Here is a 435,334-nt window from a genome sequence, read left to right as displayed (position 1 = left end):
CGTAAATCACCCGGACTAGCTATGGCAGCTTCAACTGCATAAGGAGCTGCAGATTTGTTTCCCGCCAGAACAGAATAGGATAATCCCAGTACAAATATAAAAATGGTTTAAGCGGCACAAGGCAAACAAAAGCAGTGGGGGGGGGGGATGCAAAAGGGAAGAAAATTACAGTGAGTATAAGAAACAGACAGAAACAGCGATGTTCTGCACGTTTAGGAGTCTCTGAGGTCCTATCTGCACTCGGCAGACAGCATTTATTGCCCATCTGCTCCTGTGTAGTCGTAGGTAGGTATATGTGTATGAACAGCACATGGACACAAACACGTGTGTGCGGTTATTTCCTATTTGTACACATGAGAGTGAATGTGGTGTTCTCACTGTTGGTTTCTTGCCCTCCTTGAGCACAGTCTTCCGCCTCAACACCCCCTGCACTGTGACTGCTCCGGGATACAAGTGCACTGCGAGCTCCTCTGACTCCGCCGAGCTACAACAGGACAGAGACGAACATTACGAGCTGTACACACAAACACACACGCAGGAAAACATGCGTGTTCTCATGCATCCACACATCAGATCAAATCAGAGATGAAGTAGTAGTAAAAGGCAGACGCAATCTGCAAAGCCACCGTGAACTCTGCTTGATGAAAGTCCTTCTTTCTTTTTTCTAACTACATCTATTTCTGTCTTGCTTGCACAGAGGTGAATGTCACAGATATAAATCTTAACACTGGTATCTGCAGAGAGGAGAGCAGAGACGGACAAGGTGGTGTGCAGATTGTCTGTCTGGAGGATCAGAACAGGAAGCCCAGTGCAGGAGCCCAGTGAAGCCTGGTGGAAAGAACGAGGGAGAGAGGGGGAGAGAGAGAGAGAGAGAGAAAGAGAGAAAGAGAGAGAGAGGGAGAGAGAGACCCATCCCTGACCGCAAGGGATGTTTAATATGCAACGTCCATGAGAATTGGCTTTAATAAACCTGAAGTCTGTTCCTCTCTGCCTCAGGAATGAGGATGTAACAGTTTCTTTCCAGTAACACATGGAGCTGAGTGTGACTGTGGAAACTCATTTTTAGCTCCAAGCTGTGAAATATCTTGGAAACTTATCACAAGAAGAAGCCTAGGTTGACTATGAACTCTGTGTGTGTGTGTGTGTGTGAGGCAGACATGCAAGAAATTTAAGAGAGCGAAAAGGCAGATCATAGACTGATTGTGCGCAGCGAAGGATGAAGAATCATGACCCCAAATCGATCCTTTGCCTTTCACCTGATTCGTGATTTTCACCAACACGCACACACATTTCCCACCACAGATTATCCCAGCACCACACACACAGACACACACACACACACACACACACACACACACACACACACTCTCTCTCTCTCTCTCTCTCTCTCTAAGCACCAGCACGCAGCAGCCCCTGCAAAGAACTGAGGGGTGTGAAGTGAGGATAAGAGAGGGTTTGGTTGAGGTTAGGCTGGTTTCCGGTCGGGACGTGTGTACCTGCTGGGCCTCAGGACTCCTCTGTACGGGATGCGGGCCACACGGGTCACTGGGCCCAGAGAGTGATAGAACCGACTCCTGTTCAGAATAGGATAAGACAGGATAGGATAGGGGGCACGGGACACTGTTAAGGCTTTGTGGGTGTTTTTCCTTTTTTTGGTGTGTGTTGTTTTTCCCTTCAAATTAAATGGGTTAGGGCTGGATGGAGGAGCGGCCATTTGGTTAGAGGAGTTATTGATGGAGGTGTGTTTACAGGGTCATTCAAGAGCTTAAAGGTGCAATATGTAAGAATCTGCCACCTGTCGAATTCAGCTAGCGGTCGTATTAGCCGACTCTACACGGACTGGGAGTGCTGGTGTATACACTTAGGACAGGAGCTTTGACCACAGAGAAGAGGGGGTTTACAGGCCTGGGGCAGGGGGAGGGGGAGGGAGTCAGCAGGGGATGCTGGTGGAGAGAAGCGTCGGAATGGCCACCAGAACCGGAGCAGGCGAAGCAGGCAACAGAGCAGGAGTTACGGTGGGGTCAGCCCCAGGGTACCAGGAGCCAAACCCAGCAAGAAAACCACTTTGGTGTTATCGGACTGAGGACACTCTGGACAATACAGTAACTCACTATCACCTCTTGAGGCACAAAGTGGTATTACAACACAGGACAGACTGAGGCTAGCTGGTTAGCATGCTAGCTTCAGCAGATATATCTGCAACACAATACACAGATGTCTTTGACATAATGTCACAACTGTTATTTCTTCACTTTCTCTTGATAACTGTTGTTAAAAACTTCCTACATATTGCTCCTTTAAACAAAAAAAAGAAATTCAGGAAATAAGGTTTAGATGATTTTCAGGTCAGTTGAATCTCGAGCTGTGAATCTTAATGTCAGATTTTGTGAGTGTCCACACTTGTTGGCACGGTGGGACTACTGATTGGGGGATTTGAATACTAAGGGTTTCATAGATTTCAGGCTGCCGGGGGAGCAGAAGCATCGGAGAGCAGCGGTGGAAGGATGAGGCATGACGGGGCCCTGGCTGCAAGGCTAAAAGCAAGGCTGGGCAGGGCTTTTGTGTGTGAGTTTTAATGGCAGATCATTTTGCATAACAGTGTCTTGACCAGGCCAGAGCTTTGAAAATTATACAATCACATCTTCACATCTGGGATGGGGGTATTTTTATGATCCTGCATGTGGATGTGATGAAAAAAGCACAGCAGACACGGACGTAATAGCCTTACCTCTCAAACGCTGGCCAAGACACCTCTTCACTGAGCTCAGAGCCCTCGCTGCTCCCTGGACACAGATACAAATCATCACCAAAAATTACACAAGATGACACTGAAGATATGAACTGTGCGTCACGGTCAGATGAATACATGCGTATGTCTCACCGAGTGAAATACCGCTGGACAGAGTCGAGCTCTCTGCTTGTCCACGGGTGGGACTGTGGCTCTCCATCACGCTGTCGTCCAGCAGATGGCGAGAACCAGCGTTGGGGAACGTAGCGCTTTTAAACTCCACGGTATTCATCTTATGGATAAAACTACGTGAGCACAGAGCACAGCAGGGGCAGAGAGATAAGGCGTGAAGGACAAAAACAAAGAGGTAAGTATTTTTACTTCACAGCACAGTTTTCTAAATGTTTTTCAAGCCCTCATCTTCATCTAACACAAAAACTGACTTGTAGCCCAGGCTGTGGCACTTCCTGTGTCCGTACGGCAGCAGGTTCCTGGGCGAGGGCGGCGTGGCCGGGACTTTGGTGCCTTCAGCTGCTATCGTACATTTACGGCCGCAGAGAGGAGATGCTGATGCTTCCTGGCCTGTAGGTAAGCGTGGGAGGGAAGGGCAGATTTATAAGTCAGGAAGAACAGAGAGAGATGATAAAAACGGGTTTGATTCAACACTTTACATCCGACTCACCGACAAGATCCTCTTTGGAGGCGTTTGCTCGCGGTGTGCTGGTGCCTGGCTCAATCTTCTGTGACAACCTAAATAAAGAACAGTGACGGATCCATCAGCTTGAAATCATCCTCTGTGATTTTCTCATCACATTAATAAGTACATGGAGCTGTCTGAGTTGGTCACCGGTTGCTGTTTGTATCTGCAGTGTATTCTGGGAGTTTTGTTTCTTACTTGTAATTGTCGTCCTCCACAAACTTCTGCAGCTCCTCGATATACCTGACTGAGTTGAGATACTTCTGTACATGAGGCAACACTGGTATATCTGAAAGAGGCAGACAAACATTAGCATAAGCGTGTTCATGTGATCCCATGCAGGGCTGCCACAATCAATCGATCAGTCGTTTAGGCTGTAAGATGTCACATGAAAAATGCTCTTCACAAGTCTTCAAACTGCTTCTTTTGGGCAACCAGCAGTCCAAAACCCAAAAACTATTCATGTATTTTCAGAAATCCCTTACATTTAAGAAGCTGGAAACCTGGAAAACTTGACTGAAATTATTAATCAAATATCAAAATAGCAGGCAATTAATTTTTCTCTCAGAGCACACTGAGGAGTTCCTCAGATACTTCTATCCCATACTGCCATCCCATGAGTGAATGTGCGACTGTGTGTGTGTGTGTGTGTGTGTCGAAGCTCACCGTAGGTACAGGATCTCTGCAGGTCCGATATGATTCTGAGTATGTTATTCATCAGGTTTGATCTCTGTTCGTTCTCCAATATGCTGCCCGTGGAGGGGTAGGCCGAGTCTATATACGTCAGATCGGACAGGTACATCCCTGAAATGAAGCAGCAGACAGGAAAAGATGTGTCACATCATATCAGGAGAAACGCAAACCCCTTCCCTCATGCTGTCAGCCTTTAGCGAGTCGAGGGCCCCGGAGCGAGCCGAATGAGGACAGCGTCCATCTGTGGGAGGTGTTAAACATTCAACACCACCGGGGAGCATGAGGCTTTTCCTGCCCGCTTATTAGAAAGCAAACACGCAGACGCAATCAAGGCTGGACATCGTAAAAGGGCCAGATTTCCACAAATACATGGTGCAATGCAGCTGCGGATTTGTTGATGTGGAGACCAGCTGGTAATCACACACCGCTTGTTTCATATCACAAGGGCCGAAACAGAGGGGAGTAAGAACCCTGCACAAACTCCCATGGATCTAAATAAGTGTCTTGAGTGGATGACTGATTCTCCTCAGCCTTTCCAACTCAAGGCCACTTCTCTTTCCTCCCCGTTTGCTCTCTCCTTGCCTCTTTTTGGCAGACCTGAGGAGCAGAGCAGAGGATCATAATCCCTCATTACATAAATATTAACATTCAGAGAAACACCCACTAGCAGCTTCCCACTATTCTGAAAATGGAGATTAACAAGCTTCAGAAGTGAACCGATGATGTGCCTTTCCTTAAATTCTCCTCTCTCTCTTGCTCAATGTTTCTCTCACACGCCAGCGTCGAGATTGAGTGCAGATGTAAGAAAAGTTATCACACAGTAGACTAACATGACACCCCCATACCCCACCTTCCTAAAACTGTGTTCGACTCACAGATGTGCACACACACACACATACACACATCACTGCATGCAGAGTCTAAACACAGATGCACAAATGAGCAACGAAAACAGTACTGCAGGACCAGATCCAGTAGATAAAAGGGCCATAACCTTGCTTTAATGATAGCATACAAACACACCAACACAACACCATCTGATTAGAATCAGAGAGAGAAGCTGCGAGCATTAGTCGCACTTACAAGCGTTTGGAGACGCAGCTGTAAAGGGGGAAAACTGAGAGATGGGGAGAAGAGGAGGAAGAGAGGGATCCTGGAGGCTTAACCGCTGTAGCCGCTCTTCTGAGAGCTTGTCAGGGATAACAGCAGTTAGTCATGCACAAATCCATACTGTCTGGAACACCCACAGCCCGATGCATGCTCAGAGGACCTGTGGTTAGAATGCATAGGCGCTTTGTATGCATTAACATGTGGCAAAACTTGTATGAAAAGAGGCTCGAATGAGAAACGTGAGGGTAGGGGGGGAGGAAATGTGGTCACAAAGTATGGTGAAAACATCATCTTCTATCTGCTCCTTTAACCGCTTATCTGAATGAGATCTTCCAAGTATTTCAGCGCAGAAAAAACACATCTGTGCATGTCTCACACACTAAAACAAATGACAGCGGTGATAAGGAGCAAGAAAAGAGCAGACAAGCTCAGGCTACACCTGGAGGATTTTGCTCCAGGGACAAACCAGTTTTGTGTGCCTTCCTTTTTCTCCTGCTCGACACAGCTGAAGCTCTACAGGAAGCTGCTCAGAAACCTCAGCAGCATTACAATCAGCTCTTCCTACTGCGAAAGGAGAAAGCAAAAGGGGAGGGGAACTGCCGGTTGTAATCAAAGAAGAAAGGGGTCAAAGCAGCTTGTGTCTGCGCCTCAGACTCAGCGAAAACACTTCTGAAGTCAAGCAGGCCTCCTTTCCTTCCACTCGACTCACTTCTTCTACACAAGAACCATGAAGGTCATTGTTGAGGATGGGAAACTTAATGAGGCAGCTCTGTTATTCTCTTTTTCTGTCTTTTTTTCCATCAGAGTGACATCAGAAGTAGGCCGGGCCACTCCCAAAAAAACAGAGGAAGAAAAAAAAAAAAGGCAATCTCAAACTCCCACACCCTCATCCCCCTTCTCCTCCCCTCTCTTCCTCCTTCCCTCCCCTCCTTCTGGTCTCCCCCATCCTTTGTGAAAAACTCAAGGCATCAGTCGTCAGAGCTCAGTCTGTTGAAGTGGCCGGCTATTGAACCATGCCCCAGCCTGAGCCCCGGGACAGCTGAGTCCACAGGGAGGAGCACATCTTTGGGGAAGTGGGGCCTTGGCAGAAAGAGAGCTTATATTGTGATTTTCAGCTGCAGGACAGAAGGAGTGAGTGGAGCACCTCAGAGGACTGGGACAAAGAGGGACAGAGAGACAGAGATGAGTCCTGAGCACTGCAGCCCGGTGAAGACACAATACAAGACACACGTGAAACTATAACTGCAGGAAACACACCCCCACTGCTGGTAACAAAAAGGTAATTTCCTTCTGTTTCAAAGTTTGTTTTTTGGAGTGTGTGTGCGTGTGTGTGTGTGTGTGCCGGCATGACAGTGTGTGTGTGTGTGTGTGTGTGTGTCAGAGCAGCTGTGAGAGCTCTGGCTGAGAGGTTGAAGAGGTTAGGACGTTTCGTGACTGGAGGCTCCGGCTGCAGACAGAAACATTTAGCAACGCTTTTTTTTTGCCTTTCCTCTGGAGTCTGAGGCCTGGGATATACTGCGTACAGCACGCCGAGAACTGTACATGTGCATACATTCAACACCTACTGTACGGGCTGCCCTGAGCGACCTGCTGTATGGGAGACCAGGTCAGGGATGTGTGGGATGCCACGAGTGTAGGCAAAACACAGGGATGAATTCTAGGACAGCGGGTGGTGATTTTTGCATTTCCATTGTGCTGAGGGGACGTTTTAATAGAACAACATAAGAAAAAGACTTTTTCATCAGTGGTTTCTTTTAGATGTAACATGGAGAAACACCCCCGCCTTAAACCTGATTTAAAAATTACACTGCGCCTGACCTGAAGAGAAACAGAAAGCCAAAGAGGGCAGCAGAGCAGAGAGAGAAAGAGAAAAGAAAAGTAGGGCATTCCAGCGAAACACTTGAGGGAGGCTGATCTGATCAGATGGAGAGATTTGAGCTCCAGAGCCAGGCTTGTTTATTTTTTTTGGCTTTTGGTTTCCTAATACAGCACCATCTGAGCCCGGGAGGGGGGTGCAGGGATGGAGCTAACCTGGTGGAATCGGGGGTTATGTCAGTAATATTACACCTAACAAGGTGGCGACATGTCTCTCAGCACATGCTTCTCCTCGTTACATACGGGGGTCGTGAGATCACATGTGGAGACGCACAGAAAAGACATTGTAGTTTGAAAAGTTTCTGAGAGAGGACGAGTCTCTTTCACGAGGTTGTGTTAGGGGGAAAAATAACGATGATGCAGTATAATCCAACCGTAACCACATCCTCTATCAAACGCACCCCGTCTACAAGACAGCTCAGTTGCAACCTTGCCATGATAGCAAAAGCTTTGAACACTAACAACATCAATCTGGTGCACTTCCATATCACTAACTCACAATTATCACCAAATGTTTTCACTTATGTCCTGGTCTGTTGGTGGGATCTGTGGAAAATATTCTGTTCTCTACAAAAAGCCACATCTGTGAATGTTGTAAACGAGAGGAGAGGACAGTGCTGAGCACACACACACAGAGACACACACACACACACACACACACACACACACACACACACACACAGAGACACACACACACAAACACACACTCAGAGCTTCACAAAGCCTTGAGGAGGAAGGCAAAAAATGAGGGAATGGCAAAGGACTAAGCAAACATTTCATGAGCTTGCTGGTTTTTCCCGTGGAGCAATAAATCATCATATCAATACCTCCAATAAGTCAGCCTGGAAAGGAAGAAAGAAATCTAAAAAAGACAAAGAGAAGGAGGGAGCAGCTGCCTGAGAAACATCCAGAACATTCCGTGCTGGAGCGGCAGTGCTTGGCCCTCAGGTTCACCTGAACCCGGGTGCATGGTGGACTGGCCTTAAACGGGTCATTACAACCAATCCACACAAACTAACCACTCTCCTGACCCTCACACCAGACTGTAAAACACAACAGACTTTCTTTTTGATGTCTTTCCTACTTAGAGTTTTTAAAACTCCCGAGACAAGCCAATAAATCGCGGTGAGGTAGTGCGCGGTAGGCTGTCAGAGCCAGTAAACTGCTGCCCTCCCCGAGCCGTCCCGTCACAGACTATGTTGTAACTCAGCAGGAGATTGATGGCTCACTTAGCCAGCACCAGCCGAATGTGGTTTCTGGGTGATGGGCATGTGGCCAATCGTATCTCAGTATTTGACCGAAGGCTGTGTGTGAACCCTTCACAGACGCAGATTCGTAGTGGACAGCCCAGCTGATCTTATCAGTAAAACACATAGAAGCAGACACTGATAACACACACTGGTCCGCTCTTTGGCTGCGGTGACCACGTGCGGTTAACCAACCACAGCCGAACAAGCCGGACACATTCTTCAAACTCGAACCGACATTACGAGCCACAGGGCTGCCTGTAGCGCTCCTGAAGAATAACAAAAATTACAACAACTGTGGGGAGGAAAAAAAAAAAGAATGTGGAAGAATTCAGAGAAAAGTCTCTGGCTGCAGCGTGAAGCTCATTTAGAATCCCCCTAATGAGAGCTTGGACACAGTTGAATGGACAGGTCACCATAGGAAGGAAGAGGTCAGCCAGGAGGGCGGACAAGCACACAACAGAAGAGGAGGCATGCAACCAAGTAGAGCCAGTGGGCGATGAGTGTATACTGCTGTGTGTGTGTGTGTGTGAATTTCCGTGTTCTTCCTCGCTGATTCAACTAATAGAAAGCATGTGGAGGTATGAGCTTAAGGTGAGGTGTGCCTCAGAGGAGATATAAAACCAAGAAAAGAGCATGAGTGGCTGCGAGTAATCTCCTAAATCTGAAAATTTACCCCGTCCAGCCAAACATTTATATAAATGCTGTAACATTTTTACAGTCGCGCCTCCTGGCTCTCCTCTCTCCCCTGACCCTCCTTCAGCTCTGCTCTAATGCCCGAAACCTTAGCGGCAGCACGCGTTCGCTCAAAGCCAAGCATCACTTTACCAGTTTAATTTAATCAGAAACGCCACCTGAGCGGGCAAGGTAACAGCTCATCTGTCAGCCTGGGTGATAAATGACTGGGATAGGCACAGATGATGTCACCTGCTGGGATTTTGTTTTGCAAGAATTAATAATTACGCCTGCACACATCAATGCGAGCGTGCGCGATGAAGGAGGGTTGCGTTGGTGGCGAGCGGCAGGCTTCTGCGATGGAGGGGGGGAGGTGAGAGCAGGAGTGTCGTGGAGTGATGGAGGAGGGTGTTGGAGGGTTGACAGTCCTTATCTTGACACGGTATGACAGATGGAGAGGGACGGCCTCATGTGAACTGTCCCCCTGGATACCCCCAGCATAAGAATGGTGTGTTTGTGCATTTATGTGTGTGTTGTGCCAAAGGAGGAAGAGGGGGAACCTGTTTTCCACAAAGGCCGATTGATTGCAGGGTTGGGGGGGGTTAGAGGAAGGGTGGGGCTGCACCCTAATCCCACATATAGACCTCTGACCCCAACATCAGCCCACATGTTTAGAGTTTCACTATAGAAGAGGGAAAACAGATGGGCGCCGTGGGGCCTCAGGGAGTTTTGGGGGCTCTCTTCTCAGCAATATAGCGTCATGAAGGTGGACAAGTCAGTAGCTAGAAAGTAAGAAGCCAGAGCCACTTCTGGGGGTTTTTATTGGGTTGGTTTTATTCTAACCACAGGCTAATGTCTTCCTAAATACACCCACTTAATCTAACACAGCGTCTTCGTTTTTCCACCTCATCCTTCATTTTTTTTTTTTTTACCTCTGGAGGGAGGCTGAGGCTCCAGCCCCAATTACAAGCTCAAGTTATACATGCAGAGAAAATCCTATTCTAGCTCTTTTTATCTGCCTTGATTTGCCTTTAAATATTTCCAGTATGTGCTGTTTAATGAGGAGATATAAAACAACACCATTAATACTGTGCCACAGCGTGTTTCCTATGGCACTGGTAGCAGTATTTAATCTCTGTATGCTTTCTTCAGTTTTGTTGATGAGGCTTTTATGATCTTCCTTGTTGTGGTTTGCACCGTTTTTACCATTTTGTGCTGTTGTTTAGTTTTCGCTGTGTTTCATAATGTCAGTACTTTTACTGCTCCTCCACTCACGCTGCGTGCACCTCTCCACCCCCTGTCCTTGATAACCTCACATCTTTGCTATTTCTTTGCTCTCTTTTCAATTGGACCCTTTATTTCAATCTAGTTAGATGGTTTCTGTGCCGTTTCCCACCCGTGGCTCTGGAATCAATTGTTTTCGCGAGCACTAAGTGAATATGTGTCTTTGAGCGTGTGAGTGGCCATGTCACTCGGCTCCGTTGACAGAAGCGGTGGCTGGTGACATCATGTATGGAGGGGATGCTGGGAGGAAGTCAGTCTCTGGCTGTGCACCAACAGCAGAGCTGGCTCAGCTCCATGTTGTCATGTAAAACAGTGCTGCTGTTTATTGTCGCTACTCTCCGAATCCAAACCCTCTCCTCTCCTCCGCTCATCCCCTTTTGATTTTACTTTTCTCTCTTTCTTCTGACCAGTGATGATGTGTTGTGTGTTTTAGGGCATTTTGGACTGACTGTGGGAAAGTCTGAGGACCAGATGGGGGAGTGGAAGTTGGGGATTTTGAGACTGGGAAATACACTGGCTATGAAATCTAAATACATTTTGTCCAAGTCTTTCTCCCCCGTTTGTTGAGCTGCAATCCATCAGCCTACAGAGTGACACATCAGAACTGGTAAATCACTGCAGGAGACACACTGTGACCAGGAGCTGTGAAACCCACACAACAGTCAGTCAAAAGACAGGTCTGGCAGGAAAACAGCCTGAATCTTAATTTCACACTCTCATGAGCTCTAGTTCATGTTTCTTACCTACATACATGCATGAACAGTCCAGTGCACTCTACCAAATGTACTAGCAGATCGTCACAAGAGATTCTTCCAGCTTGTATTTATATAGCGCAAAGCACCAGGAGAGACAAGTGTGATTATCTGACTTTCTGTGCTACTGTCTTCTTAGACTCTGTTATTTATGATGTACACACTCACAATGAAGTCTACCTTCACCACGGTCATGAAGTTCAGCTTTTGTTGAAACTGATTAAGAGAGGTGTTGAGAGGCGTAAGGTCATTCTGGAGGATGTACTTTGTGGTTTTGAAGGTGGATTTACTGCAGGACTGTTGCATTGCACTGCATTAGTTTTAGTTGGGTCTACCTCATAAACTGGAAACTGACTGTGTTACAAGTACAATAAATACTGTATGATAGTGGCTTTAATGGGATTCATCCCAAAGAGACACCTGCAGCGAGCCAACTTTCCATGGAATCAGTTTATACCAGTTGTTTATGAAGCAGTTCGCCTTGGCTCGGATCACAACATGATGTCTGCTTCCAGGAGGGTTTGTGCCAATACACACAGAGTAACCTGAAGCCACAAGTGTGACATATGGCTGTCTTTCTGAGGAAACAACCAACATCCATTATGCTGTTTAACCAACACGGCAAAACAAATTGTTCCTGTCTGGCAGTAACATAAGCAGCAGCCTTGCTTAATGAGCTCTCTGGTCATTTCCTCTCTGACAACATGCAGAAAAGAGGTATTTATGTTTCTTACTCAAGCACAAAGCTAATCACCATTCGTGTACAACACCAACTCCTACACCGAAAACCAGGGCAGACGAAAGCCGGTGTCTGCGCTGTATACACACACCTCCAGAGTGCGTGTGGGGTGAACACTATCAAAGAAAGCCAAACCAAATCGGAAATAGTTAGTCAGCTGTGGGCTTTATTGAGTCAACCAACAACACGGGACAGCACCGCCGAGCTGATGATCACAGTGAGCAAAGCCAGGGGCATAGCTGACAGCACTTAGCACTTTTTATGTGTGTGCAAATATGGGTGCATGTGTGGAGAAAAATAACCTTGTGTGCATTTGTGGCATAAAGCAGTCCAGGTATATGTCAGCACAGCACTAAGTTCTCTAACTATTATTAGATAAATAAACCAAAGCCTCAGGCCTCTACTGCTCAACTCAAAGAGCTGTAAAACAGCACAACCTTAACCTGTAATGAGACAACAAACAATGAGAACAAAACCACAAGCAAAATATACAGTACAGCAAGACCTGCAGGCGTACAGCATATGGTCCATTTGATAGTTTGCCTATAGAAGATGACGGAGTCAGTTTAATGGGCTTCAACAGTAACATGATTGTGTCTTTTTCAACTGAAAATGTTTCCCAGTTGGATGAAGGGGCGTGTGGTAAGAGGAGCAAAGGAAGTCAGTGACATATAAATGTCATCTATCCTTAGACTGTTCCATTAAAAACCATGAAAACAAATGAAACCATACCTCAGACAGAGACAGACAGCGGGGAGCGAGGACAATTAGAAAGCCACTGTCATACGTCTCCTGACTGTTAATAACTATAAGTGGGGTGAGGACCCCGCAGTGCCCTTAGGAGGACTTACGAAGCTCATACTGTTGCCAAAATATAAGGAAGGTGGAATTAGAGGCCCGCTGCCAATCCTCTCTACCTCACACTGGTTTCACACAAATGTTATGGAATACAAGAGCTGTTTTTGGTACAGCTGAGCCAACAAGAAATTTAATAAATCCCATTTATATTAAGGAGAAAATTAGTTTCAATCATTATTATTTGCTGTACTGCTTAGAGTCCATGACTTTCATACGCCTCTGCAATCTGCTGCTTAAGTGATTTAGCTGTAACAAAAAGCCCTGAAGAGAAAAGAGGGCAAGGAACACAAAACAGAGAAATCAAAGAGGGAGAAAAGCATCCAAAAATGGAAGGAAAGTTAGGAGGAGAGGTTTACACAGAGAGCAAAGTAATTAAATGGAAAGAAACAGGCAGAGAAAAGGGTGAAAATTTGTCAAAAAAGGAACATGAATAATTCATCTAAGAGCGGCTCTGCCTCAAGTTATGTTCATGATGCCTGGTCAGGAAGGGAGGAAGGGCCATGACCCACTTTCTACCAATATTAGTCTCTTCCATCTTTAATCTAATACTGTCTGTGCTATCCTTTTAAATCTTTGTGCTTTGTTTCAGCCTGCCGCGCTTCATCTCCTGCCATTGTTTGGTCTCTGTAGTATCCATGCACAATAGCTCTGTGCTCTTGTAGGTTCTGACTATAAGCAACATTTCTCTGAAGCACCTCACAATGCATTTCCAGCTAAATTATACTCAAGATTTAGGAACATGTGAGGGAACATTGTTCATTCATGCTAAGGCGCATTACCGCAGACGTGCAGTACTTGCACAAGTGAGCCAAACGTAAACTTCTGTCTTTGTCCAGTGAATGGAAATAAAATACACATGGTGCATGTGCTGTGGTGCACTGAACTTCTATCAACTTGTCAGAAAAATGCACATACATATATTAAGGAAATGTTTCCATTGTAAGTTAAAGCCATAGTCAATCTGGCCAGGTTTAAGTGCAGTCCGTTGAGAAACATCCATGCAAGCTTTAGTCAGGTATGTATGGACTGGACTGTTATGGATATGAGCCATTGGTGGAAAAATGACCCAGTCCATGTCTGCTGAACCAATATACTGCAGTTGGTCAAGTAGAACAGCTGCCCAGATACAGGTACAAATGTGATATATTAAAACTGTTCCTTCGTCATGTCTAGGTCAAACTCTCAGCTGGCAGAAAGAAATCCAAATTCCAGTCTTCAACAAAAATACACAGACTGCAACCACAGTATGTGATGGCATATCTGCATGCATAATGAATTACTCCCAGAGGTGAGCGCTTTATGTTTTCTGCTCAATAGATACAAGTCCCCAAACACTTCAGCAGTGTTTAGTTTTGGTTTGTTGCGGTAGAAAAAAGGAGCCGCTCTACCTTTTCTGAGGAAACGCTGTAAACCTTGTACCTTCACGACACACTGGTGACCGATCCACGTTCCCTGGAATGTCTTTGATATGCTGTGGTTCCCTGAAAGAGACCATGCCCCTCGTTCTCAGAACCGCAACTCCAGAGGAAACCAGGCTCCAGAAGACAGGAGAGAGTCAGAAAGAAGGGCAAAGAAGGAAAAGGATGACAAGAAAGAGACGGGAAATGAGGGAGGCGATAGCTGATGGATGAGCTGCAGCGTTGCCCGTCCTGTTCACGCTTAGGGAGCATGTAGCTGACTGTAGATGATGCTGAATAAGGACACTTAATGGAGCTCAAAGCGATGGTGGAAAGCCAGTCATAGTTTGGAAGAGAAGACACACATGAGAAGTGATACTGCTGATGCTGCTGTTAAAGTCATTAGCAGCTCTCACTGAGGTCAGCAAGGATACAGTACCTGGTTGTGCTGTCAGGCGCACCGGCTGCTGGAAAAACGCACAACGATGAAAATGAATAATGTCTCTGGATAGTCATGCACACACAGTGCTCAATCATATATGTGGACATAGAGCTTACACATTATCGGCAAGAGTGCGTGCACACACTACAAATCTGCTAGCTGCTAGCTGTAATCCTGTCCCCCTCTCGACACTGCTCCAAGTGACAGAATTGCCAGAATTCCTGAAGAACCACAATGGCGTCATATGGGAGACACACAGGGCCTGAGTTTCAGGGTGGAGGTAAGACTTAATGATGTGGCACTGAGTATCGACTGACTGGAGAGTGATGGAGTGGATAAGAAGGGCTAGACAGTGTTGGCCTTGCGCAGGCCCGGGCCAGAGTGTTAAATGGAGTAGTGTGTACGTCTGTTTGTGTGTATTTTTGTGCTTATCCATTGATGAGAAGCAGAACTAGAATCAGCAGGGAAAGAAGTGTCAGCGGTCACCCTTCAAATCAGGCAGGGCTGAAGACAAGCCTGCACAAACTGTTTTCCTGCATTCCTCTAACACCCCTGCAGTGACCGTCTGTGTGAGGGCCTTTGTGAAATCTTTCAAGTGTAACACAAATACTACCTCCCACTAAACGTTCCTGTTGGATGCATGGAGCCACACGGAGCAGCGAGTGTATCTAACGTGTCCTACAGAAAACTGAATCGGAATCAGGGGTCAATGTGTTTTACTTAGGAGAGGGGGGGCGCAGTGCAACTAGGAAAACACTGTTAACACAGGTCAGATCTCAAAGCAGGAAGGGAGGTCTTCAACCCTCTTAGAAACCTTTTTGACCAAATACTTAGAATAATAGTACTTAAACTCAGGAAATAAATCAGTAGCTGTTGCTTAGATCAGTGTTGTAAAGATGCAGTTGTACACAGAGTATTTTAAACTTTAAAGTAAACATAAAAAAGAATATTCCCATCCTTCTCCTAATATTGACTGCGCCTGTTGTTTGAAAGTCTGAATGCTCTCCACGATTGTAGTAGTCGCATACCTTGTGTTGGACAAATCAGCCCTTAAGCTCTGCAGCCCCTGAGTTACTGAGTTATCTGATTATACTTAAGGGCACAGAGTGTTTGGAGGGGCAGAAACAAAAGGTTCCTGTAGTCAACATGCTGAAAAGTTCCTGGATTTCTAAAAAGAGTTGGCGGAATTGTTCCTGCAGTTGAAAAAGATACCTGAGGTAGACATTATGCAAGACAAGAAGATGAAAGTTTGCCAGAGAAAAAAATAATCTCATTTCCAGAGTTAAGAAGATGAAGTAAGAGTAAGGGCAGGTATCAAAGATAAAGCACAGCCAGCAGGCACAGAGCAGAACTCTTAATAGGGAAGAAAACCAACAGGAACGCAGAAAAATGGGGTGTCTGTCAGCAGGGGAACAGGCTGAGACAGAAAGCAGACCTCGTCCCGTGGACTGGAAAGCAAACGTGTTCTCTCTTTCAATCTTTCCACACAAACAATGCTATGTGGAACAATGACTTGACAACTCTGCTACTGCACACTTTGTGAACACCTTTCTCAACTATTCCCGATTGTCTGCGAATATTTGAAAAAGTGTCAAATACCTTCTCATTAAAATCTCATGGCAGTAGGTTCCTCAGGTCTGGAACAGGATACAATCAACACCTCTACTGTTTACATTCCTTTTGTGAGCCTGCACAAACAAATAAAGTGTCTGTTTCAGAGTCCCAAATCTCAAGATCTTGAATTCTTGCAGGGAGGCCCTGGGGGGAGAACCAGTAGCTGTCCATCTATCCATCCAACCAGGCAGCAGCAATGCAGGGGCTGATGTGGAGCCTGTGCGCTCTGCTCTGCCTCTCCCTCTGGGAGGAAAGTCACTGCAGAAGCTCCAGAGAAGCCCGGAGGACCAGAGAGCCATCTCTCCACAGGAGTAAAAGAGCCCCCATCGACCCTGATGCCAAAAAGTGTTCCTACACCTTCCTTGTCCCTGAGCAGAGAATTACAGGTTCAAAGGAACACTTCTTCTTGTCTTAAACGTTAAGTTATTCATCATATGTCTGTCTTCATTTAGCCATCCGTTGCTTTTCTAAAAATCCAAAGAGCTTCTTGGTAATCTTCTAAATCATTCATGTCTGTCATCAGGTCCAATTTGTGCCAGCACCACAGGCCCTGAGCCAGACAAGGACAGAGTGACCCGTATGGACATCGCAGATGTGCGGGAGGTGCTCAACAAACAGCGGCGTGAGATTGAGACGCTGCAGCTGGTGGTGGATGTGGATGGTAACTTGGTGAATGAGATGAAGCTGCTGCGGAAGGAGAGCAGAAACATGAACTCCAGGGTGACCCAGCTCTATATGCAGCTGCTGCATGAGATCATCAGGAAAAGAGACAACTCTCTGGAGCTGGCCCAGCTGGAGAACCGCGTCCTCAATGTGACCTCTGAGATGATGCGACTGGCTTCAAGGTACAAGGAGCTGGAGGCCCGCTTTGCCACAATGGCCGGGGTGGTCAACAATCAGTCTATTCTCATCTCCGCACTGGAGGAGCAGTGTCTCAGGACACTGGGACGCAGTGAGCTGCCCGTAGTTCCCCCGCTGGTACAGGTGGTACCGCAGAATATCCCAGTTAACAATCGTTTCACTAATGAGATACAGAGGGACAATAACAACCGGGCCTATCCCAGAGGATCGCGCATGGACTCCCCTACTGCAAGCCCACTTGGGATTGACCCTCCACCCCCACAGGGAACACTTACCTCTGACGGTATGTACCAATTTTTATGAATACTGTGAAATAATCAGGACTCGAAAGAGTTTTTAAGGGAAGGAAGAACGACAAAATGTCCTTTTAAGTACTTGTCAGTTACATAGTAATTGTCCAATTAATTGTACACACAACTACTAAAGTAAAATTAGCGAAGGACCGCAAAACTTAATGTCTCGAAACACTTATTGCTGAGGCACAGTTGGCTCGTCCTTGGCATGCTACAGAGGTAGTGAAATCATACATTCCTATGATTCCCACTTGGCCATCTGTATTGGCTGCACTGTACTAAGCATATGTACTAAATTAGAAGGTTGTGGAATAGGTCTGTTTGAACAGTATTAAAAACACTTCAGCGCACAGGAATATATATTGACTGCAAGGCATTAGTCAGATTTACATACAGTGTGTGCAAGAAATAAAGGGCAGTGTATGAACAAACAGAGCACACATCTGATGGACTCGTCCACCAAGTGTCAGACCCCGAGACAAAACTGTCAAATCAGATAAAATCCTCTCACATAGATTAGGCTCCTCTGTGGGTTTCTCACAGAGATTGGCTAATTCCGACATCTGAGCAAGATCATCTCCAATATGAAACCAATTTGCAAGGTTGGAATGCTACTTGGAAATGGCTCCTAAAAATTGGTCAGGGATGTTGTATTTTGACTGGCAATTAGACTGTGGCGGGGAATGCTGACAGGGGTTATACAACCAGATGGTGACAAGATGAAATCATTCATAACATCCCCCAGACATTCTGCAGATAAGAAGGGGACTAAAAAAAGGCCTCTTTGAATACTGACAGCAGAGTAATTCAGTGTTGTAAGGTGACAATCACATGGTTTGTATAAGAGCAGAGTGAGGAACACTTTCTCCCATATCTGATTAAATCTGATATCTCTGGTTAAATCTGACACTTAAAGACTCAAATTAAACATATAATCACTGTCTTGCTACTTTCCATCAGAGAAAAATGCATGTACCATTTAGCAAATTAGCGTGCAACGGTTAGCTCATAAATCATGGCATTGTTAATTCAAAATTAGCTTACTGGTCCTGCAATGTCAATACAACAGTGTAATCTTTCTAATAGTCTTTCAACAGTACAGTTAGTGTTTATATATAATGTCAAGTGTATATTCAATCCAAAGTGCCTGATTTTGTCAGTTTTGTCACAAGGTTTTCAAATGTCAAATCTTGATCCTCTAGAAAGCGGTCTGAGTGAAACAAGGGTCTCCTCAGAACACTGAGCTTGCAACACCTCCAGCCCACACGAAGCACTAATAATGATAATGATATGTTAATCATGCAGAAAAAACAAACAAAGCACAAGGCAGTGAAGAGGCTGGAGGAGGTAGAAGGACTCCACTTACAAAAAAGACGAGTGTCCTCATGGTTATTCCACAAGCCTCATCTGTATTATAGTTGAAATGTTCAGCATTAAGCCACTGCTTTCACAGACTGCCACAATCTCGTTTTTGTCTAGGACTGAAACAAATCTCTCAATCTGGACACCTCTAGTTTATCGACAACCAAGAAAAACAATGGAAAGCCAGATGCGGATCGTTTTTGCTTTGGTTGCCGACACATCATCTTTCACTATTTACTCTTCAGGAAAAGAAAAACACATTCCCAAATATTTCAGCCTCTCATCATTAAAAAACATTTACCCAAGTTCTAGTAATAAAGATGGGTACTTCTCCTTCTCCTGTAATAAATTAATTTGAGATTCACTACGATTTCCTTTCATTTAGTTAAATATACATTGATGAATGCATCCTCTTCAACAGATAGTGAGTGTCTAAATAAGAAAATGAGTAAACCTTCAGTGGAAAACCCAGCCAGCAAAGACCAGTAATAGGTCCTGTTCCATGTAGGTTGACTGCTCCTGTAAATACACATTGCCTGACTACAGTTTGGTCTAGTTGAGCCATTTATAATCCACTGTAGCTTCATGACTCCATTTATTTTTAACCTCAGCTAATTGAAACTCTGTTAGCAGAAACTAATGAGAATCTGAAATAAAAAGGGGATAAATTAGAGAACCCCCTCCCTGACAGGTCTGATGAAGACGTATCTTCATCACTAGAAAAACACAAGCTTGTGACAGGCAGTTTCAGAGATCTGTGTTAGGGCATTACACTGGTCCCTATGTGCTCCTACACTCCGCTAAGAAAACCGTCTTCCATGGACCTTTAGGCCCTGGAGGCCCCCACACAATGCCGGTGTTCATGCTGGTTTAATACATATTCTCACTGGGGAAAACAGAGGAAATATGCAGGGTTTCGGTTGAGCAGCTTCAGCTTTGGGTGCAGTGCTACCACACGGCTTCATTTGATGACTAAACCTGGGTCAATATTCACATAATAATTTAGGTGTGCACATGCATGTTTGTGTAACTCCAGACTGCAGGATGTTTGGATGGTCTGAGCTAAAGGAGATATTTTCCAAAGAATGTGGCCACAATGATGCAGTACATCCCCTCAAACCATGGGGTCTAACAAATGATCTTTCCCAGCTTTCTCTCCCCTCTTCTCTTGTCTTCTGTCTAGAGTCTCTAGACTGATGATGATGACTTCTACATATGCAATAAAAAAACAAGACATGCTGTTCAGTTCAAGACGCAGTATGTTATATTTGTTGGGGGGGGGGGGGGGGGGGGCTAAAACTGATTGTAACTCAAGCAATGGATGATTGTAGTAGGAATCATGAATCAGTAGCAGAAGATAAAGTTATGCCATTAATGCTTTCTTGTTATGCGGTCATTTCCTGCTTTTTAGTAGCAGGTATAACTCATTTAAACGTTTTTTTTTTTTTTGCCCAAGGCTAATACTCGACCTATTGTTGTAGCTGGATGAAGTGAGATGAAGTAATAAGTATTATCACCTATTAAAGCAAATGGTGATATTGCATTTACATATCAAACATTTTAAATCAGCTCCACTACTAACATCTCTATTCAACCCGGTTTTTGGGGGTCTTCCTCTTTTTTAATCAACCATTTTTCCAACTGCAGGTCCCTTCAGGGACTGTTACCAGGTGCGACAGGCGGGCCACACCACCAGTGGGATGTACTTGCTCAAGACAGACGGCAGCGAGCGGCTGATCCAAGCCTGGTGTGAACATGGCCTCGACAATGGAGGATGGACCGTGTTGCAAAGGAGGAGAGATGGCTCTGTTAACTTCTTCCGGAACTGGGAGAACTACAAGGTAGGTTTGGTGAACTCATTCATTGACTACGGAACATTGGGTTTGATAGGGTAAAGGGAGGGTTTAATGAGAAAATAATGAGAGAGCTGCATTCAAAGCTTTTCCTTTGTGACCCAGTCTCAGCAGTTCATTCTGGGGCCAATGAGCAAGCACTTGCTCCGTCAATGTAAACAGCTTAACGGTGGATTCACTCTCATTGAAATCACAGCCAAGAACTCCAGCCAGGGACCTACATACAAATACACGCACATCAGATCTGTGGTGGGCTGAGAAGGAAATACAGCTCAACCTCAGTGAAAATGATGGTTTCATCCTCACCCGGACAGAGAGGAAGGGCCACTGTTTCTATAAAAAAAAATAAAAAAAAGTCAAATGGCCTGACAAAAATTACTGGCCTTCCAGTTTTCTCTGTAAAAGGCAAGAGTTTTCCTCTCAGTCATAAAATTTGATTTAAAATTCAATATTTACTTGCTGTTTGGATCAGGGACAGAAATGTGATTCTGCAGCTCTGCGTTTGCTGTATTCAACTCTCCGTCTAACCGCGGCCAAATCGCCACCATCTCTGCCATTCAGTCATCGTCTCGAGTGACAAACCACAGATCACAAATGTACAACACATTATCGTCTCAACAGGAAGCCGATTTGATTTCATTCCACTTGATATGCCACCAGACTCCTTTAAACTCAACACTCTGCAAAGAAATAACCTCACTCTGCTTTACTGCTTGTGTTTTTTGGACATGATTGGCCTCCACTGACCACAGAATAAAAAGAGATAAGTTCTTTCACCAGTGAGCTAACGCACCGAGTGGACTAACTCAAATCACTTCTGCACTTCGTTGGTCTGCAATGACATTTAAACATGAACCACAACTGAAAAAACATAAGAACACGCTCTGGTGCTTGTCTCCTGCAGAAAGGCTTTGGAAACATAGACGGTGAACACTGGCTTGGGCTGGACAATATCTACAACCTGGGGAAACAGGGTGACTATAAGCTGATGATAGAGCTGGAGGACTGGACAGGGAAGAAGGTGTACGCCGAGTACAGCAGCTTCCACGTGGAGTCAGAGAGCGAGGGCTATCGGCTGAGGCTCGGCACCTACCAGGGCAACGCTGGGGACTCCTTCAGCAGCCACAACGGCAAATATTTCACCACGCTCGATCGTGACAAGGACGCATTTTCTGGTAGGGGAGGATGTTTTCTGATTTCTTATATTAGCATAAGTGTGATGAAACCACAGAGTGCAAGCTCCTCCTCTGTCTGTCCACCACACTCACCTTGTTTTATGATGCTGTATCCCTCTCCACTAGGTAACTGCGCCCACTTCCATAAGGGTGGCTGGTGGTACAACGCTTGTGGCCAGACCAACCTGAACGGTGTATGGTACAGCGGGGGAGTTTACCGCAGCAAATTTCAGGATGGAATCTTCTGGGCAGAGTATGGAGGAGGTTTCTACTCCCTCAAGTCAGCCCGCCTCATGATTCGACCAATCGACTGAGACCTCGGACTGGGGTTCCCTTCAAATGCACCTCAGTTTCCTTCCTTATCTTTATCTACCCGTAAGCAAATACTGTAAAGGCAGAACCAGGAATCCCTGCCAGCGTACAACAGTGCCTTGTAAAAGGAAGGAAGAGACAGTGGCATTTGACACTAGAGACTCCAGCAGTCTGCGCAGTGGCCGGAGTTGACTCGAACTTTGAGATGAAGACTGATGCTATTGCCCTCCCTCAGTAACTGCCTTCCTGTGCCTTTCCATCTGGAAAGCAATGGGAAAGCTCCACAGGACCATTAAGTATTACTCTCAAGCGTCCTATCCTAAGCTGCGTTTCCACCCAAAGTGCTCTGAACTTTCAGTCCCAGGAACTATTTTCAAGGAACTAAAATGTTCCTTTAGTCCATTGCAGTCTGCGTTTCCACTGCAGTTTACGGCCCTGCAGATATTAGGCAAATTAGTCTGCTGACATATGAAAAAGTGACGACAATTTTGCTTGTGATTATACAGTAACTATCGTTGCTGGTCTGTCGTATGCTTGCTTCTGTAACTCCATTTTGCTGTTGAAGCACAAAGACGAAAAAACAAACTGGAAATAAAATGCTCAGATATGTTCAACGCTGTACGCTCCATCCCCAAAAGTTCCTGTGCTTTTGGAAAGTCCTACCCCCCGAGCGGGGACAAAAAAAAAAAATGTCCCAGGAATTTAATTTAGACCCTGGTTCCTGCAGTGGAAATGCACTGACTTCCTTAAAAGGTTCCTAGTCCCTGGGGAAAGTTCCTGTGATGGAAACGTGGCTTTGCTCACTCCTGTTGAAACTCAGTATGTAATAAAGGGAAATGATCATTTAACTAAAGACATGAGATTTCTTCTGAGCAGCTAATGGTGACTTATTGAAAGTAATGTTGGCTTTACCAAAGGGTATTGGATGTACTGGGATGTTTGACCTTAGTATCATAAAAAATGATGTAATTTTAAGGTGTGTTGCCAGTTAGAATACCTGACAATCAAGCAATTAAGACAGGCCTTGTTAAATCTACTGTCTACTTGTTTCTGGGTTTTGTCTGGACTTCTGGGGTTTCCTTCGACCCCAACAGAAAATGAACTTGTGCAACAATGCGCTTGTCCAATGTGCATGTGGCTGAGCTGGCTTTGGTATGTAAATATCTTTGGCTTTATTTGTGAAAGGTAATTTAAGAGGTGTGATTCTACTCAGGCCAAATGTTCACAATGTTGTCACTCTGCCATTCTTTGTTATTTATCAGTGTATTTATAGTAACTATAGTCATGGCCATTTTATATCCCTTGTAACGATACAATTCTTAATATTTTTTATCCCTTGTGCAGATACACTAATGTCACTTGAACAGAGGGACACATATACATGCACTCACACACACAGTTGGCTGACACAAGCAAATCCAGAGTGGATGTCTCGTTGACTGGAGGAAGGAGAATCTGTGACATGCACCACCTGTTTTCATTCAAGACAAATTAAATTCCTTTGTAAACATTAAACCGTCTTTCACTCTTCACTCGGCTCATTTTAATGATAAAATGATTCCAGTATGAATGTAAAACTTGAACAACAGCGTTACAGCCTGTAAAATATGTGCCAGGCAATTATCTGCGTAAAGGCTGATACAACCATCTGAAATAAAAACACTTCTCTTTGATCTCATTTAAGTAATTTAAGAAGGCGGGCAGAATAAAAATGAACCGTGACCACAGTGAGAGAACATTTAAAATCACAGTCTTGTTCTGACAGGAACGAGGCAAAAGCGAAAGTGAGGTTTGATAGAAATATGTGCACAAGGCGAGGACAGATGTAGATAACAGGGACTACAGGGTGAACATTAAATGATGCTGCCATAGAGGAATTTGGACCGAAATTAAAAAACCAGAGAGACGGTAAGTGGAGATAAAAGGCAGGAGAAAGACCGACAGAGATGAGAAGGAGGGGAACATTCCTTCCACATAAAACCGTTGAGTTTTTCTTTCCCTAAAATGCAAACGTATATCTTGAAATTATGGCTCCCCTCTGGACCTTTCCATCTGAGGAACTGTAAGTCAGACAGACGGGAGGAGTCTGACGCAAACACTGTAGGGAGAAGCTCACAGAGACATACAGTCGACACGATTTAGCTCGCATACTCGCACACACACAGCGAGCCGACAAAGCTGGCAGGTAGGCCTTCTGTGAGCCATCTAAAATACTGTATATCCATGCAGGCCAAGAGCCCAGACCAGGCCGGGCCATGGTGACACATAGACCAGTACGTCACTGGCACCAGCAGGGACGTGAAGCCCTCATTTGGCTGGCTTTTCTAATCTGACACATATGACACCTGGCGCTTTCCATTGCACTCGTTATTCAAAACAGTTTGCTTTTGTCCCACAGCCACCACAACGACTACAGCAACAGCATGCTGGAGCACAGGGGAGTCAAGGGCCCCCTAGCTGGTTTCTGGCCCTATGTAGAGTCTTTCTCAACTGACAGAGGCCAAATAGCAACTGGCTACTGCAGCATCCCAGTGACAAACAACACTACAGTTACAGTGGGACTACCATAAATCTTAACAAGCTCTTGCTCAATAACACACTATTGAAAGAAGTGTGATGTACACAGGACACATTTCAGATGTATTTTTTACTACTCCGCCCAACAGAACAGACACATATGCCTTTTAACGACTACAACTGTGTTTCACGCTAAGTGACAAATATTGGTCACTACGATGTCCCCCAGTGGTCTGAAATCTTGAGTTTGGCATCATGGCCTTTGCCATTTTGCTTTTTTGGAGCCAGAAGTGACCATATTTGGATAAGACGGTGGAGCTGGGGAGGTTATGCATTGCTATGACTCAAAAGTAGATCTGATGGACAATCCAAGGACAGGCCATGGTAGCAACTTGTCAATCAGAAGTCAATCACAAAAATCAATGGTCTTACAAATGTAACTACATGATCATGTATTGGGCCATGAGCTCTGTCAAAAAACACTTGAGTGTGCAGCAGTACGGGGCTGAATCAGCTCTTACTGCCGTCGTGCTGCTTTCCCAACGTGGCGGAGGTAGACAAAGTAAAGCCTAATGAGTTGGGGAAACATGTTAAAGTGTGTGCGTTTTGTCAAAGTCGAGCCATACATTTCTGTGGGCTCTTTGTCCTTGAAGGATTGGCTAGAGAACAGGAACAAGCTCATCTGAGCATTTAACAGGCTGGCCCTGTGGTGAGCGCACACAGGAGGTGGCTGTGTCTGCCAGACCTAACAGCAGGTCAGAGTTCACACGGTCGCACACACACACACACACACACACACACACACACACACACACACACAGAGTTTAGCACAAATGCATCACTGTGGAAAAACCGAAACCTGGCGCCTACACGGCACTCACAAGGCTCTTTCTCCAGCCTTATTATCACCCGCAGATAAGCATCACACCTATGAGGATGCAAATGGAGCAAAGACAGAAACATGATAGGAAGTCACAAAAGTGGCACAAGGACTTGGAGAAGTGAACCCTCCTGTGGCGTATTTAGCACATAGAAAAACACACGTGGTAATTTTAGCCCTCTGCTGTGGGTTGGGACTTTAATTTAAGCCTCAACAGGTACTTTGTTTTGTGACCAGAGAGGTAAACACACACACACACACACACACACACACACACACACGCACACGCACAGCACTGATGTTGGGAATGATGCTCTGGAACGAGCACTGCGGCTTGCAGTCTCCCACTCATTCATTCCCACTCTCCCTCAGAGGGATCGGGTGGATTTATGATGGAGGAGAACGTCCGAGACTAAGAGAGTGGCGATTTCCCTCCCGTGTGCCAGCTTGGCTCGTTCCAGTCCCGAGGGCAGCCAGCTGGTCAGCGATCACACATCCGCACGCATCATTGACAAGCTCGGAGTGTAAGGAAACTCCATCCCACTCACACGTACAAAGACTTACGACACAAAGAGACTCCACCCGAAGAATGACCGACCGCACTCGCATCACTGAAACGCTTAGCAAACGGAAAGTCTCTCCTAATTTGTGCGCACACACACACATGCACACACACACACACACACACACACACACACACACACACACAAAGACATACAGTTAAACCGGCGTATGTGGGCCATTTCACAGCATTAGCTCTGCATTTGTCTCATGGTCTGTCATTACTTCCAGACTTCCATGACGGAGCGCGATGGGGAAAATGAGTGTTTAAAAGTTTCTTTAACTACAAACAGCCTCTGGAGCGCTCTGTGTTTGCGCTCGTGTCTGTGTTTGTTTGTACGTTCTCGGGCGTCTCAGTTTGAAGCGCACAGCAGTAGCTACGATACGAGACCAACGGTGAGAGGAAAAGCCGAGGCAGCGAAGAACATCAGAGGCATTCAGTCATCGTCGAGTCAAAGCAAGAACAAACAGTACAGCAATAAAACCACAACACGTGTACCCATGTGCACAACGCTCTTACATCACTGTGAGTGTTTTCCTTGTAAAACTCATAAGGGATTCCTAAGTGATGTCATGCTGTGGAGTCAAAGAAGGGGGGGGTAAATCTAAGGAAAGGAGGGAAATTTCCCACTGATTCATGTGTTTGTTCCAGCTATAAGGAACTTCAATAGGTTTCACAACAAAGGAGCAAATCAATGTTGAGCATTCGTGCTCGTCTGCAGCAGCTACAGTGGAAACAAGCAGCTTATTGAAAGCATCACTTTTAAACATGACTGACTGATGACTGTGGCGCTGAATAATCTGTGGGAAAATGATACCAGACACACATGCAGCAGGGTTTCTGGTAGACAAGAAACTGGTGCCAGTCCACGTATCCTGGAAGACTTCAATGTCGCGGACAAATTGGAGAAATTCCGGTCAAGTATTATCCGTGATTATGGACCCCATTTTCCCATGTTTTCGTGTCCAAGAGACTAATGAGGACCACAATTTTTGAAATTGGCGCTGCTGCCGGCAGCCGCGAAACAAGCTGCACTGTAATCCCTCCAAGAATGTGTGCGGCCTCAATGCACGTCCGCTGAATGTGCTTGTTTCTGCCACTGACAGGATCAGATAGTTATTCTAAGAGTCTGACATTATGGATCCCAGCAGAGAAAGAAGTTTTGCTTAAGGAGTAAGATCTTCATTTTTTTTGTTTAACCAGAAATAACCACTATATATCCCTTTCGCCAAAGCCGCCAGACTCCATTTACAGAAGCAGTCATTTTTATCAGAGTAAAATATACTTTATTCAAACTCGAGACAAACAAAATAGAACTCACTCACTCGTCTTTCCGCAGTTCCACCGACAATCACAACTCTGCTTTGGTCAAAATAAACCCTTATTTCACTGGGTTCATTGTGAAAATATTGGGAAAAGAGCCAGAGTAAAGGTGGGCATCAGAGAAGCAGCGGAGGAACGCAGCATGAAAAACCAGAATATTTTCACATCAAACCTCGGGATAACAGAGAGGCTGACACGCAGAGTCAGTCAATTTGTCCTCAGATCAACCTTTGGCCTGTAACCAGCCCATAAAGACAAGAAGCTGACAGCGTCCTTCAAAGATCAAACCTTATGGTGGTCTGTGAGCGTGAGTGAGTGTGCGTGTCTGTTACCTAGGTATGGAATACAAGAGACCATGCTCTGGCTGCTTATGAAGTCTCTCAGACGTTTATAGTTGTCTTCTTTGGACATCAGGTAGTCGAGCCGATCAAACGTTGCTTTGTCCTTCCGACTCAGCAACTGCAAGGTGAGGAGGGAAAGAAAAAAGGTGAATGAGAATGAGAGCATTAAACAGAAATAAAAAGCTACGACGAAATGAGGTCTTCAAAAAAGACTTATAAAGATTTCAGTCGCCTTCATTCAGCTGCAATTCCTAACAAGTGAAACGTGATATCCACCAAAGGGCTTTAAAAACAGTAAGAGCAGAAATGGAACGCAGTTATATTGTGTGCTGCTCTCGAGCTGCTTGCTGGTCTTAATGAACTGCTTCTGTGCTCTGACCAGCGCCAGAAGCATGCAGCTTTCAAAATAGAGACGGACAGTTTGTTTGTTTCCATGCTTGAGTGTGTCTGTTTGTCCATTTCTGAGAGCTACCGAGAGGAAGTCTACTTCTGCAGGAGGGCTGCACTGCAGAGTAATCAGCTTGTGGCTGACAGAGGAACTTTACAGGCTGGGACAATAGCAGCAAGTGCTAATGATACCTGCAGAGATCAAGGGTGTGTGTGTGTGTGTGTGTGTGTGTGTGTGTGTGTGTGTGTGTGTGTGTGTCCTTCTGTCTTCTAAGAGGCAGGTGTGTTCTGGCCTGGCCAGCAACAGCAGCCTCTGACTGGCTGAAAGGATCTCTCCTGTGGTTTCGTGGACCCGAGTAGAAGAAATTTCCACCATTACATCAGAGCATCATCATGTCATTATGTAAGCTCTACATCTTCAGTGAGAACAGTGAACCAGACTGGCTGCCCCTCATGTGTTTTTAAAGTGGATCCTGATACAGAATTTCCTGCGTAGAAAATATCTAAACTTGAACAATGAGTTGGAAATGTTCCCACCACACAAAATCTGCTAAAATCTGCATGAAGGCGCTGGTTTGCTTTGGTTACGTCACTGTGGGACGCTGCCATCTCTCCGAAAACCTCAAACCAAGGAATGGCTGGGCTTTGTCATGAAATGGGGTGACTCTCAGGTTCTCTAGCTGTTCTAAATAATCCTCTTCATTTACTTATTTTCCCTGAACTCTGCTCTTCATGTTGTCGTGGCACTCGTGTGCTAGTTTTTGTTTGCCTTTGTTTATGTGTTGAGCGATTTGGTAAAGATCTGCGTGACATCCAGTGTTTATTGACAACGCTCTACCAATAAATCACACTTGCTTTCAAAGTAGCGTAAATTTACTCACCGCCCATGTTTTGGTAAGTCTGAAGATGGGAGCACTTTGTAACGCTGACACCACAGCCATGACCGCATGGAGGTTGTTCATGTCACACAGTTTCTATGAAAAGTTTAAGCAGCGTATGCGTTAAGTCGAGTTTACGACGCACACGTTCAAAAGGATAAAACAACAATGTGATGTTATGCATGGATGTGTGTACCTTGGCAGTGCGAATGTACAGACTCAGCACCTCAGCTCTGATCTTCAACGTCTGCGCATGGAGGATCTCTCGTACCACCCAGAAACTCGTCTGAAAAAAAAAAAACACACGCACACGCAGATTACGGCACAGAGCGACACTCGCAAACTCACCAAAAAACAGACCGAGGACGCTGCAAAAGAAATGACAGAGAAAGATTTATGCGCCATATGTTACATTCTTCAAAGCACAATGAAGATTTCATGATGTACAAAGCAAGACAGCGAGTTCTGCCTTGTTAAATCTCCAGCCTTTGAGTCCGGAGCCAAGGCCCGCAGACAGCCACGACAACTCTGAGCTGAAACCAGCGTACAGCAGAGCACGGGAGCCTCTGACGGGAGCGCTCCATTACAGCCCATTAGAAATTAGTTTTTGAGAAAAAAACAAGAGCTTCAGAGGAAAATCCGGCAGATTCCAACTGATTACACAACAGATACGCACTATAACTCCTAATATGTCAACCCCGAGTGTGTGTGTGTGTGTGTGTGTGTGCGCGCGAATGTGTTCAGAGCACTTGGCCAGACCAAGAGTGATGTCGGAAATCTGTCTCTTTAGGGAGAATGCTGGGAAGCCAAAATTCTGATTACATGTGCGCGCTCATACACACACACATACACACACACGAACCAGTGAATCAATCAGTGTTTAAGCTCTGGGGAGAGAGAGAATGGAAAGAGGAAAAGGAGAAGAGTGAGGGAAGAGAGGAGGTAATGGGAGGGAAGTTTGCTTCAACGCCACAGGGCTCTGAGGGCTTTCAAAGCCTACAGCTGTCTGCACATCGTGTTCTGATAAGACGGTCCCAGGCAGACTGACCATCGCTACCACTTCTTCCAAAGCAGACGCGCTTTTATCTCGTTCCGTTCCTGAATTATACTCTCGCTTTGCCAATTCTTCTCCGCTGTTAGACTTAAGTACGTGCTCGATTAACTGACTTCGCGGTCGGAATTCCTCCATTCAGGCCACAGACCACTAGGTGTGCTTCTCGTGTGTGTCTGTTAATTTGTGTGCCTCTCCGTGCTTGTCCACGTTCTCGATGTGCACAAAATCTAACCTACAGCTGGCTTTGGCTGCTTTTTCCTGGAAACAGCCCCACGACTTGTTTTCCTTTCAGGGGAGAGGTGAGGAGCTGAGGAGCGAGGAGATAAATTCGTCCAGCTACTCTCTCTCAAGCTCTCCCCGTCTTGTCTTATAAACACATGATTCACACTCATCAATCCGTCTATGCAGGTATTGTATCTCCAGGAAACAGAGCAATGTGCTTTTAATTTTCACCGTTTCATGCGGAGACGTCTGTAAAGAAGACGAAGGAGTGTTGAAATCGGACAGGAGATACATCGACTTCTATTGGCTTCTCCTTTAATTTGTATCTCTTGTCTGGAGGCAGCTCAACTCTCACATGTCATGTCTTCCTTCCACCTTCAGTTTACAGTAGACAGGAGTTTCCATTGACTGTAAAATGTGATTCCAATCTGGGAGCGAAACATGCTGCAGCTTCACATTTAGTTTCCTCAGTGGTCTAACATGATACATGAGGTCAATCTGGACAAAGCATGTCTCTCTAAATCGCAAGACCACTGGGGTTCATTACAGAGCCGTGTCCTCGTCAGCCTTGGCCTCTGAAACTGCGCAGCGATGAGATCACTCAGAACGGCAGCGCCTACATGAGTGAGAGTTTGGGGGATACGGGGGCCGTGCAGGCTAAGGCGCATCTTTTCAGATCTCTTATTACGCCCTGAAGCAAAGATCATGTCTTTGGTGCTGCGTTTATGAGCGTATCAAGGCCTCCAGACGGAGCTGCGAGGCCCCTGCGCTTCAATAACCATAAAAAAGAGGAAGCAGACACAAGCTGATAGCTGTGGATCAGTCGATTTGATGGCCTGAGGGGAGGAAGGGGTGGGATGGAGATGAAGATCTGGTCAAAGATGGGGACTACAGCTGAGTGACTGACAGACAACTGACTGACTGACTGACTGACTGACCCACAAGCCACTGCAGCATGAAAAAAAGCCGATGTCTGATCACAATGGGTTCTGAATTATTCTCTTCTTGCCGCCTGCTAAACAGACCGACCGGCTCTCTTCTGCTCCATTGGCTCCTGGAGCGTAGTGTCAACAAAACGACGACTGAAGGAAGAGGAATATGGCTTCGGCTCCTGCTAAGGAGCTTTCGGGGACTCTCCGCGCTCCCAGTCCAAGTCCCATTACCCAAAAAGCTCATTTTCCTTGGCTCACGGCAGCTGAAATGTGTGCAGCTAACATCTTGAATCACCGTTTGCGATGTGCTATACATGGAGAAGTTTCCACAGCAACACATTCTTGTTAGATCATCTCATATTTATACTGGAGGGCAATGAAGTGGGTCTTAAGGGAGCCTGGCAAAAACACTGGAAGGGGATTAAAGGGCATGGCTGGCCCTTACATCATTACCCACAACTTCCTGTTGATGATTTCACAGGGCACTCAGGGAGCATGCCATGCACACTCCTGCACACAGTTGGAAATGTTGCTACATGTGCTGCAGCAACATGTAGAAGCACACTAATAATGTCATGAATTAAGGGTTTGTGCAGCTTTTTTGAGAGCAAAGTTCAAGCACTTTGAAGCACTTTCAAGGTACTTAAATCAAAAATCCTCTTTATCATCACATCTAAGTTGTTCCTATAGATTGCAATTGCAAAAAAAGTTTATTGTAAGTTTATTTTACCCTCTGATTACTTATGATTGTATGTTTTGATCATGATCATTTAATGCTTGCTGATTTCAACGCCAGGGGGACAATAAAACAAATATTAAGACATTTTTGGTTTACAGGGGTGATTGTGTGGATGAAACATGGCGAAACTCAAGCATTTTTCATGGACTATAATCAAATTCAAGAAGGTTCCTAACCTTCCTAAAATAACAGCTAAAATTACGCATTTTCCAAACTTTCAAGACCAGCAGGGAGGAGATTATTAGGAGCTGTCAAGAGTAGCAAGGCTTCAAAAACAACAACCACCTCTGGGAGAGTTAGGGTGATGATTTAACAGTTGGAGGATGGAGGCAGACGACATGATGGAGAGGGGAGCTCTAATCTCTCTGCTCTTCATGACCCAGGCTCATAAATCTTTGACACTGAATGAGGGGCTGTTTTCTCTCGCCTTTTAGTGGAGACCTGAGGTAATGCTGAATGCGACATAAATGCAAACTGCGTCCGCATCTCACCTGGTTGAACCTGCGAGTGAAGGCCACGACGTTTGGAGCGGAGCTGTGCTTCTCCTTCTTGTTCCAGCCGCAGCTCGACAGCTCCTGAAAACACACAAAGGAGCAGGGAAATTGATATCATGCCCCGAAGCGCAGTACGGTTTTGTATACACCAGCATTTTACTGGACGTGCTTCACATTCAGAGGTCACTCGGTGGGAAGTGGAGAGGAGGCAGACGGCGGGATGCGAGAGGAGAGAAAAGCAGATGAGGACGGAGAAAGAAAGAGAGGACGAGATGCAATCGAGGCTCAGACAGATTAATGCATGAGGCAAAAACAAACAGATAAAAGCATGCAGGAACACACTCAGCCTCAGTCACGCTCAGCACTCATTACTGATTAAAGTATCCCAACGTCAAACAGAAAACCAAGCCACACGTTCGTTCTTGCTCGAGTGCAGTTTCATGGAAAAAGAATTCAACCTCAAACATTGTGATCAAGTGATTAATTATCTGAAGGTACCTGTTGAACTTTTGACCGTCGGTGGTGCTACAGAGCTACGCTTTGAGAATGAATGCCTCTATGGTTCCTATCTGTCAGTGTGCAGACAGACCTTTCTCACAGTGGACATTTTGAGTTTCCATAGCAGGAAAACCACAGCTGTAACTAATAGCACTAATGATAACTCAGCTCCAATTAATCCCGGATACACCCACACCTAGATGTAATGCAGCAAAGTCGTCACTGGCGCTATGTGATACACGTTTGGCCCAGCTGCAGAGGGCGGTGACGCCATGCCATGCAAAACGTACAGATTCCTCATTAAAAGAGAAGACGGTAAAAAATACAAGCCAACATAAACAATGTTGGTTTAAAAATACGTAAAAAAGGGTTTGTAAATGTTTTTTGCGCTCGGAGATGTGTTTGACCTTCAGGGCAAAATCAAGGACAAACTGCATTTTGCTGAGAAATGCACGTTGTTTAGAATGTAAACAATGAAATCTCCACATAAAAAAATAAAAATGTCCATCACAAGTTACCAAAGGCCGAAATTAGGTCTTTTAAATAACGTTTTGTTTGCCAACTGCCAAAAAAAACTGAAGATATTCAATTTTAAAATGACAAAAACAGAGAGAAGCTGCAAATCTTCACATTCAACAAGTCAGAATCACGGCGCTAGTAATGTTTGATTTCTCTGGTTGGAAAATGGATTAAAAATGAGTGTGCAGTGATTGAATTTGTCATTTATGAATTTTTCCGTTGATCGGCTGCACGATTAATCATTTCCGCACTTCTACTTCTAAAAGTCCGACAGAGTAGCAGCAGCTGTGGCAGCAGCAGCGCTGATAGTAATTTAATTACGCTGTTTTTAAAAGGCAGGGCGCTGACTTTGGAACTTGAACTCAGAAAAATTCCAACAACACACAAACAGTCGCGTCTTTTCGGAGTGCCAGGCCGGGCTCAGGTTGTCCTCGGCCGCTGACCTCAGTGATGAGGTGAAGACGGAGACCACACAGACACTAAGGGGGGAACCCAGACCCTCCTCTGGCCCCTGCAGGCTGTCCAGCAGCCAGGACACTGATGTAACAGTAGGAAAAATGTTGTGCAAGCTCTCCTAATCCCTGCCAGCCCGGTCGAATTGCGCTGTAATATGAACAGCTGACACACATACACACACTATAGCCCCCATGTGAGACTGACTGTCTGGAAGCAACAATGTCTACCAAACTGCTCAGAGCTCCCTGACCTGAACCGCGTCAGGACAACGCACTTGAAAAGAGAAGTCATGCTCAGCCGAGGGAGAGTCTCCGAGCCGTCAGCCAGCGGGGGGGTAAAGAAGCAACATATCAAATGCAGATGTTAAAAGCAGACATTCATGCGTGGGCGCGGCGATGCCTCGGGGCCTATGTTTCCTGAGTCAGGATGAGGATACGAGGAGAGGAAAAGGAGAAGATGAAGGGATAGCGTTAAGACTATAAAAGACACAGACGCTGTAGGAGACCTAACAGCATCTTCCCACAAGGTTTACATCTCCTCAGAGCTGGAGCATGTTGTCCCCATCACAGGATGGAGCTGAAAGCGAGGGTAGCAGACACTCGGCCGTCTCACCAAGGAGAGCTGATGGTTTATTTAACATCTGTCCTTTTTAAAACAAGCTCTCCCCTTCTGCCTGCCATCGTGTCAATCACTCTGCTCTCCAACTTCCACACAGCTTTGGTGATGATTCTTAAACAAAGGCGTTCCACAGTTAGTGGGAGGTGGGTGTGTTTGTGCGTCTCGCAGCTCAGACCACCACCTGACCACCCAGGTAGGCGCCACAAACGAGAGGAGGCACACAGACGGCGCTGTATCTCCCTCGCACACCAAGACCACAACATTTCAACAAGCTCCACTGACGGTTCAACGCTGGACCACCTGGAGCATCTAATCTATCCATCCGTCCATCTGTCCATGCAGCTAACGCTTGAAGTTGAGGCTTGAAGTGATTTAGGTTCTATTGTTCTTCAGCTGTCGTGTAGTAACTGATGCCAGCGCCTCGTGTGGATCTAAGCAGCAGGGAACTGATCCCGAGCTTTTCCAGAAACTAACAGGATTTTATTTCCTTTATTTTTCTCACTCATTTCACATTACAAACTGCACGGCAGGGCAGGCTGCACTTTCTTTTTTTTAAAAAATCTGACAAAAATGTAGTCTTTGGAGAAAGGCTTTGACGAGGCAGCTCTGGTAAGGAGAAGGTTTTAAATGCTGCAGTAAAAGAGTGCAGTAAAAAAAAAAAAAAAGCCTTCTCTGCCAAACCACAGACAGCCTGTCATTTCCACATTCTGGTCTGGCTGAGCAGCGTTTTCATTAAAGCATCGTCCTATGGGGCCGCGAGACGCTGGCTGCATCCACACTGTTGGGTGCGTATAGCTAACATGAGGGCTGTCAAGGAAAACTGACGTCAACTCTGGCTGAACATTTGAGCTGCAATTGTTAACAACTGACGGCATAAAAGAGCTTTTTTTTTTTTTTTGGATCCAGCTGAAGATATCAACAGAGATCAGATTCTTAGATGACCATTAACAGCATCCCAAACTTCATCTCACTCCACTTGCAAGCACATTGAGAGGAGTGTTAATAAACATTGGTACGGGCTGAATAAGAGAACCGGCTGCAGCTCAGCCGCAAATTGCAGTGACCTCATGTGAGATACCACAGCATTTCCTTTTGTTTTTGTCTGCTTTGTAAACAGAAAGCTGAAGCGTTTGAATCCATGGGATTATTAGGGAAAGGCCACAGGCCAAGACAGGAAGGGCCAATAAAGATGAGGAAAAGGGTGGAAAAAGAAGGAAGATGAGGAAGGGAAGAAGATGGATACACCGAGGATGAGAGGGAGGAGTGCACTGGAAAACCTCACAGTTGTGTCTGTTGCTGATCTGCGCTGCAGCTTTTAGCGAGATAGAGGAAACCTGAACCGACTGCCAGGTTATGCCAAATTTATGGCACCGCTGGTCTACAGATTTAAAAGGTAAAAAAAAAAAGAGTAGAGAAGCAGAACAGAAAAGAAAACAAAAAGAGAAAAAAGAAGGTCGTAAAATGCATTGTTGTCTCAGTCAGACAGCTCTAAACTATAGACTCTGGCAGGGACCTGCAAGCCAGCGGCAGCCTCCATTACCTTGCTGTGCACACCATGGAAAGAATGACTTTTCCAGGAGCTCTTTCAGTTCATGTACTCTATGTGATTCTTATGGAAGTATCAGCCATCTATCCTGGCTCGTAAAGGCAGACAGAGCCTGTTCCTATGTGAGGACTGCAGAGTGGATCTGCTAAATATGATGTTATCGTAATAATTACTGTTATATTCTAAAAAAAAAAAAAAAGGACAAACAAAAAAATAGTCGCGTCATTAAATGTGTTTTGGCACAGTCCTCCAGTGACAGCTTCTTAAAGCGTTCCACTGGCAGCTTCATAAAACTTTGGACAAAATCCTCTTTGACAAGGGAAAACTTGTCATTGTGGACTTTCTGTCTCTCCTGCCAAAATATTATTGTCTCCACCTTTCACCAAAAGATAAATGTGTATTGATCGTCACGCTGACAGGCTGTAGTGTGGGTGGGATTCCCTTCTGTGTTTGCTGTGTAGCCATGATGGTCTGATCCCTCCACCATAAGACAACATGTGCAGCCTGCAGGGCCTTACCCAGAGTGTGTATGCAACACTTACATCTCTCTTACATCTTTGACTGCGGGCCAGAAAACACAACACTCGAATAAATGTTCTTCACTTCATAATCAATGCTGGTTAACACGAAGGCTGCAGGCCAGAGCATGCGGAACGTCACCCACCTCCATCTACAAGTCATCATCCGCCTCACACGAGACCTTCAGCCTGCTCAGAGGACTTGGGCTCTGGGTGCGCAGACATGCGAGGAACGAACATACTTCTCAGTGGTACGTAAAATGGAATCTGATAGCAATTCCCTGCGAGCTCAAGCAACGCTGGCTAGCCAAAGCCACTAAATTACTAACTTGGCTGTTGTCATGACTGTGTGTCAAAAACAAAGCCCCCCCCCCCCCCCCCCCCTCAAGCCCCTCTCAAGTCCCTCTACATCACTCAATCTCTTTTCCTCTCAGCTGCTATTTCATAAACATCCAGCTGTAGATCCTCAGCCGCACGTCTGATTATGAAATTACAAATGGCCCAGAGGGACAGGCGCACAGACGGAGATGAAGGGAGAAAAAGTCCTTTTATTTCCACTTATTCCCTTTTTATTTTCACTTAGACATCATTTCACTCTCTCCATTTCTCTTTCTCAGCTAATCTATCCATGTTATAAAGAGCTATCCATGCAGAACTGGCCAACATGCTGTAACCCATTAATAATCAGTGCCTCGTAAATTCAGATGAGAGAAAAAGATTTAGCTACACGTCCCTTGCATGCCTTCCCCTCCTGCTCTCTACGCTTGTCTTTTTAATGGAATTTCATTTTGCAAACCAACAGCCAAAGAACATATCAGTGATTCAGCTGAGGACTGTCCATTAAACACTAGTCTGCTCCGCACTAGAGCTTATTTTACCAGTGAAGAAATAATATCTTCTGGTGCTCTCATCAATTACACCCGCGCTCCAAACAGAACACAACACTCTGACAGCTCTTTGTCAACTTCTCTGCCGTCTTTTTCTGCACTCCGCCCATGAACACTGTGCTGACGAGGGCACGCTACGTGTAGGACGTAAATTACAGCAAAGCTCACGCATGGCGGCGTCTTATGAGCTGTCACTTGCGCATCATCGAAAGCAGATGTGTTTTGATTGTGCGTTTGTCTGCTGTGTCAGAGCGGCATGCATTCAGTGCGGAGCTCATGATCCCAGCTCTCTTGAGGCCTTTCCAATGTCTAAGAGTTATTTAGGAACGCTGCCCTCTCCATTTAGTTTGAGTTGGGAAGAGGATAGTGAACTATGCTTCCTGTCCAGAGGGGCTGGCCAGACCATCTCCTCTGTTTTTAGAGTCTCCATCCACAATTGCTATGTAATCTTTTACTATCTCCGCCAGGAATTTGGTAATGTGTGTGTGTGTGTGTGTGTGTGAGAGTGTGTGTCTGTAAGCAGCAAATCTCACAAAATACTGGACCCATCAGCCTAATATTTTTTGTGCACATTTATGACTGTTTGCTCAAGGTCCTCTTGTGGTTGCGGTGATTCATAATTTTTGAAAACCTATTTTATGGTCTGTTCTATTTTATGCTGTCACTGAGTGCTGACTCCTCACCCCTCTTCACTGCCTGGTAGGGGCTACAAGTGATCAACAACTGCGTCAGTCTGGAATCCTGCGTCCGCTCGGGCCAATGTGGCCTTTTCGTGGCTCAAAAACCGACATCCACAGTAAAGTCTGGTCTCGTTTTGAACCGGAGCGTCTGCAGATTTATTCCATACCTGATATGTTATGATCCACTTAAGTTTAAGAGAACTAAGGCTCTTTTTTTTTGTTATCGTCGCCGCCATCTTGACTGTAAAGCTGGCCAAGATCTGTACTCGAGTGCACAATTTTAGTTGCTATTGCGACAAAGAGTTATCTCTTCTTCGTCATCCAGAAGGCTTGGCGAGACCTTTCAGGCTGCTCTCCATACATCTGCTGCATGTCAGCGGTGGAACACTTGGGTTAATGAGATCTTCTGTTCTACTGCAATCCTGTCTGGGGCAATTTTTCCAGCACATGCCAGAACGTCTGTTTATGTATCAGATACAAATGTAAAAATGTTGTAAACAAGAGTGTGCATGCTAGAGTTCGGTCAGTTTTTCTCTGTGGAGCTCTTTCTCACACACTCGCTCACCCTCCCATTCATATTATATTAAGACAGTTATGATGTGTTTATGGAGAAAGGAAATAGAATCACCAATAGGCCAAGTCATAGCTAGTTTACAGTCATTTCAACTATTTCAAGCAGAAGCGGTTATTATGGAAATGGCTGCAGCATTGAAACGGCACGAACAGTCATATTAGAGCAGCTCGAACGCAACAGACTGCTGATACAGAACATTGAAGCCATACAGCACACAACATGTGCATTATGCAGTATGAAGACTAAAGGGAAAGCTCAGTTTATCCACAGTACCTCAGTTGTAAGGACATTCATAGAATGCGCAGTAAAATCATTTTTCAAACAGTACACCAGCGGATCGGCAACCCCTGGAGCCAGTCTAGTGGAAAATTTGATTCGTCTTTTGTTTGTTATTATGCAAGTCAAAATATGTCAACTTTAAACCCTCTGAAGAACATCTGGATGTGTCCAAGTGCAGTAATGCATGAAACTCTTCTGAAGATATCATATCCAATTAAAGAAAGCTCCACTTCCTCAGCACTATTCCAACAAAGGAGAATTACAACATATCACATCATGGAAACTGATACTCTTTACCCTCTTTCCACTCTAGAAAATGAAAATATTTGCTCTAAATGAAAAGACGTTTTCACCCCCACCCTGCTCATTACTGTTTCCCATTTATTAGTAAACCCCTGATTAGCTGCCACATGTGTGTTTACATGTGGATTTCAGTGTAAGATGGCATTTAAAGGGTGCTTAATGGGCTTAAATGGGCTGCATATCAGCAAAAACATCATTGCACAACTCAAGGATTCAACCAAGTTACTTAATATTTTCCTATTCAGGCAGCGGGCCGAGTGAAGCAGCAGAACACACACACACACACACACACACACACACACACACACACACACACACACACCTGGCTTTTCCCATCATGTGACAGCGAGGAGGGCGAGGAGACTGACAGCAGTGGAAACTCTCGTTGAGTGTTAGTTCAGTCATGGCGGAGTAGCTTTCTCTTTTTTTTAGCCAGTGCTCAGAGACAAAAGCACAGTGAGAGCAGGAAAAGGCCTCTCCAGTCCACCCCGTCCCTGCCAGGGTGCCGGATCACTCTGCACACTGTTCACTCTGCTCCCTCTCTCCCTCCAGACTGCAGCCTTCATCTCCTTGTCAGCCCTCCCCCTCAGTCAGGCCAGTGACTTCCTCTCCTCTTGCTCACTTCGCCTCCCCCGACATCTTTTCTTCATTCTCACTTCAGGTCTCTCACCATCTTGAAGGGAAAAGTGAAACCACATCCCCGTGCACCTGACCCTTTAAATCGTCACCCCGAGCCACTATTTTTGCTAAATTGCTGCACTGGACAAAAATGCAGGAACACAGTTTCATTGGGCTCATAAAACCCACTCAGTTGGTCACTCAGTCAAACCACACCGAGCACAGGAGCATGTTTGCATCTATAAACCTCTCAGTGGCCTATGAGCGAACTTGGCCCCGTTCAGATAAGACAATGGGGCTGCAGTCCAGAAAACATCAATGACTTCCCTCCGAGTGAAGAAACAGCAATTCTCCAGAGACGAGACCTGACGAAAGCTACTCAGGAACTTGAGTCTTTTCCATTACTCAGACAAAACAAACTATTTACAAGACTCAAAAAGGTCATGCTACACCATTGTTATTTAAATTAAATCAAAGCAGGGGTCTGGGAATCATGCCAGAGGAGAGCGTATGTGTGTGTGTGCTGTGAGCTGAGACTGAGTCAAGTGTTGCACATATGCAATATGCAGTCAGACTGTACCACACCACACTGGGCTGTGGTCTGTATGCTGCTTTTATAAGGCCACAGTGGCCAACCTTAAACACAGGTTATACATGACTGCTGTCAAGAAGGGCCTGACAATCCAAAACTGAGGAAAGCATGAGATTGCACTCGACCTCACTGAGGCAACGGACAAGGTGTGCAAGACACAGATGGCTTTTTCCTGCACAGTTATGACATGTGGCTCCACGTGGGAGTTCAGATCACAGCTGCTCATAGCACAGCATCGTACAGGGACGTCAACCACATGGACATTTTACATGGGAGAGAAGAGAGAGAGCCAGAGGGAGGAAGACGGCGAACGGAGAGAGCAAATTCATAATTAAACACATCTGCAATGGTGTACATTTTCCACTGGACCTTTCCCTTTTGTGTGCATTCTCACTGCATAATTTCACATGTGAGGGAACATGTGTCAGTCTGTCACCCCCCACCCTCAAAAATAACAACGATGCGTTTTGAAGGGAGCAACTAACTCCACAGCCCCGCTTGATGTCTCACACGTATGACATCCAACTAAAGCCGTCACCACCTCTGCTGATTTGAAAGCGGCTCACCTCTGGCTGGATGGCTTTGAACACAGGAGCATCCATGAGCGTAATCTGGCCCTGGAGGAGATGAAATACAACAGATGTTAGACTTGCTATGTTCAGACTGGGAGAAAGCAAAAAAAACACAAAACGAGCACATTTTGCACAATTTCACTAATAGCGCGCCGCCATGTGGCACGCTGCCATGAGGCCTTTATACTTTTTTGTGACACTTCATTGACTGCACCTAGAGATGCTTTGATGTACTGATGAGAGATGGGATATGAAGACACTTGAGGGGAAAAGAAGATAAAGACTGCCCTCTTGTGGTTGAATGGGGCAGAGCAAGGGACAAATATCAAAGCACTAAAATAAGAGTACAGACACGATGAGGAACATGCTCATATTTGAATAATTACGGGACAATCCTGAGCAACGTTATTCCAAACAACAAGGTGAAGCTAATCCAAGAGAAACTGTGACTTCTGCTTGGTCACAGCTGCCATGGAGGGTTTGTGCAGAGGCAGCTTGGGGGAAATCCATCAGTGGCTGCTTGGCACTGCCAAACATCATCAATTATTACTGATCCAAACTCTGACCCCATTTCCTCCTCCATCATCGCATCTCCTCCTGCCTCAAGTCAGCACATCAAATTCGTGCTTACCGAACATTTCATTTTTAAACGCTCCAACATACAGGTTGACCAGACAAGGACAGACAAACTCATAGACGCAAACACTTAAACTTCACTTACTGCATATTCTTCAGGGGTGACCTTCAGCACATCAAACACAACAGCATCAAAACTCTTCTTCAGGTCTGAAGAACCCTTATCACTGAGAGATTCTGAGCTGCTGCTCTTCTAGAGGACAATCGCAGACACACAAACACACAGACACACACGCAGCTGCATTATAAGGTAATAGGAATGATGGCTGTGCTGTTATAAGAACAAGGTTATAAAGTGGGGTTGAGAGGTGAGGTATGTGAGGCTTGACGGGGTTAAACCAACATGGCAGAAAAAAAACACATCCTGTCGCGTTCTAAACATGTACGAAAGCTCTCAGTGATGGAAAGTGCTTGGAGAAGCGTGCGAAGATGAACTCCTGAAAGGAGCGGATGGAGGTTGAGCGAGAGGGCGTGGTCTCACCTCAGAGACTGTTGCAGCGGTGGTGGTGATGCTTGATTGACCATTAGGGAGGTCCATCATTCCCACACCATCTAGCTCTAGCGCAGGAGACCATTCATCATCCTCAGCTGCAGCAAAGCCCGCCCGGCCCTCTGAAAACACACGCAACACACACAAAATATGCCACAGTCAGTACATTTTGTCCCACATCTTGACGATTATTACCTGCAAACAAAGCAAGACTGATCAATCAGCTTGGAGCAGCAGCATCATCTACTGGCTGAAACATGGTAATTCAAGCATCCTCAGGCTCAGCTCATCATTATAAGCTACTAAGTCAACTACAGAGGTGAATTCAGCCTCAGAAAATGAGCTATGAGTGAACATGAGATGGTGGTGAAAGTGTTGACAGGTTGAGCGTTTGCCCCAGCGGGCCTGTGAATGTCATTTACTCCACAGGACAGAAGGAGCTTAGGCCGAGCATTAGGAAGAGATCTTCTGTGAAAGGGGTTTGGAGAAAGCAGCTGTCAGTTAGAGCCACAACACTAACCTGCTTACACCCGACACTACAGTATGACCCACTGCTGCTCAGTGGCTCCACAGACTGGACTTAACCACTAAAGACAGACAAGGTTTTCATTTGTTATTCTTTTGTCAACTGGCTCCCAGAGCAGAATGTGTTCATCCTGAAAATCAACAGGTGCTATCGCTGCATTTTTGTCTGACCCACCAGATGTAGACGGTGGACATAAGCCAACCACTGGGTGCCTTTTTCAGGCGGCATTCTCCACCACTTCTGCTATCTGCATGTTGCCGTTTTCAAAATCCCTGTGGCTACGGGAAACAACAATGATAAGAACAACATCTGCGCCAGCGGGCCACACACTGACAATGGCGAGTTACCCTGACTCGAACTTGGTCGCTAGCTGTACGAACATACAGCTTGCAGCTGCTACCTTTTCTTTTGCAGAGGCTTAGCCATTTTAAAGCCAGGGCTCGCCTCCAAGTGTGCAAATATTCCCCCTGTGGAAAGAGATCTGGCTAAGAGAGAATAACGACATTTAAACAGCCAACAAGGTTTTCGGAAGAGCACGAACGAGCTGCTGGAATAAACAGAATCATTAGGAAAAACAAGGATTATTCATATGTGTCTGGGTTAGTGAGTGTGAGTACCAAGTATTCAAGCTGATTAGTTTATACTGAGTATTTAAGCACTCATGCCATGTACGTCATTCATGCCACTGTCAGTACCAACAGTGACAGATAGACAACACAAGCTACCACAGCCCAAAGGTGCACACAAACACAACACAAAAAAGGTATTAAAAGCTGTTTGTTTTCTTGATAAATGACTTAAACGATTAAATCAATTCTCAACATTGTCACGTTTTTTTCTGCGTGAGCATCAATTCCTGAATGTTGCACAAGAGTCATTTTCATTGTCCTCTTCAAATGAATGGAAACAATCCTGACACCGCTGACACTTTCCTCACAAAGTATCCTGAAAAACGACAACTGAGTGTCCGTGTTCTTCTCTTAACATCCCAACCTGAGCCTACCGATGACCATGAGGAGCGATGGAAACACACTGAGACACGGTTCAAACGTTTGCTCATCATGAATGTTAAGACCGGAGGCTCAATGATGATATTTTAATATTCCTGAGTAATTTTCCTCTGCCTGTGAAAACACCTCAGAGACTCGAAAAGCCAAAAGCACACAGACAGACAGTAATGAAAAACTAGACAATTTCCCTGCGGGAAATTTTGAAAGGGCCACGGGGTCTACTGCCCGACCGCGTACATATACATTACATTATATGCCCATATGTCTGTTTATTTGTGTGTGGGAGCATGAGAGAGAAGTGCTCACAGAGGTACTGAGCCTCAGAGGTTGCCACAGCAACTTCAGAGCCCCTCCCAATCATGCTCTATGAGACACAGCTGCGCACGCACACACACGCCCCCTGTCAGCACTCAGGCACACATGCACTCAGAGAGAGAAAAAGAGACAGAGACAGAAGTGGCCGGGCTTAGAGGCTGCTAATTCAAATTCTGTAAGTCTCACACATTTTTCCAGCACATTGTGAGAGAGAGGACAAGTTTGTCTGCAACTGTGGAAAAAATCATGCCTGTAGTGTGTAAACTGTGGCCGGGAGGAGCCTGGAAAGACAGAAAATCTGGAGGTTTTTTTAGGCTCTCTGCCACTGAGGCTCAGTGGTTGTCACGGCAATTTGGCTTGGTTGCCCATGACGATAGGGGCAGACAGAGAGGGGCGACAGAAAAGCGGAGAAAACGAGCGATTTTCTGCCTCTGCACTCCTCTCACATTTGGGCTTCTCCTGAGAGAACGGAAGCTCCTATCAGAAAAACAAAGACACCGTGAGCGCCTTGAGGACTTCCTGAACGTTTTGGTGTAATTTTGTGTTTCTACAGAATATTTTGTGGACACAGTCGCGAGTTGAAAACAGGGCTCCTTTCTGCTTCTCTCCGAAAATCTTTGTATTGGAGTGCATGGAGAGCAGAGACAGACGTGGCCGCGCTTAGAGGCTGCTAATTCAAATTCTGTTTGTCTCACAGATTTTTCGAGCACATTGTGAGAGAGAGGACAAGTTTGTCTACAACTTTGGAAAAAATCATGCCTGTAGAGTGTAAACTGTGGCCGGGAGGAGCGTGGAAAGAGCAAAAACCTAGTCGTTTTTAATCGGCTCTCTCCCACTCTAGCGATGATGTCACCCACTCTAGCCTCTAACTGTCTGCGCAATACACACCCATTGAAATCTGAGAATTTCTCCAAAAACGCTCATGGTCATTGATGAGGGATTATTCAAAAACTACATGAGTTATCAAAACGTGACTTAATACACTAATAGACAAGACTTGTGTCTACAATTTAAAGTTTAAATGGAGTCTCTAGGTGAAAGTATGCCGGAGCAGTAGCCAGTAGAAAAAGTGGAATGATTTTTACCTCCTCCCATTCATTTCTTATGGGAAATTTATCGCAGTTTTTCGCGACTTACGTCGCGAAAAACTGCGATAAATTTCCCAAAAATAATAGCACGCCGATCCCGATCGAGACGCACGTTTTGATATAACTTTTGCGTGGGTGCTCCCAAAACTGTAGGAGGAGTAGCGAATCGAAATTTGACACGGAAGAGGAAGAATAATAATAATAATAATAACTAGACAATTTCCCTGCGGGAAATTTTGAAAGGGCCACGGGGTCTACTGCCCGACCGCGTACATATACATTACATTATATGCCCATTATGGCTCATTGTGTGTGAGGGAGCATGAGAGAGAAGTGCTCACAGAGGTACTGAGCCTCAGAGGTTGCCACAGCAACTTCAGAGCCCCTCCCAATCATGCTCTATGAGACACAGCTGCGCACGCACACACACGCCCCCTCTCAGCACTCAGGCACACATGCACTCAGAGAGAGAAAAAGAGACAGAGACAGAAGTGGCCGGGCTTAGAGGCTGCTAATTGAAATTGTGTAAGTCTCACACATTTTTCCAGCACATTGTGAGAGAGAGGACAAGTTTGTCTGCAACTGTGGAAAAAATCATGCCTGTAGTGTGTAAACTGTGGCCGGGAGGAGCCTGGAAAGACAGAAAATCTGGAGGTTTTTTTAGGCTCTCTGCCACTGAGGCTCAGTGGTTGTCACGGCAATTTGGCTTGGTTGCCCATGACGATAGGGGCAGACAGAGAGGGGCGACAGAAAAGCGGAGAAAACGAGCGATTTTCTGCCTCTGCACTCCTCTCACATTTGGGCTTCTCCTGAGAGAACGGAAGCTCCTATCAGAAAAACAAAGACACCGTGAGCGCCTTGAGGACTTCCTGAACGTTTTGGTGTAATTTTGTGTTTCTACAGAATATTTTGTGGACACAGTCGCGAGTTGAAAACAGGGCTCCTTTCTGCTCTCTCCGAAAATCTTTGTATTGGAGTGCATGGAGAGCAGAGACAGACGTGGCCGCGCTTAGAGGCTGCTAATTCAAATTCTGTTTGTCTCACAGATTTTTCGAGCACATTGTGAGAGAGAGGACAAGTTTGTCTACAACTGTGGAAAAAATCATGCCTGTAGAGTGTAAACTGTGGCCGGGAGGAGCGTGGAAAGAGCAAAAACCTAGTCGTTTTTAATCGGCTCTCTCCCACTCTAGCGATGATGTCACCCACTCTAGCCTCTAACTGTCCGCGCAATACACACCCATTGAAATCTGAGAATTTCTCCAAAAACGCTCATGGTCATTGATGAGGGATTATTCAAAAACTACATGAGTTATCAAAACGTGGCTTAATACAACAATAGACAAGACTTGTGTCTACAATTTAAAGTTTAAATGGAGTCTCTAGGTGAAAGTATGCCGGAGCAGTAGCCAGTAGAAAAAGTGCGACAATTTTTACCGCCTCCCATTCATTTCTTATGGGAAATTTATCGCAGTTTTTCGCGACTTACGTCGCGAAAAACTGCAATAAATTTAAGAAAAATAATAGCATAGCGATCCCGATCAAGACGCACGTTTTGATATAACATTTGCGTGGGTGCTCCCAAAACTGTAGGAGGAGTAGCGAATCGAAAAAAGCACGGAAGAGGAAGAATAATAATAATAATAATAAGAAAAAACCCGCAGGATAACAATAGTGCTCGGGGCTTTGCCCCGAGCACTACTGTCTACAGCTTTGCTGTAGGCAGTAGTGCTCGTGGCTTGCCCCGTGGCCCTAATAATAAGAAGAAAAAACACGCAGGATAACAATAGTGCTCGGGGCTTCGCCCCGAGCACTACTGTCTACAGCTTTGCTGTAGGCAGTAGTGCTCGTGGCTGCCCCGTGGCCCTAATAAGAAGCTTCTCAGAATACTAAAGGCCAGCAAAGGCATCCTTTGTGTTTTTGACAATGCAGGCCTGTCTCTGTGTGTGTGTGTGTGTGTGTGTCTGTGTGTATGTGTGTGTGTGTGTGTGTGTGTGTGTGTGTGTGTGTGTGTGTGTGAGTGTGTGTGTCTTGTCGGTCTGTGTCTTTGGCTGGCTCATAGCTAAAGCTGAGAAGGCCTGTGCTTTAAGAGCCATTAGCTTGCTTCCACAGTTGCATTCTGCTAAGCCAAGAGTAAACACCAGTACATCATGTCAACTCTGCTCGCATTGCTTGTGACAGCAGTTCATAATTGCACAGGAAGCAACAGCCAGTCTCCATTTACAAGTCTGGGTCTGTCTGTTGTCATTCATCTGGAATTACCTCACTTCCTGGTCTAATACCTACGTATTTCTTCTCTTTCTGTCTGAGGTCCCCCTTGACAATGATGTAAAATATCACTTGGGGGTTTTGCTAACAGTTAACACACAAACACACAGCCCTTTTAAAGGCTTTTAATGTTGGAGTAAGGCATGCAAGCACCCCACATAGCTCAGGACTATCTTTTAAGGACTATCAGCAGTGCACTTTAGCACCTACCTAAAAGCCCAAACTCACTCTGCGCCAGGCTGTGGCATGTCTAGTTCAGCTGGAGTCGAGATGACGGTAAGAGAGCCTTTGATCAACAAGAAAAGTAAAGCCAATTCAGCTGTTAGACTGGAAGATATCACAGGGAGCAAGCACACGTCCACACACACTCTTACACAGTAAAAATGTGTTGGGAGAGCAGGCAGGGTCACACACTACGGCGGTCCCAAAACCGCGTACAAGTAAGTTAGAGAAGAGCCAAAATAACCATGATACTGGCACAATTGAGGAGGCCGAGCTCCTGTTTATCTAACACAATAAGCAAAGTACAGTCATGCCTGCTCCGCTGACTGTGGTTAGACCAAACTGATTAAAAACAATCAGTTAGAATTCAACCCTGCAGGCACACAGACACACCTGTGCTGCCACCACACCTCCAAAAATAAGCTCTCCTGGCAAGGCAAGGCCATACTCACCAGTTGTGTGTCAGATGCGCATAGTGCTGTACGTGAGGTTAGCTGTATTGTATCAGTCCTGCTGTCTTTGTCTATCGGGTCCCGTCTTTCTCTGACTCCTGTCGTCTGCATGAAAGGAACAAAAGCAGGGGAGAGAGAGAGAGAGAGAGAGAGCGAGAGACAGAGAGGAGAGAGACAGTAAGGCAGCATGATTCTTCTGAACATGAGGAAAACCCACGCACCCATGAGAAATGAACATAGCCAAAAATCCAATGGCTGATCTGATTAGCAAACCACCAGCCACTGCAGTGAGAAGAGCTGTAGCATCTGTTCTAGTGGAAACTTTTGTGCTGCGTCTTCTGGACAATCAGTTTTTGTGACCATGAGCTCATTGCAGGAAAAAAAAAATGGAGGAGACAGTTTGAGAGAAGTTATCTTAACTCGGGAGTCAACCTTCCTCCACAGATATGACCATTAGAGCACCTGTACCATGAAACTTCAAAGCATTAAGCTGGAACTACAAGAATAAACCCAAAGTAATCACATTTAATTCCGTGTTTTACAAGTAATCGAGTCATGATTTCGCCTATAAAATGTCAGACGACAGCGAACTCCTTAGCGGCCATGCTGATTTATTTATGTGAGTTATTTATACACTGACTTGAATACTAAAGATTTACCAGTGGACGTGTTCACTATGCCCCAAACTGTTTGCAGCTGACTTCGTTGTGCATTCGAGCATAAATCCCATCCTGCTCTCTGCCTCCAGACATGATGACATGACTCACATTGGCCAGTAGGTGTCTCACTACTCTTAGAAATAGAAGCCTGTGTTGGACTGTGTGGGACTCCAGCAAAGTGCAGCATGTTGGCAGACAGTCGCTGGCCTTTAGCCATCAGGTGGGGGGGCTAAGATCTTCTCATCCCCTCCACGTTGTTATTATGCTGGATGGGGGTACAAAGCTCACAAGCAGGACAAACAGTGGATTAAGATTCCCACTATCCAAAGAAAACTTTAAACCTTTGCTGACACAAGCCTTTACATTCCTTCGAAGATCACATCTGACCAAGAAAACACCTCGCCAGAGCTCCACTTCAGGTAAGTCTTATAACAGCCAGTCTGTGCGAGGAATACAGAAATAACATGTCTTTGTGCGCTACCTGAACAGAGAGCATGCTCACATCTATAGTCTGTGTGTCATTGTCACAAAACAAAGCGTTGAGCGGTCCATACCCGAGCAGTGTAAACACCCCCCGGCATCAGCTTGTTTGTGCTCGTCTGCTGTCAGTCACTCTGCCCTTTTGTCTCAGCTTCCCTGTCAGCCGTGATCCCAGCCATCCCGGGCTAGTTTACATCTCATTATTTTACAGCTCCTTATGACGCCCACACCTCCAGCTATGCTACTTCAAGAAAACACAGGGCGAGACAACACCCCCTCCCTCTGAGTCACTGCCCTCTCGATCCAGAGCTCCTGATGTAAGAGTCTCCCCCTTTTCTGCTCTTGGCAACATCCGTGCACCTTTGACAGTGAGCAGAGCTGAAATGTGTTGTGTTTTGGTGGAATAATTCCACGTGGTTGGGTCCTCATGCTTCGCTTACTGAAGTTCAGGTACGGGGAATGTTTACATGGCCGGCGGATGGAGCATCGCGCCAGTACTGATAAGGTGTCGGTGTGTATTTGGGATCCCCGGAAAGGTTTGCATGGGCTGACTGTTGGCTGTTTGGGCATCAGCGGGATAAGACCTCAGGGGGACGTGACGGGGATTAGAAGAGGAAGCGGAGAATAACAGAGGAAGAGTGACAGAAAGTGGAGTGATTCATGCTGGAGCTTGTAGCGGAGGATGTGTCGTCGTTAAGCAAAATGTGAGTCATTACAGTGCATGGCAGGTGCTGTTGAATCAGGCCTCCCTGAATCTGCTGCCTCCTCCTCCCTCTATTCATGTTGCCAGACTGCTTTTTGACATTCACATACATTCTGCAGTTCAAACACAAAAGGCGTTTGCAGCTTGACAAGCCTCATCACTGAAGGGCACAATGTGAAGTGTTTTTGCGTGTTGTCACTCACATGCAGGCGCATTTGTGCACGTGACAACGCATTCCACATGCTGCACTGACCCTTTACATTCCGGTCTCCAGTGGCCCTGAAAACAGGTCTCCACCACCTCCATTCTGCATGTCCTCCTCACCTCAACCTCATTTCACAACAAAACTATCAGTCTTTAAGCTGCAAGTCTGTTTGGACAATAAGGATTTTCCCGGAAGTGAACAAATCAGAGCATACAGCGCATTTCTGACAGTGTTTGCAGCAGTGGAGGGAAGGAGGGGTACATTCATCAACTGGTCGAATGAAAATGTATCAGCAGCTGTTTTGATAATCAATTTATTTAAGTGAATTTTCAAGCAAAAATACCAAAAATCTTCTTTTTCCAGCTTCTGTTTTGTCACATGTGAAGGTCATTTAAGTAATTTTTCAAGAAAAAAGGCGAACATGTGACCACCCCAGCTCCTTATATGTGATCTTGTCTTATCATACTTAATTAAATCTCTTGTATTTTGGACTTTTGGTCAGACCAAACAAAATATCACCTGATGGGCTTTTTCCACCACTTACAGACCAAATGATTGATTCATTAAGCAAGAAAACAATCAGCATATTATATAACACCACTGTGCCAACACCATCACAAAAAGGTTATCAACAGGTGAGTCGGGCAAAAGACCTCACAGATAAATACTATCTGGAGAGATTAAATTACCAAGCAGCATGGCAAATATGTTTGGAATATTGATTCCGCTCACATGGGGAATAACCTGACTTTATGTGTATAATACACTGGTAAAAATGCTTTCTCTCAACCACCAGCTGTGATGTAAGATTTATATAATGACATTTTTTTTTATTATTATGTGGTAGCCAAGACAAAAAAGAACCAGTGCATCCCAGGTGAGTCTATACAGCAGAAACACAGAAATAACCTGGCATTCAAAGACGAAGCGCACCACACTGTTCCCAAGCCTTAATCTCATTTACTTTTCTATGTGTATACATGTTTACTCACTACCGCATCTCTGCGCTAGCACGCTACCACAAAGACACACACAAACATACGGGATTAGAGCAAGAGAGAGAGAGAGAGAGAGAGAGACCAACAATGTGTGTTCATCTACAGAGCTGTACCTCAAGTGTGAAGGTCACAAGATGCGAGACTGTGAATAAAGGATCGCACATGTGAGATTCGTGTAACGTTCAGCATTAACTGAGCGCCGCCTGTGACTTCACCAGCTGTGACAGCTCTGTCAGTCGCTGCCTGCGGTACTGTAGACCTGTCTTTAACACGCTGGAGCTCTGCAAGCCTCTCAATCTGTGTGTGAGGCCACCACACACATCTTTCACCATTACACTTGCAGTAAGACTGCTGGACGTCATAATGGCCTTTTCACTGCACAATCCTTTGAAAAGAAGCAAGAATTAAGTTCTTCTTCAAGATAAAACCTATCGTACCCGCCTCTCTGTCACTGTCTGTATAATGCATGCACTGTACAGACACGTGCCTTCTGTTTCGCCTGACAGCGACGGGCCTTGATGCATTTGAAAAGCATGCCGCAGATGCACCAAAGTCAGGGAGCCAAAGTAGGTCAGTGTGTTGAGCTGAGCAGTGAGGGATGTGGCAGCCCATTAAGCTGTGCGCTCTTCTTCTTCTCTTTAATACACACAGTACACACACAATCAGGGCATTCACGCTGTGGGAGCTGTGGGCCTTCAAAGTCAAAGCTGTTATCTTTCAGGCAAATTATCTTTCATATTGTAGTAGGCCTCATTGTCATGTGAAGGGGACACAGTGTAGTGGGCCAAACAAGTTAGGATTTAACCCCCTTCACCTGCGGGTTTTCAAGATGTTTCAAAGCAGGATTAGCGTTTAGGATATGAAATGTGGGGCTTCTCCACCTCTCTGTCCTTCCTTTCACTCCAGTTTTACAGGAACAGGAAAAGAAGAGCCTTCTTGTACTTTGGCCGTCTCTTTTATGGAGATTGTTAATCACCACAGAGCTGGTCGGTGGTGTTTCAGTAATGCTGCGGCATCGAAGACCAGATCGAGGTTCCCACTTTCCCTGGGCTATCGTCAAGCCTCCCGGGGAGAACACTATTGATCTGAACTTAAGAGTTGGCGGATTGATCACACACACTCTCTAATAACCTGCATGTATACACAGTAACACAGCATGTGGCTGCATGTCACAGCAGCTCGATATCCACTGCTTTCACTCAGCAGGATGGCTGTTCAAGCAGGGGTTGGTGGCGCTGCCTGCAGAGGGACAATGGTGGGTGTGTCTGTCTGTGTGTGTGTGTGTGTGTGTGTGTTGCTGTCGAGGCTACATGACTAACAGCCCCTTCACACCATCACTTAACATGCCGCTGATGTTCAGATGCTTCTGGAGGTCAATAAGTGGACTGAGGCAGCTGAGCTTTGGACCAGAAGAGAGGATGTTTTCATGAGGATAACTGTGAGGGAAGGGCAGGGGAAAACAAAGAGCTACGACTCTATGGCCAACACATATGTACATAAAAGCCACGTGCTCCATTTGCTCAAATTTGGAATAACGGTTTTTGCCTAAGGCTCTCCGTCTGTCCTTCCTACAACAGGGTGTTTCATCATTTTGATTCTGACACACAGAACAGGTTTATCATTATGAGGAATACAGGAAGTGACAAGCAAATTGTGCATGTGTGATTTATCACAGCAGCATGATGCAAAAGAGGAAGAAAATAATTTTATTTTGCCATTTCACAGCAAAAGCTTTTTTTTTTTTTTTTTTAGAAAATCAATAGATAATGAACCCAGTGAGCCTACACAGACCAACTGTTCTCTCCCCCCTAACATACTGGGCCATCCGTTCATGAATATTTAGGCCTGTCTGTGACTGGAAATAAGCATGATCTCGAAGGAAAACCCAAGGGCAAGTACCCAAGTACCAAGGGCACAGTGGGTCTTAAAAAGCAAGACAATTTCAAAGCTGAAAGTAGATCTGCAACTCTTTCTTTTCCTCTTTGCTCATCATTAGTCCATGAATGAAAATAGAAATGTGCCAGTGCTCTTAACCAGCAGAGGCACAGAGTGTGCCTTTTATCTCATGCAACACATTCTGGTATGAGTACTGCACATCCCATGTGAAAATACATGTAAATTCATGACGAGCATATATGCATGTATTATTTTCTTACAGTAAATGTCCTTCGATGTAGAGCACGGTATGCGCTTATACACGATCTTGTAGTTGTCCAGTATTCACAAATTCAGTTCTGCAGTTTTTTGAGAGTGAAAACGAATTGGAAAAAAAAATGCTCTAAAGAAGCATAAAGAGTATTTATAAAAAGAAAGGCAATACTATAATGCTTGGGGGCTGTTTCCAACAGTGAGGCAAATTAAACATTGTCATGAAATACAGCATGTGACCATGAAGAAAACAGGACTCTCTGTGACCACTAATGCTACTAACTGTAGCCTCAGTTTAATTTGTGTTACAGCTAATAGAAATGATGATGGAGTTTTGATTTGGTTGGTTTGGTTTTTAGTCATGGTTTTATGTGTATTGCATAAACCAGAAGGTACTACAGGGTCAAAGAACAGATGTGCCAGCAGTTCTGCAGCAGCAAATACAGGCCTAATACAGGCCTAATTCACTGCTCACCCCCCCACTCCCGGTCACATGGGTGCACGGAAGGCTACTAGTTATGTGTGATGGATGAGCTTCATATACCTCACTTGGATTCTGGGAGCAACTGAAAACAGCAAACTCTCAATAACATGATTATTAAATGCTATACGGTCATTATTCATTGCATGGCTTTCAACTAAATACGACGCCGCGACGAGGTCTGACAGATTGTGGTAAAATGAAATGCGATGTCTTTTATTGTGTTGCCTTTCTACAACAGCCATGCTGGATTTCTGTGGAGGGGATATGCTAAGTAGCAAAAACAACTGACACGTCTACGTGATGACAAACACGGTCGTCAGCAGCTTGTTTGTGAACGCTGCCACACAGTGATTAGTCCTGATATATAATGACAGCTTTATTTTCAGCACACACGGTTCACATTTGCATGGACAATTCAATACTGTCACCAGGTCTGTCAGCTGGATGGACACGGAGGCGAAGTGCAGGTCAGCTGACTACGACATATAGACGACGTGATGCACGTTAAGCAGACGTCGTTAAAAGCACGCACGTGCAACTAAAGCTAGTTTAGGTTGATTTGTCTACTCTGTAAAATTCCACTAGTTCTAAATCGGTGTTGTAGCAGCAGCTTGCACCATGGGGTGTGATTAGGCTTTTTTTAGATACGCTTGCCTCTCACTCTCTCTCTCTCTCTCCCTTCCTTTCTCCCCTTCTTCCTCAATCCCCACAGCTCTTCCAGCTGATAATTAGAGCCCAGGCTTTACAGACAAGCAGTTCATGCCTGCCCCCACTTCTGTCCTTTCTCCTGGCAGATCCCCCTGTGATACAGACGCTCTTGGTACACACAACTCTCGCAGACCTAGATAACACCTAGCTTCAATAAACCCTGCAGCTAGAAGCAGCAATCAATACTAAAAACCTACTCCTACTGAGAGCTAATACAAGGGCGCAACTGGTCTTGATAACAGTATCTGGCTATTCATCAAATGAACCAAAGACAGGCTACAGCGCCAGGCTTGTGAGTAGCGGCATGTGGCAGGGCTCCAGAGCAGCAGGCTGTCACGTGTGGGCAGAGCGATGGCCTACAGTTTGTGAGTACGCCTCGGTCTCTGCGTGTGCTGGCTTCAGCCTGATTTGTGGCCCAAATGGGAGCAGGCAGGCAGGCCGGCCCAAGTTCAACTCCACTGCTGAAGACTGGGCGACCTGAGCGCGGTGACAAATGAGCGGTGGGGGGAAAAAGGGAAAGGGGGGGGGGGGGGCAGAGGAAGTGTGGAGCTGGCAGCAGCAGCGATGTCTGCGGTCATTCCCTGCACGGACTATTAACAAGGAAAGGGCAGGCTAACAATACAAGGCAACAGAGCAGTCAGTCAGAGCAGTAATGTTTAGAGGAAACTGATACGATCTGTATGTCTTCCTCTATGAGCCTCTGAGGATTGGCACAAGACAAACCCACAGCTGTAAAACTTCCTCATGGAGACTGAGCAAACACCAATTCATGCTAAATGTGACACTGTGTGCCGGATATACAGACAAAACCATCACGATGTGAGGGGCAAGGCATTCTGCACAAGTGCCTGTGTGCGGATATGAAGAGATAAATGTAAGCAGAGCCGAGACTCCTGCTCAGACAGCCAGCAGCATAAGAGCACTGATCCCACAATGTCATTCTGCTCCAACAATGCAATAGATAAGTGATGTCATGATTATCCAGTTAGAACTAAGAAGTGGACCAGCAGATTGAAAACACTGAGACTTCGTTAAATTGTCTCAGCTGTCGTCCATTGTCGTGATATTTCTTCTCACTGCACATCTCTCTCTGCCTCGGCGAGTCACTAAGCTACAACTTTCCCACTTCTTTTGCTGTCAACTTGACAGCAAGCAACATCAAATCAAGTGGCAATAATGTGGAAAGGGTGACTTGTGGTGCTGAACCAAATGAAAAAATACCATCCAGCTATGCTGTGATATACATCTTTGAGGTCCCCGTGGGATCAGATAAAATGACAGGTTTGTCAAACAGTAGAGATTTTGCTTTACTTGCTACTGAGGTAACCATCCTTTTAATGTTTCTGGATAGAGAGAGAGGAGAGAGAGAGATGGGGAGAGATTTTTTCCACAGGCAGAACAAACACTGTAAGCTTCCTCGTTTCTCAGGTTGACATGTAAACCCGGCCTGTAAGTTTGTTTTGACCTGACGGTTGAGATTTTCAAAAGATTCGGGTCATGAGGGCGCATCCTTGAAAGCATGGAAGCTATTTCAACAACTGGCGGTAAATGTGATGTACAGTATTATATTCATCAGATTAATCAATCGGTTCCTCTTTGGTATCTTGGAGGACTAGATGCAGAATATGACACTCCACTATTCTCAAAATGGGGAAGGCACATGCAAAACCCAGAATGTCAAATTGTGAAATGTCAGGTGTCAATAGATGACCCAAAGGTTGGTTAGTAATAGCTTTTAGTAACAACTTGAGCATTCGCAACAGTCAAGGTGACTAATTTGAGTGAACAAAGGTGATTTAAAGTGCTACGAACTGGCATTTGCAATGCCAGTGGTGAACGTTACTGCTAACTTTAAGGCAGCAGACTGAATGATTGGAGGAAGGATTCAAGACATCTTGACAACCTGCAGCTTGCACTTCTTAACTAAAGTAATCACAGGAAAGGTTTCAGTCCAGCCTAGCCCTAATCTTTAATTACAACTATTAAAGTCATAATGCTCAAGATTAGACCACATGCCTGTCTGTGTAACTGCTGCATGTCTCAAAGTCTGTTTTCTGTACACACCGTTATGAGTCAGCACTGTCAATACACTATCTGAAGTTTTGGTCACAGCAGATTAGTCCAGAGGTTTCTGGCCTATCTCAATCTAAGGCACCATGTTTAGAGTGAGATAGCTTATTCAAACAGCCTGGGATGGTTTTCTTAAAAACAACACAAAAGAGCAAGAAAGCGTGAGTGTTGAAACCTCATGCTGGTAATGCAAAGGCAACACTTACTGTAAGCTGCGGTTTAAAGCAAAAACCTTTCAGGCAATGCACTGAAATGTGTGGCTTATACTGAGGCAGGCAAACCACAGAAAACCTTGAGTGATAGTCGCTGGAAGTGGCTTAGTGTTGGTTTTAACGTAGGTTGGAAGTTGGCATACAAATTTACAGTGGACATATTTAGCCGTCGGTGAAGAGCTGCTGCTCTCTGGATAAACACTAAACTTCCAACACGACTGATGCTGCTGTTCGGACTGCAAGGAGTGAATCAAACCGTGTTTCCTATGATTTCCATCTCTTCTATTTATGTCCCCAAACAAGCTGGTCAACTTAGATTATAACCATAATTACACTATTCCTTTTGTGAAGTCATATTTTTCATTCAACAAACAGCGGTTTTTAAGCTTTTTTTTTTGGTTCTCTAACCTGATTTTCATCAAGTTCAGAGCATTTCTGAATCACACACTAAAAAAGGAAAACCTTATCATTTCATGTATACAATTTCTTATTGTTATATGTGCAAGGCAAAATGTGTGTGTGTGTGTGTGTGTGTGTGTGTGTGTGTGTCCTCTGGCTCTTATCATGACATCTTCCCTCTCTTTTGAGTTAAAATCACTGCATATAACAGGACTTCAGTAAACAGATGGTGTTTGAGCAAAGCTTCCTTATGCTTCCTTCCTTTGTCTGACACTTAAAATCTGGTTCTTTCACCTTCGCGTTGATGCTATCGTGAAAGACAGACATGTAGCGTTTCCCTGGACGGGGTGCCGGGTGGGCCCTCAGGCTTCCGAGTGAGACTCAAACTTAAGAGACATGGCATGCTGCAACCTGACAAACTGTACAATTATGCAAGTACACACACACACACACACACACACACACACACACACACACACACACACAGTCCTGGTACAACAATAGCTTCTTTCTAAAAAGGACAAACTGAGCACCTCCAGGCACCGGAGACTGGCTAAGGTGGAGACTAATCGACAAACACTGTGTAAGCTTGCTCCCATCAGCCAAACAGACACAAGGTCCTCTTAACAGCTCTCAAACAAACACTCCAAGTTGCACACATGTTGTAGCCATCTTGTGGGAGGATTGCTTGCTTACTGGTCCTGCCCACCCTGCAGCCCAACTTGGACTGTGATACAACATTTTAAGAGGTGCTTTTATGAGGTAGAATGAGATTAGAGAGCAGCTCTGCTGAAAAAGAACAGAAAGGAGTGCTTCTCATCCTGCTGTGTTCTACTATCAGCCCATTTTTTAAGTACTATCCATCAAGCCATCCATTCCCCAGATACAACAGTAAAACATATCATCTCCACAGCAATGAGCTCATCCTCCTACAACATGTTATTCTGTCCTCTTTTAGGTTGGCCTACTCTGCTCAGATACTTGACCCAAAAGAGCAGAGCACCAGTCAACACTGAAAGTCAGAGTCTGCAGCGTCTTTAAAAGCAAACACGCCGAAGGCAAGCTATTGTTAGTCGTGTATCCTGCGTGTGAATACGTGATCAGTGAGACAAAGAGGGGGGGAAACTTTAGCGAATGAGAGTATAACCCTGTGCTGCTGACACTGTTGAGGTTAACCTTAGAGTATTTATAGTTGTAAGATTAGTTTTGATCCAGAACTCAAGTCACTTTGAACCTGCTTAACTGAGCAAGACTAAGATAACAGGCCTCCCATACAGCTTAGCACTTGCTCTCACACACACGCGCACACACGCGCACACACACACACACACACACACACACACACACACACACACTCACACACACACACACACACACACACACACACACACACACAGAGTGTTGCTCGCATGACTTACCCGAACATGGCATTGCCCTGTCTCCAGGGTCTGATAAAATGGCCAATTACGACTTAAAACACAATGGGAGTGCTGCCGAGAGGCAAAGGCAGAGGAGGGACGGAGTAAGAACGGGACAAGAGGAAGAATAAGTGCGTCAACTTCAACACTTGTGTTCAGCATGGGAGCAAGAATGAGGACCAAGACTACATCCAAACTGTCACCTACAGCTGGACTAAGAGGGACATGAACTACACCCACAAACAAACACATGCACACACACGTTTGCTCTGAGAGTTCACTAGGTCGGAGGTCACATGGGGGAATAAAACATGACACCGTGTGGGTGAAGAGGTGAAGAGAAAACACAAGAGAGATAGGGGAGGAGAAAGAGCAGAAAACGCTGTGGAAGAAAATAAACCAGATGCTGACTTCATGGCAGAGGAGCGAAGCGGAGAGGCAGAGAAAGCAGCACGAGAGACGAGAGAGAAACGGCAACAAAACGTCAAGAAAACAGGGAGACAGATTTTGCCTAATCTGGCCATGGCGGCCCCTCTCGCTAACATGGCGAGTACTTACTATTCCCATCTGATAGCAGCTATGAAAGATTGATTCTTTCATCGTTCTCACACAAGGCAGAACAATGTTACACTGTGTGCTTCTTCCAGTTATGGTGTGTGTGTGTGTGTGTGTGTGTGTGTGTGAGGGAGAGAGAGGAAAACTGAGCCTGCATCTAATGGAAGAAGAGCAACAGCTGAGACTGGAGAAACAGCTGTATCCCTTCAACGCCTGCACTGCTCCCCTCCCCCTCTCCCTCTCCCTCGTCCCCTCTCTCCCTGAATGAGCCCCTCACGCCCCTTTTCTGACCCTCCCTCTCCCACAGAGCAGCATGGCCAGGGGCTACTCGGTCTGTGCGTGCACACACACACACACACGCATACAAATTACAGCATGTGCCCGAGTTAGACAGACACTTCTGCTTCGAGCCTCTTCCTCCTCTCGGAGGACAAGTACAGACAGGATGCATGTGCTACTAAACATCCATCTATCGACTAAAAATAGGAAATACATTGTTTCCAGTGGCAATGTCACCCTCCCTCTTCTCTTCTCAACTCCTTCCAACCCTCCACGCTTTATCAGATTCTAACTGTAAGACAAAAAAAAGGCAGCCAAATAAACTTTCAGGCTATCCTTTCACATGCAAAGCGGAGGCAAACTTCATCCTGTCCATCAAGTCTTTCTGGGTTCTTGTCACTTTGTCAGTTGCCAGTCTGTTAACACACACTAAACTTGGATAATGCAGTCTTTTGCATAGAAAAAAAACAAAACAGAAATGGCAGAAATTCAAAATATTCATAAATATTGCAGATATTCTTTACACCAACATCAAATGACTTTAAAAAAAACTGCAACTGTTACATGAGGTGGGATGAAACAAATTAATTCATAAAAGTTGCGTAACTGTCATATTATGTGGGAAGATGCAACGCACTGCCACGTTCCAAGAATAAAAGGTACCCTGTTAGAGCCTCTTATTATTATTCACAGTAACAATTAAAGGAAATACAAACATGTTTTTAATTTCTTTACCTAACATTCTGAAATATACTACTACTATACGTGCTACTACTCCTCTACTGTTAGTGTTACGGCTGAACTGTGTTAAACACAGCCTGTGCTACATTTGTAACCTCCTTGTATGGAATAAGCAAACATGTGAGTTTCACTGTAGTCTCATGTAAGGTCAGACTGCATTCATGTTGAATTTTTAAAAAAAAATGGTGTGAAAGAAATGAATAAACACCCAGTTTGACAGTTGGTGATGTAGAGTGTGCGTAACTGGAGGCATGTGAGTGCAAGTCTCCACCTGCATGTCAAGACCCGACCTGTGGGCAACCCGACAAAGGCGACAGGAAACAGGTTGTCTCAGTCACACAAACCTAAATGAATTCTTTGAGACAGCGAGAAACACATCTGCTGAAGAAGTATATCATCACTCTTCATTCATCACAGACTTGGTGGATGGTGAAAAAGGGACATTGGAGCGGAACAGGTGCAGAGCATAAGGCTTCATTTTTTCACACTGCATTTCAAAGGCCAAAAAACACACAGAGTACATGAGACGGGTCTGCCTGATGGTGAGGAGGGAACGCAAAAGGAAAATGCTGGAAGACCACGAGAGAGCAACGGGAGAGAGAAGGAAAAAAAGGTGGAATCGTGTTTGTCAGTATCTGATGTATTGTCTTTGGCAGGGTTCAGGACCAAGTTCACAAGTTTCCATGACATACAGCACAAGGCTCAGCTCTCAGTTTAAGTCCCGAGCCAAAACACTCAGGGTTTAGACAGATAGACGAGGCTGTGTTTGTAAGACCACAAAGCCTCGTCTCCAGCGCCGATGCACACTGACGGATCAGGACAATATGCAGGGGAAGTGGAAGGGTGCGGCATTTCTCTGTTTATGTAAAATTGGGCCGGGGGGGGGGGGGCTTTGGCCTGGTCCTCATTCTGGATGTGTAGAACAAAACATCAGAACAGTCCCGACACCCGTTTTACTCAAAACACCTGAGCACACACATTGGTTCAGTGTAGCAAGAGCCGCAATCATATAACTTACGGCTCAGGCATATTTTAAATGCTGCCGAATTCGAGTGCACTCACTCGGCAAGAGATCTATTTGTCCCAGCCGGAGGACGGAGTTTATGAGTTGTGGTGTGATGGATGTTGCTGCTGCACAGTTGCTAGTTATAAATTTGGTACACCTTGGCAGTGAGAAAAAAACAGCACTGTATTTTACTCATTTACAAAGCATTTATTGGCAATCCACCTGGGTATCTTACACATCTTTTTAACTACAGATTGAGTTTGCACTGCACCTGGGCCCAAGACTCTCTGGTCCTTGAAAAGTCAACATATTAATACTGAGACTGGGAACCTGGCTTTCTCAATGTTACGCTCCATAAAAGTTGAACAATTTGAAGAAATGTGCAAAACAAGACGAGCTGGTCCCTTTGGCGCAATTTAGGACCCTTTGTAACTGGCTTGGAGCAGTGTGGATGTGATTTCTTTAACTGTTTGTTGTGTGGTTTGTATTGTTTATGTACTATGTGTGTTTCATATGTATGCATACATGCATATATACAGGCCTGAATAAAACAGAGTGGTGTTCCTAATATTTTGTCCTGCCTGTTCATATCCATGGTTAAAACCAGGACTTTCCCTTCCTGTCTAAAGCTACCTTGAACCCTTTTTCTACCTCAATGCTTAAATCCAGGTTCATGATTTTAATGTTACTGATGCGAAATGTGTAAATCATAGAAAAATTCCTCTTCCTCGCCATATTCTCTTAAGCATACGTGCCTTGTACGCTGCTTTTGGTCCTCTGGTGAACCTTCCTCTGGTGAGAGTATCCTGCACATGCAGACTAAAAATGCCACATGACACAGGAGGCAAAAGACCAGCCTGGAAGTGTCAGGTGGAACGAGACCCTCAGAGCTGACATTCTGCATGCCTTAAAGGCTGTAGCCTTTTACTATAGCTCTGTCCCTGAACTCACTTTTGACCCCTGACCTCATGACCTAAAACACCTACAACCTGACACACCGACCTCGGCTAACATCCATAAGCTGTGTGAGCTGAGCTGTGTGTGAACTGTTTAGAAGTTGAGCTTGGTATCAAACCTGAAGAATATTGCAGAGCAATACACGTTACAGTAAAGATTCATGTACGCCTTCTGTATGTTCAGACAAAATCATGCTGATGTATTTGAGAAGTGTGGCTCATTTGATGTTGTATTGGCAGAGAAAGAAAGACCCTCAAAGATGAGCAGAGGAAGGGTGGAGGAACAGGAAGTAGGGGCTTGCAGGTTGATGAAGGCAGTGTATGTCATCGCCTTGTAAGCAATATTACCTAATAATTAGATAATAAAACACAGGCAGACAAGATAGGACTAAAATAGCATCAGATCCCACTCACAACAAGAAAGCACAGAGAAAAAAAGAAACTGAGAGCAAAGCAACACAAACGGGAAGCTAGCAAGTGGAGCTGTGCAGCAGTCCACTCGCTGCACGGCCCTTCATGTTGGAGCCACTCCCATCAGTGGTTAAACTCAGGCTAAAATGTTCTCAAAGCTCCAGGCCTCCTGCCGCCGCTCGGCCTATTGTGGCGTGTGTTTAGCAGGGTGTGTTTTGTCTGTCTGTGTGAGAGGGATTCAGCCATCAGTCACGAGTGTGTGTGTGTGTGTGTATACAGTCTTCAACAGCTTCTACATTGTCCATATCCGACTGCTCTCGTTGGCCTCTACTTCTCCTAAACAAGAGCTGCGATTACAACACGGCAGGAACCACATGGCAAATGCACTCATAACAATAAGAGACAGTATTTGCACAACTTCCTCAAATGTTGTGTACAACAAAAAAGAAACATTGCTCAACATGCGCACCGAAACGTAGTGCCTGCCTCTGACATGTCTGAAGTGAAAGCTAGGGCATGCATTATCCTTGTCTTTTATCTCCTTCTCACATAGTCATGCACACAGTCAGCTAGTCAGGTGGTAGCCAAGCTCACATCTACAACACCCACTTCACACAACTGCCAGCTACATTAGAAACACCTCATATATAAAAAGTCTTCATCAAACACACAAGCTTACACGATGTTATTATCAGTGTTCCAAAACAGCTTGTCAGGCACGGCCCCCCTTTTCTATTCCTCCCAGTAGTAACAGAGACGTTGGATGACTTCGTGGACGTCCAGAGCAGAAAATGAGCAAAGATAACTAGCTTTGTATTTGTACTTGTGGTGGCAGAGCCAAGCCTGGGTATCAGAGGAAGAGTGTGACGACATGTGACTTCGCAGTTCCATCTGTGCTGAATGGATGTGCCAGACACACGCATAAAGTTACCCTGGCAACTGAGCAACAGCACTGGTTGGAGGTCACACAGAGAAAAGGCTTGATGCAGACCAAAACGCCTCTAGAATATGTATAGGCTACAAGAAGACTGCTTATTCACTCAGAGAGGGAGTCAAACGGTGAGCTGCATCCTATATGTCGTTACACACAGACACTTCGGCTTCATCCAGGAACATTTCCCATAAACGGTGTACTGAACGTGATGTAATGCAGAGCAGAGAAACACAACCTGAGAAAGACCAGGGATTGAACCTGATGACGCAAAAGCGCTTCAGTGTTTTATCCCTTTCTCTTGTAAACACAGGGCTCTGATTCGGACAGGGGAGTTTCATTTCACACACAGAGATGTAATCTCTAACTAATCACATTTGCAGGCCTTGGACAGAGCAGTTACACCACAGTGCTGAACAGATGGGCCGATGTAGATGAGGCATGTCTGGGATTAGCTTGGCCCAGAAGGTGGAGGTGGTATGTAGAGTTATCAAGGGATGGCTTCAAAAAAGGAGCTGGTGCTCAAATGGCATCGAGTGGAGTCTTATCCAAGCAGGTATAGTGATTCAGGAATAGAAAACTTCAAATGCAACCTAAAGGTCTACTCATTTTTCCCTCTAGCTACACGTTTCAGTTAAGACCTGCTGGCTTGCATCCTTACCACGACAAAGCATTTAGCCATAGATAACTGTATAAATGCATTATACAGAAAATGATGTAACTGAGAATAAGAACAGCACTCCAACCAAGTGTGCTTCGGCGTGTCCTCCGGGCACTCACGCTGTTTCCGTTGGCAAGCAACAGACATGCAACGTGATGCTCTCAGGAAGAGAGACGAAGAACAGGACAAACCTAAGAACACGCAATAATTCAATGCAGCATTTGCAACAGGCGTACAGATGGGACTTGAGACGCTTAAGACCAACAGCGCAAATCGCCACGCTGGATAGAATACTGAATCAACCGTGCTGTATATTGGATTAAAACCTAAGCCCCAGTACTAAGACTACTTGGGTAAACATTTCAGATGTACCCTTTGACACCCATTCACCACTGTCCTGCAGGTGAAACTTTCGCTTGCGCTCCAGAAGCATCCACAGCATTCTCCTGGGTTTGTCTGAATCAGAGGAAGTAAAAACCCAAAGGAATTCCAAACAGATTCCTTCTCTGACAAATGGAGGACTGAGGACCTCCCGCATTTGGAAATAATTAAGTTTCATCTCCCCTTCTGGGTTTAACTTTGACTCGATTTTCATCAAACCACTCAATCTATGGTACAACTGCAATAATCAATAGTATGTAATGAATACATTCTTCATCTATTTCACTGTTAAAGAACACTGCTGAAGCCAAAGGAGATTGGTTCAGTCTTAACTGCATAACACGACACCACAGCACTGTAAAGGCGCGCCAGTCATGAGTCTGAACCAGCGACCTCTGGGTCATATGTTAAGTGTTGAGAACAGCAGAGCCACACAACCATACTAAATATCATACGGAACATTCCGCGGAGCACTTTAAAATGGGGTGCGAAGGCCGAGCGACAGCAGCGTCATGGAGGACACTGACAAAGAGAGTGTTAGATGGGAGGTTTGAGCAGAGGGAGGCTTTGTTTAAGAAAAAGACGCGGCCTAATGGTGAAAAAAAAGGCGTGAATTCAGCTCCAAACTAATTCTGCTTGACAGCTAATAGAGCAGGCCCAGTCAAGTGTGTGCATGTACTCATGTGTGGATGTTCCTGACCCCACAAATTCAGGGAACGATGACGGATAAAATTAAGGGTGGTTTAAGCGATGCAGATTGTGAAAGGACATGTTCCTCTGATCACTGTAATCACACCACCATTGGCACAGATTCATTTGACATGAAAAGGTCAACACAGCTTCACCTCAGCTGTGATGCAGCCTAAAGATTGACAAGCGATAGGGCTGCATGCTTTTTGGATATCTAAAAGTGCCTGGCATTGAGTTACAAGACACAGATACTTAATTGAAGACTCATTGCAAGTAATATTATTGATGAACAAATTAGATTGCATTAATGGGTGTAGACAGAATAAAACGGTTTGCTGACTCTGGGTGTTGTTGGTGAGATGTGATCTGATCTGACAAACACCTACCAGCTGAACTTGGGAGGAACCTCTCCGGCTCGTGCTCTCAAACTTCCCCTCATTTAAATAAGTTCAGGGCATCGAACCGTTGGTGGCCCCTTACCCAGAGTCAAAATACCTCACGAACTTGTGTTCTGTGGCTATTCTAGAACAAAGATATGCTCTGCCTCAGACATGTTACGGCTGCACACAGTATTGTTCGTGGGTGAACCCACGCCACACCCAAAGCACTCCCCGGAGGGCAGCTGTGCAGGGGGTTCGCCACCAATGAGCTATTCAGGGCAGACGCCTGCAGTGGGTAACTTGGGGTTGTTAAATAAGCTCTGCTGGGCTAACAGCCCGAACGGGTCGATGGTAAGTCCCCCGTCTCCCTAAACAGAAACGAACTGTGTCGCGACTGAAGTAAACAAAAGTAAAACTGCACGGGATGAACCGCAAAATTGCTCACTCACAAACTCTCCCCGCTGTATTCGCAGAGGTTCCCATGTTAGCGCGTTACAATTCTCGCTAGCTTGATTCGTTAGCTAACTTAGCTTGGCAAGGGAGCGCATGATTTATTATTAGTTATATGAATCTCATCGGTGCTGCTTCTTGGTGTGTGGCGGGGCGACCGCATCTTCACGTGGGAGGAGGAGAAAATAAAATCATTGCTAAAAGAAACCTCTGCACCCTGGTAGAGATAGTCCGCGCTACCACAAACCAGGACAAGCCTTCGTGATCATCTTATCGTGTCTCTCGCATCTTCTTGTCCCCTCCTCCGGACGGATGCCGATTTACTTTGATAACGGGGCACCCTGCGTATAAAAATGAACACATCCAAACGGTTCCTGGGGCTTAACGTTACACTAGCTAGCTACCTCGACGGCTGAGGAGGGATTTTCAACATGATGTCGCAAACGATAACAAACTTTCCCCTCACGCTGCTCCGTAACTCACCGAAGTGCGCCGTTTTCTTCTTCCTTCTTCTGGTATTCCAGCGGGTACATCAGAGGCCAACAGGAGACATCAGCAGACAGCTAACAGTTTTTTAGGCTAACGTTCAGGACACGATGCGCCTCGCAACAGCTGTGATGTGTTTTGAATGAGGACCGAGGAGACGCACGGCGAACGGGCGGAGCTTCCAGCGTGCGAGTGGACCAGTCCGCCCATCAACACCAACACACCGGCTTACTTTAGGTCTTTATATGCAGGGACCTTTTGTCAGTGTCTGTATTATCTACAGCTTCCCAATACAGCGTCTGTAAAACGTTGACAGATTGGAATAACATCCCGCCTGCCTGTTGTGGTGACTGCAGGATAAAGCAAAGCGCCCTGTGAGATAGAAAAAAGGCGCAAAGTTCATGTCTTTGATTGTGACTCCCTCTTGTGGTCCAAACACCGTCGTGCCGTCCTGCGCTCCTGTCTGACATCAAAATGATGTTCGCCGGTTTTAATCGCATTTTGCCCATCACCGGTGACAATTTTTAGGCTGGACATTTGTCATGTTCCACAAGATTAGTCAGTTTTGTTCAAATTTAATTTTCTTACAGTGGCACACCATACTAATAACACACGACAGATACTCATTCATAATAATTCACAAAAGGCTGATGTGCATGACCATCTGGATGCAGTGCAATGAGTTTAAGCTGCCCTTTAACCCTCAAATCATTGACTTTCAAACTCAGTATCACAAATCAAATACTGTGCATGAATCAAAATTAATTTTATTGCTATTACATTTAAATTATCTTGTATATATTTGGCTGAAATCTGCCAGTACAAATAGTCAAATTAATGCTGCTCCCTAACTGTCAATGGTAGGAGAGCATTGAACACCTGAACAGGTTTTCTTTATGCACATGTATACTTGCTCTCACAATCAACCCAACTGAACACCACACGTGTTGGCAAACCTGAAATACGATAATTTAATTGGTGTGTCACATTCACTCCCCAAACTTGAGCTGCCGTTCCTTCTCTAAAGCATGCAGCTCCATCGCTCGATTCTTCAGCTCCTCCGCTTTCTTCTCATCCTTCTCCGTACCATCCCCAAGTTTGTACATGCGACTTGCATTGGCGCAGCCCCACACATGTCCCAGCTCACAAGCCCTGGTGGCGAACTTCAAAGCTTGAGTCATATCTGGCTTTAGCCCTTTGGCATTGCCCTCAATGAACAAGGCGCTGAGGTTAAAGCAGGAGGGAGCGAAGCCACCGGCGCAGGCCTTCTCATAGTACTGCCGAGCTCCTGCAAGGTCAGGTTCTCCCACAGCTCGTCCATCATGGGCTAACAGACCAACGTTATGACAGGCATCTATGGACTTCTTTCCTCCAGCAGCACAGGAGCGCACAAAGCAGGAGTAGGCTGTTTTCAGACACTCAGTTACTCCACCTGGTGGAAAGAATTTAGATCCCTCACATGAATAAAGAGTGCTGTATTCAAAAAATGTATGTAAGCAAGAGCACACAAGTAAAATGGACCCAAATACCAAAATCGACAGAATTTATCTGACTAATTTAATATTGATGTGTTCACATGTAAACAATAATCTGACTTGTTAATCAAATTATTACACAAATTATTGTACAAAATGTAAAAAAAAAAAAAAAAAAAAAAGACCATCACAATTTACAAGAGCTCAAACTGTTGCCTTAAAATTGCTTTTTTTTTTACTATGATCAACTCCAATTATACCAGATTTAATTGATAGTCGTATGAAAAAAAAAGTTAATGCTACAATTGGAATATTAAACAGTAAATATGTTGATCTGATCTTTTATTTTGTATTACTTTATTGAAAATCATTCAACCAGATGCTCATATAAACTAACACCAATTACTCATATGCTGAGTAATTTGCCCCAACACCAGCGAGGGTAAACAAGGCAATAAGCCATAATGTTGTCTTACCTTTGCCTGTGATGTGGTAAGCTCCCAGTTTATAGCAGCTCTCTCCAAATCCATTTGTTTCACAGTTATGTTTCAGTACTTTTGCTGTTGATTCGTAGTTCTTCTTCACCCCTTCCAAATAGTCTGCTAGCCTTTGGCACCCTAAGAAAAAAGACGACACAAGGATAAATGGTGAGGTTAACATATTCAACACATAATTGAATTTCCATTTGGAGCTGGTGTGCAGTGTTTCAGCACCACTGATCTGTGAACAGCGCAGGAATGTTACCTTCAGGATCCTTTTCTTTGTAACACTGGAAGCTGTACTCCACCCCCAAATTGTCCAAAAACTGCTTCACTTCATTCTCATCTTCAAAGTTTATGAGTCCTGCCATATTTCCGCTTGCACGCCTTTTTAACTTTACTATAATCCCATGTGCTGGAGATTTAGCTCCCACCACATCCACACAACTCCTGACCTTGGTGAATGAGTTACTGAGCCGCGTTACAAAAGCGTTTCCCTAAACTAAAGGATTGATAGAGATTATTAGCGTTAATCGTAAAGATGCGATAAAAGAGTACATTAAGGACTCATAAAACAAATTTCCTTTGGGAATAGAAGAAGAACAAGACCATGCGTGCTTCCAGTTGATCTCTTCCTGGTTTCATAACCCTCCTTCACAGGCTTCCGTAGTCCAGCCCCCCTCGCCAATGTACTTCCTGTGTCGTGACCCTTGTTTACTGTCTGTCTAGTCAGTCTAGTCAAAAATAGACCCAACAGCCCGCTGTGAAAACTATCCTCCCCACCGGTTCCTACATTCAGCCTTTCGGTCGCTGCAGGGTTTAGTCGACATCTTTTAAACATGCGTTCCGCCACAGCCGACAGCTTCAGACATTTCTGCACGGAGAACGATTTTCCACAACGGAGGCGACAACAAGTGAGCTAGCTAGCTGGCGTCGCCGCTAACGTTGCCTTGGTGCCCGTTCGTCGTTCTCTCCTCTTAGTTGCTGGACTGTCAGCAACAGAGTAGCGTCAGGCTCGCGCACACTGCTAACTGAAACCGTTTAAAACGTCGGTCGACGGTTAGCAAGCACAGTGGCAGTTTTCCGTGGTGTAAAACACACCAGGCTCGTTTGAATAAGCTATAACTAGAGTTATTTTAATCATGGCCATGGCCAGGAGTTTCCTAAACACGGTGAGTTTTTGTCTTTACGCCGTATTTTTCTTGCTAATTTGTGTAACGAATTTTTACGTCTTTTGTCATTACGTTGCGTTATTGTTTGAAAAATGCTATATTAGCAAATGGCACTGTTCACATCTACTTCAACAACCATCCCCTTTGTGTTTTCAGGATGATGCATCTCCAGCGGCTCTGACAGACCTGTGTCTGACTTACGTGAGCCAAAATCTGGAGTGTTTCTGTGTGAAGCGCCCCGATGGCTCCCTTTGCTTCCGAGAGGCTGTACTCTTCCCACAGGAGTTGGCAGACCAGCTGCTGGCCAAGATGGCCACTGAAGGTAAACCTGGACCTCCGGAGATTTTCCAGTTAAGAGTTGTTGATTTCCGAGCCTTTAAAACCACTGCAGTGAAAATCTACAGTCTTAAACATGGTTAAATCACCCGTCAAACCATCAGTCCAATCATGGCTTGATAAAAATATAAATTCCATCTCAGTGACTTTCAACATTTTCTTCTACCATAAAAAAGGAGAGAAAAATGTGTGAAATCTTTGAGCCACTCGGTCTCATGGTATGTTGTGACCTGCCCTAGGTAAGCAGAGACAGTATTGCATAAGGCTCAGTCCTGCATGAACCCAGAGATGAACCTTAACTCGAGTTTATTCCACCTCAGGTCCGCTGAATGATAGCACAGTGGGTGTATTTCGGAACTGTGAGTACCTGCGGCTGAGGCGAGCCTGCATCCGTACGGCGCGGATCTCTGCAGAGGCCTTCCAGAAAGCCCTCTGCCCTCACAGACTGCTGGAGCTGGATGCTGCCAGGGTCAATGCTGACCTCACCATTCCTGATATTCTACGGGGTCTGGCCACCAATAAATATTGTCAGGTAAAATGAGAGTATGTCAAACCACCCTTTTCTCCCTTGATATTTCATTGGAAACCTCTATTGAAACTTGTTATTTCTTGTTTTGTTTTGTCCTCAAACACCCTACAGGAGTCCCTCCAGAGACTTGTCTTAACAGGTCTCACCATGTCCTCTCTGGAGGAACCAATTCGGTATCGCTTCAGCTCCCTCCAGGGCCTCCGCTCCCTCTCTCTAGCCAATGTAGACTTCTATGACTCTGGGCTTGTTGATGTGTGTTCCCTGCCTCGGCTGGAGAGCCTCGATCTCTCCAACACTTCAGTTACCAACCTGAGCCCCTTGCTGGGCCTGAAGGAGCGTCTGCGCTCACTAACACTACACCAGCTGAAAAGGCTGGAGATGAGCACTGCTCAGCTGCTGAGAGTCATTGGCCAGCTGGATGTACTGCAGGTTAGTGGAAGGATGGAGCTGAGTTTTGAGCTGTGTGTCTGCTATTAAACCTGTTTCTATTGATTGATTCACTGATTGGCACTAGGAATAACACTTTCTCTGACTCCATCAGCCATACTTTAAAACATCATTGTCTGTGTTTACGTGAAATCCGGCCTATGCAGCACCTGGACATCAGTGATGATAAGCAGTTTACGTCTGACGTGGCTCGTCAACTTCTGGGACAGCCAGGGATCCTGCCCGCTCTTGTTTCTCTGGATGTGTCCGGAAGGAAACAGGTGTTTGAAACTAATTTGCACACATCTAAGAGTATTTTAGTTAGATTGCAAAGAAAGGGAACAGGCTGTAGAGCCAAGGTGCAATGTCTTACATGATGATGATGTTGCAGGTGACAGATGCAGCTGTTAAGGCATTTGTTGAGGAGAGACCAGGGATGACCTTTGTGGGACTTCTGGCCACAGATGCTGGATTTTCTGATTTCCTCTCTGGAGAAGGAAATCTAAAGGTAGGTGCAGATGCATACATTATAACTGATAACTTGGCATATAAATGCACGTTTGCAAGCGTAAACTGTCTTTTGTGTGTAAACAGGTAACAGGAGAAGCCAACGAGACCCAGATCTGTGAGGCCCTGCGACGCTACAGTGAGAGGGAAGGCTTTGTGAGAGAGGCTCTATTTCACCTGTTCAGCCTGACGCACGTCATGGAGAAACCCAGGCCTGACATCCTTAAGGTAAACCCACATTATTCTACTTGGAAATTAAATCTGTGAAGCTGCAGTTTTATGGCAGACCAACAAATTAATTTTGGACTCTGAATCTGAACCACATATTTATCTGATAAGTGACAGAGTGTCCTCCTCCTACCTCTTACAGCGCATGGTGTCAAAGTCCTTCATCCTGACTCCACTTATGCACACTTAGAGTTCCTCATCTGTCTCACTTACCATAACATTACTTCCCTCTTGTTTTTTTTTTTCTAGCTGGTAGTTTTGGGCATGAAGAATCACCCTGCCACTCTGAATGTCCAGCTGGCAGCCAGCGCCTGTGTGTTCAACCTGACGAAGCAGGACCTGGCAGCAGGCATGCCAGTGCGACTTCTGAGCACTGTTACTCAGCTTCTACTGGAGGCCATGAGGACATTCCCCAACCACCAACAGGTAGCTTCACGTCCATGCTGCTGTCGTAGTCGCATACACCTTGCATGTCACATCAATCACAAAAACAACAACATCGATATTGAATCTCACTCCTGCCTTCCTGCGCGCAAGAGACGCTGCTGCCACAAGAGACGCTGACTCTTGTCTGTCCGTGTGCTGTCACTGTCCACTTTTTCTACTGTTATCAGTCAGAAATGTGTTTTTCACTGCATGTGAAAATGGACGTGTGGCGTGGGAGTGTGTGAAGTTGCTTGAGTCTCACGGTCAATGCGTGAGACTTGGCAGTCGTGTGTGATTCATAATAACAACTAAAAATTCTCAGTCAAAGAAAGAAAAAGGCGAAAATTGGTTCAATTAAGTCTTCAGTGACCTGGCTGCTTGGCAGAGTTAAGTAGAGTTATTATGGATTTTCCATGTTTTCTAGCAGTCTGTTCACACTGATATTGGTGGATAAAAATAACAATGTTGTAAGTGAAAATATGAAACAATAATAGGCTGATTAGGCCTAAATAAATGTATGTTGTGTTTTGTTTTTTTTTTGAATGTCCGGCTCTCACAGTGTCTGCTTGCACAGGCTCCAAGTCAGACATGAGATGAGATTTTACTGGGCCTCTATAACAAAGCACCAACAGAAAAGTACATTCACAGATTGTGTGAGGTCTTTGCAGATGATGTAGTCAGCTGATGTAGCTCAGGTTCTGGACTGATGCCTGGTCTGGTTTCTCTCTCTATAGCTGCAGAAGAATTGCCTGCTGTCCCTGTGCAGTGATCGTATTTTGCAGGAGGTTCCATTCAACAGGTGAGAAACACTCATTTTACCACAGTATTTTAATGTCGTTATAACATGTAGTTATAAGGCACATTCCAAATGTCACTGTCATGATAGAAAGGACTAAATATACGCAGTAAAAGACCGAAACAGTAAATGTGTCAAGTTTGTCAAAGTTGTATGATGTTTACAGAAGAAATGTTTTGCTCTCTGTTCGTATGAAGGTTTGAAGCTGCCAAACTAGTGATGCAGTGGCTCTGCAACCATGAAGACCAAAACATGCAGAGGATGGCAGTGGCTATCATTTCCATCCTGGCTGCTAAGGTACATCACTATGTTGTCATTCATGCATTCCGAGCCAATTTGTTGGGATCTTCCTAAACTCGTAAATGTTTGCTTTTTGCAGTTGTCCACAGAGCAGACGGCTCAGCTGGGAGCAGAGTTGTTCATAGTGAAGGTAAGATTCTCATCTCTGCTCCATTCCCTCCCGCCTTTACTAATTTACCAAAAAAGGCAAATTTTCATAGCAAATATGCTCCCTTCCCCCTACAGCAACTGCTCCACATTGTGCGTCAGAAGGCTACTCAGGGCATGGTGGACGCCACCCTCAAATTTACACTGAGCGCACTCTGGAACCTCACTGATGAATCACCAACAACCTGCCGCCATTTTATCGAGAACCAGGGCCTGGACCTGTTTATTAAAGTTCTGGAGGTATGCAGAAATGTGGGCTTGGACATATAAAATAAACAATAAGCTCTACATAGAGCACAACTCAGAGCAGATTACCTTACTAGTTAATCATGACACTTCACCACGTGTTGCTCTGTATAAGTATGTGTGCCTTGAGGGTGGGCTGACTCACTTGTTTTGTTCCCACTCCTCCCCCACTCCCACCGTCCCTCTCTGCAGTCCTTCCCCAATGAGTCTTCTATTCAGCAGAAGGTTCTCGGCCTGCTGGTGAGTTTACTGCTCTCTCGTTACCCTTTAGAAAAACACAATGTTGAATAAATTTGCAACATTAAGACATCATTATTCCCTTCTCACCTTTTGTTGTGTAGAATAACATAGCAGAGGTCGGGGAGCTGCACGGCGAGCTGATGGTACAGGGGTTCTTGGACCACATCAGCACTCTGCTGCACAGCCAAGAGGTGGAGGTCAGCTACTTCGCTGCAGGCATCCTCGCACATCTGACGTCACGGGGAGAGGAAGCCTGGACACTCAGCTCTGATCTTCGGTCCTCACTGCTGGAACAGCTGGTAGGAATCAGCAAAGCTACTCACAACTCATGCACATAAACACTGTACATGTTTATTTTGAAAAGCTGGTTTGAGTCTTTTGCATTTGTGTGTCTCCTTAGCATGATGTCATTATGAAGTGGCCCCCGCCTGAGTGTGAAATGGTGGCCTACAGGTGAGATACAGCTTCTCTACAGTAATAATACACCATACAGTGTTCTTTATACGTCTTTGTACTGAGCTTTAACTTTTGTTTGTGTGAATTGTCCGTCACGCAGGCAAAACCTTAGCGCGAACATGTGACATACAGTACATGCTCAACATATCCTCATTCTGTCTCATTCTGTAGGTCATTTAACCCCTTCTTTCCTTTACTGGAGTGCTTTCACACCCCCGGTGTCCAGCTGTGGGCAGCCTGGGCCATGCAACATGTCTGCAGCAAGAACGGTGAGACACAGACACACGTAGATACACAACCAAATGTAATTCTAGCTTTAAACATTTGCCCGTTCACAAATCATTCACTGACATGTGATTCAGCTGTTACTTATTCACCTACGCTAACCTCTGACAGATTTAATCGTGTTTCACCCCGTGTGTCTTGCAGCCGCTCGCTACTGCAGCATGTTGTTAGAGGAGGGCGGCCTGCAGCAGCTGGAGCTCGTTCATACTCACCCACAGACCCACGCAGACGTCAAACTGTTGGCTAAGAGCATTCTGGAGAGCCTGCAGAACCACCGAGCCCGCACCGGCCAGACCGCGCCCACACAGACAAATCGCCGCGTACCGCCACAGTAACCACGCAGAGGTAAAGCCTCGCACACCTGTGGTCATTTGTCTCATTATGGCTGGAGAGTTTTCATCCTTTTTCATTTCCTCTTCCAGAAAAAGAGACGACCTGACCAAGAGGACGTAAACCGGGCCCCACCACAGTGGGGATTGTGTATGTGTGTGCGCACGTATGTATGCGTATCACACACAAACACACTTAATCAAGAATCCCAAGAAAATGAAAACATTAAAGGACAAAGACTACGCAATTCTTTGCACACACACACACACACACATACACTAACTTTATTTATTTTTCTGTGTTTGTTTCAAAACTATTTCTGTGTGTGCTAACCTTGTGATTGAAAAATAAATTATGAGAAGAACCGTTGGTCAGTTAAGCTCAAATCCCAACACGAGGTTGTGTCTGAGCGCGCTCTCGTTAGTCTGACATTGGCATCATGAAGAGTTTCATACCAAAAACGTGCGCACACATACAACTTTCAGTTTGGGATCGAACCCCCAAAAGCTCAGCTGAGCCCTCCGGCTCCTGTACGTTACCGAGGGCTCTGCTTGTCCGAATTGGTCGACTAGCTTGTTAAATACACGCATGACGCTGCTGTGAGCTCAAGCATGCTGGAGTTTGTCTGAATGCTCGCACTGTTCATTTTAGGAATGCCTGCTTGTTTGTTTGTAGCAGTGTTCTGTTCACTGAAACCCACGCCTCTGGCTCCACAATACTGCTGTTGCTCTCCTCTTCATTTGGTCTTCTATCGGCTAATGCCTTTGATTTGATGTGACAGGACACTTGCCAAGGGTGTGTTCAGTGGGTTCAAATGTTCCCAACATTAAAGATGAAAACCTAAATTATAGAGAAGTTTCCTTTTCTGTACTTTTGGCAGCCAGTGATGTAAATCAGAAGGTCCAGAGTAGAAAAGTCGACGGTTTACTGCTCTTTCTGGACACAAACGGCAATAATGATGTGGTCAGTATTATCATGATGGACGTACCGAGTCAGAGCTGTTTTCTCATTGAGAAACTCATGTATATACTGGTGTGTTCGCTGCGTTTCCCAGTGCGTCCGATGTCTTAAAGACAGAGACAGCACTTGGGTGTGAGCATGTGTGTGTATGTACGTCTGTACAAGTAGCTGCATCTTAAAGAGTGTATGTAAAGTTGTACATAATAGAAAATGTGAGAGAAATAGTAACCATTCGTTCAGGACGGGTTGAAAATCGGCTGCATGGAAATTATTATGCTGTATGTTCTATTGTTTATTTGATTAAGAACAGTGGAGGGGTTTAGCTGAAGAGAGCGGGGGTGTTACCGGAAATATTTGAGCATTTGTCTGTTCTGAAAGATCTGGCCGTGTGACATTAGTATCCTCCTGGGTGCCATTTTACCAGGTGTGCTTCTGCTGTCCAGAGAAGCGTCCATTTGCTGTAACGACGCCCACATTCTCCCTTTTCATCTGAGGTCTTGACTCTCATTAAGGCCCCATCATCATTCTCTATGCAATCATGGCTAATGTTGCTTCTACAAACCCCTCATACAACCACTATGACTCTTAAAAAAACATTTGAGGCTTCAGCAGGAACAATGAGCGGTCGCAGGACGTGTATAGATAACTTGTATGTTAATGGAAGTAAAGATAATATATTGGGCTGATAGATGGTACTTTAAAACAGCTGACAGCGAAGCATACATCACCTCATCTGCTCAGTGAATTATGGCCTTATTGTTTTCTGTACAGTACATCAGTTGTTGTATAAGCTTGTTAATTATGCATGTGTCCTCAGCTGATCTCCTCAGCTTGAACAAGGGCAAAGAGCAGCAGACGACACAGAATACGTTTTTGTATTTTTCTGTTGCTCCTCATAATGTTACATTGTTTAGCTGAGCTCCTGAACATGTCCCGGGATGAAAGCCACAAGAGTTTAAATCAGATGGAAGGTGCAAAAAGACAAGATACTCTACGTCTGCCATGACTGTGCCATGCTGCTGCTGGGAGTCATGTTTTCAAGTTTGGAAATAAAGAATGTACATTCCCATAAAACTGGAGATGACGCTTGGGTCGCCTTTTTTATTCCAGACATGAGCTTCACATCACCTGTGTTAATAAAATAGTATAAACCTTGGACTTTTTTTTGTCATGTTACACTGTGTCACATAACAAACAGTAACCACTGAGAACTAACACTGACCTTAACTAACATATTGACACTGGCTGGGGTGCACATAAACAGTCAATGGGAGTTAATTGCCTATCAGACACGAGCGGTGTAACATCTGTGTGAGAGGGATATTCAATGGCACCAAAGAGTTTATTCTCCAGTGTACCGCGGGGGTCTCTTCTCTATGAAGGCAGCCATACCCTCCTGTCTGTCCCGCGTAGGGATGACCTGAAAAGAGAGAGCAAGAGGTTACAGCAGATGATCTGACTACAGGCGGCCTCAGAGGGCTTCACAGACAGACGCAGAGTGAGCGTCAAAGCTGAGCCCAATGCAGCGCTCGTACTGAAGTTTTTACAAAGCAGGTCAGGTCGAAAGGAAATGTCTGACAAGCATCGTGCAAAATCATCAGCATAAAGTAAGCACCGGAGGTCTTACCCGAGCATAGCACATCCTCTCTATTGCCATTGCTGAACTAATGTCAACCTGGAAGAGACAGATTTCAGTCACTGCTGTCACTGATGCTCTAAAAATGAAATGAAAAACAACAAATCACGATGTACCTCGACACCTCTGTTAATTGCCTCTTTTGCCATCCGCACTGCGACAGGCCCCTGGGCAACAGTAAGGAAAGTGAGTTAGATGCTTAATAAGACACCATATATGCAGCATTAAATATATATACAGCACAGATTCCTAAAAAGCTGAGACACTGCGTCAAACATACATAAAACTTGATAACTTGCTCATCCTTTTTGACATAGACTAAATTGAAAACAGTACAAAGGCAATACACTTACACAATAAGCTTATATGCTTATTCTGAATTTGAAGAGTTTGAAAGGTGTTGTTTGCAGGGCAGGGAGGGTCTAATGAAAGGCAGTCAAGTTGTACATTATGGGAAATGTAGGAGAGAGTGTTTTGGGGGCTTGACCCATACTGGGTACTACAACTCTTCCAACCTTAAAATTTAAATGGTGCTCAACATTTCAACAGTCGGCTGCAGAGGCGACTTCTCATGTAAAATTCTAGAAATATTTCCAGGAAGCAACGACAACACTGAGTCGAGAGAATGATCGCAGAGCTGATTATCTCCTCTTTCATTCAATACAAACTCCTGTCAATCATTCAATCCACACCAACAGAAGCATGTTAATGGTTAGTGTGTGTGCGCGTGTGTGTGTGTGCGTGCACGCATGCGGTGCTATTTGTGGTCCATTTCTCCACTTGACTGCCACTCTGGCCCTGCCAACTGCAGGCATCTGAACTGGAGTGAAAGAAATACGGAGCGACAGAGGCCTGGAGAGAGGGAAGAGAGGAGGGAGAGGGCGGGGGGGGAAGGTGGGAAGAAAACACCAGGAAGAGAGAGAGAGAGAGAGAGAGAGAGAGAGAGAAAGGCAGAATGAAAAGAGGAGGACGAGAAAGCAGAGGAGAAGCGGGGAGGAGGCCTGGAGGAGGAGGGACGCATCAGTATCTGAGCTGCAGCAGGATGAACAAAGTGTGTGCTTGTACTCTAACCTGGGGCAGTATCTCTCTGGCCAGGCTGAGTGCCTCTCTGTGGGCAGCGTCTCCTGTCTGGTTCTGCTCTACAGCTCTGTTTACGAGCCCCATCTCCAGAGCCGTCTGCCCTCCCACGCGCCTACCTGATAACAGACAGAATGTGATACACAACCCTCGCTGAACGATAAGCACCCTGCGTCTGTGGCAACATGTCAGCGTTTCTGTAACACTACCTGTGAAGATGAGCTCTTTGGCCAGAGTGACGCCCACCATCCGCGGCAGCCGCTGACTGCCCCCTGCAGGACAAACCGCGTCAAGGTCAACTCCCGCACAGCTGTTTAGTCTCTGCACTTACACACTTTGCAAGGTCGTTATTTTTGCGACCTCTGCTTGGTCTTACCCGCCCCTGGGAGCAGCCCCCTCGTCGTCTCAATCAGACCCATCTGCGCCGAATGTGCTGAAACACACACAAACAGAGGACAGCTGAAGGTCTGCGCTGCTGAGTGCCATTAAGCCGGGGAGGAGCGTAAAGTCTGACTGATGCCTCTGTCAGAGCAACAGACGCAAACACCTGCTCACCTAGCTCATCAGCGCTCAGCCAATCACTGAGCTGCCACCACTGATTTAGCCAATCGCACGTTTATCCAGCTACGTGAACAGCTGGGCAGATGTGGCCTCATCCGGCTATCATTAGTCCCTGAGCTCAGCAGCAGATCATTAGCGCTCGGTGAAAGAGACACAGCTCCAAAATGTCAACTTCTCAGGAGCAACAGCAGCTCAACAGTGTATTTCTATAGTCTATTATTTTTAAAAATACCTCAGAAGTTTAACTCCTTAACATCCAGTTTTGGTTTTATATTTCCCCTGAAGCAGCTTTCAGATCAAAAATCATCTCATTCCACAGACTGTCAGCATCATATACAACATATTCTGCACAGGCTGGTTCCAGGTCTTCAGGAAGATGCAGTATGTGATGATTAAAGTGAATGAAATGTGACCCCTCGGGGAGTCTCTGCGTCCAGGTTGAACTGCTATTCTAATCTTCCCTGATGGGATAAGGGAGTTGTCGGTCCATAAAAATGGCCCTAAGTGGAAGCTGCTATCCTCCACCTTCCTGATCTAATATGACTGGATCTGTGACAGCTGTGGAGAGAACATTACAGCCCCTTTCATTCCCCATTAACATCACCTGAAGGAAGGAAAGAAGAATATGAGATGGGCTCAGGCGTGCTGCTGACTCAGCACGAAGGTTCAGAGGTCACTCACCGGCAGTGCGGAGGTCACAGGCCAAGGCCAACTCCAGCCCACCTCCCAGGGCGACGCCGTCCATCGCTGCGATGGTCGGCATGGGCAGCAATGCTGCCAGGGGCATGGAAACGAGGAGAAGAACGTTCACAGATGCATATAAATAACCGGGAAATAACTGCTCGATCTTAACGTTCCCTTTCTCACCTATCTGAGTCATGAGGGACCGCAGGCCGTGAACAAACAGATCCGACTCGGCGTTGTTCATCAGTGCTCTCTCTTTCAGGTCTGCACCTACGTGGACATGACGATGATGACGCACGATTGCACGTCATTTAGACAGGCTCTGACCACAAATCACAAAATGCCAGATGCTACAGAGACGACTTACCTGCACAGAAAACACCTGGCACTAAACTCCTGAAGATGACCACACGTGCTGCTGAGTCATTGGACAGAGCGAACACCAGCTCCCTCATCTGCACACACGGGACACGGTGTCTCAGTCGCTTTGTGTGTGTGTGTGTGTGTGTGTGTGTGTGTGTGTGTGTGTGTGTGTGTGTGTGAGGCGACGTAGAGGTCTGCTCACCTGTGACACGAACACATGGCCCAGGGCGTTTCTGGCCTTGAGTCGGCACATCAACACCTCCACTATCCCTGAGAGGGAGAAAGCAACAGGAGGCAGCGGCTAACAGCTCAGGCAGCTTTTAATCAACTGTTTTCAACTGTTAAAAATGTGCGTTTATCGAGTATCGACGTCAGCATTTAGGCTTCCTGCTGTCATCTTCATGCACTAATCCATAACTTTCCACAGTCAGGTCAGTGTGGAAGCCTGATATTTCAGAATTATTACATAGAAAGACACAATTATAACTTAATGGTGATTAAAAGCATAAATTGAGAGAATAGTAGATACATTAATCAATAAAATAAAAAGTATATATATATAAAGTTTCATCTATGTATTTATTTACTTGGCAACACTGGACTTCCATACTTACAAAATGTAATATAATATATAACAGTCACGGGGGGATTTTTCTGTACTGAATACTTTTAATTACACACTTTTACTTAAGTAACATTTTCAATGCAGGACTTTAACTTGTAACAGAGTATTTTTTAAATTGTGGTATTAGTATTTTTACTGTAGTTAAAGGTGTGAATACTTCCTCTACCCTGATTCCTCAGCTATGTGAGCAGCTGCAGCTCACAGTACACACAGGCTTTACTGCAGGCCTGATGTTACTGTAGTATCAGATGAATGCTCTAATGTGCATGTTTACAGAGTGGCGAACTTGTGTGTGTATAGTGTGAATCTGAACAACGCTGGATCCCGTGTGTGTCCCTACCATCGTCTTCCCCCTCTAACCGCTTTAAATCCACCTCTGCGGGATCTGCCGCCTCCGTGTGCTGCCCGCGGCTGTGTGCGCGACTGCATGCCGTCAGAGGGGAACCACCACCGGCCAGCGGTCGCGCTCCGTCCCGGGGGAGCAGATGGGAAGTTCGATCATGCGTTTCCGGCAGAATGGCACCCAGCCACCGCCTCAGGCAGCACTTTGACCCTGGCAGTCTGCGGAGGAGGGCCGTCATGCTCGCTGTTCCTTCACTGTTCAGTTTCCCGAAGCAGGAAGAAAAGTTGCAGGAAGTTTGGTGCAGGTACCTTCCTGTGAGAGGAGGGACTTGGCTGCTCCTGACTTCACTCTCAAAGTACAGTGTGAGAGCTGGAAGATAATGTGATTCTGCTCTGATCTGATGAAATGTTGAAGAGCTTTTGTGCAATATTCTGGTAAAAGGGGATTTTGCAATTTTGTAATTGTGAAAGTTTGTTTTTCTTCCTCTACACACACACACACACACACACACACACACACACACACACACACACACACGCACACTGTCCTCTGGCCTTGCGTCCTGTCTCTGGAGTGTCCAGTCTTTGGCCAGACAAAGCGGATTTGTTGAGGTAAGGTTTTCCGTCGGGCTGCCCCTGTCTAGTCTGACCATACATTATTGAGCAGGTTTTACAGGTTATGCAATTACACAGTCAGACAGTGACTCTGGTGGCACAACAGTCTGAACAAAGAGAGCCAGGTGTGTGTCTGTGCATATGATCCGGACGTTTTAGTAGAAATGGGCCATTTACGAAATATTCCAAAGTTATTTTAGCATTCACGAACATCAGATTCCATTTATATCCATCAGATTACGTCCCTTCTGCCACAGCCGGCACCATTTTATTGCTGTCTGGCTTTGTTTACTCTTCCTAATTAACATGGATGTGAGTGACTCGGGCCGATGAATCATATTAATTTGTAATTGAGATGTAAATTTATCAGCAGTGTAGGGTGTAGGTGGCTTTGTCCTGCGGGGTGTTGGGTCAGGAGGGCGAGCAGGATTAAGTGGGTGAAGTGAAACTGTAATTACAAACGAATAGAAACACACTAATCACATATAATTTTTATTTTCTGTTTAACCGCTGACCAAAAACAGACTGGGTTAAACAATCAGACAATGGCCTGATGACGCTTCGTTTGAGAGGTAAAGAGAGATCACTCAGACTTGCGTCACCAGACGGGATTCTAAGGTTCTGGTTTGGATGGGAACTCTTCAGATTTGATGTCTGCCAGGTGTGTGTTCCCCTTCTCATGTGTGTGCGCCCTGAGATGGAAAACTGATGGTAGATGACACTCGCCCTTTGAGTGCGAGGACAGAAACTGAGCCTGATGGACTGTGACGGACACAGCCAGTCTGTCCCAGGATGAGACATGAAGGTTGGACACACACACAACGCAGACTCTGAGACACACACACACAGTTTGCCATTAATGTGGTGCCTCCTCCCTCCCTCCACCTTTCTGCAAACCCTGCCTAGAGCATCGTTTCCTGCTTTCAACTGGACAGATTCACATCCCCTCCTATCAAACATCTTCAGCATGGCACCTTTTGGCTGATGCCAACCACGAAGCATTTCCCCTCCAATCCTGCAGGGGTCAGTCTTGTATCAGAGGGTAGATTACAGGAGCATGTAATCCTGTTGCTCCTTTGCTCCCTTTGCTCATGTCATTTGACTATAGGTCTTGACTGGCTGATTCCTTCCTCATCACTCCGCAGTGACAATCCTCTTCTCCATATCCCTCCTCTTCCTCTCTTGCCATCAGAGGCAGGAGGTGATGCGAGCAGGGCGCAGAGTCGTGAGCAGGCTGGAGCAGACAGCCCTCCGGCCTCAGCCGCATCAACACTCAGGGCTGAGTTCAAGCAGGGAAGCCTGGTGATGGGGCACGAGGCCGGGCATGAGTCAGAGGGAGTGAGTGGCGTCCTGTTACTGGAGCTGTCTGTCAAGAGTGAGACAGCACAGTGATGTGCTCAGGGCGTGTACAGTGTGTTTGACCTTTGTGTCTGATGTTTTATCACACAGATATACTGTAATACTAACACACATAGTTCTCCTTCTTAAGCTTAGTCTGCATTCTTGGACTTCCAGCTATTAAAAAACAAAAACATCCCTCAGGCCAGACTGTTTTTAAATTAAATTAAATCAAATTATGACATCAAAACAGCAGATTTGCAACACCGCCATGTTTGTCCTCATGCGTTTCTATTGGTGCGTGCGTGTATGAGTGTTTGTCATGGCAGTGGTAAAGAACATGGGAGAAGATGTTTGAGGTGATTCATGTGCGTGTGTGTTTTGTGAGAGTGTGTGAAAAGGCAGGATTTGTCGGCTGCCACTTTGTGAGCACATTAACTCCACTAAAGTGCACAGAAGCAGGGCAGAGCAGATTAATGCGCTCTGCTGATACTGCAGAACCAGCAGCCATCAAAGCACCAGTAGAACCAACCCAGAACAACGGCACTCACTCAGTGACACTTACTGATATTCATCTGTTCTGATGCTAGTCTACATTTTCCTGTTGTAAAAAAAATCCCATTAAAGGAAGACTAAAACCAGCCATGAATTCACACTACTAACTTGCATTTTTGGTGATATAGCGCGTTCTTTTAGAACAATAAGAGTCTACAACCACGCTAGGAGCTCTGTGAGGCTGCACTCAGGTGTGAGCAAAATGCTAAAGTTGGCATGCTAATATGCTCACAATGACACCGCTTACAGCAGGTGTAACTTTTGTCGTGTTCAGCATCTTAGTTTAGCTAGTTAGCAAAAAACTCAAAGTATTGTGTATGTCATTAGTGAAATTTTTCACGTGTTTGGAAAAAAGTACTGACATTTTGAGCTGACAGTAACACCAGAGGAGAAGTCAGAGGATCACCAAAGTTAGGGGGATTCATCCTCTGGGGACCACAAACATCTGTACAAAATTTCATGGCAATCCATCCCACAGTTGTGGAGATAATCTGGATCAAAGTCGTGGCCCAGCATCCCTAGAGGCATGCTGCTATGGCTAAAAACATGTATGTAAACACTCACTAGAGCTCCAAATGTGTGTTCATCCTCAGCAGAAAATAGGTCCCTACAATGTTCTATTTACCCCAGTTTGGGTAACATTTGCTAAAAACTACAGTGCCCAGCACAACTGTTTGAGGAAGCCATTCCTCAAGCCTTCTTCAAAAACTGAAAAACATATTTGTGATCCATTTTTAAAGATTTTCATCTTCAGTAGGAATGATTTAGTTTAAAGCTGTGAGCCACAAACAGGGTAGGAGAGTATTTGTTTGCAACCGCAAAAATATACAACATCAGCTGCCTTTAAAATATGTTCATGTAGTTTGGAGTTGCATTGAAAGTTAATTCTCCTTGCGCAGCACTTCACAAATGAAATTAGACCCTGTGTTTTCTTTGTAGTAATCCTGAGGCGTATTGGCATTATACTCACCCACACACAACCACAGCACCCCGTCCAGAGGCAGTCAGGGTGACTGATCGTACTCTTGGTTCAATTACATTAGAATGATGGAGTTGGTTATGTGCAGAAAAGGAGCCTCAGACTTACAGCCTGAAAGATAGTGGAGCAAGAGGGGAGAAGAGTTACGAGCATACTCAGCCACGGCGGGAGAAGGAGAAAGAGGAGTTACAGTTGGAGGAAGACAAAGAGGCAGAGCTCCGCCTGCATCCAAAGTGTTGCTGCTGGTGTGAAAAACTTTTACTTGTCATCATTTAGTCCAGGGGTGTCTCCAAAGAGACAGTCAGGGTGTGATGGCAGAGGTGGCCCTCCCCTCAGGTCGGGGATCAGATCTGCTGTCTGGCAGCTGACAGCCGACACTGCGTAGACCCTTATTAAAAAACAAGGATGTTTCACTGCTCGGCCTGGCCAATGAACTCCACACATGCACACACCCACCCACAAGCACAAAGGCAGAAAACATCCATGCAGAGGAGTATGACACATCCCCATGTACTGCACACACATGATCGTACAGCACGAGAGCTCCACATCATGCATCCGTGACTCGCACAACTGTACACACACACACATACGTGCACGTGGATGTACACAAGCGCCTGTGGAAGCTGACACCCTTTGGAGCAGTCAGGGAGGAAAGTTACATTAATGATTCTGATCGCCTTTACCGAGGCAGTTATCTGCGAACACGATCCAGCAGGGCCATTTAGACAGCAAACCCATGACAGAGGGAGCAGACGGGCCGACAGAAAGCGACACTGATTAAATAGGCTCATTTTCCTCCAGGCTGCTGTGCACTCTGTGGAGCTTTCCTTCAATAATCATACATCAGACTGAAGATAGACGTCCACGTCTGACTACAACAGCACTGACGTGAAAAGCTAAGGAAAGGGCCGTCTGTGTCGAAGCAGTCATTTTCTCACAATTAGCATGTTATGCAGTCACTCTGTCCAGTGATTTAGCCGTCTCTCAGTTGTCTTGATTATCTCAGGATGTCGGTCTGTCCGTTATATCCTCTCTGGTCCAGATTTAAATATCTCAACAACTATTGGATGGGTTGCCGTGAACTTGGCGCAGACTTTCATTACCCGTCATGATGACTTGGAGTAACGTGATGCCCTTCTTTTTCATTTTTTGGTTTACGATAAATGTTAGCATGCTGACGTGCTCAACTAAGATGGTGAGCATGGTAAACATTACATCTGCTGAACATCATCACGTGAGCATTTCAGCATGCTGACATTAGCATTTAGCTCAAACAACCACTGTCCTCAAGAACAGCCTGACAGAGAACTTAAAAATCTTCTTTGAGAATGTGATAATTTGCTAATTCTTTTTGAAAACAGCACAAAGACGATATATTTAATGTTTGAGCTCATCAGCTTCATTGATTTTTGTAAATATCTGCTTATTCTGAATTTGAAACAGCAACATGTTTCTAACGAAATGGGACTAAAGACTGGGAAAGATGTGGAACGCTCCAAAAACACCTGTTTGGATCATTCCACAGGTAAACAGGTTGATTGGTAACAGGTGAGAGTATCATGATTGGGTATGAAAGGGGCATCCTGGAAAGGCTGAGTCGTTCACAAGTGAGGATGGAGCGAGGTTCACCACTTTGTGAGTTTGTTTGCAAATGATTGCATTCTGGGTTTTTTTTTTATGTTTTACACAGCATCCTGACCCTTTTTGGAATTAGGGTTTAATTGTGACAAATTACGTGAAGACTTATTTTACACTTTCAGATTATTTCATTTGGACAATTTTTGAAATGCACGAAATGGTAAATTTCACAAAAAAAAGAGAGAGAAAAAAAAAAGTAAACTTCATTTTGTTGACACAATTCCTTTTTCTATTGTTATTTATTTTAATTCTACCAGCTAATCATCCATCAACAACTTCTTGAATTTATTCACCCGAACCCCTTATAGGAGCCCGGACACTGATGGTCCCAGGTTGGAAACCACTGCCCTACTTTAGGAAGGAATAGTTTGACATTTTGGGAGCTGGAGCCAGCAGCTAATTAGCTTAGCTTAGCACAAAGACTGGAAACGGGTGTAGACTGCTAGCCAAGAGACATTCATGTCAGCACATACCCCTGTCAAAGAGCAGACTGTCATTTTTATACTTCTGTTTTTGTAGAGATTAAATAAATGAGATATAATGAGATAACGAGTAAACTTTGGAGATGCTATTCTTTATGCTAAGCTAAACTAACTGCCTACTGGCAGTAGATTAATGTGTATTCAGACATATTGATCTTCTCATCTAATACTCAGCAACAAAGCTAAGAAACCTATTTCCTGATATGTTGAAAAAAATGAAAAAATGAAAAGGCCCACAGGCTGTAATGACAGTGCTCCTGAAAGATGAATGACCTCTGTTTGACCCTGGAAGAAAACAGGCTTGAAATGCATCTATATTTTATGCAAAAGTGGAGCTGGAAATAAATGATCAATATTACGCTCCTAATAATTTTTTCAACCTCTTTACTCGCCTAATGGCTTTAATTACACCTAATCATTCATGTGTTCTGATTTATTCATATTTCTGACACTCATAGGTACATAATGGTAATTCTATGCTTTGGAAGGCGACTATCAAACCACTTGCAAGTCTAATTTCATCTTAATCCAAAGTGCACCTTTAAGTGCTTTTGTTCCACTGAAAGACACAGTTGGCTGCAAAGACACAGGAGCCAGTCAACATCCTGTCACCCTCCGTTCAAATCCGATGTTGAGACCGAAGTGACGCACATCAACGTGGACAGCTGAACGTGCCACTCCGCTTCCTTCCCAAATTAATACTCTAGCGCCCTTTGCCAAAAAATAAAAAATTAAAAATTAATAACTGAGCGCGCACAATCCAATTTGAATGCATTATGTTGTCAACAAGCCGCTGGGGGGACGGAATGAGGAGAAATTAGCCACTGGACCACATGAGATAAGGCCTGTTAAATCTGTGCATGGCTATGAGGCTGCTGCTTTCAGGCATGATGATGATTGACTTGTTTTTTACGCACGCACGCACGCGCAAGCGAGCGCAGGGAGAGAGAGAGATAGAGAGATCTATCTTCCTGTTATTCCTCTGAGTTTCTGTGGACGGACAAGCTGGACTCCGGACGTCTGGTTTTCTCAAGAGCAACACCTGGTGACGTCAACAGTGCAAATCTAATCATTGCCAGCTGACACACACACACACACACACACACACACACACACACACACACACACACACACACAACACAACACAAACAGCACTCCGGTGTGTGCGGAGCTGCAGTGCGCGGATGGAGAGGCAGAGAGGGAGGGAGCGCGGAGAGTACCACTACAGCGCAGCAGAGAGCCACAGCCACACAGAGCTGTCTGAGCGCAGTGGAAGGACGCACTTTCCATCGCGCTCCTGAGAGAAACTCGTCTGCTGGACAGCGGTGCACCACAGACCCCGCGCACACACAGAGACACACACACTCAAACAGTCAAGGACACGTGTGAGCGGGCTGCGTTGGCGCGGAGAAGATTTCGGGGAGTCTACATCCAGGATTGAGGATTTTTGCGCAGGTCATGGCATTTGTTTGGAAAGTGATTAATGCACTCCGCTGGCGACAAGAAATTCACAAAGATGAGTCACCGAGGGGCTGATCGACAGCAGTCACTGGTTCTGTGGTCTTCTGAGGCGGGACAAAGTCCGGTAAGCTGCACGATTCTCACCCACAGAGCGATAACGCGTCCCTCGGTCACCTTCTGAGATGATGTCTTTTGGCGACGTGCGTGGCGCGCCAGAGTGCGTGTGAGTGACTGACCGATAGTATTTCTGAGAGAGAAAGAGAGGCTGGATATAAACAGCAGCCAGGCTTTCAGGCAGCGACAGTCAGACACTCCGAGCAGCCATCTCGCCTCTCTCACAGCTCCTCAGACTCATGCAGGATGCCCGGAGAGCGCCGGGGAGTCCTGGTCCAGCTCAGCCCGAGTTCATGACGCTCTGGGCGGCCTCGTCATGCGTCTCCTGCCCGAGCCCAGCGCCCAGTCCCTCCGACTCCTCTTCCTCTTTATCTTCGTGATGGGGGTGACCCCTTCCCCGGCTCTCACAGCCGGCTGCCCAGACCGATGCGTGTGCGATGACCAGCTGGTGGTCCAGTGCGCCGGGCAGGATCTCACCCTGTTCCCCAATGACCTGCCCCTGGCCACCCGGCAGCTCATCATCTCCAACAACCGCATCGGGGACCTTCCGGCGCTGCAGCTCAACTACCTGTCCGATCTGGTCTATCTGGACTGCAGCAACAACTCTTTGACCGAGATCTCCGAGTCCACCTTCGGGAATTTGCGGAAACTCGCCTACCTGGACTTGTCGTTCAACACCCTGCTGCAGATCGAGGACCGGACTTTCGGGCCCTTGGCGTCTCTGGTGATGCTCCGGCTGACGGATAACCCAAGTCTGGGGGAGATCCACCCGGACGCCTTCTCGGAGAACATGGCTCTGCAGGTGCTGGACGTGAGCCGAAACAACCTGACGGCCCTGAACATCAGCAGCCTGATCGCTCTGCCCGCTCTGCGGTCTCTGGGGCTCAGCGGCAACCCCTGGAGCTGCGACTGTGACACGGAGGACCTCTGCCTGTGGGTGCAGATAGAGGGCTTCAAGTTCCAAGGTGAGGCTGGATGGAGTCTGAAACAGGTTCATCACACAGTTTTCAATCCCAACACACTCATTTACACATTGAGGGTGACCTTAATTGCCAAAAGGGATGATTTACCTTTTAAATGACCATTGAAAACTTGTTCTGGAATGGCAGCTCACATTAAAATAATAATAATCATAAAAACGTATCCTGTCTGCATCCTTTGCCATAAAAAAGCCCTGTAAGCACATATTCCTGTTCAGTTGGCAGCAGCCAGACCTCTTGCAGGTGGTCTCATGTTTGTTTGGTTCTGGGCGGGGATCCCCTTGCTGGCCAGTTTCCTGGCAAAAACAGACAATAATCCAAAGACGCTCCAAGGTCTTATAATTTGTTACTGTCACATCAGCTCATTTAGATAATTTGATTGTGGGCACTTGGACAATTTAGTCCCTGAAGGTGGGCTACTTATTACACCATTCCTCTCCATATATTTTATGGATATTAGGGCTGAAACTAACAGTTGTCGTCACTGGTAATTAATCTGCAGATGATTTTCTCGATGAATCGATTATTTTTTTTTAATCTATAAAATGTCAGAAAATTGTGAATAATGTCGGATCAGTGTTTCATGAAGCCTGAGATGATGATTTCAAGTATCTTGTTTTGTCCACAACCCAAAGACATTCAGTTTACTGTCATAGGAGTAGAAAAACAGACAACATTCACATTTAAGAAGCTGGAGTCAGAGATTATTTACTTTCTTCTGCCTTAAAAATGACTCAAACTGATTATCAACATAGCTGCCAATTAATTTCATATTTCACAACTAATCGGTTGTGTGCAGCTGTAGTGGATATGCATGCACACACACGCTTCCATGAGCACTTCCACATGTGCACTCTCTTCTGCTAAGGCACATGCACACACACTCAGACTCCAGAGCTAATGGCTTGACCTCAGAGTCAGAGCAATCTGAAGATTTCTTCCCCGGCTCCTCTCTGCAAAGCAATCCCCTCAAACCGCCCTTCACGTCTCAATAATGTCTCAGGTTTACCTCGACAAATCAGCAGATTTGTGTCAGAGTCACTCAGAGAGCCACAGCCACCTTAACCGTCCATTCCTTAAATAGCGGGGGATTGAATTAGAGCGACCCAAGAAATCACCAACAATGGACTTGGCGACCTCTCCAGCGAGGGCAAGACCAGATGATCTCTGCTCGTAAATGTTAATTGAGCTTAGCTCTAAGCAGGTGGACCAGGTTAGGCCTCGTTACAGTGTGGCCTTGCTTATAATAGCTGTCAGTGTGCATCCCATTGATCTCACTCAATTGTCTCTCGGGTCCTGAAGGCAGAGATAATGATGAGAGGAGGATTGTGTCCTTTTGTACCTGTTGTTTTCTGGCAACCGCTCCCGTCTGCACACACAGACACACACACACACACACACACACACACACACACACACACAAAGGCATGTTTCCATCATTTTTGGGGACATTACATAGACTTACATTCATTTCCTGGAAGCACTTCTCTAACCCTAACCCTTATCCTAACCTTAAGCCAAGTCTTCATAAGTCCCCATAAGGAAGGACAGTCCCCACAATGTGACTGTGAAAACAGATTTATGTCACCACCACATGAGTAATACATAGCCACACACACACACACGGCCACACGGCCACACACACACACACACATGCACCTGGGTGTGCTGTCGCTCCCACCACCGTATGCTTCAGCCCTTTAGTCCAGATGGTTAATGATGGTGCTCAAAAAAGCTGGACTCCTATGCTCCCATTAAGGACAGCATGTACGTGTGTGTGTGTGTGTGTGTGTGTGTATGCAAGTGACTCACTCCACTTAAGTGTGTGTGAGTCAGTGTGTGATCTGAGGTTAGGAGAGACCCTAAGGCCATGGTCTGTGGGAAACAGGAATGAGATTAAGGGAAAAGGAGCTTGAGAGGAACGCCACTTGACGACGGCAGCTCCTTAAAGTAGTCATCCACCTTCTCTCAAAACCTGGCACACACACACACACACACACACACACACACACGCACACACACTCATTTTTATCTCACCAAATGCGCTATCCTTACACACACATTGCTGCAACAAGAGAAGGGCTTTCGAGCGGAAAGTGACACAACACACCCACAGCTGGGCTTATTGTGTTTTCAACATCCTTGTACTGGTTAAAATTCCAACTAATAACCGTGAAATTACAGCTATAATCCACATCAGGCTTGACTTTAACAGATAGAAATGTGACCAAACGACTGCGCGCCCTCAAGCACACAAATACACACACACACACCGTCTCTCAGACTGACGAGCCGATAGGGCACTCGTAAACAACCACAGTGACCAGTTTAAGAGAGTGAATGGGGTCAAGTGAGTGTGTGTGTGTGTGTGTGTGTGTGTGTGTGTGTGTGTGTGTGTGTGTGTGTGTGTGTAGTGTGTTTGTGTGGTTATGAATGCCCTCCGATCTGACTGCAGGGCTGTGAGTCTAACGTATAGAGAATCCAGCTGTCGCTACCTCTCAGTGTTAATATGAATCAGGTGTGTGTGTGTGTGTGTGTGTGTATGTGTATGTGTGTGCAGCCTCCTCACACACTAACTCGTTCAGGAGCCTTTGATATTGCTGCCGTTAATTGTATTGATCTTGCCTTTGTGCCTGATTGTTATTTTCTACTCACTTCCTGTTCCTTTTTCAGTCTTTTGTCAGTGTTTGCCTGTGTTTCAGTGAGTTTGCCTTTGTTTGTGTCAGGCATGAGAAAGGTTGACATGACTTGACTCTGGCAGCCACCAAAGTCAAAGCGAGGCTTCAGGAAAGCAGCGAGGCTGGCAGGTGATTTTACATCGTGTCTCTCCTTAAGAAATTTAGGCGACAAGAGGGAGGAAGGGAGCAGGGAAGGTGAAAGACGGAGTGGACACGTTTCTTTAGCAAATGCAAGAAGAAAAGTCAGAGAGGAAATATTCTGCATGACATTCAGTACATTGTGTCTGAGCTGGTGGAGATCAGCGCCTCTTGGTTTGCTGGTTGCGTTCCTGCTTTATGCAACATCCCCCCGACCTACAAGGGAATAACAAAATCAAAGACTTTTTTGTGGGAGTTCAAAAGGTCAGTAAAGAAAATCAATGCAAAAGTCATAAAAAGTGGCAGATATAAAGGAAATAGAACAAATAAATCTTCACTTCAACTTAACTGTAATTGCGTGTCTTTTGTAATAAAACATGACATGTGAAAGGGGTCTTTGGTAGTGATCAGCCTACACTACCACCGTACACTACCTACCGACACAGTTAGCGACTAGCTGGTGAACAAAGTGGAGCAGTTAGCAGCTAAGAAGTCACATATTTTCTTCAGAAGTTGGTGGAGACCAAAAACGGAGCTAAAAGAGAGTTGATATCGGACTGCGACGGTCATATGAGTAGTATGTCTCCTAACAGCCTTTGTAAACTGCCTGGCTGCTGTTCATTCACACAGTATTTGTCCGTACTGTTTGTCTGTGTTTAGCACATTTAAAGATCTCTAAGATATGAAATATTAGCTTTTTGGCATTTTGCAGTTTGTTTGGAAATAGCTGATCTGGCGTCGATGGGCTTTTGTTAATTGTCTTATGTCACTTTGAATGTCAAAGCCAATTCTCAGAGCTTCTTGTAGATAAATGCTGCATTAGCATTCAGCCTTACATGATCCCGGCTTGTTTACTCCGACGAAGTTTAGAGTAAAAGTTCTTCTTTTTCCATCAGGTTTTCACTTTATTTTGTCCATCCCATATTTGTCCTACACTCTGTCCTGAACACATTAGCATTCTCTATCATCAATTCTCCGTACTCTGGGAATACACCTGCCTTTCCTGTCTTGTCGTAATGGAATTTCGGCTTGTTGAACGACCTACTGTACTCACTGTAGGTCGATTTTGACAAGTGCCTCAGCTAAATACACGTAATGTAAGTGGCTTGTCCTGGGCTGGCAGAGTTGGTGGTTTTATGGCTCCAGTGTTTGGGAAAGTATTACTGGCTGCTGGTTGGTGCCCTGGACAGCTCAGAGACCTGAGGCAAAGAGCCAAGGCAGGGGGGCCACGCGCTGGGCAAGAGTTAAATATTCATAAAAAGAGAAAGAGAAAGAGAGGTCGATGGGTTCAGAGAGCAGAAGAATGAACGAAAGAAGTGCGTTTTTTTTGCACCAATTGAACTGGATTTATCTTTAATGAAAGTGAATCTTAGATTACTTGAGAGATGAGATGAGAGGAGAGACCGGATGAAGTAGCGTGACTAAAGAGTCGAGGACAAAGAGATGAGATAAGACAGAGAGGGCTGAAAAACGGGGCAAACACATGAAGACGGACTTCACAACAGAGAGGGAAAAGAAAAAACAGGCAGACTACAAAGGAGTTAGCGATCGTCTGTGCCCCAGATCTGTCACTCAAATCCATTAAAACATTCATTATGACAAGGAGGCATCGATTCAATTTAATGCAGGTAGACGATACATTATTTATCAGCTGGAACGATTCCTCAGACCCATCTGGTGCGGAAAAGCATATCGAATTCAACTGGCCTACTTGTGTAGTGTAGCCTGTATGTATTTTTATGTCTCTGTGCATTTGTGAGCTTGAAACCAAGATTGATGTGATGCTTGTGTGGGTGTGTTTGTGATGTGATCACCTGAGGCGCAGAGGGGAGGCAGCTCAGGTGTGCGAGCCTCTGTGTTTGCGTCCAAACCGATATTCAAGCCAAGAGAATAAAATTGGAAAAAAGAAAGAGAGGAGAGTGCGAAGATAACAGAGCTAAACTGAGAGAAATGGAAGGATGTGAAAGAAGAAGAAGAAGAGGGAAGTGGAGTGATAAAGGCTGAAGGGCAGGCACGAAGGGAGAATGAATGCTAACGTGCCAGAGCGGGAATGAAAAGTGGGAGGTGATAAAGGCTGATAAGAAAGGCGATAAAGGGAAGAGGAGAGAGAGAGAGAGCTGTTGCTATCTGACCTTCACTCTCTCTGCCAGAGGAAGAAGGGATCATATGGAGAAATGATGGAAAAGAGGATGGTGGTAATCTGACTAATGCCGTATTTGAGAGGAGAGGAGTGAGAAGGCGTGTGTTATTCAGCCCTAGTGGATGTGATGGAGAAAAGGTCAGCTATTCTTAGTCTTAGCCAACCCCAGTGTGATGCGTTTAGCTGGCTAAACGGTGAGATACTTGAGCTTCACTGTGAGAGGCAGCACCCAAAAACTCTTACCTCTTATGTCACAGCCAACTTTGTGAATTTGTGAAACGTCCACTTTTTTATAACCATAGTTTCAACCTTTTATTTGTCATGCTGACTCATGCTCACCTGGTAGACAGGTGAAAAATGAAATCATGTGAGTGGGTTGAAGGCTGAATTCCCGGACACTGTCAGAACTGACTCTATTATGTTTCAGTCATGGACCTTTGTCAGGTATCAAATTCACAAGATGAAACAACAACATCATGTTAAAACCACCGGCTGCCACAGCTAATCAAAAGGTCAGCCAATTAAACACCTGAGACAATTATCACATCAATAATTCACAAACATAAACCCTAAAATGAGACAAACACTATGTTAAAATACACATTTTGAAGTTCAAATAGGGGATACTGGAGACTGAATTTCAGTTTCAGTGTCCACGAAACTGAAAATAACTTCATGCACTTGATGCAAAAGTCATATTTCCACATTTTGTTGGAATCTGAAATGCAGACATTTAACACATAACTGTCAGTTTAACGAGGAGCCTAAAAAGACCAGAATCAGCTCTGCATTGAAACAACACACGAGGCTGCAGGGGTGAAACCTGACGCACCATCTGGGAAGTCATCCATGCAAACTGTTTGGAAAGGGGCCAGTTCTTTAAAAAAAAAACTTGGCATGTGATTGGATGAACCATCTGTCTATCACTGGCTATGATGGGCTACCTTCAACCAATCAGATTAATGAACAATATGATATAGTAGGAGAGCGAAACTCTTGCCAAAGCCGGGAGAAGAGCGCTGCATCGTGACACTGGCTTCATTCGATTGAAAGTGAAAGCTGCGTTTTTTCATGAAGAGCTGAAGTTAGTCTCTACACCTCAACTTCCACACATCTTCTCACCTGTAAAACACAAAAGAAATGCTTACTAGCCTCTCTCAGCAGCGAGCGTGAGGGCATAATTACTCATTCTGATCATATGTACTCATAAATAATACCTCAGATCCTATTTTCAGTCGCCAGCTTCCACAGGGAGGTCAGAGGTCAAGGTCGGCCGCAGAGCGCCTGCACTGGAGCTCCTAGGGACAGAGAAACAGGGACACCTCAGCAGGACGGATGGTTAAAGGCTGATCCCTTTATTTGTTTGTATAAATACTACGATGCGTAAAGCATGCTGTGTAGTCTTGAAGGCTTTGGTTAATTCCCTGTGATTGAGGGGATGCTTGTGTCTCCAGCTTTCGCCTCCCCCTCTATATGAGACCACAACAACACTGATTACCATATGCATTGGCATAATTAATCTGCTTATAAATAGCTCTGCTCCCAGTTCACAGGACAGGCTCTCTGCCTCGCAGGTTAACACCACAGGGCTCTGATCATCAGCGTGTGTGCAATGCCAACATGCTGCATACATGCATGTGTGTCAGATACATAAATTCAGCATGTTTTTTTCACAACTGTGGAGACCACAGGCGTCTACGGGTGTGTTTTGCATGTGCGGCGTAGTCCGAAAAGCCTGAAAAATGATTGCTATTCCGCCCCTCGTTGCTCTTTTATGTGTCGAGCGGCAGAGACGGGAGGGAAGGAGTCGGAGGAAAACAGAGTGAAGTTCACGAAGGAGTCAGCGATGTTTTTCAGTGGCATCTCGCCCCTGCACTAGCCCCTCCTCCGGGGAGGTGATAAGCCCTGCTCTCTGTCACTGTGTCAGTGCTGAGCTTGGAAACCATCCAGCTGATGATTTGACACGGAGACTGTATCGCACCGCTGCGGTGGCAACTCACGCACACACACACAAATCTTACAGATGTATGCACACACATAAACACTTGTGCTCAGTGGATTGCTTACTTGTGTATTCTCTTTTAGATAAGATAGAAAAAAACATCCTCATTCATTTCCTGGAAAGCTCTGCTTGTGTGTCATGTCTGAGTGTCTGTGCATGCTTGTATCTTCTCTGTTGAGGCTTAAGTAAGGTCTGTATATTCCTCTGATTACTGATGTTTGTTTCCTCCAGTACTATTTTTGTCTTTATAACTCCTGGCCCGCGGTGTGTCATGGAGCCGCAGGCCTTTCTGTCCGGTCATGGCATACTTCACAACATGGCCTGCATAGTGTCACACTGACCAGAGCTCTGGTAATATTACCATAACACAGTGACATCATGCCATGCACAGCAGAGACAAGATGGGTCTTAGCACAGTAACAGACAGGTGACGGCCACACTGTGCTTCCTGTCCTGTTGATGGAGGACAAAGCAGGGTGAGACAACAGTGACATCTTGACACCCTGCTACAGAATGACAGCATCTAAGTGCAGGCCAAGAGAATAAATTTGTGGCCAAAGATTTAATGTTCAGGCCAGACTACCTCATCATAAGAGAGCAGAGTGTGGAGCCATCCTGCATCCATCTTATGCTGCAGGATTTCCCTGCCACGGCTTGTTTAAGGTGGAGGGAAATAGAAACTGCAGTGCAGCATGCATGCAAACGTGGGAATTCTTAGAGGCTGCAGCCTCTGTAGTGAAACTACAGGGATTACACTGCACGTTCAAGCCACTCTGCAGGAACAAAGAGGACACACACATCTCTATCTCTTTCTTACTCAAATACATGAAAACACACACTGTCTAACCTGAAACTGTCCCATGATTTAGTTCCTGAGGTTTTTGTCTCCTTCTAAATTGGTACCTATGTAATAAAATTACGTGGGCTGCACATGCAAAGACCTGAAGGAAGTTTATTAGAGTTTAAACTCTCTGTAGGCAGTATTAATAGGATAAGTGCTAGGGCAAGTTGGAATAAGGGTCAATTTTAGCTCAAGTTGGCACATGCAGGCCTAGACCTGTCCAAAAAGTTTGCACCCTTTAGGACACATTTTAAAGATAGATTTATTTATTTTTTTTAAAACTGGATGCTTTTAAATCAGATAGCATATTTGAACAAGTGCCTCATAAGCAGACCTTAGTGCTTTTGCCGCTCCGTTAGCTCAAACAGTCATGAAACTGCAGTCGGTCAGTTACAAGGTTATGAGCTGCAGGAAATTTGAATTCCTTAAATGTCAGACCTCAGATATTATAATGCAGGAAAATAATCATCCCTCAATAAAAGTGCCAAGGCATACATTACTGAAGACACCAGTCGGTGAAAGAAATCAGGCCGGTGAAAAAACAGGGACAAACACTGAAAATGTCAAGGGCATTCTGCCAGAATGATGTCTGAGTGTTTTCCCCGCCTAACTGACGGGATGAGTGAGAAAACACTGAGTGACAAAGAAACAGACGGTGAAGTGAGACTGAACAGAGAGTGAATCATCCCGGCTGACACCTTTTCCTGCGTTCTCCTGTAATACTCAAATTATTTTCTCTTATCTCTGATTATAAAAGGCAGTCACGAATTATCTCGAAAGCGCAGCCGCTGACGTTTGTGGGTTCTGGAAAAATGTATATGCAGCATTAAATTCAGAGGCATTTTCCCTCCGCGGTCGACAAAGAAACCTCATACCTCATATATTTTCCTCATTATCATCTGCAAAGTTTGGATCTGACATATATGTTTGCACACATGATTCGGCTGCACAGCTCTCACTTAACCCAAACTTATGGCTCTGCGGTATAAACAAAAGAGGTTGTATTGTTTTGACATTGACAAGCAAAAGTCCATCAGTGATGTGTTTGTGTTAAAAATGCCAAATGTAGATATGAGGGGAGGTTTTGTTACAGAGCATCTTTATTCCACAATATCAGTTTGGGGCATCCCAGGCTCGAGGTGAAGGTTCAAAATGGGTCTACAAGAGGAGCGAAGAAGAGTGTTAAAGATCATGATTATTTTTTTTACCTGGGCTTAAATTACTTTTAAAACTTCATCTCCACCTGCCAAATCCCAGCTGAATGCTGTTTTAGAGATTTGTCTTGGCTTTCGTCACGCCTTTCTTTGAGAGGAGACCAGACAGCCGTAACACGCAGCCAAGAACTGTGTACAAAGTCTGAACTGTTGCAAGTCACGGGGAAAAGTGACTGAGGAAGGACAGATGAGGCCCAAATACCCCGAGGGGCCTGTTTGCTGTTGTGTGTGTGTGTGTTTGAACAGTCCCTGACTGCAGCTCACTGTTCCAGCATCCATGAATGTTACAGAGGAAGAGGTAACAGACAGCAACATCGCTGCACGCACACGCACAGGAAGAAATCCTCACACCTGGCTTGAGGCAAGCTTGGCAGTGTAATGAGACTGAGCAGATCTGCTAGCCAGCCCACAGATGGTGACAGAGTGACGGAGGGACGGCCATGTGAAGTGATGGGCCCCACAGAGAGGAGAGAAAAGAGGAAAATAAATAGGGAGAGTCGTGAGGGAAATGAAAAAAGAGAAGGAAGTTCACTGTAATTCAGCATTTTCCATCATTCACCCCTGATTCCAGAAAAGTTGGGACTCTGTGAAACATAAACAAAAACATTTGTAAAAACAAACAAAAAAAAACTGTGTTTACTGACAAGTTTTACAAAGTGTCCCTGAGCCCATGTATTGATCTCCATTATCCAATCATGTGTTCACAAAGTGCAGAACCTCGCTCCATCCTCGCTCGTGAACAACTGAGCCTTTTTGGATCATTCCTCAGCTCCCCGAGTCTTTAGCTGCTCCTGTCCCAACTTGTTTGAAACGTTTACACAGCGTCAAAACTTTTTTGGAATCGGGGTTGTAAATAAAATTATTCAGGACGACAACATACAGTGATTCATTGAAGAGCAGATAACAGGAATGTGAATGAATAGAAGTACCTGATACAAATAAAAAAAAAACAAAATTTCACTATAGAACTTGAATATTTACTCCCTAGCACATTTCCTTCTTTAAAGAGGTTTAAAGTTTTGACCACTCTTCCTTTGTGAGATCCCAAAGAGGCGATTTCCAACATTAATTTCAACCGCTCATCAAAATAAGGCCTCGTCTGACTCTCCCAGTGGTGGAGAACAATCCATGAAGCGCCAATAAAGCCTGTTAATGCAAGTCCAAACTCTTACATGGATGCTGCCGGTGATAGGAGAGACCTCCCTGCTGATAAACACAGCCGGGGAGTGATTCATGCTACCGCTCTCCGATACTTTTGATTACTCTTTCCAAAAAGGAGAAACAAAAGAGCATTTCCACATTAAACAGAGGAAAGCACCTGCCTCATTTTTACACCTCCAACGGTTCATCCATGAGTCCCATTGCTGAAGCTCACTGCTGCATAATGATACCTGTGTATGATTTGGTTATGGCCTCCTACGCGCACGATGGAATAATATTTTGTGCCTCTTTTGTGCTGAAAGGCAGAAAGAGAAAGTGAGCGGAGACGAGGAGAGGGAGGATATAAAATGACAGTTTGGGGAAGCCTCTGCATGTCCTTCCTCGTACTGAGGCGCAGTCAGAACTGGTGTAAGATGCGTCTGCTGAGTGTGTTACATGCGTCTCCTGGTTCGCCCTCAGTTCGTCTGTACAGTAGCACTAATCACCGACCACCATGATGTTCTCTGCTAACTCTGTCACCGAACACTCTGGCCTCGCATGCTATTTCTGAAACCAATGCAAACGCACTAAAACCGCTCCCTGATCCACTCGCTTTGCATAATCCTGACCTGTTATAACCTCTCAGGACGTTCGTACGTGCACCATCATGTCATCACACGGTATCAGCAGGACGTGTCTCCTCAAGCCTGAGACAAAGCCCCCCGCTGAGGCGATCGTTAAGTATTGATCGAGAACCTTATCAAACCCCTGCAGGTTTGTTTTTCTCTGCAGGCTTGTAAAAACCTTCCCAAAACACCAGGTTTGGTTGAATGAGTATTTTTAACCCTTTCAGACAGTCTAGTAATCTAATAATCACCTGACTAATCTGTCTGGGTTAGTTTAGGGTTACACTGGATATTAGGAGAATAAAGTGCTTAAGAAATTGTGAGGAGGGATTTAAGTCAATTTGTATTATGTGTACAGGAAGTACAGACACCAAAGTGGGCTCTGAGGCCGTGCTTTCGTAAGCCATCCTTTCACAACTTTGGCTCCTGCTTTTACCCTCGAGCTGCTGCTGTTCCGGCGAAGCCCTGGCAAGTAGTCGAAGCATAGATCACATCCGACTATTCTCGCCATCCTCCCCTCATCGCTCATCTCCATGTTCAGACCTTTGCCTTTATTGGTAGGTGAGTGCAGTTTAATTAACACTGTTAACAGCAATAATCCATCAGCGGACAGGACTGCAGCCAGATACAGTTCACTCTTTTCTCTCATCATCTGAGGTCAGACTCCCTCCATCTGTACCTCCCTTTGCAGACACCTCCAAAATCGTTCCTCCTGTCTTTGCACTTGTTCGCCTTTCCTCTCGTCTCTTTGGGCTATCTCATCTCTCTCATTGTTCCCAGCTTGAAAAACTTCCCCTCTTCTTCTTTTCGGGGAGCACAAGCGCAATTAAGCATGCAGGGAGGGTGGGAGCGAAGGAGCATGGGAATTAGCTTGTAACGAGAGATGAGCTGATAGAAAGCGGCGCACGCTGTATCCTGCTCTCCTCTCACTGATCACAACATTAGATACATACAGAGCGAGGCCCTCTCCTTAACATTCTGCATTCATACTAATTAATATACGTGAGGGTACTGTATATGCAAATGCTGCAAAGTCACTGTAGCAGAATGAAAACATGCAGCAGGGCATGAAAAGCACAGCTGAAGCGTTACGAAGCCCGGCCAGGTTCCTCAGCCGACCCTGACCTTCGACCTCTCTGTGGCGAAGCATCAAACGCCATAAATAAACTTCACATGTGCCAGTGTTTCTTCCTCCCTGTGCGGTCTGAAGTCCTCCCAGCTGATTATCATATTCCTCATTATGAGCGGCAGATGTTTCTGTCAGGGAAAACACTCGCCTCCTTATCTCTCCGCTGCTGTAGAGTGATTCGTTAGTGTGTAACGATGTGCATGAGGGGGTGGGAGGGTGTCAGAGGCTCGCAGTCAAGTCTAGTCACCTTTCTGTGCATGTGTGTGAGCGTGTGTGCGCAGCATAATAATGTTGCCATGTCCTAGACACCAAAGACCTACATTACTCAGAGGAGTAGCACTGTGGAGTCTCTCGGGACCATTTATCACAAAGGTTATCGCTGCATTGTTAGCGGCTGTTTGCGCGTGTGTCTGTGTCCTGGCTTTTGTTCATTGTGCACCTTTTTCTCTGGAGTAATTAAATTTTTTTCTCTCTCCTGATGCTCTGCCCTTCATCTATACACCATATATGCTGATTATTCTCTGCCTTTCCTCTCTTTTATACTACATCTTTCCTCATTAATCTCCTCACATCTCCACTCCCTCTTTCTCTCCTTCACCTCCAGATGAGGGCCAGACAGTTTGCCACAATCCCCCAGAGCTGGCGGGCCAGCGGTTGGCGGAGGTCGGCATGCAGCTGCGGGCAGACTGCCACCAAGGCCTGGGCTACTGGGACTACCTCTTCTTCATCGCCATCGGCTTCGTCATCTTCTCGGCCGGCACGGTGTCGGCCTGGGTGATGGGCGTGCTCATGGTGCTGTACGAGCGCTACAGCAAGAGGAAGAGCGAGGAGCTGGACAGCGACGACGAGGACGATAGGGGAGGGATGGGCGGAGGAGGAGGAGGAGGAGGCGGAGGAGGAGGGAACCAGGGGAACGGGGATCTGAGCAAGCCCGGCATGCAGGTGTGACAGTCTGAACGTGAGGAGGGATGACGTGAGAGAGAAAAAGACAGAGGAAGAACCAGAAGTGACGAGAGGACTCTGAGACCAAAGGCTCTGCAACGAACCAAGATCTGACTGTCTCTCTTTGTTACAGACTTAGAAATCGCAAGACGCTCTTCACCATATTGGACAGAAAGTGTGTGTGAGTGTGTGTGTGTGTGTGTGTGTGTGTGTGTGTGTGTGTGTCTGTGTGAGAGAAAGAGAGACAGACAGAGACAGCAATAAGGATGACTATGCCTTCACTTCAGGAGTACAGAATGACCTCTGAGATTATTGAGAGCAATAACCCCCATAAACACAACGACTCACACACACACACACACACACACACACACACACACACACACGGCTCAGCACAGATACTCTAAGGAGCAGCTGGTTTCTCTGAGTGGGTGGATGTACCTGCTTACTACATGAAGCGCTCTTGGGTAACATTCTGTAAATGATGATTATAACAAGACATGTGAGCAACACACACACACACACACACGCACATGCACACACACGCACACACACACACACAGTACATTAATACTCATACGAAGGTACTGGGGGTCACAAAGAGAGTGATGCCTTATCTCTGCTACAATAAAAAGGGAAAACTAGTACATTTCAGTATTAAGATGTGATTTTCCTGAATGCCTTAAGGCAACTCACTTGAAGTAGTGAACAGTCGCTGTTGTCTCCTTTAGACAGAATCTGTCCAGAAACAGTTCGGGATATGATCAAAGCATTTGAATGTAAAAACTAAGAATGAACTTCGTCTCCATCTCACTGTTATGGAACAAAGACTGGAGACTTGGCTCTCCTGCTGCTGATAAGCTGCTGGTGATTAACTTGAGTTTTGAAGTTTAAAGGCACCCTGTGGAAGTTTTAACCACTAGTGGCACTGTGGAGCAATGTTTTCATCAACGGGTCCCCATTTTGTTTGTGTGTCGTGCTCTGTCTACATGCACGAGCGACACAGTACATTTTCCTGGTGGTTTCATGCTGTTGGTCTGATTAACAGTCGAAGGTAACAAGGAAACATGGATATAGGTTTCAGAAAATTTAACAAAAAGGAAAATGCGTTTGGCACTTTTGTAGGTCTCAAGGACACAATTTTATGCGATAAAGTCTGAATGTAAACATAATTGTCTCTGCTGATAAGAAAACTCCACAGGGTAACCTCAAAGAGCAGCTTGATCTTGCTTACGTGCAGTGGATTTTTACCTCACTGCAGTGATGTGGTTGTGTACTCTGGGGTGCGTCAGTACACCGTGACATCACTGCTGGGTGTGGCTACTGGTACAGCAGAGCACATTTCTGACCACACCCATCAGTAGTCAAGTTTCCGTCCAAATTTTAACAGGAATTTCCAGAAAACCTGCAAAAGAAAATGCAAATTAATGCATGTTTCCATCCACTACTCTTATGTGAATATTAGGAGTTAAGTGCGTAGAGATGAACCGCTGGTGGCACTAATTTCAGTCGGGTGCCGTCAAACAGAAGAAGAGGGTGCAACAAGATGATGTAATTAGAAGAGCATCAGTTGAATGTCAAACGATGCAAAACGTGATGGAAATCTGGCATCTATGTTTGTTTTAGGCTCATTTGAGGGACGTTACCGTCTCCACACAGATCTGATGTTTGTCGTCTGCGGCAACTTTTCATCTCTCCACTGGAGTGGAAGCTTCAGTGGACATTTAAGCCACACGCGGCATGTACTTCATGATTTATTTGCTAAGTCTGTTTGCATTTTCTTTGAATCAATATAGCAGCAAGTGTAACTTTCAGTCAGGTTTTCTTATGCACAAAAGGGAAATGCACATAAAAACAGGTGGATGGAAACACAGTTACTGACAGACCGGACATGTTCAACAAGAAAGAGAAGTGAAACGCTGCTTCTCAGCCTGGTGTTAACTTCGGTTTTAAGCTCATTCCCCTGGAACGATGTGCGGAAGGCGTCTCCCTATAGCGACACTCTGTGACTGCATCGTATCTTGTGTGTGCTGTACATGTGTTTATCTTCATGTTTCTGTGTGTGTATGCTTTCCTGTGCCGCGAGCTCATCTGCGGTAGGTTCTCAGTCCTCTGTAGTTGCAGAAGTGGGGCAGGTTCGTTGTGGCTGCACATGAAGACAGCGTCAGGGTGATGGAGTCGTCCGTGTAGCTAACGATGACTCTACACTATGTGACTGGAATCCTCGCTTGGTTGCCTTCATTGTACAGTTGTGCACATACAGGCTGCAGTCTATAGATCAGCTGTCAGTGTGGAAGTGGGCCTCTGGAGTGGTAGTGGTGTGTGTGTATTCGTGTATGCGTGACTGTGTATGTGCGTTAAAGTGGGGCAGAGCGATCAAAGAGCATCTCTGTGAGCAGCGTGGATGAGTGATTCATGAGCCCAGACTGATCCAAACTCTTCTTCCTCCATCCTGCTCCGCTTCCGCCCTGTCACGGGACGATTTAGAGATGATAAACGACAAACTGTGGATAGAGGTGGGGTGGAGAAAGAGCGGGGTCAACATCAGAAGCAGGCATTCATCCTGATTGATGCACTTGCTGCAGCTGTATTGAAAGACTGATTGATAGTCGAGCTTTTATTCATTTTCCGAGCAGAGTGGCTCCAAATGCCCCGGATGAATGGGCATGGTTAAATGATAACTCTCTGGAGGGCTTGGCAGAGTGTGTGTGTGTGTGTGTGTGTGTGTGTGTGTGTGTGTGTGTGTGTGTGTGTGTTTGTGCTTACATGCATGTATGTTTATGCGGTGACAGTATCTTTATGTGGATGCAGAGTATAGATTTTTTTTAACTATAGGAGGGTAATTTGTGATCAAAATCTGTCACACCGCAGCCTGATGAAGCACATCTTCACAGACACACACTTCCTCACTCAATATTTCTCTCTCTCACGCACACACTCACACACACACATACTGGCCCACATGCACAGTAAATCTCAAGGGCACAGCTAAAGTCAGAGCTGTGGGCCTGAGAACATTAACACTCCTGTTTTGGTCTCTCTTACCATGCATCACTACATCCTCTTATCCTCCCCTCCATCCTCAATCTGACACTGTCATCAGCTTTCACACAATGCAGCCACACACATGCAAACACACACACCAGGACCTGTAATTTATCCGTTAAATCTTTGGGCTGTCATTATCAGATCATTTGTTCAAGGGGATGCTTGGAGACCTACAGGCTTTAGACAGCCTGCAGATCGCTGGTGTCAATCCCTCTGATGTGATGTCACACTCATAAAAGGACATTTCACTTGCAAGAGCATGACCTCACCGCTACATACCTGAGCTTGTCCTTAAACGCAGCGCTTCCTGTTTGGATGGAGAGGCTGTTTCGCTCGGCTGAATGTCAGTTTTACATTGCTGACAAATATAGAGCAGACATTGTGTCAGGCCTTCACCAGCAGTGGGTCAGAGGACAGGGGAGGTCAGTCAGCGTGCAAGGATGAGAGGAGTGCGTATGTTTGTGGGGCGCTATCCTGGCGTTAACTCGTCACAGGACAGAACACAGGACAGAGTAAAAATATCCCTGATCTAAGAAGAAGAGAGCTTGTGTTTTGGTGTGTGCATGTGTGTAGGAGGCGCCTGAGGTTGTAATGATGTCTGAGGGGGCTAAACGTTGTATAGAGAGATATTTACAGTGCCTGGACTCTGATATATACAACGTGTTTGCCAGTGAAATGGAACATTTGCATAAGGTGTGAATTTGTGGGGACTTTTGTTTCGCGGAGTCACTGCAGCTATTATTTGTGCCCGCAGGAGAGCAGAGTAAAGGCTGAGGAGTTCAAAAAAATCGACTTGCTGTTGTTGAGAAAATCATTGCCGAGGGCGGCGTTATGGATGTGGCTGGCATAAGCAAGTGATGAATAAGAGGGAGGGCCCGCTTTGTAGTTTCTCCCCTCCTCTTGTCATCTCTTGACACGTGTGTGTGTGTGTGTGTGTGTGTGTGTGTGTGTGCGTGTGTGGTTATGTGTGTGTATGCATGTCTGGTACATTCATACATTATTACACTGGGAAGGAAACACGATTAGCTCACTGATTAGAGATCACAGTGTTGGCTCAGTGTTCGAGCTGCAGGCCTGCAGAGATCGAACAAACCTCACTGTGTGTGTGTGTGTGTGTGTGTGTGTGTGTGTGTGTGTGTGTGTGTGTGTGTGTGCGTTGATCCAATATGGGATGTCTGATATTGATACGGATTCCAATATACCTGCTGATGTACAGTATATTATGTATTTTCTTTGTCTTCTTTCTTTTAGAGTTCTGTTTAGTTTTGTACATCACGAATCATAAGCAATAAAGAACATGAGGATGATGAATGGATGAAAGTAGTTTTCTAAGACTTGTTAATACTGAGAAAGTGGATTCTTGTGCTGCAGCAGAACAGGAAGTCTAACATGTATAAAAACTACTCCGTTAAATATTGAAAGAATTTTTATACCACAAGTACTGGAAATCTTTTAATCGTCTCAAAACATTTGTTATTTTACACATAAAGTAAGTGCTAATAATGAGTCTCGGATCAAATGCATTTATTCGGGGTGTTAACAGTGATCAGTTCATCAGCTTAAAGTTCTAATCATTGGGATTTTCATGAAATTACACCCTGTTTTTCATACATTTTATGGTCTGTAATTGTTCCTCTACATTGATTTCCCTGTTAGTGGTAGAGTCCGCCATTCAGGTTGCCTACCTAAGCACAAGAGTTTCACAGGAAAAATGGTCCATGCATGTAATACAGCGCAGTTTTATCCCATTGACATCAGCCTCACTCTCTTAACCTCATGTCAGAGCTGTGTCTGAGCCACTGCTAACGCTAACTGAATATTTCCCTCTGCTGCTAGCTCACATTAAACTACTGAAACACAGGGTGGCTTTTATCGTGAAGGTTGCAATTATTATTGACCAGCTTCTTCATTATAACAACATTCATTTGTTTGGCTGCACTGCAAACAGATACAGCGGTTATTCTTCTGTTGTGAAGATATTCAGAGTGTTTGCTGTGGTATTGAAAAATCTTAAAGTCCAACTGAAATCACATTGACTCAAACATTTTTGTAGTAGACAGCTGGAGGGGTGTGTCAGTGTCTGTGTTGACTGCCGTTGGCAGGCTGAGCCCCGGCAAGGGAACAAGAGGCCACACTAGCTTGTGCTGCAGCCTACGTATCATGGACAGACCTTATGTTGTAGAGTAAGAACCACACCAACGTCTAACTACGGAGGTGATCGTTGCAGCTACATTTATATGGTGTTTAAGATGCTGCAGCTGAGCAGCTCATTTTTTAGCCTGCAAACTGATGCTGCCAGTGCACTTTTCCCCAACGAATGTTTGTTTGGTTGCTTGTTCAACAAGCTGAGGTGCAGGACAAGATGTTTGTCCATTTTTTAAAGTTAGATAATAAGGAGGCTTTAGCAGGAAAGCAGCCTGGTTGGATGAATAAAAAGTTGAAAGTGTGTGTTTCTGCAAACCACAGAGATGTTAAATTTGTACCCTTCATGCATATCATATCAATGTTTCTACAATAGGTATTAAAGTGACATAGTTCAGATTACTGGTATACGTTAATGAGCACAGTTTGTAATGAGGAGGAGGAGGAGGGGATGGGGGTGGTGTGACAGCCAGGCAAGACAGCTAGAAAGCAGCAGTCTTATGTCAAAACCCAATATTTTAAACAAGATGTTGGGATATCTTCCAGCCATATTTGTGGTTATAAACCCATGCATTTTTAGTCAAAACGTGATCTTTTCCTAAGCATAACCAAGTGATTGTTGTGTCAGAACCTAACCAGACCTTAACCACAGAAGTGTTTACAGAGCAGATCTGCATGTTGTAAAAGAGAGTGAAGATCCAAACTAATTTCAGTTGGACTTTAAAGACTCTAACTTTAAGTGCAGTCCGTTGATAGTCTATCTCTACTCTGTTTGTGTATGCAGTTAGATGTGTGTGTGTCTGTATGTGTGTGTGTGTGTGTGTCTGTGTGTGCGCGCATTTTGCTCCAGTAGCTTGTTGAGGTTCAGTTTCACAGATAACCTCCAATCTGAGAGGATGAAAAGGGCAATCTGGGAGCCACTGAGATTGTCTGACACAACACACAGAGTGCAAAGAGAAACCGAACTCGGACCTCAGTAATCTTTGAGCGCAGCGACGTCCACTCACATGATCGATTTTCTGTCTATTGGACGCAACCTGCCTGTCATGTGGGGCTCTGCATTTCTCAAAGAGTTGACCTCCTGATCGCACAACAGAAAATCATACGCATACACAAACAGCGGGCGGTGGGATCGGGACAGGGGCTTAGAGCAGGAAGCAGAGGCTCCCAGATGACTTCAGTGAATGCACACATGAATGTTTTCTCTCGCCTGACAACTTTTCTTTCCCCTCTTTATCTGTCCTCACACCCCGCTCCCACCTGCTTGGCTCACAGCACTCCACCCTTCCACTTTCCCTTTCTTTCCGCTCCCGCCTTCCCTCCGTTTCAGTTGTGCTGCCAACTGCTCAGCCACTCCACTGGCAGAGAGCAGGCTCTAATCCTTCACACGGCCCTCCAAACTCTGCCTGCTGGATCTTACAGCTCTGGAGCTTCTGGAGCCTCTTTTTTTAAGGGAAATAGGAAGGATAGCGGACAGACAGACGGACACAGACAGACAGACAGACAGAAATGGAAAATGTATAGTGCGAAGAACACAAAACCCCAGAAGCACAATAGCAATGCCAGAGACAAAACATTTTGTGATCACACAACCGTTGCTGTGTGTTGGTGAGTGTGTGTGTGTGGGTGTGCGCTTGAGTTTGTGTGCTCGGTCTGATCCCGTTATTTCTCTGAGGGCGATGTTAGAGCGTGAGCATGAAGCACAGAGACCATCTAATGCAATAAGTCAATAATACATCCCATCATTGCACACACACACGCAGCACAAAACAGCCTTCCAGGGCTAAAGACGAGTATTTTCTTCTTTGTGGATCCTTCCTTTTTGGACCAGTTCACGTCTGTAGATCCTCCTTCCCCCACATCCTCTGTACTCGCCATTAATCGGGGTCCGCCGTGGACAAAGTTGTAGTTGAGAGCACGCTCCCACCTCATTTGTCTGGGTGAAAATCACATGTGTGGAATATTCAAATAGAAGCAGGAGAGGTGAAGAGTCAAAACTCAACAACTGTTTATGCATCACTTTCAGCGTGACCCCACTTTGAGAGCTTATACACACACAAACACACACATACACACACACTTTCGAGCATAAAAGCCTTTCTGTAGATGACATTGTGTGCAGAGGAGAGTGTGGCTGTCAGCAGGATTCCCTCTGCTTGCTTGCCCTTGAATGGCTGAGAAGAGAAGAGCAGGGACTCACTAGATGGTTGCACCATAAAGGACTCAATAAGCAAGACATGCCAGAAAGGCTGATAATGAGACTTAAAGGGAAGTTCTGGTATTTAGCAAAATGGGTCATAGTTGTGGTCAGTGTGGCTAATCTATCGTGCTAATCCACCACTTCTGTTGTATTCGGGACAAAAAAACATATCAGACCAAGCAGGAGGAACCTCCAACTAAACGAAGCCGCTCAAATAAGCTTGAAGTTTACATAAAACAGAAAGCAGCTCATCAGCTTTTGCAGCTAACGATGGGCTGTCTTGGTGAGTCCAAAATTTAAGTCAGAATGGCCACAATCCTGAGAATAAGACCCAGGTTGGAAAATACTGGAATTTTCTTTTCATACTGATAATCTTGAGTTAATGAGGAGAAAGACTTTAACTCAAAAGAGACGTTTCTTTCAGTAGACGCTGAGCAGACTGTGTGCGAAGCAGGCCAGTCAGTAGGTAGTTAAAAGGAGAAAATAATAATTGTCAGACTAGAGGTCCATCCTAGAAAAGTCAACATAGTACGATTAAAACTTGAAGTGAAGACAGTATTTATATTATTCTATATTTATTAGCTAAACATTTCTGCAAATGAGCCAGAACTGAAGTCTTAGTTCTTGTTCATGCTTTTACGCTGCAGTTTAAAAGGTTTCAGTGGACGGCGGTGATTTCAGTAAACCAGTATCAGGTGTGAGAAGTGACAACAAGCGCCTTTTTCAACACGTCCTGATTGTGACTAGCGGAGAGAGACGCAGAGGTCAGAGGTCACGAGAGGGTTAGAGACAGATGTTTCATAATTACATGAACATGACACACTTTCTATACATTACACCATGTGCACGCACACAGACAGACACAAACAAACACCACAATGAGCAGCAATGCACCTGGGGGTCTCTGACCTATATTATATAGGACGCACACACACACACACACACACACACACACACACACTGCCTGGTAACAATCACCGGTCTATAATCTTGGTTGTCTGACTTACAGTAGCTCTCCTCTTTCTAGTCTCTCATCTTTGGCTTTACACATGCCTACACACGCACACATGAACACACACACACACACACACACACACACACACACACACACGCACACACACACACACACTGAACGCACTCAGACTATTATTGTATGAATCTACACAGAACTTGCTTCTGTATGACTCGCGGTTCTGGCTATTTAAAAACTGCAGTAACTTATATTAAGTAACATTTTATCTTTTACTATTATTAAAATGATAGTGATGTTTAACCAACGACTGTGGCGTCGCTCTTTCTCAAATGTGTCGGGTCTTCTCTGTGTCGTCCTACGGTGATGTGAAAAAGTACACCCACTATGTCAGCACAAAGTGTGGATGGAGGGATGGAGGGAAGGAGGGCAGGGAGGTGATTGATTTAGCCTCTGCACCAACGCCCTGGCACCGAAGATGGGATGGAGGGAGGGAGCGAGAGGAGAGGCACATAACGCTGCTGCACCTGCAACCTTACTCAAACCTTGTCAACCCAAAACTACACCTCCTCTTTCCCTTTTCTTGTATATTAGTGTCTTTTTCTATATCACAATCTCTATAATTTCCTTTTTTAACTCTTCCCTCCTCCTCCTCCTCCTCCTCCTCCTCCTCCTCCATGGCCCCAGTGTTTCTTCCCTCTCCTGTTGTTTTTTTCCCACTCTGCCTCTCTCTCCTTATTTGTCTTGTCTTTTTCTCTCCTTCGCTTTACCTCCCTCCCTTATCTCCTCTTTTCTTTTTGGCAGGAACAGCGGTTTTATTATCCAACCTCACCTCTGCCAGGATGGGTCAGATACTGCAGTGAAGCCGTCTTCACTTGGCACTTAATGTAGAGAGGGAGAGAGGAAAAACACAGCCGAGGGAGGTGGAGAGTGACACACAGGAGGAGAGTTTATCCAGCGCGCACTGTAGGTGAGAGGGTTCAGCATGGCAGCCCAGCCAGTGATGCAAAATATGTATTTATGCGTGTGTTTTTGCGATGGCTAAGTAGGTAAAGTGTGCTCATGTGGTGTGTGCTGCAGCCCCGCTTGGTTAGCGGTGCGTCACTGTGGCTGTGGGCTCTCTCAGGAGGGATGGTAGACCAGACATGGCACGCCGATGCCAGAATGCCAGGCCCGGTCTCCGCTGCCAGCTCCAAGGAGCCTCAATCGATCCTGACAGCCCAGTGTGTCACCGGGTCACACTGACACACTGAGGCGGAAAAACAAGGACAAGGAACCAATTCAGTTTGCTCAAACGTGCTGTTCTCCTTTTACTGTTCATGACAAGAATTAGATTATAGTGAGAATTGGCCTGTTTTTTGGGCCAATCATGTGTGCATACTTAGAAGTCCCTTATCAACCCCGTGCCTTCCCATTCAGACAGAAAATTGAGAAAGTGTGGCCGTCCGTCTCAGCCCGTTTGGAAATTCCTTTGATGCAGTTCATCGATTTGAGCAGCAGCAACAAAAAAAAAAAAGACTCCTCTGGCTGTATGGATGATCACGACTCTGAAATATATTTCCAGAAAAAAAAGCTCCTTCTGATAACTATTATGTTTTTCAAATTGGGCCGGAGTCTGGTAGACAGCCGTCGCTGGAAAATTGAAAACATGTTTGTCAAGCATAGCAAATGGAAGGTAGTCTCCTTTTATTTAAATTCATCTCTTTTTTCAGAGATGAGTGGAGTTCGCTGTTTGAGAGTGATTCATTTAAGCTCATCGAACACTGTTTAATCTTCATGTTCACGTCGTCTCATAAGAAACCTGCACATTCAGTCTAACAGCAGCAGGCTGCAGGTTTTACCCTCTCCCCGTTTTACCTGGGGTATCCTCCGTAAAAATATACCCCCACTAAAAACATACAAGAAGATCACCACCTGACCAATGGTGACGCAGAAGAATGGGTCCCCGGGCGCCGGTCTGGCTGCCCACCGCTCCTGGTCTGCCGCGGAGGAGGGACGACCAGGATGGGTTAAAGGCGGAAGTCAAATTTCACCTCCGTGTGCCGTGCTCGCATGTGTGTGTGACAAATAAAGGGGAATGTCTCCCCTGATTCTTCTTCTTCTTCTTCTTCTTCTTCTTCTAAAACACAAGGATTCATCAGTTCCCATGTCCTGCAAACTCTATAGCCCCAGTTTCAAATGCATTGTTTCTGTAAAAATCTCAAAGTCTCCAAGACCAAGCTGAGAAACCCTGAATGCATCACCATCATTTTACCTTGAATATTGATTATAACTTCAGCTTGAAGTTAAAGAAAATATATGTCCACTGAAAAACGTACATAAACATTAAAAAATCATGTATGTGAGGTATAAAATAAGAACTTCACCTCTTCACTGAACAATGTACTGACAAGTGACTCATGATGGAAAAAGGCACGGTACTGTTTGCGCCTCAAGCTCGACTGAAAATGATGAACAAATGTCCCCAGCAGACGTTTGGCTTCCTGACCTCGACCTGCTGACCTGCTGACTGGCCGTCTGAGGGTGAGTCTCCCTCCAGGACTGAACCTCTGAACTCGTGGAGAAACGGGGGCGAGGCCTGCAGGGCGGCCGTGGTGCCTGCGAGTGTTATTCAGAAGACTCAGAACACAGGATTCCCACTCTGGAAAGACAGGTGGACGGGGAGAGGAGGACGAGAGGGAGAGGACAGAGAAACAAACTGACGATGGAAACATCATCACTGAAACTGTGTCACCGTGACTGCCGTCCTCCATTCAAGAGTCTGAGCTCAGATCTGACGCACAACAGGAACGTTTTCCACATTTGTTTTCTGGATCTGCTTCTCGTTTCTCCTTTTGACATTCAGCAGGTTGTCAAAGGAGGAGCGCGTATCTGTGCTGAGCGGCATGAGGAGGTGAACCAGCCGCTGTGCCTCAGATTAAACCTCAGAATAGCAGCTCAGTGTTCCTGTAATAGAGCTCGTCTTCCTCTGAGACTAACAGCTCATTACCACAGGACTGCCCCCAAGGACCCCCCCCCATCACCGGCACCTCACCCCTCTCAACACGACCTCACCCCTGAGATGGAGCCCCCAGATCATGACGCATATCTACGCACATACCTCCCTCCATAAACTGCTAATTTTAGTAATCTCAAAGTAACTCCCACTCCTCCTCCTGCTTTTGTATTTTACCTCCCTCTCCACCACCGTTGTGTCCTGGTGTCAGACATTTGACCCATCTGTCATCCATGTGAGGCCCCCACACACACACACACACACACACACCCCTCCAACGCCCCTGTTCCCCTCTGTCCCCTTGCAAGGTGGCTCTTGTCGACACCTTTCCCGATTTGGACGTTTTTGATGAGAATTCCCCACCTCAATCTCTGCTGTTTCCCTACTTAACCCTCCCAGGGGCTTCCTAGATCTGCTCTGACTGACACACACACACACACACACACACACACACACACACACACACACACACGGACACACACTGACGCAGACACACGCATGCAAAAACACACGAAAATGACAGGCACACGCTTCCTTCGTCGTAGCCTTAATGAGGTCTCGTCGTGTCTCTTTACTTGCTCTCCTCCTCTCTCTTTTTTCCTCTTAGTCAAGTGCCATCGTTTTCATTCTGGAGCTGCACTGAGGTGTCAAATTAAAACAGAAGATGAGACAACTGAACTCCTCTTGGAACATAATAAACTATTTTCTGAGTCCAGTAATGACAGCCTGTGAGACTCTTCAGAGACATACGCAAACAGGCTCTGTGAGCTCATCAATAAGTGGGTCTTTTTATGAATATCAAGTGTATTCATTTCTGTCTGAGACAGTAAGGAGAAAGTGGCAGAGTGTGTGTGTTTCAGTGAGTTTGTGTCCATATGTGTGTGTGTGTGTGTGTGCTCCTTGGTATGGATGCATCCACAATACAGGGTCTCATCATGAAGGAGGTCTGCATGGAAAGATTCAGTGCAAGCAGCAACAGTATTCTGATTTGCCATCTTGCCTAAAGTTAGATGAGATGATTGATAAGACTCTCTTATCTGTAATATGAAGCTTCAGCTAGCTGGTTAGCTTAGCTTATCATGAAGACTGAAAAAGGGGGAAACAGCAAAACTCACCAAGTTTAACACCACATGTTTGAGTGTTTATGACAAAGCTGGTCTATAATTAATGTTTTAGAAGCGTCATCTGTGAAAATCTGGTTTTAATTAACTTAGCCAGCTTTATAACCAACTTCCACTGTCTCCAAAATGCTCTTTCATGTCCTGTTTTATCATTTCTAAACGAGGCCCCTGGTTATTTAATAGAGGGTTCAGACATGGAGCTGAAGGTCTGGACATGGAGGGGAGGTTGAAGATGAAGTAGGGGACCTGGACAGGATGGAGAAGGCCTAATGTGGAGCCCAGGGACTCATGATCGAAATGTGTCCCTCTGCATGAAAAGGCACATCCAGCGAGGGTCACCTGTTCAACCTCTGGAAAAAGTAAAGCATCTCTGCTTACCTCGCATTTTTGCCAAAACACAAATAAAGGATAGATTCTCGCATGCCCTTTTCACACAAACTGCTGGCTCAGCACTTTGCAAGCCCGGTTATAGTAGCCGTGTTTGTGTGATGGATGGCCTCTTGATCCTCTTCCAGGTAGAGGTGTAGTCTGACTCCTCTCAGGAGACGCTGAATATAGCCGAGCAGAAACCCACTCGGATGAAAGACAGACCCGCTCCAGACGACGTCTTTGGAACGGACAACACGAGGATGGGTGCGCAGAAGCGTGCGCGTCTGTCAGCTGCAGAAAAGACAAGAACGCCTGAATTATGTAAAGTTCCCCTCAGGAGATCAACTCTTCTCACAGCACTCTGCAACTCCAGCCCACTTTCCTCCTCTGTCCAGGTCTGAGGTGGGCTGATGAGTTTGGCTGCGATCTTTATTGCCTCCCAAGAGAACACACAGTGCAGATTACTCTACCTTGTGCTTTCCTATCTTTAACAATCTCCCTGAAGATATATACACACACTCCCACCCCTGCACTGTGACGTAAACCCTTGTTCTGTGACTTAAAATGAAGCTGCACTGTGTGGCTTATGATACGTGGCAAAATCAGTCAAAGTGGCAGCTACGCCGGATGCCAATTAGCAGCATGAGCTGGCTTTGATGAACTTTCTCCAGGAGAGGAGAGGATGGGGGGGAGAGGGGAGGACAGGGGGAGGAAAAGAGGAAGATCTTTGTAAAAAGCAGGGTCAGATATCAAGCTGGAGGCTGCAGCTAAAAACTGCCATTTTTGGATCAATACAACAGAGAGCAGATAAAAGAGGGGAAGAAAGGAGAGAAGAGGAAGAGAGGTGATTCAATACGTGTTTCCTCTCCTCCACACGGGTCTCCCTCTTTTCACCAAGACGCTTCACGATTGATCTGACATAACAGCCGTGCGCGTGTGTGTGTGTGTGTGTGTGTGTGTGTGTGTGTGTGTGTGTGTGTGTGTGTGTGAGAGAGAGAGAGAGAGAGAGAGCAGATGTCGGTGGCTCTCGACAAGCCTGACTCAGCCCGAACCCAAAGTGTGTGTGTGTGTGTGTGTGTGTGTGTGTGTGTGTGTGTGTGTGTGTGTGTGTGTGTGTGTGTGTGTGGCCATCTATTACTTACATTGTGGGGACATAAATCTTTTTGCACAGTTACATTGTGGGGACTCACCATCCTTATGGGGACAAAATGCAAGTTCCTGTGAAGTGTATCATAAAATTCTAGAGCAAAGACCAGGTTCCAGGTTTAGGTTAAGATAAGGTTAAGTTTAGGCAGGTAGTGGTTATGGTTATAGTGAATGCAAGTCTATGTAATGTCCCCAAGTAATGTAAACCTAACGTGTGTGTGTAAAGATCTTTTTGGAAACTTCTTCATTCTTATAAATATTAAGACGGCCTTCAGTCACTGGTGTCCTCTTAACGTCGCTGGAAAGTCTTGCTAAGCTCAGTCTGTCTGCTTTAGAGCGCTCAGAGAAGCTTGGTTTCAGTTTATCCCTCCCCAGCTTCAAACTTTATCATCTGGCTCTTCCTTCCAGAGCTTTTAAAATCTGTATTGATCCTCTATCGGATGTCCCCTGATGGAGAATGCATTGTTCATTCTGTCCTGCCTTCATGACACATGGGGTTCCCTCCAATGTATTCCCACCTGCTCTTCCTCTTGATACTCTTCTTAATGCTAAATCCTGCAGAAAACTGGTCTCACTCACTCTCTAACTGGTGCTGGCCCTTTTTAGCAACATCTTCACCTCCTCTAAAAACCTCGCCCACCACTTTATGAATTACACATTTTTACTGTACAGTACACAGAGTACATCTCACGCCAGCTCGTACATTCGAGACGAACCTTTTTCTGGTTGTGTTAAATGTAACACCTGCTCTTATGCAGTGGGCACATATATGCATATGTTTTGGTGTTGTGACACTCTCTGGACACTCTCTGTCTGTGCTGTCTTGTATTTTCTTGGTTTTAGCTCTGATGAAAACACATTTATTCTGAGAACTTGGTTCCAACCCAACGACAATTTACTGTCATGCTCCAGCTGCATTTCTCTCTCGTTCCATGTGTTTCTTGTCCGTCCCTTGTTTGTCCTCTCTCTGTGTATATGTGTGTTTGTCTGGGCGTGCCACTTTGTTTTTCCCTCCTGCTGACAATCAACCTGCACACCTGCAGTAAAAAACCCGCCTCCACGCTCCAGTCTTTGCCAGATTGCTCAGCTTGCTCGTGTTGTACCAACTCCACGGCCAACTTTGGTTTCTGTCAGTATTTTACTCATGTTTGCCTGAACCCGTGTTCTCCTGTCGCTCAGGTTCGTCGTCCTCTCTGTTTGCCTGCCTCGTCCAGCGTTTGCCCGTCTGCCTTCCAGCCAAAAGCTCAGCTCACTCTGCTTGTTTCACTCCACCATGAGCGGATTGGCTCAGCTTACCAACTGAGTCCTGCTTTTAGGTCCAAGATTAGTTTAACACCACGGTTACTAAACTCTTGGACCGTTACTTAGAATAATATTTTACAAGTGGAGCATTCATCAGCCAAGTTTCACTGTGCTAATTCTGTGCTAGCTCTTGATTATTGGTCCCATGCTGTGAGATACTGATATATGGTTTTACTTATCTGCCTGTGCGGTGCTAATACTTCAGCTGTCATCTTGTGCTGAATATGAGCCGCTTCTCCCACCTGGCTGCGATGATGATGACGATGGTGATTATTGGTCGCGTTATTTCTGTTATCAGTTTTTAAAATACGACATCAGAATGAGACATTCAACAGCAAGTGCTTTCATTTCACTGTGAGGAGCTATTTTCACTCCACGCTATGATTATGCTGACACTTTCCAGCAGACATAACAAGCTCTCCTTGAAAAAATTCAAAGCACACATCGTTGGTATATGCAAAATGCTTCGCAATTATCTTTCATCTCTCTTCTTCAGATGATGCACATAAATAGCGCCTGTGTCAGACAAATCCCTCTCTGAGGTCTCTTGCAAGGTGGAATATTAAGCCATCGGGGGGGAAAAACCCTGTCATTTATCTAAAGTCACTCTTTGAACGTGGCTCGTTGGCCTCTTACAAAAAGAAGCTGCGTTCTTTTCCGTCACTCCAAACGATAAGAGAGAGATAAGTCATGCCTGTAAGCAAAAGTGCTAATGGATTTAACGCAGTGAGTGCCATCACAGGGGAGAACATTAGCATGCAGGAGTGAATTGCCTTGTAAGTAGAGCCTTGTCGTATATCCTCCACACACTCACCCACCTTTCAACGCTAATACATACAGTGTGCGCGCTCATTCTGAGTCTCTGATGGGCTACAGGCCCCAAAACAAATTAGAATAACCCTCCCTCTTTAAACTGCCTTTATCCTGCATGAACCACTGTGATACAAATCCTGCTGAAGTCTGTGAGAGACACATTTACAACTAAATGCACTTTAGTTTTAGCATACCAACTTTGGAGCCACACTGCTAACATGGCTAGAAATAGAGGAAACTCCTTCAGGCAGAGGGTGAAAAATAAAAGCTGTGGAGAAATAAAAACACTTTGGAGTTAGCAAATGATCAACTGAACCACACGTGCATACGCTAATAGAAGCTCTGTCTCTCTCAGTCTGTGTCCCTTTAAAGCTGGTCCGCTGTAACGATCATATCAAAGCCACCTGTAATCTAAACGCTCACACTGGTAACTATTTTGCAAGTCCTGCCAGCTAAATGTAGGAGTAGGGCAGAGTGGTTTCTTTGTGTTGTGTCAGATTCAAGTGCTCTCAGAAGTGCTCTCCAGCTGCGTTCAGCACCGGCACTCTATTTATAAAAAGAGCATTGAGACGTGGGAGGAGAGCATTATGTTGTGTCAATATTCCAGATAGCATAAACCACGGCCATGTGTTACTCAAGTAAGTGAGTAGAAAGGAGATGTCTGTGTGCGTAGCTATACACAAAGACACACACACACACACACACACACACACACACACACACACACACACAGTGGCCTGGCCTATTATCGTCCCTATTTAAAATGCTAATTTCCTCTCTCCCGCAGGTGCCTAACTGTGTTTGAAACTAAATTGCTCGTCATAGCAGGTCAGTCTGCGCCTAATGAATTTGTCTGTTCTCTCATTACACTCACGGATGCTGAATGGTGGACGGCAGGTGCGCTGAGAGCTCGGGGGTTTGAAATCAAAGCCTGCAGCCTCTTCTTGCTTTCTCAGATGGATTTCCACATCAGCCCGTGAATATTTCAGTATTTGGCTTGGATGGGGCTTTGACCTGTCACCATCTCCATTACGAGGGATATTTTACTTGGTGATGCTCACTGACACCAAACTACCAGCCAGACTCCAGATCACCTGCCCCCAGTGGCTCCACACGTCTCTGACTTTAAGGCCAAACAGTGAACAGGAGGGGCACTTGCTTCATTTGGGGGGATTTATGACGTACTTTGGTCTGCACACGTGCGTGAAATATCAATTCAATACAACTGGATAATAGCCAAACAATGTGGGGGCAATGCAGCTCTAAGGATGGAGATCATTTACATAGATATGCATCAACATGCATTTGAGAAAGAACCTATAGAGTGTATTTAGTGTTTTCTAAGCCTGCAGCACAGTGCAGTAATGCAGAATGCAAAACACAATGCATGATGGTGTGGGTGGATGGTAGACAAACACATACAGTATACAACTTAATGCTTTAGGCCAGTAAGTAATTCTCAACCCTTAATCCTACGATCTCCTTTGGTTTATGATCAGCAATGAAAACTGGTCTAAAATGGCTGCACACACTCCTTTGTTGATGTTCACTGCTGTTGCAATCAATAGAGTGCACATCAGCTCAAGTTAGTGAGTAGGAAAAGTATACCAAGTCCACTAACTACATTGTCAAACCAGAAAAATGTCCTCCCTGCCTCTCTAAACCATGCTATTACTCTGTCTCAGTGCCCACACACCCTCACCCAGAGAGTACCACACAGACCCCACAGAGAGCAATCACAGGTAATGATAACCGAGAGCAAGCATAATTTTCCTCCACAGCCCGGGAACACGACACCACAAACTGGTCTCTCTGGGGGGTTGGAGAGACATGTGAAGAGGAGAAGTGAAAGGGACGGAGGCGGTGGGATAAGAGACCGCAGGAGGACAAAACATCAGTAAGTGACCAAACATTTTCCTCAAGGATCATCCATTAGAGTAAGAACTGCAAACAGAGGGGAGAAAAGAGAAATACATCAAGAAGGACAAAAGAGATGGATGATGCTCCTCGCAGTTTCTTATGAGCAGAGCCAAAGTAGTGAGGAGCTAATCTGGTATAAGTGGCAGATTTAGAGTTCATCGGCAGCTGTGATGTAATACTTAATGCATAGCTATAAATTAGCTCATAGCAGCATGTGAGCCTTCACCACAGCAGCCCACCAGGCATGGGAGGGATGGAGCTAATTGCAATCATTCAGAAAGAGGCAGGAAGGAGCGAGAAAGCCCTCCTCTCTATATATAGTGACTTTAAGTGCACTGTAGTATTTTCTTCACTCTAAACACATGATAAATCAGCACTCTTACTCAGCTCGCTTGTATCTGAAGCATCATCAAACCTCTTTTCGTGCATGGACGTGTGGTTTTGGTGCTTTTCTTTTCCCCCCACAGGATTTCTTATTTCTCTGCTTTGTGCAGCTTGATGGTGTCTGCTTCTTGAATCAATAGAACCAAAAATAAATAAATACATAGAGAAACTTTTCTAAAGGTTGATTTACACATACGCTAAAACTATCCCATTTCTACATCTGAACATTGAAAAGTTGAAAGATTATATCAAACTTCTGGTCCCCTGCATGCACATTCTGCTGCTGCTTGACACAAACCTTCAGTCCTCACATAGAGCCATTTAAAAAGCAATGACATTATTTGACATGACTCATGATGGACTGTATGATATTCCTAATTCTGTTTAAATTAGTGCATCACCTGAAACTAAGCATCATTTTGCTTTTGTTCTGCATAGGGAGCTGATCCTGTCCCATATTGCACCGCCATGTTTCTACACTAGCTCTATAGATCACCTTTGACATTTTTACCTGAAGGCCACTGTAGGTTCTCCTGTGTGCTTGGACAGGGAGGGGGGAGGGGTGGGGTACTCTGTTGGTTGCAATCTGCAGCCACTAAATCCTGCAAACTGAACCTTGAAAAGAAAGGATCAAAACTGATGCAGTAGAACTAGAGGTATGGCACCTACATTACCCACAATGCAACAGTCCACCAGGAGATTTGGGTGTGCTATGCTAGTAGCAGCTGCTGTTGCTTCGAGCCACTGGTTTCGAGAAGAGATGAGGATTGGGCTGCTTTTTTTTTTTTTTCATTTTCAAACTTGTCTTCAGCCTCAACTGATGCTGACTCGAGTGACATCACTGGAGTCAATTCATCAGATTTCACACAGTTCCCCCTGAAGCCACACATTTTTAATACAACTTTTTTCCTGTTTTACATATGCACTAGTACTTAAAACTTTGGTGTGTAAAGCCAGTAGAGTTCCTTTAAGTAGGAGAAGTAGAAAATTACCATAAAAGCAGACTACCTGTTTAACTCTTGGAAAAAGGATTAGGTTGTAGCCATTTGTCAGCCCCAACATCAACTTTAATGTGGGACTATAAAACTCAAATGAAATGCTGAATTCACGAACAACTAAACCCACTCTCGCTCATTTCGCTCTCGTGTCAGTGCGTTCAGGGTTTTACTGCTGCAGTCTTTCTAGTTCTGGTGTGCCCAGCAGCTTATGGTGGCTAATGCTAGCTGATGGTAGCTAGCTAATTAAGATGCTGTATCAGCTGAGCCGGTTTGTTGACTCTATAGTGCCACTATTGCACTTTGTTCAACCAATTATCCCGTATTTGTCACCTGTGGTCACTGTGTTTACTGTTTAGCCAGTAAGCTCACTTTAACTCATTTACTTGCAGCATAATTCAAGCTACGCTCCTGCAGGCTATAACTGAATCACAAGATGCATCCTCCAAAACAGCCCAGCCGTGTCTACCAAGACATAAACTTCATGTCATAAAGGATAAGCATCTTCTGTGCCTGCCGTGTCATCTTCAAATTCAAATAAACTGCAGAGAGCTGCGACAGGACTGTCCCTACTCCACACTATGAGGCTGCGATTCTCCTGTCTGTTTTAAAGGGTTAATTGTGTCACGTTCTCGGGGGAATGAAGCTAATCTAAAAGGGTGGATTATGTAAGGGGAACCTTAGCTCAGGCTAATCCCTCTCTCCTGTCTGACTGTCACACCGTGCTTTGATGCTTGGTTCACTGTGGAGACGATGGGGAGTCAGGTGAATGTTGTTATGCTGCTGTTCCCCCAGAATAATGCCTGTGTAGTCACATAACGACATTATATTTAATTTTCACATATACTAGCGAGTAAGATTATATCCACATGCGAACATCCATAACTGGGAAGTTGCTCTCAGCGTTTTCCACTACATGAACAACCATGACCGCCTGTCCTGTTGCTGCTTGCTGCACATTAGTCGCTGGCTAAACGTGGGAATGAGTCTTCTTGACTCTGCAGCTTAACTCTTTCTGATGATGATGATGATGAAGAATGTTATGCAAGGGATTCAGGTGTCTAGTGTGAAAGGAGGGATCCATGCAATAATTGCCCGGTTCAGTTGGATCGTGGGATAATGGGACAGTTCTCTACCTGCCCCCCACTCCCTCCCTCGTTTCAGACCCCTCTGTCTTCGGCTGACCACTCACACTCCCATCCGTCTTCCTCCCCGTTGGTCTCGGCAGTCAGAGCCAACAACCGATTGGCTGCAGGGGGAATTCTGAGGCAGAAGGTTGGTTAATTATGCTAATCCAAGAAACTGATAAGGAGACGGTTTTAAAAATTTAAAACCTCTGGAAACACATGCACACTGAGGCGGTGTGGTTTAGAGGGAGACGGGCTCTGTGAGAAAATATGAGACTTATTATGTCAGAGTAAGCAGAGAGAGGAGGTTCAGGAAATAGAGAAGGAGAACAGTCATAATTAAGCCGTTTCTCATAGATCTCCATCTCTGTGTAATATCTGAGTGGTCCGTGTTTCCAGTCTCTCTTTTTCCCTCAGTTTCAAATACCAAACAGTCAAGTATTAAATTATAAATTCTCTGGATGTTGGACTTTTCCTCCCCCCACTCAGCGCTCAGTTCCTCCTCTGTTGCTGGTGTGCTGCTGGCCTTTCCCCTCTCTTCTTGTTAACTGATGTCTGTGGGCGGATAACACCGCTTCACTGATCCACAACTCATGAAACACCACTCATCTTTTCTTTTTTTTTTTTCCATTTCTCTCTCTTCTTTTTCGTCTCTGCCCGATACGATCTCTGCTCGCGATAATTCTTGCTGTGCACAAACAGGCCATTACTGACTTTCTGTTTTTGGATTTTTAGAGAGCAGCACCCAGTGGACTTTTAACATCACTCCTCCTAACAGACTGATTCTAAACTCATTTTCTTTTACGATCAGCAGCCATGCGCCAGCTTTTATTGGATTTACAAGCTAGTCGCTAAACAGCTCAATGCAGTGTTTCCTAACTAAAAACTCCAGCATAAATCTGAGAGTCTTAATGAATCTGTAATCTTTTTTTTCTTCATTTAGGAACTCCTTTGTGTGAATCAGTGTGGCTTATGTAGAGGAAACAGTTTAGATCTTGTAGTTTTTCGCCTGTAGCACTATAATGCAGGCACGCTTCTGTGTCCTGCAACAAAGTGCAAAACTGCCTCTGCAGTCCTGCAAAAACACAGAGACCACGAGAGCTCGGCAGTGCATGTCAGAGCTGCACTGTGGAGATAGTCGAGTCCTGCAGGATACTAAACCAAGGGGAAAAGCTGGAGCTGGATCAGCAGGAGCATCCCCCTCCTTGACTCCAAGCTGACTCCTCATGTCTTATTGCTTCTTTCCGGACATGCAATCCGGACATAAATGTTAACTACTCGATATCAGTGCATTGCCAGCCACAGCTGCTGAGGCATGCTATACTCACCTCAGAGGACAGAGCTTGCAGCAAACCCTGAGAACTATTAGAGGTTTGGCTTCTCACTCGTCCTCTCACTGTCAGATTTCTCCAAAGAAAATCACCCCTGCAACTTCCCAGAGGCATCAAAGGAGTTAGGAAAATATGCAAAGGAAGAGAGCAAGGAAAACTGAGCCTGTTTAGTTGTTGTCTATATTTGTGCCAAATATATTTCCTGTGGTGAACAGCCTGGAAAATGTGGCTTCAATACAACACAGTCATCTTTTAGTTATATGATTCTGCTTCTCTTAACTCTGCTGAAAAATGCATCATAACTTTAATAATATATGAATGTAATGGAAGGAAATTAAGAATTCATAATAATTATTTGGATGCGATTGTTATGGATGTTTAGACCATCCTAAGAAGCTTGTGGTGGGACTGAGAGTTAACTGACTTCAGGGCATACACATTGAAAGAGAGATGGAGACAAAAAGCAAGAGAGAGGTGGGATAGAACACCAGAGGAGGGGGATAGGGGCGAGATCGAGTATCTGAGGAAGTATAATTAACTCCATGGTCTGCATCTCTGCAGGCCTGCGGCATACTGCTCCGAAATGCTGATTCAGTACACAGATACAGTAGGGAGAGTAGCATGGGAGGGAGAAAGGGGTGAGGAGAGGGATGCAGTAAAAGAGAGAGAGAGAGAGAGAGAGAGAGAGAGAGAGAGAGAGAGAGAGAGAGAATGGGTATCGTAGGAGAAAATGTTAAATGAAGCGAGAGATAGCTCAGTGAGACAAAAAAAGTCACAAAAGATGAGTAAATGGTGAAGGCAGGAGTGAGCAAACCTGCACAAATGAAGGAAATAAATGCAAGATCGGTTATATAAGACTCACTGAACAGGCGCAGTGGGTAGATGGTACACTTTATAATGTGAGGCCGGTTATCTGCAGTCAGTAGTTGACTTTATTGAGTGCTGAACACTTGCAGATGTTTCAGAGACAGCAGCAAAACCTCACTCTGCGTTATCAAGAGGAGAACGGTGACATCTAGAGGTGTTACAATAGACTTGACTTGCATTAAATTTCTGCTGCAGAGCTGCTGCTGGACACATTCATCGACTTTGTTCCTGTTTCTTTTCAGACAGAAAAAGAGCACGGCCATAGCGCCACGCTGCTCGGTGGAGCTGCAGAGTGCAGATGTCCCACTGGTTGTTCCAGGCAGCTTTTAGGTGTGAATTTACCTTTGTTTAAAAAATATATATTTAAAAAGAAACACACCTGACAAACAGCACCAGGTCACAGTGCTGTGTAGGGTGCTGAATCACTAACAGGGGGGTTAGTCACAGTTGAAGGTAGTCAATCTGTCACCGGGGGGGGGGGGGGGGGGGGGGGGGCAGCTCACATCTATAATGCATCAGGCTGAGTGTCAGGCAAACAATGGAACCAATAAATACTGGAGATAGATGATACCTTTGATTCCTAGAATACCAAATAAACACGCGGACATCATTTCAGCCTCTATACACAGATGTAGTGCCTCATTAAACAGATTTATGTTTTTAATTTAAAATATGGATGAAATATCAAAAAACACTGATAATATGATAATATGCCCTTCTGATTTGTAAAAATGTTAAATGTGGTTAAAACTCTTGTTTCTTATCATGAAAGTAAAGGGTTTATCATTGTAGAGCACACAGCACTGAAACTCAACACTGTACTGTTTCTTAAGTAGAGAGCACTGAAAACGATTAACAAATAATTCATAAGCTGGACTAATTAAACCAACAGTGCCTGTGTGGCTAAACGCCACTACAGGCAAGTGAAAACACACATTTTTTTGTTTTTTGGGATAATGGGGAACTAATCCTTTAAAGAGTTCTTATTGTTGTGGTTGTTAATTTCCTCATTTTGTTTATGTGCTCAATTTTCTAACAAGGGATTATTGACAGCTTTTAGCATTTGTTATAAACAGACACATTTCATTATTGTTGCTGTGGTTTCACTGTTAAGCCAGAAATAAATATTCTAGAGAAGTGTAAAAAAAAAAGAGTGTTTATTCTCTTTGTGATCAAGCACAAGCATGTAAATGACAAATTCGGGGCAGGATGGTGACACAGGACATCTCAGAGCCTCTTGTGTTGATACTGAGGGAGTCAAATGAAATAATTTGCAAACTGAAAGTCACTGTTGCTTCTTCAAGGTCAGCAGTTTGTGTGTTGCTACATCAAATTCAGAATAAGCAGATATTTACAAATATCAATGAGGCTGATGCGGTAAAACATTAAATACATTGTCTTTGTAGTGTTTTCAATTGACTATAAGTCAAAAAGGGTTAGCAAATGATCACATTGTGATTTATTTATGTTTTACACAGCATCCCAACTTTTTTGGAATCAGTACCGTATCTTCATTTGAGCATGTTCAGGTTTCTATGAGATGACGCCATGCGAGGAGCATCCTCTGTGATCTGTTCACAAACTCTGAACATATGACGAAATGCATCATCTCGAGGTCACAGAGCAGAACATTTTCACATGCAAGTTCTTCAGAAATATCCCTTTTCCCTTAAAACAGCGTTCACTTTATATGATTAGTTCAACATCCCATATAGAGCTTTTATTAACGGTCTGTCCAGCACTGCAGCTGTTCTCCCCTTTCAGCCGTGTCCGTTCGCCTGGTTTTGTGCATCTGAGATCAGATCAGGTGGATCGTTTTCCCTCGGCAGGAAGCCCCAAGTCTTAAGCAGAGCGAACCGCTGAGCAGGGGGAGTGGAAAAGTAGTCCCTCTGTTTCTGAGAGTAGGTCTGGACTGGACGGACGACGTCTCTGTAGCTCCAGTCCTGATGACGCAGAATTTCTCTGATTAACCTCGATTTATCATACATTTAATTAAACGCTGAAAACCTATTACATGGCACTGTGTTTAACTTCAGGAAAATGTATTTAGAATCAGGAGCAATCCAGTTTTACCAACAGAATAAAAGACTTGAGAGAAAGTGCTTGAAAAATCACACTGAAATTAACTGAATTTTATGAACACTGAGTCTCAATATGTAGAAAAATGTATCACAAAAGAGTCATAATTAATTCCTTGATTAACTTACAATTAATTTAGATCCAGCATCATGTAACGTCCTCATAAAAAGACTTAAACTACACAGGTTTCACTCTTCATTCTCATCTCACCACCAACAGCAGAGATGAAGTGAGCAGACTACTGAAATCTTCCCAGGAGGGGGCTCACAGGGCAACAAAACCTCCACAGATGGGGGTCTCTCATCCAAATGCCATCTGTCTGGAGGTCTCTGACATGAAACACTTTGGTATCCCCTGGTGTCTATTTATCGTGTGTGTCACAGTTATTATGGCTTTCGGCACTGACGTCCTGTACCTGCCAGCGAAGGTTGAAAGCCTCCAGCAGCTGTATCCTGGCCTCTCTGGAAGGCACACAGTCAGGAGGAGCAGGCTGCTCCATCTCCGAGCCCACCGTCACACCTCCAAACACCAACAGGGCTCTGATGGCGAACCAGCCCCCGAACCTTGGATGCACACACACTCCGAACATCTTCTGCAGGTAACAGAGGGAGGAGACAAGAATGGAAACAATGCACATTTAAGTCAACAGAAACCATTTTGATTCCTCATAACCGAACAGTGTTACTTTCTCAGCCCAGGGTTGGTCTCTGACGTCGGACTGTTGGTAGTAGAAAGCTGCTCCAGACACATGAGCCGCAGTCTGTGCCAAGAACTTCGGCTTCCTGCTGGGCAGCAGCTCGTAGTCATACCTCACATCCACATCCTGTCCTGGAAAACACTGCGGGGCAGGGATAACATAACATAACCTGATCATTAAAATACTTCTTATGTTGCAATACTACGCCTAACTGGGGTTAGGCAACCTGATGTACTGTGAGAGCTTCAGGTCATCGGATGCCCAGGGGCATAAACACTCTACTGGGCCTCTATTGGTTTCTTATTCCTGCTGCTTTCTGTGCTCTGTCCATGTATCCAATCACCTCCATTAAGTTCAGACTATACGTGACATCCAGTACTACCTGCCCAGAATTGTAAAATTCAAAGGAATATGTAAGTATCTGCAGCATGTCAGGACAAAATAACTACATTTTGATTTAGGGCTCATCAACAAGACAGAAGCTGTGGATGCATAACTCAAAAGAAGGCCCTTACATTTCCGCTTATATTGTGCTTTATTTGTGCATATTTCAATTGGAGAAAAACTTAAAAATTAATTAAATAATACAAAACAAATAACTCTCTCTGAAACTGGGGAAAGGGGCTCCTGTGGAAGTTGCCCACTTCATGTTTCACTTGAGTTACTGATACTCATAAAATTACAAGTTTTTGTAATAGAGAATTTTATCTATAATCGCAGTCATTAATATTTGCACGTTATGACTGTTTGATCCAGATAAAAGCAGCGGCCCCACTTCACCCATACAGACACACGGCGCTCACCTGGGAGACAGCAGAGGAGACACAGTGTTTGACACACTGGTCTATGGGGTCAGACAGCCCCTGGCAGCCCCTCTCCTCCATGAAGGGCAGGAAGGCTTGTTCAAACATGGAGGGAGTGCTGAGCACCACCACAGCCAGGCTGTCATCTGGGTAAGACAGGCGAAGGGTGGGAGGCAGCAGAGAGTTATACCAACCAACCTGTGAACATGGTGGGAGAGAGGAGCACAGAGAGGCACAGAGGCAGTCAAAACGGTCCAGAAAGACAGAAGACAGCTCCTGGAGAAACAAATAGGATATCCCTATCCTTCCCTCCTTACTAAAGTTGACTCAGTGCTGACTAGCAGGCAAAGAACCGGATGTACTGAATAGCATTTTACATCGAAGTCCGTCTTGCTGTTAAAACTATACAATTGAAAACAATTAGTCCCACAATACCTTCAGAGGGTAGACTTCAAATCCAAATTTTGATAAAAAGTTCTCTAACAGTTCTGTTATGCCGTCCACATTGACAGTGGAAGCCGCCATTGTTGCATGTCAATATAAAAGCTTTGGATTGTGGGATATGGTGTTCTTTGGTCAATCAATGGCAGAAATTAAGCTAGACTCTGGCTGTTTCAGCCATGATTTCCTCTGACAAAGCAAATTACTACAATAAAATGTACAATATAATGTGCTTCGGAGAAATTCTACCGTAACACTTCGGTACTTTTGTGAAAAATGAGTAGCGATGGACTACAATACCCAGAAGACCCCGGCGACGTCCTACGCAATCACGTCGCTGTTATGGGCTCCTGGATTTAAAAGTGGAGTCGCAGGATTTTCTGTGAGTAGCCCGGTTAGCCAGCTAATACAAACATTTTCTGTCATTAAACATTATTTATTCTGTTTTCAGCGACAGGTTACATGACGTTTTCAAAAGGAAAGATGTCTCTTATTGTCCAGGAGTCGGTCAGTAATAACTTTGCTAACCAGGACGGTAACGTAACGTTATGAACGCTGAAAGAAAGAATTCACCGTTCAGCTGCTGCTAACTGAAACTAGCTTGGGTCAACACAACGGCAAGTTGGCTTTTTAACCTTTACGCCTCCTTTGCGTTATCTTGACGTGCTTTCTGTGGATTTTGCTATGTTTTTGGCAGCCGACATGTACTGCTGAAGTGTCCTTGAGCAGGGGGGTCCTGCGTCTTTCCAGTTTAAATCTGTACCTGCTCCTGGAGGCTGGAGGGAGACATACCTTCAGATCAATTACCATCAGGTTATCGGACAGCCTGCACGTTCTGGCACCTCGGCTACATTTTCCTTTGCAGCATCTGAAAAAGCGTCAATATAAACGTGCAAATATCCAGGCCACGCTGTAATTTAACCCCTCACAAGGTGTCGGAGATCTCAGCTAGGTTGTTGCCTCACCGACCGGCCATGAAACGCGTCTAAAGTTACTGTAACGCCATCCTACGGTGGTCTTTGCTCTAACGTCGGGTTGCACAGCTCTGTCTTCCTGCGTGGCGTTTTGCATCAAATGTCAAACATCAGCCGATTAATGCGAATGACTGACGCATTGATAAGTCCATGCATTTCTTTCTAGATCAGCTCAGACATGAACTGGGACAGTCAGCTGAGCTCTATCCTGTCAGTAGCAGATGGCAGTGTTGCAAAGATGAGGGTGAGTGCACTCTAATTTCATTTTTTCTCTACTTTATTAGTCCTGCTGGAAATAACGGAAACTCATTATTTTGGAGAGTGTGTGGCCTCAGTGCACATTGAGGGATGTTTTGTTGTACATCAGTGAGGGGAGTGTTCACACTGTGGTCCTGTGGTCAGTTCAAACCTGTCATCTTTGGATCTGCCTGTAGGGGGCAGTGATGCTCCACCAAACTTTTAACATGCTAATTGAGTTGTTCAGATTAAAAAATATGTACAGATGGTGAGAGTTTTGGAAATTCCCTTTGAGTTCGAAAGTGTTTTTAATGTGTCCACAGGAGAGGCTGAGCTCACCGGGGAAATTCACCAAAGGAGGAGAAGGTGGGTGAACTCCTGTGGGTTTCTGGATATGACTAAAACCGGTTTGTGCGTTTCTGTGTGTGCGTATGTGTGTGTGTAACTTCCACCCTTTCAAACTTCACAATAAGGAGCAGATCATGATAGGAGGGACAGTGGTTTCAACTGATTTGATTGAAGCCCTTTGCCTCCCTCACATGCCTCCTCCTCCTCTTTAGATTTGTTTCCAGTGAGGTCAGATTTGGACCCACCTGCTCTTCCCCCTCGAGGCCCCCCTGTCCGACAGCCTCCCCCACCCCTCAGTCCTGGTGTTCAGTGGACAGACCTAGCTGCTATCCAGTCACAACTCCAGATGCAGAGCCAGGTGTGTGATTATTTGCTTAATTGGAACAGGTGTGCGAGATCAAATAGCCGTGTATTTGTGTAAGGTATTATCGTGCTGTTTGCATTGACAGATTTCCAATTTTTTTTCTCTAATGTCTTTTCAAGGCGATTGAGTCTCTCACCCAGAAACTCCACGATATGGAAAGGGAGAGACAGTCTCAACAATGTCACATTCAGACCCTTCAAGGTAACCAACTGCACCATGACTGTTTACCTCAAATCCAATTTCACTTAACACAGAATCATTTCCATTTCACTTTAAATCTCACTCAGCTCCTCACATCGACCCGTGTTGAAGACTGTACCTCTGTATCTTTGTACCAGCCGCTTCTTCTCCCCTTATTCAAAACACTTCAGCGAGGTGCCAAACTAAAAAGGGAGACCATACTATTTTATGTCTCATTTGGCTGGCCCTGTTGCTTTTAGTGTTGAATGTAATACCATTTGTATATAAAGCAGTGCCCTTTCATGCACTTTTGGACTTCTCTTCCAGCGCTGCTCTACTAATTACCTAAAGACATCGTAGAGCAAGGCTGTGTGTCTGAAGAAGTTTTCCTCAGCTCAGTCCTGTGATGACTTTGAGAGGACATTTAATACACTTTCACAATAGATTTGTCTAAGCTCTTGTTTTAGATCTTTGTTGCTCAGTATCATATGAAACGCATCAGATCGACTATGTTGTGGTTGGCTGTGAATAACTGGTTTGATTAGTAAACAAAAGAGAACTGGCAGGCTACCACTTGTCAGTATAGCATGTTAGTAGGATTGTCGGTTACATCTGTTAACACTCACGGGCAAAACAGGAGAGAAAAAACAGAAAAACAGCTAAATTTTGAATTAAATTTGATTACTGTGTATACTATCAGCTTCACTTGCACCACGTTTACACCAAAATTTGTGTTTATATGTGGATTTGTAAACACAGATAAACAAGCTAAACATAGGCGTATGACTCCTTTCCCATTGCCAGTAGATGAGTTTGCCTTCCGGTGCGTCACAGTCAACGCCACAAACGCTGCGGGAAACAGGGAGCAGAAGAAAGCAGCATGGAGGCCAGTGAGAGTTTACATCCAGAACTTCACTGCGCGTCATCATCGTGCTGGAAAAGGGCCAAAAATGCAAGCCTGCGCCAGTGTCATGTTTCCATCACTGCTGCTGCAGAGCCATCTAAGCCAGGAATGAATGCTGATTACACTCTTTCCTGCTGAGGACAAAAGCCAGATGTTCGTGGGTTTTCTGTCCAGCGTGAAAGATCATCTCAGGGGAGAAGATGAAGAGTGAGACCAGTAGCAGAGTCTTTGCCACAGCACAAAGCAAGAGGATTCACAGGACAGTGAGCCCGTCTCGAGTTTGTGGAACATCAGCGCTATTCATACCTTGATCTACTGTGGCTGTGTTGTGCCTTAGTTATACAAAGCTTGGACAAAAGTATGAGCTGAATTAATGCAAGATGCATAAAAATGCTGCCTCACCGCTGTCCAAAGTTCAGATCCGGCTCCCAGTACCTTCTGTCCTCTCTCCCCACCCTTCTACTGTCTGAAAAATCAAAATACACTCATCAAGGGAGGGTTCATTTATAATTAATTATATTAATAAATTATTTGGATCTGTCCACAAGGCTGCTAAAGGAGGAAAAAAAAATTCTGCTCCTCATAGTAATTTCTCTTTTCCAGAGGAGGTTCACAGGCTGAGGGAGAGGGACAGAGAGAGGGACGAATCGAGGAGGGGACAAAGTCCAGGAGCAGAGAGACGGATGGAGCAGTGGAAGAGAGAGGTTGGACGTGAGCTGAGCAGTCTGCGGGGACACATCACCAGAGCCACGTCGCTAGGCAACCTGGAGGAGAGGTGCACAAGGGGTGGGGCTGGGGGGCGGGACTACAGACCGAACTGATGATGGGTCCAGCTCGAGACTGAAAAATTGTTTATGCCTCAGTTTGCCGCTAGGAAGGGGTCTGAGTGACATTTTCATTTCTGGGAGGCGTGTGAGACACAAAGCAAACAACGGGTCAATTTCAGCGCCACTTTTCTTCCCTTTTCCCCACAGTTTCAGCTCAAAGCTCCGCCGAGAGGAGCTGGAACACCTGCGGAGAGAGGTGGACCAGCTGAAAACACGACTAAGTGAGTCACACGCACGCAGCCCTTCATGGCCTTGCATTGATTCGACGGGACCACACATGTCCTGAGCTCAGCGCAAAGCAAATGCAAGCACGGTCTTGTTCCCAACACCCGCGCTTTCTTTTCCTCTTGACAGGGAGACAGGAGGAGGACCTGTTCTTTCAGCAGGCTGAGGCCAGAGAGACCAGGAGACAGTACGAACACAGCTGCAAGGTGCACACATTGTAGCAGACAGGTTGCGATGGCTTGTGGATGTGCGGTTTGTGTTCTCTCACATCCTTAACCTCTCCCTTTGTGTGCTTTTGTTCAGACGCTGGAGGAGCTGACAGACAGCTACAGAACTCACAGCACCGATCTGGCAAAGACTGTGTCTCAGTATTCACACACACAAGAAGAGGTCCGCCAGATCAGGTACGTGTGTGCGTAGGTGTGTAGGTGTGTGTGTGTGTGTGTGTGTGTGTGTGTGTGTGTGTGTGTGTGTTGGGGGGGGATTTTGTTTCTCATGTGTTGCAATTAATCTGTTACAACAGAACAATTGTGTCAGAGCTGAAGGAGGAGGTCAGGAGGCTTATTCTCCGAGAACATGAACCAACACCTTTGCTGTCAGCACACACATCAGGCAAGTCTCTCTCTTTCTCCGCTCTCACGCACACACACACACAGAGCACGATGGAGCTATTTAACCATGTCTTTCTGTTGCGTTCAGGGGCCTCACCACTCCCACTTCCTTGCAGCCAGAGCAGAGGGGTCAGAGTTGAAGAGGCGGACTCTGACTCTGATTTTAGCCCAACTCCGAGCCTGGCTGAGGTCAGCTCGGATGATCTGTCCTGGCTGGATGACAGAGACCCGGGTGAGAGCGAATGTTTTCTCAATGAAGAATGCACCCAAGCACGGTTGCCCCGCTCACCTATAGGTACTTATGTACGGCGTGCTGAGTCATCAACCCCGTTTGTTTCCACCGTATCATTTTCACAAGCCTTCTGTCCACCTCCGTGTACGCCAACACAAACATGTTTTGACAATTGGATCACACGCTCCCACCGAGAGAGAGCGTTACACAGAGCGCCAGATGGGCACAGACTGATGGCGGTTTTAGCAAGATGGGACGTGTAGTTTCCCCTCCCGTCCCTCCCCCACACATCTGGCTCAACCTTCGCTGTGATTCATTCCAGTAGATCTGACTCAGCGTGGGGAGCACTCATCTCTGTTTGCCATTTCAGCATACAATTAGTTAAAGGAATAGTTTGACAGTTTGGGAAATATGCCTATTCGGCTCTTGCAGAGATTTAGATGAGAGGACTGATACCACCGTCATGCCTGTTCTGGAGTCTCTGCCGGTTGCCTTGTAACCTCACAGTGACGAACCAAGAAATGTTCCCGCACAGAGCCCCTTTAAAACTACACGATGCCGTTTTTATACTTCAGTTTTTGTGAGGACTAAACAAAAGAGACATAACTTGTAAATCAGCGAGCTTTTGATAGACAGAGCCAGGCTCGCTGTTACCCTCCGTTTCCAGTATTTGTGCTAAGCTAACTGTCCCCTGGCTGCGGCTTCATGCTGAACGCACAGACACAAGGGCAGTATTAATCGTCTAATCTTACTCATGGCAAGAGAGCGAACATGTGCATCACAGCAGGACGACGAGAATGAAGAAGTGTAAAAAGAGACGAGCTAAAAGAAAAAGTCAGAATTAGAAATTTAAGTCAGGAATGAAATCTGGAGATGTGCAGCACCGCTGTGAGCAAGTTTGCAGACCCACTGTGTTCGTCCATGTGCAGATAAAGCAGTAAAGCTCTCATTTCCTCTCAAACAGTCTCTGCGAAGCAAGTAATTTCTTGGGAAGTTTTGTACACTGTGTGTTTGTGTGTGTGTGCGTGTGTGTGTTTGTGTGTGCACGCACTGCTTACCCCTTAGACTTACTGTAACAGAAGGTTGATGTTCCTGGAAGAGATTACAATCTGCTCTAAATGTTTCCCAGAGTGATTTGGGCCCATGAAGCCGGGCTAATTTGACGATTGTATCCACACATGCACACACTCGTGCTGGTACACAGTTGTTATGGGAAAACATTTGAATGTCTTCCAGGCTAATCCCACAGGAGGCACTCAGTCACTCACACACACAAAGTAACTGCTCCTTCTCTGCTCTTTACCTCTGCCAGCCCTTCATCAGAAGCCACGAGTACGTCTGAGCGTTCAGTCCAGACGGAGCGACTTCGCCGGTCCAGGATCGGATCAGGAAGACGACGATGACAACAACGATGACTTCCTCGATGACGACGTGAACCCAGATTTAGGATCCGACCTGAGCCTTGATGATCTCTGAACCTTTTGTTAGAGGTGACGTTCTGTAATTTTACTCAGGAGGATCCTTCCTCAGCAACAGAAAGACACACCTGACGTATTATTTCATTATTAATTCATCTGATTTGATAGCACAGTTTGGAGATACAGCCCTGTTCTTAAAACTGAAATAGAAAGAGACACAAACAACTTTATGGCTTATTTCCTTTGTGGTCCCAAGTGAATGGGAACGGAAATAACGGATGGAGGAACAGAAGCACACACACACTGTTTAACAACAAGTCATGTTGTCACTAACAGACCTGCTTGGGTATGATCTGTGGTACGTGGTTCATATTGTTGAGGAAACCATGTGACTTGTGTGGTAAATCCTCCAATGGTATTTTTGAAAAGCTATTTTTGAGAACTCCAGAAGTGTTAAGGATGAAACGGTGTCAGACTAACAGCGTAACCACCACTTCTTTCTCTAAATTGATTTTTAATCGCTTGTCTAATTGTTCTTGAAATGGCCTGATCAGATGTGACGCAGCCAACCTCCTGGTACCACAGCGTGCTGTAACATGCCTGTTGTGCTGAATGGGAAGGACGGTATAATTTGACTGGGTCGTGTAATTGTGGCCACCAGGGACGTCTGTTATGATGCATCTCAGAAAACAGCGTTTATTCAAAGTAGAACATAGAGAGCTTCACTTGATGTTAAGGAGAATGTAGACGTCTTCCCACCAACGTTTCCACAGGTCTTCTTCTTCTTCTGCTCCTCCTCCATCTTCTTCTACTTCTTACAAACACAGTAGGTAGACATTTTGCTTTCTTCTTCCGCTGCCTCTCCTTCGTCTTCTTCGTCTTCTCCTCAGTCTTCAAGCAGTGTAGCGTAGAGCAGTTCCTGATTGACTACTTCTCAGACACCCAATTCAGCTTGTCATCATCTTCTTCTCCTCCTTCTTCTCCTTCTTGCAAACATGAGACATGTCTACAGATAACATCATCATAATCCAAGATTGACGAGAAGACAGCCTCAATTAACCATTTTCTACTGAACAGAGGAAAACTAGCTGTTTCTGTACAAATATCCCATTTTTTTGTGTCACTGTGAAACTTAAGATATTTATACTCTGACACCCTCTCAATGCTACGCCCATTCAGAGTGGTAATATGCAGACTATTGTCCACAATATCTCTGGCTCTAATGAATAGCATTGATTTAGTTTTGTTTGCATTCGAGGGAAATTTCCAATTAAAAAGTGCATCTTTCAGTTTCTCAAAGGTTTGTTGCAGGATGCAGTGTGCAGTATTAACAAAGCAGTACAGAACTATATCATCCACATAAAGATCTGTGTTATTATAGTGGATGTAATGTTGTTAATAACACTTTAAAATGTTGTTCTTCAAAGCTTTGTTTCTCCTTGGACTAGTTAGTGATATCTGCTAGAGGACTTTAAGGATGGAACAAATTAGTAAGATCTGTGATAGCCGCAAATGATCTTTTAAATAAACTGCAGTAACTGCCTCCACATGCACAGCCTGTTAGGATGCTGGGAACAAACCGAGGAGACTGGCAGCAGTTTAAAAAGCCCGGATTCTTTTTGTGAAAGCTTCTCATTCAGACAACGACCGCTTTCATGACGGCGGATAGCACAGCTTTGTGCCAGCAAAGTAGCATTTTTGCAAGCAACTTTATTTCTCACTGTAGGCTTCGGTGATTGAATCTGTGGGCACAAAATGTTGAAATCGGTCACCACCCAAATCTACATAATGCTTTCATTTTTGCCACACCCACGTTGCGAGTCACTGACAATAAATTACGGGTCCGACCAGAGTTAAAGGACAGAAGCACTGTGATTGGTCTGCTGAACAACCACAAGGTTTGCTTTTAGGCAGAAGATGTAAAAATAGTTCCGTTTAGGCTTGTTATGATTACAGATCTTTGGTTTTGGCTAACGTTTTGGTGTAGTTACGGTCTGCAGGACGTTCATACAGTGTCACACCACTGATCACTGTGCTTTTGCCCATAGTACGCTTATATTGCCTTTAGTTCATATTTTTCAGTTAATTTATTTAACAAACTAATTTAACTTGATGAAATTGCACTTTGACAAGCTTTGATCTCAGTCATCAATCAAGCAAAGAGTCACAGGACCTTTTAAGCTGTGAGCTCTGGTGATCATGTACTATATATAAGCTACACTTTTCGAGCAGAGTAATGGATATTTAATGGCTTTTCTTCCTGACATAATGCACTCTTCGATCCAAGAAGAATCTGATGAGGGATGAGGTTTTGATTCCTGGTAATGCAGCTGAAGTGGAAGAGGAATCAAAAATCCATTAACATTATCAAGGCACCAACGCCCGCCTCCCCCAGCCTCTGGCCTCTTTACATACACACAGCTCAGTTAAGACAGTCAAAAGTGCCGTTATGCCGCCTTGTCTGACATGAGTCACACAGTGCCAGGCTTGGTGTCAAGCTGTTAAATATTTCAGCATCCAGACGCCCCCCATTGTGGATCCCAGACCAGAGTGCAGAGCTGATGGGGAGTTGGGTGTTCATGGAGGACTGGGTGGTGAAAGTGACCACAGACACTTTGCAGCTCATCTAACCAGTCCGATTGTCTCTCTAGTCAATCACGAGCAATAAAAGACCCTCCGAGCAAACGGTAAATGGCACAGAGATGAACATAACAGTATTTAGCAGACCCTCTAACACGCTCTTCTTGTATAGCTGTTAATATTGTGGTTGAAGAGACATTTAATGAAGAAAGGGCTCATTTATTTGTTATTGTGGTCAGATAATGGCTGCTGAATCAGACCCTTCTGCAGTTTTATTGCATTTGCCAAGTATTGTGCAGTGGCGCTGCAGTAAGGCCATACACTGATTCACTCATTGTTGGTCTGTAAAGAAAATGTTTTTTGTCTCCAACAATAAAAGTCTGTGTAAAAGTTGAAAGAGAGGAGCTTGACTCTTTGTGGTTGCTTCTGTAGATCAGCGTTGTGTTCTGATGGCACTTTTGTTTGTTGGTGCTGCAGCCAAACAGCAGTTTACAACAAAGACTGAATAACAGATCTGAAGTGGAGGATGGTTTCAAAATACTTTTAATCATAAAACACCAACAGTCCAATAATCCACATCTGGGAGCAAAGCCTCATTATGCATTCAGGGTATTTACAGTTTTTAACACCAATATCAGACATCTCAAGTGTTAGAACTGGATGTCCGGATGAGGGACTATCTTTAGGCGAGAGGCGCCCAGACTTTGTCTCTTGGAGGGCCAAAACTGACACTTAATGTTGGGCCACAGGCCAAAAGCCAATACTTATTTTATTGTGTTGTTAAGATGCAAAATGGTACTAGGATCCCGAATTCCCTTTATTGACTGACTTCCTGCAGTGTCACTCTGCCTGCTGTCCTACATAATTAAAGAGCATTTTTACCTCACGAAAAACGGCATAAACAATGATTTCTAAGATATATTTTAAAATCAATTTTTATTTTTTTCCCCTAGAAACATTTGGCAGGCCAAATCGAACATAATGGCGGGCCAACTCTGGCCCACAGGCCCCTCTTTGGGCAGCACTGCTCGAAATTTAATTAGTTAAATGTAATTTTTCCTTTAATTTGTCACCCATCTGTCGTTATTTATGATACATAGATCAAAATGTGAACACAGGTATTAGCTCCTATTGATTTCTGTCGTCGTTTTCCTGCACATTTGCAGAGCAAATACACAGCGAGGCTGATACACACTATAATCAACACAATACTTGTGAATTGCCTACTGAGAGAAAGGTGCCGTCGGGTCAGTCCATGTAACATCTTCAGTATGTTCGTGAGCACTAAAGCAGCAACTCTGATGAAGAGTTTCATGAAGTCACTGTTGCATGATGCAATCATCAGTAGTATTTACAACACAGGACAATGCTAACTCTGTGTGGAAAGGCCACTGGCCAATTTCGGTCTGTAACTGTCATTGTATGAATGAGTGCCTGATGGTGAACACGCTCAAGGCTAATCTTCAAACTCAGGCAAGTCAGAGCAGGTGCCTGGCCCAGAGTGTGTGTTTTAAGTGGGACTCGCACAGAGTACTGGGAATGACTGGTAAATCTGGAAGTTAGTTGGTTTGACTATAAATACAGTATACAATAAGAGCTGTACCTATACTGTGTAAGGCACTCTCTCCTGGACTCAAGATCCCCGGAAAGAAACAAAAAAACGCACTGCACATATTAACATCAGGCCAGAAGGCAGCAGGGCCTCCAACACAGAAACTGGGGGGGAAAAAAGACTTAAATATCCCCTGTCATGCCTTCAAAAAATCCATACATGCACCTTTTAACAGACACACACCTACAAACACACACTGCTACACCTGCACTTACGAATGCACACAAATCTCAAACGTCCTCATACACAAAAATATTTGTCCATTATTTTCCACTCCTGAAAAAGTAAAGTGCAACCTCTTTAACACTATAATCAGGCTGTTTGTTATGTTCATGTCTTCTCTCTGGCCTCTCAGTCAGACTGTCTAAACACTAGCTGATAACAGGGAAATTAGACCAGTGCCCCCAGGTAAGAGCCTGGCAGGACAGGCTGAATCTGCGTCCAGGTGTGAAACATCCAAATGATGGATACAACTGATGATGTTGCCTCCCGCGTCACACCTACCCTTTTCAACTCTGGGGAAATCAAAATCTAAGACACAACTCCCGTACCACAAAAGATGGGCTGAAAATATTAAATGTACGGGATTAAACGGGGGCATTGGCCTAATTTCTAATTGCAGACACCAAAATAGCCAAAACAACCCCAGCGTGGGCGATATCTTCATTGTCCGCTGCAGCTTCAATCGTGTCCTTTCCTACATGTCAGTGATGAGGTTAAATGAAAGCAATCCAGAAATGTTCCCACACCTACCCAGAATTCTTTCTGTTTGGTACACATTGAGGAAGAGAGACCAGGTTCGACAACCGCTGCAGCGTGAGCCTGGATACGAGGACAGTTTTTGAGACAAACATTTCAGTCGCGCCTCCATCAGTAGCTGTACATGGACAAGGGTGTGTCCTCCATCATATCGTCCTACAAAGAAGAAATGGAGCAACGTAAGAATAATTATCCACAGCTAATGTACTGTACACATTAAAAGCTAACACATAATGTTTACACAACCGCTTCCTCAGCCTTTATAAAATGATTTACAAGTTGTAACTGATAGTTAATTAATGATAATAAGTGTTTCATAGCTCAGTTAAGCCATTAATAAGAATGACTGGCTGGTGGGTCATCAATAGTCAAGTTAACAGGAATATTTCGACATTTTGGGAAACACTCTTCTTGCCAAGGGTTAAATTAGAAGTTTGGTACCAGTCTCATGTCTGTTAAATATGGGCTGCAGCCAGCAGCCGGTTAACTTAGCTTAGCATAAAGTCTTGAATCAAGGGGAAACAGCTAGCTTGGCTCAGTGCAAAGATAACAAAATCGGCCTACCAGCACCTCTAAAGCTCTTAAACAAGCACGCTACATCCCGGTTGTTTTTGTGCAAAAACCAAGGTGTAAAAACATTTGGTGATTATGTGCCAAACCACTTTAATGCCTGCAGTCTAGTCTTAAGGTTGCCATGCAAGGAGCGGTGACTCCAGGCTAGCTGTTTCCAGTGGTATCAGTCTCCTCATCTAACGCTCACATATTTTCATTTGCTACTTTTCCTCTGCACTTATAAATGTGAATAAGTTAGGAGGATAAACCACAACTTGGAAGCCCAGAAGCTGCTCTGTTCTTCATCTATGAATCATCAGAAAATGATGCAACATGAATAAAGCCATTAGTTGCAATCTGTCTATGGTTGGTAGCAGGAACTGTGCAGCGAAAGCGAAGTGTTGCCTGGATGTGGAGGACGCGCTCACCATAGGTAAGTCCTGCAGCCTGCGGAACTCTGGTCGGCTGTCTCTTCGGCGCAGTTTGAGGAAGAGGAGCAGAGTGATGATGACAGCGGTGATGATGAAGGCTGACACCAGGCCAGCCAGGAGGGGGTCTAATGTGGGAGACTCGTGCACCATCGTGGCTGGAACAAAAGCAGAGGGGATAGCTGAGCGGGGCACGATCCACCATACGTGTGTCTTTCACTTTGACTTTACATGGTAGAATTACAGCTTATTTAAAGCTGAGACTGGAGCCAAAAATAGACCCAACAGCAGCATGTTGAGCTGGGGCGTTCATCATGTAGCACTGGACAGAGGTGTCAAACACAGAGACGGTGATGTTAAGCTTGTACTTGAGCTCTCTGTTGAACAAATTAATAGGGCAGAATTTGCAGACGTCCTTTTTAGAATTAGAAGAAGTTTCTATTGTGTGCGCCTACAGTACGTCTTCTCTCAGAGAGCAGTTTAATCTCGAATAACGTCATCATTCTAGACCTTTCTGTGTTTCTTCTGTGTTTGTATATTTCTGTGCAGGAGGAGTTTGGGTCTATGTTTTTTGGCAGTGTATTTCTGTATATGAATGTTTCTAGGGAAGACCGTTCTGTAAACCAAGCTGTTTTTCTTTTTTTTATGTCCTCTGGTTGAAAGTAACAACAATCACAGAGCGGCGAACGCTCCCTGTTCCTCTGGCTAATGGAAAGAGGCGAGGTGCCAAGCGTGGCCTAATAAAACCGCATAGAGTGAGAGAAGCAGAGAGAATTTTAGATTTTAACTGTGCTCAAGTAGGCTGGTCAACTGAGAAGAGTTAATCGGGTTTTCCTTTTCTTGCAATCCTGATAAAAGTCCCCTCAAGGTGGAAGAACAGAGTATAGCTGGAGAAACATATACTGTGGCTATATAAATCATTTAGCAGACAGGCAGAGGCTGAGAGGGACAAAAAAAGAAGGAAAACAGAGCATTCTTGAGGCCTCGAGTCCCATGACTGCCTCTATCCCTTTCCCAAACAGAGCCATGATTGTGGAGTGCTTGGTGGTGACAGTGCTAGTAGAAGATGTAGACGGGGGGGCGGTGTGTGGTGTGTGTTTGTCTGTGTGTGTAGACGTGAGGACTGGCTTGTGCTGGAAAACAAAGAACAGCGTGGCCTTTGTTGTTAAGCCAGTTCACTTCGGGCTCTGTCAATATCCCAGCAGTGAATCCTCCACAACAAAATGCACACACCAGCACAGAAGACGTGAAGCACTTACTGTCGCCCCCTACGTTGAGCTGGGAGGGGGTGTCGGCGTGGGGTTTGGCCTGGGCGGAGGGGCTGCTCTGAGGGGAGGTGGCAGACTTGTGGTGGGTTCCAGTGGAGGTCTCAGGATGTCCGTCGGGCTGTGAAGTGGTTTGTGGAGATGTGAGCGCCGGTGACTCAGAACTGGGGGGCTCTTGAGGGGAGCTGGTGCTGGATGTTGAACTGGACTGGGTGACGTTGGTAACAGTGATGGTTTCGGGCTCAGGTGTTGGGACAGAAGTGACTGGGTGTGTTTGGGGGTTACTGGTCTGGTTTGATGGTGTGTCAGGAAGTGGAAATGCAGCATGATGTGACGTGTTTGCGGGTGGTGTGATGGCCGGTGTGATGTCTGCTGAGGCAGTGTCAGCTGCGTCTGTGGGGCTGATAGCGGAGGAGTTAAGGGAGGCGTGAGAGGTGGGGTCGTGGCTCTCCGAAGGAGGAATTGGTAGCTGTGATGTCGATGGATCCGTTAAGTTCTTTTCAGGACCGGTGGCCTCTGAGGGAGAGACGATGTTGGTACCTGCAGAAAGACAGTACTATCATAAAAATACTGCAATTCAACTGTAATTCTAGTTATCCTGTGATACTGTACTACATAATCAGCAAACTAACATGAGCCTGCTGAACAGTGTTCTGTACATAAATATATGACGTGTGTCTGACTGGATAATGTGGGGCATTAAAGGGCCCATTCAGCCAAATTACACATAAAGAGATCTTCTCACTTTCCTTTAGTGGTACGCAGATAATTATTATTATTGTTTTCTTGGTCCTGATTTTAAGATATACCTCTGAGACTTCTGCCTTCGCCCCAATACAATGGAGATAAAAACACAATTTAGAGCATTGAAAATTTTGATAAAAAACAAATGTCTTAGTGTAAACTGTTGACTTTGTGTCCTGTGGATTATTAGTACAAGGGCATTTTTTTTCTGGAAACAGATGTTGCTGGTGATTTTTAGCCCAGCGTGGTCCTGGGGATGACGTTGTTGGTCAATCTATACACCAATTCAAACATTCACGGTCAGCAGAGGAGAAATCCTGGCGATTCAGTGATCCCTGACTTTTTTCTCTAGCGCCACCACATGGTTGACATTTTTGGTTTAGAGTGTAATGTCCCAACAGCTACTGGATGGCTTGTCACAGGTTTTGTGCCATGTGACATTCATCTTTCCCTCAGCATTAATTGTCAAATCAGATGAAAATTTCAGTTTGTCCAGTACATTAGTTTATGGCCAAACACCTGTAAAGCCAATGACATTCCCATCAGCCTCACATGTATTTTGTGTTTCATGTTAATTACCCAATGCTAACATGCTAACACACTAAACTGAGATGGTGAACGTGGTAGGCATTACGCCTGCTTAGCATCAGCATGTTAGCATTGTCATTGTGAGCATGTTACGTAGCATGGTGACATTAGCTAGCATGGCTGTGGACTCTTACTGTTGTTAAAGTGGAAATGTTCAAGGCTGTTTCACAGCACCACAAATATAAATCAATTCACCTCACTTGCATCGGGTGGAAGCAGAGCACTAAAAGCTGAATATCTGCAAAACTGGGCATGAAAAAAAAAAGCTTTTTCCACAGTTAGACGGAGATACCAACCCTTAAAGTTGTGCACATGCAAACAGTGTGCCAACGTGAACATTTTGTTCCACAAAAAAAAAAACTAAGCGCCTAAAAATGTGCCTGTGAATATGTTTATGAGTTTAATGTGTGAACCAGCACTGTGTTTGTGTGTGTGTGTGTGTGTGTGTGTGTGTGTGTGTGTGTGTGTGTGTGTGAGAGAGAGAGAGAGAGAGGGAGCCTGGGGGGGGGTTTCACTTCTACCTTTCTCACCCCCTTGTGAAAAGTCACACAGCATTTAATCACTTCTCTCCTCAACACCATCTGAATGTCTTCTGACCAAACTTCTCTCTCAGTATGTTTTACCACTGCTCCCCCAACAGATAGCACAGATTTAATTAACTCAGTCTTCTTTATTCTCCTCTTTTTCTGTTATCTTGCACCTTATCTCTGAGGTTCATTCCCTTTCTGTGCTCCAGTTTAGTTTTTTTAAACCAGACCGAGCTCTCTGTCTCTTCCTGTGTTTGTGGCATGACTGCCAACGCTTTAACCCTGCCACTCACTCAGTGGCCCACTTCTGGACGTGGAAAACAGAGATAAGGACTTTGTTAAATATAGCTCCTCGACTCTCAGCCACCTGCTGCTGGACTCCCTAATAAACCCTTCGGAAGTGTGACAAAACTTCTGTACTGGCAAACAGGCAGAAACAATAACCACAACAACGGATAAGTGACTGACACAGGATTAGTAACAGCACAGTTACCGTTATCTTTCTTTGGTTCCGGTGTTGGAGAGGTGGTTTTCCCGTCTGTAGCTGTGTCGTTGCTCAAACTGCCCATGACTGCTGAACTTGAATTTGTGCCGGGGTCATTGGGCAAAGGTGTGGTGACAGCCTGGCTGACGGGGTCCAGGCCAGAGTCAGGTGCAGCTGGAGCCTCGCTGTCATCACTTCTTGAAGCATTAGAGGCAGCGGCGTGGTCATTATCTGATGAGGAGAGGACAGAGTCAGAGCTAATAGTCAATCTCTGGTGACGTCTTCAGCGTTATTAGCAGTTTATTTGCTCATTATTCCAATCAAACATGGGACAACAGACAGTGTGCAGACAATATTAGGCAGCACAGGCCAGTGTTTATCTGCACGGCAATTACTGAAGCTAAACTAATGTATACACATATATTATTTATCCAGGGAAAGTTGTGTGACTATGCATACGTTTTCCAGCAAGGCAGCGCAGCATTTTAATAGAGTTACACTCAGTACATCCACAGTCTTCTGTCGATCAGTGAGCAGCTTCATTGGAGCAAACAGGGGTTCATTGTCTAGCTGAAATGTTCGGTGAAAAGATAATTTATTTTGCATCGGGAGCTAGATATGGTGGTTCCCAGCCATTCTGGACTGGGACCCTTTAAAATGACACATAAGGAAGCTACTAGTAACCCCTTGAGTTGTGAGCAGTTCAACCAAAGAGTGACGGTCCCCCTTTAGAGGCCTGAAAAGCCAGCGCTGTCCGGAGTTTAAGAGTTTTAAGAAATGATTGAAGTTATGTTGCAAAAACGTGCGTTTTGCTGTGACTCCTCAGGTTTTCCCAAGAACCCCTGAAGTCACATTACTGTAAAACATAATTTCAGAGTGCAAAACAAAATGGATAAAGCCTGACTCAGACTTTTACTTTGCATGGCATCAACTTTGATCTTTGAAGTAACGTCCTTTTAATGAAGACTTTCAGTCTCTCTCTCTTCCCCCCCGGTCTCGATCTCTTTAGCACTACTGCACAAGTCTTCATTTCTGTTTCTACCTGCTCCCCTTTGATGAAGACCAGAGCACTAATGTAATGAAATGTCATTACCGTTCAGTAACCCACTGCCATGATGCCTTTCATTACCTCCATAATCACTCATGCAGCTCATCAGCACACACAGTGAGGGCGAGAGAGGCAGAGAGACACTGGGAGAAAGAGAGAGAGACCTGTTTGAACTCTAAATGATGTAAAAACAGACACACTCATATACAGACAGAGGTGCTTGGCTCTATAATACTGGCCTTGTTCCCTCACTTTAACTCCATTAGAGCTGCTCAGGTCAAATGCTGACTGTTTTTGTATATATGTGTGTGTGTGTGTGTGTGTGTGTGTGTGTGCAGAGTAGATTTATACAGAGAACCACTGTTTCCACTGTTGCACACTCCTCTCTCCAGATATTACAGGCTCTTACTAACAATCTTTCAGGCCAGAGCAGCATGTACCTGGGGAAGCAGCTCTTGCTCGCTTCTTGACCCTGCCAGTGAGAGGAACAGCCAACCATTTCACTGCGAGCAGATGTCTGCTGCTTCCGCGCTCGGCGCTGGAAGAGGGGATCGGGGTGAAACCCATCGAACTGCTGCTGTAAAATCAAGCAAGCGCTGGTTTCACGGCACGTGCTCGTGGTGATTTCTGAGTCCACAGCGCAGATCGTTTTGAAAAGCTTTTCCCATTTACTGGAAGTGAAAAGGCTGAGGATGACTCTGCGCCCTTCGCCTCCTCACCTGCACGTATGTCAGAGATTTACCGCCCATCGTCCTGTGACCTCTCAAGCTGCATGTCATACCTCTATCCTCTCATCCTCTTCTCCACATCTGTATTTTATTTGGCTCCTTAAATTCACTCCAGTTAGTTAGCTTGTTGTGTTACTTACTGTGCCATGCTCATACAAGTGGCCAGCCCACACAGACTTAATAAGACACCATAAACACTGCTGCAGTGATGAAACATTTGTTCACTAATTCCACATAACATTACATTTGAAACAAAGAGCTTTGTCTTTATCTCTCAAAAGAAAGGTTTTCCTTCCTCAAACACAACTCACTTCTTTAGAATCACCGAAGCAGATCTTATCAGAAATACAGGACGCGTTACTAAAAGGTGTAGCCTTTAAATCATAGTATTACCAGTAAAAAAAAAAACATGAAATAGACTTAATCTGCAGTCTCACATAAATGGAATAACAGAAGCACCCCAGTTTATTACATGTGTATTGTTAAATAGGTCATAACCAGGAAATTTTCTTATAGTTGTTCGTATTTTGCTCTCATAGTTTGTGTATTACAAAACTTTGAGATTTATGTAGGTTACCACTCAGATAACGGCAAGAAAGACCAGAAGAAGGTGGTTGATTAGTGAGAAAAGAGGTCAGCTAAGTTAAGAGTGAAACAAAAAAAAAAAAGGCTTTTCACCACATATCATGTAAGAACAGAGAGAGAGAGAGAAACTGGATATTTTTAAATGTTGTTTGCTCAGAAAAAGCTCAGAGGGAATTCTTTTTTTCTTTTTCTGGACAGTAATTGAAGGCTTGAGCGTATGTTGAGAATGTTAATAAACTGCCATTTCTGCCCTTTCTTAGAGTCATGAGTTATTGTCAACAGAAACAAAACAGTGAATAAATATTCCAATGCAAGTCAAATGGTCTACCTGACAAGTATCCAGGCTTTGATTTCATCTCTGTAATGTATGTTTATGCTTATGTAGGCCCATGCAATCTGTACAAAGCCTGTATAATAAGATACGAATCTGCATTGCATATGTACAATATAATAATATTTGGTGTATAAAGTCTGGTCACAGTGAAAACTGAACCTGCAGCCATTGCACTGCCTTAAAATCGCTTCATAAAAGTCTGCATACTGTACTACAGAGGCAAGCCAATTAGCATGAGCCCAGTAAAATGACAGTGTGCTGCTGCACATAGTTAGAGGTGTCATTTATCACAATGTACTTCCCTGCTCATTTACAGCCAATAAATGTCCTCCAGTGGAGCCAAGCTGTTTTCTATTCACTTGGATTTCAGCTCGAGGAGCTGATGGGACAGTTCTGCCCAATAAAATCTTTTCAAATGTCAATAGTCTCATTTTCCTTTCATGTGAGAGGCACTGATGGAGAAAGAGAGGAGGGGGAGGAGGAGGAGGGGGGAGAGAAAGTGTTTCGAACAGGTAGGAGAAAAAGCGGAAGGTGGGGTGAGTGAAATACAGGATGTGTGAGAGGTGTGCAACTGTAATGCAAGAAGAAAGAGGAAGCAGGTTGGGGGGGTGATGTGAAAGATTAAGTGTGAAGTGTTTAAGCAAATAGGAGGGGGGGGGAGAAAATCTGATTAAAGCTGTCATTTGAAGTGAAGTGAGACCAGTAAGAAAGTGACACGGTTTGACGGTGAGTGGGAGAGAGACTGGTCCTCCTCTGATCTCATGGAGGAACTGAAATGGTCACACTTAGCTGCCTCTTTATGGTGTAACAAGGAGAAACAAAGCTGACATCATGCTGTAGATTCACTCTGTCAGTGTGTGTGTGTGTGTGTGTGTGTGTGTGTGTGTGTGTGTGTGTGTGAGGGGTGGTGGCACAGTAAACCATTTTGACAATTTCTTGCGCCAGTGAATCAAACAGGAAACGAGAACGTTCAAAGTCAACAGATGAAATAAACCAATCAACAAACAACAATTAAAGAACGAACACTACCCACCATGTTCAGCTGATGCCAAGTTAACGAGCAGCAGCGCACAAAGGGCAACCCAGAGTTTGGTCTCCATCATCTCAGTCCTCCGGCTTCTCAGTGAGGAAACAGAACAAATGTCGCTTCGTCTCGTCTTCTTGTCGCAGCAGGACTCTTCTTTCTCTCTCGTCCACCGTCCGATACTTTCACGGAGTAGTTTCAGAGATCCCAGGCGGCTGTACTGAGGCTGTACCCGCTCCAGACGGCAGCTCCGCCAGTGTGTGTGTGCGTGTGTGTGCGTGGCTGGAGGGACTGAAGGAGGAGTGTGTGCGCCTCTCTCTCTCTCTCTCTCTCTCTCTCTCTCTCTCTCTCTCTCTCTCTCTCTCTCTCTCTCTCTCTCTCCAGAAACAGTGCCACGTGTTCCCCCCCGTTCAAAATAGTCGGTGGCTCTGACTCGGTGCCATGACGCATGAGGCCGAGCAGCCTGCGCACCGCGCGCTCCGCCACAACGTTGCAACACGAACCGCAGTCACGCAAATCACCGTCGCAAATAATGAATGTTTCATTTATGTTTATTTTTAAGTGTTAGACGTTTTAAGTATTTTATAAGCGTTATAAAAAAAAAAAAAAAAGCACTTTTCCTGTTTTGTTCACTCTTTCTACTCTGACTTTGTTGTGTCTGTTGCCTGAAGAGCCTTTTATTGAATCTATGAAATGGACTTATTTGTTTATTCACTTATTTATTCATTCTGTACTGGAGATGTCGTTATCATCTTATTCTGCTAATCAGTAATATATTGTTATATTATACAAGGGCCGGTAATGACGTCTGAACTTGATTAAATTGTCATTAAATGGTTACAATAGTTAATTTTCGTAATTTTTGCGTGTCATTATGTTGTGTTTTGTATATAAAGAAGTTTAAAAAATATAAATAAATAAAACCAAATGTACATACGGGGAAACATAGGATCTTTATCACCCTGAGGATTCTACTGGTCAACAGTTTAAAAAATATACATTATTCTTTCAGGTGCTTGACTTGATCCGGAAGCTTACACTATGTCGTCCTCACTTTTTTTTTTTTTTTTTTTTTTGCATGACTGGCGCTTTCTGTGGGGCGTTTCACTGTAATGTGATGTCTCCAGTAATCCACGTGTGGGCGCTGTGGCTCTACAGCTGATTCTCGTCTTGTGGAAAATGCCCAGATGTGGGGGAACTACAGAGTATATCAGTAGCTGCTTCGACAGAGTTCTAGTTCCAATGAGAATAACACTATTAGACCACAATGATTTCGTTCACCTCCCCCAGTTCCTGTCAAATTGGTCCTCAAATCTGAAATATATTTTTGTTGGACCTGATTTATCTTTGTCTATGAGTCTCTTTTGGAAGTGGAAGCAGAATAATCATCATCATCTACACAACAGATCAATGACCTTTGCATCAGTCTTTGTGACAACAGGGTCCCTCTGCTAATTCATTGATATATATATATATATATATATATATATATATATATATATATATATATATATATATATATATATATATATATATATATATGCGCTGTGTATTTTGGGGGCTTCTACAGCAGTAGTGTTTCATTTGTTGTAAGTATATATCTAATCATGTGTTTTCAGTATGTTCAGGAGAGCTCCGTGAGCCAAACACAGTCTGAAGGCTTTTGGAAATCTGTAAAACAAACGTTCATTTTCATTTAATGTTGCTGCACATGAGTGTGGTTTAAAATTGGTCTGGCTTTATTTGTAGACATTTCTTGCCTAAAATGCCATTAACACATTTTCCCCTCTGGTTATGAGTGTCTCATCTATCTCCACTTTCGAATGTAAGAGTTCAGGAAAGCCTCCCACATACAGAATAATATTAGAGAAGTTGAGAACAGCTATGTAAAAACTTTCTGTGGGTTTCGTGGTTTCATTCAATATCCCATCAGGATATTACCACAGTTTTTCTTGGTTTTGAGGGTATGTTGTTTTGTTTTCGACTCAGCGAGACCATCGAGTAATCAATACTATTTTGTTGCCTATGTATCATTGTTTGTATGTGCAGCCATTTTTAAATACTTTTTTTTTGGGCATTGTCTTCGTCTGGTGATGTTTTTCTAGAGAGAGCTACACCTAGAAAGAGCTGGAGTTTATACTTTTAGGTAAATACAACTTTTAGCTGCTGGTTATCATTTTTTAAACACTGAATTGTGGCCTTTTTATATATATTGTGTGTACTGGGGAAGCATGAAGACATACATGTTCTGTATTCTCTGAATATTTATGAAAAAAAGAATAAATGTTTTGAGATGTGTAATTACTGAGAAAATTACATACTCCGCGCGCCATGCCCAGCTAATCTGTCACTCCAACCCAGTCTCACTCACAGGTGTACCACACAGGTACAACAGTCTGTTTAAATCTCAGCATCACTGATACACACGTTGAATATAAACCGGCGCGTTTCTGCTCCTGTTCATCAACACATCCGCTCAGGTGTTTGTCAGTGTAACAGGCTGCGCTGAGTTTCACCCTCACCTTGGGTCTTGGGTGCTCGCGGGTGGCAGATCTCCGGCGCAGGGGTTTTCTGCCCTGTGTACTGTGTGTGTGTTTTCCCGATCGTCCAACGTAACCGCTGTTTACGAGTTTATAGCGAAAATACAGAGAAATACTGAGCGTTTGGTCATTTGTACATAACGCGCTCGTATAGTCAGAGTGTGTCAGGCGTGAGTTCATTAGGATACACACATGTACTTGTGCAGACACTAAGACATTTATTTATTTATTTATTTATTTATTTATTTATTTATTTATAAGGGTGCCACCCCACCACCAAACGCGGTTGGCTCTTCGGTCAAATGTCTGACCGAGGATTTCGCCCTTGATTCCGCCCGTTAGGGAGTTATACACACATGAATAGCCTATATTTGTCTCTTTTTCCATGTTTTGAAATGTCCTCGATATTTTCAGGTAAATTACACGCACTGAGGGTTTATGCTGTAGCTTTACATTATAATAGATTCATTTTCCATAGTTTTCAAAGCGGCATGTGAAAAAACATAAATAGGTTTCCGCTCATTACCGCTGGCACCAGCTGCATCCTCATAATGTGACGGTGACATTTCATTGGATAGAGGGGCAATGCCGCATTTAATGTTCCTCATAAACGAGAGTACCAAAGAAGCAAAATTGAATGAACGAAGCTGAAACACAAGATAGCAGTTCTTTAACGACGATCATAATAGAAACGGCGCCAAAAATGTACGAAGACTAAAAATAACAAATAACTAATAATACATGACAGTAGATTCTGTTAATTTCAGTTTCGTTCTCCACCCTTTAAATAATGGGAACTTTAGAAATCGTTGTTTTATTCACATTGTTTATGGGCGGCCCTTGACCAGTTGCGCTGTGCTTGCGATATTTCCTACAGTACCTGAATGTAGCAAAAAGCTCCCGGTGACGGAGCAGAGGCAGAAAAGCGGCAGGGAGCTGCGAGCATCGTCTCATACCGTCGCAGGACAGAAAGGTGTGAAAATATTGGTCCTCTAGACAGCCTAGAGATTATGTACAGAGACGACATTGTTTTGACAATGCTTTCACGTTACGAAAATGATAGTTTATCTGTCTCGCTTGGCTACATTTGGCACTAGAGTAGCGTCAAGTTACATGCATTGCTACGTTAGCTAGTTTGGCGTTAGCATAGCGGCGCTAGTCGTTGTTATAGTGGTTTTCTGTAGTGTAGGTTAGCGTCAGCTAGCCTGCTCTTAAGTGAGCTAACGTTAGCTTGCCGGTTAGCTTCTCGTGTCATCTTTATGTCTAAATTTCTGATGTCGTCTAGATAACTTACACATTCCGATTGCCACTGTGGAAATACTTTTGAAACGGTACTCTCTGTAATGGGAAGTTTATCGGTGGCTGTCAGTTCCTGAATGTGTTGCTCCTCTTTGATCATTTGACAGCTCCGTGTCAGCGGAGATATGGAGACGCCGGGGAGGATAGTAGCCACAACGGACGCCCTGGACTTCACGGTGGAAAACGTAGAGAAGGTGAGTTTTGAGATTAGTCAGTCCGTGTCAGCACCCTGTCAGCTTATATAGCACCGGAGGTTTGTGGGCTAAAGAGTAGTGGTCATGTTTCAAATGAGACGGCCAGCTTGAGAGGCAAAGCAGAGGAGCTTTATTTTACAGTGTTGGTTTCGTCTGGAGAGATGATGTTGTTTGCATGCGGGAATTAAGCTCTTCTGTAACTTCTGTCCTCGCGTCTTTAAATTGGTCTTGATTGAATGTTCAGAAAGAATAACCAGACGAGAGCAAAATAACAGGTTGTACCTCGCCAGTTCTTTGCCATCTCTGTCATTGTAAACTCTTAGTCTGGGTCTTGTTTTTCTCTGTTGGACTGGATATATTAGGGTGTGTGCGTGTGCGCGCGCATTTGGCAGTGTTGACTGTGGCTGCCAGGTTGCTGTGATGAATCTCCCTGCTGGGTGGCCACTAACTCGGACGCGAGGGGATGGGTGGGGAGACAATGGGGAGGATGGAGAGAGAGAGCGAGAGAGAGAGAGCGAGAAAGGTGTTTCTGTGGAAGAGCAGAGTCGATGTGATGAGATGGATTGGGGGATGAGGGCTGGGACAGGGTCGATGTCTGTGACAGTGCCAGTAAAGAAAGAGGAGGGGGTGAGAGGAGCTTGGCGATGCGACAGAAATGATTACAGGCAGGTTTGAGGGAGGGAAGCACATTCCTGTGGGGGAATGGCTTGTTCTGATACTGGGCTTTCTGGTGGTGTAATAAGAATGGCAAACAATGAGCAGGGTCCTGTCTCCCTGTGGACGATCTGCTTATTCATTTGTTCATGCTTCATAACTACAGGTGAAGGAAGTGGTGCTCTGTTATAATTAAAATGAATAAATGGGGTGGCCTGTGCATGAAGAAAAAGCTAAATATTTCCTCTCACTCCTCATATTAACAGAAGCAAGAGAAAACACAAGTACATATTGTATGCATACAATAATTAATGTGCCTGGGGAGATATAAAAAATGGTTGTGGAAATGGTACTGAAAGAAACTGATACACAACCGTATAGATTTGTGTGGATGTTTTCATTAGATCAAGGTATTTTTTATTTGGTTTTCTGTTATTTAAGTGTCTCATCTACAATTGAAGTGAAATTTTGCTTGCCAAAAATACCACAAGCAAACAAAAATAGTGCATGATAATCATCAAAAAAATAATCTGAGCCATCTGTCGGATATACATTCAGCATTCTGGGATTCAGTTGATGATGTGAAATAGGAGATGCTCACTGTGGTTAAATGTCATTGTAGTTAATTTGGTAAATAATTTTAATATTAAGTGTCTAGTAATAATGACGATGTTATGGCAGTGTATGTTTATACACTGAACTCTGACCTTCATACCTCTCTGCTTGTCCTCTCTTTAAGACACTGGGAAACAGCACAAAGCAGACACTAAAATATCATGACCAAATGTCATGATATTTTATTGTAATTCCCATATTTTTTATGTTGGTTTGTACAGCTTAAGGTGCATTTTCAGATCCTGTTAAAGCAGTCAGCCTTCTCCGAGTGGCACAGCGCCATGAGTAATCTCATTAGCTGATGAAATACGACGAACAACATCTGAGGTATCATTTCCCATGAAGGCTATGAGCACTTTTGTAATAACAGTTACATTTCAAAACTGATGAGATATTATTCCTGTAATACTCAGCTATATTTAGAAAGTGTATTTAGACTATTCGGGTACGATTACTTTTTTTATTTCCATATTTTCATTCCTTCTAGATAATTTGGCTAGAAAGACATATTTGTACTTAGTTATTGGAATCTGCACAATGTTGTTCATTCACTGCAATAAGAGGGAGGCGGCAGGTTTCTTTAGAGTCTATGAATGTGCACTTAAAAGCATCGTATTAGTATCTGTGTCAGGACATCAGCTTAATGCCTTTAGAAAAACGGTGCTTTTACCAGTAATTTTATCATCCTCCGTGCCAGTCACAACATCAGGGAAGTGTAAATATACACTCCACCAGCACATGTGTCGTAGTATTCATCAATAGAAGGTCAGATTGCACTTCCCATAAGATGGTGAGAGTGAAACCAGTTGCTAAAAGAGTGAAATAAAAAAGACTTGCAGTGCAGAATTGTCAGTGTTGTACAGTGGGATGGTGGGGAGTGTGTACTTGTATACGTGGTGGTGGAGATGATGGTTCCTGGCCCAGCATTTCTGTGTGTCTAATAGAAAGCCCTTTGTTCAATTTTGGGTCTGTGAAACAAAGTACCACATTGTCAGTATCTTTGTGTGTAGAATGAATGGGTACATATACGGCCTTACATTTCCGCTCGACTATAATTAGCCTCGCCTAGAGTCACTGTCCACTAAGCAAGTGGATTTTAGAGGAAATTCAGAGCTTTACATTTGCCGTCAAACAGTGTGCTGTTAGGATTTTGTCATTTTGCATTTCTGTCCCGAGACAAGCAAGTACTGTAACACCAGAAAGAGGCACAGCACAGCACTGGATCAACATGGCTGTCGAGGTCCATTCAGCAGTGCGTAGCTCCCAGGCTCTTGGCTTGTGATGCACCTCTGCCTTTTGGAAAGTGCGTTCAAGTAAAGTTAGGATGACATGTATGTGACTTCTCATTAAATAGTTTTATGGCATTTAAAAGCAGAGGAGATGATTTAGCCTTTCAGCTAACGTCTTACAGAACATGGCAGGGGAATTTGACACTGAGAAATGATGTGTTTGGTATTGAGCAGCTTTGTGGTGGCTGGAGAGCCTATTTTAGAAGGAAAAGCGGGATCATGATGACTATTACCATTCACCTATTGACAGAAATGGGCTCAAGGTGGAATGCATGTCTTGTATGTTACATGATGCATAGATGTCCTAGTGCAAGCGTTTTTCTGTATTTCTTGAGTTACAGGTTTTTTTTTTTTGAACTGTGATTGTATCATCATAACATATATCCATTGATACAGTGCCTGTAGGTGATCAATCTTCTGTTTTATGTGGTGGAAAAGGGAATTGTTCATGTAACTGAGGTTTGCATGTTAAGACACTTGGTACAAGGGTTTGTTTGCTGCTCATGTGCTGAGATTTTATCACTATTGGCAACGTGGTATTCTTGATTTCTGTCTTGGCTGTGTGCTGTCAACAACCACCCGCGCACACTCTCACACAAACTATTCTTCTTTGTTCCCTCATTAATCATCCTTCCCCTGCATGTCTTTGGTTCTCACAATCACAGCGCAGTGTCCTGATGGGTCAGCGGTGTGATGATGCCTTCTGCAACACAGCATCAACACTGCCCTCCCATCACTGTGAAAACTTTAAGTGTGACGCTCTAGTGGACAGATGGCTTGAAAACACACTGAACCTATGGCAGAGATGCAATTACCTGCTGTGTGTGAACACAGTGTGCAAAGACATGCACCACGTGTGCTTGTGTGTAGGCTTGTGCACCCATGTCTCATAAGCATGTGGGGAAGGATTGGTATCTGTTTACAAAAACATAAATGCTGCCTCTTGTTAAACCCTTCTGCTTGTCGTTATCTACATCTCCTGCCTTGCACTTCCTAATAATTTCAGTAATTGAAATAATCTTTTAAGGAAAATGGCTCCTGCCTCATTGACTTACTACATATTTGCAGTTGATATTTTGTACAATGTGAGTATTGTAGCGTTCTTTGTTAACACAGCTCAGGACTCAGTGGTGAGCACACAAGTGTATACCAGCTATAGTAAATCTTCGGTTATGTCTGTGAGCAGATGGTGAATCTGTCTAACTGAGCCATGTTTTTTTCATCTGCGTCTGTCTTCCCTTCCTCCTGTTGGAAAGTGACTGTAGAGGAGGCTAATGACCTTTGACGGTGTCTGCCAAGAGGACACCTCCTCAGGTGAAGCCAGGTGGTTCAGGCAGGTTTCCACCATCTGTAGAGTCACTTGCATCAGCTTCAAATAATACTGTTTCTAGGGGTGTGCATGTTTTTTTTCCTTTTTTTTTTTTAAGAACCAGTTAATAATGGACAATTACTGTTAGTTAGTTAAAATAACTGCTGCAGTTTGGTGTGATTTCTAGGAGGAGATGGGCGGTGGTTCTATGTGAGAAGATTAAAGCCGGAAAATGAACAGACCATTTTGTGTCTTGTGCTTTGATAATAAACCTAGGAAGGACAGACACGCTCAGACACGGCGCTGTTTGGGATTGGATAAGGAGGGGTCTGCGATCACACGGTGGTCTGCAGTAATGATCCGCCGCTGCTTTGAACTCAGAAATCACAGCCTCGTTTACAGAAAGACTTTGCCAAGTCGCAACACAATAACATCCATATTTCAGCAGTTCTGTCATGCAGCTCTGTCTGTTAATCTGTTAAATTTTAAAGAAAAATGCCACATAACCTGTTTTTTGTAGGTGGTTTTAGGTAGATGTTAGAGGGGTATAGAGTCCCACTGAGAAAAAGTCAAAGCTGCATGCAAACTGTACATATCGTACCTGCACCTATAGCTGTCTCTCTCACACACACACACACACTATATGCACAAATGCCACCTGAGTCTGCGAACAATCAGCTCATTAACACCACAGTAAGTGGAGACAGATAATTGCATCGCAGAATGGCAGACAGGGAGAGACACCACCTGAGACTCTCTGCTTCCAGTAGGATTTGACTCCGTATTGATGCTCCTCTCTACAGCCGCAATTGCATCATCTTACTCTGTGACCCGTAGTGGTTTCTTCTCAGAATTATTCATCCTGTCACATTTGACAGCCTAAACGTCTCTGATGAGGAAATGAGAAGAAATGTAGATTTTAGACGAAGACTGGGATGAAGATAGAGAGCTGAGGGATGGGTGGATGGACACTTGAGGCGAATAGAGAGAAAGAAATGAGAAGGAAGAAAGAGGAGAGGATGACTGCTGGTGGAAGAATTGATGTGAGCAGGCTTCAGGGGTAAAGACAAGGATCAGAAGCTCGCTGAATAGATTTTTTTTCCTGTGTTGCTTGTCAGACACTTAGTGCTGGCTGCCAGCGGTTTTAGTTCAGTGAGCATGTACATGTGTGTGTGTGTGTTTTGTGTGAGACGGAGAGAGAGAAAACAGGCATTTTTGCAGAGTAGTGCCTAAACCTCTCTTCTGGCACTGCCGGGATTAGAGGTGTCTGTTTAATTAATGCTCCCTTTTTCCCTTCTTTTATTTCCCTCTGTCATACTCATCCTTTATCTCCTTTCTCTTTGGTTTGCTCCTTCTTGTTCTCCCTGCACTCAAGTACTCAAATTACTCAGAGCTGTACTTCAGAGAGCGCTGTTTTCAGGTCATTGCTTTCTCCGTTGTACAGGTTTTCAAGGTAAACTGCCTACTATGTGTCTGTGTGTTTGTTGTTTGCCAGTGAGAAAAGATGCTCTTTTCTCTAGGTAACCTGCTCTTTCCTCCAAACAAGAGCTCAAACGTCTGCGTTTGTCCTCTCTCAGCTAGTCTGTCACCTCTGACACACACCTTGGTGAATGTGTGGAGAGCTGTAGCAAACATTTCTTAAATGGACTTTGTTTACACAAAGTTGTTCAGTTCTTTCTTGGTTCAACCATACATTCTTTGGATTCCTTTGACTTTTCACTCTCGTTATTCTTCTCTTTCTTCTTTATTTCCAGGCCCTCCACCAGTTGTACTATGACCCCAATATAGAAAACAAGAATCTGGCCCAGAAATGGCTCATGCAGGCACAGGTCTCGCCTCAAGCCTGGCAATTCTGCTGGGCTCTACTGAGCCCAGATAAGGTACAGTGTATATACACACACACATGCACATGCACACACACAGAAAAGCAGTTTTTTGTCATTTGCATCCATTTGATCACCTCTCACAGGTGCCAGAGATCCAGTACTTTGGTGCTAGCGCGCTTCACACCAAGATCTCTCGCTACTGGTCGGACATCCCCACTGACCAGTATGAGTCTCTGAAGACCCAGCTGTTCTCCCAGATTGCCTGCTTCTCCTCCGGCTCCAAGATGGTGCTCACCCGCCTATGTGTGGCCCTTGCCTCGCTGGCGCTCAACACAATGCCCGAGGCCTGGCCTGGCGCAGTGGCAGAGATGGTGCGGGTGTTCCAGGAGGAGGGGGGAGGGGTGGATGGGCGGGCACGCTGCCTGGCATTGCTGGAGCTGCTCACCGTCCTGCCTGAGGAGTTCCAGACCAGCCGCCTGCCACAGTACCGAAAAGGCCAGGTACGTCTTTCTCCCACCTCTGCAGATGGTGATGGCCACCTGTCCAGTATTCACAGCTTTTTGTTTGGATTCAATATTTTTGATATTTTACTGGAATATGTCTCCAGCATAGATGTACTGACAAATTGCTGGCGGTGAATGCTTTGCCACATTCTCTTATTCTTCAGTCAGGTGTTTCCAGATGTACAATGTAAATCAGAATTTTCCTCATATTAGTCTATTTTATGCTAGCAAAGTAACTGTACAGTGGCTTATGTCAAAGACATTTAACTGATATGCTTGCGAGGTTTGGCTTTTTTGTGAAATGAACCGATGATGTCGCTCTTACTGGCACCAGGATAGAAAAACTTAAAATGAGCCTACTCGTTAAGCAGAGGAATCTACCACACATACACTAGCAGTCCAACCCTCATTATCTTCCTCCCTCCAGGTTCGGGGTGCCCTGGGCCGGGAGTGGGGGTCAGTGTGTCCCTTACTGCAGCAACTGCTGCGAAGGACAGACAGCCCAGGGGCGGTGAAGGCTCGCGTGCTGCGCTGCCTGTCATCCTGGGTGCTGCTGGATGTGCCCCTCAGCGAGAGCGAAGGTCTGGTACACGACTGCTTCAGTGCCCTGCCTGACCCAGAGCTCTTCGACACAGCGGTAGAGGCAATAGTCAACGCCATCTCACAGCCCGACTCCCAAAGGTGTGTACAAATGTGTGCCGAAAGGAAAGGCTGAAAAAAGTAGTCACTGTAGTACTGTATGGCATGAAAGCTTGTCATGGTTTTGACTGGAGAAATTACGCTAGAGAGAGAATGGAGGTGGAAGAGAGGGACAGTAAGAGAGAGAGGAGAGGAAAAAAAGAAAGATGCGTGAGCCCAGGGCAGGAAAACAGACAGGGTGGGCACTGGAAGGGCATCGGAAAGGGATGGAGAGAAGGAAGGAGGGAGGGATTGATACAGGGCAAGTTGACTGCCAGGGGGAGGAGAGCGGCATTTCTCGGTTGGCCGACGTTGCTATGGTTACAGAGCTTGGTAGAGATGTCATCATGCCCTGCTTGATTCAGACATGGCAGGCACCCATTACCCCTCCCCTAGAGAGAGGGTGGGGGTGACAGGACAATGCAAAGGGAAGAAAGGGTGCTAAGGGGAGGAGAAGGGCAGGGGAAGGTGTGAAAGTCTCCGTCTCTCTCCGTTGTCCATACCTCTGCACTGCTTCTCACACAGGAGGGGCTCGGATCTGAGAAGTCAGTTTAAGTGCACTCACATTATGCCGAGCAGATGGTGGGGAGACGATCAGTGGCAGTGGAGTTACAGGTAGAGCAGCCTCAGCAAGTGTTGCTGCAGGATGGAGAACGTCATTGAGGAATGGGATTCTTCAGATCTCCTTTTCCAAATTTCAGTTGTTTTAATAATCGTCCATTGTTTTAAATACGATTCCCTCCTTCCCTTGATTTATGTCACACTGATTACATCCCTGCACGTTTGCCTGTGTTTGTCACTTCCTCCCAAAAGTCCTCACTCTGTCATTATTAGCCTCTGTCTTTGTGTGAGTAATGAGTTTACATTGACCAGTTACAGTATATCGTGTTTGTTGGGTCTGTGTCTGTGCGAGAGGAGGAAAAGATATGAATCTTTTAGAGAACCTGATTTAGTGCTTTTGCCTCCCATCCCCTCCAGGAATCATAGCCCACCTTTTCTCCATCTGTAGATTCTGCTCTCTTTGTGTAATCTATCTATTTAATCTTTTCTCCCACTCTACCTCTGTTTCTTTGTGCTCTTCCTTTCCCCTCTCCCTTCTCTCGCCATCAGTACTAAGCCCTCCTCCCTGTCTCTTGTTCTCTCCCTCTGTTTAAACACATTACAGTCAACTCATTTGGGGGGATGCTATTGGTCCAGCTGCATCCTGTTGCCAGGCAACCCATTTCCCCTGTCTCGGAGTGTTGCAGTAATTGCAGAGGGGATCAGAGGTGGGGGGATGGAGGGGCGGTGGAGGGAGAGAATAAAGGAGGAGTCAGGAAGGAGGCAGAAAGTGTATAACAGCAGGGCAGGGAGCAAAAGAGGAGAGGACAGGCAACTGTGAGTTAGAGGAGAGGAGACTGCAGCAGACAGTCTCGGAGGAGTCTCCAGAATGTCATCTCGTATGAGGAAAATGGGCAAACACATAAATCCATTCTGCCTTTTTAATCGTATCACACACACAGAGTCCTCTCTTCCTAAGCTGAGAGTGCATGACCTGCATTTGCACAGCACCTTGTTAAAAATGAATGATCTTCTGAGTGCATGAGTGCAGCCTGCCACTCACATGTGTACACACACACACACACGCACACACAGTCACTCACTCACTCAGAGTAAATTGCAGTCGGTCCCAGCGCTGCTCTCACAGGGTTACTCAGGCAGCCGAACACAGAGGATGTAGGCCAGTACACTCACAGGTACGGGTTTATTAGATGGAGGGCACATTCATACACATCACGTCTCAGCAGGGTGGAGCTCTCTCCAGAGAAGGCTGAGTCAGTGTGGGCTGCTGAGTAGGGGACTTGGCTTCATAACGCAGGACCATAGATCCGGGTCCACGGCTTATAAGGGGGCCTGAGGGAAATTAGAATCGGAAATGCTTCCCAGGACTGTGGAAAGACATGAATTTAACCTGCAGAGCAGCTTTTTTTTTTTTTTTTTTTTTTCTGGCCAGGTAGTACCGTTCTATAAGGGACTACGTTAATGATGAAGCAATTGGTCAATTCATTGATTATTCAATAGACAGAAAATGGATCATTTTTATTAAAATCAAATGACTTTTAAAGTAATTAATTATCAGTAAAAGCTCAACATTCTCTAGTTTTAGCTTCTCAGTCTGAGGATTTGTGGTTTTTCTGTGACACTATAAACTGACTAGCTTTGGTGTTTTGACTGTTGGTTGGTTACTTCATGTTCAGTTTTTTCTTTTTGACATTTTATGGATTGAATGATTAGTTGATGAGTTAAAAAACTGGAAATGGAAACAATAGTCAGTTGCAGACCTACATTAGATAGTCATGGAAACGCAGTACTTTACAGTAGCTTTTCACTTTTTTGTTGCTTTTCAAGCGTTGGTGAAGTCACACAACCTTGCTGTGTCATTGATGAATATTCATCAGCCTGGACACGCGTCCTTATTGATGTTCTTGTGAAAGATGAAGCACTTCCCGCATACCACAAAACCCCGCTGGGACTGACACACACATAATATGGTTTACATTTATAGCATTCACACATGCACATAATCTCCTCAGTGACATTCAGGCGCACGAGCACACGCGCACCCTTCATCTCCAAATGTCACCCCTTCTCTTGCTGTCATTAAGGGTGACAGGAGGATGTTGTCTGATGTTGTCACATGACCAGATCGGAGCCTGTGTTGAGGAGTGTGTTTGACCGTGCGTGCCCATGTGTCTGTGTAAGTTTTTGTGTGTGTGTCAGCACATGTGTGTGTTTGAGAGCGAGGGAATTATAGATGGCTGAGACAGCAGGAAGAAGACAGAATAATAACTGACAGCAGCGCAGCTCTGAGCAGGAGCTTTGAATAGATTTTCTGGTTCCCTGGTAGATGTGTGGGTTTTTTAGGGTGGGTGTGCTGGATCAGAGGTTGGACTGACTTGAACTGAGATTTGATTTGAAATAAACACTTGTCTTGAGAAGGAGCAATAAATACATCAACCTAGCTGTGAGCGGTGTGAGTCAGTTTCATATTCACCAGTGGAGGCTCCCTGCCTGTGCATGCGATGTTCTTCCCACTTGTGCAGCGCTGTGTTGCTTTTTAACTCATTTCGTTTAAAAGAACTGGAATCCTGACTGTCAACTCTGGTGTTTCTCTGTCTGTGTGTACATGGGTAGATATGTGAACACTTTGCTGAAACTGGTTCCTCAAGTGCTGGCCCTCCAGGAGCAGCTCAGAGAGGCTGTTCAGAATGGAGACATGGAGACCTGCCACGGCATCTGCCGTATCGCCGTTACACTGGGAGAAAACCACTCCAGGTGTGTGTGTGTGTGTGTCTGTGTCTGTGTAAGTGTGTTGATTTCAAGAGGCTTTTATCAATGTAAAGATTGTGTCAAGTCATTTTTATTTATGAAACCTAATATCACAAATTAGCCTGAAGGGGCCTCATAGTGTCTACAGCTTACAACACCCTTTGTCCTTAGACCTTAAGTTTGGATCAAGTAAAACTCCCCAGAAACTCTCTTTTCAGTGTTTTACATTTATCTCGGCCAAAATGATTTTCATACATGACTAAATAATTCTTCAGTCTTGGGATGCAATGAAAACGTTCTGTAATTCAGTGACATTGAAAGCAGCACTTGTAAAATGTGTTTTAGCCAATCAAACTACAAAATACAAGTCTTGGCCAATTTCTAATCTAAGCAGATAGCCTACAATACAAGAGGAACAGGTTTCTTAACATTTATTTGCACAGAGACAAGTCATGCAATATTCTGTCCAATATCTCAGTGTGCAGTCTCCATATCTGGTGTTCTTGTCTCTACTGATTGAATGATACACAGAGAGAAAGTTGCTAGTTTACCTGTGAACCAACTGCAGTGGACAGCTGCCAAATTACACCTTTTCTCTCCCCCCTCCACCCACCTCTCTGCCTAGGACTCTGTTGGAGCAGGTGGATCACTGGCAGAGCTTCCTGGCTTTAGTCAACATGATCATGTTTTGCACAGGCATCCCTGGCCACTACCCGGTCAATGAGACCACCAGCTCGCTCACACTCACCTTCTGGTATACACTACAAGTAAGGAATGCTAAAATTGGATCTTGTATTGTAAACCACAATTATACTGTTGTGTATACTGTTCCGACAAAGAAAGGGTACTGTGTATTTTCCAACTGGTATAATTGTCCTCCAGCCTCATCTAGTCTAGGTCCTTAAGATCCATCCACAAAATAGGCTTTGCTTATTGTATTCTGGCAAGTCTGGATGGACTCTTGCTTCAAGCAGGCATCTTTAGATAGCCTGTATAAAAACATGAACTCTCACTGCCCGATCCCGATTGAATGAACATGCTACTCACTGGGGTCTCGCTTGGCTTTGTCGACAGTTTTCAAATAATAAAATATGGCAGCTTGTCTGAAAACATTTGCTTTTTGTCTTCTATCTTAACCAACATAATTGATTTTTTGCTTTGTGCTAGTAGACAATGTGTTGTTTCATATTAGATGATTTATAGTGTAGATGTTTTCTCACTGATAAACTCTGGAAAATGTGGATTTGAGGTTAATAGCCTTTGTGAACCTTAACAGATGTTCTTATTTTGTTTAGCGCATCAATAATTTTATGCTCAGACCGAAGACTATTTTCTGTTTCTCCTCACTCTGTCCTCAGGATGAAATAATGTCGTTCGAGTCGGATAAGCAGGCAGTGTATCTGCAGGTCTACAGGCCAGTGTATTTCCAGCTGGTGGATGTTCTGCTGCACAAAGCCCAGTTCCCCTCTGACCAGGAGTACGAGTCCTGGTCCACAGATGAGAAAGAGCAATTCAGGATCTACAGGTAGGGGCGCATGTGTTCTGTGCCTCACCCTGTCTCTGTGAATTGCACATGCCTCTTTTCTGCTGTGCACTTTTGTGTGTTTCAGTGACAGTCCAAGTGTTTCAGAAATTACCCGCTGACAGGATGATTGGTCAGCATATGAGTGTGTTTTTCTCTAATAGACTCTCACTGGACTGGCAGCTGAGAGGGCAAAACCTGTCTGGCAAATAGATTAACAGTTAAGGTTTCAAGATTGCATGCCCCTAAAATGTCTGTTTGTGCATGTCTGTCTTTCAGGGTGGATATTTCAGACACGCTCATGTACGTTTATGAGATGCTGGGAGCAGAGCTGCTGAGTAACCTGTATGATAAACTAGGGAGACTGTTGACTAATGCCGAGCAGCCCACATCATGGCAGGTGGGTGAGACATACACAGATGAGCAAAGAGAAAATTTGAACTATTTTCTGTTTCTTTGAGTGTTGCACAGAAGCCACTTCTGGAAATGTGTCATACTAGATTTAATAAACCGGTTTTTCGAGACTGGTGCTTTTTCTTTTCTCTTTTTCACATCATTATGCTAATGTTAGCTTGCAAAATAAACACCAAGAAAAAAAACTTAAAAAAAAGGTAAAAGTAAGCTAAAATGTACATATTTTTACATGCGTTATTTTTACTTTCCATTTTATAATTTTGTTTAAACTCAAGTCTCTATATTTTGTCATTGCTGAAATACGCTGCCTGCCTTCTGCTCCTCCAGCACACAGAAGCCTTACTGTATGGCTTCCAGTCCATAGCAGAGACGATAGATGTGAACTACTCTGACGTCATCCCTGGCCTGATAGGACTCATCCCCAGAATCAGCATCAACAACGTCCAACTAGCAGACACAGTGATGTTCACCATAGGTGAGACAAGTTTCATGGATGAAATAAAAGCAACACACACATAGGAAAGATGATATGACCTAAAATTTATATCATGTTATTTTTCATGTTGTTTGTGGTGATGGCATTATATCACAATGTTGCAAAAAAGAAAGGGACACATGCTTCTACCTTTTTTCACTCTATCAGCAATGTAAGGAAGCGTTTTAAGATGGGAAAAATGATTATAAAAATGGATGTCTTTATTACATACCGATAGATAATGTTAGGCATGGCTATGTGAGACGACACAAAATGCAATGTGAAAAAACAGCTGCCCACATTCGAGCTATTACTCAGGTTATTTAATTGGCTTCAAATGAGTCTCAGCATTCACACAGTTTCTCTTGACTGTCCACTCGGTCAATATTCTGTATGCCAATGTGGCCCCAGCGTGTTTGCCTACAATAGATGCTACTAGCCACATTAGCCGCGGAACGTGCTAACACCAAATTCAACAGGCTTACCGGCAAAATAAACAGTGAAGCAACATAAACATTGCTGATTCAAAGTTTGAAGTGGGTATTGATCCATCCTCGAGCTTCGTTTCCTGCTTCGTATTGGCCTTCAGTCATATCGCCTAAGAGCTTTCCATGTGTTGTTGTTGGGGGGACATTTCCATCAAGTTAACCTACTGGGTCTTCACTTCCTCGGATGGTGGAAGTTGATGAAGACTGGCATGTTGGTTCTTGCAGCCAACAACAGAGAGTTGGCGCTGGCAAAGAAAATGGTTGTTAGTGGATGTAACTCCAGTTCTATGAGTATGTGTGTGGCCCTCTATCTGCATGTTATCGCAGCCACAGTACAGCACATTTTTCTTTATATACTAAAATATTGCATTGTCATTTATTGTAATTTATAAACAATGTGGCTCTAGTAGCGCTTGTATTGTTTTTTATTCAGTGTCTGAACTGTTGATCTCCCACCAGGTGCTTTGGCTGAATGGTTGGCAGACCACCCGGTGATGCTCAGCAGTGTCTTGCCCTTGGTCCTTCAGGCTTTAGGAAACCCAGACCTTTCTGTTTCTTCTGTCTCTACACTGAAGAAAATTTGTAGGGAGTGCAAATATGATCTGCCACCATACGCAACCAACATAGTAGCTGTGTCTCAGGTACGTGTACATATATACATCTTTTTTTTTTAATATGCTGTTGCCTTTTCAGTTGATCACATATGTGAACCAATAATAATCAATTTAAACTTTTTTCTTACTTTTAACAGCTCAGGTTTTGCAGACTTTTGTGATGTTCCTGCTTTCTGCAAATAATATTTAGCCTTTGAAATCACTTCAGTTGTATTTATTTTTGAGTTTATTCCTATTTCTAATTTGGGTATGTGTGTCTATGCTTTCAAAAGAATTGAACCATCACTCTGACTTTCTCTTTTCTCTCCAGGAGGTGCTTATAAAGCAGATCCACAAGGTCAGTGTGTGCTCTCTCACATTCACTTTCTCTTTTTGTCTCAGCACTCAGTTCAGAAGTGACATTTAAATAAGGAATGCTGTGAAAGAATTGCGTAACCTGTAGTCTAAAGATGACATGTTTTGTGTTGTGAAAAATCTATGTGGTCTTTATAAAACTCCCAGACTTTAAGCTCACTGCTTGCTTGCGCTGAAGCTAAACCTGCGATCATCTTTTCCTTGCAGACAAGTCAGTGTATGTGGCTGATGCAGGCTCTCGGCTTCCTGCTGTCCGCTCTCCCCGTGGAAGACATCTTAAGAAACCTTCACTCTCTCATCACCCCCTACATTCAGCAACTGGAGAAGCTAGCAGATGAGACGGTGTGTACACTGACCAACATGTAGCAGTGCATACACACACACACACACACACACACACACACACACACAAAGACAGAGCAGGCACAGTTGGACTCTGGCCAATAGGAACAGGCCTTGTGTCTGTGTGGTGTCACTGCAGTGGAACATTTCTCTGCGGGACCAGATTGGATTTGACCCTGCACCATGGGCTAGTGACTCACATGGAAGTAGCAAATACACACTTTGTCTCACTAATGCAAACGCACACACACACACACACACACACGCACACCACAGTCAGAGAGAAGACAAACTGAGAAAATGTAAGAGTGCATACAGAGACACACTTACAATAGGTCATGCTTTTACATGCGCATGCACACACAGTCGTACAAAAAGAGATTCTTTACCCTCTTTAAATGTCAGCTCCAGGAGAGTCTGGAGTTTCAGTCTGTCACGCTGGATGAGCCGATATTGTCCAAAAATACACCGTTTGATGTCTACTGTATGTGGAACAAAGTCGATTTTCTCCTGATCCCTTGTTTTCCAATCAGTAAAGACTTTGGGTGGGGTCAATACAGATGTCAGCTCAGATGAAGCTTTTCATTCGTCTGTGTGTGTGTGTGTGTGTGTGTGTGTGTGTGTGTGTGTGTGTGTGTGTGTGTGTCTGTACTTTTCTCACCCACCACACTTCACACAGCACACACTGTCACACACGGTCTCATCCATCGTCTCCGACTTCCTGCCTCTCTTATTGTTTTCTGTCTAGCTCTGTGATGTATCGACATTACATCAGACTAGGAAATCAGGTGCTGCGTCTGGAGCCGGACAAATAGTGGCACCTAGTGGGGGGACCTTCAGGTTACATTACAAAAGGGGCGTATGACCGTGATGTCTGTCGGGGCTGATGAAGTCGCCCTGATTTGGCTGCAGGCATCATGTGCACCCTGTTCTTACTGTTGTACAGTCCAAGCATTAACATTGCGAGGGGAGGTAGATGTTGAAGGAGAGATGAGAGGTGTGGCTGTAAGAGTCCTCTTCGCAGTCTCTTTGCTCTGTTGTATCACCATGGAGACAGAGCACTGGTTAAACACTAGCTGTGAAATCCTTAATTAATATGGTTTTACCTGGGGGAGGGGGGTGTGTGTGTAGTGATGCGTATCGGCGAGAAAAGTGGTTTGCGATTGAGCCATTACCTTCTCTCTGTCAAATTGCTTAAATTCCTGCCCATTGACTTGTCTTTTATTTATTCAATTTTTGAGATTTAATGTTATTTGTCTACTGCTTATTTTATTTAGTAATATTTATTTACTCTGTTATTTACTGTTTACATTCTCTGTTAATAATAATGCCAAATGTCCCAGGTTATAAAAAGTGAGCCCACCATGTCTTAGTCATCCCTTGAGTCAGAGTCCTGGTCATAGCAGCTGGAAAACACCTCTGCATTGTATTATTCCCTGTTGTCAAACTGGCCTCTGTCAGTCTTGGAGGCTGTGCTGGGTCCTCGTCCAGCTCTATTAACAGGGAGGCTGCTGTGCCTGGTTCTGCTGCCTGCTTGCCCAGCTCTGGATCTGTGCTATTCTGGGGCCGCTCCTTGCCAGCATTCCCCACTGGGTCCCCCCACCCCAGGCCTGAAAACCTCCTCCTCCCCACAGTCCAAAGCTCCTCTGCCAGTGGTGTAAACACCAGTATTCCCCTGGTACTCTGAGCTCCCAGGCAGAGTCAGTTAGCTGCATGGCTAACTGAGCCAGCTATCTAAGAGCTGCTACAGTTAGCAGCAGACTTCCATGTTACAAGACAAGAGATCCATGTTGCAACTGTCCCACTGATTCGTTTGTCTGAGGACGACAACGACAAGGTGCAGCTCCCGAACGGAGTTTGAGGCGGGAGGGGTTTTGTATAATGTATTGTTGATTTGTTGTTATTCAAGGTGACACCATGCACTTAACGAGCCAGGTGGACAGCGGGGTAAGGTTCTATAGTGAAGTACAATCATCTGTTTCTTCTTTCTTTTTTCTCTTTTCAGCCTAATCCCTCCAATAAATTAGCAATCATCCACATCTTGGGGCTGCTGTCCAACCTCTTCACTACGCTCGACATCAGCAAGCAGGATGACGAGTCAGCGGACGGCTCAGCACCACCTGTCAAAACAGCCCCACCTCCACCTGGACCAAACCCAGTCAGTTGCCACACACAAACACACACACACACCATCATCGGAGTCATCAGTGGGGGTGGGTGATTGGACGAATGCAGAGCCTATCAGCAAGATGCTGAATCTGTGGATGATAGATATTAACCAATAGAAACATACAGTATGTTCCATTTAAAGGCAGTTTGGTAGTCTGAAGCACAGTGGGGCTCATGGTGCTCGCAGCAGTATGAGCTCCCCGCCCCCACCCCCCTGCTGCCTCTGTGGCTGAATACGTAGGCTAACTCTGGTTGATGAGGGTGGCTAACGGGAGAATGTTTGCCCTGTCACTCAACCATAGTCATTAGTCATTCTGCTGATAGGCGTGCACTCATGTGTAAATACTTATCTAATGCTGCTGCCTGTTAATGACTTTCTATTTTTTCTTTTCCTTTTAATGAAGTGAATTTGTGTTTTTCAGGTGGTGGTGGTTTTGCAACAAGTGTTTGCTCTCATACAGACTGTACTCAGCAAGTGGCTCAACGACTCGCAGGTTGTAGAGGTGAGTCATCGAACCCACAAACTCTCAGACCTCCGCTTTCTAAGAAATCAGTCCACGTAGCCGGATATGATGACTGTACAGCTGACCTCATGTTGTCTCTCAGGCTGTGTGCGCCATCTTCGAGAAGTCGGTGAAGACTCTGCTCCATGACTTTGCTCCCATGGTGTCTCAGCTAAGCGAGATGCTCGGGCAGATGTACAGTACGATTCCCCAGGCCTCAGCCCTTGACCTCACACGACAGGTATACACTCATGCTTGTGCACATTCACACACGTAAACGCCCATTAGTGGTTACATGCAGAGAGATTTGTCAGAAAGTGCTGCGTACGAGCTAATCAGCTACGCGCCAATGAGCCCAGGGTTAAAGAGGATACAGTATGTTTGTGAAACTTCATCCTACAGTCACAACTAAACCCTCAAGCATCATTTGTTTGTTCACATAAACTAAAACTCGTGACATTTCTTTCAGTTATGTTTTACTTACATCATAATTTTCATTGATAAATTAACTTTGGATATATTTGTACCCAAGTCAAACATTATTTTAGCTCATGCTAAATACAATTTACTAATCAAACCATAATAAATAGAGTAATAAGCAGCAGATTTGCATTATCTAATCACACTATGATCCCTCACTGCATTATCAGCATTTAGTGATAGTGACATTGACATTGTGTTTACATTTCTGTGATAACCTAGTTTTTTACATGTCATGTAAATAAAATGTGGTTTCTGTAATCCAGTCATATCAGTTTCTGCTAGAGAAACCGAATTTCTTGCCTACTTCTATGTTTTCTATGTCCAACTGGAACTGAAAAGGGCGCTAAAATAAAGAAAGTCATAATAAGTCTGTTTCCACAGCTGAACAGGAGGTTATTTGTAAAATGTAGACACATTTGCGCACTAAGAAAAAAAAGTGTTCTCACAACAGAGTTTGTTTTCTCACAGCACCATCAGTGCTACAAAGAGAACTGCAGGCTGCAGTATCATACAGTATATTACTAATACACTCAAAGCCTTACTCAGAAATATGGCCGGACTCTGATCGTAGAGCTTTACAGTCATTAGGTTCCTCCAGGTCGTGTGAAGACGTTCTGTGGTTTCGTAGCCTGTTTCCCTTCCAGTAACCAGATTTCTCGTGCGTAAATAAACACAGTGAGTGTCTGATGTGAAGTCCTGCTGTTTCAGATGGTGCACATCTTTGCCAGTGAGACAGACCACTTCCCACCCATCAAGGCTCTGTTTGAGCTGGTTACCTCGGTAACTCTGTCCATCTTCCAGCAAGGTAGGGGGTCCAGCAGGGGCGGGACTGTGAATACTGTCAAATGTGTCTGTTCGAATCAGTGAATGTTTCTGATCATATTTGATTTCGCAGGGTCCAAAAATGAGAACAAATGGTTAAAAATGTTATGTTTATTATGATGATATGCTCCCATTTCCTACTGCAGCTGTACGTACCTGACGTGCTGTTGCGTTTCTAGACAATAACACAGTTCAGCCCTGGAGGCCATAAATAGGAAAATGGCTAAAGGTCAGAGGTCACTGGACTCACATTGTCACAGTTGACCTTTAAACGTGCTCTCATTACTCATTAATGCAAGTGGGACCACAGAGCGGTCTGTCTGCTTGATGTGTCGAAGTACCAAAGTCTTAAATAGTCATTTTATCAATGCAGACTTCTCTTTCCACTGACTAACTGTTATGGTTTGCTTGAAACATAAGCAACCAGCGCATTGCAGTGTTTTCAATATTCATCAGCCTCGTATTTGCTTATTTCATCATTTTAAATTCATTTATTTGACTTTACTGTTTCAGTGTTTGGGCTGCATGAAAATTACTTTGGCTTTGTAAAGTGTTAAAAGTTGATCAGACATGCGTTACCCCGGGGCCAAACTTAGGCTTTGAGTTCCACTCAGCATTAGATGGATATGAATGAGATGATAAACTCTCATCCACTACACTTGGGTCAGGGTACCAGCTCTGTCTGCCGCTCCCCTTCCCTTTGTGTTGTCCCCTTTTTCCTCTCCTCCTTTCCTGCTTTGACTGGTTAAGTAATGGCTGCCTCTCCTCCTGCCTCTAAACTCTTTCTTTTCTGAGCAGGTGCCTTTCAGTAGACAGTATCAGTACAGGATACAGTCACAGCACAGAGACCACTAGCTTATTCAGTTGGCTGACATATAACATAGGAGGGCGGGCCAGCTCAATACGGCCACGGCCACTGCTGTGCTTGGATTAGAGTCAGGCTCTCCATCGCAGCCCTCTGAATAAGCCCTGTATTCTCTCCAGGCGTTGTGTGTGGATGAGGGCTGGAGGGGGGTATTGAGCAGGAAACTTGTTTGGAGTCTGGGAACAGCTAAAGCTGGGCGCTTACTACAGACGCTTGTTCTGTTTCATTACAAGTTTGCTGTTGGAGTCCCTCCAACATCAATCTTAAGCCATCGGAGAAATGTTTGAAAGTCAGGAATCTGGATGCGGATTCTTCAGTCCAGAAGCTGCCACAGGAAACGTGTGTTTAACCTGTCATACTTTCAAAAAGTCCTGTAGTCTGTGTCCAGCATAAGGGAGGTAATGATATCAGGACCTATCCTGATCTTTGCGTGTGATTCATACTGATGGCTATGGGTTCACCTTTGAAGCAAAGGGGATCTTATGGACCGGCTCTGAATGGACCCCTCAGAGAAACCCCCTCCCCTGAGGCACTTAGTTGAGTGTGAGAGGAAGTGATGTTTGATCACGTCCGTGCCAGCGGTGCCTCGTGGGAAGGAGGTCAAAGGGGGGGTTCATTCAGGTTTGGTGCCCCTTTCCCTCCAAACTGTAACAGTAACAGAGGTGCCTCCTGGGTTCCCACTCCAAACCCACTTTTGTTTCTTTAGGTTTGTTCTTTTTCTCTCGTTACTTCTTTCTTTTTTCTCTCCAAACAGACCCATGTCTTTGTCTTCTGCCTGTGTTTTGTTTTTGGTTGGTCTGTTCTTCCAAGACTCTGCCAAAGCTTCATATGCCCCCCCCCCTTCCCCCCTTCTCCCCTTCGTTCTTTACTCACGTGTGAATTATTTCAATGAAATATTTTTGAGTTCTCTTTTATTTCCACATGACTGTTGAATCTATTCAGTTGCTGTTTGTATATTATTCTTATTCTCTTATGATTTCTTAAGTTTCATCTTTATTATATTTTAGGACCCAGGGATCATCCTGATATTGTTGATTCATTTATGCAACTCCAAGCTCAGGTGTGTTTTTGGTTTCTTATTTCATTCACTTTGGGTTTCTCTCTCCTCTCTCTCCTCTCTCCTCTCTCTCTCTCTCTCTCTCTCTCTCTCTCTCTCTTTTTCTAATTTCTCAATTTCTCCCTGTCCTCTTCTCCCTCTCTACTTCTTTCTGTTCTTTGTTACTGGGCCCTAAGGTGTCCCATCACATAGGCGAGGCAGAGGAATGAACCATGAGAGGAATGTTTGACACAGAGACGTCTGTCTCTCCTCAAACGCTTTCGATTCTAACAGTCACCTCGCCACACAAACAACAGGCCTCATGTAGGGTTATCATTGTACCTGATATGCTCATTACAGTATGCAGAGCCTCCTTATCTTGTACGTTCGTTATTCTTATTTGTAGTACTTACGCTGTATTCGGTTAAGAGATCGCTCTGCTGTAGTTGAGCGTTATGGACACAGTGTCAAATTCTTCTTATATACTTTATGTATCTATGTTATATTACAACAACGCGCTGTAAACATGCTTTCACCTTGTATTAAGTCCTCTTAGGAGCTAAAAAAAAAAAAAAAAAAAGCGTTTTTTGCTACATGGCCGTGCGTCTTCAAAAGAACCTAAGATGTCAGGAAATTCTGATGACTCAGAGGAACATGTAATCCTTCTATGAATAATCGTATTGATTTATTACACTGCTCAACAGGCTTCTTCGGTGGAAAATAGGCACCCGTGTGTGGACGTATTCTCTATGAAATCCACCATTTTAAGAGCTTACATTTTTACAAAATCTTTTCCCTTTTTTTCTGTAAAGTCAACATCAGGGCACGTTCACTCTTTGGAAAAACATCAGCACACTCAGCGCCTTAGATGAAATATTTCAGCTGATGCGGCGCTCTTGGGAAGATGATGTAACGGCGTCAGTATCAGCGCTGTGGTCCCAGGTGACTGGTTAGTCTCTGAGCTCAGTCCTCCTCTGAAGTCATTCCAGCCCGGAGCCAATCAAAGCCCAGATGAATTAATATTCAGCTAATATTAATCAGTTCAGACAAATTGGCTGATGGCTCCTCTGTTTAATATTTTTGTCTTCCGTCTTCATTCTTCTTCCTTTGTTTTCTATCTTTGGATAGATCTGACCTTCATCTCTCTCCCTCTCCCTCTCTCCCTCTCTCCTCTCCTCCATCCTGAATGAGTTCATTATTACGAGATGAGTTGTATTTCTCTTTATCTGCACATGTTAATTACTTACACACTTCTGTTGCATATTCAATCCAGTCAACCAAAAACAAGTAATGTTTCAAATATAGTTGATTTCGAGAAACGAAACCATCATTGCCTTTAGTTTGACTTAAGTTTCCAATGATTTGAAGTTTGAGTTTTTGCAATTTGTTTGTTATACCTGCTGAGTTCTGCATTGGAGGATCTCTGTATGAGTTTGGATAGTTTTTCCTAAACCGATGGAGAGAGTACTATAGCCTGGTAGGCAGATCTGTTCTGAGTCCTGTGTTGCAGTCAGATCCGGCTACCAGGCTGAGCGGGTATTGTTGATAGCAGTACTTTGAAGGAGCTTATGCAGTGGAATGTGGTGAAGCAGTACCGATTGGGTCGGGCCGACAGAAACATACTCTGTTTAATGTCTTTATCTGCCTCTTAGGCCCTCAAACGGAAGCCCGATTTGTTCTTGTCTGAGAGTCTTGACGTGAAAGCAGTGTTCCACTGTGGTAAGTTTGCACGTTGTTTACATAAACACGCACCCCTACACACTGTTCTGGGTGTTTTGCTGCAGTTCCTGTGAAATATGTGCCTGTCAGTACAAAGTACAAACTGTAAATGTTTGACACCATCCTCCAGTAGTTTATTTATGTTTCTCACTCCCTCTCCCACTTCCAGGAGTTCTGTCGCTCAAATTTCCTGAGGCTCCGACAGTCAAGTCAACGTGCTTGTTCTTTGTGAGCGCACGCACACACACGACTTGAAACCCTGCACGAATACGCATGTTTGGAAATGAGTCATTTGGCTTTGAATGTGCTGATTGTCTCTGTGTTTCTGCCGCAGACTGAACTGTTACCCCACTGCTCAGATGTGCCTCCACTGGCCAGAGTGGTGCAGGAGGACGGAAAGCTGTTGATCCAGGCCGTGCTGGAGGTGAGAGGCAGCACGTTGCACATTCACACATCGCGCCGCTGAAAGGTTTCATCATTTCACTCGCGCTGTGTTATCGCACATCAAACGTTCCTTCATCTCGTGCTGTCATTGAGAGTCTGCTGTCAAATTTCTGCCCCGCTCTCTCCAGGGCATCGGAGGCGGGGCATCTCGAAGCCTGATGGACCAGTTTGCAGAAGTGCTTTTCAGTCTGAACAAGCACTGCTTTTCTCTGCTCGCCGTGTGGTTGAAGGAGGCGCTGCAGCCTCCCGGGTTCCCGTCATCGCGAGTCACAACTGAACAGAAAGACAACTTCTCACATCAGATACTCAGGTAACACTGCCGGACATTTGTTTGCACGCTCCTCGACTAATAAGCCCATGTGTTCGGTCAGCCACATGATTTGTTTGTCCTCCTCACTGCCTCCTCTGTCCTGCAGAGAACGAGTGAACAAGAGGAGGGTGAAGGACATAGTGAAGGAGTTCACACTACTGTGCAGAGGGCTCCATGGTACAGAGTACGCCGCTGAATACTGAAACTCTACCCCTGAACTCTCATCTAAACGTGACCTCTGCCCTCAGCGCAAAACAGCTGGATGCCACAACAATACAGTTCTCACAAACCCCATCAGTGAAGATATCATGAAGTGATTGTAATGAAAACCCGCCCTGCCGCAGGACAAGACATGGAACCCTTCCAGCACAGACCTGCCATCGGATTAATAGACAAACATTAACTCCCCGGTGGCATTAGGGAGGCCGTCCTCTCTGCCCTGATTTCTTTTTCTGTTTCAAGATTGATTGTTTCTCTCTCCTCCTATTTAAGGTCTTTTCTTTGGAAGAGCTTCGAGCAGCACTCCCAGCATGCTGCCTCACGCCTCCTTCTCTCTCTGTCTTGTTCTGCCTTTCTAGATCTTCCCGTGGTTCCTAGGCTGTTTCCTGGTGATTAGCATCCATATGAAATGGTAGTGGTATCGTACGTAGCTACTTGACATTATTTTTCAAAATAAATCTAATTAATTATATAAATGTATATGTATACACATATAGACAGATGGTGGTTGTCAGTCCTGCCGCTGCTAATGGGAAGAGAGATGGACAAGTGTCAGGAGGGGATTCTGCAGGAAGAATTTCATGAATACGATTATATTTACTCCCACTCATGCCCCTGTCATCTCTGCATTTGCCAAATTATCATGAAATGTTTTGTGAATTCGTCCTTTTTTTTGTTATATATGCCTTTTTGGGGGGTATGAGTGGAGAGAGAAAGCTGAAAACCACATAACTGGACTTAAACCAGTCTACTCTCTTGCCCAGCCCTCTGTGTATAGGGCTGTACCTCATGTACATACAGTCCCACCCAGTCATACTGCAGTCTCCTCGGGTTGTAGGGAGTGTTTTTTATGCATTGGTCCCTTTGGTAAAGCAGGACTGCCTAGAGCGAAGGCTGGAGTGGAAACCGAAATTATAGTAGCTGACAGTGAGTAAGAGGCACACGATGGAAACTGAGAGTGTGGAGGGATTAATAATCCTGACGATGGACTGCGTAGTCACTGTAATCGTGCAAAAATATTAATCAAGTTGTGCATATTAACAGTTATTGCTGAACACTTCTGTGTCTTTGAGTGTGTGCGTGTGTTCATACCTGTGTGTATGAGAGGCTGCGTGTATCTTTTTCCACTTGTTCAGTGCACTTATATTGGACCTACAGTACACATCCATAACCTCTTCCTATCTTTCAAACAAAGAGCCCGTTCATTTCTTCACACTCATTCAGACTACTCTTTTCTTAAATACTGACCAGGCATGTCCAGTATTTCACCTCTGCTGCTCACCGCCAATCACACCCATCTATTTAACCTCCTTATCATCTGGAATGACCAGCCAGTGCTAATCATTGACCAGACTCATCTATCTATCATTGACACCAACGACTGCTCCTAACAACATGTTGTGAACGAGCCCCCCAGTATCCTTTGCATCTATCTGGTCACTGCCTTGGAGAGGACCAAGAAGGATTAGGGAGTAAGAAAACATAAGATCTCTGAGAAGGTTACTCAGCGTTTGCAGCGAGATTTAACGCAGACGTTCTGTGCTCATCCATTATGCCAGAGACATTATCGGTGAAGTGATGTGACGGCTGTAAAATACACTGTCTAGTGAATCACCAGGACCAGTTGACATCTAATAACGCTCAGCATTGAAATGTACTCTGTGGTCTCTGATAAACTTTATCTCAGTCTAATCCTTCTGTCTTATCCGAGGTGCCTGCAGATATGTAGCATGTATGTGTTTTCTTGGGGTGGGGGGGTGGTGGTGGTGGTGGGGGTTTCAGGGGACAAACGTTCAGTGTGTGAGACGCTGCAGAAAGACGTGATTTAGACTGAGATCCGGGGCAGGATTCAGGTCTGTGAGTGGGCTGCCCTGCCTGCGGGTCTGATTTAAACGGTGAATGATTGGACGTTCAAACGCTGATCCTGGGTCTGTGTTGTGGTCTCATTCTGAGGTGGGGAAACAAAACAATGTTCGTCACAGTTTATAGAAAGAGTAGTAGGTGGATGAGGGGAGGGAAGTATGAAATGTACATTGTTTTTTTTGTACCTTGGCTTTAATTTATTAAATATATCTAAGACTGCAGCTCCTGACTCTTCTGTGTGTGGGAGTAGTTTTGCTGTTTTTTCCCAGCACTTCCATCAAAGACGTAGCCTGCGGATATTTTTCCAGCATCTCTGAAACAATTAAAACAAGTACCAGTGTAGATAAAGTTCAAGTAGAAATATATAAGTTAAAGGTTTTATTGCCTTTTATTTTTTCCATTTAGGCAGCCAGTTTATGGAGGAAAATATATAAAGTCAGTCCTTATACTGTAAATGTGAAATTTCCCCATCAGTATTATCAGGTCTGTAAACAGGTCTTCTTAAAATCCCTGTTAGCCGTTATGTTATATTTTCAGCACGTTTTATGAAATGGACCAAATATCCAATTGTTCTTTGCAGGAAACTTTCAAGATTATGTAAAATAAAGCTGTGCCATTTTATTTCCCTTCATGAAGGTCAGTGCTGTTTGAAAGCCCTCTCCATGCTGCCAGAAATAAACTTCTGATGGACAAACACAATATTCTCGATATACTGTATCTTGACTCTAAAAACAACCTGTAAATACTCACCATGTGTGACATTTACCTGGAGACTGTGGGCTGAAATAACTCAAATACAGAGAAGAGCATCAAAGAGGATATTTTCATTCGGTTTTGTAAGAAAAGTACACAATTCACAATACATCGGAGATTACGGTCATAAAATTTTGTCCTGGAGCCACTTCAATGGAAAAGGGGAACAGCTGTTGCGCATGCGCACACCGTGGAGCGTCTCCCACGTGAGTGTAGCTCTCCATCCATCCTGTCCTGACAGTCTGCAGACCACTCCAGCCACACCACCTTCATCCACTCAGAGGGGCCAGAAGTTTCTGCAGGACTCCGGGGTGAGAGGCGTCTCGACATTTCATCCCTAACAAACAGTCAACCGCCAACGCTGCTACACGTAAGTTAAGCTAACGTTGCTAACTAGCTTTGCGCTAACTCTGGCGCCGTTTAGCCGTTTAGCTTCCGAACAAGTAGCTGGAAGAAACAAACATGAAACAACCGGAAATTCCTGTCAACAGTCAGGAAAGCAGGGGCATTATTTCACTGCTGTGTCACCTGGTTAAAGACACGGAAAGAAGTTGTGTCCTCCATGTTGTTACGACAGACGGACAGTTTGATACAACCAGGCGCATCTCAAACTGTGTGTGTGTGTGTGTGTGTGTGTGTGTGTGTGTGCGTGTGTGCGTGCGCGCGCGTGTGCGCGCGCGTTGAATGGGTCTTCCTGTGGTTAAGGGCTAACAGAAAGCTCCTGACCGTGCAGTGTGTGACCTGCAACATGCACACAATCAATGAGCTAATTGCCAGGAAGCTGTGTGTGTGTGTGTGTGTGTTTGTGTCGTAACATCAGGAATATGTAAAGTATGAGCTTTCTGAAGTCTCTCCTGTGAAAATGTAAAATAAGTATGCGCGCGTCATCATAACACTTCACAATTATGTTGAATTATAGAAGCTGTGACAACACTTTGCATTTCTGTCTTGATATGAAGTATTTTTCATCTTTACAGTCAAAAGTATATAAAGTGAGTTTAGTTTGATTTACTGTGAGACGACAGCAGCGAAACATTGCCTCTACATGTTTTAATTTTGTGGTCTGTACACTGAAATCATGGACGTTGTGGCTCATGCTCGGCTGCAGGCTTGACACGGTGTCACGAGTGGCCTGCTATGTGATTATTGGTTTGTCTCGATCTGAATTGATCCGGAGACAGAGGTCAGCCTTGGCGAGTCGACGTGCTACCTTATCATTAATCATCAGTATTGACCTCTGACCTCTGATCCATTACTTCACAATACGCATTTAGTGTGACGGGGTAAATCAATGCTATCGATAGAGGGTGCGAACAATCCATCATCTTTGACGCTCTGGGATTGATTTTATGAGTGGAGGTCTTTAAACTGGATTTATTTCTCCGTCTCTCCTTCAGTCATGGCTGTAGTGAGGTTCTACAGTAATGAAGTCGTGACTGGGCGAGCCTTGCAGAGGGCAGCCAAGCTCTACCCCCAGCTGTCAATCACCACGGAGCTGTGCTACAATGTGGAGCTGACAGGTGAGTGTGCAGCAGCTCGTCAGTCGCTGACGATGACACTAATAAGTGAGGATGTCGAGGTTGTGGACAGCAAAGCTCCTGTGAAGAATGTGAGACACGTCAATTCACCTTGTGAAGTTCCTGCGTCTTCATTTATCATTTTGGTGTGACGTCATATTTTCCTCCTGCTCTCTGCTGCAGGATGCGGGAGTCTCCATGAGGAGCAGAAGGAGGTTCTCCTCTGGCTGTTTCGCCCTCCCATGCAGGCAGAGCCGCTGTCTGAGAAACCAAACCTCACAGAGGGCAGCGGGGAGAAGCTGGTGGAGATCGGGCCGAGGTATCGCTGATAAAGCTGATGAATGACGCGTATCACACGCTGTGGCTCTTTGACCTACAGTGAGCTTCATGTTCCTCAGTCGCTTTAGTGCATTTTAAAACTGATGAAGTGAGCGGCACACAGAAAGCTTCAGGCTGTGGGAAGTGATCCAGCTGTGGCCGGTGGAGGTGCAGTAAATGCATTTATAGAGAGGAAATCTGCAAATTTCCTCACAGCTGCTGTAGCAACAAGACAAAAACACCTCAGTGGCGACCCCTAGAGGCTGCACTAGCCATTAGCTTCATCTGTTTTGGGTCTAAAATGTAGCCAATAATGAATAGTTTCTTATTGCTACGGTAAAGTAAATGAAGAGATAAGAATGATTTTCCCTGTGAGGCGAACAGATGTTCACTGAGTCCACTGGAGGATGACATGGAAATCTTAAATGATCATCTTAGCCTTAGTCAGACAGAACGAGGGCCAACATGATTTCAATCAGGCAAAAGATAACCATATAGTATCATCTAAGATTATAATGACTTGAAGAAATTATTTTTTTGAATCAGTGACGACTCAACATCCAAATCCATCACAAGTCAATGTCTTCAAACTGCTTTTCGCCTCGTTGCTCCTCAGGTTGAACTTCTCCACCGCCTGGTCCACCAACACCGTGTCCATCTGCCAGAGCGCCGGCCTCGCTAACGTCACGCGGGTTGAGCTGTCTCGCAGGTTTCTAATCAAGGTTTGCACACACACACACACACACACACACACACACACACACACACACACACACAAATTCCCCCCAGCATTGATGCAGGATTAGTTTTCACGTCATGTTCAGGCTTCTGATGAGCTCTGTTTGTCTGCCCTGCAGCCAAAGAATGGAGTGAGCGTGAAGGAGCTCGATGGAGACATAAAGAAGCTGATTGAGTGTCTTTATGACAGTATGACAGAATGCATCTATCAACATCCCATCAGCTCCTTCAGTGTGGACGTCAAACCGCAGCCGGTGTTTGAGGTGGACATCCTGGGGAAGGGTCGCGCAGCCTTGGAGAGGGCAAACGACGATCTGGGTGAGACTCTCTTGACAGTTTCTAAAAATTCTCCTGGCAGCTCTCCATCTTGTTGCTCTCGTTACTCAGTCTCTTAATGAACTGTAACCTCCCTCTCTTTTCTCCTCCTTTGTGCCTCCTTTCAGTCCCGCAGCTCTCTGTGAGTACACTGTGTCTGCTGCTGGAGGTAGTAATGTCACATGGCGTTATTACTTGTCTGGTTAAAGTCACAGTTATCTCACATGTGCATGCGTGTGCTTAGTGTGCGTCTAATCTCCTCCGAAAGCAAAAGAGAGAAGTGCTGCTCTGTTCAATTGAAATCCAGACACTGAATTAGTCGATTTGACAGAAAATCTGGTTTTAAATGCAGATTTTATGACGTTTTTTTCTCACAACAGAGGCAGCAAGTAAAAAAGCTGAATTTACTCCAACATAAGATCATGAAAAGCAGCAAATCCTCAGTGGAACTGGGCACTTTTTGGCAGTCAGTCGACTAATCGATTAACTAACTAATGCACCAACAGCACAATCATCTTCTCTTTGTATGAACAGCTTTTAAACCAGCACTGCCCACTGCAACAGGACGTGGTGTGCGTGCTTATGTTCATGCTCCGATCATTCACTCTGCTCAGCCTCATTAATATTCACAAGCTGCTGGAACAGATGAGAATAATTTCAGGGCACACTCTGCAGGCTCTCCCATGCTCAACCGGTGAGCTGAGGCTGGTGTTAAAAACGGCCTCTCCGGAATTTCTTGACACTTCAGCTGCTTAATTCCCTGAAAAGATTGATTTCATTTTCACTGTATTTGCTTCCCCAGCTGAGTTAAACGTGGTGGTGACATCACCTTAAAGCAGTTTAAGTGATAATCCTTTGTAATAAGTGAAATCCAGTTGAAACGATGGAATTTAATTGTGCATAAACTGAAGATGTGTTGTGTTGAAGCAGGCAGAGGATACTGTGTGATGCTTAAATACAGAGCTTGCTGTTTGTGTGTGTGGGTGTGTGTGTTTGTGTTGATTGATTCATTTTGCATCCTGTCCAGCGTTAAATGCTTGTTAACTCTTTTGTGCTTTGATTTGAACATGAAACCTCTCTCCATCTTTGGCAGCGCTTCCTTGTTGGTTGCAGGATCTCATAATGTGCGTCATTCTCGATACAGGTCTGGCCTTTGACTCCTGGGATCTGGACTACTACACATCAATGTTCCAGAGGATTAAGAGGAACCCCACCAGTGTGGAGTGTTTTGACCTGGCCCAGTCCAACAGGTGGGGTTTGTGTGCAGAGGGCTCGTTGGCAGGACTGCTTTGTGCTGTGTTGCTCGGCTCTGCGTGTTTTTCTTTCTCTAATGTTTTCTCTGTGTTGCGTCCCAGCGAGCACAGTCGTCACTGGTTCTTCCGGGGGCGGATGGAGATCGACGGGCAGGAGCAGAAGGAGACTCTCTTCAGTCTTATAATGGACACCCAGCGACACAGCAACCAGAACAACGTCATCAAGTTCTGTGACAACAGCAGGTAGGAGGGGAAACAGTGCTGTGCTGGTGCGTGTGTTCCTGTTCACACTGACTCAATGAGAAATGTGTGTGTGTGTGTGTGTGTGTGTCCAGTGGTATCAAAGGGATGGAGCTGGAGTGTGTTTATCCAAAAGATCCTTCCCAAGCCAGCCCGTATGAGACCCGGCACTCGCTGAGACATGTCATCTTCACCGCGGAGACGCACAACTTCCCGACAGGTCAGGATGCACAAACATCGTCTTTGCTTGCACCCGACATGTCATTTTTCCCCTCGTGTTAAGTCCCACCCATCCTCCAGGTGTAGCTCCATTCAGCGGGGCCACCACAGGGACTGGAGGTCGTATCAGAGATGTCCAGAGTGCTGGACAGGGCGGCCACGTCATCGCCGGCACTGCAGGGTACTGCTTCGGCAACCTGCACATACCAGGTGTGCAAAAACCAAGTGCTTTGCTCTCTTCACTTGAAATGTGAAAGTAGATCTTAAATCAGTAATGTGTCCGTTCTCACCGTCTCTTCCTTCAGGTTATGACCTCCCCTGGGAGTCTTCGGGGGAGGGCTGGGAGTATCCGTCCAGCTTTGCTCCTCCGCTGCAGGTGGCAATCGAGGCCAGCGACGGAGCCTCGGACTACGGCAACAAGTTTGGAGAACCTGTCCTGTCAGGTAGGAAACCCTGTGAAGCATGACTGGATTTACATGAACAGTTCAGCTTTTATTCATTCATCTGCAGATTATTTTCCCAGTTCATTGTTTAGTCTATATCATTTATAGTCTCCCCAAGCCCACAGTGATGTCCTCAATCTGCTCGTTTTCTCCGTCCTACACTCCAAAACATGAAGACTTTCGATTGACAGAAAAGCAACAAATGCTCACATTTGAGAAGCATTTTTGTCTGCTATCGGACTTATAGCTGCAGCTCTGATTGCTACTAATACATTTTGTTCAGTATTGGTTAATCAGTTCTTTATTTTTTGTATTACAGAGCAGTTATGTCGTGTACCAACTTGCGTCAGATTATACAACCAGAACCTGTGTGTCATGTTCTGGTCGGTTCTTTAGTCTGATCGTGATCGGTTTCATTTGTTATTATTGATTATCTGTCAGTCTGCAGATTGATCAATATTGAGCTGTTTCTTAAAAATAGTTTTCACTCCCTCCCGCAGGTTTTGCTCGTTCTTTCGGCATGCGGCTGCCTAATGGAGAGCGGCGAGAGTGGATTAAGCCCATCATGTTCAGCGGTGGTCTCGGTTCCATTGAAGATAGACATGTAAAGAAAGAAGAGGCAGAGGCTGGTAATGATTCAACTCAGTGTGTGTGTAATGTGTTTAATCAATGCAGAGGCTATATTTACACACAGCGATCGATGACTCACAGCGTCCCTCTGCTCCTCTGCTGTACTTGTCGATCAGGAATGGAAGTGGTGAAGATCGGAGGGCCGGTGTACAGAATCGGCGTGGGAGGAGGAGCGGCCTCCTCTGTGGAAGTGCGTTCGCCACAGCAAATCACACTGAGACGAGAAGTGACCTCTCCCGCTGCTGAAGTTTCACTGTATTTTAAATATGTTTTGGCTCGCAGGTCCAGGGGGACAACTCCAGCGACAGGGATCTGGGTGCAGTGCAGAGGGGGGACGCCGAGATGGAGCAGAAGATGAATCGTGCTCTCAGGGCGTGTTTGGAAAGACGAGGCGGAAACCCGATCTGCAGTATACATGATCAGGGGGCGGGAGGAAACGGTACCAAACAGGCTTTTCTTTGTTCAGGAATTATTAAGATAATGAGGCAAATGTTTAACATATTGAACCACATCATCATCTTCAGGTAATGTGCTTAAGGAGCTCAGTGAGCCGGCCGGAGCCGTAATCTACTGCAGCAGATTCAAGGTAATCTGCACATGAACACAGCAGCACGAACACACACGTTCTGCCGGGTTTCATTCTCTATCACTCGTGTTGTTTTCCTCTTCTTCTCTGTTTTATAGAAAGGTGACCCCACCCTGAGTGTGCTGGAGCTGTGGGGGGCAGAGTATCAGGAGAGCAATGCCCTGCTGCTCCGTCCATCAGACAGGTGCTTCCTGGAGAGGGTGTGTCAGAGGGAGAAGTGCCCTGTCGACTTTGTTGGAAACATCACCGGAGACGGAAAGGCACGTTTCAGCCTGAATCGAGTGGATAAACGCACATCCACTGTCCTTATCAATCCGATTCAGGGAGCGGCGGCTGTTGCTAATCAGCCTCAAGTATCACACCCTGAAATAGATTCCAAATCAGCGCCATTGTGTTTGTTTCTCCCACAGATCGTGCTGGTGGATGACGAGGGAGGCAGCGGTGATCGAGCAGACGGGGGGCGCCGTCCCGTCGACCTGCAGCTGGAGTGGGTCCTGGGGAAGATGCCGCAGAAGGAGTTTAAGATGGAGCGTCTGACCCCGACCCATCAGCCTCTGGCTCTTCCTGCCGGGCTGAAAGTCAAAGATGCTCTGGACAGAGTTCTACGTTTGCCCGCCGTGGCGTCCAAACGCTACCTGACCAACAAGGTGTGTGTGTGTAACATCCCTGTCCTACGCTTTCCTCAGAGGTACATCTGCGCTCACACTTCCCGACTCTCCGTGTCTTCACTCCCTCCCCTCTCTCAGGTGGACCGGTCTGTGACTGGGTTGGTTGCCCAGCAGCAATGCGTCGGCCCTCTTCACACCCCATTGGCCGACGTGGCTGTTGTCGCTCTGTCGCCGTTCAGCCAGGAGGGGGCAGCCACCGCCATCGGGGAGCAGCCAATCAAAGGCCTGGTCTGTCCTGCAGCCGGGGCTCGCATGGCTGTCGGAGAGGCTCTGACCAATCTGGTGTTTGCCAGAGTCACAGCTCTGAAGGTGAGCAGGCGATGAAGAGGAGCGTCACACGTTTAAATCACATAAATGTCCAGGACTTAGGTAAATCTCCTGGTTGTGTGTTTCAGGATGTGAAGTGTAGTGGGAACTGGATGTGGGCTGCCAAGCTGCCCGGTGAGGGGGCCTGTCTGTGGGAGGCCTGCAAAGCCATGTGTGAGGTCATGGGTCAGCTGGGAGTGGCCATCGATGGGGGCAAGGACTCTCTGAGTATGGCCGCTAGAGTCGGGAAAGAGACGGTCAAAGCTCCAGGTACTGTCGGGGGGTGTGTGTGTGTATGTATAAGTGTGTTTGTGTCTCAGTTAAACTTGGCGTTAAATCGCTGCTCCTCCTTCAGGTGCTCTGGTTATTTCGGCATACGTGGTTTGTCCTGACATTACAGCCACCGTGACGCCCGACCTCGAGGATCCAGATGGCAAAGGTACTTCACACCAGGACACACACAGGCCTACACACACACATACGCACACTCAAACAAGATTTCTCATTGTCATTAAGAACATATGCCTGTTTTTTATTCATTAGCATATTGGTTTGGTTCTTAGGTTGTCGTGGCAGAAATGGGACTTTTGAATAGAAATATCCTCATCTCACCCAGACTCAGCACCACTTTCTCTCTCACACACACCCTCACACACACCCTCTCCCTCCTCAGCAGCAGACTTCCTGCCTGACCCTTTGTCCTCTGTCTGCAGGCGTGTTGTTGTGGGTTCCTCTCAGTCCAGGCCGTCATCGCCTGGGAGCCTCTGCCCTGGCTCAGTGCTACAGCCAGCTGGGAGACTGCTCTCCTGACCTGGACCAGCCAGAACTGTTGACCTCCTGCTTCAACACCACACAGTCACTCATACACGGTCAGCTTGCACTCGCAGGCAAAGAGCTACAGAAAAGAAAAAAGTTTGCTGCGATTCAGTCCTTGAGTGAACTTTTCTTGAGCTTTACTTTCATACTGAATTTATTCTTAAATTCTGAGTCCGCAGCTTTGTGCTGTGGTATAGAGCCCCCTAGTGGTTTTATAGAACACTGTCAGTTAATAAAGAGCAGCAGCGCCTGATGGCTCTTATCTTTTCTGTTACTTTACCTCCTGAATAATGATGAATTAATTTGAAATTATGTTTAAGTTGTTAAAGATAAGAAACTGGATGGTTGAGACTTGGCATTAGTAGTTTTCTCTCCTCTTTCAGATCGTCTGCTGAGTGCAGGACATGACATCAGCGATGGAGGCCTCATTTCCTGCTTGCTGGAGATGGCGTTTGCAGGAAACCGGGGGATTGATGTTGACTTGTCGTCGCAAGGAGCCGGAGGTGAGTGAGCTGATGCGCGTGGTGCTTTGGTTTCCCTCTAATTCACACATACAGGATATAAACTGTATTTTTTGCTCTGTCTGCACAGTCATGGAGCTGCTGTTCAGCGAGGAGCTGGGTTTGGTTCTGGAGGTTTCAGAGCTCGACGCAGACGCGGTTTGTCAGAGATACAGCGCCGCAGGCGTGCAGTGCCATCGTGTCGGCAGAACCTGCGCCTTCGGACCAGAGGCCATGGTGAGACATCAGCCTCAGCATGCATCTCAGGAGCTTTCGTCTCATCTGTGACCGCCGTTCTTTCGTTCTTTTTGCCTCACTTGTCTTTCAGGTCAGCGTTCGTGTGGATGGACAGGAAGTACTGAAAGAGCCGCTGCCTAACCTCAGAGCATTATGGGAGGACACCAGTTTCCAGCTGGAGCGCCTCCAGGCCAATGAGATCTGTGTTAAACAGGAAGAGGAAGGACTTGCCAAGAGGACGCAGCCCTACTTCAAACTGACCTTTGACCCCTCTGAAATGCCCACCGTCAGCCAGCTGGGTAAGACCAAACAGGATTGGTACCATTTACACAGATGCAGATTATTCCAAGGCTGCAACTCATCACTGTTTTCACGATCAAGTGATTCTTTGATCACTACATTAATGATTTGGTCTGTAAAATGTCAGAAATGATAACATCTGTGCTTCACAATGTGCAGAAATGAGCAGTTTGAGTCTCTCTGATGCGTGTTCTTCTTCAGCTGCAGGGCAGCCTCGTGTAGCTGTGGTCCGGGAAGAGGGCAGTAACGGAGACCGAGAGATGTCTGTCTCTCTCTACATGGCCGGCTTTGAGGTAATTATTCAGAGCTTCATTAACTGGATGTACGTTGACTGAAGCTGTGTAGCTGCTATGCGTCACTCCTGTCTACATTTGCGTGCAGGTGTGGGATGTCACCATGCAGGACCTGTGCTCTGGCTCGCTCACGCTGGAGTCCTTCAAAGCAGTCGTGTTTGTCGGCGGGTTCAGCTACGCGGACGTCCTGGGATCAGCGAAAGGTAAATAAACATCCATACATGCATTCATAGACCGCTTTGATACCCAAAAGTTCTCTGTGTAACACCATTCATCCTTCGTAATAGGTTGGGCTGCTACTGTTACATATAACCCCAAAGCCAAGGCTGAGTTCGATCGCTTCCGGCGTCGGGACGACACACTGAGTCTGGGTGTGTGTAACGGCTGCCAGCTGCTCGCCTTGCTGGGCTGGGTGGGAGAGGGCGAGGATGGAGCAGGTGAGAGGAAAAGGGACAGAAAGTCATGATAGGAAAAACATTCCCGTCGTGGTGAACTGAAAGGTTTTAGCCTTCACACTTTAGCAGCTGCTAATGAGTTTAAAATGCTTTCCAATTCTCCCCCAGACACTGAAGTGGTGCTGACCCATAATAAGTCCGGCAGGTTTGAGTCTCGGTTCGTCAGCGTCGGGATCCAGGAGTCCCCGTCCGTCTGGCTCAGAGGCATGGAGGGCTCTGCGCTGGGAGTCTGGGTCGCACACGGAGAAGGTACAGTAGAGGCTCTGACAGACGCCTGAGTGGCTGCTCAGGATGAATCCAGTGTTGCATCATGTTCGAGCTCATAAAGTTTGCTCAGTGTGAAACTTCTGAACTTACACAACGACTCAATCTGCTGACTCACAGGTCAGCGTGTTCCGTAATCAGCAGCTGTGCTTAATATTGATTTTCCCGCAACCGCTTTCCTTCGCAGGTCTGATGCAATTCCGTAGCGCCCAGGTGCAGGACCAAATTATTTCTGGTGGGCTCGCCCCCATCCGTTTCCTTGACGACCAGGGTCACCCCACTGAGGAGTACCCTCTGAACCCTAATGGCTCCCCGCTCGGCATAGCGGGGCTCTGCTCCAGGGACGGGAGGCACCTGGCCATGATGCCGCACCCGGAGCGCTGCACCCTGGGCTGGCAGTGGCCCTGGGCCCCGAGGGACCTCAGAGCTTCTCTCACACCTTCACCCTGGCTGCGCATGTTCAAGAACGCAGCTGCCTGGTGCAGCAATGCGCAGTGACAACTCTCTGTTCATGTTCGTGGTGCTGTGTCTCAGCTGACACTGTGAGGCCTGTTTCCATGACTGTGGTGTAATTCACCTTTTTACTCCCTGTGGTACAAACTTGGTTGTTTTGCATTGTTACTGATGCCTGCTGTAATACTTTATGAATCTGGGACTTCTGTGGATTCTTGTTGACTTTATACTCATTCTGTAAGTTTCTCTCCGCCAACTCAAACTGAATATTTTAAAAACTGTTGTGTACCCGTCAGGTCTGCTGAGATGATCAGTGTTGCTGAAACTTTAGAAATGGAATTTGCTAATAAATAAATTACTTAACAAATCCCGCGTAGTGTGCCGTATGATGAAGAAATGCCACATAAGACAATAAATATTCTTTATTTTACACTTAAAAACTCAGATTCATACAATATCAAGTATTTACATAGATGTCAATGTTACAGTACTGACATGGCAGCTTTTCTTGAGCTCGCTGAAACAAAGTAGAAAACTGCTGCCCACTACTACTGCCCAGGAGTAAAAGTGACACCGTGGTCGATTTTAGGGGGGCAAAAAACAAAACAAAACATGCATCCTAATTAAAATATGAAGGATGGAATCATAATTTATATTGGCATACTGTAATTTCCTTCAAGTCAACAAACACTGAAGATTTTGCCTGTTTAATACAGATTAAAGAGCTTCCGATCAAATGCTGCAGGCCTCAGGAATGTAAGGAATAAGGATTTGTGACCACAGCTGAATCGGGACATTGCATTTTAGATATTACTCTTGCATGGGCTCCGTAAACACGACAAACAGGCCTGCAGTCTGAGTCCACAGTCCGAGAGGCTCAGATGCCGTCTAACATCTCCGCTGCTGCATCCTGTGCTGCAGTCAATATTCTTGCATCCACTAATCCAACTAGGGACAGCAAGAAGGACGAAATCCAATGAAAGTCCATGTCTTAACAGCTTGTATCGACACTCCGTCTACAGCGAACTCCCCATCACTCCTTGAGAGTTTGTTGCATTTGCAGAGCGTCCTTCCCTCTCTGGCGCCATTTGCTGGTTGATGTTGATAACGCAGATGAGGAGTAGGACGACCACCACCAGGTCATCCAGGACCCCCAGCAGTCCGCAGAGGGATGGGTCTGTTTCCAGGGGGGCTGCCGAGGAGGAGACAGGCTCCAGAGGAGGGGAGGAGATGGACACCACGGTTCCCACGCAGCACAGGGCCACCCTGAAGAAAAACAGCCACACGAGTCCTCCCATGGTGCCCAGGCCTCGGGCCACTAACTGCAGGAGAAGGGGGGTGTCATACAGGTAGTCCGTCACCTGGATGGGTCAGAGAGGAATTTTATTTCAAAGGAAAGGAAATGCTCAGCCAAGGTAGGACAAAAGGTGTGCCAACGCGAGGTGTGTTAACCAGACACCTCCACTGTCTGACACCAGCTGTATGGGATAACAAATGCTTGAGGTTGCATAAGTGGTGTTCCTGTTACCAAACCCATTATCACAGGCCAGTTTCCCATCATCTGATCTGATGTTACATTCAAGGCTGCAAGGGAAATTTGCCCCACCTGATACTTTTACACAAGCGGACACAGTTGAAGGGTGGAGAGACTACTTTCAGGTAAGGCTAAAACAGGATGCGTGTGCTGTTTGATGTCTGGAGGTTAGATGGAGTACTGACCCTTCGCGGGGCTCCGGAATAACGTTTGTTGTAGTCAGTGATTTCTCCCAGCACCTCCTTCGACTGACGGTCTGATCGACTCTCGTTAAATAGATTGCACAGCACGCTGACCTGGAAAGTCGCAAACCTTGTTATTTTGTGTTCACACTCATTCTGAGCTGTTCTGACGGTGATTTCATCTGGTCATGCGCACCTTCTGTCTGCAGAGAGGGCAGCTGATGGCGTCCAGCCAGGACCCGTGTCTCCAGTACGCGATCAGACAGGGACCTGCAGAATCAAAACGCAGTGAATCAACATGTTTTCAGTTTATAACACAATGCTTCCCTGATGCACAGTTAATGATAACAGACAGGTTCGAGGTGAAAAGGCTCTGGGTTTAAAAGGCAATGGTGAGACTCAGGTAAGTGGGGCAAGTACAATCTGTGACAGATAACATGAAGGTTAAACAGATGTGCATCTGTGACATAAACAAGCAGTATGTAGGAGACATGACTGTCTAATTACAGGAAAAATAAGAGGCTTCTTCCCTTGTGAACACTTTTGTATTGTAGAATAGAATAATGCAATGGCCCTCTCTTCTGGCTATAATACCTCAAAGGACAAGCTAAAATGTTTTACCCAACCCAAAACAACGCAGTGGTGAAAAACATCATCAGGTGTCCTGCTGTGAATTTGAACTTTCTGAATTGCATTTGAGGTTCACATCTGCACGTCTGTGAACGACTGACAGTGTTTGGTTTTGGTGTTATATAACCGTGCACCCTTGAGAAGAATAATGTGAGTAAAGCTGTCAGATGTGAGGCAGAGTTGGAAAAGCAAAAGTTAATTATTGAACGCTCCAGACGCGCGGCTGCAGCGCACTGATGACACACTGATAAGCCAATGAATGAACGGAAGGAATCAACAGCAAGCGCATGATGGAGCGGGTCAGAGTGAACAAATGCTCAGAAGCCCAAAACTCGTCCACCCAGCTGATGCTTTAGGTCTGAAAATAGCCGTTATGTGTGTTTGGGTGAATCGCGTACCGCAGAACAAATGGCCACAGTTGGTCTGGACTGGGAAGCTGGCTGTCTGCAGGCAGACGGGACAGAGGCAGTCTCTGCCCGTGGACGGACACGACTGTGTAGATTCCTGAACAGACGAGAGGAAAACAGGCAGGGAGGTGAGGTGAGAAACAGGAAAAGGGAAATAGGAAAAATCAATTAAAAAAAGAAGAAAGAAGGAAGAAGAAAGCCGTATTTAGTGTTCTCATTGTGCTGGTGCTATATAAAATCTAAAAAATCTTAGAGCGCAGAATGACCCCTCATAAAATACTGATACGCAAAACGTGTCCAGTGACAGGTAACACTTGTAAACAGTGAGATTATGATCATTTGTTTGGCAGCTGACCGTGAGCCTAATAAAAGCAACAACAATAATAATCACACAGGAGCGCCTCACAGTAAAAACACTGTTCACAGCCTGTGTGCTTGTTCTGCTCTCATATGTGTCCAACAGGAAATAATAATAACAATAATAAACTTTATTTATATAGCACTTTTCTTAACAATGTTACAAAGTGCTAAACAAAAGAGATCAACCCGATGAAGGCCAAGAATGTGAGCACAGAGGAAGTGACTAAGATCAAATAAACAGGAATGAGAACAGTATAAATAAAATGTTTCCAAAAAGCTTTGACGAAAGGAAAAGTTTTAAGGCGAGATTTAAAAGAAGTCAGAGACTTCGTGTGTCTGATTTCGGGGCTCTGATAGCAAAAAACCTCTTAGTCCAAACTGTGAAATATCAGCAGTTCAGGACTGAAGAAAACAGGAAAGCTTCATATCTGTGCTGACTGCGTGTGACGGTCCAGACTCTCACCTTATGGCAGCTTGTGTACGGTGATGCTGACGGCTCGGGGGTGCATGCCACAGATCTGGGTGACCCGAGGTGACTGTGACCCGGTGACTCTTGCTCCACTCTGCAACGTGACACAACATGGCCACAATGATAAACACGCCTTAAATTCTACATATATCTGCTAGCAAGGAGATACCGCCACAACACTAATGATTTGTGAGATAAGGCTGATTGTACTCTGCTCTTTTCTATTTGTGGATGACAGATGCTGATGCTCTGCAGTTTCACAGATTAGCTGCTGCCAGCGAAGTGACATGTTCCATCCACAAGGACTTCAGGAAATGATTGATTTTAAAGATTATCCTGCATTCATTTGTTAGATGAATCTTTGGGATGGAAAGTTAAAACTATCACTTTGAGAAATAATGTAGTCAAATGAAACTGGGCTCTTATCATCAGATTACATTTGCAGCGATTACAGTAATCGTCTCATGAAATTAAGTTAACAGATCATTAACAGTTGAAATATGTCACAGATGCATATATTTCACATGGACTTGATCTAGAATAGAACACATTTAACTTCATATTTTGTGGATATCATCAGTGATCAAAAATGAAAGTGATGGAAAATACCACATTACACTGTCAAAAGGTCGGTGGGTTACTTTCAGATCAGGCGGCGCGAACCTGAGCGTCATGACATGAAAACACGGTCTCCCCGACAAAATTTCCCCCCTAAACACACAAACCTATCAACACTGCCGAAGGTAATGAAATGAGACTCACCTGGACTGAGAGCTGTGGTACGGGTGCATAGTTGAGCTAGAAACAGTGGCTGACAGGTAGTCACTGTCTCCTGGAAGGAAGTGAAGTGCTGCCTGACAGCATCACTGTTCAAAATACATTACAGCCGCCTGTTAATGATCAACGACACCCTCCAATATCAGCTGGTGTCTCAGTCTTCCTGTTGTAATGCAGCCCGATCAATAAACTAGTGGTTTGTACACAGTGGCTCGCCTCCAAAAGAACAAATCATGAAACATTACAATAGACTGTGATCAACTCTTAGAGCAAAGGTGCTTCAATCATTACATCTAAAAAGCAACCCCGACCCCCGCTTGAGTCCGGCTAGAGGCAAACTATTTGGGTCACATGACTTTCCACCAAATCAAAGGCTGAACAGATCTCTCCCACGCTGTGTTAAAGTAGGCCAGATCTGATCTCGCCAATCATTTACCCAAAGTTTACCCTGGCGACAGCCCTGCTTCTTTTACCATAAACTATTGGTTGTGAAATGCATGTGGATGTCACTGACATTAACACTCAGAGTTGTGAAGAGGCGCCTCAGATGAAGATAACCCAAAAACCAAAAGGAGGTCCGTATTCAGCAGATTCTCAACCAACCTTCTCTGACAAAATGTTGGACAAATGTCTCCAAACGCAGCAATAGATGAGTAAATGTGAATTCATTTGCTTTGATTTAAAAAAAAAACCCTCTTATCCAGAATCTGATGTGGTAATCTTCACATACTTCACTGAGGCAGCCATTGCATAAACATGCTCGCAAATATTTACACAGGCCCTTCACCTCAGATAGGAGCTGAAGAGAGCGAGTCGGGGGGGGGGTTCAGGTCATCTAAAAATAGCAGCCATCATTAGGTGAGGGTCAGGGCCTCAGAGCGGCAGAGATCAGGAGATGAAACTGACAGTTAAACAAAGGACAGAGGACGCTCCTGAAGGCAACACAGGTAAAGTCCAGTCTCAGGTCACACACGCACACACACACACACACACACACACACACACACACACTGATTTAACTATGCTCAGTGATCCCCTACTGTTAGAGTGATGCAAGAACACCTTGGGTTAAGTTCAACTAAATTTAAATAAAATATGTAATGAGGCCACACGTGTACATAACATGTATGTTTGGAATTTTCCATTTTGTGGTGCAGAAAGCAGGTGACACATGTGACATTTGTTATCTTGGGACTGGCAGCAGACTATAGCTCCTGAACACTCATGTGACTTTTATATATGGATAATGTGAGTAAGTTTATGGTATTTCTGAGAAATGATTTACCATCAGAGAATGGCTGGCATGCTGACAAGCTTTTAGTGGCTGTGTGAGCGCGGGTCGCAGGGAAGTAGTCAGGGCTAAAAGGGATCAACAATTTGCATTCAATTTCCAACTGCAGTCAAAACTGGCTGTGCAGGATCGTGTCTCTGTTGGCTGTAGGGTGAGGTTATGTACAGTATGTCGAATGAACATGAACATGAAACAAACTGGAGTCAAGATTTCATGTTGGTTGAGCGAGATGAAGCTAAACAGGAATGAAAATGTTTTATGAATCAGTCTATTAGATGTTTGCTCTAAATGCATCTGTTTGGGGCTTTTGAAATTTTTGCTGGTTTTTGCTCAACTGAGTGGCTTTTCCTCACATTTATTTATATGCTTTTGGTTCTAACTTTTTAAAACAACACGTACAATTAGATCATAGTACAGTTCATACCTTTGTCTGCAGTTCTATGCAGCTTCTAGAGGACTTCCACACTGCCTGTCTATTTTTAGCACAGTTTTATCTGAAGCAGCCTCACCTGTAAAGATATTATAAGCCATCGCGTTGTAAAAGAGTAAGCTTATTACAACTTTGTTCACTGAAATGTGGGACAACAACATCACTGGGGAGTAACAAGTTTTACTGAGCTACAGTACTGACAACAGATTGAGTACCATAACATATCAAAATAGTCCTTCTTTCATCAAATAATACAGATTTAACTGTATTTAATTCTCTTGTGTTTGATTTTCTCAACGAAATTTATCAATAAATAATGAGGGGAGGGAATCTGATCATCAGACATGTTCTGATTTTGTCCAGATAATGAGAGCGCGTGCAAATCGAAAATCACGCTTTCCGATTGGCTACAGACCAGATTAGCAGCCGTCACTCTTCACAGATCTCAACGCTGATTGGATTCTTCCTGTATCCCCGCCCTCACTTTACCTCAACCCAAGCCTGCAAGCAAGTAAACGTTAAAGAACTAAGAAACTGCGCCATTCGCGTACATGTTACGCTGTTTTTACGCCGGAACGGCCGCCGTGGCTCCTCGCTCTACGCACTTGTCGTTAGAGATTTACCTCTTGGCAGCAGGTGAGGTCAAATGCAGAGGAAAGGAGCGGAAGAGCTTCGCTGACAGGTGGAAAACATTTAGCTTTAAACTAAAAGGGAACAAATGGACGAAAATAACACGGCACTGACGGAGAGCCTCATAATATGGGTGAGTTTCTTGTGCTTCGTGTTTTGTGAATGTGTCGCCGGAAACAAGGAAACCGAGGAGGCGTTTTCGCTTACCTGGATGAAGGTGGTGGAGGTGTTAGCGACACTTTTCACCAGCTGAGGGAAAATGAGACGTGGTCGTCAGTTAATAACAGCAGCTGTTCTACGTCGTTATTACGGAGATTAGCTTCAGACGTAGCTGCTGTTCATTTAACGGGCAGGGGCTCTGCGGGGACACGGTCAGTCCACCGGGGACGACACGTAGCTCAGCTCGGTGAGGACCAGGGAGCTAATGAATATAAAGTTAACAACTGGGAGCTGCAAAGACAGCCAGCTCCTTCACTGTAGACTGCCCTCACCGTGTTTCGCGTGCTAATCCCATTAACCGGCAGATATTTGCGGAATGTGGCTCGTTGGATCGATTGTTCACATTATGTAACTGATTAAACGGAGCTAACGGCAGCGAAGCACCGCCGCTCACCTGGGACACAGCTAGCTACCGGAGCGGCACCTGCTCTTCTTCGTGGGTGTGAATCCGCGTGTTGTCTCATGACCACCGTGTTCAGCAGCTATCACTGAGGAAGAGGTTAGATGTGAGGAAAAGTACTAATAACACAGTCTAGAAATACTCCATTACAAGTCCTGCAATTAAAATCTCACTTAACTAAAGGCACAGAAGTATTAGCATCGAAATATACTTACGATATACTTTTTCAAAAGGGGTGATTTGAGAAAAAAAAAAAATACTGCACTATAACTGGTGATGCATTCATGTGTACCAGCTGGTAAAAAGTGAGACTAATTTCAGCTGCTTTACATACTGCAGGGTGATGCACCTGTGACATCTATCAACAATCTGAATCTGCAGAGTAACTAGTGATTAATACCCAATTCAAGTACAAGTACCTCAAAATTGTAACAAACAGTAGTGGAGGAAATATTCTTAGTTAATGCTGGAAGTCAGACTCATGACTTTAAAAGTTGTCCACAGTCCAGTTTTAATAGTAGATGTCAGCGTTTTTAAATGGTGGTTGTCTCATTCTGGGCTTTCAGTGATTGATCGACGTTTTTCACCATTTTCTGACATTTTTGACACCGAAATCGACAGATTCATTGACAGTTAAAATAATCAGTAGTTGCAGTACAGAGAAACCTTTGCCTTTGCCTGGCTGTGGCGTCTTTGCCACCACTATCTGCAGTCCAACCTGTCATCCCACTCTCCATCAGTGCATCCCTTCTCTCTCTTCTTTATTAATTCTTCCCTCATAGCTGTTTGGGTGCAGGTGCAACATCTCGCCACATCTGCAGTGTTGTGGAGAAACTCTTTAGTAATCGCTCGGTTTATGCGGCGTGTGTCAGCACGTCACCGCCTCCCTAACGTGTTTTATTCCCTTCACTCTCCTCATGATGATGCTGTGTTTTCTGCCTCTCAGCTGCAGACCTTCAACACACCTGCACCCTGCAGCACGGTGGGAGAGCTGACCACTGGAGCGGCAATATCACAGGCACTGCATCAAATGTGAGAGAACATCAGTGAATGTAAATAAAGATGGATGGCGTGTCTGCACTTCCGCCCACTAGGATTTATGTCCTATACTGCAGCCAGACACCCGGGGGCGCGATGAGATGTTCTGGTTTCACTGAAGGAGCTGTCACGTTGTCCATCTTTATATACAGTGCAGTCATTGGAGAACACACACACAGAAACACACTGGAATACAACATATAGGCCGTTCACATATAATTCACATCTCATGCCTGGTACTTCATTTACGTGATAGGCACATTTGTTCGGATAATTTGTTAGCTAATCTAAGACAATCTGTAGTGTGCACCATGTAAATATTTGCTCAAAAGCTAGAATAAAGAATTTTGTTTGTCACTCAGTCACAGTTAATCTCTAATACTTTTTTTGTTTTTTTTTAAACATAAAACCTATTGGACTGAGTGATAATCACATTTCTTGGCCCATTTTTTTCTATTTCAAACCATTTTTTTCAGACAACAGAGTGTTTTTAAATTCACCGCTGGGTACGAGTGTTGATTCATACACGAGGTCTCTTGTAGAGAAAAGAGAGACCACTTTCTCCTGTGAACCTTGAGAGTTCAGAATGCAGCAGAGCTATGGTAGAAGAGCACATTGTGTTATGAGTGAGTGGATATACAAACTCCTTCTATGGGGAAAAACTCTTCAGTTTACTGTCACTGTTACTCTGCACCTACTTGCACCTTACTTGTTTTCTGGGGCTTATTAAAACATCTTTCTTCATACTGTAGGAGATAGATGTCTTTAGTAAAAGGAGGCTGAGGGAAAGTTAACAGCAACATTTAATATTATCCAGAAGATTTTGACCTTGAATTTTACAGTTGACTGAGAAGTCTTGTGTAGATGAGCAGTTGTGTGTCTCTGCCTCTGTGTGTGTCTGTTCATGTTGTGTGCTGCAGAGACCCGGCCTGGTTCAGTGACGGATGGCTCAGTCGTATCAAAACAGATGTTGAGGATAACTTGAGACTGAAGGTACAGAGCAGTGCTGTCCTCCCCGTCTCTTTTCTGTCCTCTCTGACTTCTCTCTTTGTATTTTGCTGAACCCCCGTGTGTGCTAAATCCTGTGTTTGCTTCAACCCGGCCAAACTGTCCTTAACACTGACCTGCTGCCTGCCCCAGGGGTGCTGCTCCTGGCTTAGCCTGCACCCTGACCCCGCGCCCTGACTCCTCTGGTGAAATGTGTACATGTATGTTTGTCCAAATGTGTTGAGCCATATGTAACGTAAGAGCACGCCATTCTGTCTCCCTCTGTTTGGCTATGACTGTGTCTCCCTGTTGCTGTTTTTTCCTCCCCAGTCGACCTTTTTCACGAAGGCATTTTGACTTGTCACAGCAGGACAACCAGAGTTGTAAACAATATAAAATGAATGATGGCTGAATTTCATTTTGCTGCTTCAGTTTACTTTTTCTACCTTGACAAGTCCAAATGTCTGCTGTGAAAAAGGCTTCCTGTCACCTGTGTACATATGAAACATCTTCATTCTGTCATAGCATGAACATAAATAGTGTTTGCTGGGAAACTCTGTTGTTCATTATATCTCTTCGTTCCCATTTTGGCTTTAAACTAAGCTCATAGCATTTCACAACCTTATGTGTGTTCTCAGTTGAACAACCTGAAGAAGATCCTTCAGATGATGGTGGATTATTATAATGAGGTAGGTTGCATCCGTGTACACACTGTTCTCCTTGTGTTTGCACAGTTGTGACTGAGAGAGGGAATCACTGTGTGTGTTCATTGGATTCTTGGGGGGTTGTAGTATGCACTGTTTATGTAGTGCAAAGTCCCAGGAGTGTGGGGTGTGGCTGAGATCAAAACAAGCATCGAGCAGCTCGCGCCTGGTACACAAATGCCATGAAGAACTGAAGCTCGGCAGAGTTATATATCAGTTTTGCTAAATCAACACATGCTGGAAACATTTTAATCATGAATCCTCTTAGCTGTAGCAAAAATCTACTACTGCAGATGTTTACAGGGTTTTATAAACCCACTGATTACATTTACAGGCACAAAATCGGCAAGTTTTTGCCCCTTTTCTGAAGAAAACAAAACCAAAAAACAACAATAATCCTACTAAGCTGTTTACTTGGCCAATGACAATGAATATTCCACTAATATCCCTGTTTCCATGCAGCCGTGCATTCTCTGACAAACAAACACAGCCTCCCTCTTTCATTCGTTCAAACTAGACCTTTCATTTTTTCACAGTTTGAAGGTTTGTGTTGTGATTTTTACATAAAAACCTTCATCTTTCATAATGTTTTCAAATAGGTCTGTTTCTCCTTCCGATCAGAAATGTGGGCTTTTCTTTTGTGCATGCATCTCAACAGCAGCCTTGCAAGCTGTTGCCGCACAGAACTGACCGTAAACAGGAAAGAGGCCTTATGTCGCAAACTGCTGTGGAAAAAAAAAAAACTGAGACGCGCTATATCATATAGAATATGTATCATATTCCGAATATTGTCATATTCGGAATGACAGTGGCATTTTAGTGTGCATGTAAACGTACTGACTGTAACCTGTCTCTGCACCATCAGGTCTTAGCACAGGAAATCTCAGACTTCCCCTTACCAGATCTGGCCCTTGTGGCAGAGCATTCAGACCCCGTGCAGCTGGGGAGGCTGCTGCAGCTCGTATTGGGCTGTGCTGTCAGATGTGAGCGTAAACAAGGTATGTGGCTGTCAGGTATCAGTTTACATGTGCTGGACAGATAGAAAGGGAATTGTTACATCAGAATCCAGATCGGTCAAGACAAACAATGTTTAATTATTGCCCTGAAAGATGATAAACAACGCAGTTAATGTTTGTTGTCAGTGAATCTCTCTCATTCTGCTGCCAGAATACATTCAGATCATCATGACCTTGGAGGAGTCTGTCCAACACGTTGTCATGACAGCCATCCAGGAGGTCAGTCCATCCTAACACCAAGGGGGGGGGGGGGGGGTGTTGAGGCTTTGCAGCTATTATGATGATGATGCATAAATCCAGTGACATTTTTCCTCCTCAGCTCATGAGTAAAGAGACCATGGCCCCGTTTGGAGCAGAGCTGTCAGGGGACACGGAACAGCAGGTCAGTGTTATTACCACACAGGCTCCCTGGGAGAGCTTCTGTTGGTGGGAAGCTGCTCTTTCTCTTTCTCTTTCTGCTCTGAAATTCTCTTCACTCAGTGAATTTGGCCCAATTTAATGAACAATATGTGTCATATAAGAAAAATGACACTCAGTTTATTGGGATTAAAACTTAAAGTGCTCCAAAAGGAACAAATACATCAAGTGTGCATAGCACTTCAACATTACTGTAATATATTTTTTCATTTGCAGTTAGTGTCTAAATATGTTTTTATTTTATATTTCTACTCCACTACATGTCAGAGGGAAACGCAGTTCAGAGAATTAATTGGAAACTAAGTGTTGAAGTAAGTTTTCTTGCTAAAATTCGAAACATTTCATGGTTTCAGCTTGACAAATGTGAAGATTTGCTGCCTTTCCTTTGAAGTATTTATAGATAATTTATATAATTTTATGATTTATTTTAGATCATTTTGAGGTTTGTTGTTTGTTAATTGGACAGAACTGGCATTGTGGTGTCGCTTTGGGCTCTGAGAACTTGTGACTGCATTTTTCTCTATTCTCTGAGTTTTTACAAACCAAACAATGAATTAGTTGATAACATAATCCGCAGATTAATCCACAATGAAAATGAATAATAAGCTGCTGTCTCATACAAAATAGTTAGAAATTGCCTCCACCTCAGCCAGCTACAACAATAAAATCCTGCTTTTACTTTCATGCATGAGTAATGATCTACTGAATCCAATGATAGAATACGTAATATTGTAACAGTAACACGGTGCATTCACCTGCATTAAGTACATTTTCCTGTTTATTCTTACATACTTTAGCAATATCTTCAGTGCATGACTTTTACTTGTAACAGAGCAATTTTACAGTGTGATATTAGTACTTTTACCTAAGTAAAGGATCTGAATACTTCCTCCAGCACTGAGAGCTGAAACCCTGACTGTCACTGCACAGTGCAGCGCTCTGTGCATCGGCTGATTAGTCCTGTGGAACAGGCCTAAAAACTGAAGATGGCCATCCACAAAGAGGTGGTGATTGTTGAAAAAACGGACCGTCTGACCTGAGTGTTGCAGTAGAACTAGTGTGTAGCTTACATGAATGTACATGTTAATTCTCCTTTTGCTTCATGTGTCCAGCTAAAAAAGGCCCTTGAGGACCTCACTGAACTGCTAGCAGAGAAGGAAGCATTAGCCCAACGCTGCCAAGAGCTGGACATGCAGGTGAGTACAGAGCCTATACACACACACACACACACACACACACACACACACACACACACACACATACACACACACACACACACACACTTGAGTATTTCCACAGATATGTTTTAACAGGATTCATTTACAGCTGTCTCGCCTGAGTGGCTTCTGCCGATATTCAGATCTCCATGTCTACGCACACACATACACACATGCATGCCTGTGGTACAGTATAAACAGGAGTTGTGTAATTTGCTGTAATGCTTGCGTCTATTGTCTGGAGCTGCTGTGGCAGAAAGACTGTGGGTTCACAGTCTGGGCTCTGCTGGTCCCACTGTGGCAGCCAGCCCATGCTCTGCCACTGCGAGAAGGCCTCGCTCAGCACTGTGCAGGCAGGCAGACTTTAGCACAAGCACTGATCTCCTGTTCAACTGGACTCTCGACAGATTTGATTTGTTCTGTCTCCAGTGTTGCTCGTCTCTCGCCGCAGCGAGGTAAGTCCAATATGGCCGAGCGTTCGGCACAACTAAACCCATCTAAACCAGCTGCTCAAATGTTTACTCTAACTCCGCTAACAGATGGCTCAATCGGGATCCAGTTCGAGACGAGTCACGCAGAGGACGTGTTTGAGTACTGTGTGGGATTATTCCTTTAATTCACCCAGGAGCATCTGTCTATCATAATAACCATGTTGTCGCCTTCTTTTGGTCTACTTAAGAGTTGCAGTAAAGTTAATTGGAAAAGACAACAGAGTTTAAAATATGGCTGGAAATTAGTCATATTTTAATTGTTATAATGATCACATCTTATCATTTTACAAAATTCTGACGTCTAATTCTATGATTCCAAGCATACAGTTAGTTACTGAGGTTTCCTTGTGTTGTAATGCATTTATGTGGAAGATTTGGCGTTGAATCAGCTGACCATGTTGTGATATATGAGATAAAGATTGTTGTTTTAATATGATAATGATTTCAACAGTGGAGGTTGTTGTATTGTATGCAGGACAAGTTAGACATGTTAATAACGGACTGATAGTCCAGTACGCATGAGCGAAGTGATGGTAAGAAGTGAAACTAACTAAGCGTGTATTAACATGTTTGCTTAAAGTGCACTTTGTCTGTGCACTGCTTCCAGCATGGATTAACTGCACTGTTTGCTTTAACAGCGGGGCGAGGAAGAGAGCTCTCTGTAATGGAAGGGGCATGTCTTTGCTTTGCATGACATAATTTGCTAAAGACAAATTTAACATCACAGATTCTTCCTGCTGACTTGACTGTATTTTTGTTTGTACCTTTAATGCATTTAATTCACCTTTGCAGAAAACTGTGTCATTTGCGAGAGTGGGTCTAAACCTTATTGTACCCGGACAGGTGACTGTTCTTCAAGAGGAACGGAACAGCTTATTGGCCGAGAATGACGTCCTAACAGACCGAGCCAATCAGCTGGACACATTCGACGACCCAAGCACGCCCTCAGGGAGAAAACACAGCCAGCTGCAGCAACAGGTGGAGGCGCTGCAGGAGGAGAACTTCAGGTGGGTCGTTTTCTGCTTAAATGCGCTGCAGCAGCCTCACCGCGGTTGTAACCGTCTGAACGATTAAACGTGTTTGCATCTTTTAGGCTGGAGGCCGCAAAGGATGACTACCGGATCCACTGTGAAGAGCTGGAGAAGCAGCTGATCGAGGTTCAGCACCGTAATGACGAGCTCACCAGCCTGGCAGAAGAATCTCGAGCCCTTAAAGATGAACTGGACGTTTTGAGGTTTGTGTCTGTGTGGATAAGCGCACTGCAGCAGGGTGATCGGCTCTGGTGAAGTATGTTTCTTTTATGTGCAGTGCAGTCCACAAAAACAACTGTGAAAACAGGCTTTCTCCAAGGAGCAGCATACAAACATCTTTTGTTGCCTCCTGATGAGAGGCCAGCTGGGTGGAGAGGGAAGGTCGGCGAGTGATTAGCCCCTCTTGTCTTGTTGAGGGTGTGCTAATCAGCAAAACTGTTTTGTTTGGTTGGAACAAAAATCTGCATGCAACTAGCACTTTGCTGCCTTGGGTTGACTTCTTGATTGAGCACAAACAAAAAGAAGCAGGAAAACAACATCAACACACAATATAATGTTCCAATAAAAATGTAAAGGTACAATACCTCAAAACTGTAAATAATTCAGTTGGAACATTACATATTTCTTCTTCCTGATGCAGCTTGGTGTCACAGCTATTCATTGATGTGTCTGTATTTATTTTGTATTCATGTGTTGTAGGAACTGCTCCGATCGGGTGGTGATGCTGGAGGCCTCAGTGGAAACATACAAACGTAAACTGGAGAATCTTGGTGATCTGAAGCGGCAGATGAAGCTGCTGGAGGAGAATAACATGACCTACATGCACAACACCGTTAGCCTGGAGGAGGAACTGCGCAAGGCCAACGCTGCCCGCGCACAGCTGGAGACGTACAAGAGACAGGTGAGTGATACGCAAAGCATGGCTGAAAATGAAAGGGAAACTCCAACCTTTACCATCACTTATGGCAAAACGCTTCCCTGAGGAGATATTCCAGCAATCCGTGTTTTTACTGACATATGGTAGGGGGTGCTGCAGGATAGAGTTTGTGCTCATAAATATGTTAGGGCCAAAGACCATGGAGAGTATTTAAAAAAACAAAATACCCATCAGTACCCATGAAATTATATAAACAAATACTCAAACAGGTTAAGGTGGTTCGATTTCTTGGAGATCTGTTTGATGAATAGCTTACCTGATGCTAACATACTGACAAACGGTGCAAAAATGCTGCAAAAAGATCATTAATACACTGAGATGATGGTCAGGGCCAGATTTGGGAACAAGCAGGACTTTTCTATTACATATTCATTGGGTCATAATGAGAGAAGGCCTAAATTATGGATGCATAGGTTTTATGTCTGCAGCAGAAACCAACCTTAAAAAGCTGGATGCTGAACAGGCTCAGACTCTGAGTTTGTAGTGGTGCATTTAAAATATCACCAGAATCTGCAATGCGTGTTGAATTTTGGGGAAAATGCTTTGAAGAATTAGGAGGGTCAAGCTTATGTTGACATAGTCAAACACACCCACAACAAGTGTTAAAGCTGGAAAGCAGAAACTCAGATTGCGGTGATTATATTTGAAGCCATCTCTTGAAAAAAAAAAAAAAAATCATGCATTTAGTGCCGCATCTTGTCTAATGTGCGTTCAGGTCCAGGAGCTGCACAGGAAGTTGTCTGAGGAGACGAGGAGAGCGGACAACCTGGCCTTTGAGATGAAGAAGCTGGAGGAAAAGCAGGAGACTGTGATGAAGGAGAAAGAGGTGCGGCGGCTTTTGAAGTTTTTTTTTTTTTTTTTTTTACTCTTGCTGCGGCAAACACTTCACTGACGTTTGTGGACTGTTTGAAATCTCTTCCCTTCTGCCAGAGGATCATCATGGAGAGAGAGTCTCTGAAGGAGATCAACGAGGAGCTGCGATGCACTCAGGCTCAACAGCACCAGCTCTCTCAAGCAGGTACCTCACTGGAAAGTCATATCTGACAGTAATGACGCTGCTGATCCACTTTGTTATTCTGAAGTGCACTTTTGCTTTGTTTCATGTAGGGATGCTTCCTTCTGGCAGCCCCAGCCACGACAACCTGGCAGCTGAATTAATGCCCATTGAGTACAGGTAATAGATGCTGCTGCTGACAGTGTGGACTTGACTTTCTGCTGCAGCGTGTGTGCGTGAACACTGCCTTTGTTCGTGTGATTGTTCAGAGAAAAGTTCATCCGGCTGCAGCATGAGAACAAGATGCTGAGAGTGCAGCAGGAGGAGTTTGAGAGGGAGAAGATCGCTGCACTGCAGACGCAGCTGGAGGAAGCACACAAGACGCGCAGCGAGCTGGACACCGACAACAGGTGAACAGAGCTCCTCTCGCTTTGTAAGTCAGCAGCAGACGGCTGTGATGGAGGTTCTTTTTCTCCACAGTCAGCGGCTGCTCTGCTGTCGATGCGTTTTAGCTCCGTTATGTGCTGATGGATTGTGTAGAATTCCTTTTTTAACGCATCCTGTTTTTAACTGTGATCAATCTGCAGACTGAGTCGAGAGCGGATCAGTGAGCTGCAGCAGCAAGTCGAGGATCTCCAGAAGGCTCTGCAGAGTCAGGCGGCCAAACCTGATGATGTAAGATATTTATTAATCCACCACCAGGGAAACTTGAGTGTGTATCAGTATACACACCCAAATTGCCAGTGCTTGTGGTACACTCACACTCACACTGGCACCAATGCAGAGGAAATGTCTCACACAGTTTAAATTATCAGGCTTTGTGTTGGCTGAGTTTGTTTACGTTGTCAGTCAAAATGTTAAACTGATTCAGAGCCATTTAAAATGTGTTTAATTTGCAAATGTAATCTTTGTATTGTATTTGTAGAAGGTTTCCATTTTTATCTCTGTTTTTTCTAGTCAAACCTGAAGCGGAAACTGGATGCGCACATGTAAGTGTGAATTAGTTAGCGTGAGTCAGTTCTTGGATAAAGGTTGAGAGATGTAAGTCTTGTTGTTCTCCAGTAGAGGGAGGTAAAGAAGCATCACTTCTGTCCTCAGGGTCCAGCTGAACGAGGCTCAGGATGAAATCATGAAGAAGAAAGAGCTGCTGGAGGACCTTCAGCCTGACAACACTCAAACTTGTAAGTCTCACATCTCCAATCCGATTTTGCCGATATGACACCACAACTGCAACCTCAGGAGTGGAAAATGTAACGCTGTGTGCAACAAGAACACATCAGAACACAGCAGCACAGTATGGCTGAAGTGAAGCCTCATCGTTTCTTCCTTGTCTCTCAGCCTTGAAGCTGGATGAGCTGATGGCCGCTCTGAAGAAGAAAGATGATGACATGAGGGCCATGGAGGAGAGGTACAAAATGTACCTGGAGAAAGCTCGTAATGTGAGTGATTGAAGTATATTTATCCTTTTATCTTTGCATTTTGATCTTCCCACCCACAACCGTCCTGTCTTTTCCTGCTCGCAGGTGATCCGAGCGCTGGACCCTAAGCTAAATCCAGCCACCGCTGAGATCCAGGCTCTGAGGAACCAGTTAGCAGATCGGGACAAGCAGATTCTCAACCTGGAGGTTAATCTGAATTTGACTCGTTCAGCATTTTTGACCAGAGTCTTTTTTTAAAGGGCTGTTTTTTAAACTTAACTCATTTGGCTGATTTTGCCTCTGTAGCGTCAATGTGAGCAGGCCAGACTGAGAGAGTATGAGGAGAAGCTGATCGTCACAGCGTGGTACAACAAGGTAAAATGAAATCCTGGCAAGTTGTCTGATGTACATCCTACCTTTATTCATTACTGACACCCAGCGTGTACTGAAAATGTGTCTGTCTTCGCCCTCAGAGCCTGAACTTTCAGAAATTGGCGATTGAATCGCGTCTCGGTGGCTGCACCTCCTCCGTGGTGTCCCCCGCCCAGTCCTTCTTGTCCCAGCAGCGGCAGGTCTCGAACGCACCACGCCGGGCGCTTTCCATCAACGTGCCTGCCACTACCTCCAAGTAGACCTGGTCAGAGAGCCAAATGTCTCACCTTTGTCCAGTTAAGGGAAAAATCCCCCACTCCCTCCCAACAACGAGCACTCAAGTGACCTTAAACGCATTTGCTCTCAGCGCTACGGGGAGGGGTCACAGCTGAGCTGAGTGAGATCGATGAGCACTTGCTTATCAAACTCAACTCGGTGGGTCACCCTCCTGAGCTTATAGCACACTGTCCCACAACACACATGCTCCAGGCTGACCTCTGCATAGAACACTAGCCCACCGCCTGTGTTCACCTCGCTAGCTAAATTAGCGCGCACTGTCCCAAACATAGACTTAGAGCATATTTGCCATCTGCCCCGTTCGCTTTACAAACTGCACACTCAGCTGAACACTCGCTATAATCAATTCAGCCTTCACTCTCTCTCTCTCATCCTGTCATGCTGTGTGCTCAGAAATGAATGATGTTATTCAGAATCAGAGCCCATCATATATGTGAATGTGATTTTAAAGAGGCTCACTTGAATGCTAAAGCCTTCAGATGATTGTTGACGTGTGGAAACGTGCACCATCACACTATGCAGTTTAAGGGGTACTGATGTTGTCATTGAGCAGACTGATGGAAAGACAAACGTGCTTTAGATGTCTTTGAGAAAATGAGTGCTACATTTGGTGCTGGCCACCAACTGCTTTTAAGCATTGAACATCAGTCACTTACAAATTTTTTCTTTTTTTTTACTAAACTGGATCATCATGAAAAGCTGTGAAAATCCTATAAATCACATTAAGTCAAATCAACCTCTGAGGTGCTGCAACAACAAATCCTACACAAGAAATCCAGGACGAGTGTATAAATCATTTACTTTCTATACTCCTAAAGTGTGATTAGACTTCCTCACTGGCAGCATGCTCTAAATGGAATCTGGCAGGCCTTTCTACTCACTGATTATCTTGAAGCTTATTTAGTAGTAAGTAATTAAGTCTATAATCTATGAAGTTGTACAGCTCTAATGTAAACATGATTTTAACACCAGCTTCTGATCCAAATGTCAGAACCAGGTTAAGCTTTCTTACAGTATCTGCAAATTGTAACTTGAGAGTTTTAATTACTGTAGTCGATATTGTATTTAATCACAGACTTGTTTTCAGGCGGTTTAGTGTCGGTGGAAGCTCAGAGTGAAGAGCGCTGTAGAGAAGCAGCTGTTTTCTTTGATATTGTGGGTTATTGGCTGTCCGGCCTGATGGAGTCTTGCGTTAAACTGCACTAGTTTCATGACATGAAATGGCTTTTGATTGCCTTGTCACTCTATATGTTTGCAATAACACTAAAGAGGCATTTTATCATGTGTTTGTGATCGATTAGATGTATGTCAAAGCGCTTTTATTTTCCTTTGCAGTGGATGATCCTTGTAGACTGCTGATTTAAAAGCTGTGTCATTTCTATGAAAATAAGAAGTACGATCAAACGTAGCACAGCACAGAAACTCCATGTGTAGTGTTATATGTTTGTGCATACATGAAGAAAAGTGAGGAGGGTGTGGTGAATTTTCAGGAATTTAAGGAGTTAAACATTTTAAATCTTTTGGTTTTCTTGTGAACAAATAAATTCTTTTTCTAAAAGTGTGTTTTACATTCAGTAGCATCAATCTCAGTTTGGGTCCAGGGATGAAAAACACCCAAAACAAAAAAACAATAACAAAATAGAGCTTAAAATGATTGTGTATAATTTCAACATTGTCCACAAGTCATGTAACGCACACAGGTGTTTATTTACAGGCGATTCCTGTATCATCAGCTCCTCCAAGCAGCTATAGATCAAAGTACACCTGCTGTAGGTGTGCAGTCCACAACCTGAGGGACAGTGAGTGAACTGAACACACATTCATTTAAGTGGATGTTTATATAGTTCACACTTTGTACGTCTGCGTGTCCCTTTCTCATCTACGTGATATCTCAGGAACACCTTGAGGGAATTTCTTCCAATTTCAAAATGTTCATAATGTTCTACAAAAACACTTTTCTGACCACAGTTCAACGCCATAACTCAAGAACAGAGGGGGAGATTATGACATTATTTCACGTTTGTTCAGATACTGAATTGGTGACACTAATCTTGGGAGCCCACCGTGAAACTCTGCTGATTGTGTGAATCTGCTGGTCACAGAACAGTGTCCGTGTTGGAAAAACGATAACTCACCACAGTCATACATGAGATTATGTGTTGTGGTGCAGTCTCCACTGGACTGCTTAAAAGTTTAAATGGCGTTGATAAGAAAACTGAGCGCAGTTTGGTTTTACTGCAGCACACAGTCCAGAGTAGAGATCAGGTTGCAGGCTCAGCGGGCTTTGGCGTAGATCTTAAAGGGGTACGGTGTGCGCGTGGCTCCAGTGATCCCTTCTGTACTCAGCTCAACCCCGTCCAGAGTGGAAAAATGAAATTTCTGAAACAAACTGACGAAAAACAGGAACAGCTCCATTCGGGCCAGGCCTTCACCCAAACATGCCCGCTTTCCTGGAGGAACAAGCACAAATGAAAGAGAATGAAGGCAAGCTCAAAATTCAGTCATTAGTCAAACTCAGACTCATCAAATGTGAAAGTTACCCGCAGAGAAAGGTAAAAATGCATCCCTCCTCACAAACTTCCCTTCAGCATCCAGGAAGTGTTCAGGGTTAAAGGTGTCGGGCGTTTCCCATTCATTCTTGTCAAACAGCACGGAGGTCAGGTTGGGCATCACAGAGGTTCCCTGCACAAAGAGATCGCAGACAATTTAGGATTTTTATACAAAAAGATAAGAGCGATGGTGCAGCCACAGTTTGTTTACTGTCAACATGTCAGTTTTCTCAGAGTTAAGAATTGAGGTTTTGGCTTATGTGGATAAGCTCAATAAGAAATTTAGATCCCTCAGTGTCAAGGATTTCATGGTTCGCAGAAAGGGCTTCCAGACTGTACGTAAGGTTTTTCAGGAGCTTTCTGTGCAGTATTTTCTCCAGCGTGATTCGGTTCAGGACCTTTTGATCCAATCTTTGAATTTAGGGGGTGAGAAATGATTCCATTTCATAACAACAGGGAGCTTAACCAGCAAGCCAGTGAGGGCCAAGGCTTTTGCAATGAACCAGACGGATTATCATCCCAGGAAATGCCAGAAGTCGCTGTACGTGGATTAGAAGTAATTGTTATTCCATAAGCAGTCTGAAGTGTGTATATATATTTCAGTGGGATTTTTTGTTGTACATTTAATCTTCAGCCGAAAGTAATAACAAACACTGGCCTCTGCGCACACTAAATACCTTTTGAAGACAGCGCCATCATCAAATAGTGAAAACGAGGAATGCAAGATAAGTCATGCAAAAACACACAAAGAAATGAGGCTGTGAACGTTAACTGACTTTTCCCACACTGATAAATTTCAGACACACAAACTGCACAAAACTACACATCAGCTTTCTAATAAACACATGAGTGATAGACTGGCAGTTTGGATTCCTTTGCTGCTGTAGGCTGTAAGTAGATGCACCTTTGGTATAAAGAATCGGCCCAGTGTCGTGTCCTTGGCGGCCATTCTGAGTCCATTGAGAGGAACAATGTTTCCCATCCTCTGGATCTCATGGATGACGGCGTCAGTGTAGGACAGGTTGGGTCTATCAGCCATGGTGGGCCGGCGGTTCTGTCCGATCACTCGGTCTATCTCTGCCTGCACTTTGTCTGGGAGGTGAAATAAAAAGATTTATCAGTCAAAGTGACCATTTGATCTGCAACATGTTCTTTCTCTGCTATCATCTATTTCCTGCTGTGGGACTCTTGTCTGAACACCCACCCTGGATATGAGGGCTCTTGATGAGGTAGATGAGGCCCCACTGCAGGGTCTTCGAGGTGGTTTCACTACCAGCCAGGAACAGATCCAGACAACACAGAACCAGGTTTTCATCGTCAAAACCCAGTTGACTGTTTCTGTTGCGCTGTCAGGCAGAGTGGAGAGACAGGTCAGTATGTTTTTATAAGCTTTTGGTTCTCATATATAATGACTGATTGTGAACACCATACTCTCTCTTCTATCAGGAAGGTGTCGATGTAATCTCGTGGGTTGCTGGGGTCCAGGTCCAACTTGTGCCTCTCTATCTCTCTCCTGATGGATGCCTCCAAACATTTGGAGTTGCTGAAGATGCCATTGTGAGGCCCCGGCAGGCGTTTCATCAGTGCAGGGAAGGCATCATACAGCTGTTTGGAGAGGGAACAGGACTCATTCAGTGGTGTAAAGACTTCACTTCAGTTAACATTATTTTCTGATTGACACTTTCATCTGCATTGTTTCCAAAGTCAGTTGCACTTTCATACTGGCTTTTTTGAATGTGTATCCGCAAATTTAAATGGACAAAGCCATGTGAGGTTGTTTGTTGTGTCAGAGCATCTTACTAGAGCCCATATGGAGCCTTCCAGATAGGCCATCTCAGTCAGGTTGTTCAGCATGCTCTGGAAGTTGTGGTCACTGTAGTCAAACCGTCTCCCAAACACTATCTGGCAGATGATGTTGGCTACAGCGCTGTTTAAGAGGGGCGCAGGGTCAAATGGCTCACCTGAACAGAAGAAATATCTTCAGTCACAGTACACTGTGTATTTTTGCTTCTCATCCTGTTATATTTTGTTGTTTTTGCCAACCTTTCTCCTTCTCCATCGCCTTCTGCAGATGACGACTCTCTTCACAGATGCTCTGCTCCATGGAGCTTTTGGCGAGACCAAAAGTACGCAACGTGGACATGGCAAAACGTCGCTGTCTCCTCCACACGTCCCCATTACTGAAGAACAGACCCGCTGATGCAGAGAAAAACCACATGATGTTACTCAGGCAGGGATCAGGAGGCAGGATTACTGCTTTAACAATGATGCGCTGGTACGTGTGTGTGACTCACCGGAGTTCCCTGAATAAATCCGGGTCACCATCGGGCTGTAGGGCCGGTCCACAAAGTTGTCGGCTTGTGTCACTATGGCTTCCTTCACCATCTTCCACCCAGACACAAACACTGTTTTGTGTCTTCCCAGGCGAATGCAGAACACATTCCCATAAACATCAGCAAGCTGTGGATGCAGGAGTAGAGAATAAGTGGCCTGTTGTTTAACATGTGACTCGGATAAGATGCATATTTCAGAGCAATTATGTCTGTGACACTGTGACGATGACAATCAGCAGGTTTTCAGCATTGTTTTCTTCCATAAACATGTTAATATTCTGTTGGAGCACATTCTAACTGATTTTTTTAGGACCTGTCTCTAGGCACACTAAAACAGGAGATTCACTACTGAACATGTAGCTTTTTCATGGAATTTTCAGAATCGCAAAAACACGACTGCATAATATGAAAATATGATTCTGTCATCTTACCTTGGTTAGGTAAATGTGAGGCTGCTTAGATTCAATGCTGAAAATGTTTCCTAAAAGAGGGAGAGCTCGTGGTCCTGGTGGAAAGTTAGGTGGATCCTTTTTGTTCAGAAAATACACGATGAGGAGGACAGCAAAAATAAAAATCAGCAAACCCTTCACGTCAAGCCACAGAAATAAATCACACAGCCACATTGTGAAGCAGAGGAGAGGAGCAAGGCACTGCGAAGGATCAACATCAATTTCTAGTTAGAGATGGGCTGGTACTCTGCTGACTCACAGCTTATGAAGACACAATGATCAATGTGTGAGAGGGGACAGCCCTCCATTAACCAAACACAGACTAAGAATATGCTAATAACTGTCCTAATCTTTCACACCATTACAAAAGGACATCGTAAAGGGCAGTGAACAAAAATAGTCATACACATCAGAAGTTAATTTTAGACTAAATTGTTCTCTGAGATGTCAGCCTCTGTCAGTCAAACAGTATATAATGTATTTCATTTCCAACTAATTGTGGCATGTAAATTCTGTCCACCTCTTATTATTTCTCACCTTAATGCAGCAAGTAGATCACCAAAAATATGCAGATTTGTGCAAAAGTCTGATGACACTGTAGAAATTTCTGTCTGGGATAACTTGGAGCATGAGTAGAAGCAAATTATACCAATGATGGTACATGAACTGCTCCTGTAACAGTACATAGACTTACGTCAACATAGCATTATACCATATTACAGGTTAGCTAGCTAGCTAACTTGACTAAATTGAACATAATGTAAGCAAATATGTGGTTAGGTAACTTTCTAATTAAGAACTGCTAATTAAAAATTTGCCATTGTAGGCTATCATGATGTGTTTGTTGTAACATTACAGTTTCATCTGTCTGATAATAGGGTACTGTTATATTACCCTATGTTGTAGTTGATGGTTTTATCACTTTACGCCACTGTTGTTATTTTGTGTTAGCTGTAGTGTGGTTACCACTACGCTAATCATGATGGTTTTTGTTGTTGTTTGGTGATTAACGTTAGCTATTTTTAGCCATCAGTCTGTTCACTATAGCATAACAAACTGTTCAAAGACGACTGAGCACAAGAGACAATGTGGTAACAAAATGCATTTAGAATAGCACTTGTAGTGAAAACTTGGTTAATTTGGACTTTACACCAAAGTAGAGTACTTAATGTATGGCTGATGCAACAGAGGCTACTGGACCCTGGAACTACCTCATCTAAATGGAGTGCGGACATTTTTAACGTTACACGTTACTCCTGTGTGTGTCCTGCCAGGACAAGCTAAAATGTCTGCTGTCAAAAGGTCTCTCACATTTTGTTGTGCCAGAAAGGAGAAGGGACTTTAAAAGAGTTATTTACGAGCCACAAACAGCGCAATGCGATTCGATAGTCATGCTTTAAAGTGAACTTTACTGATCTTATATAAAATTGCAGATGGGAAGTTATGGTAGTAGCGGCTAATGTAGCCTTGAGCTTCTAGCTTTAAGCAGAAGTGAGCAGCATATCTACAGAGGAGGGTAGTTTAATTTCTTTCTCATACTCCTTGGATTGTTCCATTCCCAGAGTTGGGAAGTTGTTCTTTCTACTTCTGTGTGTTAATGAGCTTTTAAAGGTCCAGTTTGTAGGATTTGTTGGCATGTAGTGATGAGGTTGCAGTTAGCAACCAACTGAGCACCCTTTGTCTCTCCCTCCCCTCCCCTACGGTGGTCGCGAAAGCATGAAAGACGCTTGTTGGAGCCAGTGTTTTTATTGTTTTTATGTGTAACGTTATGTATGTTATGCTGTACAGCATGCATTGCTACTGTCATTCTTGACAGTACCACTAGATATCTCCAAAGTAATTTTTTACTTCTAAAAATTAGTCGGCTAATTAGTCACAGTTGCAATAGTAATTAAAATAATAACAAACAATTAATTATATACCAATTATTTGTTTCCTCCAGTTGCTTGTAGATAAGTCACCAGCCATGAATGTATGTCATGTTTAGTTTTTAATAATGACTTAGGTTTGTGACACAAATCAACTAATCATTTATTACTTATTAGCAAATGTGTTGAAATAGTTTGTTAATGATCCCATATTAACTAATGGCTTATACATGACATAACTGATCATCATTACTATAGAGAAAATTTAACCAATACAGGTTCTAATCTTGAAGAATGTATGTTCATGAAATCTTTATACATGTTGTCATTAACAAATACAAGGACAAAGGGAACATCTTTTAAGCAGTATCTGTGAAGATACTCAAGTCATCCAGGTCATGGTTATCCAAGTAGGGCTGTATCAAAGGGCAACTGGACTTGGTTGGAGAAACTTAAAAATGTTTCAAAACATAGAGGCAGAGACAATAACCAGGTCAGTCAGAAGAGTGAAAGAATGACAGTCAAAGACAGTTTTCTCTTCTGAACTGTTTTAAGTCTTATCTGTTTCACATCAGTTGGATGTAAAGTGGTTGAGTGAGATGCTGCAGAATTCAGCGAGCCTTGGCATAAACCTTGTAGGGGTGTGGTACACGTGTAATTCCAGTAACTCCTTCTGTACTCAGCTCAACTCCATCAGGAACGGAGAAAGAGAACTTTTGTAGCAAACCGACAAGAAACAGGAACAGCTCCATCTTGGCGAGGCCTTCTCCGAGACACACACGTTTCCCTAAAGAGTCCACAGAAGGTTTAACAGTTCAGGATAACACTTATATTCTGGTTGAGGTTGTGCTAAAGATTGAGGTGATTGAGGTTTACCTGCAGAGAAAGGCAGGAAAGATTCTCGCTTCACAAACTTTCCCTCAGCATCGAGGAAGTGTCCTGGGTTGAAGCTGTCTGGAGTCTTCCATTCAGTCTTGTCAAACAGCACGGTGGTCAGATTGGGCATCAAGGATGTACCCTAAGAAACAAGACCTTTACGTTAACACCATGTATTGCTGAAACAACACTTTCATTCCTCCAAAACTTTCAGGAGATAATTAAGACTTAAAATGACTGTACTAAATGCACCTTGGGTATGAAGTAACCACCCAGTGTTGTGTCCTTGGCGGCCTTTCTGAGTGCACTGAGAGGAACGATGTTTCCAACCCTCTGGATCTCATGGATGACGGCATCAGTGTAGGGCAGGTTGGCTCTGTCAGCCATGGAGGGCAGGCGGTTCTGTCCAATGACTCTGTCTATCTCTGCCTGGACTTTATCTAGAAATACAAGAAAATTGAAGGAATGGGCTTGTGAGTATTGCTTTAAGACAGACTTGAAAAAAAAAAAAAACTGAAGTTTTTCGTTCATTTCCTCCAAAGTTGCTTATAAATAAGGATGATTGAAGGCAACAGGTTGCTGCCTTGAACTTTTTCTTGTGCAGGTAGTTTTTGCTTCCTGAACTGAACATTGCTACAAAGAAAACATTTATCTGAATGGCTCAATTGCTCTGTTACCTCAAAGTTTTATCCACTAACTTGCAGATGTGGGGATCAAATCAGGACATATTGTCATTAATGCCAATAAATCCTTTTTGTAAACTTTTAAATGAGAAAATGAGGTATGTGAACAATCCCTATCATCAGCTATGCTAGTGGCATGGCAATATTGGTTGGTCTGTCAGTCCACCACTTTGGTCCAGACTGAAATATCTCAACAGCTATTGGATGGATTGATAGGTACAGTCCTGCAGAGCTGCTAGCATGGCTGTATACTCATTTGGTGTTCTTTCCATGTTGTGTCCATTGACTGTATAATAAACAGTGGATGTAGCCACCACGATGTCAATCATTGTTTTTTGGACTGCCATTTTTAAGCCTTGCTATGCCTCTATCTGATCTAGTTTGGCCACCAGTTCATTCGCCCCTGCTGGCCCTTAGAAAGAATGCAAGTTCAAGTTGCGTCCACTAATTCCACTGTCTATGGTTGTTTTTCAGGTAGCTCATTTTTGGGACAAGTGTGTTACCTACCCTGGACATCCGGGTGTTTGATGAGGAAAACCAAAGCCCACAGCAAAGTGGTGGATGTTGTCTCAGTTCCAGCCAGGAACAGATCCAGAGAGCACAGGGCCAGATTTGTCTCAGTGAAGCCCAGGTCGGTCTCTTTGTGCTGTTCAGAAATGCAGACAGGATACAGTTGATTGATTGGAGGGGCTACACAGTGTGTACATTATTGTTTTTTCTGCCTACCACTGCCATCCTGTGCTGTGATTGGCTAGTGCTTATTGCCTCTATTTGAGCATCAAAGAGTATATTTTAAGCGAAATCCTGATCTTTTCCTAAACCTAACCAACTTGTTTTGGTGCCTAAATGTAACCAAGCTGTGACTGAAAACTGAAAATAATAAGTGTTTGGTTTCACATGGGATGCAATCCCCACTCTCCAGCATGATAGCCCTGTGTTTGATCCATTCGTCCACCACAACCTCCCTCCTACTGGAACTTTGTCACTCTTTGTACTGTCAGTTAAAGGCTTTCTGACCAACGGGCACTAGCCAATTAAAACACAGTAGGGCGGGACTTGGTTGAACAGAGTTGGGGGAAAAAAATCACATAAGCGCAATGCAGTTGTTCACATACCTTCTCCATTTCAATGATGAAAGTGTCAATGTAGTCGCGGGGATTGTTGCAGTCCAGGTCCTTCTTGTGACTCTTCACCTCCTCTGTGATGAAGTCTTGGAGCGCGTTGAAGTGGCTGAATATTTTGTTGTGAGGACCTGGCAAGTGCTTCATCACTCCAGGGAATGACTCATACAGCTATTCGGAATAAAGAAGTAGATGAGAGAAACTTTCACTCACATCATCTTTGGTGACAAGTTATGAGCATGGCCATTGGCCTCAGAGACGGTTACAGATCGTCTCCCGCAGTCCCACCAGAATACTGTCTCTGAAGTCACCAGATGTGGCTGACTTACCAGACCCCATATAGAGCCTTGCAGAAAAAGAACTTCAGACAGATACTTCAGCATCATCTGGAATTTGTGGTCGTTGTATTCAAATCGTTTCCCCATCACCAGCCGGCAAATGATGTTGGACACAGCGTTGTTGAAGAGGCCTGCTGGATTGAATGGTTCACCTGGAGGAAAGGAGTCCGCTGTTTAGACAGCTGCTGAAGAGCTGAGGCGACAAACTATAACTGTACTTTATACTTATTGTGTGCCACCTTTTTCCTTCTCTATCTCATCCTGCAGGTGTCGGATCTCCTCACAGATACTCTGCTCAAGGCTGTTTTTGCCCAGGCCGAAACTACGTAAGGTAGACAAAGCAAAGCGCCGCTGTCTCTTCCATGTTTCACCATTGCTCATGAACAGACCACTACCTAGACACAAGCATGCAGAGGAAAGAGGGTTAATGGTTCAGGGGAAGTAATTTCTCTGCAGCATGAGAGAAAGGACAGATTTGTACACCTTTGGTTCCTGAGTAAAGTCTGTCCATCATTGGACTGTACGGTCGATCCACAAAGTTCTCGGCTTGTGCCACAATGGCTTCCTTCACCATCTTGTATCCAGACACAAACACCATCTTGTCACTGCCAAGGCGGACGCTGAACACATTCCCATAGATGTCAGCCAGCTGCAGACAATACATGAAGGAACAGTGATGAACCACAACACATTACTGCATCATATGGACTTTTGGATGACGAACAAATGTGCCACCTGTTGTGCCAAATGTGCATAGAGATCAGAATATGCATTTGTATTTACAATTTCACCACCAGATGTCAGTATCTGCTTTTAGTTTCTATATATATTCAAATTCAGTCATCAATTCAGTCAAATACAAATGCACATTTCCGAAAGTGTGCAAACTTTAAGCTACAGTACATTCTCAAGGTGAATTAATAAAAAGTATTGACTGGCTTCCATTTTATTTTAGGTCGTTGCCAAATTAAATGTGTTATTGTTCACATATGCCACTATCCTGATAGGAAATTCACATACTGTTCATACTGTGATGAATCTTGAACTGTATGTTCAATTAAATTAATCAGATCAATCAAATTTAAATGTATTAGAATGTCTCAATAAAATTCCTATTTTAATATGAAAATATGCACAGCAAAGGTTAATGGAGAAACAAAAACTAGAAATCACTTTTAAAGAGCTCTAACAAAACTAAAACATATCATTAAAAGCCTTTAGCAATGATATCACTTTTAATCTTTGATCCTTAATAATTACAGGCACTGTAAGGTGAAACCTTCTGTGTATTAATCTTTACCTTGGTAAAATAAATGTGTGGATGTTTTTGGTCCACACTGAAGAAATTCCCAACAAAGGGAAGAGCCAACGGTCCTGGAGGAAAATTTGGAGGGTTCTTGTATTTGAGGTAGTCTGCAATTAGAATAAAAATTAAAATAAAAAGGAATGTCGCCTTGAGGTCAAAACTCAGTAAAAAATTATAAAGCCACATTGTTGAAGAGAGTTGAACCAGCAGCAGGAGGAAGGTCTGAGCTTTTGTCCTCACTTGAAATACCTGTTGTTTTATAAAGTCTGAATGTACAAAGGGGCTTGTGATCATTGTTCTTACATAACCACCGACAGACACACCTCCTTTTCCCATGAGCACATCCAACTCAACTCACTTATATGAGACTTTGTTTGGTTTTTCATAGTGTAAACAGAATTAAACCAACAATACAAAGTGCAGCGGGAATAAAAGGCATCTAGCTGATCCACTGTGCTGTTAATGCACCTGAGTCACTTAAAAAAGATTTTCATGGGTGATGGTAGTTGTTGAACGATGAAGAAAACATCTCCCATTATTCAGTGTTACATCACAACCTCATCTTTTGTTATTGTTTCAATTCAGAGACCTGCAGCGACAGAAATTGCAGTCTGTGTGTTTAAGTTTGTGAAGCTCACCGTTGACTCCATGTTGTCGCCATTTCAGCAAAACCCCAACTTCTCCAAACTGTCGCGAAAAAATTATGGTTTGAGTTAACAGCACTGGAGGATAAAGCGATGACTGCCACCTCAATTAAAGGCAAAATCAGAGAATTTCATGGTTTCTCGTCTAATTTTGTTACTTCGTCTTCTGCTTCCTTATTGATAATCTGTGAAGATGACATAGACATGGCTTCAGATGAAGATACAAAGTTATGTGCACACAACAGAATAATTTTTTCATTCAGTACTTACAAAATCAAGGAGGCTTATTTTTCCAGTTTCTCCAGTGAGGAAGCATAAGATTTCTAAAGGTAACTACCCAACCTGTCCTAGATGCAAAAGCAAAGAAAGAACATTTATGCATTTTACATGGACATGTGAAAAATATAGTAGCTTTTAGATAGCATCACACTTTCACTCAGTCAATGATAGATATAGAGGTTAATATATGTGTATTTGAAACTGAGGCTTTGATTTGTGCTTCAGGCTTTGATTTTATGACATGAAGCAAATCACGTGTAATTACTCTGGAGCCTTTGCGTGAGAGATCGTGTTGTAATATACGAATGCATAATATATATCATGGTCTCATGTTGCTCAAGACCAGTCATCAAAACATGATTTGCTCTTTATATTATGTAACACTTGATGTCTCAACAGTTTCTGAATGTCTCAAGTTATTGACCAACTCGATAAATTATCTGAGATCCCATAGAGGGAAGATTTTCAGACCAACGATAGATAAATAAATGCTGAATCAGTACAAGTATAAGTGTGTTTAAATGTCTTCACACAAAGTGAGAAAGTAACACATCCACAGTGAACTTTGTGTGAGTGTAAATTAACTATAACATTAGTAAAAAGCTGTTATTTGTGACCTTAAAATCTGGGTAACCTCACACAGATGTACTAATGATATATGTGAAGGCAGGTTTCCCCATCAGGTGCAACAAAGCTACTAAGAAATAGAGCACAGACTCAAGCATCGTGTTAATAGCTGTGCCCTGGAAAGCAAGTCATAAAACGTTGGCATCAGTTATGTAGAAGTAATTTATGAATTTTATAACTTGTTATCCTTCCCTGGGTGGCTCTGGCTGTACTCCTTTACCTTAGGTATGAAGTATTCTCCCAGTGTGGTGTCTTTACTGGCCATTTTAGAGAATCCCAAGGGAAGAATATTTGCCATCCTTCGAGACTCATGGATGACAGCGTCCGGATAAAGCAGGTTGGGTCTGTCGACTGTTCGATCACTCTGTCTGTCTCTGCCTGGACTTTCTCTGATTGAGGAAGCAGAGTCGCAATCCAAACGAGGGCCCAGTGTAAAGTATTGGCAGTTATTTCTGTAGCAGCCTCAATCTGGTCCAGGGTGCAAACTAGCAGGGTTTCAATGCTGAAGCAGAAAATGCACTCATTTCCGTGCTCTCAGCCTAATTTTTATTTCAGTCATAGATGGATGTTTTTCTTTTTTTGTTTTTTTTTGTTGTTGTTGTTACATTTCTATGTCATTTTTGATAGTGATAGCTGGAGAGCGACAGGAAAGGCAGTTTACATAGACTTACATTCATTTCTTGGAGACTTACCATAACCTTAACCTAAACCTGATGGTTTATATTATGAGGGTTTACATATTGTCCCCGTAACAAAGGTGAATCCCCACACTGTAAATAATATACCTATGTGCATACACACACACACACACACACACTCACACCTTCCTGTGTTTTTTGCACTTTTATTTTGAAAGCTATGCAGGTTAACCAGAAGTCTTATGTTGACATCAGTCAGACTGTCAGTGATTTATTTTTACACTATTGCAAATACTTATTCCTTTTCCCTAATACAAGATAACATTGTAGGTTGGCTGTAACACTTTCTGCATTTTGAAATAAATGAATGACTCTGGTTATAGAGGAATTGCACAGAAAGAGAAGGCAACATTTCAGAGCTGTTATAAAACCATTCCGACAGATGACAAATCTCGTAAATCATTCACTCAAATACAAAACTATGGCAGAAATTGACATCAGTAAAAAACAAATTCAACCACACTGTTTGGTCTACACAGTATATCAGTAATATATTTTTTATGTAAGTACCCTTCGTGTTATTTAACCAACTTGAATGGGCCCATTAAACAAACCTCAAACTGACACTTTGCCCTCATTTCGGCTTTAGCCCACAACACAGAACAATCTCAACATTCATTTACAAAACAATAAAAATAAAAAAAACATGGTTCACACACTGGGCACATTCATAAGATCAGTCAGTTTTCACTGTTATGTTATTTCATGGACCAAACAATAAATTGATGAATGATGAATCTAATCTGCAGATTGATGGTGAAAACTGAATTGCAGCACTAACTGTTTAGGACAGAAATTTACATGCGTTGGCCTCACATTTACATCACATTGAGACCGTTTGATCTCACTCGACAGGCAGCTCCTAAATACAACAACGAAATTACTTGAATTCTTTCTTCAGCAGTAAAGTCACAAAATGAGTAGCCTGTACCTGAAGTGTAGATTAACACGTTTTTCCGAGTGGTCTCTGAACGCAACGCACGCGTCGCTTGATAATAACGTCATTTCATCATGGCGCCTGTTAAAAAAACGTAAGTAAATGCGGATTGTTGCGCTGTCCAAGAGAAAAGGAGATCTTTATTAATATTTTTTATATATAGAAGTAAAAGACAAGAAAGTGTGTCTGCGTAAGTTTGTGGGGATGAGCTCAGAGTGATGATAAAGGCTAAACGAGCATCATTACAGCTAAAACATGCTAAACTGAGCTACAAGGACATGTGCTGGGATAAAGTTAACCCGCCCAGGAAGAGTTTGTTTGCCCAACAAGCAGCTTTAACAAGACCGCATTTTGACAGAGGCAGTGGTATGCAGGGAAGCTTTGTGGTGAGCGAGCTAAAAGCTAAAAAACTGAAACCTCATGTGGTTGTGACCCCGCGGTTCCACCGCGCCTTTCTCCATGACATCGCGTCTGCAAGTCGATTTTGTTCTGTCCTCCATGCAGCTGCAAACCCGGCTGATTTGGTCATATTTCCTTGATATTTGTGCTTCTACTGTGGGTAAATAGGCTTCAAAGTTAAATGGTTTCTCTTATTTTGTCTGTTTCAATTGTGCACACGCATCCATCAAAAATAGACTTGTGACAGATTTTACTTAGAGTGCTAGCAAGGTTTAGTTCAGGAGGGATTGCTTACCCTCTTCTTCTTCATCATCTTCATCTTCTCCTTCTTTCCTTTTTTTTAATAGCTATTTTTACTATGTGTTCATGTTACCAGGTGTAAATTAAAATGTTAATGTAAAAAGAGAAACAGAAACAACAGAAACAGAAAATTCGACAGTAGTGGTGAAAATTGCAGCAATTTATGTGTTAAATAGATGTAATAGTAAATGAATCACTAACAAACTATTAATTATATACAAAAATTGTTACATCCAGTTGTTAGTAGATAAGTCACCAGCCATGAATCTGTTATGTTGAACCAATACAGTTTGTATGCTTGAAGAATGTATATTTTAGGAAATCTTCATACATTTTGTTATTAATAAATACAAGGACAAAGGGAACATCTCATAAAGAGTGTCTGTGAAGATACTGAAGTCATGCAGGTCATGTTTATTCAAGGATGTTTGTATTAAAGGGCAACTGGACTTGGGTTTTTAAACGTAGAGGCAGAGACAATAAACAGGTCTTCGCTACATGAGGCAATCATATAACAGTGAAAGGCTGACAGTCAAAGACAGTTTTCTCTCCTCCTGAAGTATTTGAAGTCTTATCTGTTTCATATCAGTTGGATGTAAAGTGGTTGAGTGAGGTGCTGCAGAATTCAGCGAGCCTTGGCATAAACCTTGTAGGGGTGTGGTACACGTGTACCTCCAGTAACTCCTTCTGTACTCAGCTCAACTCCATCAGGAACGGAGAAAGAGAACTTCTGTAGTAAACCGATGAGAAACAGGAACAGCTCCATCTTGGCGAGGCCTTCTCCAAGACACACACGTTTCCCTAAAGAGTCCACAGGAAGGTTTGACAGTTCAGGATAACACTTATATTCTGGTTGAGGTTGTGCTAAAGATTGAGGTGAATGTGGTTTACCTGCAGAGAAAGGCAGGAGAGCTTCTCTCTTCACAAACTTTCCCTCAGCATCGAGGAAGTGTCCTGGGTTGAAGCTGTCTGGAGTCTCCCATTCAGTCTTGTCGAACAGCACAGAGGTCAAGTTGGGCAATATGGATGTACCCTAAGAATCAAGACCCTTATGTTAACACCATGCATTGCTGAAACAGCACTTTCATTCCTCCAAAACTTTCAAGACATTATTCTGTTAAGACTTAAAATTACTGTACTAAATGCACCTTGGGTATGAAGTAACCACCCAGTGTTGTGTCCTTGGCGGCCATTCTGAGTCCATTGAGAGGAACAATGTTTCCAACCCTCTGGATCTCGTGGATGACGGCATCAGTGTAGGGCAGGTTGGCTCTGTCAGCCATGGAGGGCAGGCGGTTCTGTCCAATGACTCTGTCTATCTCTGCCTGGACTTTATCTAGAAATACAAGAAAATTGAAGGAATGGCCATGTGAGTATTGCTTTAAGACAGACTTGAAAAAAAAAATTGTGAAGTTTTTCGTTCTTTTCCTCCAAAGATTGCTTACAAATAAGGATGATTGAAGGCAACAGGTTGCTGCCTTGAACTTTTTCTTGTGGCGTAGTAACTGAACATTGCTACAAAGAAAACATTAATCTGAATGGCTTAACTGCTCTGTTACCTCAAAGGTTTATCCACAAACTTGCAGATGTGGGGATCAAATCGGGACATATTGCCATTAAATGCCAGTAAATCCTTTTTGTAAACTTTTAAAAGAGAAAATGAGGCATATGAACAATCCCTATCATTAGCCATGCTAGTGGCGTGGCAATGCCACTGGCAATCAGTTGGTCTGTCAGTCCACCACTTTGGTCCAGACTGAAAAATCTCAACAGCAATTGGATGGATTGATAAGTACAGTCCCGCAGAGCTGCTAGCATGGCTGTATACTCATTTGGTGTTCTTTCCATGTTGTTTCCATTGACTGTATAACAAAGAGTGGACCTAACCACCATGATGTCACCCATTGGTTTGTGACTGCCATTTCTAAATCTAGAGGTTGGCATTGTGGCAATCTTGGCATTTTGGAGCCAGATGTGCCCATGTTTGGATGAGAGGATGGACCTGCCATGGGTACGCATCGCTGTGCCTGTATCCTGATTTGATATGACAGAGAACATGAGGACAAGTTGTGGTAGTGATTTGCAACCATGCCGTAAAGCACACCCTGCTTTATAATGCAGTTCTACATGGGCCTACAGTGACTAAATTAAACATCATGCTGTATTGAAAAAGACTTGAAACAAGCAAATGAGACCATAAACTCATGAGGAAACTGTTTACTGAGGTAATAAATCAAAATAGTCAAAATCAGATTTTCTCATAATCATGCATACAATCTGTTTTGCAACCAGTGAGGTTGCCCCCTGCTGGCCCTTAGAAAGAATGCAAGTTCAAGGCACTTTCTCATTCAGACCCACAAGTTCCGTCCACTAATTCCACTGGCTATGGTGGTTTTCAGGTAGCTCATTATATGGCCTAGTGTGGCACCTACCCTGGATATCGGGGTGTTTGATGAGGAAAACCAAAGCCCACAGCAAAGTGGTGGATGTTGTCTCAGTTCCAGCCAGGAACAGATCCAGAGAGCACAGGGCCAGATTGGTCTCAGTGAAGCCCAGGTCAGTCTCTTTGTGCTGTTCAGAAATGCAGACAAGATACAGTTGATTGACAGGAGGGCCTACACAGTGCAGTGTGTACAATATTGTTGGCTAGTACTTATCGCCTCTATCTGAGCATCAAAGAGTATATTTTAAGCCAAATCCTGATCGTTTCCTAAACCTAACCAACTTGTTTTGGTGCCGAAACATAACCGAACTGTGACTGAAAACTGAAAATAATAAGTCACTGTTTGATTTATCTTCGGTATGAGTCCTGTGTTTGATCCATTCATCCACCACAACCTCCTCCCTACTTGAGCTTTGTCACTCTTTGTACTGTCAGCTAAAGGCTTTCTGACCAATGAGCACTAGCCAATTAAAACACATTGGGGCGGGACTTGGTGGAACAGAGTTGGGGGGAAAAAAATCACGTGCTCAATGCAGTTGTTCACATACCTTCTCCATTTCAATGATGAAAGTGTCAATGTAGTCGCGGGGATTGTTGCAGTCCAGGTCCTTCTTGTGACTCCTCACCTCCTCTGTGATGAAGTCTTGGAGTGCGTTGAAGTGGCTGAACATTTTGTTGTGAGGACCTGGCAAGAGCTTCATCACTCCAGGGAATGAATCATACAGCTATTCGGAATAAAGAAGTAGATGAGAGAAACTTTCACTCACATCATCTTTGGTGACAAGTTATGAGCATGGCCATTGGCCTCAGAGACGGTTACAGATCGTCTCCTGTAGTCCCACCAGAATGCTGTCCCTGAAGTCACTAGATATGGCTGACTTACCGTACCCCATATAGAGCCTTGCAGAAAAAGAATTTCGGACAGATACTTCAGCATCTTCTGGAATTTGTGGTCGTTGTATTCAAATCGTTTCCCCATCACCAGCCGGCAAATGATGTTGGACACAGCGTTGTTGAAGAGGCCTGCTGGACTGAATGGTTCACCTGGAGGAAAGGAGTCCACTGTTTAGACAATTGCTCAAGAGCTGAGGCGACTAACTATAATTATATGTTATTCTCATCATGTGCCACCTTTTTCCTTCTCTATCTCCTCCTGCAGGTGTCGGATCTCCTCACAGATACTCTGCTCGAGGCTGTTTTTGCCCAGGCCGAAACTACGTAAGGTAGACAAAGCAAAGCGCCGCTGTCTCTTCCATATTTCGCCATTGCTCATGAACAGACCATCTAGACACAAGCATGCAGAGGAAAGAGGGTTAATGGTTCAGGGGAAGTAATTTCTCTGCAGCATGAGAGAAAGGACAGATTTGTACACCTTTGGTTCCCGAGTAATGTCTGTCCATCATTGGACTGTACGGTCGATCCACAAAGTTCTCAGCTTGTGCCACAATGGCTTCCTTCACCATCTTGTATCCAGACACAAGCACCATCTTGTCACGACCGAGGCGGACGCTGAACACATTCCCATAGATGTCAGCCAGCTGCAGACAATACATGAAGGAACAGTGATGAACCACAACACATTACTGCATCATATGGACTTTTGTCTTAATTTCAGTCAAATGCACATTTCCGAAGGTGTGCAACATTAAAGCTACAGTACATTCTCAAGGTGAATGAGTGGAAATTATTAGAATGTCTCAATAAAATTCACACTTCAAAATGAAAATGTGCACAGCAAAAATTGATGGAAAAACAAAAGTAGATATCACTTTTAAAGACCTTTAACAAAACTAAACATATCAATAAAAGCCTTTAGTAATGATATCACTTTTAATCTTTGTTCCTTAATAATTACAGGCACTGTAAGGTGAAACCTTCTGTGTATTAATCTTTACCTTGGTAAAATAAATGTGTGGATGTTTGTTGTCCACACTGAAGAAATTCCCAACAAAGGGAAGAGCCAACGGTCCTGGTGGAAAATTTGGAGGGTTCTTGTATTTGAGGTAGTCTGCAATTAGGATAAAAATAAAAATAAACAGGAATGTCGCCTTGAGGTCAAAACTCAGTAAAAAATTATAAAGCCACATTGTTGAAGAGAGTTGAACCAGCAGCAGGAGGAAGGTCTGAGCTTTTGTCCGCACTTTAAATACCTGTTGTTTTATAATGTCTGTATGTACAACGGACCTTGTGATAGTTGTTCTTACATAACCACCGACAGACACACCTCCTTTTCCCATGACAAGCAAGATCTCATATGATAAAAACTAAAGTGATGATATAGTACATGATAAACAAAATGATCTCTCAACAAAACATTAAAAATCAATTTTACTTGAACATAACAATATTATAGCAGTCGCTCATAGGCATGGCCATCTCGACTGAACAGTATAACACACACTACATGAAAGACCTCCGCTGTCTTCCAGTGACCTCAGACTTTGGATTTTGTAAATAAACCAATGATACGAAGTGCGGTGGGAATAAAAGGCATCTAAATGCTCAGAGATTTAGCCTCAAGGTAACTGGGCAGAAAAAGCTCTTTTCTACTGTCATCACTTATGTTAAACCAAAGAACACAGACAAACACAATTTTCAGTACTTTCACAAACACTGTGTGATTGTGTTAAAGGTACAATAACATTTCTGCATTGAAATGTCTCAAAACAACTCGACCTATATTATATATTGTCTTGACTAGTGTGCTTAGATAATCCTAAATGTTCACAACAATGTTCAAACTCAGAGAAACTGCAGTTCCGTGTGAATTAACGGTGCGTTTCTTTGGTTGCCTGTCAGTGGCTTCACATCCCCTTAACGCCCTGTACTTTGGATAACAATTCAATTCAATATTCCTTTATTAGTCCCGCGAGGGGAAATTCCAGGAACTTCCAGGCAAATATGGGGAACACCAGATGACACATCTGAGAGTGAAGAAGAAAGCCAGCGAACGTGATTAAACATAACGTGAATTAAACTTTAACACGTTACCATCTGTGAACATTTTGGCCTGAGTCACTTCAAAAAGAGTCTGTGCATTTGAGTTTGTGAAGCTCACCGCCACTCCCTCCATGTTCTCGCCATTTCAGCAAATGGCTGACTTCTCCAAACTGTCGCTAATCAATTCATGCAAACTGACGACTCTGGGATATGACCAAAATCATTTATTGATTTCAAAACAGAGTAAAACATTAAAACATTTTTTAAAAAAATTGCTGACAAAGAAAAAATTATGGTTTGAGTTGACAGCACTGGATGACTGCCACCTCAATTAAAGGTAAAATCAGAGAATTTCATGGTTTCTCGTCTAATCGTGTTACTTCGTCTTTTGACTCCTTGCTGATAATCTGTGAAAATGATGTTGACATGGCTTCAGATGAAGATACAAGGTTATGTGCACACAGCAGAATACATTTTTTTTTATTTAGTACTAACAAAATCACAGAGGCTAATTTTAAATGTTTTCATCAATGTTATCTTTCTCCAGTGCTGACGTCTAATATTTCCAAAGACAAGTACCCAACCTGATACAAGTAGTTTTTAGATAGCATCAACATTCACTCAGTCAATGATAAATATCGAGGTTAATGGACTTGTATTTAAGACTGAGGCTTTGATTTGTGTGTCGGACTTTGATTTTATGACGTGAAGCAAATCACATGTAATTACTCTGGAGCCTTTGCGTGAGAGATCGTGTTGTAATATACCAGTGTGTAATATATCATAAATATATCACTATCACCTATCAATATATCACTCAAGAAAATCCCATGACCATTACACAAATAAAGAACAACTGACTGTCAAAATAAGTTAAAATAACTTTGCACTATGCTCTCTATATGCACAATATCATACATGTTTACAATTGCATCCCCATGCTGCTTCTGCACTTGCACTTTCTATATTGCATCCTATATTATTGCACCTCAATAACACACCTCAAAATGTGACTATACTCTGGCACACTGTGAATATTATACATAAATCATATGTCCGTTGTCTGTCTGTATACGTTGTGTCCAGTGCTGTTGTCTGTTTGGACTATTATGTTATATGTTGTGTGTTATATATTACTTGCACATTGGAGTATGGAGAAAACGCACTTCAATCCACTGTGTAACCACCTGCATTGTTTGGTTGACAGTAAAGTTCACTTTGACTTTGACTTTGATCATGGTCTCATGTTGCTCAAGACTAATGATCAAAACCTGATTTGCTCTTTATGTCATCTAACACTTGATTTCTCAACAGTTTCTGAATATCTCAAGTTATTGAGTCAAAAATTATCTGAGATCCCATAGAGGAAAGCTTTTCAGACCAATGATAGATAAATACAGTAGATACTGAATCTGTCCAAGTATAAGTGTGTTTAAATGTCTTCACACAGAGTGAGAAAGTAACACTGCCACAGTAAACTTTGCGTGTGTGTAAATTAACTATAACATTAGTAAAAAGCTGTGATTTGTGACCTTAAAATCTGGGTAACCTCGCACAGATGTACTAATGATATATGTGAAGGCAGGTTTCCCCATCAGGTGCAACAAAGCTACTAAAAAAAATAGAGCACAGACTCAAGCATCGTGTTAATAGCTGGGCCCTGGAAAACAAGTTATAAAACGTTGGCATCAGTTATGTAGAAGTAATTTATGAATTTTATAACTTGTTATCCTTCCCTGGGTGGCTCTGGCTGTACTCCTTTACCTTAGGTATGAAGTATTCTCCCAGTGTGGTGTCTTTACTGGCCATTTTAGAGAATCCCAAGGGAAGAATATTTGCCATCCTTCGAGACTCATGGATGACAGCGTCCGGATAAAGCAGGTTGGGTCTGTCGACTGTTCGATCACTCTGTCGATCTCCATCTGGACTTTCTCTGATTGAGGAAGCAGAGTCGCAATCTAAACGAGGGCCCAGTGTAAAGTATTGGCAGTTATTTCTGTAGCAGCCTCAATCTGGTCCAGGGTGCAAACTAGCAGGGTTTCAATGCTGAAGCAGAAAATGCACTCATCTCCGTGCTCTCAGCCTAATTTTTATTTTAGTCATAGATGGATGTTTTTTGTTTTTTTGTTTTTGTTGTTGTTGTTGTTGTTGTTATATTTCTACGTCATTTTTGATAGTGATAGCTGGAGAGCGACAGGAAAGGCAGTTTACATAGACTTACATTCATTTCTTGGAGACTTACCATAACCTTAACCTAAACCTGATGGTTTATATTATGAGGGTTTACATATTGTCCCCGTAACAAAGGTGAATCCCCACACTGTAAATAATATACCTACGTGCATACACACACACACACACACACACACACACACACACACACTCACACCTTCCTGTGTTTTTTGCACTTTTATTTTGAAAGCTATGCAGGTTAACCAGAAGTCTTATCTTGACATCAGTCAGACTGTCAGTGATTTATTTTTACACTATTGCAAATACTCATTCTTTTTCCCTAATAGGAGATAACATTGTAAGCTGTAACACTTTCTGCATTTTGAAATGAATGAATGACTCTGGTTATAGAGGAATCGCACAGAAAGAGAAGGCAACATTTCAGAGCTGTTATAAAACCATTCAGACAGACGACAAATCTCGTAAATCATTCACTCAAATACAAAACTATGGCAGAAATTGACATCAGTAAAAAACATTCAACCACACTGTTTGGTCTACACAATATATCAAAAATATATTTTTCTATAAGTACTCCTTGTGTTACTTAACCAACTTGAATGGGCCCATTAAACAAACCTCAAACTGACACTTTGCCCTCATTTCGGCTTTAGCCCACAACACAGAACAATCTCAACATTCATTTACAAAACAATAAAAATAAAAAAAACATGGTTCACACACTGGGCACATTCATAAGATCAGTCAGTTTTCACTGTTATGTTATTTCATGGACCAAACAATAAATTGATGAATGATGAATCTAATCTGCAGATTGATGGTGAAAACTGAATTGCAGCACTAACTATTTAGGACAGAAATTTACATGTGTTGGCCTCTGTTGAATCACATTGAGACCATTTGATCTCGCTCGACAGGCAGCTCCTAAATACAACAAAGCAATTACTTGAATTCTTTCTTCAGCAGTAAAGTCACAAAATGAGTAGCCTGTACCTGAAGTGTAGATTAACTAACTAAATAAAAAAACTGAAACCTCATGTGGTTGTGACCCCGCGGTTCCACCGCGCCCTTCTCCGTGACATCGCGTCTGCAAGTCGATTTTGTTCTGTTCTCCATGCAGCTGCAAACCCATCTGATTTGGTCATATTTCCTTGATATTTGTGCTTCTACTGTGGGTAAGTAGGCTTCAAAGTTAAATGGTTTCTCTTATTTTGTCTGTTTCAGTTGTGCACACGCATCCATCGACTTGTGGCAGATTTTACTTAGAGTGCTAGCAAAGTTTAGTTCAGAAGGGATTGCTTACCCTCTTCTTCTTCTTCCTCTTTTTCTTCTTCTCTCTCTCTGTCTTTTTTTTTTTTTTTTTTTTTTTTGCTATTTTTACTATGTGTTCATGTTGCCATGTGTAAATCTTGGTCATTAAAATCTTGATGTAAAATTAAGTTTGTGTGCAGAAAATTCGACAGTCATGGTGAAATTTGCAGCAATAGTAAATGAATTACTAACAAACTATTAATTATATACAAAATTGTTAGTTCCAGTTGTTAGTAGATGTCAGCAGCTATGAATCTATGTTATGTTGTGTTTTTACCCATGACTTAAACAAGGTTTGTGACAAATTAGTATATCATTTATTAGTCATTTTGAAATGATTTGTTAATTATTTTAGTTCATTAAATAATGGCTTATACATGACCTAACAAAATTGAGCTAATACAGTTTGTAAGCTTGAAGAATGTACATTTATGAAATCTTCATACATTTTGTCATTGCAACATCACAAAGGCAAAGGGAACATCTTATAAAGGGTGTCTGTAAAGATACTGAAGTCATGCACGTAATGTTTTTTCAAAGAGGCTTGTATTTGGGCTTTGAAACGTAGAGGCGGAGACAATAAACAGGTCTTCGCTACATGAGGCAATCATATAACGGTGAAAGGCTGACAGTCAAAGACAGTTTTCTCTCCACCTGAAGTATTTTAAGTCTTATCTGTTTCATATCAGTTGGATGTAAAGTGGTTGAGTGAGATGCTGCATAATTCAGCGAGCCTTGGCATAAACCTTGTAGGGGTGTGGTACACGTGTACCTCCAGTAACTCCTTCTGTACTCAGCTCAACTCCATCAGGAACGGAGAAAGAGAACTTCTGTAGTAAACCGACAAGAAACAGGAACAGCTCCATCTTGGCGAGGCCTTCTCCGAGACACACACGTTTCCCTAAAGAGTCCACAGAAGTTTTAACAGTTCAGGATAACACTTATATTCTGGTTGAGGTTGTGCTAAAGATTGAGGTGAATGTGGTTTACCTGCAGAGAAAGGCAGGAGAGCTTCTCTCTTCACAAACTTTCCTTCAGCATCGAGGAAGTGTCCCGGGTTGAAGCTGTCTGGAGTCTCCCATTCAGTCTTGTCAAACAGCACAGAGGTCAAGTTGGGCAATATGGATGTACCCTAAGAATCAAGACCCTTATGTTAACACCATGCATTGCTGACACAACACCTTCATTCCTCCAAAATTTTCCAGACATAAATCTGTTAAAACTTAAAATGACTGTACTAAATGCACCTTGGGTATGAAGTAACCACCCAGTGTTGTGTCCTTGGTGGCCATTCTGAGTGCATTGAGAGGAACAATATTTCCGACCCTCTGGATCTCGTGGATGACGGCATCAGTGTAGGGCAGGTTGGCTCTGTCAGCCATGGAGGGCAGGCGGTTCTGTCCAATGACTCTGTCTATCTCTGCCTGGACTTTATCTAGAAATACAAAAAAAATTGAAGGAATGGACATGTGAGTATTGCTTTAAGACAGACTTGAAAAACTGTGAAGCCCTCTGTTCATTTTCTCCAAAGATTGCTTACAAACAAGGATGATTGAAGGCAACAGGTTGCTGCCTTGAATTTTTTCTTGTGGCGTAGTAACTGAACATTGCTACAAAGAAAACATTAATCTGAATGCCTTAACTGCTCTGTTACCTCAAAGGTTTATCCACTAACTTGTAGATGTGGAGATCAAATCATATCACATATTGCCATTAAATGCCAGTAAATCCTTTTTGTAAACTATTAAAAGAGAAAATGAGGCATGCCAACAATCCCTATCATTAACAGCAATGCCACTGGCAATCAGTTGGTCTGTCAGTGCACCACTTTGGTCCGACTGAAATATCTCAACAGCAATTGGATTGCTTGACAGGTACAGTCCTGCAGAGCTGCTAGCATGGCTGTATACTCATTTGGTGTTCTTTCCGCGTTGTTTCCATTGACTGTATAACAAAGAGTGGACCTAACCACCATGATGTCACCCATTGGTTTGTGACTGCCATTTCTAAACCTAGAGGTTGGAGTTGTGGCAACCTTGGCATTTTGGAGCCAGATGTGCCCATGTTTGGATGAGAGGATGGACCTGCCATGGGTACGCATCGCTGTGCCTGTATCCTGATTTGATATGACAGAGAACATGAGGACAAGTTGTGGTAGTGATTTGCAACCATGTCCTAAAGCACACCCTGCTTTATAATGCAGTTCTACATGGGCCCACAGTAACTAAAACATCACGAGGAAACTGTTTACTGAGGTAATAAATCAAAATAGTCAAAATCAGATTTTCTCATAAACATGCATACAATCTGTTTTGCAACCAGTGAGGTCACCCCCTGCTGGCCCTTAGAAAGAATGCAAGTTCAAGGCACTTTCTCATTCAGACCCACAAGTTCCGTCCACTAATTCCACTGGCTATGGTTGTTTTTCAGGTAGCTCATTATATGGCCTAGTGTGGCACCTACCCTGGATATCGGGGTGTTTGATGAGGAAAACCAAAGCCCACAGCAAAGTGGTAGATGTTGTCTCAGTTCCAGCCAGGAGCAGATCCAGAGAGCACAGGGCCAGGTTGGTCCCAGTGAAGCCCAGGTCAGTCTCTTTGTGCTGTTCAGAAATGCAGACAGGATACAGTTGATTGACAGGAGGGCCTACACAGTGCAGTATGTACAATATTGTCGGCTAGTACTTATCGCCTCAAATTCAAGCATCAAAGAGTATAGTTTAAGCCAAATCCTGATCTTTTCTGAAACCTAACCAACTTGTTTTGGTGCCGAAACATAACCAAACTGTGACTGAAAACTGAAAATAATAAGTCACTCTTTGATTTATCTTCGGCATGAGTCCTGTGTTTGATCCATTCATCCACCACAACCTCCTCCCTACTTGAGCTTTGTCACTCTTTGTACTGTCAGCTCAAGGCTATCTGACCAACGAGCACTAGCCAATTAAAACACAGTGGGGCGGGACTTGGTGGAACAGAGTTGGGGAAAAAAAAAAATCACATGTGCTCAATGCAGTTGTTCACATACCTTCTCCATTTCAATGATGAAAGTGTCAATGTAGTCGCGGGGATTGTTGTAGTCCAGGTCCTTCTTGTGACTCTTCACCTCCTCTGTGATGAAGTCTTGGAGTGCATTGAAGTGGCTGAACATTTTGTTGTGAGGACCTGGCAAGTGCTTCATCACTCCAGGGAATGACTCATACAGCTATTCGAAATAAAGAAGTAGATGAGAGAAACTTTCACTCACATCATCTTTGGTGACAAGTTATAAGCATGGCCACTGGCCTCTCAGGCGGTTATAGATCGTCTCCCGCAGTCCCACCAGAATGCTGTCTCTGAAGTCACTAGATATGGCTGACTTACCGTACCCCATATAGAGCCTTGCAGAAAAGCAACTTCAGACAGATACTTCAGCATCTTCTGGAATTTGTGGTCGTTGTATTCAAATCGTTTCCCCATCACCAGCCGGCAAATGATGTTGGACACAGCGTTGTTGAAGAGGCCTGCTGGACTGAATGGTTCACCTGGAGGAAAGGAGTCCACTGTTTAGACAATTGCTGAAGAGCTGAGGCGACTAACTACAATTGTATTTTTTTCTCATTGTGTGCCACCTTTTTCCTTCTCAATCTCCTCCTGCAGGTGTCGGATCTCCTCACAGATACTCTGCTCGAGGCTGTTTTTGCCCAGGCCAAAACTACGTAAGGTAGACAAAGCAAAGCGCCGCTGTCTCGTCCATACTTCACCATTGCTCATGAACAGACCATCTAGACACAAGCATCCAGAGGAAAGAGGGTTAATGGTTCAGGGGAAGTAATTTCTCTGCAGCATGAGAGAAAAGACAGATTTGTACACCTTTGGTTCCCGAGTAAAGTCTCTCCATCATTGGACTGTACGGTCGATCCACAAAGTTCTCGCCTTGCGCCACAATGGCTTCCTTCACCATCTTGTATCCAGACACAAACACCATCTTGTCACGACCGAGGCGGACGCTGAACACATTCCCATAGATGTCAGCCAGCTGCAGACAATACATGAAGGAACAGTGATGAACCACAACACATTACTGCATCATATGGACTTTTGTCTTAAATTCAGTCAAATGCACATTTCCGAAAGTGTGCAACATTAAAGCTACAGTACATTCTCAAGGTGAATGAATGGAAATTATTAGAATGTCTCAATAAAATTCACACTTCAAAATGAAAATGTGCACAGCAAAAACTGATGGAAAAGAAAAGTAGATATCACTTTTAAAGACCTTTAACAAAACTAAACATATCAATAAAAGCCTTTAGCAATGATATCACTTTTAATCTTTGTTCCTTAATAATTACAGGCACTGTAAGGTGAAACCTTCTGTGTATTAATCTTTACCTTGGTAAAATAAATGTGTGGATGTTTTCTGTCCACACTGAAGAAATTCCCAACAAAGGGAAGAGCCAACGGTCCTGGTGGAAAATTTGGAGGGTTCTTGTATTTGAGGTAGTCTGCAATTAGGATAAAAATAAAAATAAACAGAAATATGGCTTTGAGGTCAAAACTCAGTAAAAAATTATAAAGCCACATTGTTGAAGAGAGTTGAACCAGCAGCAGGAGGAAGATCTGAGCTTCTGAAGACTTTTGTCCTCTTCACTTGAAATACCTGTTGTTTTATAAAGTCTGTATGTACAAAGGGCCTTGTGATAGTTGTTCTTGCATAACCACCGACAGACACACCTCCTTTTCCCACGTCAAACAAGATCTCATATGATAAAAACTGAAGTGATGATATAGTACATGATTAACAAAATGATCTCTCAACAAAACATTAAAAATCAATTTGACTTGAACATAATATTATAGTAGTCGTTCATGGGCATGGCCATCTCAGCTGAACAATATAACACAAATTGCATGAAAGACCTCCGCTGTCTTCCAGTGACCTCAGTCTTTGGATTTTGTAAATAGAAGTAAACCAACAATACAAAGTGCAGTGGGAATAAAAGGCATCTAAATGCTCAGAGATTTAGCATCAAGGTAACTGGGCAGAAAAAGCTCTACTGTCATCACTTACGTTAAACAAAAGAACACCAACAAACACACAATTTTCAGTACTTTCACGAACACTGTGTGATTGTGTTAAAGGTACAATACCATTTCTGCATTGATTTCAAAACAGAGTAAAACATTTAAACATTTGTGGTGGCCATTTGTCAAAATATACGCTGTAACCTTTAACTAAACTTCAAAAATGTAAATCAAAGAGCCACTTTGCACCATGAGCTTGTAACGTACACAGGCGGAAGAAATTCAATGTCCATTCCAAAGTTTATGGGTTTTCATGTTTTGTTTTTTTTTCCAGAATCAAGCAAACAAAGACCAAAGGGATCCTACCTCTCCTGCTCTGGTAAAAAACCATGGGCCCACCCAGGTGCATTCTGATCCTACACCTACCCTTCTGCTTATATGCTCTCTGTTGTCCATAACCAAATTCTGAAACAAAACAAATGAACAAAATAATAACTAGACAAACTAAACACTAAACTGGGAAATAATTAAACTAAACAAACAACTAAAGAAAATGCTAAAGAACTCTAAATGAAACAAACCTCTAAAATAATCAAACAAAAATATTACTTACAAGTAGCAAACAAAAACTAAAGATTAACAAACAAATAGCTCCCACAACATTTGAAAAAATAATAACTGCTAATAAAGAAAACAAATTATGGTTTGAGACTGACAATTCTGAGATATGACCAAAATCATGTATTGATTTCAAAACAGAGTAAAGCATTAATGTTTAAAAAAAAATTGCTGATAAAGAGAAGAAATTATGGTTTGAGTGAACAGCACTGGAGGATAAAGAGAGGGTTTCCCGTCTAATCGTGTTACTTCGTCTTTTGACTCCTTGCTGATAATCTGAGAAAATGACGTAGACATGGCTTCAGATGAAGATACAAGGTTATGTGCACACAACAGAATACATTTTTCATTTATTACTAACAAAATCAAGGAGGCTAATTTTAAATGTTTTCATCAATGTTATCTTTCTCCAGTGCTGAAGTCTAATATTTCCAAAGACAAGTACAAAACCTCATGCAAGTAGTTTTTAGATAGCGTCAACATTCACTCAGTCAATGATAAATATAGAGTTTAATATACTTGTATTTAACACTGAGGGTTCTATTTGTGTGTCAGACTTCAAATCATGTGTAATTACTCTGGAGCCTTTGCATGAAAGATTGTGTTGTAATATACGAATGCATAACATACAAGGAGATATGTGCTTGGATAAAGTTAACACGCTCAGGAAGAGTTTGTTTGCCCAACAAGCAGCTTTAACAAGACCGCATTTTGGCAAAGACTGTATTATGCAGGAAAGTTTTATGGTGAGCAAGCTAAAAAACTGAAACTTCATGTGGTTGTGACCCCGCAGTTGCACCGTGCTATTCTCGGTGACATGGCGTCTGCAAGTCGATTTTGTTCTGTCCTCCATGCAGCTGCAAACCCGGCTGATTTGGTCATATTTCCTTGATATTTGTGCTTCTACTGTGGGTAAGTAGGCTTCAAAGTTAAATGGGTTTTTTTTTTTTGTCTGTTTTAATTGTGCACCCTCATCCATCAAAAATCGACTTGTGGCAGATTTTACTTAGAGTGCCAGCAGAGTTTAGTTCAGAAGGGATTGCTTACCCTCTTCTTCTTCTTCTTCTTCTTCTTCTTCTTCTCTCTCTCTCTCTCTCTTTTTTTTTTTTTTTTTTTGCTATTTTTACAATGTGTTCATGTTACCATGTGTAAATCTTGATCATTAAAATGTAAATGTAAAATTGAGTTTGTGTGCAGAAAATTCAACAGTCATAGTGGAAACTGCAGCAATAGTAAATGAACTATGAACAAAGTATTAATTATGTACAAAAATGGTTGCTTCCAGTTCCAGTTCCAGTCACCAGCCATGAATCTATGTTGTGTTGTGTTTTTACAAATGACTTAAACAAGGTTTGTGACACAAATTAGTATATCATTTATTGGTCATTTTGAAATGCTTTGTTAATTATTTTAGTTCATTAAGTAATGGCTTATACATGACCTAACAGAATTGAGCCAGTACAGTTTGTAAGCTTCAAGAATGTATATTTATGAAATCTTCATACATTTTGTCATTAATAAATACAAGGACAAAGGGGACATCTCATTAAGAGTGTCTGTGAAGATACTGAAGTCATGCAGGTCATGTTTATTCAAGGAGGTTTGTATTTGGGGTTTGAAACGTAGAGGCGGAGACAATAAACAGGTCTTCACTACATGAGGCAATCATATAACAGTGAAAGGCTGACAGTCAAAGACAGTTTTCTCTCCACCTGAAGTATTTTAAGTCTTATCTGTTTCATATCAGTTGGATGTAAAGTGGTTGAGTGAGATGCTGCAGAATTCAGCGAGCCTTGGCATAAACCTTGTAGGGGTGTGGTACACGTGTAGTTCCGGTAACTCCTTCTGTACTCAGCTCAACTCCATCAGGAACGGAGAAAGAGAACTTCTGTAGTAAACCGACAAGAAACAGGAACAGCTCCATCTTGGCGAGGCCTTCTCCGAGACACACACGTTTCCCTAAAGAGTCCACAGAAGTTTTAACAGTTCAGGATAACACTTACATTCTGGTTGAGGTTGTGCTAAAGATTGAGGTGAATGTGGTTTACCTGCAGAGAAAGGCAGGAGAGCTTCTCTCTTCACAAACTTTCCCTCAGCATCGAGGAAGTGTCCCGGGTTGAAGCTGTCTGGAGTCTCCCATTCAGTCTTGTCAAACAGCACAGAGGTCAAGTTGGGCAATATGGACATACCCTAAGAATCAAGACCCTTATGTTAACACCATGCATTGCTGACACAACACTTTAATTCCTCCAAAACTTTCAAGACATAATTCTGTTAAGACTTAAAATGACTGTACTAAATGCACCTTGGGGATAAAGTAACCACCCAGTGTTGTGTCCTTGGCGGCCATTCTGAGTCCACTGAGAGGAACAATGTTTCCAACCCTCTGGATCTCGTGGATGACGGCATCAGTGTAGGGCAGTTTGGCTCTGTCAGCCATGGAGGGCAGGCGGTTCTGTCCAATGACTCTGTCTATCTCTGCCTGGACTTTATCTAGAAATACAAGAAAATTGAAGGAATGGACATGTGAGTATTGCTTTAAGACAGACTTGAAAAACTGTGAAGCTCTGTGTTCATTTCCTCCAAAGGTTTCTTACAAACAAGGATGATTGAAGGCAACAGGTTGCTGCCTTGAACTTTTTGTTGTGGCATAGTAACTGAACATTGCTACAAAGAAAACATTTATCTGAATGGCTTAACTGCTCTGTTACCTCAAGGGTTTATCCACAAATTTGTAGATGTAGGGATCAATCAGGACATATTGCCTTTAAATGCCAGTAAATCCTTATTATAAGCCTTTCAAAGAGAAAATGAGGCATACGAACAATCCCAATCATTAGCCATGCTAGTGGCGTGGCGATGCCACTGGCAATCAGTTGGTCTGTCAGTCCACCACTTTGGTCCAGACTGAAATATCTCAACAACTACTGGATGGATTGACAGGTAGAGTCCCGCAGAGCTGCTAGCATGGCTGTATACTCATTTGGTGTTCTTTCCATGTTGTTTCCATTGACTGTATAACAAAGAGTGGACCTAACCACCATGATGTCACCCATTGGTTTGTGACTGCCATTTCTGGCAGTGGCAATCTTGGCATTTTGGAGCCAGATGTGCCCATGTTTGGATGAGAGGGTGGACCTGCCATGGGTACACATCGCTGTGCCTGTATCCTGATTTGATATGACAGAGAACGTGAGGACAAGTTGTGGTAGTGATTTGCAACCATGTCCTCAAGCACACCCTGCTTTACAATGCAGTTCTACATGGGCCCACAGTAACTAAATTAAACATGCTGTATTGAAAAAGACTTGAAACAAGCAAATGAGACCATAAACTCATGAGGAAACTGTTTACCGAGGTAATAAATCAAAATAGTCAAAATCAGATTTTCTCATAAACATGCATACAATCTGTTTTGCAACCAGTGAGGTCGCCCCCTGCTGGCGCTTAGAAAGAATGCAAGTTCAAGGCACTTTCTCATTCAGACCCACAAGTTCCGTCCACTAATTCCACTGGCTATGGTTGTTTTTCAGGGAGTTCATTATATGGCCTAGTGTGGCACCTACCCTGGATATCGGGGTGTTTGATGAGGAAAACCAAAGCCCACAGCAAAGTGGTGGATGTTGTCTCAGTTCCAGCCAGGAACAGATCCAGAGAGCACAGGGCCAGATTGGTCTCAGTGAAGCCCAGGTCAGTCTCTTTGTGCTGTTCAGAAATGCAGACAAGATACAGTTGATTGACAGGAGGGCCTACACAGTGCAGCATGTACGGTATTGTTGGCTAGTACTTATCGCCTCTATCCGAGCATCAAAGAGTGTATTTTAAGCCAAAACCTGATCTTTTGTTAAGCCTAACCAACTTGTTTTGGTGCCGAAACATGACTAAACTGTGACTGAAAACTGAAAATAATAAGTCACTGTTTGATTTGTCTTCGGTATAATAGTCCTGTGTTTGATCCATACATCCACCACAACCTCCTCCCTACTTCAGCTTTGTCACTCTTTGTACTGTCCGCTAAAGGCTTTCTGACCAACGAGCACTAGCCAATTAAAACACAGTGGGGCGGGACTTTGTGGAACAGAGTTGGGGGAAAAAAATCACATAAGCGCAATGCAGTTGTTCACATACCTTCTCCATTTCAATGATGAAAGTGTCAATGTAGTCGCGGGGATTGTTGTAGTCCAGGTCCTTCTTGTGACTCCTCACCTCCTCTGTGATGAAGTCTTGGAGTGCTTTGAAGTGGCTGAATATTTTGTTGTGAGGACCTGGCAAGTGTTTCATCACTCCAGGGAATGACTCATACAGCTTTTCGGAAGAAATCAGTGGATGAGAGAAACTTTCACTCACATCATCTTTGGTGACAAGTTATGAGCATGGCCATTGGCCTCTGAGACGATTACAGATCGTCTCCCGCAGTCCCACCAGAATGCTGTCTCTGAAGTCACCAGATGTGGATGACTTACCAGACCCCATATAGAGCCCTCCAGAAAAAGAACTTCGGACAGATACTTCAGCATCATCTGGAATTTGTGGTTGTTGTATTCAAATCGTTTCCCCATCACCAGCCGGCAAATGATGTTGGACACAGCGTTGTTGAAGAGGCCTGCTGGACTGAATGGTTCACCTGGAGGAAAGGAGTCCCCTGTTTAGACAATTGCTGAAGAGCTGAGATGACAAACTATAACTGTATTTTATTCTCATTGTGTGCCACCTTTTTCCTTCTCTATCTCCTCCTGCAGGTGTCGGATCTCCTCACAGATACTCTGCTCGAGGCTGTTTTTGCCCAGGCCAAAACTACGTAAGGTAGACAAAGCAAAGCGCCGCTGTCTCTTCCATACTTCACCATTGCTCATGAACAGACCACTACCTAGACACAAGCATGCAGAGGAAAGAGGGTTAAAGGTTCATGGGAAGTAATTTCTCTGCAGCATGAGAGAAAGGACAGATTTGTATACCATTGGTTCCTGAGCAATGTCTGTCCATCATTGGACTGTATGGTCGATCCACAAAGTTCTCGGCTTGTGCCACAATGGCTTCCTTCACCATCTTGTATCCAGACACAAGCACCATCTTGTCACCACCCAGGCGGACGCTGAACACATTCCCATAGATGTCAGCGAGCTGCAGACAATACATGAAGGAACAGTGATGCCCACGATACATTACTGCATCATATGGACTTTTGTCTTAAATTCAGTTGATTGCAAATGCACATTTCCGAATGTGTGCAACATTAAAGCTACAGTATTCTCAAGAATGAATGAATGGAAATTATTAGAATGTCTCAATAAAATTCACACTTCAAAATGAAAACGTGCACAGCAAAAACTGATAGAAAAACAAAACTCGACATCACTTTTAAAGACCTTTAACAAAACTGAAACATATCAATAAAAGCCTTTCACAATGATATCACTTTTAATCTTTGATCCTTAATGATTACAGGCACTGTAAGGTGAAACCTTCTGTGTATTAATCTTTACCTTGGTAAAATAAATGTGTGGATGTTTTCTGTCCACACTGAAGAAATTCCCAATTAAGGGAAGAGCCAATGGTCCTGGAGGAAAATCTGGAGGGTTCTTGTATTTGAGGTAGTCTGCAATTAGGATAAAAATAAAAATGAACAGAAATATGGCTTTGAGGTCAAAGCTCAGTATAAAATTATAAAGCCACATTGTTGAAAAGAGTTGAACCAGCAGCAGGAGGAAGGTCTGAGCTTCTTAAGACTTGTGTCCTCACTTGAAATACCTGTTGTTTTATAATGTCTGTATGTACAAAGGGCCTTGTGATAGTTGTTCTTACATAACCACCGACAGACACACCTCCTTTTCCCATGACAAGCAAGATCTCATATGATAAAAACTGAAGTGATGATATAGTACATGATTAACAAAATGATCTCTCAACAAAACATTAAAAATCAATTTGACTTGAACATAGCAATATTATAGCAGTCGCTCATAGGCATGGCCATCTCGACTGAACAATATAACACACACTGCATGAAAGACCTCCGCGGTCTTCCAGTGACCTGAGACTTTGGATTTTGTAAATAGAATTAAACCAACAATACAAAGTGCAGTGGGAATAAAAGGCATCTAAATTTATCGATTTCAAAACAGAGTAAAGCGTTAATACATGTAAAAAATAATTGCTGATAAAGAAAAGAAATTATGGTTTGAGTTAACAGCAGTGGAGGACAAAGCGATGACTGATGAATTAAAGGCAAAATCAGAGAATTTCATGGTTTCTCGTCTAATCGTGTTACTTCATCTTTTGACTCCTTGCTGATAATCTGTCAAAATGATGTTGACATGGCTTCAGATGAAGATACAAGGTTATGTGCACACAACAGAATACATTTTTTTATTTAGTACTAACAAAATCACAGAGGCTAATTTTAAATGTTTTCATCAATGTTATCTTTCTCCAGTGCTGAAGTCTAATATTTCCAAAGATAAGTACCCAACCTGATACAAGTAGTTTTTAGATAGCATCAACATTCACTCAGTCAATGATAAATATCGAGGTTAATGGACTTGTATTTAAGACTGAGGTTTTGATTTGTGTGTCGGACTTTGATTTTATGACGTGAAGCAAATCACGTGTAATTGCTCTGGAGCCTTTGCGTGAGAGATCGTGTTGTAATATACCAGTGCGTAATATATCGTATATATATCACTATCACATATCAATATATCACTCAAGAAAATCCCATGACCATTACACAAATAAAGAACAACTGACTGTCAAAATAAGTTAAAATAACTTTGCACTATGCTCTCTATATGCACAATATCATACATGTTTACAATTGCATCCCCATGCTGCTTCTGCACTTGCACTTTCTATGTTGCATCCTATATTATTGCACCTCAATAACACACCTCAAAATGTGACTATACTCTGGCACACTGTGAATATTATACATAAATCATATGTCCGTTGTCTGTCTGTATACGTTGTGTCCAGTGCTGTTGTCTGTTTGGACTATTATGTTATATGTTGTGTGTTATATATTACTTGCACATTGGAGTATGGAGAAAACGCACTTCAATCCACTGTGTAACCACCTGCATTGTTTGGTTGACAGTAAAGTTCACTTTGACTTTGACTTTGACTTTGATCATGGTCTCATGTTGCTCAAGACTAATGATCAAAACCTGATTTGCTCTTTATGTCATCCAACACTTGATTTCTCAACAGTTTCTGAATATCTCAAGTTATTGAGTCAAAAATTATCTGAGATCCCATAGAGGAAAGCTTTTCAGACCAATGATAGATAAATACAGTAGATACTGAATCTGTCCAAGTATAAGTGTGTTTAAATGTCTTCACACAGAGTGAGAAAGTAACACTGCCACAGTAAACTTTGCGTGTGTGTAAATTAACTATAACATTAGTAAAAAGCTGTGATTTGTGACCTTAAAATCTGGGTAACCTCGCACAGATGTACTAATGATATATGTGAAGGCAGGTTTCCCCATCAGGTGCAACAAAGCTACTAAGAAATAGAGCACAGACTCAAGCATCGTGTTAATAGCTGTGCCCTGTAAAACAAGTCATAAAACGTTGGCATCAGTTTTGTAGAAGTAATTTATGAATTTTATAGCTTGTTATCCTTCCCTGGGTGGCTCTGGCTGTACTCCTTTACCTTAGGTATGAAGTATTCTCCCAGTGTGGTGTCTTTACTGGCCATTTTAGAGAATCCCAAGGGAAGAATATTTGCCATCCTTCGAGACTCATGGATGACAGCGTCCGGATAAAGCAGGTTGGGTCTGTCGACTGTTGGATCACTCTGTCGATCTCTGCCTGGACTTTCTCTGATTGAGGAAGCAGAGTCGCAATCTAAACGAGGGCCCAGTGTAAAGTATTGGCAGTTATTTCTGTAGCAGCCTCAATCTGGTCCAGGGTGCAAACTAGCAGGGTTTCAATGCTGAAGCAGAAAATGCACTCATTTCCGTGCTCTCAGCTTAATTTTTGTTTTTGTTTTGTTTTTGTTTTTTTTTGTTGTTACATTTCTACGTCATTTTTGATAGTGATAGCTGGAGAGCGACAGGAAAGGCAGTTTACATAGACTTACATTCATTTCTTGGAGACTTACCATAACCTTAACCTAAAAGTTTATATTATGAGGGTTTGCATATTGTCCCTGTAAGGTGAATCCCCACACTGTAAATAATATACCTACATGCACATGCGCGCACACACACACGCGCGCGCACACACACACACACACACACACACACACACACACCTTCCTGTGTTTTGCACTTTCATTTTGAAAGCTATGCAGGTTAACCAGAAGTCTTATCTTGACATCAGTCAGACTGTCAGTGATTTATTTTTACACTATTGCAAATACTTATTCCTTTTCCCTAATAGAAGATAACATTGTAAGCTGTAACACTTTCTGCATTTTGAAATGAATGAATAACTCTGGTTATAGAGGAATCGCACAGAAAGAGAAGGCAACATTTCAGAGCTGTTATAAAACCATTCCGACAGATGACAAATCTCGTAAATCATTCACTCAAATACAAAACAATGGCAGAAATTGACATCAATAAAAAACAAATTCAACCACACTGTTTGGTCTACACAGTATATCAAAAATATAGTTTTATATAAGTACTCCTCATGTTATTTAACCAACTTGAATGGGCCCATTAAACAAACCTAAAACTGACACTTTGCCCTCATTTCGGCTTTGGCCCACAACACAGAACAATCTCAACATTCATTTACAAAACAATAAAAATAAAAAAACATGGTTCACACACTGGGCACATTCATAAGATCAGTCAGTTTTCACTGTTATGTTATTTCATGGACCAAACAATAAATTGATGAATGATGAATCTAATCTGCAAATTGATGGTGAAAACTGAATTGCAGCACTAACTGTTTAGGACAGAAATTTACTTGTGTTGGCCTCTGTTGAATCACATTTAGACCGTTTGATCTCGCTCGACAGGCAGCTCCTAAATACAACAAAGCAATTACTTGAATTCTTTCTTCAGCAGTAAAGTCACAAAATGAGTAGCCTGTACCTGAAGCGTAGATTAACTAACTAAATAAAAAAACTGAAACCTCATGTGGTTGTGACCCTGCGGTTCCACCCCACACTTCTCCGTGACATCGCGTCTGCAAGTCGATTACAGATAGATAGATAGATAGATCGGACTTTATTGATCCCACACCTGGGAAATTTAGACGTTACAGCAAGCAGGTTACAACAAGCAGGCACAGTGGCACAAGAGGCCAAAAAAATAAAAATGTAAAAATTCACAAGATATAGGATAGAAGAAACAACTATGTCTATATACATTTGTACAGATTATTTACTTTTTGTTCTGTCCTCCATGCAGCTGCAAACCTGGCTGGACGCACTTCAGAAGTCGATTTTGTGAACTTGCACAGATTTTGATGATTTGGTCATATTTCCTCGATATTTGTGCTTGTACTGTGGGTAAGTAGGCTTCGAAGTTAAACAGTTTCTTTTTTGTCTGTTGTAATTGCTTTTGTTGTCGATGTGTGATTGGGAGTGCACAGGGAGTTATATTCTGCTCTGTGCACACTGACACCTCATCCATCAAAAATAGACTTCAGGAAAATGTTACCATGTGTTCATGTTGCCATGTGTAAATCTTATCTCATAAACAGTGTCTGTGAAGATACTTCGTTCATGCAGGTCATGGTTATCCAAGGAGGGTTGTATCAACGGGGAAATGGACTTGGGTTTCAAGACAAAAAACAGGTCTTTGCTACATGAGGCAATCAAACAGTCGTGAAAGGTTGACACTGAGAGGTTTTCTCTCCTTAACTGTTTTAAGTCTTATCTGTTTCATGTCAGTTGGATGTAAAGTGGTTGAGTGAGATGCTGCAGAATTCAGCGAGCCTTGGCATAAACCTTGTAGGGGTGTGGTACACGTGTAGTTCCCGTAACTCCTTCTGTACTCAGCTCAACTCCATCAGGAACGGAGAAAGAGAACTTCTGTAGCAAACCAACAAGAAACAGGAACAGCTCCATCTTGGCAAGGCCTTCTCCGAGACACACACGTTTCCCTAAAGAGTCCACAGAAGGTTTAAGAGCTCAGGATAACACTTATATTCTGGTTGAGGTTGTGCTAAAGATTGAGGTGAATGTGGTTTACCTGCAGAGAAAGGCAGGAGAGCTTCTCTCTTCACAAACTTTCCCTCAGCATCGAGGAAGTGTCCCGGGTTGAAGCTGTCTGGAGTCTCCCATTCAGTCTTGTCGAACAGCACAGAGGTCAAGTTGGGCAATATGGACGTACCCTAAGAATCAAGACCCTTATGTTAACACCATGCATTGCTGAAACAACACTTTCATTCCTCCAAAACTTTCAAGACATTATTCTGTTAAGACTTAAAATGACTGTACTAAATGCACCTTGGGTATGAAGTAACCACCCAGTGTTGTGTCCTTGGCGGCCTTTCTGAGCCCATTGAGAGGAACAATGTTTCCAACCCTCTGGATCTCGTGGATGACGGCATCAGTGTAGGGCAGGTTGGCTCTGTCAGCCATGGAGGGCAGGCGGTTCTGTCCAATGACTCTGTCTATCTCTGCATGCACTTTATCTAGAAATACAGGAAAATTGAAGGAATGGGCTTGTGAGTATTGCTTTGAAACAGACTTGAAAAAAGAAACTGAAGCTCTCCGTTCATTTCCTCCAAAGATTGCTTACAAATAAGGATGATTGAAAGCAACAGGTTGCTGCCTTGAACTTTTTGTTGTGGCGTAGTAATGAACATTGCTACAAAGAAAACATTTATGTGAATGGCTTAACTGCTCTGTTACCTCAAAGTTTTATCCATGAACTTGCAAATGTGGGCTTCAAACCAGGACATATTGCCTTTAAATGGCAGTAAATCCTTTTTGTCAGCCCTTCAAGGAGAAAATGAGGCATACGAACAATCCCGATCATGACTGGCAATCAGTTGGTCTGTCAGTCCACCACTTTGGTCCAGACTGAAATATCTCAACAGCTATTGGATGGATTGATAGGTACAGTCCCGCAGAGCTGCTAGCATGGCTGTATACTCATTTGGTGTTCTTTCCATGTTGTTTCCATTGACTGTATAACAAAGAGTGGACATAACCACCATGATGTCACCCATTGGTTTGCGACTGCCATTTCTAAACCTAGAGGTTGGCATTGTGGCAATCTTTGCATTTTGGAGTCAGAAGTGACCATGATGAGAGGGTGGGCCTGCCATGGGTATGCACTGCTGTACTTGTATCCCGATTTGATGACAGAGAATGTGAGGACAAATTGTGGTAGTGATTTGCAACCATGCCGTAAAGCACACCCTGCTTTATAATGTATTTAGTTCTACATGGGCCCACAGTTATTGAATTAAACATCATGCTGTATTGAAAAAGACTTGAAACAAGCGAATGAGACCATAAACTCATGAGGAAACTGCTTACTGAGGTAATAAATCAAAATAGTCAAAATCAGATTTTCTCATAAACATGCATACAATCTGACTTTGTTTTGCAACCAGTGAGGTCACCCCCTGCTGGCCCTTAGAAAGAATGCAAGTTCAAGGCATTTCCACATTCAGACCCACAAGTTCTGTCCACTAATTCTACTGGCTATGGTTGTTTTTCAGGTAGCTCATTATATGGCCTAGTGTGGCACTTACCCTGGATATCGGGGTGTTTGATGAGGAAAACCAAAGCCCACAGCAAAGTGGTGGATGTTGTCTCAGTTCCAGCCAGGAACAGATCCAGAGAGCACAGGGCCAGATTGGTCTCAGTGAAGCCCAGGTCGGTCTCTTTGTGCTGTTCAGAAATGCAGACAAGATACAGTTGATTGACAGGAGGGCCTACATAGTGCAGTGTGTGCAAAATTGTTTTTTCCCCTTAAACTGTTCCGCCTACTCCTGCCGTCCTGTGCTGTGATTGGCTAGTACTTATTGCCTCTGTTCGAACATGAAACAGTTTATTTTAACCCAAATCCTGATCTTTTCCCAAACCTAATCAACTTGGTTTGGTGCCTAAATGTAACCAAACTGTGACTGAAAACTGAGAATACTCAGTAAATGTTTGGTTTGTCTTCGGTATGATAGTGCTGTTTTTGATCCATTCATCCACCACAACCTCCTCCCCAAGGTTCTAAATTAACTTTTTTGATCACCAGCCAATGTGGCTGGTGACCTTCTGAAGTTACCAGCCAATCAGAATTTCCACTAGCCAAATTTTTTCCCGGTGAAAATAAGAGAGATTATGAGTGCCACTGAATGCATTTGATCATTATATTTACATTGTTGGCATGAAAAATGCACAGAAAGTACAACACATGAAACAAAATATACACAGAAAGTGCAAACATTTAATTTATACAAACAAAATATGCTGTCAGATTTATTATTTTATAAAAGACATTTTTCCAGTAAGTATTTAGTATCATTACATTCCTAAGAAAATGTATTTTTCCTTTCAACTTAAAGTGTTTCTGCTTTCCTTCTTTAATAAGAAATATATATATAAGTAACAGCCATGACTTCAACACTTGCAAAAAATTGCATTGGTAATAAATTGAATTATGTATGTACAACTAGAAAACACAAATAGTGCAGCAGTCAGTATTGCAGTCCTTCTATAAAATAAAATGTACAATGCACAGTACATTTCAGTGGGATTTTTTTCTTTTTGAATACCCCAAACGTAAAGTTCCCTCTGTGTCTATGGAAGCATGTAACGTTATGTCACTCTATATCGTATTAAATGCACTGATTCTGAAATATGTAAATAGTAACATTCATTCACTTACTCACACATCCATGTGAAGTCGGTAAAAGGCCTGCCCTTTTTTGCGATGGCGTGGGCATTTCGAAAAAGCAGTTGCATCTTCTCCAACTCAGACGTCTTCAATAAAGAGAGGCTTCTCCCAGCAAGGCTCTCTTCGATACGACCTGTCTTTGCGGTTTTAATCCTTAGGCTCTCCTGATGACTTCGGGCACTCTCATGGTCCTTTACTGCCTCGACTTTAAAATTATTAGTCCCCACCACAAAATTATTCGTCTTGTTTTTTTCTTTCGTGTACATGCGGCAATCTTTACAAAACATGACGGCATTTTCGTGATCAAACACAAGCCATTCACGACCTGTCAGCCATTTAGCGTTAAACTTTCTTTTCTTCGTTTCGCACGCTTTGTCGACATTCTCACCCCCTGCCTCCTTCCTCTTCTCGCCCCCAGACGTCTGTCCCAACCACCGCAGCATTTAGTTTAACTTTACTTTTTACTTTTAGCTAGCTCAGTCTCCTTTTTTACAGTTTATACGCCGCCGTTCATTCTTCTTCTTCTTCTTCTTCTTCTTCTTCCTTGTGTTTGCGTTTCCGTGGTTTCTCGCGCCGGCTGCACTACAGACTGTAGTGTGCCTGCGCACAGCCAATGGGCGTCTTGTACGTCATCACGTAGCATTACGACAGTGTTCATGGGAAATGTAGGACGGACTGTCGGGGACAAATGACCAAGAACTGTAGAGCGGCTCTGACTGACATGATTGCCTAATGCATTACCGGCCAAATTGGCTAGTAAGTTTTTATTTACACCCGCCAATATGAATTTTAACCCGCATTTGGCGGGTTGGCGGGTGTTAATTTAGAACCCTGCTCCTCCCTACTTCAGCTTTGTCACTCTTTGCACTGTCAGCTAAAGGCCTTCTGACCAACGAGCACTAGCCAATCAAAACACAGTAGGGCGGGACTTGGTGGAACAGAGTTGGGGGGAAAAAAATCACGTGTGCGCAATGCAGTTGTTCACATACCTTCTCCATTTCAATGATGAAAGTGTCAATGTAGTCCCGGGGATTGTTGTAGTCCAGGTCCTTCTTGTGACTCTTCACCTCCTCTGTGATAAAGTCTTGGAGTGCGTTGAAGTGGCTGAATATTTTGTTGTGAGGACCTGGCAAGTGCTTCATCACTCCAGGGAATGACTCATACAGCTATTCGGAAGAAATCAGTGGATGAGAGAAACTTTCACTCACATCATCTTTGGTGACAAGTTATGAGCATGGCCACTGGCCTCTCAGACAGTTACGGATAGGCTCCAGCAGTCCCACCAGAATGCTGTCTCTGAAGTCACTAGATATGGCTGACTTACCAGACCCCATGTAGAGCCTTGCAGAAAAAGAATTTCGGACAGATACTTCAGCATCATCTGGAATTTGTGGTTGTTGTATTCAAATCGTTTCCCCATCACCAGCCGGCAAATGATGTTGGACACAGCGTTGTTGAAGAGGCCTGCTGGACTGAATGGTTCACCTGGAGGAAAGACAATTGCTTAGACAATTGCTGAAGAGCTGAGGCGACTAACTACAATTGTTTTTTATTCTCATTGAGTGTCACCCTTTTCCTTCTCTATCTCCTCCTGCAGGTGTCGGATCTCCTCACAGATACTCTGCTCGAGGCTGTTTTTGCCCAGACCAAAACTACGTAAGGTAGACAAAGCAAAGCGCCGCTGTCTCTTCCATATTTCGCCATTGCTCATGAACAGACCATCTAGACACAAGCATGCAGAGGAAAGAGGGTTAATGGTTCAGGGGAAGTAATTTCTCTGCAGCATGAGAGAAAGGACAGATTTGTACACCTTTGGTTCCTGAGTAAAGTCTGTCCATCATTGGATTGTACGGTCGATCCACAAAGTTCTCAGCTTGCGCGACAATGGCTTCCTTCACCATCTTGTATCCAGACACAAACACCATCTTGTCACGACCGAGGCGGACACTGAACACATTCCCATAGATGTCAGCCAGCTGCAGACAATACATGAAGGAACAGTGATGCACCACAACACATTACTGCATCATATGGACTTTTGTCTTAAATTCAGTCAAATGCACATTTCCAAAAGTGTGCAACCTTAAAGCTACAGTCCATTCTCAAGGTGAATGAATGGAAATTATTAGATTGTCTCAATAAAATTCACATTTCTGAATGAAGATGTGCACAGCAAAATTTGATGGAAAAACAAAACCAGAAATCTCTTTTAAAGAGGTTTAACAAAACTAAACGATACCGATATAAGCCTTTAGCAATGATATCACTTTTAATCTTTGATCCTTAATGATTACAGGCACTGTAAGGTGAAACCTTCTGTGTATTAATCTTTACCTTGGTAAAATAAATGTGTGGATGTTTGTTGTCCACACTGAAGAAATTCCCAACAAAGGGAAGAGCCAACGGTCCTGGAGGAAAATCTGGAGGGTTCTTGTATTTGAGGTAGTCTGCAATTAGGATAAAAATAAAAATAAACAGGAATGTTGCCTTGAGGTCAAAACTCAGTAAAAAATTATAAAGCCACATTGTTGAAGAGAGTTGAACCAGCAGCAGGAGGAAGGTCTGAGCTTTTGTCCTCACTTTAAATACCTGTTGTTTTATAATGTCTGTATGTACAAAGGACCTTGTGATAGTTGTTCTTACATAACCACCGACAGACACACCTCCTTTTCCCATGACAAGCAAGATCTCATATGATAAAAACTGAAGTGATGATATAGTACATGATTAACAAAATGGTCTTCCAGTGACCTCAGACTTTGGATTTTGTAAATAGAATTAAACCAACAATACAAAGTGCAGACGGAATGAAAGGCATCTAAATACTCAGAGATCTAGCCTCAAGGTAACTGCGCAGAAAAAGCTCTACTGAACAGGCAAGATATTTCTGTAATATAATTTCAAGTAGCTGCCACAAACCTCGTGTTCTTTTTAACACAATTAATAATGTTCTCAATACCCCCCATCTGCTTCCCTTGTTGTGTCCCCGGAAATCTGTGAAAAATTCCTCCACTTTTTTAATAATAAGGTCATGACCATCAGAGCAGACATCCTACCCCCTTCCTATGATCCCTCCATTACTGTCACTTCCTCTGCTGTCTTTAAGCAGTTTGAGCCTGTGTCTCTTTCCCAGTTACTGGAGGTTATTGGTCACATGAAACCCTCTACCTGTCCCACTGATGTTGTTCCCTCTCACTTTTTCAAGGAGACCTGTGAGACTATTGGACCTTGTATCCAATCAATTATAAACAGCAGTTTGGCTTCGGGTATTGTTCCAACTAATTTTAAACATGCAGTTGTTGAACCACTGATCAAAAAACCTAACCTGGACACCTCAGACCTCTCAAACTTTAGGCCCATTTCTAAACTTCCTTTTTTATCAAAAATTTTGGAAAAAGTTGTGCTCTGTCAACTGCAGTTCTTTTTAAACTCACATGGTGTTCTTGAGTTGCTCCAGTCTGGTTTTAAAGCATTTCACAGCACTGAATCTGCACTTTTAAAGGTTTTTAATGATCTTTTATTAGACATTGATTCAGGGCATTCTGCTGTTCTTATGCTTTTAGACCTCTCAGCTGCCTTTGATACAGTGGATCACAGTATCCTCATATTTCGCCTGGAGCACCATGTAGGTATTAAAGGAACAGCTCTGGAGTGGTTCAGGTCTTATTTGACTGACAGAAGTTTTTCTGTCAGTCTTGGTGATTGTGTGTCGTCCTCAGCGCCTTTACGTTGTGGAGTGCCTCAGGGGTCCATTCTCGGGCCTATCCTCTTTCCCCTTTATATGCCCCCCCTGGGGTTCATAAGAAAGCATGACGTAGCTTTCCATTTTTATGCTGACGACACACAAATTTATCTGCCCCTGAAACAAAATGGCTCCTTACAGCCACTGTTGGACTGTCTGAAGGACGTTAAAGCATGGATGGCCTTGAATTTTTCAAAATTTAACGACAATAAAACAGAAGTTCTATTTGGACTGAGTAATGTGCGTACTGGCCCCCATATGGACCTGAGCTCACTGAGTCCATACATAAAATCCACTGTAAAAAATCTTGGGGTAATAATGGACAGTGATTTTAAATTGGACAAACAAATTAATTCAGTGGTGAAATCCAGCTTCTTCCAGCTGAGGCTTTTATCTAAAGTCAAGTCCTGCCTTGTAGCCCTGTAGTTTGGATAACTTCCAGGCAAATATGGGAATCACCAGATGACACGTCAGAGAGTGAAGAAGAAAGCCAGCGAACATGATTAAACATAACGTGAATAAAAATTAATAAACTTAACGTAATAAAACACATTACCATCTGTGAACATTTTGGCCTGAGTCGTTTCAAAAAGAGTCTGTGCATTTAAATTTGTGAAGCTCACCGCCAATGGCTGACTTCTCCAAACTGTCGCTAATCAATTCATGCAAACTGACAACTCTGGGATATGACCAAAATCATTTATTGATTTCAAAACATTAAAAGATTTTAAAGAAATTGCTGACAAAGAAAAAAATTATGGTTTGAGTTAACAGCACTGGAGGATAAAGAGATAACTGCCACCTCAATTAAAGGTAAAATCAGAGAATTTCATGCTTCTTGTCTAATTGTGTTACTTCATCTTTTGACTCCTTGCTTATAATCTGTCAAAATGATGTAGACATGGCTTCAGATGAAGGTACAAGGTTATGTGCACACAACAGAATACATTTTTTTATTTAGTACTAACAAAATCACAGAGGCTAATTTTAAATGTTTTCATCAATGTTATCTTTCTCCACTCCTGAAGTCTAATATTTCCAAAGATAAGTACCCAACCTAATGCAAGTAGTTGTTAGATAGCGTCAACATTCACTCAGTCAATGATAGATATAGAAGTTAATGGACTTGTATATAAGACTGAGGCTTTGATTTGTGTGTCTTTATGACGTGAAGCAAATCATGTGTAATTACTCTGGAATCTTTGCCTGAGAGATTGTGTTACTCAAGACCAGTGATCAAAACATGATTTGCTCTTTATATTATCTAACACGTGATGGCTCAACAGTTTATGAATATCTCAAGTTTTTGACCAAATCAATAAATTATCTGAGATCTCATAGAGGAAAGCTTTTCAGACCAATGAAAGATAGATAGATATCGAATCTGTACATGTGTGTTTAAATGTCTTCACTTTAAGTGAACTCACCATGTAATAATGATATATATGTGAGGCAGGTACCCCCATCAGGTGCAGCAAAGCTACAAGAAATATTAATCAATTTTGATTACACATATCCATATGTGAGTTTTACACAAGCAAAAAAACTGGAAACACCTCCATGGGAACACAGGAGATTTTTGATGATTTGTGCTGATGCTTTGTCTTTAGCTGTCTTAAGAAAAGGTGGAGAAAATCAGCGAGGAACAGCTATCATCCTGAATGGCTGGGGGGAATGGGTGAAGCCCAGCACGCCCTCCAAACTGGGCATTTCTCCAGGAACAGGAGAGAAGGTGAAGCGCTGGAGGAAGCATGTAAAGAAAAGGAACAGCTCGATTCTGGCCAGGTGCTCCCCTAAACACACACGTTTACCTGCAGGGAAACGGCAGCTTTAGGTTAACAGATTCCAAACTCGCTTGTTGCTGTCATTAATTCCTCAAAGCTAAATCAGTGAAAGTGGAGCTGTAAAAATTACCAGCTGAAAATGGTAAGAAGGCGTCTCTTCTGCGGAACTGGCCCTTTGAGTCCAAGAAATGCTCAGGATTGAAAGTATCTGGAGTTGCCCACTCATTCTTATCATACAGCACAGACCCAAGCATCGTGTTAATAGCTGTGCCCTGGAAAGCAAGTCAGAAAACACTGGCATCAATTATGCAGAATTTCTGAATTTTATAGCTTGTTATCCTTCCCTGGGTGGCTCTGGCTGTACTCCTTTACCTTAGGTATGAAGTATTCTCCCAGTGTGGTGTCCTTACTGGCCATTTTAGGGAATCCCAAAGGAACAATATTTCCCATCCTTTGAGACTCATGGATGACAGCGTCCGTGTAAGGCAGATTGGGTCTGTCGGTTATGTTGGGCTGACGAGACTGTCCGATCACTCTGTCTATCTCTGCCTGGACCTTCTCTGAGTGAGGAAGCAGAGTCGCAGTCTCATTGGACACCATACGCTTGAAATAAGACCAAACCATCTATAACCTTCATGGGAATACTTCTTTGCTTAAAGTGATTGATGAAATACCAACCCTGTATCTCTGGGTAGTGCAACATGTAAATGAGGGCCCAGCGTAAAGTGGTGGCAGTTGTTTCTGTACCAGCCTCAATCAGGTCCAGGGTGCAAACTAGCAGGGTTTCAATATTGAAGCCGGCCTGGGGATCCTCCTTTTTCTGGCAGTGCATCAGCAGAAAACGCTTTTATTTTATGGCACTGTACACAGAGCCATGCTTTCATAGCCTAGTTTTTACTGCAGTCACGGATGGATTTTTTTTTACATTTCTTCTTCACTTTTGATAGTGACAGCTGGAGAGTGACAGGAAAGGCAGTGGAATGAGGGAACAACATGCAGCGAGGGACCCTGGCTGGAGTCGAACCCAGGCTGCTGTGGTCAGGACTCAGCCATGTCATGTGGTACACGCTCTATGAGATGTCATGGTGGAACATGACATTTTAATAGGTTACTAAATTACAATTTGCAAATTGTCATTTTGGCAGACGCTTTTATCCAAATGGACGTACATATGAGATTTTCATACAACACAAGCAAGGTTCTAGACGGGAGAGAACAACAAGAACAAGTGCCCTAATGCAACTTTCTGGTCCAACTGCACATAGAAAATAATTGGTGGACTTTGTCCAGGCAAGTTTCACCCTTACCTTGTCCATCTCTGCCAGGTATACATCGATATAATCACGGGGGTCATCAGGGTTCCACTCCTCCTGGTGCTTCTCTACTTCCTTTTTCAGGAATATCATGATCTCCTTATAGTTGGCATGGACAGTCTGATGAGGTCCTGGCAGGTACTTCAGCAAACCGGGGAAGGCATCGTATAGCTATTGATGAGAGAAACTCAGATCAGTGATGGACCTGGTTTGTTTTGTGGTCACACCATGATAGTTGAGGCAGATCAGGAATTACCTGAGCCTGGGCTGAGCCGGTGAGCACAATGGCCTCTTGGTCCAACTCCAGAATCTTACGAAAGCTTTGATCGCTGTATTCAAAGCGATGTCCAAAGAGCACAGACGAGATGATGTTACTCACTCCATTCGTGATGATGTAGTGGGGATTGAAAGGTTTTTCTGGGAATATGATGAATTCAGTTCAAGTGGTGATATACATATTCAGATGCAGTTGTGGAAGTTAACTAACAACATTACCTTAAGCACAAAGTTGAGATACTTGTACTTTACATGAGTATTTTCTCCTCGTACCACCTTATACTTTATATTTAGATATTCTAATTTTTACTGCACAACAATTATTTGACAGCTTTAGTTATTAGTTATTTTACAAATCAAGATTTTTGTATTGATTTTAAAATTATTAATTAACTGACTGACTGTGAATGCAGGATTTGTACTAGAATATAATAGTGTGGTATTACTACTTTTATTTCAGTAAAGGATGTGAATACTTCCTCCACCACTGTTAGGATGTAAGATCACTTTATTTGCCACATACATTCTGTACAGTTGGGATGTGACGAGAGTACACTGTCAGGAGTATTTTTTGCAATAGTCAAGTGATAACTAACAGATGAAATACTACATATCTTACTCACTTACCTTGTTCATCTCTGAAAGCTTCACAGATAAAGTTGCTTTCCACTTCAATGTATTTTTCCAGTGACTTCTGGCCTTCCCCAAAGTAACGCAGGTGAGTGTTGGCAAACTTCCTCTGCTTCCTCCACAGGTAACCATTGCTCAAAGCTATGCCTGTGTAATTATTATATCAAATTACACACAAAGCAAACAGGCCCCGCACAGACATTGCTGGGTGTAGTTTCAAAATAACGTGCTGTTCTTTATTTAGGAATTCAATAATTTATGAGCGGCTAGATTAAGAATAAACAGCTACCGTCACTCCCTAAACCCTGCTGTGCTGAGTTTGGTGTATCCTTGTGGGGAGTGTAGATGGAAAAATATCAACACTATACATATTCTACACTGGCAATACGGTTTGTCTCATATCAGCTGGCTGACTGTTCTCTGATTTGTGGTTAAATCCTTCAACACAGCACAAAGACTTTTGGTATTACCCTATAGAAGGAGCTCGATACAGTCAAAGGCTTTTGGTGCCATGCAGTCATGCTCTCACATACTCACCAAGGCCCTTGAATACAGTATGGAAGAGAGGCACAATAGGTCGATCAACAAAGCTGTCCAGCTGGTTCACAAGAGCCTCTTTGACCATTTTGTATCCTGAAATAAACACCATCCTCTCGCTGCCTCTCCTCAGGCTGAACACAGGACCATACTCCTCAGCAAGCTGCATTCAAAAACAAATCACCAAAGGTTTCACAAAGACTCTTTTTTAGTCTTTTCATTTCTGAACTACAGACTGCATTGAAATAAAGGGAGTTTTTGCAAGATGAAGTGCTTGAAGAAGGTGGACCCTTACTAGACACTTTGGACTAACCTTGAGGTAACGTCTCACTGTAACCACTCCTGCAACAGATTGGTCTCAGAGATGCTGATAATACTGTGAGTTTGACCTTGTGACTGCTGTTCGTCTCTGTTTTATCTGCAGTTTGCTATATGTTCATGATTTTTTAAAATTGTTTCTTTTTTGACATAGTAAATGACTTATTTTGCATGTACTGACCTGCAGTTTGTCACTAATTGTTTTAGCTGAGAAATTGTTTCCTGTAGCTTTGTTGTCATAAACCATTATAGTTGAAAATCAACCCTTGGTTTGGGTAAAGTACATGACTATGTACTTATTTTAAATTGGCGTTGCAGTTTTATGATGGCGTTGTGTATTTATTGCTATAACTTGTGCTAAACAAGTTGATAAGGCCACTTTTGTAAGTCACCCCAAAGATCAACTCTTCACAACTCTTCTCTCAGGAAAATAAAATTTTACTTTCACCTCACCTTGTCCATTGTTTTGAAGTCCACCCCCGTGAAGACATTTCCCAGAAAAGGCACAGCCAAGGGTCCAGGTGGAAAGTTTTGTGGCCTCCAATTTCTGACAATATCAGTCACAAGTAAAACCATAAAACTGAGCAGCAGCCAACCACTGAAGTCCAAATACTCAAGAAGTGCTTCAAAAATCATGGTGAAGATCGTTCAGAAAGCTCCTCTGTAAAATCAGTTTGCTTGTGCAGATAGCAGTGGTGCCTATTATCAGGGTGAGGGAATGGAGGAAGCTGGAAAAAGAGGTCCAAAGAAGGAGATGTTACATAACACCGGTGGCCTCTCAGGACCTCTGCAATGAAAAGCAAAGGCTGGAACTTGATCTCGTCCAGCTTGTTGTTTACTCTGTGCATTTGCACTGCATGTTATGGACACAAGCCCATCTTCCTAATAATTTCAAAACAAATCATTTTTTAGTAATCAGTCAACAATACAGACGGCAAAGTAAGCCAAAATGAATAAATAAAGCATCTTCAAAAAGCTAATATGTGCGTGACTTACAGTCAATGGATTTTTATGCAGATGTATTTAACAGACGTGTTTAGTAAATCACTTTTTCACTTAGCACATAGCCACGCGCTACTTTTGATCCAACTTCAAAGGGTGCAATAGTAGAAAAGTTCAATAAATATCAGTAATAAAGGTAATGGTCTGCCTCATTATTCTACTTGTATACATGTGAGGACCCTCAATTACATAATGCTTTTGCTATCTCTGAACTCCAGGGGCCCTGAGGGTCAAAACACAAAGACATTTTTGATTACATAATGGACAGCGGACAGAACCTCAGTCTCTCTCTCATTTCCTGTTTCTAATGCGTCCTACTCCTGACAGCTATCGTTTTTCCAACCCACTTTAGACTATGACCCCTTTCATTTGCTGCCATCGCATGGGTCAAATGGTGGCAGCGGCAGCTAGCAGCTTGCTGCTGATTTAAGATGGGAAGTAGTGGTGAACAAATGGGCCAAACACACAACCTTCATCTTAGGGATTAGGAATTGTATGAGTCAGTTCTTAAAGACTTGACTTTATATATCCATTTTTTTGTTGTCAGTTTTCTGTTGGAAACTACTTCTACTTAGTGTTACGCATTGTCTGTGACACTCACGCAACTGACACTTTTCATACACATGAAAGTAATTGTGTCTCAATGCTGAAATCTAGTAATAAAGGCTGACAGAATTTTACATTTCTGGTTACATTAAAGAGCTTTGCCAACATGCTCTCATGATGCATGAACAAATTTAATTTCAAATAAGAGCAAGCCTCAAAAAATATATTTGTAATGTTTAATCGACTTTCTGTGCACACAGGACAAAGTCTGCACATCAGCTTTTTTCCAAGGTCCAAAGCATATAGATTGTGTGCCTTTAGTTGACACACACCACAGGTGCACACACACCACTCCAACATCAGAAAACACCTTTCATGCGTGTAGAGTTTTGCCTCGCTTTGCCTTCAATTTCACAACTGTGACAAATGGAAACGTTCATAAAAAATACGTTTTTAATGTGAGTAAGCTTTTTTTCCTGTTCTTTCTGTCTGTCTCAGCAGTACAGTTGTCTGATCGGGAGAGGCAGTCAGAAGAACCTGATCATGTAAAACTTGTTGTAAATTGCAGCAGAGAAGTCACAGAAAACTGGAACTGTATGTACGCAATAGGACAGTAAGACTGCAGTCACTGATGATTCGTAACGTGAAGTTTCTGTTTCATCCCAACTGGAAATACTCCTCATGAAAACTGCAAGGCTGAAAGCCTCTCTTTCCCTGTCATTTTGCGTTCTGCAGCTAACATACCTGTAGATGGTGCTGCAGGCTTTGGCCCTGAACCTGCTAGTGTTGTCAGAAACAGTGTCACACTACATTTTTTTAAGAAAAAAAAAAAAGACATTAACTGCTGAATAACGGTTATTCAGGCAGCTTCCAGCAACAGCAGCAGGTTAGTGGTTTAAACCAGCAGCATCTGCTGTGACAGATCCGCTGCACCCATGATGAAATGAAATCATTTGTGTTAGTTTGTGGTAACTGTACTATTCAAAAACTCATTAAGAATATGCATTATGTAAGAACAATACAAACTAAATCAATAAATTGATAAAACATGATTTTGACTCAGGGTGTCTTAAAGACATGGCCGCAAAAATAAATAATGATGCAGGGTCCACCTTGGTTGATATTGTATTCAGGAGGATTCCCTAACAAACTTACAGCAAATCTTATTATCAAAGCCAACTAACATGCAGTGAACCTGGAGCTTTTTGGGCTCCTCTGAGTCACTGCCATTCTATTTCTGTCCACCAGAAACCCTCTGACTTTTTCTCCTGTGCCAATGACATCACTCCCACATCCTGCCGGTCACTCCTGTCCTGCCAAAACTCCTGTCCCTCTGGTCAAAATCACCTTAACACACTAACCTAACTAACTCTCCCTTTTCAGCCTGGTGTGATGGGGGGTGATGAGAATGAAGAAAATGGTGATGGGTTATTGTAACTACTGAGTTGGTTCTTTTACATCAAGTGGTGAGCACTATGTTTTCAGCCAAGGAGGTACAACGAAAAACAAGCTGTGTGTGTTAGGGACAGGATTGTCCCTTTTTTTATTTCGCCCATACCAGGCACAGACACCAATAATTCTTTAAAAACAACAAAATTAAAAAGAGGTGTCCTTAACACCGTCTCTAAAACGGGCCACAGAGTCTTCTATGCACCGGTTAAAATCGGCTAAAAAAAGACTAACTAAAACAAGCACAAGGCCCGATTTAAAACCAATTTAAAAACGAAACCCGATGACGGCCGTCCTGCTCCTCGCCGTCGCCACGCCACTCTCCGTTCCTCCTCTGGCTCGCTCCGTAGGAGGGCGGACCTTCGGCCAGGATACCTGGACAAACACAAGAGACACAGCGGCAGTGGGGAGGTACACGACACGGTGCAGCCGAGACGCCTTCCTTTCACGTGCCAGAGTGTTACTGGGTCCCAAAGGGTACTCACACGCTAGGCAGAGCTCCTCGCTCTGCCGCTGCCGTAAGGTCACGTAGTAACACTCTGGACTTCGTCGGCTCGGCTGCAACCACCACCTCTGTCACGGTCTCTGGTCCGCGGCCGTCTCAGGGTAGGCCTCTCAGGCGGTATCGGGATCGTCCTCTAAAATGTTTGCTGCTGCCATCTCCGCGCCGTGCGATCCCCGTTCTGCACCCGCTCTGCTGCACGCCCACTTCCTTCCGCCTTGTCCTTTTACGTCCCTCCTCTTCGTGTGCGGTTGGCTGCTCACCGCTCCGTACTCCAGTCCCATTGGCCAGTCTATATACAAAAGGTAAAGCACTCACAGGTGCTAGTTACCAGTCAAATTACCAAGGGTGCTCCGGCCGGAAGTAAAACAACTCAAATTACATCACACTAAAACCATGCAATAAAACACAATAAAAACACCACTGCAAAACGATAAAAACATGCAAGAACATAAATAAATAAAATGCAATAAAACCAAATGGATGCAACAATAAAAAATAAGTAACTTAAAACTTCCGCCGTGCGACATCAGCATTTTGTAACCAGGCTTTTCCACCTACTTAGAAAATTTGTAATGCTTCACACACCGATGAGCATCGGTGTGTGAAGCATTACAGAAGCATTTATTAACCTCACTGAACCCTGTTCTCTTGTGATGGCACAGCTAACACTGTGAAATAAACAGGCAAATATAAAATAAGATGACAAATGGAGAAAATATACTATATACTCTGCTTACAGGCGATGGATGGCAAGAGTATTTTGATATTTATCTTTCTTTTTCTGTTGTTGACTGATATTTGGAAACACAGAGTGCCATCAGACTTTATTCCTGGTCTTGTCCTCTGATCAATGACATTCCTCACATTAGCCGAACCAGAATCCACCTGCAGTTCACAGAGGTATGTCCAGAGGCCTTAAATACACTATCAGACCATATTCAGTGACAACACTCAGTGATTTATTTTTACACTGTTCCAAACACTCATGACTTTTCCCACACAGAAAGAAAAGGCAACATTTTAGAGCTGTTATAAAACCATTCAGACAGATGACAAATCTAGTAAATCATTCACTCAAATACAAAACAATTGCAGAAATGGATGATGATTAAAAAAGGTAGTTCAACCACACTGTTTGGTTACTGGTGTTATTTAACCAAGCTGAATGTCCCCATTAAACAAACCTTAAACTGACACGTTGCCCTCATTAAGACAAACAAAAAAAAAACATGGTACAATTAAACCACCTCAATCAGCAGGTCAGAACTGAAAATAGGCCACGATCACAAGATCATTGTCAGTTTTCACTGTTATACGTTGGCCTGTGTTAAATCACATTTAGACCGTTTGATCTCGCTCAAGAGGCAGCTCCTAAAAACAAAACAAAACAAACAAACAAACAAACAAACAAACAAAAAACAATACGTTACATTCTTTCTTCGGCAATAAAGACACTAACTAAATTAGCAGCCTGTATAAAATCGTAGATTAAAGACGTCTTTCCGAGTGTTCTCTGAACGTAACGCACACGTCCCTGGATGCACGTCATTTCAAAATGGCGTCTGTCAATGAAACGTAACTATATGCGGACTGTTGTGCTGTTCAAGAGGAAAGGAGAAATTATTATTCTTTTTTATTGAAGTAAAAGACAAGACTGTGTCTAGTCTTTGTGGTTTGTGGGGATGAGCTCAGAGTGATGATAAAGGCTAAACTTGAGCATCGTTAGAGCTAAAACATGCTAAACTGAGCTACAAGGACCAATGCGCTTGCATAGAGTTAGCGCTTTTAGGAAGAGTTTGGATGCCCAACAAGCAGCTTTCACAAGACCGCATTCTGACAGAGACAGTGTCATGCAAGGAGGTTTTGTGGTCAGCAAGCTAAAAGCTTAGAAACTGAAACCTCTTTCAGGAAAATGTATGAAGGCGTGCCTTGTTGCGGCTGCGGAGTTGCTGACACCGGGAGGTGAAGTTGTTTCACAGTGTTTGCTGGTCTGGAATAATACATAGAGTTGAAGGGAAAACCTGATGTGAACACTTTTCTGTGTGATTTGGTCTTTGTGGTGGACATTACCAAGCACTTCTTACCCCTGAATTCCACCGGGCGCATGACGTCCACGTTCTGTTCGCAACGCATCCAATGGAGCTGATCGCTGCCATTCTGGACAATGCGGTGCAATTCCACCGGGTTCGTTCTCCTATGGGTGAGTCTCCTTCGAAGTTAAATTGTTTACTTCTTTTTTTTCTCTTTTAATTGCCTTTGTTGTCGATGTATGATTGGGAGTGCACAGTGGGTTTTATTTTGAAAATTTACCGGATTCTCTACACCGTTCCTCTGTCTGACTTCCTGTCTGGCTCGATCTGCTCTGCACACCGTCAAAAATACCGTGTCTAAAATTCTTATCACAGTGTCTTCCACAAATTATTCCTCTTCTTCGAGATTAGTCAGAGTTAAATGAATGTAATAGTAATCAAAATAATAACAAACTATTCCAGCCATGAATGTATGTCATGTTGTGTTTTTAACAATGACTTAAACAAGCTTTGTGACACAAATCAATTAATCTTATATTAGTCATTAACAAATGTGTTGAAATGGTTTGTTAATGATTTCAATTCATCATGCATGACATAACTGACCATCATTACTTTAGAGAAAAGTTAACAAATACATTTTGTAAGCTTGAAGAACGTATGCTTATGAAATCTTTATAAATGTTGTCATTAACAAATACAAGGAAAGAGGGAATGTCCTGTAAACAGTGTCTGTGAAGATTTACAATTCATCCAGGTCATGGTTATCCAAGGAGGGTTGTATCAACGGGGAAATGGACTTGGGTTTCAAGACAAAAAACAGGTCTTTGCTACATGAGGCAATCAAACAGTCGTGAAAGGTTGACACTGAGAGGTTTTCTCTCCTTAACTGTTTTAAGTCTTATCTGTTTCATATCAGTTGGATGTAAAATGGTTGAGTGAGATGCTGCATAATTCAGCGAGCCTTGGCATAAACCTTGTAGGGGTGTGGTACACGTGTAGTTCCAGTAACTCCTTCTGTACTCAGCTCAACTCCATCAGGAACAGAGAAAGAGAACTTCTGTAGCAAACCGACAAGAAACAGGAACAGCTCCATCTTGGCAAGGCCTTCTCCGAGACACACACGTTTCCCTAAAGAGTCCACAGAAGGTTTAACAGTTCAGGATAACACTTATATTCTGGTTGAGGTTGTGCTAAAGATTGAGGTGATTGAGGTTTACCTGCAGAGAAAGGCAGGAGAGCTTCTCTCTTCACAAATTTTCCCTCAGCATTGAGGAAGTGTTCCGGGTTGAAGCTGTCTGGAGTCTCCCATTCAGTCTTGTCGAACAGCACAGAGGTCAAGTTGGGCATCAAGGATGTACCCTAAAAAAAATCCATAGGTTAGTGTTATGCATTACTGAAACAACACTTTTTCATTCCTCAAAAACACTTAAAATCACTGTGTGTTAGATCCACCTTGGGTATGAAGTAACCACCCAGTGTTGTGTCCTTGGCGGCCATTCTGAGCCCATTGAGAGGAACAATGTTTCCAACCCTCTGGATCTCGTGGATGACGGCATCAGTGTAGGGCAGGTTGGCTCTGTCAGCCATGGAGGGCAGGCGGTTCTGTCCAATGACTCTGTCTATCTCTGCCTGGACTTTATCTAGAAATACAAGAAAATTGAAGGAATGGACATGTGAGTATTGCTTTAAGACAGACAAACTTTGAAGGTTTGTATTTGTTTCCTCCAAAAGTCACAAATAGTCCCTATCATGAGCCATGCTAGTGGCATGACAATGTTGCTCTGACAGTCCACCACTTTGGTGCAGACTGAAATATCTCAACAACTAGAGCTGCTAGCATGGCTGTATACTCGTTTGGTGTTCTTTCCATGTTGTTTCCATCAACTGTATAATAAACAGTGGATGTAGCCACCATGATGTCAATCATTGGTTTATGGACTGCCATTTTTAAGCCTTGAATTTGGCATTTTGGAGCTAGAAGTGACCATGTTTGGGGGAAAGGGTGGAGCTGCCATGGATACGCATTGCTGTGCCTCTATCTGATCTGGTTCTGCCACCTGTTGGGTCGCCCCTGCTGGCCCTTAGAAAGAATGCAAGTTCAAAGCACTTCTGCATTCAGACCCAGAAGTTCACCTATTCTACTGTCTATGGTTGTTTTTCAGGTAGCTCATTATATGGCCTAGTGTGGCACCTACCCTGGACATCAGGGTGTTTGATGAGGAAAACCAAAGCCCACAGCAAAGTGGTGGATGTTGTCTCAGTTCCAGCCAGGAACAGATCCAGAGAGCACAGGGCCAGATTGGTCTCAGTGAAGCCCAGGTCAGTCTCTTTGTGCTGTTCAGAAATGCAGACAAGATACAGTTGACTGACAGGAGGGCCTACATAGTGCAGCGTGTGCAATATTGTTTTTTCCCATTAAGCTGTTCCACCTACTCCTGCCGTCCTGTGCTGTGATTGACTAGTACTTATTGTCTGTTTTCGAAACAGCATCAAACAGTCTATTTTAACACAAAATCCTGATCTTTTCCTAATCATCCACCACGACCTCCTCCCTACTTGAGCTTTGCCACTCTTTGTACTGATAGCTAAAGGCTTTCTGCTGAACAAGCACTAGCTAATCAAAAGGCAGTAAGGCGGGACTAAGTGGAACAATTTTGGTGGAAAAAAATCACATGTGCACAATGCAGTTGTTCACATACCTTCTCCATTTCAATGATGAAAGTGTCAATGTAGTCGCGGGGATTGTTGTAGTCCAGGTCCTTCTTGTGACTCTTCACCTCCTCTGTGATGAAGTCTTGGAGTGCGTTGAAGTGGCTGAACATTTTCTTGTGAGGACCTGGCAAGTGCTTCATCACTCCAGGGAATGACTCATACAGCTATTCGGAATAAAGAAGTAGATGAGAGAAACTTTCACTCACATCATCTTTGGTGACAAGTTATGAGCATGGCCATTGGCCTCAGAGACGGTTACAGATCGTCTCCCGCAGTCCCACCAGAATGCTGTCTCTGAAGTCACTAGATGTGGCTGACTTACCAGACCCCATATAGAGCCCTCCAGAAAAAGAACTTCAGACAGATACTTCAGCATCATCTGGAATTTGTGGTCGTTGTATTCAAATCGTTTCCCCATCACCAGCTGGCAAATGATGTTGGACACAGCGTTGTTGAAGAGGCCTGCTGGACTGAATGGTTCACCTGGAGGAAAGGAGTCCGCTGTTTAGACAGCTGCTGAAGAGCTGAGGCGACAAACTATAACTGTACTTTATACTTATTGTGTGCCACCTTTTTCCTTCTCTATCTCATCCTGCAGGTGTCGGATCTCCTCACAGATACTCTGCTCGAGGCTGTTTTTGCCCAGGCCGAAACTACGTAAGGTAGACAAAGCAAAGCGCCGCTGTCTCTTCCACACTTCGCCATTGCTCATGAACAGACCATCTAGACACAAGCATGCAGAGGAAAGAGGGTTAATGGTTCAGGGGAAGTAATTTCTCTGCAGCATGAGAGAGCAGACAGATTTGTACACCTTTGGTTCCTGAGTAAAATCTGTCAGAGACTGCATTGTATGGTCGATCCACAAAGTTCTCAGCTTGTGCCACAATGGCTTCCTTCACCATCTTGTATCCAGACACAAACACCAGCTTGTGACGACCGAGGCGGACGCTGAACACATTCCCATAGATGTCAGCGAGCTGCAGACAATACATGAAGGAACAGTGATAAATCACAACACATTACTGCATCATATGGACTTTTAAATTGGTCAAAATCCTAAAGCGTTTTATAAAAATTGTTTAAATAGCTTCCTTTTAGTTTAGTGTCAGGTTTACATGTTGTAAAGCACATGTTCACATTTGTAACTATCATCTGATAGGAATTACACAAAGCTATCTGTGAAGGGTCTTGATCTGTATGTAAATTCAATTAGGTTAATCAAATTTAAATGTATCAGAATGCCTCAATAAAATTCACGTGCAAAATTGATTGATTAACAAAACAAGATAACACTTTTAAAGTGCTTTACCAAGCTGAAACATATTGATAAAAGCCTTTAGCAATGATATCACTTTTAATCTTCGATCCTTAATAATTACAGGCACTGTAAGGTGAAACCTTCTGTGTGTTAATCTTTACCTTGGTAAAATAAATGTGTGGATGTTTTCCGTCCACGCTCAAGAAATTCCCAACAAAGGGAAGAGCCAACGGTCCTGGAGGAAAATTTGGAGGGTTCTTGTGTTTGAGGAAGTCTGCAATTAGGATAAAAACTAGAATAAACAGGAATGTCGCCTTGAGGTCAAAACTCAGTAAAAAATTATAAAGCCACATTGTTGAAGAGAGTTGAACCCGCAGCAGGAGAAAGGTCTGAGCTTCTCAAGGCTTTTGTCCTCCTTGCTTGAAATACCTGTTATTTTCTAAAGTCTGTATGTACAAAGGTGCTTGTGATAATTGTTCTTACATAACCACCTATAGATACACCTCATTTTCCCTTGACAAGCAAGATCTCATATGATAAAGATTCAAGTAATGATATAGAACAGAATGTTCTCTTAGCAAAGAATTAACAAATCGATTTTACCTGAACATAGTAATTTTATGGCAATCACTCATGAGCCATCTCAACTGAGCAATATAACACACACTGCATGAAAGACCTCCGCTGTCTTTCAGTGACTTCAGACTTTGGATTTTGATAGTGCAAACAGAATTAAACCAACAATACAAAGTGCAGTGGGAGTAAAAGACATCTAAATGACCCACTGTGCTGTTAAAGTAAATAGCAATCATTAGAATAACAGAAATGTATGTCAGATGTTATGAGGGATCATCTGCCGCACAGCTAAGAAATTTAGCATCGAGGTCAGCTGGCAGAAAAAGCTCGCTGTGGTTTCAGATGAACGCCTGTTTTTTAAACTTTATTCAACTGGAATCACTTATGTTTGTCAAAGATTTTCAACAGATAAAGAGCATTGCTTGCAAAGACTGAGTCCAATGGAAGGGAATGTATCAGGTGAGCTTAATACTTTTGTATGGAAATGGGATGTGTTCGAGACGTGGTATTTGTTCCCAAACCTAGTTATGAAACTTAATTTCACTCATGACGACCAGGCCACTGTGATACACATTTAGAATGGTTTAATGCTCAGGATGTGACAATACCAAAAACTCACAATATGATAATATATATACAAAAACAAGAAAGAAGGTGCAAATTTTCTTGAAAAATGCCCTTTATTAATAAATTGGACCATATATTTTTTTTTTATTCATATACATTTGTTTTTTACTTCAAGTGCTTCTGCTTTCCTTATTTCCTAAAATGAAAAAAAGTAGCCAGCCATGACCTAAGCAGTTGCAAAACTTTGGCATGAATTGTCTTTGGCAATGGTTAGTCTTTTTATAATTTTTTGTAGTTATGGATGGGGACATATGGATTTGTGAAATCAAGATGGTTGGTAGTTGAGGATAGCAGTGGTGGATTCAGCTTGCAGCTGAGCTCACAACTTTAGAGTCGCTGAGGTCAGATGTGAGTCATTGACCTACCCAGCCATTGTGAGTCACATGATAGTGGGAATGATCTTGCAAGAGGATAAGTGCCTGAGACTCCCCACCAGTCAGTATGAACTGAAGAAGCCTCTTGGATAAGAGATTAACCGTCTTCTTGAACTTCAAGAAAGTTCAGCTGCCTTTGTCAAGCATTTAGAAGTACAAAAGTTTACATCCCTCCGTTGGCCGATGCTGTAGCAAGCATTGGAGCCCCCACACATTGTGGTTTCACAGCTGTAGACATTGTAACCCCAGTACCTCTTCCTCATCTCTGGAGACTTCGGTCATGCTTCCCTGTCTTCCACTCTCCTACCTTCACCCAGGAAATGCCACACCCAAGACAACAGAACCTCAGACTTACTGAATGCAAACACAAAGGATGCTTACAGTTCCTCACCCATCCCCCCACTGTTTCGCTCTGATCACAACCTGGTTCATCTGTTCCCTGCCTACATACCTTTGGTGAATAAGCAACCACCAACCATAAGGTATGTGAGGAGATGCTCTGAGGAGACCACTGTAGCACCGAGGGACTGCTTTGACACCACTAACTGGGAAGTGTTGTGCAGTACACACAGGGAGGACCTTGACCATTAACAACCTGCATCATCATTAACATCTGTGTGGATAACACTTTGCCGACTAGGAAGGTATGGTGTTTGTAAAAGCAAGGAAGGCTGCAGGCCCTGATGGCATTTTGACTTCTCCCGTGCACTGCTCAGGGGGAAGCTGGAATGAGCTGGAGTAGACTGCCGCCTGGCTTTATGGACCATCAACTACCTCACCAATGGTCCACAGTATGCCACAGATCAGTCCCCTCTATTCAACTGACTTTGAACTTCCCCCACTGCACTGACTCTCAGCCTCTATTCCTCAGACTTGTACTTTACCTGGCTTTAGCCTTGTTTTAACATTTTATTCATTTATTTATTAGCATTTATAATAAAGACCAATCTTGTGTCTTACAAATATTCAGCCTGTTGTCCTTTGCCCACGTCTTTGCACTGATTGGTCAATCCGAACTAAGTGTTCCTTTACCTATTCCTTTTTATTGTCCATTTGTTCATTTTCTATGTCTCCTTTATTGTTTATTCTTGCTGTTATTGCTGTCTGTAAGAACAGAATTGCCCCAAGGTGGAATCAATAAAGTTATATCTTATCTGAAACTGGCCCTCTGAATCCAAGAAATGCTCAGGATTAAAGGTATCTGGAATCACCCATTCATTCTTATGAAACAGCACAGACCCAAGCATTGTACTAATAGCTGTGTCCTAGAAAGCAAGTTATGAAATTGTATAGCTTGTTGTATTTCCTTGGGTGAGTCTGGTCGTAGTCCTTCAACTTAAGTATGAAGTATTCTCCCAGTGTGGTGTCTTTACTGGCCATTTTAGGGAATCCCAAGGGAACAATATTTGCCATCTTTTGAGACTCACGGATGACAGCATCCATGTAAGGCAGGTTTGGCAGGTTTGGTGTGTCGGTTATGTTGGGCTGAGGAGACTGTCCGATGACTTTGTGTATCTCTGCCTGGACTTTTTCTGAGTGAGGAAGTCCAGAGTCGCAGCCACAATGGGCAGCTCATTGGATGTCAAACACTTGAAGTAAGACAAAACCGTCTTTAATCTTCAGGGGAATACTGCTTTGCTCAATGTGATTGATGAAATACCAACCCTGTATCTCTGGGTAGTGCAACATGTAAACAAGGACCCAGCATAAAGTGGTGGCAGTTGTCTCTATACCAGCCTCAATCCGGTCCATTTTTGATACTGACAGCTGGAGAGCACCAGGAAAGGCATTGGAAGGAGGGGATGACATGCAGCGATGTACCCTGGCAGGAGTTGAACCCAGGCTGCTGTGGTCAGGACTCAGCCTGGATACGTGGTACAAGCTCTATCAGGTGAGATGTCACGGTGTCCCAGAACATGACACTTTAATAATTTACTAAAAAGTGGAGTTTTGTTCAAACAAGTTTCACCCTTACCTTGTCCATCTCTGCCAGGAATACATCGATGTAATCACGGGGGTCACCAGGGTTCCTCTCCTCCTGGTGCTTTTCTACTTCTTCTTTCAGGAAAGTCATGATCCTTGTAGTTGCTGTGGACAGTCTGATGAGGTCTTGGCAGGTACTCCAACAAACCGGGGAAGGCATCGACAAACTCAGATCAGTGATGGACCCAGTTTGCTTTGTGGTCACAAAACAGTATATGATATTTTATTTTCATACCACTTTACACTTCTTCTCCAATAGATTTCAAAGGTAAATATTCTACTTTTTACTCCACTACAATTATGTGACAACTTTAGTCATTAGTTATTTTACAAATCAAGATTTTTACAAACAAAACATATGAAAATGTATACTTACAGTTAAATTATTAGTTGATATGACTATTAATATTCTAATGATCTAGTGTAACAGTCACAGGGACCGTGAATGCAGGACTTTTACTTCTACTAGAGTATAATTACAATGTGGTATTACTACTGTTATTTCAGTAAAGACGTGAATACTTCCTCCTCCACTGTTAGGATGTAACATCGCTTTATTTGCCACATACATTCTACATAACTGGAATCTGATGAGAGTGCACTGTCAGCAGTATTTTTGCAGTAGTCAAGTGATAACTAACAAATGAAATACTATATATCTTACTTACTTGTTCATCTCTGAAAGCTTCACAGATGAAGTTGCTTTCCACTTCAATGTATTTTTCCAGTGACTTCTGGCCCTCCCCAACGTAACGCAGGTGAATGTTGGCAAACTTCCTCTGCTTCCTCCACAGGTAACCATTGCTCAAAGCTGCGCCTGTGTGATTATCATATCGAATTACACTCAAAGCAAACAGGCCCTGTACAGACTTTGCTGTGTGTAGATTCAGAATAACATGTATTGTGCTTTATTTAGGAATTCAGAAATTTATGAGCACCTACATTGAAAAGAAACAGCTCCCTAGTCTCTGCTGTGCTGAGTTTGGTGTGTCCTTGTGGGGAGTGACAAGGACAGTTGACCTTAAAAATATCAGTACTATACATATTCTGCACTGACAATACAGTTAGTTTGTTGCTTTGATCAAAAAAAACTTATATATAGCTGAAAATAAAACCTTGGGTAAAATACATGACAGTGCACTGATATTAAATTGGTGTGAAAACACTTCTGAGTTACAATTCTATGATGCTATTGTGTCTTTGTTATTCCTTGTGCTCATCATGTTGATAAGGCCCTTTTTGTCAGCCAAATCACAACAACTCTCCACAGCTCTTCTCTTAGGACAATAAAATGTCATTGTTCACCTCACCTTTACCATTGCTTTGAAGTCCACTCCTGTGAAGACATTTCTAAGAAAAGGCACAGCCCAGGCTATCACGGCCACAAAACTGAACAACAGCCAACCATTGAAGTCCATGCATTCGAAAGTGCATGGAAAATCATGACAGTTCAAAAAGCCCCTCTATAAAATCAGTACACTCATGCAGATAATGCCTCTCAAATTATCTGGTTGAGGAGCAGAGGAAGCTGGAAGAAGAAGCCCAAAGAAGGAAATGTTATGTAACACAAGTGGCCTCTCAGGACCTGTGCAATGAAAAGCAAGACTGGAGCTTGAACTCTGCCTAAACCCAGCTGGGTGTTTACTGTGTGCATGTGCACGGCATGATATGGACACAAGCCAGTCTTCCTAATCACATCATTTGTGCTAATATGTGTGTGACTTACAGTGGATGGATATTTAACACATGTGTTTAGTAGATCACTGTTTCATGGTATCAAAATACAAGCACTTGGCTGCAAACTGCTTTTGACCCAGCTTTAAACGGTGCAATAGTAAAACAATTCAGTAATTAAGGTCAGTAATTAAGATAAAGTCCATTTACCTCCACCTTTTTAATTTGTTTCTATACTAGTGTGATAAGTCTGTATAACATAATGCTTTTCCCAACACCTCACCCACACCTTAACCATTACAGTTATATGTCTTTCCCCAGCGCTTATTCCAGCCCTACAGTATTCCTGAAATCAAATCTTTGTCAGTAAAACTGCTGTCATGACTGGATTAACCATTTTAGGGGCCACAGGGGAAACATTTGCCATTGGGCCCCTACTCACCGCCCACCTACAACACTCCAGATGTTCTTTGCCCCAGAGTCCCCATTAGTTCCCATTTCCACTGCACCCAGGATGAAATTAAATCATTAGTGTCAGTTTAGCATAACATAAGCAAAATAAATAGAAGAAAATAGGTTTTGACAGAGGATCTCTCTTAAAGACATGGCAGTAAACCTAGCTCCTGATGCAGGGTCCACCTGCGTTGATATTGTACTCAGGAGGAGCATATTCCCTAACAAACTTACAATAAATCAAATTACCAAAGCCATTTAACATGCAGTAAACATGGGGCTTTTTGGTTCCTCTGAGTCACTGCCATTCTCTTCCTGTCCAGCAGAAACCCCCTGACTTTTTCTCCTGTGCTGATCACCTCACTCCTTCATCCAGCCATCTGCAGTATCTCCTGTCCCTCCAGTCCCGGCCACCCATACACTCACCTGTCCCCCCCCCCCCCCCTTATCAGCCCTGCAGTATGTAATCAGGCCTTTTCACCTGCTTGCCAGATTATCAAATTTGTTTTTGTGATTTATTGCCTTGGCTATTAACAGGACGTCACATGCACAAGTACACATTTCCATCACTGTTGGGGACATTTCTCATACTTTTATAATCGCGTTCGCATACATAATCTCTTGGACACTTACCATAAACTAAATGATTTATATTATGGCGACGTCCGTTTTGTCCTCTTAAGGAAGATGAGTCCCCACAATGTGTCTGTGTGAAATGATTTATGTCCCCACAATGTCAGTAATACACGCCCCCCTCACACACACACTCAGAGTTTTTTTCAGTGTGATTTGTGCTTTTATTTTGAAGGTTACACCCTCTGACCAGAGGTCTTATTATAAAGCTGAACTGATCAGGGGAATCTCTATTCACCTGACTGGCATCTGTTACGTCGTGATAGTGCAGCTAACTCTGAAATAAGTAGAGGAGCCTAAAATAAGCAGACAAATGGAGCAAATATTCAGTTTACTCGGCTTAGAGTGGGTGGATGGCAAGAGTATTATGATATTTCTCTTTCTTTTTCTGTTGTTGACTGATTTTTGGAAGCACAGAGTGCCGTCAAACTTTCCTCCTGGACCCTGGGCTTATCCTCTGATCGGTGACATTCCTCGCATCGACCCCACCAAAATCCACCTGCAGTTCAAAGAGGTATGTCCAGAGGCCATAAATAGATTATCAGACCATATACAGTGACAACAAAACAGGACGACCTCTGGAGTCAGTGATTTATTTTTACACTCTTAAAAGAAGATAATGCTGTAGGCTATCACACTTAATAAATAAATGACTATAGAAGAATCGCACAGAAAGAAAAGGCAACGTTTCAGAGCTGTCATATAACTGTTCAGACACAGGACAAATCTAGTAAATCATTCACTCAAATGTAAAGCAATGGCAGAAATGGACATAGATAAACAGCAAATTGTTATTTAACCTCTTTCCCGCCGTAAGTATCCAGGCTTTATCCCAGGTTGGAGTGACGTCTCTTCAGTAAACTATTACATTTAATTATATCTCACTTGAGCAAACAGCTCAAGCTTTTAGCTGTGGTGCCAGCTACAGATTTTCCCTCAAACATAGTCATCTGTTATCTTCAATATGTCCCTGAAGGTGCAATAAATCACAACCAGACTTGCATCTGAAGAAGTGGACCAGATTATTACGATCATAAATTATGGAAGGAAAGAGGAAAAGAAATTGGAGGTTGCAGAAGTTTTCTGGAACCAGCCTCTGGTAGCCTTAATGGTAACTGCATATTAATTATTATTATATTCACTGATGTTGGAGCAGCTTGGTTTCCAGCCACAGGATTCATTTAAAAAAATTTAAAAAAGAATAGTGATGTAAAACGTTATACTGTATTTATTATGCACTCTGCTTCTAGTGGTGGAATCTAACTCAAGTACTGTACTTTAATCCAAATTTTTCATGCCCTTCATGAGCGGTGGAAACCTCTTACGTACAAATTTGAAGTATTTCTCACAGGACAGTGATCATCATATGGTGAACGTGTTGAATATGATACATTGCTGTTTATACCGGTAAGCACCAATAAGCACAACCTTAAACACCAGCAGTAAAATAAACAAACACATTTAGGCAGCAGTGATATCAATCCAGGCCAACTTTTTTTTTCTCTTTGAGAATTGATTCTTTAATTCCTGAATCAATTTTATATGGAAATAACTAGCGCTTAATGGGAATTACCATTAATGGAAATTAGCATTGCAACTGAGACAGTATTATCTGAACAAATGATCCATTTTTGCCAGGCCTCACTCCCCATGTACAAATATTCCACCAAAACAAGTTTCCTCCGACGCTGTTGTGCACCGTCCCTGCAACCTGTTCTTAGTGGCACCCAAGACGACTGTGATTGGTTAAAGAATACAAATAAAGCAGAGGGTTTTTCCCCCAGTATGATGGGTACTGGGCACAGCCAGCCCTTTGTTCAGCACTGACACAATGGTATCACAGCACCGTGGACTTCGGTCTGGTTATGCAAGGCTTTTAAAAGGCTACAGTCAACAATATGTCAAAGGAGTCAAATCTAGAGATGAAACATGAAACCATGACCCACATCAACCAAATGCTTGTTTGTGCTACAGCTAGAAAGTATGCCGAGACTATGTTGAACCAAAACACCAGTCTGCTGTTTGTGTTCAGCTTGCAGAGAAATATGGAAACGTTTTCAGCCTTCGGCTCTTTGGTGAAAGGATTGTGATCGTTAATAGCTTCAAGCTTGTGAGAGAGGCCTTGGTCCAAAGAGGAGAGGACTTCGTCGACCGCCCCCGCTTAGCAATTTTTCATGATATTCTTCAGAATAAAGGTAGTGTGTGTTTCATTGCTTTTAAAAAGTTGCTGATGAATATTTAGTTCGGTTGCATCAGACTGACACCATATTAAGCACATTAGCATTTAGCCAGTTGTTAGTTATGCCCCTTTCCCAGTTACTCCCTGTCTAATGCTGTTCTGTGTTTCCAAAAGGTCTGGTGTTATCGAATGGCAATTTATGGAAGCAGCAGAGGAGGTTTGCTCTTCATACACTCAGAAACTTTGGTCTTGGGAAGAAGAGCCTTGAACCATACATCCAGCAGGAGGTCCAGTATCTCACTGAGGCTTTTGCCAGTCATCAAGGTACAAAACAAGTCCGCTAATCCTTCTTAACTAGTTACAGGGCAGTATGCTTTTCTACTACTACTATTGTAATTTTTAAAAGCACAACTTCTAAATACAGACTTACAGCATTTCTTAGTCGATTGAGCTTTTTGAAACTTTGGCGGTATTTACATAGCACCGAAAGCTGCTTTCCAATCAACAAATTTCTATAATATGGGACCTTTAATATTCAGGAATCAACATTAAAGACATCACTGACTATTCGTGTTAACAGTTTGGCCACAATGTAGCACACTGGCCACACCCAGTTCAGCCATATACTAGAGTTCAACTTAGGCTTGTTTTATGTTTATTACATATATATGACGTGTGATTTCCTTCAACCTTGTAACACAGAAGCATGCACCAGTATCGTAGAGCATTGGACCATGCACCATGCATGGACCACGTCCATGTGACTCTTTATTTGCCTGCTTCATTATCGAAGGAACTGGGGCAGCTATTTGCGTCATTTTGGCAGTGACAGGGTTCTGTGTACATCTGTTACATCAACCTGTTAATCATCCATAATCATAATTATACTTAAAATGTCAAAGTACTTTTCTTCCGCCTGTGGCTCATCACAGATTTTATGTTTTGACTTTGTCTTTAGTTTCTTTGTGTCTTATCTACATTTTCTCTCTATTTTTAGGCAAACCTGTCCGAACCCTGTCGCTGATAAACAATGCTGTGTCCAATATCATCTGCTGCCTCGTGTTTAGTGAACGCTTTGACTACGCTGACAAGCAGTTCCAGGGTATTCTTCAGAGCTTAAACGAGATGGTGACCTTGCAGGGGACATTGTTGGTACAGGTGAGCTTCCTTTGTAAACAAGACACAGCAGTATTTTTTTTTTTTTTTTAAATCAGGATTTATCATACCAAACCCAAAAAGCCAATACTGTATTTTAATAACTGTTACCAGTAAAAGGACTCCAGAATAACACAATCAACTTGACATTGAATGAAATAAACAAAAAAAGGCATTAAATAGGATGAAAAATGTGTAAACGGTGGTAGAAGAAACACTCCTTTACTAAAGTAAATGTATGAACACAGCAATGTAAAAATGCTGCATTACAAGTGAAAGTCCTGCATTTAAACTCCTACTTTGGTAAAGTACAAAAGTATTGTTAGAAAAATGTACTTAAAGTATCAAAAGTAAAAACTTGAATAAATGCAGTAAATGTCCTGATATATGTTACATTATTAAACTGTTGTATCAAGCTGAGGTGGAGCTTTTTTTAATTACTTTATATACAGTACAGTTGGTAGTTTAGTCCAGTGGTTTGCCATCGGTGGATTGGGGCCTTCCAAAGGGTCACCACATAAATCTGAGGGGTCATCAGATGATTTACTGGAAAAGGAAAGAAGAATCTAATCTTCTTGTGAAATACTGGATAGTTTGGCATTTTTACAATTTATTGGAGTTTATTTTATTTTATTTACACCTGTGCTTTTCCCACTTCGCTATGTTCTGTGTTCAGGATTGGACAACATGGATAAAATATGTGATTTTCTATAACAATGTCATTGATTCATTGATGAGAAGGGTCTGTTTGACAAAGCCAGCAACAACAAATCAGGTTTTGCCACAGTTGCAATGGCCTTCACCTGTGTCTGCGTTCAAGTTGTGACCTATTTCCTGATTCTCAGATGATCTGGTACTTGTCTTTATGCTCTGCAGCTTTATAACACATTCCCCTCACTGATGAAGTGGGTGCCTGGACCTCACAAGAGGATTGTCACTCTGTCAAAAAAGATAACTAACTTCATAAGAATCAAGATGAAGGAACACAGAGAAAGCATCGACCCCTCCTCACCAAGAGACTACATTGACTGCTTCCTCACAGAGATGGAAGAGGTGAGTGTTTTTTCTGGCTCTGTGCTGTATTTGTTCTCTTTGTATTTTCTAATGAATTACGTCAACTGATACCAAAAACTCTCTTTTGTGTTACTGATAGAAGGGGGACAAAGATTCTGGTTATGATATCGAGAATTTGTGCTTTTGCGCAATGGACCTGTTTGGTGCTGGAACTGAAACTACGACCACGACTTTAACCTGGGGACTGGTATACATGATGTGCTATCCTGACGTTCAAGGTGTGTTTGCGTGCATGAGTAATATCAGTGGCACCACATGCCTGCTTGTTGTCTGGGCATTTTAGTGTTTATTGTAGTCAAAGAATCCATATATTTTAGTCTAGTTTGACATTTTTGTGTTTTTTTTAGTCACTAAATCATACTGAACATTTCAGTCAATCTCGTCTTATCATGTAAGATGTTAGCTTATCATTATGTGATGAAAAAACAGTTTGAATGATCCGCAACACACACATTAATGCAGCTTAAAAAATGCTAACTTAAGTCAGTTTCCTTGTGGTGAGCATTAACGCGTCTGTTCATAGCATGGTCACACAGCTTATGGTCACACAGCTTTCTTCCAAGTCAACGCTGTTGTCATTAGCTGTGTTTCCATCTTTTGTCGTTGACGAGCACGTGTCATCATAGTTTTTGGTAAGGAAATTAACATTATATCAGGGCCTCTCACAGGTCGGCCTGTATTGGGAGAGTAAGTGTGTGAGTTGTGTTGCACATCGTTTTTGCCCCAGTCATGTACACAACATGTAGACTCACATTGTGTCATGTTTTCACTGCGTGCAGAGAAAGTCCAGGCTGAGATAGACGCTGTCATTGGTTCATCCAAGCTGCCGTGTCTGACTGACAGAGACAACATGCCCTATACCAATGCAGTCGTCCATGAAATCCAGAGAATGGCCAACATTGTTCCCCTCAATGTGGCCCGCGTGGCAGTCAAAGACACCATGATCAGCAACTTCACAATCCCAAAGGTACATTTGAGTGCAATGCTTTCTGATCCCATTCTTTAATATTAAGATGATTTCATCAACTGCTGTTTCCAATGTTGAGAATTCAATTCAGCCTCGTAATTTGTTCACGTTCCTCTGCTTCTGTTAATACAAACAAACTCGCTTGAAGAATCACTACAAAATAAAAAATAAATCACTTTGATTTACTGCTTTTGTTAACGTTTTTTTTCCCAGGGCACCATGGTCATGCCCACACTGGACTCTGTTCTTCATGATGAGATGATGTGGGAAACTCCAAACTCCTTCAACCCTCAACATTTTCTGGACAACGATGGGAAGTTTAGAAAGAGAGAGGCCTTCATTCCTTTTTCCGCAGGTTAGTCAGTAGAAACAGCCCTCTAAAGCCCAGTTATACAGTACTTAAAAAAAGTGTTTCTTTGATTTTTGCATATTTGTCACACTCAGTTATTTCAGATCTTTAGCCAAAATGGAAGACAAAGACATCCTGAGTCAACACAAACACAAAATGAAAAAAGTTATCTGACACCAGTTGACCCTGTGTGAAAAAGCCCAGACGAACACCTAACGTTAACATCAGCGTTCATGATTCCACCATGAGAAAGAGACATTCCATCCCACTGCCCAGTCAGATGAATTGAGAGAAAGAAAAGAGAGCAGAGGAGGGGAAGGAATCCCTGTTTCCAGCGTACTGTTTGGAAGCATCCTCTCACCCTCAGTCAGAGCCAGAGCAAGTGCCCTGTCCATCTCTATGTAATGTAATTAAATTAAAAGGTACAGGTCTATGAGTTTCTTCACAACAAAATCACGGTTAGGCCAAAGAAAGGTGATTAAATCAGTTCCTGTAGACAATAAAGTAAAAAAAAAAAAAAAAAAAAAAATCACACTACACTACAGTTTTTTTTAATTTGTAGCCTTCTTTGTCTTATATTCAATTTAGCTTGAAGAACTGAAACAATGAAGTGCTACAGATATACAAAAGTTTCAGACTTTGAGCTGGGGCAGCATTACATGGTCACAGTGAATCCTTTCAAAAGTTGCCAGAATACAACTCATCTGTTGTATTGTGTATCCTCAGGGAAGCGTGTGTGTCTCGGGGAGCAGCTGGCCAGGATGGAGTTATTCCTCTTCTTTACTTCCCTCCTTCAGAGGTTCTCTTTCTCTCCAGCCCCTGGAGAGCAGCCCACTCTGGAGTTCGACTTAAGAGGCACTCGCAGGCCCAAACCTCACCACGTCTGTGCTGTAGCACGATAAACCACCAGCTGTCCCAAACCGAGCCATCTCTTGCTTCACAACACAGCAAATCAATGAGTTCCGCTGCATCGATCTTCTAACATACGCAAACTGCTATATTGATCTTTTCCTATGAGTAATACATAATCGATCAAAATGCATTTTTAACATCATCACTGTAATCTGCTGAATTCAATGTGCAATGAAATCCTTAAACCATTCCAGTTTTGTAGTTTTTGAAGTTAGTTTTTAAATTAATATTTAAATAAATTGAATTCCAGAACTTTTGTATCTCAGGATGATTCTCGAGCAGTGAAATGAAGTGCCCGTCTGCACTGAGTATGACGCAGATATCCAGGATACTTTAAAAGAAATCACTGGCATCTAATCTTTCCTTTCCACTGCAGATCGGATTGCTCTGTTTTGTTGTAAAGAGTGTGACTGAGATGTATTTTGTGCTTCATATGAACTGATTATAATAAAAATGCTGAAGTACTTTAAAAAAAAATACATGCGAAGGAATTGTGTATACTCCTGAATTTTTCAGATTTTAAAATTTACGTCTACATGTATTAAACCTGTCCTCAGCAAGTGGTCACAATGTCAAACTGTGTTTAAAACTGCACAAACGAGTGCCTATCAGGAGTATGTCCTCACTTCCTGTCAATGTCAGATTTTTAAAAAATCCTGAGTATATCAGGAAATATTGTGGCCAGCTACAGTATTACACTGAGGATTCTTCTTTGTTTAAAAACATCAAACAAACATCATCGTTCTATATGCTTCATATTTAAAATGAAGGTAGAAAATTGGGGTAAGAGAGCAGACTTTTAAAATTTTAACCAACACAAGTTCCACGTCACTCCCCCTCCCTCTCCGCTGCACTCATGTCCTGCCTCCAAGCCCCTCCTCCCTGCGGCGTCTGCGCGGCTGCCGTGACAACCAGTAACGTTAGCCTTAGCATCGGAAACAAGCTAACTCTGCCCAACCGCTGCTGTACGTGCTGCGGAGTGTTACTGTAACAATCACCATATTAGCTTTATGGTTATTTGTTGTCTTAGCCATATATGCTGTTGTTGGCAGCTGCGGTGTGGGTAGTTTCTCCTTTGCGGGTGGCTGTTGCTCCGCCATAGCTTTCACTAGCATCCTGCCGCTCAAAGAGCCATTTGAGTGAGCGGCAGCTGGCAGCATGAGCGGAGGGAGGGGGCGGTTTGCTGCGTGTGTGAATAGTGATTGACAGATGTCAGACACTCCCTCAGATGCTCCTTTGGCTCTGATTGGTTATTTTGTGTCGGGCGCGGTGGATTCTTGCAAATCACAGTGGGAGCAGGAGGTGGGACCAATGGAGGTGTTTTTTTTTTTGTTGTTTTTTTTCACAGAGGACATGTTTTTATGCACTGCTGTCTGGGCATAGGGAGAGTTTTAGCAAATATGACAAAAATATATATATATATTTATACAAGTTACCTACTGCAGCTTTAAAACATAAAAAAGCATATATGAATATCTAAAGAGAGAATCCCTAAATTCTTCTGCTTTACATTTAAAAAGTAGCACTTTGAACCAAACTGAACCTCTGACATTTTACATGAAGACTTTCTGATTCGAAAAGAATGAGCAAACCTCAAGCTTGAGGTGTCTTTTATCTTTACGTGAACACACACCCACTCTAACTTCTGGGTTTTCCCGGTAAAGCTTTTGAAGTTAGAAATGGAAAATAACCCACGAAAGGAAATAACAAAAACTGGGGTACCATGAGAAAGTCTCTGCCTGTTTTTCCTCAAACACAGTCGCCACCGTGGCACTCTAAGGGACTATGAGCATTAGCAGCCAGCTAAATGAGAAAAGATATGGGTTATTTATTTTATTCTTTTAATGTGAAGTGACCTCTTTCAGACCAAACATGTAAGTTTGTTTTATCAGCTTACTTAAAAGACAGAACATGTATATTAAATGTCAGTTCAGAGACAAGTCTGATGTAGTCAGAATCAGCACGTTTTTGTTCACTGCATCCGCACATTTAGAGTTACTCTAAAAAAATCTGTGTCAGGACTGACGGAAATAAAAACATTGAGGTTGTTGTGAAGCTGGTCAGCATCTTTTTCAAAGTAAAAGTTCATGTCACATTGTGTCACATATCATGTTAATCGCATGATGCTTACAGCAGCACGTTGAGTGAGAGCAGGTCTTCAGCACACTGACGTTTAAAGCCGACTCAACCTTTGTGGTGATGAAAAACGAGCAACTGAAGTAGGCCACCGAAGTACTGAAGCTAATGTTCAAAGTCTCTGCATTTGACAAAATACCACCAAACTAGGTCAATGGCCTCTTTAAGAGGTTTCATTCGTGCATCAGAGATCACTTCAGTCATGCAACTCATCCAAGGAAGATGCAACTTGTTGGATTGTATCTTGATAAGAAAACCATAAAGGGATTACAAAGGTAAGCAGATTCTGGCGAACTTTATCTAAACATCTCTACAAACATAACTTGGTGGTTTGATAAAGAAGAAAATGACAAAACCATGTAATAATGACTACTGGATTGAAAATGGCGATTTCCGTTCAAGAGTTCAAATTTTGATGCAATGCACATTTATCTCAGTTTTCTAAGCAGGATAACACAATGACAGAACTGTCTTATCTCTCATCTGCCACATGTGGTGTCACACCTACTATGACTGGTTCTGCCTGAACTTCTGTAAATGCTATCAGCCTCAAACTTGCACATGAAAATGTGTTAGTCAGAAATTCTCCCGTGCACAGACGGCTGAGGTACATTTTAAAGATGACTTAATGGATGTCAATTCTAATAAAGTGGTTCTTTCTAAATAAATATCTGCTGAATTGTTATAAAATTACATTTTGTTCACAGCCGGTGAGTTGTGCAGAGCGAGTTCTGAAAGATTAAGAAAGATGAGCTGAGATGAGTCTCCACTCAACCATTTGGAGATTCATTATCATACTTCTCAGTTTTTCCCTCCAACGTGAGTATCACTCTATATAATCTATCCATCTATCTAATCAGTCTATCCATCCATCCAATTGATGTGCCTAAATGCCAAAATAGTGATTTTGCTGACCAGATAAATTCTATTTAAAAAGTGTTTTTAAAAAAGAAATCTACTGACGTTCTTGTTGTTAGCCTGTCAGCCCCGATTCAGTGAGAAAAGTGGATCACAGTTTGGTAGCCTTTGTGGTTTCGAGCTCTAAACCATGTTTTTGCACTTCTGACCACAGCAGTGAGGTGTTAAACATATTTCAGTTTTCTTTCTAGAAAATTCAAGTGATCATGGAAATATGTACTCTTTTGTCTCAAACTGTTCTTGGCATGTGTAATTGTAAAGCCAGCGATGAAGACTGACAGTAAAAATTGGAAGGCAGCCTCAGCCTTGGCTCGTCCTGCTATGAAAACCTGTGTCTGTCTTGTCTGGACAGGCTGCCCTCTGCTCCTGGCTGACTGCCAGCGCTTCAATGGCCTTGGCTACGTGACAGTTGAACCAGCTCCGCTCTTCCTCATAGGCTCAAACCTGACAGTGTACTGCCACATCTGGAGATGTCTTTCGGGGTATGAACAGCGGTGTGTTCAAAGGTTTTTGACAGGGGTGGCCCAAGTGGGACTTGACTTAATTTACCATTTTTATATCAACTAATTACTAAAAATTATAGTATCTTGATTTTATGTGAAGAAAAAATAGTCCTACCAATCAGAACTTCTTCTTTAAGTCCTCAAAAAGAAACTGTACCTCCAGAAGAAAACAAAGCACAAAGACATTCTTCAAAGGCTATCTGGGAAGATAGCCAATCATACTTTAGAAAGGTTAAAAATATTGCTCTGTTTTATTCAGACTGTCTTCCAGGTCCAAAATATCCCTGGAGCTGAATGGTCAGACCATCAATCCATGGAAGAAAGTCGACTGCACCACGGTGACATTCAAGTTGATCAATGTCCGGACGCCACTATCTATAGTGCGCTGCAAACTGCAAAGAGATCAGCTGCATGAGATCGTCAATGGACTGGACCTACATGGTGGTCGTACGTACACTTGGCTCTGACTTCTACATTCAGATAAAAGTAGGATTGTATTATTTAAAAAGGAAGTACGTTCTTAAGAGGATTTGTGTGCATTGCAAAAACATTTTACAAAATTACACACAAACATAAATTAGATTTTTAAAACTTACCACCTCATTGAAAGGTATTAAGATAGTGGCTGCAGTGCATCATGGTTATTAAAATATTATTGGGTAGTAGCTAGGTGTTCAGTAGGTAGATATTTGCTAAGGTTCTTGGCAGAGTAAATTTCTACTGTAAATTTTGATGTATTTCATTGTCTTTTCATGAAAATTCCATTTAGTTTTAGTCATATTTTAGTTATTTGAATTGTTTTAGACGTAGTTGACTAAATAAGATTTTTAGACTGAAATCTGATTTGCTTCGTTTTGCTTTTGCAACAGTTAAACTTAACGTGTGCCTTTCGTGTGTCACATTTCAATTTACGAGATGAGATCAGCAGCTCATTCATTTGCCTAATCAGTACAGGACAGCAGTGGGTTCAAAGCTTGTTATGTATTTCGAGTTTAGTAAGAGCACACCAGCTCTGGTTTAGCTGATAAAACAACCGCTTCGAGAGAAAAAAAAGAAAAATTAAATGTGCTTACCTTTGCGTGAATTTGAGGATGACTCATCTGCAAATGTAGCTTCAAGTTCGTTGCATTTTTACCAATGATTGTCGCTCCACACGGCTGTCAAATCGGATCTTCTCCTAAGTTGTCCCTTGCTGGTTGCCTTGGCTCATTGTGGGTTTAGAGGTTTAACTGGAGGCTCACGTTGCTCCCCCTGGTCCACAGGCTGCAGCCAGTTCCTTCTCTAATGAGGTGTTACTGGGTAGTTGCTTGGGTGTTCTGGGTAACCACTAAGAAATTTCAAGTGCTGATGGCTTTGTGGCTTTAGCTGTAGAAGCATTTCAGCAATTGTAGTTCAAACTCACGCTGGTAAATCCTGTATTTTAAGGCTGGAATGGCCGACTGACATCGCAGAAAAAATAAATGAACATGTTCAAAAATATAAAGTATACAAGAGGCGGAAAACGCACAGAACTTGATTCTGAACAAGTAAGAGCTGTCAAAAAGTCCAAGTCGGGTGACCTACTCAAAGTTTGAATTGCCTTTCTGTCTTGTATATTGAAGAATTTGCTGAATTTTCAAAGGACTCGGTTTGACCTTTTGATGACTATCTCCCAGTGTTATCTCTGAGGACAAGTAATAGCACACATTCCGATGATTTTTGCAACTTTGCTGCCAAAAATCATAGGAAAGACATAGAAAAAGTATACAAAAATGACCACGCTTTGATTTTTAACATTTTTCTATTTTGTTTTCCATCCTCTCCATGTTAAGTCCCTCCAGATAAACCTGAAAATATTCTATGTGAAACATCGAGGAGCTCAGATTTAATAGACTGCTCGTGGGACGCGGGACAGGAAACACACCTCCCTACTGCCTACAACATTTCATTGTGCAGGTATGGTGTCATTCTCAGGTCAAATTAAGCTGCTGCCTTGTTTTCTCACTTGTCAACATCCATTTGACAATAGCAAACCTTATTTTTGACTCATTATCAGAGAAAATGGGACCCAGATACTGTTAACTCAGATCCAGGATGCTGAAGAAATCACCATACCACGAGCAATGATCGATGAAAACACTAAATACCAGCTGACAATCACTGCGTACAACCACTTCGGATCATCGCAGTCTGATCCACTCGTCCTCTGTGTAAAGGATATAGGTAAGCTCTCATTTCTGTTTAAATGAGTTGGTGTCTGAATAAGCACACTTTTTGTGTTAAATCTTATCAAGTATTTTCTTGAGAAATGAGTCATCCTGTGAATGGCTGTCATTGTTCTGTGATCACAATTTGACTAATTTGACCTTGCTGTCTGCAGACTGTTTCTCTGTGTTTGGAATATCCCTTTGAAGTGAGCAGTAGGCCCACAGTTGTCGTCGTTTCAGTGAACTTTTTCGCCTTTTAGCATCCGTTGTTAGATGTTAGAAGTGACTTTCTGAGTCATTGCTGAATTAGTAGCAACTTATTTATTGTTTGTTGTTTATTGTTTTTGAGTCGTTTGGCTGCTCATCACACTGGACAGTCACTGTCACTTGTGTGTGTGCTACTTTCATGTTCTTTTGTATTGCAGTGGTACCAGAGACCCCTCATATCATGCAGATCACGTTTGGGAGTGACTCCATAGCAGCCATGTTGCAATGGAGAATCGCTGAATCCTCTGAGCATCTCTTATCCGACGTCAGGCTCCGCTCTGATAATGGCTTTTGGGTAAAGTCATGTAATGACCCCTGTGACAGCTTTCTGGGTCTTTGCAGCATTGGTCTGAATCAGTGCAGGTGACCTAATCTCTTGATGTTTTTTAGGAAGCGGGAGAGGGAACAGAGCTCAGCGAGGGTCTGATACAAGTGGACGGCCTGAAGCCTCTGACTGAATATGAGTTCCAGATGAGAACATGCAACCAAACCCGACTGAGGCATACCAACAAGACCAGCTTCACATTCACCACCAGCAAAAAGTCGTTCTGCAGCAAATGGAGCCGGTCTGTGAGGGGGAGAAGCCCTGGAAAAGGCAAGCATGCAAATTGTACTGAACCTGCAACAAAGGCAATCAGATAGTGATAATGTGAGAGTTTGTTGTCACTCACATAAAACCCCCGACTTCTGGTAAACTTATCTTTAGGTCTGTCTCAGCGGTTGCATGTGTGGAGGATAGTCGGCAGCCAGGGGACAAACGGGAAGCAGATGGTGACGGTTTTGTGGAAGGTATGTGTCAAAGCAATTCATCAGCTCTGGCTTTTGTGATGAAATATATAAAAAATATCAGAAATAGTTTATCCTGGTACATTCATAGAGACAGCCGACACTCCTCGCTGATTGCAGCAATAGTTCACCAGCGTGGGAAATGCACTTATTCGCTTTCTTGCTCAGAATCAGATGAAAAGATTGATATCACTTTATTGTCTGTTTGGTAAATCTAACTTTGCCTTGGACTGTGCCCAGCCGAGAAATAGTCACATGACCGCCCATGAAACCACAACTTGTTGTTTTTGCACTTTTTATACTAATTTTGGGCTGCAACTAACCATTATTTACATTGTTGATTAACCTGTCAAGTGTTTTCTTGATTAATCAATTAGTTATTTGGTCTATAAAATGTCAGAAAGCCGAGATGACGTCCTCAAATGTCACGTTTTGTCCACAACCCAACGATGTTCAGGTTACTGTCAAAGAGGAGGAAAGAAAGCAGAAAATATTCACATTTAAGACGCTGGAATCAAGAATTTTGACTTTTTTTTCTGTAAAAATTACTCAAACTGATTAATCGATTATCAAAGTAGTTGGTGACTAATTAACAACTAATCAATTAATCACTGCAGGTCTATATCAATTAGTGACCTTTAGAGGTGTTGGTGGCAGGATTTTGTTACCTTTGGCTAAGCCAGGCTAGCTGTTTCCAGTCTTTTTGCTAAGCTAAGCTAACCAGCTGTGGGTTCATATCTAACTGACAGATATGATACAGTACAGTACAGTCCTAGTCAAGACAGCGTATAACTGTATTTTGCAAACTGTCAAGATGTTTCTTTAAAAGTAAATCTAAAGTGATGAATGGACGTCTTCCCCAGCCTCCATCTCCACAAGATTACAGCGGTGAAGTGCAACTGTACAGGATCTTCCTGGGTAATGACCAAAAACAGGAAGTGACCTGTCATGCTGCGTTGAGCCAGTGTTCAGTTCAGGTCCCAGCAGGCCTCCAGGCACTCAGCATCAATGCTGTCACCTCGTATGGGGCGTCTCCACCAGCAGATGTGCCTCTCGGACACTCAGGTACACAAACATTAGAAAGAACACAGAAAACAAAACATGTTTAAGTTGCCAAGAAAAATAACCCAATAAAGCGGAATCCTGTCATTGTTTCTAACTGCTAAGGTGATTTTGGGCCTGTCTTGAGAGAGTTGGCTCCTGCAGCTAATGGCAGCGCTGTCTTGGTCTCCTGGTCGTGGCCGGAGAAGAAACACCGGTCAACATCTGGAGGAGAGCTGCTGCACTTTGTGGTGGAATGGACAAGTGTAGCCGTGGAAGGGCTGCAGTGGCGAAAACTGGCTGAAGATCAAAACAGCACAGTCATCACAGGTACAGAACACGTAACAGTCAGGCGCAAAGACCCCGTCTGCACAAACACACACACACACACACACACACACACACGCACACACGCGCACGCTCACACGCACACACACGCACACACGCACACACACACACACACACACACAGCACAAAGCATTTGTAAATCAAGCCGCAGTGGTTTCAACTCAGAGACAAGCAGTGACCTCTTGTGGACTTTTGGTGAGTTACACATAAATTATTTGTGCTTTTATAATTTCAGTTCATTACTATGATTCTCAACACAGCCGAAGTCAAAGTTCATCAGCAAGTTGAAGGTTTGAGAAATGTAGTTGGGAGTGTTTTTCTGCATTGTTTCAGGTCTGACTGCAGGTGTGAGGTACAATATCTCTCTGTATGCTGTGACCACCAGAGGTGTCAGTGCTCCATCATCTGGTCTGGTCTACTCCAAAGAACAGAGTAAGATTCATACATCCATACATACATGTCCCAGAAACAGTTTCTTCCTACTTTTTGAATGTAAAGACGAACATTTTTATTTACAAATGTTAATGCTCAGTGTACAGTCTACACCCATCATCCTCTCTCTGTCTCATTTTATGTGTTTCAGAGCCAGTGTCTGCTCCCAACATGTTAGTACTGGTCCACGAGGCCAGACAGATCTGGATCCAGTGGGACGAGCTGCCTGTAAAGCAGCAGAGAGGCTTCATCACAAACTACACCATCTATCTCCAGACGCTGAACGCCAGAAAGCCTGAACTCAACGGTGAGTCCTTTTGCGTTTGTTTACAGGAGCTGTTTTGGTAATTGATCAATCATTTAAGCCATATTTTGAGTAAAAAACATCAAGGTTCAAGGTTTCCAATTTTCAGTTAGCTGCTTTTCTTTGCTCTATTTGATAGAAAATTGAAGATTTTGGGTTTTCATTTTCTAAATTTCTTAATCCATTTGTTCAATGCTGTGAGCATCACAAACAAAATCCATTTCCCCTCCACTGTCAGAGGCAGATATTTTAAAACCTAATCCATCCTGTAATAAGGCCAGAACTCTTTGCTTGGCTGGCCATCACTGGCGGTAAGTGAGAAAATATCTTTTTCTAATTTGGGTGAACTGTCTGAAGGTCTGGAGGAAACACAGCTTTGCTGTGAGTCATTTCCTGTTCTTATACATCAAGAGGACTTCTCTTTATGGTGCTCATTTAAAGGTGCGACATGTAAGAATTTTAGTTTAAAACATTCAAAAATTAACTAAAATTGCAACAGAATGTGAAGAAATATCAGGTCTGAAGTGCTAACCAGCTAGCCCCACCCTGTGCTGTCTCAATATACCACCTTGTACCTCCATAGGTAATACTTTGTTAGTATAACTCAGACCTCCAGAGTTCGCCTCAGGAGCATATCTGTGCTCCCCAGTCCTGAGTTCAATTAGTGAATGAATTAACTAGACTACAGTGAGGTATTTATTTGAATCATGTTTAAAGGGATAGTAGGCTACTTGTTTTTTAGACCATTTTCTGTAGTTTTTAGGTGTTGGAGGGCTGCGTAGCTGCCTGGGCCAAAAAACCTCCCACTTCCAGCAGTCCAAAGTGTCCATGCCAGCGGCGTAAACACCAACACTCCCCCGGTGCTCTGAGCTCACAGTCCGGGCAGAATCAGCTCGCTAATCACACCATAGGATGCAAAGCTATCTGAGCTAACTGTGCTAACTGAGCTAACTAGCAAATAGCAGCTACAGTTAGCAGCATTTTGCAGTTACTCTGGTGATATGCTGCCCCCTATTTGTTTTGAGCATATTTTTTTACATATTGCACAATATGTTGTGTGTGTGTGTGTGTGTGTGTGTGTGTGTGTGTGTGTGTGTGTGTGTATTTTACCTTGGTCAGGCTAAGACTTTCTAGCACACTCATGTGTATGCTCACCCGTGGGAAATTATGTATGCAGTCATATGCATGCATTGTGTTTCAGCACAAACCTCTGTTACATAATGGAAAGTGTGGAACCAGCATTCAATTGATACTCCCCTCCCACAAACCTTCAGTGCATCAGCAGGGTTTTTCACCTCTCACTTCCAGTAATGTGTTGAGATTCAACTGTTAAACTGATGGCTGCTTCCATTGTTTTTTGTGATTAATTATTTGTTGGATCAGCCAATATATCCAACAGTGACAGTGGAGCCGGTGGAGCATAACAGATGTCATCACCATACATTAACATTTGCTAGCTTTCTGTCAGAAAGCCTGACTTGGAGTTGTATGGTTGTGTAAACCTTTCTGATTATCTGATTGAGTGTATTTGTTCTTCATGTATAACTGAGGGGATGTTCGCTAGTGAGCAAATTGATGTTTAAAACACTGGTTGTCATCATTTTCATAGTGTCTTCAGTGAATCATAGCGTTTTCTAGAACTGGCTCTGACCACAGACAGGAAGCCATGTGGCTTCATGCACACATGCAACCGTGAAGCTGTTACTCACAAGCCTGCATCAAGCACTATATCTGGAACTTCAGTGTAAAGGCACCTGAGAGCTTACTTTTCCTCTTCCTTGGTGACATGTTGTGTGTACACTGGATGTTTTCTTGAAGTCACTTCATCTGAACTTTCACTGAAAATTACTCAAACATGTTATCTTATTCCCATCCAGTTACTTAAATCCAAAAAACATATCTGATTGTCAGAATTGGGTTTGTCTAGAGATAGAAATTAGCCTTTATCTACATACTTTCTGGATCTCCTGCAACTTGAAGCAACCGAAAAGTTAAGCTCAGGTCAAAAGTGAGCTCAAAGCACACAGAACTACTTCATCTGCCAAAACAATATCCCCACAAAGTCCATCTAGAAGCTGTCCTGTAGCTTTAAATCATATTGCTCAATCTTGGGGAAATGAGAATTTGCCCGAGTGGCACAATCGTAGATTTCAAGTTTCAATTTCCATTTTTTTTCTGAGCACTTTAAAGACTTCTTGTCCATTATTGAAGGTTCATTCTTAACCTTGGGGACAGTAATTGACAAAATAATCTCTTCATAGGGTCAATCTAGAGACCGATTATGTTGTTTCAAAGGTCAAGACTGTACCTCAGATTCATACTGATTGACGGGGCTGAAATTCTACATTACTCGCAACTGAATTAAAGCAGTTCATTTTGCCTTCTTGCATATTTTAAAGCTTGTATAAATTAAATAACTTATTGTGCTGCCTTAACAAACGAATTGGCTGCTTCTCTGCAGTGACGGTGTCTGGCTCGGAGCCCAGACAGAAGTGGCTGGCCTGTCCTGAAGGAGCTCTGGCTCTGCAGCTGAGCGCGTCCACCTCAGCAGGAGAGGGGCCGCGGGGGGCCCGGGTCTCCTCCCAGCCTGAAACCCCTGCAGGTCAGTGCCCTGCTGCCATCCCGTGCCTCCGTTAACAACACAAACATCCGTCTGCTCAGCCTGTTCTGTTAAAGCACATGTCTTTAACTGTAATTCCCCTTCATTTTAATTCAGGACAAAAAGGCTTAAAGTGGGAAGATTAAAGAGAACTTTGTGTTCTTGACTGTCTCACAGCTTCTCTTCTAAACTGTTGTGTCTTCCCCTTCTTGTCTCCTCTAGTTGGCCTGGTGTTCGTGATTGTTTTCATCATCACGCTCTTCATAGCGATCATAGCCAACCTGTTGTGCTGGAGCTGTGTGAGAGAAAGGTATTATTATTACGCATTGTTTGTGCTTGGATATCTTTGTGTCATGGAAAACAACAGTCACCATAACAGACATCGTTTAATAATACTGAAAGTATTCGGAGGATACGCATCACTTTTTTTCCTCAATCTCCTGCAGCTGGTTTTGAATGTTCATTGGTTTTGCTTTACTAGTAACTAAGATGGATGTGGTGGATTTCATGAAATGCCACACCACAACATGAGCACAGGAACAAGAAGCCACACGACTGCCATGAACAGAAACTTAAAACTCAAATATCATGCTACATGTGACCAAAGCAGCCCGGCCTGATGGCTGTTTTCGCTGTGAGGATACTGATTGTGTGCTTCATGCAGTATGACTTTGCAGTAGTAAAAAACACAGTTGTAGAATAACAATGTTTTTGTCGTATTTTTCTAAGTTCTGTACACTTTGCATCACTATTGTATTTGATAATAAACTAATAATTATCAGCACTGGAAAAACTGCAGTTTAAAAGCTAACTGTCTTTTTCTATCTCAGCATCAAACAGAAATGTATATCATGGGGACCCGCCTGGTTTGATGAAAACTTCCCAAAACCAGGAAACAGTATTGCCATCAGACTGCTGAAGGTAAAGCTAAGTGCTAAAGCTAATGGACATTCATCATCATCATCATCATCATCATCACAGTGAGGAAACTGCAGCAGCTGCACACAGTTAAAAGGATATGTTCTAAAAGAGAGAAATCAGTTCATTTTAGTACCATGTTGAAAACAATGTAGTTTCGAGAGGTTTAACACTTTGGACTACAGTAGGAAGTGATGTCACTTGTTACTTCCTGCTTTCACTCTGACAACATGCAGCTGAACACCAGAGATTTAGTATATACTCATTGCTTTTTATTCTTGGTCTCCAGCAGGAAGAAAGCGAACTGCCCCTCTCCTCCACCTACAGCGACCCTCCGCTGTCCCCCATCAGCCTCATCTCCCAGGACGAGACGGATGACATGTACCCCAACATCCACATGGAAGTTTCCCAGGCTGGATCAGGACAACCCCCAGCGGAGACACCATTGCTAGTGGCAGATCCTGGGACGATGCTTGTTGACAGCCAGCTGGAACATGTCAACTACAAACCCCAGATTGCCATGTTGGCTCCATACGGAGAGGATGAGCTGGAGACAGAAGAAGAGCAGAGGGACGCACAGATAAGTGGGGACGAAGACAGGTGTTCAAGTGTATTTGGAGGATTACCGGGAGGCTTTCTGTCCAGTTTGGAGGTGGGGTTCTCTGGTTCACCTCTGGGGCTGACACTCAGCTCTGTTAACAGCCTTTTGTGGCCTAAACCTGTCTTGAATGGGGGCTTCTTACTGGGGACGAGGGGGATGGAGGACGATGTGGAAGCAGACTCTCCCTCTTTTGATTTACAACAGGGTGAAATGACAATTTGTGACCCAGCAGACACGTGTTTATATCAGTATACAGCTGAGACAGCAGTGACTGCTGGTTATTTCCCTCAGGTAGCTGCTGTCGGCAGCACGGCGCTGTGTGACGCACAGCGGCAGCAGGGACAGGAGGAATGACACCAACAGGACAACCTGCACTACTTAACTGATTTTCAAGAAAGCATTATTCAATCACAACTTGACCTCAGTGACTCTGTGTGATCAGAGAAGATCATGCTTCAGATGGTATGCAACTACAATCAGCTCTGCTTGAAACCAAGTTAATAAATGAATGAGAAGTTTTATTGTTTGTAATATGTGTGCAGCAGTTCATTGCTATAGTTGTGTTGGCACTACTTTCTATATAGACATACTTAATAAACTAACCAATTGTTTTATTAATGTTACACAAATCATTTATTGATGCTTTAAAGATCAACAATAAGCCGTTCACACAGAGAGCTTTTGGGTTGTCAGGTTGTTGTCAGGCCCTTTTGGCTGGCGTACATCCACCAGTCAGTCAATCCACCACTTTGGAGACTGAAGTATCCCAACAAGTGCTGGATGGATGGCCATGAAACTTTGTACAGACATTCATCTTCCCCTGAAGATGATTCAGAACAACTTTGCTGATCTCCTGTACATCCATCTTGCTCCACCAGCAGGTCGAAGTTTTCATGTACTGAGTGGAAAAAGACATCTACTGGATGGATTAGCGCTAAATGCTGTGCAGACATTCGTGGTTTCCTCGTGACTTTGATGGTTTAAAATTAAAGTCTCAATAACAACTGGATGGATTGCCATGAAAAGTGAAACATTCATGTTTTCCTCAGGATTGAATGCTGATGGTCGTCTGATGTTTCCTCTACCGCCGTCATCAGGTTAAGATTTTCATTGACTTGGTCACTGCAGAACCAATGACATTCCCATCAGCCTCGGCTGTGCCACTGAGCTCTTTGGCAAATGTTAGCATGCTAACAGGCTACACTAAGATGGTGTCCATGGTAAAGATTATACCTGCTAATAAACATCATCATGTTAGCATTGTGAGCATGCTGGTGAGTCACAGAGTTACTGTTAGCATAGCTGTAGACTATCAGTGCAGTTATGATGCTCTTGAATACATACAGAACACTTCCAATGGAAACTCTTCTGGAAAAATGTTCAAGAGCATCTGAACCAAAAATATAGCCGCAGACTTAATGATTTACTAGAAAGTGATGCATCATTACATTTCTTACTTTATACTGTTTCACTGAGTCTGCAGCTATAAATTTTAATTTAATGAACTGGGGGTTGCCAGCCAGTTTCCAGAATAATGGTGAGAACAGATCATCTATGTTATGAAGACTAAGCTCTTATGATGCTGGATGAGGAGGAGGAGGAGGAGGAAGATGTTTACCAGCCAAATGGACTGCTCACCACCTGCGAGCCAAAATGTGCTTCTTGTCACTGACTTGTTTCTGATTTATAATCAATAAACTATTTACTAGCACTTAATAAAGTCATAGTTTCAAGATGTTCAACCATCTAAAGGAAATACCTGCAAAATTGGGAGTTAAGATGAATAAATCATCATGCACGTGCTCGTATCAAGTCAAAATAGCTGCTCTGTATGAGCGGCTGAAAGTGCTGCTGTTATTTTCACATTAGGGTGTGACCTCTGCATGCTTCTAATGTTAGCCATCGTGTTTTGTGAGCCAGGAAGTGTGAAATTATTCCAAAACACACTCGGGCAGATGTCATGTCGGGGGTTTCCCTGTTGCAGATAATGGCTCGGTGTGTTGTGTGGTATTCTGTAGTATTCTGTAGTATTTTGCTCCCGAAGCTGAAGTTTTACAGTCACCAAGTGCAGTTTGACACCAGTTTTTAAGACTTCCTGAGAGTCGTTTCACTTCCCCATTGATAATTTTCAGGAGGTCCTCTCCTCCATTGACAGATTTAAGTTATGCGAAAGCTTCGGGGGGGGGGGCTTGAAAATCATCCCCATCACCTTCTTTCTCTGTAACAGCAGTTGCTGTATGAAACCTGAGCCCAGTGGGGCAGCTTAAGGGGAAAGTCCCCTGCCCTGCTGCACCACATGGGGGTATGGCTGAGGGAGTGAGAGGCACTGGGCTGTGTGGAAACTGTGATGACGAAAATTAATCTGAGGGATTGATGCAGCTCCTTTCACAGGTGTCAAGATCTGAACATCAGTCTGCAGACATCATGTGATCAGTCCTCATCTTCTCAATGGGATTCAGGACAGTGTGGGATCAAAGCTGCATCTGCACTGCCTGGCATTGTCATAACTAAGGGGCAGGGTTTAACAAGCTTCAGTGTATTTGAGGATATGTACAAACAAACAAATGCAGAAGGATCTTTTTATAAGGAAGCTCGTGTTTTGGCAAAAAGAAAAAAAGAAACTTAAGTCATATCTTTCTACATTTCTAGGCATATCACAGGGAATAATAGTCTATGATAGCTGTAAAGGCTGCATGTGCACATTTTCTGAGAGGTCTGTGTGTGTGTGTCTGTCTGACTTCCATGATGAGTGTGTGACTTCAGTTTGCCACATCACACCAGAGGCGGCAGTCAGCCCGCACGGAGTGTCCGCTGTCACCTCGCCACAGTGTGGATGCACTGCTCGAAATAAAGATGTTCAGGAGGACTTATGATGACGGATAGAGCTTCAAAAGCCTCACAGAGCAACAAGATGAAGCTGAGGTGCGATAACTCGGTGAGTATGTTTGTTTGTTGTTTGTAATTCCGTCACTATGGGCTGTGCGCAGCTGCACTTTAATCACATTCAGAACGAGCCAACACAACACGAGCTCTTCTATAGGCTGCTTTATTTCTTATTAACATACTGGAAATGGGATCATATAAGCGGACAGGAGGGGGGGAATCATAAAAGTACCGAGTGATTTCTTAGAAAGAAACTTGATCATTCTCATCTTTCCAAATCGCTTATACAAGACATCATGCTTGACCTCACTGCGTTTGCCTTCTTTTCTTTGTTTTAAGGGGAACTAGCAGCTCCTGTGGCGATGTAAGAGACACATAAGAAGGCAGTTACTGATGACTCATGGCGACAATGTCCCAAACATGGCCCATCTTTACTGCTGTCCTCGCGCTGGCCGTGCAGCTCTGCACAGGTAAGCTCACACCGAGCGGCTGGCAGAGAAAGTACGATTTAATATTCGTTTCTTCATGTGATTTGGAAAAGTTGGACAGTGGATGTGGATGATTGACAAAGTGGTGAACCTCGCGCCATCCTCGCTTGTGAACGGCTGAGCCTCTCCAGGATGCCCCTCTCATACCCAGTCATGATCCTATCACCTGTTATCAGTGAATCTGTTCACCTGTGGAATGTTCCAAACAGATGTTTTTGGGGCATTCCACATCTTTCCAGTCTTTAGTTGCTCCTGTCCCAACTGGTTTGAAACATGCATAAAATTCAGAATAAGCAGATATTTAAAAAAAATCAATGAAGCTGATGAGCTCACACATTAAATATATTGTCTTTGTACTGTTTTCAATTGAGTATATGTATAAAAGGATTAGCAAATGACCACATTCTGTCTTATTTGTGTTTTACACATCATCCCAGCTCTTTTTTAAATTATGGTTGTACATAAAAAGCCTTTCTAGAAAGTTGTGTTTGTCATTGTTTCTCATTTTTTTGTAATATGTCATCAGTCATGTTTGTAAAATGGATCTTTCTAAGGATGGTGTGTTTTGTGTCTCAGCTTTGTCATCTGCTCCAAGATCAGTTCTTACATTCACAAAACTACAAAGCACGTAGGTGCAGTCTGAATAAGTTGTCATTTCTACTTTTAGGTGAGAAGTCTTGTGCCATCTGGTCCAGCGCTGGACCTGTGGTGCAGCGAGACTCCAGTTTTAGGGTTTATTGCGCCTGTAAGTGCGAGCGGAAGGGATCCATGTTCAGCGGCCATCCACCCACACAACAGAGCCACAGAGACTTTAATTCTACAGCTATATATTTTAATGTGGTAAACATAACCAAGAGCAGAACATTCAGCTGTCGGTGTACCTGTCCGCCTGTTCTGGACCCCTGTGGCCTGGACATCTCAGCTGGATGTGAGTACAAAAACAAGGAGCATGAAAGCATCCCTCTCTGAAACATTTATCCCACTGAAAAGTTTCTTTATGTGCAGATTTAGTAGATTTCAGACTGGTTTTCTTCAAATGAACTGACTTTTAATACAAGAGGAAGAGTGCAGGGCACCAGAACGTAAACTCAGCATGGGCTCCAAACTTATTTTCATTACTCTCATTTAAAACTTGCATGAATTTTGCACACTAATCCTGGAGAATGTTTTGCCGTGCACGATGTCTCAAGATGAGACTTTCATATCTGAAGGCATGACTGTAACTTTTTAATCTACAAGAGCTGTTAAATTTAAAAAAAAAAAAAACTTGCACTGCTGGTTCTGCTTTCTCTTCTGTACCTCGAGTACACGCTGTTCCCATGTTGTCGACTGAAAGCAGCTAAGTGTCAAAGCTAACTGTGATACAGTGCTTATTCTGACTGCGGAGCTGTGACTGTTAGAGGAGTGAAAAACCGCTTGTTTTGTGACACATGCCAGTTCCCTAATGTGCAACATACATATGTACAATATTATTACTGCAAATACTTGTACCTGAAATGCCACATTGAAAAAGACTAAATTTGTTAAGGCAATTCAGCTGATAACATCAGGGAATAGCACATTAGCTCACTAAATTGTATATTCCTCATACAAGTAATATGTTACTGCACTTTCAAATGATTTAAAAAGCCTTGTTTAGACTGTTTGTTAGATTTTTTGTTCTCTGCTTCATTCTAATCTTTGTCTTCTTTGTCCTTCAGACCTACCAGATCAACCGAAAAACATTTCATGCATCTACAAGGTCAAAAGTAATGAAAGTGGAGTCGTGTTGTGCACCTGGAACCGAGGACGAGACACTTATCTGCGGAACAGTTCAGTGCTGTTGTGAGTCTGAAAGGGAACTTGAGGGAACTCGCTATTCGCGTATTGCTTGCACCAATTGTCAAATGAAACTTGGATTTGCATGTTTTAGGGTAAGAACTGTGTCTGGAAACCACACAGCTGGACCGATGACGTACAGAAGCTCCAGTAAGGGAACTGACTCACTCACAGCCAGTTTCATTGTGCCCAGCTCTGTCCAGCTGGTTTCTGTGTGGGTCCGCGCCCAAAATCCACTGGGCTCTGCAGTGTCCACCATCACCAACTACACACTCAGTGACATTGGTAAGACAGCAGCAGTGAGTGTTTGGTGAGTTTGTGAGGTGCCTGGCACCTTTTGCATATGTTTCATGTGCAGTGGCAGCTGTTTGTCAGGCAAGAAATCACAATGACGACCAGCTTTGCAGCGAAAAGAGTCTTTTGTTTATGTTCCAAGCTTGAAGTTTACGATAAGCGATGACTAACTGAAGGCCAGCATCAATGCAGAGGAATCCTATCTCTTCAATCGCTGCACAGAAAATGTCAAAATCTTATCTGAACCCGTTGCAGCCCGTCTTGTGACAGTTGTTTTTTCATTCTGAGCAGCAATGCCTTCCACTCCTGAACTTGGCCATCCAGAGTGCTCTTCCCGTGAGTGCATCATCCGCGTGAAGCAGCCCGTGAGGATTCAGCACCTGGAGATCCAATACAGAGCAGAAGCACAGACATGGACATCTTATCCAGACTCAGTAAGAAGTCTTAGCTGTTCAGGTTGTTCCACAAAATGCAGGGACTTCCAATGAAATGTCGCAAGAGATATTAAAGGTTGCTTAAAACCTTTGAAGACATACAGTCACTGCGAGATGTGCCGATTCAAAGCCAAAGTCAGATATGAGTGGCAGGTTGATGTGCACAGAGGTGAACTCACAGTGTTGCACAAGCTGCAAAAACAAGGTGAAATTTGACCTTTTACACTCTGTCGGGTGTTCTTACAGCCTGATCATAAATGCAGAAATGTTTGATGAGTTGCGTGTATTTTGACTTACAGGCTCTGCAGATGGGTTTGATTCAGGTTCGGGCCATCTCCGCTCTGGAGCCCTCCAGGTTGTACCATTTCAGAGCCAGATCTAAGTTCAGCAGCGGCCTGTGGAGTGAGTGGAGCACAGATGTTTCCAGCCGGACTCAAGAGGAGGGTAAGCGAGCCTGTCCGTATTAACCTGCTCTGTTCAAACAGCCTACCTTGGTGTATTTTTGCACTTCCTGAGTGAAAGTACGTCTGATTCTGTCTACAGACAAACGAGTCTTTATAACATCTCTGTGGCACTTTATCTAGACAAGCTATCAGATAATGAAGTAATATTTCCTTTCATTTGGGTTTTCTTGTGCAGTTATCAGCTCGCCACTGGCAGCCCTCAGGAAAGCTACAAAAAGCCACTGAAACAGGCCTTATTTGGCTGTGTGCTAAGAGCGAAATCATTCAGTTGTGATGAGACGCAGCATGCTCAGTGGTTTACACAGAGCTTATAATAAAACTGTACTTCAGTCTTATTATATATCAGTTAAACACTCAGCCAGAGTGAAGAAAAGCGAAGCGGTGGAGAAGTTAGTGATGCCTCATGGGAAATATCGCTGTATATTTGTGATGCAGATGGTGTGGAGATTTGCAGGTCTCTGTACAGATATATAAGATAATGCATGAATGTGCAGCAGTGATATCATCAGCTTTCCACGAATACCCAGCAGCAGCAGAGGTCACGTTTGCTAAACGGTGCCTTAACCCTTCCATCTTCTGTGTTTGAGCATGAACACGTTGGTTACACCTTTTTATCTACTGTCGTCCTCCTGTAGTAGCACACAGTGTCTCATTCCACATATGTGATTACACATGACCATCCCCTCGACCACAGCGAGCCTGATATCAGCCACTGGTTTCATCCAGGACAGCACGAGAAAACCAACCCACAGAGATTAGAAACATACTTGAGGAAGCTAATCTACCACAATAGTTGCCTTTTCACATAAAAGTAATAACACCCTTAAATAGATCCTCCTTAAATAGAAGTGCAGTTGTGAGCAGGTGCCGATTTGAAATCATTACACTCATTGTTTATTTTATTGATGCTGGCTTTGGTTTCTCATTAGATCTGAATTTGGAAAAACGATAACAACAATTGCAAAATAATTTAACTGTTTAATTAGAACCCTGATTCAAAAAGTAAAGTAGAATTTTCAACCTTTTTAACATTTAAAGACAATTTATTTAATGTTTGACCTCATCAGCGTGATAGATTTTTGTAAATATCTGCTTGGTAACAGGTGACAGTATCATGATTTGGTATGAAAGGTGCTGGAAAGGCTCAGTCGTTCACAAGCGACAATGGAGCGAGGTTCACCGCTTTGTGAACACATGATTGGATAAAGGAGATGGACTCAGGAACACTTTGGAAAACTGCTGCCTGTAAACACACTTAGTTTGCAAATGACTGAATTCTGATATTGTTTATGTTCTACGCAGCTTTTCACACACTTTTTTTGGAATCAGGGTTGTAAAATACCTCTTTCCTTTTCCCTTGACCTTATTAAAACCAAATCTGTGGAAACATATTGAAGTGAAACCTTGTCTTTGCCACAAACTGGGCTTGCAGATTCGATGAGAGGTTTAACTCCCTGTTTGCACTTTTATGAACTAACTGTCATAAAACTGACAAAACAGAAATCCTAATAGATTTATCGGAGAATAATATAGAACATCCTTTGGTATTTAACCAGTTTTACAGAGAAATGTCATCAATTCAAATTTGTATCTATTAGCAATTCCAGTGAAATCAGGAAATCTCATGAAGCATCAACCTCATAAAGCTGCTAAAGAGAACGTGGAGTCTCCAGGAACCCAGACAGAACATGAGGGTCAAACTGTGCCGTTTATCTGCCTCACATCCAAAAGACAAACAATAATTATATGCGGGCATTGTTTCAATGTAGTGAAGGGAAATGTGCAGTTTCTTGCATTAAAAAGGCTGCAGCTGGGTGGCTAAAACTAAAGTCTCAGTTCTCCAGCAGCACCTGAACTCACCAACAATAACTGACAATATAAAGGCAACAAGATGCTCATTGTCATGGATGTTATCTCAAGCAACCTTCGAGCATTCGGTTTCTTGGAAGTGTTACTCATTGCTGTCAGACTTGAGCTCACATAGGAAAATGTAACAGAGCTGCAGGCTGGATGTTTGTCACGTTTTAGGGAGTTTAAAGGGAAATACAGAAATATCAAACCTATAAACGTGTCTCACTCATTCATTGAAACATGTTGTTTTAGCTCCTTCCGCAGAGCTGGATGTGTGGTACGCTGAACCCGCCTCTGACTTTCAATCCCTGCGAGTTTATTGGAAGGTGAGTTTTAAATCTTATCAAAAAGTTGTTTTTTCTGGGTGAGAGCTCTACTGTTCAAATTGTGAATGATTGTGGAGGATAAAAGGTGCTGGACAGTTTCATGAGATTGAGGGTTTGTAGTGTCCATGTTTGTAGTCCCACTCTGTGTGGGCCTGCAGTGTTGAAGCCACAGTAACACTCTCATCTTCCTGCTACGTTCTGCACAAATTAAAGGTCAACACTTGACCACTTCTGAGTTATGACACCCTCACACACACTTCCACATCCCCACCTTTTACCACATAGACACACACGCTTACACAACCCCACCCTCTGCCACACACACACACACACACACACACACACACACACACACACACAACTACAGTCATTTAATGTCACATGTAGACAGTGAGAGTTCAGTGAAACCTGCTAGCAGACGCCGCAGTTTCAGTTTACAAGAAAAGGGGAGCTGAGCAGAAATGATGTGTCTGCTTTTGCAGTGTGTTGATTTTGAAGTCATCATTTCAAATCTTTTGTTTCGTGTCCTTCAACAAAGGCGCCAAACTCAGTGATTTTAAACATTTCTGTGACTGCAGGAGGCCAACATGTCCATCAGTAGAGGGAAAATCATCGAGTACAAAGTCGGAGTTTACAGCCAAAACTCTGGACTGGTCTTCAGCGCTAACATTAGTGCCGATGCCAGGAATTATTCGGCCCCGTTCTGTGCCAGCTGTGAAGTGATAGTGTGGGCTTGCAACTCCAAAGGCCTGTCCCCTCCTGCCAGAATTACAACCCATCACACAAAAGGTAAAAAAAAAAAAAAAAACTTTGTATGCAGGTTTGATTTTGTCTGTAGCATCATGAAACCAGAATTTGCCTCTTTTTCTGAGTGAGCAGTCTGGTTAAGAGGTAAAAAGCGGATGCATTAGTAATATTGAATCCAGGGTGAAGCATCTATATGACTCTCTCTCTTGCACACGTGCACCTCCGTTTTTCAGCAAACCTCCTGAAGTTAGTGCAAGTAACTAAAGGCAACCACAGTGTCACCATCTCCTGGAGAAAGCCTGAAACTGCACCTCAACATGCAGCCTATGTGGTGGAGTGGTACCCGGAGGGCCACAAACTGGAGGAGCTCAGATGGGTCAGATTGGGCTTGAATGACAACCATACTGTTATCACAGGTGGGACATGCAGAGTTACAGTAAATACAGGTGAAATGACACACCGCCATCATGTTTTCTCTGGGATTCACTCTTATATACCACCATCTTTCCTGATGCAGGTGTTAAGCCTTTTGAGTGCTACGAGGGAGCAGTGCATGTTGTCGATAACGGGAGCTCAGTGAGCGTGGCCAGATTTAAAGGTGTCACCACTGTGGAATCAGGTAAGATCGAAGAAACATAGCTGGGAGAGAACGTATTAACTTTCTTAAAATATTCCTTGATGATCCATCCTGTTGAGCAGTATTTTTGGCTTCTGCTTGCTTGTTCGCAGCTCCAACAGCTGCTCCATCCATTCAAGAGAAGGTGGAGGGGAACAAAGTGGAAGTGACCTGGATGGAGATTCCCAGGGGTCAGCGTCAGGGTTGCATCACCAGCTATACCATCTATCTAGAGTGCGGCAGTGGACACTGGCAGAACCGTAAGAACCGCTTACCTGTATGCTACTGACACATCTTGTACTCTGAGGTGATGGTTCTTTGTACCCTTTGGATGCAGACAGTCACATGAGTGACTTTCCTTAAAATGGTGTTTCAGACTCTGTTCCAGCATCAGAGAGGATGCATGTCATCAAAGACTTGTCTCCAGCTGTCTACAGCCTGTGGATGACGGCCTCAACCGCTGCAGGAGAAGGCCTCGCTGGTCAAAAGGTCAAGTTCTTCATTCAGCGTAAGCAGCTTTTCGAGTTCCTCTTGAAGAATAGTTTGGAAAAAGCACTTAATTGCTCTCTTGATCGATACCACTCTTATGCGTGTACTGTAAATATGAAGCTGGATTCTGGCTCCATGGTGCCTGCTCCTGGCCAAGAAATAATCCAGCACATAACCCCAGCTGTGTTTGTGCAGATTAAACCAAGATATAACGTGTTAATAAGTGAGCTTTAGGGGCGTTTGTAAGGGGATTTTGTTGGCCATAGTGAGGCTAGCAGTTTCCCCCTGTTTCCAGTCTTTATGCTAAGCTAAGCTAATCAGCTGCTGACAGTAGTCTTATATTTAGTGAATATGTGAGAGTGGTATTGATCTTCTCATCTAACACTTGGCTGTACTGGATCACTTTTCTTGATACAATTACAAGAAAACTGCTGTGTGAAATAACATTACAACCAGGGTTGTAAGAGGACTGGACAAAAAAGTTTTGTCCAGCGTTGAAAAGCCAGTTTTTTTCACAGCTGTTACTAATGTCTTCTGATGCATAATATGGCTGTGCAACAGAGCAGCCAGGTGTACGCTCTTACATCCTCCTGTTTCACTGTCACTGTTGCAGAGGAGTCACAACTGTCCCTCCTCGTTGTGTGTGTGGTCGTCTTTATGATCGCGCTGTTTCTGCTGTGTCTGTGCCAGAGTTCAGCCGTAAAGCAGAGGTACGTGAGCAACGGTGGCGAAATACGGATTTATGTGTCAAAGCAGCTAACAAGCCCACACCTTTCTTTTGTTGTTCTGCAAAAAGCACACAATTGTCAAAAAATGGCACAGCATTAAAAGTAAATTGTTGCCACACTGTTCAGCAGTTTTCCACATTCCCCCTCAGGTTCTGGGTGTTCTTCCAGTGCCTCATGCTCAGCGATGTGCCAGATCCTGCAAACAGCAAATGGGCAAAAGAGTGCACCCAGGAGAAGGTAATCATCTGAAAGTGCATCAAATACAAACTGCTGTAAGTCGCAGATCACCGTTCACAGTTTACGCCTGTGTCTCCCTTCAAAACAGGGCAAGATGAAACTCCAGCTGCAGCCGAGCAACTCCAACGTAACCGAGGCCGCGGAGGAGGAGGAGGAGCCCATCCTGGTGGATGTTGAGGAGCTGCCCAAGCCGAGCAGTGACATCGACACCGACGTCTCCTCGCAGCTCCCCCCTCAAACCAGGCTGAGCCCGTTGACGGAGTCGACCATGCTGCTCTCCCCTCTGACCACTTACATCAAGAGCTTGTCCCATGACTCAGACAGCTCCTACCACACGCAGACCTCTCTGGACACAACCGTCGACTACATCTCATCACACGGGATGGGAAATATGGACGAGGAGGATCAGGAGGAGGAGGATCAGGAAGAGTTCGCAGAAATGCTGGGTTTCTTCCCCAGCCTCAACATGGTCACAGGGCCGCTGGCCTTTGGAGGGAAGCTGACTTTGGATGCAGTCAAAATCGACTGCAATGACTTTTTTCAGAACAACAATTTTTAGAGGAAGAAGACTGCTAAGAATCAGGACACGGTGACTGGAGGTGGTGACGGGAGTTCTTTCTGTTTCAGTGTCTTTTTTGGGTCACGCATCTCGCTGAGATGTCCATGAACTACCTCCTTGCTTCAGCTCTCTCACTGAAGTCCTCCAGAGCTGTTATGCAATAATCATCTTTGACTGGAAAATTGCTTTTGTTTCCATTTCATGCATTACCATTGTTTTCTCTTCCGAGCAGCACTGGACACTAATAACATGGCCAAAGTGAACACAGTACAGGCAGCAAGACAGAGAGTCAGATTTAGTCATTTCTGAGCAGATATTTTGACCTGTCATGGTAAGAAAAGTGCTGGTGTGACTAATAGCATGTGTCAAGTGTCCCAGTATGTTGTGACAGTGAGGCAGCATGCCCAGTACCACGACCATTTACATCATTTTTTTTATTTACACCTGTGCTTTCCTTACTGTGACATGTCAGTGTCTCATGTGCAGGCGCATGCTCTGTTATAGCCTAGCATTGTTGACCATCCTGTATATAGGCTGTGCCTTTAAACACATCTACGCTACCTCAATCTTATCTACAACAGGAGAAAATTTCATGTGTTAGTGGTTAAGCGGGTAATTTTGCTGCACGATGACAGATGTTTCTAGTTATTTTGCTGACGATCAGACTCTATTTAAATGTTTAATATTTGGAAACAAGAATCTGCAGCTATGCTAGTAGCAGCTCTGTGGAGACTGTAGTTAGGCATTTGCTGCTTTGAGCTAAATGCTAACATCCTAGTGTTTGCAGGTATGTTTACCACATTCACCATCTCATTTTAGCACGTTTACAGCTAAAGCTAACAGTTTTGTAAGTATAGCTCATAAATCAAAGTACTGGTCAAACTGCGATGATGACTGAGCTAACATAAATACTTAAGGGATCACCAAAATTATTACAATTCAAACATGAATGTGTGGAAAAGATTTCATGGCAATCCATCCAACAGTTGTCCAGACATTTCACGAAAAGCCAAAAATGCTGCAACCTGGAGGCAGCACCAGAGGAAAAGTCGAGCCACAATCAGAATGTGACATTATGAAAAGCTGGAAAATGTTTTAAAAAATTATGTTTGCAGGCCAGTTTTGAGCAGCAACCTCTCCATACAGATTAACAACCAATCGCCTTCTGTGGTGTGGATAACTGTATCAGTTCAGCTCAAACAGAAACTTTTAAGGGTTTTGCAGCCTCAATGGAAGAATCTGATTTGTCAGTGTTAATGTTGATGTGAATAAACAAGTGATTTCAGCCTCTGCACTTGAAGAGATGAACAGTATGTATGTAGTAGTATACATATGCAGCAACAATATGTCTAGCTTTAACTCTGATAATTCTACATAATCTAGTGTGCACGAAGGATTAAAAAGAAAGTGACAATGCAAAAAATTTATCGACCATCTTTATTTACCGACAGAGGTCTCTAATAGCAGGGCTAGAATTCACACATTTGTAGAGCACTTCAGTTGTTCCACACAATGAACGACTGTATTTCTTTCAGAGCAATTATGCAGTGGTGCCACTGTGGAAGCTACAGGGCAAGTCAACAGTGGAGGAAAATATCAGCACAGAACAGACTGCAGAAACAAACTGAAGCTGGGCTGAGTTTACGTCTGTGGAAGGAGTGGAGCGCAAACAGTCGGAGAAGGCCTGAGGGCTTCCAGAGGACTGCAGCCACATCTCCACTGTCTTAAGACACTTCCTCTCCGCATCACTCTTTAAAGTAAAAAGGCATTAACTGACTTGAACATGGCTAGTAATCAAAGATGAAATGGGTAGGGAGGAAGAGACATCAGATGGTGTATAGCACCCCAAATACGAGAACGTCAGAACACACGGAGTAACGTCAGCTTCAAATTAATCCACTTGACAGCTGTCTCAGGATCAATGCAAATTTTGTTCAGTAATCACCAATGTGTTCCTCTAAAATGACCTAATGTTCCTCCTTTAGAACATTTCAGTACAAAAGAACCTTAATACAGATTTAGGCGCCATTTCATCAATGCATTCAAATGTAGACCGCAGCCCCCCGACCAAAGATCAAGGCGCGTCCTATTTGCACCATGTGAAATACAGTCTTTGAAAGAATTTATGAAAATAGTTAAGATTTACAGGCTGAAGATCATAGAAGAATAGACCTCCTATATAAAATATAAAACAATACCCCAGTGCTAAAGAAAAAAATCTGTAAATCTCAATGAGTGAAGCTCTAACTTCATCAGAAATACCTGGTGTGGCAGAGCTTATGAGCTTGGGTTGGAGCTCCACAGTGCCCATTTCAAAAGCGAGCAAGCAATGGCTCACACCAAGCTAAAGACACTCTTGTTATGCTTACATTTCAAAATGCATATTTTCAAGCAGCAATTACAAAAATTTATCAATGGACAATGCATAACCTCTGAAAAAAATACTGTATGAAAACATCCCTGCTACTTTGTTTCCAAGTACAAAACCTCTACCAATAAGTTGCTCCAGAGTAGCAAGAAGTCCTTTTCTCTTTTTTTTTTTTTTTTTTTTGATAATTTCTGTTTTTTTTTCCAACTTTGTTTTGTTTTTACTGGGTAAAACTCAGTCCTCACGTTGAGTGCCATTGTTAATGACACTCTTCTCCATCATTTCACTTTGCTGAAGGATCCAGGAACATGCAAGCCTCATAGTGGAGGTGCTCAAGAGGCTCCTGTAGGCCTGAGGGACAGCAGCCGCGGGTTAAGCCAGGGCTGGGAAGGCCTCTGGGTCGTCCACGTTGGGCACAGACGCGGATGACTGCGAGGGAAGGCAAACATTAAGCAGGAGTTAGACCATTCAAACATTTGAAAATGTGCCACAGAAGAATCTCGGTAGATAAAAACACGTTTCAATGCAGAATCTTATGCGCTAATGCAATGACACCACTGCTAAGCTTATAGAAGGTTATCTACCTTGTCAGTCCTTCCTCCACGCATCGGCCTGGGGGCTTCAGCGCCACCGGCACCCCCAGCACCGCCGCCACCACCTCCGGCACCGCCGCGGCCCCGGCCGCCCCGGCCCCCACGTGGTCCACCGCGTCCACGGCCTGGACGGCCCAGGTCTCCGAAGTTGATCTCCAGCTGGGACGTAATGTCATTGGCTGGCTTCCGGAAGTGATGCGCATCCTCTAACTAAAATAGAAAAATAGCGTTGAAAAGCCAGTAATGATTTTTTGTTTGCATGTATGATTTGAGCTCAGACACTGAGCAGCATCAGTAGAGACTTTACCTTGGAATCATCCACCTCAGGGTCGATCAGATCACTTTTCTTGTCCTGTGTTGGAAAACAATACAAACATTAGCACAAAATACAGAGCAAACAATGTTTGTGTCAACAGCAAAGGCCAACGTTTTAAGAGGAGCTACAATTTACTAACAGATTACGAAAACTGTCTACAGTTCCTGCCTGCATTTATGCACTGAACTGAATATAAACTGCTTTTGGTCTTGAATGAAAATGCAGAAGGACGGAGAGACAAAAGTGTTTACCACACAGACAGAAGCAGAAAAATGTGAGTCACTGTTGGCTTTGGCTTTCACTGTTGAATTTCTGGTTTACCTATAGCTTAAAAAACTCTCTGCGTGACATCTCTCTGTTTAAGCATCCTGTTAGTCAATGAGCCTATACTGACGTCAGGCAGCTTCGCCTCATCCTGCGGAGACCAGCGTGTGTGACGCACTGCTATCAAAGAGCTTTTGCACTTACATTTAGCAGCTAATTCAGACAGTGATGATTGTGTAAACCCCCTCCAGCCCACTGCCATTCACAGGAAACTGATGCAACACCTGTCAAGTCTTATCTTGGGGAAAGACGGCCTTGCAGTTTACTCGGTGAAAACTTCCAAGTGAAGGGGCTTTCCTCTATAACAATGGATTGCTGGGTTTGTCGTTTGGTGCCTGTCTGTACATTTATCTTGTTACACTGCTTTGGATCGTCAAATTGATCACAGACTATCAAACTAATCAACAACTGACCGTGGCTGTGTTTTGACTCACCTCTGCCTTGGACTTGTGCAGCACAAATCCTTTGTTCCAATCATCTCCCTGGTTGACCTTACGGATGTTGAACTCCACCTTGGAGCGCTCCTTGTCCTGCATGGCCTTCCATTCATCCAGAGTCATCTCCTTGGGGCCTTCATCCTTCACTTCCTCAGCCTCATTCTCCCTTCAACACGCACGCACATGCACAGTATTAATGTTAAACATAAATCCTGGTGGCTTTGCACTCGCTGTTCGTGCTGAAAACACGAGCTACTGTAAAAATCAAAGTCTCTTTACAGTTTCTTCTCAGGACAGATGAAGACACAGAACTTACTTATTCTCAGAGTCAGCGGGCGGATGCTCCTCTCCTTCAGGGTTCTCCTCAGTGACGTTTGATTGGTCAAGCTCACTATGAAGAAAAAACCCATGGTAAAATTAGGGCTAGGCAATTAATCAAATCTTATTTCCAATTATGGTTCTGCCCTCCAACAATAATGTAAACAAGATAACCTTGATAAAAGGACTATTGGGCCAAACTCCATTTCTCTAATTACTGTCTTGTGCTATAAATCTAACACATTGCTTTCCTTTCCAGCGGTGGGCTTTCTCCCCTCCCTAAAAGCCCAAACTCTCTCTCAGCACGGCATCTTTGGCTCAGCTTTCTGCGGTCAAGTGAGCTCTCGAGAACCTGGTCAACTCTGCTGCTGCTTGGATTTTGATGCACCATCTATCTGTGGTTATAGTACTGGTGCTTGGAGAGGCCAAAAAGGACGAGAGTTGCATTTCAGCAATCCTTTCACACATTTTATCAACTGAAAGCAACATAATACTCATCATATAGTAAATAAGTCTTAGATTTATCATATCAGTATTATTACTTGACACCAAGACCCACCTATCTTATGCATTTCTAAAGGAAACAACCATTAAACACCATTAAGTGTTTCCTAAAAATAAATCTTAAGAGGAGAAACCCTATCACACACACACCAAAGTGTCATTTCCTAAAGGTATCAGTAAGAAAGTGTTTAGGTCAGAGCTCAAAATAAACAGCGCCCATCATCAAGTGAAAATAGGTATTAGATACAGATATTTCCTGGGACACCTCCGGGACAAAAGGGATTCATGTATAAGTATGTATGTATGTACGTATAACTATCGTTGAGTCCTGAATACAGAGTACGTCTTCTCGTGCTGTTTCTATAGCTGACAAAATCCAAAAGGATGCAGTAAACTTACCATTGAGAGGGGACTCGCCCTAATTTTTCCCTGATAATACCACAATGTGAACACAGAATGTGTGCTGAGATCAGCAGGGGGCGTTAGCTGTTAGCAGCGGAGGCCTGTGGTGTGTCAGGCTAACAGAGCTAACAGCTAAAAGAGCTAAAAGAGCTTAGGCACTCGCATTAGAGGCGCTTGACATCGGAGTTTCCATTTTAATGAACTTCTGTCCGAGATGAAAATAACCAGATGCATTTACTCCAGTTCCATACTGAAGTACACTGCTGAGGTACTTGTACTTTGATAACAAAAAGTTATTGCTGATTACAAAGTATTTTACATAATTTATGTCACTAACAGCTATAGATGATAAAGTAAAGGCAACACTGGGATTTTGGGATTGTTCACACTCTATTGGACCATTTTTTAGGACAATGGTTAAGAGTCTTTGTTCAGGTGTGCTCCGACTCCCCAATCTCCCATCATGCAAAGTTTCTGTTATGTTGCATTTATAAGTACTTACTTGAGTTCATCCTTGACGGTGCCCCAGTTGTGAGATCCACTTCCACCACGCTTCTCCTCACCTTTCAGACTACTGAAACAACATTTGCTTTAGCCAGGATCATGACACAAAACACAGACATCTTCAACAGACCCGATAAAAAGTAATACTTCATCAAAGAGCTTTATAAGAGCTGTAAAAGTACTTACGATCGGTCGCTGCCACTGTGTCTATCAAATTCGCGTTTTCCTCGGGAATCAAAGCCATCGCTGCGGCCCATGCCGCGTCCTCTGCCTCCACGGCCTCCTCTGCCGCCGCCGCCACGTCCTCTCATCGGCCTGTCACCAATGGGTCTAAAGACAGGGACAAAGAACACGTCAAATACGCGTCAGAGCACAGGTTTCTCTCGATCAGAGATCCATCAACAGGCTTTACTTTATTACTTCAGCTGAGTTGTTTTTGAAGTGGACAGTAAAATCATCATAGAATGACAAGAAAAGAATTTTCACATGTTCAGGTGCTATTAATGACAACTCAATTCTTTAGGATTATTTGAATGACACGTCTACACACAGTGATTATGGTTTTTAGTTTAGCCTCGGCTGAATGACGTTTGAAGTTGGTCTAAATCTACATTTGGATATTTTACAATTTTAGTCAGTAAACTGGTGAGATAAAGAGCTGCATGTGTCTACAGCAGTTTGGGCAAAACTAACACACTAAGCCTTATCATTGTAAGCAACGCCTTTGACAGTTGCCGACCCTCCCCCACCCCCTACTGAGTACTTTTGCCATATGTGGAACTTGGAAACACCCTGTAAAAAAGGTATAGTAATGAAAATATCTGCTGACTGGAGACGTAACTCACTTCTCCACTGAGAATTCGCCTCCCTCGGGTTTCTCGCCAGCGTCACCGGCGGGCCTCTCGAAGCGGCGTGGGGGTCGCCTATCCACAGGCCGCCTGTCTGTGGGGGGGCGCCCCTCTCCCTGGCCGCCCTGGGGTCTGGAGCCATCGCCCTCCGGCTTGCGGCCCATTCTCCTCATGCCGGCACCTAGGATTGACCACAACAGAAGGATTAGAGGACCAATAGCACCGATAGATCAGGACCCACTGCAGAGCCCCAGACAAGAGAAACAAGAGGAGGTGATTGTTCTGTTGAAATGGAGCAAATAATTACAATTAATTGTGTTGAATTAAAGAGCTATGGCAGCTGGTGGGATCCATTTATGACATATTGTGCAACTTTCTTCTGTCTGCAGTGTAATCAGATTATTAAAACATGGCGTGAAGAATTGAAACTATTGAGTGAACAAAAAATGAAGGATCTGTGGGTCGACTGCAACGATTTATCAACTAGTCGCCGACTATTAAGTTAATTGCCAACAATTCTGATCATTAATTGGTTTGAATATTCTCACTCCAGCTTCTTAAATGTGAGTATTTTCTGGTTTCTCTACTCCTCTGACAGTAAGTTGAATCTCTCTGGGTTGTGGATATTGAGGATGTCATCTGGAGCTTTGGGAAACACTGATGGACATTTTTTCTGACATTTAACAGGCCAAACAACATCGACTGGTCGAGCAAGAGTTTGCAGCACTATCACTCATTTCCTACTCTGGCGGAAATGTGTGCTGGTCAATAAAATCACCCAATCACCCTGTGGCTGGATTTAACATCTACATAGTGTTAACCCTCCAGGGCACATGGTTGACTGCCCATGGCCCAGTGTGACACAACAAGTCCCACCCATAGCCTGAATCACCAGATACCAAAATAGACACCCTGCACTACGCAGCAGCTGGGTGAACCATAGTCAGCGCACCTGTCTCATCTCCTCTCCAGGCAAACAGATATGAGCACACTTGGCAGACTTGCATGATAATGGCCAAGGAAATGCATGTGAATAAGCATCTAACTCAAAAGTCATTTCCTGACTCGGGATGCTTCAATTCCACGTGCTGTCAGACTAGATTAGTGAAAGCACACTGCAACACCAAAATGCACCAATGAGCCAATATTTACAGGCTGTACGGTCAATTTTAGGGCAACCTACACATAACATCGAGTGAAACAAATTGGAAAGTAAATCACGTGCATTGAGCGCCAATCAAAAGTGGGTGGCACGTTGGATGCGGTTTAACACGCCCCACACTACAACCACGAGGTTTAGCAGCATGAGAGCAGCGCTGCTCCTAATGTTTGACAAAGACACCTGCAAAGCCCCCACGTTTAAGTTTTAGTACAGACCTCACAGTATATAACACGCCGTTTTAGCATTTGAAAGATTTTGCTTTATAACTCAGATTTTAAAACCTTTTCATAAATACTCATAAAAACGTATGTATTTTGGGCCAATCCGGGGAAAAGTCAGCAAGAAGTGGCCTCACAGAAAGTCACGAATTGACAGAAGCCAACATTTCCACATCTTGAGGCAACTTTCTCTAACTCAGACAGGCAGGCTGTCGGCTTCTGCCAGTTCAACAAGGCCGACAGGGAGGAGGGGGGGAAGCCAAAACAAGTTGGCCTGCAAACTGTTTATCACCAAATCGCTTAAGCCCCACACATCGCATTGCATTACCCGTTTGTGTAAATGTCATCCTCCCTGCAACTGACAGCCAACAGGGGCATAAAAAACAGCCATGCGGACCTCATGTCACGGGGGCTTATGAACCGTTGCTAGCTAGTAAGCAAGCAACTTAGCCTGTTAGCCTAACATCTTTTAGCTGCAGCTTGACAAAGATCTAAAACGCGGAAATTAATCTCACCATCTTTCTTAAGTGGGACAGGTGCCTGGCTCTCCTCCTTCTTATCAGCCAGGGGGGTCTTTCTGTCTTTTTGGGACTCCTTTTTGGTCTGCTTGGCAGCCTGGGCTACAGTCTTGGCGGCACCAGAAGCAGGAGCCTCCTTCCTCTTCACTTCGGCTTGCTTCAGCAGCTCAAACGGATCCTGCTCATCGTCAAATAACTGGTCGAACCGATTGGTTATGGCACAGCCAAAACCTTCTTGCATTTGTCCGGGCATGATGGCGCCCCTTCAGCAGGATTTTCCTCCGATTCTATGAGGCTTGGTGCGAACACTTCGCTAGATGAAGCCACAAGATGGCTGGGAAAAGGACCTTCTTCTCTTCCGGCGCGATAGACATCCGGGACCTCGGCGTGGGGCGCAGGTGGGGCATGTAGTTTTTTGAAAATGAGATGCCGTTGCCTTAGTCACTCAATAAACCAACGTAAAACTACAATACCCACAATGCAATTCTCTCCAGTGTTGTTAGCTTCTGTAAAGCCAAGCATGGGTGCTCTCGCAGACACACTCAGAGCTCTTGTTTTGACTGCTCAGAAAAACCTCTTCAGAACTGTTATCCTCAAAAGTGCATCAGTTTTAAATCTAAAGAGGGCTCAACTACTCTGTCACCTTGTTTTATGCGCCCACAACACCTTTACAAACCTCTGAAGGAGGTGGCAGGTGCTTCTCTTTGCGGCTGTCAGTTTACTTAGACGCCAAGCTGGTGAAGAAAGGTCAACATGTAATTTAGTAATTACAATCTTCATCAAAGAGTGATACTACAGTGACAGACTGGTGATTTTAATCTGGCTCAGATTCAGATGAACCCCAGGCCATCTTTAAACCCTGCATGCACTGCTAGTGTAGCAATGAAGAACCAGTGAAGAAGGCAATAATAGTCATCTTTTAACTGGCAGTCAGAAATAAAGTGCTGGATGTCCTGAAGCCTTCTCCACTTAAACAAAAAACTATCTGATTTTCGGTCCCCCAAAGTCAGCTCCTACTTTACGTAAACATCTTTGATCCTTGTCTTCAGTTGTCAAACCTGCAGTCGGAAAGCTGAGTGTGATGTTTGATAGTGACCTTTCTTTTGAAAAACGAATGTTGTTCAGTCATGCTTCCATATGTGAAGGAGCATCGCAAACATCTGGTCTTTCCTCTCTTGGCCTGACCTCGAGAAGGTCAGCCGTGCCTTCATTTCATCATTCAGGATTGAGCCTAAAAGCAATCTCACGCAGACAAGATCGTATCAGCCCTGTTTTTGCCTCTCATCACCGGTGATTTGTCAGGTTTACAATTGATTTTCGGATTTTACTGATCCCTTTTAAAGGACTTCATGGTTTAGCTCCCAGCTACATTACTGAATTGCTGCTCCCTTATTGGGACGCAACCTCAGATCCTTGGCCAGCAATGTTCTGGCTGTTCCTGAGTCCTGGTTCAGGCAAGGGCAGGCCCAGAACGAGGCTTAGGGTGGCACTGGCCACCCCTGTCATCTGATTGGCCACCTGACATGCCACCCCATTATTGTAAAGTATGATTGGCTATCTGCCCAGTGAGAGGCGGGACCTTATTTCCAACCCTCTGGCAAGTATTTTTGAGGATGCATTGTTTTCTTTTGTAGGCACAATTTCTTTATGTGGATGTAGACAACAAAGGTGCTCCTCTGTTGTGTTGTGATTGGTAGGACTATTTATCTTTTAATGCACTTATTGTAACACAAGCATCAGCTAAATGAGTTTAATGTAAGAAAAACTTGTAATAAACTCCTCTCATTTCTCAGCTGCACTGATCCTCTTGATGCTGGGGAGGATGAGAATAACATTGGGGTAGAACATGATAAGATGCAGTTTGTTTGTGTATTCACACAGTTGTTTTGGTGTGACTTTTACCAGTTTGGAAGGAGGCGACGTTTTCACCCTCATGTGTCTCTTTATGCACACATCTGTCTGTTTGTTTATTAGCATCATTTCTAGAAATCACCACATTTGGGCGACATGGTGGCCCAAGGGTTTACAATCCTGACCACGTAATCATGATGTCCCCTGTTCGAGTCTGTCTGGGGACCTTTGTTGTTGTACTATCTCTGCCAAATTAAGGCAAAAATACCAGAGAAAAATCTTTAAATTGGATGGAATTTGCTTGACACAGTGTCTTTTCAGGGCTCTCCACCTCTAAACACCAACACTTTCACTCTATTGGGAAATCCCGGCACTTTTCAGTCAGGTCCCATTTTGAAATAGCATTTGGTATTTTATTTTATCATCATAACTTCTTCGTGGTCACATTTATTCACTGTTGGAGGAGGTTTGTGCTCTGCTGTGTCCTCTGGTAGAGTGGATGTGATCTCCCTTTTTGGATCATAACCTACATTTATGTGTTTGTCCAGTGCACCATAGCATGTCATAGATTTGTTGAGGTATTTCAGAGTTTGAGTAGCCTCTTGAAGCTAGTTTTTTGACCCATTGGTTAATACTTAGTCTAACAAATTCATATGTGAAGCCCAACAGAAAGGCATTAAACCTAATCCTGAAAGTCTCATTGATCCCTGAAGGTATTTTTGGGGTTGTCGGTGGTGTTTGACCTTATAAGGAAAGTCAAACCCTGCCAGCTGATGGCAGGGAGACAAATGGAGACCAGCACTTCAGGTCTGCTTAACTGTATAATGTGGATAAAAAGAGGATTTTTACAGTTTACATTCAGTAGAGACAACCAAACACACGCAGGATAAAAAGTTAATATTCATAAATGACATACGTTACCAGCTTGATTTCACTGGAATTAAGATTTATCTTCAAGCATTAAGCTAAGTTTAATTAAGAGGCTTAATTACACGTTTTCATTGTAGGAGTGCAAAGAGTTTTTGTGCAGCGTTCGTTTTGTTTAATGACATTATTTCACTTACAGTTTGACTCACACAGCTGTAATTATGGCCACTTATACTGTGATTGTACTTCAAGGAGAGATGTGGAAAGCAATCACTTGGTTTCTGCTTGTCTCTGTCTCACGTTACTGAGCTGAGTGATGCTGAGGTGGTCCAGCCCACAGGGAGACGCCAGTCGCACTGTCAGTCCGTCCTGAACACACTTGACTTTGGGACTGATTATTACCGCTGCGCGTCCGAAGATGACATCTCCAGTCACCAAAGCCATGATAGAGTCCTACGCGCTCATGGTTATGGTCATGGGCACATTTTTCGTCTATTTCTGCGGGATGGTGTGGGCTTTTTGCAACCCGAAACTGAGCGGAGAAGAAGAGGAGTGTGGGACCGGGAAACAAGCAGCGCAGCACGGGGACGACCGCTGGATTTGCGCCCCAAATCCTCCGGAGCGGGATTTCAGGTGCGTCTGTACGCATGTGCCGGCCGCGCCGCACACGGCGGAGGGTCTCACACAGACCACTTATATAAACTTCTGGGATGATACTGATAGTCTGCTGTCAGACTGCACTGCATTTTGCCGCGAGGATCGTGGAATCAACAACCACATTGGAAATAGTCCCTCCTGGACCGCGTAGGCTGCACAGCTGCTCAACTCATCCATGTCTGCATATTTGAGAAATGCGTTTGATTCTCCTCACATAATATCATTGTTATCGGAGTGAGTGCACTGGAAAGAAGCTGTGGATCAAAACGGACAATTCTCAGTTTTATTGTACATTTTTCACAACATGCTGAACATAATTCTGGTTCTTTCCTATAACAGATGCCTGATACAGACAATAAAAATGGAAATGAAACTGCTTCTAAAGTCACCGTAACTTCTTTGGAGTTATTTTGTGCCGTGAATTCAGGCCTGCATGTTGCTGTATGAAGCGGAGGAATGTTATTTTTGTGAGGTCTGCACATGCAGCTCCCAGGTGACAGGAATAAAATACCCTCCATCCCTGATATGCATCAGGATGATCCAGGTCCTGCAGCACTGCTGCGAACACGCTGGGATTCCTTTTCTTTTTCCTTCAGTTTCTTCCTCACTTCACTTTCTAGTTGCAGTAATTTCTCATACAAATCCTCTGATGTTTCCAAGTCAATATCCATCTGCAAAGTGAAACAGAACACATGATTTCATTTTACAAAACGTCCTTTGAATGGACAGTGTTTTGTTGTCCTACCTGGCGTGGTTGTGTGTAGTTGCTGCCCAGCCCAGATGTTAAGCTGTGGTACTTGGCTTGAGGGTCCAGTGATTCAGGCTTTTGCTTAAATAGCCAGAACTGCAAGAAAGAGCAGCATTTTCGTGAATGAATTTCTGCTAAAGTGTGTATGGAAATTTGAAAAACTCCTTTACCTACCAGAGCTTCAGCGCCATTGTAAGGGGTCAGTGTGAAAGTATTGGTGAACATTCTTATCTGATGTCAGGAGAGAAAGATGCATTTACATATGACAGTGATTCCTGTGTGTTGTTCTTCGCTCATCTGTTACAGCACAAAGGTAAACAAGACTAACTGGAAAAACAGGTGTGCGTCAATAATTTGTCAGAGTTGCACTCACAAGCCAAAAGACAGGCATAAGCAGCGTCCAGAGGAAGGCTGGGAAGGAGGGCAGGATACCGTAGGTCAGGTTGGTCATTACAAAACCAGGACAAATGACTGATGAGTACAAACCCTGGAAAGGACAGGCAGGATCACTGTTACTGACATCATGAGAGGTTTAAAAAAAAAACGGGTGTGTGAGAGCTCACCTGTTTGTTGTGGTGTGTGTTGAGTGCCAGGCTGAGCAGGTCGGAGGCGTATTTGGAGGAGCTATAAGGTTGGGTGCCTTTCTGGTGCTGTATGTCCTTCAAGTTAAAAGCTGAGCGGTGAGCGTTACTGGAGGAGGTCCAGATCAACTGGGAGGTCCGGCCTGCGTGGCATAGAACTGGTTCCAGCTCCCTGATCTGGGCCATAACACAGCAGAACAGCACAGAATTACAGCACTCGAGAAAAACAGGTGAAATTGCTGTATCTTAACATGCTGAAGTCCTCTCAGATTCCTTAAACTGAGTGGCAAAGAAACTTAATTAACCTCACCGAGTGTTTCCCAAAGACCTCTAACTCTTGCTGTCTAAATACTAACTGTATTCATCTCTGAACTGAACAACGAGGATGGATTTCTAATTCTGGAGAGTCTAAACAGGAGCTCTGAGAGTGTTTCTCTGTGATGGTAACTTAATACACGTCACCTACAAACACACACAGTAAGCAGAATACTGTCCGCAGTGACCTTATGGCTGGAACACTACAGACTGTTCATTTTTAATGAGCTTCGTTCCTAGGTGACAGACGGGTCGGGTATCACCTATATTTATTCCATCAAGGCTAAATGGCTGACCTGTTTGCCCTGCAGAAAACTGGAGGAAACACAGCTTTGTGTCAGATGCCATGTGTGGATCAGACCACACTGTTAGATCATTCAGTAGCCAAAATAGCCACAACTCACAAGTAAGAAGTGACCAAAGAGGTTGGTTGCGAAAACTTCTTGCAGGCCATCAGGAGTGACGCGGTCCCTCTGTGTCAGAATCCCCTCACCGGTGGCAAACATGCTGACGACACGGCTGTAACGAAGACGTCATAGAAATCTGAGTTTCAGGAGGACAGCATGGGAAATGGATGCTTGAAATAAGCACCGGTGCCGCTCAGGAGTTTGGAGTAGCTTCAGAGGCTGGGTGTTTCTAATACATCCCCAGTGGAGACAACAGATGCTGCATGTGAGTATGTAAAATCAAGTACCTGGAGAAGAGGCCTTTGAAAAAGGCTTTTACATCAAAGTGTGGGTTTGGCATGATGCCTGCGTTGAGGTAGAGGTAGTCCAGTCTGTTATACCTGCAGGAGACAGCCAACCCAATTATGTAACACACATTAAGCTCAGGTGTGTAGAGCAAAACCTGCTCCACACTGGTGTGTCGATGCTGCTGTGTGAGGCTATCCTCCCACCTGAGTTTGACCTCCTGTGCAGCAGCCAAGACTGAGGAGATGCTGCTGGTGTCCAGCTGCAGCAGGGCCACCTGGGCCGTGGGGTGAGAGGTGAGGAGGGCGGAGCGAGCAGCCTGAGCCCGGCGCATGTTCCTGCAGGCCAGACACAGCTGGAGACCCTCGGCGTCCACTGAGAGGAGACGCTCACACAGCGCCAGGCCAATGCCACTGCAGGGAAACACATACAGTGTACTGTAATGCAGCTCTGTGTGCCAAACATCTACAATTTTCACATACTTGTACGTATATTATACTAAAATGTTTATTTTAAACTATCATTGTTCAACTATGTTGTTCTTGTATGTGCGCTTACCTGGTACCTATAATTACAACCAAAACATAGCATTTACGAACTTTACTTGCATTTGCATTGCATTACATTGTGGACCAAAATAATCTTGTTTTTCCACATAAGTGTACTGTATGACAAAATCATGCTGCTGTTTGGGCCAAAACTCTTTTGACAAGGAGATTTTAAAAAGATAAATTAGTAAAATATGAATAATACAAAATCCATGGTTAAAACAATAAACCAGCATTTACATTCAGTAAAAATTCAAAAGGTTTGATTCAAGATCTTGAAGAAAGGCCTCTTTTTTATGAATCCATGACACTTAAGACACCAGAGTTAAGCTTCATTAATAAAAACAATAAGTACAGTCATTACCTATTTGCTCCCGTCACCAAAATCACCTTGTTCATCTTTTCTGGTCCAAACTGTAAACAAACTGCATTCAGAATCCTTCACACATTCCTAATACTACTGCAAATACTACTTTAAAACAACAAGCTCCATCTGCTCAGTGGAAAGTTTTCCAGTGTGAGTCACAGCCTTCGCTCCACCTCCGTGCTGTGATTGGACGCTGCAGCAGCACTCAGCCAGTAAGATCTTCACATCAGTCTATTCAGACAAGGACCGCCCACACAGGATCAAATATTTAGTGCTTATGAATAAGGCAGGAGCCCTCAATCAGATAGAATTCCCTGTTTGAATTTTATTTGTATTTTGTCTTCCAATGTACAACTTTTGTTTACAACGTATATAAAAACATTCTGACTGGAAAAAAAACATATGAGTACAAATATGTAATAGAACATGAAATTTGTCAGGGTGCCATTACATTTTTTTTACAGCTTTACATCTGATTCATTTATAACACCGGGAGGAACCTAAATGAAAGTGTAAATCACCACATGCTTCAGAAATGCACCTCCAAACCGAATGTCTTATTTAACTTACTTGTACAGATTTGATTGGCCTGCTTGCAAAACACAGAAAGATAAGGATGATGTGACCATGACAAGAGGGGCAAAGGCCTCTGCTGAACAGGCTGAAATAGTGGTATGCAGGATAAAGTTCAAGCTAACGCAGAGTTATACACTGAATTATGTGAGAAAAGAAGAAGAAAGAATCCAGCATACGTCGATAAAAGAAGGAACAAACTGACTGCTGATAACTAAAACCTGTAGATGAGTCGTTAGCCGTGTTAGATTAACATAAACTGATCTGAGGCAGTCATACTGCTCCAGTTAAACACATTATTTAAGATGAATATTTCCATTTTCTCTCTAATGATGATTCTTTAAGCAGATATGCTTAAATCGACACCCACAACACACTCAGTAACACTTTCCCAATGATGCAGACACCAAACACATCCTGAAGAGACATACTGTAGCACAAGGCCAAAACACAACCTGCATTCCTCATAAACATCTGATCAATTATCAGAGAGCTTGCAGCTGATTTAAGTTTGTGATCAATGCAAGACAATAAGAGTTTGCAGGGGGAAACAAAAAACTATCCTGAAGCAGTTTTTAGATCCAAAATGTGAGCAGGAAAATGACTGAAACATAACAACTTAAAGAGCATATTAGTCCACAAACATATCAACAAAACATAAACAGAACAAACACATATGAACATATAAATATTAATACAAAATATTGCTATTTGAGATTTAAACTTATCTACTAAAAATACACAGTCATATACACGTCATGTTCAAATCACCGTGGGAAAACTGCAGGGAGATGAGAAAGGCTGAGTTACTTGATATTTCCTAAATGAGATGAAACTGAGATGAATACTTGAAATATAATGAAATGTGACGGTAAGGCTTCGCTGCACTTCTCTACATTCAAGCAGTCCTCCAAAAGAAAACACAAGAAAGTTTCTTATCAGACACTGTAACATGGGAACTCACTAAAAACTCATGTTAAAAAACAAACAAACAAACAAAAAAATGAAAGTACATTTTCAAAAGTGCCAAATGTCACTTGCTACATTTAACAACCAAACCTTAATCCTGTTTCTGCATGTGTTTCGGGGTTCGGTGTCGTGTAAAACAGAGTAGATTTTTCTAAGAATACCTGCAGGTCTATAAAACATCTCAGCCCGTCAGTTAACCTCAAACTGACACACACCAAAAGTCTCCTGGTAGTCCATCTTTGTGGTGTGTAAGTCCATGAAACAGTGTTTCCCATATGGTAACTTAGACCCCACAGGTGGCTCTCACCCTGTTTCTCTACTGAAACAAGATAGCTTAAACCTGGATTGTGTCTGAATCGTGGTCTACTCTTGTCATGCACCATTTCCTCCAGAGATGAGCAGACTGGGAATCACTGTCTTAAAAGGTTGCCCTGGCTGTTATTCCAGCAGGGCTCGGTGTATTTCCTGGAAGGAGGGCCGTTCCTTTGTGTTCCTCCTCCAGCAGCTCAGCATGATCTTGTAGAGCGAGTCTGGACACAGCACAGGCTGAGGCAGGTAGATCTGCACGACAGGGAGCGAGGCATGAAGCCAGGGATTCACAGGTTTCCACATCAGATGAGACATTTGCAATGACACTCACCTGTCTTTTCTGATCCCTGAAAAACTCCCCCGTGTTTTCTATCACCTGCTCATCTGTGAGCTGAGAGTAGGGCTGCTCCTTGCAGAAGTTTAGTATCTCCCACAGGGTCACCCCGAAGGCCCACACATCGCTCGCTGTGGTGAACTTACCCTGCACAAGAAAACAGTAGTGAGGACACTGTGAACTCAGGACGACCTGGAAATATGCTGCTCCTTGACACAAATGTCGCAAGCTCTGAAAATGTGTCAATCAGCTTGTCAAGAACACATAAATGAAAGCAAATTTTCTTGGTTTTCTTACCAGCAGGATGCTCTCCCATGACATCCAGCGGATCGGCAGCACCGCTCTGCCCTGGATGCGGTAGTAGTCGCCACTGTACAAATTTCTGCTCATGCCAAAGTCAGCTATCTTTATGGTGTAGTTTTTCCCCACCAGGCAGTTCCGCGTGGCCAAGTCTCGGTGAACAAAGTTTAGAGAGGAGAGGTACTTCATCCCCGATGCTATCTGAGCGGCCATGTAGCACAGATTGTTGAAGCTGGAGAGGAGAGAGAAGGAACAGCGTCATGTGTCGGGAATAGAAATAAACACACACACAGGTAGACGTATGCGGTGTCTCTTAGTCGTTTGTTCCTGGCCTCTCACCTGACAGTAGGCGCATTGCTGAGCAGAGCGAGCTGTCCCTCGGGTTCGTGGCGGGACAGGAACTGGTTGAGATCTCCGTTCTCCATGTACTCTGTGATCATACAGAGCGGGTCGCTGTAGATGCACACCGCCAGCAGGCGGATGATGTTGGGGTCCTTCAAACGTGACATGATCTTTATCTCTTTCAGGAAGTCGTTCCTACCAAATTACAAAAATGAAGGGGCTTACTTCACACAGAGAAAAATTATAATTCTACAAGGATGAAGATGTATTTTCAGCTTCAGGTGCAGGCTAAAAATTAGGTACAACCCTGATTCCAAAGGGTTGGGACGCTCTGTAAAACATAATAAAAGTAGAATGGAACTATTTGCAAACAATTTACATTTCATTTGCAGATATTTACAAAAATCAATGTTGACCATCCCAACTCTTTTGGGAGAGTTGGGATGCTCGGGGTTGTATTTGGTTCAGATCACTCGAGCGTCTGGAGGTGATACCTTGCATTTTTGTTGGCATCTGAACGGAGCATCTTCACAGCCACTAAAACTGGCTGGTCCTCAGGGATGTCGAATAAAAACTCTTTATTCATGAACTCCTGCATTCCCTCTGCTTCACACAGGTGCACCTGAGAGGAGGAACACAACATTTAGGACCTGGCTTGTGCTTGAAGCTTGTCTGAGAGCAGCCGTAGAGAAGAGGTAAAGAGCACACACCTCTCCGAACTGACCCTCTCCCAGCTTCTCTTTGAACGTGAGCAGCTTCCTCGGGAACTCCTCCACTACAACGTCCTTCCCTGACAGCAGGTCCATAGTTACTGCAGGGATGGCGTACGTGTTGCTGCCAGTCACGCCTTGCAGGTTTACAATGTCTGCCTCTGCGTAGTGAGGGACGCCATCTTGGGCTACAGTAGTTGTGGTGGATTTAGACGCTGCTGTGCTGGTGGAGGCTGCAAAGCAATGAGGGAAACTGTAAGCGGGAATCTCAATAACCATTGGCCATGCTGATAATAAATGGATGTGAGTATCCAAGCAGACGTGTGTGTCCGCCTACCAGGCTCCTCTGAGCTCTGAGCAAACTCCGGCAGCTTGCATATGAGACGTGACGGCTCCTGGTAGTCAGGACCGAGGGGGAAGATGCGCTCATAGGTGGAACTAGACTCCTGCTCACTGGATGCGCTTGACTGGTTGTGGTTGTAGGCGAACGTCTCGCTCTGTATTGACAAACTAGCGGTTAGTTCATCATCCAACATCCGGCGAGAGGCCTAGAATAAAGGACGCGGGGGGTGAAGGAACAGATCTGACCACCTCCCGAAAGAAGACTCAGGAATCTCAATGCACATGAGCTCACCTTCTCCAGCATCTTCTGCCACACCTGCCTCCACAGGATGATGACGATGATGGCCACAAGGATGAAGATGATGGCCACTAAACAACCAATCAGAATCCGGGTGTCGCTGTCATCCACTTTGTGGGTGGGGTCGTCTTCTGGGGAGGGAGCAGATGAACATTTAAGATGGAGACTGTGTTGTCTGCATGCATGTGTAGAGATCAATGAAATCAGACTTTATGTCAGAGTTTTTTTTTTTTGTCAGCTGCACTCAGCTGACAACTGACAGTTTTGATTTACAAAAAGTGAACTTCTGAAAGATGTTGTGAAACAAATAAACCTCTGTCACAGCACATGATGAGCCTTGTCAAACAGGTCTAACTAAAAACTCCCATTTAGGTGTGCCAAATCGAGGACAACCTAACTGTACAAGCTGACACACCTAAATGGAAGACAGCCAGACAAGTAATGCTGTTAGCTCCACCTGTGCTTTTCCTGCTATGACAAGTTGAAATGTCTCCTGCGAGAAGCCTCCATTGAGCCCATTATCAGGATGAGGGGGAATGTTGGATGACTGTTCTCTAAGGAAAACAATCTTTTTTGTTTTCCTTTGCTGTCTCTTACTATTTCATCGGTTTTAGAGGAAAAGCAGCAGGGAGCCTCTCAGTTGGTGGAGCTCTGACTCTCACACACACGAAAGGAAAGCCAGACACCCCTCCCACCTTCTCAGACAATTGTTAAAGGGCAAGAAGTGGAAAGAGCTATTTTCTGCTTAGGTTTTACAGATCCATCATAGAATAACTATCCCCTGATTTGTTGGTACGTGTTTGTGGATTTAAATGTGCAAAGCAGGAACCAACAGGGTAACATTATATGTTACTCATGTTGTGGGGACATATCTGTTTACACAGTCACACTGTGAGGGTTCGCCTTCTTCATGGGGACAAAACACAAGTCCCCATAATGTAATCCATTACATTTTAGAGTGAAGACTTGGGTTAAGGTTAGGCTTAGGTTAATGTGAAGGTTAGGGTTAGGCAAGCAGTTACCAGGAAATTAATGTAAATCTATGTAATGTCGCCAAGAATGACGGAAATCCAACTCAGCGTGTGTGTGTGTGTGTGTGTGTGTGTGTGTGATCACTGACCTGGTGGTGTGTTAGGTGGTAGTCCTGTCTTGGGTGGAGCCAGTGTTGTGTTGTACATGGCTGTATCTGAGAGGCCAGACAGAGTTTTTTTTTAGATGCAGAGATTCCAAATATTTGCAGATGTTCATAAATCTTACAGTGTAAAACTAGATAAACACAAACAATCAGGGATTTTAATGCAGTTACAGCTTACACACACACAGTTCTTTGGTCAATACCTGACTGGAAGGTGATCTCACTGAACAACATCCAGGCATCAGCAAAGTAGAACTGGCACTTGATGGCGCTGGCCATGTGATTGGCCAGGTTGACGGTGACGAAGCGGGCGCTGGGGTTCTTCTCGTCCACCACAGGGCTGAAGGACAGCGGCGAGGCCTCCCAGTCTGAGTCGGAGCGGAAGTAGCACACCACCTGGCGGAAGGCCTTGACGTGCCGTGAGAACATGTTGTTGCAGTGGACCTGGATGCACGTGAAGAGGACACGGGGACACTTTTAGAGCGGATCAGAGGCGTAAAGGCTGAAAATATCAGCTACCATCAGGAGACTCGCCTTCATGGTGGTAAAGTTTCGTGTGCGGTCAAACTCAAACATGATTTCCACATATCCACTTGGGAAGCTCTCATTGGTCCATCCCACGTAGTCGTACCCGGGCCACACATTGTAGACATGGCTGTGTGTGAAATCATCCAGTCCACACACTCCGTCTGTCAGCTGGCCCAAACCTTCTGTCATACTGAGAAACAGAGGAAAGAGTGTAAAAGACAGGCAGAAAGCATCCAATCAGCGTCCCCGCGGCAAGCTCTAGGTTTTTAATGATGCAGCCATTTAACACTAGGTGGCAGCATTGCAAAGCCAATAGCTCGCTTCTGCTGCTGGCTGTCATATTGTAATAAAAGCCATTTTCTTTTCCCTCTGCACTGCTGCCTTGACAGAAAGAAGGAAGCCTGTCTGTGTCATGGAGGACATTATTCACCACGCCATAATCCAAACACCGCTGTCAACAGAACACGGATTGGTTCATTCTGGTTTGAACTTCATAAGCGTGGTTGACTCAGTCATTCCCATGAGGTATTGCCTAACAGTCAACCACCATGACCCACTCACCGCCGTCTGTCTCCCTGCCTCACCATGGTGACCGGGCAACAACAAGGTGAGGGGAAAAAGCACTGACGGAGGATGAGGGCAATGATGAAGCAGTGTGGTGGAGTGTGAGAAAGGAAGTAGGAGAGAATGAAGAAACACACACACACACACACACACACACACACACACCTGTGGATGACAGCTCCATCATAGACAGAGTCGTTGACATAGACAGGGTAAACAGGCAGGTTCATCTGTTCTCCTGCTGGAGCGTTGTACGACACGAGACCATCTGTAGAGCAAAGACAGCCATTCATTGTTTGGATTAAATAATATTTTCTGTGAGTCCATCGTTCCAAAATCATATTGTGCATGATGTGTTTCACAAAAGCAATGACAGAGAAATATTTACAAAATGATGCACAGGGCATGGATCAAATCTTCCATTGTGTGAAATAGAAAAAAGTCGAAATGTGACATTAGATTTTAATGAAGTGCTGGAAGATGTGTGATGATTTTGAACAATATGAAGAAATGTTTGATTCGAGGACCTGATGACACTTAAAGGGCTCTTAAACATGCTGTTGCTTTCTTTATCGTCTACTTTGATTGGACCTCAAACGTCACCCGGTTTCCAGACTCGAAACATTTTGCTGTGTCATGCAATTTTTTTACACACCTGAGAAAAATCTCCATATTTTCATTAAACAGTTTTGCTCACAGGACCCACCAAGTCCAACCTACTTCCATATTGAATTTTAAAAAGAAAATGTCCCTTTGTTCCAACAATCTTTAAATTTAAGGAGGTTTACTTGATGCCTGGCATGCACGTGAACATTTTAGATGAGGGTGTGTGCACAAAAAGATCCCATAGGGGGCACCAAAAACACCAAAGGTGGCGTGAATCTTGACAAGCCTGTCAACTCTAAAGTGGAGATTCTGAGCATGGGAATCTTTTGAAACGTGAGACCAAAGTGAAAGAACAAAAGGAAAAGAAGAAAAGTGATACACGTGACAAGTGCATGCATTTAAAAAACTGTGATTTTCAGCACTTTTCAAATACAAAGATATGAAGATATGATTATTATGGTCTACATCAGTGCTGTTTAAACAGTGTCCTGCCATCTGTCTTGTCTTTATGGGCTCAAAGGTGAGGCCCGACGACCTTTGCTCCCAGCGTCCTCGCTCATCTGTCCTTACCCACCCTCCCTTTTCTCCTCCACCTCAGCCACCTCTTACCGAGCCATTCACAGCCGTAGAGCTCCACCCTCATGCAGACGTTCATGGAGTGGTCTGTGACGGGCATGAAGCGGACAAAGCGAGCGATGATGGGCGGCTCGAGGTCCTTGAGTACGATGTCGTAGGCGTTCCTGTTTCCTTCGATCACCTGCAGGTAAAGCAAACGCACCTTGAGCTCATGAAGACGCTCGCTAATGATTGACAGTGAATCAGCATGACAATAAGACCATGGACTCCTTGAACTTGATGCACTCGACCATGTGCTTCCATGAGGTGAACTCAGTTGATTTTGATCACAACATAGTGATTAAAGCTAGTGAACAACATGGCCTCTCTGTAGAGGAGCTTTTCAGTGTTTTTGCATCAACATTTTAGATTGAAGAATTAAGGATCTTGAAGAGGCAAGGCAGGTACATATGAGTGTGCAAACAAAGAAGCAAGGAACACCTATTTTTCTGAACTGATCACCATACAAGGTCACAATCCCAGAATGTTTTTTAAAGCCATAACCTCTGCGATTGGTCCTCCACCCTGCCAGCCAGCTGAATCCAGACTTTCTTAATTATCTTTTTAATAAAATAGCGGCAATTCAGCAGCACTTTCACACTGAACTCCGAGACCTTGATGCTATTTGCTTATAATCAACGACAAAACAGTTTGATATAGCATCTTTATGATGACTGATAACACACTCATACCATGTATAAACAATGACAGACCATAAAAATATGACCTGAAGACAGATGGTCAGTATCAGTTTATTATGAAGGTCAAAGTTGATCATAGAGAGTAAAACGTGAATGAGGCCTCCGCCAGTGAAAAGCACTGACTGATAGACTGACCGACCTGCTTGCCCTGCCTGTTTCTCCATGAGATCCAGCGGCTTCCATCGCGGCTGTACTTAATCTTGTACATCTGGGCGAACTCGTTACCGATGCCTCCCGCGTGACGACCCTGGGTGCCCACAAGGGTGATGAAGTGCAGCGAACGCAGGTCGATCTGGAGAAACTCCTTCAGGCTGTCTGGCTCCACTGTTATCTCTGGACACCACGCGCCATCGCCCTCCTCGAAGTCCAACCTTGGAGAGACAGACAGAAAAGGAGGGCGAGGGGAAAGATGAAATAACGGTGGGTGGATGTTTGTATTTGAATTACAGCAGAAAAGGGAAAAGAGCGAGGGGGAAGAAAAATTAGGACAGGATGGAGAGGAAAAGGTGAGAGGAAAGTGCAAGTGAGTGCGGTGGTGGATTTCAGTTCTTACAGCCTGTTGTAAAAACACTTCAGTGACAGCCTGCGTCGTAAATTCAGCCTAAAGTGTTAATTTTGGGCAAGGGGCTGGCAGGGGCGAGGGGGAGCTTGGCGAGACTGGAAACACAGCCAGGATGGATGGGGAGAGTGTATTACATCATTACCCTGATACTGACTGAAGGCCACCCAAGTTCTTCTGCACACACACACACACACACACACACACACACACACACACACACACACGCATGCACACACACACGCACACGGTGTCTCCTTAATCATGTGGCTGCAAATAGAACTGATACCCCAGTTTGTGGTTTACTGCAAATAAACAGGCACAGGCACTTTACAGGATAAACCACACACACACACACACACACACACACACACTCATTATCAGGGTAAACATACTATGAAGCACGAGTGTGTGAGTGTGTGTGTGTGTGTGAGAGAGAGAGAGACCTACCTGCCATATCTGGCAGCGGTGGATTCGGACCACTGGCTGGAGGCGGAGATGTCCTCGTCCTGTATCTGCCCTCCGGACATGCCCAGAGGATACCGACACACACCTGACACACAACAACACGTTTGATTAAAAGAAATTAATTGATAAGCAGATGAATACGATCAACAGAGCAACATCCACTGTTTGTTTAGCCATAAACACTCATCCTGTATTTTACCAAGAGAGGGAAGCGACTAATTACAAGCAGTGTTGTTAATGAGTAGCCTTTTTTTGTTTGTATTTTTTTTTTTTTGAAAGCAGTACTTCTACTTTATCTTACTGTAATTTCATTTTTGATTATGCAGTTTTGGAAAGGCCAGAATTACAGAAGAGCCTTAGATTACGCTGTTATGACACATTCAGGAAAATATGACATTTCATTTGGTTTCCTTTTTTTCTTTGTAAGCAGCCTGGAGAAATGAGTTCTCATGAAGGACAGATGGAGGCCGTGCATGGTCACTCCTGTAGGTGTATATTCAAGTACTGCACCCATGAAAAGTTAGTGAGGTACTTTACTAGTTTTGGCCAACAATATGAGTACATTGCTCCGTCAAAACATTGTTTGAAATCATATCTGATGAAAAATAAATTTCACCTTTGTGTTGCTTGTCGAGAGCACTGTTTTAGGAATGGGCTCCTTGTGTGGGCACGAGGCCGATAATGACTCAAGCTCAAGGATGGATCAATACCAGCTGTCTGTGACCTGACTTCAGACTTTTAAGATATAAACGTTTAGCAATATTATTAATTATTTATGGAATAAAGTAAAGTAACCCTAACCCTAGATTTACTTGTTACTACTACTCCACTTCTACTTGCTCAAGTGTGTAACAGTGGTTTTATTTAAGCAGGATATTCTAATAGTCGTTCCACCCCTGGTATTTAAGGCTACCTGGATTATCACATTCTCAAACATGCGGCTCCCCTCACACGTCTCAGACCAACCACAGCGCTGGTTGGTGGTGAAAACTCGAAACTGTACTCAAACATTCACCAGACGCTCTCAGGCATTTCTAAGACGGAACTACTTAATTCCCAGCTTCTGTCAAAAAACCTGCGAAATGTGATGGATAGTGCTGGTTGAAGGGGTGGGGTGGTGAGAGGACTGCACGCATGCACCGCCACACACACATTCACCCAAGCAACTACACACTCTTCTTGCACTTGTGGTTCCTTTATTGAAATAATAAGCTGGATCCATTCAGTGTCTCTGCCAGTCCAAACAGTGCCGGTATCAAGCACATGTACAGGAGTCAGTTACTGTGTGTGTGTGTGTGGTGAAACTGGCTGGTCTGAGCCCATCACGCCCCCACTGTGCGGTCAATAGAAGGAATATGCCCTCTGTTTCCTGCACGCTCCTCCACCCCCTCATGCTCCTTTTTTCTGTCTCCTCTCTGTCCTCCCCTCACTCCTCCTGTGTGGTCTCTCCCCTCTCTCATTTCTTCTGTCCTCCTCAGTGGCAAGAGGTGATAAACGTTTAAACAGCGTGATTTAGACAATCCTCTTCTCATTAAGACTCGGCGGGCTTGTGGCTAACGGAGCGTGACACAGCCGATGTGGTATCAATTAACTTTTACAAGGCTCTGAATGAATCTACTGATTTCTGGGTGTTTCCAAGAGCAAAAATGAAAGGGCGCTTTTCCATCTCGTGTTATCTGCAGGGCTGGGTTGATCTTGTGTTTTGGCCGAACGTTGATAACTCCACCTAGCAGGATATGACCGCTAGTTAGCCTCATGCACGGATGAAAGAGGCTTTGGAAAAAGTTGATTTCTGTGTGTGTGATAGCGCCGGGTCGCGGCTTCAAGCGGAGCGGGCGGACTGACCCTGTCCGTTGGCCTGGCCCCTTGTCTCACAGAAAAACCTTTGAGAAGATGCCAGCAACAGCAGAGCTCGAGGTTCAAGGCCTCCTCTGTCCCTCTCATGCTCTATCCCTCATTCTTCTTCTCGCTTTTCTCTCCACGTGATTCTCCCTTCCTCTTCCTCCAAATATTTGCTTAAAAGTCGAGACGTGGAGTCCCCTGAAGCTTCGGGCCTCGGACCGACGACTTGATACGCCCCTCGCATGTCTGTGCACACAAAACCAGACGTGGATGCAGTGCAACCACACGTACGCATGCAGGCTTTCGTCTTGGCAGTGACACAGTGACAGCTTGAGGGAGGCACAAACAAAAACTCTTCCAGATGTCTACATTCGCCTCCTCTGTTCTCCTTTCATCTTGTCCTCTCTAACCTTTGTTCCATGCTGCCCTCTTCACTTCATCCCTCATCATTCATCCCCAACTGTTTACACCGCTCCCCTCCGCTCCGCTCCTATTACTCTCCTCGCACCAGATCGCCTTTGCTATAACAGACCACATCAACAGAAATCATCCTACTCTTCTCATATTAGCGGGACCCTTTCCTATGTAATTACAAACCAGTTTAATGATAGGTGCTGTGATCAAACTGCACGTATGATAGCTAACACAAACTGTCAGAACCTGCTTCAAGAGAAACAACACAGCTCTCCAATAAATGATTTCAGATCAGGGCAGGATACGATGACAAAGAGCATCAGTATTTGAAAATAAAGTGCACGAGCATGGATGATCAAGTAGCTGAAATGTCGAATTTGGTGCAGTCTGGTCCAGAGGTTATGGGGTTTGAGGTGGCTGGCGTTCCTGCGCTCGCGAGGGCCAGAAGAGAAGCACTTGAGCTTCATTCACGCAGAGTGTAAACAGACATGGAGATGAAGAAGCAGATAACCACAGTACAGCATGTCATCTTTCACTGTCTCCACGCTGGGATGACACATTGTCAAAAAATACAAAACACTTTTTCCACTCAGCGCTCTCAGTGGAAATTCTGCAGTGATTCTGCACATGTCATGTGGTATGAGGCGGTGACATAAGTTGTGCAATTTCTCTATGAAGCCTTGCCAGAAACATACAGCGATCCACATGCAGACAGTGCACTATCACCAGTTGGAGAAAACACAGCAATTGCCTGGGACATAATTGATGAAAATAGGAGTCATTATCAGAGCCTTTGACCACATCCTCAAGAGAGTCAGAGAGACGGGTTTCAGTGTGCAGCGCCGGATGTATGACCGCTCTTCAAAATGTTGGTTTTTGCTGTGTTTATTTATCCACCCAACCCACTCAGAGGTGACCCCTGGGGTGAGCTATGGGGGCAGGCACACATACACAGATTAACCCCCCCACCCCACCCCACACGCACACACACCACCACCACCCATCAGGCTCAACATTTGGCCACAGTATCTAAAAATATCACCCCAGAAAAAGGTGGAAAAATACCAGCCTTGTGTGGTGGAGGGACAGAGAGAGAGAGCGAGAGAGATGGAGGAGTAACGGACCAAACCCTCTCTCTCACCTCTTGATTTTTACCGCACCCTGACTACTGAAAGGCAGGTTTGTTCTGTAGTGTTTGCTGTCCAACCGCTGGCTCCAAACACACACACACACACACACACACACACACACACGCTGTGTAGTCACGCAAGTTGATGCTCACATCAAATCCTCTTGCATCAGTTGCGTTAAAGCTGCACAATCCAGTATTTTTACATTAACAATGGATCAGTGACTCCATGCACCACAAAGGGGGGTTTATTTCTTAATATCAGCCAGTTCTGCAGTTCTCATCCGAGCTTGTTAGCTTCTTTTAGCGCATTGTTTTGGTTTTACAGCCCACAGCTTTACTGTTTTTGTTCACTCTCATAGTCTCTGTTGTAGGTTTCCTTCCCAACACTGAGTGGCTGACAAAGGTAGCAACTAGCTAGTGATGCTAGTGGAACAGTTAGCTGCTAAATAGCCTCATATTTCCCTCAGGAGTTGGGGGAGATCAAAAACAGAGCTAAGACAGCTTATATTCATCAAGTGACCAGAAACAGGACTCCCAATGAATGCTGATTTTCTTTGTGTCTACTGGATTCATAAATACAAGACCTTTAGCTAACATGTCAGTACTGTGTTTACACCTTGTTCTGCTACTACTGTCAGGCTAATGTTTTAAAGATATTCAAATACATTCAGTTTTCACTTACTTTTGTGATAAACTATATAATGTCTATCTGTCACAGGCTAAAACATGGCGTAGTCGCAGGTTATAATGGCTGCGAACTGACCCAGTAATGTTAACACACATATCTATCCAAAGTTGGCTTGCATTAGCTAACGTTAGCTAGCATAAGCAACTGGTCATAGTAGACCAAGTCAGATTACAGCAGCAAAATTAGATTTGAGCATGGACGTGTTATTATTGCTTCTGAATTCTGCTTTTCATTTGTAAGAAGATTAGCTCTTCTCTCGGTAGTGTCACTTTAAAGCAACTGCAGCGATTTAATGATTCAAAGAGAAAGTCCTCATGCATTCACTTGTTCAATCATTTACTCAAAGCATCCTCACGAGAAGAAGCCCACACAATAACAGCGCTGCTTGATATCTGGCTGCTCCGCTCAGGCCTTTGCACATGTCCACGCCTCCTCCCCCTCCACAGTGAAATAAAGTTCGCCCACTCACGAGTAAAATGGGAAAGACAGGGATGGTATAACTCCATTGCTTGGGAATTTTAAACAGGGGAAAGTTGGCATCACTCAACATCTCAGCTCTACTAAATTCAGCCGTGAATATTTCCAGACTATGGAAAAATGACCCTCTTCTCAATGCAGCAGAACTAAAGCTTCAGACAGAATTATAGCTGGACATATCCTGCTTCCATATATTAGAACAGGTTGAGATTTGAGCTCTTAGAGACACTAAAGGTGATTTTTATTTCACTTCATTTCATTTTTTGTAATAATCATTGGTGGTTTTTCAGCCAAGAAAATCCCTTGGGTCAGATTATAGATACAAAATTTTGCCTCGAATGGTGAACTTGTTGAACTTTGACCATGATCAGATGCACAAACAGTCCTTTCCATGACTTATGAGTGGTCAGATACTGGGAAACACACACATACACACACACACACAAGTGCTGGGGGAGAAAGACAGAGCCTATTTCAATGGACTTTCCTGCTGTCAGAATGTCTGGTATGCATTAGCCACAGACTCCAGTGGGATAGCTGGATCCACAGTATGCGTGTGCATGCGGGAATATGCATGCGAGCAGGCACACAAACACACACACACGCTCACCAAAACACAGGAAGAAGACAGACAAGGGAAGAAACTTACTCCCACGAGGGTCAAACACTCAAATCCTTAATTAAGTGTGGTTGAGAAGATGCCTCGTAAAGTAGCCAATAGAAATGTTTGGTGCCGAATGCTAAATGCTACAAGAGCTAGGGCTGTGCAGAAAATGTGAAAGCATCCAATGTTAGATTCACATCTGGTTAAATAGGTCGCAAACGTAGCTATTTATGTATATATATATGTATGTATTCAAGGAGAGTAAAGGAAAGGAACCACAGCACGCACGCTTTATTTTACTTGAAAACTCCTTCTATAAACGCTCTATGATCTCTATCTCACTCACCCTCTCCATTTTTCTTTAAAGCTCCTTAGAAAACTCTCCGCTGTCTCTTTTATTCTGTTAGCTTTGGCACAAAGAATGAATGAATGATGAGCAGGGAGAGCCAGGATTTGAGCGTGTGTCTACGCACGGTGTGTCCGTGTGTGCGTGAAGTCGCTCTAGAAAACAGCTGTTGTTAAAAATCCAAGTTTAAACATAACTTCTTGTTTGCTCGGTTTGAAAAACGTAATGTTTTCCCTCAGCACTTTTGACTGATCTCCATCTGAGGGGGCAGGAAACCCCCAGGCCTGTCATCACAACCTCATGTTTGTTTTAGTTTCATATATTCTGAACATGAAACTGGATTTGCAGTCATACAACAGCATAGAACATAATGCCATAAGTTTTATTTTGAAAGTGGAAGTGGGGTGGAGTGAGGCGGGAGGATGTGGAGGTGATGGGGCGTTTTTCCTCCACTGTTATTTCTTTCTTTTTAAACACTGCTTGGCAGAGTGAGGTCAGCGCGACCCGTAAACCTTTCTGACAAAACCATCATTAATCACTGTTTACATCTGAGTACATATCGTTCATTATCCTTTCAACAATAAAGAAAACTCAGCCTGATGACAGCAGCTTTGAGACTGGAGTCATAAACAGTAGCCAGATCGGGGTTTTTACTGGCAAATATCTGCTGTGTTTCTACAATTTCAACAATAACTAAAAACCTCTCTTTGGTTCCTATTTGACTCTGTCTCTGCCCACCAAATGTTGCTACTCTATTTCCTTGTAAAAAATTATTGGTTGCTTTTTCATTGACATCACAAAAACCACCCGTACAGTGGAGGGAGAGCTGGAGAAAGGCGTGCATGCTGGGATCAAAGAGGCCAAACCAGAGAGAGGGGACCACATGGCTCCCACAAAGCACCACTTATCCAAAATCTGAATCAGTCGCAGTCTGCACTGGACCCAAAAACACTACCCAAAACTCACAAAACTCATTTTATAGCGTTCACAAACTCTTGAATATGATCTCACTGCACTCGGGGACTTGAATGCAGGCACCTAAACACAGCACGACGGATGGGAGATGCAGCACGCACCTGGGTTGACCTGTGATGTGACGGCTGTTAACAGGTGGAGGAGGACGAGCAGGAGGAAGTGAATGTCCCACAGGTGCTTCATCCCAGACACGTGCACAGAGACAGGCTTCCAATCTGAAAGACAAGGCGGACACAGCAGGTTACACAAGTGTGTGATACACAGTTTGATAATTTTACCGGAAGGTTAAAACAGAGAAACATAAAGCAGCACGATGAACACAGTTTATTTTCTATTTGCTCCTCTGTATTCATGGGAACCAACATTTGTTTGGATATACAAGGGGAAAATGAGAGTTTAATTGGAAGCATGTTTTTATTTCACTCAATAAAAGACACAATAATTGCCACCAAACTGGAATTTCCATTTATTTAGAGCTTTATCACTCTATGAGAGAAGGCCTATTAAATTCCAACAGTGGTGATATTTCAATATCAGCCATACAAGACAGAACAGCCTCAGTCCATGTGCAATTAATATGAAGCTTTTTGGTTTATAATTTTACATAATGCACTAATTGTAGGAACAAATGACGAATGAAGAGGTGGAGGGACAAACGGAGAAAGAGACGTTGGGACACTGAGTCACAGACATGACTTCAGCCGGACAGACGCAGCGCCAACAAGCCGCCTCCAACTGACCACTTAGTCCAACAGCAGAGCAAAACGGGTTTCAGCTAGTTTCTGTCCACATGTCATTTATGACGTGACTTCACGAATGTCCAGTTAAAAAACAAAAAAAACAGACAAAACAGGAAATGCACACACGTCTCATTCCACAAAGAAAGTCAAGTTTTTAACCTTGTTAATGTGTCCATACAGTTATTTCTATATGCTGTAGTACATATCATGAGCAAAATAAGCGGCATGAATGAGCACTTCTTCAAGTGACCTGCAGCGGATCAATGACACAAAAACACAGATTCTGACTGTTGGACTGACTAATTTACGGGACGCAGCAAGTACAAGCCAACATGTTGGTCAGCTGGTAGGATTATTTTTCTCATGTTCCATTCGTTGACAGCGTGATTGGTCAGTTGCAGTGATGTAGAGTTGTAGGAGCAACACCAACGCAGCGATATCAGATCCTGCAGGTGGAGATGACGCGGGGACCATTTGCAAACTCATATCCAAAGATGTTGAGTTTTATCTCAGCCATTTTAAGGCATAAAGAGATTTTTTTTTTCTCCATGGAAAAAACTTCTAAATGTGTCATTGCGATGAATGGAGACAAGTTTTTAGGTTTTTAGTCAATGCCATGAGAGGAATTTTACATATTTCTAATGGGACATGGATGCGTTCATTAGCAAAAGCTTCCACTTCATTGGCTTCACTCGAGCAGCTTGGTGCAGTTATCTGATCATGACCGAGTTAAGCACTTGATGAATCCAGCTTGGCCACTTTTTACTGCTGCTTAAAGTCCGTTATATAACTGAGGTTAGTTTTATTGTTCGCACCATGTTAATCACGTCTTATGTAACACAAATGTGCAGCAAATGAGAAATCCAGAAATCAAGAGTTAATTTTCTTAAGATGTCCAATGCTTTCAGATTCTTTTAGCCGCCATCTGAAGAGTTTATCTCGTTCTTGTACGGGCGACAGGATTTGTGCTACAGCTCCAATGTAAATATTGAAGGACATCACCAAAGCGGGGTTATCTAAACCCAATTTAACATGACACAAAACAAAACTACCAGAGCGTTGTGGGAATTTTCACAGAGACATCAGTGTGTGTGTGTGTGTGTGTGTGTGTGTGTGTGTGTGTGTGTGTGTGCATGCGTGTGCGTATCAGACGTTTCCTGGTCTTCATCGCTGGCCAAAAACAACATTTTCCTGACGTTCCCCCATTGAAATAACAGACAGATCAGCAGCATGCCGCTCAAAGCTGCAGAGCTGTGGTCTGGTCAATGGGACATGACTGGACTACAGTACAGACCTTCATTCACATACTGTTCAATCTGCTGTCAATCGGTGACTGTGCTGCACTAAATCAGACCTATTCTCCAGACATTATCTCTGGTTCTCTCCTGTTGCTTATATTCAGCAGTGACTTTGCTAACGCTGCAGTTAACCTCCGTTCAAATTAACCTCTGACATAAATGAAGTGCAGGTTCACATTCGCTGCACTCGGTCTATGGGAATCAAATCCAGACCTGTTGATTTTGAGCTCATGCCCAAATTTCCTCAGGTTTCCCACATCACCTCCAATGATTGTGATTGGACATGTGCATTTGGAAGGATGAAAAATTAGTTGGAAAACACTGATTGTTATGGTTTGTTTTTTTTCCAAAGATAAATACTGTAGATGAAAATCATCATCAAAATCCAAATTTTTAGTGGGAATTAACACAATGGTGATTCAGCCTGTGGCCCACTGATGAAAATATTGCAATATATATATATTTGCAATATTATTAACTGGGTGTCAGTCTGGAAATTTCTGGAAAAAATTGACTTAGTGATTTGAACATGAATCAGATCGGTCAGGTCTCAGATGTGTTTGGGGAGTGAGGGAGCAGCTCTTTGGTCCTGGTGGTGGAGACACAAGGTTGGCATCTGATCTTACCGCTATAGTTTATCAAAAATGCATCTAGAAAAAAAAAAAAAAAGCCATTTTCAGTATTTGTCGAGAGCAGATCAGTTTGAAATACTCCAGGAAGTAATGGAAGAAGAAGGAGCAGCCACAGTGAGCTGTTAGATGACGAGCTGCAGGCAACAGGCTGCACACCTCCAACTACAGTGTCTCTGTACCCTGCTGTCTGCAGACTCTCTAAAATCAGAGCACGGTTGCTCACAACATGACAGTAAAGGTCAATAATTGCGTGATTTATTTATTATTTTGATAGGTAGTTCTTTATTAAACTGCATTTGCTGCTACCACCAATGACTAAGTGTCGCTAAATCAACCAGAACGACTTCGACACTTCATAAGCCAAAACCTCAAACAGACCTTTAAAAAGTCCTGTAGTAAAAACCTAAAACTAGTCTCGTGCGAACGGCGTTGATGGTCCACCCACTGAATTTTGTGACACTAATTACAGTCTGACTTGAGTCTTTCATTGTGCCTTCACACAAAATCTTATTGCTTTTCTTACTTCCACTTCCTGCAGCTTCAGGTTGCAGCCACTTCCCACTGAGACTCCTTCACTGAGCTTAACTCCTCTTGGCTTTTCATAGCTAATGAAACACAAACACTTGACGGCTTGTATGTGTTTGGAAGTCAAAAATGTGTTTACCATGTGCTGGAGAACATTTATGTAAAGGCTGCCTGTGTTGTATCAGGGAGGAGAACTGACCTTTGGTTCTATACTTGCAGACTCTCAAAGGACCATGCTGTTGTGTTTGCGTGTTTTAGCCCATTTACTGCAAATCACATACATTTCACATTACCGCTCACCACGTGATAAGGATCAAAGACTAGAAAAGTTGTCTCTCCATCTTTTATCTTTGTTTTCTGGTATGCATTTGATTTGATGAATGCATTTTATTGTCTAGGCGGCAGCTTTTGGTTCATGTCAGTGTAGTAAGAAAAAAAAACACTTGCAGAGATTTGCAACCAGCTTCTGACAGGTATGAAAAGTCTACTGTGTGGTACGTTCAAATGGTATTAAAAAGCTCAGACATCTAAGTTTTGAGACTATGGTCTTGGAAAATAAAGTCAAAACCCTAAAGTAATCACTACTTTAGCAGCAGTGCACAACTCTGCCAAAAGAGAAAGACTGCTAAAATATTAACTGTGATGGATTACCTATCTTAAGTAAATTTGGGATCTCTCTTTGTTTATTTTAATACTGCACTGACGTGCTGAGACCCATGACTCAGTAGGAGGGAAAATGCTTTTATCGGTAGGCTTTGGAAAGTGGCTGTCTTAATGTAAACTGTATGTAAAATGTAGGAAATGGGCTCAGTTGGTGTGAAAACACAGTAAAAAGAAAAGTCCTTTCGAGGCTTTTCTAAGACATTTAGACCCTTAAAAGATTTATACAAGATAGAATTTAAGACGTTTATCATCATCTCTGCTCTTTCTTTCATCCTCAAAGTTAAAGCTGCAAATATGAAATCTAAGCCATTGTTGACAGACTTTTGAGTTTATGTTGAATGTACAGTCAGAAGCTTTCTCCATGCTCATGGTTTAGTGATTGTTCTATTGCCATTGCCTCCTCTGGTTCCGGCTGTGTTCTCGATACCTGTATGAGGTGAACAGCTGTTATTCCACCACTGGCCTCTGTTACAGTAACATCAGATCAGTCAGACGCAGGTTCACAGCTCTGGAAACTTCTCTGCGTTCTCGTCTTACAGGAACACAGCAGGAAAAACTTATTCATGTCCTATCTCGGTTTCAAAAAGTGTCTATTCCAGGATTTTTTCCTTTTCGCTTTCAAAGACATATTTCAAACTTTTAAGGGAAAAACTGTAATAAGCTTATGAAAATACTGTCAAATTATCCGAGGGGTTAAGTTTCAACATTCAAAAGTGTCCGCGGCCTTTTATTTATTATGCTCTCATTTTCATTAAACTACAGTGTTTCCACACAAAGGTCGTGGGTTGTCTCGTCTCATAATGAACCTTATTCCAGCAATCGTGTCACACAAGTAGGTGTTTGAAAAGTGGGCACTGCTCTGTAAAATTCATTTCAACCGCTACACCTTGCAGTAACACAAGCAGTAACAGTAGGAGATGGTGGGACTGGAGACAGGGGAACCCAGCAAGGATCACGCAGCTGCACAAACCCTTCAGCGGTGAATTTATTCTCATAGCTCCTGAGAGACGGGCAGGAAAAAGACAGGAGATCTAGGTCACATCTTCCCTTATGTCATAGCAGAGCACAGATATAAGCTAAGTTTGACCTTTGGGATTTGTTATTTGGCATGCAGGAGTGCATACTGTGGGCCAGTGAATAAGCAGTGCTTCAAAGGTTTCCGAAATTCTCCAAGTGAGGTGAAATTATGGAAAAAATGGCTCCTTCCAGGTACAGTGTGTCTGACATTTTACTGCTAATTAAACAATTCATTCAGCAGACACCAACAGGCAGAGTTTGGTTTGGATAGCGCTGGTCTGAGGTAAAGTCTGCTCTCCTCTGTAACCATGGCGTCCAGGTAAACTTGGTCCACCTACTTTTGTGTAGAGCTCACGCACTAACGAACCAATGCAGGCAGTCCAACATAAACAGGTACAAGAAGGGGGAAAATAGGAGGAGGGAGGGGATGAGATAGGGGAGAAGTGCAGGGTATAAAGGGGAGTGAAGATGCTATTGCACTTTAAAAACAGCATTTCATTTTGCAAAAGTCATATAAAAGGGCATCCCAGGTCCGATGTCTCTAATAAGGAATCCTTGGCAACAAAAAAGTAGACTACTGTTGGAGAGTCTAAGTAATACAAATATGCTATTGACACTGATTAAAAGTGCATAGACATTCATTATAATAAATTATAGGAGTGTGTATTGAAGATTGTCCCATATGTATATGTGTATGGTGTTTTTAGCCACACTTACAGCCCTGGAGATGATTGTGTTTATCACTCTGTTCACCACTTTAGTAAAATTTAGCATGCTAACATGCTAAAGTAAGACAGTGAACACACCAAACATTATACCTGCTTAACATCAGCATGTTAGCATTGTCATTGTTAGCATGCTAGCATGATGACATTAGCATTTAGCTCAATTTTCATAAATGAATTGTCTTTGTTACTCCAATACTTTAGTTCGTTGTGCCAATTAGCAAACTTTAGCATGCTAACACATTAACTAAGACAGTGAATATACTTAACGTTATACCGGCTTAACATCATCATGTTAACACTGTCAATGAGAGCTAGCATGCCATCATTAGCATTTAGCTCAAAGTACATAAATATGGCCTCACAGAGCCACATGTGGCTGTCAGCTCTCAGTCCTTGATTCAGCTGGACATGAAAAAATCCAAACTTTCTCTGATCTCTTGTCGTTCATACAGAGCAGCTAACCTTCATGAAAGTCTCTATGCCACAACACAATTCACTCCAGGGCCACATTATCAAAATAAACCAAAGTCAGGGCCACCGACACTTTGAAAAGCTTTCAGAAAAGGAACAAAAAAATAAACCTGAGCTGAAAGTGTAGGAAGGAATCAAAACAAAGCCCGTTGAAGTAGAGAAGCATGTTTGACACTTTTCAAAGGTCGAAGGGAGATTTTTCTCATCAAACAGTCATGAGTGCTGCAGGTTGTTCTTTGAGAGCGGAGCCAAATTTATATAGAAGATAAGATGATTAGAGAGGACGCACAGAGAGAATGAGAAAATAAAAGATTACTATTTCACCTGTTTGTAACCATACAGAATGACAGAGGCCTAACAGAGTACAGGGCCCACCTTTACTGTGCTGTTCCTCCAGAGCAATTCATATAAATATCTGGGTAACAACTCCCAAAGGAAAGTTGGCCTCATATATTCTTAAATATTTCACTGAGGGACAGAAAAAAAGGCTTTTCTGTCTCTGAGTTAAATATGTCATTTTTAGCCATGATGTGGGTTGATGAGGCCCCTGAGCACAGGGTCTGTAGAGGGCCCCTCGCTCTGATTTTGTACATATCCAAAACCAATATCAATATAACAACGTGTCCTTTTAGCACATGCTCTGTGCTCCGTCTTTGAGAGAGTATATTAGTGTTGCCTTCCAACACAGCATACTGTATGTTCAAGGCCTGACATGAAATCAGAATGCGATCGTGGTCATGTGTTTGCAGTCTACGTCAACATTTGATGCAAATATTGAATATTTAAAGCACATAGTGGAATTTTAAAAGAGCTATTGAACTGTTTCAATGTCCTGCCTTCATGGTGGATTTGATCTCTTTTATCATATTGTAATTATTTTTGATTGAGGATATTGTGTTCGTTATATTTCTGTCTCCCTTGGAAGTGGTACTTTTGCAGTACACTCCAGTGCCCTCATATTTAAGATAGAAAGGGTCTATGGTAATATGACAGGCTTGTTCCATCATTAAAACATACAGCAGGTACAGAAAATGTCTAAATCTACATTATTTTTTTCCCACTCTGTCATTGATGCTGTTTGAACTTTTGTTCACATTGAAAAAATGAATAAAGCATTAAAAAATATCAGAGCCCCAGCTCCATTGGCCCCATCAGTAATCCCCCACTTTGTTCAGGGACACATTTGGATGATTTAAGGACAGCTAAGCGTGTTTGTTTCCTATAACTTATATTTGTGTGTATTTAGCAATATAAACTTAAATAGGACTCGTAATGTATGTGAGTATACATTTTAAAAAGTCAGTGATTTAGAGGCAAAATAAAATGGTGAAATCAAAAACAGTTCGACATACTTTTCTGTATCTCTAAATCATTTCATAACTAACATAAGTATATCACAGCATGACAGCCGTTAACAGCACTGTCGCATGTGAAAAACCAAACCATATGTGCAAATGTTACTGAACGTGGCGGCAAATTACTCCATCTACTGTACCGCTGGGAGTTGCGGCACGTCACTTCGCGTTAAACACAATATCTAACACGTCAGTTATTCCCTCAGACTAATGTCTGTCTCCAGATGGATCCACAGATATTTGGGCTACCACTCAGACTGGACAGACATGAAGTGTTACAGCAGAGCAAACTGTGACTGGAGCCTTGTCTGAGTTCAGACAGGTTATCATAAACACATGTTGATCGGCAGCAGGCAGAGTTTATTGTATCAACTCGCAGCAGAGCTTTCCTGAATAGAACGACTATTGACTTGGATTTCGACTTCTGGGGGTGGGGGGAGGGAAGTCCCCATAAATATCAGCTCCCTCATGGTTAGTTCAGGAAGTGGTGAAGGACAGATAGTCCCCTCAGAAACCCACCAGCCCACAGAGCTCAACCCAGAAACACACATGGATACTGTAGCTACGTTTTTGAATCAGAGGGACGAATGAAATGAGTTGGAAATTCACTGATGAGTTTCTAAAATTTGCACAACTCACAGGAAAAATGACTATTCTTGCAACTTCAACAGCTATCAAGACATCCACCTCTATCTGGTTAGTCGTGTGACAACCCCAGGAACACTCCCACGCATTCAGCAGGAGCTCACCACCATGTCCTCTGGCAGAACTCTCACCGTGCAAACAGGATAGCGGTTTTAATTTGTTTTCCCAGGCTTTCTTGTTTGTATGAATACTCAGATTTTCGTGGGAGGGTCGGGCACACAGCACACAGAGTAACCTTGGTGCACCACCAGGTCCTGCAGCCTGGGAAAGCCTGTAAAGTCAACACGCAGGTTTACCCGGCTCTGCTCCCTGCCTCTGTCGCACAGCAGCAGCAACACTCGGGGCTTTACGTGAGAAGAGCGAGCACCCAGTGGCAGTTAAGAGGGTCGAGAACAATGGAGCCAATCAGCCATTAAAAACTGTCTGTGTCTGGTGATATTAGGCTCCAGAGAGAGGAAGGAGGCTGAAGTCTCCTCTTTCATCATCACAGGACAGTAATTTCTGTATGAATTCATCATCCAGAAATAACAATATGACGAGTTAAAGATCTGATGTTAAACATCAAAATACTGGATGATGCTTTCCTTCTTTCTCATCGACCTCTCAAATTTTATCTACAGCCATGCTAGCAGCTCAGTGAGGCTCATGTAGCTAAATGCTAATATGATGATGTTTTGCAGGTTCAACCCAGATTCCAAAAAAGTTGGGACACTGTGTAAAACTTAAGTAAAAAGCTGTCATTAACAAACGAACCAACAAAAGTTTCACAAAGTTTTCCTGAGTCCATGGAGTAACATCCTTTATCCAATCATGTGTTCACAAAGTTGTGAACCTCGATTCCATCATTGCTTGTGAACAACAGAGCCTTGCAGGATGCTCTTCTCATACCAAATCATGACACTATCACCTGTTACCAATGAACCTGTTTACCTGTGGAATGATCCAAACAGGTGTTTTTGGAGCGTTCCACATCTTTCCCAGTTTTTTGTTGTCCCAACTTGTTGGAAACGTGCATCAAATTCAGAGTATGCAGATATTTACAAAAATCAATTAAGGTGATGAGGTCAGCAATAAACATATTGTCTTTGTGCTGTTTTCAATTGAGTATATGTCAAAAGTGATTAGGAAATGATCACATTCTGTTTTATTTATGTTTTACAGCATCCAAATTTTGTTGGAATCAGGGTTGCATAATTTTCAGCGGGTTCACATCTTAGTTTAGTACATTAGCATGCTAACATTTGCTGATAAGCACTAAGCACAAATTACAGCTGAGAGTGTTAAATGAAGCCGGAGAATTTCCAAAATAATTACAATTTATCCTGAGAGCAACATGAATGTCTGCACAAACTTTCATGACAATCCACCCAACAGATCTGAGACAAGCAGTGGAACAAGGCTGAAAACCGCCTCATCAAACTGTACACCAAATGAAAGTTTAAATACTGATCAATCTTCAGGCTACAAATCCACAAGAATATATACTTTTATATCACATAACATAAAAATTCAAAGCCAATTCAAACTACTGGACTATTCCCAACATTTAGGAAAAAACGTGTTGGATGCTGTAACTTTATAAAGGTATGACACATTGCTTCCATGTCTTTAACAGCGCCCACTGATGACAGTTAGCTTTTAGCTCTAACTGGTGCCATAAATGTATTTTGTGGGTCGTCCTCTGGCCTGGTGCTAAAGACCCATGACCACAACATCCCTGGTTCAGTTCCAGCTGGGAACCTTTGTTGCATGTAATCCTTCTCCATCCCCCGCTGTTCCTGTCTGCCTCTGTACTATCAACTCTTCAATTAAGGCAAAACCCGACCAAAAGTTACTAAAAATGGATTGTTAAATAAATAACCAATAAATAATGGCAAACTGCTAAAGACAAGACAGGCCTACACTGCAGGAAGTCAAAAAATATCTAATTTTACTTCGTTGTGTACTTCTTTAACCCAGAAATCTTGCAGGCCTCCTCTAAACTACATGTACAGCATGCATAAGGACGTGTGCGTGTTTATGTGCACTGTTGGAGCTCGGCCTGATTGCTATACAGGGTGCCCGTATGCTATGCACCATAACCATCCACATGTGCTTTCTATTATATCCTCTTGTTTCTCCCCAAAGGCCGTAACACAGCATCGCAGATATTTTATTTTTATGGGAATGCATGAAATCCGAATCACATTTCCCAATCAGATCCAGGTGGAGCCATGTAAACACACACGCGGTAAAAGCTGAGAATGAGGCACACACGCATGCATGCGGGCCTGCACACCCACACACATATAATTAAATTCTCTTGACTGGAAGAGAAAGCTGTACAGAAAACAATACTCTATTGTGTGGGAATGATGTGACACCTGGGGAGAAGCGGTCCAGTCTACACGCTTAATTGTAGGATATCATCCACCACATATGCGCATGTAATGATATACAAGGCAGATTTTCAGCGTCGCACTATGATCGAGAGGATAAGAACAAGACTTTGCTTCGTAAGCAGTAGTTTTACGGTAACATGAAACCAAAAGCTGAAAAGTTAAGGTCGTGTACAGCTTCACAAGCTGGGCTGCGCTGCTTTTAATCCATGTGGTGAATCTTGTCTCGTCACGTCCTTCTGCACAGAAATGTGTGTGTTCTTTTACAAGGAGATCAGAGCTAAAACTCTGCACACTTTAGGGATACACTCACTGTAATGACCCTCAGCCATGTGTAGTAAAGCAGGGGTTAAGGTTTTGAGGTTTGTCTTTAACACTGTAGCTGTTATTGTTAAACACCTGCTGTAGCCCCTCACTGGTGGTGCCTTCAGGGACCTACAGCTGCCTAAGGACGTGAGCTGTTCAAGCCAGCTTGCAGGTGCTCGTAAAGGCTACCGGCTGATGTTTAGTGGCCACGAGGGAGACAGAAAGTGAGAAACTGCCGGAGGGGCTGCACACACACATTTACCTCACCTGTAAATACTGACACACTAATCCAGCAAAGTGCAAAATCTCCAAAATATTTCAACCAAGACTCTGTTGTTCATTGTGAATATCCTGCAGTGACAAGGGTTGTGTTTGTTATGTAAGGAGAGTAGCCTAAAAAAAAAACAAATCTGTGACTGGAAATCCATTTTGATTGAATATCCAGGCCCTGAACTTTACAGCTACACTGTCAGATTGGAAAAACACAGGTTCACGCCAAGAAACTCTTTTTTCTTTCCATTTCGCTCGTTAAAGCAGAGGTCCATCCCCTGCACGCTGCTTAAATCAAGAGCGTTTGTGCATTCAGCTGAGACGAGAAGCGATTTCTTCAGTTTCGACAGAGAAAGTACACCTGTATTCTTAAACAACACATCAAATGGTTAAACAAATAAAGCACCCCATTATAATCTACATTTATATGTGTTGAGGATAATATCATATTCTGGTCTGTTCTTCACTGCTCGATTCTGCAGGAAATAAGGAAATAAGTTTTGCATTCAACATCCTCCAGTGCAGAAGTATTATCAGCTAACTGTTTAAAGTATGTGTGAGTACTACACACAGCACTGCTGTAGCAGGTTGAGGTGAAATTGAACTACTTTACATACATTTAGGTATTTTAGAAAAAAAAAAAAAAAAAAAACCCACCAAAGTTCTGCTGTGCAAATTTTGACTTTTCTCAAATTTTGGATAATTTGAACAGTTACGAGCCAAAAAGGTTGGGAACCACAGCTTTAACAATGTGCTGGATTTTCTAAACATATCATGTGTATTTAATGTGAAACATCGCTCTCAAATGTAACTATGGCTGTCAGGTAAATGCAATTCAATGCAATGGAGTAAAAAGTACAGTAGTTCCTTCTGAAATGAGTGTTAAGTGTAAAGACGAAGAAATATTCAAGTATCTCAGAATTGCACTCAAGTATAGCACAACTGATAACATGTAATTCTACTCCAAAAATAAAAAATAAATAAATAAAAGACAGTACATGGTAACCATACGTCCATACGTCAGCAGTGACAACTCATTCATTGCCCAGGCTGTCATTTGTACACGGTGGCAGCCTGCAGCAGCATCCTGAGGTCCTTCTGATGTTGAAATATTACCTCAAATCGTCCCTGACAGCCTGTAATTAAGGAAGACGGGGGCAACTGAGAGACGGCGAGGAGGACAGACAGATAATGAGCTTCAAACAAACAGACAAACAAAGAGAGAGCGCCACTTGTATACAGGAGAGAGAGAAAGAGGCCACATGTGCAAACACAGAGGAGGATTTAAGCACCGACTGCCGAGTGTTAATGTGCATGTGCGTCTATCTTCTGGCTCCTCTGCAATTATTTGGTTTATGTGAGTGGAGCAGCGTGCTGTGGCGCATGGATCAAAGCAGCTGAACAATATTAACTTCAGTAATTACTCCACAACGGAACATATCGCAGAAGAAATTACATTTTTGTCATATTTCCTGTCACTAGAACTAAACCGCTGCTGGTTTTGGAGGCGGACCTCAAGTCAGAGACAAACAAGTAATTCAAGCTCAGAAGTAAGAGGCTTAAATGCAGTGTGCTTTAGGCTACGAGTAACCTAATCCCCCTCAAGATGTAGGTGATGAGTGGGCTGCTGGTTTGGGCAGGGTCGAAGTTCAAGCACGTGTGGCGCGCAAAGTCAACAGCGCAGTATTTAAGGGATGATATTCCCTGAAACGCTGCTATTTATACCAAATTACAGCATGCACCTCAGCTCGCGAGTGCGCAGCTGGCTTCCTCTTGCAAGAAGCATTGATTTACAAACACTTCCAATCAAACGTCTGCGTCGAGTTAAAGCTAAGCTAAGTAAGCACCGGGTGCCTTCAGCTCAGTGTTTTGAATGTGGGGCTGAAATTACACCCTCTGCTGTGGTGTGTGATTAGGGTCTGTATGTGAGGATGTCAGTCAGCCTCCAAACGCTGGAGGGAAGGGTTGCTAATTGAAATGACATGTCAGAAAGATGCAGTGATAGCACACTCCTGATGCGGTTCCTCCGCGCTCCATCCATCCCTGAGTGCGTTTTAGCCCCTATACGTGTGTGTACTTCAAATATTAAGTTACAGGCAGATAATTAAGTGATGGCGTGGGATCAGATCCCCCTCAAATGCTCTCTCCCTTTCTGTTTTCCAACTGTCTGAACAAATAAAAAACACTTGATGTGAATATTTTATCCACTCCCCTCTGACATCCACCACAGGCATTTCATATATTTCCCTGTCATAAGCAATAACTCCTCCATTTCTGCTTTGACAAAGAGCTCGTTTGCCCCCGATAAAGATGGTTTCCTATTTACGCAGCCAAGTGAGCACACAACAAAACGGCCCTAAAGGAAAATCCCACGCCTCTGTTCTCTAATGCCAACATAAATCGTCTATCTGCGGCGATCAGTGCGTTCCTGGACTTAATTTGTGGTCAAGTTTTGTAATTTCACTTTTTGTTTTCCTCAACTTGATATGTCTACTTGCACTTCCATGACTTCTTTGTTCCGCAGGGTTCGGCGTGGCGCAGGGAAAAATCTTGCACTTGGGTGAAGAGGGGACAACTGATAGCAGTCATTAAAATCACTGTATATCATCAATACTGAACATTTCCAAAGAAATGACATTCACCGTTGATGGTCTAGACAGCTCGACACAGACATTTTCCACAATATCGTAGATGAAGAAAATAGGCTGAAATTATATGTTTTGTGATTTGCCAAGAAGATAAGGCTGATAAAAGTAAAAGCTCTTTCAATAAAGGGTTTTAACAAACATTTTAAGGTACATTTCCTCCTTAAATGCCAGTGGCAAAAATTTGAAGCTATGTTCTTTCTCAATATCTCCATCCTGGAACTCCTGCTGTGCACCCTGCATGTTTACATAGTATATATACTTTTGATATACTATATATATCTATTAATCAATTAAGTATATAGTCTCAAAAATACACAAAATAAGTTCCCAGAGCACAAAGTCGTAGCTTCAGGCAAATTTTTGGATCAATGGCCAAAAAAACAACCTACATTGGTATTTGATGACATGAAAGGAGTAAATAAGGAACAAATGTTTTGGATTTTTTGGTGTGTTAAATGACATGTAGTTTATCTGAAATGTAAATTTTCTGTCACTCGACTAAAAGGGCTGAAAACAAGTTCTGCTCATGTCACTGAATGAAGGTCAGCATCAGCCATTATTTGCAGAAAGGCCAAAAACAAAGAGCTGCCATGTGTGCAGATGAATAAAACCTGACCACTTACTGTGGTCACACACACACACACACACACGCACACACACACGCGCACAAACACACACACACACACACACACACACACACACCAAATGTGACCTTAGGATTCACCTCTGGAACAATTAATCCATTGATCAGCGCCGCTCCTGAGTCTGCTTATACATATTCTTAGCTCTTCAGATGTGTGTCAAGTTACCAAATAACTTCATCGGGGTAGAAAAGAGGCCTCTGTGTGGACGCCTATCACCCACATACCACAGGAGGACACCTACATACCACCTACGTAACACCTACATAGCACCCGGGAACACACACACCACCTCCATGACACAAAAGCAGGACGTGTACAGGAAGGACAGAAATCTTTTTCAAAGCTGCAACTTGAGTTTTCAACATTTCACCAGCTGACCGCAGTAAACTCTGAGAGAATATAGGCGGCCATAAATGAGTCAGTTGTTTAACTTTTCCAAAAACATACCCCTGACTGCCGGGCCACAATAAAGCAAACAAAAATGTGTGTGAGCTTGATGCAAGGCATTCAAAATAAGGGCCATTATAATTTTTTATGTTATGTTTACGTTGCTTGTAAAAAGAGGAGATGATGCTATTCTGCACAAGAGGCATTTGATGCACCTCCAGACAGCCAGAATCGCACTTAAATCAGGAAATCTACAACATGTCTGTTATTTGACATTAAGGAAGGTGCTGGATTTTGTATGGGATAAAAAAATATTGTTTAACGGTTGAAGAGACAAGCCCCCGCATGAGTTCTGATGACGATTAGGAAGGAAAGCTTCGATCATTCATGTTCTTTTCTTCCACCCTGATCAAATTTGAAGTGAAATGGTGTTTAAATGACTCAACCCCAGCAAAGTAAAACAGTGTGTTCAGTTGGAAACAGCTGGATCTGCATCACTCTGCCCTGCTGTCCTCCAGTCTGCTGTGCAAACAGCAGCTGCTTCACACAAAAGGTACATGGAGTTCAAACATGCTCCCACTTTGAAACACTTCAAGGAAACTTTAAGGTACTCTCAGAGGCTTCAGCGAAGCTCTGAAGTCCTAACTTCAGAGTGCGCACAGTGATAAAGTTGACAGGAAAAGAAAAGGATGTCTTACCTCTAAGATGTCTTATCCTTGCAGACCATTTGTTCAGAGGTGGTTTCAGATTATTCCAGTGAGAGTCGAGACGGCTGGACGTTACAATCCGAGCCCTTCTCCCTCTCGCTCGCTCGCTCGCTCACTCGCCCACTCTCTGACCGTCAGTCGTCTTCAGCAGGGCTCTCTGGGCTGATGTAAGACACCCCTGCATGTAGGAAAAAAGACAGAAAGAGAGAGAGGGGGAGAGAGAGAGAGAGAGAGAGAGAGAGAGAGAGAGAGAGAGAGAGAGGGAAAAAAACCTTCACATTCTGTGGATTCTTGGGAGCGAGCCAAAGTCCCAGAATTCCACATGGCACACATAAGGTTTCAATTAAGTTCAAATCCGATGCTCAATCAGAAAGCTTTCGTCCTCTTGAAAAGAGCCTTTCTTTTGACAGCTAGAGGCTGAAGCTACCGTAATGCTGGGTAACGTCCTCTGAAGCCCTCTCTCTGTCTTTTCAAAACACAAAGTCAGACCAATCGTATGAAATAAACACTGATCTTTCTGTTTTATGCAGACGTTCATGGTCCCCAGAGGATGAAACCTGTTGGCCTCTCCTCAGAACTGTTGTCGTGAAGTTTGTTCATTCATGTTCCCCTCAAGGCGAATTGTCCTAACTTTGCTAGAAGCAGCTTTTTCTTTATTGAACTCAGTGACAGTAACACTGTAGCTCATCACAGCCTTAATATTCAAACCAGATCCATACAAAGTGTGAGTCAAGTGTCAGAGAGAGGTCGTCCTCTAATAACGTCATAAAGTGTGTTGTTTTGCTGCTGGTGGGACCTGAACCCTCTGACCAGACTGAAGAAACTCAGCCATTATTTGGAAATATTATGGTTTCGATTCAAGGACACTGTGACTTTAGGTTTTTCTTATTTCCTGACATGCAAAAGTTTAGTGCTTCCTGATGAGGAAGCCATACTTTCCTGCAGTAAAGTGACTCCAGTGGCCGGGACGGACGTATTGGAATTTAAAGAGTTTATTGTCTACTTGAATTCAGATTTTCTTCAGCTGTTGGTGCACATTTTTAGGCACACTAGCCCTCGAGGGATGGCAGTGTTGGTCTGTTCATCGACCACTGTGGTCCATACTGAAAAATCTAAACAACTACTGGATGGATTGACATTAAAATTTTGTTTGTACAGACATTTATGTCCCTCAGAGGATGAAGCTGACTTCTCCTTCAGCATCTAAGGTTGTGACTGAAATGTCTTGATAACTGTTGGACAGATTGATTGATTTGATGTTCTCTCAGGATGAATTGTGGTAACTTTGGTGATCCCCTAATTGCTCCTGTAGTGCCTTCATTAGGTTAAAATGTTTAACTCATACAAATTTGCCAAATGACTTTTAGTCTTGACTTGCTAATTGGCAACAGTTAGCATGCTAACACACCAGACGAGGACAGTGAATACGGTAAACACCGTACCTACATGCTAGCTGCCCGTTTGTTTAAATTACCTTACATTTCAAACTTACGTTTGTCCCTTATGGACAATATTTACCTAAACTAGACAGTGTCAAGACAGCCTCTTCAGGTCATTTCCTTGCCTAAATGCTTATGTTTCAGTCACATAATCGTTCTTTAACGTTACAGCATTATTGTCAGTGTTTACTGGTTTTCCCAAAACGGACAACAGAGATAAACCAAAAAGAAAGATGAACAGAAGATGTGAATATTGTTCTCCTCAAAGGATATGAAGGGCAAGCATGTAATCGTAAGTGAATTTCACTCAGCCATTACAAACAGCAAAGACGCGGCAAGAAGAAACTGACAAAATCAATGCAAGAAATCTTGATGTGAAAAGAAGCATAGATGAAGCAATGAAGAAGAAAATACTACTGAGACAAGAAGAAAGCCAAACATTGACAGCAGTCAATAAAAACTGCTGAGTTTGAATGAATACAGCTAACTTTACTGTATAACAGACAAAGCTAACGTTTGCCTAGCTAGCTACATCAAATCTGTACCCTCTAACAAGTAGCTCATTGCTAATATTGTTCAGTGAGTTCTGCTCTTCAGTCACCTTAAATTCAGTCAATGTCTTATGCAATGCATGAGGGAACACGTATGAAGCTAAGGGCAAAAACTCCCAAAGAGTTTTTACTTACAGCATCTTAAATTAATCCTTATGGTGATTCTCTGATTTTTTTCTGAGGCATCCTCACATGAAAATTTGAGGACAACAATAACCCAAGTGCTTTTATGCAACTACACACCAAATCTTAGCATGCTAGCTTTAGCATTTAGCTGTACACTCCTAGTCTCATTAAACACCTTTACTTCAAAAGTTCATGAACCTTTTTAGTAAAGAGTGTCACAGCTCTGGTCAGTCAGATTTATCTTTTTAAACTAACTGAACAGAACATGGGCACGAAGACCCATGTACAGACTAAGACATGATCAAATTAAGTGGTTTTTTTTATATTATAGTACAGTTCTGGAGCTGCAGGGCAAGAAAGAAAACGAGTCAAGACGGAGCCACAAAGAATCTTTCCTGAATAGCTGCAGCAGCGTTGCATGCTCTGGCCCATCTTAAACATAAACCATGTGCTGGAAACTCTGATTCAAGACACCAGCAGCTATAATGCAAAAAACACATCCTGCAGACCCAGGGCAGCGAAACTCACACATTCACATACTGGTCGCTGTCAGAAAACTCGCTGATACTCATATTTAAACTGTGTGTACACACAAAGCCACAATGACAACACATTCAGGAGGTTTTCCCAAGCAGGATTTTTTTTTTTTAATAAAGGTGATAGAAATCATAGCATCTGTTAAAGCTGCATATTGTCTAATCCTCAATGATTACAAGCAGAAAAGAAGCAGATATCATAAATAAACGCCCACAGCCTGTACCATGTACCCCAGTTACATGCTAGTAAGAAACATCTTTCTGATCATTCCATCTCAGTCCAATGTTGTATAAAAATCACTGTAAAATGAGTAGAAGGTAATTCCCCCTATAGAGCATCCATCAGTACATATAAAAATATGTCTCATAAGCAAAATAAATAGACGCGCCTTAAGACTGCTTCATCCAGTCAGTGTGACAGAGATTTCGTCCTTCATCTCATGCTGTGTTCAAGTGCTCATCGAAACAAACGGGAACTAAGTATGACGTCAACATACAAAGCAAAGAAACCTTGGCGCTGAAAAGTAAACGATACCCTTCATCTTGCTCGTTTGTTTGTTTTGGATGGCCTCTTTCATGAACACATGCATGCGACATTTTGTTATTGCACAGCGATGACGTCACAGTTTCTCCCCAAAAACGTTGAGAGACAAAGGGAGGTTGGTCTTTGGGCTGTCCCTCTCTCTCTCTCTCTCTCTCTCTCCTTCATTGTCTAAACCCCGTTCTTCACCAGCTCGTGGACTCCATCCCGGTCAATCAGCAGGGTTGGATGAAACTCACGTCCCTTCACCAGCTCTTCAAGGCCCTTAAAGTAGTAAACGACACCGTCAGGACAGCGTTAGTGTGTGCAAAGGTTGATTCCTTCAGGTGGACAGCAGGAGTGGAACAACATCTGCAGTTTGCATTTAACAGGTTAGTCTCTGCCTCCTTACCTCTCCCCCGTAGGACACCAGTGGGGAGATCTCACATTTGATTGGCAGGTCTGTTCCGTCCTTCAGGCTGCGTTGGGAAGGGAATGAATTCGGGAGTGGGGTCAGAAGAAAAACAAAAAGAAACTGAGTAAGTGATTCTCTCATGAAAAGCAGAGGGACTGTAGTTGAGAGAAGCAGCTGTACATCCTTGACACAGCTGTTCTTCTACTGCAGCTTGTGATTAGAGTTCAAAAAGGCAGAGCTTCATCACTCCCAGACATGACCAGTGATTAGTCCTCTGACCCATAACAGAAGAAAACAGACGAATGACAGGGAACGTGGTGTCGAAGGTACTTTCCACCACGCTGCCATCACTCCGCTCGTTCGCTTCTCGATACAGACCAAAATCACTAATCACACATCAGCTACTTCAGGTGTTTTCTGAGCAGCTGTCCACACAGCTGTATCATGAGGATGAAGGGAAAGCTGAACGACTGAGGACAAAGCGCGCCCTGTAAGAGCCTGAATAACGTTCATGGCAGCCATGAACGTTATTGAAGCACATGCTCATTTATTGACAAGCAGGTGGATCTAAACTCAAAGGCAAACTAGCAAGCAATGAATGAAATCCTACACACAAATCCTGGTTCATCATCTGTTGCAAAGCCGTCACTAATTGCCTTGACTGGTGCCCATAACCCAGCATGCAAAACATTATGTGTATTAGTAGCCACCGTCTGAGGGGAAAATGATCTGTCAGCAGGTCATTATGACTGTCTGACCAGGGCGCTAAGCAGACTGCGTTCAGTCATCTAAACTGATCCTTGCTGTCATTTCCTTCATCACAGCCGACTATAAGGAGACAAAAATGGCTGCCAAGCGGCACGTGTGCCTCCTTTCAGCAGTAATGAAGGGACGGGGACATCAAGGATCGGAAGTAATGTTATATAGTGTTAACACGTCTGAGCGAGAGGAAAAGAAAGCCAGAACCCCATCATCATGCACTCATACTGCAGAGGGATAATAATTACTTTCTGTTGCCATCATCTGTGACACTGCCTGCTGCTCCGTCTCTGGAAACATTGCATGGGACACACAGGAGCAAGACCAAGCATGAGAGATGGGGAAGTGAGAGTGTGATGCTAAAGGAATACGATGTGGATAATACAAACAAACAAACAGAAAAAGGAAATGCATGTTTGTACACAAAGTGTGGGGAGTGTTGGGAATGACCACGAGGAGCTTGTGTGTGTGTGCGTGGGTCCTGCGTGGCACTGTGTTTTAGCAGGTTGGCTGCGGTCACCTGGGTATGGCGGGCACACGTCTGCCATTCTCGTCAATGAAGTGGCCCCCAGCGTTGAGCAGCCAGCGGTGGTGGAGGGACATGAGGGCGTGCCTGGCTGTGGTGGGCGTGTCCTTTCCGTCCTGGCTGTCCGCATTCTTCAGCGGGGAGAACTCGTCCTCCCGCAGCACCTCGTACACGACGAATGTCCTGTTGGACACACGCAGCACGTCAGGTATGATGAGCTATCACACCGTACTCAGCCTTCCTTTAAAGATGAAACCAGCTGCTAAAGAAAAACATCTGCAACTGTTTTTAACTGTACACATATGGGTACGGGCTTACAAATAAGTATAAGTAAATATAGAAATGTTATATGTGTATAATTAATTAATTTTTTGTTGTGCTGTCGCCTCTGGAAAAGAGACCTCAGCCTGAGTGGGTCCTCCCTGCCAAAATAAAGGATAATTAAATAAAAAACTCAATTAAAAAAAACACGTGGCACATGTGGCCACACAACAGAGTATGAGAGCTTTGACCAAGAAGTACAAAGAAAGATCAGAAAAGAGTCAAGACTGTTGCACAGTGAGCCAGTCCATCTGGATTCTGCTAAAGCTGCCAGTCTGGGCACAACTGTAATCCATCTCCTCATCAACACCAAAAATAATTCCTCCTCCTTTTCACTTTGAAAAACAGTGAATAAACCTCGAAGGAAGCTGGACATGTCTGCAGTGTTTTTCCATCAGTCAATCATTACAGGAATCCTTTCATTAGATGTAAAGTTCTATTAGTAGTGGCGTGACTCAAAGCTGATGTCATGCTACACTGGAGGAGGTGGAATGAGTGAACAGCTCATAAACCTCCATCCTCCTGCAGGGAGCTTGGCAGGCTCGATCTGCTGGACCAGAGCTCGGAGCAACGGCAGGACTGGGGCTGGTGGGATAGGGACCGGGACTGGAAAAAGGGGCTGGTTCGTGCATGGAAGGACAGATCAAGGACTATGCAAACCCCGGGCCCGAAGGCGTGCCAGAAGAACATATGCAATGCAGCCACTTCTCGAAAGAAGCACAAGATATTCATTGTTTTCTTCCTTAAGGCCCCTGAGTTTGAGGTGAGGGGCCGTCTGCTGATGCTGTCACACACTCTGTGCCCTCTATGGAAAAAACACAGTGCAACTCACTTGGCAAACTGGAAGATGTCAAAGACGAACTTTTCCATTTTAATCCCATTTGGTTTGTCTGGTTTGATGAGCTGACCCTCCGCATCCACATACGGGATCTTCTTCTGGGCCACGTGGTGCTGCAGCTTTGGCTCGTACTTCCTGATGTATAAACAGAGAAAGAAAAGCAAGACAGATGCTGGTTCACCGCTGCATCTTTACTTTGTAATGACGACGAGCTACTGATCTTGTTGCAAGAAACCAAAACACTAAGCAATTAAGTCGGGTTGGGCGATATGACGACATCTACCACGCGACAATACCGTTTCCACCGCAGGAGCTGTGCTTTAGTTTCACTGCTACATATTCAGGTCAGGCTTTGCAGCAAATCAGAGCTGGATTCCAGCTGCCTTGCAAGGTGATGTGGGCAGCTGGACCGTTTACCACAGTGTCATGGGACGTGAGATCGACGGTGACCTTTAAGCTGGTTTAACAACTACCACAGAAGAAGAGAGTGACAGGAAAACATGGAGTGAATTGTAAACACAGAGCAGGCGGCATCGCAGTCCACCCAAGGATCTGTTCCCAGAAAGGTGCAACTTGTCGTGTGGACATGGTTTGAATTTAGAAAATCCAACAGCGAACAGAATTCTGTCATGTTATGTCGGCCATATCGCCCACCCCTCGCAACAGATGATTACACTCAGAAAAGAGCACAAAATCTGTTGAGCATGAATTCGTCTTACTGGACGACGTCTCTGAGGAAGGGGAAGCTGAAGAAGTGATTGGCCACGTTTCCTGCGTTGAACATCAGCCGCCCGTCGGCGCTGCGCTTCTCGGCAGTTTCCAGGGTGATCTCGCTGTACTCCACCACCTGATACTGCCCGTCCACCTTGCAGACCACGCCCACCGCCTCTGTGGGATTGGTTTTCTCCACCACCTGGAAACAATGTGTTTTTTGGTAAACTGCTGACTGAAAAACTGCGAGGAATTAGCAGATTGGCCACTAACTAGCATGTATTTAATATGAAAGTAGTGGCAGAGCTGAAGTACAGAATAGCTGGTGGATAACAAATTAAAACTGGACTTGTGACACTGCTCTTAAACAAGAGGCAAAACAGCAGAGGAAGGAGTCAAAATAAGCCAAAGTGCTACGAAAGGAACTGATTTTCTGAATCCACTTTGTACAGAGAGCAAGTTAAAGTCTGCACTGATGAAAAAAAAAAACCCTCTCCCCATCTGTTGGCTGTTAATGACAGAGTGGAGCCCTGATGAGGGGGTTGGTGAACGGGGTGGGGTGAGGGGTAGGGGTGGTGGTGAAGCCACATGAACTGTAGCAGAGCTTAGTAATTTACAACGTGAGGGTGGGACTGCGCTCTGATGTGATCCCTCCATCTCCGCTCCACCGCACAACGCATAATGTCAAAGAGGAGCGCGGCCGGGACGATCGGCACGGCTCAATACTTCTATCTATTCTGCGTGAGCTGGAAACAAATGCATGGTGGTAACAAGAGCTTCAGACACACTCTGGATATCTGACAAGCATGGTCTCATTAACGTGAGTTCGAGGAGGAAGAGGAAGCAAAAGTGTGTAAACCCTCCTGCATGTTGGTGGAGTTGCCATGGCAGGTCACATCTTTAACGTCATTAAGAGGATCCAGCAGCAGCAGTTAGTCACACACGTATGAACAACTCTAAGGTCATATCCTATTTCCCAAGCAGGAGGTCTTACACACTGTGTTTGGACTTTTTAAGACATGAAGCATGTTTCCTGGTTGTTGCAAGCCTGCTCTCTCTGTCCATTTATTGACATTTACCTTGGCAACAAATGCTCAAACAGCTTTAACAGCAGGGGATCCAGCTGATGTCAACAGCAACAGGCCACTGAGTGTTCCACCAGCACGACCGACAAGTCACGTCCAGCTTCACCCAGTGAAATTCTTTAGTAATACTGACTGCATTTCGTCCTGCGGTTTGGGAACGATTTCACCAGACAACACAGGCTGCCCAATCAGACAGCAGGAGTCACTGCTGCATTTCTGATAAAATACTAGTATGATTGTGACTATAATACCATCAGAAAATATCAACAATTAAACCGTTTTGACAGTTTTTGAGTGACTTCATGATAAAAAGCTGCAACAATAAGATGTATTTATACATGAAATCTTTATCATTGTTTCATCTCTTGTAACAAGATGTAACACTGGATTTAAGATATTTATAGCATAATGCGTTGCTTTGTATTGTTTTTCTTGATAATATATGTAGGAGTGGACCAGTCACTTTAACAACAACAGGACGAAACTGACTGAACTCACTCTGCCGGTGGATCTTCTCTCCAAATGGATCTCAAACTATTTATCCACGTGCAGTATGTTGTATGTTGGCTGCGCTGATACATATTACAAACAAAAAAAAAAAAAAAAAGAGAACTCATCATGAATATGGTTTATATACTCGTGGAAAAAAGTTTCCAGTTCATCCGTTGTACCCTGGAAAGCTTTTTTTTTTTCCCTTTCCAAAATGAAAGTACACTCTGTCCAAAGACACTGTTTAGGAAAAAGTGGCATCTGCACATCTAACTCATGTTATCTGAGACCATGATTAAAAGGGCTCAACCCTCAAATTTTCCTAGAAAGCTCTCATGAATTTGCTGCTTTAAAGCCTGCAGGAGACAAAGGGGCATATATCGCCACCCAGTGGTGAGTTGACGAAGGTGCAGCTGTCTCAAAGCGAGTTGAACGGCTGTGACAGCAAACTGGCCACACCTCTTACCAAGAGACACTTGAAAGGTATGAAAGAGCAGCCGTCACACTTCAAGACCTCCTGGAATTTAAAAGTACTAGACTGACTGATCGGACTGGATCACATTCAGCACTTATGTCTTAACTTTGCATATTTGAATAAGTAATGTGGACCTTTCATTGGTAGCATCTGACATCAAAGGAAGACTTTCTAATCCTCTGTAGAACTCTGTAGACTCAAGACAATTATTATCACAACATAAAAGGTGACAAACTCATGATTCAAGCGTTGTGATGTGAGTTGATTCTTGAAAATTAAAACTATGAAACCAGCACATTAAGATCCTTACAATAAAAAAAAACTGAGCCAGTTTCACACCTAAACAGCGCTATCATCCATCTTAAGGCTTTTGTAGCTGCAAGGACAGAAGAGCAGGAGGTGGGACCAACCTTGGCTCCACAGTCCGCTCCCTTCTGCACACAGAAACCAACAAAGGCGGGGTCTGCCACTTTAACCAGGATGTTATCCACACAGTACACATGGATGAATTCAACGCCCCTCCGCTCCATGTCATCCATGATGCCCTGGTTCCCCAGCGCTCTGTAAAGGCCCCCGTTCCCATCTGAAATGCAAACACACTCGTTTGAAACACACAAACACCATGTTGAGACACAGCAGCGAGACTGTGAAGTGAAGCAAAAGGCACCACTCCTGAGTGGACTCACCAGGGGCCATGGAGAGCTTCCCCTTGCCCTCCAGGATGATCTTGCCTTCGTAGTCCATGGCTGGTAGCATGCCCTGCTGGAAGAAGATGATGTTGTCCTTGTCCAAGCCAAAATAGTTATGACGTGAGAAGAACTCCTTGGTGGGCTCCATCGTCCTGCCGCTGGTCATGATGTACCTGAAGGCAACACAGAAGGAAGTCAGTACTGAGTCATGCATTATTTCTTTTCCTCCCCAGTTTAGATCATCAGGGAAGAGCGAGTGCGTGTTAGGAAACCACTTCCAAGTACATCATTCCTTTTTTTTAAAGGCTGTAGAACATTTCTTCAGTGACGACACACAAAAATATGACCCAACAAAGCTGACACCAAGAGACAGACACATAAAGTGTAAAGTTATAATGTAGGAGACTTTCATTTAAATAAATGGCTGTGAAGTCACTGAATGAGGCAACACAATGACGAATGAAAGTACAGCAGTATCTATATATCTGAGGGATCACAAGCTGAGTGTCTGTGGCAACATTCCCTGAAAAACAATGCGTACTAAGTTACTGCTAATGCAAACCGAACCTTTCCTACTGCTGCAGCTTCAAATCAAAAGCATTTAATTGGCGAAACATGAACCAAATTATTGTGAAGTCACTGGAAACACAGTGTTCGTCAGTAAGACTTTCCACTACCATTTATGACTCTCTTATCAGCAAGGCATAAAATTCCTTTCAGTTTCCTTTTGATTTGCTGTCCCTGTGCCGGGAATCTGTCTATCTATCTGTAGTTTTAAACAACATCTGCTGTTACCACCAGTAACCACAGGTGTCGCCAAACCAACCAGGACTGAGGTCTTCAAAACTGCCACTTTAAGGATGTGACAGACAATAACTTCCTGACAGAATCAGGCCTGCAGAAGATTATATCATCACAACATTATCTTCAGTAACTATTAAGACTGCGATGTTATGTAGATTTTATGTGCTCCATTTCCTTCTTGCCATCTCCATATTTTAAATTGTCAAACTGTCCTTGGATCTGCTCCACAGGGAAGTAATCCAGTTCCAGTAATACAACTTCCTTGACAGCGCGTCCTTTTGGTGCTGGCAGTGATTTTATGACCCAATGAATCACCATGCAGATACAACTTGGACAAATGGTTTTAGCTCATTACAACAGTATTCAGCAGCTTAGATCTGTTTTTTCTTTTAAAATAAAGATAAAGCAGCATTTCAACGGACAGTCACGCTAACTAAAATGATTTCTCATCTCCACCACGTCTTACCAGGGAACACAGCACTTGATTTTGTGCTTCTGCTCAGCCAGCTGTTGCAGCTTCAATATGCGTTCGGCCTGGATCTGAAAGAGGGTTTTGTGGGACGGCAGCCCCACGTCGTACATGCCTTTGGGGTAAGAGACCCCCAGTCTGGTTCCCTGGCCCCCAGCCAGCAGCAGGACCGCCACGTTGCTCTGAGAGATGCAGCGCAGACCTGAAGGGGCACAGAGCAGCTTGAACCGTCATAAATAGCAGCAAGAATGTGCGTGCTGTAAAAAGCATTTACAGATAGTGAAACACACGGAGGCCTGCACACTGATATGATGGCACACGAGCACAAAATCTCTTTTGATGACCAAGTAGTAGCGCTTTCTTATGGCTTTTGGAAATATGTCTTTGATAAATAAAACACAACCAGAACAATGTTGATTATCAGTAACACTTATGTGATAATTTGCTCATCCTTTTTGACACATACCCAATTAAAAACAGTACAAAGACAATATATTTAATGTCTGAACTCATCAACTTCATTGATTTTTGTAAATAATGCTTGTTCTGAATTTGATGCAGCAACACAGAGAAGCAACTGAAGGTACACAAATGAGACAAGTTTCACAACAGACTGGAGACGGGCAACGCCATGAGACATAATATCAATTCAAATAAGGAGATTTAAATTGATTAGAGGGGATCACCTGGTCTGGTTTTAAGAGTGTCTGGAGGTTGTTCCATTTGTGTGGTGCACAGTATTTCAGAGCCAGTTGTGAAAAGAAGAGGTGATGCAACACGTTGGTAAACGTGCCTCATTTCTGGATCGAGCGGCAGGCATCAAATTCAGAATGAGTCTTGTCTTCGTGCTGTATTCCACTGAACAGGGGTCGGAAAGGATTTGCAAATCACTGTTTCTGTTCTGGTTTCTTCTTTCTGTTCTGCCCTGAACTGGAAAAAAAACCTTCACTTGACTGCCTTTATTGTTTATTGTGGTCCGTTATCTTACATAAACTGCTACTACATGACTTCATATCCAACACTCTTCCTTCTGACAAGCGCCAAAAGACAAGTTTTGTACAAGCAGACTGGGCAGGCCTGCAACACTCTGATTACTCGCCCAAACCCACACACACACACACACACACACCACGCCCAGATTTGGTCCCGACAGAGCAGAGTGACCTCATGAATGAGGGTCAAGCAACAACGCTATTTACGTCAGGCCCAAATCAAAAGCAGATGTTCTCCACTGCCTGCCTCCTCTGTCATCCTCCCCCAGGAAAAAAAAAAAAAAAAAAAACTCAACAGACCCACTAAGTGGTCAGACCCCCACTGCAAGGGCGATTGCGCAAAGCATAATGAACAATGCAAGCTGACGAGCTCATGCGTCAAATCTGTGCAGGAGACGGAGACCAGTAACAGTTGATGAGTTAGAAAACCACACAGCAAGAAAATGTGTGATATTTTCATTCACTGAAAAGGATTCTTTTATATGGGCCTAAAATATCAGGACCATAAGTTATCAGCACACCCACCGTCCCATCTCAACATCAAAGCATCTCTGTTACCATGTGATGTCTTAATCCCTCAGTCGGATACCAGGAAATCTGTCTCCCCTCACCTGTGGGCCATCACTTCAAATTTGGAAGTTGCTCAACAACAAGACTTAATTGCTGCTAGGATTATTCCCGCAGTAACCACGCGAGTCTTTCTTAACCATTTGGCAACTGCTTTCATGTTTACTCCTGCTGTACGACGCTGTAATAAATGCAACAAAACCAAATATTGCCTAAGATGTTACACTGCTCAAATGAAGATGTTACAGAGACAGATTTGAGGGACCTCACCTATCTGCTCCCACTCTTTAAGACTGTCCCTGTCCCTCGTCACACTCCCCAGCACTTCCTGGGGCACCGGCTCCATGCGGGCATCCATCTTCCCGTGTCTGCTGCTGCTGGACGTCTCCATGGCATTCTTGAAGAATCCATTGATCTCCTGAAAGTCCATCCCCTGCAGCTCGAGGGTCAGATCGGCCTGCACCGCGGGGCTCAGCTCGTCCAAGAAACGCAGGAGGTGAGACTGGCCGGCTTCAGCCAATCTCTGGACAAGTCCACTGGCGCTTGGGTCCATGATCAACGGTGCTTTTGATTTAACTCTGCCACAGTGAAACACAGATGAGAAAATGTCCTCAACCGCACAGCAAGTTCATGTCCTCAGCAATATTTCTGGAAATAGTTACAAACATGTTACGTATATTGTTTTTTTAAGGCTGATTCTGATACTCTTTGGACAAAATCTGATTGTGTTTAAGCAAAAAAAAAAAAAAAAAAAAAAAAGATGATCGATGATAAAGATAACATTTTGGTTTGGGTGATGGCAAGTCAAAACTTTCTTAGGTGGGTGGGGTTGTTCTGGTGAAAATTGTGATTCTGTGATGTTAAAACGAGCATAGCCTCACCGGTGACATAATGCAACACCCAGCGTGACATTTACATCTTGCGCTGGACGTGTAGGAAAGACCTTGATTGAAGTCACTGCTGGAATGTTTAATTGCTGTCTTTGTATGAACCAACACCCACACTGACCAACTTGTTAGACCAGGAAATCATGCCAGTGAGTTACTGGAGGGGATTTTTTTTAGCATTTGAAAGGGATGCTGAGGGCTGTATCAACAACACATCTGCTTCAGATTGATAACTGATAGACAGAGTCATGGTGCACCTGTGATTTTAAATATTTATAATACTGTAAAGCTTTATGTTTTCAGGATGCTGTGTAAAGTCTTGAGCTGTAACGATTAGATGTCAACTATGAAAATAATCGCCAGCTGATTCCTGCTTCTTAAATGTTGATATTTCCTGGTTTCTTTCCTCTCCTGTGACAGTGAACTGAATATATCTGGGTTGTGGACAAAACAAGACATTTGAGGATGTCGTCTTGGATTTTAGGAAACACTGATTGACATATCGACTAATAGAGAAAACCAATCAACAGATTAATAAACAATGAAAATGATGGCTGGTTGCAGCTCTAGTCAAGTCTTCAATAGGACTTTGAAGTTGAGGTTACTCTCACCTAAACACACAGGTATGTCTCATTGGCTCGTAGCAGAGAGGAATTCACACTTACAGGTGTGATGAAACAAGCTGCTGTTAGTAAGCTTCGCTGCCCGCAAAGAGTGTGTTTGCTGGTCGGGCTAACGTTATATTTATCGATCATTTTAGTCGCTGTCTTCGACAGGAGCGGCACACGAGTGACAGCGGCACCAAAGCCGAGGAGATGCTAGCAGCTATCCGGCTAACTATGCAGGAAACAGTTAGCTCGGTGAAAACGTTAGAGAACACCTGAATGAAATATTAAACTCTTACCTCTGAGAAGCGTTCTTCTTGGGTTTAAGACCATTTATGCCAGTGATGTGTGGTTTCTTGTAATGGTTAGGGCGCCTCCCACCAGGACTACACCTCCTGGTACGTCACGTTGACGTGGCGCGCAAGGTCTAGCCAGCGCCGTAGCAAAAGAGCTAAGCTAACGTAAGCTGAAGCTAAATCGACCAATCCGCGGGTGCATCATACGGTAGGCGTGTCGTGCAGTGCCGTTGTCTGCAGATAGCTGAAAGTGTGTGCTGCTTTCATGCGTCTCGTAAATTTGACCAACACAGTGTCAGAATGAACTGGGGCCGGTTCGTGTGTCTGAAACTGTGGAAAGATTAGGAAAAATTCTGGTGAGAGAAGCCAAAAGTAACTAAGTACATTTACTCAAGGACTGTAGTTAAGTATAATTTTCAGGTACTTGTACTTCAGTATTCCCATTTTTCGCTATTTTATACTCGTGTTCCACTGTATTTCAAAAGGAAATATTGTACTTTCACATTCAAAATTTACATAAAAACACACAGAAAACACTCAAGAAAATAAAGTGCTCTGCTAAAGATTACACCAGCGGCTTGGTTTATGACTCCTGACAAAGAAGTAGTGTCCTGTAGTCAGTACTGTCTCAACGTCTCATTTGGTGTCATAAAAACATTTATCTTAATGTTTCTCATATCTTGTGTTTCTCATTTAAAAATGAGGCCGGTTGTAAGTGAATGTGCGTTTGATGTATGGCCTGCCACTTTATTCTACAGTTAGGAACTCAACCACATGGGGGCGACACGACCGCTTCTCAGGCGGAAGCAGTTTTTTGTCAATTGACACAGTTTTGTTGTGGTCCGCCTCCTAGCTAAGGTTAGTCAGGCGCTCCTCATCTGTCTGTATTTTCTGCTATCACGTCGGATCTGTGACAGCTAAAAGATATGAAGAAGTTTTTCGACGACATTAAGAAAGACATAAAATTTAAATCTGCGGGACCTGGGAAGAAACTGACAGATGAAACCAGGCAAATAGAAAACTTTTCTACGCTCCTGCAACGTTAGCCACATAGCTAGCTGTCTAACGTCTGCAAAAATTGAGTTAGCAATTAGCTAGTTGATGTCATGAAGGATTATTGGGTCGCTGTTAGCATGTCGTAAAGCTAACTAGAACAGTGCTGATTAGTGTTTTCTCACTGTTTGAAGGTAGCATTTAGCGGGCTAACATTAACTGTTTTCCTCCACTGACTATTGGATTATATAACGTTAATACTCAGCACAGCGGGAGACGCTCGTCTAATTTCAGGGAAGCTAACAGTTAACGCTAACGATAATCCCTGAACAAGCTTATTTAGCCGATGGTTTTAGTAACTGAAGTTACTTTTACTCGTGGTTAAGCCACCGAACTGCTCACTAGTAAATAGACTTGCTGTGTCTCTGGCGTTTGGATAGTATGGTGTTAGCATGTGAAGTAGCGCAGCAAGCTAAGATGCACATTTCTCGTGTGTTAACATCACAGCAACATTTGTGGCTGCGTGGGAACAGACTTATAAGGGCCAACATGAATCCACAACATGTCTCCTCACTTCTCTTTTCTGTCTTCGTAACACTGTAGTTCGAAGCCCGATAGGGTGCAGAGCAGCTCCAGTGCCAAGAATAATCGCCATGCTCCAAGTGAAGGAGCCCAGATGGCTGGAGCTGCAGCCCTGGCCAGGATTGAGCAGCACCAGCGGCCGAAGGTCCACACCTCTCAGGACGCCATCAGGAACCAGGGTGAGACCAGCAACCCTCATCCAGCTGTGGTTCACTCGGGGTGGTGCCTGAATCAAAATGAGATGAGATCCACCCCCTCACATCGCTTGTTTTTGGAATAATAGGGCGTGATTGCCTTGAGTAATGATGCTTTAAATTATTACGTATTACGGAGGTTTGGGTTTGTGGAGCACTTACTCAGATCAAGGTCGTGGCTTGTGGTGAAGACAGTCCTCATTAAACACGCAGTTTATAGAGCAGCTGTCACTGTCAGTCTATGCAAATCTTAGAAAGTAATATTAGTGTCCATCCAGTAGTTGTTGCAGATTTGTTGTCTTCCACATCTCTGAAATGTATCTCCTCCTGAAAACTACTAGATCACCAAAACAAAGGCATTTTTGTAAAGTTTAACTCTGTTGTGTAATAATTACATATCATTGCTATTATTTGCTGACTTGGATTACTATCTTTGGCTTTTAAAACACATCAGTGCATCCCTGTTCCTGATGGTCTGAGGTTTTTATTTTTATACTTGTGTCTGTGTGAGCAGGTCAGATTATTTGGTTTGCCACTTTGCTACATGCAAAGTGGTGTTTTTCACTTGACTGTTAGTCCTGCTTCTGTTCTCTGTGTTTGAGGGTTTTTTCTTCAAAAAATGTGTCTAAATCATTTAAAATCCATAATCTGTTGTCATGTTAAAGACATGGTTACTAGAAAAGACATATAACTGCATGATTTTCTGTGTTTGCTCGCAGTTAAAAGAGAGCTGGAGGCAGAGGCAGCTGCACTGGCTGAAAAAGAAAAGGCAGCTGCAGCAGAGGTACGCGTGACAGTGATGTTTTAGGTTAAATCAAATGACGCAATTAAGGTTACGTTAGCTCGCAGTGATCACTTTCAAGTCTGACGATTGACAATTCTCTGCAGGGATCCAAAGTGCCGGTGAAAGATGCTGCCTGCCTGTCAGTGTCAGGTGTGTATTTCACCTGTCCGCTAACTGGAGCCACTTTAACTAAGAGTGAGAGGGAGGTACACATTAAAGAGGCCATTTTAATGGTACGTCTGAAGATGTTGTCGCTTGTTGTTCTTGTAGCACGAATCAGAACGTGTTTGTAATTCTTAGCTGCACAATAACTGAATCTGAACATCTTGTTGATAAAACATGCTCTCTGTTGTTACTGTCAGCGGTTTGAGGAGGATGCAGTTGAGGCCTCTGTTATGATGGTCCACACATTTAACAAAGACAGAGAGAAAGTGAAGGCTGCTGTGGACATCATAAGCAAGTAAGACACTGCTGACAGGCTTCAGTTTGTGACTTGTTTTCTGTTCTTCTTGCAGAGCTGAAGATCTAATGTAATTTCATGTTCTTCATTGTTTTGTCAATAGGTATGTTGACAATATATGCAAGAATCCCACAGAGGAGAAATACAGGAAGATTAAACTCAGCAACAAGGTGTACCAGGTGTGTTTGCACGTTTCTGACAGATTTTACAGCATCTCCTTGTGTGTTGCCTTGAGGAAGATGTTTCTGCATTTCTTTCATATCATTCCCTCTTTTTGATTTATTTCAGGAGAAAGTTCGTTCTGTGGAGGGCAGCAGAGAGTTCCTGCAGGCCCTGGGCTTCACCAACATCATGCTCCCTGTCGAGGGTCAAGGTACATTAATCCTGATATCCTTTTACTAACAGGCTGTCAGGCTCAATAGTTCCTTTGATTTATCACAGTCAACACATCGTTTAAAAAGCCAACCTGGCTGATACATATGTTGGTTTGTGCTTGCCTTTGCTGGAGATCAGAGGAGGAAGAGGAGTTCCTGGTGTTGGTGGAGCAGAGTCCCGATGCCCTGGAGCTGATGAAGGAGAGGAGGGATCGTCTGCAGAGAGGAGAGCCAGTCAGAGCGCAGCTGAACCGACAGCCTCAAGCGTTCAGACCCTCTCCCAACGCCCAGCGCTTCGAGCTGCCGCCGGAATTCTACAACCTGTCAGCAGAGGAGCTTAAGAAGGAGCAACAGCAGAGGTACAGACTCCTTACAAGGAGGATAAGATCAAAAGCTGAATCCTAACATCTGCATTTTCCCATTTGAGTCACGATTTCTGTCAAAGTTAGATTATAAACTCCTGACTCACTGTTCTTGATTAAATCTTGCACAAGCAGCACTACACCACTACAAAACGACGACTTTAATGTCCTCACTGCACAGCGTGCTGGTCGCTTATACCTTGTGCTGCAAGCTGCTTTCCAGGAGCGCCGGAGGAGACAGACATCTTTGTCTGCAACCTTTAGATTTTTGCTGAAAGCATGTTGGCTTTCAAACATTCAGTGTATCCAGAATCTCTATTAAAAATTGAGATATCATCAGCACTTGGCTGAATATCTGAGAAGATGAGCAGATGTAATCGGCCATGGTTTTTCACGGCCTCAAAGGCACATCCATCAATAATGCACGATAATGGATCCCTGTGATCCCGCCCTGTTTGATGTGCTGTGTTACGTGTGCATCGGCCTCCTCTCCCTGGACTGTGGCCTGCTGGTGTTTGTCCATCATCATTTTAAAGAGCCTGCACTCAGTGTCCCTGTGTGTGTTTCCCAGGAGTGATTTGGTGGAGAAAAACGCCATGCTGCGCACTAAGGCCATGAGGGAGAGAGAGGAGCAGAGGGAGAGGAGGAAATACAACTACACCCTGCTCAGGATCAGACTGCCTGATGGAAACCTGCTTCAAGGTAAGAGCCTCTTTTTAAAGTTTGATTCAGGAAGTCAGTCAACTCAAGTGAGTCAACAACCTAACAAAGCAAAGGTTAGTCAAAAGCCCTGATGGAAATGGAAGTCAGTGAAGATGACGTGTGTTTCCAGGGACCTTTTACGCGTGGGACCGGCTGCCTGCGCTGTTCGCGTTTGTACGGGAGTCTTTGGTGGACGGCTGGCAGCCCTTTGAGCTCATCGCTCCTGGGAGTCAGAAGCTACAAGAGTCCGAGGAAGTCGCTCTGGCAGAGTGTAACTTGGTGAGTTGAAACCTCGTGAAACAGGCTCACATGCAGAAGTACCTGCAGATTAAAGTCATGTATTCATTTAAAGGTAAATGTTTCTACTGTAAACAAATCAATGAAAAGACTAAAGCTGCTTTATTACCGTACCACCACTTTATTTTGAGTAAATCTCTCTTTTACCCACCCTTCTGTCTTAAATCGTTACAAAAAAATGTGTATCCATCCACCGCTGAAAATAATCCCTAACAAAGGCAATGTTTGCACCTGTCAGTGAAACTGACTTTTTATGTCAGGGATGTCAGAAAGCAGCGAGACATGAAGCAACACACTGTTGGTTTGGTGTTTTCAAAAGGAAACACATTAATACAGAAAAACAGAAGTGCTCTGTTTCCGCTGTGTTTTCTACATTTTGTTTCACTGTTTGATGTTCAAACTGTTGCTTTTTTTTTGTTGTTGTCTTGTTGCGATTTCTTCTTTGTGCTGCTGAATTCAATGATCCAAGAAAACAAACGTGGAAACAAGCAACAAGCATTCATTCACATTTTCTTTTGCTGATTTCCTACAAATTCGGTTTGAATTTGCAGTACATTTGGATAGAAACCCACCTAATGATGAACATAACTGAGCTGCACTCCCAATACAAAGCAAGCTGTCAGCTAATATCAGGTTGTGTCTGTGTGTTTTCCTTTAGGTCCCTGCGGCTCTGCTCACGTTCACCTGGGATGCAGCCGTGCAGGCGGATATTGCGGCTGCGGGTGGAAGGAGCCCCTCCCTCCTCAAACCAGAGCTGCTGGAAACCATTCGGACCCTCAGCTGAGCAGAAGCTGTCTCTGAAGCCCGCCCCCCTGCTACAGTACCTCCCCCCTTGGCATGAAGGGGGTGAAACTGCCCCTCACAGATGACGAGTGACGAGTTTATTTTTAATACAAATTCTAACTTAAGCCAGTAGCAGCGATAGACGAGGGGCAGTTTCACCCTGATGCTTCTGCTGAGCGCGCCCTTCTGTCTCCACGTGGGGACAAAGTCACACTACAGAGCGTCTCAGCAGCACTTTGTGTTGAAGGAAGCATTACTAACAGATGTGAGGAGAAAGCGAGGGCCAAGTGTTGTTTTCTTTGTTGCATCCTGAATGAATGTACACGCTGTGGAATAAACCGACTGTGGCCGCAACAGTCGACCGGTCAGGTGTAGTTCACGTGGCGTGTGGAGAGACCTTCTTTTAACTGTGTCCACACTTCCTCCCCTTCTTTTGAAGTAAACCGCCCGCTGGACTAACAGCGTCCAGCTTTGACTGTACGGTCAGGTAGGAGAAACGTAGTGAAGCCACGTGTCTCAGCCTGGAGCCGCCGGGTGTCTGAGCCCGGGCTTCATGCAGCACTTGAAGTGCTTCTCTTTTTGTTTGGCGGTGCTCCAGTTAAGCAGTGTTCTGTCTGATTTGGTGTGATATGAGTCTGGCTTGCCCGTCTGTCCTCTGCTCTGCAGTGGCCTTGCTTTGACTTCTCCGACTGCTTTGATAATAATAGTGTATTTTTACATTTATGAGCACAAGCCGAAACCATAAATCGGATCATTTGACTTAAAATTGAGGCCCAAACCTGAAACGTTATCTACTGATAAGGCCCCAGATGTGTTGTTAGTTGGCCGTGTGACGATGATGTGATGATGTTCTAATACCAAAATATTTTCTTATATTTTACCAGTTTGAAGCACTTTTCAAGATTATTTAAAACTTTATAAAACCTAAGGTGTATCATGTGCCCTAAATGTAAAATGTCATAAAAAACCTCCTCTAACACACTGCTTTGTTCAGACTAACGTGATAAATGGTTTCATTTTTGAGGCTCACTGCAGAAGCTCCATGTAATCAACTTGCTGGCATGCAGGCAGGCATGAATCATTTCATTATTGTTTTATTAAAACTGGCAGCATGGACTCCATTGTGGTGGTTTTAATTAAGTCTTGTATTTTGTTTGTATCAAACACATTTCCTTGTGTTAAAAGCGGTCTGCATTTCAAACATGGTGGCCATACATAAGTCATGACGGACTTCGGTTTCAAATTTACCCCAAAATTGTGTAAAATGTTGTAGATCCACGTCAATGAAGGTTAGTACATTTATTTTGGTCGTGGTTTTGCTGTATGTGAATCTATACCAGGTAAATCTAAACGCTAATTATAGTATCTCCTGCTTGTGGTTGGTTAAGATGACAACAACCTACCTCTTATTGCTCGTCTGTAATTCATCCCAAGCGAGTTTCACACAAACATAACTGAAGTAGATCTTGAAAGTGCTGGCATTGTTTTTTTGTTTTACAATAGAAACACCTTAAATCTGCACTAGTATTAATTGCACACAAACATATTTATAGCTGCTGGGTTAAATCTGATGTCATGTGTAATACTTGATGGACAATCCCAGGATCTGTTAGACCAAGTCATCTCTGCACTCTGCTGTCTCGTTCATCCTGTCCGCCAGTCGCCCACAGGTGTTCAAAAGAAGGGAGAAAATGTTTTACCGGCGTTGTAACCTTATTAAAAGAATTAGTGAGCAGTCGTGATCTGTCCAGATGTTGAGTTGTGTTCTGTTGCTTTTTAACCTGCCTGTAATAAAGATTGCTTGCACTGCATCTTACCTTTTGTTTAATAAACAGCATTATGAGGTAAATCAGTGTTTAACTTCCATCTGTACCTAAAGAGAAGGAACCTTACGCCTACTGACACGACCAGACCCGACACGCTCCGTGTTAGAACGCCGAATGTCCTGAAAAGAAATGCTTTGCATGCTAGTTTTGGACATGGAGAAGTTAAATAAGGCTTTATTGAAGATAAGCACCTGCAAATGAAACAGCTGAGGGTTCAGTGCACGTTATGTTTAAGGCTCATTGTTTTGCTGCTCCGTCTCAAATGTTTATTAAAACACAAACGAGTGGAGCAGAGTTGGACACAGCAGCTTTTAGAAGGTGTTCACCGGGCGTAACGCAGCTTGTGTAACAGTGATTTGAACTGAGACATTAATACTAATTGCTCAGTAAAGGTTGCAAAACAATAATTTTACTGCCTCAGAATGGCCAATCACATTCCAGACTTTAATCCAGTTAAGAGTTGTCAAAGGACATTAAAAAGAAAAGCTTTCATGTTCCCCTTGAGGAAGTTTTGCAAAAGACGGGGAATATTTGCAGCAAAGTTATTTTTCAGATTCATTTTCCCAGAAATTACCCAGAGAGAACGATTCAATGTGGTCCTAATTATTGGGGAAAAAAGATGTTGAGTTTGTATACTTTCAACTAATAAAGTTAAATCAGCAGAACACCTGAAAGATGTGAAACTGTTCTACATGCAAACATACAGTTGAACATAAGGGGAAAAAATAAAGCTTCCAATCATAAATTAACATTGAAGTTATTTCAATTTTTATTTATTTTGCTTTAATTCGTATCAAATTAAGTTTTTTTTTACAAGAAACTGCCAAAATAGCAGTGCCCAGATGTTCTAGTTGTAACAGCTGACGGATGGATGACTAAACATGACTCCAAGGGCTGAATACCTGTTATTGTTTGACAGTCTTTCGTTGGTAAAAATAACAATAATAAAAATGACAGAGAGCCTCATCACATCCACTGTCACTGGTGAGCAGCCTCAGGCACTACAGCAGCTCCTGCAAACATTCATGTCTCAGCCAACTCAACAAACACAGTACGGCTGTTGTTAATACTAATGTGAATGAATGTCAGCACAGTGACAGTGTTAGCTTCATGCTACCAGAGGTACCCAAATGAATGGCAAGGAATGAATGCAATATAAAAGTGCAGTACTTTTATTCATGTTTAATGAATTTATCCTGTTCAAGTATTCTTGAAAAATACAGAAAATACATATTTATAAAACACCGTGAAACTGGGCCTAACTGTACAAGTACAGGTCTAGCAACTACTCCAGTGAGTTGTCAGAATTAGAAATTGCAGAATAAATGCACCCGCTGACACCAAAGGGAAATGTTCAGATGGACTTTCAGCCTCTCATTTCCCAACTCTTATTACTGGTATGTTATATACATTTATACTAGAGGAAATCCAATCACGTCGTGAATTCAACATTTCAAAAACCGCAAATAATGCCCATCTCGTTGTCGTGGATGTCTCTCATGAAATTTGGGCGTTTTCGTTATGCTCTTCCTCCCTCTGTTCAACCCAGTCTGCTGTCGCTAAAGCTGTGCCAGAGAGACTTCCACCTTCCACATGAAAGAGGCCCATGCCGAACATGCCTGACTGGAACTTCTATGCAAAAAATCAGACACTGGACCAACCTGTCCTCAATAATCAATTCGGACACTCAGGCAAGATGACTCCTGACTCCTTTTCAAAAATAAGGTGAAAGGAAACTCTTAAGACCAAGCAGACGCCACCTGCTGTGAGTTGCTTGTACCAGAGTGTGGTGCTTCATCTTGCTTGAAGACTTGGTTCTGTCTTGGACACAGTAGAGTTCAGAACCAGGAGGGAGGAATTTATGAGTGGAAACAGAGTAGCTTGGTTAGAGGAGACAGCCTATCCTGACCTCAGGCAGTGGCGAGTGTCGGAGCAGCGCTAGCCACGGGGAGAGCAGCTGTGTCGGAGGGGGTGACCTCCATCGGACAGTGTGCCTCGCTGGACGAGTTCTCCCTGGTTGGGCCTACAGAGTAACATTTGAAGAGGGTTTGTTTAGATTATGAAGAGAAAAAAAACCCTTCAGCATCTGTTTTTTCTTAACTGGAATCTACCTGAACACTGCAGCTGTTATCTATACATTAATAAAGGAGCCACCAGGAGGCACTTCAGCCAGAGATACTCTGCACAGTGGCACTGGACAGATGGATAAACTATTCAGTTTGTGTATGATTAAACAAATGAGATACCGGTATGACCTGCTGGGAGGGGGAGTTTCAGCTTTGGACAGACACAGCTAATTGCCTCCTGGCACCAGTTATGTACTTGAGACAGATGTGAGTGGTATCAGTCCATGTCCCTATACTTGTAGTACTCACAATACACTCGTAGGGAAGTAACCGCACATGTATTCATCCCAAACTGTTTGGTGCAGGCTTTTCAGTTCAGTATGCAACTCCCACAGTTCTGTACGCTCTTAGTGCCAAAACAGTCTATTTATGTCTATGACTCGAACGCACAGAACAAAATTCTAGAGTTTAAGTTTAACCTGAAAAGTTTTGGCAGTGCACCAGCTGTCATCTGTCATCTGCAGCATGTTAGCTGGCTTAGCCCTGTTAGGCAGGTTCATCAAGCTCATTCAGTGTCAGCACCACAGAAATTAAAAAAAACAGAGCTGGAGGATCCACCCGTGACATTCAGGTCCACGGTGTGGGAGCATTACAGTTTCCTGGTTAGTCACAGCAAAAATGAACAACAATTGGTCTTAAACTGTATCCTGACATTGTTCAGCTGAAGTCGTGCAGAATGTCTACGGAAACACCTCAAATGTATCATTTATGACAGCATCCCCCACATCTGTGTAGCAAACGAGACAAAAACAGACCGGAAGGCGAGTCCTTCTGCCCACAGCGTTCAGGCAGCCTCTGCAGATTCAGACCCCGCCAGAGCAAAAACTAAGGCTACAGGAGCGTTCAATCGCTGCAGATATGTGACCATATGGGATCATAGACAATACAGAATTTAAGCATATGTTCAAAGAGCTTAAGCCCTGCTACAGTGTGCCTACATGTGTGCATGTTAGCCAGTCAGTTTTGCTGTCCTCCATAAACGAGAGCAAGCTGCAGTTTTTCAGGAATTATCAACAGGTCAGAGTTTTATGATGGAGCACAGCTGATATTTGTTAATTTTTTTCTCATTAACATGTCAGCGTTCCTTAGATGTTTAAGAATGATGTCCAATTCACAGCATGTTATTGAGATTTAGCAGGTGCACCCATCTGTGACTTAAAGTTAGTCATTATTTGGCAGACATGTTTACATACATCTTTGCAGAAGCACAACACAAAGTGAGCTCTCATAAAGAAAGCAAATGAGTACGTTTCCCAAAATGTTTAACTATTAAAATTAAGTGATTCCAACACGGATATATCTGTAATAAGAAAGCATGTCTAAAAATGCCTTGTATGTGTTGAGCTGTCGTGGGAAAAGCTCACTATGTGGGCCACAATGTCCTGTTCCACCACCAGAACTGGTTTAAGTAATATGTACTCGAGCATACGTCTCAAAAATCCTGATAATGCAAACATTAAAAGGTGACGATGACGACTTCTTATCTCTCCTGTGTGACTCACCACTCTGTGTAGAGATGAGAACACAGTCTTCCTCATCGTCATCCTCAGTGTCAGCTTGAAAACCATCTGCTTCCATTGCTTCCGTCTGACAAATACAGGGATTTAAGACCATTTGAGCGAGTTGTAATCATCATACGCAAAGCATATTTTCATGAGATGCTAGAAAGATACCAAAAACTGTGACCAATCTAAGAGCACAAAAGGTCATTTGAAAATCTGTTTGAGTGCATTTCTCTACCTGCTCGTGGTCAGTACATCTCTTCATGAACTTGGTGATTGACATGCTGCCTGTGCTCTTCCTTTTGTTAGAGGATGATGTGGTGGAGGAGGTCTGAGGGGTGGTGGGAGAGTTTCCCTGAGAGCCTGTGGCTGCCTGGGGTTCTTCACGGGACTCTTCCCGAGCTCCCGTGGTGAGGTAGGTCCACTGGCAGGGCACAGGGAGAGCGTCCTGGCCAAAACGAGACAGGACCTCTGTGTGCACATACCAGCAGCAGCGTCTGTATGTCGAGCGCTTCTCATAAACAGCATTGTTCTTGATGAGGCGCTTCACCTGTATTCTGATGACAGAGGGAGGGCAGGAAGTCATTCAAGTGACGTAAAAGACCAACTTCTAAACAAGATGTACAGAAGCTTGATGAAACTAATTATTTGAAATATTCATATATCAAACATTGGTGTTTTACCTGGTGGGAATGTTTTCTGCTGCACTCTGAGGACTGGACAGTTCAAGAGGCAATGATGACGATGATGATGAGGAAGAGGTCTGCTGACGACAAAACTCCTGAAACTCTGTGATGATCACTTTGCTGCTGTTGACATTGCCGTGCAGCAGAGGCAGCAGCTGACCGAGTACTGCGGGAGAAAAGAACATTAGAGATTTTTTTTTTATGCATCATTAGCTTGTTCTCCAACTTTAATCCAAGTAAAATCAAGTGTACACTTACGTTGTGCTTCTGTCCGACACCTCTGCGACAGCTCCTCTGGGCTGGGGCTGGTGTCTGCCTTGGGTAAGGGCTCTACCAGACACATAGCATAAGGCTGGAAGAGCTGCAAAGCAGGTCCTTCTCCGTCCCAGACGCAGCCCCTCACCACTGGCTCGAGCACCTTCATCTTCTTTTTGGTGGACATCAGCTCATCCCACTCCCTGGCCTTCAGTTTCTGATGTAGTTTCAGCTTCTCCGGGTCACCACCCCCCTGGAGGAATGCATGCGTGTTAACAGTGGTGCAAACAGGAAGCAGAAACGTAAAGTATTTTAAAACAAGAAAATCCAAATAACCGCCGCCAGATTAAGGACAACTGAATGAAAAACAGTTCCCTTCATACCTCTTCTTCTACAGCCCCCTCATCATCTGAAAGGTAGCCGTGAGGAACAAAGAAGCCGTCGTCATCATCATCGTCACCTCCTTCCTCCTCATCTTCCTAACAATGATCAACAGTCCTCTTAGCGGGTTTTTAAAAAGTAAAATTATCATCTTGTCCTTTCATCTTGTGAAGACACAAGCTGAATATGTTAACAGTGTGTTTTGTCATTTGCTCAAAATGATAAAACAAATCAAAACCCATTTCCTTCCATGTTTTTAACACATTCAGAGAACAACAACAACCCCAACAATACTTCTGATACGCTTTAATTATTCAGATATGAGTTCCTTTTGACCGCTGTACTCAGTGTGAACAAAGGTGGCTGGAAATAACTCCAATCACGTGCGATTTGTTGATGCCAGGGTACACAGAGGTACTTTTATGTGTGTATTAATGTGGACATGACATTAATAGAGAAAATCTTTGACTGAAGAGCACTTTTTCACCCTCAGATGAAACTCACCCCTTCACTGTGTGACAGGGACTCTCCTGGTTCCTCCTCCTCCCATTCTTCATCACTGTCCACCTCATAGTCTAACAAATCCTGTAACAAATCCAGCTGTTAGTCTCACAGCTAAGCCAATAAAGTTACTGAATTAAGTCAAAATAATGAATCAAAGTAAAAATCTCAAAAGTGATCAAAAAGCATAGCTACATCTGGGGTTCTGGGTTGATACAGGCATCTGTTACATTTAAACACATGCTAATATACGGTAATCCTACCAGTAAAAAAGTAATGCTTAGTGCCGATGAGCTCTCTTTACTTCTTTGATGAAGAGTAAACTGAACAGATTTATGCCTCTGTCAAAACCGTCTCACCTTGTCTTGTCTGAAGGGGCAGCGAGAAGAGATGTGTGAACTCGTTTTACTCCAGGTGCCCCAGTAGGCTGGACGGTAGTTTTCATGGAACTGCAGCAGCTTCATGGGTCCGTAACGTTTACGATCCGGCACACCATCTGGTTTAGGCCCTTCCACTGTTACACAATTGCTGAGCAAACAACACACGTGGGGGAAGATGTAGAGAAAAAATCGTTAATTCTTGTTTTTTTTTTCTTTTTTTGCCCCTAAAATCTACTTACAGGCACACATGACTCACGAGTATTTGAAATTACACATAAGATTTTAAGCTGTGTTGTTTGTTTTGAACTTGCTGTGGCAATGCATGAACCATGGTGTAAAACAGTGAATGTTAGAGAGGAATCCCACAGAAACAAACTTTTTGAGCCCGGCAAACTTTTAACAGAGTGCAGCACTGCCAGGGTCAACCCAGCATGTAACCAAATGAAACATTTGGGGCCTCCAGACTGCAACCATTTAGTCGGATTTTACAACAGTTTTGGAGACACCGCAACTAAATTTTATAACTACGAGTGCCAGCGTAATTTGTAAATGTGCCATCCTCATATATTATGATAAACACCAGCAGGATGTTCTACGAGATGGATTAGGGAGGTTTGTTGAGCCTAAAGCCAGAGTTTTCAACGTCAAGAAGATGGCTCTCGTCTAACCTGGCTAGATCGCCACGGTAACTTATGCCACACACCTTACCTGCTACAGAGGAGGTTATGTTCAGAGTTTCAGATTTAAATCAACTATAAATAGCCTTGCTCCTTCATTAATTACTTTTGGCTAACAATATTCTCTATGAGCGATATAGATATCAGCATTAAGATAATCACTATTGCCAGTCTTACCTAAGTGAGCCAGTCTGTCTGGATTTGGTGGGTCCTGACCGACGGGGTTTCTGACCTATCCAATCTTTCAGTCCGTTCTGATTATCAGTTGGGTTCAACAAACATCGGTCCAGTTCCTCCAGAACAGAGTCCTCACACTGAACGCGGCATAGAGGTGCCAGAGACACGTTTTCTTTGATCTCAAAAGGAGCAAACTTCCCACAAGCAGCTGCAAGTGTCTGAAAAAGGGACACAAGTTACAGTTATTCTTTGTACTTATTAATTCAGTGGACTGTCTTTGTTAAAAGCTGGGGTACAGGGGTCAGAGCATGTGTTGCAATCTTTATGCTCATGCTGATTCTGCACTGAAGATGTTAAGATAATCACTAACTTTGTGGAACTGAATCGAACTAATCTCACATTTTTTGTTATGAGGTGTGATACCTACTAACCTTTGGAGCCTGTTGGATCTTGGGTTTCTGTAGAAAACGTGTAATTTCTGCTTTCTCAGCTTTAAGGCGCTGTGAACAGATACACACCGGTCAACAGACAATTCAGTGGACAGACGGTCGATTACAAATTTGGAAGAAGAAACATTGTAGCATCTACCAAGCTCATACCAACACTTTCTAAGTAAACTCACATCCTTCTCTTCTTTCAACCGTTTCTCTTCTTCCTTCAATCGCTTCTCCTCTTCTTTCTTTCGTTTTTCTTCAAGCTTTGCCCTGAAGCAAGATTAAAGCAAAATCTTTAGCACACCAAAATCAGTGTTACCACATTTTTAACCAGCACTGACTTAGGGAACTGAAAACATGTCAAATGGATACGTCTTGACTTCAGAGGAACAGACACTTGAATTACTCACTCTAGCTTTGATTTTCGTTGCTCCTCTTTTGCTTTTAACCTCTCTGCCTTTTCCTTCTCTTCCTTCTCTTTTTTCTCTCGCTTCTCTCGCTCGTCTTTTTCCTTTTTCTCTCGTTTTTCCTTTTCTCGCTCCTCCTTTAGCTTGCGAGCTTCTTCTTTCTTTCTCTCCTTTGCAGCTTTAGCCTCTTCCCTCTGCCGTTCTTTCTCCTGTCGTAGCCGAAGCCTCTCCTCTTGTTCTTGTAGACTCTACAAGTGAAAAAAGTTTTGTCAGGTTTTCTCTTCTACTAAAATAAGAGTTTTAATAAATGACAAGTGAATGACAAATATGACTCATAACAAAAGAGGTTCTGTTTGAAGCCTTGTTTTTAAACTGACAACAAGGGTGTTGGTGTGATGTAAAATTACCACCTTCAGTGAGCGTCTTTTGATCTTTTTCTGGTCTGCCGGAATCTTGGGGGTGGTCTTTGGCTCCTATGAGGAGAGAGATAAATAAAAACAAAAACGAAACTGACACTCATTGTCTAAATGTGCCACAATGTCATTCAGCCTAGTCTCTCTCTCTTTTTTTGCATGATTCACAGCTTGACAAATTAATGCAATATTATTGATACTGTGCTATATTTTGAACTGTGATTTTGATCTGTTTTAATACTGTCAGTGTTTCATAAATGTTCTTTTGTGTAAATATCTATAACACATCTGGAAGCACTCACGGACATCCTCAAGACACTGTCAGTTAATAAGCAGAGGACTTTGTCCAAGTAAACAGATAGTTGATTTTGTCAAAAAAGCTCATGTCTAATATGACAAGCAGTTGAAAAATAAACTACATCATCTCTAATTGTTGAGCAATTCATTTCTACAGGTTTTTATGAGCAAACATCAAAAAATAATTTAACATGTTAGAAATGCTATTCATGGTAGGAAACAAATACTAATCAATTTCCTCTAATCAATGAACTGCTAACAACTTTCAACACACTATACATGACCACATGCTGTGCGTTTTAATAAACAGTTTAGTGTGTGTGTGTGTGTGTGTGTGTGTGTGTGTGTGTGTGTGTGAAGTACGCAGATACATTACTAAACAACTCTTAGGAATACTGATTAATACTGAGTGATACTGCATCAGTAAATACTTCACATCACTAAGAGGGACTCAATAAAAGCAGGCAATCAGAGATGCACATACTGTGGGTGTAGTATTAGGTGTAAGGTCTTCAGTCTTCTCAGGTGAGCTTTCTGATGAGGAGCTGACGGAGGAATTTGACAGCAGGGACCTGTTTCCTAAACTGGAAACGTTTCCTGATTCATTCTGCTCCTCTGGCTCACTTTCAGAATCCTGCGTTGTATCAAGCTGTGAGATAGATGACGTCAGATTCCCATCTTTTTCCTCCACCTCCTCTACTTCATCTTTATCGACAACTGTGCAGTCTGAAGTGTGTGTTTTTGGAGTGCTGTCAACATTGCTGGACTTCCGAGAGGAGGCAGGTTTGTTTTTGCCCTGATGTTTGTCTTTTGTTGGAGGGCAAGAAGAGGCAGGAGCAGATGAAACAAGGTGTTTAACAGGAGACAAAGTTGTGTCCGGAGTCAGATCTACTACCATAATCTCATTTGAGGGTGCAGGGTGCCTTCGGCTCAGGAAGCCATCAAGGGGCCCACGACCATTAACCAAGGGTGGTCCACTGTGGACAGGGAGGGCAGAGGACTCATTCTCATTATCTGAGACTCCTGGCTCAGGGCAGGCGTGTGCACAGGGGCGTTTAGGTGACTGGTTCTCTTTAGGTTCAGGGTTTAGGCGCTTGAATGGGAGACGAGCTGCAGGTAGTCAAATTAAAAAAAGAAAAAGAAAAAAGTCATCACAATTGCTGTTTTGCTATATCTGTCTGCATAATGTAAAGCAGATGATGCGGCTATCACAAAGTTGTGCATCAAAATGCATCCTTCAAAAATTCTGCAAGGTTTTAATGTGTTAATTCATTCTGACATTACTACATATTAAGTTATGTAAGTGAACAGAGATTTAAGGGGCACAACAAATTCAGGTCTCATTACTGTAGAGGGCTACTATCACTATATGACTGACTTTTGACTTCTGAAGAATTTATGTGTATTAGTAGGGTCCATAATTTCAGTTTGCACTACGATGTAAACTTCATTCCATTTGGACAATAATCAAGAGAAAAGAAGCAATACATAAAAGGTGCAACAGTCATCAATAGCCATGGTAAATGTAAGGTATGGTAAGACATGGATAGTATGAGTTATCAACCCTCAGTGCAAGATTATCATTAATTGTATCTGATGATGTCTTTTACTTGCAGGTAATAAAAACAATCATCTCAATAGTAACTAATTTTTTTTAGAAAAATGAAACACTGTATTTACCTTGAATAAGTTTCTTGTTAACATCGTTTCTTGACTTACAATCCATGCCTGGAAAGAACAAAAACAAGAACACATCAGAAAATAACACTTACGGCCAAAACTCCACTTCAAATTATTGAAATTTGGAATAACTAACTGGCGCTGAAGATCAATCAATGACAAGTTTTGACAGCTGTGGGACTGACTCTGAACTAACTTCAAAACTATGGTACAGAAGACTTTGCTAGCAGGAACGTAAGATTAGTACTACTGTAATACCCGTATGCCGGTGCAGAGAGTGTACTGTGGGTCGTCAAATCCCAATCACCCTGTATTAATGTGGAAGTATACCCAACAACAAACACGCAGAGATACTGCTATTTTTAAGGTGTTGCATTCAATATCACCTTAGTTTGCAACGTCGGTGTGCTAACATTATAGTATTACAATGAGTATAATGGTTGCGTTTGGTTTGCTCTCCCGCCAACCGGTGAATCAGTCGGTGCTGCAGTCCCGATTGAGTCCGCAGGGCAGGCACCATATAGGGCTGTCAGGCATAGGATGCATGCCGGACCACAATACCAAAAACTTCGCCACCAGACTATGGACGTGTGTGTATGAAAGTGTTGCATGAAAGTTAATACCGCCACAAGAAACTCGAGTGTGTGAAGACAACGAAGTAGCTCTCGAGCTTTACCAAACTGAAAACAGCTTTCATGTAAGATGCTAACGTTAACCAACTCTCAGATGCTAATACGACTAGCTTTTCTGCTAACCAGCAAAACTAGCTACTTTGCTAAGTACCTCAGACAGAGCTATGACTTAGCAGAGTAATGGTATCAAGCGACCCGTGTAGCCAAGTTTGCCACAACGGTAACAAGCTAAAGACTTTTTAATGGCAAAGTTGCTGTTTCGTGAATGGAAACACCGGTAGTTTGAGGCCTAACTTACAATAAACATAACGTTATTGTTTCTTATCTGAGGTTTAAATTACCGAAGTAGCATTAGGTAACACTACAACATCAGCTATACCGGGCAGCAAGTTAGCTGTTCACAGCTAGCTTTAATGATTGAAAAGTTAGCAGCAGATTTTCACATTAAATCAGTTGACTTTGTCCTCGTAACACCGACAACAGCTAACGTTAACTGGTGCCGTTAGGAAAAACGAGGTTGCCAGCGGGGAGTTAACTGTTAGTTAACTGACGTAACGTTAAGCAACGAATATTTATCGTTAAGTCTGTCATCGTTTGGTGGAAGCTAAATTGTGTTGACGCAATTACACTCCGTCCTTACTATAATAGTAGACATTTTGGCAAGTTGATAGAACCATCTGTAAGCTTGCTATAGATGGTATTAGCATTACCTCTTCTGCGGGGAGTCGATGCTGCCAAATGTCCGTCCACAGATGGGTTTTCCGCCGCCAACATCCCAACCACTAACCCGGGGCTCCTCTCGGTTGCGATATTCTCCAGTAAAACTTCAAAACTACGGTACGGATTGTGTAAACACCCGAGAAACCCCCCGACAACGAACTAAATATTATGCTGCTAATCAAACAACATGTATTTCTAATTTATTTAACATAAAACGTAACACACTGCCTTTCCGCATCTCCCACATACACCCTTAGTTTACTCTGCTGCCTGCCTCGCGCTCCTCAGTCGGAATTGGCGGGAGTGTGTCACTTGCATCAATAACTGGCGCGGATTGGTCAAAACCACGTTACTGATCAACGATGGAGGCGCTTGTTTTGTACGCGTGCGTTGCACGGCGCTTCGTGTAGTGAAACGTTTTGGAATATTTGTAAGAGCGCTAGAGTTTCAAATTGTATGCGCGACTTAAATATTTAATCAGAAAGACGAGATTATGTGAGCTTACCTCATTTAATGGTCTAAAACTCTTTCTGTGCAATTTTTAGATAAAATACTATCCACCACGTCCGGGACATCCTGTACTACAAACCCCAAAAAAGTCAGCTGTATCTTACAGGACACGCCTTCTGTCTGTTGTTTGGGGCTTTGTGATTGGCCGCGGAGTTTGACTTTAACAAGTCTAGGTAGCCATGTTGTGTTAGAAAAATGAAAGGAGAGAGTGACAGAAGTCCGATCATGAAGGAGGCATGGCACACGACACCCATTGCATTTATAAATGATCTGTTGAGATGTTGCTTTACATATTTTGAAAAAAACTTAACTTAACAGGTTGTCATTCACTGTCAACAACAATAGTTTTGTTGCTATCAGTGAGACTACTGTCAAGAGTTGATTGACATCAACAAAGCTTCCACTTCTCTGCTCCAAAGTGATAAGAGTCTGTCTTCAACTGTCTCCGTCTGTTCGCAGACAGTTTTTTAAAACCTGATTTACACATTGGATTACTGTGTGGTCAAATCAGATTAGATAAATTGCATTTAAAATTAATAACTTAAGGCTGTAGCTTTCACAGCTTTTGAGGTTTTTGCAGTATTGCAGTGTATCCAAGTAGGATTTTACAGAAGACATAAAGACAGTAAGGTTGGGTTTCTGTTTAGCAAATTTGCTGGCATGTATACGGATTTTTGCAAATAAAGAAATAAGATTAATAACAATTTCTTCTCAGACAGTTTACTAGCAATCAATTAAGATAATCTAAAAATAATAAAATTAAAATAAGTTCAATTTTGAGTTTGAGTTGAGTGTCTAATTTTCCATTTAAAAAATATTAAGGTCATACCTAAAAGTCTGACAAAAGATACTTTTTGATCCATTTCATTTCGAAACTCAAACGTACACATCCCCCTCCCTTTAATTGCATGGGTGGGATTCTTAGGAAAGGGCTTCACGTTCGAGTCACGCGTTTCCCGTTTGTCGCTCATATGAATCCTGGGAATTGTGGTTCGCTAGGTCCCCCGCCGTGTTGAATATAAACAGCTCGGAACTACAAGTGCTCCGGTGCTGCGCAACCGCAGTACGTTCTGTGGGGTCGAAAAAGCGCATCCTGAACGATTCCTGGACCCCTGCGGTTGTCGACGGAAACGTGAGGAGATAAACGTTATTCCGGTAATGTTGGCAAAGCTATATTTCGCTTCATGGTGACTTGTTAGCTGTAACGGGCTTTTCACTCATTTTCAACTGCCAGTCGGTTAGTGAAATGAAACGGCAGCGTTAGAAAGAGACTCCACGGTTATTTCTGCTTCTGCTGGACTCCTGAGCTGCCTAACACGGTTTAACTGCTACCTACTGTATAATATCGTACATAAAGTATAAACATGATAACTTTATGTGACATAGATAAACAATACAAGTGGAGAATTTCGTGTGTTTGCGTTAAACATAGTTATCCCAACCGTTTGACCAAAGTTGGAATGTGCAGCCGGCTGTTGAAGTCACTACTTTAACTGGTTGAAGGTTAACATTAGCATGTAAATTGTTATCAGTGTTAGCAATGCTCTGTAGCCGTGAAGCAAGCAGGGGGACAATAAGAAACAAGGAGTGATATATGTTGTAAAAAGAGATGAAAATTGGTTAAAGGTTTCCTGCCTGGAATAATATTAAAGTGTTAACTGCTTATTTCCATGTTTGTATATTTCTGTTATCCAGGAAAGAGCTGGGATTTCAAAATGGCAGGTTTGTCACTTAAAACAGTCTTTTATCTATCTGTCCATCTATCTATCTGGTTATGTCTGTCTGTCTATAAAGTCACACTGGGACACTCCACTTTTCCACGTCCCTCTTTCTTCTGCCATGTTTTCCAGCTTGTTCTATAACACTCAATAGTAAGACAGTAATATTGCGGTGGCACTTTCCTTCCTTTTTCAGATCGAACAAATAACTTTCCTCCCCTGCCCCAGTTCTTGAAAATAAAGCCATGCTTTTACCAGAACATAGAAGAGGAAATTCCTGCACCCCACCAGCAGTTGGTGCGCAGAGTCTACATGCTTTGGATGAGTAAGTAGTAGTAGGCTTTTTTCACATGCGTCTTCTAACTGTGTGTTGTTTAGAAGGAGAGGAAGTTAAAGACATCAATCATTACCCCTCTCTTTTCTCTCCTCTCCTCTGCAGTGTATTCAGGCACGCTGTGCGCAAATGTGATCTCGTGTATTGCTTGGTGGGCTGGAGGTGGAAGTGCCACCAACTTTGGCTTCTCTCTGCTTTGGCTCATCCTCTTCAGCCCTTGCAGTTACACCTGCTGGTTCAGACCGCTCTACAAAGCCTTCAGGTTAGTCAGTCATTGACCAGAGTCATTTCTGAGCTCTAACTTCAGGTTATTTAAAGTTATTTCAACCAGAGACCCTTTACGCACATGACAGATATTGCAAAAAGAGTCACAGTCTTAGTGGGAATGATATTTTTTCCTGTAGCACCATGATGCTTCATTTGCAAAGATACATGCTCTCACACGTTTTACCTTTATCAAAGAATTGCAGCTCCTGCAAGTTGGACATTGTATGACTGCGATTTCTCTATTATTTCAATCGATTGTTCAGCTCTACTTAACAGGTTAACATACAACATTAGATACACAAGTGTGCTGCTTTTACACCTGTAAAGTACACATACATAAAGACAGAATCCCACACATGCAGGTAGGAATCTTGATACGATAGCATTGAGGTGACTGGTTATCAGTAGAAATCATTTGAAGTGAAATTAACAGGGATCGGGGCTGTTCAATGAGCAAAGGCTCTACCGACACTAGAAATCTAGGAACCGTTGAATAACCACTATCAACAAGGAACTGTTGAATAACCACTATCAAGAGGATATAAAGGATGTGATTGAGTGAATGGAGTTATAAGACTGGATATGTGGGAAGAAGCCATCAATTAAATCTGTGTAGAGCAGAAGAAGGATTTTGAGGTCAGCCCTCACATGTGCAGGTAGCCAATGCAAAGACATGAGGACTTTCATGATCAGACTTTCTTTGATCTGACTCTGACATCTGTGTTTTGGACCAAATTAAGTCTCTTGTTTCTGACACAGGTGAGTGAGAGAAAAGCTCATTATAGTTGTTGATTCTGGATGTTATCAAAGCTTGTACAATGGGGCCAATCTTGGCTGTGTTAAAGAAGGCACTTTTGTGACATGATAAGTGGCTCGAAAGGAAGAGAGGGTTCAAAAAGTGTTTGCAGCCATCAAGATTTATGTAAAAATCCATGAAAACGGTTCTACCAACAAGCAGCATTTTGGACCAACAAGCAGCATTTTGGTCTTGTAGGTATTCAGATGTAGGAAGTTGCAAATGTCAGCTTATTCTTCAACAGAGGAAAGAGACACAGCTTTACCAGTCATGTCTTTCCTAACCAGTCGAAAGTTGAAACCTCATCTGGTTAACAGGAAACCCGTGTGGGCAGGGCGGTTTTTGGTGAGTTTATCAGTATTGTTAATCTGTGTTTTTTCCTTTTGTCCATGTCTGAATAGAAGTTGGTTGCCAAAGATTGTTGATTTATAATCTGTCATTTAAGGATGGATTTCTGTTAGATGATTCTTCAATGATCTATTACCCTCCCAACCCCAATAGTCGGGCAGCTAAGTGCAAATTTGGCCATAATCCTGCACTTTCTGATCCAAGCACCAGATTTCACACAGGAACTCATCAGGGGTTTAATACAAACATGACGTTGGTCGCCTGAAAATCAAGCTGTTGTGGTATTTATATGAGTGAATGTCATGCAGTACCAGGGCACACTGGTGACATCGCTGCTGTGAATCATGGGGTTCAGTGTCAGCTTCTGTAAAGTAATACAGTTAAGTGTCCCCAATGATATTTAATTAGTTGCCATGTCAGTTAGATAACCACACTTGGATTGACAGGATGTGTGGTGTAAAGGCCGCTTAAGACTTGAGCGACACTGAACAATCGGGCCAGATGTAAGACACTGTAATCATGAACCTAGTTGTGTGTCACACAAAAAAGTGCTTACTGTCATCAAGTATCGTTTTTTCCATCCTCGAAAGAGCTGGGTATTGCGAAACTGTGGATTGCCTCTGGTCAAAGACAAAGCCTGAAATGGATGACCGTTCATGAGATCTGCTCTGTACTTGGCCTAGAAAAAAACAAGAGGAATCCTGTTCTTCCATGCTTTTAGTGGCTGTGATGTAATGTCAGCATTTCGAGGCAAAGGAAAGAAGTCAGCTAAGGGCGCTTGCAATGTCTGATGATCAGGCCACAGTCGTGTTCTCAAAACTTAGCCAACAACCCCAGTCACTGATGACACTGATATTAGATAAAAGAATGGATGCATGACTCTATTCCACCAACTCAAGATGCCTTTAAACATGCAAAATGTGCTGCCTACAAGGCAAGATTCATATGGAGTCAGGCAACTGTATTTGGCCTCAGTACCTCAATCTACACCTTGTATTAAAATAGGATCTGTGTTTGGCTAGGTTATCTAGATAATGAATGATCTGAACTTGCCTTTGTGTTCACACCTGGTATTATTAATGCAGTCATGTTGCATTTTAATAGCAGGTGTAAATGGTGTCCTAGTGACAGGGGGTGGACAAAGCATGAGGAAGGCTTGCCAGACGACTGTCCAACCTATTGCAAAGTGTTGCCAACAGCTGACGAAATGCAGGTGTAAGACTGAATGTCATGGAAAATGCAAACACTATCAGTTTGTCCTGAGCTGCACTGCTCTTTGTCACTGTATGTGCTGATTCTAAGGTGCAATACATAAACAATGATGCATCCAGGTGCCCACTTACCATGAAAACTGAATCGTCAAGCCAAATATCAGGCAGTCAGCTGGGTCCAGGCTGCCTTAGTTTACTCAGTGATCTCATTGGGAATTATTATTATTATATAATGCTGGGAATTGCTGGTAAAAATGTGCTTTAATAATAAATAGTTTTGGACCTTATCGGCCCTACTGGTTTTCCATTGTACTTCAGGAGAGCATGATTGCGAAACAAGTGTGAAGTTGTATTCTGTGTGGTATTGAAAGGACCCACAGTGGGTTAGTTCTAGTAGGAAGAAGCCACGTTACATTAAAAATAGAACAACTCTTGGCTTATTTGTTTTCTCCTGTATCACCCTTTGTGTTCTCTTTTTTTCCCATGTTGTTCGCAGGGCTGACAGCTCCTTCAACTTCATGGCCTTCTTCTTCATCTTCTTCCTCCAGTGTGTCTTGGCCCTCATCCAGACTATAGGCATCTCTGGCTGGGGAACCTGGTGAGTTGAATCAAACTGGCTTTGAAGACTGCATGCATGTTGCCTGCCAGTTTTCTCCCACAGAGTGGGTCAAATGATCAAGGCAGCTGAAAGATGTGCCTTCCATCAGACACTTGCATTTTCACACGTCTGTCCAAATTACGATGCTAAGATAGAATTAACGCTAAAATAAAACCATAAAGCTAACACACGATGAGGCTGTTAACAGAATTAGGTAGTCATACACCATCTGCAGCTTTTTACATTGATACTTCTGGTCTGTTTGAGTTGTTGACGTGCTGTTGGCAGGCGGGTTTGCAGAATTATCAGCCTCTTGATGTTCGGTGTAAGTGAGGTATAAAGAGTATGTCCATTGAGTTCAGATATTCGTTCTTTTTTATTTTATTGTGTATTTTTTCCATTTAGTCAGAAAGAAGATATGCTTGAGTTGTGGAAAGACCAACTCTGTCAAACTCTGAACACTGAGGTGTCTAAATTTAGCAGATTTTGAGCAAACTGTCATCTCCTGTGTCACACTGTTCCTCACTGATTTATTTTTGAAGTGATTTAAAACCATCATACAAAATAACTCACATTCGTGCCTATCAGCTGCCCGAGTTACATTTCTGTTTTTAATAGTTATTTGAGAAAATGCAGTTGATTAAGGATGTATTTCATCCACTTCTTTTGTACTTTGAGGACATTGTAAGAATTTAAATGTAAACACACACGATTTTACAGTCAGAATAGTTTTAATAATGAAAATAAAGCTATTTTACTAATAGTAGTATTTTTTGAGAGATCACAATGTACTTTTTAAAACCGTTTTTTTTTTCTTTTTTTAGTTATGTATTTTTATCACAATTTCCATGACTGAACATCTGCCTGTGATAATAACATGTCCACTCATGATTCGATGTGCCTCGTAAAGTCAGTTTTACACAGATCATCATGATGCTGTTGTCACCACACCTGTTTCCTCACTGCTTGATGGTTCAGTAGTAACTTTGGATATTTGTATTGAATCCACTTTGCTAATTGCATACTGTTCGATACACTAACCCGTACTACTCCATCTCACTCTCACCAACACCTCAAAGCGGCTGGATTGCAACAGTGATGTTTTTCTCCCAAAATGTGGGCTCCGCTATAGTGATGCTTATCACAGCTCTGCTCTTCACTCTGGTGACTGCTTTAATGGCACTGGTTCTCATTAAGGTGAGTGAACGCATACGGTGAAAACACACACACTTGCATTTGGTTTTTGTCCCTCGTGTATATAATCCTCCAGAGACGCTCGAAAACAGACACAAATAAACATCATGGACTTTTCCCTTTTCTTTTCTTGTGGCAGGTGCACAGAATGTACCGTGGCGGCGGGGGTAGTTTGGAGCGCGCTCAGGAGGAGTGGAGCACCGGGTTGTGGAAGAGTGCGCCCGTGAGGGAAGCGGGGTTCAATGCCGTCGCTCAGACGGCCCAGGGCCCGAGCTTGCCCCAGTACCCTGCCGCAGTGCCGAGCTACCCTGACAACAGTCACTGGTGATAGCAGAGAGTCGCCTGTAGGTGGAGACAGATAGCTGGCCATTTCTGTGGCGCACAAGAAGGCACTTCAAAGCGCCATATCGTTTCACCCTACATGACAAAATTCATAGACGTATTTTTTGAATGGAGAGGACAGGGTTGCTATTAAAAGTTTTATCACAGAGTTTTGTCACCGAAGCTCATTAAAGCCGCAGCCTCGTAGTGCAGGGTTGTCTTCAAAACATGCCATTCCATTTCAACTCTGTTTACATATAGTTTATTCAAATGAATGAGAAGGAAACACATTTTTATGCTCACCAGAAGTTTGCTGAGGAAAATGCATACAGTCTTGCAAATATGCAATTGGATACTCAAAGAGTGTGGGCTGCTTGTGGATTGCAGTATGTGAGGGACGTGTGCCTTATGGACCTTTATGATAGCATTGTTTTACGTGTTCGCAGACTGCATGCTAGAAATCGTAGTATGCTAAAGAACGGGTTTTTTTCTTTTGCAACAAGTGAACGTCTGCAAACTGCACGATTTTATATCTGTGTGTTAAGTGTATTCTGGCAGGAGCTCAGTTTATTTTTGATACGATGTGCTTTATTCAGTATCTCCATGCTTGCCTGCTTTGGCTGTGATTTCTTGAAATGCGCCTTAATGTTGCGTGCAGATTTTGCATGTGAAAAATATCTCGCTTGACTTTCGCCTTAAGACGTTTTTGTTTTTAAACTGGACTGGTGCGTAATCGTCCTCTGTGATTTCTCACTGAGCAGCGATGTGCCAAATACTCGACTCTTTCCTTTATTTTGATACTGAACAAGAGCCACACCCAAAGTAGATGTTGTTTTGTACTCCTCAGTTTCTGTATTTCTAAAGCTACACTGTTTGCTTTTAGCGGTCAGCGCCCTGCTATGAAAGCACCTTATCAGCTGCTGTCAATGTTCCAGTCACTTTCACTTTCCCCCAGATAGACAGAATTTTTGTGTTTAGTGATTGCACTGTGCTTGCATGCAGCCTATCAAAGGAGTGGGACTGAACAGTGGTCTCTTATTTCAAAAAGAACTGGCCTTGTGTAACCGATAGACACAAAAAACTGAACTGGCTCAAAATGACTGCAAATGGATCAGCAGTGAAGTGAAATCTTGCATGTAAATGTAGTCACAGTCTCTTTAAATGCAGTCTGATATTCCAAGCGTGGACTTATCCACAGGCATTCCAGCACACCTTGGTAAAGAACCTGATTAAACCCAGTGATTGTGGAGTTTTGTGCAGGTGGTGCAACGCTTTCATCTCCTTTTATTTTGGCTCAGTGATCCAGTCACAGCCTGTTGGAAACGTGAGCACCGACTGGAAGTGAAAGGTGCCCACTTCACGATTTGACTATTTATTTTTCTTTTCTTGTTACAAAAGTGTCCTTCATGGCCAACTGCCAAAATTAGTATTTTCATTTTTCTCTGTTATTTGATAAGTGATGAAATGAAACGGATACGTCAGAGTAACCTTTAAATATTGCAAAATTTCAATAAATATTCTTATTGCCACCGTGTGTCTGTCCAGTCTGAACGTTGAAGACATTTAAATGGTTGAAATGTTTGGTGAAAATGTGAGAAATAGCCAAAAACTTACCAAATATAGCAGGTCAGGTCTGTGTTTGACTGGTCATAATCCAAACTGTAGTCCATCTAGCGACCCAGTGGAGTGTTCAGTCCACTTTCATCCACTTTCACGCTGCAACGGTTACATTCTTTAAGTTAGATTTACTTTAGCAATCTCTTTATGTAGTATTATTAATATCCTTGATCAGATGTGTTCACAAAGTGGTGAACCTCGCTCCCTCCTCTTGTGAACAACTGAACCTTTCCAGGATGCCCCTTTCAGACCCATTCATGATCCTATCACCTGTTACCAATCAACCTGTTTACCGGTGGAATGATCCAAACAGGTGTTTTTGGAGCGTTCCACATCTTTCCCAGTCTTTTGTTGCTCCTGTCCCAACCTGTTTGAGACATGTTGCTGCATCACATTCATATTAAGCACATATTTACAAAAATCAATCAAGTTGATGAGTTAAAACCTTAAATATGTTGTCATATAGGTCAAAAAGGATTAGCAGGTTACCACATTCTGTTTGTATTTGGCTTTGGTTGAATTTGGGGTGTTTTTACATTTTCATATCGATTGAAAAATGGTCCTCTGTGACATTGGACAACTGCATTGTCCTTCAATGCACTTAAACTGATCATCCAAAAAGAAATGTCACTGATAGCAGTTGTTGGACCACCGTCCACCGCTCGGCCCACGTGGGGTCTGGATGCCCACGTGTGCTGTGGTTTTTTCTGTATCCCTTGTTCTCAGCGTAGAGTCTCTCACCCTGGCAAAGAGATGATGCTGCCGTATTGATTTATTCAGAAGCCTTCGAAGAAAGTGAGTGTGGGATAAAAAGTCCTGTGAGCATCATAGCAAAAAACGTAGAAGACAGCATGAACTAAAAGTAAGCGAAGAAACCTCATTAAATCTTGGGAGGAAAAGTAGGGCTGATGAGCAAGAGAGAGGGCAGCTTAAAAAAAAAAAAAGTGATTTCTGAAACTTAAAAACAACTCCGTATAAGCCCACTGGCTTTTTTTAGAATAAAGAAACTCAAAACAATAGCTGGCAAGTGGTTTGTCTTAATTCCCCGGTGTAAATATGCCTCTGCACATGAAGCATGAAAGCATTTTTTTTTAAAAAAAAACCTGCAAAATCTGGGCAACTGCATCAGCAATATTTTATTAATTGTAATTTTATTAGACCAATATAGGATAACCTTAATTCTGTTTATGACAACTTCCTCATACAGCACTGTTGAATAATTGAGCAGAGACCCACTTCAAGCCTTTCATATCTACAGTACGTGTAGCAGCTCTGAGCGCTGTTGTTAATGACAGAGTGCGAAAAACACAGAGCAGATTCAGGCGACTTTCCTGTAATTTCGTTGGGTCTCAGACTCACTCGGCAAAAACAAACATGTCTGAGGTAATTGTGGAGTCACTGTTTTTTTGTTGATATTATTGCGCCACACAATCCACAGGAGGATCTGCAGGGAAACATCAAGGCAACCAGCCTGTCGCTTAAAGCATCACTTTCAAATAAATGTCTGTGAGAGAGACGTTAATCATTACTGACTGCTAGACACATGTCAAATTCTCAATAAAGTTTTTTTTTTTTTTTTTATTCCCAACAAGGGCTGCATTCTCCAAAGTTTGACATCAAAAACTGAAAGTCTTATCTGTGCTGCGTCTCTGATGCAAAGAGCCGATTCGCTGACAGAAGCGTACACCCACGCTTCTGCATCCCAGTGACACGTTAGCTCGCTGTCAGTGATGATATAACATTTAGTGGAGTGAAATAATCTTGTTTTTTTTTAGTCATTGGCATTTGAATGCTCACACACACGCACACACACACAGATGTATTTGTAGTTCATTAACAGCCACGTAATAAAAGCGTAGTACAGGCTATTTATCAATCATGAACACAACCAAAGACTCTTTTCTCTGATTAATGTTGCCTTAAATAAAAGCCATAAAATGAAATGTGTGAAGACTTGGATCACAAGTATTATAATTGCTGAAATAAAAACTTCATTGTAACAAATAAATAGTTGGAAAAAAAAGGTCTTGGCTGTACAGAATATATACACAAAGTGTATTCACAATTTATCATTATACAAAAAAATACATATACAAAAAAGGACTTCTCAGCAGTTTCCTGGAGTGAAAATTCCACCAGAAGAACCCTGAAAAGTGTGTGCAGTGAACATCAGTTGCCCAGTCTGAGTATGGAAATGACAGACGGTGGCAATGGGACACCAGTCAAAAGAATTTATAATGTGAAAACCTTTTCTCCAGCGGTGCATCTATAGGAAGATAATTAGTCCACTGTCGTCGGCCTTCGACTGAATTCTATACCTCAGCAGAGTCAAATCTCTGACTCATCATTTATGTATCCCAGACCGTCCAGACTTGAAATGTTGGCCATAGGTGTGAAGTGGTGCTCCCCGTTCCCTTTGAAGTCAACAGCAGAGTGATTATTATTGGCACTGAAAGGTCTTCCACACTCAGGCCCCAGGAGCTTTATCTCTGAAGTTCTGTTCTGGATGTGCATGTATTCGGCTGACTGCCTTTTCCCCTCGCTTTCACTGGAGCGCTGCGCAAACTTGAAACATCCCCAACGTCCTTGGCTCCACATCCAAAATATGACCCCCATCAGGCAGAGGCAAAGCAGCGACAGCAGAGCCACCGCCACCTCCAAACGAGTCACCCTGCCAGGGTCGCTTCGATTCTCGGGGGACAACGGGTCCTCGTTTGGCACCAGCCCTGGTGCAGCAGTGTTCAGACCGTGGTTAGAGCCTAAGGAATTTGTCACCTCATCGCCGGGAGTAGCGCTGCCCCCGCCTCCTGGGCCCGAGGCGAGCTGTAATTGATAAGCCGCCACAGTCCTGTTGTACGTTCTGCCGCTGATCTGCTCTACGGAGTGGCAGGTGTACAGGCCAGCGTCCGATTCGGAGGCACTCAGGATGAGGAGGCCCCCGCTGTAGATGTAGTATTTGTTGTTGGAGTGAAGTGTTTGGTCAGAGAATCGCCACAGGACCTGCGCCAAGTTGGAGTGGATCTGGCAGGGCAGCTGGATGTTGTTCTCAGGAACTAGGGTAAAGTCCACAGCAGCTACTGGATCTAAAAACACACACACATGGTTGGCCCCACTGCATACTAATGAGCGAAGGCTGCTGGGATGCCACTTCCTCCCAGTAATGCATGCAAATAGCATCCTGTAAGGGGACGTACCTGGCTGAGGACATTGTGAGGCGTCTCCTTCCTTCAGACTCTGTATTGCAGGCTTTGAGGAGGGTGACGAGCTGTGGACTGAGGAGCACTGCTGGGCGGTGAAGTCCCAGGCGCAGTACGGATCCCTGGCCAGGATGCAGTCCACACAGGTGTCATAGCGGCTGCAGTTACTGACCGGCATCTGGATGGCACCAAACTCTGACCCTGCATACAGCTGGCCCTATGTTTGCACAGACACACGTTAACAAACCAATAGCATGTAATCTTTATTACCACTGAAGCCTCTCTGTTGCCTGTTCGTGGCAATTAAGTGACAACATATTTAAATTGCGATAACTTCAGACTGAAGCTTACTGTGCAATATTTGCCAAGAAAAACACCAGTCAACGATATAATCATCTACAATAATGATGAGCTAACAAACCATGCTGCCATTACACTGAGCCTGCTATGAGCTACCTTGCTGGACAGGAGGCGCAGGGTGCTTATAGGCACAGGGTTTTCGTACAGTTGAATCTCCTCAATGATGAACATCTCTCCATCGTAGTTGACAGCCTTCTGGACATAACCATTTTCTATCGGGAGACAAAAAAAGGACCATTTAATACCCATTTAGCACGAGACAAACATTAACCAAGATCCTGATTGATATACCCTCTCATTACTGTGTGTTACTGAACAAACCACACAGTCCCAATGAAACAGTGCTAAACCATTATAAGTAATAGCTTCTTAAACTTTCTATGACATCTTCACATGAAATGAGAAATACCAAGTTTTGTCTGGCTTTAAGTTTAATTTAAACTAAGAGCTCCCAATATTTCCTCTTCTACTTTAATCTTAGTAGAGCTGCATAGTTAAAGCTTACCGGTGCCGATGAACATGACGGCATATCTCTGTCCGTCCAGCGCCAACACACTGTCCACTACAATCCGAGTCAGCAGAGCTCCCCTCTTGACCAGCAGCGGCCCTCCTGTCAGAGGCCGAACAGCCTCGTCCATCAGGGGACGGTCCCTGATGAACTGGAGGGTTTTGTCAGGAAGGTCGAGGGAGCGGTTCATCCCCATTTTACGTGCCACGTTATTGATGCACTGGAACAGAAAACTTAAGTTTAGAACTGAGGGGTTTTTCAGGCTTGCCTTGCAGGCTTTAATATCCAGTATGACCTGTTTAGACTCACCGCTCCTGGTCTGGGAACGGGCACCTCTCCAGTGTACATCACCCACTTGACGTGAGATGTCTCCACAGCGACAGGCGTCTTAAACTTGCCCTCGTTGAAAATGTCTCGAATGGCTGACACACCGTACGCACACACTGCAGAGGCCTGGGACAAGCTCCTAGACACACCAAGTCAAACACATGTAGTCAAACAAACTGCCAAATGTTTGTTTGACTTGTAGGACTTTGACTTTTATATCTTTAATTAATGTGTCAAATTAAAATATTAACTGCTAAATGCCTTCTATTAAAATGGACATAATGAATCAAACAAATGAAAAAGAAACTCTCATTTGAGGTTTTAGTTTTGTTTTTTGACCACTAACAGCTTTTTATTCGACCGTACTGACTTCCCGCCATGCTGCACGCCAACGCCCACCCTAAGCCATTTGCTTTGGTTGTAAGCACTTACGACTGCGGCGTGAAGACAGCGTAGAAGACGCTCTTCCTCCAGTCATCGTGCTTCAGCAGGAAGACATCCTGGACAATGGGGGGCAGGCTGGGTTCAGGGAGGGAACAATCCAGACGAGCTTTCAGGAACGACGTCCATTTCCTCTGTAGTGTCCGCTGGCCGCCCATATCCCCCTAAACGCAGAGACAGAGCACTCTGTCATGTGCAACTCTGCAGATACTCCACTTAACCACAACAATCAGAGCAGCGTCAGACAGGGAGCCTGAGGCCAAACACAGAATTACTCTCAAGCTGGAATGTAAACTTTCTCTCGCTTACCAAAAAACACATGACAGTCCATTTCCATGTATTTAATGTCTCTGAAAATGCTAAAGGTCCTGCAGAAACTACGTTTATACTGCACTTGATTATACCTTGCAGACACGGGCCACTCGAGACACCGCAACTTTGCTGTAGAAGTCGTACTCCATGGCATTCTCGCTGAAGAACAAGTAGACCTTATCATCATCACCATCAGGACTATCAAGACTCTCACCCACAAAGTCCATGTAGACAAAGTTTGGCTCTGAAATCACAGAACATGACATTAGTGCTCAGGACTAGTGCGGAAAGATCTAAAAACTTTGATCTGCCTCCGTTCGGTTTAAGAATACTGCATCTACAAATATCATCGAGGGCATCAGGCACAAGTATTATCTGTTGCTGCAGTCGACTCTAAACTATGCACACCATTATGTAAAACTTTAAATGGCCGGTTTTTGCAGAGGAGGAACTCACCACTGAGCCAGGAGCTCTTAAACTCAGTGCGGAGAGCCAACTCCGAGGTACGCAGAACCACAGGCTCAGAGCCCAAGAAGTTGATGGATGTAGCAGAATACAGGTCATTTCCTGTTGGACAGGAACAAGAGATGAGGGAAAATTCCATTATTCATATGGAGTTGGAACAATATCTCATTTATATGCCCACTAATGGACTGAACCAACTAGCTTTTTTTCTGACTAATTAGTGCATATTTGGAGAGAGCAGGTAGCACTAGCGAGGGCACTGGGTGACGTTCGCAAAGCATTTGGTGCTCCGGTCTTGTGGTTAGTGAAATTTGCACACAGTTATCATACCCTGATCTTTTCAGTTGGTGGACTTTGAACGCTCAGCAGTATTTTGTGCTTTGTTCCCTTTGGCTGCAAATCTGACTCAGACACTCACCAACCATGAGGGAGGAGTATCTCTGGAAGGGATCAAAAGGACACTTCCCCTTCCCCTCCTCCTGCTTTCCCTCCAGCCTCAGCTGTCCATTAACAAACGTCTGTTGGAAACAAAGGGAGAGAGAGAGGAAAGAAAAACTTTTTAAGAACTCATCCAATGAAAATCAGGTTTTTAAACATATGGTGTTTTTTTTATATGCTATGAGTCAACGCCGTGCCTGAGCATTTCCTCCTTGGAACTGCAGTGGACCAATCACAAACATGGATTCAGACAGCCAGGGTTTCATACGTCACATAGCGAAGGAATCAATCACATCAATTAGTGGGTTGGAGCTGTGGCGTGATGTGGCCGAGGAGAGGCAGGTGTAGCTACGTAACGGTATTTTGCAAGCTAGGTTTCACTATTTTCAAAATGATCTGTTTTTGGTTGCAAAGGAAGAAATGGTGAACCTTCATGTGTTGTCAGTCTGAAAATCCAAGAGCCAAACTGCAGCATGCACCTTTTTCCACAAAACTTATATTGAAGCCGTTCCATCCATCTCTCCTGGGGACACAGCGAGTACAAACCAACGCACTGCTCAGTTTATTTTTGTCGGGTTTTATCCGTTTACCAAAGTTTGACTGCCAAGTGACACGATGATTCATGTCAAATGCTGAGGGGACACTTTACAAACTTAACTAGACTTAACAAAAAGATTCAGGCGTGATTCCTCAGCAGGAAGCAGTGGCCTTGGGGCTGAGTGCCAAGGACGAGATTGGGAGGTCGTCCATGGGATGCTTTTTATATGCCACCAGACATATCATGAGCAAAACAAGCAGTCAACACCATGGCTGAGCATTTCCACCTTTGGCGCTGCAGTGGACCAATGACAGACAGGCAGGATTTCACGTCACATATACAGCTGAATTACTCCTATACCACAACTTGCCATTGCGTAGCGTACAGTAGCTAGCAAAACAGAAAACAAACAGAGGTTTGTCTGTTTGATGAGAAGAGTTGAAGGTGAACAGGTACGCTCGAGCTGCAGGAGAGCGGTGAAGGGGTGGGTGGAGATAGAGGCAGAGGATCCACGCATACTAAACAAAGGCAAAGGTATAGAGTTACATCTAAGCCATTTTAAGACATGAAGGGATTTTCAGGGTTTAACCAATGCCAGGAGAGGAACTTTGAGCGATGGACCTGTTGGTTTTGATCTTTTTGTTGATTTGTTGACAATAAAAACATATAGAATGCCAACTTCATCCTTTAAACATGCAAAACCACTGAAGAGGAAGAAGCCAGCGACGGGTTTATAATCAAAGCAAAGGGAAAAGGGCAGAGGTGCTGCCTGCAGACACACTTTATAAAAACCTCTCTGCTAACTCCATATTCTGCTGTGTACTCACCATATAATCACAGGTGGGGCTAAAAGCGTTCGTGCCACACACGTACATCGCAGTGTCATTCACTCTGTGCAAGGTCCGAATGTAGTTCCGGCATTCCACCTGCAACAAGATCCAGCAGAGAGAATGCCAAGGTCAGAGCTTTGTTAGTTCAGCCGCAAAAACACAAACATGCCACATGCACATACTGGCTGCACTGGCTGCCTGGAGTTGAGCTGGTGACCAGAAGGTCAAGGCTGTGTACATGCATTTTCTTCTCAAGCCTTTATTTGGACATGCAGTTTGAAGCTGCGAGCGAAGCACTTCAAAGAGAATTCTGTGTTACTTGAAAAGGCAAAAAAAAAAAAAGACTCCCATATAAATGATTTACAAATGCAAAGCGATAAACTGCATAGGGGAGTAAACTGCATCTTTTAAGGCCGTATCCTTGCCCTAGAAGTAAAAATTAGCATGCACTGTTTTGACAGACATTACACAAACCTCAGCGTGTTTTCCTTTGTACGTGCACTCCCTCTGCTTCTCCTCTGTAACTCGCCAATACACCTGCATCAACAGAGGGAAAGTGTCTTGTCAAAGCACGCAGGAACGGTGTCGCAACCCCACAGCACAACAGTGGAGCTGGAGCCCATCTACCCGCACATATTTCCTTGTTTTTCTAACAGCAAGACCAGCCAGTACACTGCAGAGGGATGACATCGATCCCTCTTCAGTTGGGACTGTTAGCTGTGTAACTACTATTACGAATCAAGAGATCTCAGTCTAGAGCTCAACAAGACCATCTCGTTCAAATTCCTCACGCAAACATGCACCGGCTGCTGATGTGAGAGCAGCTCTAATCAATCAAATGTGTTTCTGTGAGCGTATCTTCAGGCAAAATGCACTCCAAATACTGAAGGATGGCTGAGAAAGATATCCAAAAGATGCACTTATTAGAGCCATGACTGAGAGCTGGTCAAACATTTCCAAATTGTTAGTAAAAGGCAACAGAAGGCTGCACTTTTTATGATACAAACCCAACTTGGAGGTCGTGAAATGGTTGAGGTCGTGAAATGGTTGAGAAGGGATGAGAAGGGATGAGAATGCAAAAATTTTTCTGAACAGATTTTCCCAAACGAGTCTCTTTGCATGTGCTTACCGCTGCCTTTCTGACAGAGACGTCGTTGATGTCCAGAGCGTATATGGCCTCTCTGGCCCCCAGCAGCAGCACGCCCAGGTCGTCTCTCATGAGCATGGTGGAGTAGTTGAAGATCCCCTCCTCTCTGAACGACTTCAGCTCGTCTGAACGGGAGAACATCCGCATGACTGTTTTATTTGATTTTATACATTTTAGCTGCTGTGACTCCGTGCTGCTGGAAAAATGCTCCCACAGCAAAAACAAAATGCAAATTCATTGGAGTTTTTCCCAGAGAGCACAAAAACCAAACAGTTAAAGATCCACTATTTGTTCAAATACATCAAAAAACTGCTACAAACTCTCATGTTTACTGATCCAGCCAGGACTAAATCTATCAGCTAAGTAGCCAAGGAAGAATATGCAACGACTTTTGAGCGGGAAGGCATTGAAAATGTGCGACTTACTCTGGTAGGGGACAGTCTTTCGTGGGACACAGTAGTGACTGCTGAGTGTACTAAAGGAAACATGGAGCATCAATCCACAGACGAGGCTCAGGGCTGAGAGAAGAGACATGGCTCAGAGTCCAGGTTTGTCTAAGTGTGGAGGAGCTGCACAGTCCAGCTCTGCCACCAAAGCACCCGATCAGAGACAGATCATGGTCCAAGGTCTCAGTCCAGATGTTGCTGTTGTTACACTGCGGTGATGTCACTGTCCTGGACGTGTGCCGCTCTGGCACAAGTCATCATTGCTTTAAAAGACCCTCTATAGGGAGCTCATACGTATGTTTAACCAGTGCCTGCGGGATGCAGCTCAACCCGCCTCGGTTCAGTTTGAAGTCGCTGTCCTGCGTGGTGAAGATCTATGTCGGCGTTAGCCTCCAGCGCAGCGCTAATGAGCCACTGGTGTCCTCTATGGAAGGAGGAGCAGAAGCCATGCTGCCCGGCTACTGGTGAGGGGTGCTGGAGGAGATCAGCTTCATGGTGCCCACCTCTAGGAAAGATATGCATTAAATTATTAAAGAGACCCATGATGTGGAAAGACTGACTTTAATGCTAGAATTGGGAATTATGCATACATTAAAAGACGGACAAAAAAGATAATATATTTGCTTCAAAAATGAACCTGCTGGCTGGTTTGACTCCTTATTTCTTGTTATATACTTCATGATTCATGCATTATAAAAAGCTACATAAAGATTTCATGCCCCCCTCTTTTCAGTTATTGTAATGTGATGTGATGGAGTCTGCTGTGTTTATTTCCCCTTACACAATTATCAAAAAGAAAATCTCGGCAGTAAAGTAACTTACATTCTTGCTTACAGTAAACACAGCAAGCAAGAATGAAAGAAAGATTCAGATCTTTCACCAGAGAACTAAGACCACGAGAGAGTCTTCCCTCTTAAAGGGACACTTCAAACATTTAGCTTTGAATTAAGGTGTAAGACTCACAGGAGACAGATTGAATCCATGTATGAGTCCAGAAAGCACCAGATCCTACAATTCCCATAATGCAAACCTGTGCAGCATCTTTCACTTGACTCTCCCTGCCCAGAAAAATTACAGTCCCACTCCCAACTGCACCCACTTTTGTCAAAATGTGCAGTCCCAGGTTGAATCCCAGATACCCCTGATGACCTGGTTATTTTCTCAGGCTTCAGAAAGCTCTCTTCAAAGCCACAGAACACATAAAAGAACTGTTTTCCAAGCTGAGTGATACTCCTTGTGACAAGTGGAGTGGTCCTCACATATAAAAATCAGTGCAGCTTATTCTGCTCACTGCCTGAAGTTTGAAGATAAGAGACAAAAAGTGTGCGGGCAGGGAAAGTGACGTACATGAACATGCCTTTCTATTTGTCAAAAACACATGCAGTATGCCAGCCAAGGACAAATTTAACCTCATTGTTACATCAGAGGAGTCTAGCACCACTTACAGTCATACTTAAAAAAGTCTAAATTGTAAACTTCACAGAGGAAACTGATTTCTGCAGCGTGCCCTGCTGCCCTTCAACCCCCACTCTCTCTTCCTCCTCCACTCTCTGTGTCTTCCTGTCCTCCTCCCTGATAAGAACCAGCTTCCTCTGGGCTCAGCGGGGTTCACGCAGCAGAGGGGGATCAGTTCAGGTTTGGGCATGCATGCAGATCGCAACAATTCGCTGCTTTAGCACTACCCTGGGATTCATGCTGAATTGAGACTTACCACTTCTTTGGCGAGTTTCTGTCTGTTTTGACTAACTGAGCAGCGCAGCCTCATTCAAAATTCATCAAGGCACTTTTTCTCAGAATAACACACAAAGCATACTTAAGAGTCAGACTCGCAAGGTAAAAACTATACTCTTGTCTTTGTGGTGCACGTCGCTCAAAAACCGCCGCACCACACAGCTGCTTTTGCAACCGTTATTTAGATTTTAGCTTGCAGAGGAAAAAAAAATACAGCAGATTTCACAGAGATGCATCCTTTGAAACGCACACCACAGAGTCCCTGCCTGTTGACAGAAACCAAAATGACAGCATCCAAATTTCCTCGAGAGACAGCCAGGCGCTCGCTCCCCTTTGCCTCTGAACAACCTCGGTTTTGAACGTGCGTTTTGCAACAAACTGCCATGCTCCCACCTTGTTGTTACTTGACACAGCGAGACGAGCCGCTGCATGTATGGGACTGCTCGTGTGTTGTCAGAGCACCGGCGTCTTGCGTACTTTTTCCCTCAGGCTGTGAGGGGAGGGCAGGGACTGTAGGTTGAGCGTTACAGCTGAAATGGATGACTGCAGGTTGTTTCTCACAGAGTTTGACAGATACTTCAGTGCCGTGCAGACAGGCAGGTATGGCTACGGCAATAGAAGAGCATGCAGCAGTTGTCCCTCTTTTCTCTTCCTTTGTTTATCCACGGTGACAGTCAAACATTGACATGCACACGTGTGGATGGGTGTGAGGGGGGGAAGCACGCACAGCTGAGGTTTTTACACAAGTTGCTGGTACACAGAGCTGATTGAGTTTCTTCTAAAAGGGGTTCTTTACATTTGGTCTGTCAAGTTACTTAATTTAAATGAAATGGCATTTTTCTCAGTGTACACTTGACTGGATAAAATCCTACAAAATCTCAACATATTTCAAGTAATTTAAAATGTTTTTTTTGGTGTCCCTCCTTTGTCAAAGGTTAACAAATCATTTATTTAAAGCTGCATTCACTGATCTTTTGTTGGGCACTTTGGGTGGGACAAGATGACATATCATCATCTCACACCATAAATGTACTGTGGCCAACATTTTAGCAACAGAGCAGCAGTACCATTTGTTGGGAGGCATGTTTCTGGCCACCTGACAAAAGCAAGTCAAATATTTACTCTACTTTAGGTCCGTTCAGGTCTTCACCAGCTCCACCGGGGAAATGTGGCACGTTAGCTGCTAAAAGCCCCATCTGTCTTCACCAGCTAGTTGCTATCTTTGTCTGTCACTTGGTGATGGAGAGGAGGCTTACAGTCGGTTTATCAGCTGCAAAAAGCTGCGGCTAGCATTAGCACCCCGGCGTTCGAAGGCCTGAAAGCCAGTTAAACAGTTAAAACGATCAGACTTTAAAACTTCCCGCGGAGCTGCAGAAAGCTGCAGAGTTCTGTTCTAATCATCTGTCACTGTGAGCATCACCTTTCACACTGCATGCAATTTGGTCCATCGTTCATGAAAAATACTGATGAGTGCAGCTTTAAGCTTTCCATAGAAGCAATTATATAATTATGAAGCTGGACTAAAAAAATCTTGTGGATTGCAAGATTATGATCCCACATTTATATCTCTACACCTTTGCTCCCTGCTTTGTTGGTTTTGATTTATCAGGAAGGACCCACCCATGGACTGTTTGACCTCTCACTTGATTATTGCCAAAATCCATTTGTAATGGTGCACTCGCTTTAATAGCTGCAGACTTGATGGATGATTTATTGACTGTTTATGTTTATAGGGGCAACCCTTCTGCACGTATGCCTTATCTGAACAGATTTTTACTTGTCCTCAGGGCTGAGCTCTCGTCTCGGTTCTCTGTTTCAGCTTGAATCACTGTTTCTTCTGCACCTAGTGACCAAAATCATAATAAACCAACGTTCAAAGTAGGTGTGCTCACCCCCTGGACTCAAAGGGTATGTTGTGAAAGACTGGTGTGAAATCCAGTTATGTATTTTGCTTACAGGGACTTAATGCTGATTCATGTACAGCCAGTGAAACCTGGCCAAGGATCAGTCTTTAAACGCACAGCTGTGTTATACAAGTCTCCTAAAGTGGGACTACACACGACCCGATCACACAGACAATATGAACAAGTAGAATGCTTCTGAATGACGGTGTTTATAAAAGAATGGTACAGTATCTGCATACGATGAAAAGCACTTTAAAACTGTTCTCTTTGCGTCTCTTGAAAGTCAACCTGACATTTCAAGCACTGCTTGCATATAAATACAGCAACCACAAAGTCAGCGTGAGGGAAGATGAACATCTGCGAAACCAGAACAACCAACAAGAGCGTGACTAAAACAGGGTCTTTACATCTCCATAAGTCCGGATGTAAATGTGAAAATGCATTCCCCACATGTGCGATTTATGTCAAGCAGAACTCCTGAAAGGGTCTGCACTGCGGCTGCTGGTGAGTTTTTACTCATCAAGATGTGGAGTGTGAACAACTGTGGGTTCAAAGGCTGCACATGAGCCAGTACAATAGGCTGGAGAAGCCCTGCAGCAAGTATCTCCAGACACTCCAACCACTTGAAGCATGAGGATATTTATAGCCTGTTCAGAAGCCTCCACAATATCCACAATACCCTACCATGGATTCTCACTACGACTACGTGCTGCCTATTTAGTAAAACCCTAAACAGCAGCATGTGAGACGTGCGCAGACAAGCCCGCTGTTGTCATCACTGTGAGTCATAACAAATCCAGATCCAAAAAACCGTGTGAACCCTCAAACAGCTGGAACGAGCGCGTAAGCTCCGGCTCTGGCGAACGTCTTCCTCTGCGTTACGCCGGGCTGGATGGGCGAGGCCTCCTCTGGCTATAACTGATTCACCTGAGCAGCTGACTAACTGGTCTACAAGTCTGATGCTGGTCGAGTCACTGGTTGACTGGCTTGGTGCCTGTTTTCCTGCCTGTCTGCCAGTCAAACATAAGCTGAGCGGCTCCCTGGCAGGCCGGCTGGCGTGCAGAGTTCCATCACAGGGGCCTGAACAGGAAACCGGTTGTGGGAGGGTGTTCACCTTTGACACTCCTTGTGTCACAAACTCTGTTGTGAAGCATTTTGCTGGAAAACACACCCCAGTTCAGCAGCGGGTTGTATTTTTGCAAGCTCAGATGGCTGCAACAAACCGTTCTTTTCGCATAATGACAGCAGCTTCCCACCTTTTGTTTCCATGTGCAGGAGAGTAGTAATTAGCCGAAAAGAAGACTTCAAAAACATGCTGTGTGTACAGTTTTCTGGCCTGTTAGCACCTATATCATTAAACTAATGGATAACTAACAGTCAAAGCATTTAAGAGGTCCAATGTGTAGGATTTAGTGTCAAAGGTGCTCTCAGGAGTCAGTGTTTGCATGTCTGGGCTACTGTAGAAACATGGTGGGTTAGGGTTAGGGTTAGGGTTAGGACCCACTCCTTCTGTGGACACAAAGATCTTATTCTAAGATAACAACAATTCTTATTTTCAGGTGATTAAAACATAATTATGAATATTATATTCCATTCCTGCCAACAGAGCCCTCTAAATCCTCCACACAACACAAAATAAGATGACAAGCAAGCTACAAAATAAAAAAGCAGCAATAATAAGAATGTTGCCTCTTCTTTGACAAATTGCTGTCATTGATGAGACAGGTCTGGTTGTGTGTAAATACACACCTGAATGCACACACTGAGAGACACACACACACACCCAGGCAAGTCTGAGCAGGATTCATGGCACAAAAGGAAAATATGAAGACATCTCTGCCTGCTCTGCCTGCACTGTGCGACAAGTTCACTGACAAGACGGAAACACCCAAGAAAACAAAATGTGGTGAGCGCTTCAAGTCCGATTTCAAATCAAAACCAAGACACTGATGTCATCAAACTGCCACTTTATTCATCTCTGTACAGTCAACACCAGGGCTGCAACAATCACCTCTACATACGTTCATTTTTCCATTACTTTCTTGATTGATCAATTAATGGTTTGGTCAACAAAATGTCAGAAAATGGTGCCCAAGGTGTCGTTTTCAGATGTCTAGTTCTGTCTGAGATGTTCATCCTTTCAGAAAAGCAGCTAATCGTCACATCTGAGAAGCTGAAACAAGGGAATGTTTGTCAGTTTTGCTTGAAGCATCCGCTATCCAAAAAGTAGCTTTTTTTCCGATTGCTAATGAACTAACTGACAAATCGCTTCAGCTCAATACAATGAATTGCGTTCATGTGTGTTTGTAGAAGAACGGCAAGACAATCATCTAAGTGGGAGATATGTGGCTCTCACAAATAAAAGGTTCTGAATCAACAGAGAAATAAGAGGACGGACTGTTTACTAGATTGTTCACATGAGATCACATCTTCTTCTTCATGTCGGCCTATCAGGCGCAAGACACAACCATTAAACTGCTTTTTGCCTGCTGTGGTTCTCCACACGTGTGTGATCGAAAGTCTAAAAGTCATTTATGTGTGTAAAGTACCTGCAAGCGTGTGTGTGTTTTGACCAACATCACAGTGAAACTACAGACCCAGTTTACAAGACAAGCAAGTGAAACTCCTCCATCCTGTTACACTGACGAACACCTGGCCAGATGTGTTGATGAACAGCAGAGAGACGCTGATTCATATTCAACACGCTCATCACTGATGCTGAGATTTACACAGACTGTGTGTTACCTGTGCAGCAGACCTGCGAGAAGTCGACCATGTGTGGTCCACTGAGGACACATGGACGGCCAAAAGCTTTGGCCCTGAGCTGCACCTGCTGTCTTCACCGTTGCTGGTTGTGAACCAACATAAAGCCTGAGCTCACCGAGCACTGGAGAGAGAGAATAAACTCTCTCATGGAGGCATTCAGTGACTTGTCATTACTAATACTGGGGGTGCTCCTCATACACATGTGCACATAGTAAAAAAGGAAACGTGCATCACTGCCAGCTCTGACCACAGACTGCCAGTATATTATTTGTGGTGTGGTTTTGTGCAGCAGTGCCTCGACACCCCGTGACCCCACTGAGCTGCAGCTATGACAGCTAAAATTGGGCAATCCCCAGAGCAAGTGCACAGGCAGCACTTAGTATATCCTCTGCTCACTCAGCCAGACACGTATCATGTGCTAGAACTCACCATCCATAAAACTTCACACCCTTAGATGTCATGTTAACCCCTGTCACAGTCAGCTGAGCAGGAACATTTAGACTTTCTGTTCGTGAATTGTTGATGTGTAGATTCTTAGAAATATTCCAGAACGGGACACCACATGAAATATTGGACATATTTGTCCATTTGAAGGTGTGCCACCTAAATGGTTGGTTTCCAATGTTGAGAATCTGTCTACTACATGAAGACAGACATTTTTCTCCACATGATTCAACCACATATCCGCTGCTTTGGCGCTTATCCTGAAGCTGCACAGGCGACCCTCCAAGTTGGAGCGTTTCCTCCACTGTCACAGTGCGCGGGGTTCGTGAGGCAGCCTAAACGCATATCCTACTACTGCTTAGTCTTGCTTTCAGCTGCTATTATTAGATTAGGATATCCTATAATCTTAGATAAGACAGAGAAGTTACAAGGCGCTGCATGCGCGCCTCTCAACCCCACAGGTTGTCCGATCCAATTCCCGCAAGCAGCCCGAGCTCCGCGGAAAAAAAACACGCCCGCGGGACGAAGCTGCGCACAAACAAGGCAATAAGTCTCACCGCGTCCGCGTCACACTCACCGGGAGTTGTCAGGAGCTACATCAGGGGCCGTTCAAACCCGCCGCTGTGTGTCCGCTGTCGGATCCGGCTCGATGCCTTCTGCTCCACCTGCGTTAACGCTCACCTCACGTCTAATTCCTGCAGGGAGCGATTATCCGGCAGCTCTCAGCGCCAGGCAGGGGCTGGTCATGTGACTTTTGATCGCACCTTTCTTTTAAAAAAAACAAAAGCGCTCGCTCACCTCGCAGCCAATCAGATGTGCGACCGCAAAAATATGTTCATGATTTGATGGGATTGGACCAATTACGCTCTAATTTGTCGCTGTGTATTAATCCCACGTGCAAATACACTGACGTTATAACCGGATATATCTACTTACCAATAGGTCTATCACACACTAACATTCCGAATATTACAAACTGTGCAGCAGAAACAGTACATTCATATTTAATATAAGCTCTGATAATAAACAGAAATCATTCCCATCATTACATTAGTCATACTAGAAACAGCAGTTTGTCTCTTTTTGCTTATTTGCTGTACAAAGGCTGCTGTTTGCAACACATTCAAACATGATCAGGTGCTGAAATACAAAGAAAAGAGAAAAAAAAAAACTGACAGCGTCCACCATCTGCCATCTAGTGGCTGAAAATAGCTATTTTACAGTGAATACTGAGAGGAAATCTAAAATAAGATTTCAAGTTTAAGATAAATCAAAACATCAAATAAAATTAAAAGCACACGAACAGAAATTCATTCAGCTCTCAGTGAGGACTGTCACAGCTTCAGGCTATGGGTGAGTATAAGCAGGAGCTGAGGAAGTCATTGGCGAGGTCTTCCTCACTCTCTGTATCTCCGTTTGCCTTCGTCGTATCTCGTGCCGGCATTCGGGTTCCGGAGGTTCTGAGAGGAGGAAACCATCTTCAGGTTGTCCGCCGGCATCCCAGGCCGAGGTGACGGCTGCTTGCCCACGGGACGAGTGTTGGCGTAGACAGGATCCTCTGCTGCATTCAAGGGTAAAAACAGGGTGAATTTCAGTGGTTAGAATGTTTATTTGTTATTTGTTTATTTGTTTACATGTTGGTTGTGGGAGAAGCTGCAGAGCACAATCTAAGCTCTGATTTCAGTTTGGTAAATTTTTTAAATTTTTTTATGCTGCTGACTTGGCCAAATCTCTCTGAGAGAAGATGAAATCGACCTCAATGAGCTTAAAATTAAAAAAAAGGTTTCTTCCAGCATTGAAAATCTGATCTGAAGAAGTGAAAATGTAAAAAAAAAAAAAAAAAAAAAAAAAGAAGAAGAAGAAGAAGAAGAAGAAGAAGAAGAAGAAGAATCAGATATACTGTTTGACCCTTTAAAGTTGTTGAAAATATAGAAGATTTTTTTGCAAAAAATAAATAAACGATTCATTGCAAAGAAGGCCGTTTACTTTTTATTTACTTTTTTGATTTATTCACAAAAATCCAGTGACGGAATGAAATGAAAATAAAATATTTGATATTAAAAAGAATGATGACAATTAAATTAAATATCCTGTATTTTTACTGATCATTAATTTAATGTATTTATTTAATTTCCATTTACAATTGGTCACTAGCATGCAAGTAGCTTTGGATCAATTACCTATTCTAATTACATCCTTTGTTGAAATATTGAAATACTGAAGAAAATCAGAAATTGCATGGTGACTTTAAGTTTCACATGATCACTGCACTGTAGATCTGAGGCACTGATTGGAAGATTGTATTTCTTTGCAGCATAAATGATTCACAGACATTGTTCATGAACTCAATACATGGTGTCAGTTAAGGACGCTGAAGCTTCTTTTGTAATTACAAGTCAGGAATTGTATTCGCATATCTGTCTAAATTCAGTACTCTTATCGTGGCTCATGTGCACAGAGTTCATCAAATGATGTTGAATGATGACTCATCTTATAATTTATTTAAAATCCTTAGGATTTAAAATAAAAGTCGCTGTCTGCGTCACATTTTCTGTGTCACTCATCTCACAGACATGACAAACATCGGTTTATGCTCCGCAGCACAACACTTCATCTGCCTCATGAGAAGCCGTCGCTCACTCACACTTGAATCATGTTCCAAAAGTAAGACAATGAATCAACAAGTGCATCAATGCCACAAAAGTGAAATTTCTCTTTGTAGTCAAGATGTTCAGTTGGAAAAGAACCGGCGTCAGCATGCGAGCGCGCTGACATTTAAGTTCTTACTGAGACACTGAGTCATTACATACGGCCACCCAGGCAGTACTTTAAGACATCCTGCACAGAAGCATCCACCAAACAAACATCACGCTTACAATACACAGAAACTACTGTGGCATGATGAAAGCGTTCTCTGCATGAGGGTAGCGTGTTTGCAGGTCCTGTCCTACATCTAACTCTGCTCCATCCTCTGTGACCAAACCATCACACACAGGTCCGTTCACTACCACATCTCTCCCTCTGCACCAGAAGCCCACTGTGCTGTGTGATGGAGTCACTGCACCAACATATAACCAAGTGACTGGATTTCAAGAAGAGTTCTTCAGGATTATGACATTATAGGAAATGTGTGTTTACAGCACGGACTGAGAAAGATATTAGCAGAAGTAATGAGCCAGAGTGAAACACTGGCATTGCACATTTCTGCAAAACTTTGTGTTAAATTTGTACGTTTCATAGTATCATATCAACATTTCTACAGTACTTATCAAAGTGGTCTAGTTCAGATTAGTGGTGCAAGTATATGAGGGGAGTTTTTCTGATTTGCAGGTGGAGGGGATGTTTGAATGTTTGGCGAGATGACTGTCGAGCAGCAGACCATGTTTGTGGTGACAAACCTGGTATTTTAAGCCATAATTTGATCATTTTCTAACCCTAACCCCGTGGTTTTTTTTACGCCTAAACCCAACCAGAACTTATGTCTAAATGTGTCTAAAATAATTTTGCATAACAGTAAACATCATTAGAAAAGCAGTTTGACACATTTTGATCACCGAGGCTTCTTCAGTACACGACTGCTTCAACTGAACTGAATCATTAAATGTACATGATTTGAATTCTGTGTGAAAGCAACGACAAACGCATATGCTGTTGTGACGAAATTAGGACCGTAATTAATGATTATTTTCATCATAAATCAATCTGCTCAATTAACTGAGTAATAAATTCATTGTTCAGTGTGTAAGCTGACCTCTTCTAATGTCTAATTTTGGTCCAACCAACAATCCAACACCCAAAGATGTCCAATTTCTAATCATGAAAAACCAGAGAAAAGCAGCAAATGTTCACACTGGAGAAGCTGCAGCCAGTGAATAATTTCAACTGATTAACACACAATCAGTTTTTAAAATATTTGCTGTCTGTCAAACAATGAATTGCTGAATTTTTTTAAGCTCTAAAACTTAACAAAATGTGTGAGAATTTTGCACAAAATTTTAACAATGGGGATTTCTAATAATACTAATAGTAATAGTTTTGGAAATGCCGATTCCGCCTGCGAGGGCTTCAGTAAAGAAGCTTCGGTTTAGTAAAAATCTGCACATGCACGTGGATTCCAGAGTGCGACCACCTGCTAATTCTCAGGTAAACCCATCTTTATGACTGGCAGAGCCGTTAAAGTGGTGGCTGGGGCAGCGTGGGTGGATTTTTTGGCACTGCTGATGTCACTTCCACAAACATTTTTCTCAGTATCGGTCAGTCGGCTGCGACCAAACCTCCCTGTGTTCCTCCTGCTCTGCCTGCAAAATGAGGTCCTTCTCTTTAAAGGCTTTGGTCTATTCTAGAAATGGAGAGAAATTCTATCCCTCTACATTTTTACTTGAGCTGCTCGGGAGAAGACAGACAGCCTCATTTGTCCCACTTTGAGATTGTCTCACGCTGTGCTGCTAAACCACACAAACCACCTGCTTAGTCAGTTTGCAGCCACCGGCCACGAGTCAGGCAGAGAGAACTACCTGCTCTGATGTGAGCAGTGTTTCCTCTCTTTATTTTATTCTGTCACACACACACACACACACACACACACACACACACACACACACACACACACACAAAAAAAAAAATCCTCCTCCCTCGTTTCTTCTGTTAAATGCAGATCTTTGCAAACATTCACTCAGAGCGTGTTTGAACTGTCTTCAGTCTTGTGAAGTTTTCTGTTTGAGTATTTGGATTCTTGCCCTCTTTTCCTCAGAGCAGCTTTCATCTCAGCCCTGCAGCTTCTCTTGCCTACAGTCGAGACAGAGCTTATCTCCAATCTATAGATGTTGTTTACTGTGGTGTCGTCAGTGTCTAGATGATTATCTAAACTCTCAGACTGAAAAGGAAGACTGGTACCTCTGCTCCTGCGGCATCTCCTCCTCATCAAGGCACATACGGCCAGCGGGACGATCAGGATTACAGCAGACACCCCCAATGTGATCCACGGCCACCAGTCGAGGTTGGGTCCAGGAGATGGAGGGGCTGTCAGAGAAAAACGGTGTCTTGAAACTGGACTTAACTACATTAAGTCTGGCCAATGTGTTCACACCATATTCCATTTGCCAAACAAGCCATGATCACAGACTCATTGAGTGTTTACTGTACACACTCGTCAGGCTACGCAGTGTAAAAGAATCAGACTTTCACTGATGTTCGACCTTATCACACAATGCCTGTGTGTGTGTGTGTGTGTGTGTGTGTACTTCACACCTCTCAGAATAAAAGTTGACCCCTGTGATCTCAGCAGCTCTATAAATGCAAAAGTGACACCAACACTTATTTCAGAGCATTCACCTCATAATCAGCGGCCGCCACCGTGAGAATAGCAGCTCAGACTGTGCTCGCTCCTCAACATATTTGGGCCACTATTGCTCATGAGTACTATGCACACACGCACACACACACAAATACACGAACACACACACGCACACACACCTTGTTTATCCGTAACTATGGGTAGTGACGGGTGCGTTGTGTGTTCCACGCTCTTCGCTGTCATGAAGGAAGCAAAGTCATACTTTAAGAAGCATTCATTTAGTCACGTATGAGAGCATTACTGAATCCCTTCGTAACAGGTTTCATAGCAGCACTTTATGTACACATATTTAGTATTAATAAGCAGCATAGAAACATGTAATAAACGGTTTATAACCCACTTTAATGCAAGTGTAAGCAGATGTGAGTGTTTATTATTTATTTGCAGCATGTAACACCCTAATTTCCCTAATTTAAAGTGTTATCTTATCTTATCTTATCTTAAGATGTTTGTCAACAGCTTTAACTCCTGCTATGAGCACCCATACGTGGAAGCTCATGCATGAACAGCTAATGAATGATAAAATATGTCTTCATAGGTGAAGCTATAACTGTTGACAAACGCTGTGTATTAACAACTACACTACAGTGTGTAATAAACAATTTATTAAATATTTGTGTGCTGCTCATAAGCATTAAGCACAGCGAGTGGACGCGGGGTGTTGCCAGCTTTATCGGTTAGGAGTAATACTTACTAATATCTACATATGTTCCATTGCTGTCAGAAGAACTAAGTGTGGGAATCTCCACTTTGACTTTGCAGAAGTACCAGCCTCTGTGCTTCTCCGTTGCATTTGGTAAGGTGTAGTTCCACAAAATCTGCGTTGTGTTGTTGGTGGAGGTCCATGCAGATTCGTTAAAGGGTAATTTGTGGGACTCGTTGAATGAAGATTCGTAGGGGTTAAAATACCATTGTACCCGTAATCTGTCCATATGTTTCTGTGTCCTCAAGTCGCAGTGGAAAGTGAGAGAGGACCCGAAAGGGACGGAGACTCTGCTTCGTGTTTCATTCAGGATCACAGAAGTTTGACCTGATACCTCCATGGCTGCTACTGCTACTATAGACAGACAGATAGAGATGAAGTGGAGTTGTAGTTAAATTCAATACAGCCGTATATAAAACGTTGTTCAGCATTAACAAAAACAGGTGAACTCTCAGTCTGTTCATTCATTAAACAGCCTCATGTTACATCTTTATGGTTTTGCTGCTTGTAGCATTTTGTCTCCGTTCAGCTGTTGAATATCAGGTCTTACCTGTGAGGAACACCAGCGTCGACCGTTTCAGCCACATTTCCATCATCTCATGTAAGAGGTGGTCTTCCTCTCAGACTCATCCTGTCTCTGCTGCCTGCCTGTCTGTCTGCACACATGACAGACCTAGACATGAAAACCTGTGTGGGTGGGAGGTGGAGTTTTTGTGTGTGTGTTGCTGTGCTTTGCGAATAAGTTGCTTTCTTTGAGGTGTGGGGGTTACACAAACAACAGGTGAATGTGGAAAGTGTTGTAGGCTTTCAGAGAACCTGACCAAACAATAATGCACCATCGTTTCATTTGCCTTTAATCAAAAGACGTCAAAGCTGCTGCCACCTCATTGCTAAAAATGTACATCCTGCTGAAGGCACGCTTCTGCAAATTGGTGTCAGGTAGCGCGCGCCTCAGTGAGATTAACATGCCTGTGCTGGCTTGCTGAATGCCATCATATAAAAACAGGGCACAAGACAATGATATGAGGGGTTTGTGAAACCCTTGTGGGTTTTGGTGCAAGGGTGCTAAAACGCATTTCACTCTGTCCCCACAGCGTCTAACTAGAAAGGCACGCTTAGCTTCCTGTGAGAAGACACAACCATGGGTGGATGAACTTTCTGAATAAACTCCAACCACAAATAACAAGATTACTGTAAAAGGGGCAACAGAGATGAGATAATGATCTCAAATGCTTACAGAGGTGCCAATGAGCTCAGAGCCTGTGGCATTTTCTGTCTAAAATCTATGTGGCACAGATCTACTCTGATATCTAGTATAAACTTGTCTTGATCCCACTTTAAGTCAATGGATGCAGCTTGATAATATGTGAATGTGTATTATCTGTTCATGTGGGTGAACAGTGAAGAACAAAAGGCCTCAGAAAGAGACATCTCTACTTTACAGGGGGTGTATAACATCTGAAACCTCAATCTCAACAAGCTCATTTTCACAAAGAGACTGAAAGTAGGTCCTGCCTGTCATGTCGTGTAGAGAAATCATTTGTTCAGTGGGACAGGAGTTTGTAGAGGTGGCTGTGGGTGGAATGCAACTCATCGATATTCTCAATTAAACTGGAAATACTATAAATTTCTTCTGTTTTACTACTGGTGAATCAGCTCCTGTGTTCCCATATTTTCTGAGTACCTTCTGCACGTTTAAGCACTTTGCGGTTGGAAACAGTGGCAGCTGCAACTGCAAAGCAAAAATGTTTTTTGATGTTTGAGAGTGAAATGATGCAGCGTGTCATTTTCCGTATTGGCCGGCCACTTAACATTCGACATACATGGCTGGATATTCAGTTGCAATATGAATATACTCTTTTAATCTAGAGTTTATTATAAAGTTCGCTATGGACATTTGGTCTCATCCTGTTATACTAATAAAGAAAAACATGGGGTTAAGTCTCACTTTGCTGACAATCACGTGGATACAGCGCACTCTGCACTTTCATCTCTCGAACTGCTACCTGGGTGAAAATGTTGAAAGAATATTAGTGTCACTCAGAAGTTCTATAAGTGATGACAAGAAAGGGGAGATAGCCAGAAGCGACACGCTACCTGAACGATTACTGCCTTTATTTAATAAACTGCACCTGCTTTCATACTACAATCGAAGGTGATGCATCAAGGACAAATACACGTTAGCTCCATCATGCTGATTGTTTTTTAACAAAGAGGTAAATAAATACATATCAGCAAGGCTGGATGAACTCCAGGGGCCCACGGTGTCAGTTGCTTTTTTTTGTCATTGTATTACTTTTCTACAATACTATAGAATTATGTATGATGTGAAGAGGCCTTGTAAATACAGCTTCATTTTTTTATTTTATGTTGTGCTCTCAGGGTGCAAGTTATGTGTCATCAATTTACCTCATACCGACAGCGAAAACCTGAGGCAAAGTGATATTGTGGTGTGGTGTATAAGTGCTGGTTGGTTCCTGGGTCCCTGTGTAAAACACACCATCTATTGTGGACTGTGTGCACTGCACCTGATGGGGCCCCCAAACAGATAAATCCAGCCGTGTGTGAGAGGCACACAATCAATAACAGCTTTAGTTTTGATTAGAGGTTATCATTTTACACCCTGACTCATTGTTGTATAGAAAGGGTAGATTCATTCTGTCATTTTGACCGGTCACATAATGTCAATTTGAAGTTTTCCTGAAAATTTTTAAAGCTTGTCCCTAAATGTCCAGTGTCAGGACACATAAATATTTAAATTCATTAAAATACCTGCCTTTATTTCATCTTTCATTCATTGTATTTCACAGTCTTTTCATCTCGCTTTAATGTTTGTCTATTTAATTTGTTTATTCACAACTATACCTCAAACTTGAGCCAAACACAATGTATTTTTGACTGACCTTTGTTAATTTATGCATAAATTCTCTTTTCAGTGATCCTGTTGTTATTTTAAAGTGTCTTCTTTAATATTTTTCATTCGGAACAAAGTCGGCTGATGAACCACGAGTGGAGAACAAAATAAAACCCTCTGCCTTAATAGTTCTCCGCCAGTCCCTGAAGGCAGCATCCCTCACCCGCTCGTAAGAAACATCAGTACCCAGAATGCTCCTCGGCCGCATGCGCACTACGCACTACGGCCCAAAGGCGTTGGTGGTTGGTGTCCGCACGAAGATGCGTCGCACTCCGGCAGCATCAGTACCAGCTCCGCCGTGCTAATAAACCAAAAAAACCGGAGGACGGAGCAGAAATACCGGCGGGGTTTGCGGCTCGAGCGGCGCCGGTGCATCGGAGCGGCGAGATGGGAGACCAGAAGGTGAGCCGGAGCCCGAGGAACAGGTGTCTCTGATGGGGGAAGCCGTTTCAGGGCGTAGCGTACAAAGGAAGGAGGGGGACAAGCCGCGAAACTGGGGAGTTTGTGGATGCGGTCCGGACTTGTGTTTCACAGAGACGCTTTTATTTGGTCAGTGTTCGTCCGGTTTAAGGTGCTTCATCTCGCGCTCGCCATCGATCACTTTCTTATCGATGTATCGGCGCTTCAGCCGGGGACGGGGGGCCTTGGCGCAGCTCCTCTCGCATCAACAAACATTACACAGTCCTTCAGTATGAATGGGCTCGCTCGCCAGCGTGAGATGCAATCCGACCACAGTGACGACATATCAAAGCTGTGATCCGGACAATAATCGACCCGGTGTGCGCCCAGTCCTCTTTTAAGTCCGCTGTTCAATGGAGGCGAAGCTGCATTATTAAATTATGAATGCGCATCCCTCCGCCCGTGAAGTGTCCTCCCTCCCTGAGCTCTGAGGCTGGACGACGAACGTCTGAGCGTCTTTTTAAAGGAGCTCAAAGCCTAAAGCTCTCCAAACCAACAGTGAGGAGCACAAATTCAACCACAGAGGATGCAGTGAAGGGAGCTGGTGGAGGAGAAACCTGCCCTCCTCCAGCTCCCTCCGCTACAGGCTTTAAAGGACAATATTCTTTATAGGCTTTGCTCTTTCATATTCCCCCCCAGGCATTAAAAAATGTCAACATTTTGTCTTTGTCTTCAGGAATCCCTGCGTAAGATCACCCACACGCTGGCCATGAAGAACGAGGAGCTTTCCAACTTCGCCTGCACTCTCAAGCAGAACCTCGACAACCTGGAGGTACAGAAACCTGAGAGGCTGAGCTGAAATGTCATCCCCGCCGCACACAGCTGATCCCTGCTCGGGTTACTTCCTGTAGTCACTCTTTTTGTTGTTGTTGTTGTGACTCCAGGCGAACTCCAACAGAGTGCAGGAGGACCTGGAGTCTGAGTTCAGCTCCCTCCACGCTGTCCTGGACGAGATGAAGGAAAACATGATGACGCGCATCAAACAGGAGCGAGCCAGCCGCACCTACGAGCTACAGGTAGCTGCATTTCCTCACGCTTAAAGGTGTTGCGTTCAAGTCAGTTTCACGGGAGAGAAACTGAATCTGTGGTTGGTTTTTACGTCAAGAAAATAAGCAAAAAAAAGGTCCATTTTCTGACCTTTCTTGATCTCTAAATGATGTGTTTTTTTGCTTTGAAGTCCCCACATTAAAAGACAAAAAGCACCTGACCTTTTAGTGCCTGACTAAAAACTGAAAAGGTGTTCTGAAAGCGGGAACGTGGCTCTGCAGAGGAATCGTCAGATGACACACAAACAAATTACAGACGGCTGCTCTTTGACAAAAGTGGCATAAACTAATTGTACAACTAAACAAATTGGTGCAGCAGCAGAAGAAAAAGGAGGACGTCTGCTGTATGTGGTGGGAGAAACATTAACGCACTGACAGCAGGAGTGTTTACATGTGTAATGGGTTTGTTTACCCGCAGTGATATGAAGCTTTTAAGGCTCTGATACTGAGCCATCACAGACTGTGTACATCAAAAACCGTGCGGCCTCAGGACCAAACCGTGACTCTCAAATGATGCAGCTGAGCTCCCGCGGCGAGCACAGCGGTCCCATTGTACCGAAGACGAGCGTGTGCGAGTGTGCAGATGTGACTCTGTTTGCATGTTTTCCTCAGAGTCAGCTGAGCGCCTGCTCCAAAGCCCTGGAGAGTTCGGAGGAGCTGCTGGAGCTGGCCAATCAGACGCTGTGCTCCTCTCAGACGGACGGCTTCACTCAGGTAACCGAGCCGCCCCGCTGCCGTGCTGCTGCACCTCTGCTCGCTGTTTGTAACTTCACTTTTTAATGACCGATGGTGCGTTCAGTGTCCATATACTGTTTAACCCCCATTCCAGAAAAAGCTGGGACACCGTGTGAAACTTAAACAAAACAGAATGTTTATGAGATGATAGATGATAGTATCATGATTGGCTATAAAAGGAGCATCCTGGAAAGGCTCAGCCGTTCACAGGCGAGGATGGAGCGAGGGTCACCACTTTGTGAACACATGATTGGATAAAGGATGGACACATGGACACAGCTCATTTACAAACGATCACATTCTGTCTTGATTGCGTTTCACGCTGCGTCCCGACTCTTTGGGAATCGGGCTTGTATATGATTTAATCTGCCGTTCTCGTGGTGTCATGCTGCCATTGATTTTAACACCGCCACCGGCGACTGTTTGTGTTACATGACGACATGATGGGCTCCGTATCTCTCCTTTTCCTTTCCCTCTCTGCTTCTCCTCTCCAGGCGGCCAAAGACATTAAGGATAGGTATAGTACTCAGCCATCCATTGCTTCCCTTTTGTCCTAGCCTCCTTGTAACCATTGAGCCATCTCATACTGTAGCGTGCATGCATTCAAGCTATCTAGCCACCGCACCCATTCCGTAGACAATAAGCACAATGGAAAACTGTCCACTCGAGAGCCTTTTGTCCTTGTGTTTCCCACTGTCCTCTCAAGTCTGTGCCATCCTGTGTCAGCCCCTCCCCGGATGAGTGCTGCTCCCCCTCTAGCTCCTCTAGCTTCTTGAATGTCCATCAGGGTGACGAGTCCGGCGGTAGTGGCAGAAGTCTAGTTAGCGGCCTGTGTCTTAGCGAGCAGTGTTAGAAGCCCCCTTCTTGTTTGCCTCTGATCCAGTTGAATAATGGAGCACGCTTGTTTCCACTCCGTGTGTTTGTGTCTTTTTGTGTGTCTCTCTCTTTGTCCGCAGCGTGACAATGGCTCCAGCCTTTCGCCTCTCCCTCAAGGCTAAAACCAGTGACAACATGAGTCACTTGATGGTGGATTTCAGCCAGGAGAGGGAGATGTTGCAGGGCCTCAAATTTCTGCCAGGTCTGCTCCACTTTTAATGCAAAGACATACAGAAAGGAACAAAAGAGCTGCGGGCAGCAGCTTTTTAAATACAAGAAGTATTTAAAAACGAATGCAGAGGCACAAAACCGCTGAAAAGTACTAGAAATGTAAGAGTTTCAGGATGGCTCCACAGTGCAATGGGTCTCTTTGTATGAAGTGGTTGGTGCTGAACATGGACATGGGTCTTATGTCTTATACCCTTTAGCAAAAATCCTCCAGTGCAGTAACAATATTTCAGCCTGTTTTTGATCAGTTTATTTCAAGTATTCTCTGATATCAGGTCACAGACTGAAGGCTGAAGCCAGCAGTTTATAAAGTACTGTGAATCAGCTCCACCTCAACCAGTTGCAATTATAAAATTTTGTTTACATATACATACAAGCAGAAAGCATACTTAGCTGAAAATACTTGTAAGACTTTTACTAGTGACATAGGATTTTTACCTTGTCGTATTTTTACCTGCAGTTAATTAAAAGGTCTGTTATATTTGCAAGGACAGTTCAGAAAGAATAAAAAGTTGTTCAGTCAGTAGCAAACTGAGAAAAGTCTAACCGCAGTGAAACGAAGGCTCCATGTCAGACAAGCCGCCCGCTGCAGCGGCTTCACTCCGCTCCGCTTCTCGGTATTTTCTTGTTAATGAGTCACATGGCTACATGTGATGTGACAGGTAATTGCTCGCAGCGATGAAACCACAGAAAATTTTCTACAGAGGCTGCAGCTGTGTGAGGCTTGTTCACCTCTCAGTGCACTGGTGTGGTTTTACAGCCCACATATTGACTGGAGTAAACAATGCTCTGATTAAGCCACTGTACGCCAGCTGTTCAGCACCAAACAGCAGACGGACAGACGCTAGCTAGCTGACAGATGAACATTTAGCAGAGACTGAAACTGAGCCACGTAATAATGTCGGTTAGCTTTCCACAGACTCCATGTCCGTCTGATTGATGTGTATATAACCAACTGTCTGCTAACACTGTAGCCAGAAGTTTCTGCTCAGCTGCACACCTGTCAGCTCACTGTGGGGTCATTCTGCCCCCAAGTGGCAAAAATCAATTGATGCAGCTTTTGAAGCATTATTCCCATGTGTCACAAATAATAAGAAACTTGATCCGCTGCATGTAAAAAGTTTTTAAATTACAACTTTAGCTGCTAATGTCTTCACAGAGTACTAAAAATCATCTGCTCCCTCTAAAAGACAAGCTGTCTCCCCTCTCCAGTTCCCGCCACTCCAGAGATCCAGGTGTCGGAGTGCCAGGTGTGCGACAACACCGTGTGCATAGTTTGGACCCTGCCGGAGCCCGACAGCAAGATCGACCACTACATCCTGGAGCATCGACGCACGAACCACGAGGGTCCACCTCGCATCAGAGAGGACTACCCCTGGATGGTGGTGGAGGGGATTCGAGAGATGGAGCACACGATCACAGGTAGGAGGAGGAGATGTTTGCTGCCTGAACTTGGATGACTGATGGGTGGCCGCTTACTGTGTTTTTACTCTCAGGTCTGCGCTTTGACACCCGCTACATGACGTTCAGGGTGAAAGCGTGCAATAAGGCGGTGGCGGGAGAGTTCTCCGAGCCCATCACACTAGAAACCTTCGGTGAGATTACTGCACGCACACTGGGTTTATAAAGCTGTTGTGAGCGTTTCACTGTGATTGACAACACATGAAAAGTCTGTGCTTCAGATTGTGCTTCAGTGTGTTAATAAAAGGCGTCTCAATTTCCGTTTGCAGCCTTCACCTTCAAACTGGACTCTGCTTCGGCCCACCAGAACCTGAAGGTGGAGGACTTGAGCGTGGAGTGGGACAGCAGTGGAGGAAAGATACAGGACATCCGCAAGGAGAAGAACCGAACCAACTCCCCGATGCACTCTCCAGCCAGGTTTGCATCAGTGTGACTGTGCAGGGTCGTTAAATCTGAGATTTGACCTTTAACGGGGGTCTAAAAACCTCATTAAGTCTGTGTTCATGTACTTATATTAAGAATAAATCTCCAAAATATGCATTTTGCACCATCTGTAATCAGGTCAGCCCTGATGTCACCTAAGAGAGCACCGACAGCCCGGGCCAGCAGAGACCGGTTTACAGCAGAGTCCTACACGGTTCTGGGTAAGAATACACACAGTTAGCAAGAGACAAAGCACAACAGACACATTTCTGCAGTCTCCAGGAGTAAAACACAGCACACTGAAGCCACAGCTGCACATTTATGTGAAACTGAGCAGCAGCTAGCTAGATGGCTAGCATGCTAAATGCCACTGTCCTGAATAGATGCAGTTGGCCATCTTGTGCTGTAAACACTGCAGTTCATTGCTGTAAAGCTGGTTTTGTGGCATTATTTTCATGCTCCATATTCATTTTAATGGTTGCTATTTCTCAAACAATCCATCCATTTTTACTGGATGGTTCTTCTGTGAGACTGCCAACACAGATAACTTTTCATAGACGTTTCGCTTCAGTTGTACCAAACCAAATGTTATGCAATCAGCTCAATCTGCACAAATACTGGCACACTTCTCAAGCATAAAGCAGCACTCTGCAGTGTGTTGACCTGTCACTGAATGCATCACGTGGGCTTGCGTGTCTCAACAGCTGACACCATGATCGACGCTGGCCAGCAGTACTGGGAGGTGCGCTTCGATAAGGAGAGCAAAGCCTTCGCCGTGGGCGTCGCCCTGCGGAGCCTCGGCCGATTCGACCAGCTGGGGAAAAGCAGCGCGTCCTGGTGCATCCACCTGAACAACTGGCTGCAGCAGAGCCTCACGGCCAAGCACAACAACAAGGCCCGAACGCTGGACTGCCCCATCCCAAACAGTATAGGAGTCTACGTCAACTACGACGAAGGTACGGTCAACACAAAGGGTCGGTGTTTGAGAGAGCGCGGAGGGAGTCGCTGATGGTCTGTTTAACAAAACAACAAAATAAACACTGATATGAAAATTATGTTGCAAATCAGGTTCCGCTTTGATCTGGGAAGGTTTTTATTTTTATTGTCAGTGGAAATTATGTCTGTACATAAGGAGATATAGTACTTTTTAGCTGATTCATTGGTTCAGTTATTGAACAAAAATGCTAAACAACCCGTGGTCCATTGTCTAAGATAACATTTTCCACTTCTTTTTAAACATTTTATAAACTAAAAAAGAATTGACAGATCAATCAGCTATGAAAATGTTCGGCGCAGCCCTGCTTTTTAATTTCGTGCACACTGTGTGGGCTCTGCCTTCTCTGCAGGTGTGCTGTCTTTCTACAACGCCAAAACTAAACAGCTGATGCACACCTTCAAAACCAAGTTCCAGCAGCCAGTTATACCAGCTTTCATGGTGAGAAACATTTCCTCAACAGCCTTTAAAGTATGCCTGTTATCTGGAAGATTCCTCTGTTGTATAATAGTTTTTTATATTTTTAAACTGCCCCCCCCCCCACAGGTGTGGAACGGCAGTTTCTCCATCGTGACGGGCCTGCAGGTTCCCAGCGTGGTGCTAAGCGGCCAGAGGAAGAACAGCGGGACCAGCAGCTCCAACGCCAGCCTCACCTAGACCCATCGGCTCAGCTGGCTGGACGCCTCCCAGCTCTGCTCGGCCGCAGTCGCCGCCGCAGGGCCTCACCTCTGCCCTGGCTGCGGCCCAAGCCATATCACGGAAGAGTTACATCACTGGAAGACGATGGCTCCGCCTGTTCCACGCGCACAGTCTGTGTTGCATGACCACAGAAATGGTTTCTGGGAGCATGCGAGTCATCTACGACAGTCAGTGACAGAATTCTTCAGATGTATGACTCTGGCCGTTGTGATTGCTTGGGACATGTTAGCTGTAGTCTTACTAGTTTTCTCGTGTCTACACATTCATTTAGCACTGTCCCGCTGCTGCTAGAGCAATGATTTAGCGCTGGCCGCTGTCCCCCCTCTCCTCTCCATCAACAAAACTGTCAGTCGTACTGTCGATGCAGCCAGCTGCAGGCGCAGGGTCAAGGCCCGTCCTGTCTGCTCTCCCTGTGCCTTCCTCCTCATTTCCAAACTGATAGGCCAAATCGGGTGATCCGTACCAACACGCTAGTATTTCACTGCAAGAAACGGCCTCCTTCTTCCAACTTAAAACAATGTATTGTGTCAGTGTCAATATAACTTGGTTGTAACATAGCTTAGTGGTAATTATCACCTACTGAATCTGCCTCTATCCACCAACCAACCTGCAGTATGTAACCCAAATAACAACCTGCTCCTAGACAACGCTACTGAATAGAATGTAGTTAATCACTCAGTCAGGACTTATTAGTCTCAACTTTGCCAGCAGCTAATAGATCTTAAGAAACGAACAACACATGTTAGGGATTGTATTTATTTCTTGCCAAGGCATGCAGACTTAACAGTGTTTACTGCGTTTCACTCTTTATAGTCAGGTTCCACACTTTGCCTGCAAGAAGCTGGGTCCTTAAGCCTCCTGCTGAGGTCCTGTTTAAATCAGTCAGCGTTGGCTGCGGGGTTTAATGTGACAGCCAGATTCTGCACAGGACGTTAGAGGGGAGCTTTTTTTACATCCCATGTAGAGGAGTCATCAGATATGGCTTCAGGATTTTGGAGATGACTGTACTGTATACGCTCTGTTAGCCTGACTGCACCCTCATGCTCGCCTGTGCAGTGTGTATGTGTCCAATCTAATAACACCACTTTATTTTCTGAAGAGGAATCCCTTTGTGAGTAGTGGACCCTCTGTGGTCCAAATATAACAGATAGCTAGCAAGTAGCCTCAGCTAACCAATTGCATTATGAGAGTTGGGGTCTAAGGGAAAGTGATCAACTCTGGAAAGTGATGTTTGAAGTCGTCATTTGTGCGCCGCCCCGACCTCCGTGTCACGCACACACACGGTAACAGTCCTGCTTTGCCGTGCTGCTCCTCCTGTATGCATCTCCTGAGTAACTGTAGCCTGCAATGCTTTAAAGAAGCTTGAGAATTATGTTAACTTTATTTCACATGCTGACATAAAGTCACAATTTATTGTACATAGTTTAATTTTTCCACTATAATGTATCAGTCATTGAGGTAATAAAGGAGTGAGAGAGCACTTTGTTCTTGGGTTTCTACTTCGATGATAGCGAGAAAAACAAAAAAAATGACAGACAAGAGGTGTAATATGGGAAATAGACGGGCTGCATCATAAAACTGATTGAGAGATCTCTAACTGCTGCATGGCACATACGAGAAGTTGCTTGTTCACATGCATCTGATTTGATGTGAGAGAAGCAAGAATTTTAATTAAAAACTAAACACATTCACATTAAGTAGGCACAATAACCACAAGCCAGCTCAATGGGGTACAATATATACATACATACATATACACATAAACATCACATGCCTCTGAGGCAGAATATATACAGCCATTTTAACAATGTAGAAAACTATACAAATACAAAAAAAGGCAGACAAAAGCAACACTAATGTAGAGAATCTGATGAGGAAGATGTACACTTGTCAATGTGCAGAGAAACGCGGTGAAGATAATGTGACATGTACACCTCTCGTTACATTCGACTCATTTGCTAATGAGCGTCTGAGCGGGGTGAATCAATAAAGCGTTAATCTTCCAAGAGGCTTTACGGCCGACAGCCAGCTGACGAGGAGGAGCAGAGCCACGATGCCGCTGAGGAAGAGGCCGTCTGTGTGGAAGCAGCTGGTCTCTGCTCTCATGTTTTGGTTCGTCCTGCAGGGACAGATGAGTCCCTGATGAGTCCCTGATGAGTCCCTGATGCTCTGACAGGCTCCCGCCACGAGGGGTCACTCCTGATTCCTCGTCTTCTGCTCCAGCTTGAGTTTCAGCTCAGATAGTGTGGCCAGAGAAACTAGAGCAAATCAGATGAAAAGCTTTGATGTTAGACACATGAACTGAGGCTGAAAGTATATTTTCATAAATTGCCTTCAGTGAAGCATCGCGGACTTACTCTGTCCCAGACTGTCTGTGTAGGCCCTCGCCTTCGTATCCCAGCTGTTCGTGGAGGAGGTCGAGTGGAGTGATGTAGCGGAGGCCCACTTGCGAGGAGCAGGAGTTGGAGGCATTATTGCTTTCCTCGGAGCGTTTTTCTCCGGTTCTGTGGAAGACCAACAAACACACAATGATTCACGCTCATAAAAAGGTAAATGATAGGTTGACATACAAGCTGGAGGACTTACGTAGCAGTGGAACAGCTGCAGATTCTGCTCTCCTCCTTTCGTTCTCCTCCACTGTTTGAACACAGAGTTTAGTTAGAGGCAGCAGTGGAAAAAATGAAGTCACACCTGTTTATGTTTGCATGACAGGCAGGTGAACAACAGGAATGATGGATGGACTGATTGATGGGACTGCAGAGGAGTTATACTCACGCTTGTCGTTCATATATATGTGCTCGTGTTCAAATGCTGCTGGGGCCAGTTCAAGGATCGGCATTTTTAGAGCTGTTGCAAAACAAACAATGTAATTATAATTAGTGCAGTTTTGATGTATTGCAAGATATAAAAGGACAAGGCGAACAGCTGTTGTCACAGTGAGAAATCAGTGAAACCCTGAGTTTTACACTGAACATGAACAATGGGAAAATGCATGTTCAGTAAAATAAAGGTTAACATGAACATTTCAAGCCATACTAACGGCACATCTTGGTTTATAATGCACCAAAACACAACAAATGGTTTATGACCAAGTACCATCCCCATCAGCTTCAGCTGAACTTAAACTGTAAACTGTGTTTAGTGCTCATTAGCAAATGTTAGCATGCTAACAGGCTAACATGGTGAACATTATATCTGCTGGATGTCACCACGCTAATATTGTCATTATGAGCATGTTAGCCTTTAGCTCAAAAACACAGCGCTGACTGTTGTAGACCAGTGGTTCCAAACGTGGGGGTCTTGACACCCACAAAGGGACGCAAGTCTATTATGTTTGATTTTTCAGACTTGCTGTAATCTTTGCTTGTTTCTTGTGAATCACTGGATAATTTAACTTTTTATAACTATTCAGTCAAACACAAAAAAGACCACTCCTCAGTTCAGCTACTCACAACCAGCACACAAATGCAACCTGCAGAGAGGGGCCTCGAGCAGACATGGTGTTGTTTTAGGGCGTCACATGCTATGAAAATCCACTACCATAGACTCTTAGTCTTGTTAACAGTCACTCGAGTTACAAAGTCCAGATCAGAACAAAACTCTGCAGAGGAATTTCTACCAGATGCTCTAAAACAAGCAGAGCATGATTGATCGGGTGGGTGTGGGTACGTCACAGTGCAGTCGTACCTGCACAGGAAAACTTCAGTGTTACCATGATGGCTCAAGAATCTTTGATTGACAATCATATTTTAGGGCCAGTTTTTAAACACACCTGCTGGTACAAAGCAAGTGAACCAACCAGTTAAGATTTGTTGTTTGTAGGTTTACAATAGAAAATACAAGATTATACAACATTTCTTTATTTTTGACAATTGCTGTGAAAGTGGTTGCTTTATGGTCCAAAAGACCAACTAAAAGTAATTCTTAATGTCACTGAAATTTGGAAAAAGTCCAACATTAAACCAGGCATTTGTAGAGGTGGAATTTCCAAATGCCTGCATGCGTCATGGAGTCACAGCAAACAGGTCGGGCAAACAGTGCAAAGAGACTAGTCGCTGGATGTGTCTGTGTTCATGTTAGTGAGTTTCTGCATCAACAGACAGTTCTGTACCTGGTTTGGGAGGCAGACTTGGTGGGACGGGGTTTGACGAGGCCTGCTGAACGCTCTTCTCTCCGTTTTCATTATCAGATCGAACAAAAGCTGTTAAAAAAAAAAAAAAGCCAGAGCTTCAATGTGTTATGTTTGCCTCTTGGTAAAAGTATGTTGGCATAATGGATAATAATTACACAGCTAAGAGTGACCTTGAGTGAGCAAAAGAGGAAGAAAGAGAAAAATAAACAGGAAAAGGACGACGAAAACGTACAGATGTTTTTCTCATATGTCTCCTCGATGATGAGCGGAATCAAAACTCCGTCCGTTCTTTCCACCAGATAGTTGATCACATCGTGCAGCGTTGCACAGGGGACCTGCACAGAGAACAACATCCTTTTACCAACGCCAACAACAAACACTTTAATTACTGATTACTGAGAAGGAAGTCATGTAAAATAAAAAAAAAAAAAAAGCCACCTCATTCCAGTAAATATTATGCAAAGACCAGAGGCGTGTCCTCTGATAAAGTCTTATCTAACAAAAGAGCAGAAGAAATATGGCTGGTGTCTCAGCTGACATGTGACAATTTTACTGCCACCTCTGTGTTTACCTGTCACCGCCCTGTGCTTTTCCAGGACATCATATGCCACAGTTAAAGGCATGCTTCAGGTTCTTCAACTCAACTAATTTTCATAGTCTTGTATTTGTTGTCTATTCCACAAACTGCTGAAAGTCTGACCCTGCTGCGTCATACGGTGCCTCATACAACTCTGCTTCAAATAACCCAAACAACCCATTAAATCTCCTCTTTCACCTGAACAATAAAACACTCCAGCTTAATATGGGCCTGCTTTTTTTAATACTCACAGGATTGTCCACATCAATGGTGAAGCCCCCCTCGTGTTTACGAGCCACGCGGTAGTGTTTGAATAGTGCGCTGATAGAGGAAGACAGAGGGAGGCCATCAAAACAAGACAACAACATGCAACAACGGCAGATTTGCAAAGGTAAGTCAAATGCACTGTGTGTGTGTGTGTGTGTGTGTGTGTGTGTGTGTGTGTGTGTGTACCCATCAAGGTCCTGCCTGGTGCTGACAGCGAACGAGTTTCCTTCACGCCCCGGCCTCAGCAGCAGGTTTCCTCTCTTGGCCTCTTTCTCAAGCAGCAGCTCTGCCTCCAGTCGAGAGACACTGTGGTAACAACTGCAGGACGCCAGAAAACAGCGATGAGAGCAAAAGAAAAACTGCCAGCATTCATCTAAAACTGATTTTAGTGGGTTATTACTGAGTGACGCATCCAGTATGTAGACATGCGTGGTGTGTTTCTGCCTCTTGAGCTTAATACAACAAGAGGAGAAGCCTACAAAACTCTCTTGTGATGCTCCTGAAACCTACTGATACCTCACACACACACCGGTCGGGGTTTAAGCTTCATAATGCACCATTTTTTAGACGATTCAATTGGGGCATTTTTTTGGTGACAGTTCTGAAGCTGTAAGTTTATTTGAAAGCCAAATGTACAGATACAGCTTTGCCTGGAGAGCGCTCCTATGCAAAATTGGGAACATTGTAAACTGTTGGAGGCAACTGTGATGATGCCGAGGTATAAATGTACGTGTCTGCTGCCTTTAGACAAGACAATATGGCCTGAATTGAAGCTGAATTAAGTCATTAAATTTGTTTTTTTCCAGAACGTATCAAGATACAGATGCACATAATGCCCTCTTTGTCCTGGATTCTGGTCATACTGTAGCCCTTTAACTTGTTTTCAGTGGTAAAAGTTAAAGATTTAGGAAACCAGAAAAAGCATTAATTAAATAATGAAATACTGCCGGACTGATCTTTTTAATTTGCTTCAAAATTCTCCTCTCGAATATTAATTTTACTATGTTTTAGAGTGTTGCATCGCAATATCAGCGACCACATTAAAGAAGAGTGTTTATACTCACACTGGCATGTCTGCTGTGAGGCTGACATAAGGACTGGAGTCGAAGTTGGTGACAGCAGGTGGAGAGACGGTTTTCAGTCTTTGCTTTTCCTTCTCCACCACCTCTTTCAGCATGTGGATCTGGCCTGGAAGCAGGTTGAGGGAGGAAGGCACCGACAGCTGCAGGGAGACGCACACTTTCTGTTTTCAATGATCTGTGCAAGCGAGGGGTGCAATTACCTAGATTTGGCCTGACGTTAAATACATCTAAGCACCAGTGTCTTCAAATTAAATCACTGAGTAACAGCTAAATGTTAAACTCCACAGACCTCCATCACAGAGCGGATGTAGCCCTTCCACAGCTCTCGAGCCTCTGCATTAGGGGCCTGTAACCACAGAAGAGAGAAAAAACATGAAAATGAGGAATTACTTTGGAAAAAAGAAGATTATTTTTGCATTTTCCACATATTCCCTCACAGTCAATTTGATATTTCCATCCTTCATCTGGAGGTTGAGTCTGGCTGCGTCTAAGTTACGATCCTGGCTGCTGTCATCTGTTATTGAGATAAATCCACTGAGATCCAGTTTCTCTATGTACTGATGAAACACACACAAACACACATTAAGTGACGTAAAAAACAATTTCTGTCTCTTATTTTAACCCAAATCTTTGTGATTCCTTACATCAGTGTCTCGCTTGTCATTGAAGAAGAAGAGCGTGTTTCCACACAGGCACGTCCACAGTTTCAAAGATGTCTGCACAAACACAGAGAAACACGCTGAACAACAGAGAGCAGGGACAAAATACAGATATTAAGAGGAAAGGACACAGATTTGTCATTGTGTTGAACAGAGCACAAAGACACAAGAGGAAGAAAAGGAGGAAAATCAATGAGGGTTTCACAACAAGGAAATAAAGAAGGCTGCTGTGATCTGTGCGGGTGACATTAAAGGATTAGACTTGATGACTCAAGCCTCTATAGTCATGACAGAAACCAGTTTTTGATATTAAAAACCAAGTCAAGGCTGGATGTGAAGAGAATCAGGTAAGTGTGTCAGTGGACTCATTTTTTGTGCAGGCGTGTAAGTTGTATGACTCAGAGTCGTCCGGTCATTGTTGTCTATTTCAGGTCAAAGCCACCGCCAGTGCTGTGTGTTACACGCTGAACTCAAAATAACTTGGATAATATTAAAAGTATTGAGCTGGAGAACTCAAGTCTGCATTTGAATGAGGTCCTGAATTAGTCACCTCAGACTCCTTTCACCCCCCTCCTTTCATCTGGGACTGGGATGTCTTTGATTAAAGTGTTTTGTGTGAAACGTTTCCTCGAAGATTTTACAACCACGATTCCAAAAGGGTTGGGACGCTGCGTGAGGCGTAAATAAAAACAGAATGCAATCATCTGCAAATGAACTGTGAACTTCCTTATTCCATGCAGTAAAATCCTTCATACAATCACGTGTTCACACCTCGCTTCATCCTCGCTTGTGAACGACTGAGCCTTTCCAGGATGCCCCTCTCATACCCAATCATGACACTATCACCTGTTACCAATCAGCCTGTTTACCTGTGGAATGATCCAAACAGGTGTTTTTGGAGCATTCCACATCTTTCCCAGTCTTTAGTTGCTGCTGTCCCACCTTGTTTGAAAAATGCATCAAATTCAGAATAAGCAGATATTTACAAAAATCAATGAAGCCGATGAGGTCAAACATTAAATATATTGTCTTTGTACTGTTTCCAATTGAGAATGTGTCAAAAAGGATTAGCATGTTGTCACTTTCTGCTTTATTTACATCCCGTCTTTTTTTGGAATCGGGTTTGCAGGCGCTCTCCGTGGAGTGTACACGGTCTGTTATCAGTGAGGGCTGGGCTGAGCAGCACACAAGATTTATTATAACAAAGCCTGCCTTGCCAGTTTTTTCAGTCTTCAGTTCTCCGTCAGCTCTTGGTTTGTTCTAATCTTGATGGCACAATGAGCAGAGAGGCAGTCAGACCAGTCGGAGAGGTGCTGCTGAAAAACTCAAAGTCCACACAACATCCAAAAAACTACATCATGACGAACAGGTTCCTCCCATGGAAAGAGCGCTTCACCTGACTTCACCTGTCTGCTCGACCGATGCACGCTGACAGATGACAATTAAAGTTTGATGCATGCCTTCAAACTGCAGTTTTGCCATTTTAAGCACAAGCTAGCGCAGGTAAATGAATGAACAAGTTACAGTTCCTCCTTAAAGGGTCAGCGAGGTACGACAGAGCCCCTCTGCACAACAACATGCATTCATCAAAGAGGTGCTGCATGGCTCTGACTCTAAAACATATTAAAGCTGACGTGAGTGTTCACAGGATCCGTCATCTTCCGCACATTGTTGAGATGTCAGTCATGCATGTTTGTGTGTGTGTGTGTGTGTGTGTGTGTGTGTGTGTGTGTGTGTGTGTGTGTGTCTCTCTCTCTCTCACACACACACACACACACACACACACAGAGCAGCCATCAACAACAGCAGACCTATTTCAAACATGAGCAGCCATTTACACCAGAAATAATTAGTCAATTGATCATTACACCACAGAAGAATAGAAAAGTAATCCTCAGTCATTTTCACAGTCATTACAGATTAATTGACAATTAAGACCCATTCATCATTAATTACAATCAAAATATCTTTATCTTATCTTCCAAGCTCTGAACATTTTGTCTTTTAACTAGCTCTTACGGATTTTAGATTTTTCTCAATTTCTGACTCATTTTGACTAAAACAACTAAAATCCCAGAAATAAACAACAGATATAAAAACAAAGTCACAACAACAGGAAGCTTTTTGTAGTCACCTGTTGATCACAACAAAAAGCGTTCAGACAGTTTGCACAGAACAACCCAAAACATATCTGTCCATCATTATAAGATACCTTGTCTTTGAACGACCTCTTCTCCAGGTAACCCTCAAAGTAACAAGCTGGCAGCTGAGTCCTCTGGCGCGCGACTCGCTTTGCCATCACGAGGAGTGGAGATGCTTAAAAAAAGGAAATATAAACAGATCCGACTGAGACTGGAGTAGATTTCCTCAGCAACGTATCAGCATGTTCTGCTCGGTCTCAACTGGAGTTCACCTGTATAAGAGAAATGAAGAAAACGCGTCTGTCAAGACGTCAGCGCCGCTGATTGGTCAATGGGCGGAGTGGGCGGGTGTTGTTAAAATAGGCACAGGTGCGACGGTCGCTGTGTTACTCATGGAAGGAAATCACCCGCCTGCAGGCCCGAAACTAGACCCAGTGTGTAATTTAATGTGTTCACGGGTTTTATGATGAACAAGAACGGGCAAAACAGGCTCACGGTACGTGTCAAACACTTCCGTTAACTACAACTGCGCGAGCGCGTTTTCAGCGAAAACTTTCAAAATGGCGTCGTCGAGTTGCTGCATCCTAAAAACATTTCACATGTATGAGCTTATGTCGCCGTTGAGGGTGCTAACAGAAGCTTTAGAGCAGGTCCTGCTAATTTTCTTACTTTTAACTTACATTTAACATTCTCAGTGGTTGAATGTAACTAAGTACATTTACTCAAATACTGTACTTGAGTACAAATTTGAGGTACTTGTACTTCAGTGTTTCTCCTGCCACAGTTCAGAGGGAAACATTTGACCTTTTCCTCCAGTACAATTATTTGACAACTGAAAGGATTTGTTCATTATCAATTGTCAGAAACCTGATTTTCTCTATAAACGTATCTGTTTTTATAAAAACTGAAGTCAGTTTTCATGCAAAAACAGTTTATGTTCCAGCTTCATAAATGTGGAGATTTAATTCTTTTTAATTATTTTAATTTAGTAATTTTGAGATTCATACTCATGGACACGTTGTCTTCTCTATAACTGTGGCAGCATTTCTCACATTTTTTAATGATTTATTTTTTTTGAAAACTAGACATTCAATTGATTAATCAAAAATCAGCTGATTAATTTTGATGAAAATGATCATTCCTTGCAGTCCTAAAAGTAATTAAAATTTGACACCACATCAGCCAGCTACAGCAG

At 43.6% G+C, this 435,334-nt stretch overlaps 32 protein-coding genes, 1 long non-coding RNA gene and 1 pseudogene across 50 annotated transcripts in view; 14 read left to right on the top strand and 20 right to left on the bottom strand.

Annotated features, from left to right (window-relative positions):
• ralgps2 (Ral GEF with PH domain and SH3 binding motif 2) overlaps positions 1-66,653 on the bottom strand; it is a 72,835-nt gene extending 6,182 nt beyond the window's left edge. The window contains exons 1-17 of one of the 4 annotated variants that reach the window (XM_076726282.1): positions 66,369-66,653; positions 47,961-48,065; positions 42,074-42,204; positions 41,678-41,785; positions 40,951-41,001; positions 32,294-32,377; positions 29,052-29,141; positions 28,859-28,951; positions 27,582-27,708; positions 4,092-4,229; positions 3,624-3,714; positions 3,411-3,478; positions 3,172-3,310; positions 2,882-3,033; positions 2,729-2,783; positions 1,497-1,574; positions 379-484 (exon numbers count right to left, since the gene is read on the bottom strand). In XM_076726282.1, the coding sequence (XP_076582397.1) occupies positions 379-484; positions 1,497-1,574; positions 2,729-2,783; positions 2,882-3,033; positions 3,172-3,310; positions 3,411-3,478; positions 3,624-3,714; positions 4,092-4,229; positions 27,582-27,708; positions 28,859-28,951; positions 29,052-29,141; positions 32,294-32,377; positions 40,951-41,001; positions 41,678-41,785; positions 42,074-42,133 (1,440 nt within the window). In that variant the 5' untranslated portion in view covers positions 42,134-42,204; positions 47,961-48,065; positions 66,369-66,653. Of the gene's footprint in view, positions 1-378; positions 485-1,496; positions 1,575-2,728; positions 2,784-2,881; positions 3,034-3,171; positions 3,311-3,410; positions 3,479-3,623; positions 3,715-4,091; positions 4,230-27,581; positions 27,709-28,858; positions 28,952-29,051; positions 29,142-32,293; positions 32,378-40,950; positions 41,002-41,677; positions 41,786-42,073; positions 42,205-47,960; positions 48,066-63,071; positions 63,185-66,368 lie in introns of those variants that run through there. The other 3 variants (XM_076726284.1, XM_076726283.1, XM_076726285.1) reach the window with 3 other exon arrangements.
• angptl1a (angiopoietin-like 1a) lies at positions 6,213-23,498 on the top strand. Of its 2 annotated transcripts, XM_076726286.1 has the most exons (6): positions 6,213-6,507; positions 16,249-16,497; positions 16,635-17,255; positions 20,275-20,468; positions 21,385-21,655; positions 21,782-23,498. In XM_076726286.1, exons 2-6 carry the CDS (start codon positions 16,308-16,310, stop codon positions 21,967-21,969), a joined length of 1,464 nt encoding a protein of 487 aa, XP_076582401.1. In that variant the 5' UTR covers positions 6,213-6,507; positions 16,249-16,307; the 3' UTR covers positions 21,970-23,498. The 2 variants fall into 2 exon arrangements, with proteins under 2 accessions (XP_076582401.1, XP_076582402.1); XM_076726287.1 differs by lacking the exon at positions 6,213-6,507 and having other exon boundaries at positions 16,116-16,497.
• A 278-nt stretch (positions 66,654-66,931) lies between the features above and the next one.
• On the bottom strand, positions 66,932-69,001 carry coa7 (cytochrome c oxidase assembly factor 7). The gene is made up of 3 exons (XM_076726437.1): positions 68,591-69,001; positions 68,323-68,463; positions 66,932-67,803 (listed from the first exon to the last, which is right to left on the bottom strand). The coding sequence occupies exons 1-3, from the start codon at positions 68,694-68,696 to the stop codon at positions 67,361-67,363; spliced, it is 690 nt and encodes a 229-aa protein (XP_076582552.1). The 5' UTR covers positions 68,697-69,001; the 3' UTR covers positions 66,932-67,360.
• Positions 69,002-69,028: 27 nt separating this feature from the next.
• On the top strand, positions 69,029-76,788 carry zyg11 (zyg-11 family member, cell cycle regulator). The gene is made up of 18 exons (XM_076726273.1): positions 69,029-69,497; positions 69,654-69,819; positions 70,154-70,365; positions 70,474-70,791; positions 70,956-71,069; positions 71,180-71,296; positions 71,383-71,523; positions 71,773-71,949; positions 72,684-72,748; positions 72,943-73,042; positions 73,125-73,175; positions 73,271-73,432; positions 73,631-73,678; positions 73,780-73,977; positions 74,079-74,131; positions 74,306-74,403; positions 74,564-74,764; positions 74,842-76,788. Exons 1-17 carry the CDS (start codon positions 69,468-69,470, stop codon positions 74,752-74,754), a joined length of 2,241 nt encoding a protein of 746 aa, XP_076582388.1. The 5' UTR covers positions 69,029-69,467; the 3' UTR covers positions 74,755-74,764; positions 74,842-76,788.
• Positions 76,786-81,346, bottom strand: echdc2 (enoyl CoA hydratase domain containing 2). The gene is made up of 11 exons (XM_076726274.1): positions 80,996-81,346; positions 80,233-80,300; positions 80,035-80,122; positions 79,851-79,937; positions 79,665-79,757; positions 78,799-78,855; positions 78,632-78,694; positions 78,417-78,541; positions 77,462-77,512; positions 77,337-77,384; positions 76,786-77,129 (listed from the first exon to the last, which is right to left on the bottom strand). Exons 1-11 carry the CDS (start codon positions 81,234-81,236, stop codon positions 77,052-77,054), a joined length of 999 nt encoding a protein of 332 aa, XP_076582389.1. The 5' UTR covers positions 81,237-81,346; the 3' UTR covers positions 76,786-77,051.
• Positions 81,347-87,882: 6,536 nt separating this feature from the next.
• On the top strand, positions 87,883-110,648 carry lrrc52 (leucine rich repeat containing 52). The gene is made up of 2 exons (XM_076727128.1): positions 87,883-89,147; positions 101,675-110,648. The coding sequence occupies exons 1-2, from the start codon at positions 88,499-88,501 to the stop codon at positions 102,016-102,018; spliced, it is 993 nt and encodes a 330-aa protein (XP_076583243.1). The 5' UTR covers positions 87,883-88,498; the 3' UTR covers positions 102,019-110,648.
• A 15,235-nt stretch (positions 110,649-125,883) lies between these two features.
• On the bottom strand, positions 125,884-129,749 carry mmachc (metabolism of cobalamin associated C). 2 transcript variants are annotated; one of them, XM_076726272.1, is made up of 5 exons: positions 129,555-129,749; positions 128,322-128,519; positions 127,507-127,659; positions 127,237-127,413; positions 125,884-126,685 (listed from the first exon to the last, which is right to left on the bottom strand). In XM_076726272.1, the coding sequence occupies exons 1-5, from the start codon at positions 129,570-129,572 to the stop codon at positions 126,503-126,505; spliced, it is 729 nt and encodes a 242-aa protein (XP_076582387.1). In that variant the 5' UTR covers positions 129,573-129,749; the 3' UTR covers positions 125,884-126,502. The 2 variants fall into 2 exon arrangements, with proteins under 2 accessions (XP_076582387.1, XP_076582386.1); XM_076726271.1 differs by lacking the exon at positions 129,555-129,749 and adding an exon at positions 128,757-128,930.
• On the top strand, positions 129,130-138,056 carry LOC143318201 (uncharacterized). Of its 2 annotated transcripts, none has more exons than XM_076726269.1 (12): positions 129,130-129,379; positions 129,903-129,980; positions 130,297-130,339; positions 130,534-130,679; positions 130,805-130,886; positions 132,373-132,544; positions 132,744-132,817; positions 132,951-133,027; positions 133,125-133,225; positions 133,345-133,433; positions 133,521-133,664; positions 134,977-138,056. In XM_076726269.1, exons 2-12 carry the CDS (start codon positions 129,915-129,917, stop codon positions 135,138-135,140), a joined length of 1,158 nt encoding a protein of 385 aa, XP_076582384.1. In that variant the 5' UTR covers positions 129,130-129,379; positions 129,903-129,914; the 3' UTR covers positions 135,141-138,056. The 2 variants fall into 2 exon arrangements, with proteins under 2 accessions (XP_076582384.1, XP_076582383.1); XM_076726268.1 differs by having other exon boundaries at positions 129,161-129,269; positions 134,977-135,287.
• A 127-nt stretch (positions 138,057-138,183) lies between these two features.
• LOC143318202 (uncharacterized) lies at positions 138,184-148,627 on the bottom strand. Its single transcript, XM_076726270.1, has 5 exons — positions 148,350-148,627; positions 144,631-144,852; positions 142,273-142,818; positions 141,014-141,171; positions 138,184-140,189 (listed from the first exon to the last, which is right to left on the bottom strand). The coding sequence occupies exons 1-5, from the start codon at positions 148,417-148,419 to the stop codon at positions 140,145-140,147; spliced, it is 1,041 nt and encodes a 346-aa protein (XP_076582385.1). The 5' UTR covers positions 148,420-148,627; the 3' UTR covers positions 138,184-140,144.
• A 3,141-nt stretch (positions 148,628-151,768) lies between these two features.
• On the top strand, positions 151,769-177,419 carry LOC143318198 (importin-13-like). 3 transcript variants are annotated; one of them, XM_076726264.1, is made up of 23 exons: positions 151,769-151,853; positions 152,287-152,373; positions 157,995-158,120; positions 158,210-158,566; positions 158,997-159,250; positions 162,422-162,562; positions 163,182-163,323; positions 163,915-164,081; positions 164,358-164,478; positions 164,820-164,967; positions 165,915-166,096; positions 166,380-166,406; positions 166,631-166,765; positions 168,771-168,923; positions 169,357-169,437; positions 169,541-169,678; positions 170,629-170,725; positions 172,615-172,667; positions 174,296-174,362; positions 174,532-174,590; positions 174,697-174,786; positions 174,935-175,116; positions 175,223-177,419. In XM_076726264.1, the coding sequence occupies exons 2-23, from the start codon at positions 152,305-152,307 to the stop codon at positions 175,317-175,319; spliced, it is 2,886 nt and encodes a 961-aa protein (XP_076582379.1). In that variant the 5' UTR covers positions 151,769-151,853; positions 152,287-152,304; the 3' UTR covers positions 175,320-177,419. The 3 variants fall into 3 exon arrangements, 2 of the variants coding, with proteins under 2 accessions (XP_076582379.1, XP_076582380.1); XR_013076995.1 differs by lacking the exon at positions 172,615-172,667; XM_076726265.1 differs by lacking the exon at positions 151,769-151,853 and having other exon boundaries at positions 151,870-152,373.
• Positions 177,420-178,149: 730 nt separating this feature from the next.
• On the top strand, positions 178,150-188,866 carry pfas (phosphoribosylformylglycinamidine synthase). Of its 2 annotated transcripts, XM_076726262.1 has the most exons (28): positions 178,150-178,321; positions 179,349-179,471; positions 179,652-179,787; positions 180,403-180,508; positions 180,644-180,842; positions 181,984-182,089; positions 182,195-182,335; positions 182,428-182,552; positions 182,633-182,761; positions 182,857-182,994; positions 183,495-183,623; positions 183,741-183,814; positions 183,907-184,063; positions 184,149-184,210; positions 184,309-184,470; positions 184,621-184,857; positions 184,957-185,187; positions 185,274-185,454; positions 185,540-185,623; positions 185,898-186,053; positions 186,384-186,503; positions 186,592-186,737; positions 186,829-187,036; positions 187,239-187,330; positions 187,419-187,533; positions 187,618-187,767; positions 187,894-188,034; positions 188,237-188,866. In XM_076726262.1, exons 2-28 carry the CDS (start codon positions 179,351-179,353, stop codon positions 188,545-188,547), a joined length of 3,957 nt encoding a protein of 1,318 aa, XP_076582377.1. In that variant the 5' UTR covers positions 178,150-178,321; positions 179,349-179,350; the 3' UTR covers positions 188,548-188,866. The 2 variants fall into 2 exon arrangements, with proteins under 2 accessions (XP_076582377.1, XP_076582378.1); XM_076726263.1 differs by lacking the exons at positions 178,150-178,321; positions 179,349-179,471; positions 179,652-179,787; positions 180,403-180,508 and adding an exon at positions 180,968-180,981 and having other exon boundaries at positions 180,724-180,842.
• A 43-nt stretch (positions 188,867-188,909) lies between these two features.
• Positions 188,910-192,875, bottom strand: LOC143318700 (E3 ubiquitin-protein ligase RNF170). Its single transcript, XM_076727164.1, has 6 exons — positions 192,847-192,875; positions 192,079-192,178; positions 191,247-191,352; positions 190,415-190,488; positions 190,222-190,332; positions 188,910-189,863 (listed from the first exon to the last, which is right to left on the bottom strand). The coding sequence occupies exons 1-6, from the start codon at positions 192,873-192,875 to the stop codon at positions 189,519-189,521; spliced, it is 765 nt and encodes a 254-aa protein (XP_076583279.1). The 3' UTR covers positions 188,910-189,518.
• A 2,325-nt stretch (positions 192,876-195,200) lies between these two features.
• hook1 (hook microtubule-tethering protein 1) lies at positions 195,201-208,308 on the top strand. The gene is made up of 22 exons (XM_076726259.1): positions 195,201-195,345; positions 196,778-196,863; positions 197,790-197,862; positions 198,495-198,545; positions 199,426-199,558; positions 199,728-199,795; positions 199,896-199,958; positions 201,106-201,189; positions 202,545-202,708; positions 202,795-202,935; positions 203,432-203,633; positions 204,385-204,495; positions 204,600-204,687; positions 204,777-204,843; positions 204,933-205,073; positions 205,251-205,338; positions 205,621-205,652; positions 205,762-205,844; positions 206,002-206,102; positions 206,187-206,288; positions 206,388-206,456; positions 206,555-208,308. The coding sequence occupies exons 1-22, from the start codon at positions 195,301-195,303 to the stop codon at positions 206,711-206,713; spliced, it is 2,151 nt and encodes a 716-aa protein (XP_076582374.1). The 5' UTR covers positions 195,201-195,300; the 3' UTR covers positions 206,714-208,308.
• A 716-nt stretch (positions 208,309-209,024) lies between these two features.
• On the bottom strand, positions 209,025-212,257 carry LOC143318194 (cytochrome P450 2J6-like). The gene is made up of 9 exons (XM_076726261.1): positions 212,064-212,257; positions 211,594-211,759; positions 211,343-211,495; positions 211,100-211,260; positions 210,731-210,904; positions 210,504-210,645; positions 210,204-210,391; positions 209,291-209,432; positions 209,025-209,200 (listed from the first exon to the last, which is right to left on the bottom strand). Exons 1-9 carry the CDS (start codon positions 212,253-212,255, stop codon positions 209,025-209,027), a joined length of 1,494 nt encoding a protein of 497 aa, XP_076582376.1. The 5' UTR covers positions 212,256-212,257.
• On the top strand, positions 211,350-219,035 carry LOC143318195 (uncharacterized). The gene is made up of 3 exons (XR_013076994.1): positions 211,350-211,574; positions 215,983-216,139; positions 217,235-219,035. It is a non-coding gene; the product is annotated as an uncharacterized LOC143318195 (long non-coding RNA).
• LOC143318193 (cytochrome P450 2J4-like) lies at positions 214,561-218,459 on the bottom strand. Its single transcript, XM_076726260.1, has 9 exons — positions 218,268-218,459; positions 217,451-217,616; positions 217,207-217,362; positions 216,959-217,119; positions 216,624-216,800; positions 216,016-216,154; positions 215,078-215,265; positions 214,826-214,967; positions 214,561-214,736 (listed from the first exon to the last, which is right to left on the bottom strand). Exons 1-9 carry the CDS (start codon positions 218,457-218,459, stop codon positions 214,561-214,563), a joined length of 1,497 nt encoding a protein of 498 aa, XP_076582375.1.
• Positions 219,036-222,782: 3,747 nt separating the features above from the next.
• LOC143318699 (uncharacterized) lies at positions 222,783-235,609 on the bottom strand. Its single transcript, XM_076727162.1, has 18 exons — positions 235,418-235,609; positions 234,896-235,061; positions 234,655-234,807; positions 234,407-234,567; positions 234,072-234,248; positions 233,508-233,646; positions 232,292-232,479; positions 232,035-232,176; positions 231,779-231,945; positions 226,496-226,750; positions 225,973-226,138; positions 225,732-225,884; positions 225,484-225,644; positions 225,149-225,325; positions 224,590-224,728; positions 223,306-223,493; positions 223,049-223,190; positions 222,783-222,958 (listed from the first exon to the last, which is right to left on the bottom strand). The coding sequence occupies exons 1-18, from the start codon at positions 235,607-235,609 to the stop codon at positions 222,783-222,785; spliced, it is 3,042 nt and encodes a 1,013-aa protein (XP_076583277.1).
• A 2,842-nt stretch (positions 235,610-238,451) lies between these two features.
• LOC143318698 (uncharacterized) lies at positions 238,452-252,006 on the bottom strand. The gene is made up of 18 exons (XM_076727161.1): positions 251,815-252,006; positions 251,291-251,456; positions 251,050-251,202; positions 250,805-250,965; positions 250,470-250,646; positions 248,342-248,480; positions 247,083-247,270; positions 246,826-246,967; positions 246,570-246,736; positions 242,152-242,379; positions 241,624-241,789; positions 241,380-241,535; positions 241,132-241,292; positions 240,797-240,973; positions 240,235-240,373; positions 238,974-239,161; positions 238,717-238,858; positions 238,452-238,627 (listed from the first exon to the last, which is right to left on the bottom strand). The coding sequence occupies exons 1-18, from the start codon at positions 252,004-252,006 to the stop codon at positions 238,452-238,454; spliced, it is 3,018 nt and encodes a 1,005-aa protein (XP_076583276.1).
• A 1,902-nt stretch (positions 252,007-253,908) lies between these two features.
• On the bottom strand, positions 253,909-267,938 carry LOC143318016 (uncharacterized). The gene is made up of 20 exons (XM_076725899.1): positions 267,747-267,938; positions 267,139-267,304; positions 266,898-267,050; positions 266,650-266,810; positions 266,315-266,491; positions 265,811-265,949; positions 265,068-265,255; positions 264,833-264,974; positions 264,577-264,743; positions 263,667-263,739; positions 261,358-261,452; positions 258,534-258,725; positions 257,763-257,925; positions 257,223-257,372; positions 256,576-256,736; positions 256,314-256,490; positions 255,685-255,826; positions 255,379-255,566; positions 255,137-255,278; positions 253,909-255,033 (listed from the first exon to the last, which is right to left on the bottom strand). The coding sequence occupies exons 1-20, from the start codon at positions 267,936-267,938 to the stop codon at positions 254,858-254,860; spliced, it is 3,144 nt and encodes a 1,047-aa protein (XP_076582014.1). The 3' UTR covers positions 253,909-254,857.
• Positions 267,939-270,256: 2,318 nt separating this feature from the next.
• On the bottom strand, positions 270,257-272,563 carry LOC143318014 (cytochrome P450 2J2-like; annotated as a pseudogene).
• Positions 272,564-274,218: 1,655 nt separating this feature from the next.
• On the top strand, positions 274,219-280,574 carry LOC143316004 (cytochrome P450 2J6-like). Its single transcript, XM_076723665.1, has 9 exons — positions 274,219-274,419; positions 275,938-276,100; positions 276,259-276,408; positions 277,082-277,242; positions 278,116-278,292; positions 278,393-278,531; positions 279,093-279,280; positions 279,494-279,635; positions 280,356-280,574. Exons 1-9 carry the CDS (start codon positions 274,219-274,221, stop codon positions 280,529-280,531), a joined length of 1,497 nt encoding a protein of 498 aa, XP_076579780.1. The 3' UTR covers positions 280,532-280,574.
• Positions 280,575-282,885: 2,311 nt separating this feature from the next.
• Positions 282,886-293,946, top strand: il23r (interleukin 23 receptor). The gene is made up of 17 exons (XM_076726958.1): positions 282,886-282,952; positions 283,385-283,496; positions 283,948-284,077; positions 284,370-284,545; positions 285,910-286,033; positions 286,134-286,300; positions 286,710-286,846; positions 286,942-287,146; positions 287,258-287,340; positions 288,201-288,402; positions 288,505-288,708; positions 289,060-289,158; positions 289,310-289,465; positions 291,924-292,064; positions 292,284-292,371; positions 292,892-292,982; positions 293,269-293,946. The coding sequence occupies exons 2-17, from the start codon at positions 283,436-283,438 to the stop codon at positions 293,932-293,934; spliced, it is 2,730 nt and encodes a 909-aa protein (XP_076583073.1). The 5' UTR covers positions 282,886-282,952; positions 283,385-283,435; the 3' UTR covers positions 293,935-293,946.
• A 2,408-nt stretch (positions 293,947-296,354) lies between these two features.
• Positions 296,355-306,812, top strand: il12rb2 (interleukin 12 receptor, beta 2a). The gene is made up of 16 exons (XM_076722864.1): positions 296,355-296,515; positions 296,803-296,933; positions 297,619-297,879; positions 298,652-298,775; positions 298,864-299,054; positions 299,355-299,497; positions 299,797-299,941; positions 302,065-302,138; positions 302,717-302,927; positions 303,119-303,301; positions 303,403-303,504; positions 303,615-303,761; positions 303,878-304,009; positions 304,604-304,700; positions 304,868-304,955; positions 305,044-306,812. Exons 2-16 carry the CDS (start codon positions 296,864-296,866, stop codon positions 305,512-305,514), a joined length of 2,439 nt encoding a protein of 812 aa, XP_076578979.1. The 5' UTR covers positions 296,355-296,515; positions 296,803-296,863; the 3' UTR covers positions 305,515-306,812.
• Positions 306,813-306,932: 120 nt separating this feature from the next.
• On the bottom strand, positions 306,933-314,401 carry LOC143318290 (SERPINE1 mRNA-binding protein 1-like). 4 transcript variants are annotated; one of them, XM_076726440.1, is made up of 9 exons: positions 314,024-314,401; positions 312,126-312,309; positions 311,467-311,610; positions 311,279-311,350; positions 309,869-309,943; positions 309,550-309,718; positions 308,783-308,827; positions 308,467-308,685; positions 306,933-308,311 (listed from the first exon to the last, which is right to left on the bottom strand). In XM_076726440.1, the coding sequence occupies exons 1-9, from the start codon at positions 314,277-314,279 to the stop codon at positions 308,255-308,257; spliced, it is 1,221 nt and encodes a 406-aa protein (XP_076582555.1). In that variant the 5' UTR covers positions 314,280-314,401; the 3' UTR covers positions 306,933-308,254. The 4 variants fall into 4 exon arrangements, with proteins under 4 accessions (XP_076582555.1, XP_076582554.1, XP_076582556.1 ...); XM_076726439.1 differs by having other exon boundaries at positions 309,550-309,721; positions 314,024-314,382; XM_076726441.1 differs by having other exon boundaries at positions 309,550-309,721; positions 311,279-311,347; positions 314,024-314,382.
• Positions 314,402-317,800: 3,399 nt separating this feature from the next.
• hsd17b7 (hydroxysteroid (17-beta) dehydrogenase 7) lies at positions 317,801-320,735 on the bottom strand. Its single transcript, XM_076726916.1, has 9 exons — positions 320,650-320,735; positions 319,944-320,150; positions 319,740-319,832; positions 319,450-319,564; positions 318,713-318,907; positions 318,523-318,636; positions 318,324-318,380; positions 318,147-318,245; positions 317,801-318,072 (listed from the first exon to the last, which is right to left on the bottom strand). Exons 1-9 carry the CDS (start codon positions 320,682-320,684, stop codon positions 317,932-317,934), a joined length of 1,056 nt encoding a protein of 351 aa, XP_076583031.1. The 5' UTR covers positions 320,685-320,735; the 3' UTR covers positions 317,801-317,931.
• A 219-nt stretch (positions 320,736-320,954) lies between these two features.
• On the bottom strand, positions 320,955-352,056 carry ddr2a (discoidin domain receptor tyrosine kinase 2a). 3 transcript variants are annotated; one of them, XM_076727155.1, is made up of 17 exons: positions 351,889-352,056; positions 336,585-336,698; positions 329,988-330,090; positions 329,118-329,349; positions 328,272-328,419; positions 327,222-327,324; positions 326,499-326,682; positions 326,168-326,408; positions 325,950-326,015; positions 324,824-324,960; positions 324,527-324,737; positions 324,190-324,422; positions 323,974-324,101; positions 323,477-323,674; positions 323,135-323,369; positions 322,835-322,984; positions 320,955-322,755 (listed from the first exon to the last, which is right to left on the bottom strand). In XM_076727155.1, the coding sequence occupies exons 2-17, from the start codon at positions 336,664-336,666 to the stop codon at positions 322,633-322,635; spliced, it is 2,574 nt and encodes an 857-aa protein (XP_076583270.1). In that variant the 5' UTR covers positions 336,667-336,698; positions 351,889-352,056; the 3' UTR covers positions 320,955-322,632. The 3 variants fall into 3 exon arrangements, with proteins under 3 accessions (XP_076583270.1, XP_076583272.1, XP_076583271.1); XM_076727157.1 differs by having other exon boundaries at positions 324,527-324,686; positions 351,889-352,005; XM_076727156.1 differs by having other exon boundaries at positions 324,824-324,957; positions 351,889-352,005.
• A 2,570-nt stretch (positions 352,057-354,626) lies between these two features.
• uap1 (UDP-N-acetylglucosamine pyrophosphorylase 1) lies at positions 354,627-366,175 on the bottom strand. Of its 2 annotated transcripts, XM_076727047.1 has the most exons (11): positions 366,001-366,175; positions 364,480-364,787; positions 362,648-362,852; positions 361,375-361,550; positions 361,099-361,271; positions 358,648-358,841; positions 357,923-358,063; positions 356,764-356,952; positions 356,492-356,533; positions 355,482-355,548; positions 354,627-355,354 (listed from the first exon to the last, which is right to left on the bottom strand). In XM_076727047.1, the coding sequence occupies exons 2-11, from the start codon at positions 364,760-364,762 to the stop codon at positions 355,262-355,264; spliced, it is 1,563 nt and encodes a 520-aa protein (XP_076583162.1). In that variant the 5' UTR covers positions 364,763-364,787; positions 366,001-366,175; the 3' UTR covers positions 354,627-355,261. The 2 variants fall into 2 exon arrangements, with proteins under 2 accessions (XP_076583162.1, XP_076583163.1); XM_076727048.1 differs by lacking the exon at positions 356,492-356,533 and having other exon boundaries at positions 366,001-366,151.
• Positions 366,176-366,823: 648 nt separating this feature from the next.
• Positions 366,824-373,339, top strand: ubxn6 (UBX domain protein 6). The gene is made up of 11 exons (XM_076726919.1): positions 366,824-367,006; positions 367,594-367,751; positions 368,486-368,550; positions 368,655-368,783; positions 368,913-369,010; positions 369,114-369,189; positions 369,299-369,383; positions 369,524-369,743; positions 370,318-370,448; positions 370,579-370,727; positions 371,404-373,339. The coding sequence occupies exons 1-11, from the start codon at positions 366,924-366,926 to the stop codon at positions 371,527-371,529; spliced, it is 1,320 nt and encodes a 439-aa protein (XP_076583034.1). The 5' UTR covers positions 366,824-366,923; the 3' UTR covers positions 371,530-373,339.
• A 984-nt stretch (positions 373,340-374,323) lies between these two features.
• Positions 374,324-384,918, bottom strand: chaf1a (chromatin assembly factor 1, subunit A (p150)). The gene is made up of 16 exons (XM_076722853.1): positions 384,613-384,918; positions 383,271-383,318; positions 382,075-382,700; positions 381,291-381,353; positions 380,884-381,128; positions 380,662-380,743; positions 380,471-380,539; positions 380,040-380,257; positions 379,165-379,333; positions 378,809-378,889; positions 378,307-378,402; positions 377,927-378,176; positions 377,666-377,834; positions 377,221-377,539; positions 376,983-377,067; positions 374,324-375,377 (listed from the first exon to the last, which is right to left on the bottom strand). The coding sequence occupies exons 1-16, from the start codon at positions 384,674-384,676 to the stop codon at positions 375,265-375,267; spliced, it is 2,697 nt and encodes an 898-aa protein (XP_076578968.1). The 5' UTR covers positions 384,677-384,918; the 3' UTR covers positions 374,324-375,264.
• A 1,260-nt stretch (positions 384,919-386,178) lies between these two features.
• Positions 386,179-393,453, top strand: scamp4 (secretory carrier membrane protein 4). The gene is made up of 7 exons (XM_076726254.1): positions 386,179-386,287; positions 386,828-386,854; positions 387,047-387,175; positions 387,290-387,446; positions 390,303-390,404; positions 391,484-391,601; positions 391,738-393,453. Exons 2-7 carry the CDS (start codon positions 386,848-386,850, stop codon positions 391,924-391,926), a joined length of 702 nt encoding a protein of 233 aa, XP_076582369.1. The 5' UTR covers positions 386,179-386,287; positions 386,828-386,847; the 3' UTR covers positions 391,927-393,453.
• A 1,666-nt stretch (positions 393,454-395,119) lies between these two features.
• LOC143318187 (semaphorin-4E) lies at positions 395,120-410,080 on the bottom strand. The gene is made up of 14 exons (XM_076726253.1): positions 409,968-410,080; positions 402,525-403,050; positions 402,082-402,224; positions 401,427-401,489; positions 400,950-401,048; positions 399,565-399,664; positions 399,138-399,248; positions 398,774-398,925; positions 398,361-398,533; positions 397,911-398,067; positions 397,599-397,821; positions 397,190-397,305; positions 396,731-396,950; positions 395,120-396,619 (listed from the first exon to the last, which is right to left on the bottom strand). The coding sequence occupies exons 2-14, from the start codon at positions 402,631-402,633 to the stop codon at positions 395,865-395,867; spliced, it is 2,421 nt and encodes an 806-aa protein (XP_076582368.1). The 5' UTR covers positions 402,634-403,050; positions 409,968-410,080; the 3' UTR covers positions 395,120-395,864.
• Positions 410,081-410,694: 614 nt separating this feature from the next.
• Positions 410,695-416,078, bottom strand: LOC143318762 (uncharacterized). Of its 3 annotated transcripts, none has more exons than XM_076727242.1 (4): positions 415,997-416,078; positions 415,438-415,800; positions 414,284-414,409; positions 410,695-410,951 (listed from the first exon to the last, which is right to left on the bottom strand). In XM_076727242.1, exons 1-4 carry the CDS (start codon positions 416,040-416,042, stop codon positions 410,788-410,790), a joined length of 699 nt encoding a protein of 232 aa, XP_076583357.1. In that variant the 5' UTR covers positions 416,043-416,078; the 3' UTR covers positions 410,695-410,787. The 3 variants fall into 3 exon arrangements, 2 of the variants coding, with proteins under 2 accessions (XP_076583357.1, XP_076583358.1); XM_076727243.1 differs by having other exon boundaries at positions 415,438-415,797; positions 415,997-416,061; XR_013077025.1 differs by lacking the exons at positions 410,695-410,951; positions 414,284-414,409 and adding an exon at positions 414,863-414,919.
• A 2,504-nt stretch (positions 416,079-418,582) lies between these two features.
• fsd1 (fibronectin type III and SPRY domain containing 1) lies at positions 418,583-426,761 on the top strand. The gene is made up of 13 exons (XM_076726249.1): positions 418,583-418,762; positions 419,496-419,591; positions 419,704-419,835; positions 420,478-420,579; positions 421,095-421,117; positions 421,557-421,678; positions 422,917-423,126; positions 423,201-423,299; positions 423,435-423,582; positions 423,727-423,809; positions 424,293-424,544; positions 424,935-425,023; positions 425,129-426,761. The coding sequence occupies exons 1-13, from the start codon at positions 418,748-418,750 to the stop codon at positions 425,237-425,239; spliced, it is 1,482 nt and encodes a 493-aa protein (XP_076582364.1). The 5' UTR covers positions 418,583-418,747; the 3' UTR covers positions 425,240-426,761.
• A 684-nt stretch (positions 426,762-427,445) lies between these two features.
• On the bottom strand, positions 427,446-434,339 carry LOC143318182 (signal-transducing adaptor protein 1-like). The gene is made up of 13 exons (XM_076726248.1): positions 434,211-434,339; positions 431,984-432,055; positions 431,777-431,896; positions 431,629-431,685; positions 431,322-431,479; positions 430,444-430,575; positions 430,242-430,311; positions 429,646-429,748; positions 429,393-429,482; positions 428,057-428,128; positions 427,868-427,918; positions 427,639-427,785; positions 427,446-427,539 (listed from the first exon to the last, which is right to left on the bottom strand). The coding sequence occupies exons 1-13, from the start codon at positions 434,295-434,297 to the stop codon at positions 427,475-427,477; spliced, it is 1,224 nt and encodes a 407-aa protein (XP_076582363.1). The 5' UTR covers positions 434,298-434,339; the 3' UTR covers positions 427,446-427,474.
• Positions 434,340-435,334: the final 995 nt, after the last annotated feature.

This window comes from Chaetodon auriga, chromosome 3, assembly GCF_051107435.1.
Source record: "Chaetodon auriga isolate fChaAug3 chromosome 3, fChaAug3.hap1, whole genome shotgun sequence".
Taxonomy (NCBI): domain Eukaryota; kingdom Metazoa; phylum Chordata; class Actinopteri; order Chaetodontiformes; family Chaetodontidae; genus Chaetodon; species Chaetodon auriga.
Note: the sequence above shows the minus strand (reverse complement) of the source record. Positions and strands in the feature narration are given on the sequence as shown.

Bases quoted from the DNA above. Each gene is read 5' to 3' on its own strand.
- angptl1a (XM_076726286.1), top strand. From the start codon at position 16,308: ATGCAGGGGCTGATGTGGAGCCTGTGCGCTCTGCTCTGCCTCTCCCTC. The intron at 16,498-16,634 runs GTTCAAAGGAAC...GTCTGTCATCAG, and splicing joins CCCTGAGCAGAGAATTACAG to GTCCAATTTGTGCCAGCACC. The intron at 20,469-21,384 runs GTAGGTTTGGTG...TGTCTCCTGCAG, and splicing joins GGAACTGGGAGAACTACAAG to AAAGGCTTTGGAAACATAGA.
- coa7 (XM_076726437.1), bottom strand. From the start codon at position 68,696: ATGGCAGGACTCATAAACTTTGAAGATGAGAATGAAGTGAAGCAGTTT. The intron at 68,464-68,590 runs GTAACATTCCTG...CTTTTTTCTTAG, and splicing joins CAAAGAAAAGGATCCTGAAG to GGTGCCAAAGGCTAGCAGAC. The intron at 67,804-68,322 runs GTAAGACAACAT...TCTTTCCACCAG, and splicing joins TTACCACATCACAGGCAAAG to GTGGAGTAACTGAGTGTCTG.
- zyg11 (XM_076726273.1), top strand. From the start codon at position 69,468: ATGGCCATGGCCAGGAGTTTCCTAAACACG. The intron at 69,820-70,153 runs GTAAACCTGGAC...ATTCCACCTCAG, and splicing joins GGCCAAGATGGCCACTGAAG to GTCCGCTGAATGATAGCACA. The intron at 71,524-71,772 runs GTAAACCCACAT...TTTTTTTTCTAG, and splicing joins CCAGGCCTGACATCCTTAAG to CTGGTAGTTTTGGGCATGAA.
- echdc2 (XM_076726274.1), bottom strand. From the start codon at position 81,236: ATGACGGCCCTCCTCCGCAGACTGCCAGGGTCAAAGTGCTGCCTGAGG. The intron at 80,123-80,232 runs GTGAGCAGACCT...CCGTGTGTGCAG, and splicing joins GCCATGTGTTCGTGTCACAG to ATGAGGGAGCTGGTGTTCGC. The intron at 78,695-78,798 runs GTAAGACCAAGC...TTTGTCCTGCAG, and splicing joins GGGGCTGCTCCCAGGGGCGG to GGGGCAGTCAGCGGCTGCCG.
- lrrc52 (XM_076727128.1), top strand. From the start codon at position 88,499: ATGCGTCTCCTGCCCGAGCCCAGCGCCCAGTCCCTCCGACTCCTCTTC. The intron at 89,148-101,674 runs GTGAGGCTGGAT...CTTCACCTCCAG, and splicing joins AGAGGGCTTCAAGTTCCAAG to ATGAGGGCCAGACAGTTTGC.
- mmachc (XM_076726271.1), bottom strand. From the start codon at position 128,846: ATGGCGGCTTCCACTGTCAATGTGGACGGCATAACAGAACTGTTAGAG. The intron at 127,660-128,321 runs GTGAGCGCCGTG...CCTGCCCCGCAG, and splicing joins TCTCCTCTGCTGTCTCCCAG to TGTTTTCCAGGACAGGATGT. The intron at 126,686-127,236 runs GTACAGGACGTC...CTGCGTCATCAG, and splicing joins CTTTCAACCTTCGCTGGCAG to GACTGGAGCTACAGAGACGT.
- LOC143318201 (XM_076726268.1), top strand. From the start codon at position 129,225: ATGACGTTTTCAAAAGGAAAGATGTCTCTTATTGTCCAGGAGTCG. The intron at 129,270-129,902 runs GTCAGTAATAAC...ATTTCTTTCTAG, and splicing joins CTCTTATTGTCCAGGAGTCG to ATCAGCTCAGACATGAACTG. The intron at 130,887-132,372 runs GTAACCAACTGC...TCTCTTTTCCAG, and splicing joins TCACATTCAGACCCTTCAAG to AGGAGGTTCACAGGCTGAGG.
- LOC143318202 (XM_076726270.1), bottom strand. From the start codon at position 148,419: ATGATGGAGACCAAACTCTGGGTTGCCCTTTGTGCGCTGCTGCTCGTT. The intron at 142,819-144,630 runs GTAACTGTGCTG...GTCTTTCTGCAG, and splicing joins GGAACCAAAGAAAGATAACG to GTACCAACATCGTCTCTCCC. The intron at 140,190-141,013 runs GTGAGCGCGTCC...TCTTCTTTGTAG, and splicing joins GGCTGCAGGACTTACCTATG to GACGATATGATGGAGGACAC.
- LOC143318198 (XM_076726264.1), top strand. From the start codon at position 152,305: ATGGAGACGCCGGGGAGGATAGTAGCCACAACGGACGCCCTGGACTTC. The intron at 158,567-158,996 runs GTACGTCTTTCT...TCCTCCCTCCAG, and splicing joins CACAGTACCGAAAAGGCCAG to GTTCGGGGTGCCCTGGGCCG. The intron at 164,082-164,357 runs GTAGGGGCGCAT...TCTGTCTTTCAG, and splicing joins GAGCAATTCAGGATCTACAG to GGTGGATATTTCAGACACGC.
- pfas (XM_076726262.1), top strand. From the start codon at position 179,351: ATGGCTGTAGTGAGGTTCTACAGTAATGAAGTCGTGACTGGGCGAGCC. The intron at 182,553-182,632 runs GTCAGGATGCAC...CCCATCCTCCAG, and splicing joins GACGCACAACTTCCCGACAG to GTGTAGCTCCATTCAGCGGG. The intron at 188,035-188,236 runs GTACAGTAGAGG...TTTCCTTCGCAG, and splicing joins CTGGGTCGCACACGGAGAAG to GTCTGATGCAATTCCGTAGC.
- LOC143318700 (XM_076727164.1), bottom strand. From the start codon at position 192,875: ATGCACCCGTACCACAGCTCTCAGTCCAG. The intron at 192,179-192,846 runs GTGAGTCTCATT...GTCACGTTGCAG, and splicing joins TACCACAGCTCTCAGTCCAG to AGTGGAGCAAGAGTCACCGG. The intron at 191,353-192,078 runs GTGAGAGTCTGG...TCGTCTGTTCAG, and splicing joins CGTACACAAGCTGCCATAAG to GAATCTACACAGTCGTGTCC.
- hook1 (XM_076726259.1), top strand. From the start codon at position 195,301: ATGGACGAAAATAACACGGCACTGACGGAGAGCCTCATAATATGG. The intron at 195,346-196,777 runs GTGAGTTTCTTG...TCTGCCTCTCAG, and splicing joins CGGAGAGCCTCATAATATGG to CTGCAGACCTTCAACACACC. The intron at 204,688-204,776 runs GTACCTCACTGG...TGTTTCATGTAG, and splicing joins GCACCAGCTCTCTCAAGCAG to GGATGCTTCCTTCTGGCAGC.
- LOC143318194 (XM_076726261.1), bottom strand. From the start codon at position 212,255: ATGTGGCTGTGTGATTTATTTCTGTGGCTTGACGTGAAGGGTTTGCTG. The intron at 210,905-211,099 runs GTAAGATGCTCT...CTCTCCAAACAG, and splicing joins AAGGCTCCATATGGGCTCTA to CTGTATGATGCCTTCCCTGC. The intron at 210,646-210,730 runs GTATGGTGTTCA...TCTGCCTGACAG, and splicing joins CCTTCCTGATAGAAGAGAGA to CGCAACAGAAACAGTCAACT.
- LOC143318193 (XM_076726260.1), bottom strand. From the start codon at position 218,459: ATGTGGCTTTATAATTTTTTACTGAGTTTTGACCTCAAGGCGACATTC. The intron at 216,155-216,623 runs GTATGTGAACAA...ATTTCTGAACAG, and splicing joins TCATCATTGAAATGGAGAAG to CACAAAGAGACCGACCTGGG. The intron at 214,737-214,825 runs GTAAACCTCAAT...TGGACTCTTTAG, and splicing joins TTTCCTGCCTTTCTCTGCAG to GGAAACGTGTGTGTCTCGGA.
- LOC143318699 (XM_076727162.1), bottom strand. From the start codon at position 235,609: ATGTGGCTTTATAATTTTTTACTGAGTTTTGACCTCAAAGCCATATTT. The intron at 234,808-234,895 runs GTGTACAAATCT...GCTTGTGTCTAG, and splicing joins ACTTTACTCGGGAACCAAAG to ATGGTCTGTTCATGAGCAAT. The intron at 234,568-234,654 runs GTGGCACACAAT...CCTTTCCTCCAG, and splicing joins GGAGATTGAGAAGGAAAAAG to GTGAACCATTCAGTCCAGCA.
- LOC143318698 (XM_076727161.1), bottom strand. From the start codon at position 252,006: ATGTGGCTTTATAATTTTTTACTGAGTTTTGACCTCAAGGCAACATTC. The intron at 250,647-250,804 runs GTAAGTCAGCCA...TCTTCCGAATAG, and splicing joins AAGGCTCTACATGGGGTCTG to CTGTATGAGTCATTCCCTGG. The intron at 241,790-242,151 runs GTAAAGATTAAT...TATTGTCTGCAG, and splicing joins CACACATTTATTTTACCAAG to CTCGCTGACATCTATGGGAA.
- LOC143318016 (XM_076725899.1), bottom strand. From the start codon at position 267,938: ATGTGGCTTTATAATTTTTTACTGAGTTTTGACCTCAAGGCGACATTC. The intron at 258,726-261,357 runs GTTTCGTTTTTA...GCTTTCTGAACG, and splicing joins AGCAGGACGGCCGTCATCGG to ATCTTCACCATGATTTTTGA. The intron at 255,279-255,378 runs GTAAAGGAGTAC...CTTGCTTTCCAG, and splicing joins GAGAATACTTCATACCTAAG to GGCACAGCTATTAACACGAT.
- LOC143316004 (XM_076723665.1), top strand. From the start codon at position 274,219: ATGGAGCAAATATTCAGTTTACTCGGCTTAGAGTGGGTGGATGGCAAG. The intron at 278,293-278,392 runs GTGAGTGTTTTT...TGTTACTGATAG, and splicing joins TCCTCACAGAGATGGAAGAG to AAGGGGGACAAAGATTCTGG. The intron at 278,532-279,092 runs GTGTGTTTGCGT...CACTGCGTGCAG, and splicing joins GTGCTATCCTGACGTTCAAG to AGAAAGTCCAGGCTGAGATA.
- il23r (XM_076726958.1), top strand. From the start codon at position 283,436: ATGAGTCTCCACTCAACCATTTGGAGATTCATTATCATACTTCTCAGT. The intron at 288,709-289,059 runs GTACAGAACACG...GCATTGTTTCAG, and splicing joins AAACAGCACAGTCATCACAG to GTCTGACTGCAGGTGTGAGG. The intron at 292,372-292,891 runs GTATTATTATTA...TTTCTATCTCAG, and splicing joins TGGAGCTGTGTGAGAGAAAG to CATCAAACAGAAATGTATAT.
- il12rb2 (XM_076722864.1), top strand. From the start codon at position 296,864: ATGGCGACAATGTCCCAAACATGGCCCATCTTTACTGCTGTCCTCGCG. The intron at 299,055-299,354 runs GTAAGACAGCAG...CATTCTGAGCAG, and splicing joins CTACACACTCAGTGACATTG to CAATGCCTTCCACTCCTGAA. The intron at 304,701-304,867 runs GTACGTGAGCAA...ATTCCCCCTCAG, and splicing joins AGTTCAGCCGTAAAGCAGAG to GTTCTGGGTGTTCTTCCAGT.
- LOC143318290 (XM_076726439.1), bottom strand. From the start codon at position 314,279: ATGCCCGGACAAATGCAAGAAGGTTTTGGCTGTGCCATAACCAATCGG. The intron at 312,310-314,023 runs GTGAGATTAATT...GGTCAATCCTAG, and splicing joins TGTCCCACTTAAGAAAGATG to GTGCCGGCATGAGGAGAATG. The intron at 309,722-309,868 runs GTAAGTTCTGTG...GCGTGCGTGTTG, and splicing joins CCCGCTGACTCTGAGAATAA to AAGGGAGAATGAGGCTGAGG.
- hsd17b7 (XM_076726916.1), bottom strand. From the start codon at position 320,684: ATGAACAAGGTGATTTTGGTGACGGGAGCAAATAG. The intron at 319,833-319,943 runs GTGGGAGGATAG...TGTCTCCTGCAG, and splicing joins GCACAGGAGGTCAAACTCAG to GTATAACAGACTGGACTACC. The intron at 318,381-318,522 runs GTGAGTGCAACT...TCCTGACATCAG, and splicing joins TTATGCCTGTCTTTTGGCTT to ATAAGAATGTTCACCAATAC.
- ddr2a (XM_076727155.1), bottom strand. From the start codon at position 336,666: ATGAAGCACCTGTGGGACATTCACTTCCTCCTGCTCGTCCTCCTCCAC. The intron at 328,420-329,117 runs GTCGGTCAGTCT...CTTTACCTGCAG, and splicing joins GAAACAGGCAGGGCAAGCAG to GTGATCGAAGGAAACAGGAA. The intron at 323,675-323,973 runs GTATCACCTCCA...GTAATTTGGTAG, and splicing joins GATGCCAACAAAAATGCAAG to GAACGACTTCCTGAAAGAGA.
- uap1 (XM_076727047.1), bottom strand. From the start codon at position 364,762: ATGGACCCAAGCGCCAGTGGACTTGTCCAGAGATTGGCTGAAGCCGGC. The intron at 361,272-361,374 runs GTGAGTCCACTC...TTTGCATTTCAG, and splicing joins GAAGCTCTCCATGGCCCCTG to ATGGGAACGGGGGCCTTTAC. The intron at 355,549-356,491 runs GTAATTATTATC...TTCCCAACGCAG, and splicing joins ACAGATGATGGCAACAGAAA to CCTGAAGGACGGAACAGACC.
- ubxn6 (XM_076726919.1), top strand. From the start codon at position 366,924: ATGAAGAAGTTTTTCGACGACATTAAGAAAGACATAAAATTTAAATCT. The intron at 367,007-367,593 runs GCAAATAGAAAA...GTAACACTGTAG, and splicing joins AAACTGACAGATGAAACCAG to TTCGAAGCCCGATAGGGTGC. The intron at 369,744-370,317 runs GTACAGACTCCT...TGTGTTTCCCAG, and splicing joins AAGAAGGAGCAACAGCAGAG to GAGTGATTTGGTGGAGAAAA.
- chaf1a (XM_076722853.1), bottom strand. From the start codon at position 384,676: ATGTTGGCGGCGGAAAACCCATCTGTGGACGGACATTTGGCAGCATCG. The intron at 381,354-382,074 runs GTATGTGCATCT...CTCTCCTCATAG, and splicing joins CACCTAATACTACACCCACA to GAGCCAAAGACCACCCCCAA. The intron at 375,378-376,982 runs GTGAGTCACACA...GTTACTCTGTAG, and splicing joins TCTCATCTCTACACAGAGTG to GCCCAACCAGGGAGAACTCG.
- scamp4 (XM_076726254.1), top strand. The intron at 387,176-387,289 runs GTAAGTAGTAGT...TCTCCTCTGCAG, and splicing joins AGTCTACATGCTTTGGATGA to TGTATTCAGGCACGCTGTGC. The intron at 391,602-391,737 runs GTGAGTGAACGC...TTCTTGTGGCAG, and splicing joins TGGCACTGGTTCTCATTAAG to GTGCACAGAATGTACCGTGG.
- LOC143318187 (XM_076726253.1), bottom strand. From the start codon at position 402,633: ATGTCTCTTCTCTCAGCCCTGAGCCTCGTCTGTGGATTGATGCTCCAT. The intron at 402,225-402,524 runs GTAAGTCGCACA...TCTCCCGTTCAG, and splicing joins AAAGACTGTCCCCTACCAGA to ACGAGCTGAAGTCGTTCAGA. The intron at 398,926-399,137 runs GTGAGTTCCTCC...CTGTGATTTCAG, and splicing joins TAAGAGCTCCTGGCTCAGTG to AGCCAAACTTTGTCTACATG.
- LOC143318762 (XM_076727242.1), bottom strand. From the start codon at position 416,042: ATGATGGAAATGTGGCTGAAACGGTCGACGCTGGTGTTCCTCACAG. The intron at 414,410-415,437 runs GTAAGTATTACT...TTTCTCTGACAG, and splicing joins TGGAACATATGTAGATATTA to CCCCTCCATCTCCTGGACCC. The intron at 410,952-414,283 runs GTACCAGTCTTC...CCTTGAATGCAG, and splicing joins GAGATGCCGCAGGAGCAGAG to CAGAGGATCCTGTCTACGCC.
- fsd1 (XM_076726249.1), top strand. The intron at 423,583-423,726 runs GTTTGCATCAGT...ATCTGTAATCAG, and splicing joins CCGATGCACTCTCCAGCCAG to GTCAGCCCTGATGTCACCTA. The intron at 425,024-425,128 runs GTGAGAAACATT...CCCCCCCCACAG, and splicing joins CAGTTATACCAGCTTTCATG to GTGTGGAACGGCAGTTTCTC.
- LOC143318182 (XM_076726248.1), bottom strand. From the start codon at position 434,297: ATGGCAAAGCGAGTCGCGCGCCAGAGGACTCAGCTGCCAGCTTGTTAC. The intron at 430,576-431,321 runs GTGAGTATAAAC...GGCGTCCTGCAG, and splicing joins CTCACAGCAGACATGCCAGT to TTGTTACCACAGTGTCTCTC. The intron at 429,483-429,645 runs GTACGTTTTCGT...TTTTTTTAACAG, and splicing joins GACATATGAGAAAAACATCT to CTTTTGTTCGATCTGATAAT.